The sequence below is a fragment of the Perca flavescens genome, chromosome 7 (genome assembly GCF_004354835.1).
Source record: "Perca flavescens isolate YP-PL-M2 chromosome 7, PFLA_1.0, whole genome shotgun sequence".
NCBI classification, from domain to species: domain Eukaryota; kingdom Metazoa; phylum Chordata; class Actinopteri; order Perciformes; family Percidae; genus Perca; species Perca flavescens.
This window is the reverse complement of record NC_041337.1, coordinates 20129349-20678525: the sequence shown is the minus strand read 5'-3', so window position 1 is coordinate 20678525 and position 549177 is coordinate 20129349. Positions and strand designations below refer to the sequence as shown.

Genomic DNA, 549177 nt, shown 5'->3' with positions numbered 1-549177 from the left:
TTGCAGTTGGAAAAGGCAACACAGGCATCCGAAAAAAGAGCAAAAACAGAGGCATCTTGGGAAAAAAAGACAGGGAGAGATGCCATAAAAGTGTCTTTTATATCAGCCCAACTGGAGCTGCATGAATAATTTCAACCATTTTCTTTTGCACTGTGTGAATCCAAAGTTTTGTAAATAACTAAACTACATAACAAAAAGTGGGTTAGCCAGAAAGCCAACTAAGAGGAAATCCAGATGTATCATCCTATTATTTTTGTGCTGAAAAGCCTGCCATCACTCATTTTAGTTTGCCCTCAACCATCTCATATCACCCCAAAAAAAAACATATCTGCTGAAAAGTCAAAAGAGCTGCAGCACTTATGTGGTGACAATTGCCAACATTCATACTTTGACTTAAGACACTATACTTCTATTTTCAAATCTATTGTCCAACAGTACATGAAACCATACTCTCACTAAAACCATAACTGGCTTGTTCTCTTTCTCTCACTTTCTGTGCAAACATACTCAGCAGCCTAATTCTCCCGGGTTGAGAGGAGGTAAACTGCTATCAAAGGGAATGGTACAGAGCCCATATTTGATATGTCTTAACTTTAAAGTGATTGCAAACTCCACAGACAAAGGTCATGCTGATTGCTGTGGCAGGACATTTGAAATAAAAGACTGACTCTCCAGAGCCTAAAAGGCCCACTGACAAATTAAACAACTTCACTGCTCGTTGTTGCCGTAACCTGTTCTTTCATTGATTATGTATTGATGATTTATATAGTTTTTATGCAATTAATTAATACTAGAGAGACCGTGTATTGATTGTCTTGCAGTCCCACGTGAATACAGCTCCCGTTTCATTTAATGGAAATCAATCTGTAGTTGCAGGTACATGGGAGCATCACTAGAATGGCTGTATTTGCCACATAGTGTTTATTATGAGCCAGTCAATGAGGAGTTGTTACCCACAGCCTTGTACAGATTGACCTGCTTTTACCTGGATTTTCACCAACCTGCTGTTTTGCCCTGTCACACAGGGGATACTCACATGAACCTAATACACTCAGACTAGGCTCCAGGCACACAACTCCTGCACATTCACCCACAGTAATAACAGAACATTTCTACTTACTATTCCCATCGAGCAACGTGTGAAACGAGAAGGGAAGCAGCCGCAGTTGAGATTTCTTGCAGCCTCATGAGTGCTGTAACAGTGTTTGGAAATGATCGAACAGTTCTTCTGCAGTAAATGCCAATTCTGTTCCATACGTGCATTATGCACATGGGAAGCACTTTGCCAAATCATGAGCAAACGAATAATTTGTCATGCACATTGATACACGAAAGCATATTGTAGCCCTGTCAGTACAGTTTCTCTAGGGCCTCAATGATCAATTATTCATCATTTCTTTTATTACAGTTAGTGTACATGGTACCACTGGCATGAACAAGCACTTCTTTAGATCTGTGGCATCTGTTGAGAGTATAGGAAAAATTACAGTGGTCACAGCCGATAAATTGGAATTGCATAAACTCTGAACAATGGTCTTTCAACTTCCCTTAGATGCTTTGCCTTTTTCTTGACCAAGTTTACCGGTGTTGTATTTTTATTTGAGCCTACAGCCGGCAGACTTGAAGCTACTTGAAAACCTGAAGCGAATTATGCTTTTACTGCACATTTTAATTTTTCCAACTATTATCCAAACTCCGGGCCATTTCACTCATGCACCTACAATATTAGTTCTTCATTGTAGAGAAAAGAGTTTCTAAAAAGCCTTGTGCTAAATTCTTTTTTTTCTTTGCATCTTTAAGACAATTAAAGGTTACACTTTACTTGAAGGTATCTACATAAGAGTGACATGACACTGTCATGAATGTGTCATAAATGTTTATGACATAATAATAATAGGACGCTTCTTTTAGTAAGTGTCATTCGTTTTTTGTCATGACAAGTTAAGGTTAGTGTTAGAGTTAGGGTTCATGAGTCATGACTGTGTCATGACAGTGTCATGTGTTCATGACAGTGTCATGTCACTCTTATGTAGATACCTTCAAGTAAAGTGTTACCCAATTAAATTTAAATGCCAAACCACTTCTGTTTAAATCCTATCCTGATCTACACAAGAAGAGTAATGGAAGAGAGTCAATAGAACATGACATGACAGCAATTGAAAATCTTTCATCACAGCAGCAAACCAATCGTGCAAAACATGTTACACGCACAGACCGAAGCAATGTATACATCTGATCACTGGATGACCATGTTCCTCCTCGCTCATGTGGAAAAACAAATAATACACAGCTGGATGCCTTTGCTGCCAGTGACAGTACATTTGTGAGGAGTTCTCAGCTTGTTGTCAGCCATGTGAGGGACAACAAAAGAGCTGTCTTCAACAGACAGATCTGTGGGCTTCAGCAAAACTGAAAAAAAAATCTTGGGACTCCAAATCCAAAATCAGCATTTTGCATCAAAGCTTTTACCAATTGCTCAGGGCAGAAATATTATGCCTGTGCCAGAGATATATGGAGTATTACACACCACATTACACAAATTAAATACAGCACAATAAACATGTGTCAGCATAGTAAACAGTGCTTGAATCACCACACCGGCCTTAAACCACTCTTGAGTATTTAGTCCAGTGCACAAAAACATTCTTGTAAGGTTGAGGCTCAATATCAATATGTTTACTTCCCCCTTTAGGAGAACAGGTTACATCTGTTTTGATCAAAGACTGATATGGTTAATAAATTGACCAGGGCTCATCTTCCACTCATAGGTAGAGATAATTAATAACTCCAGGACCACTCAGCTCTTATGATGCTTATTAGGACGGCAGCTTTCAGCATTTGTTGACTATGGTTTTTACCACGCCTGTGTTCTACCAAGAGAAATTCAGAAAGACTTGAAACCCTCCAGGAAGACAATTAGAGCCATTGTCCTCTCAGTATGCAGCGTTGTCGTAACAGCAAGCTATGAGCACATTCCAAATACAGCCCCAAAAAATGCACCCTTCAATGGTCCGTGGGGGATCTTCAGCAGGCTGACTGTGTGCCACACCCCCCAGCCCACTGAAATCCCTCCTGAAAGTGTAATAAACTGAGCTAATCAAATCAGTTAAGTGGGGGGAAATCAAGTGGCTCTCATAACCTAAAGTATATTGTGGCACACCATGGCTTGAAGCCTGGCCAAAAATAGCAGCTCCTCCACCTCTAAAACTAGGTGTTACAGAAGTGAGGAAAAGAAGGCGCTTACAGAGACTGGCTGTAAAGAGGTTTAGACAGCAGTCATGCTGCCATGCTGTAAGCGTGTGTGCCAGTGTGTCAAAATGAAAAATAGCAAGAGCACAAAAAGAGACATGAAAACCCCATTGAGGATGACAGCGTGGAAGTGGATAAAGGCAAGAAAACTAAATTAAGACATATCCAGAGAGAGAGACAGAGAGAAAGAGAGAGAGAGAGAGAGAAGGGGACCAAGAAAGTGGCAGAGAGATAAACAGAGAAAGACTCACACATGTCCATAAATATCTCTGCAGGAGTGTGTGTATATAGCACCACTGCTTCATCATAATAAGAAATAAAGCTGCCACTGCATCTGACTGTACAAATGTGTTGACTCAGATAAATGGGGACAATGGAGATAGCCCATGTTGCTCATTATTCATGTGGGATCGATAAATAGTGATGCAAAAGCTAAGGGAATTCATAAAAAGTCTTGCATGGGACTTTTTTTTGGATTTACGGGACAATTTGGGAGCAAAATTAATTATCAATGCAACTGCTGAGAACATTACTAAATTGTATACCAAACGTACGTATAACTAGAGTTTAAACACATTTTAGTAACATAGAAGGAAGGATGGAAATGGTCACATTGACTTACTGAGGTCAGTAAAACTTTATAGAGTGGACGTCACAGTTACGTCACTGCAATTGCACATGCATTGTGGTGGCAGAAAAACAGCCGAAAACAATGGTGAATATACTGTTTATCACAATACAGCCATGGTTTTTCGTGGATGACTTTCCAAATAGCTGACTGGTGAACAGCAGCGGTGCTGGCTCTAGAGACGGATAAGCTAGCTAGCTAACTAGCCAGCCCTAACATTAGCTTATCTGTCTTCAGAGTAGCTACCTCTGCTCTCCTACCAGCGAAGTAGTCTGCCAGCGGTGGGGAGACCGCGGGGTTAGCTAGGTAGGGACTGGGTTGTTCAAATTTTTTCAACCGGCCACCATCAGCACAGCAACCGGCGGTGGCTGTGATCGTTAACGTTAACATGTTTTCATCTAAAGTGGGTTGGGAAATCGATAGATCCCACCACAACTGTCACTTTTCTGCCACCAGTTAAGCCCCGGCCACAGAAACGTCATCATTGTTTACAAACACCAAAATGGTCTATATGGAGGATTTAAAGCATTGCTATTAATAACAGCAGTGGCAGATCACAGACTGTGCAGCCATCTGCCTCCGTAGCATCACTGCTGCTGTCTGACAGCACTTTTGTTTTTCTCTGCATAACAACATGACAGGGAAGACAACTCATCCTCCTGACCTCAGCAACCTTTGCCTTGGCAAGTGTAAACAGTGCTGCTGTGGTTATATTCATTTCATTCTGGAGTATGAAGTACTGCTCCTTGGTTTTGTATATATAATGTACTGGTAAACAGAAAAGCATGAGCTGGGAGATATTAAGTGCTAATGACGATGCTCAATCATTTGTGTTGCTGACTGATAATGGATAAAGTATACAGTACATATTGTACTGCAGGGGTTATATGTCCTTACTCTTAAAGTTGACCTACACTTGGGAGTAAAAATGTGCTCAATTACCTGCTGACTTGTCTCTTGACTGTAAAGTTGCCCACACAGTGTGGAATAATCTAAAGGGCACCCAGCTGTGTAACTTATCACAATAAGATGTGAATAGTAACAAGGGCTCCCCTGACTGAGCTCGAACCACTCCTGTTCAGTTAATCACTACTTCATCTCCACCATGAGGTTTCCACAGGGGTGTGTGTGTGTGTGTGTGTTGGGAAGATAATTAACTGTAAGGGAGAGCATGATTAATGTGCCTCCGAATACGAGGAGAGGACACACGCTGTGCAGTGTAGCAGAGGAATGTGCAGCAATTCCAGGTAATAATCCTGAATAGTGAGTACTGCAAACGTAGGGGGAGGGGAGGGCTATAATGGGTGACTGTCACCATAGCAACGCCCCCATTTAGTAGTAACCCCCCTTAGTATATTGTAAAAAAAAAAAAAAAAAAAAAAAACATATATTATAAATATTATAGATAGTTGGAAGTGAGTACAATTACATACATGATTATATGTGTTTATGAAAGCATCATGCCAGATGAGCCAGCCAAGGTTTTAGAGCGAGATCAATCCATCATCCAATAGCACAATCAGATAAACACTATTTTATACATACTTTTTGTTTATTATCAGTAGCCTAAATAAGCTTACATATATGTGTGAGAAAGATTAAGACATGTTTTTATGTCATCCTGTGGACGATAAATTTTAAAGTATAAATTTAAATTAACATAAAATACATAATTTATTGGACAAATACTCTCAATTCTTTCAGAATCTCTCAAATTGTTGGCAGCTTACAAAGAATGCCCTATGGAGTAATTGTCAAGGTTTTTTCACACACACACACAAAAAACGGTTTCCTCTCTCCTGGCGCCATCTTTTGGAGAGTAAACCACAATTCAATCAATTTCAGGGAGATGCTTCCAACTTTACTGTAGCCTACGTTATTGAACCACCTTTTTGTAGATCAATAAATCAATCTTAATAAAGCGCCTCAAGAAAGTATGTTGGTGGCATCATGGATTCTTGGTTCTGACAATGTCCATCTCTCTTGTGTTTTATTTTGTTTCCATTCATGCAGCATTTTGAATATTCTTTGTTTCTTGCCAAAGTATTGGGTTTACGGTCTAAAAGCCCCTTTGGCATTCACCAACTAAACTAAGCAGGGTTTTAAATATATGGAAGCCCATTTCCATCAGAAGAAAAGGATGACAAGTTATGATTGATAAAAACAAAAATACTTGTGTTATGTCTTGTTAGATAAGTCAAATGGTCTGGGCGCTATGGTCCGGTAGGTGGCAGTATGATACAACAGCTAAAATACAACCCCACAGAAGAAGAAACAAGGAAGAGGCGTTGAGCGTTAAAACAAAAAAACAAATGTCGGGGTCCATATAAACCGTTCTCTTAATACATCCTTGATATAAACTGCTGTTAGAATCTGTGAACATGCAACAACAGCTGGTTGTAATGTCGAAGGTTGGACAAGATGTTATAATCGCAAAATAATGACGTCGTTAAGCCACAAGGAGCAAGTATTTGGCCGGATAATGCTAACTAACACAGCTGGCCACATTGTGTTTAGCAAAGTCTGGAGTTCCATCTAAAGTTAGGTGCCAGTAGAGTCACCGGGATTAAGGCAATAGTTTACATGTGCCATGTAGCTAGCTACACTGAAACAAACTTAACTTTACAACTAATGTTCACAACCGTTAACGTTAACTTGCTTTGTGACTCGCCAAATAGCAGTTTATTAGACAACGGTTATCTTCCGTCTTGTGACAGTTAGCGTTATTAGTTTAGCTACCTGTTAACGTAACGTTACACCGCTGGTTGCAGGATATCCAGTGAAACCTCCGACAATGTCAGTCAATGGGAAAGTCATCCCGAACACTCCGCTGGCTGTGGACTTCTGGCATGTGCGGAAGTGTCCAAGCGCAAGGATGTTTTTCCTGTCCCACATGCACAGCGACCATACGGCGGGTTTGACCTCCACCTGGAGCCACCGGCCCATCTACTGCTCACCAACCACTGCCGCTCTGCTCCGACTCAAACTGCAGGTGAGGGGAGTCACATGAAACGCATACAGGTGTACCATGACCAATACAAATTGCCACCCAGTTAAGTTTTCAAATGTTATTTCTCTGCCTGTGTACTGTATTGGAGAGGGACTGTGTCTTGTTATTTTTACTAGCTAGACAATGGGGCAATTACTTTGTTAAACAACGACTTTTTACTGTGTTTTTGCATCCAGATTTGGTTAAAATTGTGTTCATATCTGTTTTGCTGTGTTAAAAAAAAACGTGTTTGTGACAAATTGACAAAACCGTCTCTTATGGCTACAAAGTCACTCTTCTCTTTAGACGGTTTAGAACGTTAAATACCGTCTGAACTGTCCATGGGCCCAAAAATCATTTCCAATACTAAAAGTGGGTGGCAGTACTCTTTTACTTTGTCAACATGTTTATCATGACAAACCTTTTTACATACCAATGTTGAATGTATTTCAGAGGAAACTTAGGATCATTAGGGAAGTGGTTAAGAACAACAGTAGACATAGGCTGTTGCTGCATTAAGTTATCTTCTGCTGATCATTTTTATTTCTGAGCAGGTGAAAGAACAGTGGATCCATCCATTAGAGCTCGATGAGCCATACCTGCTGCCACTGGATGACATTGGCAAGGAGAGGCTGACAGTCACACTGATAGATGCCAACCACTGTCCAGGGGCTGTCATGTTTCTCTTCGAAGGCTACTTTGGCTCTATACTGTACACTGGTCAGTGTCTGAATGCATGGGCAAAACACTATCTGATGCTTCTAGAATGTAGGAAATATTCATTCAGCATGTTTAGTCTTTCCTCTTCTAATTTTTTTGTTTTTGCTTTTCAACATCATAATTGGTATCATATGATGCAAAGATATGTGCAGGTACTTTATTGATTACAGAATCATGGTAAGTAACAGTCAGCATTGACACATTTTTAATTTAAGGTGACTTCAGATATACTCCCTCCATGTTGCGTGAGCCGTGCTTGAGGACCAACACCAATATAGATGTCCTGTACCTGGACAACACCAACTGTGACCCCAACCGCACCCTCCCCTCCAGACAGCGAGCCACTCAACAAATCAAAGAGATCATCCGCAGCCACCCAAACCACAATGTAGTCATAGGTAATTTTATTTAACATGCCTTATGTTTTTTAATTTCATCTCTGGAGAGTGAGCATACAGTATACTGTCGGAAATGATGAACGGTCAGTTCTCTTTACGCTGCAACTCTGTGACCTCTGTCACACACCTGCACAAGTTCCCAACATTAGCCACCTTAAAAAAAATACCAAATTGCGGCTAATTCGGGACAATCTTGCTCTCATATTTAGTTTTTACACTGTGCACTCTCTGTATATTTTCTTTCCTTTTTCATTTTATTTCATCTTTGTCTAATTTCTAATAATGTAAATCTGTATTTTTTAAATTTTAACCAAAAGCCCTACTAGGGACAAGTGTCATGAATTAGCTTCGGGCTAAAAGCACTATGATACATCAGATGACTGTTGAAGCTTATCTATGTTTTTGTATCTGTCCCTATCTAAATAAACCTTTTAATAATAATAATAAGTTAGCAAAAGTGATTTGATCGAGGGTCAGCCCAGAAATGATCTTGCTTTGACAGTTTACATTTTGTGACCTTAAGTCAATAAACAGTTTTATATTCTGTGCAGTCATCAGACAATAAACAAGAAACAAACTATAGGAAGAGCATCTAACCCACATAGGGAATGTGTTAAGAATGTCCCTCGCTAATTGTAGCTTCTCTTCAGTTATATAATTATCACTCTCTTGCGCTGCCTTGCAGGCCTGTATGCACTGGGTAAGGAGTCCTTGCTGTTGGACCTGGCGATGGAGTTTAAAACTTGGATCGAGGTGAGCTTTGAGAGGATGGAGACCCTCAAAGCCCTGGAGCTGCCTGACGTCTTCACCACTGACCCAGGAGCCGGTCGTATCCGAGCCGTGGACCAGTCGGAGATCTGCTCTGCTACTTTACAGCAGTGGAACAAAGAACAACCCACTTTGGCCATCTTACCCACCAGTAGGCCCCTTGTCTCCTATCACCCCAACATCCACGTGGTGCCCTACTCCGACCACTCCTCTTACCAAGAGTTGGAGGATTTTGTTTCTGCAATTAAACCTACCTCCCTTGTACCCATTGTAGGAAACCATGTACCTGGAAGCTTCTCTGCCTTACTGCCCAGCAAAAAGCGACATGAAATCCTGGTGCCTGAGTCAGTCAGACACTACATGTTGAGACAGCCTGAGAGGCAACTCAGCTCGTCATCGTACACCAGCCTTCGCAGCAGACATTTCCGACTTCTTGCTCCCAAAGGGGTGGTATTTGAGTCTCCTGTACATGGATCCAGGAAGTCATGTGAAGAAGCCTTGGAGGCGGAGTGCCTGCAGCAGGATGCTTCTGAGGAAGAGATGGACACAGAAAGTATCGAAAATGACTCTGACTGCATCCTTGTTGACCTGAGCAAGGATTACACCCCTAACAAAAACAGAAGAGGGACTGGAGACATGTGGAGCCTCAACATCGTCCAGACAGTGTCTGAAGATATGGGGATGGCAGAGTCGGTGCCTTTCAGCCAAAGCAACTTTGCTCCAGTGGAAATTCTGACAAACACCAAGGCCTGCTTGAAGCCTGTCTGGAGCACAAGAAGGCCTTTAGAAACAAATGCCAAAATAATCAACAAGGCGGCTTCAAATGAAAATGGCCGCAGCCAGCATAGCAGGCATGAAAATGTTCAGAACAACCACACATTGTCAGGCGGTGATAGCATGACTCAGCACAGTGGACATGGAATTGATCAGGACAGTGACGTAATGCCAAATGACCAAATGAACAACAGCGTCGTGACAGCATTGCAGGGCAGCCTCGACAACGATTCCTGCTCTTCATCTAGCTTCCAGACTGAGCTGAAGCAGGAGTATATAGAGGAGCTTGAAAACAGAATTTTAAAGGTTCTCCCCTTCATAAAAGAGGACTTTAGGACGTGGGGCCTCCTGCAGAAGAGCTTTGTGCAACAGTTTTGCCTCTCTCCTTTATGTGATGAAAGAGAGGATGACCTATCAGACAGATAATGTGACCTGACATTCAAGTTTTTGCCTTGCTATTAAGGCCTTTCTGTTTTGTGTAAATATGAGCACTTTAAATCCAATGTTTTCTCATTGGTAACATCCTTATTTATAAAATGTTTCCTTCTGGTGTCTCCATGTTGTGTTGGTGGCCTGGAGCTTAGATAAGCAGGATTACCAGTATATGGGGAGTAGTCTGTAATTGATATATGTAAAGTCACATTTTCCTAGACAAGGAAGGTTTGCCAGAACCAACCGTCTTAAAACACTGGTAGCTTTTCATTCTTCATCCTTGAGCAGTTGAAAATGTGTCATACGTTAGATCTGCCTTTTTCACTTTCATTTTTATACCTTTAAAATTAAAGGCTGAATTTGAAATTCTCAAGACTGTTGTGAGTTGTTTCCCTTTTGTACTATGAATAACGGTATTCAAGATTATTGGTGATTTTGGTATAATCTGTATTTTGGACTGATGGACTTTACAATGGATTGTCTTTGTTTATAACTGTATGCCTATCTGAGGTTTGAGAAGATATTGTTCAAAAGTATTTTCTTTTTTATGTATCGCCAGTTTTTTTTTTTTTTTTTTTTTGTTTGTACACTACTGCAGATAAATTAGTGTGAAAACTTCTTTAGTAAATGGTCATACTGATTAACAATATGTACAGTATAATTGTCGGGGGGGAATTCTCTTAATTTGCATGCATGTGTATTGAAAAGCACAATAGCTTCTGATTGTATTCCTAAAACAGCTTAATGTGTGTTTCATAGTTGTTTTTGCTGCTATTATTCTCTTTACATGTTTCCAGTCCTAAACTTTACCTGTTGGACTATACTGCTCTATTACTCTTATAGACCTGTGAACATTGTGAAGCAACACTTTGTCTTTTTACTTTTGGCTGTATTTAATTTAAAATGTAATGTGAATATTGCCTTTTCTGTACACTTGTTTTGTGTAGTAATAGTATACCTATGCTTATTGTGATGATTTACTGCACGCTGTATTAACATTGTCTCATATTTATGAGCAAAGCAGCATTGTTTGTTTGAAAAAGAAAAATGTTCCTCTTCAGAAATATCTGTTTCTTGTAAAGTAAAAGTATAGTAAAACTAATATTTATACAGGCTCTTGCTGGGCTGCATGGTCAAAATCTTCTGTCCCAATATAGGTCATTTATCTCTGATAACAATATATATCACAGTTTAGCATATTTTCTGGATAATTCAATAAATAGTCTATATGAAATAACCACATGGTAAAGCTTATTTTTGTATACTGTGTACATTGAATACTTCAGACAAATGAAAATCCTGAGTATTTAAAACTTTAGTGACATTTGATAGGAACGATATAGAAAAATATATATGATAGACATTTTTATATCGTTGTAGCCTTATATATCGCCCAGCCATACAGGTAAAGACACCTTATGTGTGGATTGTTTCCTCAACAAATTACCCTTTTATTGTAAATGAATGTGCTGTGGTGTCCATTTAAAAAAAAAAAAAAAAAAAAAGATTTTTGTTAGCATCTACTGTATAATGTAGGCTAAGGATTCACAGCTGCTTCCTGTTGCAATGCTGTCATCTCTCCCTAAGATGGCAGTAGTTTGTTAAAAATGTCATCAAATGCTTTTACTTTGTCTTGCTTCTCATTTAATTAGGGTTTTAGGTTTCGTAGCATCTCTGATTCTTGCAACAACAAAAAATCACGGTAGCTGCTGAGCAGTAATGACTCAGCTCTCAACTAAATCTCATCGTCCCTACATGGTTTTATATTACCAATATATTGGAAATTAAGATAATAAAAATGTTAAGACACCAATTGACACACAGATTCAGTCAGAAAATGATCAGCAGCCTGCTGTGCTCCAAATGTGAAAGTCTTACATTTGTACAAAAAGTTGTTTATTTATATGATTACAAGCACGCTGCACTACTTGACTACAGAGCAGGACTGGCTGTCACTCATTTTAGCCCCCACTGAAAGGTAGTTTGGAGGTCTGTATTCTTTCTGCTGCTCTGAGTTACAACCAAAATCAACTTCATCATCCATCCAATAATGAAACATGTCTATTACCTCAGAGACCAAAGTCCACACACAATACTGAAGACAGAAAGCAACACAAGTTCATTGGAACACGATATGTTCTTAAAGCTCTAATAGCCTTGCTAAGGACTCACTAATTTGCTGTTACATCTCATCCTCATCACCTCCCTACAACAGCTCTAACCAAACAGTATACTACAGTACAGGCCAAAAGTTTGGACACACCTTCTCATTCAAATGCATTTCCTTTTTATTTTCATGACTATTTACATTGTAGATTCTCACTGAAGGCATCAAAACTATGAATGAACACATATGGAATTATGTACAGTACAGGCCAAAAGTTTGGACACACCTTCTCATTCAATGTGTTTCTTTATTTTCATGACTATTTACATTGTAGATTCTCACTGAAGGCATCAAAACTATGAATGAACACATATGGAATTATGTACTTAACAGAAAAGTGTGAAATAACTTTTTTTGATAACTCTGCAAACCCTTGGTGTTCTCTCAATGAGCTTCATGAGGTAGTCACCTGAAATGGTTTTCACTTCACAGGTGTGCCTTGTCAGGGTTAATTAGTGGAATTTTTTCCCTTATTAATAAAAAAGCAAAGGGTGGCTACTTTGAAGAATCTAAAATATAAGACATGTTTTCAGTTATTTCACACTTTTTTGTTAAGTACATAATTCCATATGTGTTCATTCATAGTTTTGATGCCTTCAGTGAGAATCTACAATGTAAATAGTCATGAAAATAAAGAAACACATTGAATGAGAAGGTGTATCCAAACTTTTGGCCTGTACTGTAGATCCAGCTGTGTGAACATTTTTTAGTTGGCCCTGATCCTGTCACAATCCCTTTAGGCTGCGTTTCGATAAAGTGCCTAATAAAAAGTTGTCCCTGTGTGAAGTTCAGAAACCTCAGAGGTATCGTGCTGAGACATCATAAAGTCACCATCAGTGGGTCGTCAGATCGACATGAGCTGCCAACAGGAGTCTCCTCTTGTGCTCATAAAGGATGAATGAGCGTCTCCTGCATGAGGTGTCCCTGCATGTTGGAGGGACATCTGGGATTAACAATCAACCACGGACGAGTCAGAATACTGATGATGGCCAGTAGTGGAGGAAGTATTCAGATCCTTTACTGGAGTAAAAGTACTATTACCACACTGTAAAAATGCTCCATTACAAGTCATATGCATTGAAAATGTGACATAAGTAACAGTATAATCTGAGAAATGTACTTAAAGTATTAAAAGTAAAAATATTACAGTAAATACAGAAACATTACCATTTTGACTGTTATACTATATCATTAGATTATTATTACTAATGTATTCATGTATTTTACTGTTGCAGCTGCTCAGGGTGATGCTAGTTTTAAGTAATTTATATAGAAATGCCAAATAATGATTATTTTTCTTAACAGATTAATCTCCCGATTATTTCACGATAAATCGACTGATTCAAAAGCAAGCAGGGAGAGATGCCATCACAATTACCAAGAACCCAACGTGACACCTTCACTTTGTTCAATCAATAGTACAAACTGCAAAATAATAAGAATACAAAAATAAGAAAAGCAATAACAAATGAATATGAATATGAATATAACAAATAATACAACTAAAATTACTTTTAAGCAGCAAATCCTCACATTTGAGGAGCCAGAGCCATGAAATGCATTTCTGCATGAAAACTGATTTCAACAAATTTTTTTAAATAGTTGCAAATTAATTTTTCTGTCCATCTGTAATCAGTCAATTGACTAATAGTTTCAGCTCTACCTGCTGTTGGATAGGTTAGTCTATAAAGTATATTTTATGAACTTTGTAGAGTAACTAAAACTGTCAAATAAATGTAACTGAGTTAAAAAAAAAAAGGTATAATAATTCTCTCTAAATTGTAGTGGAGTGGAGTAGAAGTATAAAGTGGCATGGAAAGAAAACTTGGGAAGGTGAAGCCAGTGAGATGCCCCAGCTTCCTACACATGACATCACCTGCTCTATAGGGACTCCAGAACTAAAGGAGCACAAGAATGGATTATTTTAGTTCAGTGATGTCTTAGATTATAGTCAGTTGTAATGTTTCTTGAAAGCAGAGGGGGGCGGACTGTTGTGCTCTTAAAACTTTGGTTGAATTGTAATCAGGTGAAGACAACACCCGAGATTGAATTTGCATTAAGATTCCTGCATATTTTACACCAGCCTGCTTTTTTCCCTTTAGCCCCAAATTCTATTTTAAGGCAGTGCACTTGTACTGCAAAAGCTGAAAATATGTTTGTGACAAAATAAGAAGAAGAATTTGGGAGGACAAATGCACTTTCTTTTACACCATGAGATAATATAAAGCCCTGGCAAGTGATGCCTGGAAATGAGAGGAAATGGCGTGTAACATACCCCCATAGCATCACAGCAGGGTATTAGGCCTAAAGTATGGGATTCCTCACACACGCCATTACTTCAAATTGGAAATCATGCTGCTTTGTGCAAGGCCAAGCCCTTTTACCAGGAGTAAAACTGAATGAGGGGACTATTGCAATTCACTTAACTCTCCCTTCAAGTTAATATTTCCATTAAGGGTGATGATCTGATTAACACAGACTCTGCTTACCTTACATGGGTCTGATAGATTACAATTTTACCTGCGGAAAGAATTGCTGCTGGGCAAGGTATATAGCATCTTGCCAACAAAATCCACCCAGGATCACAGTGTGTGTTGGATGTTTTTTTCTTTTCTCCTTGTGTTGTAAAGAATAAGAGAAGGATCATGCTGTGTAATATATAGCTCTTTTCCAGCAAGAGCTCTCAATACATTATTCAACTTTTACTGGAGACTAGAATTTGGTTTCCCTCAAGACCCACATATAAAAATGTTAATGCGATGACAGGCTAGCACGCCAAGCTTTTGTTCTAGGTGTTGAAGCACTTAATCACTAATTGTCTCCAGATTCACTGGTAGTAAGAAAGGAAGCTCTCTTACTCTTTGAACAGGACAGCAACAGGATCTGTTCATAATTTCTTTGTGATCTGAGTCTGGATGTTGATGATGACAACAAATGTATTGTTAAAGTGTTGACTTTCAACCCTAATGTGAGTGCGATGACAGTAATGTAAGATACAGTAATGGATGAATGGTTTTAGAAATACAGCCTATTCTGTCCCACCCCCCCTTTGGTCATTTAAACCCTTAAAGTAATAACTATCTATCGCCGAATGAGGTAGCACAATAGTGATTGTTCTGCCAAATAGGGAAGCTAACGCAACAGACTTGCTCTTCATTCTAGTCCCTGCTTGCGTGTGTTTATGTCAAATTAGCTCTTCCACAGTAGTTGTGCTACTCTATATAAATTATTTTGCAGATTAAGATATAACCTTATGAAATATTGTGCAAAACTACCAACAACAGATAACATTGTTCAAATTAGCTTTACCTAAACCAATTGCAACATTAAAATGCTGCTTTCATATTAATTCATCAGTGATAATTATGGGGTCATTCTGCTGCCTGATGAGTACTTATACTTTTAAAACCTTAAAGGAATAAGGTTTTTTCTGCCTCCAGGAAAGTCTTTGTTTTCAGCTGTGTCAAGTTGATACATTTGGTTTAACTTTGTCGTCCTCTTCTTTAGACCGGTGCAGTCAAGATGTGATGCTTCACTGGGGTGAGGACTCCTTCTGCGTCATGGATGAATGTTTCTCTAAACCTCAAAAACCCAACCATGTGGAAAATGCATTAGCAATATTTTCTATCCCACCATACCCTGCTAAAAGCAAGATAAGAAAAATCGCCCCCAAAGTTGAGACGTGCAAGAAAAACTGAATTTTCTTCAAGATTTCAGGTAACACAGGGTTAGTAATTGACAAATCATCATTTTGAGGGTGAAGTATTCCTTTAAATGGATTCTGCTGCTGGTACTTGTGTCCTTCTACTTAAGTTATGACATGCAGGACATTTGCTTGTATGAAATATCTTAATGTTGAGGTATTGCTACTTTCAATTAAGAATATGATCTCCACATTTCTTCAACAACTGCAACAACTTGGTTGTTGGTATCTGTGCAGTCATAGACAACCTTAACATGTATGTGGCTTTTCAGCACCGCAACATGGCATCATGACTTTGCGTAAACATACACGGCACTTTCGCGAAAAAAAAAAAAAAAAAAAGCTGGGTTTAGGAAAAGAACATTGGGAAAGGCTTTAGTAACACAAAAAGTGACAGTGACCAACATCACACGCTTAGTAAAACAATTAACGGTTGGCCCAACATCCCTCCGCAGACTTACGTGCCTTCATACTACTCGCTACGGCGAAAATTCACACGTAATGTAGGTCAATGGCGGCTGAACGGCGTTGATAAAACACGCTAAAAAGCAATTATGCGTCTTGATAACACGCCAAAATGGCATACACTTTATGAGATCAGTCTGAGCACCCAGTGAACCTCATTACCACCAATCTTTACTGAATAGAAAATCAACCTAAAATTATTGTAAGCTGGGGCATTTTTTCTCATTTTGCTTTCAGTAGGGTAAGGTGGGTTAGAAAATATTGCTTACGTGAAAATGCATTTTCCACAAGGTTGGGTTTTGGAGGTTTAGAGAAACATTCATCCATGATGCAGAAGGAGTCCTCACCCCAGCGAAGCATCACATCTTGTTGACTGTACTAGTCTGACGAAGAGAACGACAAAGTTAAAGCAAATGTATCAACTTGACACAGCTGAGACAAAGACTTTCCTCGAGGCAAAATCAACGAGCAACTGAGCACACTTTCACCTCAGAGAAAACCTCATGTAATTTCCACTTTAACGTGTCAAAATGCTGAATCAGTTGTTAGCTGTTTTTCCAAAGAAAATGCTTCTGTGTGGAAGGCCCTCCAGCTCAGAGCTCAGTATAGATGATATCAGAAGACCAGCGCTGGGATTAAAAATAAGAAAACCACTGTTTTTTGCACTTTGGAGCAGTTTCTCCCAGTCCGTCTTTCCCACACTGTCGCAGAGAGTTGGAACGATGAAGCTGAGTTTGTCACACCCACACAGCAGCACAGGCTGTTATCTTTTCGCTCACAGTCTACTGCTATTTCTGTAGCCTCTGCCAGCGTTTTTGTGTGAAGGGTTATACACGCAGATATGGCAAAGTATGTGTTGGTGTGTCTTCTGAGGAGGTAAACACACAATGATGAGCAGGAGTAAGAGGGATGAGACTGAGCACAGCAGTCACAAAACATCTCTGTTGACTGAAGAGAAGGACAGAAAAGAAGGATTTGGGCAGCAGAGGTAAAAGTTACTAAAAAAAAGGCAATCATTTTGAGGAATGGTGCTATTGTTTTGTGACTTTCATAGAACTAGACTCATTTTAGTCTTTCCCACAAACCATCATTAAAGTTTTCCACAATGCTCAGCCTCATACTGGAAACATCAAATTTCTGCACGTATCAAGCTTTTGAGCACCACAAGAAACAACAGCAGCGTAGTGTACGGTCTAACACATTCATCACGTTCTTCACAAAATCAAAATGAGCTTCAATCAGGCAGCCTTGATTTCACCAGGAGAAATCAAGGCTATATTTTTCTCTTCATACAATTCAGCACTCTCTCTTTCTTTGTTACTATCCCATAATACAATAGGAGGGAGTCTCTGGTTTACACAGGCCCAGATCCAGCTGCTTGTGGATGACTCACAGGACAGTGCTTCCCTATGGGAGGGGGGGGGGCTCCTACTGCACTCCCTCATTCTCCTTGTCCCCCTCACTGTCTTTCCGCGCTACACTCTGTCTCCCTCCTCTGTGCTCTCTCTAATCTCCTTTACTCCTCGTTCCAGCCTCCCACCCTCTGTCTTCTCTCCACCTGCCAGCTTTTCTTCCCCTCCAATGCCCCTTCTGCTTATTTTTTAAGTCACCACTCGCCTTCCTCCCCTTCATCATCCCTTCCCTCTTATATATTCTCTTTTACTTGCTTCCTCTTCTCCTCCTCTAGCCACAGAGATTACAGCCCCGGAGTCACTGAAGAGGTAATCTAAGGTGTATAGTAAATACATGCAGAGGGCGAAGCAGAGAGAGCAGTTGTCAGTGTAGGAAGTATTATCTGAGCACTACGTGAAACTACCACCTACTTTCACTTATTTGAAATCTCCAAAGCCTTTTTACTGTTTGCCAGGGCTGGTTGAGCCGGGCATTGTGTGCACTTTTCAGCTTGCTGCTAAATGGCACATATCAACCAGGGAATGGTTCTCACCACTGAAACGGTTTATGACAGCCCTCGGAGATGTAACAGCCATTTGATTTGCTTGAGATTGAGTCAGTGTGGAGGCCCTTACAGTCCTAAGGGACTGTGGGAAAATGATTTAGGGGAGAGGATATTTTAATTTAAATTTTTGCTAAAGGGAGGGTATTCTGTTTTTCTTTCCTCACAGTTATACCTCAATTCAACCTTCCTTTGTTAGATTTATTATATAAAAAAGAGATAAAAAATAGTGACACAAAAAAGATGTTTGCCATGATATGACTGACAACAAGTCCTCCAGCTCAATTATTTTGAATTATTAGGAGGGTTAGTAAGGGGTGTGTGTGTGTGTGTGTGGGGGGGGTTAAAATGTGAACCATTAGCTTCAGCCCCTCTCCCCATTCCAGTCATTTTTATGCAGTCCCTACATTTTTTTTAATGTTTTTTAATTTTTAAAAAACTTTTTTAGAATACTTTATTTTGTGATTCTCTCTCCCTTTTCCCCTAACATATTTTTTAGCAATTCATAAATATTCAATAACTCATAGTGTGGAGACTTTGTAGTGTGAACAGTAACTAATACATCAGCCAAGAAAGGAAAATAATATTTTTATCCTATAAAAGCACGTAGTCTCATATATTTTAATTTACTATTATTAGTATTACACTGACCTTCGCTCTTTCCCCCTCTATATGCATAAATAATGTATCATATACAAGTTTATTTAAGGCAGCAATTAACACTTATTTTCATTATCAAGAAATAAATAGAGATAGAAAGAGATAGAGACGTTATTGTCATTGTAAAAAAAAGAAATAATGATTATATTATATAAATAAATAAATAATGTTCCCATTCATCATCCATCCATACTCATTCATACTCACATTCTTTCAGTTTGGAGTTCAGTATGGTGATGGCTTTGGGATAAAAACTGTTACATCCGCTTTTGTGCCTTCGTGACTAACGCTGTGGTGTTTGTTGTCCATGAGAGGTCCTCTGTAATGTGTGTGCCCAGGAATTTAAATTTAATTCAATGATTATTTTCTTGATTAATTGGTCTACTAAAATGTCAGATCACAATGTAAAGTAGACATTTGTCCACACTTGTCTAGCACCCAAAGATATTCAGTTTACTATAAGAGAAGATTTTTTTTAAACAGCAAATATTCATATTTGAGAAGCTGGAGCCTAAAACTTTGTTGGCATTTTTGCTTAAATTTGACTTACTCAATTATTACTCAATAATCAAAATGATTGTGGACTATTATTCGTTGATCGCCTAATTCATTAACTGCACTCTTAGAAATCGCTGTAGATTTAGCAGCACAGTACTGTAAAAACCTACAGTACAATACCATATTTCTTCATTACAATAAAATAGTGAATAGTGAATTAGGAAAAGTCTGTTTGATTAGTTCATTTACAGAAATGACTGACAACGAGGCAAATAAAATCTTCAACTCGTTCACTGTCTGAGGCAAATGTCCATTAATCTATCATTAAATTAAACAGAGCCGAACTTTACCAGTAAACATCTACTCCTTCTAAAAGATCATTTATGTTTTCTTACAACTTATAAACATTCACTAACTCTTTCGGCGATCATGATTTAACATAATTTGTTTTAACTTTAACTCCATGTAAAGTGATTAATGATGTTTCCCAGGTAACATTAATGTTCGTCTGCTTAACGTCGCAGTTTACACATTTTTATTACTACTGATTTATTAAATCTGAGTTCTACAGAGTCAAACATGATGCCGAATTTAACGGTAGCAGAATAACTAGCTTATAAAGAAAAGATTTTTTTTGTCAGGTAACAAACATCAGTACTATTGTCTAATAACCAATAATGACATCCAAAATGAATCCACATTCATCACTATAGTCTAGTCATGTTGTCCTGGGACACTATAACAACTCTTTGCTTAATGTTGTTTTATCATGATGCAGGTCACTGCAGCCTAAGCAGACATGGAGGCACATCAGATGATCAGACAGACACCCCCACCCTCATTATGATGGTAAGTAAAATACAATCCCTTTATAATGGAATCCCGTCAGTTCCTTCCATTTGTGCATCAAAATAGTAATGATATATGTGCATGATTTCGGAATAAAATACTGTAGGTGACAGTTTTTTTTTATTATTTTCAGGTGGATCTATTGAGGGACTTGTCATCATGAGAGCTGGACAGCAGTGAAACATTTGCAGCTGCCTGCTGCTGCTCTTTGTGGAAACATGTTGAAGGATATCAACACTATCACATTTGACTGAAAGTTGCTGCAGCTCTCTGGGCTGAACTTGCAGGAAAAATATGAATGTTGTCAAGGACAGGAAAATGTTGAAAATTTAAAACATGTTTAAATAAAATAATTTTTTAAATTAAGAACATTGTTTGGATTGCCTTTTGATTTGTATTTGTTATTCTGAAGTATACCTTATTAGTAGTACCATATTAGTAGCTGGAGATTATTATATAATATTATTTATAATAGTAATAATCCATAATATAATAATAATTAACAATAATATATCAATATTAATAAAACTGCATATTACAGTACATACTTTTACAGTATTGTTTATATATACTGTAAATTGCATTACAGTACAGTTACAGTAGTTCGCTGTAAAATTGATTTACAGTAACTTGCTGGCAACCGTGCTGCCTGTAATTTACTGTAAATATACAAGGAAATCGTTTAGAGTGTGACGACTAACGGTTTCACTTCTAAATACTTTCTAGCATAGGACTGGGTTATTTACCTCTTCAGTTTTCTCCTGTTTTGTGCTGGCGTGTAGAATCACATACAATACCCTAAATATCCCTGACATTTTCATGTTCATTGTTGTTTTTTATCTGTAATGGGAAGGCATTTTTAACATAGCCTCTTTATATGATTCCAGGATGCATCAAACAGTAAATAAGACTCAGTCTGCCAGGATGTAATGATATTCAAAATGTCGGACTCCCCTCTAAGAAGTCTCAGTTCTTCTCTATTTTGTATTTGTTCATAGTGTTATTATTGTATGTGGTCAATGTGTTTATGTCACATTTCATCCCTTCAGGGCAGAAGACATGATATTCACTGATCTGATGTAGGCTCCACGTTGTCCTTTAGTTTAAATGTAAAATGAAAAAGGTAAAAGAAATATGGCATGTTTGTGTTTCTTTTCAGAGAATCTCAACGATGATACATTACTATTATTTTCTATATGAACGACAATCCCAGCTGACAAATATCCAACACATTATCTCAGCAGTGGGTGGGAAACCACCAACTGCCCCACTCTGGCTCCATTACAGTGCACTGAAAACTAACACGTTCTTCTAATATCAGTCTTTATCTGTAGCCTAATGATGATTATAGCCACTATAATGGCGGCAGGTGAATCGTGGTGGTGAGCAAGCACGTACAGACACCAAAAGGGGCTTGAGCACATGCCCTTTTTCTTCCTCGAGAGAAAGTGCCCTTTTTTATTAATGAATATAGCCTATATATTCCTGTTTGCACACAGCTTCCCTTCTGAGACACAGAGAGAGAGAGAGAGAGAGAGAGAGAGAGAGAGAGAGAGAGAGAGAGAGAGAGAGGCAGGCAGGCACAAAGGCAGTAGTCCCTTCCAGCTCCTACCTCAGAAAGTTTTTCTTGGCTTGTGTAGAGGTGAGTGGTGATGAACAAAAGACTAAGCAGCCAGTGCCTTGAGTTTACAGCTAATTAGCCAAAACAAATAGTTAACTTCTGTCTTGCTAACATACATGAGCATGAATTTAGACTCAGGTAAATGCAGGAAATCCACAGAGGTAGATTATTAACTGCTGATGTAAATAGTTAAACATGTAAATATGCAAGTACTGACTGTTTAAACACAAATATGTAAATAGTAAACTGTATAAACATTGTAAATACATATTTGTAGATTAACTCAAATATATGAATGATTTGATCAGACCTCAAAGGGTTAACAAAACAAAAACAAAAAAACAACATAAAAGAGGTAAACATTTCATACTTCACTGCACTGCCAGCCTCCCATACATACATTAAATCATGCAGTGGCATAATGTCCCATATTTTATACTTCTGATGTGTTCCCATGGCTGATTGAAAACCCCCATGAGTTAACAGTCAAATACATTTTACCATTTTGAAAATTAAATATTAAAGAAATAGTTCAACATTTTGGGAAATACACTAATTCACTTTCTTAACGAGTAAAAGACTGAAGCTGGGTTAGCTTAGCACAAAAATTGAGACTGGTTTTTCAAAATCTAATTTGGCTTAAAAACATGTTGTCTGCCAGAACTTCAGAGTAATTGGTGTAATTAGTTCTTTGCAGAACTCTCTTGGGAATGATTTTTGCACATTATACATGTGAAATGTTACATGTAAGTAGGGTATAATTCTATGTCATTAGCTGTTGATTTTCTTCCTGGCTGCCAGTCAGTGGTCATTGTTCAGGCAGTAAGAGGGTGGGCAAGGGAGGTGTTGGCTCTATCTTCGGCTGGTAATTTAAAGCTCCAGCTGCTGTCTCCATCTCCCCAGGTGGACAACTTGATTCGTCAGCAGTGCATCTCATTAGGGCGAGAAAAACACATTTCTAAAGGAAAAAAACATTCTGCAAGAGGACAACGTTCATCGCTGATTGGACACCTCTGTCTGTCAGGGGGTTAGATGTGTAGATACAAATCAACCATTTTGTTGATTGTCGAAAAGCTGCAATGAAATCTCATGACAGCAGTTTTTCTAATGTTTCATCCCACACTGACGGAGTTAGATCCATCAAAATGTAGACAGCTGTGCCTAATGGGGGAATTTTACACACCAAAGTCTGTTTATGGATATCTATGGTTCTGCTGCATCGATTTAAAAACTTTATTAAACTGTCCATCATGGGTCCAACCTTGTTATAGGAGTGCAATGCTAAATTGTTGGAGTAAAGTTAAGTGTTCAAAGTTACTGTTCCTTCTTACCCTCTTCATCTCATAGTGACGAAACACAAAAAAAAACATCTTGTATTCTGCCAAAATTGTCAATATTTTATTAATCTTCAGTTAAGGCAATCCATTAAAAAGCATTTCACAAACCACAGTATGACGACAATATCATGTCCAACACCTGGTTTGGAAATTATTCAGCATGCAAGTCAAAGATCAAGAGAGGTATGTAAACAGCCTGGGATAAACAGGAGTAGTGGCAAGAACTCATACAGTATGTGTCTCATAGGAACCGAATGGAAAGAAACCAGAGATGCAACATGCTAGAGGTGGCTGTTATCTCTAAATAACATCCCAAGTCACAAACAAAGCACATGGCAGATGCACTTATCAGGTGAAATGAAGGTAGACTATCAAACCTCCTGCCATTTTTGGCACAAACATGCACATTGTCTAAAGAGGCCAACTTCAACAACTGAACCCATTTTGGCACTGAATATTCTTTATACGGGGCTTATGTACATAATTAGAGTTCAGCCTCAAAGACAATTTCAAAATGAAGAGATAATCAAAGCCACTGAGAGAAAATAATGAATTGTATTGTTGGAGAGACATCTTTTAGACTGGAAAATATATCTCATAATAACTTAATGTTTCACAACTGCATAAGTGTCATTACTGTGCTCATTTCATATTAAATGTTTTTCTTCTTTTACTACCGAGGGTTTGTTTTAATCCCTGTGGAGTAAATATAGCTTGTTATAATCTTAGTAAAACGGCCAAAAAAGCCTTCTTGTTTAGTATTAATTAGATGAAATATGTGCACACAACATACAACCACAACTCCACTTTTTCATTTCATTTCTTCTCACAGACATTTACAATCACACTCACAGTATATGAGCTGCATGCTGATGCCGACTTAACATGCCAGCCAAATGACATACGCATCCTAATTCATTTTCTGTGAGTAATTATTAACTTGTGATTGTTTTTTAAAGGAAAATGTGACAATAACAAATCACTTTGAGAAGTAGAATTTGAAGAGGTTTGCTGCAAAGTAAATATATCAGACATATAAGTCAGTAATTCATAACACTTCTTAAAATATATTTCATAAGAAATGTGTTCAATGTATATTTATGATTTCCTTTTGGCTTGAATGGCTTTCTGTAGAGGTATTCTAGTATTTATGTGTGTTATGTAACTAAATGGCCTCATTTCATTTGTGATGAACAAGTGAATTTGGCAGCAGATTAAAAGCTGCTTTGTCTTCTGAGGGATAAATGTCATTGCTAATAAAAAAATAAAAAAGCCAAATATGGATCTTGGCCTGTGATAGAAGGAGTTCACTGCCTCTGGACTTAATTTCTGCAGTATCATCACAAATCTTCTGAGAGCACTAATGCAATGGGAGTAAGAGAACATTAGGTGGCTAACAAAGATCGTAAAGCAACATGAATTACGTAAACACATTTGCTCCCAACACAAAACAAAATATAACACCACTGAGAAATCTGAGCTTCACATTCTCAGAGAACAAGACAACACTTTGTAAACATTAGTTCTCCAGTGTCATTCCATGAAACTCTCTTAAAGATGCAGTAGGTAAGACTTATAAAACTAACTTTCTGTCATATTTGCTGAAACTGACCCTATGTTCAAGTAGAACTACATGAAGCAAGTTATTTAAAAAACAATCTAGCTCCTCTGGCACCACCTACAGCCTGTAGTGGGATTTGCAAAGATCCACAGCTCCCTGTTCAGATGCACCAATCAGGGTCGGGGGGGGCGGGGGGGGGTGTCTAACTGCGTGTCAATCACTGCTCAGGCACACGCATTCATTCTTCCTCATGGGGGGAGGGGCTTAGGAGACCAAACGGTCTTTAGCAGAAAGGGGGGGAGGGACTGAGAAGTTGTGCGATGTTCAAATTCTTTGGCTAAATCCTGGATCTTCACAATCCTACCTACAGCACCTTTAAAGTATGAAATAAAACAAAAAATAAACTCACTTCATAATGAACCCCATGAATGTTTACTTTTTCCGTGAGGCAATGTTAAGTGCCACAGTTGAGTTGTAAACAAGTCTTGACTTTGAATATTGTACAACAAGGCTCAGCGACACTGTTAACTCATTATTTCAAAGATAATTAGTGAAGAGCTGTAAGTATAAAAAGTACAGGACACTGGTTGAGCAGCGTGTAATAGTCCTAATCTTGCAACAATTTTATCGTCACCAACATTTTCTGTGTGTACATATTAAACATGAGACCTGCTGCTGCTGGCAGAATAACACCTGGGTAACTGAATTTGGATATGTTTACGTATAATAGGCACATTTGGATTGAGATATTGAGTGACTGACAGATAATAATGGAAATAATGGCCATTATAAATAGATAGGATGTACACAACTGGGCCACAATGGCTGTAACCGTCTTTAGCAATGTGTACACAGTCCCTAAAAAGAAATGTGAACATATCTGGCTTGAATTAAATCGTAAAAGAAATGTCAAATTGTATCTTAGGTAGTAAAATGGCATCACAATGTTTTGTTATAAAATGGGCCGTTGTGCATTAGTGTAAACAATGATATCTGGGAATAATAAAAACAATCCAATAATAAGACACTGAATGAATCAGAACAAAAATAGTTTTCTTCCACAAAAAAATATCACATTGCAAGATTTGTGATTGTTCAGTTTTCATTCCAGGAAAAACAAATCAATTTATGAAGAAAAAAACAAAGTGGGTATTACATGACAACAGTCTTTCGAAAGTGTATTTGTAGTTTCCAAGGAAAATCCCAGACAATAAACTGTAACCACAACAAATGTAATGGAAAGAAACACAAACAGCGAGATGACGAATGAGATATGGCAGCATGACTTATAATTTACCTCTCTGCATAAAAACAGTGAAAGCAAGTATGTTCCTTGAATTATTCATCTATTTTTCTGTAAACTTACTGTTTTATGATACATATACGTTATATTCTGTAAACATACTATTTATGATACATATATACGTATATATATATATATATATATATATATATATATATACATTAACGTATATGTATCATAAAACAGTATGTTTACAGAAAAACAGATGAATGGGCCATTGTGCATTAGTATATATATATATATATATATATATATATATATATATACAGTATCTCACAAAAGTGAGTACGCCCCTCACATTTTAGTAAATATTTAATTATATCTTTTAATGGGACAACACTGAAGAAATTACACTTTGCTACAATGTAAAGTATTAAGTGTACAGCTTGTATAACAGTGTAAATGTGCTGTCCTCTCAAAATAACTCAACACACAGCCATTAATGTCTAAACCACTGGCAACGAAAGTGAGTACACCCCTATGTTAAATTCCCATAGAGGCAGGCAGATGTTTATTTTTAAAGGCCAGTTATTTCATGGATCCAGGATACTATGCATCCTGATAAAGTTCCCTTGGCCTTTGGAATTAACCATACCTAGAGATTGACATGGGGTACTTTCCATAAAATCATCTCTCAATGCAAATCAAACCAGCTATTAGGCTAACCGACATAAAACCATGCCAATCTCTAGGTATGGTGAAGGGTATGTGATGATGTGGGGCTATTTTAATTCCAAAAGCCAAGGAAACTTTATCAGGGTGCATAGTATCCTGGATCCATGAAATAACTGGCCTTTAAAAATAAACATCTGCCTGCCTCTATGGGAATTTAACATAGGGGTGTACTCACTTTCGTTGCCAGCGGTTTAGACATTAATGGCTGTGTGTTGAGTTATTTTGAGGGGACTGCACATTTACACTGTTATACAAGCTGTACACTTTACATAATACTTTACATTGTAGCAAAGTGTAATTTCTTCAGTGTTGTCCCATTAAAAGATATAATGAAATATTTACTAAAATGTGAGGGGTGTACTCACTTTTGTGAGATACTGTATATATATATATATATATATATATATATATATATATATATATATATAGTATAGTCATTTCGTTATAAACATTCAATGTTTCATCCGGTTTGAACTGATGCTAAAGCCGTGTTGAGAACTTAATGTGGGGTCCTTTCATTTTCTTTGCGATAATGGTTTTGAGCTTATTAACATTGTAATCTTTGTGCTTTTCATTTGGACAGTAATTAGTGCATACTGTTAATATAAATATTAGAAATACGTATAAGACATGGTGCTGGAAAATCAGTATGGCAACAGCTCACAGCAGGTCCTCTACATAACGGCTTACAAACAAAAATCAATCAGTGAAAATGATTCATTAGCTGCTGAATAGGTCTTATCACATGCTTTTATATTACAGTGCTTATCAAAGTAGAAATGGGGATCTTTTTTATTACACTAGTCACAAAATATAAGATTGAAAACTACAGGGAAAATATGACTTTAATCCCCACCCTATTAATAAACTATTTCTGCAATAAATAAATAAATAAATAAATTAGTATACATATGTTTTCCTAGTATAACGCACACCAATTCCAAAAGGTATCACAAACATGATACACACTGGCACATTCTAATATATTTATGCCTTCATATAGGCTCTCTCTACGGGTTTACTTGCTATCCATTACATCACCACTGACAGGTTTGACAGCGAACAACTAAAACCTCCTTCTACCGGGCTCCTCTCAGTGCTCTCATCCGCAGAGAGAAAAAACTCCCTGATCATCAGCAGGTTCACCCAAAGCAGTTGTATTTCTCCAAAACAAAATGGAGTCTCATCTACTTTTTTGTTTAGCCGAAATAATATTTACGAAAGGGCCTTAAAAGCGTTTCCATTTCTTCCCAAAAGATGGTTGTGAAGGCTGGTACCCCTCAACCACAAACCTGCCCCAACCCAATGCGGAACTGTGTGTGGGGCTCAGACGGGGTTGGTCTGGGGTTGATCCCCAAATGAATAAGTCGCTGGGACAGGGTTAGGTTTAATGCCTCTGCTCTTCATGTAGGAGATCAGCTGGTCAGGGATCTCGGCCAGTACGTCTTTAGCCAGCCGCGCCATGCTCAGCACGTGGTTGCCTGTGCGGTCCATGTAGTCTCTGAATGGGACAAACTGTGAGAAATGTATGACTTTATGAAAAGAATATATCCTGTATGCAACAAGTATAACAGGCTAAAGCCCTTCTGTAGCTGTAGCTCTAGTAGAAAACCTGCAGTGGAGGTGGCTTTGCTAGACTTTTGTCCCTGAAAATCAGCAGATATTTGAGGCTTTCTTTAAGTTTCTTAATGTCGTCTTCACTCTCAACAATCTCTACTTGCATCAGAAACATAAGCTGCCCAAGCTGACTGATCACAGTTCTCGAGGTCGCCATGTGGCATGTCTGTAACCGCCATAAGCAGTTGATTTTGCGGAGGTACATACTAGAGCTGTAATCGGGCCTTAAAAGTTAGACCCAACATGGCCCGAGCCCGACAGAATTCGGCCCAAGTCCGACAAGTTCATTTTTATTTACAGCTTTTTAAAAGCACGCACACAGCTCTTTTGCCTTTTGTCAAGAATGAGTCATTTATACATTTTTAAACGTAGGCTATAGGCCACTTGGAAGTAACATCGTAACATCTCAGCACTTTAAATAGTAAATAAATAGTTTTCCACACCTCAGACTTTGTTTTTTTGCCAGTGCAACCAAAATGTAATTGCCAGAACCAGCCTCCGTTTCACCTCCTCAGCATCCATTTTTGCGCTAATCAAAACGTATCACCTGACCTTATTTACCGCGCAAGCCTGAGCCCGTGTGAAATGATAGAAATTAAGACCCATCGGGTTCGGGCAAAGATCTTCAGCTCTAGTACATACTATAGGGATACATGCATGAAGCTTTAAAGATAAGAGGAGTGAAAGTTTCCCTGATGCTGGTGCTAGAGGAAAGACCAGGTAATTGCTAATTTTGAAAACACTTGCCAATAAGATTATGAGAATTAATGTTGGAAAAGTTTACATTTTATTCTTACTGTGGTTCACGGGTAAAGGACCAAAGCACTGTGGTTGCATGCACAGTAAATTTATGAATGTGTTCAGTACATTTAATCGTGATGTGTCTAACGATTTTTTCATTTTAATACAAGTGAAGATTTCTCAGAACCTAAATTATCAATAACATCTTTCAAGGCAATCTGGCCTGTAGCTCCTGAGATATCTTGCTTTATAACTAGAAACAACCAACATCAGCATCTATAAGCAATGCCACTAACAGGGAACCTTTTAACCACTGTCTCTTTGGAAAATAAGTCGTGTCCTTCCCATGTCAAGCTGAGAGTGAGACAAAACATTAAAAAGGTCTCACCTGTACAATATCTCTCTCTGCCAACTTCCCCCGCGAGGAAATCCTGATGTCATCACCATCCAGCTCAATCATGGCTGCAGAGAAAAGGTATTAAAAATAATTTCACATAAAAAAAAAAATTCATACTGATGATGATGTACAATAATTGTTATGGTTGGGGGCAAGCCTAAAGAGTAAATTTGACTAAAACAAACCATCCCTGATGCAAACTGACCATAAACTGGTTTCCTCTGTATCTTTACACATTTTTTCCCTGAAGAACTTTAGTTACTGTTCTCACCATCAAACTCAGCTTGGCCAACTCCAACAATGATGATAGACATGGGGAGCTTGGCTGCCTGTCGTGAACAAGAAGAATAGTCAGTCAGTCGGTGTTACATTTCCAGTTAATTGTATTTATCTCCCACTACACTTCTCATTCTGCAAAGTCAGAATTATTTCTGCAAGACCATTTCTCCAGAGAACAGAAACAATAATGGACAAGATAAAATAACACATTGCATAGTTTTTGTCATCCAGGGACCGAGAGAAAATATAAAATACATTATTCAACTTAGGGGCCCCAAGGTTTTTACAACAGCCAGCCTATAACATAATATTTTAGCAAACTTCTATACAGTACATCACTTAGTTAAACATGATCTTTGCATGTAGAAGTGTTTCAAACAATGTTTAGGTCAGAACAAAAAGGCCACATGTCCTGCCTGTGTATCTAAACTTAAACATAAATAAAAAGATTTAAAGGTTTATCTGCCAAACAGTTTGTAGTACAGGTTTCCCTCACTGCATGAATCTAAACCACAGTCCTGATGTGGAGAATGTGAACGCTTTGGCATGAATGAATGATGTATGCTTGGTGGTAGAAATGCATTTACAGGGGTAAAAGTAGGTCAGCTTTCCTGGAAAAACCTCCTGAGGGGGGAGGCCTGTCACAGATAGGAGTAAATAGACTGAGGAGGACCATCCTCTCCATGTTCTCTATCATTATTCTCCCTCCATATCCTTTCCCATTTTATCTTTCCTTCCACCAGGGTCATTCCTAATGACCTTTTGCTCTCAATACATCCATTCTGTTTGCCCATTTCTAGCAGCAGAAGACCACACAAGCATATAGTACCTATAAAGATCTGTATCCAATGCTCAATTATTTAGTCTACACCATTTGTTACTTTGCTTTTACTGTAAAGTCACTCAGGGGATCTCACTCCACCAATCTGTCTGAACACATTCTCCTCTCACTGCACAGAACCACAACAAATATACCAAGGCTTGAAGCAGATATTGTTGTTATAATACACTGTTGTGCCCCATTGATCACATTAACCAAGAGATGAGGATTGGCAGTAGATAGGTAGATAGATGTTTCCAGTGCAGATGCTAACGCGTCCAGGTTCTTCGTGTGTATATTTCACTTCATATAATCCAATTTCCCCATTAATTTCCTCTTAAAGTCACAGTGAGGTGGAAGTTACAGCGTGTTTATTTTTTTGTGACATGACGTATTTCAGAATGAAACAGATATGTGGAAATATAAACCAGCTGAAATCCAATTATCTTATTGCTCAGCTAGTTACCCACAAGCTCAGGGTCAAAGTGTGGCTTTATATGACGGGCGGGGTTAACTCACTCCAAATCACATTTGATTTGACCAAGTTAAAGATGAGTCATTATAAATATTTTTACGAGAAAAGAGATGGATTTTGATATAAAGAAAACTCAAAATGTGTTTATTTGCAAATTGAGATGTATCTGTTTTATATTAAACTGGTATTAACTATATTAAACCGCACTCAAGGAAATGTCACTCAAACTGTTTTTGATTAATTCATTTTAAGAATTGCTTGTATCTATTTTTGCAAACAAACTCATATATTTAGCATGTAAATAGAGATAAATGAACAACTACCACAGGGATAAAGAACTAGAACTTGGAAAATGTATTTTTCATTTCAGTGCATTTTTAAGTAATTTTAAGTTTGGAAAATCATTTAATCAGTTTGTTCCAACTCTTTATTGAAGCACAATGTTTACCCTGCGTCAAATATTCAAACCCTAAACTCCATGTTTTCTATAGCTGCCTTCTATGTCTTATGCATGATTTTATACATATTTCTCCAAAATCAAGATACATATATACATTAACATATCTGGTGTCTTTGTAAACTCTTGGTTCTTTGGGTTTGAACAAAGTTTGGCTGTACTGCAAGAGTTTGTAATGAATGTGGTGTTGAAAAGGTCAGTGGTGAGAAAAGTGAGAAAAAGAGAAGTTTTAAGATGGACATTTAATTTTAATAACAGACATCTAAACATGCTGGCTTGATTAGGAATTTGGTAAAAATAAGAAATAAAATGTGTACAACATAAGTACATTCAGTAACAGAGTGTCTCTTCTTGTAGCATTTTGTTACATAACATGTAGGTTATTTTTTATTCAGTTCAGTAAGTGTCCAAAGTCGGTCAAAAAGGTTAAACATTTGCTTTGTTGATTCAGAGTGGTTCTTTAAATGTCTCTGAAATTTAAAATATTCATGGGTTTTATGAAGTTACTGGTTGAGCCAGCCTCCTATCCAGACAACAAACTGACACCCAGAGACATAATCCAATACCTGGGCACAAATTCATTTATATTTAAGCATACCAGGTCAGAGAGAGACCCTTTTTGTAAAATTTAAAATCCTGTAATGAAATTTGGAACTTAAAAGAAAAACATCAAAGGAAAGATGGCCCCAGAGGCTGTCCTGTTAGATGTGTGGACACATTAGTCACTGAAGGCTGAGCTGTGCTGGTTTAGTTCGGCCAGTACAGTTTGGTCAGCAGCAGTACCTGCAACATTACCAACAGATATCTGCTATGTGCAAATATACACCATAGCATCAGAGAGCAAAAATAAGAAACCAAAAGTGCAGAGATGAGCGTGGCACGTAACTCTTTTATTATGATTCATCTCTCCAGGGCAAATGTTACATGCCAAGTGAGGCAGGTCATTCAGTCCTTTGCTCTGTGGGCAGAGGAAAGTGTAACCAGGTCCAAACTGAGAGGCGAGAGGTGGTAGCAGCAGGTTCCGAGTAGTGCAGAGCAGCAGACAAGATCTTAAAAGGAAGGTGTGGCTGTTCGAATGGTTTGATTAACAGTCGCAAATTCCCTTTAAACCCAGTCTGCTGGGGGTCAGAGCAGCGTGTTGCTGTGCCTCAGATGGTGTGCTGAGTAAGACCACGGCCTCTAATAAAGTGAACGTGTTGACCAGAAAGTAAACCTCAGCTGAGCCCCTCAGCTTCCTGAGGGTCTCAATAAAAAGGAAAAATATTGGACAAACAGAGCACTCGAGCACAGGGGGTGAGACAAGTGGAGCAGAAAACATCCCATAAATCATCAAATCTAGTGCTACTGGCTTATAAACCCTTCAAAGTAAGAGAAAGCCTGAGAGAAATGCGATAGCAAGCTAAAAGCACCTGCAATGCCAAAGCAGGGGGAGAGAGAGAGAGAGAGGCGAATGTCCTCCAGGTAGTGTTAGAGCAGCACTTACATTCACTATGGCCTCCTTGGTCTGAGCCATGTCTGATATGACGCCATCAGTGATGATGAGCAGCACAAAGTACTGAGACCCGTCCTGCACTGCTGCTGCATAACTAAAACAGAGAAATAATCAGCACAGAGTGGTTTAAGACAGTACCACAGACACCATGTTAAGGTAAAGCAACGTTTGAAACAGATGCAGATATGTCCATGAATTTACATGAAACTCTGAGATTGGTTTAAACAACCACAGAGAAAGTCTAAGAGCAGCAACGTCTGTGTCAGAGATTAAAAACATAAAAAAACTTTTGGTTTTCAGAAAGAATGTTTCCCCCCGCCCACTGTATGACACAAAAGCTTAATATAGACATGTAAATAAGTGAAATATGTTGTTTAGCTCTTCATGTCTCAGAGGTCTATCCATACACAGCACAGTGAGTGTGGCCTAGTTTCAATCGGCCATCGCTGGCTGCTCTATGAATAATTTATGAAACTGTTTATGCAAGTGCTGCAGTCTTATTCTTTTAGAGCATTATTGATTGCCTAGCACTGGATTGACCACACATGATGAGCAAACTGGGTGAAAAACATGACAGATCATTGTGAGACAGGTGAGAGGTCAGCCCTTACACTCGCTTTCAAATTGGTAAATTTGACTTTGATGAGTTGGCATTTTAATCAAAGCGCTTGACCAGTCAGTGACAAGGCCAAGGGCATGATTGGTGTTTAGGAGATTAAAGAGACCTTTGTCTTCCACAGCTGCCATGTGTGCCACACTCACCTGACCACATTAGCAGAGTAGTAACTGCAGCAATAAATACAATATTGTATTATAGAGTCTATATTTACATACTGTACATCTAGTATACAGCATGTATTTTGCATCAACACCATTATCTGTTTAAGAGCATTGTCTGCTTCCATTAACGCTTCAGCTTTCTACCTGTGCCTCATGTAAAACAGTGAATGTATAAACTTCAAACCCCTTCTACCAAAAACAATTGTATGTTCGGCTCAACATCTAATGTTAAGATCTGTTTCTGGTCATGTAAAGAGTCATTTTAATCTTTTCATCATTGGTTTACTGGATGAAACCTATTTCACTTGTTCTGAATAGCTGAGGCACTGCTACAGCTTTGTGAATAATCTTATTTGAGTTTTACTGCACTCTATACAGTGACACTGTAGAAATTGTATTTATTTAAGTCTGCGATTGCTTTCAACAGAGTCTCTTTTTTATTGGGCATAAAATCCTTCTAAGAGTTTTATTTATTAATCATGTTGTATTACTTATGTGTTTACTTACGTGTTTATCTTATGTCCTGTTATTGTAATTTAAATCTGCCAAATGGGACTACAGATGGAAATTAGCCTTTGGGCTACAATCTGGCACTTTTACGTGTACTGCTGTAGGAGGAAATAGGGTAAAGAGGACAGAACAGAACACTGTGCAATACATTATTAATAATCTACTCACATACATACCTGGACACTCTAACTGCTCTTACCTGCTAATTTATGCTAAATGTCATTTATTTATTAACTGTATAATAACACAATACTATACACAGTCGTATATATCTATATATCTATCTTTATTTATCTGTAGTTTATTGTTGTTTTACTGTTTGTTTATTTTTGTAAAAATATTTAGCTAAAAGTTTATTGTTATTCTTATTATCTTATCTTATTATCTTTTTTTCTATTTAAAGAGTGTTTTGTAAGATGCTAAAATCTGCTGCTGGAAATATAATTTCCTTGCGGGAGTCATCCCAAAAGGATCAATAAAGAGAAGTCTAAGTCTAAGTCTAAGTCTAAGTACATGTTCATTAAATGTGCATTGTCCTGAAATAAATAAATAAATAAACTTAAGTGTTTATTAATGTATTTGTCAAAGACCACAAGTCCTCCCGTAGACACCCATAAGTGGAGGCTGGTGTTTAAACAGATAATGTATGACCATATAGTGAAACACAGTTTAGTAATATAAAATATGTCTTCATAAGAGTTATAAAGTTGAAAAATACTAAATTAATAAACACCTCTTTATAGTTACAAGACTGGCCATATATCTGCTTACAAAGACATTATAGTCTTATTAAATGATAATATAGTTTACTTTAAAGTAAAGTTTTACCTAATGGGGTAACTGTTAACAAACCAGAAATACAGGTGAATGCTAAAAATTTTATCTCAAATTCAAGTTCAGATCTGCAGTGCACAAACCTGAGTCTGAGTCAGTGTGAGTCATTAATATTCAAGTCCAGGCCAAGTCATGAGTCATCATTACTGTGGGGGGGTTGTTGTTAAGAAAGTGTACACCCGTGCCTTATTATAGTTTTACTACTGTGGTGCAGCCCACCACTACACTAGACATCCAAAAAGCAATGTAGCATCTGCACTCTAATATATCTGGTCCTGCATATGCTCGATTACCATTTCTATTCATCTAGGCTTGGCAGCCGATTGTTTATTTTCCCTTCATTAGTTCTGCTCAATTCATAGAGAAACCATCATTCACTGTCTTAATACCTCTGACGGCGTTTCTACCCGCTGAGGATTATTTACAATTTGACTTTCAAAGAAAGGACGACTGTGCTCTGTGATGTTCACGGGAACAGTTCTTGTACCTTGCCACATGATTAACGACAGGAGCAAAGTTGGTGGGTCCATATAGCTGAACCGTCTTAAGGCTTTGATGGTAAGCTTCGAGAATCCCCTCCATGCCGTTACAGTACGGGTTCTCAATGTTGCCATTCTGAGAAAAACAAAAACAAAACATGAACGGTACAGAAACCACAATTGTAGTCAGAATGGAATTGACATTACAATTAATAGTTAATGTAAACAATAATTAGTGTTTCATTAGTATCACAATGTGTCTGGGAGTAAAGTTGAAGAGTAACTTAATGCCAGGCTGAAAAGAGTGTTTTACTTTCGTCTCAGGTTGAAAGTTTCATATAGTATTTGTCTGTTGCACCTCTGACCAGACCCAGCAGCGATGTCACAGTGTACGGAGTACTCTGGCTGGTTTACAATATTTTCAAATAAAAAAAATTATATAAATTTAATCTCTTTGTATTCATTACAGATATGAATCTGGGACATGTTTAGCCTAGCAAAGCACAAAGACTGGATATATCAACTACTGTATACTCTGCTTTGTAATGTTTTCTGATGTGTTTATGAATGTCTAGTTATTATACCCTTCAGATTGAACTCAGATTATGCCACATTGGTACTTACTAATTGCGAGAAAACTACCATCATGTACGCAGATGTGGAAAAAACAAAAATATAGATGACTGCCAGAAGAAAGAAATGACCAGTGAATGAATGAGTATGTCGTGAATGAGTGAAAACTGTCTAGATCCCAATGGAAGCAGCTGGCCTCCTTTAAAAAAACAACCCCAAAGGTGGCTTATTTACATATATATGTTAGCTGAAAAGTTTAGTAAAAGAATTGTCAAAAAGACATCCAACATCCATTTCTATTTTATGTTAAAGTTCCAATATGTAAGATATTTACAATAATAAATCCAAAAATGACCCCAATGTGTCATCAGATATTAAGGAAACATGCTGTTTGTGTTTTTGTGTTTTGTGTGTTCTTATCAACTGCCCAGTTTGACAGCCAGGCTGGGTTGCCAGATATACTGTACCTGTAAAAACGTAAACTCAGCACGCTATAGCTGTAACGTTAGTATAGCCATGAAAACAGCAAACAAATGAACAGGATCAACGGAGATAGATTCTATCCGACCTATAAAAAAAGCATGTTTCTAACAGTTGCGTGACCAGAGACAAACCCCGGGTAAATATTGGAGATGTATTTGAAAGATGGAGACAGCTTCAAGCCCAAAAGGACGCGGAGTTGGCTTATTTTCTCCTGAACAGGTAAGCATTAGCTTCAGGCAAATTTATCACGGCTACAAGGGACGGGCATTTTATGTAATTTCAACATTTGTGTACTCACATTGAATTATATAGCAAGAGTATCTGAGTTGGTTACTCGCAAAAACAATTGACACAACCAGTAAAGATTGCTAAGGCCGCCATGCTAACCCTGCTAACTGCTAGCTAACGTTACCGGAGGACCAAGCAAGCGGGCTACAGCTGTTTACAACGTGTATCCTTCAGCGGCCGTAGCCGACAACAGTGAGTTACTTTAAGCCAAGTGAAGGGGGCTGTAAATTGGGAAGAGAGGACCGTGAGTTTGCAGTGTGTTTAGCGAATGTTGCCGTAATTCTAAGCCAATAAAGTGTGTTCAGTTGGGTGGAGAGGACGGCAAGGTAGTGTTATTTTTAGCGGTTCTCACCGTAAATCTAAGCCGATGAAGTGTGTCTGTCCGTCGAGTGGAGAGGACGGCGATGTTGTGTTTTTAGCGGTCTGGGGAGGAGGGGGCAGGGGAGACGACTCTCTCCAGTATTTTGAATTTGTACTGCAGTAACTATTTTAAACACTAGCTGTCAGTATTACATATTGCACCTTTAAGTACAAAACAAACAAATATGGTGTAAATATGACAGCTTTAAGTTTGTCGAAAACTTAGATCTCAATGGTGTTTTAAGCCCCCAACGTCTCTTTCCAGGCAGCGCTGCGACCGTTGACTTCAAGGCACCTAACCCTAACCATAACCATAACCATAACCATAACCATAACCATAACCATAACAGTTGCCTAATCCTAGTGCCTTCCAGGCAGCGCTGCCGATAAACAAATTTAGACTGCTTTCAATCAAAGCTAAGCTAGGCGAACACACTTCTGGGTTTCTGTTCTGAAAGAAAACGTGCAACAGTGATGTAGCAGTTCAGCTGGGTGTGTTCTCAATCACAACACACCACACCACACCCAGCTGTGATCAGGTTAATCCAATTTATATCTTATTACTTTGCAATTTGCATTGCAACCCCCAGATGTCTGTGTAGTAGTACTTATCCACCATAAAGGATGGAGCAGTGTGGAGTTACTCTTTAAGGGCTGAAACATTTTGAAAACTGTCTGTCTTTGCTCCCACAGACATGCTCGTCAAACCTTGCTTCAACGGTTCCAGTAGATTCCTTAGCAACAAGGCACATTTCTAACCGAAAATATATAATACAAATATTTCACCCAGGAATCCCACTTTACTTTTAAACCCACTTACAAGACTAAAGGATGAAAGAATGAGGCTTCAATTATATGGTGGGATGAATCTTAATTTGCAAATTTTAATAGAAACATGATGCAGACGTTACCCAGTAGACAGACTCCTCATTAGGCTGTAGTATGCAGCAGCCAGAGAACATTAGCTGGCAGAGACAAGCCAAATTGATTTAAGAATCCTTCAGCCTTACAGAACCTAATTTGCACTATAAAAGGTAAATGAAATTCACTCTGAATTATGCATGTCAGAGGTGTAGCAGCATTCATCTACACATCCACATTGCACATTATCCATACATGTTGGAGAGAGCATAAAAACGCAAACAAGTGCTCACAGTCAAAGATAAGCTCCACTGGGAGGGCCAAATTCATTTTCAAATAGAGTCTGATTCACTTTATGAACAATTCTGATGATGAATTACAACCCGAGTGTCTGAAATAACCCCAAAGTTTACTCACCAGAGGGAACTCGTGGGAGACCCTCCCATCAGGGGGCAGCTTAGCACCAAATCCCAGGGCAGGGAACATCTTATCACTGTCGTAGTCCTGGATGATCTCTCCCACGGCCTTCAGGGCCATAGCATAGGCATTCATCTGGTACGGGTTCATGTAGTGCAGTGAAGTGGACTGGGACGGATTTCCTTCCAAGACAAGAGAAGTCAGAGTCAGTGATGCAAACCATTAGACTGAGGCCGAACTGACAGCTGCAACAGGAGCAACATGCAAGACCCGAGGCTAAATTGGATGTTTTGAATGAGAGGAGGGGCTCAATGTGACTATCTGGTTTATTAGCAATACTGGAATTCAATGTTCATATTATGTCCTTGACTTGTTTTTTTTCGTGCAAACACTTTAATAAAAAGAAAGTTTAACAAGAAAGAATATTACAAGCAAGGAGAAAACTCTAGCCTCCTCTTTGATTAACGGAAAACGCCATAGTGATACATCAGATGATAAATGGAAGCACAACAGGGTGATGGGAGTTAAAACACTCACCGTTTGATGCAGTGAAATCAATGGCCACTGTGAAGTGAATCTGAGTCCTGAAACAGATGAATGGGGGAAAGGATGCTGTTAACAACAAGAGAGGCAGGAAAACTCAGCGCTGCAGTTTAATGAGGCTCTCCCTGGTTTCACTGTGCCTTCTGTTCTACCTCTAATCTGACAAAACCACAAACACATCTCACAAAAACCTAGCACAACTGTTAAAGGCAGAGTAATTTCACAAATGGCCACAGAATGAGCTGCTGCGGCTGGCTAAATGATTTGACTAAACATCACACTGAGGAAAAATGTGATTATTAACCTGGCAAGCAGCTGTAAAAAGAAAATAATCCCAATTCCTTACTAGCTGTTTTGGACTATTACACTTGTTTGTTCAAGATACTGTACATGAACATTTACACAATCATGTATACTGTGCACTATAACCACATCATAATATTTATTATCATTGTAATCACGTTATTGTCTTTGTTCCACACAGTTGCTATTTTATGATCAATGGAAAAGTTGAGGTCTTCCATTCACTGCATCCATTTAAAAAAAAAAAAAGCAGCCTCACAAAATGTCCAAAGACTACTGGATGTTTTTTATTCATGAACCCGTAATGATAGCCAACACCTTGAAAAGAAAATAAACATTGCCAAACTAGTCTCTGCTGGATTTCCCCATGAGACAAACGGAGAGCGAAAGGGGAGGGGAGCTTAGATCACGCGTACTCTTTCATTGTGATTAACACTGATTGTCTTTCCTGACTTCACCTCCATTCAGAAATCCCTGCAAGTGCAGTATCGCCGATAATGGCGCCTTCTTCCTGAGGCGACTCTCACCCCAGCTCATTAATCAGCATTGAGCTGGACCGCTCAGCTGACAAAGGGGAATTGTTACAATGGCATGCTGCTTTAAATTTAAAAGTCTCTGCTGATTTCTGTGGTTAGTTTTGAATGTTTGGCTAGAAAAGCAAGTTGGTGAGTTAGTTTTAAGTTAGAGTGCAGGACTGAAGAAACGCTCACACGGGAACTGTCAGTCAAACTGCCTATTACAGTCGGTCATCAGAGCTTAGCCTGGAAGTTCATACTCAGACAGTAGCTGCTACACTCTACAGAAAGTGGAAGCAGCCTACAACATGGTCCAATACTTTTTTTGACAAGTGTCACATTTATAACATTAATATCCTAAAACCATCTACAACGCACAATCAATTGTTTTTCTGGAATTGTTTTTTTTTTTTATTTCCCTTGTGACGCGCAGTGGGGATTTGTTTAAGAGATGAGCACACAAATTATTTTGAAACTAAAAAATCAATATGGATTGAGGCTGACTGATGCTGCACGGTTTCTAGGTCTAGAATCAGTGACAGATGGCTGATCTAGGGTTACTATATTTATCCATGCAATCCTCAAATCTATAGTCCTTGAGAGTGGACGATTCATCTTTAAGTAATGTATCGGTCTTAGGACAAATTAATGCACCATCATCTGTTCCTACATTTGATCAGGAGTTCATAAATCTGACACAAGCCTTTAATTGGCCTCTCAAAACCTGATTAAGGACAAATGCTTCAGAACAGGCAGTCCATTAATTCCCTATAGGTTTCATTCTGTCCTTCATATCATCACTAACTCGCTCAGCAGCTCCTATTCTCTCGGCTCAAAATGACAGCTCCTCAACCATATGTGTATCATCTTGAATCACAGCAATGGTTTAAAATAGGTACAAACGTATCGGTGTCATATTGACTTTCCCCTTTCGGTTAGACAAACAACATACGGCAGGAATCTTTGTAATGTGAAATCCCTACAGTCTTTGCAATCTGAGATGGATGGGTGTAATGAAAACAGTGTGACAAAGAATGCAGCTAGAACACAGTCTCATCAGTATGTGCTGTAAATTGGCCAACCCAGACTACATCAATGAGAAGATTGGCACAGGGTTTTTCTTGTGTAATGAGATGCAGGCAGATAAACACAAGGGAGGAGGTGTGGTTTCACAAGTGGTGGCACATGTAATATTTGTAATATATATTGTATAAAAGATAGTAGAGATTTGTATACCACTGTACTATTTATGCACTAACATTACTTATTACTTAACATTACCTAGTACTAAAGTCCTTTTAAGTTTCTTTAAGTTTCAGATACTTTCTGATCTTCAATTTTACTACCAAAGCACTAAGCTTCACTGTCTTATCTTAAATTAAAATACAGATTAAATATTATTTTTTTTTTAACGTGCAAAACTAACACAATGTGTAAAGACATTCTCCTCGGCCTGAGCAAAGTCTGCAGGTATTATTTTCAAAGTTGCATACAGCCTCAACAACCACCAGCAATTAGGTAGGGCAGCCTGTATGTAGCCTGAGAGGCAAAACACAGGACATAAAGGTACCCTGCTGCTGCTCTTTAAAGGGAAAATTCAGTGATTTTCAACCATATCCTTATCTATTCGAACCAGATTTGGTGTGAAAAAAACAAACGTTATTTCCAATGTTTTCCGTGTCTCTGGTGTTCAACCGGCTGCAGCCGCAAAATCTGCTTTATTCAGTCCTCTAATGACGTGACAAGAGGATGAACTTCCCTTCTCTCTTCTCTTGTATTGAAAAATAGCTGTGTTTCCATCAGCTCCATCATGTTATGGACAAGATTTCATTTTCAAGAGGCATTTCATTTACAGTGTACATTTTACAATGTTTTGACTAAATTAGATATAGCCAAAAGAAGAGACCAAGGGAGGCTGCAGCTGGAGCAGGGAGGATATGGCTGGCGGAGGCCACGGGAAGAGAACAAACACCGACTGCCTGGTGGTGCCTTTGCGTTTGTGCATGTGTACTTGGACAAAGATGTGACCTTTTTCAGAGACAACCAAGGCCTGCAGGGCGATTTTAGGGTGTTTTTTGTCTGCCTCCGAAGAAAGAATGAGAGCCGCCAACGAGCCACTGTTTACCGGCCAGCTGCTTAACAAGAAGCCACACTGGAAATACAGCGTGTGGAGCCGACTACATATACCATCAGTACTGATTGGACATCCACATTAAATATGTAATATCCAAATGTTTAGCGACCCAGATCTCCCATCTGGACCATAGTGACTGGACAGTAAGACAACAATGGGTTACACTTTATTTAAAGGTATCTACATAAGAGTGACATGACACTGTCATGAACGTGTCATAAACATTATAAACAAGTCATAAACATTTATGACGTAACGCTTCTGTCATTAAATGTCATTCGTTTTTGTCATAACAAGTTAGGGTTAGAGTTAGAGTTAGGGTTAGGGTTCATGTGTCATAACAGTGTCATGTCACTCTTATGTAGATACCTTCAAGTAAAGTGTTACCCAACAATGTTCAGAGAGATTTTAATAAGAAATCAAACTGAAACTATAAAAGTGAGGGGGACATACGCTCCCATCCCTAGTGGAAATTACGCATTTGGATATTTAGTATGTGGCATTAAAAGTGGCTGTAAAACAAAGTAAAACAAAAGGTCAGGGAGGTCTAGAGTGGAGATTGTCATGACAGTTTCCAGATGTAGCGATTCCCCTGACAAATATGAACACAACTGTGCCTCAGCTTTAGACTGGGTAAACCCAGCCCAATCTGCCAGCGATGTGATTTCACCCTGCAACTCAGGATGGAAACCTTTACATTTTTTGTTACAAATCTGCGGGGACCAATCACAAACTGGCTTGCCCACCTGGTGCACTATTGACGGGTTTAACACGATGACGAGGCAAGCAGCTTTTTGTTTACATTCAACATGGAGACCACCGAAGTGTAGCAACCTGTTGATGCTGCTGTCGCTGCTGTTTCAAAAGATTTCAAAGGCAAGTTTTCTCTGAAAACAGAACAGAAACTTGCCCTGGAACAATTCCTACAAAAGAAGGATGGGTTTGCCTTACTACCACCCGTCTTTGGTAAAAGCCTAATTTACCAGCTAGCCCCGCTGGTGGCCAAAAGAATGTAGCTCAGCTCAAACCCCGTTGTTGCAAAGTACATCACGTTGGTCTGATTGGTTGAAGGACTATCCAATTGCGTTGAACTATGCCCGTTGATCACGCCTCTTGTGCAGTAGATTGAGCTTGGTCTGGTGATAGCCAGACTTCCTCTGCTTCCCTGTAATCTCAAAACTGAACTGTGCAGTATACATTTAAAGTGAAGTGCCAATGTTCCCCTGTAAACAGGACCAACCAAGGCACTATCTCAGAATGAAACACCAATCTTTTAACATCAAAACAGATAACAGATAACAAATCACTATGCAAGCAGTCAAATATAAAGTGGCAGAATAATGACAGCCAAGAAATATCTATTTTCAAGAAACAGTGAACACAAAAGGGCAGTAAAGATGAAGAAAAGAAAATTGTGTACTCCTGTAAAAATACCACTCTGCAGTTGACCACAAAGCAAACCTAAATGAAAGGGAGAAACCAAAACGTATCACTTTCTCCCATTTCAGGACAACAAGATATTTTTGGATGAAACTATTAAACCTTAATAAGATCTCCACACAACAGAGACTCCACACAAGCAATGGCACGGCCAATCTCACTGCAGATTTGATTTAAAAAGAAACATTTGAACATGTGATGAAAAGAATTTAAATATTTCATCAGCCTCATAGAATCAGAGCAGCATGTGGCTTTTGGACTTTAATTACCTCGGTTTGACTATATATCTGCCCCAATTGAACGTTAATGAAAATGTATGAAAAAAACAATTCACTGTGAAACCAGTCAGGATGTAATGGTGTGTCTGGAGAAGAAATTGCTTTTTTACCCTCCGCTTCAGAAAATCATCTGAAATGCATCATGTTAGTTATCACCTGTTAGAAAGGGAGCAGTAAAGCAAACATTTATGAAAGGAGAACCCAATAGAGGAAGAGATCAGATGTATTTTCTTTTTCTCAGATGCAGGCTGATGCAGGATTCTGATCATATTTCTCAATATCTCTCTGAATGGCAGGGTTGGCAGACATTCAGGTTCAGCTTCTTTTTCTTTTTTTTACAGTTGCTTTTTATACATTTGCATGATTTGAAAAAGTAATCTCTTTCACCCAGCTACAGTAGTACAGATGCCAAACCAAAACAAAGTGATCCATTGGACAAACACTGACTGTGCCAGAACCCATAAATTGCTAATTTTGTTCTTGCAGAACAGAATTCTTTCTGAGTCTGATTCAAAAACATTTAGCAACTTTTGTTTGTCTAAAAACTTTTCCTACTGCTACTTTAAGTACGATTTTCCAAAAATGTGTAAGATTAGGACGTAAAACATTTTTTTTTTAAATGCTTTTGCTAAGATCTCCTTTTTCTAGCTTGCTGATGTGAGCTGCTTATTTCCTCGAACACTATCTAGCCATTTAAAACACCAAACAACTTATAATGAGAAGATACATACTGTACATTTAATCTTCATTGGCCCACTGCATGTTTGGCCGTCCCAGTGGGGCAAATTCTTTTGTTTTTAATGAGCTTTTGTGAGTTTTTCTCATCCACAATTAAAGGGGTAAGGTTGTGGGGCTGTGGTTTATTTTCATAATGTGGGTGTTTTGACGTCCTTTGAGACAGAAACAGTTATTAAGGGTTATACAAATAAACTTGTCTGACCTATCTTGGTGAATGTTCAGTGGAGAATAGGCTATAAAGGCTAATGCAATTTTAAAGTTGCCTGAAGGTTTTCCAGATTAATTGACCAAAACAGCAGTCAGCTTTCCTGAACTCTCTTCAGTTGAACACTGTAAGTCTGCCATTTTCTTTTCCATGGCTACAGTTAATCTGGATCCCATAAGCAGCACGCTCATTGTTTCATCCCTCCACTGCTAGCACTAGTTATCTTGTTTATTTTTTTTATCAGTCTGTCATGCAATCTGCTCCAAGCAGAGGATCTGTTAAATGCTTTTATTTTGCTTTTCTTACTTGATAAATCAGGTTATTTATGATTGTGAAGATTTGTTGTAGTACATTATTATATTTGCAGTTGTGTCACAAATCTCTTACATTAGCTACCATAGCACATATAGATCACAAAGATCTATTGGATAACAGCGGTGCACAAATAATATCTTAAAATATTTTGGCTTGTATATCTAAAATATTCAAATGTTCTAGCGAGCTGCTGGCTCATATACATCAAAGGAAGGAAGGGAAAGCACACATTCACAAATCAAATGAAATCTATATATTTGGAATTAAATGGATCAATGTTTCAGTAGCAAAAACAAGTAGTCTAATAATATGAGTTAATATAATACCAGGGATAACTGAACAAAGTTCAAGACTCTTTTCTGCATCCTACGTTACTGTCATGTTTTTGATGGTATCTTCCAGGTAATTCTTATCTCTGCTGCTCCTTATGAGACTTCTAATATACAAGGACTTCTTATCATGACTGCACTATTCAAAGAAAACATTAGGGAGAAAATGACAACAGAAGGCAAAGAGGCTGCAGCAAGTTTTTCATGATGATTTAAAAGACCTCAAGAGAAAATATCAGAACACAGATGATGGAGTGAAGTTCTCTCAAAGGTATTTTTTTGGTTTTGTTTTATATTCAAATTGCCATGAGTGTTTTTTAAAGTAATAGTCTTTGTCATCAGCCCCTCTCCCAAGCATGACAATGAAACCTAAGGAGCTTTTAACATCTCAACAGGTAACAAAAAGATGGAGTACCACTTTACATAATGCGTCACCTCTGGAATAGTTTACCTAGTCATGTAAGAACAGCTCGGACCATTGAAACGTTCAAGTCCATGCTTAAGACCCACTATTATTCATTGGCTTTCAATTCTAGTTGAGCTTTGATATCTTGACATTATTGACCTTATTCTTTTTCTACTGTCAGTTATTTTGTATTGTACATTGTGCCTTGTTTGTGTTTATTGTTTCGTTGCTTTTGTAGCATGTTAAGCACTTTGGTCAACTGAGGTTGTTTTTAAACGTGCTATATAAATAAAATTGAACTTGAACTTGAACTCCCCATTCTGGGTCACATTAATTATTGGAGTAATCTCTCTCGAATTTCTGTTTGAAACAGTTTCATGTAAAGATTACCACTTTTCATTTAACATGATGGATTAAAAAGCTGTTTCAAGCTTCAAACTGATGGTTTTATTACAAGTTCAATTCCAATCAGATTTTAGAGTACTGACATTAAGTAACACATGGCTGTCCAACAGATTTAGGTGAAGATAACAACTGTGCTGCATTGGAAAGTAGCTGCATTTATGTTTATTTAAAAAAAAAAAATCACAATTAGAGATCAATCACATTCCTGTCAACACAATCAGAATAAAATGGCTCTCAGTAGGATGTAGGTTGAACATTTTAGAACCATGAAAAAGATGATCCATTTTCTTCCTGCACATGTTTACCCACCTGGGTTAAGCCCAAGTTGTTCTCCTGGGAAGAGCCTTTCTCAACCATCTATGAATACACAATGTTTATTAGTTTACTATTGAACAGAAGGCGAGCCAGCAGTAGTATATTCTAACAACGACTTATTCTTGAATTTCCCCTGTGGAGATCAATAAAGGCTTATCTCATCTCATGACATTTCAATGGAAACGCATAGCAGGTAACCAACAATAGTTCTTAGCATTTGAAACAGGTCAATCTTTACGTTTTCTTTTGCTGGAGTGCTCAATTTAGTGTATTGCGCATACAATATTACAGTAAAGCAATCTTTTGTCAAGACATCTGCCAGAAATTTGGGCAGTATTTTTGGTGGTGAACATCTTTGACCTCCAGGTTAGTGGCAGTATCTTTCTCCCTATATTTAAGAAACAGGGTTTTGCCATCCGAGGAAAAGCATTCTACACTACTCTTTCTGTTGTGATATTTTTCTTTAGATTAAATTTGAGTTTCTGTAGATATTTAAAAATCATTTTGTATATGAAAGCAAAATCCAATAAAATGGTACAATGTGGTCTTGAATCACTTGCTGACAATTTCTTTGTTCGTCTTATTTTAGGGTCTCATTTGGGACAGACTGATTACAGATATTTATTATTCCACCAAATCCCTTATATCCCACATATCTGTCAAGAGTAAGTTACCACTCACTTCTGTCTATGAGCTTCCTTTTTCCTAAATGTTATGCAGAAATATGTCTGCATCCAATCAAAGCAAGAACAATAGTGGGAATACAGTATGTGTACATGGCCCAGTATCAGCAAATCCCAGACCTCACATTTAGGACTTGGTGTTTATCTGCGGTTTTGTGAATATGAAATTATATAAAGGTACACTAACAAGAAGACAAGAAACCACATTAATTGAAGTATGAATCTAAATGCTTCACATTAAGATTTGGACCTACATTGTATAAGTACTTGTTTGTCAATTTTCCTTCTCCCTCCATTGTATTACTTTACAGTGTCTTAAGGACCTACTAAATCAGAGGTGAACAGGTAGTAAAGGTAAAGATAAAAAACACTGTTACTTTGAGTGCATGTATGTGTGTCCATTTGTGTGATCTGGAGAGAGACCAACAGGACAGATCTGGGACACTCAGTCATCAACAGAAAAGCAGTAGAAAACTAAAACCAGAGCAGCCACTGATCCACTGAGAAACATTTCCATATGTGACAGGTTGTTCGCCTTTGATTAAGCTCTCAGATCTTCTCCATATTTTGTCATAGTCATTCATATTCATTCACACTATGGCCCTATTTTTATGATCTAGGTGCGTTCAGGGCATGTACAAATCCACTTTTGCTTGTTTAACGGCGGAAAAAAGGTTCCGTGCGTCAGGCGCATGGTTCAAAAGGGTTGTACTTATTGTTATATGTTTACAAAGTGAAAAAGTCCAAAATCCACACCAAAGGCACTTACCATCTCCAACAGAAAACACTGTTCACAAACTGCTCGAAACAGCTCTAATGTAGTCCAGCCTTTACTTCCGTGACAAATGTGCGTCACTTTGTAACACACGTTATAATGCTCACCTAGCTGCTATCGTGGCACGCCCTCATACTCTGCTTCTGACTGGGTAGTAGTCCTTACCTAGCTACTGCGCATTTGTGACTCCCAACAAAGATGGAATAGAAGTGTGATGCCTCACTCGGTAGCTAAAACAGAGAGCTCAACACACAGGATGAAAAGAGGAGCTGCAGCAATGTGCAGTACAACAAAAATACGGTGTTCTCTGAAAATTAAACCATGTAAACCTTTTCTGATATAACCTCTAAATACAATTATGAACCTGAAAATGACCATAATATGAGCACTTTAATAATCATAGGTGTGTTTTGGGCGTAACATGCAATAAACCAATCAGAGTGTCATCTCCCATTCCCTTTAAAAGCCAGGTACGTTTGTACCTTGGCGCATTGCTATTATGATGGCGGATTTGCTAAGCAGGAAGGAGAGATTTTCAGGAGAAGAAACTGATCTGCTCGTGCGTGAAGTGAAAGCACTCGAGCAGATCATATCATAATACTATTTCACATTGTTATATTTTTATTTTTAATCTTTTGCATGTTTGTGTGCTGCTGCGACTCCCTGTGTGTGTAACAAGCATAGTGTGCGCACGCTGTGCAGGAGCCTAGGCGCATTTTACTAAAGCGCTGTTAAAATAACAATGAAATGCTGCATTATTGACTGTAGACCAGGTTTTTGTTGGTCAATGGCGCGATTACTTTCCGCTGCCTCAAGATAGCAATAGGGCAAGAATGCACCTGAACACACCTCCCTGTAAGACCAGCACGCCCATGGGTGCACAGATGGGCGCAGGTGCATTTGCTATTTAAACAACGGGGGCGCTGGACGGGAAATTGACAACTGCATCGGTCTTAAACTAGCAAAGACACTTGCATCAGGCTTTGCGCTGCGCCGAGTGCTACATCATCCCATTTGGGGCGCACACTTTACTCACATGTCTCATGTGGAAACTTCCAGACCACTGAGTAAACACAGTCAATAATAACACTGAAGAAAATGTAGCATTGGGTAGCCGGGTAGATTAGAAAAAAGGATGAGTCAGGGGAGCCAAAGTAATGCATTTAGATCTACTGTATTAAATCTCACAGCAATGATTACGTGCCTTATTTCCATGTATTAGTCACTGCCATGACATTCTTACAATGCCCACAACACTAGCTAATTTCCTCTGTATTGCTGTAGCAAGTTTTAGCAAACTACTTAACTCCTAGCCTGGGACCCAGACAAATCTGCAAACTCATGTTTTATTTGTTCTGGGAGATGTGTCTGGTACCCCTCCTGTTCAGACAGATTTCTAGTCGACCAGGTCCTGGCCGGGCCAATTACAACCGTTTATGGGGCGGGTTTCAGACGATGACTTGAAACTTGCGGAACCTTTGCACTTCAACCAAAATGTGTTATGACGTCATTTTTACATTTGACGTCGGTCTTTGGCCAATGTGAGGCATCAATATTTGTTTGGTTTTCACGTACTTCCATATTATTAAGTGCCAGTCGGAGAATCGTTGATCACAAGCACATAGTGAGCATGAGCGTAACCAGTAGCTAAATTTATCATTTACAGTAAGCCAGGGTTGTGCAGGTTGTGACCAACTCTTTATTAGTTTTCACACCATTCACACAGAATGTCACAGTGTCGCGTTTATAAAGCTGACATATTAATGTTAAATAAGATAAAAGTAATTAAAGATTCCTTGACTTTGCTAAGAATTCTTAAAATGACATCTACTCTATAGTCTTTATTGAAAGAAGTAATATGCAAATATTTTTCATTTTATTAGTTTAACTACTGGACACAAGATGTCTTCTACCTAACTGAAAAGCCCATTCTCAGTATGTGTGTGATGGAGGTTTCAAGTTTTCACATCACACTACTGTAAGTTACATAACTGTCTTTCAGACTAGTTGTGATGTCTCGTACATAGACCTTAAACTCAGATTTAAGGTGAGCACAGAGAAACTTTCCCCCTTTAGCAGATAAATGACAAATCTGCCTTCTAGTGTCAAACACTGCATATATAAAAATGAATTATATGTTCTCAGACTTTCTGTGTCATTGCCCTAAGGAGTCTGGCACATAGGTAATATATAAATATACCGTGTATGCATAAAAACATCATTTCCAGACAAACATTATTTGACTTACCCTCCTTTGATGTAATCCAGGAAGGTGTGCTCTGACTCCACATTGAATGACAACAAGGACACCTGAGAAAAAAAGGTCCAAACAGATTATGTCATGCTTGGTAATTAAGGAAAGCTAAATCTACCAATCTACACATTAACACTGACCTCTGAGCTAACCACCCACAAAATGACTTATCCACGCAGAATGATTTTGACGCCTGGGCAGCATGTGTGCAGTGTGGCTGTGCACTGATGGATGATCAGTGTGATGGATAACTAGCCACAGATTTTAATTGCAGAGTCACCGCATAAAGCAAGAGCAGTCAAAGTACTCAGGCAGTAACAAAAGCTCTGGCTCATTTATAAGCATCCTTCACTGCTCTTCACTAATAGGACATAGACAAGAGTCCCTTCATGCATCACTATAGACTTGGTTATTCCCCCATTCAGGTCACAAGAATGTTTTCCCATCTACTTAAATTCACTGTCTGGATCAAAAGCCCGAAGACTGGGAATGGGACAAAAACATTTAACAGAGCTGAAATGCCTGGTGCAAACCACTTCGGGGAAACTTCCTGATGAATACAAAAGCAAAGGGGTGTGAGTGCACCAGGAGGTTTTCTCTTATCTCAGAACTCAGCCTCACCGTCCCAGAGTGGATGTATCTCTTTTTCTTTATTTTCTTCTTGGCGTTCACCACCTGGTGTGAAGATAGAATAGAAAACAAGGATGCTGATACAGTACTGAAACCTGAAGCACAATTTTTTTTTTTTTTTTTTTTTTTTCACCCTTGGGCAAGTAATAAAAACATCTTTGTCCTCCCACACCATGTCTGTAAGGGTAATGGAGAATAGGGCCTGAATCCAATAACTGCAGTAGGTGAGGATGAGATAGCATTGATCAAGCTTCACAGCAAGATACAGATTATTCAGGGGAATTTTTTTTTTAACCTTTATTTATCCAGGTAAGTCGATTGAGAACAATTTCTCATTTGCAACGACGACCTGTCACATTTAAAAGCACCACTGTCCTGCACATTACCAAGCTACGGGATGGTGGATCACCATATCTGTCCCAACCATTTATTTGTAATAAACAGAATGATAACCACATACAGTCTGAATTACATTAAAATGCTATGTAATGTGGGCAGTACTACAGTACTCCCTGCTTTAAATGAATGTTACATTTAGAGCCTGCAGGCAAAAACATGTGCACAATGGTAAGCCATCACGGTCCAATATCTCTACTGCTTATATTCTATGGGTCTGCACACAAACATAAAGCACAAGCCTGGAAAAACTGTGCGGTATAATAAAGTAAAAGGTATCCCACTCTCTCTTTTTTTCTCCTCCGTTCTGCCTCTGTGGTTTCTTATGCTACTCCTCAACTCCTCCAACACAGATGATGCCTCATAGCACCGTGGCCATCACTCAGTCACTGCCAGGTTCACATAATGTCACACACACATCACCCTCAATTACGGCAACCTCTGTTGGCATTAACCTGCTGTCATCTCAATTCACAGAGCTAATGTTTGCAGGCTCTGTTCATGTCAGGTGGAGTACTGGAATCTGCAAAGAGTTAACACAGTGGCCGGTGACCTATTCAAATTCTTAATGTGTCAACAATAAAAAAAGAGGGCTTCATGTCGTTTTTGACCACATCTTGAAAGTGATTCAAGGGCACTGACCTGGCAAAGATTGGATGAAGAAACTGCTGCGTTTCATTTTCTAATTAAAATACAGAAAGGTTTGGTGAAGGGTAATGGATGCACCTTCTTCTGCCATATCAGCAGTGTGAAAGGGCAACTCTGTATGCCACTCACTTATTCTGTCTCACTCTGTTTCTCCTTACCTATCCCCATCTACCCACCATCCTCCATTGGCCCTGTTCTTTCCTTAAGCCACCCCCATGACTAATTCACAGGCTAATGTAACATGGCAAGTGTTTTAATGAGCAGGGACCAATAGGCCTAGCAGTAACACCAATCTAACCCTCCAAGGACCATCCAAAAAAACTCTAATCAGCAGAATAGTTCTGCTGTTTCCCCATTTGTATTCTCCCCACGTTCCTCATCTGGTCAACTGCACCAGGGTGAGGAGAGACAGAGGAGGCCAGCTGTTAATCTCAAATAGCCTGGCTCAAACAACCACAGCCTCCTAAAGTCATTAAACTTTGGATAACAAGACCTTGCTAAGCCAAAGGGCACACTGATTTGGTCTTTAATCGAACTTGGTTTCTCACACTTATTCCCAGAAATGGAGCTTTGGTTTATTTTTGTGCCAAAGATGCATCCACACTTCATTCAGTAATAGGTTGTTCGCAGTTCTGTCCAGCTGCAGTATGCTCCATGTGCTTCACTTGCAACACATTAAGTAATGGATGTGGACGCACAAATATCTTATATATATTTTTATACAGATATACTGTAGATATCAGAACAACCCTTTTCTGGTAAGGCTATCTATTTTATAAAAAAAAATGAAATGTGTAACTACAAATCACTGTTTTAAATAAAGCTCCTCTGCTCTGAGGCTAAACAGAGAGGGTGATAACAGGATCGACTGTCTTTGTCTCCACTCACCTCGTAGACGTTTATCTGGTTCTGACCCCGACATAGCTCTTTATAAATGGTGGTGAATTCACCGATGAAATCATGGCTGGAGAAATAAGACAAAAACTGCATGACAAGCTGTTCATTCAGATACAGGTGTAAAACCCTGAGAGCTAGAAGATAAAAAATAGTTTGAGGAATTACAACACACAGCCACAGATGGAATCTAATAATCAATTGCTAAGAGCAAGTAAAGACCAAGTAAGTAGATTAAGTAAGATTGTGAATGTGATAAAAAATGTAATTCATGGAGGAGTTAAAGGAGAAACATGTAAACAGTGGGCAAGACATGGAGAAAGTTGTTGTTGTTGTTTGTGTGTGTGTGTGTGTGTGTGTGTGTGTGTGTGTGTGTGTGTGTGTGTGTGTGTGTGTGCATCCATTACCTCCCGTCTCTGTCCCAGTCATACACCTCCACTTTAATTGTCCTGTGAAACACATCAAAAGAGAGGGAAGTGTTGAGCACATTGATCAACCTGATCTCACAGACTTCCGTGAAATGAACATGGCCCCTTGACTCAAATCTGTAGTAGTTTCATGGAATCGCCAAAAATTCTGTGATAGGCCCACGGAATAATTCCGTGAAATGAACACGGCCCCTTAAGTTAAGGAAAAGGTTGTGGGTGGGCGGGACAACAATGGGTTGCGTTGAGGAAAAGAAGAACGGGACGGCCGTATACAGCAGACGAGTTGGGTTTAGGAAAAGAAGAATGGGACGGTTACGGTTAGGAATCATGAGACACAGGCTTTCATACCACTTGCTAGCGTTGTCACTCTTAATGCTATGTCATCTTCTCATTGACTTTACTTTGGATTGTTTTCCGTGGTGTGCACACTGAATTTTCACACATTCCGTGCCACACCACGTAATGCTGTGTTAACAGTTCGTGATCATTTCACGGAATTCTGTGAGACCAGGCTGGATGTAACACATATGCCACTACCTGAATATCCTTGAGGGGAAACTTCACAGTGAGCATTTCTGAAATGACGCAGCAAAAAAAAGAAGCTATTAAAGCTCATTAATTGTTAATGAAGGCTGAATTAAATCAAAAAGAGACTGCTCTGTGTTTTAAGATGCAAACATCTTTCTATGGAGAATCTAATTACATTAGCTAATGACAAATCCTTTAACCTAGACTGAGATCAATACACATTCACACAGCTTAGTTTCTGTAAAAAGAAAAAAAAGAAAAAGAAAAACATTTTACCAACCCACTGTTTACTAGTGTGTTTGTGTTTCTTTCAGAAGAGAGTTTGAGGTTGATAGAGTTGCCAGAAGTTTGGGTAAAACATTTGCCTGCACATGTCAAAGATAGAAAACTAACCTCTGGGGAGGAAGCATATTTTGCAAGTTCCCGAAATAAGTTGGAAGGCGAGAAACCAAATAGGTAAGCTTGAGATAATTCACTGAGAATAAGGAAAAGCGCTTCCTCTTTTCTTCTTTATCTGATGGAAAGATCAGTGGCCTACCCTCCTCCTTCCATCAGCTGCTGTCAACCATATGTCTCTGGGTCCAGGGGGAGGCAGGGTGATGGAGGGCTGCCCTGTTATCCTGACCTGAACTCATTCTGTCTGCACTTAACATATTTCCCCTCCTATAACAAACGTTTGCAACCCATGTAGTGCAGAGAGAGATAAGGCAAGAATTGTACTTGTACAAAACCAGTTCTCACTTTAAATACTGAAACAATATATAATACAGCCAGATTTCAGAGTCAGAGAAAAATCTAATCGTTCTTGTACTTTTGACTAAAAGACTAATGTGTTTCGACAGCCAGGGCAGATGATTCCCCAGTGATGTCAGTCAACATCAATTTTCTCTAATGTAATTTTCTTGCAACTAATGATGCGGGTCATAAGAGGCACTACGACACGATCAAATCTACTGGTGAAGATACAGAGAATTAGTTCCTGGATCTTATTTCAGTTCCTGCATCCACTGCACGTTTGAGTGGAAATGGAATATCTGATCACTAACAAAGCAAGATGACTACAAGAAATTTGATAGATTCACATGAGGTCAAAGAAGTTCAAAGCCTTTCGAATAACTGCACATACATACTGTGGGTCAAAACGATTTAGCAATTATAACAAAGCTATTATATTTTAAACATATTTAAAATTTGATTTGCTGAGAAGTAGAGAATCAAAATAATGAAGATTGCAGTTTTGCTCTGCTGTGTAGATCTTGGAAATAGAGTATGTCAAAAAAAGCTAACTTTAAATATTTTACAGGAAATGTCGGGGAGACCCAAAAACACAGAATCCTCAAAAGGGAATCCCGCTTCTTTAATGCGTCCTCCCCATCTGTCTGACCCAATTAGCTTCTCGAGGCAGGTGAGCAGAGACGGGATCGGAGGGTAGAACCTCGTTTGACACCCAGCGTGGTGGAGAGAGCGAGGTTTGCACAAACGCACAAACACACACACAGAGCAGGGCTCTTCTGTTGTACCAGCCACCTGTCAACATCTATAGAACGATGAGTACAGCCACTCTTCCTCCCCCTATCACTTTCTTTCTCTCTCCTATTTTTTATTTTCCTGCCAAACTCCCTGCTCCTCAGGTGTCCCGCAAGACTCTGAAGAGATTAGATATTAAATGAGATGCCACTGAAGCAGCCAATCAGAAAACTTAAGATGCTCTGAAATGCTGGTTTTGGGTAAATCAATGAACAGCCAGGCAATGTAGCATGTAGTCACAGACAGGCCTGTAATAATTCTCTATTACAGCAGCAGATAAAATAACGGTAGAAAATCAATGGTGTCTAAATTTGACGCACCAAAACCATTTTGAAATAAGTACACAGCATATTGAAATGCTGCGTGTCTTTGATTTTCACTGGAAAATTACACTCCATCTGAGTATGTGTGAGTGTGCAGAACACTTTATTGTACATCCTCATTCATCTTACCTATCATAGTCTCCATTGCAGAGCGCTCTGACAGGGATGGAGAAGGGCTGCCACACAGGGTTCAGCGTGTTCTTCACCACTTCGGTCTTGTGGCAAATGGTAAACCTGGAGACGCAGGTCAACAGAGATTTAAAATCCTAAACACAGTAATAAAATCATTCTGCTATGCTTTTCTTTGAGATCATGTCTGCATGAATTCCTCTCTATGCAGCTGAGTTCAGGGGATTCCAATGTAATTTTCTCGACCTTGGTTCACTTCCTCTTTGAGCTCCACACCCTCCTACATGTCCCCCACTGAGAAGCATATGCAAGAGACACACTCACGTGCCATCCTCGTTGCTTCTGTAGAAGACCATGAAGGGGTCTGACTTTCCAAAGAAGTCCTTTTTATCTAGTTTGTTGGCACAGAATTGCATGGTGGCATAATCCTTCAGAAAAAAAGGAAAAACAGAGAGTCAGAGAAATGAAAAGACAAAAAACTAAAGGACATTGTAAATCCATGCTTCTGCCTCTGTCTGCCTCCTGTTGTTTGTTTATACATGCTGTGTGCCAAGATATAAAAGCATTGAAGCACCAAATAAAAGCAAAGTGCTGACTGAATCCTAATAAGAGCAGAGCAAAGCTAGCTAGTGGTTGCTCGTTTCCAAAACCTGCAAATGCATTCATTAGCATTTCTTTATGCAACTCATGCATAACAACAGTGGATGGGATAAGGGGTATCAAATTGAAAATACCTTGTTGGGCTGCATATAATCATAGTAACAGTATGAGAGACCATGCAGAGGCAGAAATGGATTCTAAAACCCTGCATATGGAGAAAGAGGTAGTGGGGGGGGCTGTGTACAGAAGGATATCGAGGGTGTGAGTGCAGCTAATGATACATTAGAAAAGCTAGTATTATCATAATTATACTCATTTAGGCAGCATTTCAATGTGCACTGCCATTAGAAGGACAATGAACATGCCCCATAATGCTCTTGGCTCCAGATAAGTCTCCCTGTGGTCAAGGTATTAGTCTGCATTTTATAATGATGAGACATAGTGGGCACAGATTGGAAAAGTAAATGTCCACATCAGAAGAAACTCTGCTAAGTATGCCTTGGACAGGACACAGACCAGCTTCTGAGGCAACCACTGATAAAAAGATGGATGTGACTACATAGATATTTAGTAAAAACTCCTGAAAATGTAGCTTATTAAAGCAGGGCTGTTGTATATCTATCTATCAATTTCTACAGTATACTGTAGGTAGAGAACACTTTTTCCAATTTGTGTAGCTGGATACGGAACAGCCAAGTTATAGAGACATCCACTGTGCAGTTTGTACCTTAAGAGTGTGAAGCTCATCAAGGGGGTGGATTTTCACAATAACATCTCATTTGCAATGTTCCCATAGCAGCTTGTTTTTGCTGAGGTCAGTTATCCAAGCCCTTAAAAATACAGGCATCCTATAACTGTCCTGCTCAACTCTGACACAGCCTCTACAATTACACTATCATGGCAACACAGTGCCTTAAGCCTTCATTAGGCACATATAACACATACCCACTTTGGTGCCTAGCAGTGTTCTCTTATTAAGTGGGGAAAAAGGCAGAACATTAATTTCAGCCACTGAGGTTTAAGAGCAGCAGGGGAATACTGAGTGTAGTCTGCATCCTTCTGTCCTATTTTTTGCTCCTCCAAGATAGCGCTGCATGGGATAAGTGGCAGAGCAATGCACACTGTCACATTCAGAAAGTGGGACTGGTCTTTCATAGGAATACGAAGCAATGCAGACAATACCTATGACCTCTTCAGGATAGCACACTGTAGTGAATCACCAAATGAATTATGAGCAAGAGGATTATATCAATCATAACACATTTCCTCATGTCATACAATCCAAAATATCAATGTTAATTGGGTTTATTGTTGACTATAGGAACGGTTATGATGAAGTATAATTGAAAGGTAACCTGGTGATTATATACTGTACATACACTCAAGAGAAAGATATGAAATAACTATGTATATCTTTATATGAACTACACCATATTTGAACAGGCAAAAATAAAACACTCTGTGATTAATTGTAAAGTGTTGCCTGCTTTACTTATTAAAACAGCCAGAGCTGCTGCTGGACTGTGAGGAAGATCTGAGAGAGAGCCAGCCACTGCTCAGCATGTCATGTGCCAGAGTTAACAACAAAGAAAAAGCCTTTGATCCATGCAGAGGCTGCTGCTCTGTCTAATGATACCTGGCATTTCCACCACGAAGGGGGGAGCCAAGCCGCTTCTTGGTTAAGAGTCCCCACAGAACTTCCCCAGTTGATTCCCACTCTGCTGGTTTCAGTTTCCCCAAACAGGAGTTGCGGTGTTTACCTCAGGCGAAGCAGCAACTTGGCTACCTCCATTTATTGGTCACAGGTGGATTATAGAATAAACACCATCCAGATGGATGTTAACAATTTCAAACTGCTATAATTCCCAGGTGTGGGACTTGTACTGACAGCTGGGTCTTCAGATAATTCTATAATATGCCTTTTCTCTCAGTTCCTTTTTCTTTACCCAAACATGAGGTATTTCCATTCAGGGTCAAATTCCTTGTAAACAGGGCAAGTCTGGAGTGACATGTCAAGTCCGTGTCTCTCTAACTGAGTCTGGGAGAAAGGAAACGTCATTTGTACCAGTCATGATCATTTGCATTTATATTACAAAACCGCTTCTTGAAGTGGTGCTTTGCAATGATCATGCTTACTTCTATCATTGCAGATCCACTGCACCTGATGACTCACAGCAGCCCTTCAATGGCTGTGCTGGCTTCAATCCAGCAAGAGCCAAATCAGTATTGTTATCTCTGCAGTTTTATTATCAGCATGGCTTATCTGTATCACTCTAATTGGGGGCTGTTTATTTGTCAGGAAATAAATGGTGCTATTAGTAAAACTTCCTCAAAGTCAGGCACAACAACTGTGCTTTTTACGCAACATGTATGACTGGAAGTTACAAAGCTTTAGGATATCATAAAACATTCATACAGCTCAATGGCTTGCTTTATAGCCTCAGAGGGAGGCCAGTTGTTCTGGCCAATAAGTCTTGCTACTTTGCCGCACTGGCAGCAGTATAATGTGATTATTTACTATCTCCATTTAGCAGTGCAGAGAGAAAGCCAATGGGCATTAGTAGACACAGGTTATTAACACAGATTCATGAATTAACACACCACACATAGGAGGAAAGGTCTGTTTTAGTGATTGGAACGAAGGCCAGCTCATTAAATAGCCATTCAAACTCACAGCATATTCACTATGTACACAATTTCCAAATGACCAAAGCAATGGCAAAGAGACATGGTGTATCCTGCTGGTTTAATGGGGGCAGTTATGACACAATATATCTAACTGAAGCCAAGGCTATTAAACAAGCCACTTCACTTCAGCAGGTTTTTGAATATTGCTATATTTGCATTATGTGACAAACACAACATTTAACAGCGACATGGCATAATCAGCTGCAGTCAATATGTTCAATTGAACTTTAATGCAGCGTTGTTAAAGGGCCCATTTTAAATTAGATCAGTGAACATTGCAAAGCATTTATCATGAAACCTACATTGTAAGCAAATAAAAAAAGATATGAGTTAAAGCTGTTAAGACTTACTCTGCAGTTTCCCAGCTCCTCAGCAGACAAGATAATGGTCCCACATTTCTTCCCAGGTATGCCACTGTGAAAAAAAGTGTGAAATAATTTACTCTTACGACAAAGATTGTTCACAGCACAACATTAAAGATCCACTCGATTCTTTTTGTTAGTGGCTTGAATGGCATTGAGAGGCACTGTGTCACCTCCTGTATGCTATTTCCACCAGAGAGTATACCAGAAACTGAAATAATAATACTTAGAAAGATTACAGTGTTTTCTGCAGTCACACTTTCCACTTGAGGCTGTTTTTTAGAATTACAGCTTTAATCACACTAATCTCTCAATAATGGTTTAACAATGTATTATGTCTATAATTGCTGAATTGCTGCTTGTTGTTGTCATTGGGATGCTCTTTTGAGTTTTCTTTCTACTTTTTTTTTTAATGATGATTTTTTTGGGGTTTTTCCACCTTTAACTGATAGGACAGCTAGGTTGGAGAGAGGAGGAAGACATGTATATGTGTATAAGCAGGCAAATATGTGCGCCTGCTCCTCCCACTGAGCCAACCCGGCCACTTCTTTCTACTTTTTTTCCATTTCAATGTTTTTTTATACAGCACACTTTTCTTACTTTACTTGATCCTATAACGCATTACATAGTGTGACATTAGAGTGACAGTCTCATGGCTTTTGCCACTGTCTCTGAATCAAAAAAAATACTGGTTTTTCAGTTTTTTTATTACAATGTGGAACCAAACTGCTAAGACACAAAAGTCTGATCCCTGTTTGCTGCCGGCATTACACTGAGCCTTGAAAGCTCTGCAAACTCTGCAGTTGTTTACCGCCAATTCCCGCTCCAGCAGATGATCAAGACATTTCGTAGCACAAGAGAGGTTCCCTGTGTGTCTGTGTTTCTGTGCTTCACCTATTCAGTAGCATGACAACACAATAACGCTTACAAAAATAGAGACAGAGTTTCTCCCAGGTTGTCCTAAATTTTTTATAGCGGTATTTTTTTTTAAAGCGGAACAAAATGGGATTTTCTTTGATATACAATCTCTCCAACTCTCTGCATCCACTGAAGCTGCACCAAGAACCAGAGCCCATTCCACCCAACACAGAGCAAAACACCATATCTACTTTCCCATCATACAGGAGCACTCCAGCTGCTGACACTCTTGTCATCTTTTCAGATAAAGAAGGAAATTACATGGGAGTCCTGCAGCGGCCTTAGCTGGAGAGCAATCATTAGAAGGTCAGACTTGCTGCAGATCCTCATCAAGCTGCGACAGTTGATCTGACTGGCAGTAATACTGAATTCCATATTGCTAAATGGGAGGCATCCTTTGACTACAGCAGCAGAAGCTTGCATTATTTACAAAGACAGTCACGCACAAACATGCAATGGCTAAACATACAGTACTGTGTATGCCAGGGGACCTATAAGAGGTGTAGCATGTTTCCTAGCTCGTGCAGAAAGTGTTGTAGTGTTTTCAAGAGCTATGGTACAGGGTGCTTCCATTAACCTTTACTGGCCTCTCTCTGGTTTTCCAGGCCCATAATACATGCATCTATAAAAGCAACTGTATGATGCATCAACTTTGATCAATACCTTAATATAAATCCACTGACCAAAAGTATCCAACTGGAAATGCTGCACACCCCCCCCATTTGTGCAAGAGAACTTTCCTACTCAGCCTTTAATGATGCAAAATGTAAAATGAAGCCATCACACTCTGAGAGGTCAGGCCCACTTCATTCCCTGGCTCTATCGTCAAGCTCCATGGAGACCAATCTCAAGGTGAATTAACTGTCCTTGAATTATTGATGTTTCACTCTAAGTCGCCACCGTGCAGTTTGATGATGCCTCAAAGAGCCAGTAGACCCCTCACCAATGAGGCCAATAAACACTGCACACTCCACAGGTCAAATGATCTCCCTGGGTTCACGATTAGACCAATACTCCTTTCAAACTGGGAAATGAGACCAAGTGGTTGGTAAAATATCAGCTCCAAACACGTTTAGATGCACCACCCTGCTCTAATCTCTGCTGCTGAGATGAGAGCAGGTACCAAAAGGGCAATGGTCTTTTAAATTAGGCATGCATTATTAAGTGCGGCATTTTCTCTGACAATGACTAGTTAACTTGAAGAGCAAACAAGCACCGAGTGGATAAATACAGTTCCTGTCATTTATCTGTGGCACAAGAGTTCCTTTTTATTGACCAGACTTGCAATTTTTCTGCTAGTTCTAAGAGCTTCTGCACTGAAATGTGACTGCTGGTGATATGGAGTGTCCTGCATTAAGAGGCCTCTTTTACTAAGCACTCATTCAATGATGGTTCCTCATTGGGAAAAGGCTTTGATGATGAAATTATGTGAAATGCATTGCTGCGGCCCTCCTTGCTGTACTATCTGCATGTGAACAATGCCTACTGTCTGACTGCTGTGAGGAACTGACAGGCTTTAATCAGTTGGTCATGTAAATGTATGTCTTATTTTTCTTCACTGATTCTGCTGCTGCTCAAACATTTGAATATTCAAATTACAACAACCACACACCATTACGATTTTGTGATGTTTAACAGCCGGGCAATCCCCAGCTATTGACAGATATTTTTATTTACGTGCCCATCCCACACGGAATTACATGACACCAACACAACAGTAATTCATTCCACAGCTTCCAGTCCAATGTCCACAAACAACGTTCTCCACTTTGCACAAAACAAAGAACAAATAAAACCTACCACAGCAGCCATAACACAACAGTGCAACCCATAAATTGTCCAACTAGAGCCAAACACCTCATATACAAAACAAAACCACAGAACAAAAAAAAATAATAAAAAAAATAACAGGGGATGTCACTTCCAGACAGAGAATCGATACAAAGCAGTCTTCCTTTTAGCCCATGCTTGTTCTAATAGGTCTGCAAATAAAGATGTGTTAAAGATCTATATCCTGCCTCATCTCTTTTACGTCAACTTAGTTAAATAATTGCAATCTTAAATCATGATAATATGGACAATACAAAGCAAAATGAATTTAATTTCATTAAGATCACACAAATTGATTAATCAAGGGCATTGTTCATTTTAACTTGGTCAAGTTTGTTAGTAATTAGTCAATAATCGTTTGCCATGCTCTCCTTCAACAAGCGAGGGGGCAGGTCACAGGGGAGATTTAAAAGGGGCGCTTTTCCCCTTATCTGCAGAAAAACTCCCCAAATACTATTAACTATACTATTGCAAAATTATAGTTTGTTTATATCAACTAAGATTGGTTTCTTGACACCACGCAATGCATGCTGGGTAGTAAGTATGACTCAAGTATACATCATTGTTCGCTCGTTCCCTCGGCCCACAGAGAATCACTCTCACAGTAGTCCACTTGAGTGTCACAGTATTGGAAGTTAACCACAGCTTGTTAAACCATTATTGAAATACATTGCTTGACCCTCTGAGCTTTCCTCTGCTCCCACTATCAGGCAAGAAGTTCCACTTGAACACAAAAATATCAAAATCTAATATTGAATATTGCATGAAATTTACTAATCAAATTAATGCTCCCCAAAGCAGGATCCCTTCCATGTTGGCATACACTTTAAACTTTCTTCAATTGCCACCTTTAACAATGAATGCTCCAAATGTTTAGCCACACTACTGGGCAGGCTGTAAGAATAGCGCAATCATCACACTTTCATGCTGTGCCAGTGATACAGGGTATCTATTTGATTATGTCAAACAACAGAGAACAAAAATATGTTTTATTGCATGATGTCACGTACATTCATAAGTGAAATAACTGCCCAACAACATTTAGTGCCTTCGTGCATCATGGTGCCCATCCACAATGTAAAATAGAAGAACATTTTAACATGAAACATTACCTATATGATTGGTTAGAATTAAATATTGTATATATTTAGTTTAAAGCTGCAGGACCCTCCCATCACCTCACATGCTGGAGTGAGATTGTACAGGCTGAATGACTGGGTGTATTAAAAGTTTATTTGAAAAATAGAAATTTAAGTACTTATGCTATTATATTATTTAATGTTTACAGTTAAGAGGAACAACAGTAAAGAACATTGTGCAGAAGCAATAATGACATCTAAATTCAGAGAGTGAGGTGCAGTCAGGTGAACAGAATTTTGATAAGGTGGTCTTGTTCAGAGAAGACTGATAACGGACTTTTATCATCCATGGCTTCTGTGCTTCCAGTGAATGAATAATGTGATATAATAAAGGCTTTAAGGCTTCCAGCATCTGAGCAATGCAGGTGAGTAGTCCCTGCACCAACCCCATGCTAAGTAGCTATGATACTTGATCACAATTCTCCATAATTAATACAGTCACTTACAGGCTTCCCTTGGCAGTGAACAGACAGCGTGCCATATGGTCCTGACCAATCCAATGCCAGTCGTGATGTGTATTGGTGTTGCCTGAAAATCTCAGTGGGCCTTATATTTACAGTCAGATTAGCATTGTGTCAGTGAGGCTACCTCCTTTGCTGTCCCTCCCATTCAACAGCAACCCAGAGGATCAAACAAAACGTAATGAAGAAAACAAACAAGTAGAGACAGAAATGAAACCGGGCCTTGAAGCAGAGTGGCTTTCATTGCAAATAAATTAATGAAAGGAAGAAGTCCTGTCATGCTCTTAGCTCACACTGAAACAGAGTTAGCCACAGCTGTCTTGACAGATGCCCTGCTTGATCAACTGAATGGAAAGAGATCAAGCAGCATATTTCAGCATCACTACAATCACTTGGCCAACGTTTCTGATACTGCTGTTCTGCAGAATACCAATGAGAATATCTCTTTTCCATGGGAAAACATATTTGAGTCATGTATTCCTCTAAAAAACAAAGATCATTACGCATGACAAATTATATTATGGATGTTCAGTCTCTCAATGTATGGCCTGTATAATTTCCCATTTTAGAGGCAGTTCCTGTTGTAAAATGGTGATTCACAATGCCTGTATTCTCCATTACCTATCAGTGCGGAGGTGGGGTGGATGGAGGTTGGTGAGATTAAAGTCCAAAAAGGGAGAAGGAAGCAATTGTTGATGCCGTTCACATTAGGTCATTAGGATGAGGAATGGTCTTGATATTTAACAACGGTGCTACGTGTCATGCATGTTAGAGTGGGGGAGGGTTATCTACCCAACAATAAGAGTGAGAGCCCAAGAAGAATAAAATGTGTTTTTTTCACACTGCAGCTGTTGCAGGGTGGGTCTACATTTTTTTTATACCAAAAAAATGACTGCAGTGTTATCAAGCTAAAAAGATTGTTACTTTACAATTTCACACATGGGGATAAGCAAATCAAAACATATTATTTGGAATGGTAGAGTGTAGCAAGAATCATTTTCACTGAGCGTTTCGCTCAGTGAAAATGATTCTTGATGATTTTTTTTTGATTCTTGTTATAATAATGGCTTCAGTGAGATTTAAATGGTTAGTGAATCCAATCAATATCTCTGGTTCACAAGGGGATAAGAGTAAATGAACAAATCTACCTGGTTTGAGTCAAAGACCAAAAGAGATAAAGGAGAAACAGATAATCTGGCTTTGTGCCACTGTAAACGTTTGGGGCAGTGGGCAGATCATAGTTGAACAGAATTAGACAAGGTTGCCAAAACTCTGTGTGGGTTCAAATGGGATTATACCCCTAATGCGCTTGATCTTTATACCCCGATAAGCATCCATAATCCCTCACCTCACCAGGATTAAAAAAAGAGGATGAAAAGTGTACTGGCTAATTCAAAAGGACACCACAATACCTAACTGCAGTTCTTAGATAGGAAAAGAGAGTTGCAACATGCTGGTGCTGCAAGAGGAGCTGGTGTTTGTGTTAGCAGGTAGCTTTAGGCAACCTGTGCCTAACTCTTTGAAGCTTTGTTAGAATGAGCACAAAGCAAGTAAATAGGGCAGAAAAATGTGGTGCAGAAAATGTCAAATGGATGTACAAAACCAAGAATGTGTTTGCGAGGCGCAAAGGATGAAACCACATTGTCACCAACGAGCCATCCTTTTTCTTCTTTTCAGGGCTTTTCACTGGATACCTCAGGTCTCCCACTGATGGATAATGAGCATTATCACAACCTCAATGAATGAAAATAATCCTGTTATTTATGGGAATTCTATTTGCTCTTATGTAGTTATGAACACTAAATATGAAATACGATTACATTTCAATTGTACTCCATTGTAGTATTGATGTAATGAGACCGTTGACGTTTTCCTTATCTAATTTTGATTTATTGTGATTCTAAACAAATGAGGCATTCATCAACCACCTGCAAGCTAACAACTGCTTGTTTTGTCAGAGAAAAAGAGGATTAGGAGTTGTCAATCAAAAAGAATCTCTCTCTCTCTCTCTCTCTCTCTCTCTCTCTCTCTCTCTCTCTCTCTCGTTCTCTCTTTCTCTCTCAACAAAAACTACTCAAAGGCTCCTCCTCCTCCCTTGTGCTCTCTCCTGCCAACAAGAAAAACCTTCTCTAGAGGACATAACAAGGCAATTTCAATTTCCACCGGCAAGAACAGAACATCCCTCTCTCAGAGGCCAAAAGAGATGCCCAATTCTCTTTGTTAATGTGGTATTACACATATGATGTACACTAAGTCACACTTTATCCTACTCCCCCCTCTGGCTGTTTGAAATTAAAGCACAGCTGATTCTCGTCTCCCATATTCCCACTGTGTCGCAAGGCCACGCTACCTTTGGCCCCTTCACCTGGTGCTGGGCGGCAAGTAATGGAATTCATACCATGTTACACCGGGTCGCCCTGACCTCCTCTGTGGCGGTCACTGCTGACTATAGATTGCAATCTGCTCGCTGACAGATCGTTTTCAGCTGCTGAATAGATTAACAACATGGGAGTGTTAAAACTGGGGCAGCAGAGCACTTGTTCAGAGGCTCTCAAGGTGCTTTCTTACCTTTACATCAGATGGCGGCCTGTAGCCATGAGAGAAATTAACACTGTCTGCTCTAAGTGCAAAACAAATCAGCTAAGTTTATCCGAAGAGTAACAACCTCTGCTGCCCTTGCACTTGAGGCCTCCATTAATAGTGAGGACAAAAATCTATAACCTTATTATCCACAGAGCTTTAAAAACAAAGACCTTTAACAACATTAAATGAACTGTTTCTTTTTTATGACGGAAAAAATGTGGGAATTTTTAGATTTGTGTGATGCCAAAGTCCTTGAAGAGACATAAACATAAACACAGCAATTCACCTCAATGCCAGAGTGAGAAGGTCAGGTGAATTAACTTAAAATGAGCTGTGCTGCTGAGGGAGGAGGCTTTTTGCCTCTCATGGAAACAGAATGGTACCTAACAAATCCCTGTTCCACCAGACAAAAAAGGTTCTTGTAGAATCAGCACGGTTGGGGTTTTCCTCACCCAAGCAGAAATACACATTGTTAGAGAAGGACTCTAGTTAGTGTTCAGCCTTGGAGCTAAAATTGGCATTTAGCGAGGCAGCAGAATGTTCTAATTGTTTGTGATGTCCTGAGGCAGAGGATGCTCTGTGTGAAGAAAAAAGTTCTCTCAGGTCCAATTCAGTGGCTGGTTCAGATGAGTTTTATTTACTGCACAGAGGAGCTAGAAGCTCACAAGAAGCGGTAGGACCAGAATAAGTTTTCTGGTCAAGGTTTTATACAAGGTTACAGGAAGCAACAGAATAACAAAAGCTGAGAAAACATTCACTCACAAAACTATCTGAGTAGAACTGTATAGACTTATCGTGTGCTCAAACTATTGAAAAATGTTCCTTTGTTAAATGAGGTGTGAACACCTCTGGAGCCAGCTTGGGTTGGCTCTAAACATAAGGTCTCACTAATAGTGACAAAAGTAAATTAATTTTCTTCTACATCAGTAGGCAGTAAAACCCTTTACCTCCCAGATAAGTAATACAGGAAAACACAGGGCTAAACAGGCGTTTCAAGAGTAGGCTACTTAGATTAAGGATTTTTAGTTTCACCAAAACATGAACTTCTCTCAGTCATTACTTAAACCTGCAGCATTTTTTTTCTATCTCAGAGGAACTGCCGCTGCGTAGCCCGGAGTCAGTCAGCCAGTCTAAAAAGATGAATGTTAGAAACTGTATTTTATCTCAGTATTATAAGGTCCTATGTGATCGCTTGCTAAACCCCTCCCCCCAGCAGAGACTGTCCAATCATAGCTTATCAATATTAACTAGCCATGGCAGGCTGGTCAAGCTTTGGATTTCTGTTCTGATGATGGAGGTGCAAACGTCAGAGTTTCAGTGATAATATTGTTCCACTTTTTCATCACAGTACTGATGACAAAGTGAGGATTTTTAGCACAATTAACTACAATTAAAATCTTCTTTTTTTTTCTTCTATCCACTGATGGACCGTGAGCTGCAGAAACATGGGACAGAAGAGAAAAAAGTGAGACAACTGAGAACAGCACAGTGCAGCTTAGTACAGTATGTAATATAATGCAATGCAACCTAAACTTGTAAAACACAATCTGACAATACAGCAGAAACCGCTGCTTATAGAATAACCCCAGAGTTGAATCAACACCTCTGACTCAGTGTCAACAAATAGGAAACATTGTAGGTTTCATAGACGTAGTATTTATTGCATTGCTGTTGTGTAAGATTGCATTACATTATACTGCTGTTGCTGTATTCAATACCTAGTCTTAAACTCAATTATAGGGAGCAAAAAGAATAGTTAGAGATATATGAGCGCAGATTCACTGTTGAAATTATGTCTAGTCCTCGGTGGGAACACAAAGATGATTGCTTGAGGGAGTATAATAGAATAATTCAAGTCTGTAGTAAAATAACAACAATGATTTAATTATATCCAATATTGTGTTTCAGAGCTGACAACAGTTTTTTAGATGTCTTATATTCTGACTTGTTTTGGTAGGAAGATAAATCAGTCAATAAAAACATGATATGGGTGATATGATGAAAGCACAACCAAGTTTCATTATAAAAACATCATTATCATTCATCACTCCGTTCACTGTTTATCATTCATCATCTGCACTGGTGTGAGCAGTTATTATTTAACATGTGCACCGGCCAATGTGGCAATCAAAAATGAATCTTGAAAAGTTGCAGAGTTGATTGACTTTACATATATATACAGTATATACAGTACAGGCCAAAAGTTTGGACACACCTTCTCATTCAATGCATTTCCTTTATTTTCATGACTATTTACATTGTAAATTCTCACTGAAAGCATCAAAACTATGAATGAACACATATGGAATTATGTACTTAACAAAAAAGTGTGAAATAACTGAAAACATGTCTTATATTTTAGATTCCTCAAAGTAGCCACCCTTTGCTTTTTTTGATAACTCTGCAAACCCTTGGTATCAATGAGCTTCATGAGGTAGTCACCTGAAATGGTTTTCACTTCACAGGTGTGCCTTGTCAGGGTTAATTAGTGGAATTGTTTCCCTTATTAATAAAAAAGCAAAGGGTGGCTACTTTGAAGAATCTAAAATATAAGACATGTTTTCAGTTATTTCACACTTTTTTGTTAAGTACATAATTCCATATGTGTTCATTCATAGTTTTGATGCCTTCAGTGAGAATCTACAATATAAATAGTCATGAAAATAAAAAGGAAACGCATTGAATGAGAAGGTGTGTCCAAACTTTTGGCCTGTACTGTATATATTTTTATATAATAATGTGACAGACCTTGGAGCCATTTGGGGCTCCGGTCTGCACCAACAGTGTGAGATGACTTTTTTTTTTTTACCTTTCTCTCAAGATTTTCTGCTGCTGTTTTAATGTTGGTGGTTTGGTGGCAGAAGGAATATATTTCTTGATAGTGATTATTTGACACACTGCACATATTAAGCCGTAAATTGCTAAACCAGAGAAAACTGTGATTTAAAAAGAAAAAAAGAAAGATGTTTATCAAATCAAGCTTCTTGTGATTTTAATCAAATATTGGCTATGCTTTAATCAAATTTGGCATGTTTTAATCAAATTATGTCTTCACCAAAACAAGTAAAAATCCAAGAGAAAATGTATTAGTTTAACTGCACTTTCATCCTCTGTTTTTATTATTTCATTTTTGAATTCCACCCCTGGGCTTATTTAAATCTAATTTCTGCTTGGCCTTTGACTTTGAAGTTTTGCATTCAGCGTACCACTGTGGTGCAGGCTCTGTGGAGCTATAAAGACACAGTTTAACAGTTTATGGTGAAGATGTATAGAAAACACAGTAACGTATTGTCACACTGATAACAGAACACATGGCTTAAAATCTAAATTACATAAAACTTCCATGGGTGTTCCACATCCAGGGTACATTCTAGCAGAGCATGCATTTTATTTCAAAACATCTTCTTAGAGAGTCATTTGTAGTTAATATAGTTTTTGTAGACTTATGGTATCAGACTACAGAAAATACCTTTTAGTTTATTGTATGGATGGAGCGTTTATATTGTTTTTTATTATTTTACTTTTATAATATTATATTATTATTAATATTTTATATATCTTTCCTCATAACTGCAACTAGAGACACCAGCTGACCTCTTACATGAGCTAAAAATTCACATGAAGTTCACTACAAGGTGCTTACTGTACCTTGCATGTGTGTACATTTTGCTGAACTCCCTGCTCAGTTGCTACTATGGAGTGTTGTAGAGACAACTGAAAGACAAGATTATTCTTTTTAAAGATGGTTTGCTTCCCACAGGTGCAGAGGTGTAGTGGTAAAAAAGAGGTAGGTAAACTATAACTTCTGTGATCAGGTGGACCACGACGTGGTCACCCGGTAAGGTGGGCCACTGCCTACCGGTGTATGTGTATCCTGATGACATCGATAGAGGCTATCATTTGACGGTACTACCAAGGGTATCACTGGTTGTTCCCTCATAGGTCACACAATCACTATTCAATTCATACATTAATCTAAGTTCTTGTTAAAGAGACTCAAGAAGGAATAATATGGTTGAAATCTATAAAGTTTACTAAATGACAAAACAGAGAAAACAAAAATATTTAAGAGAGATATAGAGGGAGGCTCATACAGTATCCAGGGCTTCCAATGCATAATACGTAATGATTATGGGTTTAGGGATTTGGGATTATTTTCATAGTTGATAAATCTGTTATTTTCTCAATTAATCGAGTAGTTGTTTGGTCTATATGTCAGAAAAATGTGGAAAATATGGATCAGTGTTTCCCAAAAGTCCAGGATGACGTCCCTAAAATGTTTCGTTTTGTCAACAACTCAAAGATATTCAGTCACAGAGAGAAGACACTAGAACATATTCACATTTAACAAGCTGACATCAGAGAATTTTTTACTTTTGTCTTAAAAATGACTCAAACAGACTAATTGATTTTCAAAATAGATTGATTACAGTTTTTAACAATTGCTAATGTAGCAGGTGCAGATTGACAACAGAAGGATGAATCTGGTGCCACAAATTTTAATTTAAATATAACTCAGTTTCTGTAATTAACAGAAGAAAGACAATTTAAGTTGCACTGTACTTTTCACAAGCGTAATGGCTGCCGACATTAACAGAAGCTTTTGCAAAACCTGTTACTTGTAACATGGGCTCATGGGAAAAGGTAGAGGTGACTTGTTGAGTCAGTGGCATGAATCTACGTGAACCAAATGTACCTCAAAAACATGAAGTTTAGTACTGTTTTCCGAGCTCACCCACTTTGGGCTTGTAGCCGAGGCCGTTTGCTGGCATCAGGAGGAGGGCTGCTGTCTTGACGGTGCTTAAACAATTGCCGGATATCCATATTTACAATTCATTCATCATTACATGAGACATGTAGGCTAGTTTGGGCTAGTGACCATAGACAGTTAGCCTGGGTAAACCCTGACGAACTTCCGGCAAATTTGAGATTTGCTGAGAAGGGTCTGGTGTCAACCAGGCTAATAGACAGTAGCTAGTGACTGACGAATCTGGATGCAGCATTGACATACAGTGAGGAAAATAAGTATTTGAACACCCTGCTATTTTGCAAGTTCTCCCACTTAGAAATCATGGAGGGGTCTGAAATTGTCATCGTAGGTGCATGTCCACTGTGAGAGACATAATCTAAAAAAAAAAAAATACAGAAATCACAATGTATGATTTTTTAACTATTTATTTGTATGATACAGCTGCAAATAAGTATTTGAACACCTGAGAAAATCAATGTTAATATTTGGTACAGTAGCCTTTGTTTGCAAGTACAGAGGTCAACGTTTCCTGTAGTTTTTCACCAGGTTTGCACACACTGCAGGAGGGATTTTGGCCCACTCCCCCACACAGATCTTCTCTAGATCAGTCAGGTTTCTGGGCTGTCGCTGAGAAACACGGAGTTTGAGCTCCCTCCAAAGATTCTCTATTGGGTTTAGGTTTGGAGACAGGCTAGGCCACGCCAGAACCTTGATATGCTTCTTACAGAGCCACTCCTTGGTTGTCCTGGCTGTGTGCTTCGGGTCATTGTCATGTTGGAAGACCCAGCCTCGACCCATCTTCAATGCTCTAACTGAGGGAAGGAGGTTGTTCCCCAAAATCTCGCAAAACATTGCCCCGGTCATCCTCTCCTTAATACAGTGCAGTCGCCCTGTCCCATGTGCAGCAAAACACCCCTAAAGCATGATTCTACCACCCCCATGCTTCACAGTAGGGATGGTGTTCTTGGGACGGTACTCATCATTCTTCTTCCTCCAAACACAGTTAGTGGAATTATGACCAAAAAGTTCTATTTTGGTCTCATCTGACCACATGACATTCTCCCATGACTCCTCTGGATCATCCAAATGGTCATTGGCAAACTTAAGACGGGCCTTGACATGTGCTGGTTTAAGCAGAGGAACCTTCCGTGCCATGCATGATTTCAAACCATGACGTCTTAGTGTATTACCAACAGTAACCTTGGAAACGGTGGTCCCAGCTCTTTTCAGGTCATTGACCAGCTCCTCCCGTGTAGTTCTGGGCTGATTTCTCACCTTTCTTAGGATCATTGAGACCCCACGAGGTGAGATCTTGCATGGAGCCCCAGTCCGAGGGAGATTGAGAGTCATGTTTAGCTTCTTCCATTTTTCACCAAGCTGCTTGGCAATTTCCCCGTAGCCCTTTCCAGCCTTGTGGAGGTGTACAATTTTGTCTCTAGTGTCTTTGGACAGCTCTTTGGTCTTGGCCATGTTAGTAGTTGGATTCTTACTGATTGTATGGGGTGGACAGGTGTCTTTATGCAGCTAACAACCTCAAACAGGTGCATCTAATTTAGGATAATAAATGGAATGGAGGTGGACATTATAAAGGCAGACTAACAGGTCTTTGAGGGTCAGAATTCTAGCTGATAGACAGGTGTTCAAATATATACAAATATATATATAAAATAGTTAAAAAATCATATTGGGATTTCTGGATTTTTTTTTTTTAGATTATGTCTCTCACAGTGGACATGCACCTATGATGACAATTTCAGACCCCTCCATGATTTCCAAGTGGGAGAACTTGCAAAATAGCAGGGTGTTCAAATACTTATTTTCCTCACTGTATATATAATGGACCAATAGACCCCGTTGCTCTGGACGGAGACCAGTGAAGGCTATTAGAAGCACTTTTCCGGTGATCTCTTGCTTTACTGCGCATCCTCCAACTGACAGAGACAACGTAAATGTGCATAGGCATAGCTGCCTGGAAGTCGACGTTGGGGGCTTAAATCACCAAACACCGCAAGAGATTGGTCAACACCATGGTCAACACAGACAGTAATGCAGCGCAATATGAAAGACTTCGTCTTAGGATTAACAACCTATGAAACTATTAATGAACAATATGAAACTAAAATGACATAATAATATTTAAGCTTAATTTAAAATGGCTTAGGAACTATAGGCAATTTAGAGGTGGATAAACTCAATTTAGAGGTGAATAGGGCCTAAACGCTATTTAGAGGTGGATAAAAGCTATTTCCGAATTTTGGGAGGTGCGTAAACGGCGTTTACGTGCGTTTAGCCTCCACTACATCCCTGCACAGGTGGAATATGTTCAGATGAACCCAGCGGTGGCGCCAGGGAGGGGCTAGGGAGTGCTGTAGTTACCCCTAGGATAGCACCCCCTTAGCAACCCCAAGAAATTGCTGTGGTTGATTTATAAATTAATAAAAAATCGTTAATGTGTAAATAGTATTATTTATATTTGGAAAATAAATAAATACATTAATAAAACAAATCGATTAGAGAAGTGAGTTTAACGCTAGCAATGGATACATTTTTACTCCCTCAACGTCAAGGTGTGGAGACTTTATCAAAACCTGTAAATTAGACTGAGAGATATGGTGAACCTGTCACCAACCGGGACGAAGAAAAGCGGCCGGAGGAAGATGAGCTGACCGCGGCCGTGATTAGGCTACTGCTGAGGATGCGTAACGTCTGCTGTACATGACATTAGACCAGGGGATTGCACAGCCAGGCCACAGTGGGTGAGTCAGCAGATAGGGGTCCATATAAGAACTTTACTCTTATCTCTGTCTCGTAGAAGAACATTACAGTAATAAACGTGTTTTTATGTGAATAAATGGATCACCGAATCTAAAGTTATACAGTGCACTGGACATCGGTTTATTTTTAGTCCAGAAAACGTGTTCGCCCTCCGTGGCTTATTTAGATATATTAAGATATGACTACAGTATTTTGACCATACGTGCAAATGTGAAAACTGTGTGAGGATACATGCACGTGTGTGTTTATGTGTGTGCTTGGCTGTGTGTGGTGAATTTGGCCTGCTGCATTAATCTTCTGAGCCAATCTATGAGAGCTGCAGTAATGATTGTTTGAACCTGGCTTGTTGGCTGGTATTTGAAATATGTTTGGTGGGCTAATCAGAGCTCTTTAAATCAATCTCTCTCGTTCGCTCGTATAGTAAACCGCGGCGGAGGTGGGTGGGCATCTGCACGAGTGTGTGTAACGTTAGCCTATTTGTGTCAAGGGAAACTCAAAATTTCAGAGCACCCTCACTGAAACGTCCAGCAACCCCAAAGCACCAGCAAAAGAAAATCTCTGGCGCCGCCACTGGATGAACCTTTGATTTGAGCTCCAGCCTTCAATCTATTTAATTCAGATCGACAATTTTATTTATTATTTATTTTCTATATATCTACAAATCCCTTTCCTCCATGGGCTCCCATGGGTGCAGCCAGCACACGGTTCATTTTGTGCTTCAAGCATACAGCAGGAGGTCACAGTTACAGTAGGTTAATGGGTTGAACATGTTAATGTAGTGCTGCATTCATATGCTCTAGTGTGGTATAATTTACCAGACTGACAGAAAAGGTTACTGCCATTTGTACAATGAACTCTATTATCCCGTTACCTATACAACCGTAGAATGAATCCCTCCCACATGCTATACACATAATAACAACCATGAGAGCAGCTAAAATGTTTTTCTGTAAAAGATGACATTTGCTTGTATCAGTCAATCATGTAGCTTTGCATTTCTTCAGCTACAAAAAAAAATAGATACACGTGCCTCATTAAAACCAGATTATAAATAGAAAGGATCTGTACCACTGCATCAGTTCAGTGCTTCATTTCTGTCTTAATGTGGGGAAAGCCATACATCTAATCTGACCCGTTATTTTCCCCAAGACAAATATGTCTGAGGAAATTTGTTCTAAAGCTAAAGGCAGAACGCTACGTTTGTCCCTATGTACACATACAAATTCAGGAATGATTGAAGTAAATTATTGAGCCAAGCGTGAGTAGCAGGTTATGTTTCTGCTTACATGAAATAGAAAGAGTATGAGTATATAGGAAGTGGTTGGTTCATTTCAAGGTTATGGTTAAGACTATACAGTGCATTCACATAGGTCTGCACAAGTTACGGTACAAGATGGCCGCCGCAACAGTCTCGCGTTGAACATTGCAATTTTAACCCTAAGTTTTATAAACCTATAACTTGTCTATGTTCAGAATTTTAATATCCTTAATCTATCTAGAAATGTGACAATCACTATCTTGTTAACACTCTGCGTCCTCTCCTGTTTGTATCGTCATCTGTTCATACCCAAGGAGAACGAAAGAGCTTATCTTCCAGTAGCTCGTAGTCAACTCCTTCTGTACTCTAAGTTTCTGGATGAAGGGCTTCCACGAGTGCAAGAAACACATAGGAGAGAAAACGGGACGTGGAACATTCAGTGGGATACGGGCTAGCTTTGGAGCCTCATTCACTTGCAGCGGGCTACGGGTTAGCCTTGAAGCTATCCCCACCTGCGGAGGGCCTCGGGCTGGCATTAGAGCTGCATCCATCTGTGGTTGGAGGCGGGCTAGCATTGGAGCCTCTACATCAAGCACCGGGCTGTGGGTTGGTACCTAAACCACAAATACCTGCAATTGGTGGTGGGTTAGCGTCGGAGTTTCGGCCTCCAACGGCGGGCAGTGAGCTGACAACTGGGACTCAAATGCCGGCAGCTAGCGGTGGATTGGGACCGGAGCTACGATTACAAGCAGCTGGGCTCATGGGACCAGCGACAGGGTTGATAAAACTTCCACCACCAAAACCTACAACTACTAAGGTATCAAACAGACAATTACAAACTAAACTTTTACAAACTGTTAACCATGCGAAAATTCTATGGGACCCGGAAGCTAAACCAAAGGGGATTTTTGGTGGTCACATCAATATCAGAAGTCTCCCATCTAAAACGGAACAACTGGAAAAATTATTATATGACTCAAATTTGGACTACTTAGGTCTCTCCGAAACATGGTTGAAAAAAATACCCCTGCAAGTGCTTATAATATTCAAAATTACAATTTATTTAGAAGAGATAGACCACATAAAAAGGGAGGGGGTGTGCTATTATATGTTAAAAGGAATATCCAATGTCAGCAGATGGTTCTTCCTGAAAATGGCTTGGAATGTGTGGGAGTTACGATTTGTTTATCCCCTGAAATGTCTTTTAATGTTGTATTATTATATAGGCCGCCTAATGAGAAGGATACTTTTTTTGATATGTATTTTCATGGGTGATTTTAACCTAAATTGGTTGGATAAAACACGTTCTAATAGATTAAGGCACCTGGCTAAACAGTTTAATCAGACTCAAATGATAAGGAATCCAACTAGAATAACTAGCTCCACTAAAACACTACTAGATCTGATATTTACTAATAAGTCAGATCGTGTCAATAAAATCTATAATTTAATAACCGGTTTATCAGACCATAATCTGACACTGGTCTCAAGGAAACTCCCCAAAATCCGTTATAGAAATCAAAATAGAGAAAAGACCTATATCTCACTTATTCCTAAGCGTGACATGGAGCTCTTGGATACTGAAATAAATACTACTGTTCGAAATGGTTTAGTCGGTGGTCAGGATTGTGAGCAGGCCTCTAGAACTCTTAAAAATGCAATTACCCAAATTTTCTCTAAATACACAAAAAGGCAGCCGCAAAAATTTAAAAGTAAAAAAACCTTACCATGGCTTAGTAAGAGGTTATGGCTTTTAATGAAAGAAAGAGATGCTGCCTTAAAAAAGTATCTCAAGTCTAGGTTGGGGACTGACCAGTTGATTTTTAAAAATCTGAGAAATAAAGTCATAGGACAGCTCAGAAGAGCTAAAGCAGATATCTTTTTAGATATAATTAACCAGGCTAAAGGGAATAGTAAAATGATTTGGAAGTGTATTAATAATCTTTCGGGGAAAGAGCAGATTAAAAGAGGACCGATCAAACTTTACATAAACATTGATAATAATGAAACACTTACACCTGGAACGCAAGTCACTGTAAATGACAGCTTAATGGTTGCCAATATGTTTAATGATTACTTCATTTCCTCAATACTGGAATTAAGTAACCCCTCTGAGCTGCTTTTAACACCCCATGCTGCCATTGTTGGGGCCACGGCTGGTGGTACCACAGGAGGATCACAATCCACCGTCGTGGAAGTACTGGACTTCGAATGTGTAAATGAAGGCAAGGTCAACGCAGTTATTACATCACTCTCGATCTCGAGAGCAAAGGACTCATGGGGACTTGATTCGCTGTTATTAAAAAAATATAAAGAGGTATTTGCTGTACCAATTGTGCACATAGTTAATCAATCATTTAGAGAATGTGCTTTCCCTTGTAAGATGGCAATTGTTACGCCCATTTTTAAATCAGGAAACATAAAAGACATTACAAATTATAGACCCATAAGGACACGCACACGTGGGCAATGATGGAGACACCTGGAGAGGCGTGATTGGGAAGAACGGCCTCCCTGATCTAAACCAGAGTGGTTGTTTGTTGTTGGACTTCTGTGCTAGTCATGGATTGTCTATAACGAACACCACGTTCGAACATAGGGATGCTCATAAGTGTACCTGGTACCAGAGCACCCTAGGCCGAAGGTCAATGATCGATTTCATAATCGTTTCATCTGATCTGAGGCCGTATGTTTTGGACACTCGGGTAAAGAGAGGGGCAGAGCTGTCAACCGATCACCATCTGGTGGTGAGTTGGGTCAGGGGGTGGGGGAAGACTCTGGACAGACCTGGTAAGCCCAAACGTGTAGTGCGGGTAAATTGGGAACGTCAGGAGGAGGCCCCTGTCCGACAGACTTTCAACTCACACCTCCGGCGGAGCTTTTCGTGCATCCCTGTGGAGGCTGGGGGCATTGAACCCGAGTGGACAATGTTCAAAGTTTCCATTGCTGAAGCTGCGGCGAGGAGCTGTGGTCTTAGGGTCTTAGGTGCCTCAAGGGGCGGTAACCCACGAACACCGTGGTGGACACCGGTGGTCAGGGAAGCCGTCCGACTGAAGAAGGAGTCTTTCCGGGATATGTTATCTCAGGTGATCAAATCCAGTCTAGATAAGGGAGGAGTGGTTGGGGCCGTTTTTTTGGATCTACGCAAGGCATTCGACACCATTAACCACTCAGTGCTGCTAACAAAATTGTGGAATTTAAATTTTTCCGAAAACACTATTAGCTGGCTGCAATCTTATCTAGCAGACCGTTACCAGTGCGTAAGAATAAATGATAAAACTTCACCGTTTAGATCCTGTATTACAGGGGTACCCCAGGGGTCTATTCTGGGGCCATTGCTCTTCAGTTTGTACATCAATGACCTACCTTCCATTTGTGAGGACGTGAAGGTCTTGATGTACCGGTTTTATATACACACGGTTCCAATGTTAATATTGTTGCTGCTAAACTATCTGAGGAAATGAGTAAAGCAACAGAATGGATGAACAAGTCGTGCCTTACGTTGAATACGGAGAAGACGGTAACAATGTATTTCTCAAATAAAAAAATTCAAAGTCCACTCCCACATATTTATGTGGATAGTTATATGATCCAAAATGTGGAAGAAGTTAAATACCTGAGAGTGATCTTGGATCCTGTACTAGATTTTAAAAAACATGTTAAAAGGGTTTGTCGTGTTTTGAAATTTAATATTGCTAACTTCAGGCACATTAGAAGCTCTTTGTCATTGGAAGCAGCAAAATCTTATTTTAATGCAATGATTTTATCGCATATATTGTATTGTATGTCATCATGGTCTCAAGCCAAACAAACTGTTTTAAATCCTCTTAGATTTTTACATAATCAAGCTTTGAAAATCCGAGACAAAAAACATAGACGGCACCACCACTGTAGTATACTGGAGAAGTACAGTATTTTGAGCTTTGATAATTTGATCAGGTATTCTAATATCCGTTTGGTTCACAAAATTCTTAATGATGCCGCTCCACCCCCTTTAAAAACATATGTGCAGCTACGCTCTAAATTTACAAACAGAGCCTTGAGGTCTGTATCCAGGGGTGATTGCAATGTTCCCAAAAGAAAATCTGTTTTTTTCTCAATCAGCCTTTTCCTATAAAGCAGTCAAAGAATGGCATGGGCTTCCTAACAATTTAAAGAATATCTCAAATTTTAAAAGCTTCTCGCGGGCAGTTAAATACTTCCTTTTAGAACATCAGACCTGCTCTCACTAACGCTTTTTATTCCATTGTTGTGTATATTGGTGTATTGCACCTTCGGTGTAAATAGCCTATTTATATTGTCTTAACTGTCTTGTTGTATAAACATGTTATGTTTATTGTTTTTGTCATGAACTCAACTCTGTTATGTCATTATAATTGTGGAGGACTACAGATGGAAAGTAGCATAATGCTAAATCTGGTGCAGCCATCTTTTTAATGTAACTGCACATTGTCCTGTTAAATAAACTAAACTAAACTAAAAGGAAGTCAACCTAGTTTTCTTAAAGTTACATTGTTCCTATGCACACAATAGTCAGGATCCGGTATAGGAGATTGCACTACTCAGTATGACACGATGTGCCCTGCTATGACATGAACTTCCACGATAACCTTCGAAGTCACTGTGACTTCTAATGTGACTATTATCACCACTGTTTATCACGCCCCCAACCGGCCCGTCAGACACCGCCTACCAAGAGTCTGGGTCTGCCGAGGTTTCTTCCTAAAAGGGAGTTTTTTCTTGCCACTGTCGCAATAGCCACTGCTAATGCTTGCTCTTGAGGGAATTACTGTAATTGTTGGGGTTTTGGAATTTATAGAGTGTGGTCTAGACCTACTCTATCTGTAAAGTATCTCGAGATAACTTTTGTTATGAATTGATACTATAAATAAAATTGAATTGAAATTGAATTGAATATGTGATGAGCCCTCCCACTCTGTGGGTGGCTCTTGGGTATTTTTTTACTGCAGGTGTTTAGGAGGCAGTCCAAGTGGCAAGGTGTGGCAGGAGGATCAGCCACACCTGAATCCACTCTGCCTGATTGCCTTCTGTTCAATCCAATTTAAGATGGCTGAAGCTCAGCAGATCTCTCAGTCCTCACAGCCAGCAGGGTTTGTCTTTGGTTTGTCTTTGGTTTGTCTTTGGTTTGTTTTTGGTTTGTTTTGGGTTTGTTTTGGGTTCTGTTTTGTTCTGTTTTGTTTTCCACACACTCACCTTCACGCATGCACTCACTAGACTACTTATACTACTGAAATACATGTTTTATCCTATTTTATAGTAATATTTAATTTGGGTTAAATAAATTTGTTTTAATTTAATCTTTAACTATGTGTGGTCTCCCTTCTTTTGTCGTGGACTTTTAATGTATGTTGTTCTCTCTCTCTCTCTCTCTCTCTCTCTCTCTCTCTCTCTCTCTCTCTCTCTCTCTCTCTCTCTCTCTCTCTCTCGTCATACTTTCATGACTGTCAATAAAGGCTAAAACAGGGGTGTTAATCGTTTAAGCCAAGGACCCCTTAACGGAAAGAGAGATGAAGCAAGGACCCCCTACTACATATATTGTATAAAATTAAGTTGCATATTAAACTGCCTTTACGCATACCTTTTGTTGCATAGAATACTAAGCTATTCAAATAGCCTAATAATTGTTCATGTTTTAATGTTTAACATACATGTGGCACAGTGAATCCTTAGGATTAACTGTTATCTGTGGATGGCCATAGTGACATTACATTACATTACATTACATTACATGTCATTTAGCTGACGCTTTTATCCAAAGCGACTTACAATTAAGTGCTTTCAACTCTGAAGGTTCAAACTCCAGACAACAAGTAGTAAGTGCAAGTACATTAGCTTTGAATAGGTAATGCTACAAAGAGCCATATGAAAGTGCACGTTCAAGATTTTTTTTTTTTTTTTTGTTTTATCCGAGGTGTAGTCTGAAGAGATGTGTTTTTAGCCTTCGGTGGAAGATATATAGGCTTTTGGCCATCCTGATGTCGATAGGGAGCTTGTTCCACCATTTGCGAGCCAGGACAGCAAACCGTTGGGATTTCGTTGAGTGATTAGTTGTCCCTCGCTGTGAGGAGGCAGCAAGCAGGTTGGCTGATGCAGAGCGAAGTGGGCGGGTTGGGGTATAGGGATAGTGACTACCTTACCTATAGGCCAGTAAGCAGTGGGGATTTATATTTCCTAATAATATGTTGGATTCATTTAAGACTTTTTCATTAAAAAAAACGGGGGAGCCCCCCCCTCGCATTGCCTCTGAGGACTCGTTTTGTGCACAAACATGCACAATAGTAATTCCATTTTTTCCAAAATGTACTTGATCATTTTTAGCGTACTGTATTTTGCATTTTGTTGGAAACTATTTGTCACATTGTGGGTACACACTCTGATGTGTGTGGGCCACCCATCTGGGCACAAAAGTTTGGTCAATGTAAAAAAAAAACAAAAAAAAGACAGAAGAGCTAAGACTTTACTTTGAGGTCAAAGTTAGAATTATGACTGGGTTCATTTTTGGGTTTTGGGAGGTATGTAGCAGTTATGGTTAACATTACCGTAAGACTAGGAAAAGTCAGTAATATGTCCTCAAAAGTACAGTGAACATTACATTAGTACACATTTTTGTGTGTGCTGTTTGGATGAGGGAGCAAAATTAAGGCAGATTGAGAGAGAGTGAGAGGTTTGGAGGAAGAAAAATAAATAGAAAACACAATGAGGCAAAAGGAGGTCAGCCTAGAAAAACAAGAATCTGGTAGATGGAAGGAGGGAGAATAAATAAGAGATAAAGTGTGGAAAATAGGGAAAGGGCTGCTGATGTGCTTCTTAAGCAGGTCATTGGATGCAGTGTGCCTTGGGAAGGCTGGTTTAAGCATGGCTAACAGATTTTCTCAGTCCCTGCTGGAGCCGTTCCCTTACAGCTCCGGTCCAGAAAGGCACTGTCACATCAGGACACATGACAAGAAAATGGAGCACATAGCCATTAAACTACTTCTGAGCTATCGTCTATCACAGGGGGCAAGGAAAACTCCATTACCCATGGATGCCGTTTAACTATTCAAACAGGACAGGGTTAAATACAACTATACCCTTAACAGAATGTTATCAGGTACAGAAAATCAAAAGAAACCTATACTTTTCCTGTTTTTCTAAATTGCTACTCCCTGACATGAAAGTTGTTAGGACAGTTAATAGCAACAAAAATGACTGTTTTCAAAAGGGATAATTTCTTCAGTTTGTAAACTGCCGTCTGTAACGACAACCATATCATCACCATCACCCTCTGCTGCAGCAAAATTGGATGTTGCATCAGTGCAGAGTCTCAGCGATTATCAAGGAGCCCCGCTGAAGCTGCAGAATCAATACTTTTGTCCATCATGTCTGCCTGGGGCTCCTGTCTCTCATGTGGGGTGTAAAGCCTAGTTTACAGCATAGTAGCGAACACTGTCTCTTGATCCTGCTCATCCTCTTATTCAGCACTGAAGGGCACAGAGCACTGTAATCCACCGCCACCACTCCCTGGCAGAGTTCATGGTCGACACCAAAGCCCTGTTATTCAGACAAACCCCCCCACTGCAAGGGCTAGCATCGCCTCATACTTCACATAGAGGCATACAGGCTGTACTTCACAGTCTCACACACAAACACAAGCTTTGTAGTTTTTCAAACTCGTCTTCTCACTTGCAAAAAGACACACATAACTCAAAGAGCTATGCATAGGTGTGTGGGTGCTAATGGCTTTAGGGCTTCATATTTCCCAATTCACGTTGAAGCGGAGTTTATAGTGCCATGTGTCACACGCCGACTTCAATCCGCTCTCCCTGCTATATTGCCTCCCTAATGACATTAATTGCATTGAGGAAGCCCCCGGTCATGTTCAATTACCCATTCCCATCCAAGCACATGGGTCTAATCTTGCAGTGTAATGTATGATACAGAAGGCTCTTGAAGGCAGACATATTCATCACCGCCTCATCTTTGCTGCAACGTCTGAAATCCAGCATGAGAAGCATGTCACATTTGAATGGGCTGAGAATTGGCACTGAGTTTATATTATCTGATAATATCTGAAAACTCATGTTTGCAAATGTAAAATGGATAAGTAAAGGAAAAACCTCTGAGTGGCTCTGAGTGGCTCTTATTCTTGCCACACGATACAGACACACCGTAAATTAAACACTCACCCGAGAGGTTTCTCCAGGCGACTGGCAGGTGAGCCCACAATCTCTCCCAGTGTACAGTAGATCTGTCCCAGGAAGTCCTGCCATGGGGGAGGGAGGGGGGGAGAGCATAAAGTGGGATGGAGAGAGACGTAGGATGGGGGCGTTCAGATGGATCACGGGGGGTAATAAGGAGAGTCAGTGAGGAGTTAAGCATCGTTATAAGCATTGTACGGTTATAAATTAGGACATCTGAGGCAGACACGTACGTTTAAGTCGGTAGGCTTCCAGGGTGGAGAAGGAGGAAAGGTAGAGAGAAAGAGAGAGAGAGACCAGGCAGCAGCAGTGACACAACAGAGCATATCATGGAACAGAAGGCACACGACTCAAATACCAGACTGTCATCAACCAAGTGCAAGAAAGAAGAGCAAAAGTGGATACGTGAAAGAGCAGATAGGCAGAATGGGAACAGCAGAGGATAAAGAGTCACAGAGGAAGAGAAAAGGAAAGTGAAAGAGCACAAGACATGGTAAGCAACGAAGGCAGAGAGAGTTTCATACAAAGAGCAGGTTGTTTCCAGACCATGCAGCACAAAAACAACAATAAAAGCATCAGTGACAGAAGTATAATCAATGATGAACAATGTTGGTAGTATGCAAACCAAGTGCTGCAAATATATTGTTTATGTATAGAATGAGTAGGAGTTTATTTATCAAAGCTTTCAGCATAAATGATGACACCAACATACATTCACCTCACTGAGTTGTTGAATGCATTTTCTAGAATAAAGTGCTGTCCTTTTTAGACACTATAATAATAATATCAAAAAGCTTTGATAATGATCTGCAATGCTTCGTAGCTCTTTTTTTTTTAAAGGTAATGAGAGTATACCAGATGCAAATGAAGATTATCTTAGCTCTGGAGGAATAAAATACCTCATTTACAAACCGAAGCAGGTGGAAGGAAGGTAAAGAAATAGAAATATGATGAAGCATAATTCACTCATTACTCCAAAAATATATTTGAGCATTTAAATGCCACTAACTTTGGTTTGCATAAAACCTATATATATATGACATGCACTAATAACAATTCAAACTAATTTCAGGATAAAATATAAAGTAGAACTCCTGAACTTACATGTTACTTAAAACAACTTACATGCTTTGACAGATCTGGACTTTTAGAATCAATGTCATACCTGAAATTACAAAGAGACCACAAATCACAGGGGAAAAGATGTGAGCAGACCATCATAAGACTTTACACATTACTAATGACTCTAATAACAGAATACTGGCTGCAGCGTTGATATGTTCTGCCTGTCAATCACACACTTGGGTCATTGAGGGAGCAAAAGGTGACGACCGACGAAAAAAAGAGTAAGCAAAAATATGACAGTTAATTAAGGGAAGTCCTTCTATAGTTTATGAATGTAATTTCCGTAGTATGCCTGGGGGATCATATAGAAACAAGCTACCAATGCAGAGAAAACTTCCAGCATTTGCCAGTCAAACTTAATGTAAAAGTAATTAATCCTCAGTATGCCCTGGCTCCCACCTCTGCGATAAAAGAAAGATGTAAATGAGTAACACTAATTGTGAGGGAATGCACTCCCTCCTTTCCTGTTCCAGAGTCGAATCATGATAGCATGCCAAATGAATTCATTAAGTGTCTAAAAATCCTCAGAGACCTGCAGCTCAGTCCTGGATACATCACTGAAGTCCACTGGGGACTTCATGCTTGAAGGGAGGAAAAAAACAAAGACAAATTTTTGGAAGCATATCTGTTCTCCTTGAGGAGAGGGGAGAGTGGGAAAAAATGATCCTGACTCTGTTCAGGGAGATCTCGAAATGAAACCGCACTTCCCTGACCCTCTCACTAGTCTGGCCTTTTCTAAAGGAGGAAGGCAGCTATATGTGAAAGAGGGGAGGAAAGGGGTCTTAGTGAGTTTTATGGGACTTGGTTTCAGACATTTGCTTTGCTTGTCAGCGGAGAGATTGAGGATACAAATTTATATAAAATATTTATCACCCTTATACCAATCTCCGTTCAACGAATGACTACTGAGACACTGCACCAATGAATAATTCCTCAGGAGAGAGCCAAGCTGGTGACAAGGGAACGACGAGAGAAGATGAGAGGAAAGCGGGAGAGGGGATGAAGAGATAAATGGGGGAAGAGGGAGAGTGAATGACGGAGAAGATGTTAAGCTTGTGGTGGAAACAAAAGAGAGAATTTGGAAGAATGGGTTAGAAGAGGTCGGCACATCTGAAACACACACCCCTCAGTGCATGTCCTAAGAGGACTGGATCAAACAGAATAACTCACACGTCAAAGCGCAGGGTCTGCTTCTCCTCAAAGAAGTAGTCCAGGATGTACTTCCTGACAAAGTCTGGGTTTAGCGTGTTGTCTATCACCTCTGTTCTCCCAAACTAGAACAAAACCAGGAAAGGAGGGGGAAAAAAGGGAAAGAGAAAGAAGTGAGTTCAGAGCTTTCAGACAGCACATCATGCTGTCACTCAAAAACTAAATCTACTGCTCTATTACCTCACCCCACCCCCACTATCTTCCCCCAGCAACCGTGTGAATTCCCCGCTTCGGATAAGCTCAGATTTGATTAACAGTCAGCGATTGCAAAGTTTCAGCTCTTCTTCTCCACCTCTTCTTCTCCACCTCTTCTCATTGTGCTGAGGATGAGCAAGCCTGAGGAAAACCCTTCATGGAGTCCAGTTACACTCATTTAATTAATACCACATACGCGCCACAGTCGCTCTCACAGCCACTTCAAAAGAAGGGGCGGAGGGGCGTGGGTGACAAGACAAATGCTGTTTTTCCACTGCATTGAACAGCTTGACTCAAGGCTCTTTTTTTTTTTTTTTTTTTTTTTTTGGTACCACCTTGGTCGAAGTTCCAAGCGAGCTGAGCCGATACTAGAAGGTGGAGTTAAAACACTGCAGACTACAGATTGGTCAAAGAAAATCGTCACTAGCACGACACGGGACATCCTGCACATACTCGCGATTTTTAAATAGCCAATCTACCGTCAACAGTGCAATTTCGCCCCCGATTAAAAAAAATGGAAGCCCGCAAAACTACAGCGCACACTATGGTGTGCAATTGACAAAGTGCAGATGTTCCTCTGTTTGGTTGCAAAAGGGGAAAGGGAAAGGAATGAGTGAGTGACAAGCGAGTGTCGCATTGAATATGATGGCACGGCAGTTTCACAGGTGTCGCTATGGCGATCAGCTGAGAATCCTGTGCCTACACTGAGGGGGTAATATCGGCAGTGGAAAACGAAAAGAGAAAAGTACTGGTACCAAAGTGAGTTGTGTCAAGGACAGCCATACCATGTGGTGGAAACACAAAAATAGTGACTTTCACAATTTGTCTTTAAACAGGATAACTGTCACAAATGATGGGACGATGGCAAACTATCTCCTGTTCCCTGGTGTTAAAAAGAAACTGGGAACCTGCCAGCACAGACACAGATTATTTTTTTTGTTGTCAGTGTTACAGAGCAAGACCTTCTGATGAGGTGATGTGCTGATAAACAAATCAAGAGATACAGAAAGTGTTTCACCCCCTGCACACACACATTAATTGCATTCAACATTAATAATTTAAAGTCAGAGAACTGATGTAGAGCTGCATAAATAAAATATCCCCAGTAGAAAGTGTAAGTATAAACTGACACAGTGAATTAATAATATCAGCGTTAGGGCTTAATGAGGAGATGAAACAGCAGGATTACAGGCTCACACTTTTGTGATTACATCCAGTGAGGGTAAAACTCAAGGTGGGACTTAACAGGTGATCTACACAGAATAATGTTCTTACGTACTTTTAATGGATGGACACCTGTGCTTATGCAAAGACAGGCAAGCTGGATTGTGTGTAACATATGACAGTTTGGGAGAGTGGGTTTGCTGAAGTGTAACCTGCCATCAGACATAAAAGTGTGTCTCTAAGCCTATGAAAGTTTAACTGCCGTGTGGCAGCATCTCCTCTCACTCTTCCTCTTCATCCATGTCAAAAAGTGTGAGCATTTCCTTCCAGCAGATGCGAAGGAGGTGAAATCTCCACAGAGTGAACAGCAGCCTATTTCAATGAAAGGAGCTGAATGTGGCAGCAGGGGGGCAATAGCATATTCAATTGGGTCTCAGGCCAAACCTAACAGAAGAAGAAGACTCAGCACCAGAGCAAAGAACAGCTACTTGAGTAAATAACATCTCCCACATATTATTCCTAGTCCTATTCCTAGTCGGCCTGTAAAACCAGAGTTGCAAAAGCACTACAATTAACTGCCAAAAAAAGAACCCTGTATACATAGATATCTGGGTGCTGGCAGTGTGCACATCTTCCCCTCAAATAACCCTAACTAGGATAATTGTAAGCTACAATGTCAGAAAATTCATCTTGGTAAAAAGATGAATGTCTCATAGATTTACTAAAAGTGGAAAGGCCAGCTTTGCTTGCATTTAGGGAGGTTACATAGTGTCAGCTGCTCAGTTAAGTGAAAGAGGAAAACCTGTCATGCACTAGGGGTAATTACAGATGAGGAAGTTTTTTTTTGTTATTAACATTTTTTATTTATTTTGATAATGCAACACCATACACATATATACATGGTACAAATGTAATACACGTATCTCACATTTGAAAATACAAACAATAGAAAATAAAATAACAATGAAATAAAATAAAATAAAACAAATAAAAGGCAGCAAAAAAAAAGAACCTGCGCAGCATCCTCATACCCATTACATACACACTGTTACCCACAAATATAAACAAACATATGTGTGCCTGCACACATATGTGTGTTTATATTTGTGGATAATTATCCTCTATCCACAAATGCCCCACCTCCCCTCTCAAAGTCAGTGGTAATACTATATTGAAAAGACATCCATGCTTGTCATGCTTGGAATATTCCGCACCCTTTCGATCAGAAGTTCAAAGGCCGCTATTTCTGTCATAAGTTTAAGCCAGTCCTTAATGTCTGGTCTATTTGGACTCTTCCAGTTACGCAAAATGAGTCTGGCAGCTACAATAAAACCTGTTAACATCAGTCCAGCTTCTGCTTTAGCAAGGGCTGGGGGCATGAGGTACCTATCCCCTAACAAGCATAATTGTGGGGATTCCGGCAGGGGTTGTCTGAGCCACCTACAAACTGTTTTAACACTGCCTCCCATAAGAGCCTTACCGTGGGACAATCCCATAAGGCATGGAGAAAAGTACCCACCTCTTTCTTACATTTACAGCATTTATTGTCCTGGGTTAAGCCCATTTTAGACAACTTATTAGGTATAAAATAGTATATATGCACAATTTTATAATGGATGAATTTATTTATGGCATCCCTTGTAGCCCTTCCCACATTTGAGATAATGTCCTGCCATAAGCCTTCATCAATATCCTTACCAAAATCTTTTTGCCATATTAGTCTCAAGCCTTCACATAGTTTGGTTTGGGTACCTGACATTTTGTTATAAAATACCGAGGCAGAATGTAGAATGCTTGGATAATTTAGGAACTCTTGAACCACATTTTCTCCTTCTTCCCTTCTCAGTCCAAAAACAGATCCCATGCTACTTCTCAACTGCAAATATCTCCAAAAATCACCTTTGTCAGTTAAATTAAATTGTTCTTTAAGGTCCTCAAATGACGTAAATGAGTGTTCTCTGTACAGATCTTTAACAACACGTATCCCCTTTGCCAACCATGTTTGCCACAAAAATGCTTTTTTCCTGATACAGATCGAGGGATTATTCCATACTGAGGAATAGCTTTGTTTATATTGTGAAATCCGCAAAATCTTATGTGCTCTTGCCCATGCCCACTGTGAATGTTTCAGGATGAGGTTACCCCCCACTGTCTGGGTTTCTGTATTCTTCTGTGACAATAGTTCCACAACACTAGATGGGTGTGCGAGCACCTCTTCCATCTTTACCCACCCAGGATTAGAGTCCCCAGTTTCCCCAATGTTTTGCTAATTTGTTAATCTCAATGTTATACAATTCCACATTTGGGAGTGCTAATCCACCACTATCTTGTGAGGCAAATAGTTTCTTTATACTTATCCTGGGCTTTTTTCCATTCCACAGATGAGGAAGTTAAAGATTAAGACTTTAAAGTCACGTGGTAACAGAATGATGGGCTGCAGTTACAGTTTTATATATTCAACTATGAATGCTGACAAAAATTAGTGAACGAGGGTACAGGTCTCAAGAGTAGCTGATGGAGCAATCCTCCTGGAATCAAAACTCTATTTATACATTTGTTTACATATTCTTCTCTTGATGGATGAATGGGATTGACTTGGAGCCGATGGGGGAGTTTCTCCCACAGAAGAGTAATTGGATTACAGACGGTTGGTGGCAGAGTGAAAGCTGCTCCGAACCAACCATATTTACTCTGGGGAGAACCAAAAGCTCATTGAATGACAGAGGGGCAAAAGAGGCGCTTAGCTTTATCAATACTGCACAGGTTGACTTTACTGCTCACAAAGCCAGCTCTCATCTGCACTAAAAATAAAACTGAATCTCGTATTGGAAAAGACGTTCAGGGCTGCACCCACAGTTTGTAAGCTTGAGGCGGGGCAGTGTAGCAAGAGGTGACAGGTGTAGGAGGCTCTTTCCGCCTGAACACTGCGTTTGATGCTTGTTTACATTTGCATGTTAATCAGTAAAACTACTCTCTGGCTTTACTAAAAGAATATTACTGTGTTGCTGCTACCAGCACCAAGGTTTGCTTTACTATGAGCCAAGGCCAGCTGACCACTCTTGAAAGACACATGAGCAAAAATTAGACACAAAGTTCAAGTAATATTTGCTCCGAGTGAATAAAATAAAGCACTGAAACACTTAGTTAATCAGCAAATTATTTAAACAATCGATCGAATATCCAACCAATCCATCGTTCAATCATTCATCTTAACGGTCTCTGCTGGGAAATGTATTATGCAGTCAGGTTATTAGAAATGACACATAACACACACAAGACGGGATAACACAGACAATAAACCACCATACAGACGACCCCAAATAGGTTGACACTAAAATGGTTATTAGGAAAACAATTCTCAAGAGGAGTTACAAACTGTAAATGTTAGTAACACTGTCTTGTGAACCCAGATACACTTTGTGTGTACTTGTACTTTTATCTTTGTGCAGATCAGCTGTTTGAGTTTTAAACAATAACAGGAATAGACGCTAAAGTTTTTAAGCACTGGCGGCATGGGCCACCCTGCTCCTAAATTAGGTGGCCAAAGTACATTTTGGTGGTCTAAATATAAATCTTTTTTGCCACCACTCGCAGATGTTAATGTTATCTTGAGTAACTTGTTTACACCATGACACACTGTCCAGAGTTTTCGGGTTTTTTGTAGCTTAAAATGATCCCAAACCTTCCGCCGTTTTCTCCACCTGTCTCTTCTCTTTGCCCCTCACAATTTTCGCTCTCTTCCCTCATTTGTATTATATTCATCAGTCTTCACGTCATGTGTCAACCATAGACAGTATATAAATGGGACCAACAGATCCCATTATTCTGGACGGAGACCAGTGAAGGATATTAGAAGCACTTTTCCGGTGAGCGCAGCACTGCGCGTTACCGCGCAGCCTCCAACTGAGAGAGACGACGTAAATGTGACGTGAGCAACCTGTCTGAAAGTTGTAAGTCTTCTGGTAGCTGTGCCAAGAGAAATCTCAATCATTCCGAATCTTACAGATACGGAGAGTGTAGGTATATGTAAGGAGATAACATGGGCACAGGCTAATTTTTGCTAACTAAAATGCTAGTTAATATTAGTAATTAAACCTAAACAGCTCAAGTAAGTCAAAACTGCCTGCGAGCTTCTCCTGTACTATACGGTAATTCCTCTACTGTGCGACAGTAAGTCGCTTGGTTACGACACAATTGTTAGCCTATTTTTACAAAAACGTCCGCCACGGTGCCATAACATGAGATACAAGGTAATGGAGCCTTTGATACATTGTCGTGTTTCTTTAGAAATAAACAATGGACAAATAAAGTCTTTAAACGCTTCAGATGTAAAGTTAATCGCTGTCAAAGTGATGTCAAAATGAATGGGAGTCACCTCAACGGGAGGTGATCGCTTTGTAGCATCAAAATGGCGCCACAGGACTGTACATTAACAGTCTATGTTTACAATGTTAGTTGTCATTGTTTAAATGAAGCTTCGAGGCAATGAATTTCACATCAAGGATTTTTAGTAATCGAATTATTCGAGTTACTCAAGAAATCGTTTCAGCCCTAACGTTACTTATGAACAGCCAGGCTAGCTGTTTCAGTCTTTTCTCTGAGCTAGGCTAATAATTTCCTGGCTGTAGCTTCATATTTACCTTACAGTGTGTGTGTGTGTGTGTGTGTGTGTGTGTGTGTGTGTGTGTGTGTGTGTGTGTGTGTGTGTGTGTGGCTTGCCTTAAAGGCGAGATTAAGTGCCTGTCATCTATGTTAAAAATCCATGTTATCAACCTGCACTGTCTCACAGCAATCTTTTTTAATCCGTAAGAGCCCACCAACACCAAACACACTGGCCCTCATTTATGAAACGTGCACCTTGTGTACCTTATTGTAAAGTGTTACCCTTCAGGTTTTCATTTCTCTGTCGTGAATGATTTATTTCTGCCATTGACTGAGTTATTTCGGCTTGTTTTTCCAGCCCCTCTGCTGTCAGGAGACAGGGGTGGTGGTCCAGCACGGAGGGCGGAGGACACGCACTTTCCCTCTCCCTCAGCTGTTGCCTCGTTCTGACTCATGAAAAAAAACACAAGGAAAATAAAAGACACTGCATAAACTCCTCTACCATGTGTTTATTTAAAGGCCTAAGAGATTGCAATAGAAGCCTGTATATTACTATTAGGACTATAGAAAATGTGTCAAGGATGTTTAAATTAAATAGGCTAAACTTCAGCTGGAGTCCGATTTACTACGGCAACACTGTTGACAGCATCAGTTTCTACAGCCTTTAATACCAGTTTTCAGGCTGCCAAATAGTACACACGTTAGTGCAAATGAACCAGAGATATCAGGGTTTCAATCTCCACCTCTGAAAAGTGCCGCTTCTCAGCCGGATTACATCTCGCCATGTCGTACTTTGTAGGTGCAAGGCCTCAAAACCAAGAATATATTGGAGCGTGATATTTAAATAACGATCATTTCCAGCCGCTGCATTTATCAGTGTACGACCATTCTTGATTGGTGGATTCTCTGATTGGTGTGATACGAACGTTTCATGAATCACACGTGAAGCCTGTCGTAAGATGATTTCTGCGGTCATATCTGCGCTGGTTTCTACGTTAGGTTGATAAATGAGGGCCATTAAAACTATAATTATAACTGGAAGCTTTGTATCTTGTTTCCCACTCTTTAATCTGTTGTGTCACATCATTGTGCACCAGCGTGACACCAAGGCCTCTGTGGAGTCAATGAACTCAGCAGTCAGAGTTTGAAAGCAAAAGCTAAATATTTTGAGCTCTTAAAGTAGCTGTCTTCCTTTTAGGCAGCATGCATATACTGTATTGATTGTGTTATATATTTCTGACTTGGCTGCGGCTTTTAGCTTTTGTAAAAAGTGTGTCATTTTCTCAAAAAAATGGTTGGGCTGCCTTAGAACAAAAGAATATCAGCGTGAAAAAGGAATCTTGAATTCACAAGTATTCCCCTTTGAGATGTAATTTATAAAAACAAATTCTGTATGTCCATCCATTGAGATTACATGGTCAAATATTAATCCCAAAGGGATCCTTCATCTTGCTGCAATCTGTGCCCTCCTCTTCTTTATCTGCCTCTCCGGCCTAATTAAGGCCCAGTGGCCAACTGCCAGGGGAGACTCTGACGCAGAGGCAAATCTTTATTGATACAAGTAGCTGCCACCTTAATCAGCCAATCAGTCATAGCTAACACAGTGCTGACTAGCGCACAGATATTCGCAGGGTCAATCAATTGCAAATGATTGGCACTCACAGCATTTACCTTGAGGGAGAGGAGGGGAGGAAGGGAAGAGGGGGGGGGTTGTAAACAGAGAGCGGGCTGTCATGGAGAGGAGGCAGTTGTGATTGAGTTGTGTTGACAGAGGGGACTATGAGCTCTTACCTCTCTCCACTGTTTGGACTCGACGCCCTGCGTGTACAACACCACCACTGAGAAGAGAGAAGGTGGAGGCGAAGGGGGGAAAGAGAGAGCAGAGGAATACATTGTCACTAAACAATCTCAATCAAGCATCCCGCTACGTTGAATGGTGTTTGTTTTGTTCCTTCTTTTCTGACATTCATCATTAATTATCCTTGCCACGCCCTGACAGCATAATGAAGTGCCAAGCTTGATGATGCTGCGCTGCATGAAATTCTGGCTATAATGTCCACATGCAAAGAACAAAGCTCTAAAGCAAGATTGAAGGCTACTGGAGCACAATTTTAAGCCGTGGAATCCAAACACAATTTCTTAACAGTAGGATTCTCCTCATTCCTATTTGATATTGCGACTTCAAATGAAGCTGAGGCTGGTGAACATGACCTGTCATATATCCCAGGGTTCATCTTCAGGCGAATACAAAATAGGGCGAGTGTGATATTTTTCCAGTAGCTTATTTACACAAAGGGCTTGAACCTCCTCCCTATTATGATAAATGTCTCCTCTATTCTCTATCCTTCAGGGAGTATCAAAGAAAATGCCTTTATGGCGGTTCCCCATGTGTCTCACAAAAAGATACCCATTTGTATTCAAAGGCTGGCGTTTCTACCGTGCATGCATTAAGGTACTTCAGTGAGGAAAAGTTGTCACATTACTGTGCAAATGATATGCAGTTATTGAAGGAACACTTTGAAATAGCACAGTAAACTGAATCAAAGTTAAGCTTAGCAAAAGTAAAAAGTAAAGCTTCGCAAAACGAGGGGTGTCAATGAACCGTATTCTGAGCAAGGAAAAGCTAAGCTGCAATTAGCATCGTGAAAAGCTGAGAACTTACATGGGTCAGATTTGGAGAAAGTGTCTCGGTCCAGGAGATCCCTGTAAGAGAAGGAAACAGTCACGCATTAAAATTAGGGTTAAGTCTAATTAATTTCACTGAATTGTAAGACTGCTGTGTAACAGTTGGGAAGTTCCATACTATTTTGAACATGTATGTAAATGTTTCCTCTGATAATTAAAAAAATCCCATATGCAAAGAGCTACAAGATAATTGCAAGGTAATTCACAACCACACTTAACTTCACATAAGCAAAGCGAGCAGTACAATAAGCACATTCAGTGAAAGGACACAGAGGCAAAGGTACCAGTGAAAACATGAGCACTACTTATTAAAACAGTTTCCCACTTCAAAGCAATCAGTGTTTGCACACCTTCGCGGCTGCACAATCCTCTACATTTACTCTAATTAGAGTAAATAAAAGAAAACACATAAAAAACAGACAATAATGGCATACATTCACCAGATTTGTTTCATTCCATTAAGTGTAGAAGTTCAGTAGAAAAAAACAGAAATGTTAAAACTGTCCATCTGAAAGAATTCCAAAATGTGCACTTCTTCCTTAGCCGATGGCTGTATTTAACATGTGGACTAGTTTTTTTTTGTTTGTTTTTTTAAATGTTGAAAAAACAAAGCAAAAACACTGAAAAACCTCTTTTGTGAAGGTAACTTAACAGATATACTGTATGGCATAGATGCACAGAACAGAAGTGACAAATACACTTGCTGCTGCAGCCTAATATAATCCACTGTTGGATTTTGAATGTTGATTTAGTTACTTTGGTTCTTATTGATTTAGTTTTTATATGCTATATGGACCGCCCCCTTGTGTACAGCAAAGGATGGAAGACAGTTCACTGTCCTAGTGGCCCCAGAAACAACAGAAATACAACAAGGAAAATGACACACATTCAGAAATTTTGAATTATCATATACAACATATCATGAGACATCATGTCCAATACAAATTACAAAAGTCTAAAAGAGTCAAATCAGTAAATTATTTTTGTGCCATTTATGTGTGCGGGGAGTCACCCTACTGAACCAGAGAAAGAATTAGAGCTGCAACAATTATTCAATTAACTGATCAACCAAAAATCAATTGGCAACTATTATGATAAGGAATTAATCATTTAAGTCATTTTTTTTTTTTAAACATTTTGTGGTCGCAGCTTCTCTGATGTGAAGATTTCATGCATTTCTTTTTCATGCAGGATAGTAAACTGGATATATTTGTATTTTGGACTGTTTCTCAGGCAAAGCTAATAATTTGAAGACATCATTTTTGGCTGATTTTACTGACAAATTAATCACAAAAATAATTTGCAGATTAATCGATTCTGAAAATCGTTAGTTGCAAATGTGATTAATATGGGTAAAAAACTCTTTTTTCGGTATACCACCAGATGAGCAACTATTATCAGAATGACTTGTGGGCTTTCTTAGAGTGTTTTTGCCCTGGTGACTCTGGCCTCAGGGCAGAAAGTAAGAAGCCACAGCACTGGGTACATATGAGGATTTATTTCACTGTTCAAAGCAACATGGAACTACCACTACATCAAACAGGTCCATCAGTATGCATCCATGAGCAAGGTTACATTCAAAGCTCATGTAGTATCCATGGGAGCGCCCTGCAATCGAGTGCCCCATGGGTTTATAATGCTATGAGTCTCAGTCAGATCCAGCAGTATGGGTACACGAGTCACACTCATTCAGATTAGCTCCCATTCAGTTTGAACCACAATCAAAGAAAACTGCTGCTGCTATTGCATGTCAAGATACCTAACAGCATTTCCCACACCTTAAATCCTCTAAACCCTAAAATAAAGTACAGCTTTTCTGACACTGATCATCATCCAACACCTTTTCAAGCAGCCAGACACTCTGATTGGCATTGACTCATTCATGATAAGAGCCGCAATCAGCATTAATATTATTCATTCAATCTTCATTTTTAGCCTCTTCCAGACCGGATTTTGTGTGTTTTTTGGGAGACACAGGGAAGTTTCTATGACAACTCGAGTCATTCCCTTGTATTTCCCTAGTATTTCCTTCCATCACCGAACAAGATCTAACAAAGCAGATTTTACTTTTGAAATATAAGAAAGTCCTTCTATAAACCACTTAATAACATTTTAGATGAGATACAATTTACAGATGGTTTCAATCTCTCCCAAATAAATATGTCTCGCTTCTGCTTACTGATTGGGAGCAGTGTCAATAAATAACTTGCATGCAGTTCAGAAAAATCCCTATACCTTGAGGGGACAGCAGGATTTCAATGAATATAGATGAGATTTCAGGACCGATTCCAAGCAAGAGGCAACAGGGTATCATTCATGTACACGTAATTCTGCATTCTTTGACACAAACTCTTCTGTCACAGGGATACGTGGGGGAATAATAGATGCAGCTTCATTGGGTATTAGCCTTGGGCTGACCTGACAAGAGTTGGAACATTTTCAGTGTAATTATCATTGGAAATAACAACTAAGCCATCCATGACTAACTGCCTCTTTGTATCCACCTGTAACCGTCTAACATCCATTACCCTTTGACAATTAGCTTGTCCATCACCTCATCCCATCTCTTAGTGCAGAAAAGAACGTGCATGGAGAAAGGATAGCGGGAAAACATGACATCCTATTTCCCGTTTACACAATATACTGTAGAAAACAAGCGTTCATTAGAGTTGCTGAATGTCATTTCGCTCTTGCAGAAGATTTATATTCCAAGAAGAAATTATTAGTATACAGAATTATATACAAATGCAAATTAATCCACCCTCTTACTGTGCACATGGCCAGAGAACACACAACGGTGCCGCAGGATGGGTTTTAACATTTCAGATAATCTGTCTGCTTTCACTGAAGTAACGCTGTCTATTTCAAACTTCTCGCTACTAATCTCAGTGGGATATGAGAAGATCATTATCCTGAAAGCTGATGTAGAACAAGTTTGTTGAGGAAGATAAAGTTCATTGAAAGTAGGACAAAAGTAATTAGAACCAGCTACTTTTCATCCACACCACATTTCATCTATCAGCCTTCTTTCATACTGTTGCACTTTTATGATCACTATGACCATCTCACTTGAAACACGTGAATGAAAAAGGCAAACATCACTTTTCCTTTTCCTCGCTCTCACCACCTTCATTAACAGTGAGTGCAACCATCTCCTCCAGTCACTCTAGTCATCTCCATTTAATATGTGAACACATGTGAAAGCAAGAGTCTGAAGTGCATTATTAGATGTTGAACAAACAAAACAACAAGAAATAATATTTAATTTCACTTTCATTTTAATAACTTTCTTTTTCTATCTTATCATCCCTAACAAAGTAATGTGTTTATTCATCAGTGAATTAAGCTTGCAGTTATTGGTTATGCACACTTTAATTAAGAAGTAAGGCAGTACCAGGAACATTTACAAACAGTGAATTAGCATCACCTAACCAACACATGTACTCCAAATCTGCAAACTCTCTCTGGTTGTATAAATGTGTCAAAAAAGTATTTTGTTTGGCTAAAATATTGAGAAATATTTCCACTACAGGCCAAGAGTAAAGGAGACTTGACCTCTAAAACATGGCTTGCTGCTGAATTTTAATTTTAAAGAATATATTAGTAGCAAACGCTCCCCTTCGGTCAGTTCCCTGGAGATATTTTAGCAGCTCCTTGGTCCACATGGCTGATTAAACTGCAGCAGTCCCTTAAATCTCCTCCACTTCTTAGAGTTGTCAAAATCATAATTGGCACCTTGGAGAAATAGCATCTAATTCAGTGGAAAGTGGTTTAAAATAGTCTTGAATCTGGCTGGCAAATTTTGGTATAAGCTGCCGCCTCATTGGTTCTTAAAAGGACACGACAAATGCAAGCATGAAAGTCAAGTCTCAGACCGGGTTAGAGAAAGAAAAGCCTCTATAATACATTAGAGACAATGGGAGATGGCTGGGGGGAGAAAAAGAAGGATGGTTTGCATTTTCAAGCCTACTCTGTCACTTCACTTCCACTGCTGCCCTATGGCTTGTTCTTTTATGACTGAGAACAGAAATTTTCTTTCCACTCACACACCATGGGGTCAGTAGGTCTTCTTTTTGTCTAATGTGCCCTAAAGCAGCTTCTCGGGGGTCACAGGGTCCAAGAACCAAACAGGAGATATATGCTGCTGCAGAGGTAATCTGACCCCAAACTGGAGGGTTTTCCTTGAGGGTATTTTTGTAATTCCTCAAAAGGAATATCTACAATATAGTTTGTGCGAAAGACTATCAGATACAGGAGTTAAGGAGCACTACTGCTGAAATTAAAACAAACAAATCAAAACAACTGATAAAATTCTATGCACTCCTGCATTTCATTATTGGAAATGATCTCTGCCTGCATTGCATAACTGAATCCCCTTAATAGTGACAGATGATGATACACAATAATGTTGCTTTTGTCTGGATCTCAAAAGCTCCCCTCCATTTCATTCAACGGTCAATCTGGTCCCTTTATTAGTGACAGACCCATCTGCTGACCTTCACTGCAATGGCACCACGTGTCTTCCTCCTCCATCTGTTTAATTATTTAGTTTCTGTTCAACCTGGGATCTCTCCAGGTCGACAATACCTGCAGCAGAGCACTCCCTGGGCAGCCGTCTCGCGAGCAGTGACAGAATCTCAGTCATAAAACTGCTAGTATAATAAATGAGAATGCACGTACGCCGTGACTCCCTGTTTCGGAGTGGCTTTTGGTGTGTGACTTATGTCCAACCAGGGAATAATATCACTGTTAATTGCACAGTGTGACAGTTCGGGATTGGTGCAGAGAAAGGTCTTTTTTTTTTGCACGGAGCTGAGGGAAATGCTCACACTGATACTCTATGGCTGTTATAACCCTGGCAGAGCACTTTGCACTTAGCTTACTGTAAATTCACGGCAATTTCCCTTCATCTCTATGCGCCATCTACAAAAAAAAAAAAAAAAAAAAAAAAAAGCTGCAAATATCTTTGCAGGCACACACTAACTATATACTTCACAGACTGGCGACATAAACCACGTTCAATTGTACACTAGGAACCCAATAAGGCACAGTAAGGCATGTCTAAGCTCATACATATTTTGGCTTTGAAATGACATTTACTGATCATTATATGGAGATAGAGAAGGGAAGCTCTGCATGGATTCAGTCAAGTGTGGAGTGGAGAGAGCAGGGTCAATGTGTTCATGATAATAAAGCATACACAGAAACTCTCTCAGAGGATAACCCTAATTGTTGTTAGTGAGGGATGAGATAGCTGCGAGCATACCGTATAGGGTGGAAACAAAGAAATGCAGCTCACTGTCTAACTGGTGGAAGACTTATATTGAGCTTCGATAGGTGAAAGCAGCACACAGCAGGTCAGTCTTTCCCCTATAATTGTACAGGTCTTGTAGGCTGCCAGGCCAACGGAACCCCCGCCAGGCCAAATGCCAAAAATAACACCAAATATCCATTGTGTTTCCCCTATATTCGTTCTGCAGAGACCATAGTAAGTCCATGACCGAGGCAACTGTGTGTGGTTACTTCTTTATCTGTAGCAGCAGGACAGTCAAGTGTGTTATCTAAAACAGATCTGTGAAGTTTGCCGGAAGTGATGTAATTTAGCGTTTTATGTGTAGGGAGCACTGCGCCACACTCTGTTTAAAAAATAGAATTTTAAATGCTATATTGCTTGTAAGGAAAAAATGGGAGTAACAGGCGAACCAGCTTTAAAAGTGACATATTTTCTTTTTAAATAATTGCAGTGCATTGCATCTAATTCATGCCGATGTGAAGAGAGGTTAATGTGGATTTTGAAAAGTAACTGATAAATATTTAAAGAAACTTGAAAGTGTTAAAACCCATTAACCCATCCGCAAGGCTAAAGCAGTCCGCCTAGGGGAAACCATAATAAGCATAGTAAGTTCGTAAGTATTCAGAGGTATGACCACACACCTATTTACTCAAACACGCACACTAATTCACCTGAAATGTAAACACTGGGCTGGGTCCTATGCAGTTTCGCAATACATAGCCTGATCATCAGACTGAATTGCCATTTTATCTGACTTAACGACATGGAACATAGGAGCATGTATGGTTTTTTACATTGGTCAAAGATTTTAGAGTTGTAATTTCTGTAAGTTGACTTACAACAACTTGTACAGAATGGTATTATGTGTGTGGAGAAACTAAAATAATTCCATCCTAACTAGGAAAAACAGCAGTCACTGACCACAACACAAGACCTATTTCCATCATCTAAACAAATCAGAGAGGTGGGTGGCAATTCAGAGGTCTGGAACCAGGCTACAACAGATCTGTCAGAAAGTTACTCCTATAAGCCTTGAGATAAACCAACCTAGCCTCACATCGCAAGACCAAATGGCAAATGCAAATGAGTCTAGAACCTTTCATTTCAGTTAATTTTAATAGGGGCATTATCAACGTGTCATCAACGTGTTATCAACATGACGTGGCACTGAGCGACCAGAGACCAGGGCTGCCCATGTAGATGGCCAATCACAGCACATAATTGCGGGACTTGGCACAAAGCAGGTGGGAAAAAAATAACACCTAACCGACAGAGAAATGTAAACTACTACAGCCTGCAGAGATGAGCTGGTATATGAGTTGGTGTATTAAATGTTTGCCAAATCCTGTCGGTAGTACAATACACTTCTCAAGAAAAGCACAGTTGATAGTTCTCCTTTTAGCGAAAATATATCGTCCACTTCGTTCAATACCAACGCTACAGCAGAAAATTCAGCTGCAGCCATCTTGGTTGTTTTTTAAAATGCCTCAACGATGCTCCTTTAATTTCACAGTCTTGTAGCTTGTAGTTAAGTTTATCTTGTACAATTCACACATTTTGACTGATAATCCATTTCCCTACAGTAAAAATGAATTGTATTTGTACTTATCAAATGTTTTAGCCACATACACAGCTTTATGGCAAAAGCGCGCACACACTTACTTATAACTTTCAGCATCTGCTCTTGTTGCTGTAGGCTACCCATCACTGCAGAACACCAGGGATGTTGGAGTTTGTACCCCGTCATCTGACCCACCCACACACACACACACACACACACACACACACACACACACACACACACACACACACACACACACACACACACACACACACAGGTGAAATCTTCACAGAGAAACCTGTCGCATTTTGTACAAACCCACCACCAGCTCGCACATTTCCCAGGCAAGCTGTGATGTTAGGTCAAATATCCCTCGATACAGAAATCCACTAACATACTCTGCTGACCCTTGAGGTTCTCTGAAAATAGTGACAAAAGCAACTTGATACTTCTGAGCCAAGAGGGACTGCTTTGATTTCTTATTGCTACACCACCCTCTTGACTTTTCCTGTCATTCCAATCAACACTTCATCTTGTCAGATGCGGAGTGTTAGAAACCACTGGCAGGGCACCACGACTGAATCCATGGGATCCCCCTCTGCTGTCCTATATCCCAAATGAGAATATATTAATAACATTGACACCACCGCAAGCCAAGTGTCTGGGTTCAAAACTCATTTTCACTGTGTCGGGGGTTCATGCATAATCATCTGCTTCAACGACCTGTGAGACTTGCCTTCTTGCAATCTTAACATCCCCAAATTGGAATAAAAAAAATCTGCCTCCTCTTGGTACCCTCATGTCTCTTAGCCTCAATCCCCAAAACAAATGTGACACATCACTCTCTCTCTCACACACACACACATACGCACACAGACACACAGACACACACACACACACACACACACACACACATACACACACAAAGCTGCAAGCTTGCCCCAGGTCAGTCTTAACCCAGAACACGATATGAAAAGAGAACTGTAAAAACTTGAAATTTCTCTCTCACTCAAAGAGATGCTTTATTAATATTTTATGGTCTTGCACAATGCAAACTAGTTCAATTCAAACTTGCTTTCTGCCAGAGAAAAACAAAAGGATGTTTCAACAAGAAAAAACAGGTCACAGAGATTGATTAAATGGGTAACCAAGAATGAATGAGATCAACAGCTACAACAGCTATTAACACAACAAGAACAGCAGAGTTACAGGCCATAACAACGCATTCGAATAAACAAAAGGTTTTCACACAGCTTGAATCCCAATTGCTCTGCTCAGGCAATTGTTTTTGACAGATTGAGCAGCGACGCCACACATCCTAATCACCCTGATGATTTCATTAGGCTTCCCCCTTCTGCTGCAATGATTGCCTGAGGAAGAGTTCAGATCAAGAAGCATGCCACATTTTAAGGTTGACCCCTGGGAACAGAAATCTCCTCGCAAGCATTTGTCACCGAATGGTGGCAGTCATGTCACCTCTTGTGCTTCAGCAGGTATTGAATCCCTCAGGAGAAGAGTGGCCTGGTTGAGTTAGATCCCCCCAGCGGAGTGCATTGATTGACTGCAGTGCTACTCACACCAATCTATCACACCAAATGAATGGTTAAAGTGAGCACCAAAGAAACAACAGAGAACCGGAGGAGATGGACAAGGTGCATTGACTTTATCCTAGTCTGGCTCAACAGGGATGAAACCTGACAGCCGGCGTGATGTCCCTCCCCTCTCGCTATCTCTGCTATCAGGGCTTAGCACCCCCCAGGATGGTTGTGACTAGTTTAAAGAAATACAAACAAGCCAGAGCATTTTCCCTTCTGTCCGAGAATAGATGGGCGGTGTAGCCAGACCCTACCTCAGCGCTGACACAGCGCTGTGGAGATAGGTCTGGCATTGCAAGACTATCTTCATCCTAATGCAATAGGCGATGGGGGCTGATAAAGTCTGATGTTTAAGCTTTCAGATGGGAGGCTGAGCACAGTGGAAGGGAGGGTGGCTTTGTCAGCCAATTTCACTTTTAACAGCATACCTGTGTGTTTTGACACAATGCAAAGGACCAATACATCTCTATAATATGCCCTCTGCTGACACGTTTTTAAGTGGGTGGGAAATAAAAATTCAAGCTATATCCTTGTGCTTGGCAGTTTTGTTGGACTATCTCATGTACTCACGATGATACAGTTATTTTTTCCCTATTCAATCTCCTCTGGATGGTAACTTTCTAACAAATGAGATGCCAAAAACGACTCTATCAGGAGTAAGAAATTCTCTTTCCCTCGCTCTGTTCTGATAATGGTTGTAAACCTTTGTTAGGTTTGTCAAGCTTATCATCTCTGGTCCCTCATTCTGGTCACAGAGGCGCATACATTAAACAGAGCATTTACAAATCATTACTAAGGTCCTGTCCATGGACCAGTACTGGGGTAAACCAAAGTCAAACAGAAAAAAATCTATTCATTAAATGAAGATCCATGTGTAAAGCCTGTGGGGGCTTTGTGATTTTTGTCTGTGTGCACATTTTTTTCTGACATTTATTACCAAAAGTGTGCTTCACATTGGAACTGCAGAGCCGGAGCCCCAGTTTCCCTTAAGTCATTGTACATGGGATCTCTGAGACAGTCTGCTAAGTTGAGATATAGAAAGGGTACATTTTACAACCCAGCACGTTTCACGTTTACTACTTTGCTCATAAAGATGTAGCAAACCGCATAGACAACTTATAAAATATTCATAAGAGCTGCTTCAATATTAACAAATAAACACACTCATTACTGCCACGTAAGAGGTGGGATCAAGCCTGTAAAAGCACCAGGGGACCACTGGCCCTAAACCACTGAACTGTATTCGCTGGCATGGGTTCGGTAAGGCAGATGTAGGATTGGAGGACCCTTGAGTTTGAAGAGCCATCTTATTGCTGAGTAGAAGTGTAGCCCTCGCAGCTAAGAAGCAGATGCTTTGGGCTCGGTTCACTGGCTGACCTGTGAGCAAAACCAATCAGAGCTATAGACGGGAAACAATGTGCTATCATAGCGATATGCACTTGTTTTGATAAGGGGTTGTCTGCTTCAGTCCCTCCAGTTTGTCAGGGGGCTTGCTGTAATATTGGCAGAGGGTTATGAGAAAGCCTGTAGGGCTGCACGCCGCAATTCAATTCCATGTGCGCTGCAATCTCAAAGCTTTCAGGCTCACTAAATCAATTACACAGAGTTGTGGAGGCTGTGCCTCTCACCCACGTAACAGCTATTGTTTCTGTTTGCTTCTATTGGATGGACTAAATACACACTTTTATACTAATAAGTGTGTACACTAATACGTGGGAGGAATGGCTTCATGCATGGCTGTTTTATTTGATATGTGTTCAACTTTAAAACTGTCCAGTGTTTGATCTTTGAAGTAATCTTCAGAACTACTGTAGCAAGTCATAAAGAAGAACAAACAGGACCTGAAGTATTTGCATCTAAAGCAGACACTGTTTCAAGGCCCAATGGAAGCAGGAATGAATTATTCTTCTCTATCAAACTGTGTCCTGGAGCAAGTCTTTGTTTGGAGAGACATTAATGACAGACAAGGGAGCTGCAGATCGACAGAGCCCGGGGGCATCAACACAGATCCCAGCTTAAAGTATGAAGGTCTGAAGAAAAAAAACATAAATGTGCACCAAGAGGGAAACAACACAAGTCCAGCTGCTACTCACAACACATGCCCCACAATGGATAAATCTCACTCTCACACACACACACACACATACACTTACTCTTGCCTCAGTTTTACACACAATGAAATCATTTTGGTTACATAAATACAGCATGCTACAGTCGGCCTTTGTAGGGTTTAACGCTGTTCATCTTCCTGAACAGCCCTGCTCTGCCCATAGTTGTGCCATCCTCACAACCTATCAACTCTATAAAAGGTTAAAACATTTATTTTGAAATGTGACATGGAAACAGTAATGTTGGGATTGTTGAACAATTTCAGAATTTCAAAATGGAATGCATTTTCAACATGAAAGACAGTCAATCAGTCTCCCCTGCTAATAACTGACTGGCTGAATGCAGATTTCAAGAAGAAGTCAGATGAGAGAGAGTAAATTAACACAATGACAGCCGGATGCTGATTGATAAATGTCTCGCCTTCGGCTTAACATACATTAATATATCTGACATCTCTATGGGATGTTTTTCAACAGCAATGCATATGGGAACAAATAATTTACATGCATATAATACTGATGCAGCATAAGCTACAAAGAGCTAAACACTCTACTACGCCAAAATGACGCACCGACAAGGAGACCCTGAAAACCCAAATTAACAACAATTTCCATGATATAGGCTACATTAATTAAAACTGCCCTATTAAGCCACTATATGTTGCAGCAGCACATACCTCTACGTGCAACCAGCGCTGCCCCGCCCTATTCAGCCGAGGCACTTGCCATCTTTGTGGTATTTGGGTTTTATGGGGGAGGGGACCAGAGATTCAGTTAAAGCCTAAAAAGGGCGATCACGTTTCTGTGACAAACTAGTGTCGTTTTCGGAGGCTGTCAAGCGGTTACACAGCCTCACACACGGCAAGTTGCCTCATGGGAAACCTCTCAGGCACGCCAACAAACTCAACAACTGTCGATATCTCCTGTGGCAAAACACACACAGTGCTGTAGGTCACACGATCACTCTGACTGAGATATGTAAAATAGACAGCTTTACGATGAACAGGACAAAAAAAGCAAAAGCGTAAAAAGTTTAGGGATTGTCAGACTTACAACACGTTGTGTATTTCACTAACTATGATTAAGCGACATTCTGGACATCACTGTGTGTAATGCAAATTAGGTGCGGTTAGATTTTTTTACTTACAATTTATACGAAAAGTCTCTTAAATGCTTAAATATTTCACTGACGTATTTTATGCCGGCCTAAATGGGTCTTTTCAGCAGAGCATGGATTTCTGCGTGGATTTTACCTATATAATATTACCTTTTGTAAAGTTTTCTTTTTTTTTTATTCTTTAAAATGTTTTCTTTTCAGCACCAAAATGTTAAATGGTACGTTACTTATTACAAACAGCGTCCTGTCTTCTTACAACAAAACGCTCCCATAGCGCGCGGAGCTCCCCAAACCACGCAGACACCGCAGCAGCATCAGCATCGGAGTGTGGATTTACCTGCAGGACACGGTGATCTCCACTTTGGTGGCCGGGATGCTCCCACTGATGGGGTCAAAGTCACAGACCGTCGCCGTGGCCTCCACTTTGTCCATAACGTCTCCCTCCATGTGTGCAGGAGACCCGGGCCAGCTCCCCGAGCCGCTTGAGTCCCTCTGAACCTGGAGAGCCGACGGCGGAGAGCCGGAGCGCAGCGGATGAGCGAGCAGTAGCGGATACGGTCCAGACAAACCTCCTAAGTGCTGTCCATTGGACGGGCAACAGCATGGAAAGTTTATTGGGAGGCTGCAGCAGTGAGGGCGATTGATTTAACTAAAGTGGGATCACATGCCAGGACGCATCAGAGCCCACTCCGCTGTTTACCAGGCAAAGAATGAGCTCTTTTGCCAGAGCAGCGTTTGAAAAGTAAGAGCTGTGAACTCCACCCCTCCTGTCTGCATTCTCCTACATGCGGGGTTGCGACTGACAACTCGTTGCAGATTCAAGCTATCGCTTTATGGCTGGACGGATCGTTATTTGGCTCCAAATTGTTTTTTAAGAGCCTCTAAAAGAAAACAAATAAGCACCGAGGGGCTAATACATTGGGTTGTGTATTTTTCTCTTATTACTTTAGGACAGATGAACATAGGTAAAATATTGTTTTATGAACGATTAGGATTATTAAGTGTTAACTTTGTAAAGTGCCCTGAGATAACTTCTGTTGTGACTTGACACTATACATTGAATTTAATTTAATTGAAGTTACTGAGAGTGCAGTTTTCCTTTCTTGCTGTTTTGGTTTAAGAAAGCTCCCAGGGGGTTACCTGCTGCAGAATTAAAATACTGCCTCGAATTAACGACTAAATAAAATGTTCAAGATTAACCTTTAGGTCACACGCAATGGATGAATAGTTTATTTTCACCTCGTGTTGAAATTACATCAGTTCCTATAGAGCCACAAGCTCTTATTACTAATTGAGAGGCTGCTGGTGCTCTTTCAGCATCTGGACAGCTCCTCAAACTCTCGCTTAGGTCAAAGCCTGTTTCCTCGCTTATCCTGCCAGTAAAAAGTGACGTTTGTTTTTCAAACCTAGGCCTGTATATTCATCTCTGGGAGACTTTATGGGAGGCTCCCATGTCATCGTTTTTTTTTCATTTCACCAACAATCTGCTGACATATTGATAAATTCAACCTGTCAAACATGTTATTCGTAGGCAAACTGCTTTACATCAAATTATTTGTGCATTTGTACTGTGTGTGTGTGGGGGGGGGGTTCTCCAAGCAGATCATCACTACTGATTGCTTCTCTCTTGCAAAACGTTCTTTAAGAAATCACTCCACTGAAACAATTCACACAGTTATCAGAGGCAAATAGGCAAACAGCGCGTATGAAGTCTCTCCAAATCATTGAGTTACACAATTTGGAAAGCATACTCTACATAAGCTACAAATTGAAACGCCTATATATATGTTCTATATTTCACATTTGAATCATACGGCCACGGAAACAGGTTATCTATCCATGCATCGTGGAAGGTTGACAGTGGTAATGCACTGCAATACTTACACACCTGAGAGTGAGACTTGGGCTGATGAGGGATGTACATTTCGGACACAGCACCACTAGGGCGCAGCTTCATCATTAGTCATGGCCACTCAGTAATTAGGCCCTGTAGTCGCTCTTGGTTGGTTGATTTTGAGCTCCGTTCAGTGCACTGTTCTCCACCGCCTGCTGTGAGGCTCTCCACTGTTCCCACTCGCAGACGCCCCACTTCCTATAGCTGTGGCAGGAGTGTAATTTACGGCGGTATGTGTGTGTGTGTGTGTGTGTGTGTGTGTGTGTGTGTGTGTGTGTGTGGGTGGGTGGGTGGGCCAGATGACAGGGTACAAACTCCAACATCCCTGGTGTTCTGCAGTGATGGGTAGCCTACAGCAACAAGAGCAGATGCTGAAAGTTATAAGTACATTTACTAACGTACTGAGTACAGTATTCTCAGGAAGTGCAATGTTTTACATTTTTATTTGGTACAACTTTGTTGAGAGGAAAATATTTGCCAGACAGCTGTTACTTTTTCAGCAAAGATAATATTTGTAATAACATATGCTATATTGTTGTATATAGAAATACAGTATGTAAATTAAAAAAAACAAAAAAAAACACCACTTAAATAATATTTAAGGCTTTGGGAAACACATGCTTTCTTGCCAAAAATTAGATGAAAACTTGACACCACTCTCATGTCTGTACGGTAAATATGAAGCTATAGCCAGCAGCTGGTTAGCTTAGCACAAAGACTGGCGGAAGAGGGGGAAACTGACAACCTTACAGTGACAACAGTGACATGACTACAGGTTTTAAAATAGGACTTTTATTTTCTAATGTGGTACTTGTGGTGCGGTTACTTCTAATTAAAGCTGCATCAATCAAATGTTGGTCACCAGGGGGCAGAAAAACATCAGAGCAAGCAACAAGATACACAGCCCCCACCATATCACAGACTTAAGGCGAGGGTATGCTCAAAACAAACTGGTTCAAACAACATGTCAACTGACCATGTCTAAAGGCTAACGTTTTTATTCTTTACACTTCCAGGCGTGGTATAAAATCTGCCATGACAGAGAAGGGTGAGACACAATATTCGTTCAAACTGGGATAACGGCGCACAGTTTCAGTGACAGACTATCCTCTAAGGCATTCATACTGTCGCACTCATCTGTACAAATGAATGTTGACAGAGACAGTGATGTTGACAGTTGAAGAGAGCTTGAGAAACAAGTTGAAGTGCTGCCTATTTTCTTACCGCCACACACCTGCCGTCAGGCCACGTTCGGACCAACATGCAAGTGTTTCACACACTGAATCATGATGATGATCAGGTGCCAAATACTTTAAATAACTGCACAGCAAAAGAACAGTTTTAGATAAATACAGGGCTTGTAGTTTTCCACTATCATGACTGTTTTACTTTCAGACTGGTATACACATTAACACTAATACAACACTATATGCCGTCTATGTAGCCCACTGTCATCGCATCATAAACAGCCAGAAGAAATAAGCATAAATAAACTGAAATGAACCAATAATGCCAATATGAAACTGGCAGCCCACTCAATAACTAGTGGGGGGAAGATGCTATTGCCATCTACTGGCAAAAACTGATTTCACTAGAGCTATTTTATATCCGCACGGGGGAGTTTTTTAGAGACTTAAAAGTGACACCATGCATTTAATTAATAATAAATTATTGTTTAAAAATATATTAAGGGTTGTGGGTACGAGATAAGCAAACAAACTAACACACTAATAAATTAAATGTATTGACTGAGTTTTAAACCAGTGTGCAGTGTTATCATTAGCTCAGTCGTGCATTTGCCAGACCTATCTCCACAGCGCTGCAGAGGAAGGCCTGGCAACAGGAGCATGCACCCCTGAGTAGGAGAAAAATGGTCAGGGGTTGTTTGCATTTCTTTAAACCAATCACAATCGTCTTGGGTGGAGCTAAATTCTGGACGCAGTGAGAGCTCTGCAAAATGGTCTCGGGAAGGAACTTGTTTGAAGCTCCATTGTGTAATTTTTTTAGTTGATTCTTAGCAAAAAAAACTTTGTTCTTTCACAAATATGTGCTCATTTGTGTGTAATTACTTCCACCAACTAATCAAAGTGAGGGACATCCGGCGGAACTATCCGGTAAATGAACCATCCTCGATCCAGACTAGACCTCACTCAGCACTCCATGATTCGGTCACACTCCCTACGCGAACCTGAGTTATTTTGTACCTGGCTGTTACCCAACATCGGGATGAAAAAATGGATTCTCGAAATCTCACAGGTGTCTGGTTTCTGCCCACAATGATAATATGTAAGCCTGTGATGAAAACAACGTGCAAACTTCCACAAAACGAGGCTGCTCTGTTCTGCTCTTCTTCGTTGCTGGAACGTACGTTAAGTTTGTTGTGCAGGATTGCCGGGGCGGTGTTTGTCTGTGGAAAGATCAGTCAAATCCTTCCGGGCGGACCGATGAAATCTGTGGATCAGGGGAAGATACCTCTGGAGATACAACCCTGGTAACAGATAGAGAAAAACATTTTGACAATTATACTAAGGTTTGACCAGGAAACAACATATGACCATCATCACTGTGTCCTGAAGTCAAAAATGACTCGTCTGTCTTAGTTTCAAGCTCATCAATCTATTTTACTCAAACTGGACTTTTCTGAATCATAGTTTAATGTCTCACCTGTTACGTTAACTGAAGCAACACTCTGACATCAATGTAACATTACCCTCTTTGTGCTTTTTAACAGTGTCATTTTCAGTCTGCTCATGAAGCTGTTACACAGCCAGTAGACACACAGCAACATTAACATTAATTTAGAGTCAAGTTCCTTAAAAATTAAAGTTCGATATTTACTCTGCCTTTTAGCTTCAAAGACAGGGAAGGACAGACAATGCCCAGTGGGTTTATCAGAACTTCTTTGCTGAATATGGCTGTTGATGAGAGCAGCCTAAATATAGGCTATATAGTAAATGTGCAATACAACCAAAACCATGAGCTCAAAGAGAGTCAAAAGCTACTGGAGCTGCAGTGTGGTGATCATTCTCTGTGGATTTATTATTTCAAGGGACCTCTTTCACATAATTACACACAGTCATTTGGTTCATTAAAATTATATAAAATGCAGCGGTAAGCACAATCTTGCAGGTCTTCTACTTGTAATTGAGTATTTCTTCTATTGTGGTACTCCACTATTTACGTAATCATCTGCATAATTATTCTTCCACTGAAGGTTATGATATACAGAAAAACATATTCTGTGAAAGCTGCTGGCATTTCTAAAGATTTAGATTAAAACCAAGCACACTAGAAAGTCTAATATCTATTTTCTGGGCAGTCTGAAAACATGCATCTACTTGTAATTGAACTTATGTGAAGCAACATACTGTAAATGTACAGTGGAAGAAATATTGGATATGAATTCTCTAGATGATTGTTGCTAAAACTGGAAATTTGTTTGTTTTGTTTTTGTTTGAGTTTTTCACATCTCTGTTGAAAAGTAGACACTTTTCAATGAGAAGTATGCCATCTGTGGCAACTAAATAACTATATTTATTTATATATAAATAAATGAACTTTTAGTATTTTTGTTTTCTTTCCCACTGAGGATAAACTGTGACCAGAGGCAGAGTTTAGTAGTTGAAGGCACACAGTTGCTGCTTACTGGCATCAGACAACAGCAGCACAAGGAAAATACTTCTTCAATCTAAGATCTGTTCGTATGAGGTTTTGTGTGTTCTAAAAAGAAATGTGTTGATGCGTACCATTTTTGTATTTTCATCACAGCTTGTGTTTTTTCGACTGTTTACACATTTTCTTTGCTGGCTTGTACAGTGTCTAGACTTTGACTTGACTTTGATATCAAGGTTTAAAGGACTTATGTCTTAGCAGGATTTGGAAAAACTTGTCCATGCTTTAATCTTCAGTAGGCTTGACTACTGTAATGGTGTCTTTACAGGTCTCCCTAAAAAATCTATCAGACAGCTGCAGCTAATTCAAAATGCTGCTGCTCAAGGACTCACTAAGACCAAGAAAGTGGATCACATCTCCCCAGTTCTGAAGTCTTTGCACTGGCTTCCTGTCCCTCAAATAATTGATTTCAAAATACTGCTGGTTTATAAATCTCCCAGACCTCTCAGGTTGTCTGGGACAGCTCTGCTTTCTGTCCCCAGAATCAGAACTAAATAGGGGGAAGCAGCGTTCAGTTTTTATGCTCCACATACAGTACCAGTCAATAGACACACTTTCTCAATGAGAAACTTTTTGTACTGTATTTGGAACAAACTCCCAGAAAACTGTAGGTCTGCCGCAACTCTCAGTTCTTTTAAATCAAGGCTGAAGACCTTTCTTTTTGATCCTGCTTTTCTTTAAATAATTGTTAATGTCTTATACTGTACTGCACTGTAACTTTTATTCTCGTATTTTATCTGTTTTTAATTTTTTTTATTGTTTTTAACTTCTCTGAATTGCCCTGTTGCTGAAATGTGCTATACAAATAAAGCTGCCTTGCCTTGCATTGCCTTTGACATGTTCTTACTTTTTGACTTTGTATATCAACGTTTCCTATGTCTTATTAGGCATTTGTATTGATTAACTTTGTAACTGATAGTCCTATTACTCCAGCCATGTTTTTTCACTTTGTCATTGCTGTGGTTTCTCAGAAGAGAAGGAAACAGAGAGCATTAATCCCTCTGGCACGATGATGTTTAAGTCATAATGAGGGGAGGAGTATGTGGATCCACAGTCGTACATGAAAATACAGAGAACAATTAAACACAACAGAGAAGTGGAGTATTGTCCATCTCTTCTCCATTGCACTGGCCCATTGAGCAGCACTGACGTGAGGTGGATGGAGCATGCAGGGAGGAAGAGTGTGAGGTTTTAGCTCATTCATCTTCTGTGTGACAGAGAAATGGTGAGGTGTGAGGGCATAACAAGACAGGGCTTCTTTATGTGGGAATGTGTGTGTGTGTGTGTGTGTGTGTGTGTGTGTGTGTGTGTGTGTGTGTGTGTGTGTGTGTGTGTGTAGCATTAATGTCTGTCTCATCCGTTACACTGATTGAGCACCAGGAAATGTGATGTCGGCAGCCGCTACGCCACCATTACTAAAACACTGGAGCATGGCTGTTTTCAGTGATGGTGGCAGGAAACAGCCGTGTTTTACGGTGGTGAAGCTCTGCCACTTCCCTGTCAGGGAGTTCATTATGTTGAGAAAGAGATTCACAGCCCCGTAGAGTGGAGGCATTTCTTGTTATAGAGTACAGTAGAGATATTTCAGACTGTATGTTGCAGCTAAAACCTGCTGCAGAATTCACACATAAAATATTTTTGTGGTGTGAATCTTTGATAATAGATTGAGACTTACAGTCACAGTTGCAGTTATGTACAGTAAGTATGCCTTGATCACACATTTGGTTCTCTCTGTGGTTTTGTTTTGAAATGCTGCAAATGTAACACAGGGTAGTTCATTCAAATATTTTTTCCTGGAAAAAAGAAGAAAAGAAATAGAAACAAATCATAGCATTTATATATTGCTGTCATGCATGCAGGAGTCATATAATCTTTAATTGATTGCCAAGTGTGATTGCATGAGGTAGAAAAAAAGGCCGTACATTTTAATAAAAGAAAATAATACTGGGGCTTTTTCTCATATCCTCTGATGGATCTGTTGGTTAGGCATCTGTGACAGCTGTGTGCAGGCTGGCTTCAACAGACAGGTCTGTTTCTCTTCTGACTCATATCCAAAGCAAAATTTAACTTGTACAATTAATGATGATAATATAAGTCAAATTATTGTTTGGTGGCAAAACCATGAGCAGAACAGTCACTGTAATACTTCACCCAAGGCAGCTGAAATTTTATCTATTTCTTACTCATTTGTGTCATCGGACTCTGAAGGGTTTGCATGTTTTCTCTTTTCAAACTACAACAAAGTAAGACTATCTTTGGGCTCTAGCAACACATGACAAATACTTCACCATCTTTGTAGTAATATCAGTTTCACATTCTGTTTGCAGAGTGAGTAGATGGACCAATCAATGCATCCAGTTTCTCTATTTAAATGCCAAGCTGTAACAGACAGAAATTATCCCCAGAGAAGTCATTTAGGGCTCCTCAGCTGGATAAGACCACCTCCCTATGAATGCCAAGAGTCCGTAAACTTGTTAGAGACATAATCTGGAAAAGTTAAGGTCCCTCACATCTGCGTGCCTCTTGTGGGTGTCTCTGAATAAAGTGGTGTTGCCACACGTCTTCTTGCTTCACTTCACAGGCAACTCATCATCCACCAGCAGCCTGACCTAGATCCAGCCATCCCTGTGCTCACATCGTATACATATTCATTGGGCTCTCTTAATCATAAGACAGCCCCTTGAGCGGAAGAGAAAACTCTCTAATTAGTTGCTATCATCCCATTGCAGCTCATTGGGTTGTGTTGCCTTGCCTGCCACATGTTTTTCTCTCAGCGTGCTGTTATAGTCGTTTTCATGCAGGTTCAAGACTGGCTGTCATCTGCCATACCTATGGTCACTTGTAAAATAAAGGTTGTGATGAGTTTCTTGAGACTTTCATTATTCTACATTATGTTTGGTAAAGTTAACACATGATGCATGCTTGAAGCTTAGTAGTTTGAAACCACACCTCATGATCATGACTGACTGAAGTTTTTATAGCTGCTGACTCTCAGAGAAATAAATCAAAAGTATGCTTGCCTTCTTCAGATTGTGTTACTGTTCTCTTCCTGACACTTAGTGGTCTTTTATGCAAACTGTCTCCTGCAATAAGAAATGACACTAAGACTAAACCAAAATTCATAACAGGCACTCTCTCCTCCTATTGTTCACAAAATGACTGATTGCAGTGTCAGTTGTCGGCTGATCACATTGGTAGCCCATAGCAATGCAAACCTACAGATACAGTGAATTCTGCAAAGCATTTCAAACCATTGTTTGTTTTCTACTGCCCGTAACTTTACTGCTTTGGTTCTCTCTCACTGCTCTCATCAGCATTTTCTTCAGCAGTGTGAGGCTGCTGTTTAAAAAAAAAAAAAGAAAAACAAGCAAGACTCCAAATGAATGTTAATGTTGCTCCATTACTGCAGAATGTATAAGCAACTGTATGCTAACAAGTTCCCCATATCATGATAATATGTCAATGTTGTGTTCACAGCTTGTTTCTGAAGTTTGAATGACTGAAGTTTGAAAACCTAATTCTAATCTTAACCCTACAACTAAACCTTAAAACCTCAAACAGCATTATGAAGAAGTAAATACCTGTGTGAAATTGTTCCAACTGTCAGGGTTGAAACTCAAATTTGTCCCCATAAAGATAGATGTACAATAGCACACACACGTTGGTATTACTCTACATGTGAGAACACCATCAAAATCACGACTACATGGCAAACCTTAACACCAAACTAGCCCTCAAAGATGCTCTGGAAATAGAGAGCACTGGATACAATCTCCTCTATTTGCAAACATGTCTAAAAATGGTTCTAGAAGATAGAAGTACATTAAAACCCATACACACTTGTGACTACTTGGCAGCTTCCATATTTATTTTTAGGAGCCAAATTGCAAGAAATTCCTTTATTATCGCTGTCTGCTTGCATGAACTGCAAATGTAAAGGTGTCCAGTGTCAATCAATAAAAGAAAATAAATTGAACTATCTCAGAGGCAGGGAGCCTGAGAGAAATGTATTATGTAAATGTATAATCATCCACTGATTCCAAGGCTGTAGTACCATCAAAATTTTTCCATTTGAGCTTTTCATGCAACAGTAACACAGCCACTAATCATTCTACTTCAGGATGCTAACTGAAGCAATTTAGTTTGTGTTGACTGAAACTCAGCGGCTCCACTGTTCATCTTAAATGAAATAAGAATGATTTAGATGCTTAATAAAACCTGCTTTAGTAAATGGCATCACCGCCATGGGTGAGACAACTATTAGGGACAATAGAAGAAGTGAACCCCACTTTTGACCTCATCTGTTTGTTCAACAAGCACTGGGTCTAATCTTAAATGCTGCCGCATCCTGCCCCCACGATGCCCGGAGGCATGGAGATTTTTCCCTCCTACCCCTGATCAAAGTTTGCTTTCCAGTGTGGGCGGGAGGGACTTTTCATTACAGTGTTTTCTCAAAGCTATATCCATGCAAATCATTGCATTTATCCCCTGTGCACTGTGTGCAGTATGGGTGGAAATGAATACACAGCAAGTGATATGTGAATATTGCAAGATCAGACTCACAGCAGGCACAGTACACCACCAATGGCTCACTGAGGAGACATAGCAGGAGTTCTCCCACACAGAGATCAAATGCAGGTGCAGGGGAGCACCACTGAGGCTGCAAAGGAGGAATATCATTACAGCACACATCCCCAAATATTATCAAAAGGGATCTGCCAGCAAAGAAGAAAAATATAGAGTGCTCACAGTCCTGTGGTATGTGCTTAAATACCACTGTGGCTGAGTGAGTGAGGACATCCTCAGAGCATTAACATGTGAGGGGAGTGAACTCCTGTCTCTGTAGTGGACCTGTACATATCTGTGACAGTATGATTAATGTGACTCCACACCCTCTGCGTTATTCTACTCTTCGTGGCACTCACATCTAGATAATGAGGAAAGGCTGCTCGCCAGCTGAAGCACTGCACTCTCTGTGCAAATGCCCTCCGGTGCAGCCATCACAGCCCGAGGATGCTCCGAGCAGGATTTGCCATTATGGTTTTCCTCATTACAGGAGCAGCGTGATTTTAGGAGTTGATGGGCTTCACAAGGGGCCCGGGGAAGTCATCTCTGTCTGGGAAAAAAACTCATCAGTGGCAAGTGCGGGTAGCTGTACAAACCTGCTGTGGTGTCGTTAATGCCAGCAGTCTTTAACCCCTTAAGCTATTCCTTACCACCCCACTACCAGCAGCAGCTGCCACTTGACAGTTTCCATAGAAATGACAGCTCACTCACCTCCGTTATATTCTACAATCAAAGTCGACAGTGATAAAGTGAAGGGACTCATTACTTACATATTGTGAACACTTTTCTGCAATCCCATAATGTTTACAGTTTGTCCTTTATAGGCAGAACTTAAACCATCACACCTTTACATTCCCTTCATATGTACCCTCTGTGAAAAAGAGACATATGTTCAGTATGTGTTTATATGAGCAACCTGTAGGCCAGATTACAAAAGGACAGACCACCTGGATGCACAAATTAAGATACCTAAAGATTGCCTGTTAGGGAAGAAACAGAAAAGCTAAACATTGAAGGCTTGTACTGGGTCAGTAAGAGTCCAATAAAGTTCTTAGATCCCCATTCATGCTGTCCAGTATTTAGCCACATCCACTGTTTTATGTGATGGAGCACCTCTCCTTTCCTTTGTAGGTAAAAGAGAAGTAGTTAATGGCTAAATGCCCAGCGGTGGAAAGTGATTTAAAACTAAGCTGTTTTTTCTGGACTCTTTTCTGCCTGCACCTCCATCGCCGTGATAAATCAACTCACAAAACTAATACAAACTGTAAATTCATGGTAAGGAAATCTCCAGTATAGACAAAATACACCACAAAGAAAAGATAGCAGCACCAAATGTTACTCAATCTGAAATGTTGAGAGAAGAGAATAGAAATGTCTTTGCATACCCAGCAACTACCTTCGAAGCTCGATCCAGTCACTCTCATCCCGGTTTACAGTCAGTTATCATGAACTGGCATCATCAGCAGCCACTGTTTCATCAGTGTCTGATGCAAATGGTGTTTGTTTGGATACTGTTCATCTGAACAGCCTTCTTCAAAAAGTGTGTGCATGTGTGAAGAAGAGAGAGCAAGTATATCAGTATACTTTCTAAATTCAATTTGAGTGTGCCGTTGATGGGCACTTCTGCCCACAGTGCACAACGCAAAGGACACGGAGGAGAGACTCACAGCGGTGGCACATTTAAACTGTTAATTAAACTAACAATTAAAGTATTAGATGGTGGTTTGACACCATCCTTAATTAAGGATTAAATCTAAGCGAAACATTTAAACTCTTTTTTTTTTTTAAGGACGAGACCAACATTTTAAGAAATACTTTGTGAACTTTCTTGGCAAGATTTATGTCAAATAAGATCAATGTAATTCTTGTGTCTGTGCAGTAAATATGACTGGAAGCAGGGGACAGTGATGTCAGATTTGATTGACACCATGTATCCCAATCAAAGCTTCAAACATGCCCAATCGTCATAAATGTAGCCCACTTTTTTCTTCCTGTTTAGCCTGGGAAAACCCTAACAAACTTCCGGCAAATTTGAGATTTGCTCTGCAAGTCAGTCTGGCCAAGAGCCCATTCAAGTCCATTTCCAATTTTTCCAAATTGAGGCACCAATTACAACCGTTGAGGCTGGCTTTACACAATGACGATAGCGCAGCGACAGCAAGCAGCTTTTTGTTAACATTCAACATGACGGCCACCGAAGCGCAGCAACCCGTTGATGCCGCTGTCGCTGCTACGTCACCCGGATCGTTGGTCTGATTAGTTGAAGGACTATCCAATGCGCCCAGAGGCATTTGAGCAGGGTGCGTTAGTGATGCCCCTTTGGAAATGGGCTGTGAATGAACCTTGCCCAGACCCACTCTCAGTTACAACTGAGAAGGGTCTGGTGTCAACCAGGCTACTTCCTGTTATGTTTTGTGGCAGACTATGAGCTCTATTAGTGTATTATAGTATAATTAGATGAGTTGTTGAACTCAGTGCCCTGTTAATTTTATTAATACTAATTAAAGAAGAGGAGGGGGCAAATCATTGGATTGTTCTTACCCTCTAATACACCCGAGGAGCTTTTTCCATCCTCATACCTAAACATAACAGTTACAGTTTTAAACATGTCCTAAACATTGTAAAAGTGCAGTTTGGTCTTGGCACATAATCTACTTGGTTCGGTTTAGGCATCAGAACTACTTAGTTAAGTTTAGAAAAAGATTGTGTTTGGGTTAAAATCTGTACATCTGTTGCATGACTTCACTTCTGTGTGTACGGACATGACGTAATAACGCATGTGACACAGAACGTGACGCAGTTCCGTTTGTTCTGTGAAGTTAAAATAACTCTATTTTATTGTAAATAAAATGTACTTCTATTTACAAATGAGACATGAACTCCGGTCTGGCACTCTTATATTTTGTCACCTTACTTTCTGTTACAGCCACTAGGGGACCACCTAACAATAAATGTAAATGTGGGTCGTAATGGCTGATTGTACAAACAGCTTATGGGGTTGTTTTTTTGGGGCAGACTCAGGAAAATGGCTAGCCTGGCTTTGTTCAAAGGTAACAAAATCTGCCTGGCAACCTCGAATTGACAACTAGAATCAAGGAAGTAACTGTGCCCTGCCAAGAAACAGTCCAGCACATAACCTCCTTTAAAACAAATTAAAGAAATGTGTGTGTTTTTACTTTGCTGAGCTAAGATAACCGCCTGCTAGCTTTTGCTTTACATGTAGGAGCCCTATCAAACTTCTCATCCAACTCTTAGCCAGAAAAAGAGAATGAGCGGATTTCCCAAAATGTTAAATTATTCCTTTAACTGGCAATAGCTTTCCAAAGTGGCAGTTTGTTTGACATATGTAAGTGCATGTCTTGCATCATTTACAGTTAGTAAGTTACAAAACTGTAAACTACACTGATTTCTGGTAACAGCAAATTATGTATATAATGAATATTTTGTCGCACTTGCTGAACACAATTATAGTATGAAATTGGGACATAGACACAGGAGAGAGAAATAGAGGACACGCTGTAAACTAATACCCTTTTATAATCCGTGGAGTAAACTTGCAGAGGAAGAAGAGTGACATGGAGAGTGGGCTGAATCTGCAGCAGAAATCCTTCACAGTCCAATTAACAGCAAGAATTTCCCCACAGCTCTCATAGCACAGCCTCGCCAAATTTTACTGTTGAGGGGGAGTTATACATTACAAGGTTATACAACTGCTGGAGCATCACTTCATATACGCTGACAAAAAAACATGACACATGCAGTGACAATATAAAAGTGAGCACATGACAAACAACAAAAAAGCTAAATGAGCACATACAAGAATAGAGAGAACATAGATTGCTGTGTGGCGGCTGTCAACTTGACAGACATATTGATGGTGACATTTCAAAAGGGCACTGCACATCATGATTGAAATTATAGGTGTGTTTTCTTTAATCATTGGAGGGCCTCTGGTAATAATCATGTGAAAGTATACACAGGCAATCAAAGTTCAAAGTCTCAGGTTTTAGAAGGTTGGAAAAGAAAAGAATAACAATGAGATCCACCCCCTGAGATAAATATGCCTCCTTGCCACGCGTGTCCTTGCAAAACTGCACCCCGTATTCGATATCTCATGCAGTATGTGTGCAGCTCGGAGATGAAGCTGGTGTCATTGCACCGAAGCAGCTGTGTTTGGTAGAAGCAGCAGCAGTGTTTTCACTGGGATTCAGTCTGTCAGGAGGACTGAATGATCACCCCATCTCACTTGATATCATGTTCTCACACACACACACACACACACACACACAGGGCTTCAATCCCAGAGTCTGCAAGCAAGGCATCCAGTGAATAAACACTTCACAAACCTAAATGAGGAAGAAAGGGAGGGAATGACTTTTAAAGTAGGTGTTTGAATATGACAATCAATGTCATTAATGATTTTGTGTATTAATACAAGCAGTCTGGAGGATTGAAAGAACATCACACCACAAAGGATTTATGTAAAATACACTCAGGGTCCTTTTCAACATCAAAAGATAAGATAACACCATTACAGAACTCTCAAAAGGTATGTTTAACATTGGTTTTGAAATAAATCTTCCTGTTTATTACAAGTGACTGTGTAAACACTGTATGTAAATATACACATATACAGGACTGATCCTAGTCTGGCTGTTTAAGTGGAAGTATAGGAGGTGCACTCTCTTGGATCTATCATCTGTGCATACATGCTAATAAGTGACCCAACTCAATACACTTAATGACATACTCCCCTCTCTTGGACAATATTGGTTAATGAAAGTTTTTTTTCATCAACACAAAAGGCACTTTGAGGTTTTTTCTGTGTTTTATTTTAGTCTTTTTTTTTGTTGCACAAAAGCAGAGCATCTGTGATGGTGAAAAGAATCTCATTAGTGTGACACCAAACACACATTCCAAGAGTTGTAACCACTGCTGATGCCTCAGTTACCCTAAATACAGTGATGCTGGGTCGCTGAGGGTGTGAAAGCCCATTGTGGTCCTTTGTCTGATTTAACAAGATGCGTCTGGCTGAGCTCTGGATCGGCTCCTGCTTTCTGCTTCCAAACCAGGCCAATTCTATCAGAGACGGGATGAAAGAAAACTGTCATCAGAGCCGGCTGGACGAGCATCTATGAAGCTGCGGTGCTGTAATGAAAGGGAGACAACATTAGTACGGGGTCAGGCCTCAGGGAGGGGAGGATAAGGTTTGGGTTGTTGCTCTGAGAGGAGTACAAAAATGTGTATGCTCATCTTGTTTTCCTGGGCTGAGCCGCTGCAGCCATTACGACACCTGCACTAAACTCACAGAGCTCATTATCTTCACACATTGTTACTGCAGGGAAGCAAAGCCACAGTACAGCTGAGGGTGAAGGTTATTGATGCCACACAAGGGGGTGTTTAGAAGGTTATTACAGTATGCAGAAAGCTAGTGAGATTAAAACTATAGAAATGAAGGGATACCAGAGATACACTTAGATACAGTTTGCCCTCCTGCAACAACCCTCCTGCATACTGATTAGAGTGGTTTATTAAACTGAATAATAAGTAGCGAAGACTAACTCATATTATTCTCCTACAACTATGGCGGCACCCTCCTTTGGGACAATCATGAAAGAAATCAGTGCCTGAGTTTAAAAGACAGGTAATATTTAGATGAAATGCCTCTTCATCTCTAATTGGCACTGGCATCAAAATCTACTGTAGTGCTTGTTTGTTATGAATCCAAAGCCTGAGAACAGTATATTTTAAGATATACAGACAGTTGGTGGTGAGGAAGATGAGGCACATAACATTAAGCAATAATATAGCAAAGATAACATATGATGGTGATAGAATATCTGCCACATTTCCAGAAAAACGTAATGATACTCTGCTCTCCGCCTCAGCACCAAACCTTAATCACATCACGGAATAAGCATGTCGCTCATTTGATGAAAGTTGGCCATAAATGTAATAAAGCTGCCAAGGTTATTAAAAGTGCCACAGGCCATTTTACAACAGCTCACACACCTCGTATTGGATTATGGAAAGAAATATGATGAACCAAGGAAGTACAACTTGCCCATTTACAAAAGGACTAGGGGAGGTTTAATGCCTGGTGACTAAATCCATTCATACACATTAATACCTAAGCAATCACAACCTGCAGAGGTTCATCTCAGGTCCGTGGAAACTCAAAGACATCCTTTTAAGGAGTGCTGCAATTAAACTGCCTGTGCATATCAGCCATGTGTTGCCTGTGTACAAAATACATATACACTCCACTTTGATCACAGGTTACATTCAGCAGTTAATAAGTGTTCAGTTCACATGGGTATTTAGGGTTTTAAAGACTTTGTTTGTCTGTTGTTTGTCCATTGATTAGAGTTGATGAGGCTCTGGAGGGGCTGATAACAAAATCTAAAAGTGTTTATTTAGCTCAGATTGGGATAGACTTGACTTTATATTTACAATTGGATTAACACTGAAAAGTTAGTAAGAGTTATTGGAAAAACAGCTTACACAGCTACCGGGTGCAGCTGGAAACAACAACGGTGAGAGCAGTGAGACTAAACCACAAGAGTAAAGCTGCGAGCCAGAAAACCAAAACAATGAGCTGAAAGACACTGAAATGCTCCATAGAGCTAAGGGGAACTGGAGTCGCCTGATAATTCCCACTGGTTTCATTACTACTATAACAATCATCTTAAATTTTAAGGCTCATTCAAATTAAGTTCAAGAGCTACTGTGACACTACCTGTATTCAAATAATTTGGGTCCATTTAAAACCCTCCTTCTTCAACTAACAACAATGCACACATGTTTCTTGTGCAACTTCACAAGAGAATAACTCTGTTGTCCACTTGAATGTCCACAAGGTTTGTCCAACTCAAAAATGTCATCCTCTCCATAATCCAACCAAAATGTCCAAACACAGAATATATTTCCTCCCTTCAAAATGCAAAAATACAAATCGGGAAAAGCAATGTATTGCAAAAAAAAAAAAGAATCAAACTCACCGGATGTAGAATTGGGAAATGGTAATCCAGCCTTTTGTTGGATTTTAAATCATCTGCTGAATAGCTAGTCCTCAAATGCACTGATCTCCTTGTTCACTTCAGATATCAGGATATCTGCCAGACTGGCAGATTGTTTTAACAGCGTCTCTGCACTGCGAGGCACTGGCATTATTATTGGACAAACAAACCTGACTCCCCGAGGTTTCAGGATGACATGACAGATGAGCCCAGCTATTTCACCCATAAAGAACCCAAATATATGCTCATCTCTCTAGGTCTGTGGCTCTCATACAGTGTGTTTAGATAGTAGAGCCTGAGGGTGTCCATGATGAACAGCAATGCTGGTATTGTTTTCACCTTTTTTTTTTAACTTACTTTATTAATCCTGCAAGGGGAAATTACAACGTTTTCACTCTGTTGTTATTACACACAGGCCTGAATTACACACACATGCTCAGTACCTACACATGCACTAATGGAGAGATGTCAGAGTGAGGGAGCTGCTCATGGAAAGGTGCCCCGAACAGTTGGGGGTTTAGTGCCTTGCTCAAGAGCACCTTGGCAGTGCCCGGGAGATGAAATGGCAGCGCTCCAGCTACCAGTCCACCACCATACGGGGACTTGAACCAGCAACCCTCTGGTTCCCAACCCAACTCCCTACTGATTGAACTACAATTTGGCGTTGCGTCTGGTGTGATCTCATCACAAGATGGTCTCTAGTTATAACATCAATTAATTATTTCAGGTCCACTTTTAAGACATAAAAGTACAGGTAATTATCATAAAACAAAGACATTGTTTGGATGTCCTGGTGGCTAAGACAGTGATTGCAACATCCCTGGTTGGTTAACTTTGATGTATGTCTTCTCTTTCTCCTTTCATTTCCTGTCACATCTCTACTATTTACACAGGCTAAAAATACACACAGCATCTGTCTGTCGGGCTTTCTGAAGACAGGAATTCAGGTTGATTTTCTGCCAGTTTTCTTTCAGCTGGTTGCACTCTGTAAATCCACATTTGGGGAAAAGAATAGAGCCTGGATGAGGTGATGGCTAGGATGTATTCCCAAACACGCAAAGAAACTGTTTCGGAGCCCCAGGGAGCCAAAAGCCTCAGATTTACTTCAGTTGGTTTGTGGTAATATAATTGTGGCTCCTTTGTTATCTGGGGGCTCTTACTAGAATAACCAAAATGTATCTTTGTAAAAGTCTTCATTATTTCAGTTGATATTTTGTTTTTGTAATTGTGTATATTCCCAAATCAATTTGCATTTAATTAAATAACCACAGACGTTGTCTTTGGTACTGTAGGCAAAATATAATTAAGATGCTGTCTTTATTCTACTGTTTGACAGTTGTCGAGGAAATATTCAGATAATTTACTTAAGTAATGCAATACTGTAATGTAAAACACTCCTGCTGCAAATCCTACTTTGAAAATGTTGCATTAATTATCAGCAAATTGTACTTTAGGTATCAAAAGTAAAAGTACTCATTCATGGCCCCTCTGACTCTTATAATACAGTAGTATTATACATTACAGCTTTACTGATGCAGCATTTTACTGTTGTAGTTAGTCGAGGTGGAGCTAATTCTAAAAGTATTTAACATACTGCTGGGTATTCTAATCCTTATCAATGCATCGTATTTCATACACTCATCTTACTGTATGTTTTGTGTGTAAAATCTTAGTTTGTAATTAATGTACAACATTTTACTCTGAATTGTTGTGAAATAGAAGTATAAATTGGCATAAAATGGAAATACTCAAGTAAAGTACATGTACAAATGTGTACATAAGTATAGTTGAGTAAATACCCTATGAGGAAAGGGGTTGATAGAGGCCTTCATTTTATTTTTGTCCCAGGGTTTCCTTAGAGGTTAATCCAGCTGCTGATGAAGTTAGATGAGCAGCCAGCTATCATCATGTACAGAGTGCTCATTAAATACGGGACAAAAAAGAAAAGTATAGCTAAAACATTATTGAGTGACAGATGGTGGAATGACGGCAAAGCCAATGCAAACTAAGTTTTATTTTTCTCAGTAAAGTGAAGAGAGAAAGAGAGAGAGAAATGCTACTTTCATTTATAGTCAGGTGATGAGAATAAGGCGATAAAATGGTTACAACCTTTATCCTCCTGCTAATGTCAGATCCTGTCTGTAATGGGACATAAAGGTTGTGAAATCAAAATGGGTTTAGAGAGCTTTATTATCCACCTTGGTGTTAACCTCTGCAATTCATCCAATGCATCAACCCTTCATTTAGTAGCTATAACACAGCAGCGCTGCTCTGGGTTAAAAACAGATGGACACAGATTTATCTTTTAGTTCATAACCAGTATCTCTGATTGCAACATAAGTGGATTTTTGATTATTTTGACTTTATAATAGCCTGCAGCAAGGTTTTATGTCAGAAAACAAATAAAGACAAATTAAAAGGTTAATCCTCCTAAAGGTGTAAAGTATCGTGTGTTTGTGAGTGCATGAAGCCTTGATGCGCGCATTGTCTTCTGCCATGTTTTCCACCAAGATGCTGCTTACACCACATCTCCTCTTCAAGGCGTCTCTGAAGAAACAGCAGGCTTGATGAAATCTTGACGCGACAGTCAGAGGCTGTCAAACGTATCAGGGATTACGCCTCATTAGAGCAGCTCCCCCACATTTTTCCTCCACAGACTGAGTTTGATTAGTCTTTTTATCTAAGCTTTGACGTCTCCTCTCCATCTCATCCCCCTCTCTCTCTGTCTTTCAGGCGGAGCTCGTGCTTCCCTCTCTGTTACCCCCCACCGGCAGCTGATTGTCCCTCCTGAGCTCCAGGGAGCTGTCAGGGAGCATGTGGCGACGTGGGACAAACGCTCATCCCTGAATACTTTTCTCTGCACATGGCACAGTGTCATGCAGCAGGCCCTCAACTCTTTGTCATGAACACTGACTGGAGGCTAAAGAGTACAGATGGTGGCATGCTCTGTCCGGCTGCCCCTTGTCAGCCTCAGGCAAGGGTTGTCATCCCAAACTGAATATGGCACATAAACGAGAAAAAGATTAGAAAGTGGGGCTGCAGCAAATGAGAGTTACAGTTTTTGCCCAAAAAAACCTCTGGTGTTGAATACACTTATCACAGTCACTTACCCGTTTAATTAAAATGTGAATGAAACTGTCTCCTGAACAGCAGTGTGTGTATGTGTGTGAGTGTGTGTGTGTGTGAGAGAGAGAGAGAGAGAGAGGGAGAGAGAGATTATAATAACATAAAAGAAAGTGACCCACACTAACACACAAACTCTGACCATATTCACACCTGGGCACACACACACACACACGCACACACACTCACACATTTAATGGCAAATTCTTTTTTTATTGCTTAATAACTTTTGTTTAGTTTTTGTGCTGTGTGATTGGAAGTTTCCACATGTGTCTGGTTTTTCACATCTGTGCCATTTCTAAGCGGACTTCACTGTTGTGGAACAATCATTTTAATCGATCAACGTATATTCCCTTATTGTGTTCCTGTCACTGGCAGTACGTTTTCAGATAAGCAGCATTCCAATAAAAATAATCAGCTGAAGCAATATTAATTTTGACATCTGCAAACCTTTACTTTAATCCTCCTGTGTATCAGCGGTAAACCTCAGCAAACTGTCTGGCAGAATCCACTAAATATCACATTAAGACATTTAAAAACATTGGACTAAAGAGGAGTTTTACTAAACTAGTACTAGTTCTAAATTAAAACAACAAAACAATCCAGTAAAATTGAAGTTAGGATATGAAAAATAACCACTGAACATTAGAGCTTGCATGCATGTCAGTTGTTTTGTTGGTGATGATCAGATAGTTTGAACCAAAAGTAACATTCTGTTTGTTGCTTTTGGAGCAAACACAAGGGTTACAGGTTAGCTAGGCTAGATGTTCCAAGAAAGATGTACTTTCACATTTAATTGTATAATAATAGAAGTTTAGTGTTTAGATTCTACATATGTATGCTTATTTTTGCCTCCTAGTTCCTTATACTAATTAATATATGATATTTCAATGGTTATCTTTTTTGTTTCTTTATTGAATATTGTGAATAGACAGACATTAAGCAGGCCATGGACATTCTTATACAATTTAAGATTCCAGTGTGTAAAAAAGTGAGCAGTTAAAATCAAGTCAATTAAATTAAATATCGAAAATAAGGCATCTAAACATAATAAATAAACAATAACATCAATAAAGTCAATATAGCTACCTTAATCAGGAGTTACAGAAAATAATTCTTTAAAATATAAACTTGTTTTCTTTGTCATAAGGGTTAATGCATCCATGTAAGTGAATTCAATCAGAAACAAATGTTAAGGTTTGGGAAGGACGTAGAGAATGTTTATCTTATTTGTTGGTGCTTATTCTTTTAATCTCCGATGTCAGAGCAACGTCATTAGAGAGGTGAGGGTGCTGTCCAGGGTGCTGAATCCTGAGCAAGGTCTTTCAATGCAAAGCAGCCATAGCAGCAGCAGCAGCAGGTGTGAGTGTGTTTGTGTGATGTGGCGAGTTTAAAGACTCAGGAGATGTGGACTGAGTTTTGAAAAATGTTTTATTGATTTACTGAAGACGGACATAATTAAAGAAATACTTGGAAAATGGATCTGCTTCCAGCCCAGGAAGCTGCTAAAATCTACCACACCAACTATGTGAGAAACTCTCGAGCCATCGGCGTCATGTGGGCCGTGTTCACCATCTGCTTTGTCATCATCACCATGGTGGTCTTCATCCAGCCCTACTGGATCGGGGACAGCGTCAACACCCCGCAGGCGGGCTACTTCGGCCTCTTCCACTACTGCATCGGCAACGCGCTCACCTCGGAGCTCATCTGCAAGGGCAGCGTGTTCGACTTCAGTTCCATCCCTTCACCGGCCTTCAGGACCGCCATGTTCTTCGTGGGCACCTCCATGCTGCTGATTGTGGGCACTATGGTCTGCTTCAGCTTGTTCTTCTTCTGCAACGCCGGGAACGTCTACAAGATCTGTGCGTGGATGCAGCTGGCCTCAGGTGAGGAAGAGTGTCCTCTACTTTATACGTCTAGTCTAGTCCACTGCATTTCAGGGGTTAACGTTGTACTTTTTACTTCACTACTTTTGTTTGACAGTTATACTTACTAGTTACTGTTTAGATTAAGATTTCACGTAAAAAAGATATGATCAATTTATAAAATATGACGCATAGTTATTGTTAAAAGTACTAAACAGCATAAAGCTTCAAGTGCAGTAGTAATAATGATATATAGGCTAATGTATATGCTAATCTAATACAATGAAATGGTCCATTCCGCATCATGATTAGTTTTACACTTTTAATACAGAGTAGGCCTACAGTTTGCTAGTAATACTTTCTGTATGTACTTTTTTTAATGCAGAACCTTTACTTGTAATTGAGTATTTCTACATTGGGGGATCACTACTTGTAAAGAAAAGTAAAGAAATACATTCTTCCACCACTGGTAGCATTCAATGTAAAAATGAATATGAATACATTCGATTAAAAGAAATCAGTAGCCAACAATTTTGTAGGTAATGTTTTCATTACATTTTATTTTGTAGTACAGGACTGATACTGTACTTACTTACTTACTGAGTGAAGCTGACATGTAGTTACTATGTCATCAACATGTTTCCTGGGTTTAAAATGGAGGTTTGAAAAACAAAGGAGTCTGTTGCTTTGCATAATGAGTTATGGTTCAAATCTAGGTCAAAGGTCACATGTCTGTGGAGAAACTCCATATCCACCACTTATTCTACTTTTTAAAACATTACAGTTGCTTGAGTGTCAGCATTTAATTATCCAAATAAAGACCACATTTTTACATTTTGTAAGGAAAGTACACATTCGACAAAACCTTGTTTTTTAGCACCTGAATATCAAAACTGTGGAAAGGAGCAGTGAGTCTGGAGGATGAGTGAGACTCTCTTATGAACTGCTCCCTCTAAACTGAGTGTGAGGTGATAAACTCATCTTCTCACCTCTCTGGTTTCAGGCGAGGAGTGTGTTTGGAACGAATGTGTTGATCTTCACTGTGGAAGCCAATAAGCGATCCAGTTTCAACCCAGACTCTGACACCTCTGATGGTGGATTGATTACATGTAACAAGATCCGTTGTTGCTGTGTTGTTAACTGATCTAAACTCACACCTGAAACACACCAGGGCTGAGGAAACAAGCCATATTAAGTATTAAGAACAAAATATACTGAAATAATCAAAAGTAAAAGTACTCATTCTGCAGTAAAATATCCCCTTTGACTGATATATTATCATATATTACATTTTACTGATGCAACAAGCAGGCACTTAATTACAGTCTTTTTTCTAACGGTTTCCAACGTAGAGGTCAGGCCCTTCCACAGGTTCACCAGATAAATCTGAGAGGTCATGAGATGATTAGTCTCGCATTGCCTGACCTTTCTCCACAGCGCTGCGGAGGAAGGTCTGGCCCTTCCACACAACATTCCTGGATAGGAGAAAAACATGCTCTGGTTTCAATGAAGAAAACTCCTCACATTTAAGAAGCTGGAAACATTAAAAAATTGTACATGAAAAATTACCAAAACGATCAAAATAGACCATCAATCAATTAGTTGATTAATCAGCTGATTAGGCCTATATATTGTTGGGTAGTTTAATTTATAGCAAACCATCATATTTTATAAACTCTTTATATGTTTTGTGTGCAAAACTCTTAAGTTTTAGAGTAACTACTAGTAACTGAAGCTGTCAGATAATGTATTGGAGTAAAAAGTACAATATTTCTCTCTTAAATGTGTAGAGTAGAACTAGAAAGTGGCATTAAAGAAAAGACTCAGGTAAAGTTCAAGTACCTCAAATTTGTAACTCAAGTACAGTACTTGAGTAAATGTACTTAGTTACTCCACCACTGTATTTGACTTGCCAATTCCTTGAAATGCATACTTGATCTGCAAAATTCAGATTTTAATCTAACTTTGTACAGTAGCAAAGCCCAGAGGACACTTTACCAGATGAAGAGCATTTAACATTTAAGAACACACATAACAGTACATCATGCAAACAGCCCCACTGAGCATATATAAAACCTTTGGCACTTTATGGGACTACATCATGCCTTATCCTGCACTGGGGGCTCAGAAGAAACTCTCTTGTAATTATTTATTAAAGTAAGAGCACACAAGGGGTAATTATTGCAAGGCTCCACTATTTCCGTGTCTGTCTTCCCCCGCAGCTGCGTTGATGGTGATGGGCTGCATGATCTACCCGGACGGCTGGGACTCTCCAGAGGTGAAAAGGATGTGTGGTCAGAAGACGGATAAGTACAGCCTGGGGAACTGTACGGTGCGCTGGGCCTACATCCTGGCCATCATCAGCATCCTGGACGCCCTCCTCCTGGCACTTTTGTCCTTCACCCTCGGCAACCGGCAGGACAAACTGCTGCCAGATGACTTCGAGGTGGAGGGCGGAGCAGGTAATGCAAAGAGATGAAGGATGTGGGTATGGACCAAAGCAGAGAGGTAGCTATCTCTGCTCCTGAGCTTGGTTTGGGGAGCCTGAATGCTGGTTGTTCACTTTTTACTTTGCCACTTGCACTTCTGGAGATAATCTAATTATACATATAAAAATGTCCAATCTGAACATTTTTATGTACAGTTTAATCTTTAATGGTTTAATTAAATAGATAAGACTGGGCACAAATAAAACCTTAGAACCATAGAACATTATGAAATCCAAAACAAGGATGATTTGGGGATTTTCCAAAAATACCTACTGCATCATATTTGATACACATTTTACCACAACTTTCTCAATATCAGCAAAATGACTAGCTAGGCACGCGAGTTGCAACCCAACACACCCAGTGCTTTAAATCCATTAAAGGTATCTATAAGAGTGTTTTCCCTCTTTTACAGAAAACCCCTGATGAACATGGAGCTTCAGGACCAGTGTGATGCAGATGCAATGAGCAAGCATCCTGAGATGTTGTGATGTAGTTTGTGATGTAGGAGCTCGACACAATCACTTTGTATTGTATGAACATCTGTTTTTATTGTATGGTGTTGTACAGTTCCGTAAATTGACAACTTACACAAAGTCTATGTTCTTAAATCTGACACTGATGTAAATTTTGTTTTTACCTAGGCTCAATAGATACTTTACTTTGATATGATCAATTTGGGACACCATTACATAACATCAGATCTCACCAGTTCTATGGTAAAAACAGAGACATTATTGAACAGGTGGCAATACATACAACTGAGCTCAAACATATCTTCCATACGTTTTATTAAAACACAGCTATCCAGCTAAATAATCTTAGCGAAGATATAAGATTTGTTAAAAACTGTACATAACTGTAATATACATAAAGGCAAACTCTTTGGTACAGATATATACAGTTTATTTTCACTTTTTTCTCCTTTAAATTGGGCTTCTTAACATGTGGTCTTGCCGAAACCTTTAAAACACTATATTCCTGAATTGTTATAGTTGTATGAGAATACCAGACTCCCATGAGAATTAAAGATCTCATTTATTATAATTAACTAACCACACTAAGTACCAGGTGACAACGGATTTGTTATGACTAAATAATATGACCTAAATTATCAGACGGTGGACGTCTCAGTAAGAAATTGCTGTTAACATTACCAGAGTCAGTGTAAATATCAGCCCAGTGTGCAACTTCCTAAGCCTACTTTACAAATACAAAATATACCTTACATGTGTAATATAAGATAAAATAATTCTTTAAAAAAACAACACAGCACTAATGAAAATGCACAAGAGAAGAGGTGATAGCGAATCCTTCTAAAGGGAACAAAATGACCAAGAAAGGCTACATATCCTTAATTTGTTTGGGTTTTAGTGCAGGAGTGTAACAAACTAGCTAGTCACTAGCAGTACAGGTTTGCTGAGTTTGGTGGGTGAATGGAGCACAGCAGGTTTGAGCCAACATGCCCACAAAGTAATGTAATCCATTGGATTTCTAACGTCATCACACGGAGAGAAAAAGCAACAAATACAAAGCAAACATACATAGAAGCATTAGTTCAATAAGAAGAACACAAGAAACAAAAACAACGAAACAAAAAAAAAAAGAGAAATAAATATTCATCTGATATGCCCGAACTGGAAAGTGATCTGTTGCAGTCTCTGAAGAGAGTGGGAAGGAAGGGAGGTGCAATGGTTGAAAGTCTCCACTAGAGGGTGAGCCATGGGTGACGCAAGCACTCTGCGGCTGTGGCTCTCTTCTCTGGGACCAGGTCCAGCATGGGAAGCAGGAAGTCAGAAAAGCACTCGGCTTCTTCACGGGGCCACTCATACTTGTCAATCAGCACCTCCAGCAGGCCCCATGGCTTCAGCTTGGTGATGTGTTTCAAATCACCTACAGACAATCAGACAGTGCTGCATCAGAGAGCCATGCAGGAATTCAGCACAACAATTCCCCCTGTGTAAATTCACTTCTACAAGGTAGTTAAGTCTATGAAAACATATTCAAATATAAGGATGGCATTACATTTCTTACTTTATTTACTCTCACTGTATTTTCAAAACAGGCATTGCTTTTTAAATAGTAATATCTAATACTGGACATTTTTAACAATAAAAGTTTAAGTGAACAAAACATATATTTTAATTTCACATAACACAACAGAGGAGTGGAAATATAAGCGGCTCTTGGGCAGAAAACCTTCTCTAATCTTGACACTTATGCTACTTTGTTTTACCTTTCTTGGTGAAAAAATCCTTGGAATATTTGCCAGTCATTATGAGTTTGCGTGGGACACTCCCCAGCAGCTCAATGATCAGCGCTATATGGTCTACATGGCAGACGACAGCAAGAGGAGAGGAACAAGACAGACAAGACAAGCAACAGATTGGTCAGACAGTGTCCCGGACACAGGCCCACTCTGGGTGGGTGGGTGGGTGGAGGGCTGAGGAAGAGATCGGTCAGGCTGACGGCCCACACGGATGGGCCAGATTGTTACAGAGGTTGGGGTGCACAGACCTACAGTTAGAAATCAGGTTATCAAACATGGCCACCAGACGCATGAGCTGTAAGGTTCTTAAACTTTTTCCAGCTCTGTGTCAAGAATCAACTGCAGTCATTTAGAAACTGGATGGGAAACTAACAAAATGTCAATATTGCCTATGACAAATGTATACAACTAGGGTTCGAAACTTTGTAATCAGCCTTTTCACAGTGCAGTTGACCTTTTGGATATTGAATTAGAAAGTCAAGTTATGGCCAAAAAAAAAACGTTTGACCTTGACCTTTGACCTCCAAAATCTAATCAGTTCATCCTTGAGTCCAAGTGCACGTTTGTGCCAATTTGAAGAAATTCCCTCCAGAAGCTCCTGAGATATGTTCACAAGAATGGGACAGACCGACAGACTGTCAACCCAAAAACATAAGGGTGAGGCTATTTGCACCCCTGGTACAATTAGCAGTGTATGCTATTCGTACCCTGGTGTAATTAGAAATGAATGCTATTCGTACCCCACCGGTGCACACAGCAACGTGTTCTATTAATACCCCGTCTGGTACAAATATCAATGTATGCTATTTGCACCCCTGTGCATGTACAGTACCTTGGCATGTATTTACACACAGTTATCCATACTACTCATATATTACACCTTTTTGGAATATTATCATCCTGACATTCTTACCTTAACCATAACCAATCCCACTGCTCTTGCCTAAACCTAACCAACCCAACCAGAGCAGGCATATTCATGAGTCTTCCCCTACCACCCTGCAAAAAAATGTTTACGTTCGCGGGCCCTGATTTGCGCAATTGCATGCAAATTATCTAATCCAAAATGAAAAACACAATATCGCCTCACCAGGGAATCAAACTCCCGACTGCCAGACCAAAGCTCAGTATTCTAACCACTCACCTGACAGTTCTTACAGAATGTTTTACAACTGTATACCACTTGGTGTCTTCAAGCCGCAGTTGCTAGGTAACCATACTGTATATAAAAAATAGGTACTATGGTACTTACTAACAAACCAACGGTTGTATGCTTTCACTGAAGACAGAAAGCGCAACTGTAGCATCCATTTTCCGCTAGAAATTCAATTGTTATAAACTTTAGAGACTAAACTTTCCTAATATGCCAGTTTCTGCGGTCATGGAAGATGAACGTCCGCCATGATTTCGGTGCACACGAGCAATGTTTTTTTTTGTTACGTTACAGGGTGTGAATAGCTCAGCTGTGTGGCCGAAGCTATTCGTACCGGGGGTGCAAATAGACATTGCAAAAACATAATGCCTCCGGCCACAGGCGGGTGTCGCTGGCGCAGAGACATAATAAATTAGATAAATCACTGCACTTAATCATTACAAGGGGACCTTATCAAGACCTTATCAAGACAGTTATTTAGTGAAGGCAGCAGGGAGGTTTTCCCAAGCATAGAGATTCAGATTCAGGTTCAAGCTCTCAAACAGGCATCTGTCCTGCAGTAGTGCTCGAGGACATGACTGACTGCCTGACAGAGGCGCCATCTGGAGCACAAATATTCTCAAACTATTTTCCAGCCAGGGACCCCTTATAGATGAAATAGTTTGCTAAGATTCTTTCATAATTTTTAGAGTGTTGTAAATGCTTTCACTTGTTGATGCTACTTTCTAAATATTTTATATTCTGAAACTCATCATGTAAACTTCAGGACTGTAATAGAGAGAAATCCTGCAACACTGCAAGAAAAAGTCATGAGAACTCCCCCTACAAGAATCAATACAGTATCAAGTATCAAGCCAAGGCTACAACTGAGTAGGAAGTGAGTGTAGCTCTGCCAGACAATCTTTGGCAGAACTACTGACACTTAAATGCCTGATGACCACTGTTCAAAGAAACATACATTTATAGGTCTGTATTCATTATTTTGCTTACTGGCCTGTACACACCAACAACTTTGGTAGATCTGAATGTGCTGACAGAAACCTTGCCCCTTCGCCTCCCATCCACCGTTTTCCAGAGCGAGCCACAGACAGAGGGGTAGCATACCTCTCTTGGTGAAGTATTCCTGTGAGTATTTCCCACTCAGAGCATAGTGGCGAGGGATTTTACCGAGCAACTCAATCATGAGAGCAAGATGGTCTGGAAATGAGGCACATCAGAGGAGGAGAGATTGAAAGTCCGAGGGTAACAGTTTGGAAAGGGAAGGAGATGTGAAGTGGGAGAGGGGATAGGAGAGAGATGGCAAACATGTCATGTGGAACAATGTATTAGGAACAATGGATGATGACAGCCTGGTATGACAAGAAGCACATGTATGAGAAACCTATATTATTTTTTTCATATCAAAAGCTACAAACATTTGAACCCATGTAGGCCATTTACTTTCATATCAGAAAAACCATCAAGATTGAATCAGACTGAAAATAAGGCTTAAAGCACAGCCATCAAAAACACACGCACTAAAACTTGTGCAGCAGATTCGGATACAGGATGAGTGATTAGTAAAAGAAACAACAGAGCAAGCTGTGGAAGAATAAAAGCCTCATAAGTTTATGTACTGTAGGTGAAAAAGCAGATTCACAGCTGCGGCATGTGCCAATAAACTGAAGGTTGAATCTTAGCACATACCTGACATGCCTCAGCAGAATCAAGTCAGTACAGAAATCTCAAGCTAAGCAGCAAGCCAACATTAGCATAACGGAAGCATAAGGATGAGAACAATGAAATGTGGAAAGGAAGAGATGAAGAATAGAGGAGCAAGGACATGAAAGATGGCCCCGTCTCCAGTGAAGCAAAAGTGTGGTTCGAGGTGTTAGAGAGGAAATAAACACAGGAATGTTGGTACTCATCACACGACTCACATCTAGATTTCTTCTAAATATGAGACCTTTTGAAATCACTGTAATAGAGTACCTCATTTACTGTAAATGTTAACACTGTGGAAACTTAAGAAAAGTTCACTGCAACATACGCAAACTGCACAATTACTTGGAGTGAAGGTCACAACTTTTCATGCTTACTGTGAAACTCAGATGTGTGGATATTTCTAAATAACTCATAATGGCAATACAACACCAATGAGGCACAATTTTGCAAGAAAAACATCACAAGGCTTTTCACAGTAGCAATAACTGTTAAACGTCATCTGCAATGCTAAATGACTTACCAGTGAAACATACATTTCAAAAATACTATTAAATATATAATTTAGGATTAATGATGTGCAGTTATAATAACTGGAGAAAAAGAGGAAAAGGAAGTCCCAGCAATACCTTCATCCCTGGAATAATCTTCCCCAGAATGTGGTTCAAATAAGTAGTCCCCTGTGGCGAGCTCAAAGGCCTGAGGAGACAACACAATCATCATAAACATAGGAAAGATACAGTATGAAGGGATATATTTACACCCTTGCATCACCTGCTACACTCTCATAACACTTCAAGATAAATTAGACTAGGATTTTTTTCTTAGGCTTGATATAGTGCAATAGTCAGTACAATCTCTCTCACCATGCAGGCTGTGCTCCATACATCGGCCGGTGTGCTGTATCCAGCACCAATGAGCACCTCTAAGGACCTGTACTGTCGTGTCTGGATGTCTTCTGTAAAGTGCTTGTGCTGAGAGGAAGAGACAGAAAGAAAAGAAGCAAATCCTAAAAAAGGGTTCCAAAATATGTAAGAGTGGCAGCCAACAACTTTATCCAACTTCATCTCCCATTTAAATCTCAAATGAAACAAAGGAAGATTAAAGCTTTAGTGCGCAACTTTTTTTAAATTAATCAACGTCCGTTACGTTCAAGCCATTGCCAAATTAGTTGCTACAAAGCTAATAAAGACTATCAGCTCCACACAACTCTCTCTGTATTTCTCAGCACGGCTATGTTCAGAAACTTGTATCATCCGGCGACCTTCGCGCACAGAAAATCTAGCAAAGATAATTACCTCTTCTGAAGTGTCCATGCTCTTTTAATCATCCGTGTCCTCTTTGGTTACAAACAACTGTGTGGAGGAGGGGTGGGGGTGGTGCGCGATCACAGAAGGCTTGTATCATGTGGAAGCACTGACAGTTTTGTTGTCATTACTTAGAATTCCTCATGGGGGAAGACAGAAACTACGCACTATAGCTTTAAAGTATTTCTATTTTGGTAGCTTGATGACACTGCATGTGTCCCAAGCTGGAGGCTTCATCCCTAATCAGGAAATCCCTCAGGTCTTTAGCAGGCTACTCACCACCCAGCAGGCATTTCCCAAGTCTGCAATCTTGACCTTGATCTTGTCTGAATTGAGTGGCTCAAGGGGGTTAACTAGCAGGGATCCTGCTGTTAGCTTGCCTATATCAGAAGCAGAGAGAGAGAGACAAAGAGACAAGAATGGACTAAAAATCTAATAAAAGAAGAGCCTAACGATCAATATTTCAAAGTTCACACGGCTGAGCCTATATTAAACTTCCAAAGCAACCCAGCCAGAGCAAACCGCTATCAAAAACCTCTTTGCAGTTAGCAGATGTACTCATTTTGCCTAACTGACCGTCCAGGCTTTCGGGCCAGTCCTCACCATCCTCCTGCTCCAGCTCTCCCTCCTCCAGCCCAGAAGGAAGATGTGTCTCAGTTACTCCACTGCTGTGAGCACCCCTGCCTTCAGTCTCAGTGTCCACACCGTTGCAGAGGAGGTGAACAGGGGACTCCTCGTGTTGCCCCTCCTGACTGGCACATTTCTCTGTGTGCCCTGCGTTGCCATTGTGTTGGTCCTCGTCCCTCCATTGGGACTGCCTCTGGTCTGCCTCCACATGGCCATTACAGTTAACCTCCAACAGCCCCTCTGGTCCCACCCTCATGAGATCTGCATTCACACTGCTCTCTGAAATATCAGGAAAAGACAATATTTTTTTTCTCCAAATTACTCATACCAAGGTTTTTCTGTCACAACTGTCACAACCTTGACGGAACTTTAAACAACAGCAATACAAATTTAAGAAGCACACATTACTCCTGTGATGTTGGCTTCTTACCCTCTGTTCCCTCATTTTCTAGCTCCAGAATAGACACCGGTCGAAGAGGAGCGCAGGCCCGTCCCTTTGGAGACTGCGGGTCCTCATCTTCATCCTCTTCATCCTCTCGTGTCTCGGTGGTCTTTTCCATCTCCTCCAGGTCCAGGATGCACTTTTCCAGCAGCTCAGCCTGCCGCTTCTGCTTCTTTTTTAACTTCTTCTTCTTGTTCTTGGACATTTTTACTGTCTGTCAGAGATGAACATAAGAAACAAAATAGCTCTCATAGATAGTTGCATATTTGTGGGACTCTAAATAAATGTGTTCATACTAAAAAATGTGGGAGGCTGATGTCCTATGCAAAAAGTAAATAATAAAAGGGTTGTACCTGTTTGGGAGCAGGCGCTGTGCTTACTGAAAAGAGAAAATCAGATGAGTACAAACGGTTACCAAATGGAGCTTATGAATGTACTAGAGATGCACCGATTACAACTTTCTAGGCCAATTCCGATTTCTCATTGAGTTTGAACTGCCAATACCGATTTTAGCCGATTCCAATTTACACACATACACCTGTTTGAACGTCAACAGTAACGTAACCTGAAAACATTTAAACGTCACCACTCATTTTACACAGTGACGTAATGTTGGTTTTGAGCGGTATGCATCCCCACAAACCTGGAAAGTGTTTTAAACAGTAACGTTAATACAGCGTGACGGAGTATTACAGCGTCTCTCTTCTTTTTTTTGTTTTTAATACAGCGTCTCTTGCAGCGGGGAGTCAGAGGCAGAGGGACCGAGCGTTCGCTAACGTTAGCTAAGAAACTAAGAGTCTCATCTGGGGTCTGATAAACAGTAAATTCATCAAAGTCAGTGTGCAGTACACTATTTTCCAATAAACTGTTGCGGTCATATTTCACGGGACGCGCGTGAGTGCAGTTTTCATGTTCCAGTTCTTCAGTCTGCAGAGGGGAGAGAGAGCGGCTGACCGTTCGCCTGAGATCAGTAGAGCAGACTGCTCTGCAGAGCTGTATATAATTCCGACTTTATAACATTTCATAAACAGCTGATTGAGTGGCGGTGCACTGATGTTGCGCAATGTTAATCATGGGGCACCCGAGTGCATTTGACCGGCATAAAATCTGCATATGTTAGACTGACCTGCCAGTCGCCGGTCATGGCCAATCACATGAAAATCGGCCAATTCCGGTCACCGGCCGGGTCAACCGGTGCATCTCTAGAATGTACATATGAACAAGTGTTTGTCTCATACTTGCTGAACCAGAGGGAGGAGGCGCACCAGCCCTCTGCCACTCTGTGGCTTCAGCTGCAAGTTTCCGGACATAAGGCTCATCAACACTCATCAGGATATTCTCTGGCTTGATGTCTGTGTGGATGATCTGACACTTTGTGTGCAGGTAGTCCAGGCCTTGGAGTACCTGGAAAATCAATTAGAGAACGGTTGACTGATTGTAAAAGTTTAACTTTATCTTTGAACTGAAACTCTTCTTAAATATTTAAATATCCTTTTATTATATCTCCTATATAACTTTCTCTATGACTCTTTTGGTTTTCAATACAGTTAAAATATAAGCAATAAAAAGCTGATAAACATGTAAACACACACAAACACAAATCTTGGCAAACATATGAAAATAAAGATTTATGTCAATTATCAAAGCATAAATAAAGAGCTATACATAGTGGCAATGTATCAATATTGCTATCAGTTACTTGCTTCATTATGACAAAAGCTACTTGGCTGAAAAAACACAAAATGCTGCGCCCTGACAGATTAACTCACCCTGGAGGCTACCTGGCTCTTGTAAACGAGTGGAAGCTACAACTGAACCTTCATCAGGAGTCACCAGCATACAAAAAAGGTGGGACACTGTAGGTCTAATGTTACCTGTCTAATGATGCTCTTCACACAGGAAAGGGGCAGCCCTTGGTAATTGGACTTTATTATCCACTTTAATAAGTGATGCCCCAACACCTCAAACACCATGCAGACATCTGAAGATCACAGCAGTTAAGAGATAATACAAGTAAAGCCAAACTGAAAACCCATCAGAAGAAAACAGTTTACCAAACACGTTGAGGCCCTGTGGTCATTCACCTACATGAGGATTATTAGCATTATGTATACTGTAAAAAGAAAGTAGGTCATAGGAGTGCAAAACACTACAGTGTTGTTAGGGAGTGTCATATTACAGCTACAGCTCTCCCTATGGCATTCAGGGGATCTTACTCAGCCAAAGTGCTGTGGTAGGTGGACCTCTGTTTGGGACACACAAGGTTCCATTGAGTAATCCATCACCTGTTTACCAACTTTGTTCCTTGCATACTGCTTTCACAGCTACATTTGACACCAGGGGAAAGAATAATCCTCTCCTTGTCAAAGTATTTATCTAACAATTAACAGGCTGTAATCTTTCCAGTAGGAAGCAATTAAACAGATCACATCTGAATCATAAAACAATAACAGGAAGCATTAACAATATCTGTCTGTAAAAGATACGGGTTCCATTGATACCAGAGATCTTGAAGTCGTCTAACATCTGGACCACCATCTCGCGGTTGGGATCAGTGGGATCTGAGTTTCTAACCTGGGAACAAAAAAAAAAAAAACAGAACAGCACAATCCAAACAATCAGGATTTACACTTACTAATGTTAGACTGGACAAATACAGGATTGGCATGCATGTCTCTTTATCTGTAGTCATGTTATACTGCTTGAACATGCCTAACATGCTGAATGTTCATGTTACACAGTACTGTATGTGAAGTCACACTTAATGTAAAGTCTATAATGGTTTTCACTGAAAGATGATTCACTGTTATGATCATGAACTGTGTTCAATGTGTCTGCGTTGATGTCATTAGTACATAATTGTGTACACTGACTGTGCTTCCTGATTTCAACTCATAAAACCTTCGGTGTGCAATTAACTCCTCTACTCACAGATCTGAGGAGTTTGATCTCATCCACTGCTGTCTCCGTGTAGTGCTCCGCACTCTTTACCACCTTCATTGCAACAAACCTCTTCACCCTGCAACCACAGAGCAAGTAACGTTCGCTAACAGGAAGCACCGTACAAGGTCCTACCACAACAGTCTCAGAGTCAGCTGCTACTGTATCTGTATACAACTTCAGGCCTCAAAAACAAAATAGTGCAGTAAGAATATGCAGTAAACTTTTTCTCGTACTGGATGTCCCAGGCGAGCCACACCGTGGAGAAGTGTCCCCAGCCCAGTTTCCGGATTACATGGTATTTTCCGTTGTAAAGGTCTCCTACTTTCACGTGGTGGTAGCCACCTAAAAGAGAAAAATGCACATTGCCTAGACAATTCAAACTAGGGCTAGGCGATATGGCAAGAAATGTGATCACGATATATTTCCCATTTTGATCGATATTTATCACAATATAATTTTTTGCTGATACTGCCCCATTTGAAGTGCATACTGATCGAAGCCTGAAGAAACCAGAGGTTTGATTACACCTTAGAATATAGTTTATTAACATATGAAATAACATGACTTTACAATATTCAGCACAATGTTTTTGTTGAGGACTCACATTACACATTATGAGATGTCCCACTGGTCAACAGAGCAGTACTGCCCTCTACTTGCAAAAGAAATTAAGAGTAGCCCTCTTTTCCTCATACAGAGTCATCTTACAATTAAGTTTCCTTTTTTTATGTCTGCAAAATGAACAACTGCAAACTAAGTGAGTAGTCAGTTTTGTAAACAACCTAAAACTACTTAAAAGCAACATATTAAATGTGAACTCCTGCCAAGAAAGCATCTCAAATGTTTGTAGAGCTAGCACTAAACCAAAGTAAACAAGTGCATGTTTAAACAAGTGTCTTTCGCTATACAATAACTAGGATTGGGCATCGAGAACTGATTCCTACTTGGAATCGGTTAAAAAATTATGATTCCAGTGGAATAGTTTCTTTATTGGAATCGTTTAGAGGGTTTGGTTTCAAATCCGATCATTGTTTCCCATTTTAATATGCTCAAGTTTTGGTTTCCGTAGCAACCAGGCGCTTGTTGTGATAGCAGCCTTGGAGCACAGTAAGCAGCGCTCTAGTCTAGCTAGCGCTGTTAACAGCAGACAAACTAACATTAACACTAACTACATTTAACTTGCAAGCTGTGTGTGCAAACTCGGGACAGCCTGAGCCCGCATTTTCATACTCCCGGTGTGGTCGCTGAAAGGTACCTCTTCAGGTGATGGAAAAGATTTGTGAAATCTGAACCATTTTCATACAACTGATGTTGTGTAAACCTTTTTATCAATAATGTCTTCAGCTTGAAAGGATAGCGCAAGTTCATATCCACCATCACTTTCGTTGCCCTCAGCGCCACTTACGCTCATTTCTTCTCCCTTTTCCAACTTCACCTTCTTCTCCATACCTAAACCAACCCTTATCCCTAACCATAACTATGTATGGGGAAAACACTATTCGACAGTGGAACACACTCCGATACAACACCGGCAACAAACGCTCACAACAGGAAGTGGGCATGCCGGCAAGCCGAAAAGCCAGACTCTGGCAGTTGTGTAATCGGGTAAATATGTCCAAAGCTTATTATCGTTATTAACCAAAATTTTATCATGATCCCGTTTCGAGATTGTTTTATCGCCCAGCCCTAGTTCAGATTGGTCAGTCAACAACCTAATAAAAGGCAATTTTTTTTATTGTAACTCTCGTATGTATATCTTAACTTGGTTCTCTTAGTTAAATTAAGGCAGTAAATTGGCAATACTCTTTATTGCAAACCACACAATCTTATGGTTATTCATAAGAACTGGGTTATAGCATGCAGGTAAACATTCTGAATAAGACGGGACTCACCTTTGCAGTAGTCGTTGGGGTCCTCCTGCTCCTCATCATCCGAGCCGAGGATCTCCTCAGGCTCCTCAGGTTCCTGAGGCGAGGCTTCTTGTTGGGAATGCTGTCGAGCTCTGGGATTGACTGGCTGCCTGATGAACAAACACATGCACATAAGACATCATATACTTTATTAGCCTGCATAATGCATTACAGGTTTCTGTTCCAAAGACAAAACAATAGAGCAGCAGTTAGCATTAATCTTACATGAGAGCTGTACTGTACTGGCCAGACACCAGACCTTCAAACCTCTGACAGGGTGTGAATTTGAATCACATCACCAGGTATTTCAGTTGTGGGCTTAAGTGTAACTGCCTTCAAGTGTTGTTGGTTTGACAGTATCTGTCCTGGTTTAACCAATTGAATTTATCTACACTTTTAATTTAAATTCATGTAAAACACCATAAAGAATGACCTATATTGAATGATTTTGAACTTCAACCGCAGCTCAAACAAACAGCGCAGGACATCCAGAGCTAATATGCAAGATTGTTGTGATTGTTCTAATTTTATTAGACCTCTCTATCTGCTAGAGACAAATATTCACAAACAAATACACAGCAGCTTGCACATTGACAGAGACTGTAAGCGAGCAAAGACACCTTGACATTTTTCAGGTCAACTGCCTTTGAACTGCTGCTGATGATTGAAAACTGCATTTGAACTTCTATATCTTGTTCATGCTGGGGATGAATGGTTTTTGCCACAACAGATCGACACTGACCCTCCCCCTTCCACAGATATCCCACACACAAAATATAGGAGACATTGTAAGAAATCTGTTCTGCAGGCTATATTTTCTTAATGCACAGCCATGCAGCTGTCGCGCATGCCTGAATAAGAATGGCTTTACTAAACTTAACTCAGTCCTATTTTAGGTTTAAAGACATATTTCAACGATTTAAATCCAGCTCTGTGTCATGTCATCATGTGTTGACACATCTTGTGTTTAGATGACGGTGTTTGGCTTGCCTCCGTGGCATGTGGACAGAGCTCCCGTGGATATCCTGGAGATCCCCCGGATGACGCAAAACACTGGATTTCAGCAGACCTCCGCTCCTCCGTGCACTGGTGCCATGAACGAAAACCAAACACTGTTTATCTGCACACACTGCCCACACAAAGATGACACAGAGCTGGTTTAAAACTGTCCCGTTAAGTCTGTGCAACTGTATTATTTATGAAAATATAAAATATTGTTGAATCACGACTTCAGTACTCTGTATTGGTAGATATTGTATAACAAATTAGGATCAGGGTAAAAAAAAACTGCAGCCGCATTTAAAAGAAGACAAACTGCCACCACCTTTGACTGTTTTCCTGCTTCCAACGTTAGCTACATGATTGCTGGATATACCAAACTAACTTCACAAGCGGATAAGGAACATCGCGACTGTTGTGTGGAATAAGGCAAAAATAGATGCTGTGGTTTGCCTTTCTTTAAACCAATCACAATTGTCTTGGGCGGCGCTAAGCGCCAGATGGAGCAACAGTGCCTGTGCAAAACAGCCTCAGGAAGGAACTTGTTTTGGTGGAACATGTGTACGTTAAAAGGTTGTTTTAGTCGTGCAACAGAAAACTCAGATTGGACAGATAATCTAGCTAGCTGTCTGGATTTACCCTGCAGAGATCTGAGGAGCAGTTAAAATAGTCCTCATAAATCGACCAGAGTTTGAAATGCCAACACAAACAAAGCGGAAGGGGATGGACATCCTGCCGAAATGAGGGACAACCAGCGGAAATTCTGGCAGCACCTGAACAATCCTGGAAATGAAATGTCGTCAATAAAGACTACTGATATAGTGCCCAGCATGCAAGCATGAATGTGGCATGCAACAGTAGCGTTTTTAAGTTATATTTAGCTTCTTAGTATCATATGTATTCTTCTGCCTTATGGAAATGCCTGTTTCAGCCATGAAGATAACACTGTCAGGAGGTGAGTATCTGCAATAGTGCTGTTTTCAGTGTAACACCATGCTTCAGTGGGCTGATGTGGGCTTCTTCATTCTCTAGTTTTAAATATAGCACAGGCTGTTTGTTATGTAACAGTCCAGAGGATGCCACTGATGGCATGATTAGTAAATTGTTAAGTATACCAAAATAATCAGTATTGGAGATCAATGCTTAAATTGTATATTTTGAGACCTGATTGTTGCATAATATTAATGCAATCATTCATAAACTATTTTTATAGTAGGACATAGTCTTGGGTGGTTTATTATAGGCATTGCATACAGCACATTCTATACGGATAATTTACAACTTATATCTTATAAAATTAACTGTCCAAATGAATAATGCTAATGCCCTTACTTGAACCCCATGCAAAAAACATTTGTAAACCAACCTAGTGTTCAACCTCTGGATTCTTTTGAGATAATGTTAATCAGTCTTACACTTCTTTATCTTTGGATCATTCACATACCAAAATAAAATGCAAGCATGCAGTCAAGGACCTTGGGTAAATTTCACATCTAAACGGCGGGACCATGTACAGACTAGGGCTGCACGATATGAGGAAAATATGCAATAAGCGATAACGTTGTTGAACATTGCAATAACGATATTACTTGCGATAAATAAACCGATATTAACTGTTCTCAGTTCTGCCGCTTTCAGTATTCTGCTAAAATACAACAAATTGCTTGTTGAATTTAAAACAAATGAAAGGAAATAATTTCTAACATTATTTTATTGAACAAATTGAACATTGAATTGAATATAAAAGGCAGCGCTAAAAAAGAATGACAGCTACATTATGAAGTGAGTTTTCTACTCATTTTCTTTCAACTAACACAAAAAGTCTTTGAGTTTCTTTCGCAATATCTCGCAGCCTGCAATGTGTTTATTGCCCAGTTGATTTTGCTATGACGATACAAAATCGATATATTGTGCAGCCCTAGACAGACACAGCTCATGTGTCAAACTGAAACAATCACCTCTGACTGAACTGACAAAATGCATGCTTGAGGGTGTCATGTACACAATGAAGAGACGACGAATCTTAAATGGGGGTTTAAAAAAAAAGAAACTCACTTTTTGCTGGTCTTCTTTGCTTTCCCCCTCTTCTTCCTCGCCTGGAGTGCAAGAACTGTCAAAAGAAACCAGTAACCAATTACCTTGCCATTGTCTGGTTGCCGTTTGTTGTCTACTTAGCGAACACTCAAGACACAAAAAAGGATGGACACTGTCTGAGGTATAGGATATAATTACCTTCTCACCTACAGCTCATAAACCTGGTCATTATGCATTGTATTATATCATATTTGCAACTACCAATATCCAAATAACAATTGCGGTGCATCTGTCGGTCTGCCAGTCACCCGGTTTGATACTGGAAGCCATCTAACGTTAAGTTACATCACTAAGCTACCCAAATACCTAACGTTAGGTAACTGTAACGATAGTGTGACATTAGCTAAGTAACTCGACTCTTGTAGGTAACTGGTCGGTTAACACAATAACGGCTGGTTAATGTTGAAACGGTTTTAGGTTGTGTGTAAAACGGACAGACATAGAAAGCTAAACGCAGCCACATAATCCTGACATGTCCCATTGAAGCTAAAGCTAATGTCTAGAGAGCTAGCGTAGCTCGCTTCAGCTCAACAGTGCGTGACAGACGCGTTCAATTAAACCACCCTCTGGATGTATGCAGGTCGGCTACACTTTACATTTGTGACCTTGAAGGAACATCAACTGCAGTGTCAACACACACACGGGCTAGCATTACTCATACAGTGTACGGCGTGTCGGTGTAAAGATTTACCTTTTCTTTCCATGTTGGCTGGATTCGTAGCTTAGCCGTTAGCTACACTACCAGTGATCGAATGTTCCACGCATGCGCACTGGTTCGTTTGGCATAAGGGGGGGCGATATTACGAATCCCACTATGGCCACGCCAAGACCCGCCCTTCAATAGCGTTCACACACTACTATTGGCCAGGCGTCCATGCTTACATGTACAGGTCCTATCCCCTGACCAATCCCCTAACCCTAACCTTAACCACTAGAGGGGAAATGCCTAACCCCAACCAATCGAGCTGCTTCGTAGGGCGGGTCTTGGCGTGGCCATAGTGGGATTCGTAATTTTGCTAAGGGGGGAGCCATGTGAGCCATAGAGCTTCCCCAGTGATGTCTCCACCTGAACACCAAACGATATTTTTTTTTAAATGATTTTTACTACACTGAAGCTGCAAGGCAACACATACAGTGAACAGTCTGTTATAAATAATTATTGAATGTGGTAGTACTGATGGGATTGCCAACTAATTATTTAATTTCTTATTTACTTTTACTGCATGATAATGGCTACGGTATGTTGACCTGAAGTGATGGAGGGTGAGCTGATGAAATGGTTTCTGCCCACATGACAAATTAACAACTAGAAGAACTTTCTAATTTCACCTAATAATATCTTGTGTTATTTAATTGTGGCTTGATAGGCATTTGACACTTAAGAGATATACAGTCAGACATTGATTTTCCATTTGCAAAAGTTGCTGCTGCTGAACCACAGACAAAAATGCAGCCTGTATCACTCCTCCTGCACACCAATAATTCACCATGCACTTAAGACCAAGTGCTTTTTCATGTTTGTGAGTGAATGGCCAAATCTAAGGTTTTTCAATTTTATGTTGTGGTTTTCTGTTTATCTGTGTTTTTCCTCAAGAACAGGACAGATACAGCCCTAGTCATCATCGTAGGTGCTTAAGAGGAAGTCAAAATATTCCTTAAGTAAGAATGAATTTTCAAAATGCTAAATAAATGTGCAGGTGATTGTCCTCTTGGACAAACCATCCACATCAATTAATGTATTAATTATCAAGTTAAATCGCAGAATTGGGATGAATGATAAAAAGTTATGTATGTAAGTATGGGAAATAGGAAATAAATGAAAAAGAAAAACATAGGTCTCTTAAAAATAAGTCTTTATTTTGTTAAACAAAGGACAGAAGATAGTAGTTAATCTGCTGGACTAAAAATAGTTTAAGGGATCTTTCGATTTGTTTATAAATACCACCTCCACAAAGTATAAATACATCTGAAATCCCTCTTTTACACATTTAAGCAGTATTTCTATTAGAGGATTTAGCATGACACTTACAATTCCTGTAAACCAACAACACACTCTCGCAAACACACACAAAGTCTTTAACTGATGTACATACTAATATTGATTGCTTTATAAAATAAGCACAATAAGTCAGAGATTTAAAAAATAATGCACAGATATTTACATAGTTTTGAGTAGAGCATGTACCCATGAATATTTTTTTCTTACTTAGGTGCCATATTGAATAGCATTGTCCTTAAACAGCAAAGGCTCAGATTTTCCTGTGTAGCCAAAACATGTATAAGAGTCTCACAGAGCATCTAAACTATCAAAATAAACATTAAAATGTGTGAAATTCAGTTGATGAGCACTGAAGGTCAGTGACTACACAGAACACGCACATTCCCAAATTGTCAAATACCTAAAAACATTATATCTACTTCTGTCACTGATATGAAACTCTTCAGAGTTATCTCTTTTTAAATGTGGGAGCAATTATAACTGAATCACTTTACAAATACATGTGACCCAGTGCTATATGTGAGAGCTTGGCAGGGCGAGTGGTAGCCTAGCATATTCATTTTTCAATTGATAGGACACAGAAGCTTATTCATAAGTTACTCAAAAGAAAATTTTAAAACACAAAATAGCACAGCTATAGGTCCAGGTGTTTCAGCATCTCCGTGTCACAGTGACGAGTCATCAAAGTCTAAATTTAAAAATATCTGAATATAAAATGATTTCAGCTACTGGCAAGAAGTGACATTTCCCAGCAAAAGACCAACAACATTAGTGGTTCATAAATAAGAATAATGATAACTGGTCAAGCTCTTCCTTTCCCGGCGCTGGTAATGATTTCCTCGCAAGAGCTAATTGTGGACAATGTTTTCTCTGTTAAAAAAAAGACAAAGGCTGGTATGCACTCTCATACAAGTGTGTCTGACAGTTTGTTTAACACTAATGCACACGTTCAAGGTTGTTACAAATTGTCGGAGGCTGGACTTAATGTGGGTAGCGGGTCTCGTTACTCCATGTCGTCCTCATCGAAAATAGGTGGCTCAAAACTACACAACTCTTCGTAGGTTAATCCTGCAAGAAATGAGAAAATTTTCAAATACATATCTGGATTCCTATACTGTCAGTATGGCATATCTCTTTATTTTCTTTTTCTTCTATATAACAGACATGAATATATTTGTAAAGATTTTTTCTTTGTGTAGAATAATGACATACGTTTCCACTCTTCAATCTCCAGCTCGCGGCTCTCAAAGCTCTGGTCATACAGCTCAGCCTCAGGCTCGTCATCTGGGTCGTGGTACTGAGCGAAGTAGGGGTGAGCCAGAGCCTCCGCTGCGGTTATCCGCTTGTCTGTGTCCAGAACCAGCATTTTCTCCAGAAGGTCCACAGCTTAAAAAACATGTAAACAGAGCCAAATCTTAAACAGTCTATGATCCATTAAAGAAATGTCATATTACTCACACAAAATAGCCAAAACAATTTATTTTAAAAACAAATTATGAATCGCAGTTAGAAGGGCTGACACTACAACACAATACAGCAGATGTATTGTATTACCTAGTGGGTTGGCACCAATGAACACATCAGCAAAGTTCCTCTTGGGCATGTGTGGCAAGGAGCTGATGTAGTTCCTGGCCTGGAATACAGTAAATCAAACGTCAGCTCCTACTAGCAGCAACATGTCGGCAACATTCAGCCTGTTTCATAATGCTCACGCATTTCCATGCTACGGATTCCTTTCAATGTAGCACCCTGCATCACATTATTACTGTTCACTGATTACATTTCTATCTACAGACGTGACTACACTGTATCACATGAAGGTATTTATACACTATAAAGAGTAGATTGGTTGTAAAGCTTAAGCCTATGCAGTACTTAAGGCTCAATGTTTATTTTTTACTGAAGATTTTTCACCCATTTTTATGACCCCACGCATCCAAAAGGTTGACGTGTTTCCTCGTGCTTGACAACACTGATTAGTGCAGGTTACAGTAAACAACGTCCTCCTTTGGCGAGGAATAGTCCCCTTTTACTGACCGCTTATGGCAGAAAGCACAGCGACATAAACAAAAACAGGTTTTATTAAACAATATTAGTGAGAGTTTTTAGCTCCAATTGTCTGTTAGCAACAAGTTTTTGACCGCCTGAAGTGAGATGCAAGCAGTCAAAAATCACATACACAACTGCTGTTTATAGGTATGGAATGTGTAACCTGTGGTAAACGTGATCGACAGCCCTAATGTGTTGCCCAACTCAAGACGTCGAGGAAAAACATGGTGGTGTGGCTCTCTTTGTCCGGTTTTAATGGTTAAACAAAATGTGCCAATATTATTTTTAATATCCAATTTTCATGATGATTTTAAAATTCTCTTGAATTTTTCAATAACAAATCTACATAAATTAAAAGATTTTTTTTCTTTTTAATAATGAGCCCCAAATGTCCTGTAGAAAGAAAAGACCCTGCTGTTCTGGTCTCCTCTCTCTTATTCTACCGGTTGTAAATTTCCCTGATAATAAACCTTGCAGTGTAACAGAAAAGTTTAGGTTGCAGACGGACAATTATTCTATCATTTGGAATGAAAAATAACATGTAAATTACACAGAAACATGTTGAGAGAAGCAAGATACTAAGTTTCAGGATATGTGCAACCAAAAACAGAAAGAAAACCACAGAACAAATCATCTTTCACAAAGAAATATGCTATAACGACTGCATCACCAACAGTAACCGCAACTATTAAACAGATTGTGCATGTTTAATTCTGAAGAGACATTTTAATACTATCCAGAGTGAAATGACAAGCACAAAAATGCCTTTATCACACAAGTTCAGAGCCACTTCTGGCAATCATTGTTACAATATCATGCAGCAAGCAGGTCAGACAACACACAATTAGGATTAAACTGGAAAACTAAAACCCTAAATCCCTGGTAGTGTCCCCTAGAGGTTGTGCTGCTCCTTACACCCAACTTGACCAGAGTAGAGTCAGAGTGATGCTCTCATTAGTGTGGCCACCTTCATTGCCCTATCTCTTAAGATAATTCAATTTAAATACAAGATTTATATAGTTCAATCTTGGCATCAAATATTACTGCTATTATTAATCCATAAATGTTAGAATGGAACCATTTTGGGGTAACACTCAGGATAGATATAGGATACTAAGCCAAGAACTGTGTTGCTTTGAATGCAAAGAAAGAGTTCCAGCAGATCCGATGGTCCTCCCGCCTCGTTCTACTGTCTGGTCTAAAGTAAGTAACTGTGGATCCTGCTCACCTCATGGCTGGGCATCCTGCTTATGAGAGATGCTGGGGGCGTTCCTGTTAGACGCATTATCTGCTGAAGCTGGTTTATATCTATGAAGCTTGTGTCAAGGGGAGTATAGCGACAGAGCAGAGTAGGTTAAGAAGCTGCTTGCTTCTCAATCCAACACTGTGCGGATAAATTCTAGATAAGCTACAATGTTATGTTGAAAAGCAAGCTTCAAGCTTTGAAGCAAAATGTGAGAAAAAAAAAAAAAAAAACAACACAACACTTTGCATATAGTCAATCAGTGAAAGCCAGAGCTCAATCACCTGTTTCATAATCACATCATGACAAACAAACTTAATTCACCCAGTTAAAGAGGCAGAAAGCAAGTTTCGAACCCACAAAGCTGAATGCTGGAAAACATGCTGTCAGTTTGGTAGCAGATTACCGAGTTATTGCACAACAGTGTGGCAAGTTTGGAGCAGAAAACTGGTTAGAGAAAAATCTTGCATATCTTTGTGAACTCACAGACTCTGAAGATATTTTCATCAAGAGTTCGGCCCCTGGTGTTCCGACGAGCAGCAAGATTAGCTTCAACTGATCAATGTCTACCGGCACACGGTAAAGGAAGACCAGATGATGGACAAGGGAGAATGTGTAATCTGACCGGTTAGCTTTCATCTTCCTTGTGAAACGTAGGTTACTTATCTGAGATATTATATGTCACTATATTTACTTTGTATTTCACACGAGATGCGGCAAAAGAAAAAGCCCACATGTAAGTCTGCACAGAGGAGAGAACGTTGTGAATTGTAACCTGCAGACAGCTACAACACAACAAAAGTGGAGGCAGTGGACAGCCCTGTTGTACACTTAACTTACAAGCTCAGCCGTTAGTCTGAAGACGCTGGCAGGGGCAGAGAAAAATAAACAAAATATTAAGCACTGACAGCGCAGATTGATAGGCCCATACTAAGACTGGCAGTGGGGCATGCAGAAAGTGGACCCGATCCAATGACGCATACTGACTGTGTAAAAAGAGTTGAAGCACGGCAATGGAAACATTACAGCAAAGGGCATGTGTCAAGCCAGAGGGGAAGTGTGGAAACAGCTACTATCTGTGTTACGTTTGAAATATTAATAACACCTCAGGCAGCGTCATGTTGGAAGAGACAAGCAGGTTTTTTTTTTATTATCAAAAGGACACTGAAAAGAAGAAGCATTGCTGATAGTTTCTGTCACTGTTCTGGCAAAAAACATCATAAATCAAGTACTGATTCATTATGTTTTTTATGTCAAAGCACGTTTAACTTGTTTGATTTGTTATGCAAATGGTGTGTTAGAGTCTTCTCCAGCTATGCAAGCTCTAAACATACTCTCAAATGAAAAGGATACGGTCGGTTCCAGGAAATAGAGTTTTTCCAGTGAGGAGTTCTGCCATTATACAGCCCACTGACCAAATATCCACTGAAACACAGAAAAGCAGCACACACACATTAAGTTTCACGCATCAAGCAACTCTTCTATCATTGTGTATAGGTGCAAAAAGTCACTGGGGAAGATCTTTTGTCATCTACCTGTCATGTTGTAATGCATCCAGTTCAGCATTATCTCTGGTGCGCGGTACCAGCGGGTGGCCACATAGCCCGTCATCTCATCATCAGTGTGCCGCGCCAAACCAAAGTCCAAAATCTGGAAGCAATGGAAGTGCAAAAAAAGAGTTGTTTGTAAAATCTTCACATTTGTGGACTCGGGATAAACAAACGTTTTAAATGAGAGCAGCAGTTCACTGACCTTAAGTTCACAGTCTTCATTTACTGCCAGGTTACTAGGTTTCAGATCCTGAATGATGAACATCATTTTGGTTAGACAGTACATCTGAAATCTTGATTACTACTTTTCATGATTAAAAACAAATCTGTCCTTTTGTTGTTGAACTTAAAATGGAAGCATTACATCATGAACACCATGTAAAAGTAAAGGTCCTGTTTTTGACTTCCCTTCAGTGTTTGCACAAGGCACAGGCCCAACTCTGCCAAGTGGAAGATGTCATAAACCCTGACACACTTTACACACTTCTCTTTTTACAATCGGGGCCAAAGACACTGTGACATTTGTCAGACAAAAAACAAAAGAATATGTACGTGTATATTCACAAGTCTTCATTAGTTTTTATACAGTATGTTTCCGGTGCACTTTTGCAATTATACATTTATTTATCTTCCAGCAGTTTTCTCTTTTATATTGTTCTTCTACTTTATATTATATATAGCTTTATATTTTCTTCTTTTTTGTAGAGTTGACTCTAAGAGCAATGCACAAAACTTACAATGTACCTGTATGGCCCTGTACCTGTGCAAATGGCAATAAACATCTATTTTAAAAAATAAAAAACCAACATGGCACTTACTCTGTGAATGATGTCTGCTGAGTGGATATACTGTTGAGAAATGGAGGAGGACATGTAAATTAAATTACAATATGAGTTTAAAGATGTATTGATTTACCACTACAGTACATATACAGTAATGTCATAGGCAGTGCAGTACAATGTAATCACTGATTGTGCTAACATTTGGGAAAATAAGCTCATTCGCTTTCTTGCTGAGAGTTAGATGAGAACATTGATCAATCTTTTCATCTGGCTCTTGGCAAGAAAACAAAAAGATTTTCCAAAAAGTCAAGCTATTTCTCTAAAACCTCACCTTTAATCCTCTGAGGATCTGGTATATGAGGAACTGCACATGGTCATCTGTGAGTTTCTGACATTTCACTATGTTGTTGAGATCTGCCCCCATTAAGTGAGTCACAAGATACCTGTCAATCATAAAAGTTTAAAATAGACACAAATATCAGAAGACATGTCAATGTTTTCTCATGTGTAGCTTAAACCAGTTCTGCTGCTACTTCTTTTCAGTCTAACTTCCCATACAAAGGCACTGAAGGCCAAGACTTTCACAAATGAAACCTCATTTAACAACACACCCGAATAAATAGGCATATTGGGACTGCATCAGTGGATAATTCAAATCAAAGGCCAGAGCTGTTTAAAATGTCCAAACAGCACTTGTGGCGAGAGCAGGATGCTACAGGCAAAGTACACAGAGCCATGTGCTGCTTCATCAGTCTGCCGCTCAACAAATACCCACTTCATGAATACTCTTCTATTCTCACACAGCGCAGAGAGAGGCCTTAAAATAGCACACGGTTACGCTTGAATTTATTCTAAGCAGCACACACGGACACTGTCCAAAGTTCACCCGCCTTGGAAAAAAAAAAAAAAAAAAAAGGGATTTAAATAGTGACCTCTGTCTTCCTCTCTCCTATAGGAACAGGAGCTCTGAGGAGCCTTACCACAGCGTAGTGACGCAGTGTCTGAATCTCTCTTTTAATGAACCATACTTACTGCACCTGCATATCTGGAATTTTTTCCTGCATACCATACTGCATTTAGAACAATTCTTATTTTACCATATTTTCTTCTGACAGGCTGTGACTCAGCATTTATTACCCTGCCTCGTAAGGGATAATGTAGAGCGAGCCGGTCATCATTAAGAATTAGAAGCCTGACAAGGTGATGCAGGACTTGAATCAGCCTGAAGGGATAAAGACCCGATCAATCTAAATGATTTCACTTATTACATGGGGAGTTACTAAAGAAAATCAATAATTTGACAAAATATTGATTAAAACATGATTTTATTAATTTAAACATGGTCCTCCAGAATCTATGATCAGTACTGCGTCCATAGCAACAGTCTGTTATTCATAGCAGTGGTCTGCTATACAAAAATAACAGACCGGAGAATGCCGTATTTGACCAGTCAGAACGGAGTATTCAGCAAAGCTGTGTAATAAGGAGGTTATGTTTTCGGGTCGCTTTGTTTGTTTGTCAGCAGGATTACAGAAAAACTACTGGCCCGATTTTCATGAAACTTGGTGGAAGGGTGTAGCACAGGTCAAGGATTAACCCATTAAGTTTTGGAGCAGATCTGACTCATGGGGCGGATATACAAATTATGTTTCAATTTCATTAATGGTGTAAGATAGGGCATGGCTTATGGCTCTTTGAATGCCCTTCTAGCTCCATACCACCCACCTATACTCTTCCCCCCTATTTGTCTCTATTCTTCCTTACTCTAAGGAACCCAGTCTCACACACAATCTACATGTGAGATCTTGTATTACTACTAGGCCTGTAACAATTATTACATAATTGTCAATTTTCTTTTATATTATCCCAGATTTTTTGTTTAACCGCAATTAATTGTTATCATTAGCTATGGTCTTAAGGGGGTATGACTGGTATTTGTTGATTTTGTTTATGTTATTTCAATTTTTAGTTGTTGACACTTGACCCTAAATACGTTCATAGCAACAAAAATGATAATAAAGAGGCGTAGTTTACTTCATAGGCTGTGTACTTGTGTTATTATATTATCTGGGTCACATGACAGGGATATAACCCAAAGTATATATCCTTGTTTGCTAAAGTAATAAATAAACAATTTTTTTTTTTTAAATTTGACTGAAAGAGACAATTATATTGTTAATCGCAATTATTTCTGAGACAATTAATTGTACAGCAACATTTGGGATTGTTACAACTGTAATTACTACTACTAGATTATTATTCATTATCAAACTTGTAGTCTACAGCCTCAACCGACACAAGTGACATCACTTTAGGCAATTTATAAGACTTTCCCCTCCCTCTGGAGGCACAAAAGGCTTCAAACTACTTTTTTCAAATATGCAGTAGTACTCCCCACAACCTGTAAACAAACTTCAATGGAAGTTCCCCTTTAAAAAAATATTCACAAAGATATTAATCTTTACTACAGTATTTTCATGACATCATGTAGACACATTGCTTGGGAGAGAGGCTATTTGGGGACATGTGAATTCTGTTAAATCTTTTAAAAATCGATTGAAGACTCTGCTATTCAAGCAGGCGTTTTTTTTTTTCATCATTTTAACTGCTCTTTAATGTAAAGCACTTTGAATTGCCATGTTGCTGAAATGTGCTATACAAATAAAGTTGCCTTGCCTTCTATTTGTATTTCAATTTTCCTGTATTTTAATTTGTTGCATTGTGTTACATTTTATTGTGAAGCACTTTGCGATTTTTATCTGTGAAAGGTGCTATACAAATAAACTTTACACTACGCTTTAGCATACTGTATCAGACCCAGCTGTCAACTGAATGCCTTTTTCAGATTTTGCATTAAAAATTCATCTTGGGTGGTCGGACAGTGGACAGCTCTCAATACAGGCATTAATGCACCTGACAAAACCCATTCTGAGCAGTCAGGGAGGTGTTAAGACAGAATATGCAGTGTAGCATGCAAGCAGGGTTTCCTGCAGTGTTTTATACAGCAGTAGAGGTGGGCTTTTAGAACGTAAAGTACTAGACGACTGCCAGAGATACTGTATTATACCTATAATACATTTTAATCACACACATCTACATCATCTCTGGTGGTCAGGAAAAATAAAATAAAACAATAACCTTTAATAGAAAGAGCAGATGTGCTATTTCTCACAGCAAATGCCATATATTAATGAGTGTGGAAACCCTGCATTTCAAGCACATCCCTGACCACATTTACACAGGGCCCAATGTAGGAATTATGAGACACAAATAACTTCACAAGTGAATTTAGTTGATTTCCATATGCTAAACTACTCAGAAAAAGGTTAACTTATGACAAAGCTCAAATGTGAAGCATTTTCTGTTTAGCAGTAACCCACAGTTAAAAATCAGGGAGCACCGTCTCCAAGTTCTTGGGCTCTGGTCTTGGGAGTTGACATATTCTCCCAGTATTTGAGTGGGTTTCCTCCCACACAAAATGGCATGCATGTTAGGTAATAGAAATACTACTGCCAATGCTGTTGACCAAGTCCTCAGACATGAAATGAGTCCCTGGGAGTTGCACTGCCCACTCCTAAACTGCTCAAAAATATTTAGGATGAGTCAAATCTTGAGGAATAATTTCCATACAGAAATGTAGAAAGTATGAAATCAATAATTAGCATGAAGAAAAATCAGACTCCAAGTTGAGACACATTCTTATGTTGAGTGTCGACTGAAATCTGTCACAATTTAATCTTGATACAGTACAAGTCACTCAGTGTGCAGAGGAGAGAAAGAGATATTGCACACATGACACGAGAGGCAGCACACTCGTCTGAGGATTGAGTCACCGTCTAGCTGTCCACTTCCCTTTTTTCATATGACTTTTAACTTCATCAAACAATAAATACCTGTTTGCCAGCAAAGCAGGTTATGTTTCACAAAGCTGGAAACAAAGGGAAGGAAGCTGGGTGGTGAAACAACTCTAGCAGCAGCCTGCAAGTGAATAACTAACAGAGTTGACAGTCTAAGAAGAAATGTTCCAGTGTGTTTAGTCAGTTGGCCTGCCTCCAGGTGTTTCCCAGCCACAGCTAGGATTGTCTGCTGCTGTGAAACTAAATGCTGCAGTGTGTTGTTGCTGAGGTGAACTTGGGATGAAGGTTATTATTCTAAACAAAAACATTCAACTTACACATCAGTGAATTCCTTCAGACTAGTAGCAGGGCTGAAGACATCTAGGAGGCCAATCACCTGCAAACAAATATGAAAACCATTGTGGAGTGAACAACCCAAAGAACAATAGGCAGCAACTAAACCATAATTATAAGTGAATAGGCAACATAATAAGCAAAGAAATTGTGAGGCATTGCATAGGCAAACACAAACAACATTGTTTTTCTATGACTGTTCATCATCAGACAGAACAAAAAGGGAAGAGAAACAAGTGGACTCACATTTTCATGTTTCATGTGCTTCAGCAACCGCATCTCTCTATATGTTCTCTTGGCATGGATGATGGACTGAAATGGCCGAGAGAGCTTCTTCACAGCTATCTTCAAACCAGTCTTCACATCATATGCAGAACTGTTGAAAAAAAAGTGGGCAAACATTTAAGCACATTAATAATACACTTATCACTGTAACCCTACTTACAAGTTTTAATACAATGTTTTGTCAGCATGAGCAGGTTAAAGAATAAAACCTATATGTGATGAAAATCAAACACTTTGAACTAGAAATTAACTTGAAATGAAAAGCAAGCTTGTCACTTTTAGGCAGAGGAGGAAAAACTGTTTTGGTTCAGAACGGTCTGAGTTTACTCTCAAAACCAAATTGGGTGCAGTAAGAGCTGCTGAAGGCTGCAGAAAAGGGCAACATCAGCAGAAAATGTCATCTCTCAGCAGATTGGGAATAGCCCTGCCTGCAGTCTGTCCTGCTCTCTAAAGGCTGACTGTCTCTAAGCCAAACCCAACAATTCCTCCTGCTCAGCTCAACTAACCAGTCGCAGCCAGAGGACAGCCACTGGTGACTACTGCTGGGAATCAGAAACCAGTGTGACCAGGAATGCATGAACCATGAACGTCACACTTCGTGAATGCTGAAATATCCAATATTTCCCATCCATACCATATCAACCAATACCAATGTCTTTTTGGGAGTCTTATTGAAAATGGGGATACACATGTACACAAAAAGCATCTATAGGAAGAGCAATTCCACAACAACCAAATTATAAATATGGATAATAAAAAAAAACAAATATGCATTTTCAGAGAGAGACACTGGGTGCTCAACCTCAAAGATATAAATCAGTTATTTATTAAATAGAAAAAAGGGCTTTAAGGCCTCTGGCCAAAATGTGTCAGAAATTATATTTGAATAAAAGCTGCACGGACATTGACTGCTTTGATGGTATTCCAACTTTTTCTACTTTGATAACTAAATGTGAATAATATTGTGGCTCAGTAGATAAAGCAGGTTGTATATTAATCACAGGGTTAGCGGTTCTCTGTGACTGCGCGTGTGTGTGTGAATTAGAGACAAACTGGTAAGCGCTTTGAATAAAAGCACTAAACATGCAGTCTATTTATAAATAATGCTGATGTACTAGACACTTTCTGATTGGGCGAACTAACGGTTATTGTTATTATTAGTAGTATTTTATATATACTGTACAGTTTTCCGGTATTTGCCATAACATTAAAGCTGTTGCAGTTCCAGTAAAAATAAACTGGTCAGAAAGTCACAGTAAACTAACATGTAAACACTAACAATATAAACCAGTGTACTGTTTGGTGGGGGGGAACAATCAGTCAATGCACTGGGGAGCAGACAGTAATCTGACCAGCAACAGATTATCCTATTGCCCAGCAACAGCACAGCTGTCCACTTCCATTTGCAAAACAAACATCTGCCAACTAAATCAAGTGTACCGCTGACAATGTTAAGTCCTAGATAGTATCAGCAGCATAACCTATTTAATCACCAGACCAATGCAAAGGAACTATCCAATGAAAGCTTACACTTTTGCAATAGGGAAATCCACCTCACCAGCAAGGTCTTCTGAAAGAAATCAAGTGGCAAGATCCCATCTCCACTGTAAATGCAAATGATTCTGTGCTGCAAATTTCATTAATAAAATTATTTACTGAGAGCTACATATATCTTATATGCAGCTTTCAGTAATATTTTTTAGTAGTTATCAAGATGTTTTCATTACAGCTATAAATATATTGAAATTATCATAATTGATATTTTGATGAGACTACCTATCTACCTACCTATATTTGTGATTTGTATGACCAGGAAAGTTTCCTGGTCTTAATGGATGTTTTACAGTTAAAGTCACACAACAGTCCGGGCTAGGGCTGCAACTAACAATTAATTTAAATTATAGATCAACCTGTTCTTTTGTTTTTACAATTAACAGAATTAACATTTAATCTATAATATACCAGAAAAACTTAAACTAAAATGTTCAGTTATATAAAACAGAAAAGCAACACATCCTGAAACCAGGTTTTTGTTGTTGTTGCTAAATGACAATTAATCAATGATCAAACATTTGTGATTTTTGTTTTTGTTCATCGACTAATAAATCGACCATAGTTTCAGCGCAAATCTGAATTTAATAAACTACTCTAGATGAGTGAAAATAAAATAAAAATGTGGCCACTTTGTCAACACTACTAGTAATGTTTACTCTGAGACAATATCGGAGTATACTAAATATGTAACGTTATATCAATAAAACACCAATATCATCCATATGAAGGTAGGGAGTCAAAACATTAGTAATAACGTTAGGTGTTCTCAAGATCCAACACACATTAGCAACACCCAAAAATAACGTTATCTGTTTGCCTCATCTTTACTTACTCGGATTACAGCACCTGTTGGTGGGACTAATAACGTAAATTAAATATATTTTTCCAAACCAAATGTCATTAAACTAGCCTCTGGAAACAGGATATGCAGCTCCAGTATGTTAATTAGAAATACTTATTGATTACTCAGTTCTGCGATTGTCCACTGATCAGATTAGACTCCGGTACTTTTCAACAGTTGAACGTTATTGTTAGTGAGCAGATTCCTGTTGTGTTGCTTGTGTGTATATGCAGTTAAACAGATTAAATAACGTTACAAGTTTTACAAGTGGATAGCACGGCATAGATAGAAAGTAAACAGGTTTTCTGTTGAAAGGCACATCGTGGCTCCACCTTGCTAGCCAACAATCAAGACGAGCTAACCTAACTTTAGCATCTGCAGCACAGGCCTCGTCTAAATGAATGGAGGTTAAGTTAGGTGACTAACGTTAGACTACACAAACGGACATATAAAGTCATTTACCACACGGATCCGTAGGCGCCAGAGCCAACCGGGGACAGGTTTTGGTAGCGCTCCGGGACTTCCCATATCGTCTTGTTGACCTCATGCCGATAAAACTTGGGTCTCTCTTTCTGCGACATTCCTGCAGAACGAACTGCCGACCACCGACTTGACTTTCTGCTCTGAGGTGGGTCCTCCGAGGCGTGCAGTTAAACTTTCCCCAAGTTACGAAAAGAGAAGCAAATTAAACGTTTCTCGTCGTTAGATAACTTTAAATAATCGAAAGTTACGGTGCTGCCTTCTTGCGAAATTTTGCACAATCACTGTCTGCTGAATGCAGGTTTTAAAATCTTCACGCTATTTGTTCCTCTCTCCGCTTGCTTTCAGACAGCTCCCGAGATTTCACCCCGCTTGCAACACGTCGCAAAATCTCGCGAGAGAAAACAACTTGGGACAGCCGAGACGAGACCCTTCTTTTAACACATCCATCGACCCCTCCATGTACGAGATGAGAACAGAAACCAAACTAAATTAAGTAATAAGACACCTCATGAAAAAGATAGTCAAAATTGTGGAGTTATAAAACGATAGTCAGGGGTGGAATGATTATTCAGATCCATTTGTGAGGACTAGTCAAAGAGTCCTATAGGATTTTCATCTTTTCCAATAGAATCCTTTAGGATAATAATAACATAATAGAACGAGTTGTTATCCCTTTATGCCACAATAGGGAGTATACCTTTACGTTACCATTGTGTCCAACACTGGAAGCTTTTATTACAATTTCCGTCTGCTATTTCATCACTAAATTCACTAATTATTTTTTTTGGGGGGTCGAGAAATCAACTGTGAAGATTTCTAATATGAGTTTTTTTTAGGAAAACGGATGGTTGAGAACCTCCACAAACTGACGCAACAGCCAGCTGCCTGCTGGGTCAATGTACCTGCAAGCAATTAGCAAAAAGACTGAAAACAGCCCAAACTGGTTGGAGCACATTTCACGGCATTGTCTCTTCAAAGTCTAGATTCGTATGATAGATGATTCTGGGATAAAATCACGAGTAATTTGATTAGGTCATCCATTGCAGGCATAATACATGCAAGCAACAGCATGGTAATCCTGAAGCGATGTGGTTCCTTGAAAAATGTTCCCGACTTTTTTTTTCTTGTAAATTTTGTGAGTTTTTCTCTCTCATAAATTTATCACTTTAATTTCAGAGAATATCCAAGTTTTTTTTCTCATATATTTACGACTTTAATCTCAGAATATTACCCCTCTCCCCTGACTCTGTATACTATTTGTTTTCCTTTGGCCTTAATACACTGTCATAAAAATACTTTTTGTATAAAGAGTTATTTTATTAATTAAAGCCCACATGAAAATGCATTTTTAAACATAAGAAGTAGTAACATAAAAGCATTGTATAATATACGTAATGTAAAGAGATGTAATTACCTCATGCTCTGCAATATGATTTTATGAAGAGCACCTGAAGGGTTCCCAATACATTTGAGGTTGTTTTTTATTGTAGAAAATGTCTTTACTTTACAAGAAAGCAAGATCATATCCTTAGGTGCAGCAGAAAAGGTTATCAAAAGCTGTAGAAAATATAAATCACATATTGTCAAATAACATAAGACTTGATGGCTGGTCTAATAAAAAACAGAATAGCCTAATAACAAAGAACAGAAGAAAATGAAATATACACTCACAGTTATGTAAAATGTACACAGATGTGTGAGAACACATCTACTACAATTGTAACTTTATCCGCAGTTTGGCTCTTATATAATTTTGAAACACACCATTGGGCTTTGAAAAATACAGAATATCCCCAATATGAAGACTTTCTATTGCAGTATTAAGTTTGGCAACCTAACATATGACAAACAATACTAAATAAAATTGTTTCTCTTTACATTATTGTAAAACTCCTGCAGTAAGTAAATATCTTTTTTTAATAAATAAAATGCATTCAACAGCCCATCTCTGTAATCTGTGACTCCTTCTGTTGGAGCTTATTATCTAAAGTTTAACAGATCCTCTGCACTCTGGTAGAAGGTTCTGTTCAACCTTCTGAATTAAGCGTCATCGGAGTCCTCCTCTCTTTGACGGCGTGAAGATGATTTAAGTGGAACTGAGTCAAATCCATCTGATGTCCTCTGAAAACACATTGATAATAAAATAAAGCATGAGAAGTTGCCTTATACCGTACGTAGCTCAATGTGTGTTAATGGAGTTGTTACTTACCTCTCGTGAGAAGGACTTTATTTTGGTGAAGAAGGATTTCTTGGTGAGGTCCATGAGGTCGTCCTCGGCGTCCTCTCCCTCCATTATTGCACAGCTGTCTGCAGTGGGCAGCTCACACTCTCTACCCTCAGAGCTCATCATCAGCTTGGTGTACTTATACTGCAACCTGCAGACAGAGAATGATAAAAAATAACATCTCATCTTTGGAGTTTTCATACTATAAATTAAACTTATTTACTAGTATGACATATTAGTGCTTTAACAAACATCAAAGGAAATGTGAAGCAAGTCTCACTTGCGTGTTTTCTTCCAGAAATAGCAGCTGATACTGATGAGCAGCACAGCAGCGATTGTTCCTGTGGAAACACCGAACTTGAGCCAGAAATCCAGAGTCACACATGCACTGACTTTTTGTGCTGGTAGTGACTCTCCACCGTAACACTGCAATGGCAGCTGCCATACATACGTGGTTCTCTGAAACACACGTGCGCACGCACGTGCACATGCACACACACACACACACACACACACACACACACACACACACACACACACACACACACACACACACACACACACACACACACACACAGTTAGATTTGCCTTGGTCACATATGAGATCACTACTTGAATACTAATATTTACAGTATTTTCCTTACAGGAATAATGAGCTTTAGAGTTGTTGGTAGGCAGATTTTGTTACCCTTGATAGAGTCCAGTCCAGTCTTAATGCTAAAAAAAGCTAACCGGCTTATAGCTGTACCCTTATATTTAATGGACAGACATAATAGTGGTATCAGTCTTCTCATTTAAATATATTTCTTAAAATGACAAACTATTAGTGTTTCACAGTGTCCATATCACACTTACAGTACCTTAAGTGAAATGCAAGATGCCCCTATCTGGGGCTAAATGATCATATAACAACACAACACAAGTTTGTGATCGACCTGTGATGGATTTGTGGGTTAGAGGAGGTAAAACCTTTTTTGTCAATACGTCCGTGCCTGTGCAGCACTACCTGTATTCCCTGGATGCAAGCACTGACAATCTCTCTGTAGTGGTTTTTGGTGCAGAGCGGACATGCATGCTGGCTCTGCCACAGAAAGTGGAAAGTACAACCATCACACGTCCCCTCTGAACAGTTACTGTGGAGGAAAACACAGATAAGAGATCACAATTTTGTGTGATGAAAAAGATCTCCAAGGAGTCCTGTGTGGTCAAACGTTGAGCTTGGTCACAGTGAAGGATACCTTGGCAGTGTGATGTGGTCTTCAGCAGTCACTGTGGGATTGCATCTCAGTCTGACGGTGGCTGATCTGCCTTGTTTACAAGCCTGAGTCGTCTCGCTGGACCTGGAAACATCACAAACATGACCAACATAAAAGTTTCAACTGACTTAGACTGTTTTGGATTAACAAATTATCAAACTTCCAGCATCAAATATTTACAATTAAAAATATGTATTAGAAAGCATCAAAATGGAGTGGTTATTTTACTTACTTGTAATAGAAGATGACATCTGGTAGGCCAGAAGCAGAGGGAAACAGCCATTTTGGAGATGAGATGCTATCCAGGGTCGTGTCAGTGGTCACACCTTCAGAATAAGATGATATAATATATAACAATTAATACAAATTGTACATTTTTATCTGATATATGGCATGCACAAAATGTAAACCAGCAGTTCCAACTTTTTTTGCTATCAACCACAAAGAGCAACGTATATTTCAACCTTCCGTCACAGGCTGCATATTGTCTGAGATGTGAGCCATTTAATCCAAGAGCTATTTTCCCTTGTTTAGACTTATATTCAAATCAAAAAAAATTTTATATGCCTGAGGAGGTAAAACTACACTATAGGGTATGAAACTACACAGTCATAAAACTACAAGTCTACAGCCACACTAATGGCTCTGTGAGGCTGTACTGTGGTATAATGGTGCTTTGAGCTAAATGCTAATGTCAGCGTGCAAAAGGCTCACAGTGAGAATACAGACGAAACAATATATAACATAAATGGTAATATGTGTTTCCCTTATTAATATCAGGACGTTTTTAACACACATTTTCCATAAATGAATAAATTTGGTATTGGAAAAGCATACAAACATATCCTCTCATTTACAGCAATAGATGTCTGCAGCATTCAGTCCATACCGATGAGTGAGTCACCAATGATGAAGGGTTGGGTGGCCACCATGCTCTGACTCCTGATATCAGAGGGAACCACAGTGGACTGACAGATGTAACCTTTGACCTCTCTCCTGCTCTCTGTCACATTGTCCACACAGGCAGCAGGTACTCTGCCCTGTAAGAGAAACACAGCAGGTTTAAATGCAACGTCAAACTAAATTTGACAAAAAATACAAAGTCATCAGGATCACAGCTTCTCACCTCTTTCCCACACACTCCCAAATTAAAGTGATTGAAATATCTCAGGCCTTTACTGGTGAAGCGGGGGCTGCTGTGGAAGCCGGTGACGTTGGACAGAGGAGAAAAGTCATAGTGTAACAGCGCGCCTCCTTTCGTCTGAACGTCCAACGCACAGTCACTGAGACAAGCTGTGTGGGCCTGGAGGATGGAGAGGTACATAAACGTGCTGTTTACAGTGGGTGGAATAATATCATGTTCCAGCTGTGGTAAACCCAAATAAGACAACTGGGAAATGCTGATATCAGCTGGAATATAGAGGCATGCAAACACCTAATTCTGCCTGCTGTTACAGTAGAGGGCGTCTTATCAGTGAATCTTAAGTTGATTTGGTTTTTGTGTTTTTGGAACTGTGTTTTTGTTTTGTTTAGAATTAGATGTGTGAAAGCTATGTGATGTGGCTCAATATACTGTATATTTGGTGAGAGGTAAATAGCAGACCAGCAAATGCTGGTAATAAAACAAGCATTGAGTGTTATACAGATATAGGCAGAGATATAGATACATTCAGGGACATAGCCAGAATTTTAGAAATGCTGAGGTCATGAGTCCAAATTCCCACAAAAGTTTATAAAAATTTCTGATTAAATTTTTTTTTACATTTTCTTTATTCAAATAAATAATTATAATAATAACAAATAATATATATATATATACACACACATACTTTAATAATAATATTTGTATTTTAATAATAATTTAGTTTTTTTATTATAACTAAAAACAGTTGAACATAAAGATAGAGTCTACAAATACAAAAATCAGCCTTCAAAAGCCCCCACAATGTGTAATTTGAGAGTATTTGTTGAAAATGATACTCCTCTCAGGTCGTTAAGGCCCACAAATCCCAGAAAGAACCCCAAAGACAAGACCTTTGTGTCTATAGCCATGCATACATTTATGTGGTAATATATTTAGTCAGGAATTTGTATTTAGAGCTTTTCAGTGGAAAGGATTTTGATCCCATTACCTTGTTTCTCTGTGTGTTTGGTCCACACTGAACACAAGCAGCCTCTCCGACAGGCTGATCGGCCCTGATGAAGGTGTTCGGTGGGCAGCTCTTACACACTCCTGTCTCATTGACCATGTAGTGTCCCGGTGGGCAGGGAACACAGGCTGAGCCAGCCTTAGCGTAACTCAGGGCACAGCGGCGACATTGGGAGGCCACACCTCCGATCACATTGGTGATGTGGATGGAGAAGATCTTTGCAGCATCCGCACTGTATTTCCTCTCCTGAGGGACAAGAATCACAAGGTGTCATTCACCAGCTGAGTCGCTCTACACACAATGTAGTTGTTGGTTCTGCTTAAAGGACATTTTTAGAAAGTCTATCCCTATTTTCAACTCAGTTCTCATGCAGTCCATGTGCAAAAGTAATTCAAATTTTTTCAAAGTGGACCCAAACTGTGCCAAAAAACAAACTGCCCCTTAGAGTTCAGTGCAATAACTGGGGCAGACTCACTGTCAGTGCAAAAAACCCAAAACACTCCACAAACCAGCAAAAGCAAACATGATACAGCAGTTTATCATAACAAATTCCGGTGAGCATTTAAAATGTTTACAGCCATAATTGGTAAATAAATTCACAGTATTTATTGCTAAATTTTGTGCTTCATTTTTTTGTCCTCTTGAAAATCTAATGGATGTGTCAGGCTTCCTCTTACATGTACCCAGAGTTCTCAGCATGTTGTTTTTACAATGTCTGATTATAAGTAAGTCAACTTTAAAAACAGAAATTACAAAGTGTGGTACCAAGGTAGAAAAGAAGAAACATTGAGAGAGACAAGAGTATAACGATATTTATGTATAAAATATACATTTTTAAACACAGACACAAAGTGCACATTCTAAGATATATAAACTATAACATGAAGGGATTTAGTCTCACCATGTTAAGTTCCTCAGTTCGCTGAAATGTCCAGGTGAAGCTGGTGGTGCTGTTGCTCTGGATCAGGTAGGAGTATGACTGTTTCCTGTTGCTGCCTTTCCACTGCTCCACCACATTATTATTCCACTGGTTATAACCCTGCAAAGAAATACACTCAGCTCATATATATATATATATATATATATATATATATATATATATATATATATATATATATATATATATATATATATATATATATATATATATATATATATATTCATACTGATGTCAACCTTATATATATATATATGAGCAATTCTGCTCACCGCCAAGAAGTAAAATTTGCAGTCAGCTGTACACGTGGTTTCAAAGACGAAGGTGATGCGAGAAAGTTCACTCCTCTCACTGTCTTTGGCCATGGACTGAGGCAGCCTGTGGAAACAAGTGGCATTTCATTCAATGTTTACAACTGGGATTTATAGTGTATACATATTAAGATGTTTAATTCCTTTCAGAAATGTTTGATTTTACCTGTATCCAGGGACATTGAGCATGAGCATCAGGTAGTCTGTGTCCTGATCCCCGGGGGTGGTGTAGACATACTCTCCAGCCACCTCCCATGCTGTCATTGCAAATACAATTAAAAAAAGCACATTAACACTCACACTATCCTTCTACCAATGCAAACAATAATTGAGGTGGACATGCGGCGTCTTTAAAATAACTCTTCTAACATCTGTATACTGTAAATAAGGATCAAAGCATTAATTAATAACATAAGTAATGCATAGTCTTAACCTGTAAATTAATCTTTGACCCTGGAAATAGTAGCAGACAAAATAACCATACCAGCTTTTGTACCTTTGCACTTTAGCAGATTATTTTGTCAAATGCTGGGGCTGTTTTGATGGTTATTTTATAAGAATTACATCCTGTACTTTTCCTTTATCTTACATTTTTCTTTTCCAGATAATTGCTTTTTGGATGTTGTGCTATTTGTGCTTTAACCTCTGGCTGTTTTAGTCATTCTGTTCCCCTTCTGTTCTGTGCCTTTTAGAGTATTTTTTTCTGACTGTGATGATTATCATTCAACTGCTGTGATGTCTGCCCTCTCCCTCTACACTGTGTTGCCTTCTTACCCGTGCTGTGTTCGGACTCGCTGAACTCTCGTCGGAAGATGGAGCTCTTCATGTTGCTCGGCATCGTGTTCCACCATTTGTACTCGAGACCCATCACTGGTTCCGTGCCAGAAGGGCACTTGGTACAGGCTGTGAGTAAATAATGTGTCATTAGGTCAAGGAACACATGGACTAAAAAACAGTTATAACAGTTTTATATACTGTCACAGTTTTATATACTTTTTTTTTTACATCACTTTGCAGTCAAGGCGTCTAATCAGTTTTGGTGATTTTTACAGGGACAGCAGATTGAGTATAAGGAGTGTACTGATTCTGCACCTGTTCCGTTTGAGTAGAAACCATCGTCGCAGGGTTCACAGGTGGAAGAGTTGGTGACAAAGAAACCCGGGTTACATGGAGGACAGGTCTGCTTCTCCCCTGATGCAGGCAGCTTCACGGCTCCTTCAACAGTGTCACTGCAGATCTTAGGCTCGATCCACTTGTACATGAGCTGAGTCTGAGACGCACAGCAAGCCAGACATGGACACATGAAAGAAGCCACCAGATGGCCTGTGGCGCACAAAGTCAGCCCAGGCAATTTATATTCAAAGAAACCTAATAGTTGCACCAGATGGCTGCTAGCTATTTACTAGGTAAAATCTCTCTCTCTGTGTTTACCTTTACTCAAGCATAAGCTCTGCCTCAACACACACACAGTCATGTCCTTTTCTACATTACCTTTCCCTCAGAGTCACAGGGAGTGTGGGTGTAGAAGTAGTCACTGTTTGTACACGCAGGTCTCGGTTTGCAGCTCCCTGAACCAGCCACTGGAAAAATAGTAACCGAGCCACGGGGGGGAAACAGTGGGTGGGGACGAGGGAAAACACACAGCTCACATTAAGATCCAGAGATAAGACAAACCTTACACACTTAATGCAGTATTTGCATGCAGAACGCCTTGCATGTGTGTGTGTGTGTGTGTGTGTGTGTGACAACACGTAAATACGAATATATAAGAGTATGCTGATCAATGATATAACTGTTCAAACCTTTCATACCTGAATATTTGTCCTGTTCGCACTGATGGCAAACGGTGGCGCCCTTGTTGGAGTAGGTTTCGGCAGGGCAGGGGGTACAGTGGGCAGATCCTGCTTTTGCACTGTAGGTGCCGGGTTTACAATGGAAACACTCTGATGTGTAGGCCACCCCTGGATAAAAACCATCAATCAACTTGTAATCATTACCTGGAAAAAGTTGAGGAGTGAACAAATGTTTTTGTGTACGCAACACACTACAGGCGATAATCTACCTGAGATGGCAATGTTCCTTAACAGCACGGGCTTGACAGCACTGCCCTGCAGAGTATACGCAGTGGTTCTCCAATACAACACATTGTTTCCACTGTTAAGCTCAGCCTGCACAGAGTGAATGTGAAAATGAGAAAGGAACAAAAGAGAAAACATGAGAGCTTTTAATCTGAATTCTAATGCTATACTCAGACAAACCCTGTATTTGCTAAAGTTGCTTTCAGAGATCTTCATCCACCGGCTCTCTGTGTCTGTAGACTGACACTGGTCATTCTGAACCTAAGGAGAGTGGAAAAAGATTCAGATGTGACCGAATATCCCCCCCAAAAAAAAAAAAAAACACGTCTTTGTCAACATCAACAGTCGTTTTTGAAATACTTACATAGAACTCAAAGTAAATGCTGTTGTCAGGGTAGAAATATTCAAAGGCTACAGTTCCAGGTTTCTTCAGGCTCACAGCATAGGACAGTGTTGCAGTGCACTCATCTGTATTTGAGGCTATGTAATCACCCTTTGGTGTCCAGGTTGAGCTGGAGAAACATCAGCAGCAGAAACAGTTTGATGAGCTTCTTGAAATAGTAAGAGCTTAGATTGATAAACAAAATCAAAACAAAAAAATTTATACTAACTTGGAGCAGTCTGTGTGGTCATCCCAGCCGTTCGTGGGCAACCCATGGGTGACAAAACCAGACGGCAGGCTGTCCCACTCATCAAAGGCCTCACCGGTGCCAAGAGAGTAGGTGCCTACAGCACACTTCTGGCACTGCTGCGACTGCATGTTGAGGAACTCCCCCTCACTACAGGAGAAGGCTGCAAGAGGAAGAGAAAGAAAGAGACCACATTGGAAATGTATCATGGAGATGTCAACAACATGACAAGGAACAGATAAAAGAGTGTGGTAACAATGTAATATATATATATAAAGCTGTAATACAGATTGAGGTATAAGAGGACACTCACTGCACTGAGTGCCTTTGACTGGATCTGGGAGGCCTGTGCATGTGTCGGCTTTGTTGGGAACCGCCACTCTCCATCGTGACCCGAGTACGTCACACTCTGTGTACTCAAAGTGATAATCTGACTGCAGGGACAAAACACAGGTGTTAGTTTCACACAGCTGGATGAAAACACACTATACACCATACATACATCAAATAGATGTAATTTATACATAAAGGTGCAAGGTCAGCATGCATGTGAACAGCAAATGGAGCTGTTATTACAACCAGTTCAGAAGATTGTTTTACACCTCTGGAATTTCTTTTCCAAAACCAGGCAAACCTCTTTTCCAAATAAAGTCACAGCTAATATTTGCCCAGGAGGCCATCTCAACTGTTTTACTTATCAAGGATGTGCTGCAACTCTGCACCAGTAAAACTCCCTTCAGGGTTTATTTACTTATAGCCAAGAGGGGAGAGATGTTGATCCATCCAATCCTTTTGTAAACATGTAATTCTCAGTGTTGTCGCAGGACTTTGGAGACAGCAGGCGCTCAGGTGCAAAGCTTTTGCAGTATTTGTCTGTCGTGCTTTGACGGTTTTTGGAGCTGACTGACAAACATTGTCCTACCCATCCCCCCTGTGTCATTCGGGATGTGACTTAACGTTAAAAGTTATCTTGTAGATTTGACACCTTCTGAAACAAGCCGTGAATACTGACACAGTGTTATCTTGGCCAACAGCAGGCTGTAATATCCCAAGTAGTCACACTAACCCAAGCCCACACATAGCCTTGTTGGATTAATATTTAACAGGAACAGAGCAGCAGCACTCCTCTGGGTCTGTGTTTTTGATTAGAGTTGCTACATTAGCTGTGGTTGGGGTATCACGTGAACATGTTTGGGTGGGAGGATCTGATATAAAAATGCATCAAATTGGGGAAGTGCTCTAGCCTAATCGTCTCCTTTAAACAAACATGAGGAAACCAAGGCAACGGGACATGATGACCGCTGTGCCTCATGGTCAATGGATTGGCATGGAAACTAACTCACCTCCTTCCCCAAATCATCATCACATATAAGCCCAATAGACTCAAATTGCAAGACTACAGATCTCTTGTGCTAACTTTTTCCTTACAGCTCTCATATCTTAATTCTACCCATATGCAGTAAAGTATGGTGATAAAAAAAGAAATGGTTTGAGTATTATCAAACTATACTGTTATGCAAATGAAAACAGATATAGAAGGGCGAGGAGAGCAGGCAGTGGATGTAACATATGGACATTCTAGTAAAACAATGTGTGTATTAACCATAACACACTGAAGCAAGCAGAAGTGAAGTGACTAATGTAATGTTGAACATATTTTCATTTATATTCTATTTCATGGCTAAAGCTGTTTAAGAGGCTTTAGGTCAGCCATTTCAACATTTTTAGAAATGTTGCATGTAGCATATTTTGCTGGCTTTAAATTACATTTTCACATACAGCTCATCCATAAGCAATTTACCTGATTAAACCTTAATATGCACATTCAATTGTAATAGGAAACAATTCACACCTGAATAATGTTAGCTTTTGGGGGTAGTTGTTATTATTTCTAATGTCGAAATGGCTAACAATAAAACAATATGAATCTTCTCACCTCTTTGCACATGGGCAACTCCGCATTGGCTTGTGCAAAAAGCAACCACAGTAAAAAGTGGCGCAGGTGTATCGGGCCTCGCTGCATCGTCGCCTTCGGTCAGTGCTGAAGTGATGGAGACGGAGGAGCAGAGGGTTGACCTGCACCCAAAGGTGCAGCCCGCCTGGCGGCTGAAGGCGCGGCTGCAAGCTGAGCAAACATTCTCCTGGATAACTGGCTCTGGTGCCTGTTACTCTGAGTCATCTTTTAATGCCTGGCTTGTTTTGTACCTGCCTTCTGCTATTTGGACATTCATTGTAGACTTGAGTCCTTATCGTTATTAATCTTCAAGAAAAAAATATTAGCCTAGACTTAGCACGGTTACACGTATTTTTAGCGACTCATGGCTAATAAAAGGTGGTGGATTTAAAAAATATAGCCTATATATTTATTTCACGGTAGCAAGTGGCCGTTTCGTCATTTTTACAAAAGGGACACAGTAGCTAACTTTATATATATTACAGTTAACGACATGACACGTAATCGGAGGGAGCGCATTCGCACAAATAACATAGGCGTAGACATAGGCTACACATATAAATAACTTATATAAACCTTCACAAACATGTTTCCTGATTCCTAATGAGATATAGCCCAGTAAATAAATATTAAACAAATGTAGAAAGTAAGTAGGCCTAAATGAGGGATGAAAACAAAATTACACACTTAATCACACTATAAAATGTGTAAATTCATTTCACAACAATAATAGAATAAAGGGGCGACCTAGGTCACACACTAAAAAAAGAGGGGATGAGGGTTGAGAACCCAAGATTTTTTCTTATGAATGAAAAAATTCCTTATTAAAAGAAAAAAGTTCACCACATAAATTAGAGATGCATGTTACATCCTTAGAGTAAAAGTATGAGTGACCATGGGGGGATGGAAAATGAAACAATTCCACAAAAAGAACAGGAGCTATCAATATCTATATATCTATATATTACAGAATGTATTGGATAGATTGTGTCAATTTTAATTTATTTTGCTTTGTTAAAAATACAAAGTTTCTGGAGGTAAAAGCCATGTTTTTTTTTTTTTTTAGTTTGTCTTCCAAATGTGAATTCCAATAAGACTTTCCTCTTTGAATAATTTTGTTTTTACTTTGCCAAATTTGACGGATATATTTATTATAAAATGTTTCATCATGCAATTCAATACCATTCAAAGACAATGTAGGTTGAGCTAACTTCATTAAAACAAACACTTAATCAGATACTAGCTCAAACCTGAAGTTACAGCAGCAGCCTTGTATTCCTTAAAAGGAATTGGAAAGTTGTGCTTTGTTATAAAGTACTCTCGGACATTGCATTGTGTATTGTATGCAGCTTATCTGGCTTTTATTGTAATTTTTGAAGAATATAATGTACTATTTAAAAAAAAAAAAAAAAAAAAAAAAAAAAGGAGGGAAGCATTGCTTCGTTTTCTTTTGAAAAGGTCTATCCGGAAGTTTGCAGTTGCTTAGAAACCAGGTTGTAAACATTTACGTAGGGTTCATTCGGGTTCATTGCTCATAAGAAGCTAACAGCAACAACAACAACATTACGGACATATATTGTGTTTTTCGTCTGCAGAGCTTCGTGTTGTCATTAAATATGTCTAGCCGGGATCCTTTACCCTCCACAAAGTTTGAAAACGACTTCACTCTCAGCGGATTCCGGCCGCAGGAGGTGGGTTTTCCTACTGATAAAAACTTTACGTTTGTCTCTATAAGCTAAAGGTTTAGCGATAGCTAACCAACCGTGACTTCATGTGCAGAGGTTACTTTCAAAACACACATTTGATACTGACAATTTTGATACTGGACATAAAGCATTTTTTTTTTTCCTTCTATTCGAACAAACAAGCTATAAGGGATGTCCAACATGCTGTAAACTCCTGTTATTTTGAATGAACATCACCCTACTAGCTAAATGCTGTGTTTTTCTTGTCCGACCTTATTAACCTTCTATGCAAAAATATGCCGATGGGCTCCTATTAAACCCTGCTAAAATATTACATTGCCCATGATTAATTGTCTGATAATTTAATTAAACACAAATCATCACAACACTGAAATAATAAATGGTTTTAAAACTAGACCTTGACACAGAGACCCACTTCAAAACAAGGCCTTAATTAAGATCCGGTATTAAAGCAGATCTAGTCCATCCAATATCATGCAACTTGATACTGTGCTTTAGCAGGGCATATTCACATATTAGCAAACAAAGTTACACTTAAATGACCATAAACCGGTTGGCCATGGAACCTTCAAACAGCAAATAGCCAATGAAAACGTTAATGTTACCTCAATGTAAATATACAGAGTAAGTGTACCTGAGTATATCCTATCCCAAAAATACAGTCCCACATTTCTCTAAGGTTGTCATTTAAGCAAACTATACCCAGATGGATGGATCCCTCCAAGCATTTAAAATTTTGTATAAAACATTTACACTTTTGTTCACTATGGGTGTTACCTAAAGAAACATGCTTGTGTGACATGTTTGAGCTCAGCCATTGTTGGCTCATTATGTGGATTATTTTTTAAATTCTTTGGTGAATAGATATTCATCAGAACAAGTCTTTAAATTATTTTGTGCTCTAATGTTTATCCAAATATTACAAATTTAGATTTTTGTTTTTTTCCCCTCCTTGTTTATTGCACAGAGAAAAACCTATGATAAACCAACTCACATAGCCCAAACAGAGGAACCCTGGAGTCGCCTCCATGATACAGCCACTCTGGCCAGCTCCCGGCAGAGTGTTACGCATTATGAGCATCAGGTAACCTGCAGGGTGATGCATGATTTTGATCTTTACTTATGAAACCAGAACAATATTTCAAAGCAAGTACTTTGAATGCACCACTCTTTTCTCAACCACAGGCTCCAAACGACAGCCTCGACTTCCAACTAAAGTCAGTCTACGATCACCACAAGGACTTCTTCTGGAGAAAGAATCAGATTTTATACCAGAAGGAGACCGTGTCTGAGGACAGCAGGTGGGTATTTGTGAATTTAAATATGTGGCCTGGCAGTACAACTTAACTCTGTTGTCATTGCATTTCAGGAGTCAAATTGAACCGTGTTTAAATTTCAATTTATAGGAAGCAGGGAAACTTAAAACAGGATGTGCTGGAAAAGGAACAAGAGAACGACATCAGAGTGTGGGTCGATCCACAGAGGTGCTCCATTTACAGCATTAAGTGAAGCTCAGGTGAAGTTCAGTTATATTATGATCCCAAGTTATTGCAGCAGATGTCTGTGTGGATAAACAAACATTAAGAAACCTTAAATTTCCTGACATAGAATCTGACTCTAACCAAACCCACTGATTCTGGGGAGAATCTGGCTTTGTGTGGAGCGAGGCGTGTCCCAAATACCAATACAATGCCCTTTTTTCCCCTCCACAGGCATTTTCAAACAAGGGCGACACCAAGGAGAATGGTGGCTTCTTCTATACAACATGAAGTTTCCAGTACTACTATCTCTAACTGCTAACATCACGAAAGCTCTGTAAATAAAAGGAGTTATTTCAGTGCATTTGTGTACTGCTTGTGTTTATGCAAATGCCCTACATAGAAAACTGAATACTGAAAGGTGATTCATTGAAGAAAAAGATTTCAGGATCACTTCAACCACAAAAATCTTAACAAACACTGACCAAAACTACATGGTGGAATAAAGCATGCTTAAATGGCCATGTGAATATGTAATGAAGGTACAAAAGTAAGGTACATTTCTGCATATTTTTAAATAACTTTTGTGCTTATAGTATATATAGTAGTGCCGTTTGTAGATTTAACTTGTTCAGATTGCCCCCAAATTTCATGCACATTAACACGTGCCCTTTTTTTCCCCCCATTTTCTTTAAATCAAAAAACATTAGTTTATTTTTGCATGCAAATACTTCTGTTTATATGAATTTTCTAGAAAATATCATTACCTGCTTCATACTGCATTTCGTACTGAAGCAGTATTCAAGCAAAGCATACCATTAGATATTTATAAATACCAGCATTCTAAATAAATGTAACATACCCATTTAGAACACAAACAGCAGAATATTTTATTAAAATGTAAAAAAATATGTGCATGTGAACTGTTAACAGAGGAACAGTTGTACATATTTTGTATTATCAAAAGAATAAACCTGTTGCTGCATAAATAGAAAAACTGGGCGAATGAGAAAACAAATATTCTCAATGCATATTACTATTTACTATCTGTTGGACAACGCTTTCACAGAATCATTCAAATCTTCTCTTTTCAAGGTTTATATAGCAAATTCTATCTAAAATAAAACCGCTGAACAGAAATTATTTATAATGAATGATAAAAATAATTTTTTTACAGTTGTATATTTTGAACTCACTGAACTGGAAACAGACTGAACTCAGGCAGGACAGATCAGACAGTGGGTTCATGCCCTGGCTTTTCTTTCGAGACATCGCCTGATGAAAGCCTTCTCGTCCCATTGGTTGGGCGGAAGCATTTGGCCGCCGTTATGGACACAAAGGACGGTCATCTCATCAGCGTACTGAAGATTCTGCAGCAGCTGAAGACAAACACCGGAGGAGCAAAGGTTCAGAAAAAAAATAAAGATCGCAGAGACCCATGGGTCACATAATACAGCGGATAAACATTCAAATAAAACATTTCAATTTTAACTCTGTTTTTGGTTTCCACCAACTCCTGAGGGAAATATCTGCTCTTCAGCTACTAAATGCTCTGCTATGTTCACCAGCTAGTTTCTGACTGTCTGTTGTTTGGTGCGGAGTAGGTAGTTTAGAGTGGGTTCTTTGCTTTAGAGTGGGCTCTTAGAACGTTTTTGCTGAAAACATCTGGAAACGAGGATGATGAGTGAACCAAAACAGTAAAGATGTAGGTCGTAAAACCAAAACAATGAGCTGAAAGATGTTAAAACGTTCTGTAGAGCAGAAGGGAACTGTAGTGTTGGATGATTATTATCCTTCTCTCTGTCTCATCACCGTGAGCGACACCTTTCAGTATTGATCCATTGTCAATATAAAATATTGATTATAGCCACAGAATATATTATGCAGAATACACAGATGTACACAAACACTCAATGAGTGTTACCATCAGAACACACTCATTAGAAGGTACAAACACTCACTTTGGGTGTTATGAAGAAGTACTGGGACGTTGTCTCTTTGCAGGCCGTGCGGACCACAATGTCAAAGACTCTTCTCTCATTCACAGGATCCATTCCCTACACAAAAGAGAGAAAGTCGCTGTGGAGTAAGGTGGAGGGTGAGGGTGTGGCCTTGACCAACTGCCACTTTGCTCGTTTGAAAGCCCTTGCTCCTTATGACCTCATAAGTGGGGGACCATAGGCAGGCTGGGGGAACTCATATTAATGTAAAAAACCTCATAAAAGTGAAATTTTCATGCCATGAGACCTTTAAACCAATCACAATCGCTAGTGCTAATCTCTGGAAGGAACTTGTTTTGGTGGAACATTTGCACCCCGCAAAAGACCACATAAAGCCATATAAAATATTAAATTAAGTTAACTGTTCACACAATACAGTACCGTGAGCTATTATTAATTAGCTTGATACATGGTTAAACATAATTTGCTCTTACCAGTGTATCGCCGTGTATACTTCGTCCTTAGCAATACTCTCCATTTGGTTCCAAAACGTCCCAGTTAGATAGTAAATGTCGTAAACATATTCGTTGTAAATCTTTACAATCATTCACCAAAAGAACGAAGGAGGCCTGCCTTATTGCACGATCCAAATTTTCTTCAAAACTTGCCCTTTTCAGCGTGTAGCTTGCTAGCTCAAAATTTGTTTTGTTTGTTGTTGTTAGCAAAGGGATTTTGATAATGGGAAAGCCCAGAGAGCAGAAAGCGAGGGCCAAAGTCTGACATTCACACACACCGGATGGCAGGCTTAATCCTGGAAATGTACGTCCGTTGATCCAGACTAACTGCTTTACTAACAAATTATGTTAGTGAATAGAAAACTCACTTTGTTAAATCATTAAGAAACCTGCTAAATCAGAGGACAGAACAAACCGATATGAAAGTGTGTGTGAGAGAGCACTACCTGGTTGATCTCGTCCACCACCCTGAAGGGGCAGCGGTTGAGCTCCTGCAGGGCCATGAGGTAGAGCATTGTGGAGACGCTGCGCTCTCCTCCGCTCTGATGGTAAGCCGTCAGCTCGTGGAGCTGAGTGCTGCTGTGGAACTTAACCCGAATTCGGATCCCATACTTGTCATACTCCTCCTGCAATGAAAGGCAGCATTTAATGGGGTAATAAACACAATTCTAATTGCCTGAACCAAAACAATGACCATAAGATATATTAGAGCTTTACAGGAATACATACTGTATACCACTGTTAAAAAATACCAACTACATCTTATGTGAATAATTAATAAGGATGTCAGAGAGTGTGTGTGTGTGTGTGTGTGTGTGTGTGTGTGTGTGTGTGTGTGTGTGTGTGTGTGTGTGTGTGTGTGTGTGTGTGTGTGTGTGTGTGTGTGTGTGTGTGTGTGTGTGTGCGCACTTACCTCATTCTCTGAGTGCAAATCAACCTCTCCTGCACACTGCATGGAGCGGAAGAAATCACTGAACTTGCCATTAATCTGTTCCACCAGCTGCTTCAGCGGGTTCAGCCAGCGCTCCTTAGCCTGTGAGACACATACAGAAATCTCTACACACACATTTATACACAGGACGGCCATGCTGTCACATAAGAAATCGCAGACTGATATTTCTTTACAAACAAATCCCAGAGCAATCGCTGCAGGGACACATAATGCACCTCTGATATGTTCTGTCGGTAGACGTTCAGGGCATTGCTCCTGTCTTCCAGCTCTTTCTCCAGATGTTTGATCTCCTGCTCTCTTTTGTTGTACTCTTCAACAACCTGCAAAATGGAGATAATTAACGTGAGAAGCATTCACACTCTGAGGGTACACGTCACGTCCAAAAAAGTAAGAAAGCCAACAAAAAATGTATGGCAAAGAACAAATTAATAAATAACAATAACATGGCTTGCATGGTGTGATCACGGTTTCCTATAGAGATGGAAAAAACGTCAGCCGATTCTCGTGTGCTCTTACTCTTTCACTGAGGCCAGTGAAGCACTCAGCCCTGGCCCGCTCCTCATTCAGCAGTGTATCGATCTCGTCCAGCGTGTCGGGCAAATCGCTAAAAGCCTGCAATATGAAAAAAAAAAAAAAAAAAAAAAACAGGAATATTTTATGAGCTAATTAAACTAAATTAAAGTGATTAAAGCTTGTTTCATTCAGCAATATAATAAACACTGTGATAAACACTAACATTACGCAGGTCTTCAGGTAATGACTCATCTGGTTGCATCCTGCAGATCGTCTTTGCTCTCTTCAACAGGCCTTTGCATTGTTCTGTCAGCTGGACCTTCCTCTGCTCCAGACGGCTGCATTTTTGCTGCAAGAACACGTGTGCTGTTAGCATGTTAGCAGACACCAGTGATACAGAATGAGGAGTAGATCATGACATACAGGAGTTAACGTCATGGACACTCCAGCAGGGCAGATGTATATGTAAAGGTGTGAAGTGCTTACATCAATGGTCTTGAGTTCAGAAGCGCCTTCTCTACAATCATTCTCCAGCTTGGTCTTCTCAGCCATCAGCCCCACCGTCTCCAAAGCCAGGTACACCTTCTCCATAGTCAGCTTGGCTCTCAGCTGCAGACGACGGAGGGACAGGGAAAAGGGAGGCCACAAGAATTGCACAGCATTAAGTTTTAATATGCATTCATTAAAGAAAATTTGACTGGCAAACAGTCAAAGTCCTTGACTGTTACACAACTCCACTTCTATAATAAAGTCCATTTTTCGGATGTTGTGAAATACCTGCCATATAAAAAACACATTTATGGGATCCTTGCATGACTGCATATTAACACTGACTTTAATAACTTATTAAAAGAGTTCAGCAACAAATTAAGACTGCAAACAAGAACAAAAGATATGGAATTTCTTTTTAATTTTTTAACACACCCTCAAAGCACCTTGCTAGCTTGCAGCATGCAACAGACAGCTTTGTCAGGCAGTTTTGTCTTCAGATCAACACAGATCAACCAGTGGCTGGGCCATCGTGAATGACAAATTGTGTTCCGCTATGAACGTGCACACACGTATTTCTTTTTATCACAAACACTGTCGGTCATTAAAGGCGCAGTGGCAGCGACGGCCGGTTCTCCCGATAACGTACTCGTATGACAGAGTGCACGGGCCGAAGCTTTGTGACCAGCATTTAAGTCAAGACGAGCAAGCACTTTCTTACCGCTGCTGCCGTACAGTCTCTTCCTCGAATATATGCTGCAGAACTCAGTTAAACCCAGTGCATCATCCCATGTGGACTTTTTAAATTTATTTTAATTTTTTCTAGAATAGTCATACGCCGGAGTACTTTAAGCCCTGTTGCTAACACGGAGGATTAAAAAAACATGATGGACTCTTCAGAAGAGGTAATTATCTTGTAATTTTTATGTCCTCTTTTGTCTCCAAAGCTGAACGCTAACATAAAAGGCATGCCTCGAGCTTCTACGTGGGAAAGTCACCGAACGACACTATTTCGTAAACGTAGCCATGCTGAGAAATACAGAGAGAGCTTTGTATCAACTCATTTGGCAATGGCTTGAATGTAACGGACGTTCATTAATATAAAATAGTAACAAAATATTGTTTTTAAAAATCAAAATTTCAGCCTATCACAGCTATTAAATGTTTAGCAGTCATTTACATGTCCTTAGTTCATTGATCCATACCTTCATTTGAGTCATGAACACTGTGACTATGGCCACCTTCTGGGAATTGACAGCTGCAATTTTCTCTTTAGTCTCCTCTTCAATCTTCTGCAGGTCAATAACACTCTGCTCCATCTGCCTCAGACTGAACACATGGAAAGAGGGAGTGAGACTACTTTGAACAGATTTGCATTAGCCAAACTAACACATCTTTACAGAGACAATTTACTAGTCGGGTCATATATGCCAACATATGACAAGATACCGAGGGAAATGTTCTGTGCCTGTTGGGCCTTTTGACTATTTAAAGGTCCCCGATTATACTTCAGCATCATATTTGTACTCTTGGGGTCTAATAGAATAGGTTTACATGCTTTGATGTTCTCATACTGCCCATTGCTGCAGTGCATTCAGCTGAAACACTAGGCACGTTCGAGAAGAATTGCGTCTTGCCTGTAAGGCCGGCTACACACTGGCTGCGTGTTGTGAGCGTTTCTGTTGCGTGTCAGCTGCATGGTTTTTTCTATGTCTTTACACACCAGAAACGTGTCTGACGCGACACTGCTGCTGCTAGCCTTGTCTGTACACATGTGTTTCCCATTGATAAAATGCCCTCAAGCAGTAGTATACTTCATGTTAAACATAAATATATATTTGATTACAGCAAAGACAACGTCGGCAGTATTGACGGCAAAATAGGCTACTTTTAATTACATTTATATGTGCATTTATGTCAAACATCAAAATGTAATTTACTAATATGTATTTGTGTCAAAATTACATTTAAACATCTTTTCGTATTCTAGTTTGCCTGGAAACGCTTCCAACACGCTTGCGTGTCGCGTGAAAAATAGCCGTTGGTTCTATTTCTATCATGAATGCGTTTTTGGTACGGCGCGAGACGCGCCTGAGACGTACGTGTCACGCAGGCAGCGTGTAAGCTCTAACCTGTTAACATGGGAGCCAAAATAAAAACGGACACGCCATGCAGCCAGTGCGTAGCAGGACTAAAGTGGATGAGAGCAAGCGGCAGCAGCCAGGGGTGGTGACAAAAATCTGCGGTCAAGTCGGACAGTTAACAGCCGTTTCCAGCAGCCTTCAGCCTGAACAGGAAGTCACAGAAACACTTGCATCCTGTTAGGTCCGATGCCAATTTAATAAAGTGTTAGCAGACCTATATATCAGCTTGTACACAGTCTCCAGTTGTTTTTTATTATGACATGTTAAAATGCTCTACACTGTTGCTCATGTTAATAAACAACAGACTGTAGATGATCCGTAATCTGACTGAATAAGCCTTTAAATCAGACAAATAGCAATTAAAATCCCTCCAATTCAAAAACTATAAAAAGTTTATATAAAACGTCATCATGTTGAGCCAATTCTGAACCAATCAGCTGTTAGAGCAGCTGAGAGCCAGGCATTTCCCATCATGCCCTGTGTCTTGCAGTCTGTGGAAAGCAACTGCGTCGGCTGGCTCTAAAAACTGCGGCCGCCTTGGTCTCGTGAGAGCAAGTCAGGCTCAAGTCGGACACAAATCTAACCGGCATGCATTGGGCGGCGATCGCCAGTGATCGATTCTGCGCAGGCCTGGCTCATCTCGAACGAGCCTACTGTTTGAGCTTTTGGCCCGCCTTCCTGAGAAGCATAATAGGGGCTCTTTAAGACTTGCCTGTCCTGCTTGGTGCTGATTTTCTGCTCCAGTTGTCTCTTTTTGCCCTTTACTTCAGAAAGGTGCTTCTTCTCTGCCAACAATTCATTGTCACGGCGATCCAGTGAGGCGGCTTCTGTCTGCAGGGCCTTCATCCGTTCTTCAATGTCTTGTAACTTCAACTCACAGGCCTAGTCGCAGTGGGGGTTAACAGTTAAACTCTAACATATTGAGATGTCTCAAGGCATATTTATGGGAGTAGCAGAAAGTAGATTTGGTAAATGTTGGAGTTAAACAAAAGGCTCAAGGCAATGCTTCCAAAAGTGTCCCTGTGTCTCTCCCCTTACCTTCATCTGCTGCTCCAGCTGCCGTTTCTCTTCAGCATCCACAGTGATGGTGAGGTACTGGGAAGGGTGCACTGCGGAGTTACTGGTGCTGATCTTGTTGGAGTAATGGGACCTCTTCAATGTGTACCTCTCCTCTGTTGTATAGAACACCCTGAGGTACGGCTCCTCAATCACCTGTGAGGAAGAAAGGTCATGGTCAGCGGAGACGCCTCACAAAATATGAAGTTAAACACTGAGAACTCTGAGCAGGTTCTCTGAACTTCAAATGGTCCAGCTGGGAATTTTCGGGAGAAAAAAAAGTGACGCAAAATACAGTAAAACTTAATCAGACAGTAACAAAATGCATCACTAATTAACACAATCCATTACATTGTCAGATCAGCAAACAATTTCTTTGACATCAAATTGAAGAACGCAACATACTGACAACTCTGAAAGGCACTAGGTCAATAGTTGAATGGTTGAATTGAGTGATTAAATGATTTTTATAAGTGGTGCTTATTTACAGACCACACTATAATATTGATATATCCTACCAATTGAAATGACTTCCCTACTGTTGTAAGAGGAACGTACCGTTTTAATCATGGCTTTAGTTTGGTCATTGCCCACAGGGACGTCATGCACCTTGTACTGGTGACAGAGATAACTCATCACCTCATCGGGGGCGTCGAACATCTCGCGTAGGTAAGTGAAGAACCCAAAACGCCTACAAAAAAAAAAGCTAATTAAAACATATCAAAGTACGTGTAAAACTAAAAAGTAATGGTCACAGACAAAGACACAGTTATAGTTACACAGTCAAATTCATTAATTTCTCTCACCTGAGGGCCTCAATACTCCGTGATGGCGGCCGCCTAGAACATGACTCCACTGGAGCAGAAATGGAGTTCACCTTCAAGTTCATCTTGTCACGGACCTGAGGTTTGGGACAGATCAAACTAAATGTCTTATTTGGGAGGGTAAAAACTGGATGTCACACACAAAGTTAGGATTTGTCTGACAATTTGCACTCAAAGGAATTTTCATCCTCCACCCAGAACATGACAATCATACTCTGCAGCACCCTGACCTCCGTCATGAACCTCTCCATGTCGTCTTTTCTCTGGAATACAAACGCCCGCAGATCGTGGAATGAGATGTGGTTCTCCACAAACTTAGCAAAACGATGATCTTTCACATTGATCTAAGGAATGAGGAAAGGATTAGCATGTGGGCTATGCAACTGATACAAAAAAACCCACCCCAATCACAATAATGACTTCTGTTAACTGAACAATTTTTTCAAAATCTTTTTTGTGAAAAATCACTGCTAAAAGCAGAACTTTCATGGAACAATTCATGTCACCGTTTGGTTTTGTGAGGATTCCTAAAATGCCAATAAAATAGGTTAATAAAAAAAGAAAGAGAACTCACCCCAATTTCAAAGAAATAAAATCAAGAATGTAAAACCCAACCGTTAGTATTGAACACACCTGTTTTATTCTGTCATCCTGCCATGTGTACCCATTGTGATAATACTTTATTTCAACCCCCCATTTAGCATTTATAAGCACTATATAAAAATGTAAAAAATAAATAAAAAATGTATAATGCATTTATAAACTTGTAATGTAGTTGTATGAAAAGATAAGGACATTTCTAAGTGTTTATTAATTTACTGTGTTTGTTAACAATTATATCATTCCAACTGTGTTTTGTCCTTAATTATGTGTTCTACAGCAGCCTTTCCTTATGAGAGCTGCCCTGATGCCCTTATGAGAGAGTTCTACTGTAGTTGTTGACAAATACACTTATATCTGCATATAAACTTACAAGGTTACCTACATTATAATGTCTTATAAACAATGTGTTAAATTTTATATTCTGCTCATAAATGCTAAATGGGGTGGGGCTCACTGGGACTCACCACCAGCATCATGGGCTCGTGGACATTTCCACCAAAGAGTTGTCTGTTCTGTCTGAGCCACTGGATGGCGAAATGTGTGTCCCTGTGGCGTCCTCGCAGCTTCTCCTCTTTGGCATTCATCATGTTGTTCATGTCATTGAGCTTTCTCTCCAACACTGACAATTTAAACAAATAAATAAACATATGAACCACGTTTGTGTGGTACCTATGTTAGCAGCATCAAATGATTTCATCTTTATGTAAACTGGTTCAAAAGACACTGCGCTGTTTGTGGGAAACTCTCACTTCTGTACTCGGCAATGAGGTTGTCCTTCTCCCTGCGTAGGTCGGCCTTCTCTCCTTCCACCTTGGCTCTCTCCTCACGGATGGTCCTCAGCTCGACATTGACAGCATTGATCCGCGGCATCACGTCGGGTTGATCGCCAACTTTGGCAAGCTCCGCCTTCAAGTCGTCAATGGTCCGCCTGGTGTTGCTGATTCGCCTCTGGTGGTCTTCCTCTTCCATCTGCTTCAGCCTCAGCGTTTGTTTAATATCTTCAATCTGTAGAGAAGAACAAGGAGAGTTATCATTTATTATGAACAACGCACAGCTGCCGATAAAGTCTTCTTTATTCTGTAATAAAGGCACATGGAACAGGAAAAGTCAGCAACATCTGACTATATGAAGTAGGATTGTATCATAAATATAAAAAAACATTGATCATTCAAATGGGTGGCAATTTCTTTTATCACCTATTCTTAGTTGATACAGAGCTAGGAAAACATTGTTTCGTTAACTGAGTGTATGAAGTGTGAACCATGGAAGATACAAAAGGAGAAAGTCCAGTTAGTGTATGATCCACGTTCTTACAAAACGGATTAGATTTAATGTTCTGTTCACTCACAAATATGAAGCCCCTGTTCAATAATATCTAAATAAAAGAATAATAAATCCCTATATTTTACTTTTAAACTGTACTTACCTATGCCTTTTACTTGAAGTCAATTTTTCATTACGCTGCTATTCTGCTGCAAATACTGCTACTGATTTTATTTTATTCATTTTTCTGTGTTTCCTGTTTTGTTTTTGTCTACATCTAGAGAAGCCATACACAATTTCATTGTACCTGGTATAATGACAAAAAATATATTCTGATATGGCAAATTAATGGTTGCCACAAATCAAAAATCGGCATCATCAAGTTTTCTCTTTGCTCTTGTTTCTTTTCATAACAAGAGAAAACGTTCTTTCCAACATATAAGCAATTGGCTTCCATACGTTGCCAAGTCTATCAGATGGGTTGTTTTAGTAGATGACAACAACATAGATTACTTATTGTAAGTTAAGATTCTCACCTCTTTATTTTTTCGATCCAACTGATCTTGTTTCTGTTTGCACTTCAGAGAGGCTTCTTTGATAGCGACAGTCTGAAAAACAACACGCTCACAGTTCATCATGATAATATCAAACATTACATTCCAGTATTCATTGTACTGTAGCAAAATATGCTAAAAACTCAGAGCCTCTCATTTTAATGACAACGTTAAGCCTACTTTCAAAAGGTTTATAATTAATTTCAATTATTCCTGCTTCACATTCAGTAAAGATGTATTTAAGAAATAAACCCATGCTATAATGTAATAGCTGGCAGGATTCTCAAGGGTGCCGCTCAAAAGTGTCTTAACATTTGTTTTTATGCGTTTCTGTGGGCAGTGTAATGCTCCGATTGATTTATAATGTACTTACAATTCATGTCAAATCCCTCCCCAAAGAGGCTTTCAATTAAACCATTCAGTACCTGATTCAAAACTATCAGTGAGAGCTCATGGCTAGACCCCTCGGCTCCATAGATACACACAGGTCAAAAGTAATAAATAGGCTGAAAGTAAATCTACAAAAAAAAAAAATAATAATCATTAATGGGTGGTGATGGTGCAGTGGATATGACACGTGCCTTTGGTGCGGTAGACCCGGGTTTGATTCCCACTGCGATACATCCACCAATGTGTCCCTGAGCATGACACTTAACCCCTAGTTCCTCCAGAGGTGTGTGACCTCTGATATGTAAGAATTGTAAGTCGCTTTGGATTAAAGCGTCAGCTAAATGACATGTAATGTAACCATATTTGGGGTGGCAGTAGCTCAGTCGGTAGGGAGTTGTGTTGGTAAAAGTCCCCGTACGGACTCTCTACAGCAATGGTAGCTGGAGAGATGCACTACCAAGGTGCTCTTGAGCAAGGCACCATACCAACCGCTCAGGTCAGCACTGGCAGCCCACTCACTCTGACATTTGTGCATGTATAGGTCCTGAGCATGTGTGAGTGTATTTCAGGTCCGTGTGTAGTGATTTCTAACAGAGTGTCTTTGACCCAACTATTATACTGTAGCCCTATCAGAGAGTAATAACATTTAATTTTTTTACCATAGCCTTTATTTGTGCCTCAGTGGGTTTCAGCTGGTTGTCAATCAGCTGGATCTTCCTCAGCATGGGTGCCTGAGCCTGCTTCAGGGCCGAGAGTTGCTTTTTGACCTCGTCTCGTTCCTTCTTCGTGCCCTCAAGCTCCTTACGGGTGGTCTCGTATTCCTAGTATCAGAGGGGGAAAAAAATCAGAGCTAACACAGTAAAAATAATTCAGTTTAACTCTGACTGCACACAGTGTTTATTTATCTCTTCCACCACTCACCACCCATGGTTTCTTCTTCTCAAGTAACTCAATCATGTCCAGATGCCTCTTCTTTTCATAGTAACGGTTTACATCATGTTTGTTCCTCTCATTCCTCTGTTTGGCCTTCTCAAGAAAACTGGACTTCTCTTTCACAATGTTCTAAAGGAAAACAAACCACAAACATTGAAAAACATCTGAGGTCTGCAATGCTGCCTTTAAATCTTTTCAATGTTAGAGGGAGGGAGGGGGGGGTTAAATAATGGAGGGTGCAACAGTGATTTTTTTTTGTTAAAAGTGGTGACAGATCAACAGAAGAAAGGGGAAATTCCACTTAGATGATCAGTGAAAGAGACTTTCAAAAAAATATATCTACATACAGTAGCTCTTTGAAATGCATTCCTTTTTGACAATTATGCTTACCTCCTGTTCTCGTTCTTTGTTGCGGAAGTTTTTGAGCTCACAGTGGTACTCATACATCTCTGGTGGTCCCACTGACTTCTCAGTTGCCTCCAGCAACTCAATTTTGGACATTTTGGCAAACTCTCCCACTTTTTCCTTTAGGGACAAACCAAGCACACAAACAGGAAATATGGAAAACATTGAGCAAAGTGTTGTTGGAAGTAACATTTAAAGCACGTTAGAATGGATTTGTATGAATAAAATAAAATTGTATGTGTCCTCCATGTCCGCACACTGACACACCGATGGAATATTGAAAGCTTCGTTTGAAAAATAGAAAAAATTATCAGCCCGCATTAACAAATATTGAGATTACAAACAAGTATGCAATAAGGCATTCACACAAATGATGCCTGCACCCTACAATGTGAAAGCACTAATTAAACAGCCTTACCTCCATGGAAGATTTCAGCAGCTATTACTTGAATTGACACAAACATACCTGAGGCAGAAACTGGCAGAGGTTGCTGACTTGGATACACAGAGTCTTGACTTCTTCTTCCACTGCTTTCTGGTTGCAGTGTCTTCCATTCAGCATCCACAGCGACTGATTGTTCTCCACATGGATCTCTCTGTTAATCACTACATTACCACCAGTCTTGTACCTGGAATAACAAGAGCAAGAGTTTGATTCTACAAATTAGATACATCTAGGAGAAAATATAATACAATTATTCCTAAATCATTAAATAGCTGACACACTTGCTGGAAAAAACAGTAGTATCATTTAAGGTTGAACTGTCTGTAGTTTTAAAATGCTGAGCTATGTTAACAAGATTAATATGTCATGGTGTTTAAATGGATCAGAAATGTCTGAATAAATGCAACACAAATGTATTTCACCGATCTAATAGCTTGCTATTAATAAAGTAACTGTGTGGCTGCAAACTCTTTCACATAACTTACAGTTCAATCTCAATAAATCCTTTACGGCACCCGCGTTTGACATAGAGTCCAACCTACAGAAAAAAATAAACAGTTTGTCATCAGAATTATAATTTATTTGTCAGGAAAAATAACTGTTTAATAATTTGACTGACAGACACTGGTTCAGGGATCTGAGACAAACCATTACATGCAGTGAAGGACAATGAAAGACATTCAAATAAAAATGCCAATATCACCTTATTCATGCTATTGCTATCAGCTGTAATCTATTAATCCTCTACCATGCATTTTTATTTACTTCTTGTTTATTTTTTGGAAATAAATCAAGGCCTGATCTAATTCAAAACCAATCGTTGTGTGATTCTGCAGTTTACCTTGTCGCCTCTGCCCAGGATAGCGGTCTTGCCAGCCAGACCCAGACAGATGGCACACACAATGCTAGATTTGCCAGTTCCATTGGCTCCAACAATCATGTTCAGATTAGGTCCAGGATGCACCACAGAGTAGTCATAGGTCCTGTCAGAGTACAATATATATATTTGTATGCAGTGTTTTATAGCAGAGGTGGACCACCTTGCCTGAAATCAAGGGAATCTCCACTAGCATCATAAATATTATTTAAAAAAATATGATGTTTCTAACTATACTAACTAGAGTGCCATTCCATGCAGTAAATACCATATTGATTGAGCGTTGCTATTGTTTAGGATCATGTACTGACTAAACTGATCATGAGATAAGAAGGTGCATCGGGATCTGTGTGGTTTATAATTATAATAAAGGCCATGCTAATGAGAGGTCCAAAAAAACTGTCCTGTTACAATGAAGAGCCTGTTCAGTATGGAAAGCATGGTAGACTAAGCACCTACAACACAGACAATCCTTCAAACTTTAGGACTCGATCATCTGGTTAGAGCTTTTTGACAGTCAACACCCACCGTGCTTATGACTTGAGTACTTAAGATGTATTAATTTAGTAGACTAAATATAGTCTACTAAATACTTAGTCAACAAAATATGTAGTCTAGTCTACCATTGTTGTTATAAACGGGATCAAAATATTAGAAACACCTGTCAGTATAAAGCAGGTGAACAGCGTCACGAACGACAGTCTCCAAAATGACCATGAAGTTAAAACATCTCTACAACGATCTCAACAAGAGCTGAACATTGTCAAATGCATAAAGGGACCGTTGTTGCGCAGCTGTTGCATCAGACTGCAGTAGTTTTAACAAGGTAACGTTATACCCAACGAACTGGCACGTGAACGGATCCATTCTGAAGTGAACATTATAGAAATAGCGATAGAGAATTGACTTCAAGATCTTGAGACATGATTTGGGCTCCTACTCAAGACCTGAATTTGACCCTTACAATCTTTAATTGGAACTTAACATATGTTAATTGGGACTTGCTTTTGTGCCTTACAGTGTGAATACATTTTACATGACAGCCGTGCAACTGACACATCGCTGGTTTCTAGCTGGGGGTAACGTAACGTTCACGTTACACGACTTGGTGATGCTTCATCACACATCAAATCATCCTGATACAGTGCCAGGTAGCGCTAATTTGTTAGCATGTCTACTAGATTAGCCGTCTATCTATTAACAGGGTGTATATTCTTCCAGGCTGGCGGAAGTTGAGTTTCGGTTTATAGTCGGTGTTCTGTGTTGTTGATTGACAGCTGAGACACAATAACTTACAGGAAGTTTTTCATGGTGAGGCGAAGTATGGATCCCTCAACAAAACGACCGTCTCCGTCGTTGCCATCGGGCTGACTGCCTGTTAACATGTTCGCTACGCTATTAGAAGTTTGAGAGCTGCTGTTAACATGGCTGGTCCGCTTTCTTTTGCTGGACGAAGCCATGGTGGTAAGCAAAAAGAGAAGCCTGCCAAGGGAACTACAAACACGCTCGTTCGCTCCACGCCCTCCTCCCGCGCTTCGCCTCGTCTTTACTGAAAGCTGGTTGGACAAAAGAGGTCACGTGTGTACACAAAGATTGACGTAATCGCCAAGGATAACGTTCATTATCGCGAGACATTATGTCCCTACTGATAAATTAAGACCTTAAAACGAACTCAGTCAACCCAATTGGTGCTTGTAAAACATTAACAAATAATATAATCACATGTGCCTTAAGAAAATATTACAGATAGCTAGCTTCTGAGCTAACAGTATATACTATAAATTATATATATATCGCTTTACCTTACATACTTTACTTACCGTATTATATATTATTATTATTATAACTGTTTACGCCTCTGTGTATATGTATTACTTGTTGTTCCCAATAAGTTAATTAATTTGCAAATACTGTCTACACAAATGAATATTAATTTAGCAATTGTTTTGTGTATATTTTAGCCATTTAATTCAACTGTACTATTATTTCTTAAGATTCTCATATTTCTTATGTGATTTACTTTTATAATACATATTTAATGAGCATTGTTGCCTGAGATACAGAGAGAGTCAGTCTATGATTTTTTAATTGGCACTGACTGCTTCTTGTAATTGCTGTGCACATGACAATAACTTGTACATTTGCATGATATAAGCACAGCAGCTATTAGTTAGCAAGTGAGAAATATTGTGTTGGTATTAGAATAGGTGAGCTTTCTTTTGGAATTACACACCACCATACTGTAAAACATGTATTTATGATTTAGACCAGGAATTAGGATATTGAATATTCTTGTGAGTTCTGTGGAGTAACATTGACATCTGCTCCTTTATTATATATAGGCCTACAAAACAGTATTGGTTGACTTCAAGAACTTTAGGAGAAGAAAGACTGAAGAGTGAATGAACCAGCCACAGTATAAAGATTTTATTTTCATTGTACAATTGGTTTTATTAATGAGGAAATTCCACACAATCAAAATGAAATGGACTGACTCCAATAAATATGTCACTTAACTATCTGAATAAAGAACCAAATGTAATGTTATAAAGGATTTGTTGAAAACGTTATACAAGTTTATTGTATTCCTTCTCCTCTACTCCTTCTATTGTATTGCATTATACAGAGAGATGTTTTAGTATCAGACTAATCATTGTTATAAATATTATTTCTATTCTAAAATATTAGAAACAGGTCATGGTAGGATTTATTGCAGGGTGTTGTAATACTGAACGGTTTTAGGTGTACCTGATAAAATGGCAACGGAGTGCAGTTCCCTTTATCTGAAAAAAGAAAGATGAATAAGGTAAAAAAAAAAAAAAAAGTGTTCATATGCATGTTCTTTTTATTGTCTTAATGCATATTTCTTCATATTGTACTGCACTTAAGACCTATGTTTTGAGTATGAAAGGTTTTGTGCAAACAGGTTTTTGTTTAATAAGTCAGACTAGGCCTGCTTGGTTCTTTAGGGAATGATTGTAAATAGTCACAAAAAAAAAAAAAAACGATTGTGACAACCCAGAGCGGGGTTTCTCCTTCTCCTAGAATGTATCTGTTGTGCAATACGAGACTATGGGTTACGACCAGGCCACGGATGTATAATAACACGACAACAGTTACTTTCCACCTCCGACTGCCTTTAAAGGTTTGGACAATTACACAAACAAAAAAAGAGACGCTGCTGCTGCCGACATTTTGTTTTTGAAACCATTAAACGAGAGCAGAACGCATGCAAAGGTCGCAGGCTTTAAAACAATCAATAACGGGCCAGGATTCCTCGCGGCTTCTGGGTTGTGGATAGATCAGAATCGCCTCTATACTCATTGTCCATTGTGAAGCTCGAGATGAACCCAAACTCACTCAGAACTAGTATATCTGATCAATTCATCATCTCTGACCACGGTATGAAGCGTGGAGGCCCTGAACATCTCGCCAGCTGCTCATCGCCACGGAGGCTCGCGAGCGCTTTTCCTATCATCTCCGATCGGAGCAGAGCCAAACTCAGACCAGATCAAATAAGATCACTGTGTAGATTTTTTTTAAACAGAAATACACACTCGCACGCACAAACACTTCACATTTACTCACCCAAACACTCTCACACACACGCCCCACTCACAAGCCATTCAAACCATAAAAAGCACCAAGAACTTCCGGGTCGGATTTAAACAAAAAGCCGCATGGGCTCATGGGACATTGAAAGCAGGAAATAGGAAATAGGTAGTATGTCGACATCATGTGGCCACCAAGGGGGTAAGCTCTATGGTGGCCACCAATGGAAAGACCCTAAAAGACCGTCCCTTCTTTGACGGTTTTACTTGATATTTAACACACGTGAAATGTAAAATAGCAATCAAAAATACAATAACACAGAAGTAAAAACAGAATAAAATAAAAACAATTCAAGTAATGATGTAAGTAATATATAAAAGATGAAATGAAAAGAGTAAAAATAAATAGGCTAAATACCAAAACACGATTTTACAATGAAGTTATTATATTATTTGTAGGTATTGTTTAAACTTTTCTGGTGCCTTCCAAGTTCATGTTAAAGATGGATTCCACATAACGTTTATGATCAATTAAAAAAAAAAAAAAATGCAATATTTTTTCCAGCATCATAGTCACAATTCCATTGTAAATGGCTGGAAAATATATTTGTATTATTCTGAGGTCTAACTAGCTCTGCGTTTATACATATATACAAACAGTTACTGTACAGAAGGAAACAAATACATAAATAAACCTTATGCCATATTATTTAGTAGTGCTACAAACACACACTGAGTGCTGCTCAGAAACCATACAGATAAATTGTCTCTTGAGAAGGCAATGTGACCTGTAAGAAACAGAGTTTTGAAAATGTTGATTATGCACAGTTTAGATTATTTCCATCTCAATGTTAAGAATTACTAAATGAGTTCAAATATAGCAAACACTCTATGATTTTTTCACATATCACTTACTGTTTACCCATTTGGTCACAAGCTAGTGTAACATCTCTGAAACCTCTGCAATCACTTTACAAACAAACTGTTAAAATCCTGGACAAGAAACCGAGCATTTCTCATCATTGTCCAATATTACAAAAATACAGATTACTCAACTGGGAAAACATAGTCAAATATTCAAAACTATGTCTTGTCTATAAAATTATTCACGTTTTATCATCTCCTCCTCTCCACCAGTTTGTCAACATCCGAACAGCTGATCACAGCAGAACCAGAGGTGCAGCAAGGGGAGATTGTTATCATTCCATTTAGGAAAAGTGTATTTGGCCATACCTCTTTTTCTGTTTGAGCTTCTACGGAGTGGAACCTTACCCCCATAACCATCAGAAATCTAAACACTTACAGCACATTCAAGATACAGTTAAAGAAATGGCTCATTGATAATCAGAAATGTCGCCATTAACATTAACTTCTTGACCTGCTCACACTGCCCCCTGCTGGCTTCTTGCCTTGTGTGTGTACATGTGTTCATGTCTTTGTCTGATGTTTGTCTGAATGTGGTCTGCTGTGCTCCTATTGTACATTTTAAGCTTAATAGTACTTTTTACCAAATGTATTTTAAATGTTATATTGTTATGTAAATGTGTAATTTTACCTTCTTTTATAGGGTGACTTTTTTTTACCATCTGTCTAGGGACTGCAGATGAAAAATAGCCTTCTGGCTAACTCTGGCATATTGACAGAAATGTTTATTAATATGCACTATCCCTGCAATAAAATAAATAATAATAAAAAACCCACAATACCATAAACTGCAAATAATTGTTATACTTGTAACGTTTCCAAGCAATAAGAACCAATGAACATAGAGTAAAAATGTTTACTGCCTCACACTATAAACAGGATATTGGTATGCCTGAATGCCTTTGTTGTTGAAGTCAACTTGTAATAGTGCCGTGTTAGGTTGGTTTTAAGCTGCATTTGTGTCTGCTGCAATTACCTAATCTAGCGTCTTGTGCCCTGTGGGGGCTGTGAGGTAATCTTGAATGGCGTAATAAGATTTCAGTGTCTACTACGAATATTGACTACTGCTAGGTGGCACGTTGAGTCTGAGGATGCCTCATTAACAGCAATATGTTGGACTTGGATGCAGCAAGGAAACAGACAACAGACAGACTATGTGAGGAGGTGTGATTCTTTTAACAATGGACTAAAACAAGAACACTGTTTGTGGACAGAAACAGTGGACCTCCACCATCTTGCCATGGAGGGGTCAACTGCAAGAAAAGTGAGTTGTTTTCTTTCACCTTAACTCTTGTCTGGTGAGTGAGAAGTCAACGTCTGGTCTGGTGGCCATCTGTCAGAGGTTTAGATGACTTCTGTCAGGCTGTAAGTGAAGCCTCAGTAAGTTTACAGTCATGGTTTATTTTGAATTCTATATGTCCAATAGGCTTTACATCCGTCCTAATATTATGTAGATTATGGACACAAAAAATACACTATCCTTGGGACAATCAACCATTACCTTGCAGATTAGGATGATCAAGAATTAGATGTCCTGCAACGTTACAGTTGATTCATTTATAAAACTGATTTGTTCAGGTGAAAAGTGCTGGCATCAAAGTTTTGCATCCATAAAGTAAGCTATCAAACACAAGATTTATCCTCATGAGCATCTTGTTGCTTTTTAGTTCACTGAAATCCTATCTTATTTCAGACAACTGATAAAGCCACATGTTGCATTTAACTATCTTTGTCACGTGAAAACAAACCGTTCAACGTAGGGGGTTTCATGTTCCAATGCATGAAAAGAACATGTTCAGCTCGTGATTAAACTATTCAGAGTGTCTGTTCAAGAGATAAAGAGGAGTTGTGAGAACAGGTAGAGTGATTTTGCTGGAATTCATCCCAGCCCTGCAGGCTTTGAATTGAACAATGGCTCCCAGCACGACAGACGCCCACCAGGTTATCCGTCAGCTCAACCTCTCTGCAGGAGCCCGAGGAGGGACAGGATCTGGAGGCTTATGTCTGTGACAGGAAGAGTAAAAGGCACAATTCCAAATACAGTTCTGAGCTCAAGAATCCAGAAGCAGAGCTTAGGGATCTTATGGTCAGCTGTAGGGCAGTTTATGACAGAAATCTACTTGACTTTGTCTGAGAAAAGGCTTCTCAGACCAGTTACAACAGCATCTACCATCTGTTAATTGCTCAATATGATCCTTTCATCACCTTATCTGGTTTCATGGGGTGTGGCAGAGGTAGCCTATCTGTCTGATTGTGTTACAGTAGAATGTCATGCCAAATTTTCATCCCGTGTTGTTATATTATGAGAGTAATAAATGCAGATATTTACGTTATTTTTCTTTTTTATTACTTGTGGAACTTTGGTCGGGTTTTGTCAAAGACAATCACTTTCTGGTCATGACTGACAGAGCTGTTACGTCACCTTCGTGTTACAAACACAACTCACCTGCTTAAGTAGCACAGCGGGCACTGTCCCTTCCTTCTCTTACAGTATCTAATTATACCCTCTTTCCAGTCAAGTGAAGATCAAATTAAAGAAGATGTTTTGATGTTAACATGTTTGGCTCAGCTAGTGGCTGCGAAATAACTTACTCGTCAAATTACTAACAGGGTGTCTCTTCTTTTTTTATTCCGACAGAAACCAGGATATGGACAACACAAAAAAGGTATCTTACAAATGCTGAACAGAAATGAAAATAATATTCTAAACTTAAAACAAGAGCAGTTGATGATACTGATGATTAGAAGATTTGATCGATTAGAAGGATCACTCAAATGTTACCAATTAAATATTTGATTGATTCATCTATTTGATAGATTGATTATGAATGATAGACTGAAGAAGAATGATAGATTGATTCAATCTATCAATCAAATATTTTATTAATAGATTAGGAACTGTTTGATGGATGTATTTTACACAAGTAGCCTACTTACCTGACATATTGTTCAATTGTTATTCAAATGTTGTTTCCCTCTTTAAATAATGTATTACTTTGTGACTGAAATCTCACCTCTACAACATACATGATGGCAGCAGTGTCAAACGTTGTTCATTTATCAATTTAAAGATTTGATAAGAATTAGAGTTTAGATCTGAGAAGTTAAAAGTTAAAGTCAACAGGTTGTGATATTAGTTGTTTTGTGTCCCTCAGAGAGTTCTGTTGGCCGCCAGAGGCTGTCCCGTCAGTCCACAGCAGACTGCAGCGGTGACGAGGTCCTTCAGCCCAGGAAACTGAACGGTTCCTCAGGGGAGACACCGAGCTACCAGAACCTGCACCGGGAACTGCTGCTCAGCCATAAACGGTATAACCAACACCGAAAACCCTCCTCCGACTCTCTGATCTTAATGTGTTCAACATTTGAAACAGAGCAGGGTGGATTTGTGTGTGTAACTGTGACTCTGACTGACCATGCAGGGGCCTGCTGTTGGAGGAGAAACCGGAGCTGCAGCGAGTGTTGGAGCAGCGCAGACTGGAGCTGCACAAGGAGGAGGAGATGGCACGACAGCAGCCCTCAGATCTAGAGACGGAGCTCCGCAAGAGGCAGCAGAAGCTGCAAGAGGTCAGAAGAAGATCATACCAAACCGCTGAGAGACATTAATTAATGAAGGAATCATATAAATTCACTTTGGCCCAAACACACAGGGGTTCTTGTTAGTGTTACCGCTTTGAGCTTTAAGGGATTCTGGGCCAATACCAGTAGTGGATGGTCTGTTTACTCAAGTACTGAACAAAAGTACAATTTTGAGATACCTTTACTTTACTTTTTAATTTTCTGCGACACTACCATTCTACGTCATTACATTTCAGAGGGAATATTGTGCTTTATACTCCACTGCGTTTATCTGACAGCTTCAAGTACTGGTTAATTTTTCAAATTCAGATCTTACATTTAAAAAACATATGATAAACTTGAAAATACAATGCAAAAGATTAAACCAGTGGCTTTTAAAAAAGCTGTAGTTTGGCCCCATGTCACGTTTCAGATGTCTATGAGTTGTTAGCAGTTTAACCAAAGAGACTTTTCTCCTCTAAACCTTTCAGATTGTTCTTATACCAGTTCAACACCCAAAGAGGTCAAATTATCTGATATTATATTTAAAAAAAAGATTAGAGAAAAATCCACAAAATTAAAAGAAATGTGTGTATATGTCCAAATACAAACCTTGGTGATGGAAATTTTGTTATCTGGTAAAATGCAATAGTCTGATGATGGATGAGGTGGATAACACTGACTGGCTGAGAGCTGATGCACTGACTTGTCTTTTGTCTTTCCAGTATGAGCAGGAGGAGATCAGGCGGCTGGAGAACCAGCAGAAGATCCCAGAGTTTGTCCGCGTGAAGGACAACCTGAGACGGACACAGACGTCTGAGCAGTGAGGCCCCGAGGCTTCCTTCAGCCCCTGCAGCATCTCACCATAGTGGCCCTATCTTCATGTTCCCTGTCTGCTGAGTTACATGTGGAAAAAAACAAACATCACAGAGGCACCAGCTCACTACACATCTCTTAGTGAATTTTAAATTACATTTTGGAATATCAGAATTTGTAAGGAATCATGCATACACATTTAGAAATGTCTTCTTAAATCTTTATAACAGTTCTGTTTGTGATGAGGGAGTGTAAGTACTCATTTTTCATTCATAATTATGGGGATCAACATTTGTTGAAGAAAAGAAGATGGATATTTTTTATGTTTTTTATGGTCATTACTATTTATTTGTTCAATTCTCTGCCACACCAGTCTAATTCTTTACTTACAATAAGACCACTACTATGTTAATAAGTGATTATTAACAGAGACATCTCAACAGACCTGGTTTGTATTAATAGAAATCCCCCCACAAATGCATGTTTGTGTATCTGTTTCTGTCATGAATTTTGATTTTTAGTGTGTCTGTGTGCTATGGAAATAAAGGTTTTATGATTTGCAGAGATGTGTTGTTTTATTGGACACAATGTAAAGCACTGGGGATTGATTTGCATGCAGCTCTTCTCCCTGAGGGCACTCACACTTCTTTCACACGGATAAGGGACTTTGTTTAATTAGCTGATCTTTTCATTCCATCACGGGACGAGAGGAGAAAGCACAGGCCATCTGGAGGAGGCTTTTTAGGATATATAGGCTAGGAATACCCAAGGGCCTGGTTAAGGCACTGGAGACATGTGAGATAGTCAGGGAAGCCACAGACTAAAGGCAAATAAGACACACCAAATTGTTGAAAATGTATAAAGAGGATGACCAATTACTTCATGTACAATCATCCTGGACCTGGATGTTTTTTATTTTGTTAAAAAATGAAAAATAAAAAATTGTTAATCACAGAAAGAATTAAATTTAGATTACATTAGTAACACATCTCATAAACAAATGGAACCTAAAGTGCTATACCTAATCAGGGGTGAAGAAAGTATTCGCACATAATCGGCAAAATGGAGGCTAACATCAAAAGTCCAAAATACTCAATAATTAAGATTGTTTGGCTATATATTATTATTATTATTATTATTATTATTATTACTATCATTATTATATACAGTAAACCCTATATTATATTATTGGATTATAGATACTGATACATTAACATCTAAGCAACAATTTAATGTTGAAGATGGTCGAGGTAGAGCTACTCCTAACTACTTGATGTCGCTGACTGTGTAACAGCAGATCATATTGTCTATGCTCATAAAAGATAGCCTATTTGAAATCTTAATCTGCAAAGTAACTAGTAACAGTGGCTGTTTAAAGTAACATCAAATAGATAAACTCACAAAAGTATATCCAAATTGAAATGTAATATATAGGCTACTATTTGAACTAATATAGGCCTACTAGTTAGGCTACTTTTCGCCACTGCTGATGCAATAAAGAATAAAGTAATGATTAAAAACAATCCCCCCGCAGCATAAAATATTATCCTCGACACAAGTAGCTAGGTCAATAGGCTATAGCTTATTAGAAATAAAGTAAACGAGTCAGCAATCAAAATCAAATTTTCAAAAATCAAAATTAGCCTACACCAGTCTCCAGAGAAGCCTAGGCCTATTATTAAGATTTAAGGTATTATTTATATGGATGGGTGGCTCATTTGGCCCAAATACCACACTTTGCTCTTCTTTTTTTCATCATCGTGGCGGAAGATAGAGGTGAGTGTGGTCTTGTTCATCACCACCAATTACTCACCAGCTGTCCTGGGTTTTAGCAAAACGTGCCTCTCCCTCCGGCCTTTCTTCTTTTGTACCTACTTTTTTTTTTTTTTATTAAAAGCCCCCTCAATGAGTCGCGTGCTGTGTCAATACGCAGAGCGTGTCTGGAGAGTCAGCAGCGTCGGACCAAACCATTAAAAAAGAAAATCCGGGTAGATCACCGACACCACTAAATGTACTTTTTCCTGTTAAAAACTTACTCAAGTGAAAACATATAATTTAAAGAAAGTATAAAGAGAAACTATTACGTGTTACAGTTAATATAAGAATACATTTGTTAGCAAAGAAATACTTTAGCAAAAATCTATTAAGCTCTTCCCCCTTCACTGAGACAGTGAAGTTGACTGAAACAGATGTCCCAAGCTTACTCTCATATCGAACCAGAGAAAGTCTGGACACCTCCTAATGCCTTAAGAAAGGATTTTGTAGAGGAGCAGATACAGATTATATAAGGTGAGTACACAAGACTTTACGTAGGTTAACAACATGAAAAATATAAAGGGAAAACACCGGGCAGGGAAGGAGCTGTGATGATGTTATTAGTGATGATGTTATACGTCGGAAAACTTTACAGAGCAATTAGGTTAACTGACTTTGCTATTTGGGCTGTAGCATATCAATCTTAAAACATGTCGTTAAGATAATTGCTTACTCTTTTTCAGTGTTGTAAAGTAAGTACATTTACTCAAGTTCCGTAGTTAACTACAATTATGAAGTAGTTGTAATTTACTTGAGTATTTCATTTTCCTGCTACACTTTAATTCAGAGGGAAGAATTGCACTTTTTACTTCACTACATTAATTTGACAGCTAGCCTACCTATAGTAACCAGATTAAAACTTGACATGCAAAACATACAGAAATATGATGCATTTACTTTTGACACTGTAAGTACATTTTGTCGAGGATACTAATGTACTTTATTTAAGAGAATATGCAGAATTTGAAATGGAACATTTACAAACTATGATGTTGCCATTTTTATTTAGTAAAGTAATGGGAGGATCTGAAAAGGATTTGCGCACTTCTTCTACTACTACTCTTCTTCAAGTTAAAACACCTCAATGTTTTTTTCTTCTTCCTATTTTACTTATTATTTATGTGTATCATGTATGTGTTTTAATTGTGAATTGTGTTGTTGTTTTTCTGTCTTTCTTGCCCAGGTTGCTGTATAGTGTGTGTTTACTTCTGTTACATGTTGTTAAATGTGGTGTGTTTCTCACATGGAAAAACAATGAATTCTTTGATTATAAAAAAAAAACACCTCAATGTTAAAATTATCAGACTAAGTTTTAATTAATTAATACTTTAACAGATACTATCTGGAAGACTGATTTGAGTCTCTGCAGTTAATCACTTGCTCTGTTTTGTACCATGGATATAAAGGTTGCTTTTACTGATAAACAACTTAGGATTTATATTGGTCAACAGGCTGCTTGGTGGCAGTTGTTTGTGCCCAAGGCAGCAGAATACACACCATCTCCATCAGTCCACATGTTGACAGACATGCAGTGCTACTGTGGTGCTAAAGACAACACCTCTGTGTTGATATGTCTCTGGAATCCCCCAGTTCATTTGTAAGCGGTGGGTACTTGTGGGTGAAAAGTACTTTGTACAACCACATCCTACGAAGAGCCCTAGATGACCATTAGTGTCCATACAGAGGTCTCAGAAATGATGACTCAGAGGGACAAGGTGTCGTGATCTCCGGTCAGCCCTTTAGCCTCTGGAGAACAATGGAGCATCTCTACGCTGTCGTTTGGCTGTGACAGAGCTCGTGTGTCTGGCCAGCATATGGCCTCCAGTGAGTGCAGACCGATATAGTGCGAATTCATTGTCTCTGCTGGAAAAAACTAAAAGACCCCTGCACCACTTAACAATGTTTCTCTGACAAAGGAAAGAGGCTGACAGTGTTTGAGACTTTGATACAGAATACACATAACCTTGGCTTTTATGTAATCACAGCCTACTGACTGTATTTTGCTGCAGTCTGTGGAGTTTCCACACTCAGCACTTCTTCTTAAGACAAAGATCTGACTCCAGTGCCGCACTTTGTAACACAACACTTCATTTTTTTTCTCCTGCCGCTCCCCCACATTGATGCACTTTTCTTCCAGCAGCCCATATTGTGTGCTCAATGGTCTTTCAAGCCCCCAATGTCTCCTTCCAGGCAGCGCTGCGACTGTTGACTTCAAGGCACCTAACCCTAACCTTAACCCTAACCATAATCATTGCCTAATCCTAGCGCTGCCTGGAAGGAGACGTTGGGGGCTTAAAACACCGATAAACATATTGCGTGCAGAGTGGATCCATTTTGCTGAATGGATTTTGGCTTTTCATCAGACTCTGAAATAAGGTATGCTGTAAAGTCGTTTGGTTTCTTCCACAGTATCCGCATTCAGTGGAGAGTCTTAATTACAGGGTTCGAACAGGCCTCGGTCTGGTTTCAGGCATCCCTTACTGTTTCCTCGGCGAGGCTGGTCCCCATTGGTAATTCTAGGGCCGACCACAGTGGTTATGAGTGCGGCGGTGGTGGCAGCATTCCAGGAGATCGCAGCTCCAAAGGCTCATGGGAAAGGGTGGGGGAAGTCTGGGAGACAGGGAATCCACTTCATGATCTCTTGCCATAAACACCCACTTCCGTAGACGTTACACTGTCACGGTCTGCTGAGCAGCGAGGATGGGTGGGATGGTCCCATCCCTGACACGTTCCTAGATAGTTGTCATTTGAGTTGATCGCATGCGCCATAATTAAGATGTTATGACTACATCAATCAAGCCGGGTGGAGACTGTGCTATCAGCAGCTATCCCCCCCAGGAAATGGACTGCTATTCCTGTTACACTCAATCAAGAAAAGTATTGTTTTTTTGGCTCTTCATAACAGTATGATTTCAACACTCCCAGGACTCGAGGTTTTTATGGAAGCTACAACAAATGGCATCGACGTCTTGGCAATAAGCGGCAACTTCTAGTGAGATCTGCTGTTTTATCCGTACTCACCCACCCAGCCACCCACTTACTCAGCCGAGACCTCCGACCACAGACTCTTGTGAACGTCTTCAGAGAGTTATGGGGTGTAAGTGGGTAAATCCCACATTACCCTGCCTGTCTCTGATTACCAGGCTGGATTCCTGTTGACTGCAGCATGGAGCCATGTGTCTGAGAGTACAGCAGGCCTCGACCTTGCACAGTAAAAACTCAGCACTGTTCCTTTCCCCATCTCTCACTGCAGCCTTGTCTCAATATTGGCCCAACAAGCAGCTCAGGCCTAAAGCAGAGTTGTCAGCAGATATTGAGCCCACAGCAGATTATTGAGGCTGGTTGGTGGATACAGGGCCTTTGTTGCAGTGTTGTCTTACTGACTCAAGCTGCCTGTGCCTCATTGTACTATACGGCTACTCATAGCTGCATCAGTTCACATGAGTTGCGGTAGTGAATGGGTCAGGCCTATCGAATACACAATAATATCCTGTCTACCTCTGTGTCCTACTGGTCCCTACAGGAAAAGGCCTGATACCAATCTCCAAACATAGAAGATGAGACAAGAGTTGAGGATTATACGCAGCCGCCTTAGGAACACATTCATTCACGTGGTGTCTGTTTGCATGTCACCTCAACTCCCCTTTATTCACCCTGATTAACAACACATTATTTACTTCTCATATGAGCTTTGTTTGCATGATATTAATCCAGTGATGGCTGAAGTTCATTAAGTATGATTTTATGAGTGTGTGGCATTGAAGCAATAAGCAAGGCTAATAATAGTCGATTTCACCAAAACCGCCACACACAGTCCCCTTTGCCGGGTTTTAAAAGCCTCAACTTATCCCTAGATGTTATCTCCAATTTGTTGTGGTCATTGTTTTCCTCTTCTTGCTGTCGTTCCTCTCCACATCTCGTTTTTTTGTTTGGTGTTAGTCAGATGTTTGGTAGACAGCAACAATGGAACGGAGCGGGCCATAAACATGAATTGTGCTCGCCTGTTTGTGAAAGTGTGACAGTGAAATGGGCAGTGTTGCACAGGAGTCAGCAGGGACCTTGTGATCTGATGCTGCGTGGACAAGCCCAGCATTGAGACATTCTTCCACTTCAAAGCCCCCAGAGGGTTTTCTGGACACTGGTTGAATAGGAGCTGAGGGAGGGGTGTGCGGGGGGAACAGGTGCAGTCCATGAGTGGGGTAATTCCTGCTGCCATCTGCTTTCTTTTTCGGGGTCTGGGCTCTTTAAACGCCCTCTGACACGGCGACACGCTCCCCTAGCCAGCCGCACCGTGCCCCGTCACCATGGCACCGTGATTCAGATTAACCCCCGCACATGTGCCAAGTCAACCATGGGGGTTTGCCTCTTTTGTGAGGAAGCATGGGAGGAAGAAAGAGGTGGAGGAGGAGGGAGATGGAGAGCTGCATGGATAAGTGTGTGAAAGGACACTCGCCAGTCATTCACTTTTGTTAAGTAAAGCAGCAGCAGGGAGTGTGAATGAAGCCATGTGGTAGGAAAACAACAGGAGAATCGGTATTCTTATAAATGACCAATCTCATTTTTACTAATCTCAGTAATATCTGCTAATTTCAACAGGTACTTCTAAAAACTTAAGAGCAGAAAGTCGAGATGACGGCCATCGAGAGCAAAGAGGAGATCAGTGACACTGACAGCGGGATTATTGTGCACTCTGGTATGAACATCACCACAAAATACAGCATCTAATTTCCACGTGCCATGTATAGCTTGAGGCTGAAAACAGCAAGCTAAAGGAAATGTTGCATATCCCATCGTTGTATTTATTTATATTTTAACAACTAATTCCTCACTTTTACGATTCATAAACATTTAAGAGGAAATTGTGAATAAATCCAATGGTCACATACAGATCCTGATGAGGAAAGCCTGATGTTCTGTGTGTTCGCTGCAGGTCCAGACAGCCCTACGTCCCCGGTGAAGGAGCTGACCACCCACACCAGAGCCCTGAAGCTGAAGCACCAGTCTCTGGAGGAGCGTCTGGAGCTCTGCCTGCTGGAGCTCAGGAAGCTCTGCATCCGGGAGGCAGTAAGTCATCATTACCAAGTATATATTAGCTCTAAATGAGTTATAAATGCATTTGGTGTATAAGGGTCACACGTTTTCCCTTTTTGTAATCAACGCTTTTATTGTGAAATCACAGGAGCTGACTGGGAAACTGCCCTCAGACTATCCTGTGATGCCCAATGAGAAGCTACCCCGGGTCAGGAGGAGGATTGGAGCTTCATTTAAGCTTGACGAAGGTCTGATCCATCTGGATAAACAGGTACGGGAATCCATCCAAGTCAACTATTTTTGGGGAAAGAAAGAGATTACAAAACTAAATGTCAGAATTTCTGTTGATCGCAGGATTCAGAGCTGCAAGTGCTGGAAACTGACTTGGCTCTTCAGCGGCAGATTTATGAGGCGGCCCGCAAACTCTCCCTGGAGGAGAATCTCAGTAAACCACAGAAGAAGAGCAGGCTGCAGCAGTGCAAGAGGGTAGAGAAGAAAGTGAAGGATCTGCAGGAGGCCGTGTTCCAGCACAGGATTAAGAGCGAGTGCAACTCACCGTGCATCAGCATCTCAAACAACCAAAACAGAGGTGAGTTGCACTGCTGCCCTCTTCAGGCCAAGTTGTGCACTGCACTCATTAACACATTCTTTGGGTTTGATGGACACTTTTATAATGTTCTTTCTATTCTATGCAGATCTGTGCATGTCTGATGACAGTTCCCTGTCTGATGTGGTGGCCCTGGATGATGGTGAGTGGGGAGTACATTTATACGTATATGCTTTAAAGAATACATATATGCTTTGAATAGTGCTGTCAGTTAAACGCGTTATTAATGGCGTTAACGCAAACCCATTTTAACGGCGTCAATTAAAATTTTTAAAAAGTTCTTTTTGGCCCAGCAAACATTGTAGTTTTTTCACATGCTGTTGCAACAACTAGTAACGTTATAAAAACTACAACACCACACCGGATCTAGCTAGACCGGAAACAAAACAACATGCACGCTGCACACACTTGTTTGCACTTGCTTGCGAGCCGGCCAAAGAGTAGTACATACCTGCAAACTAGTGTGAGACCCGGTGCCTTAACGACGCACAGGAGGCCAGTCAACACTACACAGCAGGTAACTTAAAATGTTTACAGCTAAACGGTGTAAACACCGGACTGTAGTTGCCGTTGTCTGAAAAACACAGTCATGATGTTATGTTGCTCGCCTCGCCAGCCTCGTGGTGCATTCACTGTAATTGTAAAATACCCTTTTCCCATCCAGTGGTTGTTTTCACCGTTTTGTGCTCCTTTTTTTTTTAAGATCAACTTTTTATTGTTATGTATATTTTTGAACATACAGAACAGACAAATACAATTGAACAAGGTTTTCCTTTTTTAAATATATATATCTTTCGGTTCAGGCACCGTTTTAAAAGTATTGTATCATGTTGATAAGAGCATTAAAATGAGAAAAAATAATGGGACAAAAAGAAATCAAGGGACATTTAAAATAGATAAAAATGTGCGATTAATTGCGAGTTAACTATGACATTAATGCGATTAATCGCGATTAAATATTTTAATCGTTTGACAGCACTAGCTTTGAAGATTATCATCACTCTCTGACTAACATGCTTAGATTTAGACATACAGTAAAAATAAGTGTGAATTAGATAGGATGCATGTAATAGATAATGTAGATCGGAGATATTTTGGAGCAGCATGATACCAACTGTTTGATGTTGTCTGTGATCCCCCACAGATGTGGACTCGCCCGGCCCTCTCTCTCCTCCAGTGTTGGGCACTTCCTGTTCAGACCCCCTCCAGCTGTCAGCCACAACCCTTCAGTCGTCCCAGCAGTCATCAAGCCAGCTCAGTGTGGAGTATGAGCGCTCTCCCATCCAGAACTCTCCGTGGAAAGAGTCCAGTCTGGATCAGCCTTACCAGAAGGCCACAAACCCCCAGTCTGCTAGCAGCAGCAGGTCCAGGTAGGAGTCTGAAGTGTAATAACCACCCATCGACTACACAACTGCACTAGGTCGAGTGTGTGTCAACATGACTATAAGAAAAAAATCAAAAAAAGTAAAACCAGTAGCTAAGTGTCAGTATTCATATCTCACATCATCCGTTCTGTTCTTGTTGTTTTGCAGTAGTCCAGCAGGAACCCAGGTGTCTGCAGAGAGCATAATTCCTCTGTCTCAGTTTATAAAGAACGCGGCTCTGCGTCAGAACCACTCCACCAGCGCCCCCTCCACCCCAGAGCTGCACGTACGCCGACAGTACTCCCAGTCCTTCAGGTACACAGAGAAGTCAGATACATAAGTACACCAATGCACAGAGAGCATCACAATATGTGTACTATAATTTTACAACTTCACATGTCTCCTCAGACTTCCCAAAAGTAAGCCACCTGCTGACAAGGAGCGCCTCAGCTCCGAGAACAATCAAGGGCGAGCCAGGCTGCCGCAGCGACGCTGCATGGCTGACTTCATGGTGCGTTCTCCAGAGTACTCTCCCTTGCGCCCTTACCAGTCCAGCTCGGAGGACAGCAGCTCGGAGCACTCGTCCTCCTCCTACATTAGCTCTCCTGGCAGGGACGGACCCACTGAGATCCCAAAGCTCTGCCCGCCGCCTTACGGATTCCACTTGGGGGCACAAAAGAAAGGGCTCTCCAACTTCGCCAGCTCACACAAGAACATCAACCAGTCCCAGCCCAGTCCTGGCTACGTCAGGCCAATGGCAGAAGATTGCCCCCTCTCCCCTCAAGACCTGGACATGGGAAAGTGCTTCCTTTCCTCCCCTCCTGTGGCACACAGCCCTCGGCAAAGACAGTGGCAGGAGGGAGCGTTGTCCCCAAGAGGAATCTTAAAGCCCCCTCCGCCTTACACCAGGCTGGTGCGAACGCCCTCGCTGAAGGAGTATCCGAACCACGCCATCAGGCTGATGCCCAGGGACATCGTGTCAGAGGAGTTGAAGTCCTGGCATCAGAGGAATCAGCTGCAGAAGTTTCGGCCAGGCTGCATTGATCAGCAGAGCTACCTGAGTGTCAAGAGCCCCACTTCACCTCATCTGCCTCCATTTAAACAGGTTGGTGCTGATTATGATACACTAAAATAGGCCACCTTTCATATACTGTGTTAGTACTGGAGCCAGTCTGTTCATTATTTCCTCCATAAATCAATTAATTGTTTGGTCTATAAAACATCAGATATCAATGAAAATGTCACATCACAATTTCCTGGGGTCGAAGGTGACGTCTTCAAATTTCTTGGTTTGTCCGACCAACAGCCCAAAACCCAAATATATTTAGATCACAATAACGTTCAAATAATGGAAAATCCTCACATCTGAGAAGCTGGAACCATCACATTTTTCTGCATTTTTGCTTGAAAAATGACTGAATCGATGGTTAAAACAGTTGCTGATTAATGTTCTTTTGATCATCTAATCATATATACAATATATTTATGTGCAGAATGCATAAGGTAAACACTGATTGTTTTTTTCACAGGGTTTGGGTAATGTGATTCTCCAGAGAGCTGCAGACGGGACTCCAGTCCAGTGGTTCGTTGCAGAGGATGCTGAAATTGTGAGCCAGGTGTAACTGAACCCTCTACTGCTCTGTAGTATGTTCAGTAGGATTATTCCTCTCTTCCTTATCTCTGTATTTATTAAGGCTTTTGACTCTCTGTGAGATTGTATGTTGACGTGAGAAGATGAGCACATTTCTCTCTCGTCTTTTAACTTAAAACTTAATGTAAGGTGGTATGCCACTTTTATTTATTTTAAATTGTTTTCCAATAGATGTTTCTAAACTTTCTGAGGTGAAGTTAGGTTCATACGAAACAGATTTAGAACACATTTGCTGTAGTTTCAAGAACTTCTTTGTGTCTGGCACATATTTTGCACATGAAATTCATCTACAGTAGTTTTCAAAGAAGTTTCTCCATTCCTAGTATAATTTTTAATGTTATACTTTTTTTTACCTGTTATTGAAGACTTATAACTAAAATGTTGATACACCTTTGAAAATGCATTGCTCTTCTTTATATATATATATATATATATATATATATATATATATATAGATTTAACATCTAGCCATGACGTGAAGTGAGCTGAATCTTAACGTTTGCTACTAACTCTTAATAATTAATCACTGATGCCTTAAACGGCGGTTTGATGAATGTTTTCACTGCAGTATGGAGTTTTCTTACTAACCAAGTGATTGTATCAGTTTTGATATGTTTTGTATATTTATAATAAAAAATTACAGCTGTGAGTGAAGTTTGTGGCTTTGATATCTAGAAGGTATCTAGAAACACACAAACAACCACAAGTGTCTAAAATGTTTTTATACTCATATCCAAAGACTGATACAGTTTTCAGCTGTCTGCACGCTTCATGTTTGCAATACAGTTACAGAATTTAGACAACGTCCTGCTGACTGTATGTCCATGGCCCAGGTGATCCCATCATGAAGCTTCCACAAAAAGGTAAGCCAAAGTTACGACACAGAAAAGCACCAACAGGTACACGCAGAAGAGCGCCCAGCGACAGCGATACAACCAGTGAGCCAGAGGACGATGTCTCCACAAGGACCCACACCTGAGGACAGCAGTCAGTCAGTGTTTGTCCAAAAACAATCCTCACAGTTGTCTTTTAAAAACATATGTTGACTTACGGGCTTGCAGAAAGCTGTCGGTAAATATTTGCACTTTTTTTATCCTTGTCTGCCTTTTTCTTTGATAACGCAGCTTTGCCCTTGTGTCTCTGCCGCAAAGTCTCCAGAGGGGATCTGTAACAAAGACAGTTACATTATTCTAGTACAGTGTCAAAGCAATTTTACAAAGGTGAGCAAAATAACAGAAAAAGCCCTTAACTGGTGGTGTTTTTTATTAGGCTTTAGTTTGTACTGATGTGAAATATATAAAGTGTCTTTCAGTCACAGTTCCCTATATTCCCAGAAATTGGCATACACATATTCAAATTAATTCCATTCTATAAACTCAGGGGTGATTAATCCGGCTCAAGATCCCCTGAGCAATGAGCTCTGGGCCCCAATGAGCTCTAGGCCTCTCACAGACCATTCCCTAGTCTCGCTTTGCCAGACCATCCTCCAAGGCACTGCGCTGGAAGGTCTGGCTAGTCCACATAGCATTCTGGGATGGGAGAAAAAACATGCTCTGGTTTACTGGCATTTCTTTAAAGCAATCACAATCGCCAGAAGCTCTGCGGAGCTGCTGCCAAATAGCCTCGGGAAGGAACTTGTTTTGCTGGAACTAAACGTTCAAAAGTTGTTTTAGTCGTGCGAGAAAAAACTCAGATTGAACAGATAGTCTAGCTAGCGGTCTCAATTTACCCTGCAAAGATCTGAGGAGCAGTTAACCATAGTCCTCATAAATCTACCAGAGTTTAAAATTCAAACACAAAAAAAACGGAAGGAAATGGACATCAGCGAATAGACATGCATCCGGCTAATTTCCTGCGGCACCGGAGCAATCCCGGAAGTGGAACATCGTGGATATAGACTAACCATTCCCCAATGTGTGAAATCCCTACGTTTTTTCATAGCCAAATGCATGCGCGGGCGGCCCAGCTACCAAAACAAAGAATAGGAGAAGCTCATATTACAACACACAGAGGGAGTGTGATTTCCTTCTCTGCTCAGGACGCCATTACTCCACTATATGTTAACATAGCAAATATTTGTTTGCTGCTATATTAATGTTCTGAATGTTGTGTACAGCCCCTTTAAGGATATGCACCATGTACGCATAATGCTAACTGAAATATTTATATTGACATTCTATTTCTACACAGGGCCTCTCTATAAAACAGAGCCTCAACATTGGGTAAAAATCCAATAGCCACCTTAGGGCTCTTTAACATTTTAGTTTTCAACTGAATGGAAACTTGCATTGTTGCTCTTGCAATTAATCTTTTTTCACAGCAAATAATAATCAAGTGAAGAAGAAAAAAGAAACATCAAGTGCTTCATCAAATGTATTTACTGCAGGCTATAGTATTGTCATTGTGTGATGTTTCCGCTATTTTGATTCCATACTTTTTGTTGTGTATCTTTCTGGTGGCCAGTTGTTTCGATGAAGGAAGCTCAGCAGCTGGAGCTTCTGACGGAGTGTCATCTGGATCCAGTGGCCTGAAGAAAAAAAAAAGAGAAAAAGGAAATCAGCTGATGTGAGGCACACTTGCTGATCATGTGGCCCAGGCACAAAGAGTAAAAGTAGAGCCTCTAGTCGACCTGTCGTCCACTGAGTAGCTGTTGTCATTGGTCACAGAGCAGCTGGACTCTGATCTCAGGGGGGGAGACGGGCAGGTGAGGAAGGACTCCTTGCTGAAGGACCTTCTAGGAGTAGCTTGATTCTTTAAGTCTTGCTTTATCTTCTCCTGTAGAGACAAAGAAGGAGACACTCATTTGGGTTTCTAGATGATAACAAACTGTAAAGAAAGTTCCTTACCTGGATTTGGCTGGGAATAAGTGTTATGCTGACTCTGCGACGAAGGCTCTAAAAAAAATAACAAAGAATAAGAACAAATAAAACGCATATTGAGGTGATGAAAAGGTGGCTACCCATTTCAGATGGTACGATAAGCCAAATATCGGCATACCTGATGAGAGCTTTTCTTTCTGATGTCACTTTCCTCTGGATCTAGAACAAGAGAGTCAGTCAAACATTGCACATGATGGCAGAACACGACAAACACCACAAGATAGAATCAGAGAACCTGGCGATGCTCTTTGGTCGATGCTGTTTCTGCAGGAGATCTGCTGCTGGATCGTCTTCTTGGCCTCCTCCAGCTCTAGCACGTTTCTTTCATGTTGTCTCCTCAGATTCTCCACATGAGCAACCATCACTTCGACTTCATGACTCACTCTAGCCTCCTATCAGACGGAAAAAAAAAAAAAATATATATATATATATATATATATATATATATATATATGTGTGTATATATATATATATATATATAAAATCATATAAAAATCAAAAGAGCTAAGCAGTTGTTAATAGCTTTAATGTACATAAATACATTATAATGTGTTACAGATCATTATTAAGACACTATAATGCATAAATAGAGAGAGGTTTTGGTTTTCCAGGATGGTTGTTGCTCCTAAAACAGTGTACAAACCTACACACATCTGTTTTTACCACAAACTTTAACTTTGATTGTTTCTTATTTGGTAATTAATTAATATTTAATGTTATCAAGTAAATGTTTAATGGGCTGTAATGATGTACCACCAGCATTTAAAATGTCTGCCTTGCGGCTTATTGTACACTGTGGGCTTCCACACTAATACATTCTTTTATCATTAACCAATGATTAAGTCATGAACAGAAACTTATAAACCCTTGAGGAGAATGTATGTTGACGAGAATGTCTTTTCTGGGACTCTTTCTTGGAGCTCCGACCCACAGGTTGGAAACCACCAGTCTTAAGTGGTACTTAGCTATCCAAATGTAAAATAGGAGCAAAGGAGCCTCGACGTGCCTGGTGCACAGCGCCGAGCACCTCCGCTGTGTTGGAGATTCGTTCCACGGTCCCACCGAGGATGTCCAGAGACAGCTCCAGCCTCTGCAGGATCATACTGCGCTTACTGTCCAGACACAGGCCTTTCAGCGTCTACAAATACACACAAAAACACACACACACACACTTGCACTCTGGTGGTGTTATTTAGACTTGTTTCACATTATCTGTCAGTCATTGCACCTCCAGGGTCTCCCTTCCTCTGGTCAGCTCCAGCTGGATGTTGTCCTCAGCCAGGTTGCGGGCGTGCTCCTCCGCCTGCAGCCTCTGCTTCAGGGTGTACTGATCACAGCGGAAGGCCAGGGCGATCTGACAGAAGGCCGTCTGGAAGCAAGAACATTTATTTCACTCAGGTTTTAAATGAACCCTTACATTTCAGACGCGTATGTATTGTCAGTTTTTAAGCTGCATTCTTTATGGTTGAAATGATAAGAAATATTAAATAAAAACATGTGTATCTGCTGCCTATATATCAAGATATTCAGCACAAAATCAACAACTACACTCTTCCATACCTTGATACACAAAATGTGCCTGTTAAAACATTAAAGGATGGGTACACAATTTTTCAAGTCTGTGTTCAACCAATAGTCAGGTGCCCATATGAACACTGAAACTGGTTTCGCTTGTTGTAATCATTCCTCCTGTGTATACGAGCGTTTAAATGCACCTTTGCACGGGAGGACGACAGAGTTTTCACCATCACTTACATTAAAAGAGCATTAGGGAGGGACCTTTAAATGGCCAGTGTGATTATAACAAGCACTTTTCCCTTGAAAAATTGTGAACTTATCCTTAAAAAGCAACATAAAAGAGCCAATATTGCATATAAGTAACATATAACATAAAACCATAAAACTGCACACATAGGCCAATAAAAGGAGGAAAGACGTAATGCGTGGTATATCATGGTGAAGAAGTTGGTGACCTACCTCCAAATCTTTCTCTGACATCTCCATGCTGTCAGAAAACAAGACAAGTTTAATGAAAAGTCTGATTAAATCACGTTATTTAGATAAACTATGATAAATATTAATATGAGGCTGTGTCACCTGTTGAGGCCTACACGTTCTATGATGGACAGCTCGTTCCAGTTTGGGATTGAGGGCTCCTCTTGACTGGTTTCTGTTGTAAAGACACAACCCAGTTCAAATGCAGAGCCACGATAGCCTACTGGTTCCTGGACCTTTTTTTTTTAATTGTTTTTTAAAAAGATAATTTTTTGGGGGGCATTTTAGGCCTTTAATTCCACAAGACAGATGAAGACATGAAAGGGGAGAGAGAAGTGATGACATGCAGCAAAGAGCCACAGGTTGGAGTCGAACCTGCGGCCACTGTGTCGAGGAGCAAACCTCTACACGTGTGCGCCCGCTCCACCAACTGAGCCAACCCGGCCACATTCCTGGACCTATTATGAACATTTTATGTTACCTTCGTCACTGTCCTCACTGCCCAGCATGGTGGACAGACCGGAGTTGGCTGTCTCGGCATCAGGCTGAAATTAGTTGAGAAACATGACCTCTATTACTGAACGATAGTCATCACTATAAAGGTGTTAATCAGTATTAAGAGGAACAGGTGAGGACAGCTGGTAGATTATTTAACTCACCTGGGCGTTCATCACTACTGTCTTCAAAATAATAATCCAAATGTCCTCCTCAGGTAAAAAACAGATTCAAGTATTCAAATCCTCTTCGCAGTCAACACTGGATTTTCTATTGTTGCTGTAAACACAAATACGTTCTCACAAGGTCTTGAACGCGTTTGGTTCTTTTCTCCCGTGGCCTTTCTCCTGTACTGAGAATAGATAATCCTATTAAGAGATCCACAGTCAAACCTGAGCAGGACATCCGCCCCAAGAGGATCATGGGGAGCTGTGGCTGTACCTGTTGCTGTGTTTTTATCTTTAAATAATATATAAATAAATTTAAATAAATAAATGCTGGTGTTGTCCCAAGTGATGAATCAAATGTACCAATAAATGTACCTATACACAGCACTAAATCCAAACACTGCAAAGACACAGGGATATTTTAATATCTTTAAATTGATTGGTGGATGCATATACCTTTACTGTACACAAATGTGACACAAAGGGGTGTACAACAGTGTTTACCGATTACACTACTGTATTCTCCCACTGATCAGGTCAGCTGGATCCCATTATCATCAGCAGGGTTATTACTTCTTATATTATCCATGTAGTAGTACGAGTACAATATTAGACCAGCTTTGGGCCACCCCGAGACCACTAGGACGGTGTTGGCCAGACAAGTTTGATTACTTCAAGAAACGTCTCTAGTTCCTAAATAATTACAATTTGAGGGATTATTCTGCATCAAGAACATATAGGGGGCTCCATTTGGTCAATATTTCAGACCTTTAGAAGCCACTGAAGTAGGGATAGGCTGATCTTAGTAGTATTGATATCCAAGGCAGCAATGCTAATACTAGGGTAATAGGACAATATATATATATTTTTTATCCATCTCATGTTAAATACTCTGGTCACAAAAGCTAAGAATCTGGTCAACGGTAGAATAGATTTTAACATACATTTGCTAAAACTACTGAAAAATGGGAAAACCCACAATGCCTATGTTTGAAAGGTAAAGCACAATTTTTGTTGTCAGGATACCTTAACATAAGACAAGAAATAAGCCAGGCTCTCATTCATTATTTTAAACAGGTGAAAAAAAGAGCTACTTGTTGACTTGTTTTTGTTCCTATGTAGTATTCATAAGTATTAGTTTAGTTTCTTTCCATCCATCATTTCTTCAAAACTGAGTGATTCATAGACCCTAATAGAAGCCTAATATTCTATTGATTTAAATAAGTTCATGTTTGCAAAATGATTAAACTATGAACTATTTTCCATGCCCAGTGACATGACAGTTTTATTGTGTATGAGACAGTGTCTGTGGATGTTGTTGGTGGGTGTGTATTTGTGATAGGGGGTGGGGGGTCAATTGTTTTTAATTGTAAAGCACTTTGTGCTACATTTTACATGTATGAAAAGTTTGATTGATTAACAAAGATAATTTCATTACCAAGTACCCTAACCTCAAAATACTAAGATGTTGACAATTACACTAAAAAGATCTGACAAAAAAGGAAAACTCCCAAAACGGTCAACTTTGGAGCCATATCCACATTTTTATTAATAGAAAAGCTGTCCTTTAGTAGAGGCGTTGGGGTTTGCCCATGGTGCTCTTGACGTAGAGGGCACGCACATTCTGCCAGTTCTTCTTCAGCAGAGACACCAGGAAGTTGACAGCCAGGTGGATGTTGTACACAAGCTCATCCTCCGTCATCTTCACGTGTCCTACAGCCACAGCCAGACAGAGCACCTACAGCACAAAGCAAAGATAATATATTATTCAGTAACCCAACAACCCATTTCTTCAATATAACATCAGTGTTTTAAGATCAACAGTCCGGTAACAATCAGTAAAGTGGCATGACTGTTTTCATAAATTTGAGTACTGCTGAGCGTACCTTCTTCATCTGGAATTTGATTGTGGATTTGACCTCATCCACCTTGGTGTTCAGGTTCTCGTTGTGGGTGAGCAGGGAGGGGAACTTGCCGGCCTTGTTCAGCCCGGGACCCAGGATACGAGGGATCTGCTTGATCAGAGACTCAGAGGCCAGGAAGGCATCATACTTCTTGGCTAGAGGAGGGCAATTTGAAACAAAACAAATTAAAAAAAAGAATTCCTGTCAGACTTGCAATCGTCACCGATTGCAAGTCTGGTGTCTCGTGGGTCACGATGCGAACTTCGTACCGAGCTTCTTGACCATCTTCTTGTTCTTGTTGAGCTTCTTGAGAGCCTCGATGTCCATGTGTGGCAGCTCAGCGGCTTTGGCCTCGTCACAGTGCTGCTGGTCTCCCAGGATGCACACAGAGAACTTTGGCCTGGGGAGACTCTTCAGCCTGCAGATTAACAAAGCAGTTAGACACTGCTCCCAACCCCACGTCAAACAAAGGGGCATCAGTTGGATGTAAGGCAGGGTATGGTTGGTCGAAAACTTCTGCATAGTGTGCAACATGCTGTTATAACAGTGAGTTCCTTTTACGTCGGAACTCTGAAGCCGAAGCTGGGAACGACATTACACCCCGAGTTGAAGGCGTTCCATTTACAAGTCAGATTTTCATTGTTTTCATTAGCTTTAGCCAGGTTAGCCATTGTTAGCAATACCAGTTTACAACACACTATGTTGTCTGTGCATACAAACAGTGTAACAACATTGTCCAAAGAGAATATGGAAAGCGCTGCGTGTACGACTGGTTCAGTGAGACAAATGACACAGAAGTGCTTATAACTGTACGTTACTACAGCTTTCACAACTGTTGATGCACGGAGCCACCAGGTTCTTTTGAGTTCCAAGCTTTCCGACTTGGACCTCAGAAAATTTGAGTACAAATGGAACGCACTATAAATGGATACATTATGCTATACAGGCAAAGACATTTATCAAATTATCATTCCAGTTTACAAACATGTTTTGTAGAGCAACTGGAAACTAGATGCAATTCATTTTGGGATTAAAAAGGTTTACTTGTCTAAACTGACATTGAAACTCATACTCTGCCATTACCAAATGACACCTTCCTCATTTACTGTGTAATAGAAAGAGTCTTACCCATACCACCACAGTGGCCGGTGTCCAGCTGACCTCTTTGGTAACATAATGTAAATTGGTCGGCTTGAGGACATGAACTTACAGCTCAGCCACTCAAAGCCTCCCCTCATGTTTTAAGACCCAGGGTAGGGGTCCGCCTGCTTCACCTCCACCAGCAAGGCTGGGTCAGCTCAGTCAGACTACCCAGAGTACTTCTCCATGTCTGCCCCTGGCCTGTCTGGATTTGTATTTTTTAACTTTTGAGATTTCAGCAACTACTTGCCATATAAACAGGCTGTTTTAATACTTAGACAGGGCTGGAAGCACACAGGGAAAAGGTTGGGTGAAACAGTAAAAGGTCGAACCTGACAGTGCCGGAGAAACGCTTGTCCTTCTGGGGATCATAGTTTTTCAAGCTGATCTGCAGCTCCACCGACTCCGTAAACCTACAGACAGACAGTTTATAACGTTACACGGTATCCCATTCATGCATTTTTATCTACAGTGTCACAGGTTTACCAGCTTTATCCATATGACTATGAACTTACTTCCTTGGCTTGGTCAGAGAGCCCTGTAGGACCTCCTTTACGGCTTCGTACAACGTATCCCTGGATACCTTACTGTTAAATAAAAATCACAAAACACGTTAAATGAAAGTGAATTATCTAAACACCTCCATAAACCCAGTTATTTCCATTGGTCTATGACGGCAACTAAACCTTCATAAAAACAGGTACTAAACTGGGAAAGATTGCATTATATAGTATCTAGGAGAGCTAATATATACATCCGATGCTTGATAGTTTTCAAAAACACGTTTTATATGTGTGGATGGCGGTGGATTACATCTAAAACTCAGCGTGGGGATTTTAACGTTACAGCGGCAGATGAACCGGTCCCGTACCAGACACTTTGCTTCACCCAATTCTAAATAATGGTACTAGATAACATAACTGCCGCTTAAATAACAAAACTACAAGCTGAGAAGGGTAATACAACTCCTTTGAATGTGGAAACCGTTTATGTTTTGACATTTATTAGTTAAAATGGATCTAACCTCATTTTAGCAGCTTGTCCCTCCCGTCTCGCTACGATGAAAAGGAAGTGCAAACGGAAGTTACGCAAGATAAAGGCTGCCTTTTGCTGACGTCATCAAAAAGCGCAAATTACGTTTTTGTTTTTTTCATACTACACACATATATTCATATAATATACAAATAATGACTTTGTAGAATATTGTTTACACGTGTCACTTATTTGATGTTTCTAATTTGTTTAAATATAATGGCTGTCTGATTAGTATTTTTATGACAATGTATGTTTGCTGTGCTCAACATAATACACTGCCAAAAAAAGATTTGTAGACTGTATTGAAATGTAAAGGCTCCTAATAAAATAAAGTTCAAAAGTTCCTGTCTTTTTCTTTAAACTACATTACTACAAGAAAGCTGTGTATTTAAAAGCCAGGCATACTGATACGTATATTTATGGTATAAGTAATTATTTAAAGAAAAGAAAATGTAAAAAAATAGTAAAACCCTAACCCTCAATTTAAATATACTCCATACAAGTTAGAGTCCTGCATTCAAACTCTTAAAGATCCACAAAGAAGCAATATCAGAAAAATTTATTAAAATTAAAAGTATCCGTGCAGCAGAATGGCATTGGTCAGTATTGTATTATTACAAACAATATATTACGTAATACAGATGCCTTAACCTATAAGCAGGATTTCAGTGTTGAAAATAGAGACAATTCTAATCACTTTATACACTATTTACAGCATAATATATAACTATGCATCATATTTTACAAGATGATCACATTTTGTATGTAAAATCCAAATCTGCAGGGTAACTAGTCACTATAGCTCTCAAATACAGTAATTGTGTAGTAAAAAGTACAATATTTCTCTCTGAAATGTAGTGAAGTAGGAGTTTAAGGTACATTAAATGTAAGTATTACAGTCAAGGACCTCAAAATTGTATTCAAGAAAAGTACTTTAGTAAATATACTTGAGGTGCTTCATTTGTTTTTAGTCAAAATATTGCCAATAAGTACACAATGACATATTTTAACAGTTTTGTTAACATGCATTAGGTCAGATGAAGCTTCATGTGTGTGTGATTCTTTTCAAAGCAGCTTGGAGAGACTTTTTCAGGAAGGTCTCATTTAATATAAGGCAACCATGCAGGGAGTGTTTGTGTGCAGCTGTCACCTGGAAAAACAGCAGAAAGATTACAAATACTATTTCATCCACTGTTCAGCCATTATACATGATGTGAATGTACAAACTTACATGACTGCTATATTTGGTGAGGACTGTTAGCATCATCTTTGCAAACTTCACAGACTTCGTGAATTGAGGACCCTTGCTGACGAGCTGTTCGATAAACTGTGTGAACAGTTCTTCACTCAAGTCAGGCTGGAAAAAATAAATATAAAACAGGCACCTCAATAACAGTGAATATTATGACTAAGTGGCCTTGCAGCACTTTTCCCATGAATAAACATTTATCTTACCTTGGAATCTAGCAAGCTGTGAATAATTGAGAGCACGGCCTCACTCCACGCTATTTTGAATGTCATTCTGGGGAAAAAGAGGTAAAAGACTGCATCAGCAACTAATAACCATATGAGTCCACTATTATGTTGTGCTTCTTGACATATTACAGCAGTAAATACATCATTTAAATATCTCACTGGAGCACCAGCAGTCTGTAATGGGAATCCAGGCAGCCTTCTATCAGTCTGTTAAGCAGCTCAGCCTGTGGATTCCCTGAAAACAAAGCAAAGTTCAAAATAGAGGATTCATTGATGTACGGGCCAATAGGTAAGGAACAAGGTCGTAACATCAAAGCATCCTTTTCCATGTAACTGGACCAGGACAGGGAATCCATGCCAGCTGCTCTCTAACTTTGGCCCCCTGCGACATAAAATGTTAATAAGAGATTGCTGCGATCAGTCACAGCTCACACCGTTTCCTCACCTATGTTCTTTTCCTCTAGAACTGGTCCGATCAGAACGTGGCACATTGGTCTGGGATAGCGGCTACACAGTGACATCACTGCAGCGACTAGACATCTGGAGGCCGGTTCTGACAGGAACAGGACCTGCAGTAAAACAATATCCTTTCAGTATCAAACACAATGACACATTCTGCATCCTTCATATTCAGTGATGGACCTTCTGCAGCAGGAGGCTCTTGATGAGTGTTGCTGCCGTGCTGTAGCTGAAGTCAGGAGAGGGACCAAAAATACTGCTGCACAGTTTAGGCAGAGTCTGCTCCAGTAAGTCAGGGAAATTCAGCATGCTGCATAACACCTCCACCTAAACAGGAGAGGTAGAGATGTGGGATTAGTCCTTTCACTGCCCATCAGCAAGCAAATGTATAACATGAGTGGTTCAGTAAAGCTCCCTGATTGGTCTATAGGGTATTTTTCTTTTGCCAAGTGCAGCAGTAAAGTACAACAAGCTAAACTAACCAGTGGTAACTATGTGATAATTAATAATCTGTCTGTTTCTCCACTTTATTTCTTAAATTAGAGTTGCTATAGATTCAGTGACATCTGTACAATTGTATAGAATAGCTCTGCAATAGCTACTACCTTTGTAAAACTTATGTTAAATTTTTGTTGGGATGTTTACTCGACTACATTATAATTTCTGAGCCCGTATTTATATTGCTGTTGTATAACAGTACATTAAAAGATGTATCTAATATTTTGTTTCCCCATGTACAATAATGGGGTGGATAAAATATTACAAACACTTTTACATATAGTGCATTTTACACTTTACTGTGGGGATAAACTATTAACAAAAAGCTATACTATGTTGAGGACATACTTGGCCGGGGTCACAGTCGTTCAGCACTTTGAACACCTCCATGGAGCTCTGGTCCCACTGCAAACCGACAATAATAAAATATAGTAATAACAAAGGTCACTCTCAGTCTGTGCTAACTGTGCTGGCTAGAAGAAAGAAGACATTTTTCTTACCTCTGTCTGACTTTCCAGTAATTCTTTTATTTGAAGAACAGAGACCTATATAAACATAGATCAAGTTTTATTATTCTAACTGTAAACTGTGTGATACAAATAAGTACAATGGTCTGTTAGTACACCTCATTTAATCCCTGTGGAAATTCGCTATCAGGGTCTCCAATCATTTGAAAATTTGGAAAGAAATCAAATTGGTCAATTGGATGATACATTTCAGTGTAGACAGGACAGATAAAGCCTGTCCTGCCACAGCGTCCCTACCTTTATATGTTCAGGCAGGGCATCACATGAACTGTCTGTTGCTGGCTGCAGTTCTTCAGCAGGAGTTTCTGCTGGAGCATCACTTCCTAATCTTCCTGATGCCTCTGCTTTTGCGCTCTGTTCTTCAGCATTGAGACATTCACTTCCACAGAGATCCATCTTTATCCGTTTACTCTGCTGTCCCGTTTCCTCACCATCAGAGTCCAAAGTGACAACGCTGCCCTTTCTTTTCCTTTGTGTACCCAGCTCTGATAAACAAGATGTACGCCGAGATTCAGATTCTACTGGTTGACCGCTGAAACACTTGGCCCATCCTTCAGTCTCACCAGAACCAACCAAACGCTGTGAAAGCTCCTTGAGTCTCTGGCTGCACAGTGGAGTATACAGAGGCTCTTCATTGTGGGCCCCCAGGTTTCTTTCCAGCTGTCTAACCAGAGCAGTGACCCAGGGGCTTGGATGAAGGTCCTGGCTGAGGCATTTCAGAAGATGGAGAACAGTGGTCCGGGGAAGAACCGATTGGACCAGATGGATGAAGGACAGCAGGTTTTGTTTGAATAATGCTGGAAACAGGCACACCAGGGGTTTACTAGAATAGTTGAGGAAATAAAATGTTAGAGGAATGGGTATGTGACATTATGGTAGATGTCCAGTTTGTCTTAGTTTGGCATTTATGAACTTAATTTAGCACTTATCTGCTGCATAGCTGAAGATTATCATTTCATACTTAAGTTTAAGAGTCTAAAATATTGTGAAGTAAAAACATTTTTCTCTGAAATGCAGGGAGAGTAGTAGTAAAACATGGAAGGTACAAATATCTGGCATGCCACAACGGCATCACCCTTCTATTTAAGACATGTTCATGCCATATGAAATTATGTATATAGTTATAACTCATATGGTTTAATTAGCAAGTTTGCCATTACAAAGAACTACACTTGAGTAAATGTACACTCAAGATGCCTATACACTGATGTTTTCTAGGGTAAATTCTGGCAGAAAGAAACTTCACTATCCCTTAAGAAAACAAACGTTATCTCATCCCCAGTGACTATTACTACCAATTTTAGCTAAAAGAAATTAATAAAAATAATCATTTTACGGAAACGTAACCTTTTACTTACACAGTTAGTGGCTGGTCTTTAGCATCTGGATAGGTTATTTCGTCTTGACACAGGGTTTCCATGAGGTTAGATAGAGACATTTGAGGGTTGGCTCGCTGCTGTCTGTGGAAGACGCCCAGGGCTCTGTGGACACCGGAGGTTCCACAAAGCGACCGGACCAGCAGCTTCGACTGCCCGTCAAACAGACTCAGAAACATACCCGTGTCCATACTATCGGGTGAAGTACCGTGATAGCCTCTTAATATATATATACCGTCTATGGTAATAGCCTGCCACTGTCCGGCCACCCCGCCAGTTTTGTTGACATTTCTTCTTCGTAAGTGTAATTTCCGGTAATTTCATGTGACTAAGTTTGTGCTCCACACCTCCACCTAGTGGTAAAACCATAGACTGGTAGAAACAGGGTAAAACTAGAAATTCTTTGGTAAAACTCAAGCAATAGATTCTAGCCTCTAAAATTAAATCTTACAAATCTATAACTACAAAAAAAAATGTTAGTGAAAAGCAAGACACGTATTTTCAGTGAGACAGAGTGTGAAGCAATGTTTTATTTTCTGTGTACAAGTACAACTTGTTAAAAAGTAATAAAATCTTATACATTCTATATTCTTGCCAAAACTAGGAAAAAAAAAAAAAAAAAAAAAAAAAAAGGGGTCTCGTGACTATCACTTGAGGCAGGTATCATAAGTAGTAGACATTAGCAAGAAGGGTACAGCATACTTTTCATCTATAGACAATTAAAACTACCATCCACACAACACTTTAAAATATCAAAATGGTGCAAATTGCTCAGAGAAGTCTGAATTGAGCACTCCCATTAAATCATAGGTAAAGGGAAAATTAACAATCATGTTTAAAGAACTATGGCCCCTGGAGTGTAATAAATGCAAAACTAGATAGCCACAGATTAACCACAAGATCATTACAGATTAAAGATGCATCACATCTGGGATGCTTACATATTAGAACTGGAGCAACAAACCATGTGCCGCAGAGAGCCGAGTGTACATGTCCTCAATTCTAAACACAGGACTGTAGCAGGCGATTTCACAAGTTAGCTCCTCTCTGGTTGAAAGACTGCTAGTCAGTTAAATCACCAGCTGTAGTCGGACTGTAATTTAAAACCAACACACTGGGCCGTCAAAACCCCAAAACACTGGGCCCTCCATGGTGCACGGTTGACATCCCGGATCTTGATCACAGCTACTATGAAGGTTTCAATACCAACAGAAGGGTCAAAACACAGCCATGTGTTCTTCTCGGGCCAATTTAAATAAAGACCCCACTCAGTGGATCGAGTCACTGAAAATAAAGAATGAAAAAGCTCAGGAACCATGCTCTTCAGAAACCATACTCCTCCGATAGATAAAAAGGAAAGCCAAAGTCGTCATCGTCATCATCATCGTCACCGATAAGGGTCATGGCTATGAAAAGATTAAGCAGATCCACACCATCGTAGTCTTCATCTTCTGTATCATACTGTTGAGCAAAAAACAAATGCAAGGGAAAAGTAAACCCATTATCTCATGCATACCAATGGCAATGAAACCTGATAGCATATAACCGGGATTATATTTACCGGAAATGACCTGCGACGTGCATGTTTGTCATGCCGATAAAGGCACTCCGTTTTGAAAGGGCAGCATCTGTATCGGGTATAGTAACTGCATCTTCTCTTACTGGAATCACGAAGAGACGAGACAGAATAGGAGGGGGGTTTCAGCTGCTTGTGGTCATTTCTCAACACAATAATTTAGCATTGGCTTAAGATTTCAAGCAATTTTGTATTTAACTTGACATAACACTTACAGGCAAAACTGCATGGAAACATACGAGGCTATAACTAATGTAACAACTTCCGAATTTTTAAAAATTATATGCATCCCCATTTTGTATTCAATACAAATGTAAGACCTTTAGTAGTCATAATAGACAGTTTTAGTTTGACAATATATCCAACCTATCAGGGTAAAATGTGTGAAATGTGCCACATGTATTGAAGTCTCGCACGGCCAGACCCATCTCCACAGCACTGCGGAGGAAGGTCTGGCTAGTCCACACAACATTCCTGGATAGGAAAAAAAATGCCTCCGCAAGTTGAGTGCAAACAAAGAACGCAGAAGGTGAGGGACATGTGGCGCAACCGGAATTATCCTGTAAATAAAATGTTAAAAAATTATGCTTAGAACGGTTTTGCTTCAGTTTCTTTGTTAAACCATTTTCATCCAAACTGCTGTTTTAGTATTTCTGTCTTTCATGTGTTAGTCATGAAAGCTGAGTGACCTTGCAATCTGAGGGCAGAGCACATAATGTGGAGGAGATGCAGGGCGTGACCACTGAAAACAGGAAAAAAAAAGCCCCGACAACTACCGATTGCATGAACCCAATAACTAACTTGACTCCCAACTCCTTTTAAAAAAAAGACACTGCTGTGAACAACCTTCAGTCATTTTTCTGTACTTGCGCTGAAGTGCTGTAAAATTGACTGTACTGGCAGATAAAAACAAACTTTAAGAGAATGCCAGTGATTTTGGCCATTCTCTGATAAATAATTAGTCCAACATAAAACGTCGTGGATATAGACTACAGGTTTCATATCTCCTTAATTTAAATTTCCTGTTAAAAAAAAAAAAAAAAAAAAAAAAAAAAAAAAAACGTGTTGAGACAAGATCATCACATTGCTTTACACATCAAGAATAATCCCTCCCCATTATGGATAGTAGGAGAAAGGCTATTTTAGTATGTATGTAGAGGCTGGCTGGATTCATCCAGACATTTGTCACTGACTTCTTTTGGACCATTTTCATTTCTACAACCTTAAGACTTACTTTGGTGACCTTCAAAAAAACCAAATGCTTTGGAGTTGCTGAGGTGGTTTAATCACATATTGCACATGTTGTACAGGCAATTTTTTAGGCCTTCAGAGGTTTTCAACGATCGCAACCAAGTTCCATTGCTCGACCTGAATGCAACTCCACAGCATGTCAGGCAAAAAAATAACTAACACGTCAGAAGTTTAAAAAAAATTAAAATCACTGAAAAGGCAGGGGATGGATGGGCGAGAGCTGAGAAGTCAAGCTGGAGTGGCATGTCCCGCATGAAGATGATGGATGAGTGAAACCTATGTACAGTACTACATACATAGCATGTACAAAATAAGGGTAAACTTAAATTGCAAGCCAATTTTTAAAAACAGTGCCCTGGTAAGACAAAAAAACTAAAAATAAAAAAAAACATTCCATAGTTACCTGAATTTCTCTTTGAAGGCAGCTATTAGGCTTTCCTTTGCTTGTCCTTCAACCCAGTGTCTGTTAGGCACATAAAAGGCAGACCTCACTCGGCACTGTGGGCAGCTCCTGAGGAATAATCATTAAACACTGATGTCAAGTCAAATTCCTTTACACGTGTCGTCAGATGTAGTAAAATATTCAAATATTACTAGAACCTACTTTACCACATCCGGCCCGAGGTCTTTTGTTTTCCTCCAAGTCATGATGCATTGTAAACAGAAGGCGTGATTACAGTTTGGCAAGATTCCAAAAATGTGGTTTCTTGGATCCGTCTTTTCATACACCTTGTCCATGCAGATGCCACAGGTCACATTTTTACTCTGGAGGAAAGCCTCAATTTCCTCTATATTCCCCTGGGTACTAGAGGCCGCAGCAGATGCACCATCCTCGGTCGTCTGACTGGAAGAAATCTCCTGAACACAGAAGGTGGGTTCAACTTGGTTTTATTCACCAATATGCCCTGTAAAAAGATCACTTAAAAATCAAGCTAACCTGCTCATTTCTTCCATCACGTGCACAGGCTTGAGCAACTTCTGAGCTCTGGACCGACTCCCAAGAAGCAGTGCGGTGAGTGTTCATATCTGTATAGAAAGAGCAAGTGAAGTATAAAGAAATGCTGACCAGTCATTGTCACCCATGAAAACAAATACCTTGTGATTGTTCCTCAGCAATATCTGTTGCCAGGCGCCCAATGTTGTGTTGAGGATTTGCGATATTATCCGCCAATTGTGATCTGCTGCATTCCTGCGTCGACGTCACCTGAGCCTGCAGAAAAGCAGGCTCTGAGCCTCTTCTGTCAGGCAGAGCATAAACCACACGGGAGGAGGCAACCGTAGGCACCGAACCTCTTCTACCTGCAGCCACTTCAGGTTGAAGGACATGAAGATACCTAGTGGTGAAAAATATTGAATAAGCTAAGGTGATCAGCATGCATGGCATCCTCTTTCATTTAGTTCCATACCACTGAAGGGTGGAATGAAATGGAAAAAAACCTTACCTACAGCGATCACCATACCAGCATCCACCTTTTTGAAAGTACCTACATATTTGGGATGACTGTAAAACTGGCCATTCATGTCGATAATTACACCTTGGACCAAATCTGCAAGAGCCATTTATAAAACGCCTGTAATGAAAAGGGAAGTTACTGAATCAGAAGCAGCATATTTTTACATAGCTAGTTCAACGTGTGAGACTTTATTTTAACACCTGGATTTACAGAGGTCAAAACTTCTGTTTCTGTCCTGTCTAGCTAGTCCTAAATCGGTCAAGTCACAGAACCGTCAAGATTCAAGTCTTAATTTTGTGTTAAATTTCTCAAAAAAAATAAAATACTAATATGAGTGGGGTTTATGGAACTAGAAATGGCATCTGATAAGCTAAGGACATAAGTGGTTAACGGTTGACCCGACCACCATTTAAAAAAAACAACATCGGTAAATTCTACACGGCTAACGTTAGTAGCTCTACGAAAAAAAGCAACTGTAACGTTACAGTACATGATAATGCTGATAGATAAAAGATAAATGCTGATGGGATACGTTAGAGGCATAGGGGATAGGTTAGGACCATGGATGGATTAAGAGAACGGTTAGGACAGGTTAACTGCCAAACCATTCCGCCCACCCCCCACACACAAACGTGGATCAGTCAACAGCCGTTTGTGTTTATGTGGTGTCGGAAGTCTATCTGTTGCAAAAAGTTAGTCACCACTCAACTAAGTTATGCTAGCTAGTTAGCTATGTCGGAGTTCCACGTTGAATCTGATAACTAACGTTAAACAGTGTGCAGATAGTTGCCCAATAACCGATTGAAATTAAACGTTAACGCTAAACAGTTTCGGCACATATTTCAACGCTAAACGTTAGCTCATGTCAGCTAACGTTAATCCTTTCCCGACACATATGTATTCACATGGCTAGCTAGCCAACGTTACCCACGCTAACACTTTTAAACACCAACCAAAATGCTAATTTGTCTAATTTTACTTAGAACTAAATTACTGTTAAGTGAATCGTTCACATAATGCAGCACGACAACTTTAAAGTAGCACAGATTCTCGGTGGCACTAACGGGCAAGTTATTAAGCTACATGAATATTTCTCATCTCAGATCATCTGGTTTCCCACAATATGTTCACTTTAATGGCTTTATAATACAACCCAACTCCGCTTACCTACAGATACTTGCACTACGGTCCATCCTCCGTGTGTTTTGAGCATGCCGCCAAACACCCTCCATCTCACTATCTAGCGATAGCTAAATAGTTGTCAGCCGGTTCCTTTTACCAATCAATTTAGCAACGAGCGTGACGTTGACGTTTGTAAATTACGTATTCCAAATTCCCATTCATCCGTACATTTGTCTGAACTCTCCAAAAGTTTGACTGGTTATGGTCATATCATACCAGGACCAGGTAGTACTTTCAAGTGAAAACAGTTAATAAACTGCAAGTTACGTGACATGTTATCTGTATCATAAAAAAAAGAGAAAATCAGTTAATATTTCTAATAAAGTTTATAGGTGTGATGTTACTAAACTAGCTAGATCTGCAGCTAGGTTACATGTGACTATAAGGAAGAAATTATTTCAAGTCTTAACACGTTAACACGTGAACAAATATGTCAATTAATCACTTAACACAGTCATAGAGGTAGCTTACATCAACTTTTTGGTGTACTTTCTTGTTTTGTTGGCACAACGCACATCAGCCAATAATATCAAATTTGCAATGTGTTGCAATAGCAGGAATTAAGGCAAAGGAAAAAAGTGTCAGAGATCAGATGAGACAGTGGAATAATGTCACAGATCATACATTAGAGGTAGATAGGGATCAAGAGAGATTAAGAGCACAAAGGGAGATTTCTGAAGGTGGACTCTGTGCACCATTGCTGACATACTGAAGTCCATTCAGATGAAGTACAGTAAAAAAAAGAAGTCCTACAGAATATGAGGGGAAGAAAAACAGTTTGAAACTTATGAATCCTGGCTACAGTATTGTAAAGGTTTTTACACTGTGTGGCTCTCCTTACAAGCCAAATCAGACTGTACACAGAAAGGGTAGTAATCTAGGACTGTGGTTATAGCTTGTATATCGTGTGAATACAGAAGTGATTTGTGCTGGATGTTGATTTCTAATCATCAATTTTACCAATGACATTGTGGTAGTGTGCTGCCAAATTCCTCATCAAGGAAACGTTTGTTGGTATGCTTGACAATATATTTGGTACAACCTAAACTAAATAGACAAGCATGTAATATGAAAGGACACATACTGAATAATACATAAAACAAGATAATTCATGTTTTGCCTTACAAATATGATCAACAAATACAAATAATTAGTAACATAATTACAAAGAATAAACAAAGAAAAAAAACTTAAAATGGCAAATTCATGATCATTTACATGTCAAAAAAAGAGAAACAAAAAATGCTGTCCCTTGTACTTCAATGGGTAATGTGTTTATAGTGTCAGTTTAGGGACAAAATCTGTGCAGCATAGTCCATTAGTTACCACTTGGGTACATGGCTTTAAGACAAAACCTATAGAACTTGGATCTCCACATTTATTGAAAAATGGAAATGGTATTGCACAGACTGCTGCGTTAAGAGAGCTCTACAATGCTGGAGCCAGCCCAGTTTGTGTTCTATTAACCAAATGGCAGAGTAGCAGTCATTGCGGATGTTGATGATGATGATGATGATGTAAATAAAAGCCAATTTGTGCATCTTCAGCTTTACCAAAAGTCTGAGAACAATCACTCTACCAAAGACATTGGCATCTAACGTATCTCTTGCACAGTACAAACGTTATGGCTCATTTCTATTTCAACAATGCCATTGGTGTAAGAACATGAAATGCTTTCCCTTCACAGACAAACACGGAGCCGATATGAGTGAGGAGAAGCTCTCTCTCTCTAGATGCTGTTCTGGGGTCAGCTTTGCTATTCAAATGTAACAAGACAGTAATGTAACAGGAGCAGCCTTGGTGAGAAATCAAATAATTCTCTCTGTTAAGTGACCGTTGTGGGAAACTAGGACTTGCAGCAAATGATTCCAGATGCTCATCACACACACATAACACATATACATTATTGTGCCAAGGGTAATGCTGACATTGAGAAGACTTTGCTGATTGTGTTAGCCCTACCACATGTCTTTGCCTCATCTGCACCTTAAAATCCATGCCCGTACTCGCAACAGTGCTTGTATTGAATGCAGTGTAGTATCATCGTTGTAAATTCAGTCTGTAACAGTATTGCTAAAAGCAGTCTGTGCTGGATAATTCTAATACATGTCTTTATAGATCTCCTGTAGTAGAGGGTGGAGCGAAGTCTCTGACTCAGTCTTTTTGATCTTTTGGACAAGCTGAACGTTCTCAGTAACTAGCTGACGGAGGTCAGCCATCTTCTGCAGCAGCTTGGGGAAGAGGTAGGCTGAGTCAGAGTGGTTTGCCTGTAGGTGGAGGTCCAGGGCCTGGAGGATGTTGTCCTGACTCTGCTCCACCTGCTTCACGTTCATTAGTCCAGGACGATCTGGGAGAACAAGAAAGTCACAATTTACGCTGATCAAACTACAGGGTTCACCACGTCACATTTCATATGGAATGCAACAAGTTCTTCACAATCATACTGTCCAAAGCATGAAAGTATGCTGGCAAACCAACAGAGATACATTTTTTTCAGTAGCAGAATTATATAACAATAATTTCTAATGATGTAAGAACTACTCGGCTGTTAAACAGCTTCTTTCCCACAGCACTCAGGCAGCTTAACCAGAGAATGTGAAACTGCACATAATATATATATATATATATATATATATATATATATATATATATATATATATGGATATTTTTATGATGGATATTTTTATGAACGTGTCGGCTATTATTTTGCCAGCTTTCATTCCTGTTTTAGGAAGCAGCAACTGCGTGTCTGTGTTCTTCATATTTATGTAGAATTATAGTTTGCACTTCTTATGTAAAATATGCATCTCTGGTAGATGTTTGTGATTGGTCATGCTGTGCAAACACCGCCTGTTTAAATGTGAACGCTAGCGTCGCTGGATTGGGAAACCCTGGGTTGATTGAACTAGTTGTTAACCAGCGTCGTGACACAGCTTGTGCAGGATCACGGTTGTTAGGTTTGGTGAAGCCAGGTAACGGAAATAAATCCAGGGCATGTTGATCTTGCTTCATAGTACAGGTCTCTGGACCCAGCATAAGCAGCGTAAAATGGATGGATGGATTAACCAATTTAAAAATGATTAATTCATTCACATTAATGTCTTTAACATTGACAATGAATCAGTCAAACGGCTACACAATGATTGCGTTGAACTTGATACTTTTATACTAACATTTTATGACTGACATTACTGAGAAAATATTTAGGACTTTTGTAAATGAAATGGAAGATCTATTTAGACCTTCCACAGCCATTTAAAAAAAAGAGATGAAAACAATAAATAATTAAGACTTGCAGATACACTGAACCTGACAACAAGCAAATATGACATTCTTCATACTTTACTAGCAAATCCTTCAGTCTCACCTCCACAGAGAATAATGGCAGCAACAAACAGGGCCAGGTCGCTGTCATCCAGCTCCAGAGCATTAAACTTGACAGCAAACTCAAACTTGGGCTCCATGATCTCACTGAAGGGCTTTCTTAAGCTGCGAAGGAACTCCCTGGTCACAAAGCCTTTTCCATTGGCCACCAACAGTCCATCTTTGTTCATGAGAGAGGGCAGCATGGCAAAAATAGCCTCGTGCACACCATACTTCAGTAAAGTCACCTGCAGAGAGCACACAGACAATTGTACATTAGTGCCTAAAATAAACAGCCACATACAAATCATCTTACTGCAGAGAACAATGAGTAGAAAGTGACTCACCTGGTCATTAAGGTAGAGGTCCACAAACCCTGGAATGCTCTTGGCAAACTCTGTGAGCTCTTGCACAGTCTCCACCGTGGTGCACTGGCAGCGGTAGAACACATGGACCCCAATCTCTTTGGTCAGGGGCGCACCTGGAACTAACTGGCTCCATACCAAACCACTTTCTGCCTCCCAGAGTGTGTCCATATCGTAAATCACAAACGGCTAAAAGGAGAACAAAAATAAATTTCTCATAAATAACCATCTGTAACTTCGAGAAGACTTCGAAAATACGAAGTATGACATTTTTGACAGGTAAGGTATTGAGGATTAGCATAAAACACAAGACTGGGTTATATATTAACAACTACGTTGGGGTTATCTTACATATTTCCAGACTAGGCTTTAAACCAGAAAAAGTTAAGACTGATTATATTCCTGTGTCCCATTGATGATGACCATGTGTTACTTATACTTTTCCATATATTATATTAAATAGCTGTAAAACCAGGACTGAGCTGTTCTAAGACTAGAACGTACTGAGGTGCTGCTAGTTTTGCCCGACAAGATGCTGCGGGACCTCTTCTTGGTCATACTGAAGTTCTTCAGGTAGGCTGTGTTAACTTGTTTGGCCAAGGTCTTCAGGTCTGAGCCGCCTGGTTTGCTGAGATTCACTTCTTCTGCAAGCAGGCCTGCCACCAGCTTCTTCCTCTCCGCCTCAGGCATACGTCCATATCGGATCGCTGAGAACACACACACACACACACACACACACACACACACACACACACACACACACACACACACACACACACACACACACACACACACACACACACACACACACACACACACATTTTTGTTAACAGGGTGCACAAACACATTTTACTGTATAAGCATTTATCAATGCAAATCAATTACAAGTTAACATGGAACTGAGCATTAAGATATATCCAACCCCCAAACAGACAACTCACTTCAGATTAAATCAAATTCTTCTAAACTTAACCCTTCTCAATTAATCCATTTCCTTGTAACTCTTGGATTTGTAAAAAAATATTTAGTTTAGTTATTTTAAATAACATGGCCTAATATATAGAGTTAATTTGCAAAAATATTGTCCCCTCTCACCATCATGGGACATTCCCAAAGACAGGCACTTCTGGAAGCGACAATATTGGCACTTGTTACGATTCTTCTTCTGAATTTTGCAGGATCGCTCACAGCGATCATATTCCAGTTTCATCCGCACGGTTCGCCTGAAAAATCCCTGAGTGAGAAACAACGCAACTGGTTCAACAACTCATATCAGACAGCACAAAACTGACCTAGCTATTCTGCTGTGATAAACACACTGTATTACCTTGCAACCCTCACAGGCATGCACGCCATAGTGAAAGCCAGAGGCCTTGTCCCCGCAGACTTTACACTCTACGCTGATCCCAGACCCTGTGCTGTCTTCTCGGCCAAGACGCAGCTGTTCTGACAGCGAGGGCGACGAGGTATGCGACAGGTCTGCATAACAAAAATGCATGAATATTAATGATCTGTCATTTATGTCATGCACCATTTCCAATGACTTTCCAGGAAGCAAGTCTTTGGATTTTGCAATATAAGTTTTACCTGTATAGCTGGATGCTGCACTGCTGTTTTGCTTGCTGCGATTGTTCTCCTTGTGATCCAGACTCTCTTTCTCTTTTTTCTTCTGGTCCACTTTTAGGCCTTTGGAGGGTGGAACTACCTCCTTCTCCTTCTCCTTGTCCTCCTCCTCATCACTTTCCATGGCCTTTAACTCTTGCAGGTCTGTCAGCTCCGACACACTAGTCCCTCCACAGCTGTCTGAACCTCCAGACTCTCCCTCGGGAGACGTCCACCTGACAACAGCCGCGTCCTGGGGGGATTTGGGCTTGCAGTGGCCGTTCACCCTGTCGTGCTGCTCTGTACCTTCCATGGTTCCTATTTAAGCTGACTCAGCGGCTCCCCTCCTGTCACGTTGTCATCATAGTTCTACTATTAAAGAATATAATACTTTATTTTAAATAGGCAATATTAAAATGAACAGTGTATACTCAACATGTAAATTACATACAGACCAAGAAGGACCACCACATCACTGTTAACTGGCCTCAAAAGTCCATATATCATCTACCCTGTTATTAGATCCAGCACGTGAGTGGTTAACAGACAGCCCAATTCCAGTGACCACTCACTAGCCAAACTGAGAGGTAAGCTTGTCATAACACGTTGCAGAGCCAAAATGCTCCCCTAAATGTCTGTTTTTCATGTTAGCAGAAATGCATATATAGTGCTATTTTGCTTTAGGTCTTAAGTGTATCACCTATAACTGAAATGAGTGTATTTACCTAATCTTTGACAGTGTGTTTATTTAGGTGTCCTTTCCCTAGTCAGTCCACATTACTACGGGCTGTGTTTGAGCAGCCAGGGAATGTCTCTGATAGTAATAGGCTCATGCCATGATATACACACGCTGTGTAGGCATGCCTGGATTACCCACTAGGCAGGTGAAACAAACAAGAAGGGGCCTCAGACCATTAACACCCCAATTTTGTATGAAGATAAATGTGCAACACCTCAATAGTGGTGGGTGATATGCATAAAATCCCCTATTATACGTAAAGTTTTTGGAAAGAATAATTGAGAATTGAAATTTTATCTAAATTGGCTGCATTTTTTTAAAGGCAGGACTTGTGTTAAAATACTGTCCTGGCCTGAAAATCATATTCTACACTACTTCTACTGTTTGGTACAAATCCCCACAAACATCACACCATAATCATTTAAACATGTTTTTCAATGACAATGAGAAAAATTATGTAAACGTTATCATTCAATCCATTATCGGAAATTATAGCGCAATTGCAATATCGACAAAGCAGTCCAGCTCAATGATTAGCAAAACACACCCAGATACTTTAAAGGAACCCCTTCTAATTCATTTCTATGAGGAAAAAAAACACAGGCCTGGACACAAATATGGGCCCAATTTCCATGAACATTGAGGGCCCACAACTCAAGAGTCTTCCGCCAATTACAGTTTTTGGACTGACATTAAAGTGTCCTAAACATTCCAGTCTGTTCTCCACTATCTTAAAAAGTAAACTGTCTCTTTATTGGAGCTGGGAGACATCTGTATTATTGTTTGCCTCAGTTCCAAGGTAGGGTGCACAGTGTACTTGGTGGGTGCTTTAAGGGGACAGGGTGCATGCACTATGTACACACTGAGCAGTGTTGTTCGCTGGTGGAGGGCAGTAGGGCTGAGGGCTTTGGGGGTGGGGGTTAAATATTTGCCCCCGGCCCCCTAGTGGATTAATCCGTCCATGTATGTAGCTGTGCCCTGACATCCACAGAATCTACTTATTACAGATGTATTAATGTTTTCCGCACGAATGTTGTCATTAAATGATGGCCCAAAGCGGGACAAAGTCTAAGCTTTGTTTTCATAACGTTTACGGAACACAACACCTCAGATTTGGACTGTTGAGGCTTGTCGTCCAGCAGACAACCTGTCACACTGGTTCTCGGAAAATATCTGCCACATTACAGTGAATTGTGTAAGTCACTGACAGGACTATGACTGGATACAAGCATTTGAGAAATGAAACGACGGCGAAATTATAAACATGGCAACCGTCAAACTTTTTTACAATATTAGTCGGCCGTCGAAGAGAGTCGGCACAGCTAGCTAACTTAGCTAGCTAGTTAGCTACTAACCTTGAATACTGAATACCACTAGCTGTTAGCGTGGCTGACCCACATTCCCGAGTGTGCCTTTAAATAACGTTAGCTGGTTTGCCAAGTTAGCTTACCTCTCCCAATAGTGCTGCTGGTTCAGAAGATGTTTACACTACGAGAAATTGCCAACAGGCCAAAAAACATGTAGAGAAAACAGTCCCAAGTCCTGTCCAGTATCGATCGGCTGTTGACAAGTTGTTAGAAGTCACCAGCAGGAGTTAGCTAGCAGCAGGGGCTAACGTCAGACTGCTGCTACTAACATAAACTTTAAGTGACTAAAGGCCTTCAAGTAGCTGACAAATCGCTGAGCTCAAGAGAAAAGAAAAACCGTTTGGACACATTCGGTCGCTAACATATCACATGCAGATAAGCATAGTGAACTGCTAATCCCTCCCCGGCTCTCCTTGTTGTTCCTAGCTTTGCTTTGCTTCGCTCACCTCCTCCTCCTCCATCGTCGTCACATGCCAGGACACACACACACACACACACACACACACACACACACACACACACACACACACACACACACACACACACACACACACACACACACACACACACACACACACACACACACACACGCCAGGCTGAATCCAGCACACAACTTTCTCATGCTGTCAAGGTCTCTGTATTACGCACTGTTGTTTCTGTTATAACATGGGGCATTTATTTGGAATCTGCACTGATACTAAAAAGATTTAGGTAGCTTTGATCATATCTGCAGAAATAAACCCTTTAGGGCAAATTTGAGATTTTGGTCTAAATAAATAAACTAATCTATATAGAGTTGGATTGCATGACAAAACACATATTAGAAGCTACAGTTATTTATCTAATATTTTTTCTTGCCAAATTTTATATATCTACCAGGCAAAGCAAGACAGTGCCCCAGACCCCTAGGGCCCCTCAAGCAAGAGCCTCTGGTTCACTGTGCATCATAATATAAATATTTTTAATTGAAACTTTATCGGCAGTCGATACTATTAAAATATTAACCATAAAGAAATAACTATGGTTTATTACAACTTGGGTTTTATTTCTGTTGCTCGGTTATGATAACATTGTACTAAAACGTTATTACTAAAACCTGGTAACAAACCTGCCTGTAATGAAGAGAAACTCTGTGCCAAAAACCCTGTTTTTAGACTATTATTATTATTATACTAGTATTATCTCACCATGCATATTCCTAAATTAGTTTGTTGTTAATCTAATCATCACGCAACAATCCATGCATAGGAATAAATGCAGCTCATTTTTGCTCTCAGCCCCACCACCCGGCCATGGTTTATACATTGAAATTTACTTTCTGCATTCATAATGACATGGATTTAGAAGCTGCTGCTAAATTGAGCATATCATTTCCACCACAAAGTTAAGAACAGTCTGGACTCATTTGCTGTTTTGTAATTCTGTTACCTGGATATAGCTTAAGTGAAACAAATCAAATGTCAATCACCTATAAGTATAACTCATTCCTGCCAATAAATAAAAGTTTTCATTATTGTACTATAACTCTTTATTTTCTAAGTATGTATTGTTAATATTTATGTATTTTGTACTTGTTACTATAAGTCTAAAACTTTCTGAAATACACATGTAATATGTAATGCAGTAAAAAGTAGACCAAAAAACAACCTCTGTTAACACTGATAGATACAACTATAAGACTTCAAGTATGTAGACATTGACATTTTATTTAAAACAATGATGGATTATAAAAAAAATCAATCCAGCCCTGTAGACATGTAGTTTGCTCCATGCGTCAGTGGATGTCTCTGTTTAGTAATATGAGCCGATGGTTTTATCAGTCAGGGGCGTCAAATTAGTCAGCGATGACACATTTCAACCATACAGTTTATGGTTTCAACACTGAAAAAATGACGTGGACTCAAATTCAAACTCGAGCGGATGTGCTGTTTGCAAATTCAGCAGAATGGGTTTCAACTTTTGTGTGGTCTTTGTAATTAAAATGTCACCAATTTTATAACTTATTTGAACAGTATTTAAGATATTTATTGTGTAAAGTATAAATTTAGATTTTATTGACAGCAAAGATAATAATTTCTTTGAATCGCATGCTGCACATAATCTAACACAGTAAAGATACAGGCAGAAATCAGGCATTAATTCACTCTTTATTTACAACTGTTATGTTAACTGACAATAGAAACCGGAAGTTCAATGAGAGTTTCTCTTTCTCCCTCTCTCTTTCTTGTTGATCATGAGTGATACTCTTCCAATATAATTGCGGTAAACTCTAATACTTAACCAACTTTTATGTAAAAAAGTCAAGCCACCCTCCACCCCCAAAAATACATATGTTAAAATGAAACATTGTTATGTGGCTATATTACAGAGCTAAACAAATAAGCTCCCTTGCATTGTATGTAAGTATTTGCCTTTAAACATCACAACTTACTTCGTACTTCCAGGATCTTGCTTACAGCTCATTTCCTTTGCACTGAGGTATCGTTTATGTCCACAACAGGCCTCACACAGGCAGTCAAAGCATTAGTTAATTCTGCAAATGTTTTAAACTGTTTCTGTGAAATGAGGTCAGTAAATTCAACATTTAATAGAAATGGTAGTACTTTTGGTAGTAAATTCAGTTTTAAGTGTAGATGTTCCACTCTTTTCATCTCTTGCCCTTCCTGTCAGAAAACCTTACAGACTGACCAGAAGTGACCTACACAGCCTGTCTGTCTGATTCAATTTTTTCAGGGGATGTCCATATCTCCATTAGAGGCATGGGAGTGCCGTTTCTCTAAATCACATCCAGCTCTGGTGTCAACATTCTCTTTGCTCTCCTCGTCCTGATCCTCTGATCCTGATCTCCTTCTGAGACGCAGCCCGGGATCTCTCTGTGTTGGCATCTGGAAGCTTGAGAAGGAGCTTCCCAACGATGGTCTCTTCTCTAAAAACAGCACAAACACAATACTTCAGAAAATGAAGTGAGTGAACGTTTACAGTAGGCAAGTGAAATCATACATTGTAAACGGATGCTGAAATAGAAAAGGAATATCAGGAAATATATTTACAGAACAGGCTATGAAATATAATGACCATTTTTTTATTCACATACTATCTCTGATCTAAGAAAATGGTGTCGCACAACTCTTTACATGAGGCAATGTTAAATGTCAACCCAACCACAGCGACCGCATTTAGCGCTGGCATTTAAAAATCTACAGTACGCTCTGGGGAAATAATTCAAATGATGATGTAACAATAAACATAAATGATTATTTCAAATACACGCTTGTCACCACATAATATGAAGTTACTGAGGTAACGTTTTGTTATCAAACAACCTGTGTTTCACATGAAAACAGCTGTATGGAAACACTGAAAACATCAGATCTGTGTAGAGCGATGAGAAGAGTATAATGTTCCTCAAATGGATACATAAATAGAAATGTCATATTTCCATCGTTTCGTTTTCCGCCAGTTGAGGTTTGACTGGCGCTCTTTTAATGACGTCATCTTGTTGCGCCCTTCTGCAATGATATAATGGCATCCGTCGGGATAATCAGCTGTTTATCTTAATGTGCTCAACTTCTAATATTTGAATGGAAACAAGTATTATTTTGCATTATCTTTTGCTTATTTTCTGTCAATTTGATTACAATTTGTGTTCATTTGGATGGAAATCGGGCTAATCGGGCTGTTACTAATAACATTAACCGTGGCTCCTTTCTATTCAAGTGTCCCAGTAAACCATGACAGTGTGACAGAGAGGCAGTATGCAACTGAAGCAGCTAAATGGAATTCAGCCATAATAAATTGTATTATTAATTTAATAATTGTATTATTGTTTTGTGCTTTTCCTACTGTGACATGCCAGAATGTATTCTGTGAAAAGTGCCCTTTGTCAAAGTTTTTCCCTTCCTCTGCTGGTGTAAAAGTAGAAAAAAAAGCTCTTTTAAAGCTACACATTTTTCTCATGTCACACAATGCACCGTCTCATCATGCAGATGGGTCACGTACCGCCTGGTCCGATTGGTCGCATCAGTCTGTTCATCTGGACGTTCCAGTGTTTGACATTGGTGCTCGCCTGGCGAAGTTTCCGCTGTGCAGCCTGTCAGAGATAAATAGCAGCTCATTAAAATGAATGCCCGATACCTACAAGCAATAAAGACATCAACTTCTGTTAGCAATACCACCAACTACAAGTAAAATAAATATCTGTAATAAGTAATCTAAGTATCTAAGTAATAAGAGGTTACAAAGTTCTGTGACATTAAAAGGTCCCATGGCATGAAAATTTAAGTTTTTTAACATTAATATGAGTTCCCCCTGCCTGCCTATGGTCCCCCAGTGGCTAGAAATGGTGATAGGTGTAAACCGAGCCCTGGGTATCCTGAAAATGAAATCTCAGATTGGCCGATCTGGAATCTTCTCCTTATGAGGTCACAAGGAGCAAGGTTATCTCCCCTTTCTCTGCTTTGCCCGCACAGAGAATTTGGCCCACCCATGAGAGAGAGACATCATGGCTTTCAAATGAGCAAAGTGGCAGTTGGTCAAGGCCACACCCCCACCCTCCACATTGCCCCCCCCTCCTCCTCAATAGCTACAGACACAGAAATGGCACATACTAAGGAAAGCTCATTGTGGAGCTGGCACTAGTGGCTGTAATTATGCACCAAGGCTGAATTTCGGGAAAGAGACTTCAGATACAGTATTAGGGGACCACTAAGGTCTATATAAAAGCATCCAAAGAGCACCATGTCATGCCACCTTTAAAGAAAAAATATTGACTATTACAATATAGAGACATGTTCAATACTGGCTCTCTTTAGGGAGATTAGCAAAGCAGAAATAACACCCCACTTTGTACTAGTGATACCATTAAAAGAAAAAAGAAAACAAAAAATTAATAAGTCACACAGTCTCCAAAGGACAGAGTAAGACTCGGTAAATAGATAGGAGGCATAAGTGAACGAGTTAGACTCGGTTGTTTGACACTTGTTTAAAACTGCGCTGCTGGTTGGACTTTAAAATCACTGAACTGTTTTAAAGGACAGACCATAAAAGCTGTATGTGTTATACTGTATATTGTAATGTCCTGCCCTGTCTGAAACTACATGTAGGTGGCGTCGTCTTGGCTCTGCCATCCTTGTAAATGAGATTTAAATCTTAACAGGCTTACCTGGTTAAATTAACACAAATTAATAAATAAAATGTATTGAATTAATACAAGTAGTATAGGCTTGAAATCCAACTAACAGGTGTGCAACATAAAATGTAAGCCGAAACAGCAGCACTATCACACCAGATCCCCAACAAGCAACATTTCCTCAAAGAGATCAATAGCTTGGACTCAGCTAAATGTAGTTTTGATGATTTGATGATTGTTTTCTCATTTAACTGTGAGGCCTGTATTTATTGGTTCTTACCACTACATCCTGGTCAACCCTGTGCCGGTTGGCGCGGACCTCCTCCAGCTGCCTTTGCGCCTCGTCCAGGGACCGGGACTTGGCCTCCATTTCCTGTTTCAGCTCCTGCTTCTCTCTCTGTGTCTTCAGGATGTACTCCTCCTGTTCCTCCTGCAGTCTCATCAGGGCCTTCATTTTCTCCTCTTCCTCTGCCAGTAACCTGGACACCACAGAGAACACAAACAATAGCATTTTCATTTAAAAATGTATGATTGACTTCTCATTGTTTAAATGGATCAAATAGGTCTATAATGTTTCAGACATCACAGTGAGCAAAGATGCACAGAGCATAATGCGAGCTGTTTGCAGATTAATGTGCTCAAAATAATCAGAAACTTTCACGTGAAAAGGTTTAGAGAGCACAGAAACGGCAACACAATAGATCTGACTGAAGACAGCGTTTAACAACTTCCTCTGTTGGTAGCTCAACTTCCTCAGGAACATAACGCAACATGAACCTTTCAACAGCTGAGTTTAATATCTGCTGTCAGCACACAAGAGCACCTTCTTTCTTCCAGCTAACAGATTCATGTTTGCAAGCTCTTAACCAAAACAAATACATTCTTATTGTGCTGTGAAGGTGCATATGTCTCTAACATAACACTCTACCCTGCTTGAGCGTAGCGGAAGGCCTCCTCATCTCGCCTGGCTTTGATCTCCTGCTGCAGCGCCTCCTCTAAACGCTTCTGCATCTCCTCCAGCTCCTGGATCCTCTTCCTCTGCCTCTCTGCCTCTTCCTCTTTTAGAGCCATCTCGGCCTGCATGCTGACCCGAGCCTTGAGCAAGAAGCAAGAAGGAATCAACGCTCAAATCTTTTTGCTTCTGAATTCAAACTCTTTTCTTCGTTTTATTTTTTATTTTTTTTGCCTCCACACTCACCTCCTCAGCCTCTCGCAGCTGGACCTCCAGGGCCCGCTGGAGCTGTTCATGCTGCTGACGCCTCCTCTGCTCGTCCTGCTCCAGGAGGGCCTGAGCCTGCTTTTGCGCCTCCTTCAGAAGATCCAACTCCGCTAGCTTACGCTCCCGTTCCTCCTGCAGGGCCCGCAGCCTGTGCAGCTCCTCCTCCTTGGCCTGCTGTCTCTTCTCCCGCTGCTCCCGCTGTTCGCGACGCTTCATCTTCAAATCTTTGTGGAGAGACGTTTTCCCCTCCACATGCAGCCTGATAGCTGTTTGAATGGCTGTGAAGAAGACAGTGTTTAAAGTCTTCATATGAAAATGAAGCTTTTAAGATCGATCCATGACTTAGTAGTGATTCATTTCAATCAATGTGAGTCTCCTCTGACCTGTAGTCCACTCCTGTCTCTGTTTGGTGTCTGAGGCACTCATCTCATAAGTCTTGGAGAGGGTTTTCAGACAAAACATGCACCTCTTCCCATCCCGGTCTGGTAGCACCTGTTCAACGAGGAAAACATTCATTTTATTGAATACATATTCCTCCTTCACTTCTCTTGTTACATTTGTTGTGACCATTTCTCAAATAAACAGTGGTGAGGAGAAAAAAAATGGTGAACTCACAGGGTTAAAGACGTTTTTGATCCATTTTGAGCCAAACAATATTTGATCGTCTACTTCCTATAATAAAGCATGATTTTAGAATGATTGCTTGGTTTCCTTTAGAGTACCACATGTTGCAGTGTGTAGTGCTCTTGCTGAAAACAATAACTTTTCTTTGTCATTACTCGGTGTGGTATTGTGTGGTACTGTGTGGCATTGATGAGCTACTAATTGACCCTGTGCTCATGTCAAAAGCCCAGGTAACAATCGCTCGACTGGAGGCTTCAGTTACAGAATGGGTCATTCATGAGAGCGAGGCTGGCACACTAATGTAGAGTTCAGTTCACTTGAGCCGTGTGAGATTTTTGAAGAAATCTGAACCAAAACAACATTTAGTTTCCACCTTTTTTTGTTAAAGATTCTTTTTTTGGGGGCCTTTTTAGGCCTTTAATTGACATGACAGCTGAAGACATGAACGGGGAGAGAGAAGGGGTAATGACGTGCAGCAAAGGGCCGCAGGTCAGAGTCGTACCCACTGCATCGAGGAGTAAACCTCTATACGTGGGCGCCCTCTCTACCAACTGAGCTAACTGGGCGCCCCTGTTGTGTATTTTATAAACTTGATGAATCGTAACCTTTTGGGATTATGACACCTAAATATAAAGATGTCTACTTAGGGACTGTATGAAAATTATTGTGGGTAGAGAGGTTCAGAAAAGCGGGAGGTTTACGTAATTTTCTCTCTTTTTTTTGGGAGGGGGGGTGGCTGAAGTGATTAGTAACACTGCACTATGCATCTTAACAGAAAGCAGACTAAAGGAAGTTGTGTCCATTGTGAGTAAACTGCGTAGTAAAAAAAAAGTAAAAGCTGTTAAAGCGGAACAGGTCTTGGGGAGTACTACTGCATATGTGAAAATAGACGTCTAAATCCTTTTGTGGATCCAGACGGAGCTGCCTGAAATCTGATAAATGGTTGGTGAGGTTACCAGATCTGTGCGGCTAGCCACTACTACCATGACACACTCTCTGATTGCATCGATTTTGACTTCTTTGTAATTTGTTTTTAATCGTCCATTGTGATTAGGACATTGTTATAGAAGTGCAACACTAAATCAATGGAGCACTCTACTAAGGTTTAAATTGGATACATCATCTTAAATTCTTTGTACACTTTCAGTGTTGGAATTTTGGAGTTTTTCCCAACTAACTCTTTATAAAGACGTCGGACTAAATGTCAGTTAACCCCTTGTGTTGTCTTCCATTCAACCATGCATCATCCTCCCAGGTCAAAACTGAAAATCACTTTTTTCAATGTTTTTGGCACTTTGACGTTTAACGCTTCCTTTCACTACCATGTATAAACAGCACTAACACCAAATCATTAATAGATTTACACTTATTTTTGGAATTCATGGTCAATAAACCTAATTTATAGGAAATTATACCTTATTCTTTGGTTAAAAAGCAGAAATTATGATTTTTTTAGACTAATATTAAAAGGAAAGATAATCACAGAATGGCATATGTCAACGTTCAGTCGAGATACTGTTTTGAAAAAAAAAATTTAAATGCTAAAAAATAAAAACAAAACACAAAATTCAATGAAAGTATAGATTTTTGTACTAATGGAATCATCCATTTTATTTTATAAACCCATATTTCTGATATAGACATTTAGACAACGGGTCAAATCTGACCCAAAGACAACACAAGGGTTAAGCATTTGGTCTCCTCCTCTCCCCATGTGCTACTACGGCTTATTTTGTTGCGTTGTTATTTTGTTGCCTTGTTTTTCCCTTTTCTGGTTGTTTTTCTACCTGTAATCAGTCTGAAAGTCTAAACAATCCAAAAGAATATCACACTACAAATGAACCGAACTATGGTTCAATTTGAATGATTTTCATTGGACCAAGGTTCGGCTGTTTGGTCCAGACCGTGGTTCAGGGGAGTTTTCATACCTGTAATTTTGGTACGGATCAAACTGAAAAGCCCTTAGTCAAGGAAAGGGTCCAAATTAAAATAACACTGGTTTGCTTTAAAACAAAACAAAAAAATGTCTGCCCTCCTCCCGACCCCAATAATTTTTGTACAGGCAACTTCTCGTAACTTGTTGCACATGACTCGGGATTTTGAGCAATTCAGCAAGTGTTTAATTTGAATGCTTTCTTTGGACATTGGTCAGTAATTCACAAGAAAAAACAAAAAAATCTGTTAACCATCTTGCGACACCTTGGGAGGAGTCCCAACACCTAAGTTTGATACCACTATCTTAAAGAATGATATTTGGACTCAAATGTACAAAAGAAAGCAGATGAGCAGCATGTATTTTCTTTCTGGATAAACTGACAATGAATACGCAGTTCTTTCCAGTGTTAACAGTGTTTAGCTTTGAAAGACGATCACCTCCAGCTGTTTACCTCAACACAGCAGTTCCCGTCCAGAACTATGTTGCCCTGGCAGTCCTTGCGGTCCTCCCCGGTGTAGTAGGACAAGTTGCTCGGCCTTAAGGTGAACCAGCGTTCCTTCCAGTTTCTCCTCAGCTGGCCTTTCTTCCACAGATAACCCTGCATACACCCCGACCGACACACACATATACTGTCACCAACACAATGCGAAGAATGTCAGAAACCCAAACACATACCTCTGGTCACAGATGGGTCCCCTACCTCTTTGAGGACATCACCAACTATCTCCCTGTATACTTCCTCTATAGCCATGCTGATTATGCTCTTTTCAATTCCTCTGGTTATCTTTCCCGAGTTCATCATCGCCAGAAAAACCCAAACAGTAATGCCGCTCTGCTGCACTGAGTCTTGGGAGAAGAAGTCCTCTAATTCAACACAGTTGAACTCAATACTCATACCCATACATATCTTCTTGAGGAGGTACTCCACCTGAAGAGGAAAAGAAACCAAAGGTCTTGAGAGTGAGAACTAATGTGGCTCATTTGAATGATCTGTCTTTGCTGCATTATACTCAGGGGAAGAAGTTACTAGGTCATTATTTATTCAACTATAATCAAGTACCTGTTATGATCTTTTTTGGAGTGTTTTTGTACTTGAACTTATTTGTGACTTTTCTCTAAAGTTTTTTTTTACTTCACTACAGTTGGGGAGCTAATCACAATAAATGGTTGATTGGCAGATAGGATCAGAGCAGTCTGGTTTTACTTTATTTTTGCACTTTTTTTTTGTAGTTTACAATTTTCAACACAACACCACAGTAAAGATCACATCCAACAATGTCCTTTCTCAAGAGTCACTTTTATTTATGTTACTTCTTAATTAAATATACTTTAGTAACAGTATTTACGACACTGTAGTACTCATTACACCACAGATTTCTTTGTACAGCGGTTGGTGTGTGTGAAGCACATACTGAAATAAAACTGGATGTTTTCTTAAACCCAGCATGACAGAGACTAGTCTGCCTTTGAAATGTAGGGCTTTCTCTTGGCAGCAGCTGTGAAAAACACACAACAGGAAACCAAACCGAGTTTGCAAGTGAGAAACAAGCCCACACTGATGCATGAAAAGAGCACAGCGTTCCATAATGGCAAGAAACAAGGTTTCAGGCAGGGTGTATTAAGTGGTTGTAGATCCACCACCACTTTTCGTTCACAGATTACTGACTATAGTCTCTGAACTGTTCTCAACAACTAGAGCACAATAAATTAAAAATATCCATGTGGCTAAATTTAGAAACAAGTGTCACTATCATTACACACGGCCATTATCAACTTTGATTCAAGATGTGCATATTTGTTTGCTTATATAATCTTACAATAGCAAATGCTTTTTACAGTCCCCATATAATAATTCCAATAAAAGCATATTTTTAAGTTTTTTTGTGATAGAAATTGTAATGAGTGAGTGTGAAGAAATTCCTTTAAATCTAAATATATTCTAGTTGAACCTACCTCATCAGGGACCATAACCAAAGGGTACTTGTCTTCAGAGAGAAAATTAAAAAGGCACCAAAGCCGAAAAGCATCCTTCTCTGGCAGAACAGTACTGCTGGTTTTGTCCGTCTGGTAGTTTTTCTTTGCTGTAAGCGTCCAGCAGAGCTCATCTACGTTTTCCTTAATAAAAGAGCCTTCAATAACCTACAATGACAAAATGCAGAGATTGAAAAAACTTTAACAGCATCCTTGACTACACATTACAATTTGACAAAACAAAAAGAGCATGTTATATATTATTATGTTATAGTTGAGTTGTATCACCTTGTCCAGGATGTATTTGTTGAGGTAAGGCATATAACCCTGACTGGAAACTGGACCATCATCATCATCCCTGAAGTGCTCCTCCAAAGCAACTGGGTCATGTGGGATGGACAAGACTGTGCACAGGTTGTGGGACAGCACCTGAAAAATCACAACGTACAGGACAGAAATATTAATAAATTAATTAAATAAATAAATAATGATTATTAATATATAATTATGATTATCATGTCAGCGATTCAATTCGATTCCATATCTCAATGCATCTTGATGCATCACGATGCATCAAATAAATGTTTCTATTAAAGCCATGTAGGATTTAATTCATAGCTTTTCAAGCTTCAAAAACAAAACATTCTGCAGTGCTCTAATACTAGATAAATTGGATACATAAAACTACAGCACTGAGCACATGGCACTTCCTGAATGTGTAAAACATAACAGAATATGTAAACAGAAATGTTGTTAGGCATACACTAAATTGTAAACAGAAATGATTATGAGCCTGCCGATTATCGATGCAGCATCGTCCATGTCCACAATTTGATGCATCGATTATTTGATTAATTTCAACACCTCTACATACTGCATGGCAAACATTTTAAGACCCACTGTTTGAACTGCAAAAAATAACCTTTTTTTTTGGTTTAAAACCAATAAAATCTAAATTTGTGCAGCAGTTTTCATACATTCAGTGGAGCTCGAAGTGCTTTACAGGTGACTGACAAACTAAAAAATATAGTTATAAGATTGAAAAATGTGCATGAAAATAGAAATGTGAATATAATATGAATAAAAAATGTGATAATAGGCAATACAAAATAAAAGATGAAAAAACATGAAAACAATTCAGAAGATTTGTAGGTTATATGTTTTTTGTTTGTTCTTTAAAGTAAATTATAAGTTACATAAACTACTATATGTAATCAGTGTACTACTACTACTATTAGTACTTTCACTGCAATACATGTCTTCAAATGAGAGCATGCAATGTCTTAAGAGATCTGTTGCATGTTATCAGACAACCAGTCTCCGTGTGTTGAGCCATAACCACATCCTGTCTCTAGTCTCCAGTGCACTACAACATCTGTCAGTTTTGAGGCCACGGCAAGCAAACTGCTTTCTTTGAGCGCGTCTAAAGAACATGGTGCCTGTACACAGGCTGCATGCATGAGGGGGATAAGCCAAGTCATGAGGCTGACTTGCTGTGGGCCAGTGGCAGGGAGCATATCGCAGGAACGTGGAGGTGGCTGGAAATGAAGTCTTATACACAACAAGACCAAGAAGTGACATAACAATGAGATCAACAAAAATACAGTGGCTTCATTGACGCCCTGTGGCTGGAAACAACAATCACCAACATGTTTCCACTTTGTCCTTGCTCTCACTGTAACAATGTTCTTTTGACGTATACAGGCTCATGTCTATTCAACTTGCTGTTCTCTGGTCAGGTCCAGTGCCAGAGAACCCTTTGCACTACAAGCTGGTACATGGAGGTCCAGTGTTAAGTACAGCTTGGAGATGAGGGCTCCCATTCATATAAAGACTGAAAGCAAACTGGTACTCTCGTGCTCTTGCCAGACAGAGGTGCATATTGTGCCCTCTTTCAGCAGTGAAAGCATTTTTATCGAAATATAGAGAACAAACTTGTTCCTTGTTGGACAGCACTTGATTTAAAAACACAGGAAATGTTGAGGATGATAAGTATTATCAGATTGCGTACACACTTATTTCCTGAAGCACAGAATCAAATGTAACAAAGACCAAAGAACAAATGCATTTGTGACATTTAGTTTGCTGAGCATTTCAAATATTTTCACCTCATCCTCCTCAGAGCGAGCCCACGTGATGGAAAATGAATTGAGGTAAGAAATGAGGCAGCAGAGTAAAAAGACGAATAAAAGTCTAATTTTACAGGTAGAGGACCCCCACCCCCCCCCCCCACTCACCTTCAGCTGAGACTTGGACACTTTACCGCTCTTCTCCAGATCCAGGGCTGTGAAACCGTACCAGATGGACTTGAGCAGCTCAGACCGCAGGTCCATGTCTGCAGCAAAGTTACTTTCTGGTTTCCTCCTCCACGTCTCTTCTTCTTCCCTCTGCTGTTGACACAGGGCCCCTGGGTGACAGGCAGACACCCACACTGTGTTGCTGCTGTCAGGCAGGCATGAGGCTTTACCAACCTTCTGGCAGCGACACCTGCAGGCCGTCCATAGTCACTAATGGAGAGGGAGGGTCTGATTGTTTACTACATGATCTGATCCTGCCTTCCAGTGGTGAAAGAAGTACTCACATCCTTTAAAGTAGAAATAACACAATATAAAAATATTTCATTAGTTTCACTCACAAGTTAAAGTCCTTGATACATTGTACATTTTAGTACAGTTTTAAACTATATTACCATTATATAGACGGGTTTCCTGTTTACAAACATTACAGGGTGCGTGCGCATACCAGGGGCAGAAAGATTGGTGAGCTGGTCCGATAATGCAAACGCATTTTTGTCTCAGTGCACATTGTCTTAGTCCCTTCATTTCGTGATGGCATTTATATAACACATACTCTATGGTCTTACAAAGCTAACGTTTTTGACCGATTACAATTTAATCATTTTTTGTGAGCTGGAGAGCTGTCGTTATGAGAAGCTAGCTACAGCTCTGTTTGCCATTCATTCCAATGGGGAAACCTCGCGGCTAGACTTTCGACATACATTGCATATATTTAGGGCCCGAGCGCCGACAGCGGCGAAGGCCCTATTGAAACTGAAGGAATTATTATTTTTCTTTCTTTCTTTCTTTCTTTCTTTCTTTCTATTATTTTCCCGTCAAATGAATTGGCTTTTTGAGGGGCTTAACATATTCAAAAACTCACCAAATTTGGCGGTCGCATCAAGTCTGTTGAAAAGTTACGTATTTGAAGGGTTTCGGGAATAGGCGCACAAAAATGGCTCGCTAGCGCCCCCTAGAAAGTTACGAAAATTGAGCCCCTGCAGTCCCCCTGAGCCCCGCCCCCTACGTTTAAGCCACGCCCCCTTTCACAGCTAATGAACCGTATGACGTAGAGTCTTGTGTAAGGTATCGTTGAACTCGGCGGGGAGTTCCCTTTTCATTGGTGACGGTTTGCGGCGTCTGAGTGCCACCTAAATGCACGGTCGCAAGGAGCGGCGTCTGCCGGTAACCCCGACGCGCAGAGGCGCGAGGGCCCGTCCATTGCTGCTCGCAGCTTTAATTACACTTTGAATTTCGTCATGGTATTTATATAACACATACTCTATGGTCTTATAAAGCTAACGTTTTTGACCGATTACAATTTAATCATTTTTTGTGAGCTGGAGAGCTCTCGTTTATAGCTCTCGCTATAGCTCTGTTTGCCATTCATTCCAATGGGGAAACATCGCTGCTAGAATTTCGACATGCATTCCGGTGGCGTATTCCTTTAAGCATTCCTTATTGTTTGTATATAACTGCTGACTCAATAAAACATGATTTTAGTTGGATCTGTTTGTCGGTCTTTCATTTTGCAGTGTTACTGTGATATATATGTATGGCTATAATTATCATTTTAGGCTAATGTAATAGCCCGTGTTAGCAGCAGGGTTACTCCTGAGTGTACCCTTATGGTTGGTTTATGTCTTAAAATAATGGCCAGGATTTCTGGGAAAAGGTACGATATGTTAGTTTCAAAACATCACTGTAGGTTGATTGTTTTTCGCAGCAGAAGTTGATTGTGGGCGAGAGGACGATAACACTGTCTTGGTTAGCTCGCCGAAGCTCTACTGCCACTGTCTCGGAAACGTTAGCTAATGTCCGCTAGCTAATGTAGGCTAACTATAGCCAGTTAGCTTTGTATGTAATGTAACAAAAACCCACCCATCGCAGATATAGTAAACTCCGAAGGCAGTCGTAATATTTACCTAGTAGGCTAGGCTAACACTGTTGCGCTAACGTTAGCAAAACATCGGCTTAGCTTTAGCTAGCTGTCTAAACTTGTCTCGAGTCCGGACCTTTAATTGTCTATGGTCCGGACGCGAGTACCACAGCCCTGACAGGTAGATATCACTTAGCTGAACAACCACAAGCTGCAACTTTTTTGATTGATACAATGGGAGCCTGACTCTTGCATATGACTCCAATCTGCCCCTCTTATGGCTTGAAGCCATAACCTCCGCCGGTTTTTGGCAAAAGCATGCTTCCCCCTAGGTATGTTAAACATCAGGCACCCATCACTGGCTCTGTTTGTACAATTAACTACGCAACAACTCCTTGGCATTTTGACTTACGCTATGCCGCTACTAGCTAGCTAGCTACACAAAACACGTCTTCTTTCTGCCCCCCGGTTGCGTGCGCAAGCAGTGATGACGTTGCTGAGAAACCCATGTATAGTTGTATTATTACTGATGCGTTAAGGTGTAATCAGAATTTAATCTTGTATGTAGGTGGTCGAAGTGGAGATCATTTTCACCATCTACGTATATTGTTGGGTAGCCTACTCGTTATCACAAGGCATACTGTTTTATAAATAAAATGAAATGTCATAAGTGTTCTCAGAAAATCTTAATATGCAAAGTAGGGAGCAACTAAAGTCAAATAAATGTAGATAGGTATAAAGTATAAAATAGAAATACTCAAGTAAAGCACAAATACCTCATAATTGTAGCCTACTCAAGTATCTACTTTGCACCTCTGCCGCCTTCAAAGGCTGGTAAATCGGGGAAAAAAAGAGAACAGTTTTTCATAGCAAAAATTAGAACAATTTCATTAGTAGTTATTTTATTACCACTGTATTATTTACAAACTAACTAGTTTTATCTTATACCTTTTGCTCTAGCTAGTGTTAACTGTCACATAAATTAGCTTATAACGTTAATTAAATTAGCTAGCAAATAACGTTAGCTCTAGCTTGGTTGTGTAAACGTTAGCTACATATATAACGTTAGCTAGCTAGCTAACGCCCATTTAATTTAGCTAAAGTTAAAAGCCCAGTAAAAATAGTAATTTTCCCACTGGGGATCAATAAAAAGTATAAATTAAAATTAACTATATTGTTTATGTGAGTCTTTTACATTGTTAACAATGTACAACCTACCAGTATGTATGCTAGCTATGTATGTAAATGTAGGCTACCTTCTAGCCAACATTACCCTGGCTTTATACGTCTAGCCACATCTCACGTTTTATCGAGAGCATTTCAAATAAATAATCTAGCTAGTAATGAAAATAATGAAGAGGTAGCTAACATTAACGGGGTCACGACAGATATATCCATCTAGAACCTAGAGCTCCTTTCTTTGGGGTAAATTAACTAGTCAGTAAGTCACGCACAGCGCTGTGGAGATGTTCTTGTGCGTCTTTTATGTTTTGGTTAGCCAAAGAAGTCACTTTGTCCCACAGAAGCTGGACAGCAAATTGTCTTTGGCCGCGGCAAAAAGCAATCACGTGGTTAAACAACTTTCGCGTCGTTACCATGGAGCTGTTTATGAAAATCCGTTGCTCATTGGTTGACAATGTTGTCATCACCAAAGTGCGCGCAGTCATTGGTTAGTACGGTTTCTTGTTGCAACCAATGGCTAAGCCCGCTTTTTACAAAACTGCTGCGAGTCCAGGAAGTTGACTGACTGCGGAGTAAAAGGTAGAAGGACATAACAAGGGATCTTTAAACCTGCACATAACGCCTGGAAAACCATTTGGAATTAATTGTATCAGAAGTACTTTATTGGATGTACAGAAGAAAGTAACAGAGGCACTTTTCTATTTTAAAGTATGTAACGTATGTAATAAACGGCTCTACGTGTGTATGTAGCATATGCTCACGAGAAAAGATTTGACATTAAAACAGCTGAAGTAAACGTTAGCCTGCTCGATCAAAGCTAACGCTAATCTACTAATCTTCTCAATATGGGCTAGTCAACACGTTGGTTTGCAACGTGCACAGGCATAGATACTTGATCAGGCTAATAAATGCCATTATTTAATGCATGATCATGAAAAGATTTTTTTTTTTTACTGTGCTTGGCATTTGGCTACATTGAGCTCTAGCTTTCTTAACTTGTTTGTTTTTCTTGCTTCCAATCTTTGGTAACGTTGGAGCGGTCAAATTGTGAATTGTTGAAACTTTGAAATAAATTGTAGTCTGTTTTTTAATGTTTCTGCTGGTGCATGATTTGTGCATTTAGTCTATCTCTGTGCACAGTTTACTAGTAGCCGTAGTGTTTAAGCTTGGTTGCCATTTGTTGCTCCTCTAGTTGCTCTTCACACCTTGCTATCATCATGGACTCCTCTCCAGTCCTTCGTCAGCAAAGTCACAACAAAATCCGCAGTGACTTCATGAGGTAAGCCAGTTAATGCAACTAGAAAGTACCAAAAGCTGCCACTGAATGTCCTGTCATATTTGTAATCTTGTTTACTTATTGTTTGAATCAGATAGGTGATGGATGTGTGGCTGCTTTTTCTTTAGGCAACATTTTTTTGTGTGGCTGCTTGTATTTAGACATTTAACATTTGCACACTTTGGCTTCTTTTGTTAAACAAAAAACAAGAGAGAAATTTAAATATTTCTCAAGAAATGTGTTTGGTATTGGTACCAAAACTCTGGTATTGGCAATAGTAATACAATTTAAAAAAAATCAAACCATGTGTAACTCTAATTGCATTTATTATTTTGCGACTGACTGGCTATCTCCACACAGAACAAAGAATGAACATAACAAAATGCCAGCGCACCCAAAGCCTTCCAAAGGCCTCTCTGCACCTCACCTTTCCAACCAGAATATTGAGAACCTGGATCCAGGAAACTCTGAAATGGGCAGGAGGGCACCTGTGCGGCCAGGTGTTAGTAGGCTTCCAGTGCTTGCAAAGTCCCTTTGTCTTCCGACTCCGTCCGACTTCAGTAAATCTCACTGTAGGTGGGAGGAGAAACCTCTGGCTGTAAGTGCTTCCTTCATGTCCTGCAGATTTAAATGTAATGTTTTCTATTTAATCAGATTAATCATGTTTTATACTTTTCCTACAGGGGAAAACTAAGAAGAAAAAGCCATGCACCAGGCCTGTACCTTTCAACCTGTCTCAGCCCAAGAGCTCAAGAATAGCCACTGAAAATCAACAGCCCCCCACTGTTTTACAATCAAGGACTGGCACTCATGCTGTCCAACCTGAAAACAATGTATGCAGTGCTCGTCTAAAAACCCAAAACATAAGCGCGAAACCTACTAAACATCCAGCTTTGTTAAACCACAATATGGACTCAAGTAAAGGTACAGGGAAGTCTATTGGAAAGGCTACAGGAAGTACATCCCAGCTATCAGGACAGTCTGGGCCTTCCAACACATTGAGGACTTCAGCCACTTTGTCCAATCCTTTATCATCCATTCCAAATAATGCTATGCATCAGGCCAGCGCTGCTTCTTCTGCACAGCCTACTGTTAGTGCAGAAGCCTGTTTGGATAACATGAGCCTGCTCAGTCTCAAAGATCCAGCCAAGATGTCTCATGCTAACCAAAACATGAAGCTGACCACACAGGGGAATTTTTCCAAAAGTTCAACCGGTAAGTTAAATGTGTTGTCGCCTTGTCATTGCTTTTGAGCAGTACACTTCCATTGGTGTTGTGCACAATATAACCGAATATATTTGCTTCCTGCATTTGAATCTATGTAGACTCATTTGTGTTTATGCACTCAGTTGCCAGTTTATAAGGTACACTTAACTAAAACTAATGCAGTCTAATTCAACAGCCCTGTAATAAATCCTACACTTCATGAAGGTTGTAATGTTCAGGTGTTGATTCAATATTTTGGTCATTTTGAAGGATTGTTTGTGGTGCTGTTTTGTATATTGTATATTATACTGACACGTGTTTCTATTATTTTGTCCACCTGATCTTTATTAATGAGTGGGGGCTAAATAAATGGAGCAACACTACTTACAATACTTTTGAATATAGGTTTTGATTTATCTGTTTGCTTTTACCTACAGTGCACTAATTGGACATTTTTAATACTGCTGCAACAACTGCATTTCTCCATGGAGATGAATGTATTTCACCTGTAAAATAATACCAGTGTAGCTTATTATTAATGAGATAGCTAGAATATTTGGGATTGTCATGATTGCCTGCTCTCTCTTTTTTTTAGTTGGGACTTTAACTACATTGCTCATTTAGGTTTCCATGTGAATAGCAGTAACCAGTGTGTCCTATGTATTTCAGACAAAGGGGAGAACTTCCAGTCTGATCATGCGGCTTTGCTCAGTATCCTCCGGAACGAAGGAGTAAGTGCCACAGGTCTGAGATCTGCAAATTCACTCTCCAAACCCTATAACTTTCTGGTGAGTTGGTTTTATAATTCTCATTTACTTCTAGGGCTGGGCAATATATCGATATTATATCGATATCGTGATATGAGACTAGATATCGTCTTAGATTTTGGATATCCTCATATCGTGATATGACATAAGTAGTGTCTTTTCCTGGTTTTAAAGGCTGCATTACAGTAAAGTGATTTACTGTTCTAGCTGTTCTATTATTTGCCTTTTCCCCACTTAGACATTATGTCCACATTACTGATGACTGTTTATCTAAAATCTAAGTGTGAAGATATTTTGTAAAAGCCCCATTTGTCAACCCTAGAATATCGCCGCAATATCGATATCGAGACGAGATATTCGGTCAAGAATATCGTGATATCTGATTTTCTCCATATCGCCCAGCCCTACTTCCTTCTTTTACAATGCCTTTGGTCCCTACACTTTCACTGAAGTTTTTTTATTTGTGGTTTTGAATGTTTATTTTTGTCTGAATCGTGACTTTTCACCATTTTTTGTTATAAATCTATTAAATGTGTTTTAATAACCAATTGCTGGTGATTCTCTTGTTTGCAGCCCCAGCGAGTGTCTGTCATGAAGAGTCGACAAAAAACTGGACCCACTACCGGTAAGCACAAGCTTAGAAACATAATGTGTACCTGAATAAACAGTATGTGATCACAGTAGATATAAAAGTTGGTAAACCCAATCACAACGACCGGGTGAAATTAGAAATGTCATGTCTTCTCATTTCATGAACGGTTGTTTAGAGTGAAACCATTTACAGAATTGTGAAGTTATGTCTTAGTACATTTATGTATTTTTCTGGGCCGCTAACTATTTTTGGATGAAAGCAGTAGTTGGACATTTTGGGTAATACTCCTTTTCACTTTCTCGCACTGAGTTAGATGCGACCTTTGCATGTCACTTGAGTCTGTTCTCTTTGTGCTCTTCTTACAGGATCAATGAAGTCGATGCCGTTCTCCCCAGACCCCGCTGCACTGCAAAGTATCCTGCAGAACGAGGGAGTGAAGGGTCGAGGGCCTGTGGGGTCCACACCCCGAAGCTCTGTCTGTCCATCAGGCAGGGGCACTTCAATTTACACAGTATGTATACATCAAATTAGTTTTCCCTTTGGCTCTTTTAAAAAAAAAAAAAAAAAAATCTTATTACATTTCTTTCGAAACCCAAGCACAGTTTAATTTACTGTGTTGCTTCTCAGGCTCAGAGAGTGCCGGTTAGAAAGAATCGTGCAGAGGCGACCGGAGGACCAGCAGGTAAGATGCAGAATCGTTGTTCTTGTTATCTTAGGAAACCTAATGCATCCTTATCCTTTGTCCCTGTACCCAAACGTGACGCTGCTGTTTTATCCTCACTAGCAGTCGAAGAGACTCCACAGAAGAACTGGACTCCACAGAGGGTCCGCAACACCAGGCATCAGCCCATGTCTGCTATGGTCAGTTTACATGCATTGAATGTTGACGCTCTGTCTGTTTAGTACGTGGTGTTTCTCACAGTCAGTGCCTTATTTCACCATGCTGCTGTTTTCAGAAATGTTATCTGTCGACACAACAGTCATGGTACAGCGGCACTCCCGGGCTGCGGAGCTGCAAAGCCAACCTTCAGCCGCACCAGGAGGTGAGAGCAGGATACCGTGTCAATTTTATAACATGCCTAGAAAGTTTTTCCACACATCCGTTCAAAAGTCTAACACAAAACAAAAAGAGATGCATAATCTGTATGTGCAGAATAAAGTTCAGCCACACTCAAAGCCAAAATTGTTCTTTCAACCAATTCAAGGCAGCTACAACAAAGGCTTGATCACTTTCTGATTTTCAGATACACTTAATGGATGCAGCATTTCAGAAATGTAAAAATGTGTTCATATTAAGCTGTACCATCTGTTGGTGGAAGAGAAATGTTTGAGCGCCATTTATGTTATGGGAGTAAAATAAAGGATATGTATCTCTCTGCAGGTCTGAACATGTTAAAAAAAAAACAACAACAACTATGTTTGATGTTGGTTTTGAAATTAGAGGATGGAGATGAAAACAACCTCATGTAATCAGAACTCACCAAGATTTTGGGATGCTGAAGATGTTAACTAATTAATTAATTATCAAAGTCAGCATGTATAGAGCGGATTGCAAATTTTATAAGTCTGTGCCGGTGATCCTACACCACTGTCACATTAAAAGCGCACCTTTTACTGTATTAATAAAATAACTAAAACGAGTATGTTTAACATTATGCAGTGTTGTTTTCATTTTGATCTGAAGCCTTTTACTACTACTATCATATATCTTTAACCAGAAATAATCATACTTTGCTCCGTACCACAGTTCATATGGCTTTCTTGTTTGTGAGCAGGAGATTGTCCAGAGATTATTTGATGATCAAGAGGACGAGCAGAGCACAAATGTGGCTGACAAAGATCCCGAGACACGAGCAGGGCAGCTCCCAGTTCAAGCCACAACTGTAAACAAACCTTCCAGCCATACAGAGATCCATATTGAATTCAGTTCTCGTTATTTATGTAAAATATACTGAAAAATCACTGTATTCTGTTTGTGTCCTCCCTCACTCCTCCAGACTACATCCCACTGTGAAGAAAAGGCAGAGGCGAGCAGGGTCAGCAGCGAGAAGGAGGAGGTCAAGGAGGAGCAGAGCATTGTGGGAGGACAGCCGTTCTTCCAAGCACCGCAAAGAGAGTCTGTCATTTTTTTTTCAACTGGCAAAACCTTGTTAAGAGCTCCACGTTTTGAGAAGCGCCACGAGCCGCATGGCCCGGTGCTGCCAGTACAAGAAGAGATGTCCTCTGTGTCAGTGCCAGTCTGTCAGACCAACCCTTCGGTTCAGAGTCTGCACAGAGGTAACACTGACATCTCAAAATAATCCATTCTATAGTATTACACATACAGTACAGTCAACATTTTCCTGAATTGTGAATATGTTTTTGAAGTGTGACTTTCTATTACAGACCTCATTGTACAGAAGACTTGTGCTCCGAGTCTTGCAGTGGCAATGCTGCGTAAGCGTCTTCCTTGTCTGGAGGAGCTTCGTATAGACGAGGAGGTGGCCTCCTACACCTCAGGGTCTGTCCCCGCTGCTCCCGGGTTTCTCCCCCTTCAGCCCCGATGTGGGAACCCGCTGGCCTCCATCCTGCACTCCGAAGAGTCCTTTGTGAGTACACCGCTGACAGTGTGCACGTACAGAAAAATGTGTGCCATTTCTATATCAAATCACTGACATAATAGTTTTGAATAGGAGTCTTTAATCCATTTTTTTTTTAACAATATCTTTAACCAGAGCTGAGAGCATCAATGAATGAGTTTAGTACAGCGATGCTGTAGGTCCAGATTGATGCTGTGCCCTAAAACCACACTACACTAAATCTAAGCAGGTTTTGAGTATTTTGAGTATTCACAAATAAACTGCCTATAAAAGGTATTTGCCACCTTGGAAAGCAAGAAAGCAAATTACCTTATTTCCCAATTTATTGAACTATTCCTTTAATTTACAACACCGTACGATACAACATAGTGCAGTGCTTCAACCCGACAAGTTATCACATTTAGTTGGACAGTGGCATCCAACACTGAACATAATACTTTAAAACATATACATACATATTCTATGTGTGTATATTCACAGACATACAAGTTAATATGAATATTTATCTACTGTATGTTTTTGTTTTCCAGAAATTTGTTCCAATTGGTTTCAATCTCTCATTCGGCCCTTCATCTCCACGCAGCTCTCCACTGCAGGAGAGATGACTTTGCACTACAAGTACTGTATTTGTTTTACTGTTAATATCCAGAGTGGATAAGTTAATTCTGTACTGATGAGACTTTTTTTAATGGAACTAATTTTGTTTGTCCAACACTGTTGTTGCTAGCCTTAATAAAAGTCCAAAGAATGCTGCTAGAATAATACTTTTTAGAAACCTTTATTTTTAAGCTTATAAATGTGTATGACCACCCTCAGTAGATGCTTTCTAAAATGAAATGTTATTTCTGTTAAATAATGTGTATTTTACACTGCAGGCACTCTAAGTCACTGAATCAAAACCTAAATGTTGGAGAGAAAAAAAATGTTTTAAAAGGTCAATGACGACTCATCAGTGTTTTAGCTTTAGTATATATAGATTAGGATGGCTCAAAGCATCGCACCAGAATATTCTTGTTTGGATTGAAAATGATAAATGTACAGTGTTTATAATAAATTGATATGGGTTACTGTCTAGCCGTGTATGACTTTTTTTCAGCTTTTGAACTTATTTAAAGGGGCATCCCACTCATTTGTATAAATCCCACAGTTGTATATCATGTCTTCTGTGGTTCTGGAGGAGCTTTCTAAAGTCAGGCATACTGTCGGCATAGAGTTTGAAAGATGTGGGCAGGGAGGGGTCAGACGACATTGTGATAATGGTTGCAATATGTGAAGCGTAGGTTGCATTGTTTTTGGAGCTCCACCCATACTAGCGACTAACCGGTTTATTTCTGAAAGAGTTCATCAGGTATTCGATCGTCAGAAAATTAATTGTCAACAATTTTGATAGTAATTCAAATAAAGTCATTTTTGAAGAAAATAAATGAGGAATGCTAAGTAATTCCACACTGTCGGCCCGTCCACGTGATCCAGCCTTCCGTGACCGCGCACGCCCCCCTCCCCTCCTCCACGCAGGTGCTAGTATGCAAGGAGGACACGGAGGATTAATTATTAACATGATGGACTCTTCAGAAGAGGTAATTATCTTCACTCGAGCTGTTGCGCGGCAAAGTCACCGGACGCCCCAATCTTCATCATAGCCATACTGACAAATACAGAGAGAGTTGTGTTAATTAGCTCTGTAGCAACACATTTGGCAATGGCTTGAATGTAACAGACGTTTATTAATATCCAAAAGTTACGCACTAAAGCTTTAAAGACGTGGAAAAGATCATCTTAATTGCATGAAACAAGATATGCAGGTTGTCTTACATTATTCAAATTGCTTCTGGGCCAGATGTGGAGTTAGAGTCTTTTTATGGACGCATGTTGCAAGGTGCACATATCAGCGTCATGGGAAATACTATCCTGTTCCGAGGGACCGTATTGATACTGATGTATATTTAGTAGAGTTGTGAGTGAGTGGTGGAGGTGGAGTCAGAGGAGTGTCAGTGGGAGGGGTCTCTGGGAACAGTAGTCAATAAAGCCTGTGTCTTCAATGCTCCCCTGAAGAGCAGAGAGGTAGCTCTGTTCTTTCTACTTTTCTTTTCACTTCATTGTGCCCACCTGTCTTCCCCGGCTGCTCTGGAAACATGTCCAAGGATTTCCATCCAACCATGGATCCCACAAAGATGGGGCTTGGACGCTCCATCGCCGTGCTGACGTCAGGAGGAGACGCCCAAGGTAAGCAGAGAATCAATTATTTTATCGCAGCTTTATTTTGAACGGTAAAAAAACGAAAATTAGTCAGAGGGGTAAAAATCTGTCGGACAGCCATCTTCCCTGCTGATGTGTCTGAGCACAACACTGAATCCCAACCAGTTTAAGTAAGTTCATGGGCTAAAGAACAAAAAGGGCATTTTGTATACAAGATGTCAGAGGTTGATAGATGTTTGACTATGATGATAAACAAGATTACATCTCAGATTCACTTCACCACCAGTGATTGATGTGTATCCAGCAACGCTTTTAATGTCCTTACAACTGACAGACAAAGCACAAAGTAAATTATGTAGCAGATTAAACTTTACAAATCAAGTTTGAGCTGAGAGTTCATTAAGATATCACCCATACAGGCTGTGTTTTCCTCTGTTAAACTTAAAAACTGGCATTAGGGTCCTATAGAAAATTACTCCATCAACTCTACTTGAAGTTTAACTGGACGATGTCTCATATTCATCTTGTGTTCCCGGGTGAATATCTCTCTCCAAACCTGACTCTAACCCTAGTGTTATCTGCCCAAGCGTTCCCTTATTTCACGTGTTTGGGGCTAATTTTAGTGGAGGTGACCTTTTTCTGGTATGGAGGAAAGTAACGCCCCTTCATCCACAGCTGTTGTCTGGTGAAACAAGAGCTGCAACATGTCAGCCTGCCACAACACAAGCTCACACTGTGGCCTTTAGTGTACTGGACATCCAAGGGTGCGATGGTACACAAGACCTAGAGTTCCATAAACTCAGCTACTGTCCTTCCCTTATGGCTATTTTTGTCTCATCTGTTGCCAATGTGCAGGTCACTTAAAGGTTAAAACTTAAACTGATATCTGACAGGAAGTGTTATACAGAGTCTGACGTTTTCTTATATTGTGAGTAAATTAGACCCCGGTCATCCCATTTCATTTGTGTGTCTCAGGCATGAACGCTGCTGTGAGAGCCACAGTCAGAGTTGGTCTCTACGCCGGAGCCAAAGTCTACTTTGTTCATGAGGTAGGGGCTGCATACATGGATGGATTACTTAACAGACCTACAGAGCCTTCGCCTACAAAATGTCACTCAAGAGATGGGTACCAACCAGGAAGAGTCTCAAAATGACCACAAAGAAACATAAAATGAAAGTAAAGATGACAAAAACAACAACAAAAAAACCGATGCAAAGAGAGATGAAGAGAGTCAAAATGACTATGAAAAGGGGCAAAGAACCAAAAAGAGACACAAAGCAACTACGAAGAGACACAAAATGTTACTCCTAATCCGCCCATGGCTGCCTACAAACTATGCAGTACACTGACATGTCATGATATTGCATATAAATACAACAAATTCTTAAGCCTGTGATTTCTGCATTATCTAAGCTATGGAAAAAAAGGGTGCATTTTGTTGCAGTGCTGGGTTTAATCTATCTATCATTTTCTATTGTAAGTCTTTCTATTTTATATCATGTCTCTTGACATTTGCACTGTGTTTTAACATTATGCACCAAACACCAAGACAAATTCCTTGTATGTGCAAACCTACCTGGTTATACAACCCGATTCTGATCTTGATTAAACTGGTACAGCAGCCATGACTGTCTTTGTTCAACCACCGTGCGTGTTAACATGTGCTGCAGGGCTACCAGGGTCTGGTGGATGGAGGAGACAACATTCGCCCCGCCACATGGGAGAGTGTATCCATGATGCTTCAGCTGGTGAGTGCTGTGCAGCCGAGTAAACGCACCAAGATGAGTGTTTGTGGTGTTTTAAAGGGTCAATTCAGCCCCGGTGAGGACCATTCCTCTGTAAATGGGCGCACGCTCCACCAGGTGAGCTAACCAGGCACCTGACCAGGACACCTTTTTAGCTGAACTGAGTAGGCCTACAGACCCACAGAACTGATAGTGTAATTTTTCAATGCACAAAACTTAATTTACCTCCATTGTATCCGGGTGGCAGCAGCAGGCAAATGTATAAAAAACAGATAAAAGTGAACCTTTCAGCCTGGCTGCTTGACATGACTAGAGGTAAGAGATAAGGTGTAATTTTGGTGAACTGACCCTTGGAACTTTAACACACCTACTCCATTTGGAATCAAGAGCTTCCTCCTCACGAGTGCTGATGATACATGTGATTTTTGAGTGATGATAATAATAACTGCTGGCTGCCCTGTAACTGAAGGATGATGGAGATGCAATAATACTGTGAAGTTTGTGATTCACATTTCTTTAAATCTCATCTGTTGTCTTAATAAAGAGACCTGGCAAGCAGAGAGGGAATGACATGCTAAGATTTATTAAGTAGGGGAAAGTGAGCAATGGAGTAGGAACGCGCCATGGTACATTTCAAGGATATCACTTCAAAGCGTGATGCAGTCACACTTGATGTGACTTCAAGGCATCTTAATGAGTCTGATTCCACAATGTTATAAATCTGCCCTGATGCACATCCCTCCACACAGAGATTAATATTTATGGGATATTGGATAACTGTTGTGGAAAATGTTGTGGGGTTAAATGTCAGCAACACTGTATCATTACATTCTTTTTCCTTCAAAGCCAGAAAATGTTTGCGTAGTATGAGTTTCTTCTCCTCTTCACGTGTCAGGGAGGTACTGTCATCGGCAGCGCTCGCAGCGAGGACTTCCGCACCAGAGAGGGTCGTATGAAGGGAGCGTGCAACCTAGTGAAGCTGGGCATCACCAACCTGTGTGTGATCGGAGGCGACGGCAGTCTGACTGGAGCCAACCAGTTCAGGACTGAGTGGAGCGGTTTGCTGGATGACCTCGTCAAAGCTGGTACAGAAACAAATATATGTGCCTTCACAAAAGAAGTGCCTTTTAAAGGTTTCCCTCCACTTCAGACTCAATATCTCAACAATTATTGGATGCATTTAAGATTACATTTGTTACACACAGTCATGGTCCTCTGAGGATGAATCCTAATTCTGTAGCGCCACCTTGAGGTTTTACATTTTTGGCTTTTAGTGAAATATCTTGAAAACTAGTTTTGGATGGATTGCCATGTTTGTACTGTACAGACATTTCCCTCAGGTCAGCATTTTAATTTCTCCTATATTTTGTTAAAGACCAAGTACCTGCAAAACTAATGACATTGCTATATCAGCCTCAGCTGTAATTTGTGTTTTTGTGCTATAAGCAAATGTTTGTCGCAGACATTACACCTGCTAAATATTATGTGAGCATGTTAGCTTGGCGATGTTAGCATTGTGCAATTATAGCCTCACAGAGCCAGTAGCATGGCTGTAACTGTAAAAGTCATGTTTATGTTCTATTGCTTTACAACACTGAATCACAGTCAATGTATTTATTTTTTGTTTTGGAAGGTATTTAAACAAATCTATAAATCATGCGCGCATAGAAACTTAGAAATTTAGTAATAATATAGTTTGATCCATAAACCAGGGATACTTGTGAATAAAGGAAGAAATACTTTGTACAGGCATTGTATGTTTCTTTTCATCAACGTTACTGTCTCTGTTGTTGTTGTTTTATGCAGGTAAGATTACAGCAGCAGAAGCCAAGAAATCTTCCCACCTGAACATCGTGGGCATGGTGGGCTCCATCGACAATGACTTCTGTGGCACTGACATGACCATTGGCACTGACTCTGCCCTGCATCGCATCATGGAGGTGGTGGATGCCATCACCACAACCGCACAGAGGTCAGACATCACTGTAACAGCTTCCTCCATGCACACAGTGATGGATGAGATTCACTTAGAGCTTTAGTGCCTACCTTTTTCATATGAATAAACGTCCGTTACATTTAAACCATTTAAGACTGTCAGCTTAACACAACTTTATGTTCAGAAGATTGTGTCGTCTGGTGACTTTCCCGCGCAGAAGCTCGAGTGAAGATAATTACCTCTTCTGAAGAGACATCCTCCGTGTCCTCCTTGGCTACAAGCAACTGCGTGGGGGAGGGGAGGGGGCGGCTTGTTTTATTGTCATTACTTAGAATTCCTCATGGGGGTGACCGAAACTACGCACTAAAGCTTTAATATTCAACAAGGATTAAATTAGATCATAGCTGCGGTAGCGAACTGTATACATGTAAGTAAGTATGAAGCGTCATTATTCTGATCCAAAGTAATACAATGCTGCATCAGGCCAAGTAAATACCTGCCCCTTTGAGTATATGAAGGAGTGTGAAAGTGTATTGTTTTACTGATATTTATTTTTATTTATTTTTTGTCTTATACAAAATACTTTAGAATTCTTTTTTTCCTTATTTGTACAAATGCTCTCTGTTTATCCACAGCCACCAGAGGACGTTTATCCTGGAAGTGATGGGCAGACACTGTGGGTCAGTACCTTTTTTTTTTTTTTTTTTTTTTTTTGTGTGTCTTGAACAAACGACATCATCTACTGAAGCCTGTCTACTGATATTTAGTACAATAAAAATCAAATGTTTGTCACTTTGTTTGCTTTTCTCCATGTTGTGTGTCCGTGCGTGTCCCCGTGTCCGGCTGCAGGTACCTGGCCCTGGTGACGGCTCTGGCCTGCGGTGCAGACTGGGTGTTCATTCCAGAGATGCCACCAGATGACGGCTGGGAGAACCACCTGTGTAGGAGGCTGACTGACGTATGTGTGCCTTTATTGCAGATGGAGATGCCTGCTAACCTACTCTAAACACTACAACATAAGTCATTCAGAATGCACAAGTATATTTTTATTTCCTCCTGATTGTTTTGGGTTTTTTTTAGCAAAGGGGCAGAGGTTGTCGTCTGAATGTGATCATTGTGGCTGAGGGTGCGACGTCCAGAGATGGCAAACCGATTACTTCTGACCAGATCAAGAAGGCAAGCCCATATTTCTAATGTCAGTGTGGTAAAGTATTATTCCAAGTTGCACAGACGACATGCCATACGGACAGTTGAATTTAATTGTCTACAGCTGGTGACTGACAGGCTCGGCTTTGATACTCGCACCACCATTCTTGGACACGTGCAGAGAGGAGGAACACCGTCCGCCTTTGACAGAATCCTGGTAAGTGTCTCATAAAATACAGAATATAAAGGTACAGTGTACACCTGATGATCTGTGTGTGGGTGTGGTGTTTTCCAGGGCAGCAGGATGGGTGTGGAGGCAGTGATGGCGCTGATGGAGGCTACTCCAGACACTCCTGCCTGTGTGGTCAGCCTGTCTGGGAACCTGGCAGTCAGGCTGCCACTGATGGAGTGTGTGCAAGTGGTACATAAAAATCTGTAGTTACTGTACTTTCTTAGGGTGTTTTTCATCCTGTTTTGGAGGATGTGCACTGACATTTAGGGATTTCTTCATCTTTCTCTCTCTCACATTCACTGCTACAGACCAAAGATGTGACTGCCGCCATGGCTGAGGGCAGATTTGATGATGCCATCAAGCTCAGAGGAAAGTCAGTATATTTTCCTATTAATTGTAGAGGAGTGTTATCCTAATGAACAATTCAATTGATCCATCATTTTAAAATGTAATTAATTGATATTTGGAAGACAGAAAAAGGAAACCTTTTTGTTGGTCTATTTATGAATTGTCTATAATTAGATACTGTTAAGTCTATAATAATTTTGTTGGCACACTCCAGGCTTCATAATAGCACAGAAGTAATGCATTATACAAAGAAAATATACAGGATAAAGTACAAACAGAAAAAAGTACATAAAAAAACCCTAAACAGAAAAAAAGTTAACGGATAAAAGCCACCATTCATATATTTAAAAAAGAAAAGCGTGCATTTCACTGATCTACTGTTCCAACACTCAACCATATTTATGACGTGCAGGAGTTTTCAGAACAACTGGAACACATACAAGCTGCTGGCTCACATCAACCCCCCAGATGTTAAGGTAAGGATCGTCCACCGTTATTAAGGTTATTCTTTATGAAAAATAAAATTCATGATTTGAATTTTATTTGATAATTTACACCATCTTTTTCTCCATTAACTAACTCTTCAGTCATCTCCTTCTCACTCTTTCTTACTGACCAGAGCAACATCAATGTGGCCATCATGAACATTGGCGCTCCTTGCGCTGGTATGAACGCTGCAGTCCGTTCAGCAGTGAGAATGGGCATCATTCAGGGCCACACCATGTTTGCTGTCCATGACGGCTTTGACGGTCTGGCTCATGGACAGGTAAGTGTACATTTTCGTCTTTGCTCCCAACCTCCTTTTTATTATGGTTTGGTGAAATTTGGAGTTAAGTAAAATGCATGCTAATGTACCCATAGTGTCAAAAAATACTTTATCAAATAAAAACTAAGTAGATTAAACATACAAGGTTGTCCTACCTTGATGGAAAGCCTTTACTGAGCACCAAACAACCTCTGTACTCAACACAGTGTGTTCTCTCAAATCCTACAAGACAATTTATAAATTGTGTGTGTATATAAATGCAGCGTATATATATATATATATATATATATATATATATATATATATATATATATATATATATATATATATATATATATATATATATATATATATATATATATATATATATATATATATATATATATATACGGTAAATCAATCAAACTTTGTTATTTGTCTCTTTTTCCAAATAGTCGTCCATGTTTTAATATTTGTTATATAAAATATTCAGTTAGTAATTCTTTCTCACTGCAGATTGAACCTATCACATGGACTTCAGTGAGTGGCTGGACTGGAAAAGGAGGCTCAATGTTGGGCACCAAAAGGTAAAACATAAGTTTTTACTTTTTTATTTTTAATGGTACAGCTTTTGTCATAACACTACAACACTTTTCACTGTGTGATCTGTCTCTGTTTTCCAAAGAACTCTGCCAGGTAAAATGTTGGAGGAAATCAGCCAGAATATTGCCAAATTCAACATCCATGCTTTGGTGATCATTGGTGGATTTGAGGTAAAAATATGTGATAGCAATTCTTCTCCTTCAAAACCAGAAGTCGTGTCAGTGTTTGCTGATGTTCCCCCTTACCATAGAAGCTCTGAAACAAATTAATCTTCCTCTTTTTGCCCGCTGCAGGCCTATGTGGGAGGCCTAGAGCTGGTTCAGGCCAGAGAGAAATATGAAGAGATGTGCATTCCCATGGTGGTTATCCCTGCCACCGTCTCCAACAATGTCCCCGGCTCTGACTTCAGCATCGGCGCTGACACCGCCCTCAACACCATCACTTCTGTCAGTGCCTCGACAGACACGCATGTACAAAAATGAATTAACTAAATACTAAATTCATTTCTGCTATGTTTCTTTCCTGCAGACCTGTGACCGAATCAAGCAGTCTGCAGCAGGGACCAAGCGCCGTGTGTTCATTATTGAGACTATGGGTGGGTACTGCGGCTACTTGGCTACCATGGCTGGTCTGGCTGCTGGGGCTGATGCGGCATACATCTTTGAGGAAAAATTTGGCATTAAAGACCTGGAGGTGAGTTGATGACCTGTTTATCCAGTTTTCAGTTCATTGCACCTTAAAGTGATGGTTCGGAGTAATTTCACCCTAGGGTCCTTTGCACCATGACCTCGAGCCAAACACAGCTGAATAGCTTAGTGCAGTGGCTAATGGACCCACATTTGTATCTCGTAAGTTACCCCACTAATAATGCCCGAAATGATACCAAACTTCTACACTAGTACAAATAGGTTATGCACTCATAAAACGATGGATTGGAAAGTTTTGTAAGTACATCTCAAAAGAGATGCAACAAAAATATTTATTAATTTAACTTTTTTTTTTAGTAAGTGCTGTAGTATAACTAGCAGGAAACAAGTAATAATTGAGGTAAGTTTGGAAACACTACCTTATTTAATCATTAAATAAATAAATATTTTTGTTGTATCTCTTTTCGGTCATGGTGCAAAGGACCTTAGGATGAAATTACTCCGAAACATCACTTTAAACGAGGATGTGTTCTGATTGTGATATGTGGACTGTAGATGAACGTAGAGCATCTTGTGGAGAAGATGAAAACAACAGTGAAGAGAGGTTTGATTCTCAGGTAGGTTTGAACCAGGTGCACATCAGAAAGGAAATGAGGTATGATATTCAATTTTAACACAAGACACAACTCCTTGTGAATGATCTCCCTCCAATAGGAGTTTTGCACATCATACTTTGGCATTAATGGTATTTACAAGTGTAAATTATAAAATGAATGATGGCTGACTTTCATTTAGCTGCTTCAAGTTTCATGGTCCTGGTATTATACATACTGGCTCACTGTCACACTGTCATGACTCACTGGGACACTTGAATAGAATGGAGCCATTCTTAATGCTATTAGTAACACCTGTGCTTTTCCTGCTATGACATGTCAAAATGATGAAATGGCCCAATACTCACACTCTGGAAGCATGTAAATCAGCTCTTAGTCCCTATCACTCTAGATAACAGTACTGTACACTAATCTGTCCCTTTTCATTGTACAATAGGAATGAGAATTCTAATGCCAACTACACCACTGACTTCATCTTCAGCCTGTATTCAGAGGAGGGTAAAGGCATCTTCGACTGCCGTAAGAATGTCCTCGGACACATGCAGCAGGTCTGTTCATGCAGTGAAGCGTCCGATCCATGCGCAACAGATTTTGTCCTTGTTTTTTCTATATTACAATGTGGTTGATGATACACATGTCCTTTACTGACTACAGGGTGGCACTCCAACGCCCTTTGACAGAAACTTTGGCACTAAGATGGGTGTCAAGTCTGTTCGGTGGCTGTCTGAGAAACTCAAGGAGTGTTATAGGCACGGTACGTGGGCCTAAAATCTAATGCTTCTGTTGCACATTTTGAGAACATAGAATACCAGCAGGCAGTGGTGAAATGTACAAGTACATTTACTGAAAGTATAGATTTGAGGTACCTACTTGAGCTTTTTCATTTTATTATTGCTAGTTGTATTTAAACTTTACTACATTTCAGAGAAATATATTGTTTTTACTCCACTACATTTATCTGCTTTACTTGCTGGTTACTTTGCAGATAAAGATTTTATACACAAAACATATGATCAACCAATACCATATTAATATACATCAGAATATAAAAACATGATGCAAAACTGCAAAAAACTGCAATATGGTATTGCTATTTTTACTTAAAGGATCTGAATACTTCCTCCACGACTACCGACATGAATTAATAATACTCTGTTTATTAGTGGTTGATAGTAATGATCATTGCATGGCATGTTAACTGAACTGTTTCGCTTCCTGTGTCCTTTAGGTCGTATCTTCGCCAACACACCAGACTCTGCCTGTGTGCTGGGCATGAGGAAGAGGGCGCTCACTTTCCAGCCTCTTTCTGATCTGAAGGGAGACACAGATTTTGAGTAAGATGCATGTTTTACATATAAATTACGGTGCTACTAGTAACATGTTTAATGGTGAATATATGGTGAATAATATCCCCCCTCTGTCGACTGCAGGCACCGCATCCCTAAGACACAGTGGTGGCTGAAGATCAGGCCCATTATGAAGATCCTGGCCAAATACGACATCAAACTAGACACATCCGAACACGCCGACATGGAGCATGTGATCAAGAAAAGTATTCCTCTCGGGAAATAGACTTAGTCTCTTTCTGTTCCATTACAAAGTATTTTTCTTTTCCCACTACCTGTCCACATGCCTTAGTAAAAGAGTTGCTGTCTTATGCTTTCTCATCATTGAAGTCCAAGTAATGGGCTCAATCTGCAGTGATGTTCTGTAGCTCTCCCAACTCTCAAAACCTTAAGTGAATCACATATCAAGAAACTGATTAAAGATATATTTACAACAAAAACTTGTTTGTATGTTAAATGGAGCAGAATGTGAATTGTCCTAAAAATTGACTATTAAAATAAGAATTGTATTAATTTGCATACAATATCCTAGTACATGTGCAGTAAAAATGCTGATGAGGCTTTGAACATTCAGCGATGTTTCGGACATACAAACAAATGTGTGTGCAAAACAGCAAGACAAGATACAGTAAGAATAAGTGTTATGCTGAAAAAGCTGAAAACATTCAGGGAATATTGATCCATCAATCAATCTTTTTTCCATTTACTCCTGTTCAAGATCCTCTCTTAAGATTAAAGTTTAAAAATGCATGTCTGGTATGGTTTTTCTACAAACAAAGTTAAAATACATCATTTAAAAAAAAAAGCTCTCTAAATTGCCTGCATGTTAAGAGATGTTTTAGTTTTAGTAGAAGTTTCAGATTAATTTCTCTTAGTTGATGGTGTGTTTAGTTAAGAGCCTGTAAAATCTGTCACCAAATTACATAAATCTGGAAGTGTTAAGTCAAGGCAACAGATTCACAGCAAGTCCAGGTGCCATACATAAACAGTATGCTCCCTGTGGTTACACCTAAATATACCCCCAGTCACTGAATCATAATGTTCACCATTTAAGCAGTGGAGCCATTTATAACTATTACGCCAATAATACAATACAATGTGTTTGTCAATGTAATACTTTGTGACCTATCTTTGAACTACTTTTTTAGTTTAATTAAAGTGTTTTCAGTGGCTTATCACCAGATCCTAATTACATCTTAAGTGGGGCAAAAAAGTGATTACATCAGGCACTCCTTTTTCTTTTGATGCTTCACAAGAGACCATAATGATTCAATGACCTGTTGGTAATTGCTGAACACCCTTTATGAGCATGACCATGATAGCAATGTATTAACTTAAACTGATGATACTTGCTGCCCTATAAAAGGACGCATTACGCAACAGAATACAACAGGAGTAGCTTATCAAAATTATCAAAATTGACTTCTAGGATATTCAGGCCTACAAGGGAAAAGTCCATGTTTGAAGTTGTATATTTTAAGCATTTTGTTTCTTAAACGTATACTATATAAAAGGTTTGAAATCAGGAAATTAAACAAAGATTTGCTTTTGTGATCTTCTCTCAGGCTCACTTGAATTTCTCTTTATTTTTCAACTTTAGAATAAAAGTAAAAGAAATTCACCTTTTGTCATTTTAAATATAACAAACCCATACAGCTATATATGTGTACTCTTGACTACGGTACTCCTCGGCACATACATATTGATATAGGGACTTCATTACAGCTAAATCTAAGAGGTTACCTCTTTGGCGTACTGGTACTGTAGAAAACTACAGTGTTAATCCGGAAAAGGAAATGGTTTCTGCAGAGGTCACCGAGAACTCGCGGTGGCAGCCGGGACGTCGGGCGGACTGTGTGCCTGCGCTGAGGAAGGGTGCGTGTCCCCAGTGTTCGCTCCGGTCGCCCGGTTAGGAATACGCCTAACGAACCCGGTGTAATATTTGATGAAACGCCAGCAGGGACTGTGGTCTAAGAAGAGTCATGGTTTGGCATCGCTTATACCATTAGTCTCTTAGCGTGCAAGTTTGATTCATTGAGCTAGTGGCGTTAGCCCGCTTCGTTGATTAATAGCACGCTAGGTCGCTAGCTTTAGTCCTGTAGCATACCTGCTAGCCGGCTAGCTAGTAAGCTAGTTTCAGTGTACTGCTGGTCAATCCAGTGGAACAGGAGAGAACCAGACTGACTGCTGAACCCATCCGCTATTTCTGAAAGAGGAGGTGGGGCAGGCGGGGGCCGGGAGAACGCGACGGAGTGGAAGTGAGTCAGGAGCGGCTGATGAGTTCAGATCAGAGCGGAGAGCCGCCGCTGCTGCAGGAGGAGGCTGATCCCGGACCGAAGACCGGTGGGAAGGACGAGGCTCCGCTGGGGAGCGAGGGAGGGTCAGGCGGCATGGTGAGTGAGGCCTTCTTTAGCTAGCGAGCTAGCTAGCTGTCTAAGCGACTGCTGCTCATTGGAGACTTGTTAGAAGCTCAGCACACTACGCCCCCCTCTGCGTTATGAACAATATTCACTTAGCAACAGCTAAAATTAACGCAAGCAAAGCATGTTTTAAGCTAACGTTACTAAATTTCAGCTTGGTTTTGACTTTGTGACTTTTTACGTAATCGCAACGTTAGTGTTTAATCGCAAGGTGATATTGATTATCAAGCGGAGACAGTCTCAGACACAGCACATACGGCAGCACGACAAACGTTAACTAGCGATACTAACTTGCAGCCAGTAACGTTAAGTAATTTTACACACCGTTAACGTTAGCCTTATCTCCACTACCGATAGCTAAGGCTAGCTTAGCCACCGTAACAAGCAAGCTCATTAAGTAGTTTGCTGAGTAATCATTAGCCTCTAAGTTAAGTTAAAACATAGCTATAGAATGACGGCAGTGGTATTGGGAGCGGAGAAGTAGCTACTGATTGAGTTGTTTTCGATGTGGAGGTGATTGATGCCTAGATTGTTAGCCGAAAGGTAGCTAAACGTTCAAATCACTAACGTTATCTGTTAGCTAATCGTGCTGCTAACTAACGTTAACAGAGCTAGCGCAGTGGCATGCGTTGCAAATACCTGGCCTGCGCAGCGCAGTCAGCTGACATCACTTGGCTTGCCACGGCCTGTAACACAGAAGCATGCATTGTAACCATGTGTCAAGTTGCACATAAAATTATGTTGCTCTTTTGAATGACACTGAGGCCTCCATCGATTCTCGTCTAATTGGTGGAGAGAAGTGTCTTGAGGCACAGTGGAATTGGCAGCTGTACTTGTCAGGCCGAGTGCTTTTGCTATAAGTCGATGGATCTATTAGCAGGTTGCAAGTGACAATGTCAAAAGAAGAAGCTGGTAAATTTGACAGTCACTGGTGTTTCAAAGCTAGTGTACAGATGGCATACACTCTCAAAGCACAATCCACAGTTGGTTCACATCAGTATCTGTATGCCTTCATATGTACAGTATGTGATCTATTCTTGGCCACAGATCTTTGCTGGGTCAGGATTTCTCCTGCCAGTCCACAGCCCTTTCTGTTATGGAGAGCCAGATCTAAGCATTTAATAATGTGCATCACAAAATAAATGTGTTTAAAGTTACGCAAAGTACTGTTTTTAAGTTTGTTTTATCACCATTATTACTACACAGACTTTGGTTACTCAAAGCTTCTTTAATAATTCTCCTCCTTGAGGTTAACAGAGCAATAGCCTCTTTAGTCAAAAAAAATTTGAACTTGTATGTTAAAATTTGCACTTGTAAAATTAAAATTTGCACTTGTAATTGCACTTGTAAAACTAAAATTTGCACTTGTAAAAAATATTCACACATGTGATCTGAATTTGAAGTCACAAAAAGACAAACACGAGAGCTTGTAAAAAAAAAAAAAAAAAAAAAAAAAAAAAATCTGAACTTGTAAATTGAAATTTGCACTTGTAGAAAAAATATTCACAAATGTGTGGATTGATATTTGCATGAACACAATGACAGCTGCAAACTTGTAATGCAACATTTACTACGATTACAACCTCTCGAATCTGTCACTGTATCGCTCTCTCGAATGACGTGGCTCCCCCCCACTGGTGACGGTCCGTCTGCGGCTGCAGGACCTGAAGCTCACCGCCAGTGTTTCAGTTTGACTGTTAAAAAGTGTTAAGATAATTAAAAGGTATTTATTTAGAAGCAGGCTGGTTGGTTAGTTAGCTAACGCTAGCTTGCTATTCCACCAGGCTTCCATGCTACATAGATAAATAAGCTGGACAGAGTTGTCCCTCATCTGGCAATAGAAACCCTACTTTGTGTTACAAAAGTCGAGGCGCAGATTCGCCACTTTGTGATGCGAGAGAGCACATACAGTGACATATTCGAGAGGTTGTAATCACTGAATTGTGGTTGTGATGGAAAATGAACCTGAGTAAAAAAAAAAAAGTACACGAGTAAATGTTGCATTACAAGTATGCAGCTGTCATTGTGTTCATGCAAATATCAATCTACACATTTGTGAATATTTTTTCTACAAGTGCAAATTTCAATTTACAAGTTAAGATTTTTTTTTTTACAAGCTCGTGTTTTTTGTCTTTTTGTGACTTCAAATTCAGATCACGTGTGTGAATATTTTTTACAAGTGCAAATTTTAACATGCAAGTTTAACATACAAGTTCAAATTTTTTGTTATGCAAGTTCTCACATTGTATTCTACAAGCTCTCACGTTTTGCACCATATTTACCTTCATAGTTTTTTAGTGTTTTGTTTGCCTGTTGAAAGGTGGCATTAGGCAACTAGTGTTTTGTTTGTTACATTGAATTCTATTGCCATATTACATCAAGTTATCATGTTCCCCTCAGATTTCCACCTTGATGGTCATAGATTTTCTAAGGCCATTGGATCTTACACTAAATGGCTATTAGGTTTATGTAATGTATTGGAGATGCCTGGTGCTTGCTTGGTGCTTAATATTGGATATAAAAAGTAAGCCAATGTGTTTTTTGTGTTGATTTAAAATAAAAACATACTGGTTACTGCAGTGTGTTAATGTTCAGTTGTCAACAAATTTGTTTAAACGGCTCAGACTTTGACAAGTACGATGCCAAGCTGAGATGGCAAATCTGAGGTGAATCGGTGAGGATAAAAATACATTATACTCATCGCAGTGTAGGTCTCAGTTGCAGATGAAGCACATCCGTCGCATTCGAATTGTTTAAATATAGGTGAAACTGTCAAAGTGCAACAGTCTGTTTTAGGTCATTGACAACATTACATGCAAACTGTCTACATTGTGTTTTTGTGGCTGTGTAAAATGTTAGATTACGCTAAAATATCAACACCACTCTGCTTTTTATGTTGATATTGACCATGCCTGATCCTGCTGTTTCTGCTTTGAAGGTCACCTCTAAGGGCGCCGGTCTGAACCCAAATGCCAAGGTGTGGCAGGAGATGCCTGTGGCCCCCAGCGAGGCTGTTGCCAACAGCCCTCATTGGCCCCCCTCAGACATCAGTGAGGGTGAGCTATACTCTCTTCAGCCCAATCAAATATCCACCAGAAAACTCTTTGATTATATCACAATTTAAAGTGTGGGGGGGGGATGCATTTCTTTTGGACAGTGACATCCTGTCTATTGATTTAGTTATTTACCTTTTCTCAGTCAGCACCAGCTGTAACACATTCATGTTTAAGATAAATTTTGCCTTAAGTTCTTATTATTTAGTTTTTTTTTTTTTTTACCTTTTTCGTTGACAATGCCAGAGTACACACAGTACTAAGACCAACATCGGGAGTTGTATAGGACAAGATGATGCACCCCTGGGAAAAAAAAAAAAAAAAAGAATCTGTTGGTTAAGTTTATGGCTAAATTAATGTATTTACCTTGATCACAGGTTATTCTGAGCCTTCGTCTGTCGGGTGCAAGCAGTACACTGTTGGATTCCCAGCCGTGGATGACAGCAGCTCCACAGCAACAGCTGAGATAGCAGTAAATGGAATGGACCCTCCAGAGTTGGGCTTTCCCCCTGCTGAGTCCACCACAGGGACCTCAGGTCAGTCCCATCACAGGCCGTCGTCTCCACACACCAAATCGTGACCGCAACCTAATGAATATTCTCTTTCATGACATTTATTCCATTTTAGTTTGGATGGGATATGAAACTGTATCCATGGCTTTAATACAGTACTGTTCTGCAAGCATTGCCCCACAAATATGCTTTCCACAGCAGCACGCTGCCCTTTAAGAGTCTGTAGGTTTTCATACCAACTGATCACCTCAGCAGGTGATTTCACTGAGTGCTACCCCGTGGGTAGTCTTTGGTGGAAATGAATGAAAACCTGCAGAATGAGCTGAAACTTGGAACACACAGATACTGTTTTGACCACACACAGCCTATACAGTTATTTGTATTTCATTTACCATGTTCACATGTAAACCCTGTGACCTGGGGATAATGAACACGCGTTCAACCCTTTTGACCTGTTCAGACTGGTTGTCACTGCTCATATAACAACCCTTTGCTTAAAGGGCTTTAGCAATTTGAGTTAATAGTATGGGTCTCTCCCAAACACTGGATCATACACTACCCACAATGCAACACAACAGCATTTTTATTGGACCTTCCCTGGCTGTTAAAGTTTCTGAGCCCAAGCTGTTTTAGGGTTATTTTCTCAGTTTGGAGTCTCACAACTACAGACACAAAATACACCATATACCGGTTTTCACAGGCTCAGCAGTACTCATTGTTGAATAGTACTCACGTGGCTTGGATATTACTACTTATTAAAAGGTAATAAAGCAGCCTACACTCTTTGAGATTGAGTGAAACATAATTTATGTTTTGATGTCACTGCCATTGTTATAATGCATCAGTTTGAAGTGTCAAATCCTGTTTTGGGGACATGCCTGTCAATAATAAACCACAATTGAGTCAACACCGATGCCAGTGTCAACAAAAACGCATCATAAAAGCAGACATTCAGAACAGTTGTATTGGATTACCGCTGACGTTTGATTTTTGATTCTCAGTGGATTCCAAAACTGAAGAACCATCTCCGATCTCCTCTGAGAATCTACGAGAGTCTCTGAAGAAGGAGCTGGAGTTTTATTTCTCCAGGTTAGAGACAAACACTCAAGTTACCTTTTTTTTTATACTGTAGAATTTGAAAACTGGATTTATTTCCCAAATCAAGAGAAGGCTAATCTACATGGATTTGTTGTTTTGTAATTCAGAGAAAACCTCTCAAAGGATTTGTACCTGATGTCCCAGATGGACAGTGACCAGTTTGTCCCTATATGGACTATAGCCAGCATGGAGGGCATCAAGATCCTCACCACTGACATGGACCTCATCCTGGATGTGTTGAGATGTAAGTGGATTATTTAAGATGGTGTCTGCTTAAACCATGTGCGTATGTCTGTGGTTTGTCTAGATTTAAACACATTGAATTCCCCTCAGCTTCTCCTATGGTACAAGTGGATGAGAAGGGGGAGAAAGTGCGTCCTAACCACAAGCGATGCATTATCATCCTAAGGGAGGTCCCCGAAACAACACCTGTTGAGGTAAAGTTAACTTGTGAATACACTGCCTGTCTTTGGAAGCATCACACTGTATTGAGGATGTAGATGTTTACCTGAAGTGTGAGACCGTTCTTTGTATGTAATTCACAGGAAGTGGAGTCACTGTTCAAAAATGACAACTGTCCAAAGGTGATAAGTGTTGAGTTCGCACACAACAACAACTGGTACATCACATTCCAATCAGACACGGACGCTCAACAGGTACAAAGTCAAATAGCACTTTTCTCTACACGGTCCGAAATATTCAGTTGACATGCTGCACCATGAATTGCCTCATGATTCTCCCACAGGCATACAAGTATTTAAGAGAGGAGGTAAAAACATTTCAGGGAAAACCCATTATGGTGAGTTAAATTAAAACACTGTCAAATTTAAATAAATTAAAACACTTTTGTCATTTCGGAGAGGCCCTTTTGTGAAGTTGTTTTTAGTTATTTCAGTCTTTGCTCTTTTCCTGGTTTTCCACGCTGACAGGCCAGGATAAAGGCCATCAACACATTCTTTGCAAAGAATGGCTACCGTAGCATGGACAGCAGCCTGTACGCTCAGCAGTCCCAGAGCCAGTCCCAGTACAGCTCTCCGCTCTACATGCAGCACGTCTACCCCCAGCAGCAGTACCCAGTCTACGGCATCGTACCTCCCACCTGGACGCCTTCGCCCACACCCTATTTTGAAACTCCTCTGGTGAGACATACTCCACTCGCAATGCTCTGAGACAATCACACTAACACACACCTACTCTCAAATTTCACCCTTCATGCACCTCAGTTGAAAACATTCACTTCCTGTGTTCATTTTGTGTCATCAGCATTAAATGTGTAAAATGTTGTGCAAATAATTAACCTTGAATGCTGCAAGTTGTGCGCTGGCAGAAGTCCTTTATTACCCCAAGAACTGATTTTGTTTAGTCATGGTCATCTTGTTTTTTGTTGCATCTGAACAGAAATGCATCAAGTGAATTCAAATGAGTCCTTTCCTTTTTTACCATTTGAATTGTCAGCAGACATAAACACACAATACTTGGCATAACAATCTGTACACAGTTTTACGGTGTGTGTGTGTGTGCAATTTGTAAATGCTGTCTTTTTTTTTTTCTTCTTCTTTTTTTTTTGTGCAGGCACCGTTTCCCAACAGTAGCTTTGTGAATGGATTTGGCTCTGCTGGACACTACAAAACTGGCTCCAGTTCTCTTAATATCACTCGTCCTTTCAACAGAAACCGGTAACACTTTCTTTTTCCAGATGTCTGTTTCTTTTTGTAGTTTTTGACTTAAATCTAAGTCTGTTTTCTTTACATAAACATTCCAATTGGAATATTTTACGACTTGATTGCACAATGTTAACATTTCAGATCATCTTCAGTTAAAATTTGTCTGAAGATATTGTGACCGCAACAGGGAATTGTTCTTCATTCCCTGTCTTCTTACTGTCCCCACAGTGTTCCCCTCTATTCAAGAAAGAATGTAATAAATGCCTTCAGGTACCACTGTTATACAGTACAATAAGCTTCATTGTTACCCTCATCGCTTACCATACTGCAACAACCAAATGACTAAATCCACATTGAAGCCAATGCCTTCTGCCAGTCGTACCTTAATGGCCATGATCCTCTTCATAAGTGTGTAAATGTTTGTTGCCAGGTAATGGCCGTCCTGGATTTGTCAGGTCATTTGATAAATGTAGGCTTGCCTACTAAATGGCAGCAGCTGCTATCTGATGCTGAGCAACTGGCTTTTTCCAGTTATGGCCACCTTGGCTCCAAAATGTCCTCTTTGCATTGACAGTACATGTAACCGTTCCTCTCCATCACAACTAACCACCCATTTTATTTGTTCATTGTTTTTTCTTAGTTTTACAGCTGCTTTCTGCGTCAGTGATTGTATTACCACATGCCATGCTATAACAAAGAAATGCTGACAGTTAGGAGTTGAGTCTAGGTCAGGCTGCTGTAAGCTTTAATGTACACTTCTTTAATGTACAAATCTTTCGCAAAGAGATGACAACTTTGCAAGTTTGTTTAGAGAAAAGGCAGCTTCACAAAGCAATGTCTCACTGGACTCTTCTCAAGTCAGACCTGATGATGAGATCAAGATGCGCATAGAGGGAAACCAGAGAGTGGAGTAACTAGCTTTGGTTCTCTCTTTCTCCTCTTCATCTTTAGCTTTTATTTTCTTTTTTTTTCTCTCTATCCTTCCCTTCCAAAGTTAAGAGCTTCACTCCTGTCCCGATGAGCGTTCAGATTATGAGATCTGAGGGTCAAAGACTCACGAGAAGATCAGTCCATTCTGAATCACTCGGACACAATATCTGTCTCAAAGTGTTATTTGCGGTGCATTAAGATATTAGTAGCTTGTCTAGGTCTTACATGGGCGTTGTCAGCTCTTCTCAATGAGTTTATGATTGGTTGCAGATTTCCAAATGTCGTTATGTTGACATCAAAGTCTCGACAGCTTCAACCAATCATGAGCACAAATGTAATCCCCCCCCCCCCCTTGCATGTCTACACAATTACCCTAAGGACACAGCATGCTGTCTTATTCCTCCAGCAAACTGTGGACACCAGTGTTTCCGTTGAACTTATTTATCTTATCTTATTATCTGAAAATTATCAACCCACAAAAAAATACAGTGCCGTTTTCTATATGTGATGGCAATACATTATCCAAACACAAGCTCTACCTGTAGAACCATAGAGTGGTTTAACAGGTCATAGCCCATTACATTTGATTTGCGTAACTGTAATGGCTGCTGAACATTTTCCAAAGCACCCACACATTTATGTATTATTGAACAACATTGGTAAAGTTACCTAAAGGACAACGTCCTGATATCCTATTGTGTATTGTTTTTTTGCTTTGTTCTGAGTTTTCAACACTCAAACTGGAAAGGAAACACTGATTACCATTATGCCTTAAAACTATTTTCAACTTAATGTTGACCGTGCTCAACCTTTGCGACAGAAACCATGTGAAGCCCCAGGCGAGGACAAGTGAGGTGACCTCAGCATCTATAACTCCTGTCCCCTTGGAGAGTCTGACTGGATTGCGCAGCCCGCAGCCCCCCACTCCCGTTGCCGCCGCCACCACAAACCCAGTCCAGACAGCCTCTGACCTGGGCTCTGCGTTCTCACATCTCTCCTCCTCTCCCTCGTCTTTGGACCCCAGTGATGACGGCGGCATGGCTGGACGTGGAAGGTAAACCTATTTTAACGGACTGTAACGGCTGCTGTTCTTTAGCTGCGACTTGATCAGTGACACTTGACCGAGTTGCTGTTAACGGATTATTTGCATTTTAGACGGAGCACAACCTACAGAGGAACACGGAGGAGGCGAGAAGACGAACGGATTGCGGTAAATGGCTATTTTTGTGTCGTCTTTCAACTGGTATGTTGTATTTAAATCATGAACCATCTTGTGATCTTTCGGTTTGTTGGCTCCGTTTTCCTTTCTCAGAGGCCTGTACCGCTAGCAGAGGTCAAGGTTTCTCCACCCAAATTTGACCTGGCTGCTACCAATTTCCCACCTCTTCCTGGCTGCGTGGTCAGTACACAGGGAGAGCCAGTGCTAGAAAACCGAATGTCTGATGTTGTACGTGGTTTGTACAGGGACAAGGTAAGAAGCCATTAACACTGCAACAGTTTGTAAGTCTCTTGGATAAACTGCACTGAGAGTATTGTAATGGTAGGTATGTGTAATGTGCATGCCTACTTACTTTTTATAGACCGAACAAGCCAATAAAGAAGCCACTGTGAGTCCAGGTTCAGGCCAACCCCCAGTCACAGAGGACGCTGTGGCTGTCTCCAGTCCTGCCCTGACAACACTGAAATCTGCTACACAACCACTTGGACCCTCAGCCCCTGGGTACGACTGTCTCAGTAATGACTATTTAATTCAAGATATTTGGCGCATGAATGAATCGTTAAATGCTAACTTGAATGTCTGAAACTCTTGTTCGGACAGTGTCACTCGTCAGGAGAAGAGGGTTGAACGGGCAGAGCCTCCAGTTCCAAAAGTGGCTCCACGCACACCTGTTACTACCGTAATCCCTTCCCCCACCATACAACCCGTGCCTAGCTCCAGGCCTCAGCCCGCTGCTGCTGTTGCTGTTGTTGCCGCCGCCGCCTCCACGCCCTCAACTCCAAGCACGCCGGCCCCTGCTACAGCCACTATTCCCACCCCTGCACAGGTGAGAATATTGTTTTTTGTGACAGCCTGGGCTCGAGCATAGTTGTCTTCCCGATGATGAGATCTTTTGCGCATAGAGGGAAGTGAGGGAGTGGACTCACTGGCTATGGTTCTCTTGCTCCTCTCTACCTGTCACTCTCCTTCAGTCTCTCTCTCTCTCGCTCGCTTGCTCTCGCTCTCTCTCTCTCTCTCTCTCTCTCTCTCTCTCTCTCTCTCTCTCTCTCTCTCTCTCTCTCTGTGCGCGCGCGCTTTCCCACCAAACGTCCAGGATGTTCACTCCTACCCCGATGAGCGTTAAGATTATGAGATCTGAGGGTTTGACGAAGGAATGAAATTGTATGTATATATGGGAGTCAGTGTTACATCCCTTTTTTTCTTTTTTTTTTTTTTTTAATTGTTGTTTTTCCCTACCTTGGTTCAGGAGCCACGTAAGCTCAGCTACGCTGAGGTATGCCAACGGCCACCCAAGGACCCTCCGCCTGCAGCCCCTGCCCCAGCTTCCACAGGCACCGCTTCGGGCCAGCCGTTACGTGAGTTGCGCGTGAACAAGGCTGAAGAGCTGGGCTCCAGCAGTGGTCCTGGAGACAAGCAAGAGAGAGGCCACGACAGGGAGGGGGGATGGGAATGCAAGGAGAGCCGACCACCACGTGAACGTGACTCTCAAGGCTACTACCGCAGCAATGGGCCCAGAGGCACCGGGGGCCTCAAGTTTCGGGACCAGAGGCGCCCGCCTCCGGCCCGACGCAGCTCCCCACAGGGAGGCTACAGGCACACTGGCAAAGAGCAGAATATCCCACCAGTATCGCCAAAGTAAAAACTTGATATGAATGGAAAAAAAGATGTATGAATATATACATGGAATATATAATTATATAAAAATGAATAACCTAAAAGCAACAACATTATGGTAGCCACCTTTCTCCCCCCCCCCCCCCCCCTGGAACTTGTCCAAAGAAAAGCTTTTAAAATGACAATAAGACCGGGACATCCAGGACTAATGGGCAAAATGATACCTGAAGAACTTTGATGAGTGATATGAAAAGAAAAGAAAAATCTTGTTTTGGCCTCCAGCATTATGCTTAAACGAATTTAAGTGCAATTTCTCTGGAGGCCGACTCATTTATGCTCTGCTAGGTAGAGGTGGGATGCTGGGCCGCGTAAAGGCCCTCTACCTTTTTTTTTTTTTTTTTTTTTTTAAAGAATAGATGTCTGCAAGAACAATATGCACTAAGAAGAAAAGAACATGCATATATGTCATGTACATATACAAAGATATCACTAACACGCAATGAGACATCAGTTGTTTTTTTTTTGTGTGCTTAGGTTTGCAAGTATGACTGAAGGGTTGTCTGTCTGTGTATGCATTGATTGTTAAGCAACTTGATTGAAGTGCTACAGTGTGCTGTTGCACTGATGTAATGAAATGGATGATTTTTGATTTTTACATCAGACTCAGAATCATTGTCCTGAAACTGGACCGTGTGGTCTTCTAATGTATATTAATGAAATGTGTTCTATGGTGGTATTTTGACCCTAGTTTATAATTGGCTTAAATTGTTATCAGTCCGATATCAAACTGTCGATGTACGCCCCAGTCAGATGTGTGGTTTTGTTTGAAGCCGAAATCCACTTTGGGGGTTCTCACTGACCTGTTACCCACGGTGAACCTGCTTGCCTGGTCCAAAGTTTTCATGTTAAGTTTTTATCTATTTGAACCATTTTGGGTTGACCCACTCTGATGGATTCAGAACCTTGTCATGTTGATAATCAGTCAGGTTCTCTGTTTACATGTTTGTTTTGGTAGTAGGGTGACATTTTCCAAGAGGAAAAAAAAAAAAAAAAAAAAAAATAGGTTAATTTAATAAGATTTGACTGTTCAGTGCGCCTGGTGGTTTAGGTGAGATTTGGCTTTTCTACATCGTCACAGGATATCCAGGTTAAGCTTCTATCTGTGAATTGTTCTTAACAATGACATAGTGTCAAAAATAGACTGAGTGCTGTTAGCTGAGCATGATAGCTACATGATATTTGGCAGCCAAGTCGTGGGTATAAAGAAAATTGGAACATTTTCACGTGCTATGTGCCAGCTGCCTACGATTAGTGTGCTAGGATACGGTTTTGATTTTAATTGACAAGGTCTGCTAAATAATGTAGTCTATGGGAAACTTTTGGCCCAGCTAAACTGGATTTTGAAGAAGCTGTAGAGGTGTAGTTGCCTATGCTATTTTGTGATAACCCTTCACTAGAAAATGTGTGTGGGAGAATGTAATTGTTCTAGTACAGAATTTACAGAGGGAGGCTTTTGACAGCAGGTATCCACCACATTGTTTTGTGCTTTTAGGGTGAGTTTGCTGGGTTGTTTTTGTTGTTTGTTTCTCTTTTCTTTTTTTTTTTTTTTTTAAATGTTTGAAGAACAGATTGACTTAGAATTTGAAGCTTGACTCACTGTATGTATTGCTTTTTAAATTTATTTATTTTAATTCCGATGCACAACGCTTTTCTCCCAATCTTGGTAGGCTGGTTTCCCCAAAGTTGTGTGAAATCGCATTGGCAAAATAAAATCACGCATATGACATTTATATACTGTTGGAGATGTCAGCTGAGCGAAAATACTTGATGCATTGACTTTTTGGTTTAGTAATGCAGTAAAACGAGTAACCAATCACTGGGGCTGTTATTTCTTTTTCATTAATGAGTATGAGCAGCTAGTGATTTAGTATAATTAAATACATGCACTAACTTGTTTTTAAAAAGAATCTTACTCATGAGTAAACTAACCCTAACCCCACTCTCTTCCATATGGTTTGGGTTATTTTCTGTTAATTCGGGTTGGGGTGGCAAAAGGAAATATAGTAATGGATCAACCAAGTGTTTGAGACACAATCCTAGAACTGTATGAAATGTCACCAAAAATAAATTATTTTGATTTGGCTTTCCAGTGTCACATTTCTTTCTTTCTATCTTGTGTTTTGTACATACACTACACACATCAACGGTTTGATGGGTTGCTACGTTTTATACAAATGAATCCGCAGTGAAGTCATAAGTATTTAAATGCTTTCTGAAATTTAAAGGTGTCTTTAGCCCACTTATTTAACCCCTCTACAGTTTTGCGCTCTGCCCTGAACCTGACGGCTCCTGTCAAAGTATCAGGTTTCGGGTGGGGTTTGAGCCATTTTGTTAAATAAAGCTTAGTGCTGATGGTCTCAATTTAAATGTAATTGAGAAATTTCTCTCTTCTCAAACAGTGACAAATTGCCATATATCTGCATGTGTCTACATATGTTATGGGTTGCAAGATGAACAATGCCTACAGTAATCCTGCAGAAAAGTCAAGTCAATCAATCGTTTGGTCTATGAGATGTCAGACAATTGTGAAAAATGACCATTACGATTTCCTAAAGCCCAAGGTGGTGATATCTAACGGCTTCTTCTGTCCAACCAATAGCCCAAAACCATAAGATATTGAGTTTATTATCACAAGATGGAAAGTAGCAAAGCCTGACATCTAGGAGGCTTGAAATGATGTTTCGTATTTTTGCTTTAACAATTTTTTATGTATTAATAGTTTATGAAAATAGTTGCCAAACAAGTCTGACAAATGGATTAATCAAGTAATAGTTTCAGCTCTAAATATCCAAACCCTCTGGTCATTATACATATGATTCTAGAATAGTAATAGATACAGTAGGTAATGGTCTGTATCTGAATGTTGTTCAAATAATGCTAAAACAATGAATTAATTAATCATCTGATGAGCACGGTGGCTCAGTGGTTAGCGCTTGCGTGGGTTTCCTCCGGGTGCTCCGGTTTCTTCCCACAATAAAGACATGCATGCAACTAGGACTACAGTTGAAAATTAGCCGACTGGCTAACACTGGCGAATTTACAGAAATGTTGATTAATGTGCATTGTCCTAATATAAATAAATACATCTTCTAAAATAAATAAATCTTCATCTGACAGACAAGTACATTTAAGTAATTTATGAAAGAAAAAACTCCTATTTTCTCATTTGCTGTTCTGCGTTATATTAATGTAAATATATCTTGAGTTTAGTCGGTTTTGCGCTTTTCTGACATTTTGTGTACACAGTTCCAGGCGAAATACAAAACTGTGAGTAGAAAAACTGAAACACATAGTGAAGTATAGTAGTATATACTACTATAGTACTATGTCTGCGGCTTGTAGGCTTGTCTGTCCACCAGGGGCTGCGTGACCTGTCAGTCTTGAGAGATTTGTGAAGCCACTTGTTCGACTGTAACGTTACCTTAACATGGTCATGAACTGGAGCCATTCACGGCACGTGGATGCCTCCAGCCATACGTGCCTATTTTGGGAAAGAAAGTCGACTTGGTATAGACGTGCCTTGCATTCAGACATCATTAAAGCCGGTAACGTTAGTTATAAACAATACCAAGTATAAGAAGTTATCACAGAGTAAAGCGACATCCGGTTTAAAAGGCTCGAGACAGAGGGCGTGGCCGCTGACGCTCTGTGTTTATGTCGAACCGAGCAGCAAACAGTCAATATACGGTAACCTGTCAGACCTCTAGACCGTGGACCAGAAACGGTACGTTATCTAATTAGCATCGATAATTGTACGATGGTTGGTGCGAACATGGTTTGAAAGTGCATTCACAAGTATTTGAAGTGAATGTCATTCGATGTTTTCGCCTACGACTGTCGATTGTTCTTAGCATTTCGATGCTAACCTTAGCTAGCTAGCTAGCTAACTTGGCGGTAGCTGCCGGGAATCTTTTTGTTTTTACTCTAAAACCAGCCCGTCAGCGTTAAGCGGCTCTTGTGATTTTGTACATTACCATTAATCTGTTATTTTTTAAAAGCTGTCACATGGTTTGACCCTTTTGTTTTATTTTGTTGTGGACGTGGAGTATGTTCTTGTCAAGTGAGCTAACGTTAGCTGTCAGTGACATTCATTTGATTTCAAGTTACTTAGCTAGCTAGTTACATGGCTGATGCTGATATTCTGCTGGCAGTCAGCTCTCGGGCGACTTCAACATTAAGTAGTAGTAACAGCAGAATAACGTTATGCATCGGCTCTCAGAATAACAGTACAAGCATACACCATCTACATTGCATGATCGGAGCTACGATGTCCTGACAGTATTTGATAACCCCAAAACGAATATAAAGGAACGGGGAAAATTTGTCAATTTGTCAAATGTTATTTGTGTTCATTTTGGTAATAAAAATAAGCATTAGTGAGTGTCAACATACATGATTGTATGACATTTTGATCTTAAGATCAACAAGTAAGTAACTATAAAATTACTTCTTGGTATTTTGACATATGTGAATTTAAAAAAGTGGTTGTCTTAATAACAAACTCCAAAATAAAAGGAGATATCAATAGACTCCCAATATTCAATACAACTTGTCTAAGCAGACCTGATTATGTATTGCAAATTTAATTTCACATGAATTTTAAAGAGGTTTCTACAGTATGTGCTTATTTTTCTGTCACAATATTAACAAAACAATGGGCAAAGTCACTAACTTTGCAACACTACATTTTGAATCTGCAGGTAAAATTGTAAAATGTTAAAGCATGTGATAAGGAAATAGTCGCACAACACACACTCCCTTCCACTACATAACGAAAGGGCTAATCGCCCAAAACCTGAGGGACTTTTTAAATTAGGTATTGTTTTACTGTTTTTAAGGTTCAGTGATCTCCATTGTGTCTTACAGCTTTTAACCCCAACTTCTTGAAAAATATGTTTCAGCGTGCCTAGTGTCACCCCGGCCCGGGTGCCATGGTCCTCAGTTACACATGAGCTCTACTATGTGGTACATCATGCAAAGCATTCAAAGTAAATACTCACTGTCTGAACGGCTCATCCGCACCATTGCAGCAATTCGCTCATTCCCCCACGACAATGTGGAGGATCTCATTCGAAAGGTAAGCCTGTGCATCTTCCAGTCTGACTTAAAATATATATATCTCTTTGTGTCATCAGTTATATCAACATAATTTATCTCCTGTATGCCCTAAGGGAGCTGATGTGAACCGGATGCATGGCACACTTAAGCCCCTGCACTGTGCCTGTATGGTCGCTGATGCCGACTGTGTGGAGCTGCTATTGGAGAAGGGCGCAGAGGTACGTCATAAATGACTCCTACACTCAACCACAAGTCTTTAGATTAATTTACTACTTTCCACACAGCCCCTGTATGATATGAAAGTCAACCTGCAGAGATTTGAACCTTGTTTGTGATAGATAATCCATCACACAGAACATCCATGCAGGTGTGAACGGGAGCAGTTTTTAAAACTCTTCCCTGTTGGTGTGTTCAAGAAAGCTTTGACTTCTGATACTGTAACTGTAGGGCTCTGTTTTTGTGGCTGTGCAAGCAGCGCTACAACAGTTTGATATTTTCCTGTCCTTTAAATTCTCTTTGCCCGTCTGTGTGTTATTTTGGTGTCCAACTATCACACCCTCTGATCTATATTCCTCTTCAGCCAGCCCTTTTGCACTTTGTACTGCTGCACATACTTAAACCAAAACGTGAAGTGCACAGTCCATGTGCCTAAGACCTATCAGGCGTTGTTAACTCCTTAGCATAACATTGCTCTTTACATTACATTTTCTTATTAGGTGAATGCTTTGGATGGATACAACCGGACAGCACTGCACTATGCAGCCGAGAAGGATGAGAGCTGCGTGGAGCTACTGTTGGAGTATGGGGCCCAGCCAAACGCCCTGGATGGCAACAAGGACACTCCACTTCACTGGGCCGCCTTCAAAGATAACCCAGAGTGTGTGAGGGCACTGCTGGAGAGTGGGGCCTGTCCCAATGCCAGGGACTACAACAATGACACGCCTTTGAGCTGGGCAGCAATGAAGGGCAACCTGGAGAGTGTCAAAGTGCTTTTAGACTATGGAGCCCAGGTCCATGTGACCAACCTGAAGGGACAGACCCCTATCTCCCGACTGGTTGCCCTCTTGGCCCGGGGCCTGGGTACTGAACAGGAAGAGGAGTGCCTAGATCTGCTTTGCCGGGCGGCAGGGCGGTTTGAGATCCGACGGGCTGACGGCACCCTTCCCAGGGAGCTGAGTAAGGATCCCCAGCTGCTGGCAAAGCTGACCAACATGGTGGCTCAGGCTCCCACGCTTCGCTCTTTGGCACGCTGTGCTACCCGTCAGAGTCTTGGAGTCCAGTTCCTCCCCACTGCTGTAAAAGAGCTTCCTTTACCAGAGACTATCAAAGACTATTTACTGCTGAGAGACTGAGGATGAAACCATTGAAGAGCTCTCCGACCTCACTGGCTGGTTAATAGACCGCTAATCACACAGCATTTAATGGCAAGGCCATGTCTCCGTTGAATTGTCTGGCAGTGGCCCTCATTTATCAAACCTTGCTGAATACAGATTTATGCCCCAGGAGAGATGTTTAACCCCCTCAAAGTCTTTTTTATTTTTTGGTTGTTGGACAACATCTAAATGAGCCCTACAGATTGGCAAGTTTGATCAGTTTCAGTTGTAGGTAGTAGACTGCACCAGTCCAGGGTTTATATTGTTACATAAACTGCTAAAGAGTATGCACTTTTTGGTAACTCTGGTCTGGCCTGTTAAAAATGTCTTTTAGCCCACCCTGCATGCAGTACAAAAAAGAAACTATAACATCAGGGTTGTTATGCTTCATCATAGGAATTGACCTACATGAAGCTAGTTGTGTCCAATCACCCAGCTGTTCACAAAGAGCCAGTGCATCTTTTAAATTTTAAGTGGGCTTATTATTAATTTCTTGTATGCAACATTTACAAGTATTTAATATCAATACTTTTTAAAGATTAAATACAATTAAATATGGTTTTGTCACAGAACATGAGGAAAATCCTAAATGTTGAGTTTAGTGGTAAAACTAGTGTATCCTCATTGTATGATTTAGATTTAAATTGAATATAGGTTTATGAATGAGGGCTAATGTCTAATGATGCAGGTTGATCTCTCAGAGGATATAGTTCCTGAAGTACTGCTCAGGAACAAATGTTATGTAGTGTTTATGATAGTTGGAGTGGCCATCTTTCTCTCAACGACATCCCAGTGAACTCATAATGCAATCATTTTTGCAATACCAAGAAAAAAAAAAAAAAAAAAAACAACACATACACTTGAACCGAACAGAAAAGATTGTGCCAGATGGGAACTGTTTTGTTTATGTAGAAGAAAGGAAATGTTGCAGAATATTATCATTGGTTTCACAAAATGTGCCAGGCACACTAATCTATGCCTCCATTTAGCCCTCTGAAAATGTTCCACGCTGATGAAAGTGATGTCAACATGCAGTTGCCAAGAATGAATACATTTGTTTTGTTTTTTACAATGGTTCTTTTCAGTCTTAATTGCAAACGTTTGGGTTTTCAAAGGTGCTCCCTGGTCCAATGTTGTTGCAGCATATGTTTAAAAATACTTTATTTAAAAGGAAATGTTTAAATGTTAGATCCATGAAATGGCATGATTACTAATTTTTTTTTCCTTGAAAAAATTAACTAAATAAGCTTGCAAAATGTATTTACATTTGTTATGGCATATGTCTGGAAATTGACCATTTCTGTGCTTGATTTTGTTTTTCTTGTTCTGCTGCTGTATAAAAAATAACTCCTTAGATCACGTCTTGTGTACACCTGCAAAAGTGCTTTTTTCTTTGTCAATGAAAGTAAATGCCTTCATATTCCATTCATTGTCTTCTCTCCATTATTCTTCACATAAAAAAGGTGAACTCATGAAGTTGTTTACATGCACAGCTATGATACATCTAACAAATCAACAGCTGTAGTAGGCTAACAAAACGTACTGAACCCTATGCTGTATCAGTTTCATATTATTGGCCCGAATCAGATTAAGGTTTTATTTGCATAGGCCTTTTTCACAGCAGACATTTTGACTTCTCAGAGCAGGAATGGCACAGGCGTTACTGATAACATTATCATTGGCTCGGTTCTTTTCAAGTGTCGCAGTAAGTGACAATGAGCCGGAATGCACGACAACAGGACCCTGAAATCAAACCTAAATGGAGTGCAGCCATCATTCATTTAACTATTTACACCTGTGCTTCTCCTGCACCTTTAATACACTAGTTAAGTCTCCCTGTTTTGATTACAAAACCACTTTTCAGTGCTCAGTGCTTTCTGCAGCTCGTTACCTGTGACATAATGACAGAAACACATGCGGCTTTGTCACTGAAAATATACCCATATTTAAAATCTTAAGTAATATGCAACATTATTAACAACTAAGCTGTTAAATTTATTTTCACACTGAAAAATATATATACTTTGTAAAAATAGTGGTGGCTTTGGCAAAACATTAAAATGGTGAAGAAATAGCTGGTTACATTACATTGGTCTTAAAGCAGGGATCTTCAACAGGGGGTCCTCAGAGTCAATACAGGGACGCTGCCAAATTATTGTTAATTTTTGAAAGTTTTTTCAAAAATTAAAGTCTCAACATGAATCCAAAGCATTGGGCACATCCCCACTGCTTACTGGCCAATAGGTAAGGTAGTCACTAAGATAGCCATCCATAGATACAGTTTATCCAAGCATTCACTGTGCCACATGTATGTTTAACATTAAAACATGGTTTATAAAATCATGCCAACAATTTTTATGTTAATAGCGTAGTCTGCTATGCAAAAAAGGTATGTATAAAGGCTTTAGGCTGCCCTACACGTTATTGTAGGCTCAGTTTAATATGCAGCTTAATTTTATACAATATACTGTATGTAGTAGGGGGTCCCTGCTCTATCTCTCTTTCAGTTAAGTGGTCATTGGCTTAAAAAACGTTGAAGACCCCTGCTTTAAAATAAGGAAATTAACTTTAACACATTCAGTTCTCAAATCATCCACTGGAGGTCTCTCTAGCCTTGTCTCTGAATTCCTCATCTCCTAAACATCCCTGAATGGTGGCCGGGTTAGTTCAGTGGGTAGAGCAAGCACACATATACTGAGAGGCTTATGCCTCGACGCAGAGGTCCAGGGTTTGAGTCCAACCTGTGACAATTTCCTGCATGTCTTCCCCCTTTCTCACCCAGCTGTCCTATCGATTAAAGGTGGAAAAGCCCCCCAAAATGATCTTAATAAATAAATAACAGCCCTGAATGAGATGTTTAGTGTGATTTTTATATTGGAGAAAAATTGTGATGTTACGTAACAATATGTTGTGGATTACATCAGGTGCCTCGTCTTTAATACTTCATGCAATTTCAAACAAGAGCTGATTTAGCATAATCTCAAATTAAACCATTGCAGCATATTTTATTTCTATATATTATGTATAATATTTTGGCCTATTGTTTTACACCATACTGCCTTGTACTGCCACAGTCAGGACGTTCACTTCCAATGAGAGAGAATAGGGTGAGAATATCAGGAAGGAAACCACAGCAAGAGGGGAAAAGACCCCCCCTCATTTTAAATGTTCATACAATAGTTTCAACTATATGTGGATTGTGACACATTATGCAACAGTAATTTAAACAGGGATGTTATTTAAAAAAAAAAAACACTTTAGAAAAATGCAGAAAAGTAACTTCATACTAACAATAGTCATCCTCCGTGGACAGTATCACTCCACATACCTGACACTGTGTTGGAAATACCCTTCATATGGATAAGGTAAAAACTCCCCCAATGACAACTCTTAAGAAAAAGTTCAATATCAATATACAGTATCTTAATCACTGACCACATTTTCTCAAAGCACTCAACTGCTTTTTAGGGAGACACATTTCATCAATCACAGGCTAAAATATCACCAACCCATCTAATTAATAGAGATGATGTTGCATTTGGTGATTATCTTGAACAATTTGCTATAATGAGGATACAGTATTCTTTAATAATAAATACATCCACAGTCTCAATCCTAAAAAAAGTGTTACATTATTTAAATGTATAAAAGGGATACCCTTTTATACATCAACAAATGCCATGCTACATTCAGTGAATGGAATATGGCATTTGCTGATTGATGTCATTGAAATGTTTGCATTGCCTCCAAAAAAAGTGATAAAAAAATTAATAAAATGAGCTTCCCGTTTAGTATATTTGTTGTATGTATGTAATTTGTCTGCATGGTTTGTAAATGTTATGAATATTTTCAAAAGTATGTGTGTTCAGAGAGGCAGAACTGGCTATCTGAAGTCACACTAAAATCCGAACTGTTAAATTCCGTGACCTGATTAGTAATTAAACGTCATTATTATGTACTTTGATGGCTGCTATATGGTATACTATTTAGAAAGGGTTACAGGGTATTAAAGGACTAAAGAAACTCGCTAAAATTGTGTCTAAAAACCTCTACTCTCGACATCTGGATTACAGTAGCTATATGGTCTAGCCATGGATATGGCAGTGGCTACGAGAACTGAGGTGAATTCTCGCGATGACTTGACGTCGAAGGGGAGTGTCAAATTCCAAGAGAGAGGAGAGGAGAGGAGAGGGGAGCCAGAGAGCCAGGGGCGCAAGGGTGAGTTTGTAAACACTTTATTACCCTTTAAATTTACCATAGATATGTCGAATACACTAAACTATGACAAAGTAGCGATCTGCGCGCTAGTTTTCAGTGTTTGTTAATGTTAAAACTACACTTCTATTTAATTGCCAAAACTGTGTTGTGTGTGGCAGCCAACGTTACGTTTCATTCGGACCCACTGTCTTGCTTTGCACTCAAGTGTCAGTCCGCTAACCAACTAACTGCTAGCTTTATACAGTGTTTGACTGTCCGTAATGCCTTTAAAATAAACCAGTTCACTTCGAATATAATTAAATTAGTGTTGATGTGTGTTTGTTGTCATCGTTGAAACTGGTAGTAGCGCTGTTATTACACATTTTGAATGTGCGTTCGGCCTGTTGTTAACGCTAGCCATACCAGCTAGCCATTAGTTTTTTGAGGATACAAAAAGTTGATTTCGGGTTTCTAACCAATCAGAATCAGCTAGCTGATGTTATTGACAGGGTCCAAAGCGTCGCATGCGTTAGATACGGTTGATTGACGTGCTTATAGCCAATTGCTGAAAAGAAAAGGCGGTCTTGTTACGGGAAAAGGCAGGGCTAAGTGTGCCCGTACGTCGCCAGACAGTAATGAAAGCAAAAAAGACAAACTTTTCGTCAGTCGGCGTTGTCTGGAAGAAGGAACTGAAGTTTGCAGGATTTTGGGATTGCAGTTTGACATTTACCTATTTTACATGCCTGAATCCCCACGAAAAGATTTGCCTGTCTGTTTTTTGGCGGTAAAAAATGCTGTAATGATAATCTGGGTCTGGACAAGAAGAGCCTCTAAAGAAGTCAAAGTCTCAAGTAATAATGATATCCATAGTATTGCAATTTGAGCTGTTAAACGCCCCAGGATCCGCATCCCCATGCATGTCAACACCTTCATTTGGAATGTAGGTCATGTTTTTGGCAGAGTTGTACCTCATTCCATCACATAGAGTTACATCAGAGAAAACCGTAGCCTGTTTTATCTAACCAAACATCTTGACCCACTCTAGTAATGATTGTTATGCAGCAGAAATGCTTTTTGCTGCAACTTAAACATTATCACATTACACAAAAAATAAAAGTTTAGCATGTATGCTTCTATGTATACATACTGTACAGTATTTGACTGACTATGCTATAGAGCGTTAGTTAGCAAAATTGTTGACAGCACCATAGGCTGTGCAGGCTCTACTTGAAACACAACAACATCAAATGGTCTTTTTCTTTTGAATATGTTGTTATAGAGCCAAAACGCTGTGCTTACAATAGTTGCAGACCACGAATAACCTCGGCATAGTGTTTCTGATTTAATTTTAGAAAACTGCCCTGGGTCCATCCTGCATTGTCTGCTAGCTCGGCATGGATTTAGCTTTTAGGCCTTGTTAGTTATGCAGACATGGATATAGGATTTCATTTGTTCCATTTACCAAATCTCGGGTTCACTTTGCTTGCATAAATACACACACACACCAAGCTACAACCTAGCAATCTCCGGTCTTTAAAGCTCATAGCCCACATTTACACCTGTGGTCCAGTAAATATCTATGGTCCCGTAATTGATCAATCGCTGACTGGCTTTTGCTATTTCACCATTTCACTTTCTCCCTCTCCTTTACTTTTTTCTTTTTTGCGGGGTCTCCCCTACCCTCTGGCAATTCAAGCCTCAGATTCCAGAGTCATGGCTGCAGCGCGAGCTATTAATACAGTTTGTTTAGTCAGTTTCCTAGCAGGCTGCATCAAACACTGGATGGCTGTAGCTGATTATAGCTGGGACTGGTTCCCCTACACCTGCTGAGTCGGAGAAATCCAAGTTAACGGTAGGACTTTGGCAGCAGCTCAATGAGAGGTACAGGAATTAGGGCACTTTGACTGCTTCCATGTCACCTTGGATGAAAGGAGGCGAAAATAGGTGGACTTGATATCCATGCCTGTAATACATATCAGTGATGTGCATCAGGACTAATGTAACTAGCAGACTGATTTATTGTCTCACAGAGTTGAGGTCTGCACGAAGCAGAGCATTTGACTGTGTGCAGTAGAACCTTACATTGTCAAAACAGTTTATTCTCAGTGAGACATATCAGTCAAACTAGTAACTTGACTGCATCATTTAGTTCTGTATTTATGTGAATCTAACAGAGAAGATAGACAGATAGAGCTGCAGTTTTTGAAGATGTCCTTCAAGATACATTGTCTTACCATGAAGTTGAGCAATAGATGCTGAAGAAAAGACCATAACACATCTGTTTAAATCAGGTTAAGGTATTGGTTTGGGCAGCTATGAAAACAAATGGTATTTCCCCCTGTCATCTGAAATCTATGGTGGACTTCCCACAAAACCAAGTCCCACTTTTCATGTTGGTGCCAGCCAGCCAAGTTAATGTCTAGCATGTCTTTAGTAAGATGTAAACTCGGAAATCTGTTCCCATTCCTCACGCCAGATGTGTACATTTCCCCACACAGTCCACACCCTCAGTATAACGAGCTAGATGGAGTATCTCGTTTGCAGACACATCTCTGCCCAAATAGACTCAGTGTATTGTAAGCACTTTGTGAGGGCCCTGGCACCGACCTGTTGCCTTTCTCCAGAGCATGGGAGGTCTGCAAGAAATCAGACTGCCCTGCTTTTTCCGCCCTTTGATCTGCACCGAGAGGGACAGGGCTTTTGCTTGCAAACACGATGCAGACCCCTTTCCTCCATAAAGACATGGAGCTGAGAGACACAACGGTTAGGCCTGTTACAGGCCCGGCATCATGGGAGAGCGTCGTATTCCAGCGCAAGGCTTCAGTAATCATGTGTTGGCTCAGGGGCAGCTGTCCTCAGCAGAGGGAGAAATGGAGGGAGGAAGGGGGAAAATATACTGACTTCAACACTGGGAAAACTTTCAGACATTTATTCCTCGCCAACATAATGAATAATCTGTCCCACTCAATAATGTTAGGCTACATGCTCAATCAATGTAGTACAACAGAGGTTAATGTGGTCAGTAACTCTCAGTTATATTACAATACTAAACATGTTTAACTTTCCGGTCTGCGGAATAGCTGTAGTCAAAACAACACAGAATTACAGCGGCTGTCATATCATTAAAGTACAAGTTTAGGAGGGGGATCATCTTGAAGGTGTAGTATTAAATACGTTTGAACATCCACCCCTACACATTACCGTGTTTTAGCGAAACCTTATTGACTATTGCAGTAGTCAGTGGCTTTTGTTTATTGAAAGGTTTGTACTTGTATACATAGCAAGGGCCTTGATGCATGTTGGTAGTTGCTGTACTTTCAGTGGGACAGCGTTGTGTAATAGCTGCCAGGCGTCACGTTGGGCCAGTGAGAGTGCTGAAACATTAATGTCCCTTGGTCATCGCCATCCTCTCCCCTCCAATTCCCTGATTTATATTCAATAACCAAGTTATTTCTCTAAACTTCACAGTTTGTGTTCACATGGGGTGTTGTTCAGCTGTGCAGAACAGTACAGGGTGGTTTAGTTTGGTTTGGTTTAGTGGAGTTGGGTGTGTGTGTGTATGTGTGTGTGTGTGTGTGTGTGTGTGTGTGTGTGTGTGTGTGTGTGTGTGTGTGGGGGGGGGGGGGGGGGGGTGTTACTCTCCTCTGTGGAGACAGCTGATGGAAGCAGTGAGCCTCCCACAGCTTTAGTTTTTGTCACTTCAGCTTCAGGCACAACAGGAGGAGAAACCAAACATAAGCATGTGCATATTTAACTCTTGACAATAGCATTACTGAGGAAGAGAGGGATGTAGACAGTATTTAGTTTGTAGATCTGCGGAAAAGTGCATTCAAATGTCCAGCAATGCTGCTAACCTTATGTGCCTCTGTTTTTCAAGTGTTAACAGACATTTAATCTGTGTTAATAACCCCCCAATAATATTACAGAATAAGGCTGGAAAATTAAGTTCATTTATGGAATTGCTGACATGATAAATATTTTATCTACTGAAAGTAACTCTCACTGCAGTTTTTAATGAATAAATTGTGTGAATTCTAAATGAGAATAGCTACAACAACCAGTCACATCTCGGCAGAAATTCAACCGACCAGTTAGCTCAAAGTTTAGAAACTGAAACTGGACATAATGTAATCAATCAGAAGTGAGCCAACATGAAAAGGGAATGTAGTCTAGGAGATGTATTTGGACATCATTGTTTTAGAGTTAAATGTGACAATGTATTGTGGTGTACATTTTAGATCATACTGCTCAGCCCTATTATAGCACCAGTGTTAGCATGCACTATTACTTTAATTAATATAAAATATTTATTTTAATTCATTTTCATAGTAATTCATCTAGGCGACCAGCTAGCAAAGGTAGATGTCTGAGATCCATCAATATAATATTTATATAATGATGTTACTCTATGTATTATTTGATGTTACGATATAATAACAATAGTTTAAAGGTTGTCTTTCCCTGGACTGAACATGAATGCCTACCTATTAATCATTTATAATTCTTTTCTCAGAGACTGTCACCCACCACTAGTTTACATTATTGTATGAAAACACTTACAGTCATACTATGTATGTAAGTTGGATTTAACCAGGACAACAAGTACAAGTGAGGTACAGCGTCAGATGAGTGTTAATGTGCCAATTTCAAGATATTTGTGCTGTGGATTCACATGAGAGTTTGCTGGAAGTCAATGGAGATGAATGAAACGGAGATTTTGCGCAGAGAGAAACGGCTAAATCAGAGAGAGATTGAATGAGGGGCACAAGAGGGTACAAGGTTGGGAGGTGCTAGAGAGGTGAGGAGAGGGAGTGGTAATGGGAGAAGGAGGGATTGGAAGTGAGGGAAAATGAGACAGAAGGAGAGGGAGATGCCTTTGTGTAAACGTTAGCTGTCGTGCTCTCATGTAAGCGGCTCCTCATTTGCCAACCAGAAACCCCCCTGTGTGAAGGAAGTATCACCAGGGAAACTTCGTCTCGCTGCCTCTGTGCATGTTTTTCTCCTTGCCAGGGTTATTTTTAAATAGCATTCGGCTTCCTGCTCAGACTAAAGACTACAAGCCACAGCATCCCTGTTTTGTTGTTTTCAGGATTTGCCACTTCACAAATCAAGAAAAGCCGCAGCAATGTTCTCCTCTTCTCCTCTCACGCAGTTACATTGCAAGCTCTTTGCAAAAATGGGGGACGACCGACCTTTTGTGTGCAGTGCTCCTGGCTGTGGACAGGTAAGTCTTCTCAGTCCTCGCCCTGGGTTTCAGGTGTGTGCATGTGTGTGGTGGGGTATTTTTTTCCCTTGTATTAGTACTCTCCAGCAGTTGACTGTAACTACTTATGATCAAATGCATTTTACTTCTAAAAGAAAAGCAAGCAAAAGAGAAAATATATTTTACTTGAAAAGACACTTGATTTCAAACTGTATATACAATGACAAAACTTGAAAACCCCGAAAAGACTTCTGGTCTGCCATCGCACTTTGTTCTTATTGCCAGAATAAGCTAACTGGCTGCGATTTATGCAACACGCTTAATAAACATCACACAGATAGCATTCTAGCTAACATGCTGTCTTATGAGACAATGCTGTCTCCTTCAGCAATGACTCACTGGAAGCTCCAGTGAGTAATCAGAGCACATTTATTGTTTCAACCTGTCACTGTTGACTTCTAGCGCCTTCAGACACAGGTTTGAGCCACGGCAGTGACTCAGCTGAGTGCCAATAGTGCTCTCACGTGCCAGTAACGCGGTGCAGTGTCGGGGCTTGGCCTGATATCACAGCAAATGAAAATTAGTGTGTTCTAGGACTCATGGTTATTCAACACAGGAAACATCATGTCTGATGTTGTGCTGAATTAGCTGTCTGATCCTGTGTTCATTTGGGTGTGATATCCTAAGAGCTAGTGATGAATTATCTCTCCTGGGGTCTGGAGGAAGAAACATTTGAGATTCACAAACCATGTTCCATTATCTGATCAGAAGCGTTCTGTTGTACATGGGATTTGCGGTTTGAACAACAGGCCTGTAAGGCAGTTAAACATGCGTGCGTTGGATAAATAAATGATGATTTGTTTGGTTATTCTCATCTCAGAACATTATGGACACCTAGGGACCCCTTCCCTGAACATTTAAACTTTCCTTTGACATGTTTCTGGGATGTAAATACTCTGCATATTTCATTTGTAGATATCATTATTAATTTAGTTGGCAGTTAAAACAACAGAATCACATTGAAGCTTTTCAAGGCAGAGTGACGTTGACAGTGCGGGTCTGTAGCTGTGGCATTAATTTCAATTTCATGGTGAACATTTTTTGGCCTTTATTTTTACAGGACATTTTTTATATTACATTTTACATTTTACAAGACATGAAAGGGGAGAGAGGGGGGGAATGACATGCAGCAAAGGGCCGCAGGTCAGGGTTGAACCCGGGCCCACTGTGTCAAGCTCTACCAAATGAGCTATCCGGGTGCCCGTCTGTTTTGGTCTTTGTCAAATCCTGAGGGAAATATCTGGCTCTGTAGCTGTTAAATGCTCCACTATGTTCAAAGTCATTGCAAACTTTGTGTGTCTGCAGTTTGGAGCTGGCCAGGTGGCGCACAGTGGATTTTGTGCTGAATAAAAGCTGCATACTGCAGCTGGAATCAGGGTTGACGAGAGCAGTGGGACTGAACCAACGAGTGACCCATTTCAAATTACACACATTAATTTTTTGATCCATGGGTAATGTAAAAATATTGATTAGTGCAGCTTTAAATATTGTCTAGACACAAGCAGCCAAACAAGAAATGGAGGAAATTTGGGATTTTTATTTTATTTATTTATTTTTGTACTTTTTATTGATCCCCAATGGGGAAATTACAATTTCCACTCTGTTTGTTACACACACACTTGCTATATGATCAAAAACAATTGAATAGGCGTTTGATTGAAAACTTTTGGTTTCAAAACATATCAAGGTTGATTGAACCTTGATATTATAACTTACATATTATACCAGTTTAAGTACCATTACATACAAATTGTTATGAAGCTTAGACATGCGCTGCATTTATTTTTATCATCTTTGATAATATTTCTTTGTGTACATTTAGACACAGAACATCCTTAATGTTACAAGCGCCTTATGTCCAAATGCCGTTTTACTTCTGCCCTTTACAAGCAACAGTTGTCTACCAGGAAAGTCTGAATCATGCCCATAATAGAACGAGGATGATTGACTCCTGGCTTTGCTCAGGGTTTTCCTTTTACCAAGTTAACAACAACAACAACAACAACAACAACAACACCCCATTATATGATGCCCGGTATGTACTGTGTAGGGGGGGGTTATCCTAGCTGCCAGTATCTCATAGAGGAAGATTAGCTTGAGATAGTTTCCTCTGCAAGTTCCAGCCGCCTTGTTCAGAGGAAAGAGACAAATGAGACATGTAGTTGTATTGGTGATGCTGCCTGGTAGGGCTAAAATAAGCCCCCTGACACTTGACTGTGTTTCCACTTCACTCTCTCACGTCTGAACTCGCAACTGCAACACAGTCCCCAAAATAGGCTGCTGCGAATGGTGAATAGGCTGGTACCAAAGCCAAGATTATTCCTCCTACGTCTCTGACTGATTCACCTCGCCACTTCTCCAAAGAAGAAGTGCCATGTCTCAGCTGTTGGTGCTCTCTACAAAGCTCTGCTTTGCCAGTGCCAGATCTCCTGTAGCTTCCACTCTAGATACCTGATAGGAAATAACAGAGCAAAGGCTAATATAGAGCTTTACTGAGTTTGCAGAATCCACATGTTTTATACACTGACTAGCTTGACAACAACGGGTTCTCTTGTGTAAACTAGTTGCATTTGCAGCTTCTGCTGTGATGTGTTAGCTCATTTGCTTTTGGCCATGCCACAGTATTCATACTTAATCAATTTGACATTTTTTAACCATTGCTCTTGCAATTCATTCATTCATACATTCATTCCCTGCTGTTAAAATCATTTCAGGTCTCATCCATACAAGCCCTTTTCTAGATAACTGTAGTTTGTGTAAAGATATTTGAGCCCATGTCCTGTGGCTATAATGGGCCCATTTAGGGCTTTTAGACATAAGGAATTGTACACCACAGATACAGTGCTCTTTATGGTTTGTCACATCATCGATACAGTATAGGCTGCATGTGTTTGGCTACATCTCCAAGAGATCATCTGTATGTGATTAATGCAATATGATATCTGGGTTAAGGTTCTATAGGCTATTTCCTCAAGTCACCAGAACAAGTTGACAATTACCGGTAAGCTACTTTATATGATGTACTTATCTTTCCTCTTTCTTCTTGTTCATTTGTTCCAGAGATTTACCAATGAGGACCACTTGGCTGTACACAAACACAAGCATGAGATGACACTGAAATTTGGACCAGCCAGGACAGACTCTGTCATCATTGCAGGTAGTGTACTGTTTGCCTTGGAGACAAATGCAAAGCGTACCTCTTCCTCTTTGCACTCAGCTGAAGACTGTTTAGCATACCTCAGTGTCAGCGTGTTCTAACACTACAATCTCAAGAAAAGCAGCTCCAAAGACACATTTATGACATGGGCTTCTATAGTCATTGCTGTGTGAACTACTTGTGAAAATGTTGCTTTGAATAGTTGTCTCTGTTCATTCCCTTTACCAGACCAGACACCTACTCCCACCCGCTTCCTAAAGAACTGCGAGGAGGTTGGTCTGTTCAATGAGCTGGCCAGCTCCTTCGAACAAGATGATGATGACAAGAGAGCAAAAAACTCTGTAAGAAAAGACTCCCACACAATGACAGATTATTTTTTACTTCCTTCTTTTTAATGTAGTCAAAAATGATTGCTTGCAGAAATTCCTGCTTTGTGCACTTTGTGTAATCATCATAATTGAAACTATTGCAACAGCTTGTTACGATGATTTCATTAAAATGGGTCAGTGTGTGTTTAGTGCGCCTAAAATAGTGTTAACTAATGCTGTGGTTGTTTGGTTTGTGTGATAAATACCAGCTTCCCCTTTTAATGTACTGTAGTCTAGTAGTATCTTTGATAAGTCATGTGAACTTACACTCTTTGTCTCTCTTTCGCTGTCTCTGTCCTTCTCAGCTCCCCGCTCCTAACTCTGTGGCTGTGGACATGAGCGTGCAGGCATCATCAGACGTGAAGGTGAAAGAAGAGGCACCTGTAGAGGTCGACTCCTCGCCACCAAGCAGCCCTGAATCTTTCTCTGAAGATTCAGAAAACAGCATCGAGCCTCTGGTTAAAGGGAAGGTAGGACAGAATGGGAGGAGCGGGGTTTGCGTGAGTGTATAGAGAGGAGGGTGGATCCTTAAATGATGTACTTACCTCATCGCTATTCTCCCAGGACACACCACCCAGGAGTTCAGCCCCCACCCCGACTATTGTGCGTCCAGGTTCCCTCCCACTACACTTGGGTTTTGATGCCCTTCAGCCCACCATGCCATCACCCACCTCTGTCATCACACAGACACCACCTTCCAATCGTACTCTGTGGTGAGTAACTTTCAACATCCTGTTAATGAGCTCTGATGACCGCTTTGACCCTGATTTGCCTTAAGTAGCTTTTAAGCTTTAAAAAAATTAAAAAAAACATTTTCCACATACAGTCCACGTTTCCAAGATTCTAGATGTGCTGGTTCCAACACTATGTTGAACCTACTGTATATGATGCTTATGAGTAAACCTTTCAAACTCAAGATGCCATCATGGTTTTTTTTGTGGCTGCACAAATTTAAATATGTTAGTTGTTTTGTGCAACGTTAATACATTTCCCTGTCATTAACCTGACACATGTATCTTTTGGAAATTTGATATACACCTCTGGGTTTGAGCAGTCTTTTTTATGCACAACTTGGATGAGTAGTGATGGATGTAAGTGTGGATTATTTGGTGGGGTTGAAGTGGAATTTTTTTTCCTTGATGGTAATAGTTGTTATGTTTACAGAAACGTTGTTGTATAAATATAAAATTGTAATTTATACAAAATTACTTCCTGTCTGTCTAGTTCACCAACCAGCCACTACCCCATGATGATGCTTCCCTCTGGTCAGGCAGTGCCTGTGCTCCCTGGTCCAGTACATATGCCCTCTGTCATCAATGTAAGCCAGACCACCAGTCTTAACATGTTGTATTTCATTTTTATAGCTAAGAGAAGTTAGTTGAAGTTGTTGTTAATACATGTATATTTGTGCATCTTATCTGGTCTCCAGCTGGCCCGACCCATGTGCATGGTACCCAACATTCCTGGGATCCCCGGGCCTCCTCTGGGAGGCAGCAGCAGCGGCTCTAACTCCCCCTCTGGCTACAGCATCCACTCAGAGGCCAAGATGGTCAGCACTAGATTAGCTCTCTATTTTTATCTCTTTATCTGTTCTTTTTGTCTCCATCTTCACCCTCCAGCCTTCCTCTGCACTGGCTTAGTTTGTTCATCATATGACTTTTTACTGCAGCTACTTGTTTATTTAACCCTTACAACACAACAACACAATTGTTCCTGATTCTATGATACTGCAAAGTACACACAGAGCTCTATGTAAGGATTCCACATTCCAACTGTATTTCAGATGAGACTGAGTTAGTGTGGTCATTGGTTACAGTATTACAACATGCACAAAGTATTCACTGAGTAGTTTTGTTGGTGTGAAGAATGTTTTGTGGGCACAGTCAGACACATGGACATGGACTCACTCAGTCACTACTCCCTATATAGGCAAGGCAAGGCAAGGCAATTGTATTTGTATAGCACAGTTAAGCAGCAATGCACACAAGACATAAAGACACAGTCAAAAAATCATACAAATTGGTAACAGATAAAAAACAGTTAATATGGAAGAAAGAAAAAAAATGAAGAAAAGGCAGTGTTAAAAAGAAAGGTCTTCAGCCTTGATTTAAAAGAGCTGAGATTAGGTGCCAACCTACAGTTTAGCGGTAGTTTGTTCCAGATGTACGGACCATAGAAGCTGAACGCAGCTTCCCCCTTTTTTGTTCCGACTCTGGGGATGGCAAGCAGACCTGTCCCTGATGATCTCAAAGATCTCAGCGGCTCATAGTGTAGTAGCAGATTCGAAAGGTAAATTGGTCCTAAACCGTTTAGTGACTTACATTACAAACTAACATGAGTATTTTGAAATCCATTCTTTGGTGCACAGGAAGCCAGTGTAAGAACTTCAGAACTGGAGTGATGTGATCTATTTTCTTGGTGTTGGTAAGGACTCGTGCAGCAGTGTTCTGAATCAGCAGCAGCTGTTTAATAGACTTTTTAGGAATACCTGTAAAGACACCATTGCAGTAGTCAAGTCTACTGAAGATAAAAGCATGGATAAGTTTTTCCAAATCCTGTTGGTACATAAGTCCTTATAATAATCAGTTTACTCTAGTAAGCAGTAAATTGAGATTTCGTACACTTACTTATCACTGACAAGTTTCACATAAAAGTACGTTTTGCATCTGTAAAATGTGGCGCATTGCATCGTGGGATTGTTTACAGAAAATAGTATACATGCCATTGATGCAACTTATTTTTTTCCATTGTGGAATTTTGGAGGGCACTATTCAATTCAAACAACTTTACTTATCCCAAAAATATAATTATTATTATTATTATATTTAAGTGTATACATTTGCTAGGGGTGTGCAAAAAAATCGATTAACATTCGAATCGCGATTCAAGGTCTACCGATTCAAAATCGATAGAATTTCAAAAATCAATTATTTTTTCATTTTTTTAATTGTATCATATTGGAAAAGTAATTACATTTACATACTGTGAATCGTTTTTTTTAATCGAGAATCGTTTTTGAATCAAATCTTGAGCCTGAAAATCGAATCGTGACATTTTCTGAATCGTGCACTCCTAACATTTACACACTCAGACCCTCAAATAAAATAATGGACAGTAAATACAGTGCACTATGCAGTATGCAGGGAGTGATTTCGGACAGCCATGTGTTACTACCAAATCATTATTGTCAAAGGGCTGCCTTGACCAGTTGGATGCCTTCACTGCCACAAGTACAAAAGGGTTGAGAACAGGATTACACATGAATTTGCTGCTGAAAATGGATGGAACTGTGTGACGCTGTCAGGTCAGCATGGGCTCAGATGTCTGCAGAATTAGAGTACTTTTTAACTTTCTTGAGGAAAAGCGCGCTACAACCTGCTGCTTATTTAAATATGTTATAAAAACATCAGAGATCTAGCGTAACACAGATGTATTGCATGTAAAATGTGTAACTGAGCAGCAGCACAAAAATGTGTCACTAGAGATAAATCAGCTTTCATCCCAAAGTGTATCTGGTGCACAGGTGTGATCAAGAACTTACTTTAGGCTGTATTGAAGATTAGTAACTAAGCTTTAGGCCAAGTTATTTTTCCTGATTTTGTAAATGAGTTGATGGGTTAACATGGAGTCAACTTAGTATACAGTCTATGTAGATTGGGATTGCTATGATGGTGCGGTGTATGCAAATGATGACATAAAATACAAAAAAGTAGTGCTATTGAATCTGACCTGCTGTGTTTCTGCTTTCTTTGCCTTTTCTTTGCCATTGATAAAGCCTTTTTCTTTTATACTTACATACTATACCCTTTATACTGTTGGTTTGGGCTTTGTATTCCAATTCCTGTGCTTGTTATTGATGTTGGCCATATCATTGTTCCCCTGTAGCGTCTGAAGGCTGCACTGTCCCAGCAGAGCCCGTCAGGATACAGCATGGGGGCCATGTCCATGGGCGGCAGCCCCATGATACCTCAGAGGGCAGAGCAGAGCCAGCTGCTTGTCCAACATCCAGATGCTCCATCACCTGCACAACCTCAGGTACACTGTGTTGTCTATAGTCAAGGACCTGACAGTAACATGATTTTCAGGTCCAAGATAAATGTCAAAATCTAATAAATGTCCAAAAGTAACTGAGATAAACCTTGCATGATGTATAGCTTATCACTAGAAACTTGGGCTGTACGTCTTGTGGTGAGATGACTCTAATGTGCTCTGACTAAAATAATGAAGCTATGACTCAAACTTCCCTTTTTTTCTTGTATTTCTTCCGCCCGACCTCCCCTGTCTCTCTGTTTCCTTCTTACCCTTTACCCTGTTCTCCCTCTAGGTATCTCCAGCACAGCCTACAGGTGGGCGTCGGCGGCGGACAGCAGAAGATGACCCAGATGAGCGAAGGCAGCGCTTCCTTGAGAGGAATCGGGCCGCTGCATCGCGCTGCAGACAGAAACGCAAACTGTGGGTCAGCTCCCTAGAGAAGAAGGCTGAGGAGCTCTGCAACCTGAACGTCTCACTGTCTGTGAGTGGGCCTGGAGTGGGTGGATGGGGGAGGGATGAAATGATGAAATGTGGCTTGTGGGAGGCCTGTGTTAGTGCGTGCATGGTCGCACTCACTGTGCACAGGGCAGGCTTTCAACACGTCGTGGTAGTTTGTGAGGTGTTTTCCATCAGTTTATAGGTCATTTTTCAAATGGTTAAAGTTACAGGACTTGAAACCGTGGGACTCATTGCAACTTGTTTCATATCTTTATTGTGTTATTTTGTGGTTTTAGGTTGGTTTTTCACACTGCATGACCACTTCTCCACTGCCAGCTGTACTGTAGTGGAAACCAGACTGCTTACCCCTTAACAGCATTTCTTAGCTGAAAAACGTGCAAAGTTTCTCTGTTTTGAATAATATGACCCAGTGTTAGTGATCATTTTCCGTTTTATTTATTTATTTGGGGTACTCTATGTGAATTCTGAAAAGTGTAAGTCCTTATTTTTTTGATCCCTCAGAATGAAGTGTCTCTGTTGCGGAACGAGGTGGCTCATTTAAAGCAGCTGCTGCTGGCCCACAAGGACTGTCCTGTGACCACCCTACAGAAGAAGACTGCCTACTTAGGTGAACCTTTTTAAAATGATGCCATGCTACTCACCTAGTATCGTCAAGTTATCCGGGACATAATATTTAATTCTTAAATGGTGCAACTGCTAAACAACAAAGTTGTCTGTAGCTTTTCAATAAAGCTGGTAGGGATTGTCTTAAAGCTTAAAAGTGAAATGCTTTTATGCCAATTTAAGTATACATCTGTAATTGTGTCCTCTTTTTCTTATGTGTAGCTGCAGAAGAGAGCATGAAAGACACCTCACAGCCTTCAGGTTCCCCTGCCCCAGTGATCCAGCACAGCTCTTTGGCGCACAGCCCCTCTGCAGGGCACAACGGCCTGAGCTCAAGGGCAGCAGCTGAGGCCATGGCTATGTCTGTGCTGGCAGGAATGGGCCAGCATCAGAGGGCTGAGAGTGGATCATCTCACATTATCATGGCTGCACAGTCTCAATCTGCTGCCAGATGATGAGCGATACCACCCCGGCCCAGACTTGGCTCACATTCGACACCCAGGGGTAAAAAGGAGCAGCGGACCGCCCCTCCCAACTTTCCTCAATCTAGAAGTGCAAATTTCCCATCTTCCCCCTTCACTGTGCTCCTCTGCTCTCTCTGACCCTCCTGTGGAGCCATCATGCTGTGGCCTGGAGCTCAGCAGCAGCCTTCTGGGAATGGACTGAGACTTTTGAGAGAGCTTCCTGTTCACTTTGCCATAGACTACAGGGGCTGGACTCCAACCTCCCATCATCGTTCCCCCTCTGTGCTTCCCTACTCATCTCTCCACCCACCCTCAGTCAAAATGACTCTTCACTGGACTGTAGGACTGCATCACTCTGAGTGTACTGCCGTAATAAACAGTTTGCACAAATGTGTGCATAAACATTCTCGATCAAATCACATACCAAACAACACACAGGGCTTTACACTGTTTTCAGCAGGGAATAGTGCCTTGTGCTCCACAACTTTTTTTGCCATGCACACACCCACTCATGCCGTCACAGCATACATCCCTATACATCCTTAGCTCCAAAGATGCAGTAGTTGTCTAGACGTCAGGGACTCAGATCTCAAATACTCACTCAAACCTTTTGTAAATGGTTCCACCTCAAGGCGATCTCATCATGGACCCAAAAACCTTACCTCAATTACTCCCATTTATGATAAAATTAATAAACTGTGTGTGTGATAAGCTCTGTGCGTATATATTTATATACATCAGAACATAGCAGTTTGCCTTCTCCTGATCTGATACGTTAATAGCTGGATTGTTAGCATGTGACTTTTTCTGTTAGGGTGTTATGTTCTTGATACAGCTATGTGCAGCTATACTTTTAAAAATGAATTGGCACATCCTCCCAGATTAGTCCACAGAACCAAAATACGTTGGATCGACAGTGTATTACCTTAAAAGTAGTTTGTTTGAGCAATTTTGTTTTGACCTGAAGGGAATTCAGCCTCTCCCCTCCTCCTCCTCACTTTCCTTTAAACAGTTTTGCTGTTTGTTGGTTTGTAATTGGATGCTTTTTCTATTTTATATGAAACTATTCTAGTGACTGTGTTTCTCTGTGTGGGCCCTGGACTCACTGTAACTGCTATTTCACACTTCTCAGGATGGTTGCACATCCTTGCTGCTCGTTGGAAGTGCGATGAACCCCTTGGTCTCTCTGCTCTTTACCAAACCTAAACTAAGCCATAATGACCACAAATCAGATATCTGAATCTCCAAAGACCACCTTGTACTTGTTCTGGGGCAGTTCTGTTATTTTGTGACTCAGAGATCACAGTGACACAATCTACAGTATATCACTGCTTGTTACTTGCACTTACACTCAGTCTCACACACAGTGTCTGATCATTTTTGCCTTAAGATCACATTGGTGCCTCTGATATCCCCCAAAAAACACAGTTTTGCTCATTTGAAAAACAATGGAGCCTTAGAATAATATATTTGACATGATTTGTTTATTTCATCAAATGAAAAACAACCAATGAGGAACAAACGATTTACTTGTTGAAGATTCTTCAAAGCCTTTAAAATGAAATGGTTAATTTAACCATTGGTCTCTTCTCAGTGACATACAATGATCCAATACTTGTCTGTCATCTGGTGGAGAGACACAGCAAAGATATCTTTACTGGTAAATAATAATAATAATACATTTGAGGGTGGAAAAACTTTCTGAATGGCTCCAGTTCTTTAGAAATCCTACCAAGATATTACCAAGATAGATATTACCAAGACTATTTTACCAATTTTATGTATTTTTACATAACAACACCTAAACAAGCGGTTTGCTTTTCTTGTTTTCTTCCTGTATATGTTTCTCCGTTCACTTGTCTGATATGATCATATATTTGCAAGATGTTATATTTCAAAAATAAGATATCTGTCCATTACCACAAGGGCATGTTTTATGCACTAAAATAATGCAAGTTTATTGTTGCTTTGTATTTCTGTTCATTTAAAGTTTTGCAGTTCTCTTGGTCTTTTTCAGAGATATCGGATCCTTTAAAAAAAAAAAAAATCATATTTTCTCCTATCTGTACTGTATACCTAAATGGGAATTTGCTCAGCAACTTTAAAACCTTTCACCTTTGACTGAACCTCTTGTCCTTCAGTTCCAATGGCGACCCCGGCATTTTGTTGTACTTTGGAGCTGGCGCTATATTTGGCAGTCCCTTATAGACGATTGTTCATATGAAACGAAAAGTCAAACTATATTTAGCTTTCATGTATTTCATGTCATTGGCACCTTTTTGTCATTTCTTGTTTTCTGTTGTGTGCTATTTTCAGCGCTAAACAACCTTTGTCATATCACTTTTTGATTGTACTGATGAATATAGAAACTAATTTCTTTAACACAGATTTATTTTTAGCTTTGGTTTCTTTACAGAAAAATGTCATGATTCCTTTTTCAAAAAGTGAATTTATCCCCTTTGTTACGGTATATCTTTAAAGATGAATTTGGTCATGTCTTTTGACTGTCCTTTTAACTTATTTTTTTAATTGGTCAACTAACAATTGTCATTACAGTCTTTGGCATATTATTATTACCTAGAATTGTTGTGAGCAATTTAATGAAAAATGCAACAATAAAAGTTGCACATAGTATATTAATACTAACTCACAGTGGCTCACACTCCCATTGTTGGACTGATGATTTCAAAAATTGTCTTTGTATTGTACATATCTGTACTATATGAATATATTTACTTTTCCATGCATGTCCAAGTGGAATACTATGAACACTTACAGTGCTGCAGTTTTAATTAAAGTAACTACATCTTAATGAACATTTATAAAGTTTGGTTTGTTTGTTGTCAGTTTAGATTCACGATGACAAAAAGTTGTTTTATGTAAATTTGCTGTAATCTTACATAACTGGAGTTAGTCAGTTTTTGGTAAAATGTGGTATGAAAGGCAGTGTATTTGAATATGAGAGAATATACTGTATGTAAGGACATTGTACTGCCTGCTTTGTTCATAGCTGTCTGTACCCAGTGTTCCCTCCCTCTTCAGTCATTGACTGACATGATTGTGTTGTTACTAATGACTGTGTGGAGAAGAGCAAAAATAACTCATTATAAGTACTATGGTTTCTGTACTTGAATATTTGTTTCATGTACTTTTAAAGTACATTCTATAATTCTTCAACTTTCTTTGAAGCATGGCCGTAGCTACTATTGAGGACTCTGAGGTCACGTTCTCCATATTTTCTGGGGACTTTGGGGCATGTAGCAGCCTGAGGTTATATTCTGCAATTAAAAATGTAAACATCGTGAGTATCATATAGACTGATTTTAGTTTTGTTTAACCCTCAAATGTTTAAACTGGACTACTTTTGGACCAAAACCGAAATAGATAAATCACTCAGTATCTAGGATTTTATTCCCGGTAGTGTGGAGGAAGGCTTTGAAACAGCATTTTGACCTTGTTGGGAAATAACATTTCCAGAAGATATAATCAAGCATTTAACTTTAAAATATATTACATTTTCCTGGAAGGTGTGGTGTGTATTTAGAAGCTAGACTCGTGACCTTAGTATTTTTGAAGTCCTTGCTATGGCCCTGCTTTTAACTTGATGTTTTGTCAAGTACTTTTGGAACGGCACAGAAGTAACACAGTAGCCTACAATTATGCTTTTATGTCAAGTTTGCTTCGAAGCGTGTTGTCCTCATAAGGAAATGTCCATGTTTCTTATGAGGAAAACATGATTGCAACTTTTTGTAAGCAGCCCTTAATTGCAGAGGGAGTGTTTGGAAGGGTATATTTATTTTTATAATGGTTACAATCATGATGCCACATTGGCCTTTTGAAGTTTTCTTACATGAATTTAGGTACAATTTAAAATCAAGTGATATATCTCAGGTAGAACCAGGGTTGGATTAACCTGCTCTCAGGCAATCAACAAACCCCCGATTATTTCAACACTGTTGCTTTTAAGTGTCCACAAGTTAGTGTGTCCATAACAGTCTACTAGAGCTGAAACGATTAGTCATTAATTGATCTGTCGATAGACGACCAACTACTTTTTAAGCAGAAGTGCCAAACATGGTGTCAAACTGGTTCCAGCTTCAACACAATAACTAAAAAGAAAATGGTAATTTGAAGACATCATCTTGATCATTGTGGACTTGTAATGGGCATTCTTCAATATTTTAACTTTTATAGTTTAAACAGTTAATCAAGGAAATAATTGTCATTAATCGATAATGAAATAATCGTTAGTTACAGCTCTACAGTTTATACATGCCGGTAACATTATATTGTATTTTGCCAAAAGCCCCTAAAACCAACCAGTAGGCTCACTCCGATGCTGGCATTAGTGCCCCAGTCAATTTCTTTTTATGATCACTTGTGCAAACTCAAATGTCCAATTAATCCAGTTTCCTCACAGTAAACCTGGGACCTTTTGGGTCCCCTGGGCAGTTGCCTGCTCTGCCCTGTTCCTAATCCAGGTTTAAGTAGGATATTCTGGTACTTTTTCCACCATGGCTAGCCGCAGTGTTAAGGCTTTAGGTGTATAAGTGAAAAAATCCCTTCACACAACTTTTAGTTTAGTATTTGTCTCACAACTATTCCAATGCTCTTATGTACAACCCAAATATCAAACCAGTGTCAAGCATATATAACTTAAACAATTACCTCACGTTCATCCTACCAACCGTTTCTCATCCCTGTATCTCTTAAAAATATTTTTTTTTCTTGAATTGATTTATATTTGGACTTTGCTTAAGCTCAATACCCAAACCATTCCACACATTGAAATACATATATATTTATATATACATTAACAATTTTTAAACGTTTATCTTAAATTATATCTCCGCTCTCTGTCTGAGAAAATTGTTACGTTAAACATAATATTTATTTTTAACTTTTTATGTTGATTCTACTGAGATTCCCTGAGAGGCCCAGGATCCACTGAAAGTCTATAGGTCTATATTATATTATTATATGAGAGTGAGAATGACATGATGTTACAGTACACAGTCTATTAACGTAAACGGTGTGCGTGTGTGTGTGCGTGCGTGTGTGTGCGTGTGTGTGTGTGTGTGTTTCTGCTAGTGAGACGCCAGGGGGAGCAACAGTTTCGGTGTGTTTTTCTGTGATGCAGTGAATTAACAAACACGCGAGGTAAAGGCAGTCACGTGACCGCTCGTTGCCGTTGGTGAGTTTTTCCCATTATGGCGGAGGGGCCAGCCGTGCGGATGGACTGTCTCTCCCACTCTGATGCTTGTTTTGTGTCTTGAGGGAGGGCGTTTTATTTCTATTTTTTTACATTTGCCCACAACGGCCTGGTTCCTTTTCAACTAGACTGCACTTGTGTTTATCGGCGAAGTCATGGCAGACCGCAGCGTGGATTTGTCCGCCCTGCCAAAAGAGGTTAGAGACCAATTGTCGGAGTTGGATCTCGAGCTGTCTGAAGGTAAAGGATGGGAGGGGGCTGATGGGCTGATGGGAGGGGGGGGGGATGCTATAGCTGTTTTCCAAGCTAGCTATGTGTCTCAGCTGTCTGGGCTAACCAGCATCGACTGTTTCCCTCTCTTTATTCTACTTTCTGTTAATAATACATTCATACAGTGAATGAGAGCTTACGCCAGGCACTGAAGCTAGCTTATTTTGTGCTAATACAGGATGTGGGCACCCGAGCTAGCAGTGCATGACAAGCAGAAGAAGAGAAAGGCTTCCAACCATTTCCTCGTGTCTGCTTTATCTCAAATTATATAGTGGTTCGTGTAAAGCAAAACGTCGATTTCAAGATGTTTTCTGTACCAAATTTCCTTACCTGTAAAATTGAATGTCAAAACCATAGTTGGCTATCAGGGCTTGACCCTTCTCCTGTCATCTTAGTTAAACTTCTTCATATGGTGAGAATTTGCTTCGTCTGTGACCACATGGCTTCCAGTTTCACATTGTAACTACCCTTGTGCTGTGGTTTCAGCTGAAAAATGTTGTATTGCAGTAGAAACTGTGAGTCGCTGTGATTAGTGTTGAGATGTAACGATAAGGCCCACAGTTCTCACCTGCTCTGGTGTCATATGATGATACATGCTTTTATGAATGACTGGCAGTGATTAAGAAAACGCAGTGTATGACCTTAGTGATCAACAAGATGTGTACAGAGCCTTAGAAACCTATGCTAACCTGCTATTACTGGGAATTATAGGTTTACCTATGTGCGCTACTCATCATGGGTTTCACTATCCTCAATCTTGTGGTCAAGTTGTGCGAGATCTGTGTCAGGTGTACGCAGTTTTTGTTCTGCTCTTGTGGATGTAGGTTGGTGATGGATGTGTCTATTTATTGTAGTAAGCAAATATCTCAACCATTCATTCATCCACAGCATAGTGCAAATCAACCCCTTCCCCCAGAGCAGCTGTTAGCCCCTTTCCTGCTCTACACCCATTGACACACACTGTCACATCCCAATGACAGTATCCCCCTTCTCCTGCCTCTTGATGGCACCTGGGCTACATTCTTCCAGCTGAGGTGACCGAATCCAGTCGTCCAGCACAGAGACCGCTCAGTGTCTACTTATCCATGCTGATTGACGTTTGGTTATTTTAGGGGTGTTATATGGTTTCTGAAAATGTTAACTGGTATTTGATTTCCATTTTTGCGAGACTCCTAATACAAATACAGGTCAACCATTTTATTAATGCCTGTAATAAGACCTTAAAAAGGAACATGGTACTAATAAAAGACCATGACAATGTTTTTGTTTGTGCATATGACAGTTATATTACATGTCATACCCCAATCAAAAAATTACAAATGCATATTTACAAGCGTATTACTGTTAGTTATAAGAATAGTGGAGTAGGACCATTGATGCCTTTTTACAGCTCATACCAGCCAATATTGAAAGTAAGCTATATTAGTCCATCTTTAGGTATTTTAAGAGCTGACTGACCTCCAAGGTTAATGTGTTATTCAGATGTGGAGCAGTAAGTAGTGTGTTGGCCTGACATGTTAAATAGTTATATTATTAGTGGTTTGGGATGTTTGAGCCCATTAAGTACAAAGGGTTTATACTTTCAGGCTGACAATTTACCACAGATACTCCATAGGCACTTTTAAAAAGTTGCTGACATGACACGTGTGTGTGTGTGTGTGTGTGTGTGTGTGTGTGTGTGTGTGTGTGTGTGTGTGTGTGTGTGTGTGTGTGTGTGTGTGTGTGTGTGTGTGTGTGTGTGTGTGTGTGCGTGCGCGTATGTGTGTGCGCCAAATAGCCCCTTAATGACTGGATGCATGTGGCATGTCATCACCTTCTAGGCTATTTTTCGTAAGTCCATAACAAGCCCTCCTCTGAGTGGAAATGCCTGTTCCCGCGTTGCTCGGATAAGAACACAGGCCTGCCAAATGGCCTCTTAAAAAACAATCCAGTTCTGCTAGCCCCCTGTGACCATGGGGACACAATGAGGACCATTCAGCTGGTCTGAGCTGCCGTGGCCAGGAGCTCTGTTGCCATTTAGGCCATTCAGCTGAACCCAGCCTTTGTGTGCATGTTGGAATGAGCTGCCTCTGTAGAAAGAGTAGGGAGGGGCTGGTGACTGGTCATACTTAAGAAGATGACGTGTAGTGTGTACTCCTGAAGGGAGTGGTTCACCCCTCTCACCATGCCATCTCTCAGCTGAGCCAGGGGTCAAAGGTCATATCTGGTTCTTCCCTGGAAACAGCCTACCTGTTTGACATCCCCCACCATCTGTCAGGCATGTACAGAAGTCTAATGTTGCTGACACAAGCAAAATTCCACACAGATTAGTTTTTCGTCTGTGGGTTAGTAGCTGGTGGTCCAGCCCAAGACGCCATTTTGAAATTATAATACAACTTGACTGATTGGCATTTCCTCCCAGTCTTAGTTTTTAAACTCTGGAACACTGTCTCGGGTGCACATGCTTGTGCCAGTGTATATGTGGTGATACAGTCTTACTCTTTGTTTGCATCATTCTGTGATATCAGTATGTGCACAGAGAGTACATATTATTGTCAGTTGCTTCTTTTCTAGGCCAATCATCCAGCCAGCTAGCATTCAGAAGCAGGCTTGGCTCAGTTTTGTATTAAGAGAGAGGGCCCTTCGCAGAGGATTACAACTCTGATATGGACCCAGTCTGTATCAGCCATCCATCTTCCTGACCCTTGCCACCATTGACAGTGTGTAAGCCAAAGCCTGATGGATCCTTGGGGAAGACTCTCCTCCCAACCAGGGAGGAAGGCTGTGAAAACATATCTCTTCTCTCTCTGTGTTGTATGGATGTGATACGCAGCAAACTGTTGTTTTTGTAAATAGTCAGCCAAAGTGCTTATTTTGAGACACATTACAGACGTGTGATAGACTTACTCAAACTCATGTGGTGCAGAACTGTTGTATACGGTGGAGGTCTGTGCTGGCATGAAAAGAGGAATAAGGGCCTCTCCCACCGATTGTAAAATTGAAATCTCTTTTGACTTTTGCTAGCCTGATACAACATGCTTTAACACATGTTAGAGCACTTGTCGAGGGGGAAATATGTTAAAAGTTGACATTGTTATTATCTATTTAATAATAATAAGTTAACAATAATTTGTCTTTTTGAAGACTGTGTGTGTGTGTGTGTGTGTGTGTGTGTATATATATATATATATATATATATATATATATATATATATATATTTTATTTATTAGGTTGGGCGGTAATACGGTATACCGCAGGGTCTCAGGTATCAGTTTCAATACCGTCATTAAAAAAAATGCAATGCACTTATATAGGAGACAAGGATTAAATATTAAATATAATTTATGTAATTATGTGTGGTTGTCATCACGTGTCGTGTTTTTTTTGTAAGTTGTTGTTATGTCATTATTGTTTCAGTATTAGTGTTTGATATTCAGTTTCTGAACGGTGCACAAGCCAACAGTTTGGTGTTTGTTTGTTTGTTCTTATGCATTTAGACGTATTAACAACTGTTAACCATTATACTTTCTCATTAGTGTTTTGTAACAATATTATTATAAAGATGGATGATAAACAATACAATTTAAAATGTATTGCCCAGTCCTACTTGCAAGACATCTTTTTAAACCTTCCATTATCATTTCTCACCACATTTCAATGAGCTTTGGACAGTCTAAAGAGTTTACATATCAAGTTATATTTCTGTTTAGATATGTGGGTAGTACAGTATATGTATCTGTTAGCGCCCAAAATGCTTAGGTCCAAGCAGATGGTTGGTACCCTTGGCAAAGGTCTATCTGTGCGTGTGTGTGCGTGTGCGCATATGTGTCATAATACTGTTATACTGTGAATAGTTAATGATGGCTCCAGTCCCGTTTCCTCCTCCAGACCTGTTGTAGGTTGAATTATTCACGTGCTCTCATTAATTATCAGGACACTATCATAGAGTGGTGTGGGTGGTTTGTGAGCGTGACTTCTTTACACTCCCCAGGTAGAAGTTGATGCATAGAAAAAAACAACACCAACCTGCCTCCTTTTGAATCAGTGCCAGGCGATGTATTGACATCCCACTCATCAACCCTCCAGACCTGCACATCTCTTTCTACAGTAGAAGCTGTTCACTTGTTGAACAAGCTCACATGTGATGTCAGGTAGGGCTAGAGCTGGGCAATATATCGATATTATATCAATATCGTGATAGGAGACTAGATATCGTCTTAGATTTTGGTTATCGTAATATGGCATAAGTGTTGTCTTTTCCTGGTTTTAAAGGCTGCATTACAGTAAAGTTACGTCATTTCCTCAATTTACCAGACTGTTCTAGCTGTTCTATTATTTGCCTTTACCCACTTAGTCATTATATCCACATTATTATTATTTATCAAAAATCTCATTGTGTAAATATTTTGTGAAAGCACCAATAGTCAACACTACAATATCGTTGCGGTATCGATATCCAGGTATTTGGTCAAATATATCGTGATATTTGATTTTCTCCATATCGCCCAGCCCTAAATAGGGCTGGGCAGAATGGCACAAATTGGCACAATTTTCTTTTTTTTTTAGTATTTTAGTATTTTCTGGGCTGTTTTTGCCTTTTATTGGATAGGTACTGTCTGACCTTCCTGTGGATGTAGGCAAATTTATAGGGAATTTCCCTACAGTCTATGAATAAAAATTTACATTACAGTAAACTTTATCATTCATCCATTGATGTGATATTGTAGCCTACTTGTGTATCTCACAGTTTGCAGAAATACAACAGTCGAGGCAGGCCTGTTTCCAGCTTGTTCTGTGAGTCACTGCACTTAGGTGTGTCCTCTTCACAGGGGCACACCAATCTACCACAAAGTGAGAGAACCTGTTTTAGCCTCCTTTCTCACCGGGCTGTTTACTGAGTTTGATGCAAACAGTGACTCATCATAAGTGGAGAATGAATGGGGATTATGTGATATCAGACCCTTTCTCCCTGTCTATACAACACCCACCTTCATTCACCGCTTGACCAACCTGTAATTTCAACTGGGCTCACGGCAATGGTGAAGCACCTCTCTGATGTTGAATTGCACAATCACTCTGTTCTTTTGTTGCCTGCAGTCATTTAGTCAGGGGCCCAGGCTGGTGACACACCAGACAATGTGGTCTGATTCACACTCTGATTTATACCTCACAGGCTAAATGATGAACGCATTGATGGCAAAACAGAAATCAAGTCTTGTTGTGTCTTGGTGTTGTCAGACTGTGGGAGCTGATGCAGAGCCCCTCCAATGTATCGCCAGGCTATATCCACTGCCCGGCGGGCCATGTGACTGTGCTAATGCTGAAGAATGCTCTTGTGAATATAAATAGACCTGGCTGGCAAGACAAATTCTCTTTCATGCCTGAGGAGGAGAAAACAAGCATCTCTTTGACACAAAAGCTCCGCCATTATTGCAGTGGAGGCCACCCTCTCAAAGTCCCAAAGAGTCAGTCCTAATTGTGTGTATTTCCTTCTTGCTGAGGCTAATGTTCCTGGCTAGTAGACAGCAGCAAGTAGCAAACACTTCCACATCCAACCAATTGGCTGGTTGGCTGCTACATGTTCACCGTTACATCCATGGGTTGTGTGTGAAATACCGCGGTCTGTTGAGAACTGCCCTTTTCTGGCCAATCAGCCTGCTGTCTGACCCATAGAGAAAGTTGCTATAAGTATGCTAATTGTTAAAGCATCATACCAGTGGTTTTAGATGTTTTGAGCATGTTACCTGAAAATTGTGTATACTTCAGCATTATTGCTGATGAAATAATACTACAGTATAAGTGTTAAGAGGGATTTCCTATTTTGCAGGCAGCTATTGGCTTCATTTTCATGCCAATATGACGTGAAAATCACCATAAGTACTTTATTACAGGGAATATTTGGTCATGTTATTGTGTGCTAATGCAGGTGCAAGCAGGGAGTGTTTACAACCTTTCCTGCTGGTGTTTCCAACTGCTTGAGGGAAACACGGAAGTTTTTGAGCAGCAGCCTTTGTGACTCCAGAAACTACCAGATTTACATAGTTGCTTTCACTGTGTTCATGTTTACTTGATGGTTTGCTTCCAGATTCAATTTTTCGATTACATAACCAGTGATTTTTGGCACCTGACTAACATCAGATGTCAAAGCGTCATTGAACACATCATGAAGGAATAGTTTTAAAATCAGTCGCGGTAGATTTACATAAATGGATTACATCTTTGCATATAGCCAGTCAAAATATTTGACCAGCAGCATAAAAGTGCCATAAAGTGTGAACAACAGAAAACATAAAAAAAAACAAAAAACCTAGCTTTAAGCATAAATACCACCATCTAATCTACTAGCATGGACCCATATCTTGTACTGCCCCTTGGCTTGCTGAAAAACAAGCATTCAGACAAGTCCATTCACTAATGTTATTTTGCAGGTTAGATGGCTAGATAGCTGTTTGAACAGTTCAAAAACGTATCTGTAAATGTTTTAGATGGAACTGTGATGTCCTTTTTTCGACACAATCCCCTGAAACTTGGAGGCTAAAAGGACTTTTCTGATATTGGATCTTTATAGACATTGTTTCTCCTTTTAGTAATACAATTATATTAACAATGCATTTAAAATAGCTTCCGTGTGATTTCTGACTGCAAAAAAGGATGTCTTTTGTAACTACTATACTATTGGGTATAACGGAATTGACCAGAGCATCTGACCATGAACCACAAATCCACGATTCAATTCAATAAATTTTTTTCAACAGGGACACCACTTGATTTAGCAGATTTACTTTGCAACAGCAGTTTGAGTTTCTCAGAGTTTTTTTTGTAGTGCAATTGAATGCACCATTAGTTTAACAACGTCTACCTGAAGGCACCATGGAGTCCCATCGGAGCCCACATGCTTTAACTTACCGTTGTTTGTTTACATAATTTGCTCATGGGAAAGGCAAAATGTTGCCACACCGGTGGCTTCAGGGAACCAGGAGGACTTTCTGTTGTTTACCCTCATCTCCAACTCCGGCGGTGGCCATGGTCTCTGAAATAAGCTGCAGGCTGCTGGTAAGCTAATGTTAACCTGTGTGCTGCATGCTACCAGCTGGTAATCTACGCTGTGTCTGTTGTTTTTTTTCCTTTTTCTTCGGGCGTACACAAGTAGGCAGGTGTGGAGAAAATATTAAGAGAATTGCCGATGCTGCTTCTGATTTCGATAGTTGAAATCAAAAGCTCATTTCCACCAATTTTTGATTTATAATCAAAATTATGACACCCCTAGTTGTAAATCATGTTATTCATTATCTTTGTCTCTTACTTGGGCTCTTCAGCTGATCAGCCATAGCTGATCATTACAGCCTTTTGAAGTGGGTATTTTCTCAGCAGCTGGTCAGTTTCTATATATGAAAGTGCAGGCCTGCGTCACAGGAAGGGCTGATGGGAAACCAGAGCTTAGGGGTAAAGCAGTCCTGCTGTATATCTACAATGAAAGTTTCCAAAAGGTCAACTGCTTTCTCTGTCATTCACTCATTGGGTTGTTGTTGTTGAATAATTTTTTTCTTTTGGATTTGTGCCTCACATTTGAATAGTTCTCTTCCTAATTCTTGTGTGGAGCCAAAGGGTTATCGAAAAAGAAAAACAGTGAGTAGAAGTCCTCAGGAAGCCCCCTCCAACAAGCTGATGGATATCTCCCCTCTTGGCCCCTCAGAACATATTGTGTTGGAGCTTGGCTTTTAGTCATGGACCCCTTTAATTCAACTCCCCAGAGAACAAGGTAAAACAAAGACCATGAAAACACATCGCATGGGTGGGGCTTCAAATTTATAATCCTTAACTGTGAATAGGCAATGTCGCCTGTATGTATGTTAATAGTCTTGAATGGAAACATTAGGTTAATATTTTCACACTTGGTTGAATCACAGCTACAGGCTGGCCTTTTTCATTTCATGGAGATTTGCTTTTTCAGATTGTTTGCGGCCAAGCCTGATCTGTGTTGCTATGACTGCTGAATATTGGACTAAATTTCATAATGCTGGCCTAGCATTGAATTAGACTATGTTTAGATTGTTTGTGGAGCTAAAGATAAGCCACATGCCACTGCTAGTAGTGACAGTATCATCACAGTATTTCTCACACTCCTCTATCAGGGGGAGGCCCTCGTTCTACAGCAGGTTTGTGTCGTGCTACATGCTCCCACAGTCAGTGACGACACATTGATGACTGTTGTCTGGATGTTTTCAAAATCGGTTGGCTGTGTTTGTGATGAAACAGTCACTAGAATTAAAGTTATATCCCGAGATTTGACAACTAAACTTTCTGAGATACCTAAGTTAACAAATGTCTTAATGCAACAATTCCACCTCTCTGTAGTGGCACATCTGGCTGAGGAAAAGGGATGGATTCAGTCCATTCCGCTCTATACGCTCCACCATGGCTCTCACAGAAGTCACTCCCTTACCCCTCCTACCTGTTCCTATGGCCACTTGGCCAGTGCGAATGCAAATGGCAAAACCGGTTTTGGGGAAGAGTAGTTAGTAGAACTGTTTAGAAGTGGACTTTTCCTATAACTACCTTCCTGTAAGTACTTGGTCGGAAAGAGGTTACGGTCGCTATTCAGAAACTTCAGTGAGTTGTTGCCAAATTTGTGGTGTCATCAAGTGAGTGTGTCACGTCTGACTCTATGTCAATACTAATTTATGTGTTAAAGGTTTACAGTACTTCTGAATAGCATTTGAAATCAGTCTCTAAAACAGCTTGATCATTTTGGAGTAATTGTTTATGGTTACATAGAAAGTTCTGTCTGTGTGGTTTTCAAATGTACCTGCATTAGTGAAGATAAAGGTTTTTTTTAAGTTGTTTGCTGCAATAGTGCAGTGGCAACAGTTCTATTGCTTGGCCTGTGGTATTGCTGCTTTTAGCTTTCTAGAGAACCGCTCATCCACACTGCACTACCTTGGGTCCTGAGCAATACACCTGTCATGACATTACTTACTTAATTACTAGATTATAATAATAATAATAATAATGATTATGATAATACATAACATAATCCACTAATAAATTATGATAGAATAAAGGGGTGATAGAATGCAAAACTGATTAGTTGAATAACGACAACGTTCAGTGGGTAAATAGGACATACATAGAAGCTCAAAGTCCCATTGACACCCCTTTACTATGAAAATCTTATATTTTGAAACTGCTGCTGAAAACGGGCGAATCTCAACAAAGCTAGTTGCTTACGTAAGCATCTCAAAATCCAAAACCTTTGTCGCAGCCGTGGGTGTATTAAGAGAACAGTCACGCCCCAACATTTACATAGGCTACACAACTGACCTGAGATCAGGTAGTCTTCCGAATCTAGGTCGCGCAGATCTCTGCTATTCCATTACAAAATTCACTTCTGAAACTTTTTTATGCGAGAAATCAACTATGTAAAGCTCAAATACGGTCCGTTTTATGAAAATGGATGGCTAATTGCCAATTTTGTCCGACTGTGTGTCGGAGTTCAGCGCCGGTGCTTCCTGGGTTACTGCCTCACCGCCCGGGCCTGCCTTCCTTCACAGACCCTGGCCTGCCCTGAGCTAGATTGAGCTCCGCCCACAGCACTCCATACCCGTGCAAAGTCACCGTTTTTTGGCTAATGGATTACTTAACGCTGGTGCTCTGACAGAGCTCCAGGGCCTGCAGTTCCCTTCTTCCTAATGCCAGGTGTGTGTGAGTGGGAGTGCGGTCAGAGAGCTTGTTACGCCAGCAATCTCTTACCACAGGTTCCAGTTAATCTTATAATGTGTGTAATTATAATGTGTTGAGTTATTTAAACAAACGATCGGTGAAATACACGCCTCTTGTCCGCGAGTCTCATTGATAGAGCCTGCGGCTGGATAGAGCCTGCGGCTGGAATTCAGAAAAATTCATTAACTTGAAATCGGACACCGTTGTTAGCTTTATAAGACATTTAGTTAGATGTTGTATAACTGGCTTGACGAAATTCAAACTGTAAATATACTCAGAATTACGCCGAAAATGAAGCTAACTATCCGTGATTTGTAGCTACACACAGCTAGGATTGAAGGGACAATCGCAGCTAACGAAACCCTTACAGCTCACAAATATTCATTAACTTGAAATCGGACACCGTTGTTAGCTTTATAAAACATTTAGTTAGATGTTGTATAAGTGGCGTGATGAAATTCAAACTGTAAATATACTCGAATTATGACCAAAAATGAAGCTAACTATCTGTGATTTGTAGCTACGCATAGATAGGATTGAAGGGACAGTCGCAGCTAACGAAACACCTAGCTAAACTTCACAAATATTTATTAACTTGAAATCGGACACCGTTGTTAGCTTTATAAAACATTTAGTTAGATGTTGTATAAGTGGCGTGATGAAATTCAAACTGTAAATATACTCGAATTATGACCAAAAATGAAGCTAACTATCCGTGATTTGTAGCTACGCATAGATAGGATTGAAGGGACAGTCGCAGCTAACGAAACACCTAGCTAAACTTCACAAATATTTATTAACTTGAAATCGGACACGGTTGTAAGCTTTATAAGACATTTAGATGTTGTATAGCTAAGTGGAGTGACATTGTATGTAACATGTGGTAAGAGATTGCTGGTGTAACAAGCTCGCTGACCGCGCTCTCACTCTCACACAACGGGCCATTTAGCTAGCAGGAAGAGGGGAGTTACAGGCCCTGGAGCTCTGTCAGGGCTGCCAGCCTAACGGAGCTCACAGCAGGCCGGGGTCTGTGAAGGAAGGCAGGCCGGGCGGTGAGGCAGCAGCACCGCCGCTGAAGTCCGACACAGTCTTACCATATTTGCAATTAGCCATCAATTTTCGTAAAACGGCCCATATTTGAGCTTTATATAGTTGATTTCTCACATAAAAAAGTCTCAGAAGTGAATTTGGTAATGAAACATTGCAGTGTCTGGAATATGAGATTCTGTCGCTTCTCTAATGTGTGTGTATTGGGGATTCGCTCAACCAATCAGCGCGCATCTCTAATGTCTGCGTATGGCAATTCGCTCAACCAATCAGCGCGCAGCTCATCTAAATATTCACGAGCATACCATATTTGGAGAAAAGCTCTTGTTACAAATAGGGCCAAAACACAAGGATGCATAAGGGCCAATAAAATATCAACCAGGCCATTTTCAGCCCAACCAATGTTACATACCCCATTAGGAGACCATAAAGAACAGTGTGAAATACTCTATATAATCATTCTATCACCCCTTTAAGCATATAAAATAACAAATTAATGCTTTACTATACAATTCATTAATTAATATAATCATATTGCACCTTCAGTTCCATGTGAAGGCAAGTGAAATATTTTCACTGACCGAAAGGTTTGTGTGTTTAGAACTTGACAGCCATTTACACAGTCTATTTCTTTTTTTTTTTTTTTTTTTTTTTTTTTTTTTACCACATTGCATTTTTCTTTAACACATTCCTCTACTGCTGCACCTTGTTGAACATCCCCACACATTCAAAGCCATCATTTTCAGAACAGCGATAGATTCCCATTGTGATGACAGGCTGTTTAATGACTGTGAGCAGTGGGTGGTGGGAGGTCAGGACCATGAGCTGTCCAGAGAGTGGAACGTAGGCAATAAGGCCTGCGCAGTTTCAATGTCAGCTGTAGACTCAACACCTCAGAATGGCCACTCTGGACTGTTATGAGCTTATAATATTGATTTAATGAGTCAGCTGCCTGGTTAACATTCCTCCTCCTACATTAATGTCCTATTTTAACCCATCATCCATTAGCAATTTAGCACAGTCAAAGAGCATCATTGGTGCATGTCATCTAGAGATGGAACATGGAGAGGATGTTGCTAAGCCAAGCTCAGTTCATATGGCAGGGGTTTGCAGATATGATGTCTTGTGTACTCAATGACCACATTTGAGCAACAGGACAGAGAAATGACAATTCAGTTTGATGTACAAGTCTCAGTGAACCTCAGGTCAGACCTGGTCTACGCTTCTGATCCCTGTATCTCTTAACTACAACACGGCCACAGTGAAACTCGATACCACTGGCTTACTTTCACTGCTAAGCACGCTCTGCAGTGTTTCCCACAGAATTACAGTCTATTTGTGGTGGCGGAGGGGCTTTGATGACATTAAAATCAAGCACAGGTGTTATAAATAATTATTAATTACACCTGTGCTTTAACCACTATGATAAATCAAAATGTATCCTTTTGAAAATGGTTTATTTATAAATGATCAGATTATTGTGATAGTCCCAATTCAATACAGTATCTAAGTAATCTTTGTGCCGTAGCTCTACGTGACAAATAATCAAGTAATCTCTACTGTAAGTGACAGGGTGGCTAGCTAATCTGACCGGGAATGGATCTGGGATTTGGCCTCTCTTCTTAGGTGGTCTCACTCATCTGTTCACATAACGCCACAAACATGCAATATGTTAGCTAACAGCTCATTGCAGTCAGAGCGTGCTTAACGGCAGCCTGACTAAAGAATAAACTACATTAACCAACTTGGATTTCTGATGTCAGTTGTCTGACTCAGCAATGAACAATCCACAGTTGTTCACCAGTCTTATCACTTTGATGAAGTAATGTGCTCTGAGTTTATCTATAAAACAGCTTGTCACTGCCAGGATTGTGCAGCATGCCTGTTATTGTCTTTGGGGAAATACTGTGACCCAAATTAGTGTGTGAAAGTACAGTATATTAAGAGAAGCACAGATGAGAGGGGAGTGTCACATTTTAATGAAAGGTAAGTAGTCAAGAATCAGTGATATGGCTTGGCTTATGGAGAAAAAAATAGTTTTCTAGACTTTTGGGTTCTTCTTCAGTTTGACTTTCTCAGTGCTGTAACTGTGCCCAGCTCAAAACTCCACTTTATTCACACAGCTGGCCCAAGAGTGCTCTGCCAATATAAAATGCACAATGTAATAGAAGTAATGGAGGAAGTAGGGCAAGACTCAGTCTGCACTCAAACAGAATATGAATGCTTTAAAAGCTCGGAAGGAACATTAGTTTTATTTCTTTGGCAAAAACAACTTCAGGATGTGGACTGTCCAGTCTGATTGCTGGATGTTTCTTTCAGTTGATAGTGGGAATAATCTTAATTTTGATCCCAGTTGGACTAACACAATTAAGATAAAGTGTTTGGTGATTTGATGAAATGATTAGGTATTTGAGTCAGGGAGGGTTGAATTAAAAAAATTGGCCAGCATGTCTATGTGTGTGTCGACGTCATTGTGTGCATGTGTTTTACAATTATGGAGGTGTTTATATTGCGTAGCTAAAGGAATATCTGATTGCCTCACATTCAGAGAACTAACACAGTGACTGTATGTATAATGTACATTTGTGAGTTTATCTTTCTGTCTTTGTCTTTATCTCTCTAGTTTCCTAAAAGCCCCACCTTGCTGCTGTCCTACCGGTGCCACTTAATGGTTTCATTTTCAGTTTTCAATACTACTCACACCTTTTTGTTAACATCCTTTGCGCTGCTCACTTCCTAAACTCATTACTCACCGTATATTGGCAAATACAGGTGTTACACATGTTTAATTGTAAGCTGATCTGTGCTTACATGCAGATCTCATTCTCCATATTCTTCTTTTTAAATTATTTACATTCTTTTTACAAGAAAATGCCTCCGAATAGTAGGAAGAGCTTTAACATGATCTGCCTCACCAACCTGCAGTAGAAAATGGCTGCACAGCAACAAATATGGCCACATTTAACATGAAAATCCGATATTATAACATTATAGATATGACAGAAAATACGGAAAAGCATAATAGTTTGCCTTTAAGAGGCTTGACTACAGTGTGCGTGACATAGGTGTAAAGAAGTTGAAAAAATATAAAATAAAAGACTTGTGCCATAATGTGTAATATTGTAATTTTTGTTTAAATTAATTTTATTAAAAATTTCTGAAAAAAGTATTGTTGAGGAACCGGTATCTAAGTCACGGTATCCGTAGCAATACCGTTATCAAACATTGTTTAACGATACCCAGCCCTAATGATAACCAACCATATTTTGCACAGCCTTACTCGGTCATGATTTGACAATTCAGTTAACTGTCAAGACTTGCTGGCTCCACCCGTACAAACCCAATGTCTCTTTCCAATGTAGGTTCTGTCAAGAGAAATTACACTCCCCTGGCCTTTTTCTCAGTTGGACGGCAGATTTCTTCTTCCATCCAGAGATAACTTCATCCTCTGTGTCTGCCTGGAAACCCCCCACATGGGCTAGCTGGGTCCTAGAGGAATTGTAGGCCAGCGTTTGGAGTGGAAAACATTGGTCCTGGAGTTGAGAGGCCTTTGTTTCAATGTTTCGATCTCTTTCTAGACATGAACAAAATACCCCCTGAGTGAGACCACATTGCTGCTGATACTTATTAATAACTGTGATTCAGCTGCTGATAAAAAGTACTTGCAGACTGGGATCGGAGAGTTATATGCAGTCCTAAGGGTGTGGATACTTCAGTTTTCTGGTTATTTTCAAGCTACAATACCTTAACCAACATAATACAGATTAGTTATTCCTATTATGTTTGATTTATTATACAAAAAGAAAGTTCCATACAGAAACATTACGTCCATAAATGTTTCACAAGGGCCAGGTTGGAAAGCCAAAAATACTCTGTATTTCTTACAATACTGTTGTGAGGATGACAGTTGGCCAAGCAAGTTTAAGTGCAGACTACCTGATTAAAAGTGTGTTTAGAGGAGAGCTGCAACTAATTCATTGATACATGAATTTGCTTATTATTATTTCAAATAATAAATTTATTGTTTTGTCTATGAAAATGTAAATAAAATGCCCATTGCCGCCATTTCCTAAAATTGATCTAGTTGCTTGCTTGGCTACGACTCCAAAACCAAAAGGTATTCAATGTACTATCGTATTAGACAAAGACATGCAGCGAATCCTCACAATTTATAAGAGAGAACAAGGAAATCTTTCACATTTTCTTGAAATATTACATGAATTATTAACCAGTGATCAAAAAACTTGCTATTGGGGCGGCCTCTAGCTCACCCAGTAAGAGCGGTCACCCCACGTTGGCTGAGTCCTGCAGCGGCGCAGGTTCGAATCCGACCCGCTGCCCTCTGCTGCGTGTCATCCCCCATCTCCCCCCTTTTTTTTTTTTATTAAACCTTTATTTATCCAGGTAAACTGTTTGAGAAAAACTTCTCATTTACAAACATGACCTAGCCAAGAGGCTACAGAAATAAATGGTAACATACTCCACAACTATACATATACATGTCATACACATAACACACAGAACAAGCAATTAAAAAATTAAAAAATAGACGGCAAAGAAATTTTTTAAAAATAAAATGCTTAAGTATATGTGTATAAATATGATTCATGTTTATCAACAGGAACAGGAATCGACTATATTGTCTTGTAGGTTAAGCTTAAAGGTGGAAATTGGGATTAGAGACGTAAGTTTCAGAGTATTTTGTAGTATGTTCCAATCATGTATTGCTGCAAAGCGGAAAGCATTTCAAGTCTATCCACTTGCACTTCATAATAAAGGTGAAAAGCCCCCCCCAAAAAAATACTTGCTATTTATTTTTCTGTCACTTGACTTATCGGTTATAGGCTAATTGTTTCAGCTGACGTTCACAGTATTAAAATTAAAAACGGAAGACTAAATCATGCATCAAGCATGAACTATGTAATAAGCTTCTAACATTTACTTTAACTAACGACCAGGTGCCATTAAATGGCCTTGGTGTCAGGCTTATTCATTTGCATTTCCTGCTGGGTGCTATTTACCCATGTTCTCAGCACAGTCTACCCGTTGTTTTTGTGTTTCTGCTCTATAAATAAGATCCTGTGGGTGACGTTAGTTCCTCTCTCAGCCTGTGTGTTTATGTGTATATTTACATGTAAATGTGCGTACTGTGGCTGTGTGTGTAAGCATCTCTGTGGTTGTGCTCTGTGTATCTTCTCGCTGTCAGCTGCTCACCAAGACCCTACGGGAGAATAGCTTACTTTTGTTGGTATCTATTTCTCGTGAAATTGAGTGGCAACAGTGTTGCATGTTAGCATTCTAATTAATCACAGACAATCAACCACTCATAAACAAAGACGGCTTTGTGCATATCGAACCAGTATCGCTGGCTAAAGTCCCAACCATGACCTCGCAGAGTTAGAAGATAGCTCTACACTACAGGCTCAGAGGCTAGCTTCAGTTCATACATTTTTGTCATCTATCCTTTTAACAGATCCACACAAATGTCCAGACGGAGCGATGTAATCTGTTAGGTTGATGTAATCTCAGATTACTGATTAGGATAGAGCTAAAAATGCGAACGCTGGATGTTTCTCACGATGTTAAAAATAGGTTTTATTTACCATTATCTGTGTAACCTAGGTAGTTATCCTCAGTGACGTTTGTGTTTTTTTTTTGTACAGTAAGTAACTTGTGTGTGCATGTAGGGAGAGGAACTGATACTGTGAGACAAGAGGAAATCGTGGGTGACAGAAACCGTCATGTTGCTTCCTCCTAGAGCTGGATGACACTAGGCTAATCTACCCAAAGTAATTACAGGGCTCTACCAGTGGGGGGGATAAATACATGTGTGTATTTAAGGGGGTCGCAGTACATAGTATGGATGTGTTCTGTGTTTGCATCATCTACAGAAAACGACACAAACCATATCTTACGAGATGAGACTTTAGTGTTGTTGCCACATTCTCGACAGAGAAGTGAAAAACTGAAAAAAAATGTATTTATTCATACATAATCTTAGTGTAGCTGGAGGTACTGGGAGGGTAATTAGCTTATTCCTAAAGCCATTACTACCCCCCCACGGACACACCACACAAATGTTGTACCTCTGCACTGTACTTTACTAACGTTAATCTGATTGTTCCTGTGTGTGTTGGGCAGGTTGGTGGATGGGCGGGTGTTAACTACAGCTCAGACTCTCTCCTCTCTGTTAGCATCAACTATTATCTCATAATTCTGTCTAAGAGAGCAAACATTAGCCCAGCAGTGACCTATGATTTATGAAACTCCCGGAAACTGTGCTGGCTCCTCGTATGTATTGTTTTGGTACACTGTTGGGGGTGTTTTCATCGTCTGGTCCCTGGGTTGCTGGCAGAATAATTTTCTGCCGTACTGCCATATTCATGTATAACCCAAACTGCTACTCTATAGTTTTAAGACAAATAAAGGCACTTTCACTCTTGGTTTATCAAATTGCCAGTGGGTTTTTCATTTAAGAAAACGTGCTCTGACCAGAAAATATATGGAAAACTTTGGCATTAAAAAAGTAATTCACTAAGCCTCTCAGGCAGAGAGGGGCATTTTTCCAACATTGAGAATAGTTTTTCATGAGCCAAGTAATATCAGTTAAGAAGTAAAAGCAACATTGCAGTATAAAAATTGGCAGCAGGTGTTACCCTGATCGAAAGAATAGCCTGGAAGCACACTGGCTTTGTTGTCTGAGTTTTATGTAGCTGTCTGAGACTTGTACCAAAGTGCTGTTTGCTGACAGTGGCAGCTGGAATTAAATTGCTTGTTCAGGTAACACAAACCGAAAAAATCCTTTCTAGTCCTCTTCTCATTTCAATATTAATTTCACTGCTGAATGACCTGGAGTCTTGCATAAGGTTTTAGGTGCTTCTTGTGAGGATTTGTCCCAGTTTGTTTGAGTTTCATTGTGTATTCCCCCCACACGTGTGCTCATAACCATAACCTCAGTCTTTCCTTCCTAGCCTTCTCTGACTGTGTGCTGTTCATTACTCATCATTTATTCACCATTGGCTTTGGTTTAGGTGTTCCTCTTTAGATTTGTTTAAGAAAGCCAAAAATGCAGTCCATGGTTAATAATGACCTAAGAAACAACATTTTTAAGTGTTTCAGCAACAGCCAATCAGTCAGATGATTCAACATATCAGCTGCTTGGAAAAACCCATGAAAAATTGTTTATTAAGACATTAATATTTAGTACCCTTTTAAGTACGATGCGTTTGAACAGCTTATACGTTTTCTTTGTATTCCTTTCATGTTCACGATTGTGGCCACGAATATTATTACTATTAGATCCACCACTCTGGACACCAAACAGGGTGAGTTTAAGGCACCAGTATACTAAATCCATCTTGGAAAGTTTGGAAAATTACACTTTAAAGGCAAAGTTTAGACTTTTTTTAGAACAGACATCTTGTCACCTATAAGCTTAAGTCACAACATGACATGTGAATAGCTGTAATTGTAAATTTTAACCAGAATTTGGCTGCAGATTTGTAGAATTCTGAAAATATATATTTGATGGCATCAACCATCATGGTGTGCACACAGATAAGCTGCACAGACACAAAAGGCTCTAATGTGCCGGAGAATGCCAGCGCAGATTAAAACTGAAGTGGTCCCTAATGGCTGGACTCATGAGTCCTACTGTAAATCCTTTTATGTCAGAATGTAGCTCGCTGTAATTATTGGTGTAACTGGGAATGTTGTTTATGTGTGTGTTTATCCCCTCTGTGACCCTGTGCTGTCATGTGTGAGAGGATCAGCCCTCTATCTGACTTGTCCTGCGGTCAGAGGTCAACAGCAGCAGTTTAAAGGATGAGGCAGAGGGTCACCGTCATCTTGACTTTAATGAACTCTGAAACTCTGCCACTTTGCTCGGCCTGTTTACACAACCAGGTTGATGAAGACAAACTTTAAAAAACTGGATGACACGAGGAAGGATTATGATGATTGCTTACACAAAGAAAAACATCCAAGAGACACACACACATTTTTTTTAAACCTGCCTCTACTACTACTTCTATGATGAGCAGGTCCAGCACATGCCTGGACAACAAAACACACATGATTCTGGTTTGACACAGTGACACACATCTCACAGAGAAGGCCTGTAATGCAACTCTGGTCATGGCTCAGTCAGCATTCAATCCTCTGTGTACTGTAGCACCCTTTAACCTGCACCAGCTGTGTATACACACATGCATACACACAAATACATTCACTTCCTGCACCTCAGGGGACTTTTTGGCCAATGGGCTAGTTCTTCTGGCCAGTTGGCCCTCTCTGTTAGCATGGCGTTCTCCAATCAGCACATTCCTCTTTCTCTAGACAGACACAGGGAGACGATTTTGGCAGCGTGCACACAGGGTGGGGTAACGCTCATATCCTGTCCCCTGACCTCAAATCACTCACACACACACACACACACACACACACACACACACACACACACACACACACACACACACACAGTCACTGTACTGTTTTGCTCATGCTCATACTCAAAACACCACATTCTTGCTCTCAAAACATACAGCTTTTCCTCTGTTTTGAAGCAGCTGTCACAGACACTCTTTCAACCCAGAGCCCTCTGTGTCTCTGCCCACTGCCAGCCACAGAGCCAGTGTGGTCGTGCCAGTCCACGCCTGTTGTTATGCCCTCACACTAATACAGACTCTCCTCTGTCTGTGTTAATGACCATCCCTCCTGGTTCCTCCCATCTTTCCATCCCTTCCTTCCTCCCTCCGGGCACCACTTGGACACCAGGACTAGGCTTGACAGAACCCTGTCCCCAACAACAATGACGTTCCAGTCCACTGCAATCAATTTGCTGCTGATTGCTGTGCTTGCATGTTGGTCTCGGAGCGTTTTCCTCCACATTAACAAGCCTGTAGTAATCCTAAGAGAAGGAGAAATCAGGAAAATAGACTATAACACACATTTGCTGCTGTGTTTTTTTTTGTCCTAAGTACATTTCAGGCCAGTGTGTGTACCCAGGCATGAAGTCAGAGCTGACTGCTGGCCACCCTATTTGAGCTTTCTTAAAAAGAGAATGACAAAGCACTTAGCACTCAATCAAACACTCTGTCTCTCTGAAACTGTCCCTGACTTTATTTCTGCACTTTTGTCTTCTGCAAATGATGTGCGCTCCCTCTGCTCCCTCTCTTTTCCCCTGTTTCCCATGATTTCACAGTGTTATGAAATGGCAGGAGTTTCCCACATGGAAAGGATCAGCAATAAAAGTATGCAAAACTCAAATACTGGCAATCTACATACTCAATCCTAAAGGGAGCTTCCTTTTTTGATTCAGTTGTTTTTCCAGGCAAACTCCACACACCAGCTGATAGTGACCAGAGTGTGAGAAAGCTTTAAGACACACAGAAACTGAGTCACAAATGGGACTCCCCACCCAGTGCCGGCTTATCCAGCCCACCACCCTCCAATCTGCTGTTGAACTTTGGCTCCCCCTTTTCTCTCCTCGTTTTCTTTCCATTGTTGTTTCATACACACACCGGCCTATGTTCCCTCTCGCTTTTGCCAGTGGCTCTCACCATGTGTTTTTCACCTCACCCCCACAACCCTTTCCTCCCTGTTATCTTTGATTTTCTTCATTTTGTCCTCCTCTCCCTTGGCTGGATAAGGTTTTTCCTTGTTGTCACTGGTCAGAGTGTGGAAGAGGTGCCAGGATTGAGGCTAAGCAGTCCTTTGGCACATTGCACTTGACACAGCATACGGTGTTATCACTGGACACAGAGGAATGGGAATAACTGAGAGAGTTTGCTGTAGTGGGATTGTTTGTGTGTATGTACAAGGGGAGTGTGTATGTATGTTAGTGAATTGGATAGGGTGTGTCTTGCAAGCATGTTTGCTGCACAAGCAGACTGTGTGTTTTGAGGTCCCAGTTAAGCAGACTTTGTCTTGCCTCTGTTGCTCTCCAACAAACTCTGGTAGCGGTGGGAGTCCTGCCAGTCGAAGGCCGAATGAGAAAGGGGTGGGGCTGGGTGTACAGTGGGGTAAAAAGGGGGGGTGGGAGGAGATAAATCGTTGAGTCCCATGTGAAACCGGCTCACATGGCCTCCTTTTAGCTCTGCTTACTATCCTAACTGTTCCCGTTAGCCTTCAGTTTTGCCATTGTTCTCTGCCTCGCAAGGTTATCTGCTAGTTGCCATAATCATATTTGGGTTTTGTAACCTGGAGGAGGTTTTTGTGCACTCATCATGTTTATTCGCCGAGGCTAATGTAAGGCCCAACAATGGTGTTATCTCCTTTGCTAGTTGTAAAATGGACTGAGCTGTCAACATGTGGAGTTCAGTAGATTTGGTTTAAAGAGGATTATTATTATTAACTCAACCCCTGCAAATGTATTAGCTAAAGCAGAGGCTGTGTGTTTGTGTGTGTCAGAGCAGTGTTGTGTGTACTTTATCTGGTTTGTGTGTGTGTGTGTCTGTGTGTGTGTGTGTGTTCATGTCTGTGTGTGTGTCTGTGTGGTAATTATAACTAACATAACGGTGTGGTGTCACTGTCCTCTCTCCTAGGTGACATCACGCAGAAGGGCTATGAGAAGAAGAGAGCTAAGCTGCTGGCCTCCTACATCCCCTATTTGCCAAGTAAGACCAACTTCCTTTTGGCTCTTTGCTTTTCCTCATTTCACCTTTTTCTCTCTTGCCTGCGTAATCTTCATCTCCTCTGTCAGCATTTTTTGTGCTTGTCACTCTGGGATGTGGAAATTTAAAGTAATTGCAGCAGAAGAACTCATCAAATCATGACTTCAGAATGCTAGACGTTGCATTTCAGATAATGTTTCTTCTCCATCTGTATAGAGAATTACTCAGACAAAAACTTTGGTTTCAGGATTTTTTCCCCAGTTCAAATAAAAAGTAGCTTCACTGAATATCCTGTGTGACTGTAATTCTCTTTGTTCAAGATGTCAAGAGAATCTCTGGCTTTCTGTGGCACTCTAGTGGCGAAAATGGGTATTGCACATATGATTACAAAAATACAGTAACCTCTAACAACTTCTCTTAGAACTGCACCGCTGTAGAAAATCCCAGAATATCACAACCACTGTCTGCCCCCGAGTTAAACATGTGAACACAATTTGCTCAAACCAGTGTTGGTTCACCAGCAGTCACATAATTAGGGAAGTACCAGAGTTTCTCTGTACTACTATGAGTAAGTCACCTCTGTCCTTCTTGGTAAGATGATCAGTTTTTCTCAGTCAGCTGACTCACATGGGGGTGTGGTGTTTCCTCATAAGGAACTGCACCACATTAGCATTGGCATGCCATGCTACACTCTTTCTTCATGTTTCGCTGTATGCCCATTTTAAAAAAGACATCACTTCCTTTCCTGCTAGTTTAACCTTGGCCTGTTTTGGCTTGAGCATTGAGAATTGTACTGCAGGAATCAAAATATCATATGGATAATTTCCATATTTAGTACTTGAATTAAATGACCATGGTTGTTAGTGTGTTCTGCTTCGTTATGGGCAGCTTGCCCTGAATGTCAAAGCATCACATCGGGCCTCCTTATCCCTCTGAACCCTCATCTACACAGGGACTCTGTTGCCCAGGCCCTATGAGAGGAGTTGACTAAAAATATATTTGCTTAAATCTAGCCTAGTTTTATGTACTGCGTAAACATTATAAGTTGCATCAGTCAAGTACATGTCCTTATTTTACTTCATGCTCAGAGGCTCTGTAGTGAGGCTAAATTTAGAGAGCTTCTCTGAGTATAATATAATATTTATGCCTACATGTATCTGTAAAGGCATTATGTAAAGCAAGAATGTGCTACTTTCCAAAAGCTCATGTTTGTTTGTTGTTTATTGATGTTGCCCTACATGTGTCTTTACTGTGTAATGACCTGGCTCATGAGCCATAACAAGGTTTGCAACTAAAAGGTGTACCATTTATTTACATAATATAACAAGAAACCATAGTGGAATAAAAAAGATAACTAAATATATAAGGAATGATGTTAAAGTAATCATGAATGAAAACTATTAACATGGCCAAAGCCAACTAAACAAAAGCATGGTGCCGTCTGGATGAAGAGAGAGACTGTGAGCGGTTCACAGCCAGATAATAAGGAGTCCTGGGAGACTGGCCAGGTGCTCCCATTTGTATTGATTTGGCACCGCCCATGGACCTGCAAGGCACAGAGAAAAACACCAAGAGACAGAAACACAGCAGGCCCTGCTCTAGCAAGAGGGCCGTCACAACTGACTGCACATACCTGCTTCTGTTTTGTAGATCTGTCTCTGCCAGATGTACAGCTTTCCCCGGGCCACAGTGCCGACCCCAGTCCGAGTCCTGAGGCCCCGGGCCCCTCCACATCTTCAGCCTCCAGACACCACCGTGCACACCGCAGTGGAGGGGCCAGGGATGACCGCTACAGATCCGGTACACAGCTTTTATACAGCGAACATAAAAAAACAAACACATTTTAACGACTCATAAAACACATTAAATAAATACCATCCAGCAATAACAAATTGTCAGCCTTGTCGACTTACTCCTTTAAATATACTTTTTCTCTTTCTTTCGGTTGAACTCACTTGTTTGTCCCTCTGTTTATTCTTGCTTATTATGTAGACATCCACACAGAGGCTGTGCAGGCAGCACTGGCCAAACACAAAGAAGAGAAGATGGCACTGCCCATGCCAACCAAGAGACGCTCAGCCTTTGTCCAGTCTCCCATAGAAACCTGCACACCTCCAGGTAAACTAGATTTCTCACACTCAATGGGTAGCTGATGGTCCCTCTGGACAATTAAGACATTTCACGTTACTGAAGTGTCTCTGGAGCAAGACTCTGTATCTCTGCAAACTGTACGGGTGCTGCTTTGTAGCTGATTCTACCTTTTGATACCCCTTTTAAGGAGGACAAGCAAAAAATAATAAATTTTTCCTTTGATGCTGAATAGTGTAAAACATCATCTAAATATTTGTGATTTTCTCTTTCCATCAGACACATCTTCTGCATCAGAGGATGAGGGTTCACTGCGCAGAAAGGCAGCTCTCAGTGCAATGCTAGCCCAGAGCCTGCAGAGCCCTGATTACTGGATCAACCGTTCCGTCCAAAGCTCCTCCACGTCCTCATCTGCTTCCTCCACCCTCTCCCATGGAGAGCCCAAGACCCAGCCCCAGCCCCAGCCCCAGCCCCAACCTGCTGTTTCCTTGTTGGCCGATGTACTGGCTCACACACGCATAGGTAAACTTAAAGAACACTGATAAATAGCTCCACTTTTAACAGATACATCACAAAGATGGTTGGCTGTTGTTCCTATTCATGACCTCCTCCTTCTTTTCCTCCAGAAAACAGTGTCCCCCCAGATGTGACATCCTCCACTCCCCAGGAAACAGGGTCCAGGGTGGACCTGCCTCCGGTGGTAAGGGGCATGAGCCGTGGACAGAGCCGCTCCAGCATCCTGGATACTGCCGACGGTACACTCTAACAAGCCAAGATGTTGTTACATGTCTGTCTGTGGTATAAATGTATATATCAGGACAGGGTGTACATTTCCGCTACTGTGTGGAGAAAAATCACAGTAGCTTTCTATCCCTGAAATGTGTTGAACTTGGTTACTGTCAAATGGTTCGATCTTCTTCTTCATATTAGGAGGTCAAACCATTTGCATGTGCTAATCATGACAATTGAGTGACGTTTTCTGTTTTGCATTGACCATACTGCTCCCAGCATTGCAGTGACGAAGCTGATGCGTTTGAATCATAAACGATCTGCTCGTGGTCATCCAGAATCATCTTCAACATTATCCTCATTTCACTGTGTGGTGAATGCTGCTAATCAGATATTTTGTGTTCTTTCTTTTGGGTCCATTAATCCTGTCCCTGTCTTGCCTTTCATTTAAAAAAGGAAAAAGAAAAGGTAATATAAATCGAAATCGGGGAAGGGGAGGGATGCTGAAGAGGCCCAAATTGGCTTGCTTTCCAGCCTGGTGTCTGTATCGCTGTCTTTATGTTTGTCTCGTGTCATAGGTTTAGATGTAGAGAACCTCCTATGTTTGACTTTCCTAAAGATCTTCCAATCTGTGTCTTCTACCAATTTTCCTTTTGAATCTTTCCTGCTGCTGATTCTGATCCTGACGGCGTGCTTGTGCATAGGGCTCTGCCTGTGTGAGAGATGATAAAGTAGATTAATGTTTGTGTTACTATAGAATTGCATGTGTGGGTGTGTGCTTGTGTTATTTGGCGGTTTGTTTTCATATGTTTGTGACAGTGGCTGTTGTCTTGGTGTTTGTCCAGGCGTTCCTGTCAACAGCAGGGTGTCCACTAAGATCCAGCAGCTGTTGAACACACTCAAACGGCCGAAGAGACCACCACTCAGCGAATTCTTCCTCGATGACTCTGAGGAAATTGTAGAAGGTGAGACACAAAGTGTGCATATGCATTCATGTTATCTTTTTAAATGGGTTAAACTGAAATAATGACAGGTATATACCCTCACTTATTCATGTGAGCACATTTATAATGCATGCATATCACGGTCCAATGTAGTCTGTTCAACAATATTTCACAGAATTTGGTGCTTCATTCAGACTGATTGTGAGTGCTGTTTTTTGCTGCTTTTGATATCAACTTTTGTAATGTTAGAATCTTTTGTTTACTTATATAGCTATTGACATATAGCTAACATAACTGGTAAATACTATTTATGTATAATTAACGGACGCTCAACATAAAATAACAGGCCATAAGGAATTTATTATTAGAACTATTATTTTAAACTAAACTAAACTACACTAAAGAATAAATGTTGCATGTTTTTGGCTTTTCCTAATCATCTACTGCCTTCCCTCTCATTCGTATCTCTCCTGTTGTCCAGTGCCCCAGCCGGACCCCAACACCCCAAAGCCAGAGGGACGTCAAATCATCCCAGTGAAGGGGGAGCCCCTTGGAGTGGTCAGTAACTGGCCTCCTGCCCTGCAGGCTGCCCTGGCACGTTGGGGGGCCACCCAGGCCAAGAGTCCTGCCCTCACTGCTCTGGACGTCACTGGCAAACCCCTCTACACACTCACATATGGTGAGTAGTACCTCTTTTGTATAGCCCAAAGTTATTGTTCATGTTATTGTGTCCGTCAAATGTAAATGGGAGATTTATCTCTTGCATATGAGCTGGTTTCAACTGAATAAATATTTGTTGGCTTGAGCTGAATAACACCTACATGTACAGTACATTTCCTACAGGAGCTACAGTGGGTTGTGGTGTTGAACTACCCTGGATCAGTTTTACAACATAGTAAATAAACAGCAAACAGGGCATTTCAAAATCATCATTCGCTTCTCTTCTCCATAGGAAAACTATGGAGTCGCAGTCTGAAACTGGCCTATACACTGCTGAATAAACTGGGCACCAAGACAGAACCTGTCCTACAACCTGGAGATCGGGTAAGAGTCTGAGTGTTTTTTTTTAGTTTTTTTTATATATATAAATCATTCATTCATTCAAAGTAAAAAGGAACATGGAAAATAACTTTCTGTTTCTTAGGTGGCACTGGTGTATCCTAACAGCGACCCTGGCATGTTCTGGGTGGCTTTCTATGGCTGCCTGTTAGCTGAGGTCATCCCTGTGCCCATTGAGGTACCACTGTCACGACAGGTACAACAATGTCACTATTGTCAAATTAATTCCCCTGTGGTGACCACTGAGAAATACAAAATCAGATGTTATGACAATATTAGTCTTAGTTATCTTGACTTGTGTGGCACTTAAACTAGGTCAGTTGTAACTGAGCAGCTATTTTATGTATTACCTATAATGCATGTATGTACTTTTAATTATCAATGTGTATATGGTAAATACATTGCCTCATTGCTCATATAGTCATATAATGCATTTTGATTTATTATAATACAAATATATTGACAGCTAGAGTGCCTGTGTGGTTTTTAACCACACAGTATTTGTATACTGGCCTCTCTGTGTGTGTCATGAACCTCTTGACCCTTGTCTCTCTCCATAGGATGCAGGCAGCCTGCAGATTGGCTTCCTATTGGGTAGCTGTGGTGTTAGTCTGGCGTTGACCAGTGAGTTGTGTCTCAAAGGACTGCCAAAGACACCAAGCGGAGAAATCATCCAGTTCAAAGGTCAGTCAGCCCAAATGCACCATTGTACTTTAGATGCTGCTTGCTCAACAGCAGACATCTCTGGCTTAGTCTCTTGGGAGCCATCAGACAGACTCATTAAAGGAAATATACAGTGTGATGTTCATTGGCCAATTAAGAGCGACAGTGTATGAACGGGTGGATCTGTCGTCAGTCTGCTTGTAAAGTATCAGCTGTTCACCTTTGGGCTGAGTAAGCAAGGTGAACAATATCAATTTAGTGAAGCTCCAAATGAGTGTACCTAAACACATTTCCTTCTTGCTTTGTGCTAAAGCAAAATATGTCTATGTTTCTTTGTGATTATGTTAACCAGGATGGCCAAGGATGAAATGGGTAGTGACAGACACCAAGTATCTGACCAAACCATCCAAAGACTGGCAGCCTCACATCCCCACTGCTAACACAGACACCGCCTACATAGAGGTACCCTTCAGAACATACATTCACATTTTTGGCATTTCTACTTTTGATTGATTTTCCTGCATTCATCCTGCATGAGAAATTAGGAAATGGAAATGTTCTCTTTTAAATTGACTTAGGAAAACATATACAGTAATACTTTTACAGTTAAATGTTATCCTGTGCATTCCATTGTGCATTGTTTCTCCACTCTAATTTTTAGTTGACTAAAAATGAAAATCTCTACAATCTGATTTCTTGTATCAATGCCTTTTTATGCCTGGTAAAGAAATTACTTTTTAAATGTAACTCATAGACAAATATTTATTTTATGATTATTATTATATTAACATTGTTTGTTTCCATGTATTATGTGCTTTGTTAACTGTGTGTGTGTGTGTGTGTGTGTGTGTGTGTGTGTGTGTGTGTGTGTGTGTGTGTGTGTGTGTGTGTGTGTGTGTGTGTGTGTGTGTGTGTGTGTGTGTGTGTGTGTGTGTGTGTGTGTGTGTGTGTGTGTGTGTGTTCCACCAGTACAAAGCAAGTAAAGAGGGGACAGTGATGGGAGTTGCTGTGTCCAAGACCTCCATGCTGACCCACTGTCAAGCCCTGACGCAGGCCTGTAACTACTGTGAAGGTCAGAGCTCAGTGCCTTATGTAACATATACCTCTCCTGCTTCTCTGCCTCTCTTAGGCCGTGTTCAGATTAGATCAGGTGGTCTGGTGAAAACACATGTCTTTCAATTCATTTTTGAATGGAGAGAGTGTGTTTAGGCTGCAGCGGTGAGGGTCGCAGGGGGTGGCCCTAAAAAAAACCACCTGCTTAAGGTGAAAAGTTGAGACGGATTCAACTTTTGGAGAAATGTAACCCAACGTTGTGGTGGCAAATCATGTAACCCTCGATCAGACTAGTCTGTCCATTTTGAGGCAGTGTGAGAGTCCCATACAGTAAACATCACCTATCGCTGCCACTATGGTGAAAAACGAAATACAAGCATTTAACTGCCCAGGAGTTTGTGTAACAGCTTCCTGTTTCCTGCTACAAGCTCTAGCACAAAGCACTCACGATCATAAAAAATGCTATCTGAAAAAAAAAAAAAAAAAAATGCGGTCTTACGCTAACTGTGTGTGTGTGTGTGTGTGTGTGTGTGTGTGTGTGTGTGTGTGTGTGTGTGTGTAAAAAGTTGAAATACTTTAGCATTATAAAGTAAGCTTAAAAATAATTTGTACAAGTTCAACAGTGCTCAGCTCTTAAGCAGAGAGGCACATGAGAGAAGATTAGCTGAGGATCATGATTAGGGAGAATAAATACTATAATGGTACTAAATAAATATAAAATTAAATTTTTGGTGTAACCCGAATTATGCATCTTTTACACAGCTGGTGATTGCACACATTCTCGCTTATGTGTTTTTGTTTTTTCTGTTTTAGGTGAGACATTGGTCAATGTGTTAGATTGCAAGAAGGATATGGGCATGTGGCATGGCGTCTTAACGGTGAGATTGAATGCAACAATTTGTACTTTATATCCAGACAAGTTGACCTTTTCAACTTTGGTATGTAGCAAAATGTGATATTGACAATATGTGTATTTTTTCCAGAGTGTCATGAACAGAATCCACACCATCACAGTGCCATATGCTGTCATGAAAGCATGTCCCATGTCCTGGGTGCAAAGGGTCCACATTCACAAAGGTTCAATGTCCAGTCTTACTTTTATATTTCATATTTGTATAGTTTTATTATTTAATGCCTATGTCATATATAGTATACTATAGATAGTGAGGAGTCGGTGGCATATATATATATATATATATATATATATATATATATATATATATATATATATATATATATATATATATATATATATATATATATATATATATATATATATATATATTAGTTACTGGTAGAATGCAGATTAAGTGAAAAAAAAAACAGGGTTGTATTGAAAGGTTTAATTTCAAATGATAAAAGCAGACATGTAAATATAATTACTACCTACAACGCAACTAAGTTGAATGTCATTGGAAAATGGCAGCAAAAGTCAAGTAGTAACAGTATAACATACACAAAATGTACACATAATTGATGAAACAAACTGTAAATACAGTAAGTGCACCATATATAACATTCCTTTTACCCTCTGATAGCACGCGTGGCCTTAGTGAAGTGCCGTGACCTCCACTGGGCCATGATGGCCCACAAGGACCAGCGGGACACCAACCTGTCCTCCATACGTATGCTTATTGTGGCTGATGGAGCAAACCCATGTGAGTCACTCTTTCACAAACATTAACGCTTTGTAATGAAGAACTACGATGGTATGAAACTTACATGTATGACTATTTATACCCTGTTTTGGTAATGGTTTTATCCCACTGTTTGTTATCAGGGTCTGTGTCGTCGTGTGATGCCTTCCTGAATGTGTTTCAGTCTCATGGTCTGAAGCCTGAGGTGATCTGTCCATGTGCCACCTCTCCTGAGGCTCTGACTGTGGCCATACGCAGGTACCACATCTCACATGCTCTAGGAAGAGACACTCTGATGATACAAGGGAGTTCAAAACTAGTTTTGCCTGCAAACAGGAGTTTCTTTTCACCATCAAGTCACTTTTATTTAGTGTCTTATAATTAGGGTTTTTCAATTTGTTTTGTTTTTGATTGTCATGCCATACTATTCTTAGTTCAAATTAAATATGATAAAATAATGTCACTAATTTAAGTAAATCAACTCAAAAGCAATTTGTCCTTACTTCTTCTGCCTTGTTCAAGATAAAAACACTAAAACCCCTGCACTGACTGAGACTTTGTGCATCAGCAGACCTCAGCAAAGTGTTACCTTTATCCTGCCTCTCTGTCTGACCCATAATTATTTATCTCCCACCATCACTTCTCTTTGTTCCTTCCCTGCAGGCCTGGTGCACGAGGAGCTCCTCTACCAGCCAGGGCCATCCTGTCCATGGGCGGGCTGAGCCACGGGGTGATCAGGGTGAACACAGAAGACAAGAACTCTGCTCTCACTGTTCAGGATGTGGGCCACATCATGCCTGGAGGTTAGCCACCAGAGTTGGCTTTTATTGGCACTACAGCTACTCCATTTACTGTACATTCTTACTTTATCTTGTCAGAACTCAGGTACCTAAACATAGGTAATATTGTGACCTGTTTGTGTGTTTCAGCTCTGATGTGCATTGTGAAACCGGATGGGCCTCCTCAGTTGTGCAAGACCGATGAAATAGGAGAGATTGTGATCAACTCTCGGGCTGGAGGCACCATGTACTACGGCCTGCCTGGTGTCACCAAGAACACATTCGAGGTCTGTCAAAGTTTTAAACCCATTTAAGGAACTGCCTATACGACGTATTCCACATCTGTTCTCAACGCACTAATCTCTACGTAGAATTACTTCCAAAATAGTGAAGCAGGAGTATAAAAACTCGTAAATTGCTGTTGCTGTTAAATAAATATTCGGTATAAGACAAGAAATGTCTTCTTAAACCTATCTGACAACCTGTCCAGGTTGTCCCCTCCCTCTTATCGAGTGTGTGCTGGGATTTGCTCCAGTCCCCCTTCACCCTGCATGGGATAAGCTGGTTTAGAAAATGGATGGTTGGGAAAGAAGCACAGGTTTAAATGATCCACTAGATGGAGCCACTGTCAGCATGAAACTGTTACATTGTATTCATTTCCATACCCTCCCAATTATTCTCCTAAGTCCTAAGTGTGTTTTTGTCCAGTAAATTTTTTAATTTAAATATTTTAAAGGCAATAAACCACCCCTAAACGTTTAACTAGTATCACAATTATTTTGGCATACCTTTTAGAAATATAATGTGATTCTTTTATTTCTCTGCTAATCTGTAGGTGATTCCCGTCAACCAAGCTGGAGCACCCATAGGAGAAATTCCCTTCAGTCGGACTGGTCTGCTTGGATTTGTAGGACCGGTAAGGCACACATGCACACACAGAAATAAAGAGTTTGCTTTCTGAAATTTGATTAAATAAATAAGGTGAGACTTTGGTTTTCCTTGCTGAGTTAAACTGTCTGCTCCACAGGGCAGTCTGGTGTTTGTTGTGGGGAAGATCGAGGGGCTGCTGATGGTGAGCGGGCGACGCCACAACGCCGACGACCTGGTGGCCACCGCGCTGGCAGTGGAGCCTGTCAAAACAGTTTACAGGGGAAGGTGAGACACTCACTGCTCGCTTTGTGTGTACACTTTAACCCATGACAGTGTGCATGGATGACTAAGCAATAATAATTTGGGGATATTTTATTGGTAAATAGAAAAATAGCTCCTGTTCATCCCCCTCAGACTGAACAATCCCTTTACCATCCTACAGCCTCTCCCTGTGTGTGGCGTGTGTGTAAGTGCTCATTTCTCTGTTGTCACTCATGCAGGATCGCTGTGTTCTCAGTGACGGTGTTTTATGATGAGAGGATAGTAATTGTGGCAGAGCAGAGGCCTGACGCCAGTGAGGAAGACAGCTTCCAGTGGATGAGTCGAGTACTGCAGGTAAAATCACATATATCGTGTCGCCTAGTGTGAATATTCACTACATATTTTTCTTTTTTAGGATGATATTTGTGTGTCCTGACTCTTGTTATGCGACAGATTCTCCCTTTTATGCCTTTAGTTATTATGTGCCTTATGAAGTCACGATAGTTAAAATAAAAGTTAGAATAACTTGTTTGTATCGACAAAGAGAAACAACACTCATAAGGAAATTTTCAGATAATCGTGTTCATTTTGCGTTTATTTATCAATATAACATAATGCCTATTTTCTTCACAGGCCATTGACAGCATCCACCAGGTCGGCCTGTACTGCCTCGCGCTCGTCCCGGCCAACACCCTCCCAAAGACGCCCCTTGGAGGCATCCACATCTGTGAAACCAAGCAGAACTTTCTGGAGGGAAACCTGCACCCCTGTAATATCCTCCTGTGCCCGCACACCTGTGTTACCAACATGCCCAAGCCACGTCAGAAACAGCCAGGTAGGCCGTCTTAGACCACATCTACTAGGGCTGGGTTTAAAAAATGGCTTTTCTGCTTTTAAATCAATTTTTCATTTGAATGATCCAAAATTGATTCATAAAATCCAAGAATCGATCTGTGTGTGTAAATAACCCTCCAAAGTTAGGCTACATTTTGGTGAGGAAAAACTGACGTGGCCATTTTCGTCCCTCTGTCACCTCAAGATATCTGAATGAAATGTCACTCAATACTCACTGACTGAAAAAGGACATTAATGTCACTGCTTTGGGGTCAGTTCTTAATGTAAATATTGATACTTTTAAGAATGCAGCAGGTTTGGGCACCTGGGTAGCTCACCTGGTAGAGCAGGCGCCCATATTAAGAGATTTACTCCTCAACGCAGCGGCCGCAGGTTCGACTCTGCCCTGTGGCCCTTGGCTGCATGTCATTCTTCCTCTTTCCCCCTTTCATGTCTTCAGGCCTAAAATGGCCAAAAAATAATCTATAAAAAAAAGAATGCAGCAGGTTAGATGGAACCTTGTACAATTTGTAGAATCTCTTTTTTTGTCTAAGCTAAATTGGTATTGTAACTGAAATGTTCCTAACCTAATTCAAGATAATATCAAATCAAAAATAAAATCGAATCAGGAATAAAATCGATTCGGGACCTTGTGAATCGGAATCGAATCGATTCGGAAAATCATTGGCTCTATATTACTCTATAAAATGATGGCAAAGACTAATTCAATGTTGAAAGTATGTCACTGAGTGGTCTCTGATTGTCTTTGATATGTTCAGTGGATGTCGGCCCTGCTTCTATGCTGGTTGGCAATTTGGTGGCAGGGAAGCGGATCGCCCAGGCTACAGGCAGAGAGCTAGGTATGGTGGAGGACCAGGATCTGATCCGAAAGGTATTGTTTATCACACAGACCATGAACCACACTTTGACCACATTGACACTAGAATATTTTTTGGCCTTTTATCAACATGGTGTCAGGAAACTCAACCACTGTCCCTGTACATTACACACGGTATTAGTGCTGCAATGATAAGTTAATTTAATAATTGGCAACTATTTTGATAATGAATTAATTGTTTAAGTGATTTATCAAGCAAAAAAGCCTGAAATGTGATGTTGTCTTGACATAATTGTAAGCTGAATATCTTCATGTTTTGGACTGTTGGTCTGACAAAACAAGATATTTGATGACGTAACCTCGGGCTCTATGAAATTGGGATTTCCATTTTTTATTATTTTCAGATATTTTATAACGATTAATCACTCAATCAAGAAAATAATTAATTGAGCCAATTCATTTTTTGCTGTAAAGTCTATTCAAGTCAACTGATGTGTAAACTGTAAATTCTCTGAATGTGTTTAGTAAGTTAAAGATGACCCTGTAAAAGTCAGGGGAAAATGCTAATGTTTGATCCTAAATCTTTGTTGTTGTTCTGCCTTTAACTTTGCTTGGGTTGGGCTTTAGCTCTGTATGTGGCCCACCATGATGGTAAGGCTCTAGCCTGCCCCCCCACCGACCCCCACCCCCAACCGTCTTTGCTTCTGCTGCTTCTGTCAGTCAGATGTGCTTTTGCAACCGCGACAGCCTGACGGCCACCAGCAACAGCTTTGGCCTAATGCAGACATATGACTGTTCAGGCTGGTTCCTTGGCCTGCAGGGGTCCACACACTTAAACCAATATACATAATTACATTAAAAATAAAGTGAAATGCCACTCGGTGTTCCATAACAGACTCTCTGCCATCACCTTTTTAGACGGGAGTTTGCCAGAAGCCTATTAGCTTTGCCAAACCAAAAGCTCTTAACTAAATTAGTGACATTCATCTACTCTAAGTGAATTCAAGTTTCTTGTCTTTCTTGCTTTAAGGACATAATGGAGACTTTGAGCAAATCATTATAAACGGTCTCCTACCATATGTGACCATTGAAGACCATGTAATCCTATACATTGATACGTTATGCTAATATCTTGTTATATACCCCGGAATAAAAGTATTAATTAGGAACATTTTTGTGTGCACCTCTGCTCGCTGTGTTCACTGTGATGCTCCCATGTGTAGCATGGCTTGATGAGCGGTCAGTGCAGCCGGTCTGCATGATGTAACTCCTGATTCATTGTTGACCAGAGCACGACCTGTTGTCTGACTGGGGAAGAGAGAGTGGCACAAAGGGTGACTTTGGCCAGTGATTTTAATATGACAAATTATCTTTGTCTGTCCAGAGAACATCATGGTGTGAACTTAAATTTTCTGTTACTGTACGTGTTGCCTCATGTCCACTTGGTGTCTGCCTTTAACGGACTTTCTTTGCTTTCACGTCTTGTCTTCTTTCAGCTTACTGACACTACTGACCAATAGTAGGGGTGGGGGAAAAAATCGATACAGCATAGTATCACGATATTTCCCGTGGCAATATTGTATATTACACAGACGCCAAGTATTGATCTTTTATTATATATGTGTTGGTCAGTTTGTCTGCTTGACAATCCCATTTTAAAAATATTGTATCGTGACCTAAGTATTGTGATGATATTGTATCGTGAGGCCTCTGGTGATTACCACCCCTAACCAATAGGTTAATAATGCATTTAATTTTGCCTATGTGTTCAATTCTAAAAATAGCTATTTTTCCCTTAAAGCAATTCTGCTTAATAAATCGTACACAGGCACTAATATGTTGTTTTTTAAGCTGTTTGAAAGGCCCTTAGCTTGTTAGTGGCTCCAGGTGCAGATGGTCTCAGCATGACCCTGCACTTGGCATAAACAATATTCTCTGGGCATACTCCTGTTATTTGCTTATGTGTCGCTGTGTGAGAGGTCAAAAGCTTCACAGAATATGTTTTATGTTCTCTATTCCACACAAAGTCTGTTTTGAAATGAGCAAATGTATCTGTTGTCACTGAGAACCGTTTATTTTTGGATGTTGGTTGGATGATATATGAAGTTCTACTATGTTGACTATCTTTTATCGTTTCTACCTGTTGGACCATTTTTAAATGGATAATTATTTGCTACAGATAGAACTTTGGTTATTTTCTTAAATGTGCAATCCAAGTATAGTCAGTCCATCATTAATGTTTGTGTGATGACACACTCTCTTTACCAGCACCAGTTTTTGTCTGAAGCTCTGCAATGGAGAGCTCAAACCGACCCAGACCACGTCCTATATGTGCTGCTCAATGCCAAGGTAGGTTAAACACACACACACACACACACACACACACACACACACACACACACACACACACACACACACATACATATATACATATATATATATATATATATATATATATATATATATATATATATATATATATACACACAGAGAAATGAGTTTACAGTAACACAAAAATAAATAATGCATACTCATTTTTCTTTTACTTTTGGTAATGGTACTAACGATCCATTTTGTTGGGTGTGAGTTCAGCTGTACTTCCTCTCTTTTTGCTGTAGGGGGTGGCAGTGTGCACAGCCACTTGTGCTCAGCTGCACAAGAGAGCAGAGAAAATCACAGCTACCCTTATGGAGAGAGGAGGCCTCAACACAGGAGACAATGTGGTGCTGCTTTATCCCCCAGGTAAATACACACATTCCTCATCATTGTAGACGACCATCTTTCCTTTTTCGTTATTCCATTTAATAAACAGTACAGTGGAAAAAGTACAGCTGTTTAATTTGCCTGTGTTTAGTTCACAAGGTTCCTGTCTGTCTTTTATTTCTGCAGGTATTGACCTGATAGCTGCCTTCTATGGCTGTCTTTATGCGGGCGTCATCCCTGTGACAGTGAGGCCACCCCATCCACAGAACCTGGCTGCTACTCTCCCCACTGTCCGCATGATCATCGATGTGAGTGCACACCACACCACCATTTTGTAATTAATGGTGCTTCTGTTATAGTGTTTTTCAATCAAGCATTACCAAAGCATAATATAATATTTCATGTATTATCTTCCTTAACAATAATCCATCCTAGTCAGCTCTTTAAAGGGTCAGTGCACCTTAAAGGAACACGCCGACTTATTGGGAATTTAGCTTATTCACCGTAACCCCCAGAGTTAGACAAGTCGATACATATCCTTCTCTCTGCGTGCTGTAAGGCTGTCTGACGGCTCCAGCGGCATCAGGCCAGCACAGAACATGCAGGTGAATGATTCCAGTAATCCTACTGCTCCGAATAAGTGACAAAATAACACCAACATGTTCCTATTTACATGTTGTGATTTATAGAGTCACAGCGTGTACAAAAAACAACGTAACATGAGACACGGCCATCTTCTAACAGTAAACAAACCGGGAACTATATTCTCAGGCGGAAGAATATAGTACTTGGGCGGAGTGATATGCTCGCAGCAAGCCTGTCTGAGAATATAGTTCCCGGTTTGTTTACTGTTAGAAGATGGCTGTGTCTCATGTTACGTTGTTTTTTGTACATGCTGTGACTATACAAATCACAACATGTAAATAGGAACATGTTGGCGTTATTTTGTCACTTTTGTCACAATTTGGAGCAGTAGGCTAGTTGGAACCAGTTACTTGCAGGATCTGTGCTGGGCTAAGCTAATGCTGGAACCGTCAAACAGCCTTACAGCACGCACGGAGATGAGAAGGATATGTATCGACTTGTCTTACTCTGGGGGTTACGGTGAATAAGCTAAATTCCCAATAAGTCGGCGTGTTCCTTTTAACATGTTTTCCTACTTACAGTATCTATCTAAAACAAAACATACAATTAGCCAGAGAAGCTTATTACCTAACATTCTAACACTACTTTAATTTGTCAATATTAGATCGCTTTATTTTTCTATATGTATCATATACATCAAAAGCAATATGATCCTTTTACTTTTTATGCACTACTTGAGAGATATATTATTCATTTTTGAATTGCCCTTAAAGCTATAGTGCATAGTTTCTGCTGCCCCCATGAAGAATTCAAAGTAATGACAACAAAACTATCGGCGCGTCCACGTGATACAAGCCTTCCGTGGTCTCTTCAGAAGAGGTAAGACTCTTCAGAAGAGGTCATTATCTTCACTCGAGCTTCTGCGCGGGAAAGTCACCAGACGCCACAATCTTCTGAACATAGCCATACTGAGAAATACAGAGAGAGTTTTAATTAGCTTTGTAGCAACTCATTTGGCAATGGCTTGAATGTAACGGACGATCATTAATATCAAAAAGTTACGCACTAAAGCTTTAAGCAAGTAACTGAGTCCTAACCAGATTAAGTGAAGGAGCTCTGCAGTTAAGTGAATGGAAGGAAGCAAATACAATTGAATTTCACCTCAGGGATCAATAATGAAATGCCCTTTTATCTGAGTGAGGCCTCAAATGGGGGATTTGTATCAGAGGTCACTGTTAAAGCAATAAATGAACTTCTTTGTATGTTTGTTTGGTGTTACAGGTGAGCAAAGCAGCCTGCATCCTTACCACTCAGGCTCTCATGAGGATCCTCCGGTCCAGGGAGGCTGCTGCCAGTGTCAACATCAAGACGTGGCCCACTATCATTGATACAGGTGCTGGAGATCTGTTCACATTAGAACACCTTAAAGGCATTAGGCATGACGTGAAGCAGCTGACCATTTGTAATAAGTGTGGCACTGTGTACTCTACTGCCTTTAGGACACATCTCTGGTAGTTTACAGATTTAGCACAAAAACTTGAGACTAAGAAACCTGTTCTCCTTCTGGCCACAAGGTTTCCTGTTTGCCTAACTTTAATGTTGGGGAAACCTAATGTGGACTAAAAGCTACTCTCTGTAGTATTACATATGTTCAGTAAGTTGCAACAGAGTAGATTCTGTATATGACAAATAAAAAAACACGGAACAAATATGAAAAAGGGTTGCAGCACATTTCCCAATAGCAAACAATAACACTTACAGTAAGATATTTGGCCCTGTATGAAAATAACAAAAGTATACTATGCTCTTCTCTCAGATGATCTTCCCAGAAAGCGGCCTCCGCACATTTATAAACCCCCTACAGCTGAGATGCTGGCCTATCTGGACTTCAGTGTGTCCACCACAGGCATGCTGACTGGAGTCAAGGTAAATTACTCTCACAAGTCATGCGTATCATATCGGCTATAACATGAAGCAATCACTTTAGCCAAAGGGACTTCTAGGTCAATTTGTTCTTACTGTGTAGGTTTGAAGACAGCATACAGTATTTCTTAAGAGTTTGGGTCTCTGTTTCTTGTCAGATGTCCCATGCTGCAGTCAGCACTCTGTGCCGCTCCATTAAGCTGCAGTGTGAGCTCTACTCATCACGCCAAATAGCCATCTGCCTGGACCCGTACTGTGGTCTGGGCTTCGTCCTGTGGTGCCTCTCCAGGTAAAACAAACACACACACACACAAAATATCATATTACACATAACATGCTGTTTCTGTAAATGTGGCGTTGTTGCTGTAGCGAGTGTCTTTTTGGTCCAGTGTTTACTCAGGTCACCAGTCCATCCTTATCCCTCCCCTGGAGCTGGAGAGCTCGCTGCCTCTGTGGCTGAGCACGCTCAGTCAGTACAAGATCAGAGACACCTTCTGCTCCTACTCTGTCATGGAGCTCTGCACCAAAGGCCTGGGCACCCAGACAGAGATGCTGAAGGTCAAAATCACACATACACGCCCAAAATAATTATGCAACATGTGGTTCCTTTAAAATGATTGCTCTGTCATTTCTGTCATTACTCTAATAATAGCAGCACACTGAGTTTTTTTTGTGATTGTCGCGGGCGAAAATCCTTGATTACGCGGCACGTTTTCTTAAAAAAATGCAATGGAATATGCAGGATATTTATGCAATTTTATACAATGAAATTGCAGGAACTTGCAAAAATTGCGGGAACTTGCAAAAACTGTGGTTTGATGAAAAAAGTGATTCCCCAACACCCTGCTTTTCGATGATGTTTACGTTGCGTAATTACGTCACTTCATAACGTTCCCATGGCAACAGGGGAAAATGGCTGCTCTTGTGTGAAGTAAACGCAACATTTTTCAACTTTCTAAGCTATATGTGACTTTTTTTGCAACAAAAATGCGGGGATTATGAAATCATGCAAGCCTTGCATATTTTGCGTGGAAATCGGCAATTTAGAGAGAGAGCGAGAACATGGCAGCACGGTGGCTCAGTGGTTAGCACTTCTGCCTCACAGCAAGAAGGTTCTGGGTTCAAACCGGGGTCGTCCCCGGCCTTTCTGTGTGGAGTTTGCATGTTCTCCCCGTGCTTGCGTGGGTTTTCTCCGGGTGCTCCAGTTTCTTCCCACCATAAAGACATGCATGCAACTAGGACTACAGTTGAAAATTTGCCGACTGGCTAACACTGGCGCATTTACAGAAATGTTGATTAATGTGCATTGTCCTAATATATAAATAAATAAATCTTAATATAAATAGAAAAAGTAAACTTCTTACCAATAAATTGCATACTTATTTAATGTTTACCGCATGTAAAAGTTTATATCCAAAGTCGTGAATTTGGTTCTTGTGTTTCAGCGTAGCTCAATATCTCAAAGCACTTTGAATAGAAATGTCCACTAATGCTGAGTTCATTTTTCGTGTGAATAACCTCAAGCCCGTGCGTGTCTCCAGGCACGGGGTCTGAATCTGTCGTGCGTGCGGAGCTGTGTGGTGATAGCAGAGGAGCGTCCTCGCCTCGCTCTCACGCAGTCCTTCTCCAAGCTCTTCAAAGATCTTGGCCTGTCGCCGCGCGCCGTCAGCACCGCCTTCGGCTCCAGGGTCAACCTGGCCATTTGCCTGCAGGTTGGTTTCATACGGACACACCCTCAATTATCTTATCATTCTTTTTTTTTGTCAACACTGTTTAATCTTGAACAATTTTATTATCGTTAATTGTTTACCCTCTAGTTATTTGTGTTACATGTTTACTTATCATGTGCATGTTTCTATATTCCGCTCTACAGAAATCTTTTTCTATAACAACCTTTATTTTCCTTTCTGAAACCTCAGGGCACTGCTGGACCAGACCCCTCCACGGTCTACGTTGACATGAAGTCTCTGCGCCACGACAGGTAAGACTGGAAACAACTGCAGTTGTCACATGATCCGCCTGGTGAAAACAAACATGGCGTGTTGGTCAGATTGGACAGAATGATTTACAGGCCGTCGTTTATATGTGTCACTCAGGGTGAGGCTGGTAGAACGAGGAGCGCCACAGAGTATTCCACTCATGGAGTCTGGCACTGTAAGTATTGATTACTGACTGAAAAGACGTATGTGTGCGATGCTCTTACTGGCCACGGACCCAGAGAGGTAATCAAAGTGGTTGTAATATCCCTAAAGCTACACTCCCACTATGTTCTCCTCTAAGATCCTACCAGGAGTGAGGGTCATCATAGTCAACCCGGAGACCAGAGGCCCACTGGGAGATTCACATCTTGGGGAGGTGAGTGGGCAGAGAGGATCATGGGATCCTGGTATTTAAACATTTTACCTTTTCCTCTTATGATTCTGCAACATATTGGGTGGTTTCACCTGCACAGAGCGAAGTGAGCGCAGCCACCCAACACAAAAATCGATTCATTTGAATGTGAGCTCAGATTTACTGTGAAAGCTCAGACTTTAAAAGGTCACACACAAATGTAAACACAAAAATACTCCAGGCCTCATTCGCCATTTTGTTTGGTCTTTGTTTAGATCTGGGTGAACAGCCCTCACAGTGCCAGTGGCTACTACACCATCTATGGGGAGGAGAGTCTGCAGGCGGATCATTTCAACACAAGACTCAGCTTTGGGGAGCCCCACACTCTTTGGGCCAGGACGGGCTACCTGGGCTTCATCAAGAGGACTGAGCTCCTGGACGCAAGCGGAGGTGATTTTCAGGGAACACAGGACGAGATGTAATACATCCTTTAAGTGCAAGCGCGTACTAAGAGAATGTCCTTGACCTTGGCAGTGTATTTGACAGTAAGCTTTCAGGTGAGCATCCCCCTTGATGGGTGATCCGAGGGACACATCATCAGTAGTACACCTCAGTGAGAGGACATTTGAAAAAAAAGACTTTATTCACTGCCTCTTTGCTTTTGTTTTGTTGAGTCTTGAGGTAAGTAAGTAAGTAAAGTTTATTTATAGAGCGCTTTTCACAGATAAAAATCACAAAGTGCTTCACAAGGTACAACCACATTGAAATACATTGGATGAAGATAAAACATTTAAAAGGTCAAAGATAAATTAAACCCAGTCAACTAAAAGCTTGTTTAAATAACAGTGTCTTGAGTTGCCTTTTAAAAGAATCAACAGAATCAGCCACACGGAGGAGTAAGGGCAAGGCGTTCCAGAGTCTGGGGGCTACAGCCTCGAAGGACAGGTCTCCCCGTGTTTTATAGCAAGTCTTTGGCACTATTAAGAGACTTTGGCCTGCTGATCGAAGGGCACGGCCTGGGGAGTATGAACGTAACAAGTCAGCAATGTATTCTGGGGCCTGACCATTTAAAGCTCTAAAAGTTAAAACCAATATTTTAAATTCAATACGAAATTTAATAGGTAACCAATGTAGGGAGGACAAAATGGGATTAATGTGTGTCCTTCTGCCAGATCCTGTTAAAAGCCTTGCCGCAGCATTTTGAACCAGGTGGGCGATATTGATAACATACACTATCATTATACAGTATATACATGTTTGTTTATTATATATATATATATATATATATATATATATATATATATATATATATATATATATATATATATATATTTGTCAACATATATCATGATGTAGTAAAGTTTCTGCAAAATCTATTTTGGAGTTTGTTTGTCTAATTGTTGATGGATAAACTAATCCAGTGAAGTACATAACTGGAAAGTAAAGGTACATCATCACAATGATGCAAAAAATCTATCTAATATAAAGCAGTTGTCTTAATTGATTTGCAACGTTGCCTGCAATGCCAAAATACTACCAGAGATAGATAAATAGATACTGCATAAACAGTAAAAAAAAAAAAAGGCCAAATGTCTAAAGGCAGACACATGTATATTGTCTTACAGTATATATTGTCAGAACCTAGTTAAGTCCATAACTTTAAATAATCCAAACCTTGTGTTCCTCTCTGCTACAGATCGTCATGATGCCTTGTTTGTGGTGGGCTCTCTTGATGAAACGCTGGAGTTGAGGGGGCTGCGCTATCACCCCATAGACATCGAGACGTCTGTGTCCCGAGCCCACCGCTGCATTGCGGAAAGGTGAGGTTCTTCAGTTGGTCACTTTTTTTTTTTTTTTTTTTTTTTTTTTTAATGCAACATCATTTTCTTTACGCTCACTGAGAAAGCCCATAGTTCACACAGTAACACGAAAAAAGACGTGACCGAACACAATTCATATTTTAAGAACACTCTTGCCCCTCAGTGCTGTGTTTACATGGACCAACCTGCTGGTGGTGGTGGCGGAGCTGAGCGGCTCGGAGCAGGAGGCCTTGGACCTGGTGCCCCTCGTCACTAACGTGGTTCTGGAGGAGCACCACCTCATCGTCGGGGTGGTGGTCATCGTGGACCCCGGGGTGATCCCCATCAACTCCAGAGGAGAGAAGCAGAGGATGCACCTGCGAGACTCCTTCCTGGCAGACCAACTGGACCCCATCTACGTGGCCTACAACATGTGATTCACCAACTGATGAGAGTGCAGAAAACTGAGCCAGGCTCTGGGAACAGACGTGAGGGAGACGGACTTGGGGCGTGCGTTCAGTAGCATCCCCGATGTTTAAGCTCAGATACACGTTCAGAACACCAAACAATGTGAGAAAGCAAGTATTGTAACAAGAGCGCGCTTCCCTCTCAGAAACCGTTTCTTCTTTGCTTCCACCTGCTGCAGTCCAGGTTCACTGAGATCTACTGAGTGGGACGGATATTTTCTCTCGTCTTGATAGTAGATCCACCTGTCAAATGGAGGAAATATGATGTTGATCATCTCCATGCATCCCACTTCTCCTTCATAGCTCAGTTCATGTTTTTAAAGACATTTTTCTTCCATTCCTTGGTTGTTATCCTGAACCACTCATCCTCGTGTGCTTCTTTTTTTTTTTTAAACCCCATCTTCTTTCTTGAAGGCAGGATGGCGCACTAGAACTGCTGAGAGGAGCTTGAACTTTCACCCTCTTGCACTTTTAGTCCTTGCACCTCTGAGGCGCTTCCTGCCTACCCTGCCTCAAGGGGGACACCCCCCATGTTTGCTGCTTTCATGAGAGCAAATCCACATCAGTATTCAAAAGTGCTACCAGCGAGTACAGATTACCTTCTTCTACCAGGCGCACCTCGGCTCTCCCCCTCCCATCACATACTGGATTTGCCTGCAGACATGCTTTCGGCATTCATGCGTTACAAAATGTCCTAAAAAACTATTGTTGGTGTGGGGAATGAAAGACTTTGCTTCTTAAACATAAAAACCTGGATATTAAAGGCGATCATTGACGGGAGGAAAACGCAGATACATTTTCCGGTGCAAGTTGGTACGTTAGTTAGTCCTTATGTTTGTGAAGTACTAATACATTTTTTCCAAAAGCACAGATTTTCTGAAGAAGAGTTTAAGGGATTACTGGTGTTTAGGTGTGCATGCTAATTTGGAATACAATCAATATCAACATGCAGGCAAAAAAAAAATAAAAAATAAAGGATAATTTACCAGTTTCATGGCTTGAACTGAAGCGAGCCGCTAGCTTTCGGTCTGCCTGTAGTATCCCACGTTAAAGCAAAGCGCGTCTTTCACTTAATGTTAGCGTTCCAGTCGGTTAGATAAACATAGATCATCAGAAGGCAAGTCAGTGACTTATTGCACCATGATGACGTTTATGATTATGGACTGTTGAATTTCTTAAAAGATATCAAGAACCAGGACATAACTTTGCCTTACTAAACCTTTGGAACGTCAGTTATGTTCTATCCCTCATTTCTAGCTGTACTATTAGTGTATGTAAAGGACTATTCCACTTTTTTTTCATACGTGGAATCAGAAGCCAGTTTATAACTCAATAGACACTCGTATATAATTTTTTAGAAGAGGGGGTGGGGGGGGGGGGTGTGTCTCATTCTTTTTGCGAAGACGTTTGCAGTCATGCCTTTCTCATTTCATCATTAACATTTAAACCAATTCTTTCTGAATGTCTGTAACACTGAAAACATTTTTTTTTTTAATTTTAATTAGGAATAAACAACACTCCATAAGCAACCCGTGATTTAAAAATGGCAGAATCCTCCTTTATAAAAATGGAGGTAATAAATGAGGGTCAAGATGTTGTTTGTATACTGTATTTTAGAGGTCAAATATTACTGGTGTTAATGTGTAACTTTGTCGATAAAAACTTGATTGATCTTTCATACTTGACAGCATTTTTCTGCATTGTTAATTTAATGGTATCACATTGCAAAAGAGAAGAAAAAAGTTTCAGATTGTTTTGGCAGAAACAATGTGCACTTTCCCAATATCGTGTGTGTGTGTGTGTGTGTGTGTGTGTGTGTGTGTGTGTGTGTGTGTGTGTGTGTGTGTGTGTGTGTGTGTGTGTGTGTGTGTGTGTGTGTGTGTGTGTGTGTGTGTGTGTGTGTGTGTGTGTGTGTGTGTGTGTGTGTGTGTGTGTGTGTGTGTGTGTGTGTGTCCAGTGATATTTGGCTTTTCTGGTGCAACAAGGTTTGTCTTTTTTAAGAAAATTATCCCAGAATATTGAACCATTTTTTTACATTTCTTTTATGTCGCCGCCACTGTATTTTAATTCTTTTCATTCAAGATCGGAATCAGATATGTTTTTATAGGGGTTTCATTAATATTTTCCTGATATCTTTCTTTACACTGCTCAACTTTTGCAAAGAGCTGTTTTGATTTCGAAGCAGCTTGACTTGCAGCACATCACGTCAGTAAACCACTTTTCATTAAGTGACAGACACTGATGACATGTATGCGAGCCAGTATCTGTGGCACGTTGGAGTTACTCATAAATAACAAAGTGAAGCTTCTGAGCTGCTGTGTGATAATTGCTTTGTTGCTACTGTTTGACTCCGAGTTTTAATAAAGTTTTATAATGTCATGTTGGCCTTCAAGCCTTTTCGATAGACATTGGTGCTATTCAATAAGGGAAAGTTGACAGACTTTTGTCCTCCAATGTCATAACAAAGAAGGTTTATTCCTGGATGCCCTTTTTGTGTGAAATTTAAGTCGTTCTTTTTCCAAGCCAACATTTCACTCACTGCTCGGTTCTAAAATTGGTCATCATCGGCAGTTTTCATCAGCTCTGAGACTTGATGAAAACTTTCTCAACATGCAACTTAACATGGACAGTGCAACTCGACATATCCTACCATTTCCATTTTAATATTTATTTCAGTTTTCAAGTTGTCGTGTTGTGAGGAACGACGTGCATTTCAAACCTCCAAAGTGATTATTCTAAGCACAAAATGTAAATGTACATGTGAGGTAATGAAATTAGGATATTTCACACAAAAAAAAACTCAAGGGCCCACAATGTATACCTCAACGACTGTCTGTTCACTATGCATCGTCGAGCTGCAGCAAAGACATTCTGAACTAGTCAATGGTGCGATAACTTCTAACATGTCTTACTTGACAAAAAACACTGTCACACTGTCATTGGATGTGTTTCATGTCAAATAATCAAAAATAAAAAAAATCCTTTGTCAGAATTTCTTGTGCTTTTTTTCTTTTTTTCCTTATCTCTGTAAGCTTTAGAAAGATTCAGGAAGTATCTGCTGCATTAAAGGAAAATAGCATCTTCCTTCCACCAGGTGAAGGTCTTAACTACATTTGACATTTTTAATTTGCTCCCTCTGTGAATTTACAAATATTTACATAAACATAATTTTCACTAGAAGTTCTCACTTCATATTTTAATAACCTAATTACGTTTTTTCTTTAATAATACTAAAAGGTATCTTATTAACTGGCTGACAGGTTCTTCACTATGCATTAGTGGTTTGCATGTTTTATTTACCCTATTTGCTACAAATCACTTACACTTAACATCACCGCCAAACGCTGTGAAAACCATACTGCTGTGTTTGAGATGTTTTCAAGCATTTATTAGATTTATTTTATTTGATTAGGACAATGCACATTAATCAACAGTTCTGTAAATGCGCCAGTGTTAGCCAGTTGGCTAATTTTCAATTAAGTTGTGATGGAGTTTCAAGAAACTGCCATCTGATGTTCATGCCATTAATAAGAACTCTTGAGTAGTAGAAGTCTTGAGTTGCCAGTTTGTTAAAAATAGATGTGTCTGATATTGATTGTTTATATTTGGTAATACAGCTATTATAAATGTTGGTGAACCATTGATAAATGCTCATTGGTATCTCAGTTCTCTTTTTTTTTGGGGATTAACCATTTTTATTTTTTAACAACATACAAAACATACAACTCGCAACATGAACACCCCACTCACCCAACACCACCCACCCAGACAAAAATCAAGAAAAGATGACACAGTGACTACTATATTCAAGACCATTCAACAACATAGACAAATAAACCAAATAAACATGTGACAATACCATAAACCCATCATACACTTCTCTTCCCAGCACAAAGCTTCTTAGGAGATGTCCAGAAAGTTCTGGTACTTTCCCCATTTTCTAGTATAGACATCCAATCTGTCGCACAAACTGCTTGCTCTTGGGGGAATTACTGGAATTGTTGGGGCTTTGTAAATTATAGAGTGTGGTCTAGACCTACTCTATCTGTAAAGTGTCTTGAGATAACTCTTGTTATGATTTGATACTATAAATAAAATTGAATTGAATTGAATTCAATCTGGCACACCATTTATTTTTTTATATGACATTTTTCAAACGCTGCCACCCTAGCCATCTCTCAAGCCCACTCCTGGATTGACTGCACCACTTCATTCTTCCATCCTCTTAAAATAATCTGTCTGGCTATCAGTAAACTAGTCTGGACCCAGCTTCTTATGTGCTTATCCATCCCGTTTAGGATTGACACATCTCCCTGAACAAATAATCTTGGACTGAATGGAACCCGGGTCACTGCAATCCGACATACAGTAGGTTACCATGTATCCCGGTCCAAAATTCCTGGACCTTATCACAGGACCATAGGACACGAAGTAATTAGCCGTCCTCCGTCTTACATTTCCAACAATTTGGGAGTTTGTCACTTTCTAATATGCTGTTGTAAATGTTAATAAGTTGTTACTAGATAGATTTTGGTCCAGATGTTCTAAAAACCTTTCCCAGAAGATGAGGGGTCTAACAGTCCATTGAAGGGTTAGGAGGACTCCTGATTAATTAAAAGCTTGAATAGATAAAGCAAGTGTCCTGCTTGTAACATATTTGTTCTAGAACACATTTTCTAGAACAAACATGTTGCTTTTCTTATTACTATTATTCTATTGGAAAAATTCTTTATTTAAAATATTCTGGTTTCCGACCTTCTTCCCTCTTCTCTTAATTGAGTTGAACAAAAGCTATCAGTTCTTACATTATAGAAAATATTAAACTGAATAGCCTTTTTATGTTTTTTCCTCATTATGTAACTTACTTACTGCCTTTATCTTTTAATATATTCAATATATTATTCTCTTTTATAAATACTTTATAGTATATTGTTGACTGTGTTATCAGAACTCTTACTTACTTATGTACCTGACGTACTATGTACAGAAATGCCTTGTGAAATAACAACAAAAAAAGTCTAACTTTGGCAGAAAATACAATTTTCATGTTGTAAACCACTCAGAGTAAGACGCTGATTGAGAAACCATTAGGCCATTAAACATGCTCTCATAGACATAACAGTCTAAACGCGTTGACTGGTGAAGTTTGTGGAACATCTCATTGCAAATTTAGACGGCTAAAAACATCTAAACAGTCTGATGTACATATATAGCAGTGATATTTATTGCTGACAGACTGTATGGATGATTCAGAGCAGCATCAGAGCAGCACTTAGCAGAGCTGAGATCAGTCTTGTGTTCAGTCTGTGTGCAGCAGACACTGATGCTGTCTGACTCGTCTTCAGCCAACCTGCAAACCTGCTGGTTCTGGCGTACACCCCCGGCCTGTGAGGAAGTCCACACTCGTGCCCGAAGCTTGTGACTCCGACCACATAAAACCTGTCCTCGTCCTCGCTGTAACACTGCAGGGGCCCCCCGCTGTCACCCTGAGGCACACACACAAACAGCAATCATGTCTTATTGAACTGAAACCTGTAGCTTGTAGTGAGTTTAAAAATGTCATTACCTGACAGGAATCAGCCACCCCGCTCTCCAGTCCAGCACAGATCATGTTTTCAGTGATGAGGCCGTTGTACCAGGTGATCAGGTTACATGTAATCCTGTCAATGAGCTCCACCTCAGCTTCCTGCAATCTGTTCATCAGTCTGCCTGCAGTACATTTACCAAAATGGTACTTTACTTATAAAGGGCTTAGCACTTATATATGAGAGCAACATTTCAAAACAAGGGCAACACTTAACTTTAACCCACTATTAAGCATTTTTAAGCAGTCAATAAACATTTAATTTTAGAATTATGGTAACATGTTTGGCCAGGTCTCCCTTAAAGGGGAACTGATGAGGTCTGGTTACAGGTTTTGGGGAGTTTTACTGCATATATGGGAAACAAGTTGTACAAAGCATTTTGTGACTTCAGAGAGAGCTGCACAAAGTGATAAATTGCCTCAAGTGATGTCACCACAATATTATGGTATCAGAAGCATTCTAGTTCCCGATTGTAGTCCGTTTGTAGTCCAAGTAGTATTGGCCAATCACGTTTGAGTGGGCTTTTGGTTGCATGCAGGTAAACAGTAGCCTCGTGAGACCGTCCTGATCTCACCAGTTCCAGTTTTCCACTCGCAGATCAGTCTGGCATCTTGAGATAGAGAAAATTTGGAGCTGTTCGCCAAACAATCAGCGGGCCAATCAGTGTTGGTTTTGAGGCGGGTTTAGGTGGTGATAGACAGATGGTTTATCCAATCAGCTAACCAGTATTTTCCAGACAGCAGTAGCCCTAATTCTGTTAGCTGCTCGCTAATTCTTTTTTCTCTTGGATCCTTCTTTTGGAATATGGACCGGGAACCTGAAATGGTGCCTTTTATTCGTAAATTCTCGTTACACAAACTGCAAATATCCTTTACCGACATGTTGCTTGCTTACTGAGCTAACGAGCTATGCTTTGCCTGCAGCAGCAGGGGCTTGTGGTTGTATTTTCATACGCTTCGTTGATCTAATTGGTTGATTTGGCCCGTCTATCACCAACATAGGTGATAGACAGATGGTTTATCCAATCAGCTAACCAGTATTTTCGCCCCTTCCCAAAAGTTCTCCAACGGAAAGTTCGCAGATGGATATGCCGAGCAAATGCGATGCAATCCATCTGGTGGAGTCAGGTTAGGTAAACAGGGTTGGCTCAGTCGGTAGAGCAGGCGCACATAGCATACTTAGGTAAATGCCTCGACGCAGAGGTCCAGGGTTCAAGTCTGATCTGTGACAATTTCCTGCATGTCTTCCCCCACTCTCTCTCTCCCCTTTTTCACCTAGCTGTCCTGTCAATTAAAGGCGGAAAAGCCCCCCCCCAAAAAAAGAAATCTTCAAAATACTTTAAGGTTAAAGGTGCCCTGCCACATGTATTTCCTTACTTTGTGGTAATGTCTGAAGTTCTACCATGGACTCCGTAACATTTCTTTTGGAAAAAATGCCTTGGTTACCTTGTTTCAAGCCATTCTAGCATGGTATATAAAGCCTGCAGGAAGATTCAGCTCAATTTCTGCCAGTTCTCAATAATATTCAACATGCTAAGCTGTTTGAATCTGATTGGCTAACAGCTAGCCAATGAGAGCCTGGCTGTCAGAATCCTTTACTCAGCCCAACTGGGCAAGCTAATGAATAGTAATGAGCTCAGGCAATATGATGTCAGACTGACCAGCTTTTGTAATTGGCCTGATTTGTCTGCTTATTTCTTTTCAGTGGCTAAAGCAGACAAAGGAGGTAGCAGTTCATTTTCACATTCACAACATAACACAAACACATATGGACCTAACATATGAATATATGAATATATATATATATATATATATATATATATAATATGAATATACACATAAAATGCAAGTAAAAACGGTTTTGTATGGCAGGGCACCTTTAAGTAAGGTTATTGTGTCTTATAGGTACTATTATCACAACTATGTGAAACAATTTCACAACTTTTAGTACAAAACTCCAGACTTATCCCACTTGTACACAGCCAGTCTTTCATTTAAAAATTGCCATTGTGCATTAATTTGGATTGTAAACATCTCTCACTACACAACCATTGATTCAAAATATAAATTTTTGTGAAATGTCATGAGAACATGGTTTAATCACCAAAACACTACATAATGATATCTTTTCTTTTTTAAGTCGTTTTAACTACCAGTAAATCTGGTAACAAAACAATGCAAGATACATGTTTCAAATCACCGTTAGAGGTGCTGATAGTGATATGCTACAGTAGTGTGAAAGACAGTTTTCACTTACATTACCCAACATTAACAGAATCTAAAATTCCCATATCTATCCTATGTGTAATCAAGTTGTGATCAAAGAAGACAATCATCAATCATTTGACCAAATTTGAACCTCTGATTCATGATCTGCTCTGAGTTTTCTACTAAGAGTTTTGAGGTTTTACCACCTACTTGCGATAATAGTACCAAAGCAATACAAAAAACTATAAAGTTGTACCTTTCTCTTTCCCACTGAGTCTGAGTTAGTCAGAGATGCCGGAAAGGATTCAGGGTTTACCATCATGCCTTTCATAACAATGCTGCAGAATCAGTGAGTTTTTAAACTAACCTTTGTAATAGGAGCTCCCCCATCCACTGATGAAACAGTGGCTGAAGTTGAGGATGAACTCATGAGTCAAATTATGAGGAGTGCAGACAGGTTGGACGTGGTCAGTGAAGTTGAAGGGAGAGCTGAGGAGCAAGAGTGTCACATCGTTGTCAGACGTGACGTCATCGTAGTCCTCATGCATTTTGACTTCCCTGATGGAGCGCATCTGGGTTTGAGGTCCTGGAGCAGATAACACATTAAGTCCTGCCACCACACGGAAATGGCTTTTGATGATCCTTCTAGACACAGAACAGAATACATGTGACTGTTTATGACTCTGACTGCCTTTCTCTTTGCAAACCAAGCCACCTATCCATTCTCCTATCTTAAATAGCACACCTATGTTGGTTTCATTAGTTCCTGTGAACTGGTATTCTTTATTGAGCATGTTAAATATAATGTACATATTGTAAGAGTACACAGATATACTGTACATTAGGCTGGGTACTGAATTCAATACTTTTTAGGCACTGACCGAATTGCCTCTAACGTATTGAGTATTGAATCATTGAATATCCAATTTCAATACCTAAGGAGTAAATCTCATCAGCGTCAGTGAGCCAATAAGCACACAGCATGCTTCTACCAAGATCTAATAATGCTGGTGATTGGCTGTCTAAAGTTACACATCGTAAAGACAAACAGCAAAAACTCTACGTTACACAGAGACAATCATCCAATCCACGAAACACCAAACGAGTCAATGGCAGAATAAGCTGTTTGGCATTGGCAGAGAAGATTTGGCAAATTTTTCATGGGCGCAACCCACATACTCAGCACTGCTGCTCATCCCACAAATGCATGTTCTGTACAAATGGGGCACCATTTGAAAAGGAACTAAACAGGCTTTCCAACGTTATACGATTTATTACCAAAAAGCATTGTTACCACAGAGAAATAATCTACCAAACACAAATTTCCTCACTTTTTGTGCTAAGTTTAGTAGGATTGTGCTGTAACGTGTAATGTTGTTATTTCTTTTTGTTTTATAAAATTGGTATCGAAAAAAGTATCGTTTAGGAACCGGTATCGAAGTCACGGTATCGGTATACAATTTTTTTTAATGATACCGAGCCCTACTGTACATGTACACACACCTAGAGTCTAACACACATGTTGAGAGAAGGAAAAATGTCAAACATGAATACTTCTGAAAAGAGAAAAAGTAAACAAACTACCACAGCTCAGAGGTGGAAATCACACTGCTACAACTTGGGTCAAACTAGGCCAAATCACAGCCGTATTTCTCAGTCTGAATTCATGGTTGAAATAATGTTTCATCACCAGTAACAGTCACCAGTTTGTACCGGGTAATTTGTGTTTTGCAGCCCAGCTACTATCTGTCTTTTATTACATTTGACACAAGTTTGATTGCTTCTTCCCAATAAAACCTTCAATGGTGAAACACTAATACAGAGAACAACAAACTGACCCAAAATCTGTGTAAAATAACACTATTAGACATCTGCTCATATGGACCTCTGGTTACGTCATGGTAAATCTAGATGCACCTCTATATGTGTGATGTATATGTAACATCATATGACCATTGTTTCTTCCACGGGTTTTTCTGTGTTCAGCATCTTCAAGCCTATTTCTCTTCACATAATAAATAGTTTTCTTGAAACCTGTGCACATGCACTTAGGTCACAGATTAATTGGCCTCTTTTGAGTTTATCAGTTGTTTTATGTAAGTGTTGTTCATTAATAGCTGGAAAATGCTGTTTTTACTGTTTCACTGTCTCACCTATTTTTACATGTTATTTTATTTATAATTAGTTCACTTCAATAGCAACGTTTTCCATAATGTGTTTACATAATTTTGTCTATTCCACATGCACAAATACAGGGTGAGTTATACACCAAATGTGACTGAGTGCAGGTCAGTCACATCAGTAAGGTGTGTAAGTTATACTCACAGGTATTTGTGGAAGCAGTGTGTGGCAGTGAGCACCCAGAGGTTGCTGAGGATCGTCCCGCCACAGTGATGCCTGGACTGGATCTGGATGCTGACCTGCCAGGGCCAAGCCCCCTCAGGAGCCTCCCGCCCCCCCACTATACGAAATGCACCAGGGGGGGAGACCAGGAGCCGCTGCCCACAGCCTCACAAACACAATCAAATAAAGTTTCCGTTTCTTTTTTTTCTAAAATTACATCCTGTTGTTTACGTTGTTGGAGGAAGTGGTGTGACAGTAGATGCATTTGAGGTGTGTGACAATTAGTAAATTATTCATCAACTATTTTGATAACTGATCAATCGTTTAAATCTGTCATCAAGCAAAAATGCCAGAAATTCTCTGGTTTCTGTTTCTCAAATGTGATGATTTGTTGCTTTTCTGTTTATATCATCATATATCAAGTATACATCTTTGGTTTTTAAACAATTGGTGAGACAAAACAAGAAATTTAAATGTGGCAACTTAGGCTGTGGGAACGTGTGATGATGTGAATTACTTTTGTAATAAGTAATAAAAAGTTAGTGGATATAGTAGCAACCAAATAATGATGACCCAAATATGGCCACTTCAACGCTTTAGTTAGTTTTCTAGTTTAATGATACAAATTGTTTCATAAACCCTATTGTGTCCCAGGACCTAGAGGAGCAGTGACTGCAGCCCAGAGGTTACATCAGGACTTTGACTTTTTTCTTTTACATGCTAAAATGTAGCATAATTGATTGATTAGGGGGCTATTAAAAATTGTGAGGGGGCTTTTTTTTTTTTAAAAAGAAAAGTTCATGAACCTGTAGGCTATCCAGGATTTTCCGAAAAACAGAGCAGAGCAGAAAGGCTAACGTTACTAAACTAGCTATAGGCTACATTTGCTACCGGATGTAACTTCAAAGTGCATCAAACTGAGAAAGGGTACGTTTTATTGTTAATAAATTCAACTTTTCATTTACAGTTGGATAATATGTTATTTCGCCTTTCAAAAAGGTACAGTGTCACTCTAAATATTAGGCTGACGTTACTAAGGTAGAAGAAAGAGTCAACTTTTCGGCTAACATTACTCAAGGTAGGAATGTTAAAAAAATGGCTATTTTGAGACTTCTGAGTTAGCTAGCTATCGCTAGCTAGTATTCATTATAATTTACACATGGTTAGCTTTATGTCCATTTGCGTACAACCAATCTCAGTGACCATGGCAGCACATTGCACATACTGTAAGCTAGCTAAAGTTAACGGATGCTACTCTGTAACTGCCGGATTTTCAAAAGTAGCTAGCTGAATATTTCATTCTTTTTTTTATTTTTTTTTTTTTAAAGCTAGCTACATGATTAGTTCCCTTCCACCCCTGGTCCTGGTTGTACTCACTGTCCTGTGGTGAAGTCAGATCACTCAAACACAAAGCACTCAAAAACAGCACTGTAAACGCTTTGAGCTCCATTTAGTTTAACGTTAAACTGAAGACATTTTTTGACTGCAAACAAAAACAACTCCAGTTCCTTCTGGCCAATGGCCTCATGGGCATATGTGCGTCATTAGTGAAATGTAGGCTACTCCTGTAATGACAATATGACAAAATACAACAAAATAATAACTAAAAATAACAATAATAATGTAACTATTTAATTGTAAGATGTCCCAACACTTAGCTAAAGAAGAAATGCTCCATATGTTTCAAAATGTGTGTGACAAATCTTTCTAAATGCTTTTGGGAAAGTAAAAATGTATTTTTATGTAACCTTAGAGGAATATGTTTTTTGCATTTGTTGAAGCTGTCTCTGACTGAATAGCCACAACAGTACAACACTACAAACTCACCACACTGAACACACAGTAAGAAAAACCTTGTGCGTGTTTTCTGTGCACAATCTCATCAAGGGGAGTGTATTTTGTGAACCACACACTGAGGTTTAGGGGCTGCAGGCCTAAATGACCTTTACGATCTTACGAAACACGCTTGCCGACACTCCCTTACATTGTGCTGAGAGTCATCAATTATGCAGGGAAACTGCTCGCGCTGAGGGGGAAGACAGCAGCAACAATATGGCGACAACCGCAGTTTCTCTCCAGTCTTTTCCACACCTGCTGTCCTGCAACGTCTTTCCGGATTCATTGTAACGCTTTCAAAGTGAGTATCCTTCATTTATAATCGTTTGAGAAAATGGTGCAAATGTTGATAGGTGACCGTAGATTTTTCTCGCTGTCGGTATCCTTGCGTAAATGTCGCAGAGCTGCACACATGCCCTGGATCTTTTTCTTTTTTTTTGGAGTGGGATAGTAGAGGGTGTCTACGTTGGCTGAGCATCTATGGGCTGCACCAGAGCACGAATAAATCAATTTATCAATCAGTTGATATCGATCACAAGGAATTTATCGGATTAACCATTTCCTCGAGCATCCGAGGCATTGATTAGACCTTTGTGAGAGAAAATGCCTCGTAGGTTAGACTTTAGGTAGGGTCGCCGTCTGACTGCTCCAGCCCCAAAACTATTTTTTTCTTCAGATTTTGGCCAGTATTTTTGGTTTCACATTACCCTACAGACTACAGAATGGAGCTCTTGAAACACCATAAGGCTTCGATGCTATGTGAGTAGCCTGATCCTCCTTCCACCATCAATAGCCGAGAAATGTACATTCCTCCAGGTGATTTTGGTGTGGCAGCAGCATCATAACTGTTCTCTAATCGTGTTATTTGTTATGTTTAACCTTATGTTTAGGCTTTGTGTGTGTTTTATGCTTGTGTTTAGCTTTATACTCTGGGCTATCTCGTGCACAGATAGAGCCCTTATTGATTTGGCAGTCGACGTGGCTTCACGGGTGTGGTGCACATCCTCCAAGGCAACGCGCAAAAAGCGCACAGAATAACATCGAAAAGAAAAAAATCATATTTGCTTGTTTGCTGAATATCAACAGCGACATATTGCTCTAATTTATTATGCTACATCGACATCACACTTGTGACTTTGACAAATCCACGGTTGCGTTTACCACAGCGTGACATTTTAAACATAAACCACCCACTGCAGCAATATTGCTTTAGCCAATTTGGTTGTATAGCGGACCACTTCTCTGTGCAGTATAATCTACTGCTTTTCTCTGTGGCCGAGCAGGACTTTTTTAATTTAATGAAATATGTCAGGAAAAAGGGCACACCATGGCGTCCACAGGCCCTCCTTCTTAACAGGTTAAGTAGCCTAAACAAGTCTTCATTTCTCATGCGTCTCTGTGAATGAGAAAATGCCAAGAGAATGTGCCTGTTTTATCCGTAAAAATGATTGCACTGCCGAACCTGGATGTAATTCAACCCACGAGGCTGAGACTCACCAAGACGAGTGTTGTCATCATGACTTACTAGCATTGAAGATAATTGAAGGATAAACTGCAGGCATATTCAGGCGTCGATGGAGAGCTCAGCTAGAAATCTAGGTTTACAGCAAAATGGGTGTTCCAGTCAGATGGGTTATGATTTCTTTCTCTATCATCCCTGCATGTATGCAGTCGTTCATGTGCGCGCTCGTGTGGTGCTGAAGCGGACAGCGCCAGCAGAGCACCAGAAGGCTCAGAGACTGCGAGGTTCCGGGGTCCATTTTATAACCGACGTCTTGGCTCACAGTCTGCATGTTTTCATGTCTTTTTTTCAGAAAGAGTGGAGTCTCTGCTGTATGATATCTGCTTTACACGTCGAGCATTTTTAATTATATTGTGTTATGCAAGAGGGGAACAGGAAAGTGACAGGCCTTGTGATTCAGATATGGTTGTGCTCTCCTTATTTAGGCTGCATCCCCCTTTCCCTCCACCACCTTAAGCTGAAAACAAAGGTTTGTGTGTAAGGACAATAGGATTACGGATGACATATTGAAAATATACCACAAAATCAAATAATTCCAGCCATCTTTCAAATAGTCAATGGCTCCGTTCAGGTGTGGCTGTGTTTCCACTGAACCTCTTAGCTCCCTCCACTTTCCTCCAGCAATGCCTCACATTAGTATATTGGCCCTGAAATGTCCTGCAGCTTGAACAGTTGTCATGTAACATCATACCCTTTTTACATCCAAGTGTGCTGGGAAAAGGCTCTACTGAGTCATGCAGCCATTAAGTGCGCTGAATAGCGTTTCCGCTGCTATTCAAAAAAGCATAGGGAGTAAAATCCTTTAACGGGTCTTTGTTGTCAGAGGTTTATTGCAGGAACCAAACATTGTTTCAAACATTTTGGGGAAAATATTGGCTCATACTTATTTTACTATATACGGTTATTGCCTAAACCTAAGACCTGGCATAACTGATGAAAAATGTCTCTCAAATATGTTATATATTTATTTTTTTTTAGATTATTTTTTGGGGCTTTTCCGTTTATTTTAAAGTGGATAGATATGAGAGGGGGAGAGAGATGGGGGATGACACGCAGCAAAGGGCAGCGGGTCCGATTCAAACCCTGCGCCGCTGCAGGACTCAGCCAACATGGGGCGAACACGCTTACTGGGTGAGCTAGAGGCCGCCCCACATAAGTTATATTTTGTATAAACGTAGACAATTTATATCAGATGTATCATTGTTCAGGTTTCTCTCTGTTGACGTTAACAGGTTATTGAACACAAGTCTGTTCATGTTTCGGTTCAAAGGCAAAGAGAGGGAGAGACTGTAGGATGATGGAGCTTAATATAGAGATATTTCACTTTACTGTAGCTTTTAACTTTTGGCAGCCATCTGCCTTTGTAAGTACACAAATTATACATGGGTACACAAAATAAAACAGTATCTATTTATATATATAATTATAGAGTGAGACATTACAAATACTTGTCCATAGGCGGTGAGTGATGGAGACTGCTTAAGTAAACATTCCTGCATCGTATTGGCTGCTGAGCACTTGTGGATTGATAAATGTACAAACGTGTGTATCCAATTACCATTTACAATTATGATGTCTCCTTGTTGTAGTCCTCTGCTCTAGGGTAGTTTTTTAGCACCTGTGTTTTCTTATTTACATTCATTTGTATAAAGAAAAAACAGCAATTTGTAAAATGGGAATATTATAAATAAATAATTTGGCAAGAATGCAACATTCAGGCAGCCATTTTTGTAGTACTTCATGTCATCTATCCTAATTCTTTCCATTCTGCAACCAGTGGGATGAAGTATTTTGTGTTTACAGTGTTTGCATTTTGTCTACTTCTTCACTATTTTTCTATCATCACAAAATCTGCAAATATCTGTGTGTGTGTGTTTGTGTGTGTGTGACCTTCCCTTATGCATTTTTTTCACTTGTTCCAAACCTTTTACTATTCACAAAGAGAGTGTAGGATTATTGCTGAAAATGTAAATGTTCATTGTTCACTTGCTCAACATCCAAGATGAAAGTATTTAGAAGAAAAGTATTGCAGAAGTTTGGTTAACCTTTCCTCTCTGTCTGCACCTCCTGCAGAGCTGCTACTGTGGATGGTACAAACCTAAAGACCAGGTAGCTGCAGGATGAAAACATGGCTGCACCCCTTATTGCACCGCCAGGACCTGATAGCTTCAAGAAGTTTACTTTGGAATCTTTGGTGACACTTGAGCTGCGCATCAATGAGGAGAAGAACAAGAAGCCACCCAAGCAGGACAGCAGCTACCGTGACGATGATGACGAAAACAAGCCCAAGCCCAACAGCGACCTGGAGGCTGGGAAGAGCCTACCCTACATCTACGGGGACATCCCTAAGGGATTGGTGGCGGTACCACTGGAAGACCTGGACCCATACTACCTAAAGTCTCAGAAAGTGAGTTTGCAAACACACAGACAAACAAACACATGCAAAGTGATATTATCAACTCACATTTACTAGAGTTGTTTAAAACAAAGGGTATTTCTAAGGCTGGGTATCAAACCTCAGTAGTTTTTGGTAGCATCCAAAATGAAGAGTATCGCAAGGTGGCATCTAATGTCTGGTCAGATTCAAAGTCTTATTTACTTATTCCTTGATAAGATAGTACATTCCTTGATAAGATAGCACCTGATTTACCAGTTCTTGTACTGCAGCTTATGTTTAGATAACATTTATCTTTTAAAAACTTTGGGTCCATATTTCTCAATTTCGGGGTATAATCCTGAAACACTGGTATCACAAAATTTCAAACAATTCCCGGCCCTTTTAATGAATGGTATTTGTCCCCGTACCTCAGGCATCCAAAAAGTCAAATTATGACTGAACATCTCTAATATTACCTCTATATTGCCTCTATTAGCAAACTAGAATATGTTTACATTGCATCACATTCACAATGTCTTGTTCATCTCTTAATTTTGGTACCAAAGTCAATAGGATGCAGTTTTTCAGATTTTGGCACTTGGACATGCTTACCTATTTGCTTCAAGCATACAAATTGTGTGGCATCTTGATAGATAACAAGGACATTGTTTAGGACATTTTAAGATCAAGATGATTATCTTGATCTATTATATATTTAAATGTGACCAGTTAGTCCTGGCGATTTTTCACCCCTACTTGATCCGCATACACCCCAATTTTGATGCTCATGCAGATAGACAGGTGTTCTGGTATATCAGTAGAGTCAAACAGACACATTAATATCTCACACAATGGTCAGTAGATGAGTGGCCGCGTGACGTCGAGGTGAGTCATACATCATGGCTGGAATTCAACCAGACAAAGTTGAGACGTTGTGTGGTTTGTGAGGGTTGGCTTCCAGGTGGGCTGTGTTTACAGTTATTTCAATTTTATGATTAGGTTGCAGAATTAAATTATGTTTTCCTCCTTGAAGACCTCTCAAGCTGTTGAGTGGGCCGTATCTCTCCGATGTACTCATAGGGCTTTGGGGAAAAGGTCAGAAGCAGGAACTGTTGAAAGACTATTGTTCCACATGACAGCCTTTCATAATTGTTCAAAAATTAATCTGTGGCAGGAGAGAAAAGCAGCAACAGCAGCAGCAGGCTGAGAAGACTATGGTTGTCTTAGAGAAGACACATGTCTCTCTGGGGTTTCTGTCATCCCCTGACGCTCAGTGGGAGGACGGCTGGGTGACCTTGAGAGTCCCTGAATATCCCAGTCATGTGTACCTGCCAACCGAAACTGTATCTATGCCAGAGGACTGTGTCTTTCTCTTGTCGGACCAATCAGCCTCTGAACAAAAATAATAAAAGATACAAAAGCCATTACTCCCAGATATTAATAGAGGATGAAATGAAGGCTCAGCAAAGCTATAGCCATTTTGGAAAATCTGACCCGTCTATGCACTGTTAGTACTCCTGTATCTGTGTTTTACAGTGCGAAACTGTTTGTTATTTTAAAAAGATGCAAGAATACTTTATCATAAAATGTCCATCTTTAGTTAGGAATTAATTGAGATGCAGAGTGTAGTGAGGTCAGTTTAATGCTGGTGTGTTTATAAACAGAACTGAGTGAGCACTGAGTGCAAAATCTTCTGCCATGGTAACATCGTTTGTTGTCTATTTTTAACAAAGACTTATGTAACAAAATTGGCATTTTTATTCAAAATGGTCTCCTCCAATCACATATTCTTTTAAATGCTGCTGCACGTTTATGGTGTTGTATAACTCAATGCCTGTCCACACAGTGTACTTTAAAATATAGCAAGTCCTACCTGCAAAAACAAGCTTGTGATAATCTGTTTAGTCATCATCAGTGTGTGTGTGTGTGTGTGTGTGTGTGTGTGTGTGTGTGTGTGTGTGTGTGTGTGTGTGTGTGTGTGTGTGTGTGTGTGTGTGTGTGTGTGTGTGTGTGTGTGTGTGTGTGTGTGTGTGTGTGTGTGTGTGTGTGTGTGTGTGTGTGTGTGTGTGTGTGTGTGTGTGTGTGTGTGTGTGTGTGTGTGTGTGTGTGTGTGCGCGCATTCAGGTGCACACTATCTGTCTCTCCGTCTGTCTCATACCTCCCTGTTTTTACACCGTGCACGCTGACTGTTATGTAACGCACCAGTCCAGTGCACAAGAAGGAGACACGATTCAGATAACACGTGGCAAACATGTCTATCGATATGTGGGACTGTTGATAAATTCACTGACTAACATACAACGCGTTAGCCTTTTTCTCCACAAATGTCTATGCATTACTGTCACAGATGCATGTAAGTCATGCAAGCTTCTTTGTGCTTCCTGTGTTTTGCTTCTCGTCTCTTCGCCTACCTCTACCTGCAGTCGTGTCAGCTCTCAGATTCAGGCAAACCTAATTATGGCCCTCAAACTAATCTCGTTCTAATGCCAAAGGGAGCCAATGCTGCTTTGGTTCTGGCAGCTCGAGCAGCCGTGACGTCAGATCAGGTGGTGACCTTGATGGAAGAACGTTGCTCTGTCTTTGTCACTGAGAGGCGACGGGCTGGTTCTGGAAAAATTTGCTGCAAGGGAGGGGGAATAACTGTTAAAGAAAAGCAGTTCATCTTCTTTATTACAAATTGTGTCATAGTTAGGACAGTGATGATGCAGCATCCAGCCCTCCCTACCTAGCTGGTGGCCGGAGCAGTGGCAAGCCACACTGAGCCGAACCAGGCCACGTTGAGCCCGGTGTCAATGTACAAGGCCGGTGAAACAGATCATTTTCAAGGAGAGGAGAACGAGAGATAGAGGGAGAAATTAAGTGAGGACAGGGATGAAATGGACAACATGTGCAGGGATGCCTGAGCACATTTGGTCTCCTTCTTGCTGCAGCCACTGAAATGTGTTTTTGGGAGAGACCTGTAGGTGCAGCACATTTTATTTGAAGTAAAATCAGGGAAATCAATGCTTTTCTCCACCACACCTGTGTACGTGTGTCAAAGTATAACATCTGCTCACCTGTCCTCCTTAGTGTGGATTAAAGATGAATATTTACAGTGAAATTTTCTTAAAAGTCACAGATTTGCTTGGGGAACGTAAACATATCTTTTGGGATGTAAAATGGCAGTAAAAGGGAAAAGGCATGAGCAGGTTAGCACCTACATATGTGTAGCACCTGACCACCTGGTGTGTGTGTGTGTGTGTGTGTGTGTGTGTGTGTGTGTGTGTGTGTGTGTGTGTGTGTGTGTGTGTGTGTGTGTGTGTGTGTGTGTGTGTGTGTGTGTGTGTGTGTGTGTGTGTGTGTGTGTGAGTGAATGTGAGTCCTTCAGGCAAAAGGATCCATAAAATACGGCTCATTTACCGTAAAGGTTGAAAGAAGTGAAAGAAGGGGGCTCTTTGAATGACTGCTGTGGCCCTCATGGATGCAGATGCTCCAGCCATGCTTGATGGCTGGAGCTTCTGTGTAGAAGCCGCTCTCTCTCCCTCTCTGTCTCCCGCCCATCCCCCCCCACACACTCTTCTCTGTCTTCTGCCCAGCTCCCTCGCTCTGGCTCTGCTTTCTCTCAGCCTTCTGCTGCCACAGTTGCTACCTGCTTGCTTCATTCTCTCTCCATCTCCCCCCATTTTCTGCCTTTCCTCTTTTCTGCTCTCCTCTTTGCTCAACTCTGGATTATGAAATTTTCAGTAGCTTTGCAGCAATTTAGTCATGCGTTACAAAAAAAGACTCCATATATAGCAGTCATGTGTATGTGTGGATGTCAACCTTGGTCAAGCTTTGTGCATTCTGGTTTGTGTGCACATGTCAGTTTGTGTGTGCTTGCGCACTAGTGTATGTGTATTTGTCATGCATATGCACACACCATATGTGTATTTAACTGAAATGTCATGCTACCAGCAACTGGGATGTTTCCATGTGTGTCATTATGGCTTACCATATTACTGACTGGGAATGTTTACAGTATATATGAAAGTATTAACACTCAGGAGAGGCTGCTGCTCTGACCTATAATAGTAACTACAGAGTAAGATGATCTAATCAGGTTTAATTGTGCTGGCTTGTTCTGAGATGTCTGTATATCTCAGTCAAATTAATATCAGGGAGGTCGTGTGGCAGAACTGTGTCTCATCCTCCGGGCAGAAAAGGCTCTTCATTTAGGTTCCACGTTGCTCTCTAAGATATTTACGTTTCTTGTTGACAATATTTTACACATGAAACTTATTTCTATTAGAAGGCCTCTTACTGTACGTATCCCTTCCCATTCTTCTTCCTCCTCCTCCTCCTCCTCCTCCTCCTCCTCCTCCTCCTCCTCCTCCTCCTCCTCCTCCTCCTCCTCTCCCTTCTGACTCCACTGTCTCCATCCTTCAGCCCTGAGCCAGTAGCTCTGCAGGGCTTAATGTAGTGAGTGTTGCCTTGTTAAAAGCACAAGGGCCCATATCACTTGTGCAAATGCGAGTCTCATTAAAGTTTCATGCAAATCGCCATGTTTTATTTAAACAATTATGAGGTTATCCACAGAAAGAGGCTTGCCCACCTTTCTCAGTTTTGCTCGTTTCCTTCTCTTGAAACTACCAAAGCAGTGATGTGCTGGACGCCACTGAGTGACTGGGACAACATACCAACATTAGAAACATCCGGGCAGCCATTTTCCCTTTGTTGAAATGTGTTTCAAATAATTTTATGTGACAAAAAATGCACAACTTATTAATTTATGAGCACAAGCACATATTATATTCCACATATTATCTACATATGTATATGAGTTATGTATACTGAGACATATGTATGCAGAAAAGATTCTCACAATACATGAAATAGGATGACTTATTTGTTGCTTTTGGTAAATGTTTTAATGATCATTGTGAATTTGCTGAAATGTGTATTTTTATGATTATGTGATTAATACTCTCTTTCTTTCTTTCTTTCTTTCTTTCTCTCTTTCTCTCTTTCTCTCTTTCTCTCTTTCTCTCTTTCTCTTTTTTCTTCTCTCCACAGACATTTATAGTGCTAAATAGAGGGAAGACAATCTTCCGTTTTAGTGCCACGCCTGCCTTGTACTTCATAAGTCCTCTTAATCCGGTTAGGCGAGTAGCTATTAAAATTTTGATACATGCATATCCTTTGACATGGTGTCTTAATAGCAGAGACAAAAGGGTTTCCTGTTCATGTATATTATTCATGATGATATGTTCTGTCTTTCTGCTCGTACTGCTATTGATGATGTTTCCTGTAGCTGTAAATACAGGAGAGCATACAGAAAACTGGTATGGAGATGGAAACTAATAGTCTGGCAGATTACAGAAAATTATGATTTCTTTACATGAAAGAAGAGTAAGGGAAGGCTAGCACAAATAATGAGTCATCCTTATTAGTAAACCAGCCTGGATCTCTCCATAAGCTTATTATGGTTTAGCATTGTGCCATCCATGTCAGTACCAAGACCAAAAGTTTTAAGGTTGTAAGCCTATAACTTTATTTATATAAAAGCTCAAGAGGTGGAAGGAAGTCATTTTTAGACAAAATGATGCAGACGATCGAAGCAGCATTACCACAAAGTAGGTCAGATTTGCCTTTTGATTTACCACACAATGAAAATTACATGAAACTGGAACCCATACAGCAACTGTCCACTGGCTACAGTTATGACATATTTGACCAACAGACAGTCTAAAGTTTAAAAGAACATTCTACCGATTTAGCATTGCACTCATATAACAAAGCCAGATTTAGACGGACAATGAAAAAAAAATAGTATAAAAATTGACGCAGCAGAAATCACATTAGATGCATACTGTAGGTATTGTAGATGTTTTCTATTGCTGTGTTTCACATTTCCAATTGGGTTTATGACGTTTGTGATTGCCTTTATAATCCATATTTTCCTTAACATGCTCCTCACTCTTTTCAGCATGATCATTATGTTTACTATTTTGACCAACTGTATATTCATGACCTTTAGTGATCCTCCCGAGTGGTCAAAACAAGTAGAGTAAGTACACATTTAATATATTCACTCAATAGTATGAATGCATGCTAACCGCTACTCCTAATTTTACTATTTACTATTACATTGGAACATTGAGCATATCAGATTGTCCAAAATATAAATAAATACCCAGCAATCTTTGAAAAGCCCAGAATGTAATGGTAATATAAGAGAATCACAAACTGGAGCTAGCCATGCTAACTCTAGGGAATGCCATGCCAATTTAATAGTTTCCATCATAAAACATTTGCATGGTTAAAAACAATATATGTAACAGTCTAACTGACTGTTTCACTCAAATTTATCCATACCTATGCTGAACTTAGTCATAACAGAAAATAAGATGTGAGTGTGCTTTAATCCAGCCTGGTAAACAACGCTTTTTACTTGCAGGTACACATTCACGGGAATTTATACATTTGAGTCTCTTGTTAAAATCACGGCACGAGGATTCTGTATAGATGGGTTTACATTCCTTAGAGATCCATGGAACTGGCTGGATTTCATGGTCATTTCGATGGCGTAAGTATTTTTTTTGTGATTCAGACTGTCGGTGGATGATAAAATTAAATCAGGTGCACAAATATTGACATTGTTTTGCTAAAGAGGGGGTGGGTTAAGAAAGTCAGCTTTCAGTGCTACAGATGATTGTTCATATTTCTTACTTTTTCCTTTATTTATTTCTGTCTGATAACCCATCTTCTGTGTTTCCTCCATTGATCTGAGACATCTCTGATCTTTCTCTCTGGGAATTGAAGGTTTCCATCTGACACTCTGCAGCCTCCCTGATAACACCCACACCTCGGTCCCATTCATGCAATTTAGCTTCCTCTTGGCATCTTACTCTCTCTCATTCACCTTTTCTCTTTCAGTCTGCAACATTCAATTTAAGAACCCAGTGTCCCCCCATCAACTATATATCACCCAGTATTTATACTAACTGCCTCTACATGACCAAATGTATACCCATTCATTATCAGAACTGTGTATAATACATCTTCATTGTTTCTAGCGCTGTCACATAGCCCGCCTGTGTGTGAATTTACCTTTTCACCTCATATCTTCATGTAAATAACAAGCTTTTGTAACTGTGGTTTGATCCTGCAGGTATATAACAGAGTTTGTAAACCTAGGCAATGTCTCAGCTCTGCGCACGTTCAGGGTGTTGAGGGCATTGAAAACTATTTCTGTAATTCCAGGTAAGACAGGATGGGGCGGGGGGTGGTTGGGCGGGGTCGGTGTTAGGTGTGTTGTCTTTCTTTCCTTTTTACCTTCCACCCTTCTCCTCAGTGGACAGGCTCTGTGAGTGGCGTCGTTTCCTCCTGGTTCGGTGGTGTTGTGCTCTTGGCGTGTGTGGTTATTGTCATCGTGTTTGTTCTGTGTGTGATCCTTCCCCTATTTCAGATATATAACAGAGTTTGTGGACCTGGGCAATGTATCTGCGCTGAGAACATTCAGAGTTCTCCGAGCATTGAAAACTATCTCTGTCATTCCAGGTGAGACTCAGTTTAAACACTAAGGCTGATCCTCTCACCCTTTCTTTTCTACTCACTATTATTATGATTACAATTATGATTTAAGCAAGAACAAAAGAATTGGAGACAACCATTTTTTGATTTATTTTTCCTCCAAAATTATCAAAAATGGTACTAATACATTTTTGATAGGCTTTGCAGTCTCCTCTAGGGCCCTCCAAAGTGTCTGCACTCTCTTCTGCCCCAGTAGCACTCTCATTATGAGGCTCGTTTCCAAGGCAGCTGTGTTTCTCTTCAGAAATAGCTTTAACCCACTCCTTTGTCACCAACTTTAGGAATAAGCAAATACCCAGTACTGTAGCAAAGAAAATTGTTGATATAATATTCTCATTTTAAGAAAAATAAAAAATAAATCAAGTTATTATACATGGAATTTTTATCAGCTAAGAATAGATTATAGCTTCTCAAATTTGCCAGAAGTCCTTCTAGTTCTTCTATTACAAAAATTAAAGTGAAATCAAAATCAGTCATTTTGGTGCACATTTATAAATAGTGATTAAATTGGAAATAAAAGGATTCCATGTTTTGGGGATCAAAAGCAAACCTTTTATACTGTATGTTGATGTTCATATGAGAAATGGCATAGCTCTTAGGGAGATCCCACAGAATACACCGATTATTTATGTATGAAGACTGCCAAGCCTAGTTTGTGAACATATCTCCTATGCTGCATGATGCTTTTCAGTCACTTGCTTTTACAATATTAGCCTAAGAAGAGCTTGGCTGACAAATGGCATTGAAAGTTTGATTTGCCTTCTTTTGTTTTTTAGTTTGATTATTGATTTTCTTTCCTCTGTCTTCTTTACGACCTACTTGAACGATATACCACACAGAGAAAGAAACGGTGTGCTCACATTGTAGAGGTTGGGGACACAGATGGGATGGTTGAATGACCTCTTGACCTTTTTGAGTGACATTGAGCACAAATCATATGTCGTGCTTACTCAAAAGAACCACTGTGGATGGCTTTTTTAAACAGCATGTTCATTTGGAAATATGAAAAAAGGAAATCTTTTAAGTGCAAACAAAAAGGGATCATATTTGATGCATTCAAAGGAATAGTTAGCCATTTTGGGAAATATGTTTACTTGTTTTCTGGCGGAGAGTAAGATGAAAAGATAACTACCACTCTCGTGTCTGGGTGGTTATTTGAAGCTACAGCCAGCAGCTGGTTAGCTTAGCTTAGCACAAAGACTAATAACAGGAGCAAACAGCTAGCCTGGCTCTGTCCAAAAGGCAACAAAATCCACCTACCAGCTCTTAGCTCTTAATTAGGAGTAACAAATGAACATCTGGTTTATATAAAAACTTAAAGCGTCAAAATGTCAGTTCCCCTTTTACGAGGGGTTATGTGCCGGATTGTTTCTTGTCTCTGAGCAGTTGCCAGTTAACTGTCGGAGAATCCAGAAAAACAATATATAGCGTTTTAATAAGTGAGCTTTAGAGGTGCAGTAGGCTCTCCCCCTGTTTCCAGTCTTCATGCTAAGCTAAACTAAGCTAATCGGCTGCTAGCTGTACTGTAGCTTTATATTTAACAGACAGACACAAGAGTGGTATTGATCTTTTTGTCCTAATGTATTTATCAAAATGCCGAACTATTCTATTAACAATAATTCATGAAGGCCTGTAGCACTGGAATGGAGATGATGATTTTTAAAGATCTTAACAGGGTAGGGGGGTATTTTAATAAATAATAATAACTTTAATAAATAATGCCCTACTAAAATGGATTATTTAATATACTTTGTTAATTTATTTTGATATAAGAAAAGTTGTTTTAATTTGAATGTTTTTCTTAAATGCCAAGCAAGTTTTACTAAGATTGTCCAAATGTGTAAGCCTAAGTTAGACCATATTTTACAAGAAGATAACAGTTTGTACAGCTGGTAAAGCACACTGTACCTGTAGAGATCAAACAGAAAAGAGGGTGCAGGTCATCCTGCTTCCATGTTTGAGTTCCTTGTGGACCCATGTGAACACTGCCAGAGGATGCCTGTCTGGAAGGTAAAACAAATTTGTCTTTAGCGAAGGTGTGGATGAGACAGACTGCAGGGTCATGGTATGGGGAGTCAGTGCTTTCCCAATGACACCTTATACAAGACAGTTCAAGAAAGTGTCCACACTGGCACTGGCACTGAATTGCTCCTGTTCAGCCTTGGAGTTTAAATGACCTGCATGTGGTTTCCAGCCCCCCTGCCTGTGCCTCTGTCCTTCTCATGGCCCCTCTTTGTGCTGCTGTGCTCTCTTCCTTATGGATTTCCTCTCACTTTTCTACAGTCTTCCCCCTTTTGCTTACTTTGTCTAAAATTGGCAATGAAATGCAAATTTATTCAGTTTAAAAAGCCAGTCTTTTTGATTTCTGTTACAATATTTTCTGTCTGGATAAATCTGAAAAAAGTGGGAAGGCTACTAAATATTTCCTGTTTGTTTTGTTTCTAGAGATGTTGTGTATGTAATCTGTTTTGTCCAAAATGTATTACTACCTACATATATCTAATGTTTTTTTAAGCTTTCATTCATATAAATTCCCCAAGTCAATACAATATCACATATTCACATTTGGGTATATTATTACATTATAATTCACAAGTTTAATGAAAATATATTTCCTTAAATAGTTTAATCACTTTTAATTTGAAAGTGTACGTGTGTGCGTGACTGCCCTCCAGGACTGAAAACCATTGTGGGCGCCCTGATCCAGTCTGTGAAGAAGCTTTCGGATGTGATGATCCTGACCGTCTTCTGCCTGAGTGTCTTTGCCCTTATTGGTCTCCAGCTTTTCATGGGCAACCTGCGCCACAAGTGTGTGATCTGGCCAATCAACACCACCAAGGCCATCGACTGGAATGAGTACATCATGAATGAAAGTAAGTAGAGGCCAGGCTTCGCCAACGGTGAGCTGGCAGTGATCTAGGAGTATGAGTCAGCCCATATGGTAGAACGACAAAACAATATGTCATTTTGGCACTGGATAGACAAAAGGAATTAGTTTGAAATTAACTGCATGGAATTGAAAATGTATGAGCAAACTGAAGTCAGAAATTGGTCTGAACGGATTTACAGACTGTTGTAGAATGAACAACTGTAGCTGCGACAGGATGTGAGCGAAATTTCTCATTATGGCTGTTTTTTTCCCTAGCCAATTTCTACTTCCTGCCTGGCCAGTTGGATGCTCTTCTCTGTGGGAACAGCTCCGACTCTGGGTGAGTTGCTTTCTCTGCCCTCCTCCAAATGCTGCTAAAGACTTGCTATAGCTCTTCTATCTGCCTGAAGTCAGATTACATTGTAGAGAAATATTGCTGAGTCATTTTCGGGCCTGGTGCCCTCTCTCTCTCTCTCTCTCTCTCTCTCTCTCTCTCTCTCTCTCTCTCTCTCTCTCTCTCTCTCTCTCTCTCTCTCTCTCTCTCTCTCCACCTCTCAGCCGCTGCCCGGAGGGCTACACATGCATGAAAGCTGGGAGGAATCCAAACTACGGCTACACCAGCTTTGACAGCTTCGGCTGGGCCTTCCTGGCTCTCTTTCGACTCATGACACAGGACTTCTGGGAAAACCTTTACATGCTGGTAAAGTGGATGTGTCAACAAGTTTATCTTATTTCATAGGAGGCATATACAACACATACTGTACAAGTTCTCAAATACTACTGCTTTTAAACAGTACAGTTGCATAGTGATGCTGAAATGATTCAGTAATAGGTCGATCAGTAGAAAAGCAATCAAAGTAGGTGATTTAATTAGGATAATGCCAAATATTTGCTGGTTCCAGCTCCTCAGATGTGAAGATTAGCTGTTTTTATATAATTGTAAATTGAATGTCTTTCAGCATTAGACTGAACTTCTTTCCTAAAGACCTTCCGTTCAATTTATTTGAGGATTGGTGTCTCAGAACTTGTGATGGGCATATTTCACTTTTTTGTGACATTTTGATTAATTCAAAATATACTTGATAGATTTATCAATAATACATATTATAATATGCAAATACTGGTATGCAAATATAATTGCAGCCCTGTTAAATAAAGAAAGGTAGCAAATATCCCGTGAGACTTGGGTTCCCCTGCAGAAAAGGGTTAGCTCCTCCACTGATTCCTCATTGTGTGTATGCTGTAACTCCACCTTTCTGACAGAAAATGGAGGATTATTCTGCCTCTAGCTTTTCCCTTGTTCCCCCTTTGACTCGCCTCACCTGCATACTGTAGCCAGGCCACTTCTGTCCTTTTCTGTCAGCCTGTTCCACACAAAGCCTGTGGAGACACTCCTGCCTCTACATACGGAGAAAGAAAGTATGAAATATTAACATCTCAGGATTACAGTATGGCCAATGAGGGGGATGAGCCCTGATGGAAGCATTCAGCTCAGAGAAATCCAGCCCCTAACTACAGGCTCTCACTGCTATTATGTACTGTATCTTCAGCTGTGTTTGGAAAGGATGTTGAATATTTCTTTGTCAAATGTTCAGAAATGAAATGAAATTGACGTGACAGAGCCAAGTTCATTATTCAGTATTTCCACTAAGGTTTTGTTTTACCTGCCCACATGAGATTTGGTAATGTGTGGGACATAAAGACAATGATTTGGACTGCTAATCAGTTTGTGCTTCTCTTGTTGGGAATGTTGTGTTATGTACAGTTCCCAGCACAACATGTCAACTACATTCATAATTGATTTGTAAGGGAATTTCTCTTCTCTATCCAAGGAAGCCCTCTCTTTTTTGCTCTGCTCCCTGACAGCATTAGTTTGCCTTTAGAGGGTGGAACCAAAGGAGGCTGATGAGTGAGAACATTTCAGTTGAAATATGGTTTCCCTCTGTTACACTAAGAACCTCTTGAATACCTCTGTGAATAAAACAAAATTGGAAACAAGTCTATTTACATGTAGATTCATCAAACTCTGCACTAAACCTGCATTAAAATGAAGGTGGCCATCATGTACTAACATAAAAAAACAGTTTTTTCAAGATGTTTCCAGAATGTTCTCACTTGTTCTGCCGTGCCTCTGCAGTGAATATTGTTCCTGCACAGACCAAGAACAGATGGTTGTGTATCAATTCATCATTGTATGAGATGAGAGTGGAACTAATTTCAGCATATTAATACCAGAAACAGACATTTAAATGTAGAAAGTCACAGATGTTTAGGCTGAGTTTGTTCCTAATTGAACCATTCAGCCTGTTCTCTTTGACTGTGAGCTGACTGTGTATTTCTGACGAGTCACTGTGAGACATGAGCAGTGAGGTTGACACTGAGCTTGACTCTGGGATTTAGGTTATGTGTTAGATGTTATTATTGTCTCTGCTGTTCCATCCCTTCTCCCTTCATCTCTGCTGCACTGCCTCCCAACAGACCCTGAGGGCGGCAGGGAAGACGTACATGATCTTCTTTGTGTTGGTGATCTTTGTGGGCTCGTTCTACTTGGTGAATCTGATCTTAGCTGTGGTGGCCATGGCTTACGAGGAGCAGAACCAGGCCACCATGGAAGAGGCCCTGCAGAAAGAGGAGGAATTCAAGGCCATGCTGGATCAGCTCAAGAAACAGCAGGAAGATGCTCAGGTCAGCCCAGGCAGGATAGAGCCCGAAATGATTCCTGATTCATGTTATATCATTGTTCTGATTCCCTTCATGTGTTTGTTTCTTTGCAGGCGGCTGCAATGGCAACCTCTGCAGGTACTGTGTCAGAGGACGCAGTAGAGGACGATGGAGGAGGTCATCTGTCATGCAGTTCCTCTGAGATGTCAAAGCTCAGCTCCAAGAGCGCCAAAGAACGACGTAATCGTAAGAAAAAGTGGCGGCAGAAAGAGCAAGAGAAGGAGAAAGGCGACAGTGAGAAGTTTGTCAAGTCAGAGTCAGATGATGGCAGCAAGAGGAGCCGCTTCCGTTTCCCTGATAATCGCTTGGGTCGAAAGTCTTCCATTATGAACCAGGTGAGGTAAACAAGGATAATGTCGGGTTTGTTTAGTCATTTCTCTGCATTCCTCTTTTTGTAGTTCAACATCATGCAAAGGGTCAGTTAGCCAAAATTACAAAAACATGTATTCCCACAAATGGTTTAATAAGTGGATTAAGATTTCAACCTTTTGAATCTTGGTGAACATAATTTTGTTTTGTCAGTGTAAACAGCAATATTTATCAATTATCTTGAGTAACTGGGACATTTTCTCTGGAAATACATGATTTTTAGTTTTTCAGTGTACATTTTAAATGCTTTGAGCTCCATGCATGAAAATTCTACTGACCTCCATTGTAATGGGTTAGTGGCAGACATCTCACAGACAAAACCTCAGCACAGATTACTAGTGTCAAACACAAAGAGACCAAACAAGTTACCATAACATCAGAGCCACAGAATTGAAAAATAGATGTTTGATTATTTCTATGAATAGAATATATATGTCTGTGAAAACTGTTGCTTTAAAATATTTTGCGACTGTCAAGTGAGGAATATTTCAGACTGTGAGTGTGGCTTTTGTACAGTGTGATGTTGCATGAACTTGCGTATAAAGGAGCATATAGTGGCCAGAGATATAGAAACCCATGTCCAGGTCCTGAATTATTTACAGTGATTACATTAATGTTTCAAAGGGAGAAATCCTGCAGCTTTGCTTAGGCCTCACTTGGGCTCTGACGACTCTTATAGGGTGTTTTATAGTGCAGGATTTACCAAATAATTTAAGGCAACATTGGCCCTATTTAACAGAGGATTGATTCCAGTTGAGCTAGCACACTCTGTGTACAGCTATAATAATATTTGGATCAATACTAGTAGCATCCCAGATTGATGTTGTCATGACTCATGCATGTTTTTTCAGCTGCCTGTATTGGGGCTGGGCAAAATATCGATATTATATTGATATCGTGATACAAGATAAGATATTTTCTTAGATTTTGGATATCATTATGTTGTAATATGGCATAAGTGTTGTCTTTTCCTGTTTTTAAAGGCTGCATTACTGTAAAGTGATATAATTTTCTGAATTTACCAGACTGTTCTAGCTGTTTTATTATTTGCCTTTACCCACTTATAGATATCCACATTACTAATGATTATTTGTCAAAAATCTCATTGTGTAAATATTTTGTGAAAGCACCAATAGTCAACCCTACAGTATCGATATCGAGGTGTTTGGTCCAAAATATCGTAATATTTGATTTTCTCCATATCGCTCAGCTCTAGCCTGTATCTCTGCCCTGTGTGTGACCTTGACAGTGTGGGTTATCACTGACCTAATTATGTATTTCTCTTTTGTTTATAAGTCACATGATTGCTCCAGCAGAATGTGCCTCCTTAGGAAAAAGCTTCTTGGTTGCATTACATTTCTCACACCCTACAGATGTTGTCTTTATCATGACCTCCGGAAATGATGACAAACAGCATTAAAATGATGGTGCAATCAGTTGTATTTCAGAAACACCCTGTGCTACATTGATCACACTAATGTCTCCTCTATTCATCCTTCTTCTACCTCCAGTCCCTCCTCAGTATACCTGGCTCTCCTTTCCTGTCCCGCCACAACAGCAAGAGCAGCATCTTCAGTTTTAAGGGGCGCGGTAAGGACGTGGGATCGGAGAACGAGTTTGCCGATGATGAACACAGCACGGTGGAGGAGTGCGAGGAGCGCCGGGGCTCCCTGTTCAGCCCTTATCGGCGGAGCAGCTACAGTGGATACCACGGGAAGAGGAACAGCACGGTGGATTGCAACGGCGTGGTGTCGCTCATCGGCCCTGGGCACGGTGGACGCCTTCTGCCTGAGGTGAAAATAGATAAGGCAGCCCCTGACGACAGTGTAAGGAAGTCAATGAGTAGACCTATCTAGGCATGGCCCCCCTCTCGTCCGTTCCTTTTCTTTCTTACTCTTTATACTCTACTCTCATCTTTGCAAGTCCGTATGTATCTCTTGGCTAAGCACTCGCGCCTCCCCTCCCCCAGCCCCTGCAGTGTATGCTGCCCTCCAACAGTAGGCAAAGGATGGAGAAATAAATACATTTTATATTGAATATACTATAGCCAACTGTGTATTTGATAGGTTAGTAAAACTGGGTCTGTCAGTGACTTCCAGACAATTTTGTTGTTTGATTTGAACGATGAATGTCAATGTTTTGAATGTTCATATCAAATTATTTATTCATACATGCACCATACTCACACTATTATACAGGCACTAATCAAACAGACATAATTCTATTATTCTTCTGCATCCCCATTGGCCCATAAGAGTTTGGCAGATATATCAAAGCCTGATTAATATTTAATACACAGCTTCAACTGTGGGATGTCATAAAGTTCCTGTTTAACACACTTTAGTAATAAAACCATTTTTTGTTAACAAACAACATATAATGATGAGTTAACATGCTCTAGTGTGTTGATGTGTTCCTCCTCCAGGCATCCAGGTCCAATGCTAGCCTGTGTGGGTAGATCTACAGTAGGAGGCGGAGGAAACTGAGGGGACCAGCACTATATAGCCACAGACATTTTTATCTTCTTCCCTGATACACTGTTAATATCCCAAAGCAGATACACAAGTAATATCATATCAGGCCTTAATAATATATAATTTAAGAAAAAAGGAGGGCTGCTGTCCTTGTCTGTCTTTTTCTGTTTTCCAAAATCTCCCTGGTCAACATTGGTGGATCAGCTGTGTCTCATTCTAGTTAGCATGGTAGATTAAACCCTAAATTAGAACAAGCATGACATAGACAAGTAGAACAATGGCTATGGTGTCTGTAATTTCCTCTCCTTCTCTTTGACTTGGAGCATGCTCATGCATGACAACTGGATGGATCTGAACTATCTGCCTCCACATGATCTCTTTACAATGCTCTTGACTTGATGGTTGCAATATAAATTGTATGGTTTCAAAGTACTGTAGGAAGATATTTAGTAGCATCAATTTGCAAATAACATTTAAAATGGCCAGATTTGGGAGACCTTTTGTAAATTAACCTAATGATTATATTGCAATGGCAGCAAAGCCTCCATTATTGCATGACAGGACTGAAAATGCATTCATGCAGAAGCAGTTCCCCTTCACACAATATCGCACAATCCATTTATTATTTAATCGGGACAAGCTAATTACATTCAAACACAATTAGGTCAAGTAGCCCTAGACCACTGCTCCCACTTTGGCTGAGACCTGCATGCATTAACAGCATACACACATCTTCTTTGAAACCAGCATTGATATAGAAAAGATTGAACCATGCCCCCACCCAAAAATCTGATCATCAACTACTTTTTCCTGCCAATGCTGTGGTGCACTTCCCTCCGCCGGCCACTGGTGGTAAAATGGGATGGTGTTCATGTCCTCTCCATGGGTGCTTGATTCTTCCTCTATTCCTGACAGCCGACTACTGAGGTTGAGGTGAAGAAGAAGCTGTCGGGCTCCCTGATGGTGTCTGTGGACCAGCTCAATACCTCCTTTGGGCGGAAAGAGCGGGCCAACAGTGTCATGAGCGTCATTACCAACACACTAGTGGAGGGTACTGCCACTTTAACCCAGCTTTTTAACCTGCTCTCTCATTATTCTTTAACTAGGGCTGCTCTCATTGGTTGATTAGTTTGACATGAATTTCCTGCTTATCTGCTTTGCATATCCAAAAGTACCAGATACATACAATGCATACAATTTTGTCTATCATTTGATACCATTGCATGCGGTATGCTCAAGCATGCAATTATGTTTGGTTTTGATGTGTGATCCGCGCTATGTCTTCAGAACTGGAGGAGTCTCAACGCAAGTGTCCACCATGCTGGTATAAATTTTCTAACACATTCCTGATCTGGGAGTGCTCCCCACTGTGGATTAAGATCAAGGAAACTATGAACCTGATTGTCATGGACCCCTTCGTGGACTTAGCCATAACCATCTGTATCGTCCTCAACACCCTCTTCATGGCCATGGAGCACTACCCCATGACCCCTGACTTTGAAGACATGCTGTCTGTAGGCAATCTGGTGAGTGGCAATCTTTTTGTTCTTTCATTTTTATTTGAATAGCCGGTTAAGAATCTCTTCTGCTTCTTCTTTTGCAGCTCATAGAGTTGTTACTTTTGGAACCGTAATTGGCAGCTCTTTCATTGCTGATTCAGAGTTAAAAGGAGAAAAGAAAATCACTTTCTCGGACCCACTTCTTTTATCCATTTTAAGTTTTTTTACACACATGTTCCCTGTCTTCTCCTGCTATCTCTCTTTCTCTCCTCTGGTTGTGTGGAGCTGCTGTTAGCTTCGGTGGGACCAACCTGCCTCTCTGCTGGTTGGCTGACTGGTGGGAGGCCTACATTAATATTTCATGGAGCCTGATCGATGAGCTGCTCTAAAATGGTGTCTGAATCATGGCTTCGATAACTCAACCTGATTTTCACTATTAGCATTTTAGAGAAAGAGAGTTCTGGCACCATGATTGTTATTTTACTTTTCAGTGTCACATTTGTTAACATATGTCAGTGTCTTAAAACGAGATAAGTCACAGCTGACACGTGTAGTTATTGCACTAATGATCACTTACTGTATAGTGTGTGTGTGTGTGTGTGTGTGTGTGTCTACATAAATGTAAACAGGTATTAAATTACAATAGAAACAGCACGGAGATGTGTTATTTGACATTTGTGCTCCAGAGTAATTTACCAAAAAAATGCCAATGGGTGGCACAGGTGGAAATTTGTAGGTCACCTTGTGAGTCATTGACACACACACACACACACACACACACACACACACACACACACACACACACACACACACACAACTAGATGTGCTGCCTTTTTAAATAATTGGATTTATCCTACTGGTAATTTATTAACATACAGTTACCATGGGAATAATTTATAATGTGATGGATCTATAATGCACAACTCCGATAATGGGTCACAACAAGTTTCACTACCTATCATGCTTCACATTCTCACATGTCCTGTGAAATACGGTGTTGGTTCAAATCCATTTGTTTCAATCTGTGTTCTTTCCTACCTGCCAGGTGTTCACAGGGATCTTTGCAGGGGAGATGCTTTTTAAGTTGGTGGCTATGGATCCATACTACTACTTCCAGGAGGCCTGGAACTGTTTTGACGGTTTTATTGTAACGCTGAGTTTAGTGGAGCTGGCTCTGGCTGACGTTGAGGGCCTGTCTGTGCTGCGGTCATTTCGATTGGTAAATGCTAATTTTTTTAGTTTCTTTCTAAATAGAGAAAGCATGCAGAGTTAGCATCTTAGAAATGTTGACTTTATTCACTGTGTGCAGCAAGTTAGTAAAGCAACTAAATTATATCCCTTTTACTCTTTCCACCCACACCTTACTTTAGCTGAGAGTGTTCAAGCTGGCCAAGTCATGGCCCACCCTCAACATGCTGATCAAAATCATTGGAAACTCAGTGGGAGCCTTGGGGAACCTGACTCTGGTGCTGGCCATCATTGTCTTCATCTTTGCTGTGGTGGGCATGCAGCTGTTTGGCAAGAGCTACAAAGACTGTGTGTGTAAAATCTCTCTTGACTGTGAGTTGCCTCGCTGGCACATGAATGACTTCTTCCACTCCTTCCTGATCGTCTTCCGGGTGCTGTGCGGTGAATGGATTGAAACCATGTGGGACTGCATGGAGGTGGCAGGCCAGGGCATGTGCCTCATTGTCTTCATGATGGTCATGGTTATTGGTAACCTGGTGGTGAGTGTCTAGACTTGGAGGGTGTGCAGTTTAAAAAAAAAAAGAAACAACTCCCCAACCCATCTTTAAATAATTATAACGTGGTCAGAGATGGAAAAAGTAGCATTCAACATACAGTTACTGATTTCTCATTTTGTGTCCAAAGGTGTTGAATCTGTTCCTTGCCTTGCTGCTGAGCTCATTCAGTGCTGACAACTTGGCTGCAACAGATGACGACGGTGAGCCCAACAACCTGCAGATTTCCGTCAGGCGTATCAAGATTGGCATTGCATGGATCAAAGCGAAGGTGCGGATATTGGTGGCCAGTCTGCTGAAGAAACCACAGATGGAGGACGAGCAGAAGCCTTTAGATGACATGTATGACAAGAAGCTGAACTGCATTGCTAACCACACCGGGGTGGACATCAACCGTGACCTGGACTATGTCAAGAATGGTAATGGCACCACCAGTGGTATTGGCAGCAGTGTGGGCAAGTATATGATCGATGAGGACCACATGTCATTCATCCACAACCCAAACCTGACCGTCTGTGTGCCCATTGCTGTGGGAGAGTCTGACTTTGAGAACCTTAACACGGAGGACTTCAGCAGCGAGTCGGAAAATGAGAACAGCAAAGAGGTCAGTGAGAATAGTGAATATATTTATCCGCTTCTAATGGTTTATCACAGTATTACTATTCAGGCAGACAATAACACAAAACAGACTGGAATCTGCAGCACACACAATAACACAACCATTTATATGCACTGCTAAATCATTTATTTGTAATTATGTAAATGTGATGTGTTTTTGTTGTTATAATCCTCAGCTACTCTACACCGTGCAATTGCCATGGGTGGGGCTGGCTACTCTGCCCTGTTCAGACACTGATACAACTCCATTACTCAATAGAGTGGCTGGAGTGAAATGGATATCTGCTGACGTATGCCTTTTGACAAAATGCATTTAGAAGACTTTCAGAGCAGAGGATCTGACATTTGATATTTCATGAATGTTCATGTGGATGATATATGATGTTCAGAACTGCTATGATGACAATCTCAATAGGCAAAAAAACCCTCTGTGATTAAATAGTCAAAGTTCTTTTCTGTTTTTAAAGACGAAGTCAACACAATTGGATGGAAATGGACATGACATAACATGAAACTGACATTTCTAGAGTCAGCTTTCTCCACAATGAGCGGTTCCAATAAAAAGCAATAAAAACTAAAATGGTTCTGAATTACTGACACTTTGTTCCTGTGTTTCTTTTTGTCTGTGTGCTCATATGTCTGCGTCTCTGCAGCTTGATGACACCAGTTCGTCGGAGGGCAGTACCATTGACATCAAGCCAGATGTTGTGGAGGAGGTGGTGGTAGAACCGGTGGAGGAATACTTGGAACCCGAGGCGTGTTGGACAGATGGTGAGACCACTGCTCCAATGGCACCCATTACCTCCACTCCATAGCACAGAGACTTTCTTGGACTCATTGGAAATGATAGGGCGGTGATAGGTGTGAAGGACAGTTTCATTATGAAGGATCACTCACCCATAGAAACTCCATCTATTTATCAGTCTGTCTGTCTGTTTACACACTAATACACTGATACACTAATACCTATAACTTTACAGATACTTATTTATAGATAAAGGCTGTTTAAAAAAAAACAGTAATAGAAATCAGGAATATTGATATCTCAACACTTCAACAGTTCAATTCCAGTTAGTCTAAAAAGGCTGATGACTGGTCAAACTGAATACAAGTCTTTGTCAAAACATTTATAAAGAAATAAAATAGGATAACAATACAAAAACCCTTAAACCCTTAGCATTGGAGAGGGTGTACTGTGGTTCTACACTACAGAAATAAAACAATCAATCAATCAATCAATCAATCAAAGATTATGTGTCCAGCACATTTCATATAGCTGCAGTTTTAAGTGCTTCACAGATGACTGGCAAGCCAATAATAAGACAGGAGTGTAGACCGTAAAAACAACAGAAAAGACAAAAGAATATAACAATTTAGACCAAAGCACACAAGACAATAAAAATTATGAAAATGTCATAAAATAGATTTAAAAGTAACAGTAATATTAGTAAAATACTGTGGAAAAAAAAACTAGATTAAGAACTACATGAAATAGATTAAAAATATGATTCAACGCAATAAAAATGATGACAATTTAAAACAGTATAATAGAAATGTTGCATCCTCTCTCTGTAAGCACTAAGCAGAAAAAAAATCTCAAAAACCCATATATTGATTTTAGGACTAAAATTTAAACAATTCTAGACACAGGACTGTAACTGATCCAACTATACTGTATCAAATGCCGTCTCTCCTGTGTCCTCAGGTTGTGTGGCCAAGTATAAGTGCTGTGACGTTGACATTTCTACGGGCTGGTGGAAGAGATGGTGGTACCTGAGAAAAACCTGCTACCTGATTGTGGAGCACAACTGGTTTGAGACCCTCATCATCTTCATGATCCTCCTCAGTAGCGGTGCCCTGGTAAAGAGGCCTACTACAGGCTTGTTACATAAAAAATTAAAACAAAAAGCAACATAAACAGTTGAAAAGCTTCAGAGCACAACTTATATTCATCTTCAAATGAAACACATATTCTACTGACCTGAGAAAATCAAAACTGGATAAAGATTGAATGAAGATGACTCATTAAACATAGAGGTACTTCACAGGGACCGGTGTGTGTCTACAGTACAGTATGGCAGTGAAGAGGTAAAACATGTGGTGCAGTCACTCCCTGAGCTGCTGGGTTGGAGGAAGGGCCAGCAGTGCCTGTGATTAATGGACTGTACCATTTATCAAAGAGGGGATCTATTTCTGGGGATGGAGTGGGACCTTGTTCTCAAGCATGTCAAATGCCTCTAAAATAAGAGCAAAGACTGCTGCAAATCTACATTTGCTGTGGAGTTATTTGAAATATTTCACGCAGAACAATTTTTTTTTTAATCTGGTAGTGGAATCATAAATCATTAGGTGTAATATTTCCCTTGTCATCTTTGTCACGGCTGACGTATGTTTCCTGTTTTGTCCATAGGCCTTTGAGGATGTGTACATCGAGCAGAGGAAGACCATTCGGATCATTTTGGAGTACGCCGACAGGGTTTTCACCTACATCTTCATCCTGGAGATGTTGCTGAAATGGGTCGCATACGGTTTTGTCAAGTATTTCACCAATGCCTGGTGTTGGCTGGACTTCTTCATTGTGGATGTAAGTCCAGCTCTTGTTTCCATCTATTAGAGAAGAAGAGCAGTTATTTGGTCCTCAACCACACCTTGGTTCAACAGCAACACACTGGTATAAAGATAAACACAGTCTATTAAGCAGCACAGCTAAGGCTAATTTCTGCTGTAATAATTTGTCTTTTGCTTTATTAGATTGTTATGGATCACATCATATGCACTACATATACTATATGAACACCATATATGATGTTGTTACAATTGTAAGTGTTGTTGTCTGTTGGGTGTGGTTAGGTTTGAAAGGTCAGGTTATCAATTAAATATTTGCGTCATGGCATGCATAAGGTGAGAGGGCATGTTGTATAAAATAGGAAGCCTCTTTATTTGGTTTACTCATGCTATAAGGACCGTGTTTTACAAGACTGTACTGCAGTCTGTCTATTTCAACTGCACTCATGCCGAAGTCACCTTTTACAACACCAACACGCAACAATCCCTATTTTGTACTTGGTTTATCAGTCTGAGATGCTTAAATATGTACATCACGTTTCTGCTTGTGAATTACAACACTTCTACCAGTGTGCCACAAGCAACAAACTGTTTGTCTGTTCCCCTACTTGGTACAGACACCACTTATAATGTTTTAAGGCAGAATTAAAATAAACAATTCCAATTTGAACACAAAGCTATTTAATAGAGATGCACCGATTGACCAGCCGGTTTCCGGAATTGGCAGATTTTCACGTCATCGGCCATGACGGCAACCTGCCAGTCAGTCTGACATATGCCGATTTTATGCCGGTCAAATTCACTCGGCGCCGCATGATTAACATCGCCCAACATCAGCACCACACGTGCACATGCAGGGTTTCCGCTGTATGCATGTAGCAGCGGCGCACTGCCGCTCAATCAGCTGTTTATGAAATGTCATAAAGTCATAATTATGCGTATATAATTATAGGTGAACAGTTATCCGCTCTCTCTCTCCCCTCTGAGGCTGAAAAACTGGAACATGAAAACCGCACTCATGCGGGTCCCGTGAAATATGACAGAGCAGTTTATTGGAAAATAGCGTTGGGCACACTGATTTTGATGAATTTACTGTTTATTAGACCCCAGATGAGACAAGAAGCTAACATTAGCAAACGCTGTGGTCCCTCTGCCTCTGACGCGCCGCTGGCCACTGCAGGAGACGCTGTGTAAAAAAGAAAAGAAAAAAGAGACACTGTATTCCTCCGACGCGCTGTATTAACGTTACTGTTTAAAACGCTTTTATTTTTATTTGTTATTTATATATTATTTTATTGCCATTACCTGTTTTCCCTGTTTTCATACATACAGAAGTTTAGTTTGCTAAATATATAAAAAACGTTTAGTTGGATATTGGATGTGAAAAGAAGGAAATGGTTCTTCCATAACATTGCACTTTAAATGTGTGTTAATTTCGCACACCCAGAGTAATTTATAGTTCTATTTTATAGCGATCGATTATCTGTTCAAAACATTTTCTATGTTCTATGCAAAATGTAAAATTTTCTATTAAAGAAAAGATAGAAAATAAATATTTGTGTGTGTGCTGTAAATCGGTTAGAAAAAATGAAATCGGAATCGGCTAAAATCGGTATCGGCTGGTCAAACTCAATGAAAAATCGGAATCGGCCTAGAAAGTTGTAATCGGTGCAGCTCTACTATTTAAGCATGGATACTAACACAAATTTGAATCAGCCAATCAATAACCATTGATAACAACCATATTCAAGTCATGCTCAGAGCAATGAGACGTTTTAAAGATGTGTCTCTGTAAAGCTGTCTTTGCCTGTGTCTCTGACCTGTAAGATGTTTGAGATGTGCCTTTGTCCTTTTTCTCTGTGTACTTCTCTGCTCCTTGTGTCAGTCAAGATTGAAAACCGGAACATGGGAAATTCTTCAACCTATTCTTTGTTAGTTACACATATTATCACGTTTTAATCTGATTTTGTCTATTTTTAAAACAACGTAACGTTAGACTGTGAGGGATTTCAATGAGATTCCAACCTGGGAAAGAAATAAAGGGGACCATTTTCATGTCTAGAAGCTTAAAGCATTTGCATTTTACATTAATGCTGAATCAAGAGGTAATCTGCACTGAGTGGCAGAATTGGGATAGAATAAGAATTTCCCTGATTTCTGACTTTCTCCTTGAACTAACCACCTCTCCGCAGTGTCCAACACCTCAGGCAATAACAGTGAATGGACTCCTATCAATGGCCAGAGGTTGCCATGTTGATTCATTATAAGCTCCTCTATCCCAGACTCCATGCAGCAACATACATTTATTACATACCATAGACAATGTACATCTAATTTTCTACATTCATGCATTTATAATTAGTTTTTACAGCTCAAAATTACACATATGTACAGTATATTAAGTGTTATGATATCAGTCTAGTGTTTTTAGAGAAGTGGGCGGGGTAAGCTAATGCACAGGGCCAGACGGACGCGTCACATGAGGGGGTGTGGTATGTTGATCTGGTTTAACCCAGCCATTGCAGGTGTGTGGAGGATTGATTGAGGAATTGACTCAAGAAGCAGAGCGGACGGACGCTACAGGCCATACACGCTGGAGACAAACATTTTGGAAGACTGATTCTTTTTATACGTTTTCTTGTTTCCCACAACACAAGTTTTTGTAAATACACCTTTTAAATGCTGAACTACAACACGGAGAGCAGGCTTGCGGAGTCCAGACGAAGGACACTGGAAAGCAGACCCAGAGCAAAGGTTGCTCAAGACGGCGAAGCAGGCAGGCCTGGCTCTGGAGTGTGAATTTAAACAGCGGCTGTGTGAGTCAGTTTAACACAGCACAACCCCTCTTAGATAGGAAAGTATACACTCATCCGGGCACGTTTAGGTCTCACTCTCACGTTCAATGCATCACACAGGGAGAGGAGACAACACCATTAATGTTACGCACTAGGTTAGCCTTTAGTAGCTGTGTTTCTTTGTTAAACAAGCCCAGGTTAGCTTCGTAGCCTTCTGTAACGTAAGACATCAGTATACAGGTATTTTTAAATCATATGTTCAAGGTTGACACACAGCACACATAGCGCTTGTAGCAATTATAATCATACCACACTGTACTGATTCTGGTTATTGCCATTGTAGTCTCCCTCCCTGTAGGTGTGTTGTCAAGCCCAACACTTGGGACAGTGCAGGGCGCTACGTTTCCCAAGTTGTGAACATGTCACAGGGAGTGGCATTCCTCCTCCCCTCTTTCCCCAACCTCCTTTCATTCCCTCTTGAAAGTGTAACCTCAGGAATGTGGTGATATTGTGCTGAGATGTAATGATGGTGGGTGACAGGCGGCCGGCGGTAAGTTTGGTCTTCACTAGCGCTCCCCCTCCAAAAAAATTAGACTTGTGCTTGATGAGTCTGGGTTGTGTTGTGGCCTGACTGTGCCTCTACCGTCCTGTGTTGTGGGGTGAAACCATTGCCATGGACTCAGAAAGGGGGGGGGCACCATCATTAGACCGGCCTGTATTTTTCTTTGAGTGTGGATGTGCCTGACTCTTTGTGTGAGTGTGTTCGTTCTCATTTCCCTTGTGTTACTGTATGTTTCTGTTACCCATTTGATTAGTGTCTTCTTGATTTCCATTATAAGAATGTTTTGTATACTGTTATGTGTTGGCTAAAAATGACATAGGGAAAGAAATGTAATGTTAGAAAGTAAAGTGTTTAGTTAAATCAGTTAAAAAAAATATACCTTGTAGCATTGTAATGGGAGAACACTAAAGCTAAGCTAAAACTTTTTTTACTTTATTTTTGCTTACATTGTAGGACACATAATTCATATTGTAGGAGGAATAATCCATATGTTACTCATATTAGCTGTTTAAAGTGACAAAATAGCTGGGGGGTAATTCTAATTCACTAGTGATACTGAGGTGTGTGAATGTGAGGATGATAGGTGTCATACTTCATTCATATTTCTTTTTCACTATGATTATTATCATTTTTTTGTTGTGTTTTTCCCTTTGTTTTTAGTTTGGTTTATTTCTGTTTGGTTTGTGCTGTCGTCATCATGGGATCACAGCCCCAGATGTCATTGGCCTTGCCTTGCAGAGCTCTGTGAGAAGGACGTTGAGGCGCTGAGATCACTACCACACAGCTGGCCCAGCAGGGGGCCAGAGGCCAGGCACCCCAAAGGGGTGCTCTCCAAGGGGTCAGGCTGAAGGTGACAATTACCCCAAACACTAGTGTAGATCAAGGCAAAATCTTTATTTTACTGTCTGCCCACCAGAACAGCTGCTAACTTATTTGAGAGACAATGTTATTGATTTAAATAGGGGCTTTGTGCCAAAAAGTAAGTACTTGTAGAAAACTCAACAGAATCTTAATAAAGGCCCTGTCCAGGACACCCTGGACGCGATGTTTGAACATGGTCCAACATTCACATGTACAGTAAGAAGTCTGAATCCGTGTTGCCACCTTTTCTGCCGTTCTTTCCATCGTTTTGATTAATTCCACCCTTATATGGTTAAAAGGTTGGTCTCTTGTAATCCATGTTGATAATGGCATCAGTCAAAATGAAGATTTTGCCTGTTTCAAACCTCCCTCCGTGACTTTGGTAAGCTTTGGATGTTGTGTACTTCTTGCGGTGAGTTTGACCGGTTGGTGTCGGTGGCTGGTTGGAGGTGCTTTCACATGTGTTCACTGTTTTTCCTTATTTGTAAGGAACTGGTACTCCTCCTGTTTCAGTCCCTCCAGCATACAAACCGGGATTGCAGTTAGGAAAAACAAAAAGACTTCCTGAGTATACAATTCCTGTGTTCATGTACTAACTTTTGAACAAATTATCTCTATTTGACCTAATTCAAGTACAGCTGCCCACTCCTACATTTTGCATCTAGAATAATGTGCATTCAGCCAAAGAATCCTTCATTACAAAGCTTCCCTGTGCAGCAGACAGCTTGTAATGGCCGCACTTGAGGTGACTCGATCAAGTCATTCCTGTACACCACAATCCCCATTGTCCATTTCCTCATTTGTTAAAGATTCAATACTGTATATGTATGTTTAGATTAGCTATAGGGGCAGCTATAGGGGATTCACAATTACCAAACCATAATTCCTAAATTTAGAGTTCTAACATGTATTATGTTGCTGTGGATGGTGGAACATACAGTTTTGTGAATTAATTACATAATTTAATGATTTAGTGAGAGTTTTTAACTATTGATCACACACTATGCAGCATTCTTTGGCTGCAGCAATGCCTCGGTCGCTGCTGCCGGATGTGAAAGGGGCTGCACCAGTTTCTTTGAGGTTGCGTGCTGTTATTGTTTACTGTGTGTAACTCGACTGTGTATTTTTGTCCTTTCAGTGCCATCCAGTGCTAATAACTATATCCGGTCTGCCCTTAACCTCCATCCCTGTTTCTTGTGCGTGGTTCATGTGACTGTCTCTCTCCTATTTGACTCTAAATGCTGTATGACAATCTGATTTGATGTCTGAGAAAGAAAATGGCAAAATGACACATTTGTACATGTTTACTTGTATTCTTTCTCTTAGGTTCCATTAATTTGTCTGTCTTAAATTATATGGGATTTTATGCCTCAGCCCAAGAACGACATGGAGAGACAATTTTAGAGGGGCAAGGGTAAGGCTCTCAAGTCTGTTGGGTTTTTATCAGCTTTTACAGGGTAACCTCTCTCCTTCCCTCCCTCCCCAACTCCTCTTCCTCTGCTCCCCCACTCCCTTTGCTTGTATCTTTACTAAATCATGTAGCACTTTCTGCCTAATTTATCCTCTGATTGAGTCTTATGTCTCTATCTCCTCTCTTTCTCTCTCAACCACCAATTTTTTTGCAGGTACAAAGGACTTTTCACATCTCGTCAACTGCCCCAAAATAACAGACAAACAATCTCTATGGCGCACTGCTACTAAAATTACTACGCACATAAGACCTATACTAAACATTAACCTTCTCTCTCAGTGTATATACATGTATAAATGCAATATTATACATGCATATACATGCAAAGATTTGTGTGTATGTCAAGCAACTCTCCGCCTATGCCAGGGCCGTCTCTCTTTCCTAGTGAATATTCTCACTTCTAACAGTTTGGAACCTCTTTTGCTTCTCTGTTTTTGTGTAGGTGTCTATAGTCAGCCTTGTAGCTAATGCGCTGGGCTACTCCGATCTAGGGCCCATTAAATCACTCAGGACACTAAGGGCCTTGAGACCCCTCAGAGCCTTGTCACGTTTTGAAGGGATGAGGGTAAGATCCAAAGCTAAGCAGCTGATCCTTCCGCATGCCCATTCAACAATTTAAAGCATGCTAGAACTGTTCTAAAAAACAAACTAAGAGGACTAAAAACTCCAAAATATTGGGGATTGTTTTTAAAACCAGGAAATAAAGCCAAAAAGTCACCTTTCCATGCGCAATCCTGTACCATGCCTTTGTTAGAGCGAAAGAACAAGTCATGATGCAGCTGGGAGACTGAGTGAAGTAACAGTTAAGTTGCCAGCAGAACAACATGCATTTCAATTGAATTTCTTAAACAAAACAATCTATATGCAAATTGATTAATTTCATAATGAAAAATACCCAAAGAGCAACAGAAATATTTTTTCACAAAGCTGCCTCATCACATAAGTCACAACCTAGAAATTCTGATAACTTCATCTTACTTTGAAAATTGGTCAAAGCTAACCAAACTTACATGCAATTTCATAGAGCATTCAAATCAACAATTAGCTCTTAATTTGACCTAATTCTCAACCACTGCTTTTAATTGAGAACCCCCCTCCCCCCCCCCAACCCCCCCCACCCCCTCCCCAGCTCACACCATCCCTCAATGCATCTTGCATCAAGAACAACCAGCAGAACTGTGCAGGACATTAAAACCTCTGCCCAACCAGTCACACCAAAACAATGCATGCAGGACGGCTGCCAAACAATCATTCAGAGGAATTTGTCACATTTGTTTAGAGTAGAAATTACGTGCGACAGTACCTCTGGTTGCTTCAGCCGTCTCTTCCTAAAATATTTGATTGGTTGTCTCTGTGACTGGTGGTAGCAATAGGTTGCACCTGGTTGTTGTCACCCATAGTCCCCCCCCCGTCTCATTTTCTTCCTCTTTCTAACTCTTGATCTCATTCTCATTCACTACTCTTGGTGTGCTTGCCTTGTCTTCTAGTTTAAGCTTCTTCTCTTCATCTCTGCCCCTTCCCACCTTCTTCTAAGCGCTACATGTGCAGCACTGTGCAGCCCCCCACCCCCTTCCTCCTCTTATTCCACACCCCCTTATCCCTTTCACTACTCACTCCACCTCGACCCGGTTCGGCTGGAGGGTCATCACACTCTCCTGCTTGTCCAGGATCTTTTTGCATCAGGGACTGAGACAGAAACCACACACTTACAGTGTTGTGGCTTTGGGAGGAAAATATTTATTAAGCTTCTGCCAGTGTCAGCACTTTGGGTCGTACCATCTGACTGACAGATCTGCTAACCGTCCATTCTGGTGGCAGAATATAACTGTACATTTTTCTAAACATTGTTCATATTATATACTTAATTTCTAATCATTGTTAGTGCCTTCCTTTGGGAATGCAGGCAGAAGCTTAGCAAATATGCTAGGCTGCCATTTCACACAAGGCATTACTACTGTCATGTCATGGAACCACATATTGTAGCTCATACAGCAGGCTCTGGCTTCCTGTTGCCTTCCAATCCCACAGGAAGTGAAACTGGGAGGCAACAACAGGCCCAGGTAAACTCTGACTTTGAGTTTGGGTCTGGGTGGGTGGTGGCCCATAGGTTGACTTGCACTAAATCGTTCGGACAACACTCTCAACCCAAGACAGACAATGTGTCGCTCCTCTTTAGTACGTCCCAAAAATGACAGACCAGCAGGAGAAGAAGGCCTGTGTTATCTAGTGGGTGGATTTATTGTACATTTGTTGTGAAGTCTCATTCATACTAGATATCCAGCGACTAAAATGTGATGCCATTGCACATGAGCAGACATCAACGCTTTTAGGCCCTGGATAGGCTCTATGGATGCTGCCATGAATGTTTCACTGAAATTTTATGGGTATAATTTTTATTAATTCTGGGAGGGGAAATATACCTCTTAATTATGTCATTTTTGGGGTTGGAAATCATGGCACATTTGCTTTAATAGCGTGTAATAATGCCGATACCAGTGCCCCTTATGAATGACCCCATTCACTGGGTGTACAGTATGTGGTAAGAGAGGTGAGGGTAGCCCAGTCACGCAAAGGGAAACAATTTTTTACTATAATGTATATGTTCATCAATTGAGTTACCATTTTGTTTGAACTGATAACGGAAAATTTGAAGTCAAAGCAATAAATTAATGAATAGGGAAGTACATGAATGGAGAGATGACACCGTATGAAAGAGATTCTGGAAAGTTAGAATGATGAGAACTTATGTTATAAGTTATATCCCCGCTGGCTGAGTATTGCGTTAAGACGGATCGCAACTCAACAGCGCCGAGCAAGCAGTGCACTGCTTAACATGCAATGATATGGGCTACATGACTACGTACTTTGCTCTCTCTTTCTCTTAATGCTGCTTTGTCATCTCGGTCGTACTAAGCAATGCATTATACAGGAATGACAGCATCTCTTGCCATATTAACCCCACTTTAAGTAAATCCCCCTCTTTCCTGACGAACGTGCTGACGTTTAAATTAATCCACCAAAAATGTTGAAATGACAATGATTTTGGTAGTTTCATCTTTGCCAGCTATTAAAGGTATTAGTCATCATGGGGCCTTTATATGAAACCTCTGAACCCCAATCACTAATGGTTTGTCTTCACTATGAGCAGGCCAACACATAATATATAAGCGTTCAGCCATATTGTGCTTTAGATATTTGTCAGACACCCATACAAACCATCTAAATATCAGAATGGCTCGTCAGACGCAAAAGCAAGCTAAACTTCAACCATTATCTCTTTAGCCACTATCTCTCTATCCACACATTTCTCTTATTTATTGATTTATTGATTTGAGCGGTTCTTGAGATTGCACAATGCCATGTAACACGCATGTACTATAACTGCCGATGCACATTATGCATTTTTGAAAGCCATTTTCCCTCTTTCTGAGAATGCTTTCACACAGCATGGCCTAATTCTTTTTTTAAACACTGAATTTCTGAAAGAGGTTCAATTGTATCTCAGATCGAGCATCAGAGAATCATTCTCTCAGCGAGTGCAATGGCAACACTGTAAGGGAAAGAGTGGTTTTAAAGCCAATATAATAAATAATTGAAAAACATCACAAAGCATTTTACATTAGAACCAGTATTTTACCAGTGTGCCCTCTGTACAGCACAAATGTAAGATTCAACACGAGTCAGCCTGTGAAGGTTGTGTACACGCTGAGAGAATCCTGCTCTAGAGCTCCTCCCTGTCTGTCTGTAATGAGGAGGGAATATGGCTCCATAAAACGAGTCTGCCAAAGACATGCATGCTCAGCTGTCTGCCTGAGAGCTGCTGGTGGGCCTGCCTAACACTGGTAGTGAGCAGTTCACTATGTGCTGAGCTTACTACTGGCTATGATAAATCTACGGGGAAATTAGATTGGATTGCTAGAGCGGTTTAGATTTTGGGGTGGTGGTGGGAATTATTAAACTTAAATAGATTTTTCTTTTACTGCTATAGTGTTATATTGTTTGACTAGCTATGGGAAAGGGTCAGTAAGATTAAGAATATTGACTGTCTAAGGTTGGGGTGGTAAGAGTGGACACTTCATATTGGTATGGCAAACACTTGTGATTCATTTCTTTTTAACTGACATTTAAGCTTTATAAAGTCTATGTGAAATAGCTATTTTGTTTAAATTATAAACTATTTCTCACAACACAGTCAAATGTTCCTATTATTATTAAATGTTATTATTTTTGGATTTATATTTATTTAATAAATATGCGTTAAGGTGAAATAATAAGAGTATTTCATAGTTATGTGAGTCTTTGGATAGATAAAGCTTTAGAAAACTGTGTGTGTGCACGCACGCGCATGTGTGTGTGTAACCCTATAAAAAACAATATTAGTATAAAATATGTTATAAAGTGTACAGTTGCTACAATAATTTATAGCACATGAACTCAATTATTTTCTCTTATATGATTTATATATAAATACAGTTGATATTATATATCAACTGTCATGCAAATTTTTTTTATAACACTGCATTAGTGTAGTACCACAGTACATGTCAATCACATTCATGCCATCTACAATATACAACAATATAATACGACGTACTATTCTATCATGTATAAAACATAAAATAGTTGTCTGCGTTGTGGCTGTAATCATGAAACCACAAAATGTCCCCAAATTATTTTTTTACATAAAAAGTTTATAAATTGTACATTTTACATTATAAATGTGATTCTTATAGATTTTTTTTTATATTGGTATTTGTCTTGTTACAAGTATGTGTGTGTGTGTGTGTGTGTGTGTGTGTGTGTGTGTGTGTGTGTGTGTGTGTGTTTCAGTATCCCTCGAGCACTTTTAGCCACATGCTTCGACAGATCAAAGAGCATCTCAGCGTCACATCACTGCTGCTCTAATTAGAAAGGGACTGAAACAGCTCTCCCTCCCAATAATTCCCCACACTTCAGTATGTACATCACAGTGGTGTGCAGTGCTTATTTTCGACTACATAAAATCATTATAGAATTGAACTGCTGCTCTTAACGGCACCTGTAACAAAGGGTTGAACAGCTTTTTTAAGTACCCAGTGTAACGCCATAACAGTATGTAGTGTCTTTTCGGAGGGGTTGAAAGAGCTGTTTGATTCCTGGTTCTCATGTCATATCCTGTCTTTCCTGGTCTGGTCTAGGTGGTAGTCAACGCCTTGGTGGGTGCCATCCCTTCCATTATGAATGTGTTGCTGGTTTGCCTCATCTTTTGGCTGATTTTCAGTATCATGGGGGTCAACTTGTTTGCGGGCAAGTACTACTACTGTTTCAATCAGACATCAGAGGAATACTTTCCTGTCGACGTGGTCAACAACAAGACCCAGTGTGAGGCCCTCATGAAACAAAACTATACCGAGGTCAGGTGGAAGAACGTCAAGATCAACTTTGATAATGTGGGCGCCGGCTACCTGGCCCTGCTGCAAGTGGTGAGAGTGTCACTCCTTGTCTCCTCTGTTTCTGACTCCATTTCTTATTTCATGCTAACGTGGTTTCTTTTCTTATTTTCTTATGCACTTTTCTGTTTCTTCCTTTTCTTTCTGTGCTTCACCTGAAGGTCTGTTGCTTCAAACTCAATTTGTTTCACAGTACTCTGAGGCTGTCTGTTGTTCTTATTCGTTTTTATTCATTGTAAATATTTCATTGTATATATTCAGTGTTTCTCCATGCCCTTTTCTTCATCTACTTGTTTCTTTCCATACACTGTAATAAGCTGTACTACAGGACATGCATCGGTTTCGGTTTGACTTTCTTTGATGTCAGTTTACATTTTTTGGTTTCTACAAATGTATTTAGTCATGTCTCTCTTCTGAAAGGCCACATTCAAAGGTTGGATGGACATTATGTATGCAGCTGTGGATTCCAGAGAGGTAGGTTTATTGCTTCAATAAATATTGTAATGCTTATTTTTTTCACTGTATGCAAGACTGTTAACGCAGGTCTTAAAGGAAAAGTTTGACATTTGGGAAAGACGCTTAGATGAGAAGAGTATGAAGCTACTGCCAGCTGCCAGCTAAGTTAACGACTAGACTAGTCTGGACTAACTTTAGACAAGACTATTTCTTGACCAGACCATGGCCTTTGACTTTTGTATAGATTAAACAAACAGGTGTTAATTAGTGAACTGTAGAGGCGCTGCCAGAAGGATTTTGTTAGCTTTGGATAGAGCCAGGCTAGCTGTTTCCCCTGTTTCCACAAAGCTAAGTTAGCTGGCTGCTGGGGGTAGTTTCACTACAAGAAAGTTAATAATCGCATTTCCAAATTTGTGTCAATTTGTTTCTTAAAGTTGTGTTGATAATAAACAACACTACCTTTAACATTGTACCTCCCTCCAAGGTGGAAGACCAGCCCGACTATGAAGTCAATATCTACATGTACATATACTTTGTCGTTTTCATCATATTTGGCTCCTTCTTCACCCTCAACCTCTTTATCGGTGTGATCATTGACAACTTCAACCAGCAGAAGAAAAAGATAAGACCTGTTCTGTCTCCTTAACCTTTATCTTGCTTTAGGAGTTTCCATTTTAGTGTCAGAATGTGATTATAACCAAATCTTTCTTTATCCCTTTACTTTGGAGGTCAGGATATATTCATGACAGAGGAACAGAAAAAGTACTACAATGCCATGAAAAAACTAGGGTCCAAAAAGCCACAAAAACCTATTCCTCGACCACAGGTATGTTGTTTCTCTGGGTTATTCCTATTGTGTTCAGATTATTCAAAATATGATGCTTTTGATTGTAACCTCAGTAAATCTCAACTTCATCCCTCTCTGTATCCTCTCTCTCATGTAGAACAAGGTCCAAGGCATGGTGTTCGACTTTGTGACGCAGCAAGTCTTTGACATCTCCATCATGATTCTAATCTGTCTCAATATGGTCACTATGATGGTGGAAACGGACGATCAGTCAGATGAAACGGAAAACGTCCTCTACTGGGTCAACTTCATCTTTATTGTAGTCTTCACCACCGAGTTCTTGCTAAAGCTTTTCGCCCTTCGCCACTATTACTTCACCAATGGCTGGAATATCTTTGATGTGGTGGTGGTCATCCTGTCTATTGTCGGTGAGTGAGGGAGGTGAAAAACACAAAGCAATTAGGAAGTAGCTTGAGATAGGCGTCTGTTGTATTCTGATGATATTCTCTTCCTTATTTTCTTATTTCCCTTTCTTTTTCTTACTCTCAGGTATGTTCCTGGCTGATATAATTGAGAAGTACTTTGTGTCACCGACCCTGTTCAGGGTGATCAGGTTGGCTCGTATTGGCCGTATCCTGCGTCTGATCAAAGGAGCTAAGGGCATCCGCACTTTACTCTTTGCTCTGATGATGTCACTGCCAGCCCTGTTCAACATTGGCCTACTGCTCTTCCTGGTCATGTTCATCTTCTCCATCTTCGGCATGTCTAACTTTGGCTATGTAAAACACGGAGCGGGAATTGATGACTTGTACAACTTTGAGACCTTTGGCAACAGCATGATCATTCTGTTCATGATCACCACGTCAGCTGGATGGGACGGCTTGCTTCTGCCGATCCTCAACTACCCACCAGACTGCGACCCCAATTTGGAGAACCCTGGTACATCCGTGAAGGGTGACTGCGGTAACCCATCAGTGGGAATCTTCTTTTTTGTCATGTATATCATCATTTCTTTCCTGATTGTGGTCAACATGTACATTGCCATCATCCTGGAGAACTTCAGTGTGGCCACAGAGGAAAGTGCTGATCCACTCAGTGAGGACGACTTTGAGACCTTCTACGAGATCTGGGAGAAGTTTGACCCCACTGCCTCTCAGTTCATTACTTTTGCCAAGCTCTCTGATTTTGCCGACGCACTGGAGCACCCACTTCGTGTGCCAAAGCCCAACACTATAGAACTAATTGCCATGGATTTGCCCATGGTGAGTGGCGATCGCATTCACTGCCTAGACATCCTGTTTGCCTTCACAAAGCGAGTGCTGGGTGACAGTGGGGAGTTGGACATGCTGAGACAACAGATGGAGGAGCGATTTGTGGCAGCCAACCCCTCCAAGGTGTCGTATGAACCCATCACCTCCACTCTTCGCCGCAAACAGGAGGATGTCTCTGCCAGAACTATCCAGAATGCCTACCGCATCCACCTTATTCGACGTGGCATCATCTTCAAGCGTCGTACTTTTACTAACAATAAGTTTGAGAATGGCGGCACCAACCAAGAGAAGAAGGAGAGCACTCCATCCACAGCCTCTCTCCCCTCCTACGACAGTGTGACCAAACCTGACAAGGAGAAACAGGATGAAAACAAGGAGGACTGGGCCAGAAAAGAGAAGGACAAAAACCAAAAAGATGAGTGGGAATCAAAGTGTTAGGGTTCAGTGACTCACAAAAGTCAATAAAACAAAGCAAGATGAGACTCTGAGCTCAATCCCAACAAATGTAGAAAAAGTGATCATTTGCAAGAAAGAAAAAAAAAAAACATTCAAAAAAATGACTCAATGCTACTGAGGCAATGTGGTTTCTTATGTTGTCAAAGACAGCTGAACCAAACACAATCAGTTTACCATGGAACTTTGCTGCATAGTGACCAAGTTCATAGAAATGAGGAACAGATACAAAATGACTCACAGTGTGCTGGCCAATGACACACATTTCTTTGGGGACCAACTGCCAAGGCCCAGAAATCTCTGCTAGATGATCGAAAAATTGCAAAATCCCTGCCACCACCAAGTGTGGACCCCCGCAGCAAAATTCCAGTGCTGCGGGACTGGACCGTACGGATCCCACTAGAACTGTATTAGCAGTCTAAATGAGAGTCTGTAACACAGTGTTTACCATCTTTATCAAGAAGAAAACAATAATAAACCAAGCAAGTTTAGCTAGTGCGGCAGGGGAAAACCCAGAACCGTAGACAAAGATTTTTGTTTGTTTGTTTGTTTGTGCTAAGTATACTTGCATCTTTACATTTTTTTGAGCAGCAAAAACAGATAACATTTAGCCCATGCCACTCGTCTTTTCATCTCCTCTTTGTTATACTGACATTGAAAAAGACATTTTCTACATGGGCTTTCACACTGACTGGGTAGGGGTCATTAGTCATTGTTTTGACTTGGGCTGAAGGAGACTTGCTCAGGCCGAGTTTCAGATAAATAATAATTATTGTGCTCGTTCAATGCATAGAAATGACTTGCATGAAGGCATGTTTTGATCACGAATCATGCATGAGTAATCATTGTCCACAAGACTCTAATTCTCAAACCACTGCAGTGGCTTGAGCATAGTTTGAGGCTGTCCACTGGGGAATAAACTATGACTGGAAAATAAAGATTTTGGATAATGATAGATAGAATATTGGGGCAGTGATAGTCGTATGATCCTGCCCTTCACTAGTTTTGCTTTTCAACTGACAGATCTTTAAATTTAGCCCTTCATTAAAATTTCAGGTGAATGAAGGATGTAAGCACTCAAAGGCAAAGTCTCAGTAGGATCAGCCAACAACACAATCTAGAAAATAGTTGTTTTTGCTGCTCTGAATGTTAGTAGTATAGAAAGAGTGTGGAGTGTATGAGTATTAGGAAGCAGAATATCCTCACGATGAGGATGCACAGATTTGGAGGACCATCAGTTGTCCTGAACCAAATCTGGGGCTTACATCTCTTTGTTTACTTACATCCATCAATGAGTCCCTTTCTTTACTTACCTGTGGTCCCTATTGCGGCAATGAGAGCAGGTGATGTTTAACGCCAAGGAATCCATAACTGGCCCTAGTAAGGGTCTGGTGTTCTCCATAGGTACCCCCTCTACTACTGTAGTTCCAGAAGAAGGGATGAAAATATGGTTTTATTTTTGTTTTGATCATCTTTTTATTGATTTGTTTTGGGCTAGTGGAAAAAATGAAAAACTCAGTATGCTTACTGATTAATTCATTTCAAGTTCCTCTTTTGTACTCGGTCAGACCCACATCATTTCCCAGTGAGTGATGTTTTAGGTAGTGCTTTTCGGACAATTTGAGTTGCCAGCTTTAGAAAAACAAAACCTTGAAGTCCTTCTCTGATGTTCTTGTGATGCAATCATTCTCAGAAAAGGATTTGATCAGTGAGAGTGACACTGACCATCTGAAACAGCAGAGTGAGCAGAGAATTGTCACAAGGACATGCCTTGTCGTGCCTATGTATGGAAGATGGATGGCCATGAAGGGCTTGTGGATTGGACTGTAGAATTAAATGGATTTTGTCTGATATTTCAAGGAGGTGGATGGGTGATAAATAACACAAACGCGGACCAATAAATAGGTAGAGCCCCTCCCTTCAGGGTTTTAGACTGACTGCCATGAGAACAACAGAAAAATGGAAGAGCAGAAGAAGACAATAGTCCTTTGTCTGAGTTGGAGTGCTGAAAGTCCCATGTCTGTCAGTGTATCATTGTGCTTTTGTGGGACCTCTTAAACACTGTGTGGTGTTGGACCCAGGCTCGCACCATCTTTTCACATACTTGCAGGCTTTCAAGTACGATCACCCGCTTCAAAAATAACTAGAAAAGCGAACACTCGCCAAGATTAAACATCAGCAAGCCTCACATCGACGCAGCTATGTTGAATAATAAGCTTTGTGGGTGTTTTTCATTAAAAAACCTGAGGCTTCGTCAAGTGGTAGACAAGACACAACTGCCTCTTTATGTGTTCCTGCCATTTTTTTTCTACACAGGAGTGATGGTCCTATTTATAAGCGGATGACTGGACATAAATCTGGCATCATTCGTCACACCACTAATGCCATGTTGGTGTGTTTAACACTGCCTGTACCAGAACCCCCTGTCTGTAACAATAACTGAGGTCTGTTTACAATATGAGGTCTCCAAATCAGTTTGGCTGCTGCACACTCAAACCAAATACATTCCCAATGAGAGCCACAGGAGTAGTGAGTAATGTCATCCAATTTACCCATGTTCATCTTGGATGTAACGTTTTAGAATGATACATTCACACTTGAGAAAAAGAAGAAAAAAAAGAAACAAAAAACACAAAAACATATACAGTATATGTACAGTGCAGGCTATGATGTAAATGGCACAATCGCTGAAAAAGAACGAACTTTTTGAGAGAAACTATAAATATTGTATTATATTCTTTTATTTTATAGGCATGCTTTGTTGTGTTTTTTGTAAATACAGAATTTTAAAAATGTTACTACTAATAATCAAAAAATGAATAATAACAATAATATAGAGTGGCTTCCAGCTATGCCCTTTGTCACATTTGTTACCTTTTGGATTTTTTGAGACACTTTTCACTTTGTTGACGGAAATTGAATGAAATATAGATATTATATAATACAAAAGATATATACATGTATACATATATGTTTATATGTATATACATAAAACAGAAGAACACTGTTTGTCACATTTGATTTATGTGCAACACGTTCAGTGGATGTCTAAAACTGGTTGTTTCCAGCACCCTTCTATGTTGGGGAATAGCTCATGTGCGATGTTACTGGAGCTGCTTGCCATGGATTGTAGCCTGATCATGAAGAAAGGATAATGTTACCAGCACATTTCTCACTTACTGTCATATCTCTCACCTTCACTGAGTATACAGGACACACCCACAGTCACGGACACTAACACACACATGGGTGACTCCTCACTGCCAACCAACTTTATCAGTGATCTCTTCCTTGAGGACGTCAGCTGGTGTGAATGACTGCCTCATACACACTGAGACGGTACCTACCCCCAGGGCCTTTATCCCATACCCACACATCAGTGCCATTACAGCTCAACATGCATACAATCATGTACTTGCTTCTCATCCTCACATTTCTTTTGTTGAATGATTTGTTTCTAGTGTTCCACTCAATGGCATGTGCCTTTTTTCTGCAAATTTGGATGTCGATTCCACACTGAAAAAAAGAAAAAGTAAAAAACAAAACCGAAAAAAAAAAAACTATGTCCAAACTGTAGAGGATGGATGTTTGGGGGGTGAGCACAACATTAATCAGGGATGCTGAGTGAGAAATACTGCCAGAGGATCATCCAGACACCCCACTTGATGTTAATATTCAACAGTGTGTGATGTTAACAGAAAATCAGCTAACTGAAAAATGTCCTGTTCTTAGTGCTATGTGTGTCACTCACTTGGCTTGTGAAAAAGCAGCTTGCCTTCTATATTTCTTTTGTTTTATTTCTTCAATGTTTTTGTTTCCATCTGAAATTTATTTTTGTATCAATATTTGATTATAGGACTCATTCTTTTTCTAGCATGGTTTATTATGGGCGTTTTTTTCTTTTTGCTGAAAAATTAAAAAGTGCTTTTCAAACGGTTATCATTTGACACCATGATAAAAGAGGATATACAGTACAATATGATGGTGTGTTGCACAACCACTTGGACTCTTGGTAAGAATATATGAAAGATTGTCTTCATTTGAGCACGAACCTTTTTATTACCAATAAAGCAGCCTTCCAGTTACAACTTGTGTGTTGGTTTTCCATTTTCCTTCTCAACTTTCCTTCAGGCTTATTTCCGATTAATCGTGTCCACTTTAAGTAGTGGTCACCATTTTGTGCAGATTATTGTACTTTTGTGGTGCTGTATGTGGATGCAAGTGGATTACAAAACATCCCGTGAAATGGAGCTGAGTGGCGTCGTGGTAATGGGGCTGTGAAAGGCAGCCTTTCAAATGTAATGGACTTATTGAATTTGTTAAGAGCACCGTGTTAACATCCCCCTCACAGGCAGAAGATGGACTATAGCCCCATTTGTTATTGTGCAGTCCATCTGAACTGTGATGCTCTGGTTTGTGGTCCACCATAAAGCAAATAGCCTAGAGGTATGACATTACAATCATCACCCTCATAACCTCATGAGAACAGGGATGATATAGCCACGTTGGGGGATATTGATCTGTTTGTGATTCTCAGGGGGGAGGTTAAGAAACCCTTTTTGGAGAATTGTATGGAAATTATGCATTGAGTTGTCCTCAGAAACTGAATAGATGGCAAATTCTCCATGGACAACCCTCCCCTTTTCTCCTCCCCTTTTTTGTCACAAGACAAAATGTTGTCTCCCTGGCTCCTCTCCCTCCCTTCAGTCACATGGACTCTTTTCGACTTCCCCTCCTCCCCCGCACTTCCACTGTCTCCCTGGATTTCTATATGGTATTTTTAAATCTAGATGTCTCTCTGTTATCTATCATCTACACATGTAGGCAATGGAAACCTGCTCCTTATTGACTATCAACCTCCTCCTCTCTCTCCAACTCCTATCATTGCCATGCTTCAGGAAGGTTGTGTGAGAGTGCAGTGAGATGGAGAGGAGAGAGAGAGTCAGGAAGGATGGGGGGAGGTAAGGAGAAGGGAAGGGAAAGGGAGGTGGTGGATCACTGCAGTGCAGATAAATTAATGCAGCAGTCGAGACTGAGTCAGCAGCACACTCCCAGTTTGGCCCAGTGCCTCCTTCAGTGTGTGTCCATTCATTGCTCCCTAGGAGACCAGCTCCCACGCTAAAAAAAAAAAAATCACACCGAAATAAGGATATTCATTCCAAAACTAGGCTCGTTAACGACGTCTGAGAGCGGGTAAGCACCGTCGGCAGCCGGTGTCCTGCGCGCTATGCAGAGGAGCTGTCCTTGGTGCTGGAGGTGGTACAGGGACCGACCATCCTCTACCTGGCTCTGATCTTTCTTGGGTGGGGTCGGATGGAAAGGTGACAGCGCGGGTTGTCGTGGAGCTAAACCCAACCATAAAATGTGTGTTTAGTGTGTGGAGGAGCTCGACCTAATTCTTAGACAGCCACACCTACACTCCCCTCTCCTCTTCTGCTCGCTTTCCTCTTACCCCACCTCCCTTCCTCTGAAGCATATTGCCACATAGCATGTGGTTTCTCTGTGGGTAGATCTGAACGTAGCTAAATATAACGATTACACGTGTCACAGTATATCCTATATTATTATAGTCCTTAAATCACTAATGAGAGCTATACATCATTTACGAGGAATCTTCATCCATTGCAATACAATGCTGGAATGCTCTGTCCCATTTTGCTGCAGTCCTGCTGGTAAATGTCAGACATGCAGTAAGTGTGGATAGCCAACAGTAAAAAGGGGTTTTCCTACTATCTGATGCCATTTCAACCCTTGATTGAGATCAATGGGTGTTCCCTCCCTTTCTCCTCTCCTCCCTCCCTCCTCCACATGTCTCCCTTTCTCCCTAGAGAGTCAGACTGAGGAGGGAGGATGGAGCCCAAAGAGGGAGCTCTCCATCATGGCCAGAAGCCAAGAGCCCCCCTACAACAGCTGAACCCTCATACAATTTCTCAATGACAAACCAGGCAGACACCTAACTAATCCCCCTCCAATCCATTACAAACACACGCATATACATAAAAACCTACACCACCACTAGCAGCTATAGCACAGTTTCTGTCCACCTACCTTTTTTTCACCAGCCTCTTTTCCATTAAATGTTAACCCCATTACTTACTGTATTTTTCTGCCTGCCCCATTGCATAACCTTATTGTGCAACAATGTAGATGTTTGTGGACAAAGTGTATGTGTCTATATAAAGTATGCACTGAGAAAGGAAACAAACAGATGCCTTTACACCCACACACACTGCCTTTTGTTTTACTTTCCCAAATCAGCCTGTGCTGAGATGTTTGGCTGCCTGATGTTTCTGATTTGCTGAACAACAGCACCCACCTCTGGTCAGCCCCATGTATGTATGAATTGTATGAATTCTTTTATACAAATCACTAAATAACTGCCTTATGTATTTTACTTGGATAGAGTAAGCAGTACTTCAATATAGTCAATAGTCAATTTACAATGACAATACAAAAATGTCATTATAAAATCTTAATTTGAACAGCACAGGCATACAGGGGAATTCATAATGCATTTATAAAAATACCCTAAATTCATTATCTCAAGTTATGTTTTTCATTTTTATTAGTTTAGTTTATTTATACTACAGAGAAAATCAAAATATGAAGCAAAAAGTAAATTGAGCCTGTATTCTCTGTGGGTGTCGGTATCTCAACATGACTGCATTTGTAAGTAACAGTAAGCCTGTAGATGAATACATAAATAAAATAAAAGTAAGATGAGATAAGAAATTGAACATCTTGATTTCTTTTTTCACTTTGTTGCTTATTTGGAAACAGCAAAGTGCAAAATGTACCTTTCATTTTTATAATACTTTCTATGTTGTTGCAGAGGATTTCTCTTTTTTTATCTCTATTAGGCATACAGTACGTGCAATCTGGGCTGTTTTAAACTTCTGCTGCAAGGTGAAGCAGGTCTTGATAACACCTGCAAGTAAAATATAAGGAATTGAAGACAAACAAAAACCAAGGTACGTCTGATCTAAAATTCTTACATAACATGTGAACTGTTTTTACTTGGATCCAAAATTACACAGATATGTTCAGTTGCTTTATGCAACTGGTAAAAGTGGAAATATTTGACTAATATGACTTCTCAATGATTGTAACTGTTTGACAGTATATATAGATATTTAACAACAGATACTGTATGTAATATCTATGACAACAGTATATTTATTTTTTCATTCATTGTTTTTCTTCAGTAAAAATGGATACACTAAATGTATACATTTATTGAAGCTGTCATTTTCTGTCAAATATTGATGTCACAGAATGTCTCTATTTTGCTCAATCATATAAAATGTAAAAGTACTGCTCAACTTCTGAACATGCCAGTATCCAATTATACAGAAAGAGACTGAATACACACCTTGCCAGTATGGTTTAGTGCTCCAACAGAGAAAAAGGACCAACATGCACCACACTTGTAGGCTCATCCTCAGGTCACCTAGTCAACACATAACCAAGAGGACAAAACACACTGTTTATACTGCTAAATTAGATTTTTTTTCAACATTGCATTTCTTAAGGTAGGTTGAGGTCTGAATGAACAAGCTCACCTTCGGAAACTTTGAAACGTATCCAGTGAAGTGCTGTACTTGCTTGTCTGGAACACATGCAGTGTAATTTTGTCGAAGCCGTGGAGAAGCCCCTCTACAAGTACTGATAACTGTCATTTTATAAAGACAGCAGGTGTCCCAGTGTGACATATACTTTAGGTTATATCCCACAACTGATGACCCTCTTCCTCATTAGAGTGGTCTGAATCATAGCTTATCTGAAGACATGTGACTCTCCACAGAGTTCAAAGGTGAGAGCCCACTCTCACTTATTCAGACAGCAGCAGGTGTGAAGAAATGTTTTTTCTGGTGGTGGATGCAAAGGACATGACTCCTAAACTGCATTGTTCACTTCTTTAAAAATCTAGGCCAGGCACAACATGCACTTAATGTCTTGTAACAAACCTTTTGTTTGTAACCAGTGGAGTGACAGAGGTGTTTATACTCTAGACCAGTTATTCAATGGGGAAGGTATGTTGAGCTGTGAGGACCTGAGAACTAGCTTTGAGATCCCAAGGACATCCTTTTTATTTTATATTCACTTAAGGTCATCCCTAAAATGTTATGGAGTACCACGGGGAAACAGTCTCAAGACCCACCCAATCATTAAATGGTTTGTTGAGTTTCCTGCAAGAGGATTAGTGTCCAGGATTTATGCTAAACTGATGCAAGTATCCAATAGTAAAGAAATGGGAGCGAGAGCTGAGCCCGGAGGGGAATGTAATTAATTGGGAGACAGTTTGGGACAACATTTTCCATTATTCCAAGAACCCAAATCACCAGCAGATCCACTTATATCATAGGACATATTGGACACCTCAGAAGAAATACATCTCTAAAAGGCATTCCTACTCCCTATTGCACGTTCTGCCAACCTGAACAAACTGGAACTTTCCTGCACATGGTCTGGGATTGTGAACAGGTGCATGAATTTTGGAATAAAACAACATCAATAATATCTGATGTGATAGGATGTCGAATTCCTACTGACCCGATTGTTTTGTTACTTCATTTTGTTTTTGAAAATTTTGTTAGCTGGCTCAACTGCGACCAAGAAAATTATAGCTCAGCGCTTTTTCTGGACATAGTTAAGCTTGAGCTCTCTACAGCAAAGATTAACAAAGCCAAATCATCGACTATAGACCTATGGGAAGGTGCAGCAGCACAAGTATCAGTCCTAATGACCACAGCATCACAAGAAGTAGAGGGCGATTAGGCAAGTGTGATTTCTGTTTTTGTTTTTGTTTATTTGTTTGTTTTTTTCTTTCTTTTCCTCGAGACCGCGGAGGGGGGTTGTTCTTATTCAAGTGTGTTTGTCTGTTCTGTTTTTGTTGTTTAAATGAAAAAAGAAATAAAAAAATGATCATAAAAAAAAAGGGTGAGGCTATTTGCACCCCTGGTACAATTAGCAGTGTATGCTATTTGTGAAATTCATGCAGTTCAATGTCTTATTGTACTCTGAAATGAAAGAATAGAACAAATGAACAATTTAAGTTAAAAAAAGAAATCATGGAATCAATTTATAAACCAAAATGTAGTCTAAATTTTTGCCATATTTTGGCAGATATAACAGCTGAACACACTCGTGGCATTCTTTCTACAATGGAAATCAAATATTCTTCAGAAAGTTCTTCCCAACTCTGCTGCAGAAGTTCTCATAAATGTGTGGCACTTGTAGGTTGCTTTGCTTTCAATTTTCTGTCCAGTTCATCCCAAACCAACTCAATGGGGTTTAAGTCTGGTGACTGTGCTGGCCACTCCATGTTTTTAAGCTTACCATCTTGTTCTTTTTTGCTAAGGTAGTTCTGGCATAGCTTGGAGCTTGGAGCTTATGTTTTAGGTCATTATCTTGCTGTAGGATGAACCCCTGACCAACTAGGCGCATACCAGAGGGTACTGCATGGAGCTGCAAAATGCTGTGGTAGCCGTTTTGGTTCAGGGTGCCTTTCACTCTGTACAAATCACCAACCCTGGATCCAGCAAAACAGCCCCAGACCATCATGCTTCCTCCTCCATGTTTGACAGTTGATGTCACACACTGAGGAACCATCCTTTTGCCTACTCAACGGCGTACAAAAATCCTGCGTGATGAACCAAAGATTTCCAATTTTGATTCATCAGTCCATAACACCTTCTTCTAGTCTTCAGTAGTCCATTGACGATGTTTCTTGGCCCAGGCAAGACTCTTTTTCTTATTCTGACGTCTTAGCAATGGCTGTCTTGCTGCAACTTGACCTATCAAACCTGCAGCTCGAAGTCTTCTCTTTCCAGTTGAAACTGAGACTTGCTTATTACGACCACTATTAACTTCTAACTGTGCTTGAAGCTGTTGTCCTGTGAGCCGCCTATCACGCAAGCTGTTGACTCTCAGAAACTTGTCTTCTGATTCTGTTGTGGCTTTGGGTCTGCCAGACCTCTTCCTGTCAGAGTTTCCCCCAGTTTCTAAGTGCCTTTTGATGGTGAAGAATACTGTACTCACTGACACCTTGACTTTCTTCGCAATTTCTCCGTAGGAAAGACCAACATTCTTAAGTGTTATGGTCTGTCTCTCTTCCATTGTTAATTTTCTTTTTCCCGCCATTTTTATAGCAACACACTACTTTCTGCAGTACAATACTGTTCATACAATGCTCACGAGGGTACGGTACCACAGTGTGTTCCAACAATACTTTTATCAAAACAGAGGGGGTTGTAAGTAATCCAGACCAGTGTGAACACCTGTGGGAATTGGTAGCACCAACTTTCAAAGCTTGATCAACCTCCATTGCTGCAGAACAGCTTTAAGTTGTTAACCCATTTCTTGTTCCCTGAAAAAGGCCTTTTTGTAAAATTCGGAACACATTATTTTTCAGTTTTGAGTAACCTTACTTATTTTTTTAACCTCAAGCAGTTCACTACTTACCTTTGGACCATTTCAAGCTATTAATTGGACTTGAACTGCTAAAATTTCAATAAAAAAACTAAAAAGATTGGGTGTTCTAAAACCTTTGACCGGTAGTGTATATTACAGCACAAATGTCTTATTCTCAGACACATGCTCAGTGTCATTTTATGGGGGTATCAAAAGAACATTAGAAAGATTTCTAATACATGATCAAGGCCAACAATGTGAGTGTATTAAGAGAGGATGACATTGTTGGATTAGCTTGAGGAAAAAGTACACTCCAAATGCAATTTTGATCATGAGTCATATTGTTGTAAACCAAGACATTTGCCCCATTTGCTGTAAAAACTTAAGAGATGGCTCTGATGTGGTAGAGGTTCATCAGAAGGGAACTGATGGACAGAAACCACCAACACTAGGCAAAACGATATGAGAAATATGCAATTACTTAAGGGAAATTGTATTATTAAATTGTAATTGTATTTGCCCTTATTTTTCGCAGAAATATGCTTGTAACCAATTGCTTATATATATATATATATATATATATATATATATATATATATATATATATATATATATATATATATATATCTGTAGATCTGTTATACACTGTTAGTTGTTTTAGGATTGATTGACAGGTTCAAACTGATGTTTACTTAGCTAAGGTAACGTTAGCTAACAATAACGTTAGTACATTCATGTTTTTCATGTAACGTTATGTACATGTCAGCGTTTACAGTAACGTTTACTTGTAATGATGTTACGTTGCACATCTCTCTTACAGACATTGCTATTGTGCTTTATTTGACTCTTTCATAGTGTTTATTTATTTACAAACCATTAAACACAGAGGTACTGTAAATATGTTGCTGCTACATACGTGTTTCAGAATATTTTCAAAGGCTAAATACTACAGTATGTCTAAAATGGGGTTAAATTGATAATTGGTTAAACACAGACACTTTGTTCTATCTATCTATCTATCTATCTGTCTATCTAGTTATCTCTCTGTCTGTCTAGCTGTTACCTAGTCATTAAAAAGGCTGATTTATGTTAACATGAATAACTGTTTATAGTATGACTGTCTTTTTAATTATTACTATATAATATGGATACTATTTAGCTACAGTCGTGTTTCAGGCAATTCTTGTGTATATGTTCAATAAAATAATACAGTTTATGTCTAAGATGAGGTTTATTTGCTATGGCAAACAGCATATAGAATTATTGTTAATAGATTAATATGTGAATAATACATTTTGATCGATCGATCTATCTATCTATCTATCTATCTATCTATCTATCTATCTATCTATCTATCTATCTATCTATCTGTGCTGTTACTTAGTCATTACAAATGCTGATTGATGTTAAAATAAATGTTTATGTAACAGTATGACTATATTTTGATTATTACTATATAATATACATTGTGTTTTGCTGTACACAGGAGGTAATGAAGAAGACAACCAACTTCTTTCCCGGAAAGACTATGGTGTCTTTCAGGAAGGGTCCATCAGGTCATCTGCGGCAGGATCCCTCTGACGAGGCCATGGGGATCAAAAAGAACCCTTCTCTTCAGGACAAGTCTCCCCCTCAGAGACATGACCTTGTGAAGACCAATGCTCTCACTGTGGTCTTTGAGCGGGGAGGGGATGTGTCTGACCGACTGGAGGTGATGGGGGAGTATGTGCTGCAGTTTGGCAAGTACAAGGGTAAATTGTTTAGGTGGCTCCTGGAAAACGATGTTGGCTACACCATCTACCGGATGAAAAAGGTAGAGGAGGAGGAGAGAGATGGGACCTTCAACCCTCAGGGACACAAAAAGGATAGCCTGCTGTCATTTCTGGACTATGCCAGGAGCTTCCAGGAAATTAGGGACCTCAGTGAGTATCTAGCTTCCAGGCTGCCTGCGCCACCAGTGGCATCAGAGGGTGACAATACTGTCGGCTTTGGAGCCAGGGCAAAGGACCCCTGGAGGCAGATCTGGGAGAGCAGGGCAGATGGATATGCTGCCTTCATCGTAGGAGTAAAGTGCATCAAAAACAGCAAGATGTACAACCTGCAGCAGTACATCCTCAAGCAGCAGAGGGCTGAGTCTGGGAAGTCCTGCCCACCACCTGCAGGAGTCTCCACTACATCAGCTGCCCCTACACCACCTACATCTAGCATTCTAGGTCAGTACACAAAAATATGCAAATACAGATGTTTAGTATTTTATGACCTGACACACAATAATTGTTATTGTTTAATCTTCTAGCGATGGAGGAAGATGAGGAGTTGGAGAGGGGGATGCTGAATCTGTCTCCCTGTAAATTTGCCACTGAACTAAGTAGGTGGAGATAGTTTAATTAACAGAGTGTTTTTTAAACTCTTACTGTTTACGATAGTACTGTAGTCTAATCTAGTAGTCACCTGTGCTTTCAGGACCAGCAGCAGTCTCCAGAGCCCCGGCTGTGTCTCCACCAACAGGTTTTTCTCCATCAGTGTAGAGGGAGGATTCTGTTCTCAGCAGAATCCTCCTGCTATTACTGTTCTTCTTCAACTAGTTTGTTATTTTGGCCGTGTTCAGGCCTGTTCTGATGCTTGTGTTCTCTTACTCTCCCACTAACCTAAGGAATTAACAGGTCAGCGATGATGGTAAGTGTTTTCTTTTTTTTTGCATGCTTTTTCTCAGGCTGTCGTTCAAGAATTTGGCATTTTCTTTTTGCCATGCCACATCTTTGAATGACAAGCAGTGTGCTTACTATATATTAATATTGTTTCTGTGCTTTACCTGTTTTGTTAAAAGCATTGTGTTTTGTCATTGCAAATAAATAGCAATTCAGAATTTAAGTTTTTTTTAGTTTTCAGTCTGTACTCACAGTTTGTTAGAGAGACAACAGGTAAAGACACATTCTGAGGCATAAACAGACTTGACTGTGGGAGGAAAATGACACTGAATTGTTTTTACAGCACACAGGACGGCGCCAACAGCGACGGTTTCCAGACCTGCCGAGCCTGATGACTCCTCTGGGATTGTTGCTTCTGTGAAAGGTTATTATATTAGTTCACTTCTCACTTCAAACTGTACTGAATGTTGTGTGACGGTCTCATGTTATGTGACCAAATTGTTCCCACAGCCACGACAAAGGCCCCGCTGCCGGTCCCTCCTCAGCTGCTCGCCCTCGCCCCACAGCTTGGGGTAGAAGAACAGGCGCCTAATGTGTTGAGACAAAGTATGTTGTCCTCCTATACTACCAGTGTACCTCACATCAGTTTCATTCTGAAAATCAAATTAATATTTCATTGTCTTTTATATATATTACTCATGATATATGTCATCTCCCACTCTACTTTGTCAAAGCCTGGGATAACATCAGCTCCATTTCTTCCTGAAGGTAAATGCTTTATTTTCTTGAATGCTGTGAGAAATAATATCTTATTTTAATGAGTATGTCTCACTTGCCTTTACTGTTTTTATCTCACCATCCTAGAGTTACCATCAGTGGAAGCACAGAGAGACACTGTCCCTGATGAAGGTATACATTTCAGTAACCGTAGCAGTCTTAATATAGAGCTCTCTTTCTTTTCTCTGACTGTGTATATGTTATACTCTTTTACAGCTCTGCCAAGTCCAGCACCGTCTGTCCCTTTAGATGTCCCACACCAGCCTGCAGCCTCTGTCCCTGGCTATGCTCAGGATGTAGCGCAGTGGAACTGCAGAAAATTTGGATGAAGACTGAGCTGGAGGCGTTGTATGGAGTTATATTCCTATCTTTATTCAAGAGCGCATTCTTTCAATTTGAGAGCATTTTTCACTGATATTACGTTCAGATTTTGTAATAATTTCCCTCAAAACCTTGCTCTCACACTCAAATGGTCATGCTCGCGCTTGGATTTTCTCTGCTTGTGCTCAAACTTTGTGCTCGGAATCAGATATGTTGTTCTGTGGACAGATTTCCTGCTCTCAGCTTTGAACCTTTTCCTCGCACTCAGCCTGATTCTGCGCGCTTGCAAATCTGCTGCTCTCGGATCTCTCCTGCGCGCTTGGATTTTTCTGCGTTACACACTATCAAAATTCCACAACCAATAGAATGCCAGGTGTAGTGTTGACCAATGAAATGATCCCTGCCCCGTTGAGGGTGCGTTCGTTTTATGTGAGAACATCCGTTGCGGCCGGCTCCTCTGTAACCATGGGTCTGTAACCCAAGTTTATTATTTAACCCCGCCGTCCATCGCTTTATTATTAGTATATGTCAATAATGTGCACAGAATGGTCGACGGTCTTTCACCTGCACCCATCAGGAAACGGGAGAAAGCTTTGAAGTGGGACATATCAAGTTACGTAGCTACACAACTATGAGGGTAACATAAATTAAGCACATAGTATATGGCGCTAGCCATAGCTAGCCTAGCTTGCAGATAAATAAGTGTGTTAATATGTAATATTTTAGTTATAAATAACAATTCAGAAAGTTTATATCATATATTTTTATGTATTTGTTTTTACATTTGTCTATATTTATTTGTTACATTTTATTTTACACAGTGTGTAAATTTTTATTGTGTGTTTTAGATTTGTATTGTGTTTTAGATCTTTATTTGGTGTTTTAGAATTAGGTAGTTTTTAATAAAATATCTTGAAAGCATCACTATGGTCTTTATTTGACTGAGGAAGTAAACGTCTTAAAAAATGAAATAAAATTAAACATAAATTGATATTGCAATTTTGTATCATTATACAAAAATGTACTATTATTAAGTTAAATTCAACTTTTACCAGTAGCAGCATGTAAAAGTATTATTGTCATAACATTCAAATCATAAGGTGTTATCATATTTCCACATAATTTTAAAAAAGAATATTGAATTAAATTTAACATTAAACGGTTAAAAACTATATATATAATTGGTGTGTAATACAGACATGCTGTAGCATAAAATTCTGAAACAAATACAGGACAATTTGTTTGGGTAAGGGGGGATTCGAACCCTGCTCTTTTGGAGAGGCTTCCGGTCAGGAAAACATCTTTTTTATTTCTTTCCGTTTTTTACGAAAAAGTCTTCTACAACTATATGCGACTGGCCTACCAAAGGTAAGCGTACTAACCACTCACCTAGCAGTTCTTTCAGGATATATGGTGCGTTCTTTTTGTCCAGCGAAGTCGATTTACGAGTTGTTTTCCGGAGTTACGAACCGGAAGTTGCAAAAAGAACGCCACCGAGGTCGTATATAGCTACAACTCGTCAAGTCGTCTGAACTCAGAGGACCCCGAGTTCACTTTCAAAGATGGCTACGTCGTGCATGATCACACGTAGTAAACATTGTGGTTTTCTACAATTTTAAGCACTTTTGTCTTTGTTGTAACCAAATGAAGAAGTGGTACACATAGCACTGTATACTGCTACCTATAGGCATGTTGCTACAGTTGCTAAATACCGCCTGATTAGTTATTTTGTAGCTTGTGCAGCTGAAATTGGCTAGAGACGCTCGGTTGCTATATGACAACAACGGCTTAAGCCCAGCCTTGAGCAGAAAGCAGAGCAGTAGCCAAACGTTGATGTTAATCAAAACGTAATTTTCATGTATCAAACTGGTAAATATATGTGTGTAATATGTCAATAACTGGGTTAATAGAATCCTAAATGTTACTAAAAATTTTACAAAAATCCATCTTTTCTCCGACTCGTAGTATTGTGTGACAAAAAGAACGCAACAACCCACGGTTATTACTCGTTTTCCGACATGGATGTGACGTCACACTCGAGCTACTAGTCGCGATTACAAGACAAAAAGACATATATATGCAAAAAGAACGCACCAATAGAACAACTGTTTACCAGTTGTTTCTTCAAGCCTCGGTTGCTAGGTAACCATACTGTATACAAAAAAATAGGTAGTAACTAACAAACCAACGGTTGTATGCTTTCACTGAAGACAGAAAGCGCAACTGTAGCATCCATTTTCCGCTAGAAATTCAATTGTTATAAACTTTAGAGACTAAACTTCCCTAATATGCCAGTTTCTGCGGTCATGGAAGATGAACGTCCGCCATGATTTCGTTGCACGCGAGCAACGTTTTTTTGTTGTTACGTCACAGGGTGTAAATAGCTCAGCTGTGTGGCCGAGGCTATTCGTACCGGGGGTGCAAATAGACACTCCGAAAAAAAACTAGACCATTGATTGAGTGTGTTCAGCTGCAGTGTCTTCCAGGACTTCATACTAATATTCGGATAAAAGATTTGAGAATGCTAGGGTAGATATTTAGTTCTACCTATGTAACAAACTTATTAGAAACTATAGTTGCTGTATTGATGAAATGCAATACATTACATGACTTTGCAGTTTCATCATCGGATATTCTGTTGCAAAGGACAACATATGAAGCTACTCAAAGGTATTATAGGGCCTAATGTAGGACAATCAGCCTCATCTGTGATGTTGGTGACTAAAACCACCTCTCCATCTTAGCCCATCAGTCCCTTGTCCTATAGTTTCCCCTGAGCCTCTTCTCCAACACCTCCAGCCCCCCTCACCTGTGTGTGTAGCCATTCAACAGTCAGGTTTTCTTTTGTTCATAATGAGACAAACAGCTCGATTTTACTCTACATTTGTAAAGTCCTTTGAAACATGTGTGAGAGATGACTGTGGTTTTGCAATATTTGACCCAATAAGGAACATTAACTTTAACTTTTGACTGAACATATACAAGCCAGGGCAGCAATGTAGTTGTAGATAATGAGGGTATTCCAAATGGTCTCCAATGGCACATGATTACATGCACAAATACATATTACTATCGCTTGTAACTTTGCACATTATCACACAGACATCTTGTTGTGCACGAATCAATTTTGTGTGCCAGTGTTCAATAAAGAACCAGGAAGAATTTACAAGACCGCAAAACACCACCACATAGCTCGTCTTGAAGAGTAACTTATATGAAGCCTTTTGATTCCAGTTTACTTTAACTGTAGGAGAAAACAAGGTAGACATGTCTAATATTGTGTCCGTAGCCTATCTAAACGTAAAACAATGTAACTTATAATGCTAGGGTAACAGCTATCCAGCTAGCACTATTCATTTCGCTAACTTGCCATAACTAAGGTTAGCGATACTATAGCTATCTAATGTTAGCTAAGCTTTTTGTTTTGTTTTGCAGTAATCAGCTGATGTTACCCAAGATGCTACTGGACTTGATGGGTATACAGGTTTTAAATTGTGTGTGTGTGTGTGTGTGTGTGTGTGTGTGTGTGTGTGTGTGTGTGTGTGTTAGAACATGCATTTATTGTGGTAGATTGCCCTTAACACACTAAACCAAAGTGAACAAAAACACAGAGTGACATTGTGTTGATGAAAAAATCAATTATATTTTTTATTATTGTGTCATATAACTCTACCCAGCCCACATGCCCAAAAATAGAAAAGCAACTTCAGCATCTGTCACAATCAAATCTTCAGACCATCATTGTCTACTATACAAAAATAGTAAATCATAAATCATTGACAAAAACATACTGTATTGTACTGAGAAATCAGGATAACAACTAATGAATTGCCATTTTTTTCCAGGCTTTTGAGATAAAGTTAGCAAACTTAAATATGTTGAACTCCCGTGCCATTTTTTTACTCATCTTTACACCACAATATCTTTAGTCTGTTGCTGTCTGTTGCTGCTATCTGGTAGGGAAGTTTAGGATGGTGTTATTTACTTGATATTTTGATGGTTACAAAATGTTTAGGCAAAGAAATGGACTCCCTCGCAGACCTGCAGCCTGTGCTTCAGTAGAGGAGAGGAGTACAGAACTGGGATGACATCCCCTATCCAGCCTCCAAAGCTTCACTCAACCCAGCTGAACAATGTAAGTACACACTTATCGCAGCCTAGCCCAATTTGTTCATGTTTCCATGCTTTATTTCTTACCCTTCACAAGTTTCCTTTCAAATCAAAAGACAAAATCAGGCACCAAATATCAGTTATACTCTAAATAACAAGCTCTAGTTATGAGTTCATCATGCATTATTTGATTTTTATACCTCACACAGTTGAGAGAGCTTGACTTTTAATTCTAGTATCATCACGTCATGGTTTGTTAGACTGCCTATTCGGTTAAAATTGTTAAAAGAAAGTTTTATGAGAAGTTGTAGAGAGTTGAAATGACCTGATTGGCCTCTTACACAAGTGATTTGTGGTTTCTTTAATGGGTAACATTTGACTCTTAAATAAAGTTGTGCTAGTTTTGATCTTTGCAAACTACATGTACCCCTATGGCTTGTTTGACTTTTCTGTTCAAAATTGACTAAAACTTAGAAGTAGCCATGATTAAAAAAGGAATCAATCTCAGATGTTTGTGTCACTTCAAAGAAACATTATTTTTTCTTTAATGTTCACAGTTAAAAATAGGTAAATAGATAAATAATGTTGCGTAATTCTAGGCCTTGGCCACTAGGTGTCAGACTTGACCATAGTACTGCAGCGAGGTCTCCCGAGCTCCTATGTTGAGAAGCCTCTCACGGTGTGAAGTTTCTTAACCTTTTCTAGACCAAGACCTGATTTAGTTCTCAAATTCTTGCAACCCCAGCAATTTTAACAACTTGTCCAGTGTTTGTCAATTATGTCATTTGTATATTATTTTTATCAACCATTTAAAGGGAGCTACAGATGGATTATACAAAAATGTTGATACCCTTCAACATTTATATTACTTTTATAATGAAGAAAACAGACACATATCCATTGAAGGCATTTCCAGCAATCTTGTCTACTTTTCAAGCAACACAATGTGGGTCCCAAACCTAAAGCATGTGGAACTCAGCTCTAATATCTACAGCTTAAGGGTTCAAAGACCTGATTAGTACGGATGTTGATTTGGACTTTTAGATGCCTGACACAATGAGTTAAAAGTGCTGATGGAAAAGGCAATTATTTGATCAGTTTGCTTTGTTAAAAAAGCTCTGGTAGCATGTTGTGATGGTGCAGTCATATACAGTAGGCCTACTATTTGTAAATCACTAGTGCAGTGCCCATTCAAAACATGCTTGTTTGGAATAGGGCCCCAAACAGCTGTAGATTTATTATGATGTTTAAAAAAATATTGAATTAGGTTTCTAACTCATTATATCCCAAAATAACCTACAAAAGGCCCACGAATCACTTAAAAAAATATGTTACTCATCTGTATACTACCTACTTCTACTTCTGGGAAAACACTGTACTACTACATTTACCTGACATAGAAATGTTACTGGTGACGTTGCAGATTCAGATTTTACTCACAAAATATTACAATTAAAATAAGATTAATTAAATTAAACTATCCTGCATTATATCAGAATTGAAAGCTCCACCTTTAATTTAAGCACATTGTGCTGAATGCCTCTCGATCACTTTTCACTTCAGCAGCCGACCAGCAGCAGGACTTTTACTGTGTGCTATTAATACTTGCAGGCTACTATTAATAGCTAGCCCTAATAGTTTTACTTCAGAAAACAAAAACGCCTCTGAAAAACGCACCCAAGTCCCACTTAGTGAAGGTATTTATTTCCAAATAGTCGCTTAATTGCTTATAACCCAAGCGGTTAGAAAAGTAACGTCAGAGCATGGGTTTAATTAGAGGGATTAGAGAGTTATTTTGTTGCAGCATGGGAGATAGCAAGAGGCTTCTAAAACAAAACTCCACAAAATGATAATAAATTCTGAGGAAGTTTTGTAAAGAGGTTGATGAGGGAAAGCTCCTGAAATCAGGAAGACACTGTGTTGTATCAAAGTGGGGTTTGTGAAGAGAATGTCACTCTCACCGGACTGCTTTTCCTTTCTGTCCATTTCACGTTAATGAGAAACACGGTGTGTGGGGTGGGGGGTGAATACCTGGAAATAATTAAAATACTTTAACACGTACTTTTTGCCTGATTATGTGTTTGCCAAATTACAGTAGATGCTTGGACAGATAAAAGATGGTGAGTCTAATTTTATCGGTATTTGGTCGGTAATTGGAGCTACTTTGTTAATTCCCTTGTTTTTATTTCCTTGTTTGAATAGAGTTCTGCTGATATAGACACCAGCTCAGAGCCCAGCAATACACCCACCAAGTGTGAAGTAGATCGGATGAACGGTCTCGAGATATGCGAAGGACAAACAGACAGGCAGAAAGACAGAGATTCCTTGCTTTATAGTTAGATGTGCTGGATCCTTGGAGAAATATACACATATGAACACCAACCTCACAACTCATACTCCCTATTCTCGTCCGGCATTACCCCTGGAGAGGAGGGGTATGCATGTTTGAGTCTATATTTCATATATATTATCACTAAGAAAAGATAGGGAGTTCAGTGCAGGGATCATATAACTGAGGGTCATGCTGACAGGGGCTGCAGTGCTGTTCTCTCTGCTGCTGCATGATAACCTGGTACTGATTGGTACATTACTATTGCATTGATCTGTGCCTTTTCTTTCAACTCCTTTACATCGCATCACATAAAAGTTAGGTAAGAGGGCAATCACAAACAGAACCCAATAATGATGTTACCTTTTCTCATTATTCTAAGCTACATCTGAATAAAAAGACAAAGAATGTATGTAGCATCAGGATGGATGTTAAATAAATGTAAGATTATTACATTGAAGAGAAACTCCCACACAGTGCTCTTATATGGGTCATGCCTCACTAGGTGTTTCAGGGCAATGTCTGTGAATCACAGTCGACGCTACACATTAGATAATTTATCTGCAACAACAAACAACTTCTCTGGCGAGGCATAACAGGTCTTTGAGATGCCACAGGAGACAAAACAATAAGGCTATCACCTATAAACATCACGACTGAGGGCAGTGGTTTAGCCTGAGATTTTTCTTTCCATTTATTTGGGCTGTTAATGATAGGCTATCAGATTCCTATCTCCCTTTCCTGCTCTCTCCCCTCTTCTGCTCCCTGTTGTAGCCTGGAGGACTGTTTTGTCGAGCATCTGGAGGCAGGCTGTTGAATAGGCTCCATTCTTGCAGGGCCCAGTGCTCCAGCGGGCGCGCTCGGGGCATGGACGCTCGGCCATGGTTGACAGAGGAGGCAGAGCGGGGGTGGGGAGAAGGGAGAGACGAAAGGAAGCCTGCAAGAACACAGAAGCTTACATTAGTTGTGAATTTTGTCTCAGTGCATTATTTGATTCCATGCACTGCATAACTCACAACATGTTGTTGCCTCCTATTCTATTCTTTTCCTTTTCTCTATCTCTTGTCCTCTCTAATCCCCATGCAAATGAAAAAGAAAGACAGGCCTGGTGGTCTTGTGCTATCTTAGACCAGAACAGGAGGGGTTTGATTTCCTTCTTCCTTATAACTTAAATACTGAACAATGCTTTGCAGCATGGAGTCAGGCCTTTTGTCCATAGGGGGACTAGGTGGAGGGGGTGGTGTAGCTTGGGTGAATATAGTTGTAGGTTGTAGCTGAGGAAGTCTATTTACAGCAGTTTTGAAGGGTGCTTGTGGACAACTATGGTTTCAAACCTCAACCAACAAGTTATTGCCTTATAGTCTTTTATAGCCTTATGTCATTTCCTTGGCGAGAAGAGAGAGCAAGGGATGGAATTTCAGAACAGTTTGAATGTCCATCTATACATGTTTTCAGTGAATTTTAAAAGATGATTAATTTATTGATTTAGTCTCTATGATTTGAGGATTTGAAAACACCTGCTTGTCATGACAAGAGCGAGAGATATTTATTTAGAAATAGTTCATTCTGTGTCATTCATTCCCAGCACTCCAAAAATATGGTAGTCATCTGTCTGTTTGAGGCAGTCAATCATAAGTAAAATCCATATGTAATACAAAATCTGACTGGTATAACTTGTCCGAATTTGCTTTGAAGACATGTACACTTCATTCCCCATTGATTGTGTGGCTGTGAATCTGGGACTTCTTGTGTCTGCCCTTGTTGTTTACTAGTTCAGATGTTGGATCAATGTATTTGTGTCTCGGGCCGGAGCTGAGCTGTAGAAGGTAATGGGATTGTAAGTGTCTGGCAGAGAGAAGGAGTGGTAATGAAATGAGGGGCCAGGGCTGTCAGAGTAAGACATTTTAATTGACAGCCACCTGAGGATATTTACTGTACCATCTAGCATGCTGTTATTCTATATTATATAATAATGGATATATTTTTTCCCACACATGGGAACGTGTGCATATTATTACATGTGTTTATGCCCATGCAGGCACAGTGCTTTCACAGACTCACTGCTCCTGCTGACAGTCAGACAGGATCACAGGAGTTAGTGTTTGCTAACTGTCATTAGCTCTGTGGGTTTGTAGCTCTGCCGCTGTGATAGATTGAAACCTCAGCATGACACCATACGTAACTGCAGCATGTTACAGCAGGGAAGGCGTGACCAGCTCCTGCATTTCCTACTCTGCTGATAGTTCTTATCTCAGAATGTAGAAAAATAGGGTAATGCTGTCCCTGCAGCTGTCAAAACAGTAATTCTATGTCTGTCTATTTACTTGATGCATGTTCCTGGGAGATAGAGCTTAGCTAAGCTGTAAGAAAGAGGTTATGGATTGTCATAGTACAATTTGTACTGGACTCTTGTGGGAGGCGGTGACCATTTGGGCTATCTAAACTGAACCAAAAAAGCATTTCACTTTGTTGTATCATATTCCTGCTAGTTATGCACTGATTACAATTTTCTAGGCCGATTTCTGATTTTTCATTGAGTTTGACCTGCCGATACTGATTTTAGCCGATTCCGATTTAATTTTTTCGAACCACTTTACAGCACACACAAATATTTATTTTCTATCTTTTCTTTAATAGAACATTTTACATTTTGCATAGAACATAGAATTTTTTTTTAACAGATAATCAATTGCTATAAAATAGAACTATATAAATTACTCCTGGTGTGGAAAACTCTAAAGTGCAACGTTATGGAAGGACCATTTCCTTCTTTTCACATCCAATATCCAACTAAAGAAATGTGATATATTTAGCAAACTAAACTTCTGTATGGAAACAGGGAAAGGCAATAAAACAATATATAAATAACAAAAATAAAATAAATATAGCCTTGCAGTATAAAGATATTTCTCAAAACACACACACAGGCCTGTTTGAACGTCAACAGTACCGTTACCTGAAAACAGTGTGTAGTTAATTTTTTTAGCAAGTTTGCTTTATTTGTCATTGTGCATAAAAATGAACAAATACCGTTGCTGTCAACGGACTTATCTGCTAACGTTAGCTACCGACGGTTACCTCGGAACAATCCAGCATTTAGACTGTACCCTAGTGTGCTGTTACCTGAAACAGATGATTTAACGTCACCGCTCATTTTACACACAGTTTAGCACCAAAACTAAACGCTGAGGGAAGATTACTACGTTTTTAATGTTGGTTTTGAGCGGTATGCACCCCCACTAAACCCAGTGACAACACCAAACTGAGCTGCTATTTTAATAGTATTTAAGCATATTTATCCTGATATTTTTCATTTCATCTTTTTTATACTCCACTTACTATGTCTGAGATGTCTGTATGTTTATCTGTCTTGTATGGCTGGTGAGCCAAAGAAAAATGTCCACCCTGGGGGAAAATAAAGATTTATTCTATTCTATTCTATTGAACAGTAACGTTAATAAAGCGTGTCGGAGGAATACAGCGTCTCCTGCAGCGGGGAATCAGAGGCAGAGGGACCGCAGCGTTCGCTAACGTTAGCTTCTTGTCTCATCTGGGTTCTGATAAACAGTAAATTCATCAAAGTGTGCCCAAAGCTATTCTCCGATAAACTGTAGCTGTCATATTTCACGGGACCCGCGAGAGTGCGGTTTACATGTTCCAGTTGTTCGGCCTCAGAGGGGAGAGAGAGCGGAGCCGTTCGCCTGAGATCAGTAGGGCAGACGGCTTTGCAGAGCCGTGTATAATTGCGACTTTATAACATTTCATAAACAGCTGATGGAGCGGCGGTGCGCCACTGCTACATGCATATAGCGGAAACCTTGCGTGTGCACGTGTGATGCTGATGTTGCGCAATGTTAATTGGTCTGTGTGCATTTGACCTGCATTAAAATCGGCATTTGTCAGACTGACTGGCCGGTCGCCAGTCATGGCCGATCACGTGAAAATCGGCCAATTACGGTCACCAGTCGGTCAATCTGTGATTTGATTTGATTTATTTTAATTAAATGTTTTAATTGTATCAAAAAATGCCTTACACATAAAACAAAAAGACATCAAATACAATCGAGGATAAAAACACAATAAAGTCCAGGACTTATTTCCATTGTGGTCCTCAACTCATAACATCAGGACAAGACAAAAAATTCACAGAGTGTATAATAATCAATGACATAACATAAAAAAAAAATTCTCTCTAATTCCTGCAAAATCCTTGCAAATACTCCCCTGGTCATTCTGTATGTTGCCCTAAGCCCATGCAGGGAATAAGGCACAGTGCGCAGGGGGCTAAATGTTTACATGCATTCATTTGACTTTACCCAGGGGTCTGCTGGCCTAATCCAGGGTCGTCCTGTGGACGGGCAGGCAAGGCCATATGTCATGCTTTTCTTCTCCACTGGTTTGAAGGTCATACCCACCAGGTTATGGAGAATAGTTAGTTAGAATAAATACTCTTTGTGGACAGGTCCTTTCGTTTAGTTTTGGCTCTGGGCGTTCAGCTGAGACATCAGACATGGCTCTTAACATGAGTGGGTTGAGAAACATATAGGACACTAATGTTTCTTCTCCATTCTCCGACATTAACCTGACAGTCATGACAAAATAATAGGCCGGTATATTGTGAACAGTGTTTCAGTCCTGCAATTATCTGGAGCCACATGTGACAGTGAAGAACAGAGATAAAGAAATGCTAAATAGTTGAGCTTGAAAAAGAAAAGAAAAAGAGCCCCAGGGATAAAAAGTTAGGCTACCGAACAAGAGGAAAGACACAAACAGATCTGTTTTCAGCACTGAAGGCAGAGGTGAAAAGTTAGTAGATGATCCTACTGAAATCAGTCACTAACATACCACAATATGAAACGCACAAATACATATTTTATTTTTATTTTTTGAAATGACTTAAATAACACAAACAATTACATTAAGAGCATTATTTAGCACTTTTAATTAGTTAATAGCCATCCCTGAGAAGAGTTGTACTTAGGTATGACTATTAGTATAGTTGTAGTTATAGGGTACTTTAGTTCTGCAATTAAATTGAGATTGTGGGGCATCTTGGTGGCCCTGGGGTTTAAAGGGGCTGTACTGAAATACTAAAATAAAATGGGGTGGGATTGCCAGGCTCTCACAGACCGTTTCCCCAATATTTGAAATACTTTTTCACGGCCACATGCACTAACATGCACGCGCGGCCAGACTGGCTTTCAAAACAAAGAACAGGAGAGCTTGGATTACAACACACACAGAGGGAGTTGTGATTTCATTCTCTGCTCAGGACACTATTACTCCTCTATATCTTTACATAGCAAATATTTGTTTGCTGCTATATTAATGTTCTGAATGTTGAGTACAGCCCCTTTATAGTGCTATGTATGAATTAATTAAAAGTTTCATTTTCATTTCACTTACATGGTCCATGTTCCATCTCTCGTGGAATTATTTAGACATAACACAACAACAAAGCACAAAACACAAATACATTCTAATATGTATACCATGACAACATTTTAACAGCACAATATATTGCATTAATTGCAGCGTCTCCAATTCAAAATGCCCTTAAAGTTACTTTCAACTAGAAGGTCACTCTGAGAGTGCAGACCTCCACCAATGCATGCCCTATTTCACAATGTTAATGCAGTGTGAATTTTCCCAGTTGGGAACTTATTTTTTAAATAATTTAGGTGTGTTAGGCTAGTAGTGTCTAATTAGGCACTATCTAGCCTTGAGCAGAGATGAGGATTACAGATTTCTTTCATTTTCAAACTTGTAGCCTTCGGCTCCAACCGACATTGGTGTGACAGCAATTTATCGGACTTCACACAGTTGTCTCTGGAGCCACAAAAGGCTTTATGCAACTTTTTTCACATAATCAGCAGAACTCCCTAAGACCTGTAAACAGACTTCGATGTATAAAATTGGTTCCTCTTTTAACATCTGTGTCAGAAGTGTAGACTATTCTGCTAATATGTGGAAGTTGCATGCGTATTGTTCATTATGACCTGGAAGTGACTCCCACTTGTGGCAAGTTGGTGGTTTTGTGCTGATGCAGTGTTTAGTTGGGGGTCAGTGCAGCAAGGCTTCAGACACTACCGCAGAGAGTTACCGGGTGTTGCAGCAGCAGCAGCAGCTATTCTCAGCACTGTTATATTTCACCAAATGATTTAACAGCCAGCCATTGATCCACCTGGTAAACATTCATTGCTTTCAAACTAATTTTCCACTTTAGAGATCTCTCTCTTTCTCTGACACTCTCTCATGCTTATGCATTGGAATGCGAGTGTGTGTTTTTGAAATGAATGTTAACAGGCGGGCGGGGGTGGGGTAACTGATTGGAGTCTGAGTGAGCGAGTGTTGGTAGAATGTGGTTACAGACAGTGGTAGTAAGGCATAGAAATGAAGGATTGTCTGCTATTTCTCTCACCCATTAACCAGACACGGCCATTGTTGCGCTCACTTTCCACTGGCACACTGTTGCTGTGACTGACAGCCCAACAAGCCGCCTCTGTAGGTCTGCCACATGGTGGGCCGCTGAATGGGGAATGCAAAACGTCACTGCTTTGTAAAAACAGCTTACCTCAACTCTTTATGTTGCGAAAAGCTTTCACCTGCGATTCACTTAACAGTTTAGTAATATAATTGCTTTTGCTTCACAACCCTGAGGCTAAAATAAAATGTGAGCGATGTTTTTTTTTTTACAAATTACAATTTTTTTTTATTGATTTCTAAGTTGGTGAATGTCAGAATTCATGTACTGGTCTTAGCGACTTATGTAGTAAAAGTGAATTTCTTTTTTGTGCATACGTACAGCTGCTCTGTATCTAGTAATGACTATATGTTTATACACTCACACAACTTTGGTAAGTGCAGTACTATTTATAACAGCCTAGTAAGAATAACTTCTGGAACCACACTGAGAGCCTATCCTAAGAAGTGTAGCCCCCTCCCCACCTTGAGAGTCTCCGTATACACCTACTGCACACGGCCAGGATGGCGGCGGGGGACAAGGAGCGAGAGACATGTTGAACAACTCTCACAGGCGGAGGCCATCTCATGGAATTCCAGAGCCGGAGCAGGAGGCAGAGAGGAGGCTGCTGGGGAAACAATGGCCAGGGACATCTGTCATGCGTGGCTGCACTCCCCTTAGCTTACAATGGGTCCGGGTGACCAGCCAGTGGTGGCTTTCTTTTCTCTCCCCTTCTTTCCGGGGACACTTCTGGCCCTTACAATGGGCCTTTTGTCCCCTCCCTGCTTTTTGCCAACATTTAACCCTTCGAGTCTGCTCCTTTTTCTGCCTCTTCTTTATGTCTCCACTAGAAAACAAAACATAGTTGAAACCGCGACTATTCATTCACCTCCCTCTGCTTCTGTTTTTCATTATGAGTTTTGGCTCTGTCTCTAGCTGTGCGCTGCGCTCTTTGCATGAATGTGTTGAGACCCTCTTTATGTGCTGTGTGTGTGTTTTCAGAGAAATGAGAGACATAGGATGGAAACGATTCCTGCACTCCTCATCCTGTTCTGCAGAAAATAAAAGCCTCACAGTCTGGTGCTCTCTTGACACTCCAACAGATCTGATTTCACCACATGTGAGTCCATTTGCTTCAGCACAGCATGGCAGCAGCCTCTGGCACTTGAGACACAATCCCGGCTCAATATGCTCCTTAACCTCAATGGTGTCCTCTTCCCACCGGCACCATTGTGTTTCAGCCAGGTAGCCACGTTTCCAGGAAGCAAGGCCACTGAGAGGTTGTCATCACACACTTACTGCTCATTGATGCAACACAAATCATTTCCCCTGTGTGATACCTGTGTGGTGAGCAGTCTGTGCACAGGAATGACACAAGTTTACTGTAGGTACTGTTAGTTTCTACTCAGTGCCATTGCTTAACAAACCCATAATTATGTTATTGCTCTGCACTGGCTAAGATGTAATTATACTTGGATCCTTAGAGCTGTCTCTTTCTTAGTGTTTTCAACACTCATCAGCCTGATGTAAATTACAAATTGATTTTTCCCCAGCCTCTCATTCTTAAGGACTTAAGGGGTTCAAGCTGGTCTACAATTGATTGGTCAGATTGCAATTTATTATTGCTGTCAGCAACAAGACTTTTCAAGGGGAAACTTGGCAGTTCACTGGGTAAACTGAACTCATCACCTCTGCTGTGCCAACTTGACAAAGCAGGAACCAGCTGTGTATGAAGACTAATATCTCAACTATGATATTAAAAAATTCCCCTGTAGCATAATTTGGGTTGACTAAACATGTGCCCTGCTTTGGGTATGACCAGCCTTAAAAAGTTTCCAAGTTAGGTGTGTATGATTAGGGAGTAGATCCCACAGCATCCATTGCAGATCTAATTTACAGCTCCAGGCGCTTGTGATTCCACTCCCATGCTTCACCCTACTCCATAATGGACTGACTGGCAAGCTGGACTGCTGTGTCCTGTCCTGGCAGCTAATTGCTGCCAGCTGCCGGGGGTCGGGGAACAAAGGGCTGTTTGAAAAGGTGATCTGTTGATTGGAGGAGCTGTCCACACTCCCTTTTTAATGGGATGTGCATCACATGAGATGTGGCATCTGTGTACAGTGCTGCCTCATTCTTGCGCATATGTCCCTGAGGCCCAGTGCACTGTAACACCAGCCCATCTGTGTTGTGTAAGTGGAGAGCCAAATGAACCCAAAGAGTGAACAACAGGACAGAGTGTGTCTGAAGAAGGTGAAGGTGGGGCCGGTCATTTCACATAGTTGGAGAGAGTTGGTAAAGTGTATGATTAAAATTGTATTAGTGTCGTGATTCTTGCCTTGACATTTTTGCATTTGTGTTTTGTCATTTTTATCACATAGCTAGATTATGTTAATATTCACAGCACCCGATGAAAGCAGCTAAATCCATTTTTATCTTATCTGGGTTCTCAATCTTTTCACTAGTGCACATACATTTTAACTAGCTCTAAGTGAAGGTGGAGGGGTTGTAGGAAGCAAATGTTTTATGTGAGTGGATGAGTCAGAGCATGTGTTGATATGGAAGCACGTCTTGTTGGAGATAACATTCTTGTCTTTTCCCTGTCAGCATAAATATTTAAGTAAACCTGTCAGTGGGGGCCCCCTCCATCCCGTTGCTCTCTCGGAGGAAGGAGAAAACATGTGAGAAAGAGGGGGGGAAAGGCACGGAGAGAGAGAAAGAAAAACGCCCCCCTGACTGATGGCTGTCTGTCAGCAGAGCTGTACTCTGTGGCTATAACTAGGACCTCTCACATGCAGACAGGTCCTCTGTGTGTATCTAACACCTCTCCGAGCTGCCTGTCTGATCGAACGGCCCTCCAGGCGTCCTGTTATGACAGCTCTCTCTCTGCCTTGAGAGACCTCATCTGGGGCGTGTTCTGACAGGGCGGCTGCTTGGAATAGCTCTGATGAGAGGCAAGCGCAGACCTTTATCATTCTGCTGCTGCTCCCTGTCACTCTTGCTTTCTGTCTTTGTTTCTGTGTGGGCTACTTGTCTGCTGTTGCTTTGTCTTTGTGCAAGTGTGATAGCATCTGGAAAAATTGCTGTGATATCGCTATAACAAAAAACCTCTTTCACACAGTGACAATACAAAGATAAAAGTATAGCTATAGATTTTCATTGCAGTCATAATGCAGTAATTCAAATATAAATCATGTACAACTGAGCACAACAATCAAGGCAAATCATGGTAGATGAACTGTAGTTAAATTGAGTGATTTGCTTTGATATTTAGAGTGTAGGATTAGGATTATTTGCCAAAAGGAAATAAAAAAATAAATCACCTTGACATGCATTTTATTGCATTACTGCAATGCCAAAGTAGTGGAATGTAATGCGTATATGTTTTTACACACACACACACACACACACACACACACACACACACACACACACACACACACACACACACACACACACACACACACACACACACACACACACACACACACACTCCTATGGTATGCAACATGATATAAATCACTGAAACAGGTATCAGTGAAGAATTTATGCATTCTCACTGTCTACACTGTTGGGGTATTCGGACAGTTAATAGGCTTGTACAAAAATATGATATTGTTTAATACCATACATATTATATTGTTATCCTGGTTTCTACTCTAACCATTAGCCCGAGATTGTTAGCGTGACATCTGATAAGTGCACTTAATTTGGTGTGTACAGTTCTGCATGTTAAAACCTTTTTTGACTTAATTACTTTCAGCTATTGGACCTCAGTCTCTGTGCAGTAAGTTGCAGCTTTGAAAACTATAGAAATACATCTACTGTGGTTCATGTTCAGTGAATCAGAGTAATAATGATTAAGTGTGGCTGTTGTATAAGAATTGTTGTAGCGGGTGCCCAGATAGCTCAGTTGGTAGAGTGGTTGCCCATGTATACTCCTTGACACAGTGGGCCTGGGTTTGACTCTGACCTGCGACCCTTTGCTGCGTGTCATTCCCTTTCTTTCTCCCCTTTCATGTCTTCAGCTGTCCTGTCAAAAAAAGGCTGAAAATGCCCCCAAAAATAATTATTGTAGAACAAGATGTTGTTTTCCATTAGATTTTATTATCAGCCATTTCATAATACATATTTATATGGTGTCACTTGATAGAAAATTTCTACAGAAAATGGAATAATCAAGACATGTCATACCTCTGCAGTACTAGTTCTGATTGACATTGTAAGGGTGAGATAAGGAGATCAAAGCAGTAAAAATGTCCTTGACAGAGCTCTGGCCTGGCCATAGTTAACAGATCATCCAGCACCATCTGTGACAACCCCAGAAGCAATTATCCCCTATCACATCCTCGCGAATCGTCTATATTAAAACCTGCTCACAACACCTGAGATTAAACCGCACTCGCACCTCTCCTGCCATAATCTAGCCTGTCCGCCAGCCCTCATTCTTCTCTTCCATGGCTGAGCCAATAGTGTGGGGGCTGGTTCAGGGTCAGCCTGCACCTTGTTCTACCTATTCAGCCATGCTGCTGCTGCTACTGGCCTGGTCTACAATCATAGCTATGGCTGTTAAAATGTCCAATAGCTGAAAATGGCTATAAGCCATGCTATTACAGGCAGAGGTAGAGAGGGGAAAGGGGGGGGGGGGGCTGTAAAAGTAGCATCATGGACTTGTCCCTGAGACGGCACCTGAAGGTCAGTGGCCAGCCACGGTAATCCAGCTGTGCTCTAACCCTCTCCCAGGAACACCGGCAGCTCTCTTTGCCTAGCTCAAAAGCACCACTTCATCAACCCAATTCTACTGCTCTTTTTGAGCGAGTTTAAATCTTTCTTAAATCTATTTAAATCTTTTCTATTTGTCTTAGCGGTTGGACTTTAATTGTCTTTGACCGTGATGCCAGTTATGATGTTGTGTACAATTGTACAGTAAAACTGTAATGGATAATAACTTGACTGAGGTCAAGGACCATACTGCAAATTTTCATAGTGAGAGAGATTTTCATTGCTTTTCAAGCATAGCAAAGTATTCTGTCAGATGGAAAAATCTGTGTGCATGGGTGTGCTCTCTGTGTGCTATGCCTTTAGCCTAGAAAATGAACAGACCTTTAAATTGCAGAGGGCCACATAGATGGCGTGCATGATGTCTTGTGGTGATGTCAAAGGTAAAGGTAGTGAAATGGCCCTGACAAAGAGCAGAGCTGCCATGGCTCAATGAGAATTGGAGGTGAATAGGCAGATACAATTGAGTTCAGGCACATGCACATGGCTTGATTGTTTAAAATGTTTTTCACTCGCTGCTGGACAATGCTCAGAGCTGCTCTCTCTTTCTGCGCTGTCCTTGTGTTCCTAGCTTCAGTCTGTGAAAGGTACATCCAGAGTCTGCTGAACAATCTAAACTTGGATGGAAAGAAAGTCAACACGCTCCTTCCACAGACAGAAAGTGCTATTGCACATTGTTTCACTGTGACAAGCAGGCCCACACAACAGTATTAAAGCATTGACGTGAATGACTTGAATATGGAGGATATAACTTAAAAGCTCCATGTCTCTCGGTGCATGGTCTCCTCTTTGTGGGGGCCATTAAGCTATCAAAGATGTGGCCTGTGAAGAAATGAAACATTGTCCAGAGCTGGAGAATGCCTCTGAGCTGGGGGAGGTTTGGGAGAGTGAGTGGTGGTAGTGATGTGTGTGTATGGGGGGGGGATTAGAGGAGGTTTGGAGGTGGAGGAGAGGGGAGAGGATGATGATGGACAGACACGGGGGAGCCCCCCCAGTATCAAAGCAGCAGGAATGTACGGCTGGCTGGTAGGACCTGGAACGCTCTTCTAACCCTCTGATCTGATGTGATGTGTGAAGTGGAGGGGTGAATCAGAGCTTAGCACTGCATACAGCACCCAAGATACAGATACAGACCAGGGCCACAGACATACAGCTGGTTACCAGACTTAAACCAGCATTAAACAAGAAGAACAAGTGGAGAAAAAAATGGTAATTTTAATGGAGAGCAGTCTGTGACTTGCTGTGTGGATGTTTTGATATATATGATGATTTCTTATTCTTTGTTGGATACTCTCTTTTTTTGTGTTTTTGCAAAAAAACACAATATGCCTCAGAACGTCAATAAATCTTTTAACCTTGTTATACCTCTTGCAAAATCCAAATCCCATATCTATTTAGCCAAAAAAACACCCGTTGGTCAATAATATTTTCTATTTAACCTGGTGTGATGATCTATGGGCACTACCTTCTGGGTCTCACTGGTGTTTGGTGGTTAATATGTATGGAGGAATCAAAGCTCTGCTGCTTAATTGACCGGGGCAGCTCTCCATCGCTGCACAGGGTCACGGGCCGTCTGGAGACTCTGTGCCTCCACACCATTTTATTTCCTACTAATAGACAAAGCCCAACTCTTTCTCCAAGTGTTCAATCACAAGGGGAGAGATACACATGGAGTCTCTTTGACCTGACTCATCCCTGTGAGCAAATGAACAGAGACAGGCAGAGCTGTCTTTGGTTAGCCATTTACAGAGATGTCTAGGGCTTTTACAGTATCTGCCAATTATGGCTCTACATCCACATCTGCTTAAGTCCATTTGCTTTTACTTAATGCCCCAACTATTCCCTGATGCTTTCTTCTTTACTCTAAATACAAATCTCTCTATCCATCTCTTTTTCTCTCTCCCCTTTCGTCTCCAGGCTGAGTGGCTCCTTGCACTCTCTCTCCACCTGCCCACTGAACATGCAGCAGGGTCATTAGCCACCGGAAATTTTGGCTTTGTTTCGCTTCTTTTTTTTTTTTTTTTTTTACCTTTGCCTGGAACAAAGGGAAAAACATTCAATAGTTATTGATTTGGAGACGTACAACTTTTACTGGAGATCCCATTTAATCACAAAAGCTGATTTATTGTAGGCCCTCTGACAATCCCATTAAATTGCTGTCTAGCTAATCAAGTCCATTCTTTCTCCTCGAGGACTAATCTTTTATAGGGCCAGCAGAACAAATCCCAGCAATAACAGGATTGGTGGGAAAATGGAAGGTTCAGGGCTGCCTCACCTTACCGTAAATGAAAGAAATCACACAAAATGATGAAAAATATTCAGTTTGGTATTGTTTATCTACTCTGATGAAAACGATTTGGTTTTACTGGTAAGACAAATAGAAGATTAGTGATTCCCTTCAAGTGATTCTGTTTAGATTTGGGTTTTTCTCTCCCTTCTCCCCACCCCCGCTCTGCCTCCTCTGGGGGGGGAGGGTGGGGGGGGTGAAGTTTACTTCACATCTTAAAAAAACATTTTTATTTTATGTGATAGTTTGTAGATTATCCAGCGTCTCAGAGGCAAAAATGATAAACTTGCCAGTTTGACAAGTTTGTGTAAACATTGTTGATCTTTGGCATCTTCATTTTAGACTTTAGGATAATCCCACTGTGTTCATTGCATTTTTCAATCAGACTGAGCTCACCAGTGTGTTTTTGTCCTTTTTTTAAAATTTGGATTAACTGCATTTTGGAAAATTCACGATGTGTATTTATCTGCAGGTACTCTGTTAACATACCTTTTATTTATGTAAGTATGTCTCATGTGCATCTTCTCCATAGATTTAAATGAGGTGATCCCAGACACAGCAGGCCCCAAAGCCTCTCATAATGAAATTGCTCTAGTAAACCTTTATGTTTCCCCCCCCCTGCATGTTGTGTGTGTACATCCCTACTTTATGAGTCACTCAAGAAATGATGATAGAAACCTGGAGACACATGACTGAATTTTATGACATGCTGATAAAATTTCACTAGCTCTTGTCTCATTGGATAACTCCAGGAAAGATATAACTGAAGCATGTTATTGCTTTATTTTCTTTCATTCTTTCATGAGACATTCAACCCTTCTTTTCTTGTTTTTACATCTATCTTACATTAATACTTTGCATATTTCAGCTTTGCATAAATTCAGCATTTCTCTAATTAAAGTACTTTTCTCTTTGTTTGGTACACCAGATTGTTATCATTTTGTCTCTGAAGGGAAATGTCAGTTGTTACATTTCCATTACAGCGAAATTACATGTATGTTATTTCAAATTGTATGTGATAGAGAGCTGTAATTGCTTGCTGTTGCAGTACCTTTAGGAATGCAATACTGTCAATAGAGTGCAATTTTGTGTCATTTACTGTCATCTGCAGTGAAACGCTAACTGGGCTGCTGACTATCCATCTGCTTTGTGTTTTCAGTTGCTGCTGTCCCTTTAATATGATGAATTTCTGTGTAGCCCCATTGTTGTGTGTAAATATAAGAAAACAGAGACATTTACTACAGTGCGCTTCTCTCAGCCACTCATAGATCCCAAGGTTAGAGGGACAATGTGGCTCTTTTGCGCAAATAATGCTATAGCCACACTCGTATTTGAACCCATGGATATAGCTTCTCACGGACGATCCTTGGCCTTAATAATAAGATATCCAGTGTAGATTGAGGCCTGGCAAACCCATGACACACACAGGACAGAGTGCTGCCTCTGCAAGCCGCTCCATAAGTCCAGCTCAGCACCTCTGGACCTCAGTGTAGCGACCATTGATTTGATCTCCTCACTTATTCCTCCATTGACATAGATACACTGTGTCAGAGCTCCTTGACAGAATACATCTTAGTCAGTCTAAACAGGTTTATTGTCAGCTGACATTTTAAGGTTTTTCCTTTGGTGTTTATGGAGATTTTCAGCTTCTAATTCAATAGCAGCACTGCTTAGCTTTAGATGGCGATTGCATTTCTCCTCTCATTTGCATACTAAGAGTGGGTTCCCACTGGAAAGATCAAGGCAATCTATGTGTGGCCAATGCTGGGCTGCTGCCAGGAAGACTGTCGATTCCATTAAAGGTGGGGCCAGATGTTTGTCATTACCTTTATTGATAACCACAGGGTCAATACTGTGATTTATTCTGCTGGGATAGGACTAAGCTTTAGTCACAAGTTTCACCAGGGCCTGATCAATAGTACACAATGGACAAGTACAACATGACCACACATGAACTGAGAGCATCAGCAAAGCTGTAAATCTATCACAAAGTGTTGTGGTCAGGTGCTCAAACTGACTGCAGAGGAACTATAAAAACAGTTGGGTGTGTTTCATTTCCACTGCAAAGTCCACAGCTCTTGACTAATAGCCCAGTTGCATTTCATTGTAAAATATTAATACACAGTGTGCAAGGAGGGCAGTTAACAAGTGTTGTGTGCGTTCCCTCATTTGTTCTGACATATGGGTGCTTGATGGAGTTTTAAGCCCCCAACGTCTCCTTCCAGGCAGCGCTGCGACTGTTGACTTCAAGGCACCTAACCTTAACCCTAACCATAACCATTGCCTAATCCTAGTGCCAGGCAGCGCTGCTTGGAAGGAGACGTTGGGGGCTTAAAACACTGATAAACCCTATGGGTCCTCCCTGTGTTTCAAATCATCACTGAAAGTAAACACTCTTGGATTACATTCAGAATTTTCACCATGACATCACTCTGTCACGAGACAGATCTATTGCACAACTTGCGACTGTTGATTGCGGTGGAGCTGCCTGAAAGGCTCATATGTCTGTTCCAGGCTGCTAATTAGAGACTGATATAGAGCCGAAGCCACTTGACTGATAGCATTAATTTAGGATTTTGTTTTTTTACGTAACGTACGTACGTGAAATTAAGTTTAAATGATTGTAATGTAATTGTTAATTTGTGTTTTGTAAGATGAACCTTAGAGCTTAGTATTTTTTAATTTTCCAGTTGTTAATGTTAAGCCCCTGAAATCTACCGTAAAACATAACAAGGTCAGTGTGTTGACAAAATTCTGATAAAAGCAAGTGTGCTGATAAAGTCCCTCTTCTGTGACCTGTACTGTAAAGTATAGGGGTACAGTCAGTGAAGCTGTTTTACCACAGTAGTGTGTCCAGAGCTGGACATTCTTCTTGTGACTGTGGTCTATAAGAGGAGGGCACTGACAGCACCTTCTGAATAGACGCTGAGTCGCTGGACTGGACCAAAATGTAATTACCTCTCGCTCACAATGTCACACTGCAGACCTGAGCCTGACAGCAGGCTCAAAATGGAACGCGCTGGGATTGAATTAACCTCCAGCTGGGAACAGTGTTGTTGTGTGTGTTGTTGTGTGGTGTGAACCACACCAAGCCTTTTCAATGCCTGCAATTTACAGAATTCTTTTGAAGCCACACTGTCATACTATTATACAGCACAGAATCACTTTTCTAAAATTGCTTGGGCAAGCAGCATTGCTTTGTGGCATTTTGTGACTTTTGGCTAAACCAGCCAACCACAGGAATCGGTTCAGACCACTGACTAGTGTAATACGCTCTCACACTGACATACTTGGCTTTCTGGTTGTAAAATCTGGTAGCAGTAACACCCAAGAATATTATCCCTCCCACAGCTTCACAGCCTCATTACTATGATAAGCCAATAGCTTCAATAGCTCCAGAGCTATTAGAGTCGGTCTATTCCTGTGAGTGACAGTAATTTGCTGCTTTGAGTATAAACCTTTGTCATAGTCTTTAACATCAAACAGATTATGTGCAGTCACTTATTGAGATTGATTAATATTTTCATGATGTGATTTATTTGCTGGGGAGTGTACAGTGTGCGCTGGCTGAAAGGGCTAATGTAATGTAATGGGGACTTAAATGAGCCATTAATCTGGCAGACCCAAGGGTAAAGGGACAGCACAACAATGATCATGGGAGGATGATGTAACCAAGATGTGGGGAGCTGCATATGATCACAAAGTATGTGTGATTTCATAAAAGAATATTTTTTCCTAAAAAAGAATAACTGACATTTAAACTATATTAAAAGGGTGGATGTCTTTTATGAGACTAAATATTCCCTCAATCTCTCAAAAGTCTAATAACACAGATGCATCACTATTGGACAGAGATTTCTCTCTCAAAATGTTTCATCAAAAGCAGTTTATAACGCAAGGGCAGGGGCAAACTGAGGCTTTATAAGAAGATCCCAGGTGCTCCAAGTTCGGAAATTGAAAATGGAGATAACACTGTGGAGGTGGTGATACACAATTATCTATGAGAGGCGTTAGGTATTATAAATGATCCTGCGAGACAAGAGGGGGAGGTGGGGACCAGTGAGCTGTCGGGGGCTTCCTGGCTGTGTAATTGAAAATCATTCAGACAGCTGTCCAGTTTAACCTTGGAGGACCATGGTCTTAGTCACTAATTGATGGGTTGGCATGCACCAGAAAAGTGAGATGTATGTAGGTAGACTTCAAACCTGTGTGTGTCTTTATGGACACAATGTGTTTCGAGAAAGCTTTACAAAACACCCAAAGTCCCGAGGTCATTTGACTCCAGGGCAAAGTAACAGTTGGTTGAAGACGGGTGATTTGATCGTTACCTAGCAAGAATAACAAGGGACAAGGACTGCAAATTAGCCTCGGGCTTGAAGTCCCACATACATTGCATTAGTTGCACTTTAGATGTAACAATGTCTATATATATTGTCCCAGACAAATAAACTAATAAAATAAAATAAAACTAAAATACGCAACTGGTCTGATCTGGGCATCTTTAACAAGAAAGGCATTGCAGTGCACCTCGTGTTATGCTACCTGCAAGCGCGCTCTGTCTGATTTCGGAGTTTGACCTGCCGATACCGATGTTTTTTTTTCTAACCACTTTACAGCACACACAAATATTTCTTTTTTATCATTTCTTCAATAGAACATTTTACATTTTGCATAGAACACAGAACATTTTTTGAACAGATAATCAATCGCTATAAAATAGAACTATATAAATTACTCCTGGTGTGGAAAACTCACACACATCTAAAGTGCAATGTTATGGAAGAACCATTTCCTTCTTTTCACATCCAATATCCAACAAAAAAACATCTAAACTTCTGTATGAAAACAGGGAAAACAGGTAATGGCAATAAAATAATATATAAATAACAAATAAAAATAAAATAAATATAGCCTTGCAGTATAAAGATATTTCTCAAAACACACACACAGGCCTATTGCAATCATTTGTACGTCAATTCAAGGGGTGTTTGAACGTCAACAGTAACGTTACCTGAAAACAGCGTGTAGTTTGCAAGTTTGCTTTATTTGTCATTGTGCATAAATATGAACAATACGGTTGCTGTCAACGGGCTTTTCTGCTAACGTTAGCTACCGAGGGTTACCTCAGAACAATCCAGCAAATAGACTGTACCATAGGGTGCCGTTAACTGAAGCAGATGATTTAACATCACCGCTCATTTTACACACAGTTTAGCAACAAAACTAAACGCTGAGGGAAGATTACTACGTTTTTAATGTTGGTTTTGAGCGGTATGCATCCCCACTAACCTGGAAAGCGTTTTAAACAGTAACGTTAATACAGCGTGTCAGAAGAATACAGCATCTCCTGCAGCGGGGAGTCAGAAGCAGAGGGACCGCAGCGTTCGCTAACGTTAGCTTCTTGTCTCATCTGGGGTCTGATAAACAGTAAATTCGTCAAAGTGTGCCCAACGCTATTTTCCGATAAACTGTAGCTGTCATATTTCACGGGACCTGCGTGAGTGCAGTTTACATGTTCCAGTTGTTCCAATTACGGTCACCAGCCGGTCAATCTGTGTATCTCTAAAAGAGATGCTTAAAGAGTAATACAATTAATTTATTGGCACTAGGAAAGCTGAAGAAAAATGAGGAGTCTTTGGCAATTACATCCCATCGTGACATCATATTTTAAGGGGGAAGTGTTGCCATGAGCCGTAAAGGAATATCTTCCCAATGGAGTCTAGACAGTAGTGGTGGTGAAGGGGTGAAGAGTGCTGAAGCTCTGGATGGGTGATATGTGGAGCAGGATTTCTGATGAGCTCCCTGCAAGACCAACTTGGAAGACTGGTTGTGATGAAGATCGGAGGTGGGCTAGAGGAGGTTTGCATCAATCCAACACGGAAATGATAGCTGACATCAGGGGAGAAAGGAACAGTTTTAAACTTTGGCAGCCACAACATAATTGGCTTACAGAGGGTGTGGCAGAGTCTGATTGATTTAACTGAAAGAGCACTCAGTCAGCTGATTGAGTTGGAAGCAGGGAAAACAAGATAGAGAGAGGGAAACTAAAATAGAGTAAGTAAATAATTAGAGTAAGCATGAAGATAGTCAGTCTTCTTGATTGAACTTGTACTAAACTTTATAATACTACCATTTCAAAAGTAGCTTTAGTAGTTTAGGACTGATACAAGCCACAGAGTCTAGTGAGTGATCTCCAGGAAGTAATAGATCTTTCTGGCCAGTCGGAGCAGAATCTTGTCTCCTTCCTTCATGCGGAGGGCCGGAGCAGTGTGGTCAACTCTACCCTCATGGAACCAGATGCATTATTGATGGATGGCTGATTGGGAACTCAATTATACAGAGATTACTGGGCTGGCAGACACTGGGACACAGCTACCCTGTCAGAACAATTGAATTAGAGCACAGGAGAGGAGGGAAAGTGTCCTTCAGAGACATCTCTCCTCTCTCTGCAGACCTCCTGGGGATGCCAAATGGCCACAGCCTAGTTCATTCTCTGACAGATGACCTTCCCAACAACTGTAGCTGTAGCTGGGTAGTCAGCTGATTGTATAGTGCTGCACAGAGCAGTGGGGAGAAACTTATTATAGGCTAACTAGTCTATGGACAGTGTGGTGTGGTTATACATTTTGTGTTTGTGGTGGATTTAGCTGTTGTGCATGTGCGTGTGTGCGCATGTACGTGTTTGTGTATTCCTCGGTATAATTTGATCTATCAAATGACAGCTGCTCTTCCTTTTAATAGTAAAGGAGATTCAATGATGAGAAAGGCTGGGAATGTGAATGTATGTGCATAAATATTGGCATTTCACCAAATCTCATTCATATAACATGGCCCACCTGAATGAGAATCCTGCCTTGCAGGGTCGTATGCTATTACAAGTTTAATGTGAAATCTGGATCAAAGAAGATGAGAGAAGGGGGCCTCGGCATCTGAAATGGAAGCATTCATCTTCCTTTTCTGTTGGTCAGCAAATGTGCTGAAAGGAAAGGAAAAAGCAAGGCGAGAATAGCTGATCTTGAAGAAGAGAAATCATTTTATACCAGACCACACGATGAAGCCTATTTCACCCTTTGGTCTGCTACAACTGGCTATCCCAGCTTTCTGTTTATTGCATTCATCAGTGAAGATATGGAAGACTGATCTTATGTGCCAGTGGCTTCACATTTCTGCCTCACAGAGCGTTTTCTTAGAGGAAAACTCTATTTATTTTAGACAGTCATTTACAGATGCACTTTTCTTCCTGTACCATTTGTGAAGAAAGCACATGTATGATTATGGACAAGGTTTTCCATTCCTTAAGTGTCTTCTTGTTGTTGCTACGTCAGTGTGTCAGTGAAGGGAACGACTCTTGAAAGAGACCATTGTTTGGGTTTGCGTTGTCAATGGAGACAGGGCCATAGCTAGGATTAGGTGGACAACAGGCAGCTTTCACCAGGCTCCTGCTTTGTCCAGGTCTTCTCCAAGAGGCTGGACACTTTAGAAAAGACACCCCGGTGAGCCCTGCCCCGCTCTGTTGCCCCTGTTTCCCTGAACACTGGGCATGAGTTAGACCCTGTAGAAAAGGTTTAATAAGGAGTGGAGAATAGCCATTAGCTCCCTACCAACCTCTGTTGATGGAGGAGAAAATAGAGGAACCTATAGACCAACAAGAGCTATTGGAGTCTGTGACAATCACATAAGGGGAAACTAATTCCTTTTCCAGAGGTTGAGCCTGAGTCCACCAATTTTGAGCTGAAAATGTACGACAGAACCACTCGGCATCAGTCATTACAAAATGTAAGAAGCCAGTGTTTTGAAAATTGGAGTGGTTACACATTACCTGATTCATCCTATCTGATTCAACAGATAGTTCACTTATCTAGAGCTGTGTGTATGTGTGGGAGCTTCTTTATATTGTGCCTTTTCTCATGTCTCTATCAGGCTCTTTGTGGTGTGGGTCTCTAGCACCACTCTTTATTACACACAAACATGCATTCATATGCAGTATGCACATGTGCACACACAAGGAATCACTCATCCAAATTATGTCTTATTTAAAACAAATATTTCTTATTTCCTTGCAGTGAAGTCATGTTACTGGATGTACTCAGTCACTCTTCTATTTGCATTCAGATGGCAAACATTGATTTTCCTCAAGACTGCCCTGCGTGTATGAATTGTCTTTTTAAAATTAAATCAACTTTCAATACATTTTCTTGAAGTATTTTCTGCCACAAACACATCTATCAATAGCTGCTTGTTTGAGAGGATGGTGATTAAGCCATAATTAAGTCCGATTTTATTCACACATACCGTACCTGTACCACTCTAGTGGCCAGATCGTGGTAATTTGATCAATATCCTGTCCTTTCTCAGTTAATTGTGAGATGTTCTTACTTGTGATAATTGACACATAACTGCTGTAACATTTTAAACAATCAATTTTTGCTGATAGGTGCTTGTCATTAAAGCCAGTCTGTTTTGATTTTGTCAGTTTTCAGTACCAGCTTGCCTTTGTATCTTCTGTGCCTTTTGCACTTCTGTGACTGTTAATAAACTCCAAGGATAACATTTCTTTCAACCAGCTGAGTAGGCTGAAAGTACACAGTGTGCTCTGTAAGTCATTGTTCAGCCTTATGCCAAAAGAGGGAATCCATTGAAAGATATTTGAAATAATGACTACATTCATGCAATTTGCAGTTGACCTATTCACAGTGAATAAATGCATGCCATTATCTAAGGAAATCATCTTCATTAAGTAAGCATATTTGCAAATGAATGTCAGTGACTTGTAGCATCAGGTTACAACTTGCCTTAGTAAGCAAGGTTATAATTTTTAATCAGCCTGCCCTCATTTGTAGGGCATGAAGAGGAGTGTGCCTGTAGTATACAGTGGCTAAGTTTACACACCCATGTTAAAGTTGGCTAAAAAGAGGAATAAAAAAACATCTTTTGGAAATTGATCTTAATGCCTTAAAAAAAAAAAAAAAAAAAAAAAATCCAACCTTTAAGGATACCAATTTTCTTTGTGAATTAATAATGTATCGTGAATAAATAAATGTTCTTCCTTAAAATACAGGGTGCATAAGTATACACACCCCTATGTTAAATTCCCGTAGATGCAGGCAGATTTTTATTTTTTTCAGCTTTAGCATGGGTGTGTAAACTTATGCAAGCCACTGTATGTCATTAGATATATCAGTGATTTTTTATTTGATTAAAAGCATGGCTCTGTAGATTCAAGGGGCAGTTTATGGAGTTATATTACTGCCATTAATCAAGAGCGCATTATTTCAATTTGAGAGCATTTCTCACTGATATTACGTTCAGATTTCTTGCTCTCACACTCAAAGAGTCACTGCGCTCTAAACCTTGCTCTCACACTCAAATAGTCACTGCTCGTGCTTAGATTTGCTCTGCTTGTGCTCAAACTTTCTGCTTAGACTCAGATATGTTGTTGTTTGGACAGATTTCCTGCTCTCAGCTTTGAACCTTCTCCTCGCACTCAGGCTGATTCTGCTCGCTTGCAAATTTTCTGCTCTCGGATCTTTCCTGCGCACTTGGATTTTTTTGTGTTATAACCCTGCCAAAAGTCAACAACAAATAGAATTCCAGCTGTAGTGTTGACCAATGAAATGATCCCTGCCCCGTTGAGGGTGCGTTCACTTTACGTTAGAACGTCTGTTGAGGGCGGCTGCACTGTAACCGATAACTGTAACCAAGTTTATATACCCCCGCGCCGTTCATTGCTTTATTATAAGTATATGTCAACAATGTGCACAGAATGGTCGACGCACTTTCACCTGCACCCATCAGGAAACGGGAGAAAGCTTTGAAGTGGGACATATGAAGTTATGTCCACAACTACGAGGGTGAGTAACATAACTTAAGCACCTAGCTAGCTAGCTAACATATGGCGCTAGCATATAGCCTAGCTTGATGTCTATAAACAAATAGATTTTCTTTATTGTATAGCTAGATTGAACAACATATGACGGACTGTATGTGTATATGTGATGACATCACTTTGTATTTTTTCCTCGTTTGGTTAACCATGTTCCTGGGATTTGGCTGATTTCATGTTAGAGCCAGTAGTAGAACCTAAACTGTAATATAACTGAAAGAACACCAGAAACTGGATTGTTTGTGTCAGTTTTTGCATCACTGTTGTGTTGTTCATCAGAATTTAGTCTTCATTCCTTCATATAGCATTAGTCTGAAAATGATGAATTCATATCAGTCTGTTTAAAAAGTTGTAACATTAAGTACAATTTCACCACTACAATAAAAACAAATCTAGAAATGATATGCTTTCTTATTTGCTCCTTAAATAGCAGTTATTTAATTAATACAAAGCAAACTGAACTGAAAAAACAAGTATTTTGTTTCACGTTCTTTTCATCCAGGTGGGGCTGAGGGGCTCAACCCCTGTTGATCTGTGTGTGTCATATCACCAACCCATGATAGCTAGAATTCACCCTGCTGCTCCAGATCTACCTACTGTATGGCTGACTACAGACTACAACCATCTGGTCCAGATCTACCTACTGTATGGCTGACTACAGACTACAACCATCAGGTCCAGATCTAGCTACTGTATGGCTGACTACAGACTACAACCATCTGCTCCAGATCTACTTACTGTATGGCTGACTACAGACTACAACCATCTGCTCCAGATCTACCTACTGTATGGCTGACTACAGACTACAACCATCTGCTCCAGATCTACTTACTGTATGGCTGATTACAGACTACAACCATCTGCTCCAGATCTACCTACTGTATGGCTGACTACAGACTACAACCATCAGGTCCAGATCTAGCTACTGTATGGCTGACTACAGACTACAACCATCTGCTCCAGATCTACTTACTGTATGGCTGACTACAGACTACAACCATCTGCTCCAGATCTACCTACTGTATGGCTGACTACAGACTACAACCATCTGCTCCAGATCTACTTACTGTATGGCTGACTACAGACTACAACCATCTGCTCCAGATCTACCTACTGTATGGCTGACTACAGACTACAACCATCTGCTCCAGATCTACCTACTGTATGGCTGACTACAGACTACAACCATCTGCAAGTTTTGTTTGTAGTGAACATCAACAGCTGCACTAAAAGTCTCTTGGGTTCATATGGGACTTGGTTGTTCTCCATACTGCATCACACACTATATTATATTAGTATATTTTTTGTTTTGTGATATTAATACAAACAACAGTAAGTATCATTACTTAACCACAGTATATATTATTCTGGTGTACACTTTTGACTTGACTCCATGCTATTGATTATACATCACTTTAGCTTACCACTACCTCATAACTTAACCTTAATTGCTCTTGTATAGTTAATTTATCTTCTACTAGTTGTATATACCTCCTATTTAATTAAATTATTCTTAATTTGTGTTGCAATACCTGAATCATCCCTCTTGCGAACACTAGGCTTATCTTATCTTTATTCATAACCCTGCTCAAAAACTCACCTGAACCTGGGTCATCTGTTTGCCAATATCAGTGTTCCTGCTACAGTAAATCCTATAAGCAAATTGTTCTGCTTTCACCGTAGTATGAACAATACACTTTTAAGGTTTTGTGTCAAATATTGTGCGATTTGTTATGAATTACTCATTGTTTTGACAAGGTAAATTAAAGCTATTTACCAAGTGTCAGCTCTGGTCAATTTAATTGTACTGTTTTTTTTAATAAATGTTATGGAAAATGAAAAAAACAATTTGCCTTGATCAGGGTTTTAATTTGTTGCAAATATGAACATGGTTTTAATAATCTGTATCTTATTGCTCTGAAAAACTACAATGATTTAAGAAATATCAGTGATACTTATCAACATTTATTGAATTGATTGAATATATTGGCAGACATTACAGGCACCTATTCATGTCAACAGAGAAAACAATAGTTTGTTCTCTCTTTTATCACTTTGATTATGCAGGTGATGGTGCAGAAAGAGGGGTGAAGTCCCTGTAGATCTCTGGTACTTTGAGGACAGAAATATCCAGCAACTCTCCACTGTTGTCTTTGTATAGTATGCTCCTATTAAAGACAAATTCATTGACATCAACACATAAGATATTAGGTGTACATAGCTTTCTTTAACATAATTACTATATATATATATATTATATATATACCTTACCTTATCTGATTTGCTTTTGTGGATATCAGTAATTTTCTCTCCCAGGCCTGGTTGTGCAACCTGTGAATTTAAGCAAGAAACATAAATGATAAGTGTATGTAACATGATTTTACTATTATATTACAACAGGGGTACTTCAGTCACACCTAGAAGAAGAGAAACAAACAAACAAAACACTTGTTCTTTTCTGCTCAGTTTGCTTTGTATTAATTAAAAAAAATAACATATTTAAGTTGCAAATAAAGCATATCATTTCTAGATCTGTTTTATTATAGTGGTGAAATTGTACTTAACAGACTGGGTCCATGTACTTTTTCGTTCATTCGATTTTAATTTCATAAACAGGTATTATAAAACAAAAAAAACAAATGGTTATTTGATTTTCGTTTTAAAATACGAAATTTGAAATTAAAATACAAGGCGTTTTTTCCTTTTCATGGTCAAAAGGGGATGGGAGAAATTTAAAATATGCTGTGATTTTCATTTTCTATTTCATATAACAAAAAAAACCCACTCGAAAATAGAAATGAAAAAAGGCCTGTTTTTTCATATTCATGTTGTCATTTCCAAGGCAACAGAGCCAGCCTAGCCTACCAGTGTTGCTTTCAGCCCAGACAACTTCGCCCAAAGAGAGTTGAACCAGCTGACTGAGGAAACAGAATTTTAGTTCACGGCTGTAACGGTACCGTTACGCCACCGTTAACAATCCCAGCAAACTTTCTGTTGCTGCCGTTAAACTTGCTGATCTGGCAGAGAGTCACCGGCGGTTCAGGATCCGATCATGGGGATCAGACCTCCGGTGCTGAGTCTAATATTCTAATATTAGCTGCTGCTTCAGCTAGCTAGCAGCTATCCACCAGCCCTGTGACCTCGGTCCCTGCGGTTCGCTGGCTTTACCCGCTCTAGCTGAGCTGGGAATCTGCCGCGCTTGTGATTTATTCATATTTTCTTTTCTTTGCAGTGATATGCTATGATGCACTGATGCCAGGCAGGCTTGCTGCTGCTTTTAGTCAGAGTCTGTGAGATAACAAAAGTTAATAAAATATAACGTGCATATAAATAGACGGAATAAATAAAAGTCCCCGGAAATAAATATAAGTTAAACATATGTATTTAGGCTATTGAACAATAATGACTAGCTAATGCCTATATATGTATTGCCTCATTTATGTATTTCATGTTCTATTTCATAGCCATATTTATCATGTAAAGGGTGGCAAAAAACGGCTGATCAATCGCTTAGGAAGTTATAGGCTACAGTTTCCCTCAACTGCAGCTGGGACATTCTAACACTTAACGTGAAAAAGCTTAACGTGGTTTAATGTAACTAAACAGTCAGTTATCAGTCACATAACGTCCATAATAATTGGACTTTGGTTTAGATTTTTTGACAGTTTTCAGTGGTTATGAGGAGCAATATGAGAGAGAAATTTGGTAAACATTGATCATTGCTTAGGTATATTAAACCACATTAGGCTTTTTCACGTTAAGAGTTAGAATGTCCCGGCTGCAGTTGTTTTTTAATACCTGTTTATGAAATGAAAATCGAATGAACGAAAAAGTAGACAGACCAGACTGATATGAATTCATCATTTTCAGACTAATGCTATATGAAGGAATGAAGACTAAATTCTGATGAACAACACAACAGTGATGCAAAAACTGACACAAACAATCGAGTTTCTGGTGTTCTTTCAGTTATATTACAGTTTAGGTTCTACTACTGGCTCTAACATGAAATCAGCCAAATCCCAGGAACATGGTTAACCAAACGAGGAACAAATACAAACTGAGGTCTTCACATATACACATACAGTCCGTCATATGTCGTTCAATCTAGCTATACAATAAAGAAAATCTATTTGTTTATAGACATCAAGCTAGGCTATATGCTAGCGCCATATGTTAGCTAGCTAGCTAGGTGCTTAAGTTATGTTATTACTCACCCTCGTAGTTGTGGACATAACTTCATATATCCCACTTCAAAGCTTTCTCCCGTTTCCTGATGGGTGCAGGTGAAAGTGCGTCGACCATTCTGTGCACATTGTTGACATATACTTATAATAAAGCAATGAACGGCGCGGGGGTATATAAACTTGGTTACAGTTATCGGTTACAGTGCAGCCGCCCTCAACAGACGTTCTAACGTAAAGTGAACGCACCCTCAACGGGGCAGGGATCATTTCATTGGTCAACACTACAGCTGGCATTCTATTGGTTGTTGACTTTTGGCAGGGTTATAACACAAAAAAATCCAAGCGCGCAGGAGAGATCCGAGAGCAGAAAATTTGCAAGCGAGCAGAATCAGCCTGAGTGCGAGGAGAAGGTTCAAAGCTGAGAGCAGGAAATCTGTCCAAACAACAACATATCTGAGTCTATGCAGAAAGTTTGAGCACAAGCAGAGCAAATCTAAGCACGAGCAGTGACTATTTGAGTGTGAGAGCAAGAAATCTGAACGTAATATCAGTGAGAAATGCTCTCAAATTGAAATAATGCACTCTTGACTAATGGCAGTAATATAACTCCATAGCAGTTATGCATCACACGAGTGTAGCACACACTCTGAGGTTAGACCGCCTTTGTCATATTGATAGTAACTAGTCTTGGGTCCTGCCGCTAGTGAATTTGCTTAATTTCTTTGATTACATCTTAAAGTTGGCAGACTGAAAGGATGCACACACGCGTATGCACACACGCACACACGCACACACACACACACACACACACACACACACACACACACACACACACACACACACACACACACACACACAAACACACACTTTAATAGGTTTTAATCTACTGTTATCATTAGGAATAATCCCACGATCAGCGCTCACTTTCTAATTGCTTTTCTTTGCCTGTGATTTTAGCTGTTTTCATTGTAAACCGACATGAGAGGCATTAAGAGCTATAGTCCAAATGCCAGCAAACACTAGGACTGATGCACTGGGCTGATGTGAAAATCTCCACATCTGGAATTAATGTTCGACTGCATAAGGATTGAGTGTTGTCAGCACCTTCTCCCCTTTATCTCCCCTAGTTTGTCTGCCTGTTAGCCTACCTACTTCCTCAGCACAGAAAACAAACCTAAGACACTAAAACAACACAAAATACCCACAAAAATTATAATTTGATACAGATAGAATCCCATTTAAAGTCTAAATTCAACTCCTAAACCTCCATATGTCCAAAGACCTGTTTCCATGCCCTCAGACTGCATGCCTACATGGCGTGAAAAGTTCAGGTTTCACAGTTCCCAGTGTCACATGTCCCTCTCCAGATTAGCAGCATGCATGGACGTGACCAGAGACCCCCTGACACTACAGGCTCATGCCAACGGTGTATGTGACAGAGAAAGTCCATGTGTATTGTGAGAGTTGGATTGTGTTCCTGCGTTTTTAAAGCGTTTGTTCGGCTGGGTTGCTCTATGATTCCTCTCAGGTCATGTCATGATTGGCAACATAAAGGCAAGAGTTTCTCTGTAAATGCTACAAATACAGAATGAAGAGACTTTAGTTTGTGTTTGAGGCTTTGCAGACACATTACTGTAGCTTGAAGGAGAAAATTCAATAGAATTACGACAATAACCTGAAGCTTTTAGCAGCCAACTATCACAGCTGTATGTTTTTCGAAGTGTGAAGCTATTCATCGACCTGTGATGTCTGTGAGTGTCTTATCACATCAGAGCGGTAAATCTGATGTGTCTGTTAAGTTTTGTGAATGACATCTGTGGTGCGTGTGTGTATGTGCTGTGTCAGTATCTGTGAGCGCTGTCAGTGTGTGGAGCCGTGCCACAGGGTTTAACCCCTCTGCATTGATCCCTAGGTTGCTCAGGGCCACCACCTAATTCTCCAATTTTCAGCTGTTAGAGATAGAATTGGAATAATAAACAGCTGAACCTCCCACTAATAATCCTGCTACACCCCCTCCCACCCCCACCCCCTCCCACACACACACACACGCCACACACATACACACACACACACACACACACATTGTCCCTTCCTCCACTGCTCAGCCAGCCCAACTGGGGCTGGGGTAAAGTTTCTCACTCTGCCCTAATCTCAGCCAAAGTCCTGGCACTCGCCTGTCAGCTAATGAAATGATATAGGCCAACCTTGAGAGCCTGGAACTGATTATCACAACCCACACATGCACATTTGTGGATTGTTTGTGGATAGGTTAAGGCATGCACAATCCTTACACATACTCCACAGCTTAAGTAAAGTGTTTAAACTTTCAGGTCAATTGCTTTTCAACATCTTATTGTATCATCAAACATTCATGCTTCATTTAGCTTGTAGATGCTATCACAGAAAAGGCCACAGTATATTACATTTAATGTGTGTTTTGACAAACAAAATGTACAAAATTGGTTTGCCATCTTTTCCTGCTCACATGCCTACATGTTTGAATTTGAATGTTCAGTTTCCCTGAAGTAGTGTTTGGTCTGGCCAGTCCACACAGTCCTGGGAACAATTAGTCTCCTGAGGTCCGACCTTAAGTCTCATACCTGACGTCTGGTTAACTTAGTTCATATACTGTAGCTGTTCACATCCCCCAGATCCCCAAGGCTCCAACCTGGTGGTTACCAACCAAATGGTTATCTACAATGTCAATTACTATGACATTCTATGGACTTTTAAATAACACAGGTGCATTAGTTTTTATGTATGTTCGCAAGACAAATAATTGCCTTTCCACTGATAATCCACTAATAGTCTTGTTCTTTCTGGAATTTACAGACATTTGTGAGTGGTTTTAACAGGTTTTTAGCAACTGTGTCACACTGACAACACTCTATGGGTAATAATGTCAATATAAAACACCCTTTTCTGGTAAAGTAGGCAGCTTTTGAACAGGTTAAACAACACTGTGGATCAGACTTCATGTCGGTAATCAAAAGTCTGACTAGGTAATTAACACTTTGCTTCAGCTGTTTATAAAACTTGCTGAATTACCTGACAGCAGATTGTAAAAATATGTTTTTAAACTGACAGGAAATAACATGTTTATTGGCCCTAACAGCTTGATATTGGTTAAACTACTTCATGTTTCAAAACACATTTGAATGTAACATGCCAAACGTTGTCACTGGTTACATAATTTACATACATTCTTTGGGCAGTGTATTTTCCAGGTTTTCGAGTGGTATGAGACATATAATGTGACTGGCTGAAAATATATAAATCACCACACCCCTCCTATTTATATTCCAATTCATCCAACCACACTGTGTGCATATGACAGCTGGAATACACCATCACTGTCCTTACACACATGGCCTAGCACTTTTCACTTTGCCAGTTTTCTGATGTTAGGTGTAAAGGTGTGCAAGAGGTCGATTCTACTGTATTTTCATTAGGATCTACAACTTTGACTTCCTCCCTCTAAGATGAGGAACTAGCATTATATTTTGCTTAGCTAATCACCCTGTGGGGCTGGGCTGCATGCATATTTTCATTTAACCTAATTAAATATAAGCCTGATTCATCAATTTAGCTAGATGAAACCAGCTGACCTGCCAACATAGTTCATCGTTGCAGGAACAACCTGCTGAATGGAGGTGTTGAGTTGACATGCCCTGGAGTATGAGGTCAAACGCTAGCGTGTTGACCTGTAACCTTTGTCCATTCAGGAGTCATTTTCAGCCTGCCATGGCTCTTTTGTCTACCTCTCATATCTCTCCATTAACCTCCAACCACCAGGCACCTACGTAGCCTCCCAGCCCTGACAGTAAGCCATGTCCCACATTGTCCACTGGACTGAATGTCCTCTGAACGTTTGGGGAGCCTGAGCTGTCACAAGTGTGCAGAAATATCTTAATGCATATCAGAGAAGGGGGCGGGATCTTTAAGACTGACACCTGTCAAAATCACTCCTGTGACTTGGGAACTAGTCTGTGCAGGAGTACCTGTTCTCTCTCTGTCTCATTCAAACTCTTTTTCAGTCTTATTTTTTCTCAGTTTTTGGCTTGTCTCGCGTCCTGGGGCCCTGAAGTCTTTGTGCTTCAGTAATGCTGGGCTCAGCAGGCTGCCTGTGTCCACACACTGCTGCCTCAGCACTAATAAGGCAATAGAGTGATAGAGAGAGCACCAGAGTTGTCTGCTTTCAACATCCCAACTCAACCGTACCCTTACCTAACCCCCCACAGAGACACCATTAGCAAATCTATTGAGGATCCCATATTAGGGAAAACATTAAGGAGTCTAATTGTGGCCCTGAACTGGGACTCGCTGGGTGTGTTAAGTTTTGTAACCACTCTAATGAGTTGCAGCGTTTCCTTCAATGGTTTTATTGCCCTACATTCCAATTTAAGCCATGTCACTGACCACTTGGGCATCTACTAAAATAGCTCAACCCACATGTCTTAGGATTTTCAGAGGCCATGTGTTTAAAGGATAATTATGGTTCATTACAATTTGGCTTTTATTTTTGTAGTTTGGGCCATCAGTTCTATCTGTTATAACATTATACTCACTAAAGTACCCAGGAACACCCTGACATTGAGTCTGACAAGCAGTCCGACGATCACAGAGGTTGAAATCAAGCCTTGCACAGGAAACTGCATAGTAAAATTGTGTGGATGTGCGATACGCCAAGGCCTATCAACAAAGTAGAACCAGGAAGTTGGTCAGCAAACTGATGGTGTTTATAATGGACAGTGTCGGTGATAATGTTACAGTTTGCTTCCATTTTGTTTTTCATATAAGTTGACTAACATGAGGTTTTATATGTAATTATATATAAAACCGCTTTAAATTGCTTACAGTATGTACTTGACTTCTTTTTAGAAATGTGTTCCTACATCTTACCAGTTAACTTGGTGAGTATAATGTTAATATTATTGTTTTGGGCTATAATGATAGCCCAAACTATGAAAATTAACCTTAAATGATAAATTTAAGAAGGTTATATCACAACATCATAAACTAGCATGACTACAGTACAGGGTGATTAATTTAATGTCAGCAGGCCTTCAGACTGCTCTGAGAACAAACACTCTCCAAAATGTTTTCACATGTTGAGGTGCATGGGATGCTCTGGACTCCAAACATATGATCACAATGTCCCTCTCTATTTTCAGCTGGTCTACTCACTCTGTGTTCACTTGTATAGTAATAATTGTGGTGTGTGTGTGTGTGTGTGTGTGTGTGTGTGTGTGTGTGTTTGGTGTCCTGTAGCTTGTGCGGCAGTGCAACATGGCAGCTTGACTGGAGTACTGGCTCCGTGTAACAGGAGGAGATGACTTGACCATGTGGCCCTCAGTGTGGCGCTAAAAACAGCCTGACAGCTGTGTGTGAAGAGCGAGTAAATGAAACTGGAACAGCACCTGACCATGAGATAGATGGTCTATTTTTTGTAGGGTGTACTAGAACTATTGCATGTTTAGCTTTTGGATTTTGTTCTCTTTGAAAAGTTTTACTGTGAATGCCATAAACCTACTCAGGTTAAAAGATAAAAGGGCTGAATTGTCACTGACTTATTTGTATGATATTTATGATTGTCATCATCGGTGTAATGTGGTTACTTTTTTAATAATAAGAAGTGTAAAGAATTAGGACTCAAAATTATTTTCTTACCAGTCACTAATCCCAGTAGTGCTCCATTTACTTTTCAGGGAAGTACTTGTTTGCTGTCTTACCAATGGTTGGATTGGAGGTTGATCAGTTTCACCGAAGTGCATTCATTGGACAGACTGGGCTGGTGAATGGACGTGGCTAGCTTCCCACTCCAAGGTTGTCTTGTTTGCATGTTTTGTCTTCTCAACTGACTTGATCACCAATGGTAAGCCTACAGAATGATGTCCTTGCTAGTTGACTGGAGTGCTGCTCAGCTGCAGTGCACTTAGTGCTGCCACAAGTGAACAGAATCTATATTTTGTGTTTCCGCACATTGACCGTCAGTAGGCTCCACCCCCCAGTCACCTACCGCCGTAAATAAAATTGCATTCTGTGGGAAAAAAGAGTTCTACTGATTAAAGAAAAGTTCATCTTTGTCTTCCCACCACCATTGGCGGCACTGAGCATGTCCTTCCATGGTTTGACTTTAATTGAATCGTTTCTTGATCGAAGTAAATCATGCAATGTTGTTACGTTGCACCCATCTGACGTTTTTTTCCCCAATTTATAAGTTGTAAAGAAGATTGCCTACCCTCGTTAAGTTTGTATTTAAACATCCTTCTTGTTATGAATTTTATGAGCTGCTGAGTGACTCAAATGTCTGGGTTCTGGGTGAAGACCAACCTGAACCCAGGCCATGATACGTAGTATGGCGATCCTGGATCAGGGCTACAGGACCTCTGGAGTGCTAGTGACTGAAGAGCTGTCACAAGGGGTTTAGCTAGCTGTTAATCAGTAAATACCTCCGTAAGATAGCTGCTTGCTAAACCACATTGTCTTGTTTTCTAAATTTTTTACATACAGATGTTCTGACATGTGGGTGTGGCAGCTTTTGTTAAAAGGCATCTTCGAAGGAGCCAAGCTGAGTTACAAAAAAGTTATTGTACAAGTAATGTAACTTTTTTTCTGCCGTTCTGGGCTTTTCCGCCTTTAATTTGACAGGACAGCTGGGTGAGAAAGGGGAGAGACATGCAGGAAAACATCACAGGTCAGATTTGAACCCTGGATCTCTGCGTTGAGGCATAAACCTCTCAGTATATGTGTGCCTATACCCACTGAGCCAACCTGGCCACAAGTAGTGTCATTTTTAATAAGTAATGAGTAAATGATTACATTTTTACAAGTAACTTGATCACAATCTGTTTTAGTCAGTCAGAGAAGAAATAGACAAGACATTGTTCCTTGTTGTGTTTTCACTACAATCTCAGCATTGTTTCTTCAGCTCTTTCTTGATCCTCCCAGGGCAAACCAAATTTACCCTGGTCATTTCCCTCCAAACAAAAACTCTCTCTCTCTCCACTATCCTCTGTGTCCAAGTTTCAGTATGATCGCCCTCTCTCTCCTCCAGAGCATGATTGGTCCGTCATCCACCCTCTCTGCCGCCCTCCCCTCATTTTCTCTCTCTCTGTCTCTCTCTGTCTCTCTCTCTTTCTCTCTCTCTCTATCTCTCTCTCTCTCCTTACTTAAAAACATAAAGAGAGAGAAGGAGGGGAGGTAGAGGGGGATGGGAGATCCATAGGGGGAGGGGAGCTGAGTGCTTACTCTGTTGTCACTGGCTAGAGAGAGAGAGAGAGAGAGAGAGAGAGAGGCAGAGGGAGGGAGAGAGAGAGTGGAGTTGTGTCCCATATGTGAAAAAAAAGCATAGCAGTGCACACACAGTCTGGTTTGCTCCAGGGATTATCATAGCGCTTTCAGATCTGATGGAGGACATGCAGGCATGAATAGGTAAGGCTGCCTGTCTTCTCTGCATCTCTGTGTTGATCTGCTGTCATAGCCCGCTGCTCTCCCTGCTGTTTGACTTGTCTCCGCTGGCTGGCTTAAGTTGGAGGAGGACCGGAGCTGAGTCTGTTGTAGCAGCTCTTCTTTTTGGCCGCTGACCATGAGACATTTCCCTGAGCAAACCAAAACTCCTAACTCTGCCTTCTCCTCTCAGCCTCTCTCTGAACTCTGCAAGGACAGATCTGTGTTTGTTTTAAGTGGAAGCTGTGGTTTGTTGCTGTAGTGCAGTTAGTTATTCTGCGCTGAGTGTTAAAAGTTGACTGTCAGTTAGAGCAAAAGGGGCTGTAGTCGGAGGCAGTGTTGTACGTAAAGCCTGTTGGGGTCCAGGGACGGCCGTGTGGTCATTGTGTAATTTCTCTTCCATATGAAATGGTATATGAGTAAACTGGTTACCGACTTGTTTGTTTGTATACATACTAAGAAAGATAAATTGTGTAATGTGCAAAAGCAGTAAATGTCATAATGTTGCTTTACTACTGTTAAATACTGTTAGGTTGTTTAATAGAGTTTGTATTATGTTTTGCTTGCGAGGTTATTTTTTCAATGGTTACAGTAGCTTTACATTTTGTTATAGATGGTGTTTATTTGTTGCTAAAAATGTTTTCATAGATTTTAAAAACTGAAAGGTGATTTCAGACATCTCCATTGTTTTTACACTATATTTTCTGAAGCAACTCACTTAGCACCAATGTGGATAAAAATGTGCTTTGGTTTCCACAGCATTGAGAAAGAACCTAAATGGCTGTTGTGAAAACAAAAACATTTTCAGAGTTGTTTTAATCTCTTGGGTTTGCTCAGAGAGGTGCTTCATATCAGAATAAAACAATTGCGAGGATCAAACTGTCTTTAATCTGTCCACAAATACATTTTTAAATTTACAACCCAAACCAGAAAAGGGATATTTCTCTTAGAAAATAAACAGTAGGTTAAATGAATTCGTTTTTTGAACAGCGTGATTTAAATTTTAGATTAGAGAATTTAAAAAGTAAAATGTCATTACAGTGAACTTTTTTTCCTCTGAATTTTCCTTATGCAGCTTCAAAAGTGTAAGGTCTCCTAAGAATGCTGTCTTTATTGCCCCAGTGCACAGAGCAATGGTATGCATGAGTTTTTTTGTGAGGCAGATTTAGAAAGCTCTCTTTAGAGGCTGAACACAGCTTCTCAATCAGCTTAATGCCTGCCTATAATGAATACCCTTGTGTGTGTCAATTTGGCAGAATGTGTGTGACTGTGTGTGTGTGTGTGTGTGTGTGTGACTCTGTGTTAAACTGATAGGGTTCTCAGGTTGGTCAGTAATTCTATCATACTCCAGGTGAATTCTGGTATGTGTGTTTGTGTGTGTTTGGGTTTGTGTTGCTGTGTGAGGTTGTGTGAGGTTGTGTGGTTGGTTGACATGTGAGTGTTTGTCCTGACATTGTGCAGCAGCCTATAACATCTCTCTCTCTCTCTCTCTCTCTCTCTCTCTCTCTCTCTCTCTCTCTCTCTCTCTCTCTCTCTCTCAGGGCTGTTCTGTTGTCAGTGCGAGCTCATGCTAGTGATGGACAACAGCCGGACGGACGCTAACCTTAGCTGGCATTCACACAACAGCATCCCTCCTTACTGAGACCAGCTCCACAGAATGCTGAGTCCTATTGTCCCCTATAGTGAGTACACTGCACCCTTCTTTCTCTCTACCCGTACTGCCTGTCACACTAAACAGCCCCACTTGACTTAGTTGGACTTTGCCGGAATCAATGAGCCCCCACTGCAAAAATTAGTGTGAGTGTACACTCTGTTCTGTAGTTTGCAAACAAAGGGAAAAATGCAAAGGTAACAGTGAAAATGTGCAAGCCTCATTGCAGAAACCTGACTTTTTCCTTGACGTGCACTGTGGAAATGCTAAACCCTGGGCACCGACACTGTTTGAATGTTTCATCACCAGGCGGAAGACACCGATGGGGGAAGGAAGAGGGACAGAGGGAGGTTGAAGGGCTGATGGTTTAAGCAGAATGAATCCCTCAGTTCTGCAAGTGTCATTTTACCAATACAGCTCAGGACGTACCGCCACACACACTGCCCCTGTTCTCCCCCCTTGTCCCCTTCTCTCTTTTCTCCCTTCAATGCTGACCTAATAACTGACATGTCCAGTTTTGGCCTCCTCCCTTTGCACCCTCCCACCAAGTTTCATTTGAGTCCAGTGCTCTGGCTCTCCAAAACAGCATTGTTTTCCGGCCAGCATGGGGCTGCCTCCGTGGCCTCTGCCTCAAGAGCCCCTTTTTCCCAGCTCTTTAACTCACATCAAAGGAGCATTATTGGCATGGCAGTTACAAGAAAAGAGGGAGAAATCAAACAGAATGCTTCATTTAAAAAGTATTACTTCATAATGGATGGTAAAAACTTTCAATTTGTTTTCTTAGCAACCAATTTCTTTTATTGCAGAGCCTGTGTAAGGCAATGGTGTGGGTGTGAGAAATCATACTGAACAAAACAGCCTGATTAAAGCATCATGAGCCTATGTTTGACAGTAACCATGGCACTTTGTTTGCTTTTTGGAAATTTCCCCCCTTAAAATAGCCAATGTTATTATTCGACTGCCCATAAAATGAAATGATGGAATTACAGATTTGTTGCCAATAAGTAGTTGACCTTGTGTGTTGTTTTAAAACATGGCCTCTCACAAGAGGCTCCTGATTATGTTGATTTAATGCCTGTTCTCCCAGCTTTTCTTTTCCATTAAAAGATGTTTATAGCTGTAAATCTAAATAGGCTGATTTGCTCAAATAAAACTGATGGACAATTTGTTTGCAAGAACAAGCATGCATGCTTATTCTACTTCCCATCAAGGCCTGTTTAAGAGGTTGTTCCATCAGCTCCCTGCACCCTGCTAGTCCACACTGACTGAACACACTCTCCCTGCTGCTAAAGTAGACAGCACATCCAAGAATGTCACAAACTACTGGGGAATAGTTAGCATGCCTTTAGAGTCGGCACACTGCTGGTCCTTCATGGGAATCTTCCAGTACACTACGTACTTGTCTTTGTGTGTGATTTGCTTTTACGATCGGGATGCACAATGCTTGTTTTCATTTGCTCTGTCCAGAAGCTTCATGTTCTTCATGTACAGAGTAGCTCTGTTCTGCTGAGCTTCTGCAGTGGTGAGATTGTTTCAGAACAGCTTGTCAGTGTGCTTGTATGTGGACAGAGGGAACGTATGAGCGCACACAGCAGTGTTAGGTAGTCACGTTGTTTACTCTCAGACCAGTGACACACAAACACACTGCTGTGCTCACTAATGACACTGCAGCTCACTGGCCTTTACTTACAGACTTAGGTCATGGTTCTGCGGAGCAAAAGTCAGACTGTGAGGGACTTTGCATATGTGCAGGACATGCGAAGACTCTCACCTCCATGTTGGAATCCCCTTTGTGGGAACGTGGAGCATTCCCGCTTCCCGATGCTACTTCTGACTCCTGCTGTAGGCATTTTTGCCCCTGTACATAGATCTTCCCACTGTATTAATGCACACGGTTAGGACAGGTACACCCACAAACACACTTTACTCATTGTTATCAGAACTGCTATTACAAATCCTACATTCAGCCAGTGTGTGTGTGTCTCTTTCTTCCCTGGCGTGTGCGGCCTCGGCCCTTGTCTCCGGCCAGTCCGGAGGAATTCAAGCTGGGGCAAGCAGCCATGGCCGGACCTGAGAAGAAACCTGAGAGAGATTCCAGGGGCCATGGATACTCCTGGAGGGATTTGGTGCAAAGAATCTGTAATCTGCACTTCAAACACCCTCTTAAATCAGTCCCAGGCCGCCAACCCAGGAGTGCCCTAACTCTTGTTGCTGGGGCCCCGCTGGTGTAGCGATACCTTTTCTTTTAAAACAGCACACACTAGCACACACACACACAGAGCAACAACACACAGGAGTTCAGATCTGGCAGTTTTTATAGCTCTCCTCTGACTGACCCCTCTCCCTCTCCTTTCTCTCCCTGGCTCTGTTTTTATGCTTTGTGCAAGTGTCTTTGTGAATGACTCGGCTAAGTCATGAAGTAGTTTGTATAGAAAAAAGAGTAGGTCTCATCCTAGCCCCTGAAGGAGCAGGTTGGAGGGCTGCGCCAGCATCTATCTCTATTGTAGGCAGAGTGGTATGAGTGCTGCATTGGAGGGGCCTTTGAGGCCCTTGAACACACAGCCTGCTAAAGTGTGTGTGAATAAGAGCTTGGATCATTAGTGTAGGGTGTGAATGGGCTCTAATTAGCCCCCAGTGTGTGTGGTTGTGTGTATGTGTGTATGTTTGCATGTATCCACAAGAAAAGAAGGTTAGGGACCGAGGACCATGTGAGTCCACTGGCCCTGTGCTCTGTCTCTCTGAGGGTTCATCAGCTCATTAAGGAGACCTCCGCTCCTGTTAAGGGCCCAATTAAGAAGCAAGGTGGTGAGGTTCATTTGGATGGCAACACTTCACTGGATTCCTGAGGCAGCACAATTCAGAGCTGGACAATGAGACACAACTTCTTTCACACCAGCACAGCTAATTAGTAAATGACCACGCTTAAGAAAAAACATACTATAATCGTTAAGCCATTAGGTGTTTATAGTGCAGTGATCATAAAATGCACTGCCACAGTGCAAGTGTGGCTGTTGTTATATTGAGTTTCCTTTTATTTGTGTGTGTACTAACAGAAAACAACAAATCCCAGAGCTGTCCATGTGCTGAGAGTATAAGCTGGGAGCACAGAGTGGCCAGGGGATATGGACAGAAAGGAGGGAATGCAACATGCTCACTGGGAATGGGGGGTGGGGGGGGGTGGGGGGAATAAGGGAGGTGGAGAAGCAGAGAATCGGGGGAAAGAAGGACGTTGCAAGGAAAAGATAGAGCTGAGGAGGGGGAGATAGAACAGAGATTGGGTGAGTGAGACAGATGGAAGGGGTGATTGGTCATCACAGAGCCTTAGGACAGCTGTTCTTTGATATATTAGTGGACACAATGACCTAAAGCCAGCCTGCAGTCACAGAAAATAGGGACCCTGTTTTTCTTTAAGGGCGGGGGGTTTGGTTGGACAGGGTTCTGCCATTTGTGGACGTGCATTAGCAGGCATGGGGGATGGGGGAGTTGTTTCTAAAATTACGAGCATGAAGTGACGCATCCAGTAATTATTCCGGAGGCTTTCTAGTTTTGGAGAGTGCTGCGAAAAGGGCTGTAAAATAAGCATGCTCTCAGATGGGACTTTGCTTTTTGCTGCACTATCATAAGCAATTCTAAACACATTTGTCAACTAAGCAATGTTTAACCAATGCCATCAAGTAGTTTGGCTACTGCTGCTCTCCATCCACTCTGCAAAACAACAACTTTTAATGACACTATTTGTTGACTGCTAATGAATTGGAGATTTACCACATGGAAGCTTGTTTTATTCTGTTTATCAACTCGTTTTGAACAATAATTGTCTTTTACCCTAACTAAATTTTTTTTACAAACAAGGGTGGTATTATTTTCTTCAAAATACTCAATGCAACGTTGTCATACTTCCTAATAAAACCTTATTAGCTGCACACACTGACAAAAACTGTTCTGACAGCTGGCCTGAAATAAAGCAAAAAATAGAGTACGTCAAAGTGTCAATCTGATACGAATGCCGAATACGAATCTGATATGAAGTGCAGATAGCTCTTTCCACAGAGAGAGGATTGTACAGAGATAGGGATAGAGAGAGAGACATACGCAGAGGACATCCCTCAATGCCACTGCAGGAGATGGGCTCCTTCCTCCTGGGATTGGACTGGTGAGGCGTGTTTGAAAAGAGCTGCGTCTGCTCGTGCACTGGGCAGCAGGTGTGACAACTCCCCACCAGAGCTCCCGCACTCTTCTGTTATTACATCTTTTTAGGGCCATGAAAGAGGGAGCAGATGAGACAGGGCGAGAGGCATAGTGGGAGTGTGGGATTGTGTTTCTTTTGATTGATTGCAGAATTGTGACTAATGCAAAGATTTATTATAATTTTCCCTAGCAATGCCCAATAATGCATGTCTGATGAATTATGATCCCTGTTGTCCGTTGTGCGCATTACCCTGTCTTACGGTGTTTTGGAAATGGCCTTAGGTAACTTGACATTTGGTAACATAGTTAACATACATAATCCACAATATATGTGAGGAATTCATCATCATTTTTCAATATGTTGGTAAAACCTACAAGAGCTGATAAAATGTGTATTTCATACCAAAGTGTGAGAACATCCAGAGACAATTTTCCACTGTCTCCACCTGCCATACTGTGAAATGTGGCCGGCCTCTCAGATTGGTGTTTTTATGACGGAACAGGTAGTCTGCAGCGGCAGGACGGCATCAGCCTAGTGAGAATGTCCTGCTTGATATTAGTATCATAAATCACAGTGAACTTGAGGACAGAGGACTTAAGGGGCTTCAAGAGTGAACAACAAATCAAGATTACAAACACTGATAAATTATAGATTCTGAGTGCTTCTCCCTTTGCACACCAAACTCAGTCCTTGGTTGTTTAAAGCAGATTATTGGATGTTTGTTCAAATGCACTGACGTGTTTAAAGATCTTGAAGAAAGACATCATTTATTCTACATATTTCTGTCCAGCAAGCAGCGAGTTTCATCCAATAACTCCTTAATCAGGATGCACTTGCTGAATACATAACTGATGATCATCAGAGCATCAAGTTTGTGATGTATCAGCACAAACATAATGTCTGTCACACTCTGCCCTTCTCTTCACTTTCTGCCTGTCATTCCCCTTTGATATGGCTCTAGGCTCTGTATTGTAACTGCATTCATTTTAAACTTCTTTTTAAAAGTGTCTGTTTCTGAGATGCTATTGAGTCCCTGTCATACTGCCGTGACAGCTGGAGCAGCATTCTCAAAACAAATTTGACACGGCCCTCTCTGCAACTTGCTGTTGAGGAGTACTGAAAGAATTTTGTTTTCTACATTAAGTAAATTCACACCGTAGAAATTTCAACATATTTTACGGAATTAGTATTTTTTTGCGGAAGTCTTTGGGGCCTGCAGATGAATTTAAAGCAGAGGAAGCGATTCGGCTGCACAGTTTCTCCACATTAAATATAAATGTCATGACTGAGGACAAGGTTTTAATTCTGCAGTAAATTCTTGCCTTTTTCTTGGTGTAGTATATGTTGTAGTTGTGAAGTTGACCAGCAAAGCAAACACCTGCAGGTCTGTATCATGATGATTATTAATGTTTTATAAGAAGTTAGGAACAGAAGATGATGGTTTATAGATCTATGTACAAGCACATTGCTCTCCCTAATTCATGCCTCTGTGTGGAGATGTACGATGTTTGCAGTTTTCTCTCAGTGGGTGGGGGTAGAACTCAGCCCTGAACAGAGCCCTGATTGGATTGATGCATGGTGCTCTAGTTTACAAGCAGCCTCTTCACAATCGGCAAGGTTTAATAGTAGACTGTCCCAGAAGGGTTGTTGCATCCATGTCCGTTTTGTTCCTTGTGGCAGGGAAAACAAAAGTGCCGGGAAGGGAGAAGGGGAAAGCAACCTCAGGGGAACTATGAAACGGCACTGGAGCTCTCCGTCTCCGGGCTTCCTGCCAAGATAACGTTTCACCTCACCCACTAATACTTCTTTTATAGGAAACCACAACACAGTCTAGTGTACTACCAGCCTTTATAGGCCAAAAACTACTTCGGTTTCACCTAGTCAACATGAGATTCAGTGACTTTGTAGATGTCAGATTGGACCATTTGAGGGAAGAAATCACAGATGAACCTAACATACTCCCCCTGAGCCATAAGTGGTCTAATTTTAATATTAGGCCCTCCTCAAAGTTAAGTTGGTTTCTTCTTAAGGGAGCCGTGCCACTGTCTTCATCACGCACTCCAACAATAGGATGCAGCTCACATAGGTCCATCAATAAATCCCTGGCTGACACAAAAGCTGTCAGTGGACTGCTGCTGAATAGATTAATAAGATTTCCATAATTAGACAGGCCCCTGACAATAGGATCCTTCAGGCTTTGTCTCATGGCCAACTGGATTGTCCGAGCCGCGCACGTCTGCTGGACGGACGTCCACCACAATGGCTGGACAGACAGTAAGGCGGTCAGCAGAAGAACATCTGTCTCTCCTGGGGCCGAAAACACACACCCACACACAGTGGGAAGTTTCATGTGCATACATATAAGGTTCTTATCAACCTCCTCGCAGCCAAGTAAGGCCATCGGTCAGTAGAAAAGCAGTCTCCTCTCTAATTATGTTAACTTGGTCATTACAACCAATTTTTGTTCACCATAAATTCAATAGCACAACTGATAAATTATAAAACATTAAATACTCTTCCAAACCCTTTGTGACTGGATCACAGTCACAAAGAACACCAACATTATTGAGAACACCAACAAAAGCCTCCAAAATGATTGAATGAGGACAGGATTCCTATTTTCAAACAAACTGCTGTTCTTGTCCATTCTTTATACATGTGTTTTTCCACTCCATAATCCTCCTCTAATATGAGTAAGATAGAGTTGATGGGGGTGTGGCAGGAGAGAGTAATGTCACAGCATTAGAGAAAAGCATATAAGTAATACCAAACGTTGCAACATGACGATGATGATGATATTTACATCTGGATTGCAAAATTCACAAATTATTTTAGCAGTGTATATTTATTTTGTGTTGGATAGGATCATTTAAAATCTAGCATCGTTCTGAAATATATATTGAAGTTAACCTAATGATTGCACTGCTGCTACCCACAGAAAGTCCACATTGTCCTGATTTCCTACTTCTAATCTTAGCTTTCTTCCTGCCCCTCCAGTGAATTAATCTACATGAGTGCTCTGATTTAAGCAGAAGTGTAGATTAGAGCTTGCTCAGTTTATTGTGGAGCACTACTGCTCTAAAAACCACAATCCAGCAGAGGCCAAGATCTAATTACATGAAAGGGCTAAACTGCTCTGCCACCCTGCTGTGTTCATCAGGGAAGTGAATGGTGGCCAACCTTCATCAAACTTGCTGTTTACATACAGAAAGAATTATTGAGTGTAATGCTTTTTTTTTTTTAGAAAGTAATTACTCTCAGATTTAACAGTGAATTGGTTCTTCAGGTATGCGCAGCTGGTCATTGAGTTGGTCAAGGGGGTAGTGTGAGAGAAGTCCATTCTGTGTTGGTGCTACTCTGATGATAGAGTGGACAGCAGTTAGCCCACCTCACTGAGTCCTCTAATGTCCGCTCCAGTCCGCTTAGAGAGGACGAAGCGCCTGCTGTCCACTCCTTCCCCTCCCTCTTCCATCCCTCCCTCCCCGCTGCAGGTTTTATGAGCTCCCCTGGGCTCTCATCCATCTCTGTCACACACAGGCCCCATTATTGGGGCTGCTCACAAACTGGTTGGGCTGCAGATGGGAAGGGCCTGCAGGACATATATGGTTTCTACAGCCGGACAAAGACCTGCGAGTCAGACCACAAAAATATGTGGTCGTCTGGGTGTGGACAAGACAATGTCTTCAGCATGTTTGTAATAAGTGAACAGAGTGTGAGAATGTTCCTTTACATCTTGCTGTGGTGGGTGTGTGGGTTGACTGAAGCTTAGGAGAGTACTTGAACTGGTTTGGCCATTGGGAACTTAAGGCAGTGGATTTGAATATGAAGGACATGATAATCCAGCGGCCATCTGGTCGGCTGGTCTCATTGGACTGAATAAATAACGGGCGTAATCTGAAAACACACATGGGGTGGTTTGGAAAGCGGGTAAATAAAGAGGGCAAAGTTAAGGAGTGAGCTAGAGGGAGCAGCAGCAGAATTGCAGGCTGTGGATATTGAGATTTGATTTAAATGGCAATAAGAAGCCTGGCTCCACACACGAAGACAGCCATGAATAATGAATCATCAGGCGTCCACAGAAGAAAAGGCAGAGAGACCAGTAATGACGGCTTTTGCCATATTCCTTTTTACCTCCCTGTTTCTGGCTGGAGTAGTCCTCACCTCAGGGTAAATCGTGACAGTTCAATAATGCCAAGCTATGTGTGGAATGTCAAGCTAATGCCTCAGCAAGAGGTAGCGCTAGTCTTTATGAAATAGACAATTCTATTACTATCCTATTGTAGTATAATACACACAAATATATACTCTTCAGTTGTAAAAAATTACAGTTGAACATAGAGACACTAAAACAGTGCTTAAATTAGCAGATGCATTATACATTGCAAAGGAAGAGACAGCCAAGCATCTGCATCTTCCACACAGTTCAGACTTAAAGCCAGTTGAATATTTTACTGGAAAATAAGACCTTTGCATGAGGGGGCATGGAGGAAAAACAATTCATGGCACAAAATCTCTTTTTCAACTTCCATCTCTGCTGTTAACTCGGCGATGTGCTTGGTGCGTTGCAGCCATGATCAATCAGAGCTCGGCCAGTGCTGAAGTCAGCCAGAGGAACAGACATTCCACTTTCCCAATGTTCCATGGGAGACTGTGCTGATGAATAGCACTCTATGCTGCAATTCCAAACCCAACCCCCTCTTTCTTTCTTTCTTTCTTTCTTTCTCACTCTCTCCACAACACTGTCCACACACACACACAGACACACACACACACACACACACACTCCTTCCCCTCTCCCTCCCTCCCTCTGTCCAGCCGGCCACTGAGCTCTTGGAGCTCTGGAGTACGGTGGGTGGGTGGATTGGTGGGTGGTAGGTGGGGGTGCAGGGCGGAGAGAGCAGGCATTCAGAGCAACATGCACAGGGAGATAACAATAGGTCCTCTGGGAGACCTGCAGATGTTAGCAGTACAGGGAATATTAGTAGGATCTTATTGCTACTCCAACATAAGCTGGGAAACTGCAAAACAACACATCTAACCTACTGATCTGCTTTCACTCTCTTTCTTTTCTGCAGCTTTCTCTTTCTCCCTTCACCTCCCCTTTACCTTTCTCTCCCTCTCTGGGAAATACGAGCTCCTTCTGCTAACATGCATGATGGCAACACTAAAAAAAGATTCCTTTAACAGAAGAAAGGCCATTTCTTATCACTGGCTGCTTGGAGACGAGGCGCTCAGACATGTGTCACTGTGCAAAGGATGTTGGTCATGGACGAGTGTACTATGATTACTTTGCACTAATCTATATCAAACTGAATGTAGACTATTGTAGATTTTTTGTGGTTGAAAAGAGTGTTTCTTACAACAAGTACGGTTTTCTGGCCGTGACATACAGTAGTCCAAACAGTTCGTCTCTGTGAGAAATAAACAGGGTACTGTGTCGCAGCATGGTAAAACAGATCTCAAAGCACTTAATAAATAAACAAAAAATATCACACAAAAATTGAAAGTCATTTATAATTCTCTGCAGTGTCTCAGTTCTTGCAGTGTGCCAACTTAAAACATTATATTGTAACATGGAAAAAGCATGACTTTTTTTATATAATGGGAACTCGGAACCTTGGATGCTGTTTGCATTTTAGGTAAATGCTAAAAGTTTGACTTTAAGAATTATTTCAATTATCAATCAAAGCAAATGGAGCGAAACAATTCTCTATTTCTCAGTCACAGGAGAGGAATCAATTAATATACTGTAGATGCTATGCTGGACCCAAATGGATTAATATTATGACCACAACATTGCACACAAGTTCTTTAAGATACATAACTCCTTCACCACCAATTTCCTATTTTCTGACAGAATTGTAATAAGGGATAAATATGACCTGTTTTCTCTGTGTGTTTCTCTTGTCAGGCCTGTTAAAGATGCACTGGAACCCAGAGCATGCCCAGCCTCTCAGCCAGTGGCCTGAGCAGCACCTTGATGTCTCCTCTACCACCTCCTCTCCGGCCCACAAGTCGGAATTCTACCCTGGCCGCGGTCGCAGCGGCTCCAACTACGCCTGGGCCAATGACGACATCTCTGCTCTCACAGCTTCCAACCTTTTGAAGCGTTATGCTGAGAAGTATTCTGGCCTGCTAGACTCACCATATGACCGGCCACCTACTGTAGGCACCTACCCAGAGCCAGGGGCCTTTGGGGGCCTCAATGTCCCGAAGACTGAGCTGGAGCCCTGGCCACTGACACACAGCACTGATGCCTCCTATTCCCTTGTGCCCCCTGGAGGCCATGACAGCCTCTCAGGTTCCAAAACTGTGGCCACATCTGCAGGTCCTCCAGGGGTTGGTAGTGTTTCAGTGGTGAACAGTAACCTCTCAGACTCGGGCTACAGTGGCAGCAGCTCCTGTAGTGGCTCCAGCGAGTACCCCTCTAGCTACAATGGCACCTATCTTTCCTCAGGGTACTGTCCCCAACCCAATGCAGCACTTCCCCTTGCCTCCCTCCACACTCTCCAATCCACCCCTACCCTAGTGCCCAGCTATAGCCCTACCACACCGGTCTATAACTACCCCCCTAGCACGTATCCTCCCCATACCAGCCTTGCCCCCAGCTACAGCCACCCCTCTGCAACTTACCTGCCCTCAGGTCTACAATCCCCTACTCCTGTTCCCTCAAGGCCCACAGTGGTAGGAGGCAGTTATAGTTACCAGAGCACCAACCTTGGGACATCTGAGTCTGGTGGGACATTAAAAAGAAAAGCATTTGAGATGAGTGTAGAAGAGGATGAGAGCGGGGACGGGTCTCGTTACAGGAAATATAGCTATGACCCCTTAAAGGCTGGGGGGAACTCACCCTACAGTGTGAATGACAAAACAGAGTGCCGGGGAAACGGCTTCAGCAGTTCAGGCAGCACAGACCCTCAAACCTTCAAGTCCAGTAAGCCCTCCTCCCAGCCCCTGGTGTCTCCTCAGTATGGGGCAGCTGGGGAGTACAGCCCTCCAGCGGGCATGACGGGGGAGAATGGCGGGGCAGAGCAGGGCTTCATCCAACAGCAGCAGCACCGCTCCCAGGCCCACAAACGCCCTCCATTGTGTGCTCCGACTGTTGAACCTATGAAGAGCCCAGACCCCCGACTGTTGGACCTTGTTAATGGGGAGTTACTGGACTGCAGCCCGGCACTGGGCTGGGGCGAGCTGGCCGGGCTCACCCATGTCAAGGCTGCCCTGGAGGAGGACCTGCTGTGGCCCGTGTTGAGGCCCAGTCCAGTGATGCGACCACCAAGAACCGTCCTGCTGTTTGGTCCCCGGGGAGGGGGTAAGACGACGTTGACCCGTTCTTTGGCTTCACAGTTGGGGGCTTCCTTCTATCGGTTGAGTGGAGCCATGCTGGCCTCTAAAGGGAAGGCTGAGGCAGAGCACATTCTGGGATCTCTTTTGCAGGTGGCGGGGGCACGGCAGCCCTCTGTGGTGCTGCTCAGCCAGGTGGAGGCCATGGAAGAGGAGGGGCTGAGGCAGAGTCTGCTGACCACTACCCTGGAGAAAGCCCAGGTGGGGACCACAGGTCTGGTGATTCTTGTATGTGCCACTGGAAGGCCAGATCTGCTGCAAGATGCAGTCCATCGGAGCTTTGCCAAGCGATATCACGTTGGCCTGCCAGATGTGGGTATGCGCAGGCAGGTGCTGCTGCAGGCGCTGTCGCCCCAGGGCTGCAGCCTGAGCGAGAGGGAGCTGAGCGCTGTGCTGCAGCGCACAGAGGGCTTCTCAGTGTGGGAGCTGCTGCAGCTCAGCCAGCAGGCACTCTCCTCAGCATCCTCTCCCACTGGGGCCATGCATGGCCACCCCACATCCTCCAAACCCCCAGCCTTCACAGACTTTGAGAATGCCTTCTGCAAGGTGCGCCCACACACCACCACAAAAGAACTGGATACTTGTATAGAGTGGAGCAAGATGTATAACCACTGAGAAAGCAACAAGTCACTGTAATCGGACTGCATTATGACCCTGTCTTTGCTTTGACATGGAAAGCCATGGGAATGTTTTGTTGTTTTGTAATTACAGTTTATGCAGCCAAAAGAGCCAGTGAAGCTCAATGATTGTTTTCGTATGAATAGCCGCAATATTTTATTTTTCCCAAAGAAAAGAAAGATGAATAGGCCTTGTTGAGTGGGGTAGTGTATTAGTCTTTTGGCCAACAGGAAAATCAGATTATATTCTATTTGGAAACTCTCAGAGATCCTGATTAGCCTTGGTCCGGGACAAAATCAATTAGTAGTTGCTAGGTGACGTGGTCCAAGATTATGGATAATCAGGGTTTGGCAAAATCCCCCCTTTGACTGCTACTCTCAGGATCCTATTTATTGCCAGTCCACTTCCATGTTATCCTAATGTTGATTTAGTCATTGGACTGTCACTAATTATTCAGTGCGAATGGCTTGGGATCATTTTAGCAGACCACAGTTTTTAGCAGACCACAGTTTTTGACCAAAAAGGTGTCAAATCAAATGCATAATCAGCAGTGTTTCTATATTTCTCAAAACAGACTTCAAAATCAGGTCATCTTTCTCGATAGCTTCTCACCAAATCAAAAGTTAGTCCTTATTATTCCAAAAAAGAAAGTAAACTCAAAAGACTTTTATTAAATCTGTGCATGCTGCTGTCCTTCCCGGGAGTTATGTTTTTCAAGTAAAACCTTGCAGTTACACTCGACATGTTTGGTTGTAGTAATTACTTTATTACTGTTGGGTTGTTGTCCTTAAATTCCACATACATTTGTTCTCGATCTCACATTCCTCATCGTCTGCAGTTTTCCTGAGAATCTCATTTACAAAACTAAACGTACCCACCTGCACACCCACCGTCTCCTACAGTCTGTTTTCTCTTTCATTTACTCCTTTTGTTTTCTTAGTATTTAGTGTTGTTTGAAATGCTCAGGAAGAATTTCTTTACCTCAGAAATATGAAATAAAGAATGTATGTAATCTTATGGTCTTAGTAGAGAGTGGCGCGGAGCGAGAGAAAGGAGCGAGGAGAAACCTGACAGTCTTGTAATACCCACTACGGTTGGGCTTTTACCTCGGGAGAGAAACTTGAATATGCTACAAAGAGTAACATTGAATGTAATTCAGGTATTTCAAAGGATATTTGATGCCATAAATCCATGTATTATTATATATGAATATATAAATCTGTTTTCTGTTCTTTTACCCTTTATTTTTATTGTAGTTTATGGTGGAGTGATGATTGTCTTCAAGAAATGCTATGTAGAATACAGAAAATATTCCTTTTTTTGTTGGACAAACTGCTTACAAATCCCCGTGTTATTTAGTGTTTACATATCCTGTATATGCATGTCTGCTGTTTATAGTTTTATGGCTGCAAAATATAATTTAAAAATGTAAATACAACACACACAATCATACATGTGTACTCACAGTGAAAATCTGAGCACAAAATACCTTCCAAAAAGAAAACAAACAAAAACACAGATGCAAAAAATAAAGCTAAAGATGAAGTTGTTATATGTAGCTTTCAGCTAATCCTAAAGTCTGAGAATTCACAGTTTATGTGTACATATTGTGGATGATCCCAACATGTAGGCAATCCAGACAAATCTCTCCTTTTCCACCAGTCCTACATTTCTGTTTTAACAAGCTGGAAAAACCCGGTCACTGGACTGCTGGTACAGAGGTTGTTGTATTAGACTGTTGCCATGGTCCTGCGGAGGTATACACAGAATGATGTAATATTTCCCACTGCCCTTTCCTCTCTCTGTCTCTCCCTCCCTCCCTGCCTCATCATTATTTTTCCTTTTCTCTCTCCCCAGTGCAATCTCATTAGATTGGATTGCCCCTTGGCCACAAGCCCCAGTGGTCATGTGACGTTGTATCCCCCCCCCCCCCCGCTTCTCTATCCCCTTCCCTTATACCTATTCCTCTGGAGTGGAAATGGTCTGATTGATGTCCAGCAACCCTATATCACAGTGCAGCCATCCCTCTCCAGCTGGTGGCTTCAGTCATGCCATACAGCCAGATCAATCAGAGTGACCCCCGCTGTGCAAACTGATCACTGTCTCAGAAACTGAAAACACATTTACAACTTGCAGAACAACCCCTGCCTCAAGCGGCACGCTCTCAATAATGCTAGCATTTATTCACATGTAATTACAGAAATTAAATCATAATTATGATTTAGAGGTACGAGTAGCTACATTTTGAATTGTTGTTGTTCCCACTACTCCCGACAGTTTGTCCAACAAAGCAAGTTTTTATTTTTTAAATGTTTTGATCTGTTATGGCGGTAACTTTGTTCTTGGTTATTGTACATTTTCTGTAACCATTTCTACCTCATTTTTGCGGCATATTGTACATGAAAGTATTTATTTCATGTCTTTTTTGATGTCTGTTTTAAAAATGATAATGATGTTCTTGAACTGTAATGGTCTACCTCAGAAAAGACTGTATTTTAAGAGAAGAGTATCACACAATATTAAACAGAATTTGTAAATATTGCACTGCAGTTATTTCTTGCCCCCGGTCAGCAGTCTACGGACTGCAATTGACCAGAGTGCAGAAATAACATGATAGTGGTGCTTACCTTATGTCTCTGTATCTGTAGCCTAGCTTGACCCCAATGTTAAGGTCAACACAGTTACTTAAACTGATTGCTACATCGTTTAACGTAGAAACACACAAGACTACATCACAAGGTTTTAGATTTGACTTCATACAGTAGCATGTATAAAGTGAATGTGTAAAAAAGAAAGTACATAGTGGGTTTATGTAAAGCTGTGTTGTTAAATTTGAAAAAATATTTTTGCATTTGTTGAGGTTGTGTTTCGTGAGTATGTATCTGTGTGGGGTGAAAGATTAGAACAAATGGAAGCTGTGTATGTGTGTGTGTGCATTAACAAAGACAGAGAATACAGTGTATATAAGTCTACGTGCACATAAGTTTACCAGCCTGCACGCGCGTGTGTTTTTATGTGTATGTTGTGGCGTCCAGAACAGCAACAGAAGCGGTGCTAGCACACCCCTGAGGCTTCAGGCCCAGCACCAGAGCACAGAGGTCCTTCATCCCTGTCACTGTCTGTAAACAACTGTTCGTCCCAGCGGCCCGCCCTGTGCTATTTCTGGCCTTTCCTGACATTTTTCAAAGACTCAAACTAACTGAGAGAAAAAGTAAATCTGACCAACTCTGTGCGAAGAAGAAGTGAAAGTTTAATTGAGGTCTGAAACAGGATCCCAGTTATGGATAGTGGTGTCAAAGCTGAGTTCCAAACATCTGCGACTGAGTCCCAGTAGAACAGTAATGCTAGTGGTGTTGACGACAGAGTAATTAATTGTTTAATAATGATGCATAGCTCTGTTATGGGCACAACCTTGTGCTGCGGCTGCCCTTCATCCTCTGATGAAGGATAATCGTTTCTGCAGCTGTTTAAAAATTATTTCCGATCTTTTCCTGTCACCGACTCAATAACATAATCCACAGAACAACATAACCTTGCAAAGGTAGAATAGATCATGAGGAAATGTGACATTGGTATTTGAGGAGGAGAGGCTTATTTACAGCTTAGATACTAACTTAACACGACAGGTATGTTTTGTAAAAGATCAAGTTTTGAATATACCGGCTGGGGTTTTTCACGTTTTTTGTACTTGCAACAGTCACAAATAAAGTTGTAAAAGCTTTACCTCCACAGTGTGGCTGTATTGCTGTAAGAAGAGTTGTGATGATATATATATGTATATATATATATATATATATATATATATATATATATATATATATATATATATATATATATATATATATATATATATATATATATATAGTACTTCCACAGTCTGTGAGTCACTTTCAATCCAGTAAGCGACTGAAAACCAGTTTGTCCTTTTTGTCCTAAGTGATTCCAGTCCTCCAGGAAGTCAATCATTTTCTTCTCCCTGCTGATTGGAGGTAATTAGGCGAGCAGAGTTTTTAATTGGATAATAAAAGATGCTAATGAGCCTCTGTCCTATTTACTCATACTGTGGCAGGGAATAGCAGGACATAGCTCTGCCACACTTTCCTCACTGTGATACACGTCTAATAAAAACTGATGAAAGTACATTTCGCAATAATGAAAGGATATACATGTTAATTATCAGAATAATTAGCTTTATATAGTTGGGTTTATTAGGTAGTTTAGGTTAAAGGAATAATTGGCCTTCTAGCACATTTTATATAACCTGATGATGTCAAATGTGTGTTATTATAATGGCAAGTCACTACATTGTACTCATGGATGCATTCATTTTTGAATGTTTTTTAGTTAGTTTTGTGCTGATTGTGATTCAAGAATATTTTTTCTGCATGCACTCTTAAATATCTATATACATTTAAGTGTTCATTTACATCTCCAGCTTCATTCAGAGGTGCTTGACAAAAACTAAGAAAGTTATATATGGTAACAACCTTCAGAAAAAAAGGTCATTCTCTGAATGTAATTTCACAGGAACACAGTCCTCCTCTCTACCTTTGCCGTGGTCTTCCGACTGGTCTTCCATTGTCCGGGCCTTGATACTGACAAGGTTGACATCAGAGGAGAGCTCTGACACTGGGTGAGTTAGGACTGCCAGCTGTTAGCAATCAAGTCTATTTTGAAGTCAGGGACACATGGACCCCCAGGGCCAAACCAGCAACTAGCACAACCCCCCACCCCCCCCAGCCTACAATCTCTGAGCCCCCTGGTCCCATAGATAGCCATTACAGCTGTATTGGTTCCAGATGTTGCAAAGCTGCAGTAAGGGCCCTTTACCTAAGAGGACCCCCAAAAATGATGAGGGAGGAGTGGTAGCCAAACACAGCAAACAACAGTACACAAACACTGAGCTGAATAATATGTTTCAACACCAAACCTGCAACCAGCAGATAGCTAAATCTAAATAATAATAAGAATTGAAAACTTTCACATAATATTCTCTAAATCTTGTCCTTGACAGATGAGGTATATTGTGGCAGAGAAAGCACTATCACTGCAGACTGCTTTTAGAGAATGGGATCAATGTCGTTTAACATTAGATAGTTGCTCCTTCCTGGATGCTGTAGCTGTCATCACAAATATTGGCCTGAATACTAAAGAGTGTAATCTTTATGATAACTGGGACTGAGTCCATCAGCCCTGCAACATTTGACAGTTTTGAACAGAATAGAGAGAACACGGAAAACATGAATCACATAAAATCTTGATCAAGTGAGGAAAGAATGGCACAAAGGAAACTGCTCAGGTTGCTTGAAAGTAGATTATCTAATATAAATATATAAATATAAAGCTTTATTGCAGACCCAGGTCCATATAACACATAATACAGTATATATAGTATAAAAAAGATACAAAAATACATAATAATTACATATTAGCCTATAGCAATATAACAATAATACATAAGAATTGCATATTAACCTATAGGATATACAGACTATTGCACCAATGCTGTCTTAACCTAGAGGTGTATCTGTAACAGCTTTTCACAGGGCTGACTAGAGCTTCAATTATGTTTAATCTTTGCAGCTGCATTGTTTCTGTGTCAGACAGGTCAATCAAAACTCTCAGGAAATTGGGTTCGACATGTGGAATGTCCCGGTAAAATATCTTGGCCTGCCCCCTCTCACATGGCTAAAATGTGATCACTGAATAAATAAATAGTAAATGAAAGTCTTCATGTTAAGTTAGTTTTCTTTATGTTTGGGTAGTCCGCATGTATGATCTTGCTATGATGGCACCTAATTTCAAACAGACCATTGAACAGATTGAATAAGAGGCAGGTTTAATGCAGGTCTATAGCTCCCTCATGTGGCCAATAAAAAGAAAAAAGATAAAACCAGATGAATGACCAGATTGTGCCATGAAACCATTCAGATTAGACCCCAACCATAGACTGTATATTATTAACAGTCTATGACCCCAACAGATAAATTATCTGATTGTTTGTGGTATTTATTTAGCTGTATAACTTCTCAAAATGTATGGATTTAGCCAAAGTTATGTGCAAATAATTTACTCACTTCACAAAGAAGATAAAGCATTAAATCCAGTTGATAGTGCAATATGACAATGAACCAGGGTGTGAAATATTTACACTGTTATAAAACATAACACAAATTTACACAGCCATAACATAACATAGAATAGTAACATGGCTCTAGAATAGAGCCATGTTACTATTTAAAACCTAAGACAGCAAAGCTAAATTGTAACACACACACAGTAGCAACCCCTGGTGGCTCCTCCTGGGAACTCTGAAGGTTACACTATTGTCTGTTCCATATGAAAAATAAATATAAATAATAATATAAAATATGTCATTTATACCACAGTATGTTAGTTTGAGGAACAAACCTACACTACATGATTATTAGCATGTTACATGTGTTATATTATGTAATTATCATACTGTGTATCATTATTTTAGTTCATAATAGTATACAGTATTGTTGTTGTTTATATTTCATGTAAAAATGTAAAACAAGACAAAAAGATAATAGCAAACCAAAATAGACATAAGATGAAATGGACAATAAACCTATACACAAACTCAAAAAAATAAATTTAAAAAGTGAAATCTAACAAATTCGAAAAGGAGAAGTGGGAGGTATACACGTATTTATTCCCCTTCTCCGCTACTCATACATTAATTAATAAACTATATCTCTATAATTTATACATAATTGGTAGGTCACTATATACGCTATGCACATATCTGGAATAGAAGATGTGGTCAAACGTCTTCCATATATTGATATGTGCATACAGGCAATAGCATAGGCTACATGATTGGGAATGTTTCCAAATATAGGCAAATATATATGTCCATATATTTACGTATAGTCCTATTCCATAAATGTCAACACACTGTAACATAATATATCTCTATGAGGTCACAGAAAGGTAAAATCCTGAATGTTATTGAATAATAGGCCTGATGATTTTCCGACACTGAGTGCCGTTGGCGCTCGTTAGGAAGATGTCCGACTTGGAGGCTCTGGTATCTGCAGATATGGTATCATGTGTCTCAGTAAAGACTTACTGGAAGTAACAGCATCTTGTGAAATGACTCAACAATACTCCGCCTACGTCTCGTTCTGTGGAAGTTTACCAAGCTATAGATCGGTTGTAGTTTCTGTTTCAAAGGCGGCAGATAAATCCCTCCTATTGCTATGCTTTATTTATCCTTATTGATTCCGTCTTTAGACGTTAAATGCCGCAGAGTGCATGCTTTCAGGCGCCGTGTAATAAAATCAGTAAACAAAACAGACAACTGTACAAACAAATATAAACCACACAAGCTGCGTATTGTTAAACGTTGTCGCTTATTCTGCTGTGCGAGAACACCCCTACATGCACAGTTAGATATCATCCTATTACTTAACAGCAGCCCTGGCCTGATGTTCCTCTGAAGACATAGCTCGGTCATGTATAGAACGTAAGGACAGGAAATAAAGCACGCTCCTCCTGGTACTGGCACAGTGCGTAACAGGGAAGTAAGCCTAAGCCTAACCTACTTTCTACTGTTGTTAAAAGTTGTCCGTGTTGAACTGCACGGGGCTCCGAGTTGATTTCTCTTCGGTTAAAACGACGGAAACTGTCCAGCTTTTAAGAGACAAAAGTCAGCGTTAAAGTGAGTGATGAAGGCAGGAAATGTTCAGTAGGATATCGGCCTGGGGGAGGATTTATGAGACATAGGAGGAGGAAGAGGCGACGGAGTAGAGCGTTTTTCAATGTTTTGAAATTATATCTTTCTGAAGGTAAGTGCTATTGTTATTGTTTCATGGTGCGGATATCACTGTGTTAAATACTGCGGCCTACAGCTGATGGGGCCTTGTCACTTTTGAGAACGGTGCGTCTCTGACTGTCATGTTTTGGTTACGAAAAAACCAAACTGTTGCAGGATGTATGTCGGCCTGAAATACAGCCTTATATCCTTCAACAGTTATGCAACCACTTATAAGTGATTATGCACTTTCACCAGTTAAAAAGGGGCTCTAACTGTGCTCTTAAACATTGTTTTGTATTTCACGAAATGTGTTATGATCAAGGCTGCAACAATCAACTAACGTCCCTCCCTCTATGCTCGGTGCCCCAATAAGCACATTTTCATGTTTACTGTTCCTGGAAATCCTGTACAGCTTACAGTAATTCTGGTTATGGTTTTTACCCTACATTGGAATTGATTATTAATATTGTTAGAAAATTAGTTAATATCATATCATAGTATTAGATCCCCATAACATGTAATGAATATAATATCAGGTGAACACTAAAGAAGCTGTACTTTGTCATCCAGTAAATGCTGATGAATTTAAGTATGTAGCTGCATGTAGCTGCATTCACTGTGTAACTAACTGTAATTAATGTCAATTACCTTATCCACCCTGCTGCATACCAATAATACAGGGCTAGGGTTAGGGGGTTAAGGCGGCGCGACATTAACCGTCTGTTTGAGTTATGTAACCCATCCAGTTTTCCCAGAGTCATCATTAGGGACATGTGCAACTTGGTTCAGTTAATACTAACAACCAGGTTGCAATGCCTGACAATGTATCGCTATTAACAACAAGGTGTGGAGAGTCATAATCCACCTCAGTGAGAACAGCAGCTGCTTCCACAGCATTAGAGTTTAAGTGTAACAAAACCAAAAACCCTAAAATATCTGTAGGCCACAAGCCAGTGGAGACACTCTTGGGAGACGTGGGAACAGAAGCTGCTAAGACACTCACATACACACGCACGCACACACACACACACACACACACACACACACACACACACACACACACACACAAGCACACAATACACTAGTTAGTTTGTGGAGCACCTTCAGCGACAGACAGACACCCATGATGCGCCACAGAGCGCCACAGGAGGTCATTCCTGCCTGCAGCCATCAAACTTTATAACTCCTCCCTCTGTGTGTTACACACTTAGTGTCAAAACTGAATTTACAGCACGTATCTACACATCGCATATTAATATTCTTGGACAATTATGTACTATAATTACTTGGTGCAATAATTTATCAGCTACATGTGCAAAGGTGTTATTTATTTATTTATTAAGTCTATATAAGTCTGCACACAATTCAAAAGTCTATATTCTATTGTAGTAACCAGTGGGGCACCACTCCTCACCACCATTAGGTGCTTTGGTCTGAGTAACTGCTCACTTAACAGCTTCTGTCAGACGTTGATGCCAGCAGTCCTTCTCTCTCAGCCATTTTGCTCAAAAGTCAGCAATAAATCTGCCTTTTGCTTTAAATCTCAGTTATTAAATTAGGCTGCAACTAACAACTGTGATGAATCTATTAATTTATTGTTCTATAAAATGTCAGAAAATAGTGAAGCATTTTCCCACAGCCCAAGGTGACGTCCTGAAATTTTTTGTTTTGTTAAACCAACAGGTATTCACTGTTTGTATTCACTATCATATGAGACAAAGAAAAGCAGTACATCCTCTCATTAGAAAACCTGGACTTAAAGGTCCTATGGCATGAAAATGTCACTTTATGAGGTTTTTTAACATTAATGAGTTTCCCCAGCCTGCCTATGGTATACCTATAGGTGTAAACCGAGCCCTGGGTATCCTGCTCTGCCTTTTGAGAAAATGAAAGCTCAGATGGGCCGATCTGGAATCTCCTCCTTATGAGGTCATAAGGAGCAAGTTTACCTCCCCTTTCTCTGCTTTGCCCACCCAGAGAATTTGGCCCACCCATGAGAGAGAGACATCATGGCTTGCAAACAAGCAAAGTGGCAGTTGGTCGAGGCCACACCCCCACCCTCCACCTTGCCCCCCCCTCTCTCCTCCTCAATAGCTACAGACACAGAAATGGCACACTAAGGAAAGCTCATTGTGGGACAGGCTTAGTGGCTGTAATTCTGCACCAAGGCTGAATTTTGGGAAAGAGACTTCAGATACAGTATTAGGGGACCACTAAGGCCTATATAAAAGCATCCAAAGAGCACCATGTCATGGCACCTTTAAAGAACTGTTGGCATTGTCGCTTAAAAATGATTTGAACAATTAATTGATTATCAAAATTTGACATTCTTTGTCTTATGTGACAGTAAAATGAAAATATTTAGCTTTTGTCACCTTTTGCTCTTTTGGGCGTTTTCCTCTATTTTCTGATATTTTATAGAATAAATGATTGATTGACATTAACATTAGTCGATCATGAAAATAATTGTTAGTTGCAGCCGGGTTATTGATGATTGTCAGCTAAGAGAGGTTTCTTTATTTGCTGTGTAATGTGACAGGCAGTGTGAAGGTGGGCTGGTAGAAAGTGAAGGTATTGGAAAAGGTGTGAAGTGCATTACTTCCCTTTAAATGTAGGATTTATTGTTTATCCTTTTTATATCTGTAGTCATCTCATGGGACTTTCGTTAAGTTAAGAATTCAAAATAATCCCACAACAATCGTCAAATTCCCCCACATTGATTTCTGAAAGTGGCAGTGGAAAATGACCAGTATTGGTTTGACTCCCCATTATGCATTGGCATTAACTAAACCAACCTGACAGGGGATTTTCCAGATAGTATCATATATAGTGATTTGATCAATTATTGTGAGTTTTATTTCATATCACTCATATCTTCAACCAGAAGCTTAGCTAAACTGCTGAATACATCCTTATTCTGTGTATTAACAGCCTGCTGAAGATGTAAGGTTTCTCTTTTAATTACTCAATTAAAGTCCTCAGAGACAAATATGTGGTTTTGGGCTTTACAAATAAAATTGACCTGACCCACATCTGGATACCAACAACTAGATGCAGTATTATTCAAGAAGGTTTTCACTCACCAGTTGTGTAGTGATCCTACATCTGCCATACCTGCATAAATAATATCTGTCACTAAATCTTTTTAAAATGTTTGTTCTGATTTACCAAGGCAGTGTGCAAATAATGTAGTCACTGTAACAGACGTAAAAAAAAGTACATATGAAAAGAAAAAAAATACATACAACTATGAAAAGGCCCTTGACCTAATAAAAATCTCCTAATATGCCACTAAATTCTAATAACATTTCACATGCCATCTTGCTTAATTTAGACATAATTGTCGCAATAGACAGGAAGCATGGGGAGAGGAATGACGTCAATTGATTCCCTCCAGGAATGTTTCTGGCACGATAGTTACTATACACCCACGGAGATGTATTACATAATGTACTTGCCTTTCGAGACTCAACAAAAAGCTTTGTGCACCACAGAGACTCGACGACCTGACAGTTAACGTTTAACACATTCGAAATGTCTCAATGTATAAAAAATATTGTAAAATCTGCCTTTTAAAATTGTTGATCACTAAATGTGCGAAATCTTAGTAAATTATATAGTGTAGCTTCATCTGGGAAATATATAGCAAATGTGTCCAGTCAAGAACATTTTATTTTATTTATACAGCCCAAAATCACAAATCAGAAATTTACTTTCCAATCTGTCCATCTTACAAAACTCTCTGTCCTTAGACTGTCATTTCGGAAAAAGGAAAAACAAACTGATGCTCGCAAGCATCTAGAGAAGAACTGAGTGGTGATGGAAAGCCTGAATGGGACACCTAACACAATATTCAGGTGCTCCTGTTGATGGGATGCATGAGCAGTGTTTATTTAAATAATGAATGTCTTTCTAATTTACCTATAAAGAGGTTCAGAGGTCTGACCAATGTTCACCCATTGCACCCTCCTTGCTGCTAGAGGCAGCATCAGCTAACATTACAAGGAGGTATTCAACACAGTGTGACTATAAGCAACCAAGGAAGCAAGTATAGCTATCTTAACAGTGGCTAGAGCAAAGAGCTGAAGTGCTCTTAGCTTAAATTGTGGCCAAAACAGGCCCCTGTAAAGAGCCAGAAATATGGTAGTACCTTTGCCAGGGCTTGTCTGTTGATGCCAGTACTGACTTGAAACGGTCCCACTTAGTAGTTATAAAGCAGCTTTACATAAGAGCTGACCCAACATGAACTCAAGTAGCGCTAAGAGACAATGATGGCTGCAAGAGGATGACGGGGCTTATAGTGTGTTTATTCTTTTAAACTCTCACTACTGAAAACTCACCCTGAAACTTTCCAGTTTGTGGAATTTCCCCTTGTGCTGTGGTTGTTTGCTATTGAAGCCTCTCGGCATGGGTGACTCCAAACTCCCAGTTTAAACTTAGCTTTCACAGTTTACAGAGCCCCTCTGTCCTGACACCCTTGCTCAAAAAAACATGTGTTTACTCCCTCGAGGTCGGACTTGGCATTCAGGGCCTGGCACACTAATGGCATCATCAGTGTTAAAGGTCCCATGGCATGAAAATTTCACTTTATGAGGTTTTTTTAACATTAATATGAGTTCCCCCAGCCTGCCTATGGTCCCTCAGTGGCTAGAAATGGCGATAGGTGTAAACCGAGCCCTGGGTATCCTGCTCTGCCTTTGAGAAAACGAAAGCTCAGATGGGCTGATGGGCCCTTGCATTTACATCTCTGCTAGCTCGGAGACTGATTTTGTTTAATTGGAAACTCCGCCGCCCCCCCCCCCACACACGACCATTGGAATAAAGAGGTGCTGAACAACCTGAAACTTAAGAAACTTAAACCATTTCGACATTCCTGAAGACGTGAAGCCCTTTCCTGGAATTGGTTGACTCCCTCAGCCTGTTCCATGGCTCGGAAGATTGAGCTGAAAAATTCAGGGAGAAAACATTAATACTAAAAGTTGACTCAAATGTAATGATTTTTCATAGACTGAAACTGGAACATTTTGAGTTGTCGATGTTGGTATTGGCAGCGGTAGAAACAAAAAGATTATTTTCTGAAGTAAAACTATTAACTATAAATAGTAGGCTAAAACTATTGATAACACACAGTACAAGTCCTGTATTCAAATGTTTACTTCAGCACAATATACTTAAATTGTCTGTTCAAGGAGGAGCTTTCAACTCTAATACAATGCTGAATAGTTGAACGAATAATAATGCATCATATTTCAATTGTGATATTTTGTGAGTAAAATCTGAATCTGCAATGTAACCAATAACATTTGTCTGTCAGGTAAATGTAGTGGTACAATGTTTTCCTCTGAAGTAGAAGTACACAGTAAGTGAGTAGTATACATTGGATTTGATGTGCTGCTGCTAGACAGATGGGGACAGGACCAGGCTCCCTATGCTTCTCGTCTTTATGCTAAGCTAAGCTAACCCTTTCCTGGCTCTAGCTTCATGTGTATCATAAAGACATAAGAGTGGTGTCAATCTTCTCATCTAACTCTAAGCAAGAAAACAAAGAAGCATATTTCCCAAGTTGTCAAACTGTTACTTTTAGGAGGAGGGATTTGTTCTCCCATCAGTATTCTCATTACTGCTCAAATTCTTAGAGCTCCCTCAAAGAGCAAATGTAATTGTGAATAATAATAATAATGTAATTATAACCATTTACTATAAATGGTCAATCCTTGACGCGCCTCTGGCGGAGCTTCAAAGTATTCAGAGACAGATAGCTGTTATTCTAAGTTGGCTGTTAACTTATTATGAAGGATAAACACTGGGAATGTTGCTTATGAAACGTTGCTCAGTGTTGCATAATAGATATCATGACTAACTATAAGGACTTCTTGTTTATTAAATTAGCTCTCTTCTCATATTTCTCTCTTCTCATTGAAGATACTTTATGATGTAACATGTGTTGTGTTATAAAGTCAACACAAACATAACTCAGGAATGAAACAGGAAACCACTTTCAACTTACATAATGACAGTCAGACTGCAGAGAGATATCCAAGCTTTCAGAGACAGTTTGAGTCACACGTAGAGGTTCACCCTACGTGTAGGAAGCTGGTAAAGTTCACAGGATAGACTTGCTTGTTGCCAGCAACAGATTTAAGACATCTATCTCTGTTTCTCCACAGATGTTTTCCAGACCTTTGTTTGACCTGGATGCAATAGTTTGGAACTTTAATTTTGTTTTGTTTTTCTTATTTTCAACAAATCCTGTGAAAACACCAAAACCAATGTTGTCTGTGTATCCAAGGCCTGATATGCTATGTGGGCTGCTACAGCATGAATTTGTACTGACCCCCCATGCTGGTAGGAAAGTTGGATTATTGAGGTTAAAAAACTAAACTATATATTTATTAGCCATTTTCCAAAGATTTACATCTTCAGGAGGAAGGAAGGTGCTTGGGCCTGAGTGTTGCAAACAGGGTAGGGAAGTGGGAAAGTATAGAGACAGACTTATGCATTGTTGGTTTTGGTCTTTTTGTGGGATTTGTTGATCATAAGAAAAGCTCCTATAAGATGCCTTAATCTTTAACGCCAGTGTGGTGCTTGTTCAAGAAGATGTCCTGTTGTTTCCACTGTAAATAAAAAATGTAGTACAACTCATACATATTGTCATTTTACTCTGACTTGTGTAGCACTTCTTGATCATGGCCCAATGGATACACATGTCCCAGATGATACAGTGCCTGCCTGATGACACCTTAAATAACCTCTATCCCCCATCCGCCTTCCCTATTGAAGTCAGACATTTTTTAGCTGAATGGATTGAGAGCCAAAGATGGTATGACACAAACACATGTGCACACATATACTTTACATAGACATACACATACATGTGCACACAAACAGTTATAATAAACATGCTATAATAATAAATAAATAAATAATAATGATGTACAGCGCATTCATGCTTATTGCATATTGTGTCCTTATGTGTATGGATCTATATGCATGAGTTTATGTTTACAGGCACATACTGTATGCATGGGCATGTATGTGTATATTTGTGTGTATGCTCACAGGGACGACTTTGTGCCGGAAAATGTGGAGCAGCAGAGCAAGGCTCAGACTCTGTTGGACCAGACTATCAGCATGCTGCAATCGATTGCTCATCAGAACGCCAATGTGGTGGACAGGATGAAGCTGATGAATATGAGCAGGAACATGGTAGGGGAACTGTGTAACCTCTGTCCCAGAATAGTATTTAGGTTCCATCCTGGATCCCTGAAAGGTTTCAATAGGACAGTGTCCCTCTTCCTGGTGTTTGCAGTGTAGGTCAAATGCAATTTCTTCAAGCCATTATGTATAATGCTAAGCTGCTGCCAGTGATCGCAGCACGTTTAAGTGACTGAGATTGCTGAAACCAAAGACAGGAAGATGGTGTTTTCATATGTAGGAATATATTGTGTTTCTCATTAGTAATGTATGGTGTTTGTGGGGCTGCCCACAACCTTCAAGTAAAAAATAAAAGCCTACATACACTCTACTGACCACAAGATACCAAAAAAAGTGTCTTTTAGAAAGTCATAATAATTGCACAAGCTTCTTTAAATATATGTTTGTTGCCAGTAGGAATGTATTGACTATGACATTAACTGAATAAACCACTGCATACTAGTAGCTACAAGGTGGTATTAAGGACTGTTTTTTAAGATTTGATAAGACACGTGCTTCATTCACAGGCCATGTTTCAGCAGCAGCCTCTACAGTTTGGAGTGCTGGTCAGGGAGATCCTCAAAAAGGAGAGGGTTCTTCTCGCCACGGTAAGATCTTTTAACAAATACTGTCTGTGTTTATTTTAACTACAGCCCTCACCCTAATAATCTGTCTGATAATTTTTTACAGTATGGCTCGTTGAGGCTTGATCGTAGAGTGTACATTATATAGATGAAGAAAGAAACTACAAGTTAATGTCATTACAAATACATAGACACATTGGAAAAAGACATACTACTTTGCAGGCACTAGTATATATATAGTCTGACTATAACAGTGGTTTTGTAGTGTCACCCTTTGAAAAGCCCTGATTCAATTCATTACTTGGGTGTGTATTATTCTTTTTATTTATATTAAACAATGTATTACTTAGACTATATCTTCTGGCAATGTAGTCTTATATCAGGCCTTTGGAGGGTGTAAATTGATTTGGTTTGACTACAGGGAGAAATAGATATAGTAAAAATGTTTTCTAGGTAATTTCCACTGTTAATGCACGTTTAATAGTAGCAACAAATAATGAGTAAAACAGTTCTGACCCCAGCATCAATACTGTAAGTGTATTAAGTGCTGTTCCATGTCTTTAGCGTGCTCCGGTGCCCAACCCTCCACAGTACCAACAGTACCCGAATACAGAGTCCTCGTTCCCTAACATGCAGGATGTAGACCACCTGGTTCTAAAGGTGCTGGAGGTCCAGGACATCCGACAAAAGATGCACCAGCTGCAAGAAGAGCTCAACTGGGAGAGGCAGAACTATGAGGAATTACAAGGTGAGAAACACAAACACATATGAATACAAGGAAGACTAAACACAGAGATTCTCTTCAGTAACTTCATGTTCATATTTAAAATACTATGAATGGCCACACGGTAGTACTAAAGTGCCAATAACCTCTGGTGATGCACTTACTCATAGAAACTGAAATTGGAGAAATGTTATTTCAGTTCCTGTTTTTCAAGATTAATTCATGGTTTAATTTATTTTCAGTTTAGTTTTATGAGCTCTCTGGGAAACTTTGGTGTGCATTTTTACTTGTAACTGACCAAATGATTAATGGATTAATCCAGAAAATATTCAGCAGGTTAATCAATAGTAGAAATAATTGTTAGTTGCAGCCCTACCCAGTCTTGTTTATAGTCTTATATATTGACTTCTGCTTTAAGACTTCTGAATTAACTTGCAGGAAATTTAGTAACATCCAGCTTTAAATGTCAGAAAGTTACTATTGTGTGGAGGTTCACGTGTTATTTAGATCAAAAGATATGTATAAAAGATGACATCAACATGGAACATTGTCTTTGCATTCCAGTCTGTTTCAGTGTAGTCTATATCCTTGACGTTACACTTCTGGGATTGCTCCGTTGCCGCCTGAAAATCCACCGGATTTCACTCATTTAGGCCAGATATCCGTTGCCTTGGGCTTCCTGTGTTGGCATTTTAAACTCCGGTCGATTTATGAGGACTATGGTTAACCTTTTCTCAGATCTCTGCAGGGTAAATCCAGACAGCTAGCTAGACTATCTGTCCAATCTGAGTTTTCTGTTGCAACAACTTTTAAACGTACACGTTCCACCAAAACAAGTTACTTCCGAGCCTATTTTGCAGCGGCACCGCAGTTTTTCTCCGGTGCTTAGCACCGCCCAAGATGATTGTGATTGGTTAAAAGAAAGGCCAATAAAGCAGAGGACATTTTCCTCCCATTCCTGAATGCTACGTGGAGTAGCCAGATTCTCCTCCAGCGCACTTCGGAGGTTAATTTATTTTTATTGTGCAATGCAGGGTTGCACAACGAAATGCAGTTGTACTGTAGTCCTACACATGTATTTTGTGTGTCGTTATTCTTTTCTGTCTTGCCTTCATGGGAAACCAGGCTTACTGTATTTTGTGTGTTTCCTCTTTTTACACCCATCCTGTCAAATGGATGACTCAAATGAGTTTTGCTTTCTTGTCAAAAAAATACCACAAAAAACAATATTTCCCTAACAGGCGTTAAGAAAAGTTGCCTTTCATAATTTGTTTGTCTGGATGTTAATTTTTTTTCGTTTCGGACTTAACATATAATGTTATTTATCTTTGTACAGGGCCGATCCAACAGAATGGACTGGATCCCGCAAAATCAGAAATCCAAAAACTCCAGAATCACATCCAGCAGCTAGAGTACAATGTGAAAGCATTGTCCACGGTGAGCTTGGCAATAGATTCACCTTTGTGTACCAACATAACTGGCACCCTAGAGGGTTATTAATGGTGCGTTCTTTTTGTCCACCGAAATCGATTTACGAGTTGTTTTCCGGAGTTACGAACCGGAAGTTGCAAAAAGAACGCCACCGAGGTTGTATATACAACTCGTCAAGTCGTCTGAACCAAGGGGGTAAGCTTCGCTTCAGAACGCGAACCTCCGATGGCGCCATTTTGTTGCTACGAAGCGATCACCTCTTGTTAGCATTACACCGACCGCCATTTTTTTTTACGTCACTTGACTGCGAATAACTTTACATCTGAAGCGTTTAAAGACTCTATTTGTCCATTGTTTATTTATAAAGAAACACGACAATGTATAAAAGGCTCCATTACCTTGTACTTCACGTTATGGCTCCGTAGCAGACGTTTTTGTAAAAATAAGCTAACGATTGTGTCATAACCAAGTGACTTACTGTCGCACAGTAGAGGAATTACCGTATAGTACAGGAGAAGTTCGCAGGCAGTTTCGACTTACATTAGCTGTTTAGGTTTAATTACTAATGTTAACTAGCATGTTAGTTAGCAATAATTAGCCTGTGCTTATGTTATCTCCTTACATATACCTACGCTCTCCATTTCTGTAAGATTGGAAATGATTGAGATTTCTCTTGTCACAGCTACCAGAAGACTTACAACTTTCAGACACGTTGCTCACGTCACATTCACGTTGTCTCTGTCAGTTGGAGGCTGCGCAGTAAAGCAAGAGATCACCGGAAAAGTGCTTCTAATAGCCTTCACTGGTCTCCGTCCAGAGCAACGGGGTCTGTTGGTCCATTGTTTATATGTCAATGGTCTGAACTCAGAGGACCCCGAGTTCACTTTCAAAGATGGCTACGTCGTGCATCACACGTAGTAAACATTGTGGTTTTCTACAATTTTAAGCACTTTTGTCTTTGTTGTAACCAAATGAAGAAGTGGTACACATAGCACGGTATACCGTGCTATGTGTACCACATATATACTGCTACCTATAGGCATGTTGCTACAGTCTTATTAGGAGTTAAATACCGCCTGATTAGTTATTTTGTAGCTTGTGCAGCTGAAATTGGCTAGAGACGCTCGGTTGCTATATGACAACAACAGCTTAAGCCGAGCCTTGAGCAGAAGCAGAGCAGTAGCCGAACGTTAATGTTAATCAAAACGTAATTTTCATGTATCAAACTGTGAAATATATGTGTGTAATATGTCAATAACTGGGTGAATAGAATCCTAAATGTTACTAAAAATGTTACAAAAATCCATCTTTTCTCCGACTCGGTAGTATTGTGTGACAAAAAGAACGCAACAACCCACGGTTATTACTTGTTTTCCGACATGGATGTGACGTCACACTCGAGCTACTAGTCGCGATTACAAGACAAAAAGAACGCACCATAATTCTAGAGTTGAAAATCTCCACCGGAAAGTCCATTTTCCTGAGTGATAATGCCTCTCTTTTTACTTTAACTAAACATTTGAAAGTAAAACTTGCACTGTGCGGTCACAGGCAGTTTTATATGGCCTAAGTGAATGTGTGTTTGTGTCTTTTTTTGTAATTTAAAAAAAAAATAAAACCCAACCTGTAACACAGTCGCGGTTCGGCTGCGGCTCATGTAGAGATTCAATGTGTCCGCTTTTTTCGTGTGGCAGTCACACGTCATGGTAGCGCGCAGAACAGCCGGAGAAATGTGCCCAACATACAACGTGCTGGAGAGGCCCAACCTGTAAACACATGTTGCAGCGCGGCTCAATCAGTCGCGGCTCAGCTACAGCTCATCTAGAGATTCAGAGTGTCCCCTATTTCATCATCAGCAACTGCCCGCCGCCGCTGTTTTAATGTGCATGTGTGGGACACAAGCACAGAGATATCTCGAATTATAGATAAATGTTACTTTCACACTAAAGTAGATGATCATTAAGTATGTCTCTTCGCTATTTTATGTATGAATAAATACTGATTATTATGAGATCAGCCTAAACTAGTGCTGAAACAATTGGTTAGTTAATCTACCAGCTGATCGACAGAAAACATTTAAAATAGTTAATTGTTTTCTGTAAATAATCAAATGGAAATGGCGAATATGTGTTGATTCTGAAAAATATAATCTGCAATTTTTCTGTATCTAATCTACGTCCAGGCAAAATGAATAACAACCTTAAACTCTGGGAATTTCAGAAGGTTCAATTTTATACATTTTATAGACTAAACATTAAACAATTGATAGATAAATCATGTGGTCTTTGGTATGTATGGAGGTATGTAATATTTCTGTGTTTGTGTGCATGATGTTTATTGATCCGTGTGTTTACCCATGTGTGTCAGTATAATGTGTTTGGATGCTGGTTGTTTTAGAAGCGTTTCCAGCTGCTCAAGGAGTGTGTGGACTGTCTGGACCAGTGTCAGACCCGACTGATCAGCAGGCTGAAGGTGTGGAGGTGGGAGCAACACAAGGCCGCTATCGGACAACCCTTTGACGACAACCTCAACCCCCTGCAGACCTGGTGAGGTGCAACACACCTGTTCGCTTTTTGATTGACTGCATCTGTATTGTATTGCTGTTGATCAGCTTTCTGTGGGAGTCCTTGGCTATGAGGCTGGAAGGAATTCAGTAACCAGTTTCATATTTCTGTTTTAAGCTTTTATATACTACTACTACTACTACTACTACTACTACTACTACTACTACTACTACTAATAATAATAATAATAATAATACTTAAGTCATATTCTTGTTTTACTGGCTTACTTTCTTTCTTGCTACCTCACTATCTTTATATATCTGTTAGGTGTGAGCAGCTGCTTGGCGTGAATGGGAAGCTGAGACAGGAGTTGATGCTTATAGGGGAACCGATCCCAGAGCTCCAGGAAAGGCTGGGGCAACTTCTGCAGGTCCTGATTCAAAGGTAGCAAAGTCACATTGGTTTCTTTTCTATATATTTACATTTCTTTTTAAATTGGAGAACTGTGAAATAAAGTAAATGCATTTAAATCAAACCTTTTCCAGTGCAAACCTTTTCTTCTCCTTTACTCACAAAGAGCAACATAAATTACTTACTTTCATACATCTTTTAAACAAGAAGCATTTTCCTCACGTATGTAACTGATGTCTCCTTCAGCTCTCTTGTAGTAGACAAGCAGCCCCCTCAGGTCATTAAGACTCAGTCAAAGTTCTCGACAACAGTGCGATATCTTCTGGGGGAAAAAGTTGCTCCCGGGAAGCCTGTGGTGCTGAAGGCGCAAATCATTAATGAACTGCAGGCCAGGAGCCTGGGCAGTGTACCTGGGTGAGTCATACTGTATACACCGTACAACATGGAGGACTGCACACTGTCAGGGAGGAGGAGAGCAATAGTGCACATCGCTAATTGGTTTTCATGGTGGTCTTTTTTAGCCCCTGTAGTTATCCTTTATGTGAAAACATGTTTTTAGATTTGTTCTGTTAATTTTTTGTTGTTTTTAAATTGAAGGGGAAAACCAAAATAACCAAAAATAATTATGCAATACCTCAAAATAATTAACTCACAATTTATTTCCAACACAATCTGAAATATGTAGATAACGTTAAACCTTTTAAGATATACATTTGATTTGCTCATTGTTAATTATGCCATTAGCTAGGTGCAAGGGGAACTTCTACCTCTGTTATCCTAAACTTTAATTTAATTTAGTAGTATATATTTCAATGTGTAATGACCTAAGAAGTCTGCTATTTAATAATAAAGGATCCTAGTTGGTTTTGGTTGAGGAAAGGTAACATTTTAATGAGGAGGTTTTTGTTTTAGCAAGAATATTTAAAATAAATGGCTAAAACTCTCTAAGACACTCTGTGTCTATAATAGAACATTTCTGTTATGTAAATTGGATCCCTTGAAATGTATTTGTGAATTTGTGATACTGTAGGTAATGTATAATATTGGTTGTTGTTTAGTGTCTTGTTAGCCCAAATTCTCACATAAATCAAATCAAATAAACACTTTAAAATGGGTTCCATTAAGGTACTAACTATACAACTTATATAAGAGAAATATTGACATTGAACTACTGTTTTGTTACTTGCAGTGATAATGTTGGGGAACTGATCAACAATACAGCCATCCTAGAACACAACACAACCAGCAAGAGCACATGTGCCACATTCAGGAATATGGTATGTGCTGCATTAGATTTCTCAGCCTAGATTAAATTATGGTTAAGTCTTGTTAACACATTTTAAATCTTATTTTGGTGAAACAGTCCATCAAGAAGATCAAGCGAGCAGACAGAAAGGGATCAGAGTCTGTGACCGAGGAGAAATTTGCTCTCCTGTTCTCAACAGAGATCACCATTACAGGCTGTGACACTCCCTATAGGATACAGGTTTGGCCCTATCCATTGTTTTGCCTGTTCTTTAACTGTCTGTTGCATCCTGTTGCTTAATTGCGGCTTCATGATAATTGTGTATTCTTCCTGTATCACATTGCATTGAACACATTTGCATCCGATGTTCTGCACACAAGCTTTGTTAAATGGCTACAGAAGTGATACACTAAGCTGACAACTATGTAGTCATACAAATTAAAAATGACGTCATTGATTATAGATGATCTCACTTCCGGTGGTCGTCATTGTCCACGGTAGTCAAGACAACAACGCTCTGGCCACCATCATATGGGACTGTGCTTTTTCTGAACCAGTAAGTGTCAAATGGTTAATTTCTCTGCTATTGCTTTTATGTTTGTTCACTTTTTAGTCTTTGTTATCAGTGATGCAGTTTGACAAGTTATAATCTCTTCTCTGCTGTGAAAAAGGCCTGTTGAGTTTTCCATAAAGGCAATATTAAAGGAGAATCATCACTGTGCAAGATTAAATCCATGTTTGCATCCCTAATGCTAATATACTGTAACATATTATTATCAACTATTGAGTTGGAAGTGAGCCACAGACTTACAGAAATGTGCACACAATCTCTTTGGGCCTGGACGGACTTCCTGTTTGTTGCTCTCTTTGCTTTGTCAATCAAATCGTTGACTGGAAATAGTCTGATGTGGCCTGTGTTTTCTAAATGCCTAACCACTCAAACAAAATGGACAAAGTCTACACACTTGTAGTCTACTCTTCTTTCACTCTTCCCCTGACATTTTTGTAAATGAATATCAGTATTCTCGCCGTGTCAGCCTCTTTGTTGTTGTCATCAGGACAGAGTGCCATTCATGGTGCCCGAGCGTGTGCCCTGGGGGATGATGTACAGCACTCTCAACAGTAAATTCACTGCTGAGGTCCAGACACATCACAATCTGGACCACTACAACCAGCACTTCTTGGCCCAGAAGATATTTGACAAGCCTGACTTTGCCGACGACTTCAGCAACATGATGGTTTCCTGGGCACAGTTTAATAAGGTACACACAGGAGTATGTCCTCTCGCGCAGATATATACATACTAATACACTCAAATCTCACAGTGCAGTTTCCATTCTACAGGAGGTTCTCCCGGGTCGACCGTTCACTTTCTGGCAGTGGTTTGAGGGAGTGATGGAGCTGACTAAGAAGCACCTGAAGACCTACTGGAGCGAAGGGTGAGGAGACTCCCTTGCTATATTAAATATTAGCAACCAGCCACAGTCTGTTAATAACGACAAGTGTTTGCAATGTTTTGTTCCACTAGGCTAATATTTGGTTTCATTGGGAAGCAGCATCTACACCTGATTCTCAAAGACAGGCCCAACGGAACATTCTTGCTTCGCTTTAGTGACTCTGAGATTGGAGGCATCACCATTGCATATGTGTCCGCTACTGAGAGTAAGTGTTGGTGTGGCCTCAGTTTGAGTTTGATTGTTTTCACCCTCAAATTCTTCTGTTTCCGGTTTACACTATGATGCTGCTAAGGTACACCCAATAAATTCATTGTTTCATGGTGACAATGGTAATCGTTCATATATCTATTTATTGTTATTTTTATGTGAAGGAATGTGAGGACTTCATTTCGATGAATTAGTGGTATTTGACTCTTTAACACCATCCCCCCATGTTGTGGGTGGTCCCCCTGAATAAAATAAAAAATTGTTTCTGAAATTCTTTTATGATCCCTCACAATACGTTTTGCGTTCCCTCTGATCCACTAACAGAAGTTGTGACCACGCACAGCGCAAGTGGGTCGCACCCTCAGGTTGGGCTGCTCAGCTGCAAGTCTGCATCATTGAATAACTAGTCTATGTCCTTGATGTTCTACTTCTGGGATTGCTCCGGTGCTGCAAGAAATTACACCAGATGCATGTCTTTTCGCCGATGTCTGTTTCCTTCCGCTTTCTTTGTGTTGGAATTTTAAATTTACTATACTATAGTACTATAGTTAACTGCTCCTCAGATCTCTGCAGGGTAAATCCAGACAGCTAGCTGTCCAATCTGAGTTTTCTGTTGCACGACTAAAACAACTTTTGAACGTACAAAAGTTCCTTACCGAGGCTATTTTGCAGCAACTCCGTGCAGAGTTTAGCGTCGCCCATGACAATTGTGATTGGTTTAAATATATGCCAGTAAACCAGAGCTCGTTTTTCTTCCATCCCCGAATGTTGTGTGGACTAGCCAGACCCTTACCCTGGCTAAACTTAGTCTGGCTATCACTAGACCAAGCTCAATCTTTTAAGATTGAACATTAGTCTGGGGAGTCTGCTCTGTATTTTCTACTGCACAAGAGGCGTGATCAACGGGCATAGTTCAAATGACTCTGTACGCAATTGGATAGTCGTTCAACCAATCAGACCAACGATCCGGGTGACGTAGCGGCGACAGCGGCATCAACAGGTTGTTGCGCTTCGGTGGCCGCTATGTTGAATGTAAAGAAGAAGCTGCTTGGTCGCTTCTCTATCGTCATCGTGTTAAACCCGCCAATAGTTCCACAGGCCATCAAACTCCTTAATAAATCCAAAAGTTAATGAAGGTCCTGAACGGTAATATGTTTTTTATTCTTTATCTATATTATTTTTATTTATTTTTTATTGTTTATCCAGCTGGTCTGGAACCATACTCAACCCACACACCCCCTTTCCCCTCCCCATATGCATCAGTGCCCTGGTCTATGAGTAGTAATGTTTATATGTTACGGTCTTTTATTGTTTGTTTTTTGTCTTTTCTTTTTTCTTAATGTTGTTTAAGTGCCTTGTGATGTGATTTCTGCTGCAACTTAATTTCCCCACGGGGAAAATAAACATAAACAATAGCAATAATAGCGCGCCAGGTGGATAAGCCAGTTTGTGATTGGTCCCCGCAAAAAAAAACAAGCAGGATAGATAAATGTACAGGTTTCCAGTCTGAGCTGCAGGGCGAAATCAAATCGCTGGCAGATTGGGCTGGGTTTACCCAGTCTAGGCTGAGCTTGCACTGACATATCAAACATTTTGTTTTCACCTAGATGGGGGACAGAAAATCCAGAACATCCAGCCCTTCACCAAGAGAGATCTTGAGATCCGTAGCCTTGGTGACCGCATCCGTGACATCAACCACATAACATACCTGTATCCTGAATTTCCTAAACATGAAGTTTTCAAAAAATTTTACTCAGGTAATGGTCTTAATGTCAGATTTATGTTCTTACTGTAAGCTCAAGTGAGACACAACTAACCGATGGATTTCTTTTTTTTACTGCTATTCGTTTGAAACAGAACCTCAAGCGTCACCCGTTGGGGGCTATATCCCTGTGTCTCTCCATACTAAAGTCGGCACGTAAGGGACTATTTTACAAATTAAATTGTAATTTGATGCAATTAAAGTATAATCATTTTAAGGGAACTTCTGTGTGCGTGCGTGCGTGTGTAGGGAAGCTGGCTCAACCTCACCCCCGGCTTCCAATATGACACAAGTTTCTGAAAGCCCTCGCAGTACTGGTGGCTTCTCTGGGTAAGTGTCACATTTCTCTCTTTCACTTTATTTCCATACCACCAACTCACTTCCGTTAATATAGGAGGCACTTACATTCTTTGCCTATATAAAAAGTACAAATGCCCTAGCCCTACTTATGAAGTATACCAAGGTATTTATGTTATTATTAAAAGTAAAAGCCTTTTTTGTTAATCACACCTAATGCTACATACTTTCCTACAAATTTTCTTGAAGCAACCTCAAGATTACATAATATATTCCTTATATAGACATGCACTTACATAAAGGTAAGGACTTCAGTTGAAAATAAGCCACCTGGCTAACACTGGCGTATTTACAGAAATGATGATTTATGTGCTTTGTTCTAATAAATAAATCTTAAATTTAGAATCTTAAATATTGTGTTTGGCCACATTATGTATGGAGTGTGTTTGTTCCAGTGTCTCACTAAAGCTATATAACACTTGTATTAAGTTACATTTTTTTAACTGCACGTATTTTATTAAATGACATGCACCTGCTTCCTATCATTCTATAGCATGAAATACATGATATCTTAGAAAACTTTTAAATCTTTACCTTAATTATAAATTAAAGGTGGTGTAGGTAGGATTCAGAGACTTAGCCAAAAAAATTGAACATCAACAATTTCTCAGTCCCTACCCCCTTTCTGCTGAAGCCCAAAACGGTCTCCTAAGCCCCTCCCCCCACAAGGGAGAATTAATGCGTGTGCATGAGCAGTAACTGACATACAGTTAGACACCCCCCTGGCCCTGATTAGTGCACCTGAACAAGGAGCGGTGGATTTTTGCAAATCACACTACAGGCTGTAGGCGGCGCCAGAGAAGCTGGATTTTTTTCTTCATATAGCTTTTTAGCTTCATATAGTTCTACTGGAACATAGGGTCAGTTTCAGCAAGTGTTATAAGTCTTACATACTGCACCTTTCTGGTTTGAACTTTATTTAAGGTTAAGTTGTAAGAGTTGGTGGTACTCTTGGGCTACGTGCTGCGTCACATTGTGTACTTGCCTTACATTTCTCATAAAATAGAAAATACCTGAGCAGATCAAAAGTAACTGGAATTTCTTCTCAATTGCAGCACAGCAAAATTATGTTTAAAGTAAACAGCATGTCAAGTCAAGTGTATTTTATATAGCGCCAAATCACAACAGAAGTTATCTCATGACACTTTACAGAGACCCAACATTCCCCCATGAGCAAGCCCCGGCGACGGCAGGGAGAAACTCCTCTTTAACGGGGAGAAACCTCGAACCAGGCTCTAGGTGGGCACTCATCTGCCTTTACCGGTTGGATTGAGTCAAGTCAAATGTACTTGACTATGGCTGCCCAAAAAAATATGATGCATATTATTGTTGATATTTCAGCTGTTTTAAAATAATGTCAAAGTGATAAATATAGGGGCCTTTGATTTGTAATTTGACAAGTGTCAGCTTCTCACTCCAAAACATGCCAATTGTGAGTCCTTTAATCAAGTGACTGATGTTCCTGCTGCTTCTTCCAGGCATCAGTTCCCGCAGCCATTCAGCCCGCAGGAGTCTATCAATCAAGACATAATGGAAGAAAATTCTACTGTTGGCTTCCCTGAACCCATGTAGGTTTTTATTTTGTCTGTGCATTCATTTAATTTCCATGTTGTTTTAACACAGTGTTGATAGGTCATTATGTGTCTGTCTTCTAGTTCCACAGATAACAATATGGATCTAGATTTTGACACCATTCTCCAGACTCTTCATCAATAGGAGGATATTCCATCAAAGTTGTTCTTGGAGTGCAAAGCAGCCATCGGATAGAGACCGGAGCCAAAGTGGTCCGTCATACATTCATATGAAAAAAGCGCCATTGTTTGAGCAAACTTTTTTTCCCTTCACTTTTATGATCCATCTACAGATTCATCTACTTTTGAATAAAAACAAATGGGATTTCTCTGGGACTCAACATGTTAAGCTTGTGCTACGTGAAAGCAGGAAATCATTTTAAGGACAAAGTCAAACTGAGGACAAACGAAAAGAACGAAAAGTGATGCCATCGCTGTGCACCTCCTTTAAAAACCTGTTCTCTCTCTCTCTGTGGTAAGTGTGTTTATGTTGTTGATTGCCACTCAGTGGTCAGCCACCAGAGATGATTTTTTTAAGGTAATGTCATCCTCTGTCCTTGTTGCATGCTTTTCTTAAGCCATGATGAGGCAAGCATATAAAGAATAGAATTTCCCTATTGTATATTACCCTTCCTTATAATGGCTTAGCCTCAGCTATAGTATATTATTCACCCAATCTTACAGTTACACTCAGTACGGCTGGTAAAGACTTAGCCAACGTTTATGAGCCTATGCGTTCTGCGGCATAATGAGGATTAGGAACATGAAAGGATCAATAGGCTTTTCCATCATTGTTTACTGTGAAACTATTCCACATTGATGGACACTTACAATGCAACAGATGGCAGAAGTGGTGGTGGGAAATGCTTGTATTACATCTGCCTACTAAAAAACTTAATTGTGTGTATTTTCTGTTATATGTTTTTAAAGATTTTTTCTGTAAATCTCAGACAATTACGTTTTGCCTTTTTCCCTTAAGAATGCATCAAATATTGACTAATTGCTCTCATGCAAGAACATTATCAGTATCTGTCTTCAGTCTTTGGAGTTACACAACTCATAAATATAGTAAATAGTAAATGATCAACCATACATACATTTCCATACCTTTAATCCGCTGTAAATTCTCAAATTAGATGTTATTTCATGTGACTATATATATTTTAGTTTGGAGTCACACATATCCTGTTAATATGACATTCAATGTTTTTCGGTGTTGGAGAATAACATGTTAGGCATATAGAGTAAAGTAATTATAATTGCAAATAATATGTAACATTACAGGGTAAAGAACAATATTATAACATGCGGGGCAGTATCTTTGCTTTGTGGGAGCTCTAAATCTTTTAGCTGCTTTTATCCATATCAAAACCAATCTTCCTCATTAACCAACTTTTGGTTTTATAAGCTTTGCACTACTATCACTGTCAATGCTGTGCATGAAATAATATATCGGTGTGTTGTATGTACCATGTTGCATGTATGTTTACCAGATGAAAACATTTTATATCTTGAGGATTGACTGTTTGATAAATCACCCCGAGGCTACTTCTACAATCCATATAATGTTTCAACTATGGTGACAAATAAATTCTTAGTTTTTCTCAATATATCAAAAATATTTTTGTGAATTTATTTACAAGAAAAGTAGTTATCTCCCTTAAGCCAACTTTGATTGATATCACAGCTTTTTGAGGCATGGCACATAGTGGAATATGTCCTACAAGCAGTTGCAGACTTAATCACAACTTTCACTGCCCCTGTGGTATCACAGAAATAACCTAATCTGATTGTCAAATGTTTTTGTAAATGTTAACTGGGTTTAAATCTCAGAAGAGTCATAATTATGTAATTAATGACAGTTGTTGCATATATCTAAGATTAGCTTTTTTGATACATGCAAATTTAGGTCTGTCTTGTGTGGAACCATCCATGTAAATCCCATATTTGTCTACGGTCTAAAAGAAAACAGACAAAGAAATGATTGGAAACATGAGAATTTTCGGATTTTTTTGACATATAAAAATAATAAATCAATGGCATTGTGATTGGGAAGGTATGCCTGGTACCAAAAAAGGCTGTCCATTGAATGAAAGCATAATGGTATATAACACAATTGGCTTCACTTCCATAATCCATCAGCCAAAGAGGAGACATTGCATAACTAGCATATATTTCCTATCCATCCAGTTTCAACAATCATGAAATGATTAAAAAAAAAGAAAACTTTACACTGTACATCACAAAGCTTTTCCATTAGAACACAAATTCTAATTTCAACATGTCACTAAAATGTAAATTCTACTCAACCACTGCCAGGGAAATCACACTGAAAAAAAAGGTTATGTAGAGGAAGCAGAAAGAGAATCAGCTTACATGTCTGGTTCAATAACTGCTTTGGTGAAATTTGTCAAAATGCTAACTTATCTCAGTGCCCCGTCCCCTTCCTTCCATCCCAGCAGCTTTAGATGTCCCCTCATTAGAGCAGAACAAGATGGCTGCCTCGTAAACAAAGGGAGGAGGTAGGGTGAATAAAGGAAGGATGGAAGAGAGAGGGGACACCAGGCCAATGTAGAGCTTCAACTTCAAAATCATTCTCTCTTGTGTAGATTGTATGAAAATAAAGGTGTACATTTATCACCCTGTACAAACACACTAAGATTTCAGTCGCCTCACGGTGACCTTCTCTCTTCTCCCAAATATCAGAGAGGGGCTTGTCCAATAAAACTATCTCACTCCCAAAGAGCCACCCAGCTCAGCGTAGAAAAGAGAAGTCACCAGGTGTTTGCCAACACCAGCAACAAGCCACTACACCTCATGCACTCTTTCATTTCTAACCTCGAGTTGATGTAACAAAGACCCTTCAGTCGTGTCAAACAACACAATTCAACTAGAAAACGCTTGTTCCTCATGACAGCTTGTCAGGTTTTGCTTTCTTTGTTTTTCCATGGCAGACACGCAAAAGTAAAAGCAAACCAACTATCACACACCTTTACATGAATCTGTGAAAAAGGCTGCTCTAAAAGCAAAGCTCATGTCAGAATTTAAAAGTCATTTAAAATGTAACTCAACACAAATACTGTTTAAGCTAACCTGCAGATTTCCCACTTATAAAGCAATGGGTAACAAATTCGTGGCAATTATACAATTTCAAGTGTTTGTAATTGTAACTTCATTGAAAACTGAGCGCAGAAAAGACCAGATAGTTTTGTGTTTTGTGTTTATTTTAATATAAATATGAATCTGTGTGTGCTTCACTAGATGAGACACAAATTCTAAACTAAATGAATTTGGCTTTAAGACTTGACTCAAAGGCATTAACTATTTTTTAATCTGATATAAAAAAGGGGATCACTCTAAATATTGAATCTGTTGAACTTTTGCAGTATCAGTAAGGGTGTGTGGAAAAGGCCGCATCTTTCCTTAAAATATGCTTGTATGATTAAAAAAAATCATGATACAGACAAAGGATTGTGGCAATGAAAAGTAAAATTGATCAATTAAAACAAGCACATACAGTACACATGCACAGAGATGTGCATGCAAACCCACTCTGTTTCACACACTCACACACATACAACTGAAAAAAAAGAAAAGAATGTGAGCCAAATAAATACTGGTAAAGTACAATACGTACATGCAATTTACCCAAAGTTCATAAAACAAAACAAAACGTAGGGTGAGATCACACCGGATCAAAATGGAAAAGCATGCAGAAGTCCACTGCTCTACTGTAGCTTCACTCCTAGCAGACTACAAAATAGGGAGAAAAACAGAAAGAGAAAAAATGAAAGAAAGATCGCGAGCTAGGCCCCTGTCCTGAGCAGTTATAGCCACCTGGTCAGCCAGGAGTGACCGACTCCCCACACCACATGGCACAGGGTGCTTCCTTCAGTGGCAAGTCTTCTTCTAACCCTCCATCTGTGTCCTGCAGTCCAAGGGGGAGGAGGAGGAGGAGGATGAGGAGGAAGGGTGGGTAAAGGTGAAATCAGGCGAGATGGTTGGGGCTAAGGGTTCCCCTTCACTGTAATTCGATAGGTCCAGTTCTGGATGCAGAACGAGGACAACAAAGGTGTTTGGGACATGTGTTAGCATGTGTGGAGGCGGGGAGGAGGTATGTGCGCAGAAATGCTGAGTGGGCCGAGGATGGACCTGGAGCTGAGGGTGCAGATTTAGGAGTGGGGGGTAAACAATGGGGGGATGGGGCAAGGGGGAGGGTGGGGGGGGGGGGGTCAGAAAGCCAATCTTCTTCTCCAGGCTTATAGGGCCTGTGTCTTGAGCTCAATGGGCTCTCCCCTGGTCTCCTGCTGGCCCTCTGCCTCTGGAGGCCTGATACCTTTGAGTGTGGCGAGCCTCTCGGAAAGGCCGCGCACACGGGGGAACAGCATGAAGTCATACAGCAGAGCACCCATGGCACCACCAATCATAGGTCCCACCCAGTACACCTGCCATTAACAGAAAAAAATCACGAGTAGAATGGGCGAGTTTGAAGATGCCACATTACTATGCAAGAGTTTGTAGTGTAACAATATTTACAGAAAATGATCATCTTACCCAGTGGTTGACAAAATTCCTGACCAGGACAGCAGGGGCGAAGGACCTTGCTGGGTTCATTCCTGCTCCAGTGTAGTACATCTAAGTGAGAGTAGTCCAGGGTTAAGACTGTAAATGTGTATATGTGACGTGATACAATGGTTAGATTCTTGGATGTCATTTTCTCTGGTTGGTTCTTACCCCAAGAAGATGCCCCATGAGCACAGAGAAGCCGATGGCAAGGGCAGCAGAGCCCAGGCGTCCATTGCGCCTCTCATCAGTCACAGCAAAGATGCAGACGACAAGCTGCAGGGTGAGGAAGACCTCCATGGTGGTGGCCATGCCCAGGCTGATGCCTGGCTGCAGCTGAAAGATGGGAGGGGGGAAGAAAGAGACACAATCAGAGACACAATCATCATGGTTTTATATTTAGTTAGATACAGATAAATTATTATTTACATTTAAGGCTGAGGTAGTGTTTAATACATACATAAACATTGTGATTTTTTTCCTTCAAATAACCTTATGTCAGACTTGTCAGGTTTAGATCTATATTGCTTTTCAAGACATAATTAGCAATTATGTTTTATGAATGTACAATACTAAATTTCTACATTTCTAAATTTGTAATGCAATAGTCAGAGCCAGTCTGCACACTTGTAGTAATACATGTGGTATTATAGTGACTGGCAGGTAATCTTACCGTGTTAAGTGCAAGGTTTCCTCTCATGTTGCCTGGCGTGACCCCGTAGAGCACGGCAGCACCAGCCAGTGCTCCGAGACACTGGGCCACGATGTAGAAGAAAGCACGGAAAAGGGACATCTGGGAGCCGATCAGGTAGGCAAAGGTAACAGCTGGGTTGATGTGACCTCCACTGATGTGGCCGATGGACTGGATGAGGGTTGCAGCCGCCAGCCCAAAGCAGAAGGCAACATGGAGAACATTATGGGGCCCTGTGGTCCAGCGGAGGGCTGCCCCCAGCCCAAAGAATACAAAGAACATGGTGCCATAGAACTCGGCGAAGACAGCCCGCCAGAACGACATGGACCTGAACTCCCACATGGTGGCAAAAGGTCAAAAAGCAACCTCTATGTAATGGAGGGATGAAAAGTCAACAGAAAAACTAACTAATCAACTAATAGGAGATGCTGTTTCTCCACAATAATGACTAATGACAAATGAAAAATTTGTCCTCAAACAGAAACTGCCTCTCTAAAAGCTAAATGCAACAACACATAAACTGGTCAACATGTAACTCTAATGCAACTGTGAACAATCTGCTGCTCTGAATTCTGATTTCTGTCATAGAGAGCTCCTGAGTGGAGCAAGACGCCAGTCTCTGTGCATCTATGTGCCAAACCCGCTGGTTGTTAGTAGAAGAACATGGATAGACAAACGTTAAGCATGTCCTGCAGACATTCAGCCTCTTTACCAGAGCAGGGGGAGCTCAGAGGCCTTTTTATAACACCCCAGGGGCCACAACAGCCCCACTGGAGCCAGGGGAGGGGCCAGCACACAATACTACAAATCAAAACAAATTCATTTAACCCTTCTCCACCCTTGACCTGCCTCTGTCCGCTCATTGTAGAAATAACTCCCAGGCCCAGAAATAATCAGAGTAGTACTTGAGAATTACATTGACTTATTTATGTAGGAAAGTTCTCAACATACTGCAGTTGAAGGAGTACTTTGGAAATTATTACTTGAGATTGAATTTACGTGGGGAGGACAAGCAGAGAAGAAAACATGTAAAAGGCTTGGGAGCATCTAATGCTATTTCCAGTCTTGTTTTACTGCTGGAGGTGGAGATATTGTACCTGAGTACTACCAACAGTCTGGTTGAGGAATTAATACGAAGGGGTAGAAAATCTCATGTATTACACCAACCATCAAACCTGAAAATAGAAAAGCATGGGGCATGTGGTGGGCAGAACCTGTGAGCTGGTATAAGTAGAGTGCACTGGGAGTTTTGCTTGATTTCTAATAATTTTGATGTTTTTACAGTAATTACAGTGCACTTTTCACTCATTTTCCATCATTTTCTTTTCATTGTCTCCCCTGTAATGAACAGTTCACATTCACTCAAATCAAAGCTGTGCTCAACAAAGCCCGAGTAATTTCTCCACTTGTTCTCTGGATTGGTACAAATTAGGTTTGTGGCAGCAGAACTGATTAGGCACAGTTTTACTTTGTGTGTGTGTGCTGGGCGGGTTTGGAGGCTCAGGTTGGATAAAGCGGTGGAAAATCCACGGTTGGAGAGGAAGAGCAGGCCTGGCATTGAGCTTCTGCACTGGAGCATCATGCTGACCAGGGCAGCCAGAGGGACGGCTGCAGCCCTTTGAAAGGATTATGCTGAGCTCACTGCTTTTCTCCTTTCATTCATAGAGACAAAACGCTTGCAGTAACAGTTTCTGCTGGTTTCTATGAACCGTTTGTCTTGCCATCACTGTTGAAAAGGTGCGAGTTCCCTTGTCTGTGGGCCAGACTGGCTGTATGCATTTGCCTCTGCACTCATACTCCAGTTATGTTGGAATGGCATGAGAACAATATACAAATGTAATCAGCAGACATTTTTACGTCTCAAAAAATGTAGGTCACGTTGGCAGTTGTGATTCATGATATCAATCACACAACAGTCTGACATTTGTAAGTTTTTCCCCCTCAAAACATGGTAAAAAAAAATCTACCACCATATGATGAAAATGGTGTATTTTTGCTGGAGAAAAACAATAATAGTTAAATAGTGTTGATCATGTTGTCCTGATTCTGACAGTTTATTAGTTTGCCAGTTGGTGCACCTCTATTGTGAGGAGTATTATGTCCTTCTCATGACTCCCTCAGTCAGTGGTAAGCTACCTTTTGTGGGTTTAAGCACACAGTTTAGTTTTGCAGAGGAGGATGCTGAAAAGGTGCTTGCATTGTACTTTCCTGTTCCCTGGGACCAGACTGCTGACACAAGCAGCCCCTAAACATCTCACACTGGAGTAGAAGCTCTGGCCTATACTCACCACACAGTGGTGGAAACATGTATTGCAGGACAGATCAGATGAAGAACTTAAACGTACAGTATAAACTATGTTCAACTTCAGAGGTGCTGATTTAAAAAACATTCAGCAGGGGATATTTGTTTTACTTCTTTCAAATGATCCATTTATATTACATACTTTCATTCAAGAAACCACATATCATCTTTGTCAACAATCTATGGTTTGTATGAATAATCTATGGTCTTAACATGTGGACAATTAGATTTAATACTAGATCCAATAGGAGGTAACATCTTTGCTCATTACTTGTGAGGGAAGTATTTGCTGCAGTTGTCATGTTTAAAAAAAGCCCACACAGCAAGAACACAAAAAACACACTGGAAATCCACATCATTAGGGAATGCCAAGGTTCCATTTCCTTTTTCTACTATTAAAGTACGGACAAGATGGGAATCCCTGTGTAACGTTAGAAAGAAGTGAGAGCACAGCAAACGCAGCAAGGAATTTATCTTTAGATTAACTTTAGAATACCGATCCTTTAAACATTGTTTAATACTGAGCCCACATTTACACAATAATTCCTTCCTTTGTGTATTTCATCTGTAAACTTCATTGAGTTTTTATAACTTGGAAAAATTCTTCAATACTTAAGCCTTGTATTCAATGGTCTGAAACAGTTTATTAGAAATGCATACCGAAACTCCCACAGCATAAGACAAATGTGTTCAACACGTGTTGAATCAAACACACAAGCCTCCAAAGCAAAAAGTGTATCTGATTAACGCACATTTAAATCCTGTATTGTAACTATTTGGAGACTCTTGTTAGACTACATAGTATGTCTGCCTTCACCTCAGTATGCATATGGAAGAAAAATAATCGTACCTGCTACAATGTTTTGTACACTGGCATAGAGAAACAAAACTCAACTTTGCAAATGGTATGATTATATGCAAAGATTGTACCACTCTACCATAATCTCAACAAAAGCTGTAAATTGCACAAGCGTATCAGTTTATTTTTAAATGCTGAAATGTTTAAAAATGAAATCATCATTGTTAAATATGTGCAGATGTTAGCATACATTGGAAAAAACATTTCAAGCTGAACGCCTGCTTTTTAAATTAACGAACAAAATAAGTGCATTTTACAATACAAACATTCAAAGGGGAAAATCTGTCATTAAAAAAAATCTACTTTTTGGAAAATAGGCATTTTGAGTTGTTTTTTTCCATTATAAATCACAATGTTTAATACATAACCTGACATCGCAAAAAACAGAGAGAGAGAACGAGAGAGAGAGAGAGAGAGAGAGAGAGAGAGAGAAGGTGTAAGACATCACACATCCCATGAACAATAACATTTTCCTTTCAACAGAATTGTTCATGCAGAACAGAACAGCAAAGCACAGCACTGTATGTCGCTATGGATCTCTGTGCATGTCTGTATCCAACAGTCACTCCATTGAGGGGTTTCGCTTTGGAAACTGAGTAGAGTGATGAGGTCTCTTCTCCAACATGGCTGCCAACTCATGTCTAGTCTCTATCTTCAACCGACTTTTAACTTGCTTTGTTTACTACTGAGGTGGCACCCATGTTCATCTACTCAAGGTCGGGCATTTCTGGAAGAAAGACAAAAATGTGATCTGTGTGAGTAGGTGATTGATTTGGATGTAGTGCACCCATATTCAAACTAATACTTAAACATACCCATTTGTGATTTCATGGCAAGAGTTAACCATCTCTTACTTAACTCCTTTTTTGATTGAATTACATGAATTCTGCGTCAAGAACAGATCAATACAATCGAGCCTTGCAAACATATCATCATCATCATCATCACCCACTACGGGGGATGATATAATCTTCCCACTAAACATTTTATATCTTACTTAACAGATTCTGAAAAGTTATATTTGTATGCACTTGGCACTTTTTTAGCATTATCACCATCTTCTCAACCCATGGGATCTAGAAACTATTGATTACAAATTAACAGACATCTCTTTTAGAATACTGGTACTTACTTTCATCGTCATTGTCTGCAGAATCATGCTGCAAAAAAAAAAAAAAAAAAAAAAAAAAAAACAAAAACAATAAATAAATTCTTCATACACTGTTTTACCTGGTAAATTTCACTTGATTACATTTCTCCAAACAAAACACATATTTCTGTATTAAAGGATATAAAGCATATAAAAAAAGCACTATATGTACTAAATAAAAACATACCTCTTCTTCTGCACCATCTAAATCAGGTATATCATCCCCTCCCATTGTGTTCATCATCTGGAGAAATGCACAGGAGACAAAAATCAATATATCAGCAGCACTACAGTATATCTGGACATGCACTCATTTAGGCACTGTGCGTGTTCAATATGCTTACCTCTGAGAATTTATCAAAACTTGACAAGTCCTCTTCTGAGTCATCCTCCCAGTCTTTCCAATTATTGAAGTCCACACTCAGCCAGTTGCACTAACAGAAGATAGATTTAGCAATATTTAACATGTAATCCAGATTGATCTCAATAAGTGGCGTATGTATGACATGCCAATTCATATGCCATTTTGGCATGTTATCAAGACGCATAATCGCTTTTTAGTGTGTTTATCAACGCTGTTTGGCCTCCATTGATTTACATTACATTGCGATTGCGTGTCAATTTACAGCGTAGCGAGTAGTATGAAAGCCCAAAAATCCCCATAGGGAGGTTGGTTGGGGTGGTTGATGGGTCAAACAACACAGGACTTTCACCCAGGAGACCGGGGTTCGTGTCCCACGTGTCATGTTTCCTAAACCCAACCACCCCGTTCTTCTTTTCCTAAACCCAACCCCGTTATTGTGTACCTAACCCAACCGTCCGAAAAGCAATTATGCGTCTTGATAACATGCCAAAATGGCATACAAATTGTTGTGTCATACATACACCACTTATTGAGATCAGTCTGCAGCCCGTCCCCTGTATATGGTGCAGACATACACGCGGATAGCTCAAAATGCGTACAGATAACACGCCACTTGGCTTTAGAAAGTGGCGTATATGTTTACGCGAAGTCATGATGTCACGTTGTGTAATCAAGATTATTACACCTGTCATTTACTCAGCCGTTTAGCTAGGTGGCATATTACCCCCATTTTGTCATGCTTTTAATTACCAGGCAGTCAGATGTTGGTTATATAAATAAGTTTACCAAGATTTATTTAAGATAAATTGACATAGATGGATTGAGAAGTTTTTGTTGTTTTAAAGAATGAAAGGTACCTTTGACTTGTCTTTGGTAAGTCGTGGCCATGATTTCCCAGCCTCTGCTTTTCGTAAACAACACAACACAGACCTGTCAGTGCGCCTGTGTTTAGAGCCCTGTGTGGAACAGAGAGAGATGGATGAAGGCTTTGAAGGAATAAAACACGCGGTAGAACTGCAACTATGTCTACAGGTAACAAACGTACTTTGGGGTCAATCTCCCCGAAAAGGTCCACAGTATTCTGATGTTTGATATTATCTGTTCCAGTGATGCAGCTGTAAGGTGAAAAGAGGTCATGATATTCCCTTTACAACTGCCAACAATTTATACTGTCATCATTCTGCATCATCATTCTATACTATACACAGATCAGGGCCCTGATTCCAAAAAGCATCATCTTTTCTTTAAGATGATTCTGGGAAGGATAAGAAATTCTCAGGAATATAACCATTTAACGTAATAGTAATTGCAACTTACCTGAAATCAAATTTGGAGTTGTCAAAATGTACTTTTACATTTTTACTGTCCTCCACGCAGAACTCTACAAAAACAGAGTCTCGTCTGTCATACCACTTGGCTGTTGCAGGCTGCCTAAAAAAAAAAAAAAAAAAAAAAGCAGTAGAAATATAGACTATAAACTGACATTAATACAATCTAACATCACCCATGCTACATTCTAATCTCACTTAATCTAAGCCCACGTGTATAGGGTGCAGTACATTTGAGGTTAAAATCATGTTGACGAAAGAGTCACTCACTCATTCCAGATTAGGGAGCATGCGATCCTTTATCCTTAACATCTTTACCTACTTAAAAGCAATAGCCTAACAATTAACCGTTTTATTTAGAGAAAATGATTAAGCCCTTTAATGAAAAAAGGTGCACCTGCTTACATTACGGATAGATAGTAACACGTGTCATAGCAATAATTAACACAACGAGAGGGAGTTAGGTAAAGTTCACGCTACATTTATAGTAACGTTAAGATGGATGGCTATTTGGATGTGAACCACAGTGAGAACAATATGTCTGGATGAAGGCATATTGTGTATCGCTGACAAGCGTGTGTAACGTTAATATTATGGTGTAATTTGGTTTTAGCTAAAATGACATTTTCCGAGCTAACGTTAATCATGACACCATGCTTTTTCAGTGCTAACATTAACGTTACCCTTGTGCTGCTTGACATTAGCCTGCTAGCTAACGATAACGGCACGTTAATAAAACTAGTTTGTCATCTGCTGGGACATGGTGGTGCCAAATTACACTTGGCTGAGGGAAAACTAACGTTAGCTGTCGGTGGATTTAACGATACGCTGTCTTTTAGGCTTGACAGTCGTGTAGCTATGTCTGCACCGCTGAGGCTAACTCGTGTGCTTAACGTTAGCTCGGTTAGCTAATGTTAGCTGGTTGATCCTCTTTACCAAGACTTGTGGCTAGTAAGCTACGACTGTTAATGACTACATAGTAAACCCAAGACTTACATCTCCACTGTTTAGCAATTAAACTTCCTCGTTGGACCACGATATAGATTGTGTTTGCGTTAGCTCCTGAAATACCTAAACGGTTAACTGTAAAATGTTCACGACAGATGCAGTTTGCGTCCAACCATCGCGTGTTTTCCTTTCTCGTGACGTACCGTTTCACAGACCGTGGAGCCGTCGGAGACAATTCTAGAATGAGTGAGCTCAGTGTTCCAGAGCAGCTCAAGAGCTCCACCACGAGTCTCGCTCTACGAAAGACAGTGTGGCAGAAGGGGACTGATAACCGGCCTAGTTATATGAATACATAGCCTACTATTATGATAACTGTACTGAATTATGTCTACAAGTTGATAATAGCAGGTTCCTTGAATCCTTTCACTTTTGTGTGGGAGCAAATACGCAGTTCCCTTAAATAAAAGTAGAAATACCGCACTGCGAAATACTTCAAGCAAAAGCCCTTAAAACAAAAGTATTATTAAAAAAAATGCACTTATCAAGTTAAAATAGGCTACTCGATGCAGAATCCCCCGTGTAGGCTATGTTATACGTTCATACCATAGGCCTACTATTATAGCCTATTAGATCCGTTTGTTTGTTTATTTAGGATCCTCATTAGCTCCTACATTGCTGGTGCTATTCTTCCTGAGGTCCGTGTAAGTATAATTTAGCCTACATGTCGAGGGGAAACTATTTGTAGCACATGCTGCCGTGGTGTTTGACTTCTAGCGGTTTTCTTAGTGGGCCAAAGCATTCAAGCAGTAGAAAAAAAGACTACTAACTGAGAACTTTAAAGTAAACAGGGTCAATTTGGGAGCAGCTTTAAGCAGTTGGACTTGGACAAGAGAGGAGATGACCACCATGTGCCAGACATGTGCCTTTCTAGTAGAATAGGGACACCGGGGAAGACACTTTGTAGATGAGAGGCTGGAGGTAGTTGACAGACGGGAGTTTTTGTTGGCCACAAGAAGGGCTGTAGAATAGAAGAAAAAAAAACAGAAGATCCACCCTAACATAGAATTTATATAGTTTCAAGACATTACAAGGTTTAATTTGTGACACATTTCCTTTAAATAGCAAAAAGACAAGGCAGTGATGATGTCAGCCAAACACAAATCCTAGAGTTGCTCTACGTACAATGAATAATGGAACAACCCCTGGGACACTATTGCGTAATAGTAATAGCTAAAAAAAGCAACAAAAAAATAAAAAATAAAATTGAGGCTATACAGAGTCAGTGACTATAGTTCGGTCTCAGTGGGCCGACTCCAAAAAGCGTATGATGACATATGATGATGCGTCCTGTGCTCAAATCTCCAGCTCAGGGAGGTAGTTGTTTTTGTGTGAAGATATTGACTTTATCTCCAACATCAATAGAATAGCACATGTTAAATAGGTTTTAGGGTGAATTTTAAATGTGTAATGTCAGAAAAAATAAGGCAGAAGATTTAACAACTTCAAATTAACTCACATTACAGTAAATTATATTTAGATATCATGGTTTAGCTAATTTTGAGTTGGGCCAATAGTATGTCAATGAAGAGTTAAACTAGGAGGTAAGGGAAAATGAGTCAAGCACCTCAGCAGTTTTAATCTATGTTTATACCAATGAGTGAGATCACCAAATATCTCCACAGGTTAGCTGAAGAAGTTTAGCTAAGTGCCACATTTTATTAAATCGAAAAAAGAAACAGTGTACTAAAAGTATGAAATATGTTTTGTGAAATTATGTAAAATATATTTTTGTGATGTTGCTGGGCTAAGCTCCTAAAACACAGTGATCCAACGTCTATGGGCCTCGACAACCAGGGCCAACTGTCACCTCCTAAATATAACCAAAAACCAAAATAGAAGAGGAGACAGATTGTAGCATGGTTTCACAGAAGTTTATATGAATCAGGCTTAAGGAATCATTACTATCATTAATTTGTAGGTGTTGAAGTTGCTATGAAGTCAGTGTATTTTGAGATGTATTGCATTAGTACATCTGTGAATCAGTCTTAGACAGAGAACATGTCTACTGTCATCTTAGCTCAATTTGATACCGCTAGTATGATGTTTGAGTTAAACTCAGGTGTACAGCCCTGCATTAAGGCAAAAGCAGTGGGATGTAGACTGTGTTGATTTAGGCACAATCCCTGTGTGTTTCATTTTTTTTGTTGGAGAGCCCATCCAAACAGATTTGTTCCCACCCTGAATTATTACTATTATTATTATTATTATTTTCTGGCTACTTTCAATGTGTGGAAATAGAATGACTTTATCAATCAGAAGTAAACTTTTGAATGCAGGCAATTTTGCAGCCATCTCTCAATATTTGTTTTCATTTCATGTTTATTAGAATAGGAACAGATGCTTAGACATAGACATTTGTGCAACAAATCTCCAATGCATCACATCATTTTGAGCTATTGCTAATTTCCAATCATTAGATTCCATAGCAGAAAGCACCAAAACAACAACAACCTGGATTGCAAAACAGGTGAAAAAAACAATCAACCAACACATGTTGGTTACAGCATCTTAAAAGGTGCTAATATCCTGCTTGTCAAAGTTTGAGTTTACACAGAGTGCTTTTTAGGTTCTTGACAAAATATGACACCAAGACATCAGTTTCTTACAGCTTAATGATCAGTTAATTGATTATTCAACTAAGAAAATAATTTCTTAGTTGAATAATAATAATAATAATGGTTAAGTAGCATAATGATAGATAGATAGATAGCTAGATAGATAGATAGATAGATATATAGATAGATCTAGATAAAAAGAAAAAACGCCTGCACACTCCATGCCACAAAATTACGTTTCAATTCTACTTGGATCTCAAACATTGTTGGCATAAACCTTGCATAAATCATGAAAGAAAAGAAATAAGGACATGGAGGTAGGTAAAAACAAAACACAGACAAAATACATAAATAATAAATAATCAACTGGAATAAAACGAACTCACTTAAAACTCTAGTTATATACCCAAACAATATATGTCAAAAGCATCAACAATTAGGCCTACATGATTGCAGTCAATTCGGTGTACCCTGAGAGACAGCTTCATTTGCATTACAACTGTATGAGTGGGTATTCCCTCGACGGCGCGTAGGTTGGACTCTTGTGTGTACTGAGCGTTGCGTTATCGTTAAAGCTGTTAATCACGACAAAAGTATGATTCACTCTCAACATGAAAAAAACAACAACCACCATTTGTCAGCCAATCATGTCAGCTCAGTGACGAACTTCCTGGTCACACTTTCTCGTAGGTCCCATCGTCCCCGTATAATTAATGGATACATGTTTGCTCCTGCACAGTCAGGACGTGGTCTGAAAGCGTAGACACAGACTCAAAATGAGAAGAAAGAGCAAATTATCTGCCTGGAGAAAGCTGTCACACAGCTAGCATGGTCGGAGCCAGATAAGAAGAGTAGGCTAACTCCAAATGCTATTTATGTTCCGCCTAGCCCAAGGACGTACGAGGAAGGCAAACACAGGCGAGACTGGGGACGAGGTGTAGGATCTTGATGGCATTTGCCAGAGCCAGGAAAAGGGCTGTTGAAAACCTAAAGATATGAGCTGGGAACACGTTTGGATATCATGTCTTGACTACAAAATAAGTATTATCCGCGGATAAACTGCAGCGGCACGTCAGAAATAAAGGCCTCCTCTGATGGAGGACTGTGCTCTTTAATCCAGCCAGAAACCTCCCTGACAGGCAACAACGAGCTACGGCAAAGGGTGAGGTAATCAGGGGGGTAAACTTAGCTAAATATTAACGCGAAATGTATCAAAGGCTAAACTGATGTTGCGAAATCGCTGAATTTCCCTTTGCTCCTGCGGAGAATGGCTCAATCAAAACATCGCCGAACAGCTGTGATAACGTTTGTTCCAGTCCTTCAGTTTTTCTTCCTCTCTTTTTCTGTTCAACAGGACGCTTTATTCACAATTGCAGGGATTTATGGGATCACAAGGTAACCTTTCAACCTAAAGAAGTGTTACTGTGTATGCATGTGGCTGTCGGTTGGCTTTCATGTTTTCCGCGTATGACGGGGTTTAGTTTCCTTTGTTTACAGTCAGAATATCTGAACATCTGATAACGTCCTCAGCAATGCCGCGATAGTTAATGCAGCCACTGCAAATAGCTACCCATGTAGATATATTCTGTTTACTTTGTCATGCACAGATATACTGCAAACAAAAGATATGTTTCTTATCATTCGAATTGCCTGAGCTATATTAGACAAAAAAATAAAGCCACTACCGCCAACAGAAACAAAAACACTTTTCTAGCCATGTCTGAGCAAAGCATAGCATTATTCCCCGTAATGCATTTGATAATCGCAATATGGGCTAGTGCATAGCCTTAGGGAGCAACTTCTACAACTGGGTTTACCTTGACACAAGTTCAAATAGTGTTTGTTTGACTATCTTTGTTACATACAATAATGTGCAAATGACTTTTGTGTGCCTCTCCATGCAGTTTCCTCTGATGAGATGAGTGTGCGTGCTGGCCAGGGCAGTGATGAGGTGCTGGTTTCACAGGCGGTGTGGGATTACCTGGCTGCAGCTGGGCGGCCCTGGCTCATTGACTTCCAGCACAAGCAGGGGATGAGCGCTGGTATCATTAGGCGAGGAGAGAGGGGGGGCTGCTGCGCCGTGAGGCTGCAGCCGGTGGAAAGCTCCAGGAACGGTGGAGCTGTGGTGATGGATGGACCCATCTCCAGCGAGACAAGAAAAGCCTTCTTTGACTTATGCCGCTGTGCCCGCAAAGAAATGAGCAAACAGGACGGGGGGCCCAAGAGGAAGAGGGCTCTGCTCCCCTTTGTGGGAGTCCTGGAGTCAAACGGAGAGGGGAGCCTGCTTCAGCCTCCACCTCCCCAGCCCCGGCGCTCCCAGAGACAGCAGCAGAGGTTCAGGAAGCCTGCTGATGAGGAGGCCTGTGCCATGCTCCACGAGGCAGCCCAGAGGAAGGACATGGACTCCAGCTTGGCTTCCCATAGTGAGGCGGAGGACAACAGTACTTGTTCAATCTGCATGGGGGACATAGTGGAGAAGACTACCTTGGAGAGGTGTGGCCATTCATTCTGTCACTCTTGCCTTGATCAAGCCTTTAAGGTGAAAAAAGCGTGTCCTGTGTGTCGGCTAGTGTATGGCCTGTTGATTGGGAACCAGCCTGCTAATGGTACAATGATCGTAGAGCGAGATCCTGATCTGGAGCTTCCTGGCCATGAAGGCTATGGGTGTATCTGCATCATCTACAGCTTCCCTCCTGGCCTACAGGCGGTGAGTAGACCAAGAGAGCATGTGCAGATGCAGACTGTAAGTGCCACTCAATTGTTACTGGAATCATTTTGCTAATTATCTAAGGGTTTAATGAACTTAACTCAGTTGTTTTGCATTAATAATGCAAATCATCAAACATTAGAATTTTGAATAATACATTTTAGGCACAAGAGTTTGGCATAACATCTAATCGATTTTACTTTACTTTAGTCTAAGCATGTAATACTACATGAAACCATTGAATCTTTTTAAGCAATCTGGCCCCTCCTCTTGACTACTCAAATCTTCCTATTTGTCCCTGACTGATTTCTAACAACTTATATCCAGTTTCAGAAGGAAATAATCAAATTAAAGGTACAATTTGTTCCAATTGTAAACAAAATAGTCACCTCACCACCAAAACTCAAAACACAGGATCTGAACTAGCTCTCAAATTCATTGACAGGTCTTTTAATGCAGGGAGGGACACTAGAAAACAACAAAAAAAATATTGGTTTCTGATGCTGGTAAGGTCTGTTTACATCAGTATTTTTTTTTTTATAACAGCAGTAAAACATGGCAATTTGCAATTATAAGTTGGCAAACACAAAATGCATTTCTATTTTTTTATTACAATAACAAACTCCTCAATTATTTTGTAAATGCATCCCAAATTTAAATGGTAAAAAATAAGATTGGGCCTCTAAGGAAGCAAGGTGTTGACTTAATATTGCTTCAGAGGGACTTTAACCTTAGAACTTTACTCCAGTAATTGGAGTTCCCCTTTCCCAGGAAATAGATTAAGATAAATTGTCTTGATTGAAGGAACGGCTGCATTAAAATAGTCACAAAAGACACCTAATGAATAAATAGCGACACAATCACTGTAGTAGCAAAGAGTCCCAGACCCCAGTAGACAGACAGTTGTTTTAAAGCTGTTAATGTCATGTTTTAACTTTTCCTTAACAGCCAGAACACCCCAACCCAGGTGTTCGGTACCCAGGAACAGACCGTGTGGCCTACCTCCCTGACAGCCCTGAGGGGAACCGTGTGCTGGGCCTGCTGCGCCGGGCCTTCGAACAGCGCCTTATCTTCACCATCGGTACCTCCATGACTACGGGCATGCAAAATGTCATCACCTGGAATGACATTCACCACAAGACCTCAATATGGGGCGGGCCCCGCTGGTATGTATGGCCTTTTAGCAAATGGCCACTGAGATTTGATTTGGTAATAGCCTCAACAACTTCCCTAACAGGTGTTGTAACTGAGAACAGGGCTCAGTAAAGACTGACAGATGTAATTAAAGTCACTGACAAGGAAATGCTATCAGTTGAAGTCCTTGGCTAGATGGCACTATTGCTGCCTGAGGTCATACAGATGCAGTGATAGCTTTTTTATTTCTCCTGACAGTTTTGGCTACCCAGACCCTACTTACCTGGTACGAGTGACAGAGGAGCTCAGAGAGAAAGGCATCACGGCGGACTGACAGCATGAAAAATGACTCTTCAAAGACTTTGTAGGACTTTCCGAGTGTCCTTGTGGTGGTCATGACTCGGCTCCAGGTTGTGCTCTGAAACTGCCCGTCCCTTAAAGGACGGCTGAAGACAAGGCCCTCAGCAGACACGCTCTAATGCTGCAGTAGAGCCCACTTCACTCCACTACTTATTCCTCTGTTTGTTCATTTTTTTCTTCCATAGTTCAGCTTAACCCAGTGCTACATGTGGAAGAAAACACTATGAGTGCAGTGCATTCTTGTATTAGACAATCCTCTACTTGTCACTGTTGGCAACAGGGCCCATATCTGATGCACTTATTTAAGAGCATTGTGGCAAGTTGCAATTCATGGTACTTATATATTATTTAGGAAATCTAACTTAAATGTTATAAAGACAGTTTTTGTTATATTAATGTTTATTTCTACTCTGGGGGATTACTTTATTTCTTACAAGCACACGTTCTTTGTTTTATCTCCTCAGAAGCATTTAAGTATGTCTTGATTGTTACTAATTACCTATTGGGTACTTGGGTTATATGGCAGAATAGCACTGCTTCAATAGAAATAATTCATTTTCAGAAGTTATTGCAATCTAAAGCACTCACAGGCACTTTTGTCTTCTTTTCTTTCTCAGTGAAGTCAGAGTCATGGTTTTTGCTTCCTCTGTGTGGAAGAGTGCTCAGAGCAAACAGGTTCGTGCAGCTATCAGCTATTAGCATGGTGGCTACAAGTTGATGTCAATTGCTTGGAACTCTTCATTTGCGTAGGATGTTCATTTTCCCCCTCCATTTTTACTTAAATAGGAAGAATGTTAAACTATGTCTTTCTTCAGCACCTTTTCTAATTTCTTTAGAAATTGGTTGTTTGCCATCACTCACTCCTGTTATTTCAAGATGTCTCCCAGGTGTTGAGCCCATTACCTCAGTTGTTGGTAATGAGCTCATCTAATTACCAGATTTATGACGATGTCAAATATAAAAGGGCATATAGACCACTTAAACCAAATCAAAGGCACAAAAGCTCTTTAAATATCTATGCCTCTGTCCCTGTCAAACTTGGAGATTTGCCTGCTAATCTTCTCATTTAAAATTAGTTCACTGTTGTAAATTTGTTTATCTAAATAGATACACAGTGAAAAAAATAACTAAAGAAAATGTTGCGGGAACAATTGATCTGATTTAGGGTGGGGGTAATGATCTTATTTTGTTGTGCCTTTCTTATATTCACTTTTGATAAAAAATCAAGCATGATGTTACTAATGAATGGTAAGCAGTTTAAGCGTATTTCGTTGTTACTTGTTAGGTAAAGAGCATTATGTTTGTAGTTATACTATCTGGCTTTAAGTACAAATACTACACATTTCATGAAAATATGTATACTGATGCCTATTAAATGATCTCCTTCATAAACATTCATGTAGTCCAAATGCTGAAAAAAGCCCTCTAACTGATGAAGCTGTATGTGTGAAAGTGCTTTGCTAAGTGCAGTAACCTGCTTGGCTAGTGGTACATTTGTCATTAATTTGACAGGTCAGATCCATATATCAATTACCCTTTTTTATGTTTTCATCCCCTTTGTATTTTAGTTAAGGGACCAACTGAAATATTTTGGGACACAGGATTGTAGTTCACTAAAGCTACTGTGCAAACATTTCTATGCATTACATTACTGAGGAGGAGCCAGGAGAATAGTTGGAAAGATTACACATATTACAAATTGATTGTTAAGAAAAAGTTGGGTGTTTTGCTTTTCTAATTGTGTTGATTCGTACTTTGTTGATATTCAGAATAATGTGCTTTACATTTTAATACTTGAATAAAAAGTTACGTTTGGGTTTGTGTTGGATATTCAATGTGGGCCCTGAATAAACCAGGTGCATCATAAGAAACTGAATATCAAACCGCTGTCCATTTGGAATCAAGCTGGGGTTGTCGCCTCTAATCAAGACTCAACCTGAACTGCTTCCCTGTAGTATCAAAGGTTCTTGATTCAAGATATTGAACTATGCTAATGTACTCTGTGCCATCCAGTGGATCATGACTGTAGAGTGAATAGAGCTTAAAACATTCCTCACACTACTAAATTTAACCTTTTTTTTGTATGATAACTAGCTTTACAAATGGGTAATAATGTGGGCTATATTTGATTAAGTATAGTCATGATTATTTATAGTTCCACTTTCCAGTGAATCAAGTGTGATTGTAAATCGTTATAAAGAAATGTTCAGTATCAGAATCAGAAAGGGCTTTATTGCCAAGCAGGGGCATCGGAACGGGGGAAAACCAATACTGATTACCAGTGCCCAAGGGGAGAGAGGGCCCTTGAAAAGTCTGGAACAGAGAAAACAAAATGAGGGGAAACAATTGGTAACTGACTTCTTTTCAAAGAAAGGTGAGCACAAACTAGAAAACGAAATCCATGGTGCTAAACTGCTTGAATATCTCCGCAACTGTTAGTGCTAAAAACTGACTGAGACAACCCATTGAAAGAGCAGAGCATACACTTTCAAATGATAATTTGGTTATAATCTGAGGTAAAGACTAAATAAATAAACTACACTAACAATGCTGTTTGCGCACAACACACCATTATAATAGCCTAATTTGAAACATGTTTAATTTAAAATTAATAGGCTATAATGAGCAATAATAGGCTAATCAGTGTCATATGAAGCTTGGTAGCTCATCGGTAGATGCATATCCTTCATAGAGAAAGATGATAAGATCTGACTGATTTTTCACTTTCCCCACCCAGATGTTATCCTGTGGGTCTGGGGATTGAACTGATGACCTCCCCAGTCACCAGCTCACTTCTCTAACCTTTAGGCCACCCCTGCCCTTGAGTTAAAGGTTAAGACATTTTTGCATTTAGTGTGTTTCTCATGTGATCATAATCCAGGCATGTTGACTTTTGTTACATACTTACATAACATTACATCAGTTACTGGTGATGTACACAAAACTTGGGCAGTGGGTTCTATGTTAACTGTCCAGTGTTATGTAGTCTCACATTGCCATACCTTTCTCCACAGCGCTGTGGAGTGTATTCAGGGATAGGAGAAAAAACGCTTGGGGTTGTTTGCGTTAGGCCTACTTTAAGCCAATCACAATCGTCTTGGGCAGCCCTACGCTCCGGACGCAGCAATGGTGGCTCTGCAAAATAGTCTCGGGAAGGAACTTGTTTTTGGTGGAACATTTGCACCCACAAAAGAAAATGCCACATAAAATATTAAATTAAGTTAACTGTTCACACAATACAGTAACATGAGATTTTTAAATTAGCTGGATACATGGTTAAACAATTTGCGCTTACCAGTATATACCAGTGTATGTACTTTGTCCATTGCAATCCTCTCCAGGTTCCAAAACGTCCAGGTTAGAGAGTAAATGCCGTAAACATATTACATCTTTACAATCATTCCCCAAAAGAACCAAGCATGCCTGCCTTGTTGCACAAACTGAATTTTCTTCAAAACTTGCCATTTTCAGCGTGTAGCTTGCTAGCTCGAAGTTGGTTGTTTCCCGGAATGAACGAGTTTGAGAGCAACAACAGCTAGAGAGCAAGGTGAGGAACATGTCAGGCAATTATCCTGGAAATATACTTCTGTTGATCCAGACTACCTGGCAAAGTAGCAATACCCCACTGTAAAAAAATAAACTAACTTATAGTGACTGTCAGATACAAGAAATTGAATAAAAAGTACAATATACCGTCAGGCAATGTACAAGTTCCCTACCTTTAGAATTGTTTAGTAAATGTAGGCCTACTTACTTTCCACCACTGGGGCCAAACTTTTAGTTTACATTTGGTTATTGAAATGCTCTAATGATACCACCAATATCAATATATATAATCAAATTCAAACCAATCAGAGGACATTGTTTGCACCACTTCCGTACTCATTATGACGTCACACATCCTCGGAGCTCGGATACATTTCCATAACGTTACACGGAAAGGCAGCATACTTGTCGTCACATACCGGGAAATAATGGCAAACACACCAAAGAGTCACTCTGGTGGAGTGCATAAAAGTCCGGAAGACTGCGCCATTTGCTTGGACAAAATTCAGGAGAAGAAAACGTTAAAGTGCTTTCACTCTTTTTGCTCTGCATGTATCGACTCGGTTTTTAAGTTTAAGCCCGCTTGTCCGATATGCAACACATACTACGGAGAGTACACGGGAACCCAGCCGGAGGGCACGATGACGGTGATGCGCAGCTGGCAGAGCCTGCCTGGCTTTGAGCTCTGTGGATCGATTGTCATACAATACAGTTTCCCAGCAGGGATACAAGGGGTGAGCCTGACACTTGTAACGGAAGCTAAAAGCCACATGCGTAACGTTAGGCTACATATCAACAGAGCTAGTTTAACTTCATCTCTCAGCTGTGGTGATATTACATATGTCCGCCAGAGGGCGCTGTTGTTTGTTTTTATCACAAGTCGATAGCGCTGCATATGGAGATGGATGGAGGTAAATGCTAGATCAGATCTGCTAGACGTGTCGACGTAGTTAGGTTTAGGCATGAGGAGTGGGGATTCGTTAGGGTTAGAATAACAAGGTAAGCCAATCAGAGGCAGAATAAGGCAAAAATAAGGCAGGCCACGAGTCACGTCTTATGACGTCGGTACTTCTAGCGCATCCGATCTAGCATCTAGGACACATACATCCATAAGCATCTGGATTAGGTATCATAAAATGGCCGCCAATTCTGTTCGGTGTCACAGAAGAACCATTATACACCTGAAGAGATTTCTTCCTCAAGGTCCAGTCCGTTGTTTAAAAGCAACATCCACTGTGAAATATTTACGTTTTAATAACCGTTGCGGAATCCTAAAGAGATATGAGGAAGTGATTTCAGAGGGCATCCTCCCGTTGCTATAGAAACAGTGTAGGGGTGGATACATGGATGTAGCCTAAAACCTAGAGAGGATGCTTGATTTCACTATTATTTGCCCACAACTTGTTATATGATTATACTTCTTAATCTAAGCAACAGTATAATTCTTTAAGTTATTTGATGATAGATTGTTTGATGGATCTGTTTTATAGGCTATACAAATTCAAATTCTTGCTTTAATTAATGTGTTAAAGGGCAATTCATAGCTTCCATATATACTGACAAATACAACAATAACCAGACACCTTTCTGTGGCATAATATTTTAGAAACCAGCATCATAACATCATAACTGTGGAAGGAGTTTGTTTGTGTTTTTCATCTCGTGTGCACTAAAAGCACCTCACTAACCCTGTATTCAAAGTGTTCTACAGGTCAGGATATAAGGGGAAGAGGTGTGTGAAGGTGTGTGTGTGTAGGACAGCGACAGCGAGAGAGAGGGGTTGATATTTTTGGATGCTGTACAATACTAAAGGCATCTTAAAGTTTCTGAAGTGTTTGTTGTATAAGGAATGCTTTCTGGGCCACAGGATAATTTCAGATTCAGTACCAACCTCCCAGTAGCAGTAGAATTCTGGCTTTTTCTTACCATTTGTGACAGTAGTAACAACTCCAACATTTGTCATTGTTTAGTTCCTTATAGGGAGATGTCATAATGAGCTCTACCTCCTAATCAATAATACATGTACATAAATGCATCAATGTCTTGGTCATGAGAACCTGTATTGCCACAATTCGTAAAGGCAAGATTTAAATATATATATATATATATATATATATATATATATATATATATATATATATATATATATATATATATATATATATATATATATGCTGTTGTTTACCACATTACAGCCTGAACACCCAAACCCTGGGGTGAGGTACAGCAGCACTTCTCGTACTGCATTCCTGCCAGCCAGCGAGGAGGGTGAGAAAGTCCTGAAGCTGTTGAGGAAAGCCTTCGACAGGAGACTCACCTTCACCATCGGACGATCTGTCACCACAGGCCTCAACAACGTCATCACCTGGAACGACATTCACCACAAGACCAACATGGATGGTGGTCCACAATGGTATGCATTATTGCTGTAGTATAATCACCTTTTTTTGCCTGTAAATGTACAGAAATGTGTTTTGTTGGCACATGGATAAAAATGTCATTGTTATGTGAGGTCCCATGTTTCTCTTACATCACAACCTAACAGTCCTGTGATGTGATTATGCATTGCCGTAGATTAAACTACCCACTTGTGTATATAAAGGAGTTAAAATGTAAACAGGTAAAACAGGGACGGGAACATTTTATTGCACATGAATACTTTTACTTTTTATACTTTATGTACATTTTGCTGATAATATTTAGATACTTATACTTAAGGTTTTGAATGCAGGACTTTTACTTGTAAAACTTCAAATTCTTTCACCACTACAATTTAATCAGGTATTGTTTTCAATGAATGCCTAACCATACTCATTTTCAGTAATGGACACTATTAGGAATAAACAAACACAGCACAGCTGAGGCTGATGGGAATGTGATTAGTTTTGCAAGTATTAGTCATAAACTAAAGTATTGGAAAAAAAGAAATTTGACCTGATGAAGGCGCTATATTAAAAGTGAAAAGATCACGGAAATCCTCTGTGAGATGAGTATATTATATAAGCTTAGGTGTTGCAAAGACTTTCTCAGCGCTAATTTAATTGGATAAATACAGGTTCAGTAAGCTAAAAGTAACGTTTGTATCCTTGTTTCAGGGATGTACTTACTGCATGTTATGCTTGTTTGTCTTTCTCCATTCCAGTTTTGGATATCCAGATCCAGAATATTTGTTCAGGGTTCAAGATGAGCTTCGTCTTACAGGAGTGACACAGGATGACTGATGGGTGAAGACTATCAAAAGACATCCTCAAATAGATTTAAGTTTCTTGTATTGTTGCAAAGACTTTTTTGCAGTCCTCAAGCAGGGATCGTCATCTGATGTTTTTATTCTATGAAGTTAATACATGGAGCGATAATCTTGAGAGACGAAGGTTAGTGGCTTTTCCCAAAGAAAAAATATTTTTTTCTGTACAGTATGTTATCCAACAAAACAAATATTACAGTACATTAAATTAGTAAAAGGGGTCTGATAATCAGATTTAAATAATGTAAATATTATAATTTGTAACACTGGATCACAGGTCTGGTGCCTAACAGGAGACCTAGGAGACAGAACAGGTGGTAAGTGCACTTATCATCTGTGAAATGGATAGGTAAAGTTTCCTAGGGAAATAAGAGATGATGATGTATATGGCATTGTCATATGTAATTTTTTATGTTTAAAGGACAATGTGATATTCTGTATTTCTCTTATTGTCAACAAATCCCATGAAAAGACCAAAACTAACAATTAATTTATCCTACTAGCAAGTATTGCCTGTGTAGCTAAAGCCGAAATAAGATGTGGCTTCTTCTTCTGTGCATAGACCACCATTGTTGTTCAAAACCTAATAAAAGCATGGGTGACATTTTCCTTCATTATAATGAACATGGACACTGTAGTTTATTTTAAGTTGATCCCACATACACAGTCCTGCTGCAGTTAATATTCACTAAGTCCTCAACAAATGCCCTATTTACGCCTGTTTGTGTAACATTTGCTAAATACGCCATTATTGACATTGAATGTATTGACAGATGAACTTGTGCATTGTTGCTTTTGGTCCTTTCGCAGGATATGTTGACAATAACCAACACATAGAATATCACCAGTCTTATCATATAGCACCTTTAATACCATATTAATTTATTGTGTGCCTTTTATATGACATCAGCCAATGTATCAGTGTTAAGTCGAGTCATATATCTATGAAACTCTTTTAGTCCAAAAACATCTTTATATATTTTTCAGTCCTTCCTTTTGCCTGTCAGGTCCACTAGAGGGTGATGCTCTCCTCTAGGAAGACTTAGGATGGCGTCTGCTTGGTATGCAGCTGTATCATCATAATCACAAACCCACAGTCCTGCAGCACCTCCCAAACCTCATCAGCCAAAGTCAATGAGAGGAGAAGGACACCTGCTATAAATGATGAGTCATGTGTTTCTATGGTGCTCGGGGAAGTTTTAGCAGCAACATACTAACAGAGTATGTTAAACTGATTGATACTGTTAAAGATGAGTTGTGGTAGTTACATGCACAGAACGAAGCAGATTCAATTTAAATGGCAATAAAGACAAAATGATTCAAGGCTCATCTGTTGTTGAATTGAAAATGTAAATGTGTAAATGTAAATGTGTAACAAGTGTCTTAGCCATTACTAGCACAAATAAAGCTGAAAGATATTACAAACAGAGAAGCTTTCTATTGTTTCAGATCTCTTTTCATGCAGCAAAGCAGGACAAACAAGCTCTGTTTTTGCTTTTAGCTGGGCTCTGTGACATCTATTTAACCAAGTTACAACTGAATATGAATAATATCCAGCTGATCTTCTTCTTAGTGATAACATTAAATAGTTATCTGATGAGGATGGAAATACCTTTAACCTATATTTCTCTATCAGAAAAAGTTCATATGTGACGAGGCGGAGTTACTGTGCTCGGCCTCTTTAGCGCTCTGGTGTTTAGTGGCTGGGGGCATTTCCGTGGCCTTGGATGTCAGGGCATCTGCTGCTCTCACAAAGCAGACCAGGTCCCATCTGGTCAAACTCCCCCTTCTCTCCTTTTCTCCCATTATTCATCAGTCCATCCATTTTTCATCATAATCGTTTTCCCTCTCATGGGCCTTTATCAGTTTTCTATGAACTGTCGGTTTGTAATGATTTTTTAATCTGGCAATTACTTACCTTACCTGCTGCAATGTTTAGAATCACATACTTGATACAACTTCATGACCATTTCATCACATTTTTGCACATTTTGTTGTGATTTATTACTATGTTTTCGACTTTTTAACAGAAGAATGACTTACAGTGACAGACTGGCAAATTGGCATTCTAAGTAGTGGAGCAGATTGTGACAAAAAAGAAAAGGAAAATGGAGCACTGAAAATGCAACTTCATTTGAACATGCGTAAGATATGTCATTTGAAAGGCTGAAGCCGGTTTCCATAAGTAGACATCCCTCCCATCTGACTGTATTTCTTCAGGCGTTACTGTTCAAATGCAAATTATATTGCTTAAACTAAAATAAAATAGCATGGCCTTAGTATTTTGTCTGCACTCCCTCACTAATGTCTCAGAAACTTCGGCTCCAGAATTTACATTGCAATTGAATGCCCCTTTGCCATTCAGTAACCCTTCCCTGTTATTGTCTATCTGGACATCTGGAAATAAGAGCAAAGAATTAAAGAAATGTAACCAGAGATATAAATATATCTATCAATGATTATGCAGAGCAATAGGGTGGGTGGATTAAACATGCATCAATTTAAATGGCCAGTGACAAGCCTCCACTATAAAAATGGATTGATGACAGATTGAAAATAAGCTCTCGGTGTATGGATTAAGAGTGATACATCTGTAGCTGCTTACATTCATTTCCATCAAACATCGCTCTAGTTTGTTGTGGCAGGAAGACTTTAATATTCTCCCTGTAAATAGCACCAAGGCTTTGGTGATTTCACCACCCTCAGGAGGGGTTCCCAGAAAACACCCAGACATGCATACCCATCAGAGGAGAAATGTGCCGTGTTTCCTGTACTAGAGATGATAAGAAAATCATTACGTGACAATACAGAGCTGTTGTTCTCACCCCCTCTCCCCACTGTGCTCCTTAATTATAGTGTCTCTGGCTGTGGGGAGAACCCTGGCACACCACATGCCTGCCTGCCTGCCTGCCTGCCTGCATGCCCCCTCATCTTCTGGTGTTAAAGCCACCCAATCACAGATAAACCTGTCTATCTGGGTGCAGGGTGTGCTACTCTTTGTCTCCCTTTACTGTAATGAGGATCAACTCCACCAGACGTAGCCTACTTTTGCATACCATAAAAATTATATCTAAACCCAGTTTGTTCTTTTAATGCCAAAGTTAACAGAGATAAAGATTTTCTGTCTTCCCTGAATTATAACTATCTATATCCAAATCATGATGGACAATCAGGCTGTGTTTGTAATGTTGGGGAAATGGACAGGATGAGGCATCTGTCTCCATACACACTCTTTTGTGTGACAGAATGTCAGCCCACACCGCTGACATGCTCATTCGCTGAGCCTAAGGCTGTTTGCTTAAGAACAGCAAAGTGAAGGTGGGTGTGTGGGTGCTCTTCTGTGGCTTTTGTCTGTGTGCCCTTGACTGCATCTGTGCATACAGTATATACGGATATGCACTAGTGAATACTTGTGTGTGTTTATCGAGGCAGTTTCTCGCATTCTGTTCTCTGATTCATAGCCGGGGCTACACTGCTTTTTGTCTGCCTGATTTAGCAGAACAGACCCTCTGCTTTTCTTAGTAATACTGTCAGATTTACTGACTTATCTTACAGACAGAACACAACAGCAGAGCTGGCAACTATTGGGGTCTTTGGCTGGGTTGTCAACAACACAGATTGAAGGCTCTGCTCAAGCTGTTCTTCATTAGCGACAGCTGAGTTTCTCCCTGATATGAGAATAGCAGCTCCATCATCTGTCCTCTGTGAGAGAGATTAAGATGTCTAGTAATTACCTCTCCAAACTTAAATCAGGAACAGTGTTAATATCAGTTGTTTAGTAGTCTTATATAAGTGTTTTGTTCAGATCACACACACTACCCAACCACATAATCTCAACTGCGTGAAACTACAATAACAGGCTGTGCAGCAGTGTGAAAATATTCACCAACAGCTAAACAAAATCCTCTGCAAACACAGTCTAATATTTTCTTGGTGCATTAAGGAATGCCTTTGTTGACTTTCCTGTCTGCATCCTCAGCTTTGCCATTCCCTTTCAGACTGCCTCATGTAAGAGCAATTAGCTGTGGCTGTCATGGCAACTAGCATGACCTTTCTGTCACTTTACAATTGAGAATTTCAACCAAGGCCTGTCTTTCTTCTGAACAACTGCAACAGCTGTCTGGAGCTTTTTCATATTAGTGGAAAAAGTGATTCTTTTTATTACATAGAGCAGACTGAGGCTGGCAGAAATTTGTCTCGGTGAAGACACTGGATACATCATGTCTCCACAGGTATTAAAAGACTGTTAGTTAAGTGGTATTGTGGATTTCATCACGTTTTGATGCAGCCTGGTGGCACTTGTACTGTATGTGAGCCCCATTGAGACTTTGGAGGCACCAGTTCTTAAACTGCTTGAATAGCAATGAGCCTTTGTATCTCTTCATTCATATGCATAGCAGATCTTCAGTTTGACAGACCATACATTCAAGTAAATGGAAAGTACAGTTTGCTATATAAATTTGAAATGAGGAGTCAAAATTCACATCAAACAGATATGTAATAGATCTCCTGTGTTTGGATTTCATCCCCATTTATTTAGACTTGAAGACTACAGCAGAATGACTATCTAATTAGTGTTAAATTATTTTTGTGTTAAAAAAATGTGTTTGAACAATTGTATTTCTTATACTGATGTGCCAAGGTGTAGGCTGAAAATGCATTCTCTGCTGCAGCTGAATGCACCTTCTGACAGATATTGTGGGCCACACAAAGATTTTATTTAGAGGTGTGATGTGACTATTTCTTGTACTATAATTCAGGTTGAGCACCTATGCAAATATACAGATACAAAAGAAGATCATGCTAAACCTGCAGCACTATCAGACAAGTAATACCAGTCTCTAACCATTGGTTTTTAAAGATCTCAAGGTTAAGTGTTTGAAGGCAGGAGAGTTCTTGTGATCATAAAGTGGGCACCTTGCTTCACCTGTGGTTTGTTGATGTAGAGACGTCACACTTCCAGAGGGCCAAGCAGGAGTTTTTACAATTAGCAAATGGAGCAGCTGCACCTTATGGCAACAAACAGCTAACTCAGCAGTTTAGCGAATGAATCATAAGAGTATACAGAAAGCTTAATCATGTCAGATAATTATAGCAGAAGTTGAAGAATGCTGTGTAAGTAACCCTTCCTGCTACAGTGTGTCCTTGTATGATACATAAATCAGTGTGAGTCATAAGATACATTTTCATTCATTCATTCATAGCCCCAAAAATAAAGATTGTACACTGTACTATAGTACAGTAACAGACTGGGAAGAAATAGAAAAGTAGACAAACCAGTGAATATGGCATACCTCCCACAAACCCAAAAGAATAGGGACATTTTGAGAGAAGCTTGACTTTTATCTTTCAGGGTAATTATTTTCATATTCAAAATTTCCTGGCATACATACTGTATTTGCTTAGCAAACAGTACTAAAGCACCAGGTTGCTTACTTAATTTCATGATTTGTAAGATTGAAAATATAGTTTTTTAAAATATCACTAAATAATTCTGAAATGAGTGTATAATGTCATATGATGTTACACATTAGTCAAACACAGTCATGTATGCATATTTTGTCTCTGTTTAAGAGCTCTTTAAGAGCCATCTCAGTAATTACAGAGATGGAGAAGAGGGAGAAAGTGATGTTGAACGAGGTTCAGTTGAAAACCCCAAAACAGCTAAAACTATATTATTGCTTTTGAAATGTATTAATCCAAAAAACAGCTAAAACTATATTACTGCTTTTGAAATGTATTAACCCAGAAACAGCTAAAACTATATGATTGCTTAGAAATATAATCATGCTAAAACGTTGTGTTACTGATATTATTATAAACATGCTTAGAGATATGTTAGCATAAACTGCTTTGTGTAACTGTCTGCCAGACCCTGCAGCCATAAAGAGGAAGTGTCTGTGGAGGCCCTGGGTGCATACGTTTGGGGTTGAGGCCCTGAGTGCACATAGGGGAGAGAAAGATGGCTGCATTGACCTGGTGTTGAACTGGTTCGTTAGATTGTATGTTAGATAGTGAAATGCATATGCATATAGGAAATATTGTCACATGTGACGATGTTTTACACTGTGCCTCATATTTGTATTGTATTACCATGTAAGGTGAAATAAAATGGCAAAACACATCTCACTGCAATGGGGGGGTTGAACCTCATGAAATGTATATATAAATATAGGTGCTTTGCCAACAGGAAGCTCTCTCGACCTCTCTTGCTTTTTGGGGCATCCTGTGCTTTAGAGCATTTTGAGTGATTGAACTCATTCTGTTCATTTTTTCATTTTATTTCTATATAGCTTATTTGCTTTTTTAATTTTTGCTGCAACTAAAATAAAAATACCTGTGTTCGTATTGAACAAGGGAACCCAAAAAACCTTGTAAATCTTTTGTGCCTTTTTAGAAGACTTTTTTCCTTTTTTTTTTCTTTTTCCTCCACTCCAGCCGTGTGAGCGGGGGACACCCCTAAAGGGGCAGCCTGGCCTCCTCTTTAACCGCTTCTGGTTTCCAGCAACCGCGGGGACCGACTTGACAAGCAGAACTTTGATCCTCCAGCTGAATGGAAGCTTCTGTGACCCTGGCAGAAGTGGCCGTCAAGTGTGAGTAATCAATTTAAATCCTGTGGTTGTAAAGATCTCCTGACTGCATTGTTTTTCACATACAGGAGACATCTAGGATGTCAATCAAAGCCTCTTGTCTCGCCATCGAGTTTTCTACCAAGGCGAGGGCCCTTTAATATGGGTGTGTGTGTCTCTCTAAAACAAACTAAAATACAGAAAAGTATCTGAAATAACTCCTTTTAATATAGGCTTAACCATCTGCCCCGCTGACAGTAACTGGGGTTGCTGTACGGCAGAAGAGGGCATAGAAGCGAGGGTTATCGAGGGGAAGACAAAGGGGTTGGCTTTAAAAGAAAAAGTGATACAAAGCCTCAATAACTGTCACATCGCTCTACAGTGAGCATTTAAAGATAGTGTGGCATACCGATTCCTGTCACAAAGGTGCCTCTATGCATTTTACTGCCAGTATCAAGGCAGGAAGTATTGCAATTGGGAAAAAAAGCATATTTACTTATCAAAGACACCTCCCAAGCAGTTGTGAATCAAAAACCTTGGAATATGTGAGTCAAAGAGAAGAGGAAGAAGAAACAGAGGAAAAAGAAGAAACAGCTTTTGGAGGGAGGACACAGCCACATGGCGAATGAAAACCCCCCACCGGAATATCTTTGGAGCTGATGTGTTGCATAGTAACAGACTGCATTCCAGTATCTAGACCATGCATTGATTAAAAACTTCTTTTTTTTCTTTTTTCTTTTTTATCTCAAAGTACTTTATTTTTTAAGGTGATGATGTATACCCAAACAGAGCCTTGAGTTAAATGTAGAATGTTGAACTAAAACATTTGGTGTGTGACTTCAAATATGAAACCATGCACCATTGCTGTGCCGGACCACGCTGCTTGGTAGTGATGCTTGCAGTCTGCTGGTCTGACGAATGTGAACTCTGACCTGGGAATCTTCAGGAGCTCAAAGTTTTATTGTTGTGTGACACATTCTTGAATTGCCATTTGCATAATGTTAGGATAAATAAATGAGAAGCAAAGTGAGTGACTGAGGCTAAGGCATAAGGCACCTTTGTTATACTGTAAGACAAGAAGATGCACACTGCAGTTAGATGGTAAAACACTACATTTTCTGTGATAAGGCCCAGCTCTACTGTTTCCCTCAAAAAATTAAATGCATGCATTATACGCCTGTCTCTTCCTTTAGTCTATAAAAAATGTAAGGAAACATGCTTTTCACAGATAAAACAGCTACCTGTTGTTGTCATGACAACATATCCCTGCAATGAAATTGTTGCAAATCAGCACATTGAATGCCAGTTTAATAATTACACTGATAAAAAAAACAGAGTGTCTATATAAGCCTCTCTTTTTTACTGTTTGATCTTTGCTGCTGCTACTTGGCTCATTTCAGTTTCTTGTGGATGCTGCCTGACAGTGAAGACCTCTTCCCAATGCAATGCTTATGTAATCTGCATTGGCTCTATGCTTCAGTTCCCCCTTTGAGTATGTACATGCAAGAACATCCCTCTACTGTGTGTATTCTCAGTGCTTTTACAGCTCCCCTGTCACTAAGGATCAATGTCATTGCTCTGCTGTAGTGTTTCTCTAGATACACACCTTTAACACTCCAGTGTCCGTATCTGCAACAGGGCAAACAGAAAGCATTTCTCTCTTCAAAGTACACTTCATTTGATAGTAAAATAGAGATGAGGTTTATACTCAAAGACACTGAGCTATTGAAGATATCCTCCCATCTCCTCACACACCCTCCCCCTCGGCCTTTGCTCACTCCTTATTTCTTTCCGCCCAACCCCCCCTGGAAAGAGCAGGAGAGTTATTGCTCAGTGGGAGGGCCCTCTGGTCCCGCGTGCATCCTGGACTAAGCCGAACACACACCTCACACTCGTAGCCTGTAGCCATGGTTCCCGAAAGACGAGTGGCGAAGACAAAAATGAGCACAGTGCTGTCTGCAGTAGCCCCGGCCTCCCTTTTGTCTCGCTCCCATCCTTCCCCCCCACTGCTAATACTTCTCTCGTAGCTGCAGGGACCTTAGGGATGACAGTTGCACACATGCACGCACATGTGTGCAAGCTGATCACTGATGAAGACGTGCTCTGTTGGGTGGAATGCACTGGTGCTTTTAATGGCTGCTGATGTTTTCCCTCTGAGCAGGTTCATCCATCAACTAAAGCTGACAGATTTGGATTCAGTACTTTGATGTCGTGCCTTTGCACATGGCCACTGAGCAAAAACTAAATGATGGTGGTGAAACACAGCAGAGACACAATATGGTGTAATTATGGAGTAATTATCACTACTGTGCACTCAGTCTGCTGCAGCTGACCTAATCTAGCATTTTAATCTGCATGAAGGACAAAGCATCGGACCCTGCACTGGTGCAGCTGAGGGGACGCCGCTTATGGGTGATGAACTGGATGTCTCCATGTTACATGCAGGATGTGGCCCGTAGCCAAATCTACTGTGTGTTTTTGTGTTTGTGTGTTAGAGGTAGAGCCCAGTGCTCCTCCTCATCCTCCCGTGCTCAGACAGTGTCACATTGTGCACGGCAGAGCATGCCTTCGCTTTTGTGTGCGGTTGCCCAGTGATCACAAAAATGGGCATAGAGGATGTGTACATTTTGTGTGTGTGTCTGTGTGTGTGTTTGTCCACTTTGTTTATGTTTTGGATGTAAGTTTTGATTGGTGCACTCACTATGGGGAACATCCTCTGAGAAACAAACACGCTCATAAATATAAATGGATGATTTTTTCATATAATTTATTTGTCATTTATTTATGATCTATGTACAAAATTAAACATAAATATTGTTTATTATTAATAATTAATATTTCTTCTGCAGTCATTTTATGTCAAAATTAAGACATATGTACATACATACTGTAACGCACTAAAAGATGGTACATGGCACCTTACGCTGCTGTAGGTTATGCACTACATAACATTCCTTGCATGATATAAAAAAGATTAAAATGTACACATTTTGGTTTTCTACCTTCAAATACCTGTCATTTCATGTAAACAAGATTGAGAAAATTTGCTCTACTGGTAAATAGACATGAGTAAACACAAGCAACGCTCGAACACAAAAATAGCGCATAAGGATTAGAATAAACCCATGATTACTCATCCAGCCCACATCTGCTCAATTTGCATGACTTGTGCCACAGACATGTTTCTGGCCCATCCTGGATGCATAAGAATGTGTCCTAAAAACAACACAGCAATTTTTCAATTCCTTTTATAAAACAGCATCCAGTTTCAGAGGCACAACTTGTGCTTTCCCACTGTGGCCACAGGGAACATTAAACAATTGCTCACATTAAACTAAACTCATTGGTAGTGCTGCCAGGGAAACACAAGGTCAAGAGAGAGCTCTAGGGGAGCCTTAGGTTTAACCACAGGAGGGCGTTTAGGGTCAGGGGTCACACAGAGTGGTGGGGGTGGTGTAGGAGCTGCAACATAGTGTTTAGTTCACAGTGATACTGAAGAAACATGGGGGAGATGCGCAGGTGGACGGCTACTGGTGCTGTGTGTAAAATGCAGCAGCTGATATAGACATTGTGAGGATAAAAGGTGTAATAGGAATGTTGTGATCATGTCCTGTTAAATCCTGTTATATCACCCCATTTTTGAGAGCAAACTGGCTGAATTGGAAATGGATGGGTTTGAATATTCTGGCCCTGCCCTGCACTGCGGCAGAGGCAGAGAATCTGGTGCCTGTGTGTCTCAGAGAGAGAGAGAGAGAGAGAGAGAGAGAGAGAGAGAGAGAGAGAGAGAGAGAGAGAGAGAGAGAGAGAGAGAACACACTGCAGGATGCAGCACCTCATCACACCTCATCACTACTCAAAGATTAGCACATATCTGCACAGATGGATACATGCAATGTTCCCCGTACATTCATGAGCATTGCTTTTTATTTTTTCAAGATGACAGTGTGGAAGATTTGAATCTGCCTGCACACAAACAGGAAACAGAAAGTGACAGGTTACTTCAGGAATGTGCTGTTGTGTTGTTGCAGAGAGTTATATGAGGACGCGGAACATTATGTTATTACACAACAGTACTGAGGGCTGTCCACTCAGTCCTGCTTTATTCCCCTCAGAACACCCTTTGTACACCAACGTCCAGACCCGCAGAAAAACTGTCCAGTCCGGCTTGAACATTGACTTATTGTACTAAGCTGTAAGGTATGAACCCTTTTTTTTGGTTGCACATACCTTTGAACTAGAATAAAGTCACTATAACTACAATGAATTGGAGAATGCCTGTTGGTGCATCGTCCATCATCAATCTAGATTTTAATTGATCGAATTAAATGTTGCCAGGGAGATAATGATGATAGCACAAAATTTGTGATGTATATTGATATTCAGATTAGTTAAACGTGTGAATCAAAATGAATCCACTGTGTTTTACAGCCCATTAAATTGGCTGTGTGTGGGTAAAATGCCCTCCCTCTCCAGCTTTTGTCCCTGGCAACACAGTAATCCTCGGCTAAAGTGACCCACTATTTGTTTAGGAGACAAAGAACTTTCCTAAGGTGGCTGTGTATGGCAAAGTCTTAGCAAAATGGCAGGGTCGATCCTGAAAGCTCACTCGACTGTGCCATGATGCCACTTTTACTGAGCCCTAGAGGTATACAACCCACAGCTGAGTGGGCAATTGAACTCTCTGTGCCTGTCCAGATGTTGGCCTAATTTACTACGACTAGCAGCGTATGTGGCCCATTTACATGTCCTCACACCCAGTGTGTGGCTGCATGTGTACAATGTAAGCTTCTACCTCAGGTGCTCCAGCATCAGTCCCACTAAAATTCTATGATTCATTTTTTTTGTTTTTTTTAGCAAAAAGCAGCAAGAACTCAGGACAGCCCCGTTTATGTGCTTAATGTTCCAGTGCACTTTGATGAGAATAGATGGAAAACTCATTGAAATCTCGGGGGATATTTTTAGTTTTACAGTTCAGGTATTCAACACCAACACAACAATGTTCTATATCCTAAGGAAAAGGTTTGGCTTATCACATAATTAGGTGTCATGCCAGTGCCAGTGCGTTTCTCCCACAATCATCTGAAAAGAAACCATATAAATACCATAATTGCAATAATGGTCTATTTTCTGATCCAGGAATATTTATATTACCATAAAATAAATCTATTTTAGTTGAAAATGTTGGCAAAAAATGATGTGCATTAAAGCTGCTGTAATCAATACCTGCTCAGAACCAAACAGCAGACACACCCTGTTGGTGACTAGCTGGTGAACAAAGTGGAGCATTTAGCAGCTGAAGAGCCAGATATTTCACTCAGGAGTTGGAGAAAAGCAAAATAGAGATAAAAGGAGAGTGGATATTGGACTTCAGTTCATCAGGTGGACATAAACACAACTCCAGATAAATGATAATGTTGCTCCGCAACTGCTGGATGTTTAAATAAGCAACTGTTTTCTATGATCTCCTTAAATATGATGCTTTTTCTCACATTTGTATGTTTTTTCTGAATTTATACATATCATTTTCTGAAAATGACCATTTGAAAGGTCAATGCCCTTATAACATGTCTTCAATTGTCCCCTGTACATTCAACATGTTCACCTTTACAGCGCACAACTAACATGGTCACTTTAATTGCAACGCATTTAGTTACATTTACTGTTCGTCTGTGCTTTGTTAACATTCAGTATTGTTCAACCACAACCACCTTGCAGACATCACTCACTGCACAGTGTCATTGGAGCTTATTAGCACTAGTTAGAGTCTGTAGCACTGGAAGAAGAGGCATTATGAGTGCTGGTTGGCCTGTTGGCACCTCTGCCACATTCTGTGGCACCGGGCCAGTTTTAGACACCAATGCAGCTGGCAGTGACCAGATGTGGCGTGTTTGAAGACAGATGAGAGCAGCAGTCATGTGCAGCTTCAGAAAGACAGAGGAGCTATGAAGATTTCCAACAACTTGTAAGGATGAATACGTGCTTTCTATCTATCTATTTATCTATCTATCTATCTATCTATCTATCTATCTATCTATCTATCTATCTATCTATCTATCTATCTATCTATCTATCTATCTATCTATCTATCTATCTATCTATCTATCTATCTATCTATCTATCTACGAGAATGTGGATACTTTAAAGCTCCATTGTGTAATTTTTTGAGTTGATTCTTAGCAAAAATAACTTTGTTCTTTCACAAATAAGTGCTCATTCGTGTGTAATTACTTCCACCAACTAATCAAAGTATTCTCGTACGCGTAGAATCATTCAGAATACATACGAGCGAGTTGCTCGATGCAGCCATGTTGCGCCTCCATCTTTAAAATACATTAGCCAAAGAGGGCCATACCTTTCGCACTTTTACACTCAGTGGCACTGTGACGAATGCCAGTAGGGAGATTACTCGCGAATGCCGGCAGATTTGAAAGCTTGCTGAAGATGGAGGATCCCACCTATTCTTGAGCACATATAATGGAGTCACCAAGGAAGTTAAAAAGAGAATTAAAACGACAACGCTACAGGCAAAGCAACAAGACCAAAGTTAATATTGGAGTGGCTTTTCCAAGATGGAAAGAGCTCATAAGGAGCACGGATTCCAAAAGGGATGCCGAAGTTACGTTATTTCTTCTCGACAGGTATTTTAGTAATACATTTTTCTTTCTGGGCAGTCTCACCAATCCAATGCCACAGGCTCTGTCTTTTGGTTTTTCTTTACCTTATTTCCCTCTTCCTTTATTTAGCTTTCCCTCCCACCTCCATTGCATCTACTGATCTTTGATTTTGCTTACGTAGAAAAACATGTAGCCTACGCTGTAAACATTGCCTTACACTATTAATATCGTACAATATGCAGAATGGACGAAGTCGTACTGGAAGCCATGTTAATCTTGGCATACGGCCACCGTAGGAGTTCAAACGTGCTCAGAATGGGAGGGGCTAGAAAGTAATATTCAGTTGGTTGTCATATACAATTTCACTGCTAGATGGGAGAAATTCTTACACAAGGTAGCTTTAAGTTTACTTTTCATGTCCTTCAAAATATTATAATACATAATTTGGTTTTGTTCAAAGTATGTGATTAACTTTGTAAGTGGTGGATATTTCAAACCCTCCTATCTATCATCCTTTTTATGCTTCTTATGCTGTTAATCATTTGCCAGTTACACATCTCACTGACTTGTTTTTCTTTTCTCAGTCTGTGATAATAACTCCTTGATAATCAGTGACTATGATCTTAGTTCAGGGTTGAAGTAATCGAAGATGACAGTAATCCCCCATCCACCGTGATTTAAATTTGCTCTATCCTTAATGAGACATGCTCTGCACGCGTGCAGTGACACGGAGCCTGTTATTAGCACTGGAAAAGAAAAGCACCTCACTTCCTACAGAGATGATTGAAGTGATACACTACTGGAGACATCTGTTCACTTTCATTTTATGTGATCAGAAAAATGACAGGAGGGTTTAAACTACATGGGCATAATTTCCAAAGCTTTTTGATCAATCGTATGTGACTGTTTATTAAGTATAAATCAAAATCTGTATATTATAGTAATGTGTAAAAAACCAGAAGATTAGAGAACTGGAGGAAAGTCAATGCTATGTTACAGTAATAGACATCTCAAAAGCCAAAAGCCAAAAGCCAAATACTCTCAGCTTTACTCTGAATTTATAAAGCGGGTGTACTTAAATAAATGTATTTGTGTATAAATGTATTTTGAGGTATATATTCTAAATATCATCACAGAGAATGGAGGCTTTTTGGTAATTAATTGTTAACGTTTTAATTTTTAAATGACATGAGAACAAAAATTCAAGGGTGCCAGACACGGCAAGCTTTATTTAACACAGCAAAAACAAAAAACTAAAAGTCAATTTTCCAAAATAGATTTTAAACAAACATGTCAATAAAAAAAGGCAAAAATAGCTACCAAATAAATATTCACATCAACAACAATATTTTCATGGGCTATCTTTGAAGATTTCTTACAATGATTATAAAACAAGAGACAGTATGTACAATCATACAACTTTAATAGAACATGCTTAGGAGTTTGACTGCACCATTGTACCAAACACTGACTACAACACAAAGGCTGCATATTACTGTAACTGCCATGGTCTGTGAGCCACCCATCTATCCCATCATCAGAAGACCTGGCATCAGCTCCCTAAAAAATATCAAGAAATGTTTTTTTTGTTTTTTTTAACAGGTCTGGCAATAAATGCATAACTGACGCTGTAATAATCGATGTTGGGATGTCTGCTTGTGAGCCAACCCTCTCTGTCCACACAACCAACCCAAGAGCTGGTCTCTGTTTCATATGCTGAATTGTTGCTAGGCAATGCTTAGGAATTTGGTGCGTGAACATGAACTGGAAGCCTTTGTGCAATTCACCCCTTTAAGTTCCTCCGACGAATGGGGGCAGTCCACAGCTCCATAAAGACGCTACAACCATCTCAGAGAGATATTTCCAAAACACCGGGACTCACATCATGCGTTTGAATACCAAAAAAGGAAAAAAGAAAATACAACCAAATAAACAAATAATGGAAAAATAGCATTCTTTGGACAGGGCCAGCCTGTGCATTTTAATTACTTGCTGTCCTCACAGGATTTCCTTTTATTCCACACACTAGCCCTTTTTACAAGATGATTGTTAAACTTTTGAAGTAGATTTCCAATTTTAAAAGCATATACTGCACAGTCAACCCACTCACACAGCAGCTTAGTTAAGTCCTACTGCCACAAAACTTTCTTATTATGATTATGTAAAATTGACACCAAAGTCTAACATCTCCAACTCAAAGAGCGTTGTTCACTCTTGATCATGAACTATCTATTTCATATCAGGACATCGTCATTGGTTATTCTATATACCAGTGGCTACTTACACGGAGGAGGAGAGCCAAACACAGATCAGCAGCCTCTTTGTACAGCAGAGATGGTTTCAGTCCATAACAAGGATGTCCATGGAGTGCTTATAGCATGACAGTAATCACAAAGCTGCATTTTTGTTGCCGCACAGGTTACCTTGTATCACAAGCACTTAAATCATTATTGCTTTATGGTTAGAAGCACAGAGATCAATGCTGCACACACACATAACCATTAAGCCAAAGATTTAAGCTCCGAAAGGGTGTCATTTTTGCTTCGTAGTCATTGTAACCTACAGTAAGTGCTGCTAATTGGAGGCAGATTATAACAAGAGTGTACAACACAAAAACTAGAGTCACCTTGGAAGAGTAGAGTCAGGTTGGGGGTGCTACATTGGATTGTTGCAAATGAGAGAAATCCACAGGCATATTACAGTAGTCAAAAAATCTCAATGACTTCCGGGAAAATGATATGAAAGGCATTTTTCAAAACTGCATACCATTTGAGAATTGTTGAAAAACTGTGAAGAACGCAATGCTACAAATCTTTTCTGAAGAATATTTGAAATTGCAAACCAGATTTTTTCCATTAGTAGTCAGTTTGACTTAGGTAGGCATTATCCCTATGCTTTTAAATATGCCACATAACACTTAGACTGGCAACAATAACCAGCCACAGCTTAATAAATAACACTCGACAGCTCGGCATCGAACTGTCATGCTTTTTATATAAAAGCATCTTTTCTCATCCATTAAAATGTGTATGTCCCGTCACCAAAATAGTATTTTAAAATAGACTCCAGCCGTGACAGGAGAGACATCGGAAGCCCAAGTACACTTTTTACACATTTTTGTCAATTTGTACACACAGAGCCTCTTCAGGCTTCTCCACTGAAACCTGTGGAGCAGCGCTGTCCAGAGCTACACAACCATGCATCAACAATCCATGCAGGTTGAATTAGTCTAGACTGCTGTCTGCGCAGCAGCCTGCACTCACAGCTCTTATCCCTGCTCTTATCACCAATGAGACAATGAGAACAGCTCTATATATGTAATAGCTCTTCATTGTGGTTTGTCCCAATACTCCTTTTACTCTCTGTGCTTTCAAAGGCCTAAATGGGGACACCAGCGATAAGCTATTTCACACCTCACACACCTTACTAAGAGGGATGTACAGGATGTTGCTAATTCCTGACAGTTTCATGCTAAAATTGTGTTTGTACTTATACCAATTGAATTGTCTCAGAGGCTTTTACATCACAAGATAAATCGTCACATGTTGCACATTTCCAATTTGGACAAAATCAACATGTGCCTAGAGATAGTAAAATCAGACAGATGTAACACCATTGTAGTTGCATACTGCAAAAAAACGATAGCTTGATGATCAAACCTTGACTGATGTTTGTTCGAAAGCAAGATAAACAGTAGTGGAAAAAGATGTGTGTGCGCTAAAAGGTTCAGGAGCAAGTGGACAGCGAAGTGTCCACCTCTTCTGAGGGGTGTTTGGTTTCTGGGGGGGTGAGGGAAGGATTCAGCAGGAAGCCCTGATAAAACCATCATGCCCACCCCCCCTTCCCCGAGACCAAAGAGGCAGGGGCTGGGAGTTGCATGTGAGGACTGTAACCCAAGAGGTCTCCACTCACATGACCGAGCAACTCTTGGCCTTCTCTTTCTTGAAGGTGGAGGAAAGCAAATCAGACTTGCTGGGCAGGTGGAGAAGTCTTTTGGAGAGGCGGCGGGTGGGGCTGGGCTTCGGGAGAGGCTGCAGCTTGTTGATGCAGGCCATCGCTGCCATGCGGAACACACTGTGGATGCTTTTCTCCGAGGTAAACGCTGAACACTCCAGGTAGGCCTCTGCACCCAGCTGCTTGGCCATAGCAGAACCCTGCAATACATATGATGAGTGATGAAGCATGCTGTTCAAAACGTCCTTTAATACATGTTCATTATTTCCTGTTTGCACCAGGGTCACCTATGTAGTGTGGAGTTCAGTAGGAAATGCTCTCTGCAAGCTCATAAAATGGCTGTAAAAGCAAAAAATGAAGGAGCATGCCATCAACTCTTCTAGGTGACAATAGATGACTCATTTTATTCTTGACCCCTTTGTCATAATAAAAAAGACAAAATCTGAATTATTTTATTTAATACTGATGATTATAGTTTAACAATTTCCATTGTAATCATAATGTTTTTCAAGCAATAAATAAGTACTATTACCAAAATTACTCTGAAAAACTTGAAAATGCTGGCTACAGCTTCAGTGGAAGTGTACTGATATGCAAGGTGTGATGTATATATCAATATTAAAATGTCTGCTGATTATTGTGAAATTATTTTTTTCCAGAGCCCTGACATATAATGAAGCAAATAAAAAAAAGTTTAGTAACTGTACTATTGAAGTATTGTTGTCATACATGTTTTTGCTATTGGTTTTATTCCAGCGTTGACTCCTGACAAACTCTATGTGTTACTTCTTTTGTCTCACCTGCTCATAGGTGATAGGAGTCTGTTTCTGATTGGACAGCTCCATCAGCGTGCAGACATCTGTGCGCAGGTCGGTCTTACAGCCAATGAGCAGGATCCGTGTGCTTGGACAGAAATCCAGGATCTCAGTTTTCCACTGTGGACACAGAAGAACAGTCAGTTAAGTGGATTAATTATTTCAAAGTGTACAGTAAAGAATAACCTGTAAACATATATTACACATTCCTACAGTATATTTAATGAAAATAGGCTATATTTGAAGGAAATTGCAATGTGAAAATGGGGTACAAAAGAGAAATATGACTGTACAGTGAAGTACTGAAGTACTGAAGCGCTTACCTTCTTCAGACTGCTGTCCACAGTGTCAGGACGGCTGATGTCAAAACACAGCAAAACTGCATCTGAGTCACTGTAGCACAGGGGCCTTACATTATC

At 40.1% G+C, this 549177-nt stretch overlaps 32 protein-coding genes, 3 long non-coding RNA genes and 1 other non-coding gene across 77 annotated transcripts in view; 17 read left to right on the top strand and 19 right to left on the bottom strand.

The window, feature by feature from the left end:
• The first annotated feature begins 6124 nt into the window (after positions 1–6124).
• On the top strand, positions 6125–10331 carry dclre1b (DNA cross-link repair 1B). The gene is made up of 5 exons (XM_028582904.1): positions 6125–6288; positions 6649–6869; positions 7421–7586; positions 7802–7984; positions 8670–10331. The coding sequence occupies exons 2-5, from the start codon at positions 6672–6674 to the stop codon at positions 9950–9952; spliced, it is 1830 nt and encodes a 609-aa protein (XP_028438705.1). The 5' UTR covers positions 6125–6288; positions 6649–6671; the 3' UTR covers positions 9953–10331.
• A 17746-nt stretch (positions 10332–28077) lies between these two features.
• cpne5a (copine Va) lies at positions 28078–60698 on the bottom strand. The gene is made up of 14 exons (XM_028582597.1): positions 60585–60698; positions 56080–56183; positions 55756–55860; positions 53228–53269; positions 52815–52890; positions 50874–50927; positions 50247–50308; positions 39152–39198; positions 38615–38796; positions 35641–35768; positions 33021–33123; positions 29778–29835; positions 29498–29571; positions 28078–28266 (listed from the first exon to the last, which is right to left on the bottom strand). Exons 1-14 carry the CDS (start codon positions 60696–60698, stop codon positions 28078–28080), a joined length of 1338 nt encoding a protein of 445 aa, XP_028438398.1.
• Positions 60699–66994: 6296 nt separating this feature from the next.
• Positions 66995–106747, bottom strand: LOC114558817 (copine-5-like). 2 transcript variants are annotated; one of them, XM_028583068.1, is made up of 8 exons: positions 106309–106747; positions 94275–94315; positions 93404–93450; positions 85613–85716; positions 84443–84482; positions 83306–83382; positions 69985–70050; positions 66995–67771 (listed from the first exon to the last, which is right to left on the bottom strand). In XM_028583068.1, the coding sequence occupies exons 1-7, from the start codon at positions 106416–106418 to the stop codon at positions 70029–70031; spliced, it is 441 nt and encodes a 146-aa protein (XP_028438869.1). In that variant the 5' UTR covers positions 106419–106747; the 3' UTR covers positions 66995–67771; positions 69985–70028. The 2 variants fall into 2 exon arrangements, with proteins under 2 accessions (XP_028438869.1, XP_028438870.1); XM_028583069.1 differs by lacking the exon at positions 69985–70050.
• A 20842-nt stretch (positions 106748–127589) lies between these two features.
• Positions 127590–131187, top strand: lhfpl5b (LHFPL tetraspan subfamily member 5b). The gene is made up of 3 exons (XM_028582539.1): positions 127590–128131; positions 130333–130572; positions 131015–131187. The coding sequence occupies exons 1-3, from the start codon at positions 127723–127725 to the stop codon at positions 131023–131025; spliced, it is 660 nt and encodes a 219-aa protein (XP_028438340.1). The 5' UTR covers positions 127590–127722; the 3' UTR covers positions 131026–131187.
• On the bottom strand, positions 131125–146820 carry srpk1a (SRSF protein kinase 1a). 3 transcript variants are annotated; one of them, XM_028582535.1, is made up of 16 exons: positions 146736–146820; positions 146006–146060; positions 142934–143061; positions 141275–141383; positions 141030–141117; positions 140585–140672; positions 139973–140079; positions 139337–139502; positions 138452–138477; positions 138087–138312; positions 137606–137935; positions 137309–137409; positions 136589–136696; positions 136352–136421; positions 135126–135218; positions 131125–132492 (listed from the first exon to the last, which is right to left on the bottom strand). In XM_028582535.1, the coding sequence occupies exons 1-16, from the start codon at positions 146746–146748 to the stop codon at positions 132308–132310; spliced, it is 1893 nt and encodes a 630-aa protein (XP_028438336.1). In that variant the 5' UTR covers positions 146749–146820; the 3' UTR covers positions 131125–132307. The 3 variants fall into 3 exon arrangements, with proteins under 3 accessions (XP_028438336.1, XP_028438337.1, XP_028438339.1); XM_028582536.1 differs by lacking the exon at positions 135126–135218 and adding an exon at positions 132836–132928; XM_028582538.1 differs by having other exon boundaries at positions 137633–137935.
• A 1060-nt stretch (positions 146821–147880) lies between these two features.
• Positions 147881–161420, bottom strand: mapk14a (mitogen-activated protein kinase 14a). 2 transcript variants are annotated; one of them, XM_028584055.1, is made up of 12 exons: positions 161000–161420; positions 158104–158233; positions 157842–157900; positions 153999–154110; positions 153704–153733; positions 153088–153135; positions 152871–152985; positions 152689–152760; positions 151822–151901; positions 149598–149676; positions 149256–149429; positions 147881–149111 (listed from the first exon to the last, which is right to left on the bottom strand). In XM_028584055.1, the coding sequence occupies exons 1-12, from the start codon at positions 161116–161118 to the stop codon at positions 149047–149049; spliced, it is 1083 nt and encodes a 360-aa protein (XP_028439856.1). In that variant the 5' UTR covers positions 161119–161420; the 3' UTR covers positions 147881–149046. The 2 variants fall into 2 exon arrangements, with proteins under 2 accessions (XP_028439856.1, XP_028439855.1); XM_028584054.1 differs by lacking the exon at positions 151822–151901 and adding an exon at positions 151321–151400.
• Positions 161421–162406: 986 nt separating this feature from the next.
• elapor1 (endosome-lysosome associated apoptosis and autophagy regulator 1) lies at positions 162407–172959 on the bottom strand. Of its 3 annotated transcripts, none has more exons than XM_028583290.1 (22): positions 172542–172959; positions 170919–171039; positions 170588–170768; positions 170341–170488; positions 170157–170237; positions 169961–170066; positions 169710–169859; positions 169390–169478; positions 168991–169168; positions 168673–168801; positions 168065–168155; positions 167860–167965; positions 167552–167689; positions 166633–166896; positions 165627–165803; positions 165390–165540; positions 164733–164826; positions 164483–164584; positions 164251–164377; positions 163525–163703; positions 163230–163395; positions 162407–163141 (listed from the first exon to the last, which is right to left on the bottom strand). In XM_028583290.1, the coding sequence occupies exons 1-22, from the start codon at positions 172626–172628 to the stop codon at positions 163061–163063; spliced, it is 2946 nt and encodes a 981-aa protein (XP_028439091.1). In that variant the 5' UTR covers positions 172629–172959; the 3' UTR covers positions 162407–163060. The 3 variants fall into 3 exon arrangements, with proteins under 3 accessions (XP_028439091.1, XP_028439093.1, XP_028439092.1); XM_028583292.1 differs by lacking the exon at positions 162407–163141 and having other exon boundaries at positions 163292–163395; positions 163525–163585; positions 163696–163703; XM_028583291.1 differs by lacking the exon at positions 162407–163141 and having other exon boundaries at positions 163292–163395; positions 163525–163585.
• A 1082-nt stretch (positions 172960–174041) lies between these two features.
• cfap276 (cilia and flagella associated protein 276) lies at positions 174042–176105 on the top strand. The gene is made up of 5 exons (XM_028583958.1): positions 174042–174250; positions 175233–175349; positions 175451–175566; positions 175672–175781; positions 175978–176105. Exons 1-4 carry the CDS (start codon positions 174176–174178, stop codon positions 175772–175774), a joined length of 411 nt encoding a protein of 136 aa, XP_028439759.1. The 5' UTR covers positions 174042–174175; the 3' UTR covers positions 175775–175781; positions 175978–176105.
• A 503-nt stretch (positions 176106–176608) lies between these two features.
• smc5 (structural maintenance of chromosomes 5) lies at positions 176609–191201 on the bottom strand. Its single transcript, XM_028583997.1, has 24 exons — positions 190943–191201; positions 189611–189752; positions 189255–189307; positions 188791–188953; positions 188310–188444; positions 187908–188048; positions 187646–187807; positions 186579–186650; positions 185529–185784; positions 185244–185398; positions 184407–184520; positions 184159–184253; positions 183911–184043; positions 183335–183508; positions 183009–183178; positions 181358–181481; positions 180150–180272; positions 179887–180012; positions 179667–179762; positions 179366–179470; positions 179112–179231; positions 178645–178824; positions 177705–177800; positions 176609–177122 (listed from the first exon to the last, which is right to left on the bottom strand). The coding sequence occupies exons 1-24, from the start codon at positions 191104–191106 to the stop codon at positions 176988–176990; spliced, it is 3234 nt and encodes a 1077-aa protein (XP_028439798.1). The 5' UTR covers positions 191107–191201; the 3' UTR covers positions 176609–176987.
• A 1742-nt stretch (positions 191202–192943) lies between these two features.
• LOC114559483 (small Cajal body-specific RNA 2) lies at positions 192944–193311 on the bottom strand. The gene has a single exon (XR_003693108.1).
• Positions 193312–196721: 3410 nt separating this feature from the next.
• LOC114559174 (uncharacterized) lies at positions 196722–200372 on the bottom strand. 2 transcript variants are annotated; one of them, XR_003693026.1, is made up of 3 exons: positions 200306–200372; positions 198289–198569; positions 196722–197676 (listed from the first exon to the last, which is right to left on the bottom strand). It is a non-coding gene; the product is annotated as an uncharacterized LOC114559174 (long non-coding RNA). The 2 variants fall into 2 exon arrangements; XR_003693027.1 differs by having other exon boundaries at positions 198289–198572; positions 200306–200357.
• Positions 200373–200697: 325 nt separating this feature from the next.
• Positions 200698–209313, top strand: inavaa (innate immunity activator a). Its single transcript, XM_028583814.1, has 10 exons — positions 200698–200781; positions 204904–205000; positions 205238–205371; positions 205487–205609; positions 205693–205927; positions 206034–206087; positions 207090–207315; positions 207478–207624; positions 207718–208414; positions 208839–209313. The coding sequence occupies exons 2-10, from the start codon at positions 204937–204939 to the stop codon at positions 208929–208931; spliced, it is 1773 nt and encodes a 590-aa protein (XP_028439615.1). The 5' UTR covers positions 200698–200781; positions 204904–204936; the 3' UTR covers positions 208932–209313.
• Positions 209314–209741: 428 nt separating this feature from the next.
• LOC114559440 (lymphoid-restricted membrane protein) lies at positions 209742–214635 on the bottom strand. The gene is made up of 13 exons (XM_028584073.1): positions 214494–214635; positions 214316–214379; positions 213937–214009; positions 213817–213844; positions 213068–213208; positions 212846–212977; positions 212075–212231; positions 211958–211998; positions 211807–211854; positions 211590–211735; positions 211395–211487; positions 210012–210125; positions 209742–209935 (listed from the first exon to the last, which is right to left on the bottom strand). Exons 1-13 carry the CDS (start codon positions 214503–214505, stop codon positions 209803–209805), a joined length of 1182 nt encoding a protein of 393 aa, XP_028439874.1. The 5' UTR covers positions 214506–214635; the 3' UTR covers positions 209742–209802.
• Positions 214636–216015: 1380 nt separating this feature from the next.
• Positions 216016–218656, bottom strand: rpl10a (ribosomal protein L10a). Its single transcript, XM_028582457.1, has 6 exons — positions 218565–218656; positions 218056–218127; positions 217873–217953; positions 216670–216818; positions 216383–216555; positions 216016–216234 (listed from the first exon to the last, which is right to left on the bottom strand). The coding sequence occupies exons 1-6, from the start codon at positions 218567–218569 to the stop codon at positions 216064–216066; spliced, it is 651 nt and encodes a 216-aa protein (XP_028438258.1). The 5' UTR covers positions 218570–218656; the 3' UTR covers positions 216016–216063.
• A 463-nt stretch (positions 218657–219119) lies between these two features.
• fance (FA complementation group E) lies at positions 219120–223197 on the bottom strand. Its single transcript, XM_028583365.1, has 10 exons — positions 222894–223197; positions 221773–222358; positions 221509–221553; positions 221357–221413; positions 220694–220837; positions 220497–220620; positions 220211–220286; positions 220031–220097; positions 219807–219932; positions 219120–219725 (listed from the first exon to the last, which is right to left on the bottom strand). The coding sequence occupies exons 1-10, from the start codon at positions 223100–223102 to the stop codon at positions 219621–219623; spliced, it is 1539 nt and encodes a 512-aa protein (XP_028439166.1). The 5' UTR covers positions 223103–223197; the 3' UTR covers positions 219120–219620.
• A 224-nt stretch (positions 223198–223421) lies between these two features.
• Positions 223422–228431, bottom strand: mkrn4 (makorin, ring finger protein, 4). 2 transcript variants are annotated; one of them, XM_028582558.1, is made up of 8 exons: positions 228360–228431; positions 227181–227309; positions 226834–227072; positions 226676–226764; positions 226343–226596; positions 226142–226249; positions 224473–224572; positions 223422–224372 (listed from the first exon to the last, which is right to left on the bottom strand). In XM_028582558.1, the coding sequence occupies exons 1-8, from the start codon at positions 228422–228424 to the stop codon at positions 224235–224237; spliced, it is 1122 nt and encodes a 373-aa protein (XP_028438359.1). In that variant the 5' UTR covers positions 228425–228431; the 3' UTR covers positions 223422–224234. The 2 variants fall into 2 exon arrangements, with proteins under 2 accessions (XP_028438359.1, XP_028438360.1); XM_028582559.1 differs by lacking the exons at positions 223422–224372; positions 224473–224572 and adding an exon at positions 225745–226026.
• A 250-nt stretch (positions 228432–228681) lies between these two features.
• ppardb (peroxisome proliferator-activated receptor delta b) lies at positions 228682–236297 on the bottom strand. Of its 5 annotated transcripts, none has more exons than XM_028582555.1 (8): positions 236257–236297; positions 233690–234076; positions 233430–233581; positions 233198–233336; positions 232607–232809; positions 232085–232291; positions 231742–231985; positions 228682–230721 (listed from the first exon to the last, which is right to left on the bottom strand). In XM_028582555.1, exons 2-8 carry the CDS (start codon positions 234015–234017, stop codon positions 230474–230476), a joined length of 1521 nt encoding a protein of 506 aa, XP_028438356.1. In that variant the 5' UTR covers positions 234018–234076; positions 236257–236297; the 3' UTR covers positions 228682–230473. The 5 variants fall into 5 exon arrangements, with proteins under 5 accessions (XP_028438356.1, XP_028438354.1, XP_028438355.1 ...); XM_028582553.1 differs by having other exon boundaries at positions 235894–236281; XM_028582554.1 differs by having other exon boundaries at positions 233690–234073; positions 235894–236281.
• A 1641-nt stretch (positions 236298–237938) lies between these two features.
• On the bottom strand, positions 237939–253745 carry LOC114558498 (differentially expressed in FDCP 6 homolog). 5 transcript variants are annotated; one of them, XM_028582549.1, is made up of 13 exons: positions 253729–253745; positions 248926–249272; positions 246977–247117; positions 246671–246856; positions 245418–245645; positions 245169–245315; positions 242773–242829; positions 242541–242649; positions 242137–242435; positions 241867–242033; positions 241219–241417; positions 239810–239900; positions 237939–238736 (listed from the first exon to the last, which is right to left on the bottom strand). In XM_028582549.1, the coding sequence occupies exons 2-13, from the start codon at positions 249019–249021 to the stop codon at positions 238540–238542; spliced, it is 1917 nt and encodes a 638-aa protein (XP_028438350.1). In that variant the 5' UTR covers positions 249022–249272; positions 253729–253745; the 3' UTR covers positions 237939–238539. The 5 variants fall into 5 exon arrangements, with proteins under 5 accessions (XP_028438350.1, XP_028438352.1, XP_028438349.1 ...); XM_028582551.1 differs by having other exon boundaries at positions 248926–249195; positions 253729–253743; XM_028582548.1 differs by lacking the exon at positions 253729–253745 and adding an exon at positions 251620–251675.
• troap (trophinin associated protein) lies at positions 252508–259519 on the top strand. Of its 3 annotated transcripts, none has more exons than XM_028582545.1 (14): positions 252508–252604; positions 253218–253304; positions 253662–253899; positions 253985–254516; positions 255177–255295; positions 255848–255899; positions 256232–256377; positions 256494–256548; positions 256651–256727; positions 256823–256909; positions 257642–257749; positions 257864–258143; positions 258252–258454; positions 258976–259519. In XM_028582545.1, exons 2-14 carry the CDS (start codon positions 253243–253245, stop codon positions 259048–259050), a joined length of 2034 nt encoding a protein of 677 aa, XP_028438346.1. In that variant the 5' UTR covers positions 252508–252604; positions 253218–253242; the 3' UTR covers positions 259051–259519. The 3 variants fall into 3 exon arrangements, with proteins under 3 accessions (XP_028438346.1, XP_028438347.1, XP_028438345.1); XM_028582546.1 differs by having other exon boundaries at positions 252514–252733; positions 256654–256727; XM_028582544.1 differs by having other exon boundaries at positions 252515–252733.
• A 913-nt stretch (positions 259520–260432) lies between these two features.
• LOC114559464 (ATP-dependent 6-phosphofructokinase, muscle type) lies at positions 260433–271118 on the top strand. The gene is made up of 22 exons (XM_028584131.1): positions 260433–260668; positions 261617–261690; positions 262313–262390; positions 263283–263472; positions 264194–264359; positions 264959–265003; positions 265173–265281; positions 265404–265499; positions 265594–265686; positions 265765–265890; positions 266010–266074; positions 266462–266525; positions 266669–266815; positions 267311–267381; positions 267480–267567; positions 267691–267843; positions 267926–268090; positions 268600–268661; positions 269095–269206; positions 269313–269412; positions 269887–269992; positions 270089–271118. Exons 1-22 carry the CDS (start codon positions 260578–260580, stop codon positions 270228–270230), a joined length of 2343 nt encoding a protein of 780 aa, XP_028439932.1. The 5' UTR covers positions 260433–260577; the 3' UTR covers positions 270231–271118.
• A 697-nt stretch (positions 271119–271815) lies between these two features.
• On the top strand, positions 271816–282642 carry larp4aa (La ribonucleoprotein 4Aa). 2 transcript variants are annotated; one of them, XM_028584129.1, is made up of 17 exons: positions 271816–272397; positions 275363–275480; positions 275855–276013; positions 276991–277078; positions 277195–277331; positions 277421–277524; positions 277633–277743; positions 277833–277886; positions 278017–278226; positions 278660–278763; positions 278980–279021; positions 280502–280735; positions 280837–280891; positions 280994–281152; positions 281262–281401; positions 281501–281726; positions 282147–282642. In XM_028584129.1, the coding sequence occupies exons 1-17, from the start codon at positions 272281–272283 to the stop codon at positions 282537–282539; spliced, it is 2451 nt and encodes an 816-aa protein (XP_028439930.1). In that variant the 5' UTR covers positions 271816–272280; the 3' UTR covers positions 282540–282642. The 2 variants fall into 2 exon arrangements, with proteins under 2 accessions (XP_028439930.1, XP_028439931.1); XM_028584130.1 differs by lacking the exon at positions 278980–279021.
• A 3358-nt stretch (positions 282643–286000) lies between these two features.
• Positions 286001–290430, top strand: asb8 (ankyrin repeat and SOCS box containing 8). Its single transcript, XM_028582960.1, has 4 exons — positions 286001–286298; positions 287476–287651; positions 287746–287850; positions 288349–290430. Exons 1-4 carry the CDS (start codon positions 286229–286231, stop codon positions 288982–288984), a joined length of 987 nt encoding a protein of 328 aa, XP_028438761.1. The 5' UTR covers positions 286001–286228; the 3' UTR covers positions 288985–290430.
• Positions 290431–293159: 2729 nt separating this feature from the next.
• Positions 293160–310366, top strand: atf7a (activating transcription factor 7a). Of its 2 annotated transcripts, none has more exons than XM_028583312.1 (12): positions 293160–293223; positions 298355–298426; positions 301526–301622; positions 301851–301963; positions 302296–302460; positions 302555–302703; positions 303215–303308; positions 303420–303539; positions 305876–306025; positions 306315–306503; positions 306983–307088; positions 307307–310366. In XM_028583312.1, exons 2-12 carry the CDS (start codon positions 298379–298381, stop codon positions 307537–307539), a joined length of 1464 nt encoding a protein of 487 aa, XP_028439113.1. In that variant the 5' UTR covers positions 293160–293223; positions 298355–298378; the 3' UTR covers positions 307540–310366. The 2 variants fall into 2 exon arrangements, with proteins under 2 accessions (XP_028439113.1, XP_028439112.1); XM_028583311.1 differs by having other exon boundaries at positions 293192–293223; positions 298292–298426.
• Positions 310367–312735: 2369 nt separating this feature from the next.
• dip2ba (disco-interacting protein 2 homolog Ba) lies at positions 312736–357521 on the top strand. Of its 3 annotated transcripts, none has more exons than XM_028582516.1 (39): positions 312736–313000; positions 334322–334393; positions 336041–336190; positions 336383–336508; positions 336758–337000; positions 337105–337233; positions 337664–337675; positions 338053–338172; positions 338633–338830; positions 339104–339195; positions 339296–339406; positions 339771–339894; positions 340226–340335; positions 340843–340945; positions 341740–341804; positions 341910–342003; positions 342465–342584; positions 342707–342821; positions 343227–343366; positions 343493–343629; positions 344178–344258; positions 344370–344497; positions 344713–344827; positions 345107–345308; positions 346087–346199; positions 348414–348494; positions 348764–348887; positions 349035–349156; positions 350715–350826; positions 351250–351359; positions 351515–351645; positions 351746–351914; positions 352898–353068; positions 353276–353337; positions 353453–353510; positions 353637–353711; positions 353963–354137; positions 355384–355507; positions 355671–357521. In XM_028582516.1, the coding sequence occupies exons 1-39, from the start codon at positions 312916–312918 to the stop codon at positions 355921–355923; spliced, it is 4752 nt and encodes a 1583-aa protein (XP_028438317.1). In that variant the 5' UTR covers positions 312736–312915; the 3' UTR covers positions 355924–357521. The 3 variants fall into 3 exon arrangements, with proteins under 3 accessions (XP_028438317.1, XP_028438318.1, XP_028438319.1); XM_028582518.1 differs by lacking the exon at positions 312736–313000 and adding an exon at positions 317118–317161 and having other exon boundaries at positions 355671–355923; XM_028582517.1 differs by lacking the exon at positions 337664–337675 and having other exon boundaries at positions 355671–355923.
• Positions 357522–361155: 3634 nt separating this feature from the next.
• LOC114558485 (transmembrane protease serine 11D) lies at positions 361156–367640 on the bottom strand. 2 transcript variants are annotated; one of them, XM_028582527.1, is made up of 5 exons: positions 367466–367640; positions 366071–366254; positions 364113–364390; positions 361520–361662; positions 361156–361439 (listed from the first exon to the last, which is right to left on the bottom strand). In XM_028582527.1, exons 1-5 carry the CDS (start codon positions 367536–367538, stop codon positions 361203–361205), a joined length of 915 nt encoding a protein of 304 aa, XP_028438328.1. In that variant the 5' UTR covers positions 367539–367640; the 3' UTR covers positions 361156–361202. The 2 variants fall into 2 exon arrangements, with proteins under 2 accessions (XP_028438328.1, XP_028438330.1); XM_028582529.1 differs by lacking the exon at positions 366071–366254 and having other exon boundaries at positions 364113–364331.
• Positions 367641–367827: 187 nt separating this feature from the next.
• Positions 367828–412384, top strand: scn8aa (sodium channel, voltage gated, type VIII, alpha subunit a). The gene is made up of 27 exons (XM_028582530.1): positions 367828–368225; positions 371520–371853; positions 376855–376973; positions 377759–377848; positions 378239–378367; positions 379250–379341; positions 382050–382247; positions 382520–382583; positions 382802–382943; positions 384722–384928; positions 385018–385299; positions 386845–387159; positions 388723–388858; positions 389095–389333; positions 390352–390525; positions 390677–391033; positions 391179–391652; positions 392320–392437; positions 393372–393526; positions 394077–394250; positions 400363–400485; positions 405098–405382; positions 405770–405823; positions 406290–406427; positions 406527–406631; positions 406750–407020; positions 407142–412384. Exons 2-27 carry the CDS (start codon positions 371575–371577, stop codon positions 408299–408301), a joined length of 5880 nt encoding a protein of 1959 aa, XP_028438331.1. The 5' UTR covers positions 367828–368225; positions 371520–371574; the 3' UTR covers positions 408302–412384.
• Positions 412385–415240: 2856 nt separating this feature from the next.
• On the top strand, positions 415241–420934 carry LOC114558535 (uncharacterized). Its single transcript, XM_028582596.1, has 3 exons — positions 415241–415287; positions 420216–420862; positions 420910–420934. Exons 2-3 carry the CDS (start codon positions 420222–420224, stop codon positions 420932–420934), a joined length of 666 nt encoding a protein of 221 aa, XP_028438397.1. The 5' UTR covers positions 415241–415287; positions 420216–420221.
• A 722-nt stretch (positions 420935–421656) lies between these two features.
• LOC114558096 (uncharacterized) lies at positions 421657–422459 on the top strand. The gene is made up of 4 exons (XR_003692905.1): positions 421657–421801; positions 421888–421983; positions 422242–422286; positions 422371–422459. It is a non-coding gene; the product is annotated as an uncharacterized LOC114558096 (long non-coding RNA).
• A 3448-nt stretch (positions 422460–425907) lies between these two features.
• Positions 425908–480302, top strand: fignl2 (fidgetin like 2). Of its 5 annotated transcripts, none has more exons than XM_028584068.1 (4): positions 425908–425951; positions 426491–426610; positions 465501–465641; positions 475711–480302. In XM_028584068.1, the coding sequence occupies exons 3-4, from the start codon at positions 465617–465619 to the stop codon at positions 477756–477758; spliced, it is 2073 nt and encodes a 690-aa protein (XP_028439869.1). In that variant the 5' UTR covers positions 425908–425951; positions 426491–426610; positions 465501–465616; the 3' UTR covers positions 477759–480302. The 5 variants fall into 5 exon arrangements, 4 of the variants coding, with proteins under 4 accessions (XP_028439869.1, XP_028439870.1, XP_028439868.1 ...); XM_028584069.1 differs by having other exon boundaries at positions 425909–425969; XR_003693092.1 differs by lacking the exons at positions 425908–425951; positions 426491–426610; positions 475711–480302 and adding exons at positions 463807–463944; positions 465920–466740.
• Positions 480303–485158: 4856 nt separating this feature from the next.
• On the top strand, positions 485159–506605 carry stat6 (signal transducer and activator of transcription 6, interleukin-4 induced). 2 transcript variants are annotated; one of them, XM_028582328.1, is made up of 21 exons: positions 485159–485578; positions 492222–492367; positions 492609–492753; positions 493269–493349; positions 493890–494073; positions 495386–495486; positions 497878–498026; positions 498312–498428; positions 498642–498809; positions 499585–499672; positions 499759–499881; positions 500105–500197; positions 500700–500903; positions 500986–501080; positions 501170–501303; positions 502913–503062; positions 503163–503223; positions 503317–503397; positions 504577–504663; positions 504903–504992; positions 505080–506605. In XM_028582328.1, the coding sequence occupies exons 2-21, from the start codon at positions 492234–492236 to the stop codon at positions 505138–505140; spliced, it is 2346 nt and encodes a 781-aa protein (XP_028438129.1). In that variant the 5' UTR covers positions 485159–485578; positions 492222–492233; the 3' UTR covers positions 505141–506605. The 2 variants fall into 2 exon arrangements, with proteins under 2 accessions (XP_028438129.1, XP_028438130.1); XM_028582329.1 differs by lacking the exon at positions 504577–504663 and having other exon boundaries at positions 485161–485578.
• A 2649-nt stretch (positions 506606–509254) lies between these two features.
• mipa (major intrinsic protein of lens fiber a) lies at positions 509255–510591 on the bottom strand. Its single transcript, XM_028583036.1, has 4 exons — positions 510232–510591; positions 509730–509894; positions 509550–509630; positions 509255–509440 (listed from the first exon to the last, which is right to left on the bottom strand). Exons 1-4 carry the CDS (start codon positions 510589–510591, stop codon positions 509255–509257), a joined length of 792 nt encoding a protein of 263 aa, XP_028438837.1.
• A 2579-nt stretch (positions 510592–513170) lies between these two features.
• On the bottom strand, positions 513171–517397 carry ptges3a (prostaglandin E synthase 3a (cytosolic)). The gene is made up of 8 exons (XM_028582463.1): positions 517249–517397; positions 516242–516355; positions 515970–516039; positions 515782–515880; positions 514905–514994; positions 514748–514804; positions 514543–514570; positions 513171–514137 (listed from the first exon to the last, which is right to left on the bottom strand). Coding segments are annotated over exons 1-8 (480 nt in total). The 5' UTR covers positions 517251–517397; the 3' UTR covers positions 513171–514117.
• Positions 517398–517834: 437 nt separating this feature from the next.
• Positions 517835–525832, top strand: dtx3 (deltex E3 ubiquitin ligase 3). Of its 6 annotated transcripts, none has more exons than XM_028583242.1 (5): positions 517884–517901; positions 521170–521210; positions 521720–522522; positions 523471–523688; positions 523915–525832. In XM_028583242.1, the coding sequence occupies exons 2-5, from the start codon at positions 521198–521200 to the stop codon at positions 523988–523990; spliced, it is 1110 nt and encodes a 369-aa protein (XP_028439043.1). In that variant the 5' UTR covers positions 517884–517901; positions 521170–521197; the 3' UTR covers positions 523991–525832. The 6 variants fall into 6 exon arrangements, with proteins under 6 accessions (XP_028439045.1, XP_028439046.1, XP_028439043.1 ...); XM_028583241.1 differs by lacking the exon at positions 517884–517901 and adding an exon at positions 520384–520982; XM_028583240.1 differs by lacking the exon at positions 517884–517901 and adding an exon at positions 520385–520977.
• Positions 525833–526228: 396 nt separating this feature from the next.
• LOC114558063 (uncharacterized) lies at positions 526229–527881 on the bottom strand. Of its 2 annotated transcripts, XR_003692899.1 has the most exons (4): positions 527771–527881; positions 527312–527551; positions 527019–527175; positions 526229–526329 (listed from the first exon to the last, which is right to left on the bottom strand). It is a non-coding gene; the product is annotated as an uncharacterized LOC114558063 (long non-coding RNA). The 2 variants fall into 2 exon arrangements; XR_003692898.1 differs by lacking the exon at positions 527771–527881 and having other exon boundaries at positions 527312–527721.
• Positions 527882–527916: 35 nt separating this feature from the next.
• LOC114558062 (probable E3 ubiquitin-protein ligase DTX3) lies at positions 527917–532133 on the top strand. Of its 8 annotated transcripts, none has more exons than XR_003692897.1 (5): positions 527917–528296; positions 529758–529975; positions 530705–530933; positions 531084–531123; positions 531823–532133. XR_003692897.1 is itself a non-coding variant. In XM_028581782.1 (3 exons), exons 1-3 carry the CDS (start codon positions 527991–527993, stop codon positions 530781–530783), a joined length of 603 nt encoding a protein of 200 aa, XP_028437583.1. In that variant the 5' UTR covers positions 527917–527990; the 3' UTR covers positions 530784–532133. The 8 variants fall into 8 exon arrangements, 1 of the variants encoding a protein (XP_028437583.1); XR_003692896.1 differs by having other exon boundaries at positions 531814–532133; XR_003692894.1 differs by having other exon boundaries at positions 531794–532133.
• Positions 532134–545190: 13057 nt separating this feature from the next.
• The window catches only part of rnd1b (Rho family GTPase 1b), an 11646-nt gene continuing 7659 nt past the window's right edge, over positions 545191–549177 (bottom strand). Inside the window, exons 3-5 of the mRNA XM_028582916.1 lie at positions 549082–549177; positions 548744–548878; positions 545191–548143 (exon numbers count right to left, since the gene is read on the bottom strand). The exon at positions 549082–549177 is cut by the window's right edge and continues 14 nt beyond it. Coding sequence (XP_028438717.1) covers positions 547898–548143; positions 548744–548878; positions 549082–549177 — 477 coding nt within the window. The 3' untranslated portion in view covers positions 545191–547897. The remainder of the gene's footprint in view (positions 548144–548743; positions 548879–549081) is intronic.

What these genes read in the sequence shown, in the direction of transcription:
- dclre1b (XM_028582904.1), top strand. Translation starts at nt 6,672, where the DNA reads ATGTCAGTCAATGGGAAAGTCATCCCGAACACTCCGCTGGCTGTGGAC. An exon ending in TGCTCCGACTCAAACTGCAG is followed by an intron (nt 6,870 to 7,420) that starts GTGAGGGGAGTC and finishes ATTTCTGAGCAG; the next exon opens with GTGAAAGAACAGTGGATCCA. An exon ending in AAACCACAATGTAGTCATAG is followed by an intron (nt 7,985 to 8,669) that starts GTAATTTTATTT and finishes GCTGCCTTGCAG; the next exon opens with GCCTGTATGCACTGGGTAAG.
- cpne5a (XM_028582597.1), bottom strand. Translation starts at nt 60,698, where the DNA reads ATGGAATTCAGTATTACTGCCAGTCAGATCAACTGTCGCAGCTTGATG. An exon ending in ACCAGATAAACGTCTACGAG is followed by an intron (nt 50,928 to 52,814) that starts GTGAGTGGAGAC and finishes TCTTCACACCAG; the next exon opens with GTGGTGAACGCCAAGAAGAA. An exon ending in CTGGATTACATCAAAGGAGG is followed by an intron (nt 39,199 to 50,246) that starts GTAAGTCAAATA and finishes CATCTGTTTCAG; the next exon opens with GACTCAGATTCACTTCACAG.
- LOC114558817 (XM_028583068.1), bottom strand. Translation starts at nt 106,418, where the DNA reads ATGGAGGGAGACGTTATGGACAAAGTGGAGGCCACGGCGACGGTCTGT. An exon ending in AGTCCAAACAGTGGAGAGAG is followed by an intron (nt 85,717 to 93,403) that starts GTAAGAGCTCAT and finishes GTTTTGTTCTAG; the next exon opens with TTTGGGAGAACAGAGGTGAT. An exon ending in CGCCTGGAGAAACCTCTCGG is followed by an intron (nt 70,051 to 83,305) that starts GTGAGTGTTTAA and finishes CTTGTCTTTCAG; the next exon opens with TTGTCTCTACAACACTCCAT.
- lhfpl5b (XM_028582539.1), top strand. Translation starts at nt 127,723, where the DNA reads ATGGATCTGCTTCCAGCCCAGGAAGCTGCTAAAATCTACCACACCAAC. An exon ending in GTGGATGCAGCTGGCCTCAG is followed by an intron (nt 128,132 to 130,332) that starts GTGAGGAAGAGT and finishes CTTCCCCCGCAG; the next exon opens with CTGCGTTGATGGTGATGGGC.
- srpk1a (XM_028582535.1), bottom strand. An exon ending in TGGGAAATGCCTGCTGGGTG is followed by an intron (nt 136,697 to 137,308) that starts GTGAGTAGCCTG and finishes TCTTCCTCTCAG; the next exon opens with CACAAGCACTTTACAGAAGA. An exon ending in GGAATACTTCACCAAGAGAG is followed by an intron (nt 132,493 to 135,125) that starts GTATGCTACCCC and finishes GATTGTCTGTAG; the next exon opens with GTGATTTGAAACACATCACC.
- mapk14a (XM_028584055.1), bottom strand. Translation starts at nt 161,118, where the DNA reads ATGTCGCAGAAAGAGAGACCCAAGTTTTATCGGCATGAGGTCAACAAG. An exon ending in CTGAAGGAATTCACTGATGT is followed by an intron (nt 154,111 to 157,841) that starts GTAAGTTGAATG and finishes TATGATTGACAG; the next exon opens with GTATCTTGTGACTCACTTAA. An exon ending in ATGAAGACTGTGAACTTAAG is followed by an intron (nt 152,986 to 153,087) that starts GTCAGTGAACTG and finishes CATTGCTTCCAG; the next exon opens with ATTTTGGACTTTGGTTTGGC.
- elapor1 (XM_028583290.1), bottom strand. Translation starts at nt 172,628, where the DNA reads ATGCAGCGAGGCCCGATACACCTGCGCCACTTTTTACTGTGGTTGCTT. An exon ending in CATTGGTGACTCACTCATCG is followed by an intron (nt 164,827 to 165,389) that starts GTATGGACTGAA and finishes CTTATTCTGAAG; the next exon opens with GTGTGACCACTGACACGACC. An exon ending in GATGTCATCTTCTATTACAA is followed by an intron (nt 164,585 to 164,732) that starts GTAAGTAAAATA and finishes TGATGTTTCCAG; the next exon opens with GTCCAGCGAGACGACTCAGG.
- cfap276 (XM_028583958.1), top strand. Translation starts at nt 174,176, where the DNA reads ATGTCTAGCCGGGATCCTTTACCCTCCACAAAGTTTGAAAACGACTTC. An exon ending in TTACGCATTATGAGCATCAG is followed by an intron (nt 175,350 to 175,450) that starts GTAACCTGCAGG and finishes TCTCAACCACAG; the next exon opens with GCTCCAAACGACAGCCTCGA. An exon ending in ACCGTGTCTGAGGACAGCAG is followed by an intron (nt 175,567 to 175,671) that starts GTGGGTATTTGT and finishes TTCAATTTATAG; the next exon opens with GAAGCAGGGAAACTTAAAAC.
- smc5 (XM_028583997.1), bottom strand. Translation starts at nt 191,106, where the DNA reads ATGGCTTCGTCCAGCAAAAGAAAGCGGACCAGCCATGTTAACAGCAGC. An exon ending in TCTGCCAGTTTCTGCCTCAG is followed by an intron (nt 188,445 to 188,790) that starts GTATGTTTGTGT and finishes TTGTCCCTAAAG; the next exon opens with GAAAAAGTGGGAGAGTTTGC. An exon ending in CTGAACTCAAGACCATTGAT is followed by an intron (nt 180,013 to 180,149) that starts GTAAGCACTTCA and finishes GTGTTCTTGCAG; the next exon opens with CAAAAATGCAGCCGTCTGGA.
- inavaa (XM_028583814.1), top strand. Translation starts at nt 204,937, where the DNA reads ATGACGGCCATCGAGAGCAAAGAGGAGATCAGTGACACTGACAGCGGG. An exon ending in TGATCCATCTGGATAAACAG is followed by an intron (nt 205,610 to 205,692) that starts GTACGGGAATCC and finishes TGTTGATCGCAG; the next exon opens with GATTCAGAGCTGCAAGTGCT. An exon ending in ATCTGCCTCCATTTAAACAG is followed by an intron (nt 208,415 to 208,838) that starts GTTGGTGCTGAT and finishes TTTTTTTCACAG; the next exon opens with GGTTTGGGTAATGTGATTCT.
- LOC114559440 (XM_028584073.1), bottom strand. An exon ending in CAGTGAGGACAGTGACGAAG is followed by an intron (nt 214,010 to 214,315) that starts GTAACATAAAAT and finishes TCTTTACAACAG; the next exon opens with AAACCAGTCAAGAGGAGCCC. An exon ending in TGTCAGAGAAAGATTTGGAG is followed by an intron (nt 213,209 to 213,816) that starts GTAGGTCACCAA and finishes TCTTGCTTCCAG; the next exon opens with ACGGCCTTCTGTCAGATCGC.
- rpl10a (XM_028582457.1), bottom strand. An exon ending in CGTTTCTCCGGCACTGTCAG is followed by an intron (nt 216,819 to 217,872) that starts GTTCGACCTTTT and finishes GTTAATCTGCAG; the next exon opens with GCTGAAGAGTCTCCCCAGGC. An exon ending in TCAAATTCCAGATGAAGAAG is followed by an intron (nt 216,235 to 216,382) that starts GTACGCTCAGCA and finishes TTTGTGCTGTAG; the next exon opens with GTGCTCTGTCTGGCTGTGGC.
- fance (XM_028583365.1), bottom strand. Translation starts at nt 223,102, where the DNA reads ATGGACACGGGTATGTTTCTGAGTCTGTTTGACGGGCAGTCGAAGCTG. An exon ending in CCCTGCCTGAACATATAAAG is followed by an intron (nt 221,554 to 221,772) that starts GTAGGGACGCTG and finishes ATGTTTATATAG; the next exon opens with GTCTCTGTTCTTCAAATAAA. An exon ending in TACAGACTGCTGGTGCTCCA is followed by an intron (nt 220,098 to 220,210) that starts GTGAGATATTTA and finishes CTTTTTCCCCAG; the next exon opens with AATGACATTCAAAATAGCGT.
- mkrn4 (XM_028582558.1), bottom strand. Translation starts at nt 228,424, where the DNA reads ATGGAGGGTGTTTGGCGGCATGCTCAAAACACACGGAGGATGGACCGT. An exon ending in TGCTGAGGAACAATCACAAG is followed by an intron (nt 226,765 to 226,833) that starts GTATTTGTTTTC and finishes CTTTCTATACAG; the next exon opens with ATATGAACACTCACCGCACT. An exon ending in CTCGGGCCGGATGTGGTAAA is followed by an intron (nt 226,250 to 226,342) that starts GTAGGTTCTAGT and finishes ATTATTCCTCAG; the next exon opens with GAGCTGCCCACAGTGCCGAG.
- ppardb (XM_028582555.1), bottom strand. Translation starts at nt 234,017, where the DNA reads ATGGAAGGTACAGAGCAGCACGACAGGGTGAACGGCCACTGCAAGCCC. An exon ending in TTTGGGAATGTCCCATGATG is followed by an intron (nt 232,810 to 233,197) that starts GTGAGAGGGGAC and finishes GTGTGTTCTCAG; the next exon opens with CGATCCGATATGGACGTATG. An exon ending in GCAAAACTAGCAGCACCTCA is followed by an intron (nt 232,292 to 232,606) that starts GTACGTTCTAGT and finishes TTCTCCTTTTAG; the next exon opens with CCGTTTGTGATTTACGATAT.
- LOC114558498 (XM_028582549.1), bottom strand. Translation starts at nt 249,021, where the DNA reads ATGGACCTGCGGTCTGAGCTGCTCAAGTCCATCTGGTACGGTTTCACA. An exon ending in ACAAATACATCCTGGACAAG is followed by an intron (nt 246,857 to 246,976) that starts GTGATACAACTC and finishes TTGTCATTGTAG; the next exon opens with GTTATTGAAGGCTCTTTTAT. An exon ending in TTCCGCTACGCTCAAGCAGG is followed by an intron (nt 241,418 to 241,866) that starts GTAGAGTGTTAT and finishes TGTGGTGTCCAG; the next exon opens with GTTACTGGCAGAGGAAGAGG.
- troap (XM_028582545.1), top strand. Translation starts at nt 253,243, where the DNA reads ATGGACTCCTCTCCAGTCCTTCGTCAGCAAAGTCACAACAAAATCCGC. An exon ending in TTTTTCCAAAAGTTCAACCG is followed by an intron (nt 254,517 to 255,176) that starts GTAAGTTAAATG and finishes TATGTATTTCAG; the next exon opens with ACAAAGGGGAGAACTTCCAG. An exon ending in GGCGACCGGAGGACCAGCAG is followed by an intron (nt 256,549 to 256,650) that starts GTAAGATGCAGA and finishes TATCCTCACTAG; the next exon opens with CAGTCGAAGAGACTCCACAG.
- LOC114559464 (XM_028584131.1), top strand. Translation starts at nt 260,578, where the DNA reads ATGTCCAAGGATTTCCATCCAACCATGGATCCCACAAAGATGGGGCTT. An exon ending in CCGCCTTTGACAGAATCCTG is followed by an intron (nt 265,687 to 265,764) that starts GTAAGTGTCTCA and finishes GGTGTTTTCCAG; the next exon opens with GGCAGCAGGATGGGTGTGGA. An exon ending in TGATGGAGTGTGTGCAAGTG is followed by an intron (nt 265,891 to 266,009) that starts GTACATAAAAAT and finishes TCACTGCTACAG; the next exon opens with ACCAAAGATGTGACTGCCGC.
- larp4aa (XM_028584129.1), top strand. Translation starts at nt 272,281, where the DNA reads ATGAGTTCAGATCAGAGCGGAGAGCCGCCGCTGCTGCAGGAGGAGGCT. An exon ending in AGGGAGGGTCAGGCGGCATG is followed by an intron (nt 272,398 to 275,362) that starts GTGAGTGAGGCC and finishes TCTGCTTTGAAG; the next exon opens with GTCACCTCTAAGGGCGCCGG. An exon ending in GAGAAGACGAACGGATTGCG is followed by an intron (nt 280,892 to 280,993) that starts GTAAATGGCTAT and finishes TTCCTTTCTCAG; the next exon opens with AGGCCTGTACCGCTAGCAGA.
- asb8 (XM_028582960.1), top strand. Translation starts at nt 286,229, where the DNA reads ATGTCGAACCGAGCAGCAAACAGTCAATATACGGTAACCTGTCAGACC. An exon ending in TGGAGGATCTCATTCGAAAG is followed by an intron (nt 287,652 to 287,745) that starts GTAAGCCTGTGC and finishes GTATGCCCTAAG; the next exon opens with GGAGCTGATGTGAACCGGAT. An exon ending in TATTGGAGAAGGGCGCAGAG is followed by an intron (nt 287,851 to 288,348) that starts GTACGTCATAAA and finishes TTTTCTTATTAG; the next exon opens with GTGAATGCTTTGGATGGATA.
- atf7a (XM_028583311.1), top strand. Translation starts at nt 298,328, where the DNA reads ATGTTCTCCTCTTCTCCTCTCACGCAGTTACATTGCAAGCTCTTTGCA. An exon ending in AGACTCTGTCATCATTGCAG is followed by an intron (nt 301,623 to 301,850) that starts GTAGTGTACTGT and finishes TCCCTTTACCAG; the next exon opens with ACCAGACACCTACTCCCACC. An exon ending in ACCTGAACGTCTCACTGTCT is followed by an intron (nt 306,504 to 306,982) that starts GTGAGTGGGCCT and finishes TTGATCCCTCAG; the next exon opens with AATGAAGTGTCTCTGTTGCG.
- dip2ba (XM_028582516.1), top strand. Translation starts at nt 312,916, where the DNA reads ATGGCAGACCGCAGCGTGGATTTGTCCGCCCTGCCAAAAGAGGTTAGA. An exon ending in CTCTGAGGAAATTGTAGAAG is followed by an intron (nt 338,173 to 338,632) that starts GTGAGACACAAA and finishes CCTGTTGTCCAG; the next exon opens with TGCCCCAGCCGGACCCCAAC. An exon ending in GCCCACTATCATTGATACAG is followed by an intron (nt 350,827 to 351,249) that starts GTGCTGGAGATC and finishes CTCTTCTCTCAG; the next exon opens with ATGATCTTCCCAGAAAGCGG.
- LOC114558485 (XM_028582527.1), bottom strand. Translation starts at nt 367,538, where the DNA reads ATGGAGCTCAAAGCGTTTACAGTGCTGTTTTTGAGTGCTTTGTGTTTG. An exon ending in CACTGCTTCCACAAATACCT is followed by an intron (nt 364,391 to 366,070) that starts GTGAGTATAACT and finishes TTCTGTGTCTAG; the next exon opens with AAGGATCATCAAAAGCCATT. An exon ending in GGGTGGCTGATTCCTGTCAG is followed by an intron (nt 361,440 to 361,519) that starts GTAATGACATTT and finishes TGTGTGCCTCAG; the next exon opens with GGTGACAGCGGGGGGCCCCT.
- scn8aa (XM_028582530.1), top strand. Translation starts at nt 371,575, where the DNA reads ATGGCTGCACCCCTTATTGCACCGCCAGGACCTGATAGCTTCAAGAAG. An exon ending in AACTATCTCTGTCATTCCAG is followed by an intron (nt 379,342 to 382,049) that starts GTGAGACTCAGT and finishes ACTGCCCTCCAG; the next exon opens with GACTGAAAACCATTGTGGGC. An exon ending in TCAACCAGCAGAAGAAAAAG is followed by an intron (nt 406,428 to 406,526) that starts ATAAGACCTGTT and finishes TTATCCCTTTAC; the next exon opens with TTTGGAGGTCAGGATATATT.
- LOC114558535 (XM_028582596.1), top strand. Translation starts at nt 420,222, where the DNA reads ATGAAGAAGACAACCAACTTCTTTCCCGGAAAGACTATGGTGTCTTTC. An exon ending in CTCAAGCAGCAGAGGGCTGA is followed by an intron (nt 420,863 to 420,909) that starts GTCTGGGAAGTC and finishes CCACTACATCAG; the next exon opens with CTGCCCCTACACCACCTACA.
- fignl2 (XM_028584068.1), top strand. Translation starts at nt 465,617, where the DNA reads ATGCTGAGTCCTATTGTCCCCTATA. An exon ending in GAGTCCTATTGTCCCCTATA is followed by an intron (nt 465,642 to 475,710) that starts GTGAGTACACTG and finishes TTCTCTTGTCAG; the next exon opens with GCCTGTTAAAGATGCACTGG.
- stat6 (XM_028582328.1), top strand. Translation starts at nt 492,234, where the DNA reads ATGGCCCAATGGATACACATGTCCCAGATGATACAGTGCCTGCCTGAT. An exon ending in CCTGGGCACAGTTTAATAAG is followed by an intron (nt 500,904 to 500,985) that starts GTACACACAGGA and finishes TCCATTCTACAG; the next exon opens with GAGGTTCTCCCGGGTCGACC. An exon ending in AACCTCGAACCAGGCTCTAG is followed by an intron (nt 504,664 to 504,902) that starts GTGGGCACTCAT and finishes TGCTTCTTCCAG; the next exon opens with GCATCAGTTCCCGCAGCCAT.
- mipa (XM_028583036.1), bottom strand. Translation starts at nt 510,591, where the DNA reads ATGTGGGAGTTCAGGTCCATGTCGTTCTGGCGGGCTGTCTTCGCCGAG. An exon ending in GAAACCTTGCACTTAACACG is followed by an intron (nt 509,895 to 510,231) that starts GTAAGATTACCT and finishes CCCATCTTTCAG; the next exon opens with CTGCAGCCAGGCATCAGCCT. An exon ending in TCATGGGGCATCTTCTTGGG is followed by an intron (nt 509,631 to 509,729) that starts GTAAGAACCAAC and finishes ACTCTCACTTAG; the next exon opens with ATGTACTACACTGGAGCAGG.
- ptges3a (XM_028582463.1), bottom strand. An exon ending in AACTCCAAATTTGATTTCAG is followed by an intron (nt 516,040 to 516,241) that starts GTAAGTTGCAAT and finishes TTCACCTTACAG; the next exon opens with CTGCATCACTGGAACAGATA. An exon ending in TTACCAAAGACAAGTCAAAG is followed by an intron (nt 514,995 to 515,781) that starts GTACCTTTCATT and finishes ATCTTCTGTTAG; the next exon opens with TGCAACTGGCTGAGTGTGGA.
- dtx3 (XM_028583242.1), top strand. An exon ending in TCCCTCCTGGCCTACAGGCG is followed by an intron (nt 522,523 to 523,470) that starts GTGAGTAGACCA and finishes TTTCCTTAACAG; the next exon opens with CCAGAACACCCCAACCCAGG. An exon ending in ATATGGGGCGGGCCCCGCTG is followed by an intron (nt 523,689 to 523,914) that starts GTATGTATGGCC and finishes TTCTCCTGACAG; the next exon opens with TTTTGGCTACCCAGACCCTA.
- LOC114558062 (XM_028581782.1), top strand. Translation starts at nt 527,991, where the DNA reads ATGGCAAACACACCAAAGAGTCACTCTGGTGGAGTGCATAAAAGTCCG. An exon ending in TCCCAGCAGGGATACAAGGG is followed by an intron (nt 528,297 to 529,757) that starts GTGAGCCTGACA and finishes ACCACATTACAG; the next exon opens with CCTGAACACCCAAACCCTGG. An exon ending in ATGGATGGTGGTCCACAATG is followed by an intron (nt 529,976 to 530,704) that starts GTATGCATTATT and finishes TCTCCATTCCAG; the next exon opens with TTTTGGATATCCAGATCCAG.